Source organism: Schistocerca piceifrons, chromosome 7 (genome assembly GCF_021461385.2).
Source record: "Schistocerca piceifrons isolate TAMUIC-IGC-003096 chromosome 7, iqSchPice1.1, whole genome shotgun sequence".
Lineage (NCBI taxonomy): Eukaryota > Metazoa > Arthropoda > Insecta > Orthoptera > Acrididae > Schistocerca > Schistocerca piceifrons.
The window spans coordinates 315400789-315977504 of record NC_060144.1 but is presented as its reverse complement, the minus strand read 5'-3'; the positions used below and the strand labels follow the sequence as shown (position 1 = coordinate 315977504).

Sequence of the window (576716 nt, the reverse complement as noted above, 5' to 3'; positions counted from 1 at the left end):
CCGACTATGACGTTATGCAAATGATTTCTGATAAAGTTAAACAGAGCAGTGCAAATACAGACGACGAACGCACGCAACTACGCAAAATTCTTTTACAGCAATCTCCAGTTTTTGACAACGTCCCTGGTACTATGTCCGGTTTTATGTATGAATTTCAAGTTAAACAGCACGACACGTTTAAAGCCAAACATTTTCCCATTCCGTATATTCACAGAGAACAAGTTAAGAAAGAATTGCAAGCTATGCTAGACCAAGGAATTATTGAACCGGCAGTTAGTCCGTACATAAACCCGCTCCATATTGTTAAGAAAAAGGATGGTTCACTTCGCCTCGTACTTGATTCGCGTCACATCAATGACATTACTATTAATGAAACAGATTGCCCACAGACACTAGAAGAACTTCTACAGAAATTTCATGGTACTGCTATTTATTACACATTAGATTTGAAATCGGGATTTTGGCAAATTCAGCTCCATCCGGACTGCAGAAAGTACACAGCATTTCTCTGTTTTGGTGACTGTTATCAATTTTGTAAATTACCGTTCGGTTTAACTATTTCTTCAGCAGTATTTATTCGTGGTTTGAATACTATACTTCCGACAGAATTAAAAGACAGAATCACAACGTATGTAGACGACATTCTTATTGCAGAAGCTAACTGGTCTGAACACAATCTGATTCTTGAACAACTGTTACGAACTTTTCGTGCACAAGGACTCACAGTTAATCTCAGTAAATCGCACTTTGGCAAAACTTCTATAAAATTTCTTGGACATGTAATTTCAGCAGAAGGCATTGCGCCTGACCCGGAAAAACTTCAAGCTTTACGTGACATTACTGTACCTACGACGAAGAAACAACTACGCAGCTTTTTGGGTTTAATTAACTTTTTTCGTAAATCTATTCATTACTCTGCTTTAGACACCCCTAGATTATGCCAGTTGACGGGTAGAAACAGTATTTGGTCCTGGGATAGCCAAGCACATTCTGAATTTGTCAATCTGAAACAAGCTTTGTTGAATGCGCCACTTTTATCACATCCAGATCTTACTAGAAATTTTTCCATTGCCACCGACAGTTCTAACACCGCTTTAGGCGTACATATTTTTCAGGAAATTGAAGAAGACGGTACTACAGTAATTAAAAACATCGCCTTTGCGAGTCGCATTCTGTCACCTGCTGAACGCAATTATTCTGTCACAGAACTTGAAACATTATGTGTTGTATGGGCATTTACGAGATTTCGGCATTTTCTTTATGGAAGACATACGACCGTTTACACAGATCATAGAGCGATACAGTTTTTACTTTCAGCAAAATTTACACACGACAGGTTAAACAGATGGAAACTTTATTTACAGGAATTTAATTTTACAATTGCTCACATTCCCGGTACACAAAATATTCTAGCAGACGCACTATCCCGTTCTCTCAGCAACAATCAGCAAGACATCGCAACCAACTTCTGCAAAGCAAATTTCAGCGTCATGTATATTCAACAAGTTGCATTTGAAAATTTCATTTCGTCGTCATTACGAGACATAGCACAAGAGCAGAGTAAAGACAACGTATGGAAAGAAATTAAACACTTTTGGCAAGATAGGAATAATGTTACCATTAGAAACCATTACACTGTACGCAATAACATTCTGTTTCGCCGCTCTCACCCTGACACCAACAACTGGTTACTATGCATTCCTGACGAGCTTGTTAACAAATTAATCTGGTACACTCATTTAAGTTACGCACATTACGGAACCAGAAAATGTTTTCTTATAGTGAGACAGAAATGTTATTTTGCCAACATGGAGAAACGTATTTTACGAGTTTTAGCGTCATGTAAAATCTGCCAGAAAGCTAAATCAGACACGACTTCACATATTACTCCGTTGCATCCCATTGTACCTGTTAAATTGAGACACATGGCCGCTGTAGACATTTTTGGTCCGATTCCCAGAACTAATAGAGGTTTTTGCTACATCTTTGTCGCAGTTGAACTCACTTCGAAATTTGTTACCTTCACTCCGTTACGCAAAGCTACTGCTAAATCTGTTTCGAATGCATTTGTAAAACATTTTTTATTCCATGTAGGGCATGTATTGAAAGTAATTTCCGACAATGGATCACAGTTTCGAACTGGTACATGGACATGTATGTTACGAGCTAGAAACATTTCTCCGATCTATATATCCAGGTACCATGCTTCTTCGAACCCTTGTGAACGACTAATGAAAGAAATTGGTAAACTGTGTAGAATATACTGCCATAAAAGACATATTGATTGGGACACACACATACTCTCATTCCAGGATGTAATTAATTCCATACCAAATGAATCTACTATGCTATCTCGGACTGTTATAATGAAAAATGTTGAACCACCTAACAAAATTAAAGAATTAGTATCCTTTCCTACATCTCGTCGACTACGACACCATGAAATAATTGACACTGCGCTGAACAACATCAAACGTGTCGCAGAGCGCCGGAGAATACAGCAAAAACAGGTTTGTACACGCCGTGACTTTCAGATTGGACAGAAGATATTAGTACATACACACTATCTATCCAACAGAGGAAAGAACAGATGTAGTAAATTTGAGCTTCTATATGCAGGTCCATATCGAATTCGCAGCATTCGTCACCCCAATGTAGTACACGTCGAAACTGTGAGAACCAGAAAAAGCAAAGGCAATCACCATGTCTCCAATATTAAACCCTTTATTGAATGAACATACTTTATGATTTATCACACTGTAATGCCATTTCCTGATTTTTGTATGACCACTTATGCAATCATATTTATATGAACACTTACTGATGATTATCATATTTTTTCTTGGCAAGTGCCCAGCAAGGTAAGGTTAGCAGGTCGCTTTTCTTGTCGTTATATATCAGACCGTGCATATTTTTCCAGATAAACTTACACATATTACGACCACTTAAAGAATTATATTTATATGAACACTTACTGATGATTATCGTATTTTTTCTTGGCAAGTGCCCGGCAAGGTAAGGTTAGCAGGACGCTTTTCTTGTCGTTATATATCAGACCGTGCACATTTTCCATTTTTCATATATGTATGATTGTTTTCCTGTTTGTTTGTATGCACTATGAAATGTTTAAGATGTAACAAACACCAGTTGACTTTGACATTTTGCCATATCATATTTCAACATCGTGACTATTTTACATTTTTTTTTTGCTACTACATTATGATACTCTGTGTACATTTTTGCACCTGAACACTGTCTATATTTTTGACATAATACGTTTTCTGTCATGCTATGCTGTATGCTTAATTATATCACTAGAAACCAGTTTTTATTTAATGGGTATATGATTTAAATGCAAGATATTAATGCCTGTTCAACATTTTCAGAAAGCAATAACGTGTAAAAGAAATAAATTAAACAAACCACAGTGGATTACTATGAAATGGGAATTTCACCTTCGGAATGAACGAAAGAAGATGCAATACCTCGTCACGAAGAGTAAATGGATCAGAATTAACAAGCATTGACAAGAATATACTATACACATCGTATGTTAGCAGTCTTAACTAATTTTTTCTTTCACAATACGAGGCGATTGATGCGGGCTCTCAGACGGACTACACATCTTAGTCTTAGTGATGAAATATGCTAGAAATAAGAAACTCTATACTATGAATAGTTGTGTGAAGTAAATGGTAATATGAATAATGAATAATGAAGTGTCTTTTTGCAGATGATAATGAATGATGATGAATAGTTATATGGAGAATATGCTAAAATGAATAATGAAGTTTTTCTTTGCAGCTGATGATAGTAATGAAGTTATGGTGATATGAATAATGAAGTTTTTGTTTGCAGGTGGTGATAGTGATAAATTTTATATGGCCACTTAACGCACCACTTTTAAGTTTTTTCTTTGCAGATGAGAATAATGATGAAGTTTATATATTTACTGTTAGTTAAGAAATGCTATGTAGTTATTTAAGTATTTGTTGCAGTTCGTTTTGACAGTATGTCTTATGTCGCATGGTATAATGACTGAATGTTTTGGAAAGGACAGCTAGAGTAAATACATATTGAGTACACGTTTCATTACCTGTTAATTCGAAGTTCACTACTTTTCAGCATAATATGCGTTTCTTCTTTCAGCTTAATAATCGATTTTGTATTTTTTCTAGGAGAAGCTGTTCATGAAATTAATGTGCTATAAGCAGTTAGTCATTAAACCTGTACTAGTACTTGCATTTTTTTTACCCATTTGTGTGTGTCATTCATGAATGTGATCACATATACTCCACTTGTTTCATAACCTTGCTACAGCTGACTCATGACGAATGACGTTACTAATCGTTATTTGCAGCAATAAGTCAAAAGCAAATATATGCCCCAGCAATTAATTATCGATCCCAATGCAATGCATTGCTAGCACAAAAAAAATGTATTACCAGTCCCAAATAATGCTACCAGTTTAAGAGAGTTCTGAGTAATACTGAATGATGTTTTCTAACCACAGACCTTGAGTAATAGTTACAGTGTGTTACATTTTAAATATGTCTTATGTCACTGGAATGATGAGTTCTGAGTAATACTGAATGATGTTAACTAACCACAGACCTTGAGTAATAGTTACAGTGTGTTACATTTTAAATATGTCTTATGCCACTGGAAAGATGAGTTCTGAGTAATACTGAATGATGTTTTCTAACCACAGACCTTGAGTAATAGTTGTAGTGTGTTGCATTTTAAATATGTCCTATGTCACTTGAATGATGAGTTCTGAGTAATACTGAATGATGTTTTGTAGTAATGCATAAATACTATGCCAATAATTTCTGTAAATAATATTTTTGTTATACTCTATAAATGCTGTGCCATTAATTAACTTGTTTTGAATGATGACTTCTGATGGTTTGTAACTGGCCAATGAGTGCCCATGATTACTATAACTAGATGAATTATGTTAATGTTATGCCATTAATTAACTCTTGTTTTGAATGATGACTTCTGATGGTTTGTAACTGGCTAATGAGTGCCAACGATTACTATAACTACATGAATTATGTTAATGTTATGCCATTAATTAACTCCTGTTTTGAATGATGACTTCTGATGGTTTGTAACTGGCCAATGAGTGCCAATAATTATTTTAAATATGTCGTATGTCACTTGAATGATGAAAAATGTTTTGTAATATTCAATACTTGCTATATGTTTAGTAACTGGCCAATGAATGCCACTGTTTCTTATATTTTAAATTTGTATTATGTCACTTACATGCTATTATGTATGAATACCAGTAGCTTGATGCTACACTCATTAGCTCCTGTTTTGAATGATGACTTCTGATGGTTTGTAACTGGGCAATGAGTGCCAATGATTACTATAACTAGATGAATTATGTAAATGGTATGCCATTAAGTAACTCTTGTTTTGAATTATCAGTTTTGAATAATGCATAAAAATGGTTTGTAACTGGCCAATGAGTGCCAATGTTCACTGTAATCAGATGACTTATGAATATTATTCTGTAATACTTAATACATATTACAGAAATGTTTAGTAACTAGGCAATGAGTGCCACCAATTACTCAAATCGGTTGATAGACTAGTGTAATTCTCAATGATGACTAGCATAAGACTTAATGTCCTTCACCTTCTGACCTAATTACCAGAAATTACTGCAATATCCGTTTGTCCTGTCTATCCTTATGATCATGGACCACCATATTTGGTTTTTGCACTAATTCTACGTTGGTGAAAGAGTGTGGTGTTGACACGACATGCTGTCCACCACCTTGAACAATGGAGATGTTATTATGGCTATACTATTTGGTGTACCTAATGTACTACCAAAATGATAACATACAATATTAATACAACATTTCAGTGTCTTGGCTACACTGATTAATACTTCAGGGAAGAGAACTTCAGATTGTCTCACTTGGTGTTGTGCTTCTGTAGAAAGATATGGACTTTCAGTGCAGCTACGTGCAACCTACTGTGCTACAACCACGATGCAATCCTTCCCATTCCTTTCCTAGTTCTTGTAAAATGGTAAAGACTTACACAGTGCGTTTAAATTCTTGTAAAATGATAAAGACATATACAGTGCGTGTGCACTTCATTTCATTAGTTAGCAAGATCAGTTGTCCTAAATATGCTAAAGACTTTTACAGTGCGTGTGCACTTTATTTCACTTCATGATATGTTATGTAAAAATGCTACAGACTTCTACAGTGCGTGTGCACTTTATTTCACTCCATGATATGTTATGTAAAAATGCTAAAGACTTCTACAGTGCGTGTGCACTTTTTTTCACTCCATGATATTTTATGTAAAAATGCTAAAGACTTCTACAGTGCGTGTGCACTTTATTTCACTCCATGATATGTTATGTAAAAATGCTAAAGACTTCTACAGTGCGTGTGCACTTTATTTCACTCCATGATATGTTATGTAAAAAATGCTAAAGACTTCTACAGTGCGAGTGCAGTCGTCATGCAGGATTGTGTGCACAACCCACAGAAATGCCAGCTCTGGAGGTGATCTGTTCAACAGTCATTCGGCGATCCCCCAAAACAATTCTCTCCACTTTCTCGATCATGTCGTCAGACCGGCTTGTGCGAGCCCGAGGTTGTTTTGGTTTGTTGTCACACGATGTTCTGCCTTCATTAAACTGTCGCACCCACAAACACACTTTCGACACATCCATAACTCCATCACCACATGTCTCCTTCAACTGTCGATGAATTTCAATTGGTTTCACACCACGAAAATTCAGAAAACGAATGATTGCACGCTGTTCAAGTAAGGAAAACGTCGCCATTTTAAGTATTTAAAACAGTTCTCATTCTCGCCGCTGGCGGCAAAATTCCATCTTCTGTACGGTGCTGCCATCTCTGGGACGTATTGACAATGAACGCTGCCTCATTTTAAAACAATGTGCATGTTTCTATCTCTTTCCAGTCCGGAGAAAAAAAATCGGAGGCCTTAGAACTTGAATGCACCTCGTACAAGACAATGCCATCTAATAATATAAAAAAAGTTACAATTGTGGTTCTCTTCCTTAAATGATGAATTCTATGCGCCTGTTCTTCCTGGCAGATTGGTTAATTACATCGTCAATTGGACAATTAATGTCAAGGTGAGTGTTCAACAGAGCTAAGCCATTAATTCCATCTTCCTTCATTGTCAACCTCAGCCATGTCTTTGTACGCCGCCATGTTGAAAAACTTCTTCCTGCTGTAGCAATGGATGCAGGTAGACAAGCAAATATTTGGACAGCGTGTGCAAAGTAGGATAGTAAGATCTAGGACAAACTGACAATGCTTGCATGACAGAATCACGAGCACTAAGGGCGTTTATGCTCGTTTGCTTGTATTGAGGAATCTTAGTCTCTTTTTAATCACAAAACAGTTGAATATTCGCTACTTTTCTCGAAAAAATGCCAGACAGAATAACGTATCATGATCACTAGAACGGCCGCATCTTTTTTCCTGACGGACTTTCCTCATAGCCAGCACCGCCCTGTGCTTATTAATATTGGTATATCCATCCCGATAATAAGGTCTTACCCTCGACCAAGGTGGAATTTTACAAAAGCTGACTGGACAAATTTCTCTGAACAACTTGATTATACCTTGAGATGGATCCCTCCAATCAGCAAGAGCTATGAGAGGTTTGTGGGAGCGGTCATTAGCTCTGCGAAAACAGCGATCCCAAGAGGGTACTTCAAAAAGTACATTCCCGGTTGGACTGGGATATGCGATGACCTGTACGCGGAGTTCCTCAAGAATGGGGACCGGGGAATAGCGGATGAATTATTATATAACATCGATTTTATTAGATGGCAAAAATGGGAGAATACTGTTGAAAATCTAGACTTTTCAAAGTCAAGCCGACAAGCCTGGTCCCTACTGCGTAAACTTGGAGGCGCAAATCCACCTGGACATAGAAAGGACGAAATATCTCCCAACAAGGTTGCATCCCGCATAGTTTCTGCGTCTAGAGCCCCACGAGATAGAAAGCACATAACATAAGTGAAGAAGGACTTAAAACATTAAAAAGGACGCGTGCAATGGACTCAGAATATTCATCAGATATTCGTATCGAGGAGGTTACCAATGCCCTGAGAAGGTTAAACCAGGGAGAAGTTCCGGGTTTCGATGGTATCCACCCTGAGTTCCTCATACATGTCGGAGCCTACACAAAACAATGGCTGGCTAAGTTCTTTACGGACATTCTCCAAGTGGGTAACATTTCTCCCTCACGTAAACGAGCAACGATCATCACAGTCCTTAAACCTGGTAAACCAGGCGATAGACCAGAGAGTTACCGGCCAATTGCCCTTCTCAGTATGGTCTATAAATTACTAGAAAGACTGCTCCTCAACAGAATAGGCCAAACTATACTCAAAAAAATCCCTATCGTAAAAGCAGGATTCCGTCCCTATCGCTGCTGTACAGATCAAGTCCTATCACTGACAACATATATAGAGGCGGGGTTGCAGAAGAAATATAAAGTAGCTGCAGCATTCATAGACCTAACAGCAGCCTATGATACAGTTTGGAAACAGGGACTCATGTACAAATTAATCTGTGCCGTCCTTGCAAGAAGATAACCAATCTCATTGATGATATGTTGTCAAATAGAACTTTCCAAGTAATAATGGGGAATGAGAGAAGTAAACAGATGAAACTCAATAATGGACTCCCACAAGACTCTGTCCTTGCGCACCTTCTTTTCAGCCTTTACATCGCTGACATGCCTGCAACCAGATCGCGCAAATTTGATTATGCTGACGACTGGGCTCTGGCAACAGCCCACAGAAATATAGAAACTGGCGAAGATATCCTTACGAGTGACCTAGGGATTCTCAGCGAGTACTTTATAAAATGGAGGCTACAACCTAGTGCTACAAAGACGGAAGTATCTGCCTTCCATTTGAACAACAAAATGGCCAACAGAGAACTACATGTATATCCAGACGGGAAAATACTAAATCACAACAAACACCCAAAGTTCCTTGGGGTTACCTCTAGATAGGACGCTAACATTCAAAGAACACCTGATGAAAACTGCAGCGAAATTTAAAACACGCAACAACATATTGCAGAAGCTCTGTGGCACCACTTGGGGCTCCTCAGTATCTACCTTAAGAACATCCGCACTTGGCTTGGTGTATCCAGTGGCAGAATACTGAGCCCTAGTGTGGCTCAACAGCATACACACAGACATGGTAGATAGCCAACTCAATGCAACAATGCGTATAAAATCAGGCACAATCAGGCCAACTCCTACAGTGTGGCTGCCCATTCTCAGTAACATAGCCCCTCCTAACCTGCGCCGAGAACACGCTCTGGTTAGAGAATTTCAAAAAATCATGACCAACCCTCAATTACAAATCCATGAAGATACTCACGACATCCAAGGAAACCGACTCCGGTCTAGGAATCCTCCACTAAAGACCGCACAGGCACTGCACCATATCAACTTTAAAATAAATGACCGATTGAAAGAGGAATGGGAGAGCAGAACAGCAGTAAACTGCCACAGTGTGCCATGCATCTTTAGTAAACCAAAAGGATTTGATTGCCCTCGCAAAGTTTGGGAGATGCGCCGACTCCTTACACAGATGGGGTAAACTTTCTTCGGCCGCTTGCGACTGTGGCGCTGAGAGACAGACGGTCAAACTCATCGTGCAGGAATGCCCACTAAGGGCATATGAGGGAGATCCACAGGATTTCCTAATGGCGATCCAAGAGGCAATCGACTATATGTTATCTAAGCTGGACGTTTGTTTGTGATTGCTCTTCTGTGAGTGTAAATTTACATTTGTTGGTGTCCTTATATACGAACTGTTATTTATTATTCTGTTTATACATATGTGATTTTTTAAAAATCGTGTTGTTTTTGTAATTTTTACTGTGATGTTATGAGCCATACGCTAAATAAATAAATTTTCTCCTAGGTATGTGTTAGCTGTCCATGTACCGGACAGAAACGTATAAAATACGATGACGCGGACGCGCGTGCTACATAGGGAAGTACAACTACTCGATAACTCGATTCAGTCGAGTCGACTGACGAAAGAAGCGAACGAATAGCGTGCGGACTGACTGGCGGGGGCGGCGCGGGTGACAATGCGCCCCCCCCCCCCCCCCCCCCATATGTATCAGCCACTGCTTCTGAGTGGGTTTCGAATGTCACAATAGTCGAAATGGTGTAAGAATTTACCTGACTGCTTGCAGCCCTGTTGCCATCTTTCAGCTACGAAGCGCTAACGCAGGGGTGGCCAAGATTTCGGCTCATGGTCTGTATCCAGGCACGAATGCCAAAGCTCTCAGCCTCGCTCCATATTTCTCTCACCGTCAAGTCATGATGTCTGAGAGCTACGAAGTAGAAGAGGGCAAAGCTGTGGATCCACAACGTTTAAAAGTCAGTGCAGTCTCACTGCATGTCACTTGGTTTTATACTTCACATTTCTCAACAACGTAGGTCACAAAAGAAACAAATCTTCCGTATTATTTAATTACTTTTGGCACGCTGAAGACAACATAATTCTTTCCTGATACAAACTGCCGGCATACGGACAGACGCAGACAATTTCACAGAGTTTCCAACTCAAGTCGCAATATAATCGTGACTTACTTAGTTTCATAATCCAGAAAAGTTCTTTCACACAAATATGGAGATAGAAATATTGTAGCACTTTTGTAACCTAACCGCATTTTGCAGAAGGGAAGCAATATAGTTAGTCGTCCTGGACAGTTTTAATGTGATCAGATTTGTCATAACTGGAATTACCTACTACACGCAGGAAGTTGCTGCTAAGGTAGCGTAGTACGTGTCGTGTGCACATGAGGCTTTTTAGGTTAGAGAACCCCTCCCTTGGGATCAAAGACGATTCTCTCAGCAACCACACCGGCACCGAAACGGAAGATAACAGACACAAGGCTGAAATACTGAATTCGGTCTTCCGAAGTTGTTTCACCGCGGAATATTGTAACACCGTCCCTCCTTCCAATCGTCGTGCAAACATCGAAATGGCGGATATTGAGATAACCGCTCGCGGAATTGAAAAGCAGCTACAATCGCTTAGTAGTGGAAAGGTTTAAGGACAAGATGAGATACCTATATGATTCTATAAAGATTATGCGAAAGAACTTGCTCCCCTTGTAGCAGTAATTTATCGTAGATCGATTAAGCAACGAAAGGTAACTAATGACTGGGAAAAAGCGCAGGTCATTCCCGGTTTTAAGAGAGGTCGTAAGACAGACCCACACAATTATAGACCTACACTCCTGGAAATTGAAATAAGAACACAGTGAATTCATTGTCCCAGGAAGGGGAAACTTTATTGACACATTCCTGGGGTCAGATACATCACATGATCACACTGACAGAACCACAGGCACATAGACACAGGCAACAGAGCATGCACAATGTCGGCACTAGTACAGTGTATATCCACCTTTCGCAGCAGTGCAGGCTGCTATTCTCCCATGGAGACGATCGTAGAGATGCTGGATGTAGTCCTGTGGAACGGCTTGCCATGCCATTTCCGCCTGGCGCCTCAGTTGGACCAGCGTTCGTGCTGGACGTGCAGACCGCGTGAGACGACGCTTCATCCAGTCCCAAACATGCTCAATGGGGGACAGATCCGGAGATCTTGCTGGCCAGGGTAATTGACTTACACCTTCTAGAGCACGTTGGGTGGCACGGGATACATGCGGACGTGCATTGTCCTGTTGGAACAGCAAGTTCCCTTGCCGGTCTAGGAATGGTAGAACGATGGGTTCGATGACGGTTTGGATGTACCGTGCACTATTCAGTGTCCCCTCGACGATCACTAGTGGTGTACGGCCAGTGTAGGAGATCGCTCCCCACACCATGATGCCGGGTGTTGGCCCTGTGTGCCTCGGTCGTATGCAGTCCTGATTGTGGCGCTCACCTGCACGGCGCCAAACACGCATACGACCATCATTGGCACCAAGGCAGAAGCGACTCTCATCGCTGAAGACGACACGTCTCCATTCGTCCCTCCATTCACGCCTGTCGCGACACCACTGGAGGCGGGCTGCCCGATGTTGGGGCGTGAGCGGAAGACGGCCTAACGGTGTGCGGGACCGTAGCCCAGCTTCATGGAGACGGTTGAGAATGGTCCCCGCCGATACCCCAGGAGCAACAGTGTCCCTAATTTGCTGGGAAGTGGCGGTGCGGTCCCCTACGGCACTGCGTAGGATCCTACGGTCTTGGCATGCATCCGTGCGTCGCTGCGGTCCGGTCCCAGGTCGACGGGCACGTGCACCTTCCGCCGACCAGTGGCGACAACATCGATGTACTGTGGAGACCTCACGCCCCACGTGTTGAGCAATTCGGCGGTACGTCCACCCGGCCTCCCGCATGCCCACTATACGCCCTCGCTCAAAGTCCGTCAACTGCACATACGGTTCACGTCCACGCTGTCGCGGCATGCTACCAGTGTTAAGGACTGCGATGGAGCTCCGTATGCCACGGCAAACTGGCTGACACTGACGGCAGCGGTGCACAAATGGTGCGCAGCTAGCGCCATTCGACGGCCAACACCGCGGTTCCTGGTGTGTCCGCTGTGCCGTGCGTGTGATCATTGCTTGTACAGCCCTCTCGCAGTGTCCGGAGCAAGTATGGTGGGTCTGACACACCGGTGTCAATGTGTTCTTTTTTCCATTTCCAGGAGTGTATATCGTTGACATCAATCTGTTGTAGAATTATGGAACATGTTTTATGCTCAAGAATTATGGCGTGTTTGGAAAATAAACATCTCCTCTATAAAAATCAACATGGTTTCCACAAACAGAGATCCTGTAGAACTCAGCTCGCTCTGTTCCTCCATGAGATCAACGGCGCAATGGACAACGGCGCTCAGGTTGATGCTGTGCTCCTTTATTTCAATAAGGCATTTGACACCGTCCCGCATTGGCATTTCAGGAAAAAATTCGAACTTACGGAGTATCGGAGCTGGGGTGCGATTGGATTCAAGACTCTCTTGCAGATAGAATTCACGTCGCTATTAACGGAACTAAATAAATCGACAAATGTAAAGGTAATAGCCGAGTACCACCACGAAGTGTGATGCTGTTTGGAATTTTTATATATGTAGTAGAAAGCGGCTGCAACGCCAGATGATAGTAAGAATTTGCAGAACGACCTGCAGAGAACTGATGAATGGTGCAGACTCTGGCAGTTGACCCTGAACTTAAATAAATGTAACCTATTGCGCATTCGTAGGGAAAGTAATCCACTACTGTACATCTGCGCTGTTGATGACAGCTGGAGACAGCGTCTGCCGTAAAATATCTAGGCGTAATTGAAGAGGAAGGCACACTGAAGAGAGGAAAGGCACTCTGCTGCTAACCAACCTCAGGCTTGAAAACTAAAAGAAGAAGAAGAAGAATTATCCAGAGCCACCATAAGTGGAATGACCATATAAAACATATAGTGGGAGAAGCAGACGCCGGAAGAATCTTAAGGAAATGTAACTCACTCACGAAGGAAGTGGCTTATAGGCGTTTGTTCGCCAAATTCTTGAGTATTGTTCATCTATGTGGGATCCCTATCAGATAGGACTGATAGAGGAGGTAGAGAAGATCCAACAAAGAGCGGCAGGTTTCGTCACAGAATCGTTTAGCTGGCGAGAGAGCGTTACGGAGATGCTAAACAAATTCCACTGTTAGACGCTACAAGAGAGGCGTTGTACATCACGAAGAGATTTACTATTTAAATTTCGGGACAGCACTTTTCAAGAGGAGTCGCACAACTTCGTACTTCCCCCCATACACATCTCACGTATTGAACACGAGCAGAAAATTCGAGAAATTAGAGCCAATACAGAGGCTTACCGGCAATCATTCTTCCAACGCACTATTCGCGAGTGGAACAGGGTTGGAGGGATCAGGTAGTGGTACCGAAAGTACCCTGTGCCACACACTATTATTAGGTGGCTTGCGGAGCATGATGTAGATGTAGATGTACATTGCAGGTCAATTAGTTACATCTGCACATGCACTGGGACACTTTCAATTGAAGCGGCAAACGGTCTCGAAAACAGCTGAAAAACAGATGTAAGAGTGACAGTTTCCTCAAAACGTTAAGAAAACTCTCGTAATCCTTTCAAAAGCCACAATGGATTCTTCAAACCTCGTGTTTTCATTAATGACATTGGTAAATTGTATGAGTTTATCAAAATGAGTCCCTTCTACAATGATATCCTCTTTTTAAATGTATTCCCATCAAATCAGAACGAAGTTACCTTGCAATGTCTTCCTGTGGGCAGTGCGCAGTCAAGTCCACTTAAAATGCGAAGTTACACTCCATTCCGGATGTTCTAATTTTCGTTCCTGCACTCCCTTTTTCCTTCGTAAATTCAACAGTAGCGAGTTTTAAATCGATAAATTCTTCCAGGCAAGCTCTTTGACTTACGCTACGTACTTTGCAGTAACACACGAAGTCTCTATACTTTTCCTTCAGTTCCATTGAAAACTGTTGCGTCCTGTCAATGGAACTATGTTTCAGAAATTTTACTATTCGTACCCCCAATTTCTTCATTCTCTTAAGGCCTGCGAATTTAGTGCAAAATGCTTTTTCATGTACAAAAAAATGAATCTTTGTAATTTTTTTCTCTTAAATTGTCAACTAAATCTTTAATTTATTTGCGCATAGTTTAGTAATGTCGTTTCATAGATAATATGCATCACGTGTCGCTTTTGCGATTTGAGAATTCTCCTCCCTCTCTTCTGTCATTCCCATTCATTTTAAAGAATTCCGACAACAGATCGCTAGACTGCCTCCTTTGTGCAAACAGCCACTGGGCCAATGAACGTCCTTCATACCACGAACAATTGGCGAAGGTTAAACAGCGCTGACAGCATGTTGCTCCGACATGTAGAGACTTATGCGGACCGAAAAATGCCGCACCGAAATGCTAGGGGAAATGTCACTCCGTTCTGGGTACTTCAGAGAAGAACCGAGCAAAGCCCAGTGCCAGGCAGTGCTTGGCCTGTCCGTGGCGCACATACTCTGCACCGGTGGAGTTTAGCACGCCATGGTCGGCCCTGCGCTAACGGATGAAAAAATGGTTCAAATGGCTCTGAGCACTATGGGACTTAACTGCTAAGGTCATCAGTCCCCTAGAACTTTGAACTACTTAAACCTAACTAACCTAAGGACGTCACACACATCCATGCCCGAGGCAGGATTCGAAACTGCGACCGTAGCTAACGGATGACATTATTGGTTCAGGCAGGCACGTGAAGCCGCGAAGTTGCCGCGCACAGGCAACTGAAACTTTCAGGGATCAATCTACGCCGACTCAACTAACTATAGCTTCTCCCATGCAGATGCATACTGAATACATTCATACGTTCCCTTCAGCATGCTGTACTGAGATCGCTTTGCAAGATTGTAACAGACTTATCACCTCCCTAAGCAATTTCACAATTAACTTCAAACATTTCTTAAGAATCACATACCGTCCTGAGAAACAACACATGTAAGAACAAATCATAAAAGTTATGTTACAGACTGCAGTTTCCAGAATGAGGTTTTCACTCTGCAGCGGAGTGTGCGCTGATATGAAACTTCCTGGCAGATTAAAACTGTGTGCCGGACCGAGACTCGAACTCGGGACCTTTGCCTTACGCGGGCAAGTGCTCTACCAACTGAACTACCCAAGCACGACTCACGCCCCGTCCTCACACTGGCAGAAGTAAAACTGTGAGGAGTGGGCGTGAGTCGTGCTTGGGTAGCTCAGTTGGTAGAGCACTTGCCCGTGGCAGGCAAAGGTCCCGAGTTCGAGTCTCGGTCCGGCACACAGTTTTAATCTGCCAGGAAGTTTCACAGACTGCAGTTGTTATGCGCTTCTGACTTGGCACTGGCAGCTGAAGTAGCAGAGTGATATGACAGTTGTGTACAAGGCAGAAGGAAGGACAGAACTAGTGCTCTGGTTGGTTGTTGCTATGGTGGCTCTATTGTAAACAACTAGGAGTCAGTCACTTTGTTGTTCTGATTCAGGTATTAGGTGACCAAGCTATTATTGCGCTTGGGAATGAGGGCACTTTGAACTACTCGTCATGAGTCAGCACGTAATTGGGGTTGCGAAGGGAAAGAGGGACGTTACAAATGCAAATAGGCAATGAAAACTGCACTGACGTTGATGGTGCATTGGACGAGGAGTAGACAAGTTCTTCATTTGCTGTATCTGTTTCACTGGAATCTGTTACAACTTCATCCGCCATGTCAGTTAATATATCACTGTCACCACCATGTACTGCAAATTCATCTTTCTTCGCCAGACCGACATTGATTATTACATTCCTTCTGAATTAACATCCATTTTCTATTTCTTATACATGTTCGCAAGCTTTTAGCCAATTATGCTTGGTAATCTTTGATAAACACTCATTAGTTATTTGTTTTAGGGCAGTTAAATCAACCCTCGACCAGTAGCGTGGGGACTCTGAAGCCTAGCTTCTACATAAATGCAAATTATGCACTTTCAAATTTTTGCCAGAGGTCTGTTGCTCTTGGTAGCTTCCTAAAAGGAACAATACTTAACGACCGCGCTGGCAACAATCAATCTCCGCGTGTGCGCCGTTAGGTACGGACGTGTGTTTCTTCAGGAGGCTTCGAGGGACCCCATGCGACGACTGGCGTAATTGAAATTCTACAGGTTCCTTTATTTGGTTTTTGATTCTTTTATGTTTCTTTTGTTACTGTGTTTATATTAATGTTTCGTTTTGTTGTAGAGCAGTTTAAATAAAATAAACATAAACGAACGACAGTATGAACGAATTCTGAGATGGCTGTAAGAGGAAAACGACGAAATTGTTGGTGGCGAAGAAGATGAAGAAGAGATTGTCGATTTTCTGGAGGAAGTTAATGGTCATGACACATGAGTCAGAGCAAGATTGCGAAGATGACAATCCTCAAAACCATCTTCTACCGCCAAAATCCGCTAACAGTGACGAAGATGACATTTCGTTATAGAATTTATCGTCGCATAACTTCTATTCAGTCAAAAAAGGACAAAGAGACGGAATTTACACTGTTATTTGCAAAAGAAAAAAATCTCCCTACCAACTGACTGTTAGCAGACCACTTCATAATATTGTCACAGAACAACCGGGTCCCCTTCAGAATCTTGGTTATTGTTTATTGACTTAGAAATGTTGCAACACATAATAGACTGCTGAAATGCAAAAATAACATGAATGCGGATAAATTATGACGGGGAACGAGACAGTGGGCTTACAAATTTGACTGAGTTGAAAGCTCTGTTTGGCGTCATGTACGTAACAGAGCTACATAAGTCGACACATACTTCGATTGATGACATTTGGATTACTGATGGAACTGGTCTTGATTTCTGTCGCGCTGTCATGTCCAAACAACTATTTCAGTCTTTAGTTAGAGCTCTTAGATTTGATGACATTCACACACTTGGAGAGTGAAATCTAACAGACAAGTGGGCACCGATCAGGCGGTTATACAATCTCTTTGTCAACAATTGTGAGAAACATTATGGAAACAATGAGCATATTACAGTGGATGAGATGCTAGAGAATTTCAGAGGATCGTGCCGATTTCGTCAATACATGACCTGCAAATATGCAAAATATGGAATCAAGGTGTTTTCTTTAGTAGATACTGTTACATTTTACGCCAGAAAATAAGAGAGCAGCCGGAAGGAACTTTTTATCAAGACACGTCGACCAACGCCCTTGTCAAGCGGCTAACTGCTCCCATATTAGGTACTGGACGAAATGTGACCATGGGCAATTGCTTCACAAGCATTGCTTTGGCAGAAGAACTACCGAGAGATCACAGATTGACGGTGGTGGGTATACTTCGAAAAAATAAACCAGAAATTCCTAGTGAATTCAAGAAGAGGAGTATACAAGAACGTTCAACCATTTTTGGCTGTCAACCAACAATCACTTTGCTGTCTTGTTGCCGAAAGAAGAACAAAACAGTAATACTTCTTTCAACAATGCATCACAGTGACGTCATCGATAACAGTGCCCACAAAAAACTTCCTGAAATTATAAGCTTTTACCATAAAACAAAGCCGGTCGGGGTGGCCGAGAGGTTCTAGGCGCTACAGTCTGGAACCGCGCGACCGCTACGGTCGCGGATTCGAATCCTGCCTCGGGCATGGGTGTGTGTGATGTCCTTAGGTTAGTTAGGTTCAAGTAGTTCTAAGTTCTAGGGGACTGATGACCTCAGAAGTTAAATTCCATAGTACTCAGAGCCATTTGAGCCAATAAAACAAAAGGGGGCGTTGACATAGTGGACAATTTATCCGCAGCTACTCTGTTGCGCGAGTTTGCCTCCGATGGCCACTACGGCTGCTCTTTATTTTTTTGGACGTTGGTGAACTGAATGCTCACATAATACTGGACACAATCAGGCACACAAAATGGAACGTAAAATTTTCCTGAAAACATTGGCACTTGAACTGTGTCGCCCTCAACAGCATTTACGAGCAACTGTAACGACTTTGCCTCGTGAGTTGAAACAGTGTATAACGCGAAGCATACCTACTGTTCAGGATCTAGCACCTGATGATAACGAGTTAGTACCAACGAGAAAGCGTTGCATTCACTGTCCAAGACGAGCAGACAGAAAATTCAAATCTATTTGTCATTTTTGCAGGGGTAATATATGCCCAGCTCATACGAAAACAGCATGCACAGGCTGTATCTGAAACAAAAACTAGGCCCAATTAGATATGTGAAAGTTTAAACATTTTTCATCAGTTCATGTTAATTTCTATTTTTTATTAGTTTTATGTCTGTGTTGGGATCAAATAATTGTAAGATTTAAAGAAATTGCTTCGTTTTCATAAAGAAATAAATATCATGATAAACTTGTTCCAAAGAGACAATGTCTACTTAGTTTAAATAAAAAATTAACTTACAATTACTTGTTTATTTCATTATGGTCCTATTACATAACTAAATCCTATAAAATAATGCCCAAAATATTTGTTATAATAGCAATAATATGATGTTAATCCTTTTGGGGTCTCTCATGACCACGCGACGCCGAACGTTACAAGAAAGGCGCGACGGGTGGAGGGTTAATGGTAGAAACTTCATTGTATTCCAGATTAGCACTATAGGGTTCAAATCACATTGGAATGGTGGATGCCTGAGAACAGCATATCCCTTACACTTTAAAACTAACTGCACCTCCTTTAAAAACATGCTTTGGCTTATTATAAAGCAAGTCTTGTAAGAGTTCATTTATTGTTAGCCTCGGTTCAAAACCGATTTCGTTCTGACAGATCAATTCAATTTTGTCCTCTTTGCCAATTGCAGTAGTGGGGGCTTTATTTTTCTATACAGTATGATGTAGTGCGTTATCAAGATTAACACTACTACCACTGGGGAAGTTGGGAATAATTTTCTCTTCGAACCACTTGTGATGATTATCCACATCCATATCACCGTGATAATCTTGGGATTTAGATTTTGAATCGTAAATTAACTCTGCTCCCTCCGTGAAACCCATTGCTCCTCTAGCATGAACAGCAATAGCACCCTTGTTCCATTATGAATACCCATGATTTATTTGGCTCCTTTTCAGTATTTCTGATTGCTTTCAAGGATTCCTCATGCGATGCAACAATGTCAGAACACTCTGTCAGGATGATTATATGAAATTTACATTTCTTGAAACGAACTCCCACATATACTACTGACCATTAAAATTGCTACACCACGAAGATGACGTGCTACAGAAGCGAAATTTAACCGACAAGGAGAAGATGCTGTGATATGCAAATGATTGGCTTTTCAGAGCATTCACACAAGGTTGGCGCCAGTGGCGACACCTACAACGTGCACGACATGGGGAAAGTTTCCAACCGATTTCTCATACACAAACAGCAGTTGACCGGCGTTGCCTGGTGAAACGTTGTTCTGATGCCTAGTGTAAGGAGGAGAAATGCGTACCATCATGTTTCCGTAGCCTATCGCGATTGCGGTTTATCGTATTGCGACATTGCTGCTCGCGTTGGTCGAGATCCAATGACTGTTAGCAGAATATGGAATCGGTGGGTTCAGGAAGGTAATACGGAACGCCGTGCTGGATCCCAACGGCCTCGTATCACTAGCAGTCGAGATGACAGGCATCTTATCCGCATGGCTGTAAGAGATCGAGCAGCCACGTCTCGATCCCAGAGTCAACAGATGGGGACGTTTGCAAGACAATAACCATCTGCACGAACAGTTCGACGACGTTTGCAGCAGCATGGACTATCAGCTCGGAGACCATGGCTGCGGTTACCCTTGGCGCTGCATCACGGACAGGAGCATCTGCGATGGTGCACTCAACGACAAACCTGGATGCACGAACGGCAAAATGTCATTTTTTCGGATGAATCCAGGTTCTGTTTAAAGCATCATGATGATCGCATCCGTGTTTGGCGACATCGTGGTGAACGCACATTGGAAGCGTGTATTCGTCATCGCCATACTGGCGTATCACCCGGCGTGATGGTATGGGGTGCCATTGGTTACACATCTCGGTCACCTCTTGTTCGCACTGACGGCACTTTGAACAGTGGACGTTACATTTCAGATGTGTTACGACCCGTGGCTCAACCCTTCATTCGATCACTGCGTAACCCTACATTTCAGCAGGATAATGCACGACCGCATGTTGCAGGTCCTGTACGGGCCTTTCTGGATACAGAAAATGTTGGACTGCTGTCCTGGCCAGCACATTCTCCAGATCTCTCACCAACTGAAAACGTCTGGTCAATGGTGGCCGAGCAACAGGCTCGTCACAATACGCGAGTCACTACTCTTGATGAACTGCGGTATCGTGTTGAAGCTGCATGGGCAGCTGTACCTGTACACGCCATCTAAGCTCTGTTTGACTCAATGCCCAGGGGTATCAAGGCCGTTATTACGGCCAGAGGTGGTTGTTCTGGGTACTGATTTCTCAGGATTTATGCACCCAAATTGTGTGAAAATGTAATCACATGTCAGTTCTAGTATAATATATTTGTCCAATGAATACCCGTTTATCATCTGCATTTCTTCTTGGTGTAGCAATTTTAATGGCCACTAGTGTACTTGAAAATGTTCCGAGATGTTTTCCTTCCCTCCAGAAAATTTATCCCAGTTTTTGAAAGAATAAACAGATTTCTGAAGTTAGGATTTTCTCCTTTTGCTCATAATACCCCAGAAATTTTATTCTGTTAAGTGATTTGCCGAAATCGTACAGAGAAACTGCTTTCCTAGCACGACTTTGTCTTCTAGGAGTTTTTAACTTTTTCCTCGGTTTCCTACGTGTTCTTAAGGCCTTTCAAAATATAGTTTACTGTTCTTTCTACTTCCGTACCATTCTTTCCGTCCGGAAGATTACTCTCTGTAGAGGTATCATTATCTGATTCTGTCTTTTTCTTCCTGACAGAATCGCATAACTTTTAATATAAGCTATTTTTCAGCTGGATCTGTCCACTTTTGCGACATGTTGCTCTGTTTTTCACTCCCTGGGTATTCATGATTACGGATAACACCGCACTGCGCTACTGGTGATTTTTCACGAGGACACGCTGAATGTGTCGACAGTATATGCAAAACTGACCTGAAAGTACTGACACTGCAATGAATTTTCCTTAATGACCACTGTACTTGTTTCCTACAATGTCACCGTGTGTTTCCGATAACAGCCTCGGGAGGCCAAGTGGAATAGTATCGTGGTTACGCAGTGTAGGAGTTTTCCTGCTGTTTACTTATTCCAAAGATGATACTGTCTGAAGGACATTGTGATGTAACATACGGACACTGCGTAATTACAGACAGTCTGACGATCAGTGGTATATATGCCTCGACGGGCTGAAAAGACGACGATGGAAAAATTGTTTCTCCCTGTGCGCGAATCACGAAAGTGCGAACGTAGAGGATATGGACAACATGACATATGTAAGTTTGGGTTGGTCCGAGAGACGTGCGAAGGTAGCCGAAGTGATTAAGGTGACACGCGATAAGTGGGGAATCCGGGTTCGAGTCTCAGTCCAGCGACAATTTTCTTGTCACTAACAAAATGTACAACTGATGTCGCACTTTGCAAGTCCATTAAGTAACGTTCACATATTCTTTTCGAAACTGGAAGATCTATTGCGGCATCTTAGCGTGACAATTGGTGTCAAAAGATTGTACTAAAGAACATTCACTGTTGTTAGTGCCAATGACACTGTTTCACATAGTTTCCTTACTGTGTAGTGCATCAAATTCCATTCACAGTGTTTAAATTATTCGTGTTATGTTTCTACGCCGTTACGTTCTACATCTGTGTGATTGGACGCTGCTCTCTGAACTGGTTATTGTTGTGGTCTTCAGTCAAAAGACTGGTTTAACGCAGCTCTGCATGCTACTTTGTCCTGTGCAAGCCTCATCTCCGAGTAACTACTGCGACCTACTTCCTTCTGAATCTGCTTACTGTATTCATCTGTTGGGCTTCTTCAGTAGTAGGGCAACAGGGATGCGGCCCCAAGTAGGTCGCCCCAAGGGCCGGCGTCGCCGCAAATCCAAGACGGCGGCTGATGTCAGCTGATGATGCGAGTACCGTTATCCAATAATGGTGGGAAGATAGGTCAATTGGGCTACCTCCACTAACCTAAGTCACCCCATCCTACGAACTCGCGAGAAGTTTGAATTTTTGATGGGAACATGGATCAATTGAGCTATCTATACTAACCCAAGAAACTGGTGGGAAAGAAAGGGCAGTTGGACAACCTCCACCAACCTAAGTCACATCGTCCTAGAAACTGGCCAGAAGTTTGAATTTTGGTGGGGAGATACGTTAATTGGGCTACCTCTACTAACCTAAGAAAATGGTGGCAAAGAAACGGTACTCAGGTTACCTCCACTAATCTAAGTCACCTCTTCCTAGGAAAAGGACATAAGTCTTTATTTAAACAATTACAATCAGTACCACCATCAATTTTGTTAGCCATCCTCTTGGAAAATTTTGTTGAGCAGAGTTGGTATGGTGCCACCCCCACTAGAGGCTGCTCCCTTAATCCGAATATAATTTCTATAAATCGGTTTAAATTTGTATACATTTCTTTAAAAGTCTATAAATTTGTTTAAATGTATTTAAATTTGTTTACATTTATTATCTGCCTACAGCATTAGTGTTGTGTTACCACCACAAGAGGTTGAGATATCAGTTTCTCAGTCTTTTAATATCTATATTACATACACTCATTCAGCTCTGGACGTAAGTCTTTATTTAAACAATTACAAAAAGTACCGCCATCACGTGTGTTCACCATCCTCCACGAATTTCGAATTTTTTGCTCTAATAGCTTACATTCAATTTGAATATAAGTTTTTATAAATTTGTTTCAGTTTCTTTAAATGTATGTAAATTTGTTTAAATTTATTATCTACCTACAGTATTGGTTTCGTGTTACCATCACAAGAGTCTGAGATATCGATAGCTGTATTACATAGACTCATTCTGCTCTGGACACAAGTCTTTATTTAAACAATTAGAGCCACTACCACCATCAAGTGTGGCCATTGTCCAAAATTGCGGCTTTTGGCTGGAAGATTGGTCAATTGCTCTACCTCTACTAACCTAAGAAAATCGTGGGAAATAAAGGGCACTTAAGCTACGTCCACTAACCTAAGTCAGCTCTTCCTAGGAACTGGACATAAATCTTTATTTACACAATTAGATGCAGTATTACCATCAAGTGTGTTCGCCATCCTCTTGGAATTTCGAATTTTTCTCTAAGAGCTTACATTCAATGCCAATATAATTTCCATAAATTTTTTTTGTTACCGTCACACGAGGCTGAGATATCGATACCTGCCGCGTGGGATTAGCCGAGCGGTCTAGGGCGCTGCAGTCATGGACTGTGCGGCTGGTCCCGGCGGAGGTTCGAGTCCTACCTCGGGCATGGGTGTGTGTGCTTGTCCTTAGGATAATTTAGGTTAAGTAGTGCGTAAGCTTAGGGACTAATGACCTTAGCACTTAAGTCCCATAAGATATCTCACACATTTGAACATTTTTTTTATCGATAGCTGTATTACATGCACTGGACATAAGTCTTTATTTAAACAATTATATGCAGTACCACCATCAAGTGTGCTCGCCATCATCTTAGAAAATGTTCACCAATTTTACTCTAAGAGCTTACTTTCAATTCGAATATAATTTATTCAAATTTGTTATCTACAGCATTTGTGTCATGTTCCCTCCACAAGAGGCTGCGCTTCGCTATATGTCACGTTGTCGTCAGGCTGTATGTGTGTGTCACGCGCTGATAATATGATCGACAGCCGACTAACCTACATCCACACCCGCTGATGTCAGCCGAACACAAAGATTCTCACTTTCTCTAAGAAAACTCAGGTCCACCTGGGCCAGTCTTACGTGAGGCCAAACTCCCACTGAGCTTTACATAGGTAAGAAAAGGGGTTTGCTACGCTTTCAACTACTTTTTAAGGTCATCCAACCACATTTCCTACATACATCGAGGGACGTATGTCATCTAGTTTATTACACTGATACAAAACACTCACCCTGCCGGCGATCTGACGGGAGGGAAAATAGGTGTGAAAAACGAATCATTCTGTTCTGGGCTGCTGGAGAGAGGAAGGAGTGTACTTTCTTTATAATTTGGACAGTTTATTTAGCTACGAATTTCATCTAATTTATTTATCACGCTGATGCAAAACATTCACCCTAACGTGCTTGGAGTCACAATATACAGTTTACAGATCTCGAAAGTATTCCTAAATGGTGCATTACGCTAATAACTCGTAAATTACGATGTTGTACAGTGGCTAGCACACTAGACTCACATTCGGGAGGACGACAGTTCAATCCCACGTTCGGCCCCCATCCTGATTTAGGTTTTCCGTGATATCCCTAAATCACTCCAGGCAAATGCCGGGAGGGTTCCTTTGTAGGGCCACGGCTGACTTCCTTCTCCTCCCTCAAACAACCCAACCGAAATAATCCAGTACACACCATGCACATCACTGAAGTAATGCTTGCAAACACGCTCACAACGTTTAAACACCTGAAAATAATTCAATGCACAAACACTCAGTGCAAGTAGAACTCATCAACCACTCGAACCCTGATTCTACTGGATGGAAAGCCTAAGTACACCCCCATAACGCATTATAAACTCTCCAGATGCGGGAAACTGACCCAAATATCCATCCTAGTCACACGATTAATCACAACTATCGGTCGTAATTACACAACTGTATGCATAGCGCTGCATAAGGACGGCTTAAAATCGCAAAAACTAACTATACAACTCACCTTATCGTACTTTAATTACACTACTATATGCATAGCACTGCACGAGAACCGCAATACTACGCAAAAAACTGACAAATCGTGTTATCCTGTTTCGGAAAAAAAATTATACCACTCGAAGCCAGAGACAGAAACTCTCAAACTCTACACTACACCTACAAGCTAAGGGAAAAACGTTCAACTGACTAGATCCTGCTATTCGACTGATATGTGTTCAAAAAAGGCTGTTAGCTCCAGGCGTATAACATCTACCCTGTTTGACGTCAGAGTTCACTACTCGCGCCTACTAAAAAGATCGCCTTAACCGAAGCCAGTGGACATCGTCGTCCGAAAAGACTTCCTTCTCATCCACATACAATCACAAACTACGTGATCGAGCTACTACACTAACAGTCTCACGGCATCTGCCTCCCCGAAATGCCTCGCCGCGAAAATCCCACTTTCCCCTTCAAGCGCATCCTGTTCATTCCTAATGCCTACGAATCATCGCTGGCACAAGCCCACAACGCCTCGCGCTCACAGACTTTGTTTTTACGTTACATAGTTCAGCATTCGATTATTATTTATTTAGCATCAACTTCGCTCCTATAATAAAGCAAAACATTTCCGATCACAATAAATGTCCTATTTTTCACGAAAATAGACAAAGTCCAGTTTTATGAGCAAAAATCTATATATTTTTTCACATTCGACTTAGAAACGTATTACCTCTCTGAACACATTTACGTCTAAACCGATATTTCCACTCACGAATATAGATATCCGTGATTTAGCAGATGCCAAATCACGCCTTATAATTTACAAAGTGAAATAATGTCTTTCTCATATCCAGAAAACCGGCAAACGTGTCTTTCACAATCGACCTCCTCTCAACTAAATAAAGAAGTCAAATGCGAAGAAGCACTCGACCAAACAATTTACATGATAACAGAATAATGACCCAACGCAAACACACATACACATTCAATCTTGTCAGATTCCCACTTGATCACGAAAGCTATCCAACACATACTAAGTATTAGTTCGCTATTCGGTCGTCGTTGCCATTGGTGGGGAGGCTTGCGTGCCTCAGCGATACAGATAGCCGTACCGTAGGTGCAACCATAGCGGAGGGGTATCTGTTGAGAGGACAGACAAACGTGTGGTTCCTGAAGAGGGGCAGCAGCCTTTTCAGTAGTTGCAGGGGCATCAATCTGGCTGATTGACTGATCTGGTCTTGTAACACTAACCAAAATGGCCTTGCTGTTCTGTTACTGCGAACGGATGAAAGAAAGGGGAAACTACAACTGTAATTTTTCCCGAGGGCATGCAGCTTTACTGTATGGTTAAATGATGATGGCGTCCTCTTGGGTAAAATATTCCGGAGGTAAAATAGTCCCCCATTCGGATCTCCGGGCGGGGACTACTCAAGAGGACGTCGTTATTAGAAGAAAGAAACCTGGCGTTCTACGGATCGGAGCGTGGAATGTCAGATCACTTAATCGGGCAGGTAGGTTAGAAAATTTAAAAAGGGAAATGGATAGGTTAAAGTTAGATATAGTGGGGATTAGTGAAGTTCGGTGGCAGGAGGAACAAGACTTTTGGTCAGGTGGATACAGGGTTATAAATACAAAATCAAATAGGAGTAATGCAGGAGTAGGTTTAATAATGAATAAAAAAATAGGAATGCGGGTAAGCTACTACAAACAGCATAGTGAACGCATTATTGTGGCCAAGATAGACACGAAGCCCATGCCTACTACAGTAGTACAAGTTTATATGCCAACTAGCTCTGCAGATGATGAAGAAATTGATGAACTGTATGATGAGATAAAAGAAATTATTCAGGTAGTGAAGGGAGACGAAAATTTAATAGTCATGTGTGACTGGAATTCGAGAGTAGGAAAAGGGAGAGAAGGAAACATAGTAGGTGAATATGGATTGGGGCTAAGAAATGAAAGAGAAAGACGCCTGGTAGAATTTTGCGCAGAGCATAACTTAATCATAGCTAACACTTGGTGAACTTGACTAGAAGAAGGGATCGGTTGATAGGACATGTTCTGAAACATCGAGGGATCACCAATTTAGTATTGGAGGGCAGTGTGGAGGGTAAAAATCGTAGAGGGAGACCAAGAGATGAATACACTAAGCAGATCCAGAAGGATGTAGGCTGCAGTACGCACTGGGAGATGAAGAAGCTTGCACAGGATAGAGTAGCATGGAGAGCTGCATCAAACCAGTCTCAGGACTGAAGACCACAACAACAACAACAACGTGCCAGTGGACGGAAAAAACGCCGCCGATCTACTGACATAATAAGCATTACAATTGATTGTATGAACAATTTAACCAATTCTAAATTAATTTCAACTCCGACCAGCGATGTGAGAGCATGTTTCCCAAATTCAGTATCATACCTAAACCATCCCTTCTCCACTTTGCGAATCTGGATTGATGACTGTGCAGTACGTCCATTCATTTTTAATTGTCGAACACATACATTATCAAAGTATATTAGATAGTGCTGTACATATTTCTGACACCTACAGCACATTGCTTAATTTACGATCCATGTCTACGCTGATGGGAGTCAGATAGCACTGGCACAGTCCTATGCTAAAATTAGAGACTGAAAGACCTCCCTCACACTGTCATCGACCAACCCGCCCTGCGGCACTGGTACCTATTTAATCTGCGATCGACCAGAAGTAGTCAGCTACATTCCACGTCTCGTGAATGGATGGAGCTTCAGACGGATGGAGTTCAAGGTATTTTTACGTAAATCAACTAAGCCATCAATTTTGAACTGTTATTCCAGAGTCTAGGATCAGCAGCTGGAAGGTATTGTTAAGAGAGAGAAAATAAACACACGCACTCCTAAGGCTACAACGTTCCTCACTTAAAATGGGCTATAATGTTAGATCGCTTAAGTTTCCAATCTATCACTCGTATGAAATGTAACCCTGTCAATATTTAAATGTAAGAAATGTATTTCAAGCGCATGCCATACATCCTTCTTCCCGGTTTCTCTAGGTTAAACTATGTTATCGAACCGTAAAATGAAAAAACTATTTTCTTAAAACATTTGCTCTGTGTGATACGAGTACAATACAGTTTTCCAGTGATGTATAGCGACCACAGTTCACATCCGATCACGGTTCAGAAATTACCATATGCTTGTATCAACCCTATATATAAAACGACCGTTACTAATGGGGAAAGCCTCTTACAAGGAAACAGATAAACGTATAGCAGCAGCGGCCGACATGCGAAAATTACAAGTGATTCTACCACTAACTCTGTCAGGCAAATGTATACACTGGGGGTTGCAGTAACTCACAAGTACCTATCCCTAAGTTAGTATGAAGCTGAAGTCTCGATTTTACACCCAAGACGCGACTGGGGGGGGGGGTGGAGTACATCACATAAATCATAGTTCGTTTAGAGGAATGTGTCACGTTTTATTGTACGTGAGATGGAAGTCATCGCAAGTAGACAGTGCTTTAAATCATGAACAAAACATGCGGCTGTGTACAAGTCGAACGCAGGCTATGTCACGTGACTGCAGACGCATTTAAGTTTTTACACGGAACGTTCTCTGTCTTCCTGAAAAGCGTCAAACACAGTAGTCAACTCGCGTGTATCACTGAGACCTCAATAGACATACAGTATAATGCTGCCTCAACGGACAAAAATTGACTGCTTCCCTCATTGCCTTCGCTTACATGTTGACGTTTTCTCGGATTCCTCTTGCTGCAGCATACTTGATCCCATTTACAAATTGTTCTGTACCAACCGGAAGATACTTAAGTACTTGCTCAATTTCGCGGCATTTATATTCTGTCAATTTATACCTATCCCCACACCACTTTTCGCAATTCTATCTATTTTATGGCAGTTCTATCCATGCGATCGTGTAATAACCTCTCGTCCTGTTTTCTAGAATTGGTTTTAAATTTAATACAGCTGCGAACACCTAGCCCAAATGCACTGATCGGGAGGCGTAGCATAGCACAGTACTCGATTGTATCCAGTCACCCACACATTTGGAGAGTGTTTGCCCTGTTTTCTGTATGACTGTGTATATGAATGTGTCGCAGAAGACCCCCCAGGACCCGCAATAGATCAGAGTTAGAGTTAGTGTCCGAGTGTGGACCCCCCGCGAGTCATATCCGGACTGATTCCATTCAGTACCTCCTTATTAGTTACGTGATCTACCCATCTAATCTTAAACATTTTTCTGTAGTACTACGTGTCAAAACTTCTATTCTATTCTTGTCTAAACTATTATCGTCCATATTTAACTTCCATACATGGCTATACTCCATACAGATACTTCCAGAAAGGACTCCCTGACACTTAAATCTATTATAGTCGATGTTAACGAATTTCTCTTCTTCAGAAATGATTTGCTTGCGATTGCCAGTCTACATTTTACATACTCCCTACTTCAACCATCATCAGTTATCTTGCTTCCCAAGTAGCAAAACTTATCTACTACTTTAAATGTCTCATTTCCTGATCTAATTCCCTCAGCATCACCTGATTTTATTCGACTACATTCCATTATCCTTGTTTTGCTTTTGTTGGTGTTCATCTTATATACTCCGTTCAAGACACTGTCCATTCCGTTGAACTGCTCTTCCAAGTCCTTTGCTGTCTCTGCCAGAATTACAATATCACCGGCGAAACTCAAAATTTTAATTTTTCTCCCTGGACTTCAATTCCTACTCCTAGCATTTCTTTTCTTCCCTTTACAGTTTGTTCAATATACAGATTGAATAGCATCGGTGACAATTCCCATCGCTGTGTCACTCCCTTCTCAACTACTGCTTCCCTTTCGTGCCCCTCGACTCTACTATCTGCCATCTGGTTTCTGTACGAATTGTAAAAAGCCTTTCGCTCCCTGCATTTTACCCCTGACACCTTTAACATTCAAAAGAGAGTATTCCAGTCAACATTGTCAAAAGCTTTCTCTGAGTCTTCAATTGCTATAAACGGAGGTTTCCCTTTCCTTAGCCTAAGTTCTAAAAGAAGTCGTACGGTCATTATTGCCTCGCTTGTTCCTATATTGCTTTCGAATCCAAATTAATCGTCCACGAGGTAGGCTTCTACTGTTTTTTTCCAGTCTTCTATAAAGGATTCGTGTTAGTAATTTGAATCTGTGACTTATTAAACTGTTAGTTCTGTTATTTTCGCACCTGTCATCAACTGCTTCCTTTGGAATTGAAATTACTATTTTCTTCTTGAACTCTGAGGATATTTCGCCTGTCTCATACATGATGATCACCAAATGGAAGAGTTTAGTCATGGCTGGCTCTCCTAAGGCTACCAGTAGATTGTTGTCTACTCGCAGGGCCTTGTTTCGACATTAGTCATTCAGTGCTTTGTCAAATTCTTAATGTGGTATCATACCTTCCTTCTCATCTTCATCTACGTTCTGTTCCATTTCCATAATACTGCCCTCAAGTACATCTCCTCGTATAGACAAGAGCTGTGGCCGTGTGCTTGATGTCATGGAAAATACAGCAAAGAGTCTTCTATGCCATAAGTGGCTTAAGGAATATCAACCACTTGAACGTGATATACAGCAATAATGTCAATATGTAATGAATCTTTTTGAAATTACATTTTCTTTGGTTGGGAGAATATCAGTGTCTGGAAAGAACATAAGCCTTCTGCAAAGACACATGCTAATGACTAATCTCTTGTCTAATGTGTAGTAAATGCATTATAAATTCTGATTGTAGCTCCAAGTTGTCAGAATAATGATCTAATAGTCATTGGTGTTGAATCAAGATTTAAGACAACTTCATCAAGTCAGGAGTCTGACAACTACTACAGAGCAGATTTGTAGATTATAAATTATAAATACGCTAAAAATTAAGCCTGATCTACACAGATTAGAAGAAATTAAACTCTGTCTAGAAGCTTCTAATGAAAAGCAACTTAAACCGTATCTAGAGATGGTAGGATTTTACGGAAAACTCCTTCCAAATGCAGTGCTTAATGTACATAATTTAATCAAGTCATTACAACAAAACACATCATGCAACTAGAATATACACTGCAAAGATGAATTTAACAATATAAAAGAAACTTTGTCAAACTCTCCATTATTAGTTCACCCAAATTTCACTTTACATTTCCATTTAACAGTGGAGATGTCAGACTATGGTTTTGGATGTCACATATGCACCATATGTACCATATCAGGAAGATAATACACACAACACAATAGAACACAGACCAATAGCTTTTGCTAGTAGAATGCTTACATGAAATGAGCAGAGTTGAGTTACGCTATAACAAAACAAAAACCTTTATCTGTATCATGGGCATTTAAAGGGTTAAAGTACCCATTAGCAGGATATGAAACAATAATTCCCTCTGAAAACAGTACATTAACGTTTCTCATAGGAAGCAGGTTACAGCATAGTAGACTTAGAAGTTGGGCTCTTTTTCTACAAGATTTAAGATTTTCTATCACATACATATCAGGGCAAATAACTTGGTATCAGGTGCACTATCTAGACCACCTGTTAGCCTTGTGTCAGAAAGAAAGAGGAAACATTGTAGTTTATTTTTTGTGGGTACAAAATACGTGGGAGGCTTCTGTTGTACTTTAAAAAATGACAAAGGCAAGATGTACATTTGAGGATCCGTATTGATAACTTACAACAAAATAATATATACTCTAGAGACCAATGACAACTGTACATGGGGATCTTATTTCACAGGAATAACAATGCAGAGAAAAGGTTGGTTTGTATACCACAAACAGTATGAAATTAGTGAGTTGGCAGTTGCATGGCCCAAAAATATATCATGCATATTAATAAGTATTATTACTTTAGAAGTATGAGTCGCCAAGTAAATGTTTTTTTAAAATCTTGCAAGGCTTGGCAAAAAGTTAAAGTGCAGTGTCTCATTATTCCAGGCAGGATTTAGGACTTATTGGCAGTGGACTTCTATGATCCGCTACCTAGAGGCCATGGAGGAATGGGATACATCAGTGGTGTCTTGGAAGCTGGTCTAAGTTGGTTAAACTATATCCACTAAAAAGAACAATGGTCAATAGTACAATAATTAACTTAAGAGATCATTATTTTAAAAATGTTGGTCAAATGAAGACCCTGTTGTTCGACAACAGAGTACAGTTCAAAGAATTTCTAGAATTGAAAACTGTAAACGATATTTTAATTTCCACATACCAACCACTAAGCTTTTGCACTGGAAGAGTCATACATTCAAGGTGGGCAGAACTGGTAGTAGAATCCGAAAAAGTCGTGACTGAGGTACCTCACTTAATCACAAAATTCTCTCCAGTGGATACGGGAGGAGCATGAGTAGAAGGAGAACAAATTGTGAGGTGGATTGAATGGTTGTTAGAGAATGCTAATGTTCAAACAGTATCATACAATTATATTAATGAATTGCTAACATGGGAGGCAGACAAAAGGAACACTGTGTGTCAGCAAACATTCCATGACGAAGAAATCGGCGTTACTTATGGTGTAACAAGAATGCACATCATTGGACAAATATTTTTTGACACTACACTCAACAGGTTTGCATGTATGGAAATTTTTGATACATTTTATGCTCAACTCACTGAATATAAAACACAATACTGCTTCTTCCAGCAATCTGGAACAACATGCCACACATGTAACATATCTCAAGAATGAGACCTTGATGTCTGCACTGAGGAATGAAGTGTCAGAAATCATCTACGGCCACTATGTTCGATCTAACAACATATGATATTTTGCTATGGGGACACTTGAAGAGCAAGGACTATGAAATAAATCCACACAAAATGCAGGAATTGAAGGACAACATCAGCTGTGAAGTTGCCTCCATTGATATCCAAACTTTACACTGGGTATATCTGAATATTCTTAGATGGGCACAGCTGTGTACTGATGTTGCAGGGGGTCACTTTCATCATCTTCAATACATGTATTTTTCAGTGTAAATAAATGGTAAGTCAATTTTAGTTCTTCGTTTCTGTAATTGCATTGCATTTCCTTTATACTTAAATGGGCTACTTTTATCTGCACTGCCATGTTTCAACCGAACCAGAGATGGGGGAATATAAAGGCATGTATAATATCAGAGATTTAAGACCATTTGTAACTGCATAAGGGAATAATAAGCAGTAGAATTCACATTCTTCAAAATTCTTGCTATAAGAAGTATATTCCAAAACTTATCGGGCTCTTGGGGAAAGATTTACAGTTTAAGTAATCAAAAAGTGTTTATAATTATTTAATTTTTATTCTGTATCAAGATGAAAAGGAACAATTCATCTAGTCTATAAAGTTACTACCACCTCTAGAGTACAACCACAAGGAAATATTTTGTTAGTGGAAGCCCTGTCAAAGGGTAGTAGGCGATATTTAATATACACTTATGTTATTGTGTACATTACTGTTGAATTTCATAAGAAATCTTAACATGCAGTATTAGGCTGTACAGTGAACCAATAGATTTTATTTTAAATTTTTATAAAAGCGGTTGTGTTTTAAGTGTGGACTGAAGTAACAGTTCTGGAAGGACTTTCTGAGGTATAGCTTACTGTGTGAAATGTTGATTTTAATAGTATACATACTCGTAGCAGTAATTATCAGAGCTGTTATTAATGTGGTTAGCAATAAGACTGAATGAAGCTTAAACCTTTCCTTGCTTTCTCCTCTATAAACGACCTATCCAGTGGCCACAACACCCAGCCCAACGATACTGAAATGTTGAAAGCTGTACCGAACCTACTGATGGTTCAGAAAGTGTAAAGTTTTAGTTGGATTGTGGGGTAAATGAATAATTTTTGTAATTTTGTTGGGAGTTTTGTACAACATGGTGTTAAGTTTTTTAAGGTATTTTTTTCCTTTCCTAACCTCACCTGTGGAGGGTTCCTATCTTTTCTGTGGGCATGTAGCTGTAGTCTGAATAATATTTAAAAGTGAATGGAATTGTACGTTGTAGTTTTGTTGTTATGTTGGAATGGAATGGTATAGATTGTAGAAATTTTAGTAGAGGTGGATAGTTGTACTTAGTTTTAAGTAGAAATATTCCCATTCTACAGAAACGTACAGTTATCTTTGAACCCTTTGAATAATCAGGTGTATGATCTTGGATAGTCTTTAGTTTCCTTTCATTCTGCTTCACTTTGTGAAATCAAGCTAAGTAGCTGCACATTACTTTTTACTGAGGGATTAGGGATTACTTTTTGGGGCCAGAGACGAGTGACGCTGTCCATGTCTGTTCTTTAGGATCAATGAACACCACTGTTCTCTGACCCAGAAACTAAGAAATCCCCCCGCCCCCCACCAATATACTCTCTCCCCCCAGGAAGGGAGTCTGTGGTGGGGGTTTGGAAGGATACCAGTGTTTGGGGTCTATCTTCTGTTGTCTTTCTTAGGTCCTTATGCTCCTAGTTTGTCCTTTTTTTATCTTCCCCTACTGGGGTGGAAGTTCTGTCCTCCCTCTTCTCAAATGAAGTAGTTCCATTGTGCATACCCTTCCTTACATCTGCTCTATACAACTTGTTATAACAAGATTAGTGAAGGTAGAGCCGCCCTAGAAGGTTTCTGACCCTAGTAGATTAGTTTTTAATTGGCAACTACACTGTGAATGAATCATTAATGTAATGAGTTTGGAAGGACACTTTTGATTTGTTGTACTAGTCTTTTTGCACCTTTTAAGACTGGGGTGAAATAGTTGGACATTATAAATCTCTCAATGATGAGTTCGATAAGTGTATTATCAAATATTGTATGGAACTGATATGTTTCATGGGGCAAACGAACTATCTCTTTTATTTGTTTTCTTAACTACTAACCTGGTCCCTTTTGCAAGACACTGTGATAGTTAAGCGGCACATGCAGATAAATACATATTTTTGTATGTTGAACATACAAATTCATGTTGATTTTGAAGAAAAGTGTAATATCTAGTGTAATGAATAGTCATAAAGAAAAAAGAAAAGTTGTAATTAAAATAACTGAAGTTGTTTTCACATTAAATTGTTATTTATTACATGTGATTATGTAGCCTGATGCTTGTTTACTTACATGGGTTGGCAGGTGAGAGGCTACATTTTTGCTAAGAATTTCGAGAAAAACCATTTGATTAGAATCAAAAATCCCATGCTAGCATACACAGTTGTGTGTTCAGGTACAGTTTAGTAGGAAGAAAATTTCGAGGGTCAGAATTTCGTTATGCATGAAGATTTATTATTTACCACGTTCTGTTGTGGCTATTCTATTTATTTGTAGAGCTGAATCAGACATTATCACAGGTACATCGAAGAAACTTCTGCGCCATGTACAAAGCTGAGGAATATCAATCAGTCAAATGTGATATATTGTAATAATGTTAGTATATAGTAAATATTTTTGAAACATCATTTTGTTCTGCTGGTTGAATGTCAGAGTTTGAACTGAATGTCAACCTCACATAAAAAAGCATGCTAATGACTAATCTCTTGTCTGATTTACAGTCAATGTACAATAAATTCTGATTCTAACTCCAAGCTGTGCGAGTACTGATTTCGTTTAGGTTGGCGCAGAATAGAGATTTAAGAAGATTTCATCCAATAGGGAATTCGACTACTATAGCAGAGCAGATGTATAGCTTCTTCGTAACACATACAGTGAAGGAACACTCGCACCCTATTGCTACCACCACTTCCTTTATTTTTCTATAGCAACTACCACTACTGAAACTTACGTTACTAAGACTAAAACGAACATTAATTCTGCGACTTCTCATCGTCATCGACGATCAACCGCCAAAGTGGCTTCCAATAGAAAGACTTTCCTAGGTGGCTGAAGAACTCCAGACTACGTCTCTCAGCCAATAAGACCATATGGCCATTTCATTCAGTTTTCTGCTATGATTAGTTGTGATAGTGTTTCGGTCACTGACCCTCACAGGACACTTAACTAGCATATTGTTAAGTAGCATATAAGCACCTATGCTAAAAGTTGTTTGTTTCGATTAGTTTTAATGAGTGAAAGTGAATCTGAAAGTGAAGCTGACTCTGTTGGTAGCTTAATGTTAACTGTTGGTGACTTACATAGATACAATTAGCTGCAAGAATCTTAAGAAAATCATGCCCTGTCTAAAACTTATTGTAATCAGAAAATTTGACTATGAACATTGATAAAAAACTTATAACTTTGAAATTAAAGTTGGTCCCTGTGAAATTTAATTAAAGAAAGACTCTGTTCTCTAATACTTTATCTGACCTGGGCACAAGCTGTTCTCAAAGGTATCGTGTGTATCAGTAACAGACCTGCAAAATCTAACTACAGAGACATGTAAAAGTGCAATGTGTACTTAATAACACTACTGTCACCTTGGTTCATAATTTTTTGGTAATGGTTTTCAAATAAAGATGAATTAATTGACTCTTGGGAAGTGGATAATGACTCTGGTTTAAATGAACCCAGTTCCAGTTCCATTTCCTTAGACTTAATAACATTTAATGAAACCTTCAAAAATACTTAAGCTTTTTCTCAAATCATGTAACAATAATCCAAGAACTATAAAAATTGAATTTAAAAAATTGAACTTCACATATATAGTATCTCCTTGAACAAAATTCCAAAATCTAATTCTTAAATCCATTTCTCTCTCAATAATCGATCAGTCTTAGCAAAAAACTGAAAAGCAAAAAGATTTCTGAACTGGATATCTGAATCAAAACTGGACTGTTCATGTCTAACACCAAAGCTCAACTGACTGTCTCCTTCCCTCTCCTCTCGATGAACAGACAAATTTGGCACGCATCTTCACAGAACAAAGATCACTTCTGACTCGTCTGTGTATGGTGTAGCATCTCTGTCGAGTTTCCCGCACATGTCTATGAAATTCACACACTACGAGCGCGATTTCAGCCATAAATAAGTAACCCTACAACAGTTTACACACACACTTTCAATGTCCCCAAGCACTGGTACCGTAGCCGACAACTGCAGTTAATAGACTTTATGAAACGTCCCCTTAGAAAAATTTATACATGACTGTGCTTAAAACTGACACACAATATTTTTAGCGCAACGCAATCTGACTTTCAATAATCCCTACAAAAGAATGGCCCTGACTAACATTAACCTATACCTTTCACAAATCACTTACCTCACAAAAATCTTCGTTACTCGAACTACTGCAATACAGCGAGCGCCACTACTGCCAGCTAAATAAAAGATTCAAACTACGGAAGGCACAAACTACTGATAGGAATAGTTAGCAAATGAAAGATTTTAATAGAGAACAAACAATGTATTTACCCGACTAGTCATAATATATATATACCAGTTCATGACATCCAGTCTTATAAATTTCAAAACTCCGCCATCTCTCTCCCCACATCCACCACTGCTGGCGGCTCACCTCTAACTGCGCAACGCTACGCGCTGTTAACAGCCCAGCTGCCCAACACTACAATGGCAGACAACAATGCAAACTAGCCACAGACTGCACACAGCACAGCCAAAACTACAGAAGGCACTAACTACTGATAGGAATAGTTAGCAAATGAAAGATTTTAATAGAGAACAAACAATGTTTTTACCTTAATAGTCATAATATATATATATACCAGTTCATGACATCCAGTCTTATAAATTTCAAAACTCCGCCATCTCTCTCCCCACATCCACCACTGCTGGCGGCTCACCTCCAACTGCGCAACGCTACGTGCTGTTATCAGCCCAGCTGCCCAACACTACAATGGCAGACAACAATGCAAACTAGCCACAGACTGCACACAGCACAGCCAGTGATTCTCACATAGAGTGGCGTTACCAATAAGAAAACCTAAACAGCCTACTTACATAGCCCCCATGCTCCCCACAAAAAATTTTACAAATTGTTTTGGGCAGTGGCCAATAATGATTTGATAAAATTTTTCGTAATTACAATAACAAAGATATCAAATGCACACACTTATTGATACATTGTTGGTCAAAAGCTAAAATTTTTTCACAGTACATAAAGACAGTCCTGATCATTCATCACAGTAAAATTGCAGTGTTTTTCTCAAAGTCTGAGCAGTAAAAGAAAATGCACACAGAAGTAGTGGATTTCCATGGAGTCTTGAAGAAGTAGTGTTGTCCTTCCAATGGAAAGACAGTGCTGACTCTTGACATGCAGACCGGTAATGGGCCACAACAGAGCAAACCCACAGCAGAGTGATTCGACGTTTTGAAGAATATTGGTAGGTAGGTCATCAAAGAGCAGACCCACTGTAGTCCTGCTAGAGAGTATGGTATTGGTGGGCCACCAGAGGTGCAGACCCACTGCAGTCCTTGTAGAAATAATGGTATTGGTGGGTCATGAAAGGTGCAGACCCACTGCAGTCCTTGTAGAAATAATGGTACTGGTGGGTCATCAAATGTGCAGACCCACTGCAGTCCTTGTAGAAATAATGGTACTGGTGGGTCATCAAATGTGCAGACCCACTGTAGTCCTTGTAGAGATGGCCAGCAGCCATCTGTTGCGATTGTGCAGGTGCACAATCACCATTGAAGAGTCTTGCGGAGAATATAGCAAGTCCATAAACCACCACATGTCCACTCACAAAAAATTTGTTTGAAATGTCCTTAGAACCAGCAATGCTGTTATCCAGTCCCTTGCTGAATTATTAACACACGTACAAACACTATAAGTCCCTACTTCTCGCATATTGTCCATATACTATGACCAACAGAAACGTGTGCAGTGAAATGAAACTTACAAGTTACTTAATATGATGAACTGGTGTCAATTACAATTTTATAACATAAGAATACAATAACAAAGGTACAAAATACATCATTAAAGAACATAACAATACAGATAAATTTGTAGTAGTACAGGCTTTACAAAAGAATAGAAATAAACAGATACATCAGTGTTACAGGAATTATGACATAAGTACACACACAAAAGATCAGAATAACTTTTGAAACATCAACTTCACACATGAGCATTAAAACAAAACAGAATAAATAATGTCTAAACATCTTTACAAAGAAAATAACATATTATTAGAAAAATTCCACAACATAACTCATATCAGCTAAACACATAAAGACAGGAAAAACACAAATATACAAGAGTACACAAACATATAGCAGAATAACACAAGAGGAAAGGGTAGGGTTTGTTTTCAGTGTAACATTTGGTACTGCAGTCCAACCCAAAACTTCATTCCATAGATCGTTCCTCTTACTTCGACATTTTGCTCCAGCCAAGAAAATTCTATCCAAGCATGCTTTCTGTATTCTGTTCACAGATTTCTTACCTCATTATTTATTTACCATTATCTTACCTCAACATTTGTTTCCAAAAAAATCCTACCTAAACCTGTTGTCCCTAAACCCTACTTTTTTTGTTCATATCCTCTTTCAAAATTCTATTTTTGGTCACACCATTTTCTTATAGCTTCTCAATGCATTTCTTCCAATTCATCGTAGTTAGTTTCTTATATAGTCTACCCCCTCTTAAGCTAACTTAAATCTACTGAGCTCATATGGTAAACTAAGGAACGAGGCAATGTAGCAGCACAAAACAATTAACACAAACAGCAATGACCAAAAAAAAAAAAATGGAAAATTGCAAAGCAAGCTACAGTAAATCTAAATTACCAAGAAATGCAACATTACAACTAATATGAGCCAATGTGCAGCAACAAGAAAAATAAATCAGTAGTAAAACTAGCTTAACAGAGTAATACAAAGTGACATTCAGTAGCACTATGCATGGCAAACAGCAGCAGCAAATGCTATAACTAATACCTAAGCATGGCAAAGATCAAGCAGAAAAAATATTACACTAAAGACAACAATGCAGATAAGGGAAACGTCTATTCACATCTTAATATCTATATCATTAAAGTGGTGCACCACAACTTATTCTACAAAATAAATTAGCAAGTACTTGAAAAGAAAATTATGTATGCAGTTCCTGTGAAGGTAAATGTCTTTTTGTGCTCCCTCATTTGTTTGAAGAAAATTATTATTTACTCGAGCTGTAGACAGAAAATATTTATATTAGTACATCTATAAAATTTTATTTTAACCATTGCTGCAATGCTGCTAGAAACTCGATATTAAACAAAATGAGCAATCTCTCAACTAGAAAGACAATGGATGTAAAATGTTTCTCATCATTTCATTAGGCATTTTAGTAAATATCATAAATTAAGAGCTCCACAGCGTAATCATATGTTTTCAAGTTCGAGCGTGTCGTATTTGCAATGCTTTCTACAAAGGAATGTCAATAGCGAGGATAATGGCCTCTTTTTTTTTGCACCTAATGGCTTTCTTTTGTCAGACGTCTACCTCTCAGCTGGGCGCCCAAAACGCATTACGCCAAGGTCTCTTACCTTTCTTGCTGAAATATTTACGACGGCAGTTTCCGCTACAATGACAGTCTCATATAAAAATATTTCACAGGTCCCGAATTTGGGTTACAAATCTGTAGAAACAAAATCCTATTGATATAACAGTGTCCAAAAAATTTTCGTCGGCATTGTAATACATTCACGCATTTACATACATTTCATAACTCTTAAAGTACGATTCTTGGTTTCCAACATCCTTTTTCACAAGTCAGACTCCCTAACAACTACTCATTATTCCTTACCTTATTCGTCGACACTTCTTCAATATTTCATCATAACAGATACGTAGCATATTCAAATAACTCATATAGCATCAGCTTATTGATCATAAACATACTGCAACAGCATAATACACATAGTCATCGTAATAATAACATCATAACACCTCAGTCAGCTCTCAAAATCGTCGTAACTTCCTCCAATAATTTCAAAGCCTAAAAAAAATTCTCTGCTCATGTCAAAAGTGTCAGCTGCCTCAAACTTACTTTAAAAATCGTGATCCCATACCAAATATGTCATTCAAAGCTCTCATAATATCGCAATGGGTCCGAAAAAATATGAACAGTTCACAAAGTACAGACAAAATACAATTTCGTAAGTGTGAAGTTACCCAACTGTGTAATTGCGTAAACATGTGTCACTGATGTAGTAAAAAAGTTTATCTCTCAGTTAAATGATCAGATAGCTGTGTAATTTGTGTGTTAGAGAAATATGGTAGCGATGTGTAAAGTTGTATAAGCAAATACCATATTAGCTAGGGCTCCTTGTGCTTGCCAAACACATGGTACACAAAGTAAGAGTGTACCCCCTGAGGATTAATGTAATTATACCCTCAGGTGTACAGATTACAACAATGGAATGAAATGTATTATGGAAAACCTTTGTATTATTGTACTTCAAATATCTTTAAATATAAATGATTTAAGTACAAAATTAGTCAAATACGTGTCCTGTAGCGCTAAATGTGCGTCTTGCTGTAAGATAATCTCTGTGGAAGCGTCGTAGTTATTGTCCTCCGAAAGCTAAGTTCTGCAGAAGCCAATGTACTTACCTCATGATAAACAAAAGTGAAATGCTTTGCGTATAGATATCTTAGTTATTACGCTTATTGCCGTGATGAAGAAAGTACTGTGCTGTAACGTATTGTTGTGCTACGAAAAGGCTGTCTCATTGTAGCTATACCACAAAAGTTATTACTAAAACATGTTTTACTTTCCAGAATAATTCAGAAAAACTGTGCAGATATAAAACAAACACCGCAAAAGCAACATTGTAAATTGTCACTCATTAGTAGTGTCGTGATAAAATCGTGTAGCTGTCACATAAACTAACCTCTGTGTCATCTGGTATCTCACAGAAAGTACTTTAAATCCAATTTGTGTTTTCAAGTAAACCAGAATGTTGCATTAAAATCTCATTAGCAGTACTGGTAAATGTTCTAAGTATGTGAGCCTTATAGTCGTTACGTAATCGTGCAACTAACAAGCAAGAATGTATAAATAACAACACTGTGTCGTCTGTTCACTATAACAATGCATTGGTAATATCTGTTAAAATAAGTTCTCTTGGTTCTTGACTGGATATTTAACTTCAAACATTGTTGCATGTTAACAGATTCTAAGTCTGACAAAGCATACTAGTAGTGTAAAGTGAAAAGTTATATGGCAAAGACAAAGTTAAACAGCAGATTACCTTTCAATAAACGGTTTTACATGTGAAATGTGGTGTAAACCTTTACTCTTCCTAGTACGCAGAGTTTCAACTTCAACGCAATTATCATGTGGTATACGTCGAATTCTGTAAGGTCCATTGTAAACTAGACTCAAGTGTTTCTTCTTATGTGACAATGAATGAGCTTTAATGAGAAGTTTCTGACCAATATATAATTTCTTTGCATTTGCTTTACCGTGTAGTTTTCTCCTTTTGTCTGCTGCAGATTTTATATTTGTAATAGCCAAATCAATTATGTCTTTGTGTCGAAGTTTACGTGTATTCGGGAAAGGTACAAGCTCTCTGATTCTGTTCGGTGGTTCTTCATTCTTCAGTACAAGAGTAGGTGGTAAAGCAGTGGAGTCGTGAGGCATTTCCTTCAGCACGTTTTGAAATAAGTGTAAATATCTGTCCCAATGCTGATGCTTTCTGTGACAATAAAGTCTGCAAAGCTTATTGATTTCTTTCATAATCCGTTCGGAGGGGTTACAATGTGGTGAGTACAATGAAATAAAAACAGGTTTGATTTTATGATTCCTAAGCATGCGTGACCAAATAGCAGATCTGAATTGCGGTCCGTTATCTGAAATGACTTTAGCAACGTGGCCATCTTCACGTAAGAAATTTTTAACAAAGGCGTTGGATACAGACCGTCCAGTGGCTTTACGTAACGGAGTGAAAGAAACAAATTTTGAAGTAAGTTCAACAGCGACTAGAACGTACGAAAATCCATTCGATGTTCTGACAAGGGGTCCCAAGAGATCAACAGCAGCAAATTCTTTTAATTTAGAAGGAATGATAGGAAACAACGGAGCACAATGTGAGATAGTAGATGGTTTCGCCTTTTGACAAAGTTTACAAATTGACAAGACTCTTCGAATTCTCTTTTCCATATTGTTAAAATAACAAGTCGTCCGAAGAATATGATAACATTTTCGTGGGCCAAAATGTGCATAGCTGAAATGAATGTACCAAATGAGCTTATTAACAAAATCTTCAGGTATGCAAAGTACCCATAGCTTGTCATCAACAGTGCAGTGTTTGAAGAGTATGTTGTTTCTAACCAGATAATAATGCCGAATCTCAGTGTGCGTATTTTCATGCCATTTACTTTTGATGTCTTTCCAAATCGGATCTTTATCTTGTTCATGAGCAATGTCCTTTAAAGATGTGGTGACGAAGTTTTCAAAGGCGACTTTCTGAATGTAAAGAATACTGAAATTTTTCTCGAGGTTGCCTTCTGTGTTACTTTTCTCAAGCCCAGCCGGTGCGCGTGACAGTGCGTCCGCAACAATGTTGTCCTTGCCGGGAATGTAGACTACTGTGAAGTGGAATTCTTGCAGAAACAATGCCCAACGTTTTAACCTGTCATGATTTAATTTTGAAGACATAAGAAATTGTAATGCACGATGATCACTGTATACTTTTACGTGCTTACCAGAAAGAAAGAAACGGAATTTGTTAAATGCCCAAACGATAGCTTAAGCTTCTAATTCAGTAACGGAATAGTTTTTTTCAGATTTTGTTAGCACTCGGCTAGCAAAAGCAATGGTTTTCTGAACGGTAGTGTCATTTTCTATGGCTTCTTGAACTAAATGGGCACCAAGACCGACTTTAGAAGAATCCGTGCTAAGGCAGAAATCTTGTGACAGATCTGGATGTGCTAGTATTGGCGCGTTAAGTAGCGATTCTTTCAAAGAATTGAATTCCAACTGTGCTTGTTCGTCCCAGTTCCAAATAGTATTTTTTCCAGTGAGAGAACAAAGTTTTGGTGTAATAAGAATTTGCATATTCAGAAAACGACGGTAAAAATTTACGAGACCTAGAAAACTGCGGACTTGTTTTTTTGTGGATGGAACTGGAATGGCTCTGATTGCTTCTAACTTTTCAGGATCCGGCTGAATGCCTTCAGAAGAAATAATATGTCCCAAAAACTTCATCTTTGTCCTACCGAATTCAGACTTTTCCAAGTTAACTGTAATTCCGGATCTGCAAAAATACGTAACAAACTGTTGAGGATGCGATTATGTTGTTCCCACGAAGCTTCTGCTATTAGAATATCGTCCACATATAAGGTGATGTGACGTTTTAAGAACTCAGGTAATATGGAATTTAGCCCGCGAATGAATGCTGCTGAAGAAATGTTCAAACCAAAAGGATGTTTCCGAAACTGATAACAAACGCCGAAACAAAGGAAAGCTGTGTATTTTCTACATTCTGGATGAAGTTCGATCTGATAAAAGCTGGATATCGTTCACATATAATGTGATGTGACGTTTTAAGAACTCAGGTAATATGGAATTTAGCCCGCGAATGAATGCTGCTGAAGAAATGTTCAAACCAAAAGGAAGTTTCCGAAACTGATAACAAAAGCCGAAACAAAGGAAAGCTGTGTATTTTCTACATTCTGGATGAAGTTCGATCTGATAAAAGCTGGATCTGAGATCAATGGAAGACAACACTTTTACACCACTAAAATTTTGAAGAAGTTCTTCCAACGTTTGCGGCCTGTCTGTTTCAGGAATAATGATAGTATTGATTTGTCTCGAATCCAAGACAAGCCTGATCGATCCATTTTTCTTCTCAACAACATGTAATGGATTGTTGTATGAGCTTACTGCAGGCTCAATAATGCCCTCGTCAAGCATAGATTGTATTTCTGTTCTAACACGGTCCCTATAATGTGCTGGAATTACGTATGGTCTAACACAAAATTTAGTATGCTCACGAACACGAAATTGGTATTGAAATCCCTTGATTGTTCCTGTTTTGTGAGTAAAAACTGTGGAATGTGCTTATAAAATCTCAAAAAGGTCCTGCCTATCAGTGTCATTACAATTCTCAATTGTTTGAATTTTATTCTGAATTAACTCATTAGTTTCAAATATGCCGTCGATATCATCCCTGTCAGTACTTGCAGAGTGATTGTTAGTGTCAAGTTCCGTAGAAAATTCCGAACTGTTGTCTAACAGAAGGTAAAGCCGATTAATTTCCTCGTCATGGTTTGAGAGTCAATCTTCAAATATCAAAGCTATTGACTTACCTTCTTTCTCTAAACTTATTTCAGCATCGTGAAAGTTTAAGATTGCTTTGTATTCATTCAAAAAGTCTACTCCCAATATAATTTCCGTCGACAATAATGGAACAATGAGAAAGTTCATAGAGAAGCTGTGGCTTTCACAAAAGAATTCTAAGTTGGTTTGTTGGCGTACATCTACCCTTTTTCCAAAGATTGCACCTTGTAATTTAATCTTATGTAACGGAAGTGTGGGACAATCGTACGATTTGTTGCATTTGCTAAAGGCTGTTTCACTAATTACTGAAATGGGACTGCCAGAGTCAAGTACTGCCGTAAATTTTACGTCATTTACTGTAATGTGAATCACAAGATATGCAATGTTGTTATGTTTTACGTCGTGTTCCTGGAGTAAGATGTCTCTAATGTCTTCCATTCTTACGTAATTACTAGCTACGGCAGCTGCGACGTCAGTTTCATGCGTACGTTTTGTGGCTGCCAGCGGTATGAGTCATTGCCTATTGTCTCTTTGTTGGCGCGCGTCGTTATTGGGATTTGGAGACCTAACTTCTACAAATTCGTCTTGTCGAGAGGGCCCTGCTCTGTTTGAATCCCGCCAGTTCTGATGCAATTCAGCTCTGTCGTTATGATCATATCGTCTGTCGTCATTTCGGTAGATTCCATAGTTTCTTTCTTGTCGGTATCGTGGTGGAGAATTTCTCCCTGAATCGTAACTGCACGCTGGACCGTTGCGTCTAAAGTTATTCTGTCTCCCTTGATAATAATTATTTTGGTACCCATATTGTCTGTTTCTCTGATTGTCTCTGTGATATTCACTACCGCAGAGAGGTGATCTTTCCCTGTAATTATTACTGCTCTGCCAACGGTTGTCATACGGGTGGTGTCTGATTTGGTCACGATTTGTGTTGTGAGAATAGTCTTGTCGTGTCCAGTTATTATTTCTTTCATCGCGGAATTGCAATGGATGTGACCTGTAATTGTTGTGTTCCTGTTTTCGCGTTCCACGATTGTCGGTGTCAATTTCTAATTCTTGTAAGAGTCCCTGAAAAGCTTCAATGTCGTCTTTGCAAAGTCCTGCGAAAATAATATGTCGCAAATGTTCAGGCAATTTGATTAAGCAAATGCGGATGAGTTCTGAGGAGCTGTATGGGTTTGACAGAATACTGATTCTTATGCAACATGTCTTCAAAATATTTCATAAGACTGGAAAATTCAGATTGTTCGAAACGTTTCATCATTATGATGCTATGTTTTACTCGGTCTTGTGTAGCTTGAGACCAATATGCTGAGAGGAAGGCATGATAAAATTCTCCTTCGTTGTGGCAATCGTGAATGACCGATCGCATTCTTACAGCTGGTTCATTCTCTAAATAGCCACACATAAATTCTAATCTGTGCTGCAATGACCAGTTGGGAGGAAAACAATGAGAGAATTGATGGAGCCACGCTTGTGGATGAATGTCGTTGCCAGAATTTTTAAATGTTTTGAATTTACGTGCAGTAATAAACAGCTTATAGTCATAATCATCATGTCGGCTAGTCGCATGTCGGTCATTGTTACGTAGTTTCGGCGGTTCCATCTCAGAATTCGGTGTACCTTGCCAATTTCTTTCATAATTTCCGAAGTGCCCTGAGTTATTATTTTGTGGCTGTTCCGTACTTCTATGTCCCTCTTCCCGTATTGGAGCGCGAGTGGCCTCTGAAATACGCAATTCTTGTATTACCTGAGTCTGCTGATCTTGTACTTCCCGGATTTCTCTTTGGTGTTGCGTATTAATTTGATTCTGATTTTGTTTGAATTTCCTAATTTGTTCACACACTTCTGTGTCATTAAAGACTACCGGTTTTGTGTCATTCAGATTATCATCTACCTTCGTAGATAAGTTAGTGAACTGATCCGAAAGTTCGGCTACTTTCTCCGATAGTGAACACATTTCCTCAGTGTGTTTTTCTGAACCAAGTTTCAGAGTGTCCCTTTGTGTTGAAATCGAATCTACTGTGTCCTTTAAGTTTTCCTGAGTTTTTGCAAGTTGCGTAACCGAATCGGTAGATGCAACTGAGTCAATTTTGGCTTGCAAGGTGTCGTGATTTTCATGAACAATTGTTCGCAGTTGTTTTATGTCTGCTTCGTGATTCTGTAATGCATTTTCATGACGCGAAAAAATAGGTTGGAAATGCTCACAAATTTGTGTTTTTACGTCATTACAGACTTTTTGACATTTCGATTCGATTTTATGTAACTCAGTAGTTAAATCTTCACGTGTCTGTTCAAGAGTTTGTTCCAATGAGTCTAACTTTTGAAGCTGTTGCTGTGTTTGTCTCTGATTTTGTTCCATCGTGTCTAACTGTTGCTGTGTTTGTCTCTGGTGTTGCTCCATTGTGTCTAACTTTTGAAGCTTTTGCTGTGTTTGTCTCTGATTTTGTTCCATTTGTTGCATTAATTGCAATAATAATGTATTAGTGTCTGGAATGTGTTTCTCTATGCTTTTTGGCAGTGCATTTTCACCGGCAAAATTCACGTTTTGACAAGCAGAAAATGTGTCTTGACTCATTTGAGAAAACGGTGAGGACCCAAAACCTGAGTCTACAGTATTTGCAATATTGTGTTCTGTCATTTCGGATTCCTGAGGCGAGCTATTGCCGACCAATCGATCGGTAATGCTTCCCTGTTCACTACCTGTTTCACTGTCTACACCATTATTTGCAGCCCGCTCCATTTCCCTATGCACTATTACCAAATTACTACTTTGAATGTCTGTTACTTCATTACACAGTGGTGCTGATAAGCTACGCTCATCGTCACTATTATTTCTCAGTTTACTTTGGAGCCTAGAGTTACGTTTTTCACACGCCATTATTGTCACAATATTTCACACGACAACACAGAAAAGCACAATTTGAAGAGCAAAATAACAAAACACATTAACATAGCATTGAAAATATTATCTAGTTAACTGCAAGCGCAGCTGCGAAATACTTGGTGCAAATCTACATGCATGCCACAACTGTTTTACTGTACAACAATGAAAGACTGCAACTACAAAGGAGATTCTCTCTACAATGACGTGCTAGCAGTAAACAAAATCTACACTAATTACACAAACTACAAGAAAAAATCAGAAGATTCTAGTGAGGTATCCTCGGCTAAGGGTCGACATATAAAACGTCCCCTTAGAAAAATTTATACATGACTGTGCTTAAAACTGACATACAATATTTTTAGCACAACGCAATCTGACTTTCAATAATCCCTACAAAAGAATGGCCCTGACTAACATTAACCTATACCTTTCACACATCACTTACCTCACAAAAATCTTCGTTACTCGAACTACTGCAATACAGCGAGCACCACTACTGCCAGCTAAATAAAAGATTCAAACTACGGAAGGCACTAACTACTGATAGGAATAGTTAGCAAATGACAGATTTTAAGAGAGAACAAACAATGTATTTACCTTAATAGTCATAATATATATATACCAGTTCATGACATCCAGTCTTATAAATTTCAAAACTCCGCCATCTCTCTCCCCACATCCACCACTGCTGGCGGCTCACCTCTAACTGCGCTACGCTACGCGCTGTCAACAGCCCAGCTGCCCAACACTACAATGGCAGACAACAATGCAAACTAGCCACAGACTGCACACAGCACAGCCAGTGATTCTCACACAGAGTGCTACGTGGCGTTACCAATAAGAAAACCTAAACAGCCTACTTACAACTTGAGGTACAGTTTAGTTACATTCAGGGACAAATAAGACATCTTTCGTTCTTTTTAATGGTTTTATTAACTGTAGAACTACCTTTATTGTTATATATTTTTTGTAGGCTCTGGGCATGCAGTCTTCATTTAGCTATATTGTACACTTAAATACCTTTCGACCGTATGTCTTTGACATATTGCGTGATTTATTTTAATCAATGAATCCCTAATAAGTTTTCCTTTAAATAATATATGGAACGTTGATTTTTGTTGTGCTACCTTGAAGCAGTAGCTGACTGCCAGAGATAGTTTTGAACAGCAAGGAGGTGACTGCACAAAAATGCATTTTCTGTCATTTCAACGGTTGGTTCAGTAGCCAGATAAACTTCCTTGCAGCTAAACTTGTAGTACATACTGAAATAAAGCAGCACTTACATAAACTCTTTTGGATTTGATCAATGGTTTAGACTGCTAAGTTGTTGATTATATGCGTGCTATTGCTCGTACAGTCATCGTCTAGTTAGAGAGGGAGAAATATTTAAAAACAAAACTTCGATGAAAACATAATTCCGCATTGAGAAACCATTGTTAGGGGAAACATTTTCGCTCTTGACAGTGGCAGGGTGTGGTGAGTGAGCTATGTAGTTGAGTCTACTATGGATACCCAGCAAGGTATTGACTCAACCCTTTTACAGGCGGACAAACCAAGCTCTCCTTCGTTTGTTTGAGGTGTACTGTCCGAGGAGCAAAGGAAAAAGAGGTTATATCTCTGCTCCTGACCCGTTTTCGGCAGGTTTCCCTTGGTTGTAAAACAAAAACTGCAATTGGTTAGCCTCTATGCAATTTTCCCAACTATAAATCGCTTTTAGCCTCATCTACGCTGAGATTTTGGCTGACAAGTAGTGAGCTTATATTACCCAAGAGCTCAAACATTCCACCTTACCCTTTCAAATGGTATATAAGGAAAAACGTAATTTTTAAGTTTTGAGGTTACAGATATACCTCGATGTGTACCAGCAACTGTTTCAATGTCAATTGACTGCTCCCTTTGTAAATAATATTTGTTAATAGAAATGAAATTGACATTACTTAGCATAGCAGATAGATTTATCAAGGCCACTGTTTGTGGTATAGTTGGGTACTTGATGTGTTAATTGCATTACTGAACAGAATATGATAAAGAACCTCTTGTATATCCATCTTGCTTTAAACTTTTGTTAATTTATGATTGGAATCTGAATCTTAGGAACCAGTTTTAAAATGCATGCAAAGACCGTATGTTATATTACTGTAGTATCTGCACCAGCAAATTAAAATACTTTTTTATGTACAGAAATGTGAATTTCTGCAGCAGTAATATGGTCAGCTTTACGGTCAGTATGATGTTATTCTTTGCCTTTTCTATTTTGGACTGCTCGTACGCTTATTCATGTTTACTGCACCAACAGTCTTCGATGGTGTTCTAGTTTTTCTCAGCTTCTGTAATGTAAGCCTATAGTTTTTGTCAGACTTTCTTTTTTTTTTTTTAAGTGGGAGATCTTGAGTCAATTTGAAATGCTGATTCTGAAGATTACTTTTATTTTGTTCCTTCACGTCAGGAATTTTCGCCAAATGAGGTTCGTGTTTTGAACATTTAAATAATTAAAGTATGAATATCAAAAAAATTCAATCAAAGTCAATACTTTTGTAATTATTTCTTGTTTTTTTTTTGCATGTACTAAAAATAGTGCAAATAGGTCTCTTAACGACATTATGAGTACTCTGCTACTCTAAATTTTCAAACTTTCTCTCTATTCATTTTCTCAGAGAACCTTCATCTTTACTGTACCACTTCAACGTCCAACAACAGGCGGTCGCCGCATTTTCATTCCGTCTTCCTTAGTACCTCTTCTCTATCTCCTTATTGTCCATAATAAACTAAGGTAATGTTACAAAAAATTATTGATAAACATATTTAATGTCAGTTATCTGGAAAGCTTTCTACTGCTGCTGCTAACAGTGAAAAGTTAATTTCCTGTTCGACTTGGCACATGTACATCTAAGCATTCCATATTTCTCTTAAACATTTTCCATGAACACTTCCCGTATTTGTTCTTTATAAAAACGCTTACTTCGTACAAATGATTTTAATGGTTTTCTGTAGCATTAATCTTCAAACGCCCCGATTTTATTGTTCTCCGGTTTTCTACGGTGATTTACACCTGAAACATTAGATCGGTAGTAAGATGAACATATGTGAAAGGTTGAGAGAAAAGGTATACAGTGCGTGTACTGTATATTAAACTGTATTGGACAAACGCACAGAATTTCTTGGGACAGATACGAAAAACACACAGAGGCTTTCAGATCAAGGAAATACAACTTAGCAGTAGTCAGTGCATAAATGGTCCACCAAGGCACAGAGGTACACTTGGAAATTCCGCACATTGGAAAGAAAGGAAGAATTCTCCACTTACTGTAAGAATTGGAAGAACCCATTCACGAAAAGAATTCTAACAATAATCTTAATCAGAAAATTAGTGACAATAGAATGGGATTTAAAAAAAATTAGGTTTATTTTAATGTAGATGAATATATGTAAGTATTTAGTACTTCGTAGGTTAATAGTTAGAGACTGGCCAAATATCATCTCTGGAAATATAGACACAAGCTGCATGTTCATAGTAAAGGCATAGTAGCTTGCAAGTACCTCCAGAAACTAGGAGAAATGTCAAATTTTATTTTATTTAATGAAAGCCAGCGGGTGACAGTGAGTCTAGTGTTCCTTGAAACGATAGTCGCATTGCATCAAATGTTTTCTGTTCTACTCGGCATAGATAGAACACAGTTTATGATCACTCACAACGGTGGAGATGCAGAGACAAGTAGAACCATCAGGCGTTTTCTGTAGTCGACGACAGAGGGGTATCCAGAAGTAAACGGCTGATCAGATGTGAACTCCAGGGAGTAGTGAAAGTCGTCGTAACCGTGTGCAAACAGTCCAGGGAGGGATCCGAAACGAAAAGCGTAAACTAAGGCAAAGTAAATCTCTCTGCTCTCAGTGGTGCGTATCGAAAATGATTCAGAGGGTGGTTAGAATTGCCAGACAGGTGGTGGGCCACAGTATTTACGGACTGACTGTTGACTCAGTGGACGGGCCCACGTGACGTGCGCGCAGGGGGCAGCAGCGCTTCCATGGAATAAAGCCCGACTACCGCTGACCTTTCCTCATACATCGACACTCACGCTGGGCAGGCAATTCGAATCACTGCTGGATGGTAGGTGAATGCAAATAATTACTACTGATGAAACATAAAAACCACTAACTCACATCCCAATAATGGATACTATTAAGTGACTGAGTCATTTTTTGTCAGGTAGCATTTAGAAAAACCAATAATTACCTAGAGTCTAATTCCAACCCACCTCCCTCACCTTGGCGCCTGTGTGAAGTATAAAAACGCAGCAGTTATCGTCCGTAATGTACGACACTGATATGGCAAGCTTCATTGGTTATCCTAAAACTTAACTCCTGTGATTACCACTTTTCCCGTTCACTGAAATGTACCCGTGTCTTCTTCGCTGCTATTTCATCACAACTATGTTGTATGATGGTCAGCATTGCATAACATTACCTTGGCTGTCAATAAAGTGAAATGAAATGAAATGATCGTATGGCACTGACAGGCGGGAGGCTCCACCTGCGGTAGTTCGGCCGCCGAGTTGCAAGTCTTTTCAGGTGACGCCACTCTGGGCGACTTAAGTGTGGACGATGATGAAATGATAATTAGGACAACAAAACGCACAGCCCCCAAGCATAGAAAATTTCCAACCTGGCCAGGAATCAAACCCAGGCCAACTGAATGGTGTTTTTAGGAAGAAGGAGTGCTTTCTCCTACCTATGAAGCTAGAACACTCAAGACCGCTCACTTAAAAAACGCGTCTATACCAGAGAGACAATGTGCAAAGATTGGAAACTTGCTTTAAATGGTTAGAAAAGTAAAATTTTGCACTCCACAAAACGAAAAAACGTTTTTTATGACTACAATATCAGTGAATCACAGTTGGAGTCGGTCAACTCAGACGAATACCTGGGTGCAAAAATATGTAGGAATATGAAGGCAAACCGGAGCGGAAAATTTGAACACAACATTTTTGGCTTGCTTAGGTAGCTCAGTCAGCAGAGAACTTGCCGGTGAAAGGTAATAGTCTCAGGTTTGAGTTCAATTCCACCAAAAAGTTTTAATCTGCCAGGAAGTTTCAACAGTAATATGTCGTCAGAGCCGTTCTCTTTGCAAGTAAGTATCCCTAAAAACGATCACATAAGCTCAATCTTAGGTAAATTAGATGTCAAACTTCGCTTCACTGATTGAATATCAAGGAAATACAATCAGCTTACAAAACACCAGAATATTGCTCAAGTGTTTTGGACCCGCAACAAGTGGGACTAACAACGGAGAAGCAATGTATACAGAGGAGGACAGAATGAATGATCACAGGTTTGTTTGACAAATGAGAGAATTCACGGAGCTGATGACGAAAGTAAAATGGGAGACACTTCGAGATCGACTGTCCCGGTTAAACCTACTTACAGAGTTTCAAAAACAAATGTTAAGTGATGAATTTAGGAATGTACTACAAACTTCGACGTCTCGCACCCTTAAGGGCTGCTCAGACCAGACTAGATTATTACAGCGTACACAGAGGTGCTTAAGCAATCATTGCTCCACTCACTATTGCATGAAAACTTTAATAACTGGTAAAACGTGAAGTACCCTTTGCCGAGCACTTCACATTTGTTTGCAGAATATGGATACAGACATAGAAACAAAGAAAGGGAAGAAACTTTTTTTTTAAGAATCGACATATTGTCAAATGGAAGAAGTGCCCCTATAGATATATAATAATTTATAATTCAAAGGTCTTATGTGAAAGAGAAGAAGGCTAAGTAAACATCTGCTGCTCTCACATACGTAATAGACTGAAGAAGGAGTTATCTGTAACCGTAGATCTAGAGCACATAATTTAATGCATCTGGATGCCACCCCCGGAGAGCAATAAATTTGGGGCGTTTGAAACTTAACACTACAGAAACTCGTAAATCAAATGTACGAAGAAAGCGTATCTATTACGAGTAAATAAGGGAAGAGTGCATGGAAAACGCCGATGAGAAATAGGGAACGGTTAGATGTACATGTCCCAAGGTCAGAAGAAGAAAAACTTTTCACTGTTAGTAGCAGTAGTAGACAACTTTCACTAGTCTGCTTGATAGTAGATGATCGATATTAAACATGTTTATCAATAACTTTTTTGTAACATTAACTGAGTTTCTTGTGGGCACTAAGGAGATAGAGAAGAGGTACTAAGGAAGATGGAATGATAATGTGGCGATCACCTATTGTTGAATGTTGGATGTTGAAATGGTACAGTAAAGGTTCCGCGAGGAAATGAATGGAGAGAAATTCTGAAAATGTATTGTAAGAGAGTCCTCATAATGTCGTTAAGAGAACTATTTGCACTAAAAAATAAAACAATAATTACAAAAGTAGTGACCTTGAATGATTTTTAAAAATATTTATGCTTTAATTACTTAAGTCTTGGCGAAAATTGCTGACGTGAAAGAACAAAGTAAAAGAAATCTTCAGATTCAGCATTTCAAATTGATTCTAGAATACTTGTTTTTTAGTAACCATCTGACAAAAATTTTGAAACTGCAGACTTGTGTTACAGAACTCACAAAGATTACAACATCATCGAACACTGTCGGTGTAGTAAACATGTAGTAGTGACAGCCCAAGGCAGAAAAGACGAAGAATGACATCATACTTGTCGTAAAAGTGACCACATTACTATTAGAGTTAATATTGACGTTTCTGTACATAAGAAAGCATTAGAATTTACTGGTGCAGGAACTTACAGTAATATAACATATGATCTTTGAATGTATTTTAAAACTGGATCCTAAGATTCAGAACCCAATGATTCATTAACAAAAGTTTAAAGCAAGATGGATGTGGAAGAGTTTTTTCGTCGTATTCTGTATAGTAATGTAATTAACACATCAACTACTCAACTATACTACAAACCGCGGCGTTGATACAATCAATCCGCTACGCTAAGTAATGTCAATCTTATTTCTATTAGAAAATATTATTTGCAAAGGGAACAATCAATTGACATTGAAATAGTAGCTGGTACACATCGAGTAATGTCTACAACCTCGAAACCTAAAAATTTTCTTTTTCGTTACGTACCACTCCAAAGTATAGGGTGGAATGTTTGAGATCTTGGTTAACATATAGCTCACTGCTTGCCAACCAAAATCTCAGCCTGGATGAGACTGAAAGCGATTTCTAGTTGGAAAAATTACAGAGGGTACCACCAGTTGCTGCTTTTGTTTTACAGTCAAGGGAAATCTGCTGAAAACGGGTGAGGAGCAGATGTTTTGCTTTTTTTGTGTAATACACCTGAAACATACGAAGACATGTTTGGTTTGTGTGTCTGTAAGAAAGTAATGTGAGTGACTTGCTCGACAAGTATTTTATAGATTTCTCGCAACTTTCATTCCCTGCACGAAAAGGCTTCCAACAGTTGTAGAACTCAATTGTCTTCAAACATATCCCAGGGGGAAGTAACTTTCGTCAGCAACCTACCTACAAAATAATTCACCTTCTTGTGCATTGTCGAACATTTACGTTTTAGTTAGAAATAACTATGATTTCATTGCCAAAGGAAATGGACAAGTTTATTTCAGCGTTATCACAGCACACAAGGACAGAGACCTGTGATTTAAAGTAGAAAATATGTTAGGCTTATACTTTAGATGATTTTTAAGTTTAATATATACGATGGCCAGCCTGTACAGACACGGTATTTGTGTTACCAGTGAAATACATGAATGCTTTGAAATTTCATTATTTCTTCACTATAATTATAAGCTTTAGAAAGATGAAGACTTAAAACTAATTTTGTCTTTTCGCAAAAATTCGTTAGAGGACAGAAATTAACAATCGGAAAATTTATTTAGGATGATTGAATTATATTTCCTCACATTATACTCATTGCATGTCACTTTATATAGACTTCGGGCCACATTAATACATCACATCTGAACAAAAATGAGCAATTAGAGATTAAGTGAATTATTGAATGCTAATGAAAGGAAATTGTTTTCTGGATCTTAGTTTTTTGTGATTAAACATAGGTATAAGTATGTTGGGACAGGAATCAGGATCCTACTGAAGATTTCTTGACTCTTACGAACTTACAACAATCGTGTGTAAACTGCGGGACAAAGGCGTACGAAAAAGAAGAAGAAGAAGACAAAAGAAGATCAATTGCGTTTAATTCTCTATTTTTATCCTTCATGTTCATTGGCACATGACCGCTTAATGTAAGCACTAAGCTCCGAGAAGCAGCCTACTTATAAGCCATTGGATGGAATGACTCATTAGGAATTATAAAATTAGCCATGGTTGGTAGTCTATAAATGTTAAGCACATGCTTATTACCATGACTTGTAATGTTAAAATCGAGAAATTGCAAACTAATGTCAGTTTCATGTTCAATAATGGACTCAATTTTCCTGTCTCAACTGTTAAACTTTGTCATTATATCGTCTGCATCTTCTTCAGTACCATCAACAAACAAAAGTGCGTCATCTACAAATCTTTTATAATAGACTGCTTTTTTCACTGTGTCTTCATCAGATTTTAAGGATTCATCATAGAAAGTTAATAAAAACATCAGCTGTACTGCCTGAAACACTGGAACCTCCTGGCTAAATCATTATTTCGTATATACAACTTGTGAATGAAAGTGACACAGTTGAAGCTTGTAACCAGCCGTAACATTTCTAGAAATGTTACTTGTTCTTGTCTAGGAATTTTATTGTATTAGTGAAATTATTTCTGATTAGCTGAGTCGTTTCTTTAATGGAAACATGGGGCATAAATTCCTGGTGCCTAGTGAAACCAAACAGAGGAAATCATTAACTGGGTTCTCCTTAATTTCATTATCAAGAACCTTACTGTTATGGACCAAATAGTTGTCACCAAAAACGAACGTTTTTTAAAGAATCTGATCCTGTAATGTAGTTATCGTAAAGCCAGTCTATTTCTACTCTCGGTCTAACGGAGTGGTTAGCTTTATCTGTTTCAAACTGTGACCTTAATTTTGGTGCAGTTGGGTTCATAAATAAACACCCTCTCTTTCTGGCGTCTGCTAGAAGAAAACACGTGCGTTTGAGATTTTTTTGTTAATGAGTTCTTACTCAGTTTGCGTTTTTGTCTATGGTCAGAATCCATGTAGTTTTGTTGGAAAAATAAACTTCCTTGTCGTAGACAAGGTTGCTTGAGAGTCATTTCTTCTAGCACTCTATTGATTTCTTTTATGACCTGCTCATACAGCGTAACATGCAGCATGCAGGCTTGCGAGACTAGGAGGTGAGATAGACCAAGACTGAATCTGTCCATTGGTTTAACAATCAAGGTCAGGTACACATGTTCGTTTAGGTAAATGCAGGGCTGAGTCCCATTTCCGCCTCATAGAATACGACATACGAACAGTTAAAATACGATAATACACAAAACAAAACTGACGCGTTTCACAGACAGACGGCACACCTGGCTCCCCTTCCTTAGGTTACCTTGACGACCGTGATGTCAGGAAGGACATCCGGCCACAGAGTAAAATAATAAAATAAAATTTGCGAAATCCTGAAAAAAGGAGTCCTATATTAAATGCTGCAGAAAAGAAAGAAAGATTCTATTGATATAGCAATGTCAAGCTGAGATAGCATATTACATATTTGTTAAAATACTTGCTGCCTATCTATTACGAGGATACACACTCCTGTCTACAAGAATATATGCAACTTTTACTGTCCATCTTCGAGCAAGACACTCAGCCATTTTATGGCCTCATTCTTGTGTAGTTTCAGCCAGTACATCACTTAAGACGTTGAGATATTAATCTAAACACAGCCTTCTGAAATTTCTTTACCAAAGAAGACTAAGTAAATATTTCAGAATTCGAATCAAGAACAACTGCAAACATGAGTAACTTAGAAGTATATATATATACATATCCTCAGAGTAGTGAACCAACTTAAATCACCTAAAGGAAGCAAGTCTTCCGTTCGAGATTATATAACAGTTAGGTTCCTTTCAGAATATGCTGATGCAATAGCTCCATACTTAATAATCACATACAACCACTCACTCGACGGAAGTTCCGTTCTCAAAGACTGGAAAGTTGCACAGATCACACCAGTACTCAAGAAAAGTAATAGGAGTAATCCACTAAATTACAGCCCCATATCATTATAGTCGATATGCAGCACGATTTTGAAGCATGTATTACGTTCGAACATTATAAATTACCTCGAAGAGAACGGTGTACTGATACAGAGTCAACATGGATTTAGAAAACATCCTTCTTGTGAAACACAAGCAGCTTTTTACACAAACGAAACCGAGCGAGGTAGCGCAGCGGTTAGCACACTGGACTCACATTCGGGGGGACGACGGTTCAAACCCGCGTCCGGCCATCGTAATTTAGGTTTTCCGTAATTTCCCTAAATCGCTTCAGGTAAATACCGGGATGGTTCCTTTGAAAGGATACGGCCGACTTCCTTCCCCATCCTTCCCTAATCCAATGGGACCGATGACCTCGCTGTTTGGTCGCCTCCCCGCCAACCACCCAAGCACAAAAAAAGTATTGATTAATATTGACAAAGGATTTCAAATCGATTCCGTATTTCCAGATTTACAGAAGGCTTTTCACACTGTAGCACACAAGCGGCTTGTAGTGAAATGTGTGCTTATGGAATATCGTCTCAGTTATGTGACTGGGTTCGTGATTTCTTGTCAGAGAGGTCACAGTTCGTAGTAATTGGCGGACGGTCATCGAGCAAAACAGAAGTGATTTCTGGCGTTCCCCAAGGTAGTGTTGCAGGCTCCTGCTGTTTATTGTCTATGTAAACGATTCAGGAGACATCTGAGCAACCGTCTTAGGTTGTTTTGGCAGATGGTGTTGTCGTTTATCGTCTAGTTAACTCATCAGAAAATCAAAACAAATTGAAAAACGATTTATAAAAGGTATCTCTATGGTGTGAAAATTGGCAGTTGACCCTAAGTAATGAAAAGTTTGAGGTCATCCACATGAGTACTAAAAGGAATCCGTTAAACTTCGGTTATACGATAAATCATTCAAATCTAAAAGTCGTCAATTCATCTAAATACCTAGGAACTACAGTTACGAACGACTTAAATCGGAAAGAACACAGAATATGTTGTAGGGTACGAAAACCAAAAGCTGCGTTTTATTGACAAAACACTTAGTAAACGTAACAGCTCTGCTAAAGACACTGCCTACACTACGTTTGTCCGTCCTCTTTTTGGAATATTACTACACGGTCTGGGATTCTTACCAGACAGGATTAACGGAGTACATCAAGAAAATCCAAAGAAGGGCAGCAAGTTTTGTATTATCGCGAAGTAAGGGAGAGAGTGTCACTGACATGATACAGGATTCGGGGTCGACATAATTAAACGAAAGGCGTTTCTGGGTGTGGCGGAATCTTTTCGCGAAATTTCAATCACGAACTTTTTCCTCTGAATGCGAAAATATTTTGTTGGCGCCAACCTACATAGGACGAAACTATCATCATAATAAAATAAGGGGAATCAGAGTTTGCAAGGAACGATATACGTGTTCGTTTTTTCTGCGCGCTGTTCGGGATTGGAATAATAAAGAATTAACGTGGAGGTGGTTCGATGAACCCTCTACCAGGCACTTAAGTGTAATTTGCGGATTATCCATGGACATGCAGTGGCATAAAAAAGTAAAAGTAAAAAAAATAGTGTAAGAAAAAAATTATTCCCATTCTAGCGACGAACTGTCATTAGTGTATCTCTGACGCCTTTTTTCTGGTGACTGGTACTCGTGTATGTGGCTTTGCGGCTAGTGAAGCGGACTTTAAAATTGCTGCTGTCACGTGATAAATGGGGCTGTTTCATGCTCTTGTTACCGGAAATGACGAGAGGGCAGTTGTGCCCCCAGCGATACATAAACAAGGTAAACGTGAGTGGCACTGGTAATTTGACGGCGGGGAACGAATGTTCATTCCAGTTTCTTCTCTTCTTCTGGATGTCCGCCCTGCTCTGTCTCGAATATTCCAGCATGCGCATTACCTGTCATTAAATATGCAAGTATCTAAGAGCTCTGTGCTGTGAACATGGCCACTACATCTCAACCTAATGGAACTTATATTTCAACTACAGACGGAACAGTTCGAACGTGACCTGCAAATGTGGGAGGCAGAGAGAGAGAGAGAGAGAGAGAAAGAGAGAGAGAGAGAGAGAGAGAAAGAGAGAGAGAGAGAGAGAGACGGAAAAAATCGATGTATATTTAACTGAGCTAGCCAAATATGGCAATAGTACACACGAAAACAATTCAAAAAAGCCGTGGCTAACTGAAAGAAGACTCTGAATTTCAGGCAGTCACACATTGTCGTTGCCCCAAGCACTTTGAAGTAGGAGTACTTGGCTACGAAAAGATGGGCCGTTGGAAGTGCAGCTAGATGTCAAGTCCGGTCCGACGTGAATGAAATGCTACATGTCATATTTTTTCTATTTGCCTTGGGAGCACGCAGGTGAGGAAATATTAATTTAAAAATTGTAGGGAACTGATCTGGTCAGTATTCCCGATCATTTCCAAGAAGGCAAAACATATTTTTTGCAAATAAAATGTGCTGGTATTATCTATAGATGCAGTGTACGGTAGCCGAATAGAGACAGGTTCGTAAATGGTCGCTGTAGATCAATGAGCAGGTGAATTTCTTTTTTCAAGCCACAAAATAATTACGACATGAAGCTGCTAGTGGGCCTTGATTTTCATTAATGGCATTAATGAGGAAAGTTGAAAAGTGTGTACCAGACTGGGATTCGAACCCAGATCTCTTGCTTAATAGGCAGATGCTCTGATTACTTATTTTTGCAAAACACGTTACCACGTTTATTTCTTTTTTTTCAAACGCTACCCCTTTTTTCTTTTTAAATTATTGTCTTTCTTCTTCTTTTTTGTCTTTTACTTTTTATTTATTTATTTATTTTGTTTTTGCACTTTCTGTTTGTTAGGGCCACTGTCAGCTACAGGATGGAGGAGACAAGATGGGCGGGAGTTGAATCCCGAGGCTTGGCCACGATGCCTCCCCCTTCCCGCCGCCGTGCTGTAGCCTGACACTGTTTGTATCAATTTTGCTTACTTGTTTATTCCTTTTTTTGTGCACATATATACAGAGGGAAAGAAAGTAAGAGCAAAACTATCCCACCCACCCGGAACCATGGAAATCCCGCCAGGTGATACAGGATGGCAGGCGGGCCGAGTCCGTTGTAGGTGTGTCATATTTCACTCCGAATCGAACGGACAACTACCGGGAACTTGCCAACTTAGTGGAATCTTGGTTATAAAGCTGTTAAGATAACTTTCAAAACACGCGCAATAACGGGAACTACTCACAACCCCTGCAGGTGCTGTTTGCCAGTATTGCCAGAAATCAAGAGGCGAGTGATGAGCATCGCCATGTAGATATACACATCACAAAAACTTTTGCATCGCCCCAGTTCCCAGAACTCCTGCAGATAGATTTTGACCGTGGATTTTGTATCACAGACACAGACCCTTTGACCGTTCAGAGATGTCACTAAACCCGCCCAAAGATGTAAACAACCATGCATGAGCAGCGCCTATTAGACGGAGGGGGTCTGACAACCGAACAGTTCCAGTTATTCCACCAGGAAGGAGGTACACGGCTCGTGTTGTAAGTAGTTCAACTATGCCTGGATGGTGAAACCATGGTTTGATCGCATCTGCGTTGTTACTTTGTGCCAAGAAGGGCTCTCAACAAGAGAAGTGTCCAGGCGTCTCGGAGTGAACCAAAGCGATGTTGTTCGGACATGGAGGAGATACAGAGAGACAACAACTGTCGATGAAATACCTTTCTCAGGCTACCGAAGGGCTACTACTGCAGTGTATGACCGCTGCCTACGGATTACGGCTCTGAGGAACCCTGACAGCAACGTCACCATGTTGATGCAGCCACAGGACGTCGTGTTACAACTCAAAGTGTGGGAAATAGGCTGCATGATGCGAAACTTCCGCACCTTCACTCCAGACGTCCATGGCAGAGTTCATCTTTGCAATCACGACACCATGCAGCTTGATACAGATGGGCCCAACAACAAGCCGAATGGACATCTCAGGATTGGCATCACGTTGTCTTCACCGATGAGTGTCGCATATGCCTTCAACCAGACAATGGTCGGAGACGTGTTTGGAGGCAAATCGGTCAGGCTGAACACCTTAGACACACTGTCCAACGAGTGCAGCAAGGTGGAGGTTCCCCTGCTGTTTTGGGGTAGCATTATGTGTGGCCGACGTACACCGCTGGTGGTCATGGAAGGCGCCGTAACGGCTGTACGATACGTGAATGCCATCCTCCGAAGGATAGTGCAACCATATCGGCAGCATATTGGCGAGGCATTCGTCTTCATGAACGATGATATGCGGCCCCATCTTGCACATCTTGTGAATGACTTCATTCAGTATAAGGAAATCACTCGACTAGAGTGGCCAGCATGTTCTCCAGACATGAACTCTATCGATCATGCCTGGGATAGACTGAAAAGGGCTGTTTATGGACGACGTGACCCACCAACCGCCCTGAGGGATCTACGCCAAATTGCCGTTGAGGAGTGGGACAACCTGGACCAACAGTGCCTTGATGAACTTGTGGATAGTATGCCACGACGAATACAGGCATGCATTAATGCAAGAGGACGTGCTACTGGGTATTAGGGGTACCGGTGTGTACAAAATGGCTCTGAGCACTATGGGAGTTAACTTCTGAGGTCATCAGTCCCCTAGAACTTAGAACTACTTAAACCTAACTAACCTAAGGACATCACACACATCCATGCCCGAGGCAGGATTCGAACCTGCGACCGTAGCGGTCGCGCGGTTCCAGACTGAAGCGCCTAGAACCGCTCGGCCACACTGGTCGGCCCGGTGTGTACAGCAGTCTGGACCATGACCTCTGAAGGTCTCGTTGTATGGTGGCACAACATGCAATGCGCGGTTTTCACGAGCAATAAAAAGGGCGGAAATGATGTTTATGTCAATCTCTTTTCCAATTTTCTGTACGGGTTCCGGAACTCTCGGAACCGAGATGATGCAAGCCTTTTTTATGTGTGTATTTCATTGCTAGGTAAAGAAAGGACACAGGGGGTGGTCATGCGGCGGCACTCGTTGAAAACACATGACCATGTGTCGCCCCATCAACCAGACATCCGCAACGGTTTCACAATTAAATCGGTGATGGTTATCGTTGACATTACGACAGACTGCGCAGAGGGGAGAGTCCTATGGCATGGAGCCGCTCATTAGTTGGATAATTCCCACAGCTCGTATAATCCCATGTTGATCTGATATGCGTCGAAAAGAAGCTGTGGCGAATGTGCCACGAAATCACAGTCTACCGCAACAATGGGAACGCAAGAAAAGGACGTAGAAATCTTTCGCCCGTGGCAGGCCCGTTTGCAGGAGTTCGGTGCTAATATAACTGAGTTCGACAAAGAAGGCTACGATGTGTGCAAACGCGGGTCTGGTGGTACCGACCGGGACCAGCGGAGAGAGATATATTGGCACAAGAAGGGCAAGTAAATGCTGCGTAATGGTGCTCTTGAAATTGGGCCATTGTTTGTGCGTCTCAGCCATGTAAAGTGCTGCCGCACACGTTCGTAAGACCAAACCATCCTGCACGCGCGGGACGAGTGAGCGTGTCACAACGTACTTTGAAGATGGTCCCAGCAGTCAGAAAATATCTGAATGCCACTTGAATACAACGTACTAGAGTAATCGGCAGGGTAGAATCTGTGCCATATGAACCATTGTGGATGGTACATAGGCATTCAGTTAGGCAGCACGCTGCAATGAATCGAGACGGCGTAGGGAGCTGTGACTGATCATCATGAGGGTAACACTCAGAACTTGACGAAAGTTGACCGCCGCTGTACGGCGCGTTGACGACGTAAAGGTGATCCCAAGATAGAGGAGATACTGGACAGAGGACAGGGGCGCTAGACCTTCCGGTGATAGCTCGCGACCAATAGACAGCGCCGTGGATGTGCGCACATTCATCACACTCCCAGCTCCTCTCCTATTAGCCGTGATGGTGTCGAGGATCTGTGCGACCTCCTCCCGAGAACGAACCAGCAGGAGGAGGTCATCTGCATAGTCACGACATGGGAAGGTGTAACTGCGTAAGGAGATTCCAGACAACTGCATTGTCAGCAGCCTTATGAGCGCCTCCAGTGCCACTGTATAAAGACACGTGAACTGGGGGCAGCCTTGTCAGACCAACCATTGAATCTACAACGGACCCACCACATGCCCATTGACCTAGTCCACAAACGCGCGCTATTAAAGAGCCACCGAAGGACACTGATCAACCGGGCACGGAAGCCCATCCGTTCTAAGACAGAGTATAGGAAGACATGGGGCACCCTGTGAAAAGCGCTGTCAAAAACTACGGCAACAATCGCCTCATGAAATGTGCACGGCTCTGTCAAGGGGATCACGTCGTGAAAGTCGCCAGTCTGTCTGGACGTTAACTGTGCCACCTGATGTTGTTTGCGTTGTGGAAAGGACACATGGGAACATGGGTCTACACCTCGACAAAAGCTGGCAAAATCGCAGCTGCAGACGTGATCAGTTCATTACGCATTTCCGTCCATCGTGTAGACGTGGACGTTAACTGTGCCACCTGATGTTGTTTGCGTTGTGGAGAGGACACATGGGAACATGGGTCTACACCTCGACAAAAGCTGGCAAAATCGCAGCTGCAGACGTGATCAGTTCATTACGCATTTCCGTCCATCGTGTAGACGTGAGACATTAAAACGAACAATATAAATTAGTACGGAGTCCGTCGTTGATTGGTTACTTGCACAGTGCACCACTCAAAAAAAAAAAAAAAAGGCTCAAATGGCTCTAAGTGAAACGTCCCCTTAGAAAAATTATACATGACTGTGCTTAAACTGACATACAATATTTTTTTTTCTTAGCGCAACGCAATCTCACTTTCAAAAATCCCTACAAAAAAAATGGCCCTGACTAACATTAACCTATGCGTTTCACAAATCGCTTACCTCACAAAAATGTTGGTTACTCGAACTGCTGCAATACAGCAAGCGCCACTACTGCCAGCTAAATAAAAGATTCAAAATACGGAAGGCACTAACTACTGATAGGCATAGTTAGAAAATGAAAGATTTTGATAGAGAACAAACAATGTATTTACCTTAATAGTCATAATATATATAGCAGTTCATGACAAATTACAAAACTCCGCCATCTGTCTCCCCACATCGACCACTGCTGGCGGCTCACCTCCAACTGCACAACGCTACGCGCTGTTCACATCCAGCTGCCGCTGCCCAACACTACAATGGCAGACAACAATGCAAACTAGACACAGACTGCACACAGCACAGCCAGTGATTTTTATACAGAGGTGGCGTTACCAATAAAAAAACCTAAACAGCGTACTTACATAGCCCCCATGCTCCCCACAAAAAATTTTACAAATTGTTTTGGGCAGTGGCCAATAATGATTTGATAAAATTTTTCATAATTACAATAACAAAGATATCAAATGCACACACTTATTGATACAATGTTGGTCAAAAGCTAAAATTTTCTCACAGTCTATAAAGACAGTCCTGATTCATCACAGTAAAATTACAGTGTTTTTCTTTTTTTTCAAAGTCTGAACAGTAAAAGAGAATGCACACAGAAGTAGTGGATTTCCATACAGTCTTGAGGAAGTAGTGTCCTTCCAACGGAAAGACAGTGCTGACTCTTAACATACAGACAAGTAATGGGCCACAACAGAGGAAACCCACAGCAGAGTCATTTGACGTTTTGAAGAATATTGGTAGGTAGGTCATCACAGAGTAGACCCACTGTAGTCCTGGTAGAGAGTATGGTATTGGTGGGTCACCAGAGGTGCAGACCCACTGCAGTCCTTGTAGAAATAACGGTATTTGTGGGCCATCAAAGATGCAGACTCACTGTAGTCCTTGTAGAAATAATGGTGTTGGTGGGTCATCAAAGATGTAGACCCACTGTAGTCCTTGTAGAGATAATGGTATTGGTGGGTCATCAAAGATGCAGACCCACTGTAGTCCTTGTAGAGATGGCCAGCAGCCATCTGTTGCGATCTGTTGCGACCGTGCAGGTGCACAATCACCATCGAAGAGTCTTGCGGATAATATAGCAAGTCCATAACCACCACTTGTGCACTCACAAAGTTTTTGGAATTGTCCTTAGAACCAGCAGTGCTGTTATCCAGTCCCTTGCTGAATTATTAACACACATGCAAGCACTAACACTCCCAACTTCTCGCATACTGTGCATATACTATGACCAACAGAAACGTGTGCAGTGAAATGATACTTAATTTGAAGAACTGGTAACAATTACAATTTGCTAACATAAAAATACAACAACAAAGGTACAAAATACATCATTAAAGAACATAACAATACAGATAACATTTGTAGTAATACAGGCTTTACAAAAGAATAAAAATAAATATATACATCATTGTTACAGGAATTATGAGTACCTACATAAAAGATCAGAATAACTTTTGAAACATCAACTTCACACCTAAGCATTAAAACAGAACAGAATAAATAATGTCTAAACATCTTTACAAAGAAAATAATATATTATAAATGCAAATTATATTTGAGGATAACAGTGTTCCTCATCAGAGTGAATGTAGCTGAGTATTAGAGAAATTCTACAACATACATCTTATTAGCTAAACACATAAAGACAGGAAAAACAGAAATATACAAGAGTACACAAACACATAGGGGGGTAACACAATGGAAAGGACAGGGTTCGTTTTCAGTGTAACATTTGGTACTGCAGTCCAACCCAAAACTTCATTCCATAGATCTTTCGTCTTATTTCAACCTTTGCTTCCACCAAAAAAATCCTATCCAAGCATGCTTTCTGTATTTATTTCACATATTTCTTACCTCGTTATGTATTTCCAAGAAAATCCTACCTATACCTGCTTTCTGTACTTTTTTCGTATAACTTCTCAATGCATTTCTTCCAATTCATCGCAACTCATTCTCTTCTATAGTCTACCCCCTCTTAAGCTAACTTAAATCCACTGAGCTCAGATGCTAAACTAAGGGATGAGGCAATGCAGCAGCACAAAACAAGTAATGCAAACAGCAATGATCAAAAATACAAATGGCGAAGCAAGCAGCATAAATTACAACTAATATAAGGCAATGAGTAGCAAACAAGAAAAATAAATCAGTAGTAAACTGGCTTAACAGACTAATGCAAAGTGAAATTTAGTAGCACTATGCCTGGCAGACAATAGCAGAAAATGAAATAACTTATACCTAAACATGACATAGCTCAAGCAGAAAAAATAGTACACTAAAGATAACAACGCAGATAAGGGAAATGTATAATCACATCTTAATGTCTAAGTAATTAAAGTGGTGCACCACAACTATTTCTACAAAAGAAATTACCAAGTACTTGAAAAGAAAATTATGAATGCAGTTCCTGTGAAGGTAAATGTCTTTTTGTGCTCCCTCATTTTTTTGAAAAACTATTATTTACTCGATCTGTAGACAGAAAATATTTATATTAGTACATCTATAAAATTCTATTTTAACCAATGCTGCAGTGCAGCTAGAAACTAGATATTAAAAAAAATAGGCAAAGCAAGGCGTCAAACGTCATTCACTAACCATATGGCATTTCATAATGCAGTAAACAATCTTTCAACTAACAAGACAATAGACATAAAATGTTTCTCATCATTTCATTTTAGTAAATATCATAAATTGAGAACTCTACAGTGTAATCATGTTTTCAAGTTTGAGGGTGCGGTATTTACGATGCTTTCTACAAAGGAATGTCGATAGCGAGGATAATGGCCTCCCCTTTTTTTTTCTACCACCTAATGGCTTTTTCTCAAGGCGGCTGGCACAACTGGCCGCTCACGACGCATTACGTGCAGGTGGTCACTTAACTTTCTTACCGAAATATTTACACCAGTTTCCGCTACAGTGACAGTCTCATATAAAAATTCCACAGTTCAAGAATTTGCGTTGCAAATCTGTAGAAACAAAATCCTATAAATATAAGTGTCCAAAAAAAAATATTCGTCAGCATTGTGATACAGTCACACATTTACACACATTTCATAACTCTTAAAGTACGATTCTTGGTTTCCAACATACTTCTCCACAAATCAGAGTCCCTAAACACTACTCATTATTCCTTACCTTATTCGTCGACACTTCTTCAATATTTCATCATAACAGATACGTAGCATACTCAAATAACTCATATAGCATCAGCTTATTGATCATAAACATATCTCAGCAGCATAATACACATCGTCATCGTAATAATAACATCATAACACCTCAGTCCAATCTTGAAAACGTCGTAGCTTTCTGCAATAATTTCAAAACCTAAAGAAAATTCTCTGCTCATTTAAATAGTGTCATCAACCTCAAACGTACTTTAAAAATCGTGATCCCATACCAAATATATCATTCAAAGCTCTCATAATATCACAATGGGTCCGAAAAAATATGAAGAGTTCACAAAGTACTGACAAAATACAATTTCATAAGTGTGAAGTTATCCAACTGTATAATTACGTAAACATCTGTCACTGATGTAGTAAAGAAATGTTTGTTTCTCTGTTAAATAATCAGATAGCTGTGTAATTCTGTGTTAGAGGAATACAGTACCGATGTGTGAAGTTGTATAAGCAAATACCATATTAACTAGGGCTCCTTGTGCTGGCCACACACATGGTACACAAAGTAGGCGTGTACCCCCCTGAGGATTAATGTAATTATACCCTCAGGTGTTACAGATTACAACAATGGAATGAAATGTGTTACGGAAAACCTTTGTATCATTGTACTTCAAATATCTTTAAAAATAAATGATTTAAGTACAAAATTAATCACTCAAATACGTGTCCTGTAGCGCTAAATGTGCGTCTTGCTGTAAGATAATCTCTGTGGAAGTGTCGTAGTTATTGTCCTCCGAAAGCTAAGTTCTGCAGAAGCCAATGTACTTACCTCATGATACACCAAATTTCAAGTAAACCAAAATGTTGCATTAAAATCTCATTAGCAGTACTGGTAAATGTTCTAAGTATGTGAGCCTTATAGTCGTTACGTAATCGTACAACTAACAAGCAAGAATGTACAAACACAATAACACTGTGTCGTCTGTTCACAATAACAATACGTTCGTAATTTCTGTTTAAAAATGTTCCCTAGGTTCTAGGGTGGATAGTTAACTACAAAACATTGTTGCATGTTAACAGTTTCTCAGTGTGACAAATTGTACTAGTAGTGTGAAGTGAAAAGTTTTATGGCAAAGACTAAGTAAAAAAACGGATTATCTTTCAATAAACGGTTTTACATGTGAAATGTAGTGTAAACCTTTACTCATCCTAGTACTCGCAGTTTGATTTGAATGCAATTATCATGTATACGTCGGTAAGGAATGCTACAATTTTTCTCAAGGTTAGCGTGTATGCTATTTTTTCCTGAGCCAGCCGGCGCAGGTGGCTGCCTGCGGTGCGAGTCATTGTCTGTTTCTTTGTTGGCGCGCGCCGTTATTGGGATTAGGAGACCGAACTTCTACAAATTCACGTTGTCGAAAGTGCCCTGCTCTGTTTTAATCCCGCCAGTTCTGATGAAATTCAGGTCTGTCGTTATGATTATCTCGTCTGTCGTCATGTAGGTAGATTTCATAATTTCTTTCTTGTCGGTCATGTGGTGGAGAATTTCTTCCTGAATCGTAACTGCGCGCTGAACTGTTGCGTCTGAAGTTATTCTGTCTCCCTTGATAATAATTGTTTTGGTCCCCATATTGTCCATTTCTGAGGTAATCTCTGTCATATTCACTACTTCAGAAATGCGATCTTTCTCTGTAACTATTATTACTCTGCCAGTGGTGGTCATATGGGTGATGTCTGTTTTGGTCACGATTTGCGTTGTAAGAATAGACTTGTCGTGTCCAGTTATTGTTTCTGTCGTCACGGAATTGTGACGTATGTGACCTGTAGTGATTATTTTCCTGTTTTCGCATCCGGCGAGTGTCTGTGTCAATTTCTAATTCTTGTAAGAGTCCTTGAAAAGCTTCAATGTCGTCTTTGCAACGTCCTGCCAAAACAATATGTCGTAAATGTTCAGGCAATTTGATTAAGCAAATGCGGATGAGTTCTGAGGAGCTGTACGGGTTTGAAAGATACTGATTCTTATGCAACATGTCTTCAAAATATTTCATAAGACTGGAAAATTCAGATTGTTCGAAACGTTTCATCATTATGATGCTATGTTTTACGCGGTCTTGTGTAGTTTGAGACCAATATGCAGAGAGGAAGGCATGATAAAAATCTCCTTCACTGTGACAATCATGAATGACCGATCACATTCTTACAGCTGGTTCATTCTCCAAGTAGCCACACATAAATTCTAACCTGTGCTCCAATGACCAGTTGGGAGAAAAACAATGAGAAAATTGATGAAGCCATGCTTGTGGATGAATGTCGTCAGAATTCTTAAATGTTTTGAATTTACGTGTAGTAATGAACAGCTTATAGTCAAAATCATCATGTCGGCGAGTCGCATGTCGGTCATTGTTACGTCGTTTCGGCGATTCCATCTCAAAATTCGGTGTACCTTGCCAATTTCTTTCATAATTTCCGAAGTGCCATGTGTTATTATTTTGTGGCTGTTCCGTATTTCTATGTCCCTCTTCCCGTATTGGAGCGCGAGTGTCCTCTGAAATACGTAATTCTTGTATTACCTGTGTCAGCTGATCTTGTACTTCCCGGATTTCTCTTTGGTGTTGCGTATTAATTTGATTCTGATTTTGTTTGAATTTCCTAATTTGTTCACACTCTTCTGTGTCATTAAAGACTACCGGTTTTGTGTCATTCAGATTATCATCTACCTTTGTAGATAAGTTAGTGACCTGATCTGAAAGTTCAACTACTTTCTCTGATAATGTACTAATTTCCTCCATGTGTCTTTCTACTGTGTCCTTTAAGTTTTCTTGAGTTTTTGTAAGTTGCATAACCAAATCGATAGATGCAACTGAGTCAATTTTAGCTTGCAAGGTCTCATGATTTTCATGAACAATAATTTGCATTTCTTTTATGGCTGCTTCGTGATTCTGTAATGCATTTTCATGCCGCGAAAAAATAGGTTGAAAATGCTCACAAATTTGTGTTTTTACGTCGTTACAGACTTTTTGACATTTCGATTCGATTTTATGTAACTCAGTAGTTAAATCTTCACGTGTTTGTTCAAGTGTGGTGTCTAACTTTTGAAGATTTTGTTCCATTGTGTCTAACTTTTGAAGCTTTTGCTGTGTTTGTCTCTGATTTTGTTCCATTGTGTCTAACTTTTGAGGATTTTGTTCCATTATGTCTAACTTTTGAAGATTTTGTTCCATTATGTCTAACTTTTGAAGCTTTTGTCCCATTTGTTGCATTAATTGTAATAACAATGCACTGGTGTCTGAAACACGTTCCTCAGTGCTATTCGGCAATGCATTTGAACCGGCAATATTCGCAGTTTGAAAAGCAGAAAATGTGTCTTGACTTACTTGAGAAAAGGGTGAGAACGCAAAACCTGAATCTACAGTATTTGCAAGATTGTGTCCTGTCATTTCGGATTCCTGAGGCAAGCTGTTGCTGACCGATCGATCGATAATGCTTCCCTGTTCACTAATTGTTTCACTGTCTACACCATTGTTTGCAGCCCACTCCATTTCCCTATGTACAATTACCAAATTACTACTTTGAACATTAGTTAATTCATTACTCGGTGGCGCTAACACACTGCTTTCGTCTTCACTGTCATTTCTCAGTTTACTTTGGAGCCTAGTATTACGTTTTTCACACGCCATTATTGTCACAATATTTCACACGATAACACAGAAAAACACAATTTGAAGAGCAACAATAAGAGAACACATTAACATAGCACTGGAAATAATATCTCGTTAATTGCAACCGCAGCTGCAAAATACTTGGTGCAAATCTACATGCATGCCACAACTGTTTTACTGTACAACAATGAAAGACTGCAACTACAAAGGAGATTCTCTCTACAATTACGCACTAGCAGTAAACAATAGCTACACTAATTACACAAACAACAAGAAAAAATCAGAAGATTCTGCTACACTAATTACACAAACTACAAGAAAAAATCAGAAGGTTCCAGGTTCGTATCCTGGCAGGGTCGCCATATGAAACGCGCCTTTAGAAAAATTATAGATGACTGTGCTTAAACTGACATACAATATTTTTTTTTTAGCGCAACGCAATCTGACTTTCAAAAATATCTACAAAAAAAATGGCCCTGACTAACATTAACCTATGCATTTCACAAATCGCTTACCTCACAAAAATGTTGGTTACTTGAACTACTGCAATACAGCAAGCGCCACTACTGCCAGCTAAATAAAAGATTCAAACTACGGGAGGCACTAGCTACTGATAGGCATAGTTAACAAATGAAAGATTTTGATAGAGAACAAACAATGTATTTACCTTAATAGTCATAATATATATAGCAGTTCATGACAAATTACAAAACTCCGCCATCTCTCTCCCCACATCCACCACTGCTGGCGGCTTACCTCCAACTGCGCAACGCTACCCGCTGTTCACATCCAGCTGCCGCTGCCCAACACTACAATGGCAGACAACAATGCAAACTAGACACAGACTGCACACAGCACAGCCAGTGATTTTTATACAGAGGTGGCGTTACCAATAAAAAAACCTAAACAGCCTACTTACATAACCCTGTGAAAAGCGCTGTCAAAAACTACGGCAACAAATGCCTCATGAAATGTGCACGGCTCTGTCAGGGGGATCACGTCGTGAGAGTCGCCAGTCTGTCTGGACGTTAACTGTGCCACCTGACGTTGTTTGCGTTGTGGAGAGGACACATTGGAACATGGGTCTACACCTCGACAAAAGCTGGCAGAATCGCAGCTGCAGACGTGATCAGTTCATTATGCATTTCCGTCCATCGTGTAGACGTGAGACATTAAAACGAACAATATAATTTAGTACGGAGTCCGTCGTTGATTGGTTACTTGCACAGTGCACCACTCAAAAAAAAAAAAAAAAAAAAAAAAAAGGCTCAAATGGCTCTAAGCACTATGAGACTTAACATCTGAGGTCATCAGTCCCCTAGACTTGGAGCTACTTAAACCTAACTAACCTAAGAACATCACACACATCCATGCCCGAGGCAGGATTCGAACCTGCGACCGCAGCAGGAACGCAGTTCCGGACTGAAGAGCCTAGAACCGCTCAGCCACAGCGGGTGGCAGTGCACCACTGAAGATAGCGGTAGTGACCCCCTCGGTGGTGAAAGGTTCCATTAATGTAGCCCCCTCCTCAAGTGAGACGGTGTGCGCAGCGTCCATGGCGATGGGATCGTAGTCCAGGACGGTACCATCATCTACACGGTAGACCCGGCGGTAATGTTCGACAAAGCCGGCCCGTGTGGCCGTGCGGTTCTTGGCGCTTCAGTCTGGAACCGCGTGACCACTACGGTCGCAGGTTCGAATCCTGCCTCAGGCATGGATGTTTGTGATGTCCTTAGATTAGTTAGGTTTAAGTAGTTCTAAGTTCTAGGGGACTAATGACCACATATGTTAAGTCCCATAGTGATCAGAGCCAATGTTCGACAAAGCTATCGACTATGTCCACTTGGAAGTTGACCATTTGCACATGATGATCTCCGATTTCGGTGACCAAGTTTTGTCTGCGGTGTCTGCGAGCGTGCACAATGGAGGGATTCTCCCGCCACAACACATCAGGTCTAACTGCGCTCGCACCACAGTCTCCTGACGTTTCTGGCGAGTAATCGTTTGTGGCTTCGCCTTAATTGTTGTTGTTGTTTTGGGGAGGGGGTGAGGGAGGAGACCAGACAGTGAGATCATCGATGTGATATGATTAGGGAAGGACGGGTAAGGAAGTCGGCCGAGCCCCTTCGCCATAATCATGCTCCGTTCGGTTTGCACCTCCGGGGAAGGCGGCTGGCCATCAATGTCGCTGAGGGCGCTGAAGTAGAAGTCTCTTGTGTGCCTGTGCCAAACGACTACCTCTTTGCTGTACGTGAGAAATGTGCGTCGGAGCATCGGTTTGTCATATTTCAGCCACCAGCCCACGACGGACATGTCTCAGTGATACTTTTGCGACAATCACGATCCAGCAGATGCTGAGTATAGAGTTTCCACGGTGCTCTACTCCTCCAAACGTCCTGGCGATGAAGAAACAATGTACACAAGTACGCGCAGTGGTAGGAGAATACTAAAGGCCAGCGCTGTACATCGAGCACCGCATAAACCAGCCCATTGGAGACACACAAATGCGGTCTAAACGACTAGGCAAACAGCTCGTGTGAACTCCAGGCCGTCTAAGCGTCGTACCTCCCAGGTATCCCACAGGGCTAGAGCTAGATCACGAACAATGAAACGCATCTTCTGGCACTGTTTAGAATTCTGATATCGATCTTTCCGGCAGTGTGCTGAGTTAAAGTCGCCTCCAAAGACAAGATTTTCATGTGGGGCAATCTCCTCTGAATAAAATTGTGCTCTTTCACACTGACGTCCAGTACCAGAAGGCGCACAAACATTAATAAAACGCGGGGAGTGAATCGTAAAAGTCATACCCCTGGCAGATGGGAGAGATATTATGTCGTCAATCAGGATGCCTTCGCGTACATAGACCGCCACTCCACGGTCCAGGTGATCTCCATGAGAGGCATAGAAGTCGTATCCTGCTATCCAGGGTAGCTCTGCTAAATGCACCTCCTATAGCAGTGAAATGTCTAGTCTCGAAGCCCATATGATTTCTTTCAGAAGCTGTATCTCGACCGGCGAGCAGATGCCGTTGACATTCAGTGTCGTCTGCGTTAGAGATGGTCAGACTTGTTCATCCTTGGGAACTAGTTCACTGCTGATCGTTCTTTTTTGGGAACCGTTCATTTTTACTCGTTCACCGTTCATTTGTGCGTGGTATGTTTCTTATGAAAAACTGAAAACTAGTAGTGTAGTGAACTATGAACCAGTCGTTCCTTGGAATTCGTTCCTCGGTCCTTCCGTTCATCTTGGTGAACCGTTCCTTTGCACCCGTTCGTTCGCCAACTACCCATCTCTAGTATGCGTGGAGCTGTGCCCTACCACTGTGGGGGGGCTGCAGGTAGCTGCTGTGAAGATGTGGGGGGAACCTGGCAGCCGGAGCTGCGGGCACACCTCGTACGGCGCAGGTCGCCGCCCCCAACGCTGGAGACTCCTGTACGGATACTGCTGTTTCTTGAAAATTGTCGCCCTGGTATCCATGTGCATATCCCTGGTATCCATGGCTGCCGACACTGCCAGATCGGCTGGTATCGTTCCCTTTTCGATAGGGGCTCCAGAAGCAGGAACATTCCGTTCTGTCGATGCGAAAACCATTGAGGGTCGTTCCACAGACGCACTGACTACGCCGTCGTCCATGGTCATAGACGCTGAAGCCTTGATTTCCTCAACAGGTAGTGTGTAATTTGGAAAGGGCGAAGAGCCCCGTTATGACATCGTACGGCGCCTCCTTTTGCGTCGTATAGGAGAACGTGGTTTGCGCAATCGTCCTTCCGTGTCCGAAGACAAGAGGGAGTCGCCTCGGTCAGGTAGGAAGGCCGCCGACGGGACAACCGGAGAGTCGACCAAGGAGTCACGTTCGATATCAGCGTCGGCCACAGGCACAGCCGCAGCAATCACCGGAACTAAGGACATCGCTGACGTCACATCGTTAGTCGCCTCGTCCGCAACCGGTTCATGAAGGAGCGGAAAACTACCCATCAACTCTTCTAGTGATTCCGAGAGCTGCCCGTCGACCGCGATGACTTGGGCGCCGTCGCGTATGTGACAGCAAGTACCGTAGATGACGAGGAAAGTACCACTCCTCTAGTTCGTAGGTGCTTTATCTGTCGCTGCAGACATTCAGATCTGATTTGTCCCTCTTTTCCACACCCAGAACAAGTATGCGGCCGTCCGTCATATATGATTACGGCCCAACATCCGCTGATGGTCAGATAAGACGGAACATGGCTGCTCAGATCAACTGACGCACCCTGTTAAGAACAGGGAAGTGTGCGGAAGTTGGCCTAGCGTTCTGCCTTATGATCATGAACAGAGTCTATGGCCGGAAAGCCGCTATAAATACCTCTGCAGATACCTAGAATGGCAGTCTGAACACACGAATAGTTGTAACGTCTAATCCCATATGTTCCATTTTGACCCCGCCGACGTTAACGTCAGCTTGTCGGAAACGGAATCCTTTTTCGGTCCCATTCAAAATGCGTTCGCATACAGCATCATTGACCACTTTAATGTAAACGGTGTTGCTGAGGTGGATACCCAGAAGTTCCGACGGCGTGATCTTGGCCTCCTCACGGAGGAAACATTCCACATCTAAGGCTCTCGATCGTGTAAATTCCGGTCAAAAGTTGAAACGTGATGTAGATTTTCTGAACTTATTTGCCATGATCTCATTGCACGGTAGCCTGGGCGCAAGCTAAGTCGGAATGGAACACGAGCTCATACGCTCCGCAGGCGGAAGTACGGCACGTCCACTACGGGCGGCCGCTAAAGCCAGACTGGTCGCTGAGCAATCCGGACATAGCGTGCAGCTGGAACGTCCTCTTGGAAGAATTTATAAAATGACAGAGCTAGAAAACCTCTTACGGTATTTGATTTTCAAGCAGCTGAACGAAACTGAAGGTACTCAGACATTTCTCTCTTTCCTTATTCTGATCATCAATAAAGTGACACTCAAAATTTTTAGCGCAACACACTCTGACTTTCAATAATCCCTACAAAAGAATGGCCCTGAATAACAATAACCTATACCTTTCAGGAATCACTTACCTCACAAAAATCTTCGTTACTCGAACTACTGCAATACAGTGAGCGCCAATACTGCAAGCTAAATAAAAGATTGCCGGCAGGTGTGGCCGAGCGGTTCTAGGCGCTTCAGTCTGGAACCGCGCGACCGCTACGGTCGCAGGTTCGAATCCTGTCTCGGCCATGGATGTGTGTAATGTCCTTGGGTTAGTTAGGTTTAAGTAGTTCCAAGTTCTAGGGGACTGATGACCTCAGATGTTAAGTCCCATAGTGCTCAGAGCCATTTGAACCATTTTTTAAATAAAAGATTCTAACTATTGAAGACACTACTGATAGGCATAGTTGGCAAATGAAAGATTTTGATAGAGAACGAACAATGTATTTACCTTAATAATGTTCAAAAGTCATCATATATATCCATCAGTTCATGACATCCATCTTTACAAATTTCCTTTTTCTGGCGGACACACGTCCAGGTCGTCCGCTTGTACCAACCTCTCAAAACTCTGGCACCTCTCTCTCCACATCCATCACTTCTGGCGGCTCACCTCCAACTGCACAACGCTACGCGTTGTTCACATCCAACTGCCCAACACTACAATAGCGAATATTGCAACAATGAGTCCAACCAACTACACAGACTGCACAGAGCACAGTCAGTGATTTTCATATAGAGCGCTACGTGGCGTTACCAACATAAAAACCTAAACAGCCTACTTACACAGCATATCTGCACGGACTACCCAAGCACGCCTCCCGAAAGGCCCAAATTCTCTACGTATCCACACACTACTGGCGTAATGCCCCCCCTCTTTCCCCGCTCCCCGTTATCATTACTAGCGGCGTTTTGGCAGTTCCCGTAAGAGTTCGCGTGTAGTGAGCATCCTTAATTATAAATGTAGTGTCTGTTCATTCGGAGGACACGTCCGAAAGAATAGACACCATTTTGATCCTGCAGCCATTATCAGTCAATCAAGACGTAAAGGAATTACAACATGTAGTTGCTAGTGGGCAATGATTTACATCAATGGGGAAAGTTGGAAATTTGTGCCGGCCTGGGATTCAAAGCTAGGACATGTCTGAAGGAACGGACAACACATATACATATATTTTTTGCCACAAGAGACATAATTTCTGGTTCAACAATTTATTGTCTATGAAGCCCCCCTTTGTATTATATGAAACACAGTTCGATGATGTGTGGCTAATTTACCTCAGAAGAAGCTATGGAATTTTTGTCTATTATGCAGTTAGAGTCACTCCTGGTCGTGGACGACCTCTATATAATGAAAAACTTAATTTTACTCACTCTATGTGACAAAATACGGGAGAATTATTCACGCAGATTCATTGATGTTATACTGTAATAGACTCACAGTTCGTTGTGGCTAGTTAGGTCTGCAAGCACACCTTTCATTCTATAATAACCAGTGGCAGTGTATGAGCAAAGTAAAATACATGCACTAGGACTGTTAATATTTTCAAGAATATCGGGTACCCGATATATCGATATTTAAAAGAAGTATCATTATCAACACTTGATATATCAAAGAAATTATCGGTATATTGATATATCGACGGAAAAAACATCGAGTATACATTTAAGTATTGGTTTATTATTAGATATTTTGTGCATCAAAAAAGTAGCAGCCTGCCTACCCCGTTAGAGCAAGAGCTGAAAGGAGAACGATGTACAGCCATGCTCAAAAGTATCCGAACGACCTGAATTGCATTTCGCCTGATTCTCATGCAACCCACATAACGCAGCTGTCTAGCAGGTCCTCTAATCGCTCCTTGGTACAGTCGTTTGACTATTGAAAATGGGTCCAACAAGTCACCACTACGAAACACTGCTCTGTGTCGCAATAACTCAAGATGTAAAGTAATACCACGATACTACAAATATCAGGGAACACCTTATCACAGGTAAGACTATCATTAAGGCTTGTAAGCTCACATTTATTGCAATAAATGACATACCTGAAATGTTACCACACTCATTATTACGTCAGATAGGTAATGCACGTAGTAAGTTCGTCGTATTCATGATTTCCTCTTCAAAATAACATACCGTACTTGTTATTTAACACAAAATGACATTAAAAATTTACGTTATTCACTAGCAGCTAGTTGAGAATATGCATGAACTTCAAATGACATAACGAACCGCCTCGTTCTGCATATGGATTCAAACCCAGATCATGCAAACTAAGATTTCGTGACTGACGGAAACTAACAGTCATTCCTGACTAGACATACAGAGAGTGATATACCTCGATTTTAGACAGTATCAGTTAGCAAATATCAACTTTAAATTACATAACGTAAACATTTTTAACGGACGCGAATTCCTACCCAGCATCTACTGTCCCTGTTAACGATCTACAAGAGATGTTAAATATTGCTTCTTCACAAGTAACTTACTTGAAATGCCGTGAGGTAAAGCTTTGTGTTGGACAGGGATTCGAACCCAGAACCTAATCGGATTGTTATCGAAGGACAATCAACTGTGAAATACCGGATTTTCTCGGCAGTAGCTAGATGTTTTAACTGAAATGACGAGACGAAACATTAATTTTTTCCTTCCCAGGACTCCAACCCGGCACCTATCGCTGTTATATTCTAGAGAAAACGAATGTTAAATATGGGTTTGTTACACCAGCAGCGACATGTGAGCATGTTTGAACTAGAAATAATATGACGAGGAGCTCAGTGCTGACTGCGAATCGAACCCCACACGTATCGTTGTTGACTACACACAAAGAGACGTCAACTACCGAATTTTTCTCCATCAGCAGCTCGGAATAAAATCCTTGAAATTTCAGTGATCTCTCAAATACATCTGTGTCTCACTGAGAGTCAAAACATAGTTCAAATGGCTCTGAGCACTATGAGACTTAACTTCTGAGGTAATCAGTCCCCTAGAACTTAGAACCACTTAAACCTAACTAACATAAGGACATCACACACACCCATGCCCGAGGCAGGATTAGAACCTGCGACCGTAGCGGTCGCATGGTTCCAGACTGTAGCGTCTAGAACCGCTCGGCTACCTCGGACGGCTCACTGGGAGTCAAAAACGTCAGATAACGTTAGTGCTGACAACGAATGAAAATGCATCAAAAATCAAAGTTATTATCCCCAGGCCAGGATTCGAACCCATTCGCGCGCAATATGTGGAGATGTTGAGGAATCTGCAGATTTGAACAAACAACAAATAGTAGCCGAGCTGTATTGTCACGAAGGGATCAAATTCCGCGTTAAGGGCGGTCTGGGTTGCATTCCCAGTTCAGAACCAATTTCATCGGCATACAGAAGCTCAAATAAAAGATGGAATAAGTGTCCTGTGACCCTACATAGCGTTTGTTTCGTCACTAGAAATAAATAACTAGTATAAGAAAGGTTACTGGTGATAGAGTTCCCCCATTTCGCCACTCTTGACTTTATTGTAGTTCAACCTAACATCTACTCGGTAGGGAAGGAATATAATGTTTAACGTGAATTTCAGACCACAATGCCATTATACCATCTTCACTTGGCGTAGCCAGAAGAGAACAGAATCTGTCTCTCCCTCTTAAAAACCATCAGCAGAAGTTGGAAGCGAACCCAGACCATCATCATAGTAACCAATCAGCAATCCAACAGACCACCAAATCCGCTTCACTGACACTCATTTTTCTATCATAACACCGTTGCGGCACACTCTATGAGAATTCTGACACAGGCTCGGCTCCCTGTAGTGGTTTGCAGCATGTTCAGTACATTCATTCACTTGGTTGACCGAATCGCCATGAACTAGCTGCCTCGGCTACCCAATGCATACATTTGACTCTATTTTGTAATCACCGAAATAAAATCACGTAACTGCTACCTACACAGAACTGCCGACAGTGTAGGATGCTGAAATTTAAATCGGAAGTGTTCCTTTACATTTGAGCTACTCTATTGCGCTATCTGTTTGTTGAAGACGTCGTGCAGTGCAAAAGAAAAGCTGTAACTGTCTGTCTCTCAGAAGTCTAGATCCGGCCATATGCATTATCTCACAGCACTGTGGAATGCGGAAGTTCTGGAGGAACTGTTGTTGACATCCGGAACTGCTGTAGCTACATGACAGCTAGCAGCGTCACCATAAGCATTGCGTACCCTAGATAAGACGTTGTGAGTTCTATTACATTCGCTGCTACATTTTTTAAAACCCAATTCTGCTGTCTGCTGAAGTTATCAATTTAACGGAACTTTGAACATAATTCCCTTCACTTCTCAACCCAAAATAGCCGCATGTGGAAAAAGGGCTAACTTTTGCAACATTTTGCTCTTTTCAGGTTTAATAGATGGTCAGGCAGCAGATGCATCTCGAAGCTTTTGTATTATGTATGGGGAGAGCACATCATGCCAAAATAGTCAGAAAAGTATTTTCTACATTAGCTGTCGTCTGATAGTGGCATTTTATTCGTCTTCAAACCTTGTTTGACTGCTTTAACTCAGAACAAGTTTTCTACAAGCATGTAATCAATAAACTGCATGTGCATTGTCAGACTGTTATACATAACATAAGATAATTCGCAAATATCCTTGATGATTAATTTCTCTCTCATGTTTAGTATTGTTTTAACAACACTAAAAGAAAATTTACGAAAATTGTGCACTGTATTTTAAGAAGTGAAATAAAACTACCCACAACAACCTTACGACGAAAGTCTGTTTTAATAAAACTGAGTATCTCTATTGGCACGAATTAGTAAAACACTACTCACTTAGATTTCGATTGGGCCTGTGTTTAATTGGTATGCTGTGTCATACTCAACAGGTACGCAAATGCGGCATTTCAAAAGGAGAGTTATGTATTACTAGAAACTCAAAATTTGCTTGTCAGCCGGGCAAAGAGGCGTTACCTGTTGTGCAGCATTGTAAGTATTTCACCATTGCACTATTAGCTGAAAGTATTTTCATGCGATTTTCTTATCTATGTTTGATCTGACTGCTTGTAGCTCTTTTACAGAAGGGATAAAAACGTTACAGTTTGCAAAACTGGAACCGCAAACCATAACAGACGCTTTCTCACAGGTCAGCACATCACCACAGAGCTAGCGAAGAGGTATCTGTTGTGCTTTCCTCTTATGAGGCCAATAGCAGTTAGAAATCGTAAACCGCTATTTAAAGGACGAGATTAGTTGCGATTTCCACGTGAAACGACTTCCCTGGGCTGAAAACCGTAAATTCACAATCTTTTGTTACACCTCAAGCGATAATAACTCAGATTATTCAATGGAAATGACAGGAAAAATCAAGTGAACTTTGAGGCTCACTGACGTGCACACCAGCAAGTAACTCGTAGATCACACAGTTGCCAAACATACCTTGCCTTGTTACCAAATCTCACTTACGGTACCAGCAGGAAGAAGAGCCGATGTGATCCTACAGCGGGCTGGGAAGTGACCATAGCCGGCGTCTCAAAGACGTGGCTGCTACAGCCTGGAATACGTATTGCGTCGGATTCGCATTTCTGTAACTATGTTTAGGGAGTGGAGCGTAGTTACTAATAATACTTACAACTGACTGCAAACTAAGCATCATAAATCAGTAACTCTCATAGTTGATTTTATATTTCTTTCGTAACTGTACTCAAAACTAAGAAACACGTTCACGGACGTTTTCGTGCCTCGCCGATAGTCGAGCACACCAAACAAATAAAAATATAAAAAGAATGTTTGTTCGTGTGTGTGTGTGTGTGTGTGTGTGTGTGAGAGAGAGAGAGAGAGAGAGAGAGAGAGAGAGAGAGAGAGATAAAAATAAAAAAGAATGAGAGAGAGGGTATAAAATTGTTGTAAAGAAATTGAATACCGGTATGTAAAGAAATCTTTCATTAAAATGACACATTCCACATCATTACGAAATGTCGTATTCATGATCTATGGAACAAGTATTAATCTAATCTAATCATACCATAGTACTGACTAGCTGTGAAGAGTCATGAATTACCGATATTTTCGCCAGTATTAGTAAAAAAACCTAAACTTGAAAATAAAAGACGACAGTTTTTGTAATAAACCAGGACTCCTATCAAGATCCTTTCATCCCTGTTAACTAATCACGAAAGATGTCTGATATACCTCCATTCAGAAGTAACATAGTGTGTATGCGTATAAAGATGAAGTGCATGATGTGAAGTTCTGTGACGGAGATACGAACCCAACACGTAATCGGATTGTTAACTAAGTAAAATCAAATGTTACGTATCGGTTTTTCTTACCAACTGCTAGGTGTTTAAATCTAAAATAAGGGTTCAAATTTTTGTGGCTGACCGCGAATCGAACCGCACTCCTATCGTTCTTCTTTATCGTCCACAAATATAGCTTAAGTATCAACTGCTTACTCACCAACAGTAAGATGTGTGCTTGTTTGACCAGAAATTGTTGGAAACACATGAACAGACATTAAAAATGCACGTTAACTTTCACTAGCAGGCCGGTGTGCACGTGATAGGGCTTGAAATGAAATTGTGAATATTTTTGTACTGTATCAGTATTCGGGCCCACATACTTACCATTGGACGAGACCTAGAGAAGACTGCAGTCTTGGAAAAGGAACGAAATGATTGAACTATACTGTTCCGAGAGATTCAGATCCTCGAAAGATGAGATACGAATTCGAATCACAGTCCAGCACCAAATTTTTCAACGTCCCTAGTTCAATCAAGTACAAGAAAAATAATGGCCCTGTTCCTTTAAATCAAATAAAATAAAATTTTCTAATGTAAGTAAGTTTACTGGAGACAGTATTTCTGTTTACCATGACTTCCGCCTATGTCTTTTCCCAATGTAAACCGGCTCTGCCCAGTTGGGAATGAAGGATTCTGGATTATAACATTTTGCCCTTGAGGTTACCAGAGGTAACGTAAATCTGTTTGTGCCTCTTAAAAGTAAATGCCTGAACCCACGCATTGCACTTGTGATAGTTCGTTCCACCAGACCGTTGTGGCCACATTTTCCAGCCCCAGGAGTGTGTTGTAACGGATGATGTGTTTGGCTTACAAAATTAGTCATGGTGGAAAAAATGCGAGTCTATTAAATGGTTAAGTAGAACCAAGGTTCTGACGCGGAGATTATGCCATTCTCATGTCAGCAGGATGTAAAGACTCTTCTAGGCATCATAGCCTCGATGTGAAGCCATTAAGGAAATTTATTAGTTCGAGAAAATCCACTGCGAAGTGTGAAGTTACCAGATAATTCGATTATTACCGTCATTATTACTATCATTTTCTTCATACCGCTGCTGGAACAGGTGTGCTTGAAGATCATTTAAGGTCTTTTGGTCATTATAGAAGCAGTTGCCCAAGAACAGATTCTTTCCCTTTCTACGGAATCCTTTTCATGTTAAGATCAAACATCAGCAATTACTCGTAGATTACATCAACACTAAAGTAATTGATGAAGAGGTCACTTGATAACAAAAACGCGCTGCCTTTTTTCATTTACTTGCGCCTAGAAATGCCTGTCGAATACTGACAACCAAAAGCCAAGGGATCTTACTGCCTTCCGATATAGACTACGTCACTGTCAGTTCTTCCGTTTGATTTGGTTGACGTGACATGTTTCAAGTTGTGCCTGACAGAGAATGTTTTAGAATAATCAATTGTTTTCCTTTGCAATAAACAGAAAGATTTTCCTTCTAAGCTACCCAAGTTCAAAATTTTCGCAATATTAGTTCAAATTTAATATTCGCTCCTATAATATAGAATAGTATTTCACAGTTGCAAAACCTGTATCCGACTCATTGTCCTTACACTTAGTCGCTGACCATAAATTCTAGCTCAGAGTTACACCAGTTTAAGTAACCTAATGTAGCGAAGACTGTTTTCCAGTGCTCTTTCTCACCGGAAAATATGCAATTCACTCATTGGGCTCCATAAGTACAGCTTTAACAGTAATTTCTGTGTGTATGCAATGCAAACGGATTGTAGAATTTAGTGGTGCACTCTCTTCCACTTCTGTATAGAATACGTCTGACCTAAACGGGCCCTTTATCATTATAGGCCCAAGGCGGTGCAACATCATACTGACAACAGTAATGTGCTTATACTGACAACCTCACTGTTCGTTTTAGCTGATTTTGTAATCATTTAAATAAAACAACATGATCTTCCAGTGGGAGACATTTCGTCAATAAGCTTTTTGCCTTCCAACTAGTGAAATGCCGCAGAGCACGGCCGGTAAACGATTCACAAACCACGATTTAGTGCCGTTAAGACGATTTCGTTAAACATTGGCGTAGCTGAAGGAGTTTAGTTTCTTCTGAAATCGTCTTATGCAGCAACGTCCACAGGTACCTCAAACAGGAAAGCTCTTTATCCAGGTACGAAGGTTGCAAAACAATCTTCCCACAGTTTGTGTCAGGTTGATCTTTTCCTCTGATAGCACTGCGTAAATATTTTGTCTAAGAGGTATCACAAGTAGTGTTCCTGTAGCTGTGGGAACAATTGGTTGAAAACGAGTTTAACACTAATGGGTACAGCACTGCTAAATATTCAAAATGCTTATCAACCTAAGTATGAGTTCATCCACAAACTGAGGCGTATTTATAATATTGAAGCTAGACTGTGTATCCTTGTCTTCCTTGAGTGGGCATTGGAAGGCACACACATATACACACGTATACAATACAATGAATACTTCGAACGCTGTAGTTAACGTCGCTCTCATGAACTCATTTTTTTTTAATTCTTCTGGTTCTTAAGCGTGCAATATGTGTTGTAGATACAGTCTTCGAGAAAAAAACGGACCGCCGAGTCGTTCACGTAAGGTGGACAATACAGTCGTGCTCCCCTCTGAATTCTATGTTCGGCAATATGTTCGTTCTGGCAACATTGTAGACTGCCAGAGGAACTCTTGACTGCAGTCGGAATACATCACTCTTGTCTATGACTGTAGTCTTGAGGTAAAATGCGAGACTAGGTAATACAGTCTCTGGTAACCAAATGCACATGTCAACAAAATTTTTATCGCCCCTTTCTTCTCGGTGCTGAAGCTATGAGTATAATTCAAGCGATTCTACAATATATTTCCCTTTCTGTCACATTGGTAATAACAGTTTGGTTCAACAATATTTTAATGAGAGATTTCTTGGCCGACCATCCGCCTCTGAACACCGCATGCGTCTGAGTTCTCTGGGACCCGTTTGCTGCCTACCGGCGAGGGCTGACACACTGCGCTGCCTCACCTTCTGCCTACAACGACTGCTCCACTCCTCACTCTCGACAGTGTAAAAGCTGTAATGTTGTTGAGTGGTGACCCATAAAATCTGTCTACGATTTGTGTTTCACACTCGATAGCAATGGAGGCAAAAAACCGTTTTTATTTGATGAGTAATTTATTACACTAGTGTGCAATACATCAGTGTGACACAGAATTAATTTCATTGTTCCTGATCCAGTGCACTATAATTAAAGCGTCGCATCCAGTTCTTTTTCCTTTCACAGGAGATTCTTCAAATAATTTATTTTTGTCATGGATTCATATGTGTTAGTCAAGGTATAGAGAGTAAATGCAATGTAATGTGTTTGGTTTCTTTCTTTGATTCCCTGTGGTAAATGGATGTGAAACATTGTGTCAATACCTTTCAGAACCTACTCTATAGCTACTAAGGCAAATTGCTTGTTTTGAGGTCCATACATTAGATAGTGGAGAAGTGAACGCTGTTCAAAAGTGATATTTAAAATATTCAGTTGGATTTAAGGCGACAAAATTGTCCATATTTGAAGCTACCCTGAGAAAAAGTAAGTTGCTAGCGCCGCTGTTGGCAAATGTCTGCAGAGAGTTCCTAATTGCTACTGTGAAAATTTGGCATAGAGGCCCTGTAGTAACCAAGAGGTTCCTTTCCTTCATACTTATCACCCTGGCATGTGAGTCTTAAGTGAGGAACAATATTGAATTTCGTATCGTTGACGGTCGATTCGAATTTCTTCAGAGACGCTTGTACTGTGAAGCAGCTTGGCAGTCAGAAAGGCGAGATATATGACCATTAACACGACTTACTGAGTTGAGCTACCAAGAGGATTTTATGTGTAAAGGTTTTCTCCTGATTTCGTTACAGAATTTTTTCTGGAAATTCGCAGCCTCATAAAATAAATCAGAAAAAAAAGCTCACACACCCTGGCCCCTAGCACGGTTAGAACTGACGACTCCTTGAACCGTTGCGTCAAGACACTTTTTTTAATTTAATTTTTTTTATAAGGAAGGGAAAATAGACATTTGCTCCAATTTGTAATGAGAATTGAATGAACGAAGTGTATATATCATATCCAGTCTGCCGTTGCGCGATATAAGAAATGAAATGTCTTCTTGAGTTTCTTTTGTGTTTTTTCTTTTTTTGCCAAGTAGTAAACAAAAAATTTTATGGTGTACAAAGGACTATCACTCCACTGTTCAAGGAAAGTTCTTCCGCTGCTCTGCGAGAGAAGGAAAATGTTAAAACGAAAATGGGAAAGAAAAAATGCCTTCTGCATTGGTGAGCGTCTGGATATTATCTTAAATTTCCGACAAGAGATAAAGTCCCAGGAAGCAATTAGGATTCATACATACAGATCACTGGCAACCTCTGCTATGCGAAACATTGTATTTGAAGTATTTCACCGTTAATTATGATTTTCAGCATATTTCCAAATATCCTCCTGTAGTCACAATGTTGCTCATTTTAAAGTGTTCAATTTCTATGTAAGAATAATAATCTAGGAAAGTGGCATGCCTATTCTGCATAATAAACGATGCTGTGTGGCCCATGATCCACGTTGCAGCGTTGTTTTTGGTTCGTGGGTATCTCAGTTTTTGTGGCTGAATGATCTCTAAAAGGTTTACACCACTGGGCGTCGTACGGTCTATCACCGACAATCGTTGACGAAGAAATGTAATTTCTTCTGCGTTCCCACACGTGAGCCCATGAATAAGCGTATCGACTCTTCCGCATGCGTCACAGTTGGGCGTTGGATGAAGGCCTATCTTATGTAGCTTTTCATTCGTTGCTACTTTATCGTTGACTTTTAGATACCAGTCGGCTACGACGCGTGATGGTAACATGTGGCTGTGCACCTTGCGCCATACTATACTCCAATGTGTATATGGATGTTTTTCTTCGAGGCGATTCCTGTGGTTTGTTGTCATGAGAAGGTCATAAAGTTTCTTGTTCGTCAGGCTTCCGTTATCGACGATGTTGTGTCGAATGTAGCTCATTTCCATGTAGTACAGTCGCACATGTCGGTAGGAAAGTGGATTGCCGGTGATATTAACGGGTGGGTCAAGGCTATGAGGCTTCCACCGCTGAATGAGGTTTGTGATGATACTGGTCCTCCGGATACGGAACTCCTTCCTGATGCGATTTAGGAGCAGGGTGACACATTTTTTTGTGTACTTTAATGAGGTCAAGGCCACCTTTGGACGAAGGTAAGGTTAAGGTATCGAACTGAACTTTGAAAATGTGCCCCCAGAAAGAAACCAACAAACGCTTGTTGCATACTCTTGGCTAGATGGTCAGAGATTGGAAGAATTTACGCCAAATAATTCATCTTGCTCGTAATGGCGATCTCAATGGACTTAAATTTCTGTAGTATGTTCAAGTCACGGTCGGAGTGAAGTATCAAAGCAGCACTTAATTTATTAAGCATGTGTGACCAGTTCTTCGTCAGGAATTTGTCTGGTTTGGCCTCAAAGGTAACACCGAGGGTTGTGTGATAATCCATGACCTTGCACCAGGTAACATGGGATATGTCTCCGATACCGCCTCGCCGGCCGAAGTGGCCGCGCGGTTATAGGCGCTGCAGTCTGGAACCGCGAGACCGCTACGGTCGCAGGTTCGAATCCTGCCTCGGGCCTGGATGTTTGTGATGTCCTTAGGTTAGTTAGGTTTAACTAGTTCTACGTTCTACGGGACTAATGACCTGAGAAGTTGAGTCCCATATCGCTCAGAGCCATTTGAACCATTTTTGATACCGCCTCCGATCTGCAAAGCTGTGATTTTAGTTATATTTAGTATTGCTCCTGAAAGAAACGTGAATGTTTGTAACAGAGTTTCCACCGACAGAAGTTGTTGCGATGATGACACAGTTACGCATATATCGTCAGCATACGCAATGCGTGGGATAGTGACAGACTCGACGCTAAGTCCGATCCCGCTATGCGCTAAGTTGTTCAGTAGCGGCTCTACTGCAATGGTTTACAAAATCATTGACAGAGGACATCCTTGGCGGATGGACTGCCCAATGGAAACTTCTTTCGTAAAATGGTCATTAATGAGAATCCGTGAGGAGGCATTTGTAGTAAGTTTGCGAATTAATGCTATGAGATGAGGTCCAAATCCTAGTTTCTTCATGCTTTTAAAGAGGAAGTCATGACGTACACGTTCATAAGCCTTTTCAAAATCTAGAAAGATCAGAGCGCCCTGTCCATTGGTTTCAGCATATGAACAGATGATGTCCCTCAAATCGCAGGCAACTGAGATTGCACTTCGGCCTTGCACTGTACTGGTAACTGCCTAAAACCTTGTACATAACGGTTTACATCCGTAGTTTAATCGATCTGGTGATGATTTTGAAATCGGCATTCAGGAGTATGATGGGTCGCATGTTTTCGACCTCCCTGCTGTTACCTTTTTTCGGCAAGGGCAAGATGATACCTTCCGTAAATGCCTTGGGTATTACTTCCAGATGCCAGAGTTCATTCGCTATCTCGATTAGTGTCGGGCCGAGGAGGTTCCAGTAGCGCTGGTAAAACTCGGCGCTGAGACCGTCGGGTCCTGGTGATTTCCCTTTCTTTGCACCGCCAGTCGGATTTCGTCCTCTGTGAAAACAGATTCCAGATTTGCGTTATCCTGTTGTGACAAGCGACAGCTCAAGGTCCTAATAAAATCGTCGCACGAGTGTTCATCAACGGATTGCTTCTTGCAAAGGTAACTATAATAGTCGTAGGCGTGCGAGATGATGTCACGTTGCTTCGTGATGGCATTCTCAGCGTCATCAACGACGGCTTCAGTCATCATGGCTTTACACCGTTTCGTCGTTCTCAGGATGTGGTACAGAGTGGCCCGTTCCTCGGCGGCAACGTCTTTGGGATGGGCTCGCACGATGATGCCTTGCATTCGTTGGCGTTGTATCGCTGTGATTTTCGCTTTATATATCACACTTCAAGAAGAATATAATAATTCCAATCCCAAAGATAGCAGGAGTTGACAGATGTGAAAATTACCGAACTATCACTTTAATAAGTCACGGCTGCAAAATACTAACGCGAATTCTTTGCAGACGAATGGAAAAACTAGTAGAAGCCGACCTCGGGGAAGATCAGTTTGGATTCCGTAGAAATGTTGGAACACGTGAGGCAATACTAACCTTGCGACTTATCTTTGAAGAAAGATTAAGAAAAGGCAAACCTACGTTTCTAGCATTTGTAGACTTAGAGAAAGCTTTTGACAATGTAGACTGGAATACTCTTTCAAATTCTGAAGGTGGCAGTGGTAAAATACGGGGAACGAAAGGCTATTTACAATTTGTACAGAAACCAAATGGCAGTTATAAGAGTTGAGGGGTATGAAAGGGAAGTAGTGGTTGGGAAGGGAGTGAGACAGGATTGTAGCCTCTCCCCGATGTTATTCAATCTGTATATTGAGCAAGCAGTAAAGGAAACAAAAGAAAAGTTCGGAGTAGGTACTAAAATCCATGGAGAAGAAATAAAAACCTTGAGGTTCGCCGATGACATTTTAATTCTGTCAGAGACAGCAAAGGACTTGCAAGAGCAGTTGAACGGAATGGATAGTGTCTTGAAAGGAGGATATAAGATGAACATCAACAAAAGCAAAAAGAGGATAATGAATTGTAGTCGACTTAAGTCGGGAGATGCTGAGGTTATTAGATTAGGAAATGAGACACCTAAAGTAGTAAAGGAGTTTTGCTACTTGGGGAGAAAAAAAAATGATGATGGTCGAAGTAGAGAGGATATAAAATGTAGACTGGCTATGGCAAGAAATGAGTTTCTGAAGAAGAGAGATTTGTTAATATCGAGTATAGATTTAAGTGTCGGGAAGTCATTTCTGAAAGTATTTGTATGGAGTGTAGCCACGTATGGAAGTGAAACATGGACGATAAATAGTTTGCACAAGAAGAGAATAGAAGCTTTAGAAATGTGGTGCTACAGAAGAATGCTGAAGATTAGATGGGTAGATCACATAACTAATGATGAGGTATTGAATAGGATTGGGGAGAAGAGAAGTTTGTGGCACAACTTGACTAGAAGAAGGGATCGATTGGTAGGACATGTTCTGAGGCATCAAGGGATCACCAATGTAGCATTGGAGGGCAGCGTGGAGGGTAAAAATCGTAGAGGGAGACCAAGAGATGAATACACCAAGCAGATTCAGAAGGATGTAGGTTGCAGTAGGTACTGGGAGATGAAGAACCCTGCACGGGATAGAGTAGCATGGAGAGCTGCATCAAACCAGTCCCAGGACTGAAGACCACAACAACCTCGTTTGATCTTTATATCGATATCGCTAGAAGGATTGGTAGTGCGACTGTAAAGTTCTCTCAAACAGCAATAATAAAATTCAATAGTCTGTTTCTGCCAAAAGCTTTTTTGTCGGGCGTAGCTCATGAGGGCGAGGCGTGATTTAGGCTTAGCACACTGAATCCACCAATGTCGGTGCCGCTGGAGCTGTTGCCATGTTATGTTCACCTCCTCTTCAAGTTGGGCATCCTGCAGGAGGCTGACATTCAATTTCCAGTAGCCTTTCTCGCGGTAAATTTGCTAGCGTTGTAGGTTAAGGTAACACTGATATGCACAATGGTCGGAGATGTTGACAGGAGCTATGTCACAGTTCACAGTGTGTCGCTGGAGGGCATCGGACACATAGATCCTACCCAGCTGACTGGCCGAATGACTGGTTACGAAGGTGTACGCTACCCGTTCACCATGCAGTTGTTCCCATGTATCGTGAAGATGCATGCCATGAATTGAATGTTCCAGTTCGATACATCTGTTGGCGTTAGGAGTTTGGTCTCTGCCATTAAGCACACAATTGAAGTCATCACCAAGGGTGAGGTGTGCACAATGAGCACTAAGAAGAATGGGAACCTCGTTTTTATAAAAAATTCAACAATCTCTCTTATGAGTGCTACCTGAGGGGGCGTACACGTTAACAATCTGCACACCATTCACTCGAAGAGAAATGCCACGACCACTAGGTAGCCGCTGCACGTACGTAAAGGATATACCATCGTGCAGAAGTACGGCAGTGCCTACAGCATCCTGGATATTGATGTTATCAATAAGAACGTAACCGGGCACTTCTAAGACTGTGACTACCTCCTGTAGGAGGGCAATGTCAACGCTGGTACAATACAAGAAATTAGTTAGCGAACGGAGTTTCACCGCACTTTGAATCCTATTCAGGTTAAGCGAGGTAATGTTGTAGGTTTGGCAGTCGCACATGATGGCTCAGAGGACAATGAGCTCTGAGTGTTGGGATCGTCCTTCTCGACGGCTTTGAACCGAGCTCGTTGGTAACGTCTGGAGTATGAGGCGAAACGGCAAAGCCAAGAACGGGTCAGGGAGTGGGAAGGTCGCAGCGCGATGGTCATGCGCGAGAGCAGCTACTGCTGCATCTCCTCGTCCTGCTGCCACCACGGCTTATTGTTGTCTGGGTGCTGTGCTTTCGCCGCCCTGCCCACCACCGCCAGCTGAGTCTGTCAACGTGGTCGCATCCGCCTGGCCACCACGCGGGGCTGCGACTGACGTCAGCGAGTTCCTGCGGGACCGCTGCTGCAGCTGATCGCTGCTCTGCTCGCTCTTCCTCTTAGCCGTTACAGTGCTCTGTTCCCTCTCAGCGTTCAGTAGTGCCTTCAGGTGCGTTCTTGCCTCACGGTGGTCATGCAGCGCACTGAGCAAGAAGAGTGAGGTTCAGTCTCGCTGTCACTTTCTGACACGGGTACGGGTCTCAAATTAACCGACTTTTCCTCTTTGCTGCTATTCCCTTTGCTTCTCCTTAGGCGGCCTTTCTTAGTTTCTGCTGCAGTCTCTGCTGATAGGGGCTTTTCAGGCAAACTGACTTGCACCCACTCCTGCGTCTCACACGGCTTAGTTTCAGAGGTGGCCGGCGCATTGTGGATATCCAGCGGTAACTGTCCCAGCGAGGATGACGCGGCCGAATCGACATCCGTCCTACCGCGAATGTCTTTGGCACTGCATTCCACCTGAACTGGCATATCCGCCTCGTAAACATGTTCTGGCTGCCCGGGTTGTGGTACAGTCCCCGCGACTACCTCAGTCAATAAAGGAACAAGCCTTTCACTACCGTCTGCAGGACATTCACGAGGAATCTGAAATGGATGTCGACGTGTGCAGTTCATCCGCAGATGTTCTGTTGAATGGCAAATCGAACAAGTAGGGGGTTGTCCAATGTAAGTTACCTGTGCGCGACAGCCGCCAATGGCAACATACGAAGGTATATGCTTTTTTAAGTCCACACGTACACTTCGCACCCCGCTGTTAACTTGGTAGTGATATGCACTCGACCATTTTTCATTGGTGACTGACAAAACAGCGCCGTACAGTGACAGAGGACGTGCAATCAGATAATTAGGGCACTCAGGTGGCACATTTAATACCCTGACTGTCTCACTCCGTATCCAGAAGGCACGATTTGGACATTACTAATACTGTTATCATTATGACGAAATGGTTTCACGCCAGCATGCTCCTCAACGAATTTCTCATAGGTGTCACTCGAAATAAATTTGACAAATAACGAGGGCTGTACAAAGTCCAACTGGAACGTGTCGACTATATCTTCAGGCAATTTCAAATCCTCAAAAATCCACTCATGAATTTCAAACGCCGTCAGTCGCAAGGCAGCGCGATCGAAAACACACTGAACGCTGTTCGCTCTGTTAATTGTCGCCATACTACTTACAACAGTTATACAGAAACAAACATTAACAGCACTCGCACATGCTGCTCAGCTCTCCACTGCTCGCGACGTAAACACTGGCCCGCGCTACCGCCCGTCACCGCGCGGTGTGCACTGGCCGAGTGCCTGAACACGACTGTGAGTCATCTGAGCCACCGACGACACAGAGGTTAGTGTGACTGCAGGGACATACCTGTGGCACGCCTCCCCTGAGACCCACATTCCCAACTTACTGTCCCGCACTATATTCATAGTGCCCCTGCCCATTATACTCATTACATGTCCGAAAGAACAGATACCATCTTCATGTGTATATATATATATATATATATATATATATATATATATATATATATATATATATATTGTAGTGTCACCGCCAGACACCACACTTGCTAGGTGGTAGCCTTTAAATCGGCCGCGGTCCGGTAGTATACGTCGCACCCGCTTGTCGCCACTGTCAGTGATTGCAGACCGAGTGCCACCACACGGCAGGTCTAGAGTGACGTCCTAGCACTCGCCCCAGTTGTACAACCGACTTTGCTAGAGATGGTTCACTGACAAAATACGCTCTCATTAGCCGAGACGATAGTTAGCATAGCCTTCAGCTACGTCATTTTCTACGACCTAGCAAGGCGCCATTGTCAATTCCTATTTATCTTGTGATGCATGTACCATCAGACCGATGTTCACCAATTATGGATTAAAGTTAAGTAATCCAATAGATACTTATTATTTTTGCTAGTCTCATATCCCTGACCTGTTCCAGACGTCACGCCATCCTGCGTGAGCTTTAACGCGTGCCTTTCAGCTTCCTCTCCTAGTGACTTGCCAAGTCACAACGTATATATATAAGGCTCACCGGACATTTGACCATCATCTTCCGTGCGGATGCACAAACAGTGCCCGAACTCTTATGGGAATCGGCACAAAAGCCGCAAGTATTGAGTATAATGGGCAGGGGCACTATGAATATAGTGCAGGCAATAATTTAGGAATATGGGTCTCACAGGAAGCGTGCCACAGATATGTCCCTGCAGTTACATGATCCTCTGCGTCCTCAGTGGCTCAGATGGATAGAGCGTCTGATATGTAAGCAGGAGATCACAGGTTCGAGTCCCGGTCGGGGCACACATTTTCTACTGTCCCCTTTGACTTATATCAACGCCTGTATGCAGCTGGGGTATTTATTTCATTGTAATCTCATTCTAACGAGCTGCATGGTCACAGATGGTATCATTCGGACATGTCCGAAAGAACAAATACCATCTTCATATATATACAAAGACTGTCACTGCCTTCATGGAAGAATGTTTGCGGTCGGCTACAGAACCATGAGTATAGCTAGGCGCGCACCTCTTCATTAGAAGCAAATCGACTCCCACGAATGTCTTTCTCCACAGTTCCAAAAATATGAAGATCACTTGAGGACTGATCAAAATGATGGAGGATGCGTAAGGGTTTCCCAGCGATGCTTCTCCAGCGTACTCTAAACGGACTTGGCAACAAGTGGGACCGTTCACACTCGTGCACGGCCTCCCTGATTTAGATTTTCTGCTTCAGGAAAATGCCGGGAATGTTCATTTGAAAGGCCACGCCCGATTTCCTTCCTCATTCCCCCCTAATCCGATGAGACCGATGACCACGCTGTTTGGTCCTCTTCCCCCAAATCAGCCAACCAACCACCCTGAAAAATGTGGGCCTGCCCACATACTCCATAGAGGTCTGGCCTCTGTCTGTGTGATTTCCTGATTTTTGGAGCCCTGAAGAAAGACATTCGTGGTCGTCGATTCGCTTTAACAAAGAGGTGCACGCCTGGCTACACTCATGGTTCTGTACCTAACCGCAAACATTTTCCCATGAAGGCACTGACCGTATTGTCTTACAGTAGGATAATGGATTAACGGTTATGGCGATTACTTTTCAAATAATAGACAGTTGTCTTACTTTTTTTCCGTTTGATCGCCCCTTATACAAAGTCTGCTGTGTGGCGTACATTGCAGCTCTGCTAGCCATTTCCTATCTTGTTCCCCGCGCACGTAAAGCAAGGTTAAAACAACTCTCTATATGTCTCTGCACAAGCCCTAATTTCCGTTCTCTCATTTTCGTAGTCCTTGCATGAAGTGCACGATGGAGACACGAGGACTGACCTGCAGTCAGCTTCAAGTACCGGTTCTCTAAATTTTCTCAATAACGGTTCACGAAAAGAATGTCCGCTTCCCTCTAGGGATCGCCATTTGAGTTCACGAAGTGTCTCCGTAATACTTGCGTGCTGACTGAACCTGTAGGTAACAGATCTAATAGTTCGCCTCCGAATTGCTTCTATGTCTTCCCTTAATCCGATCTGTTGGGGATCTTAAAATACTCGAGCAAAACTCAAGATTTGGTCGCACTGGTGTTCTATATATGGTCTCCTTTATAGATGAGCTACACTTCACTAAATTTCTCCCAATAAACTAATGTAGACGATGACTTTGTCAAGCAGCACACTACCAATTCTGTATTCGAACATTACAGCAACGTTTTTCCCACTCAACTGAATTAACTTACGTGTTTCTACATTTATAGCAAGCTGCCATTCATCACACCAGCTGGAAATTCTAAGTCATCTTGTACCCGCCTATAGTCATTCAACGACTACAACATCACGCAAACCACAGCGTCACCAGCAAGTAGCCGCAGATTGCACCTCACACTGCACTACAGTGGACGCAGGCTGCGTTAGGCTTCTTCAGTGAAAAGTTAATTTCTGCATATTTTCAGTCAGAAATCTCTCTCACTGAGTTGACCTAAAGACAAAACTTTTAGCTTAGCTTGCACACTTGCTCTCATTGCTGCCCTATGGCATTGCAGTCCTGGCGCATTGCAGCTGAGGTGAGAAAGTATTACGTCTACGTCTACATCTATATCTACGTATACATGATTACCCTGAAATACACAATTAAGTACCTGGCAGAGGGTTAATTGAACTACCTTCAAGCCTTTTCCCTGCCGTTACGCTCTCAAACAGCGCGCGGGAAAAACGAACACTTAAATCTTTCCGTGCGAGCTCTAATTTCTCTTATTGTATTATAATGATCATTTCTCTGTACGTAAGTGCGAACAAGAACATATTTTCTGATTCGGAGTAGTTCATAGAGAAAGTGAGGTAACAGGCGAGTTGTGGCGCCCTGGAAATATTCTAAGTTCGGAGTTGGTGCGGCCGCATGGGCCGCTCGGCAAGCCTGGGTCTGGCATCAAACACGTGGTGTCGAACGTTAGCCAGAAAAGAGGGATAGCCCCAGCGCATGGTCCAGACCGAGCAAATGGTTGGGGATTCCTTAGTAACGCTGTGTTGATGAAGGAGACACGCCGGGAGTGCCAAATATGGTGGACTTTGTGAAACCATCATGGAAGATATCTCACAGTTTGTACAAATATTAATAGTAGCCAGATGAAACATGATACCTCAAAAAGAAACATGGACATTATCATTATTTGCACCACGATTCTGATGATGTAATCCGATTTTCAATATCTTAATTAGTTTAAAGTTTAGTATCTGACAGTAAATTATACGAGTAACACCCAGCAACGAATTTCCAAAATCTAAACTCTTCATCCGATTTAGTCAATAGACATGTCTTTAGAAAGCTGTTAGTGTAAACCTAAATTGGTATAAATTACAGGCATGTAACTTGAATAGTACATGGGTTATTGGAGGTCAAAGTGGCCAATAACTATCGATCGCGTCAGGCCATAAGTACTCCACAGTTACACGGTAAAACGGTAGCAGCATGCTTCTAAATATATTTATTCATCCATGCCTTTGTTTATATCCGATATATACTATTCACGAAGAAATTGGTAAAATATTTACTGTGTTTTAGGATGGACAAATCCATTAGGCTACTGGCTTACCTCTTGTTCTATTCCTTTGATATATGTTTATTTATTTTGTTTATGTGTCTAATAATGTGTGTTAGAGCGTGTTTATTTAATTTCATATTAGTTAAATGTAAATCCAGTATTTGGTATGTGGTTCAATATGTTTGTCCGTGCACGTTGGCTTGGAGACACGGAGGGAGCGCTCTAGCCAATCACAGCGCTCGTTACATGAAAGACGTATGGAGGTTGGGGAGGAGCATTGTTTCTGGAGAGGACACAGGGGAGTTTGGAACAGTGCGGCATGAGGGACAGTCGCACAGGACACAGAAAGCTCTGAGGAGTGCGGCACAGAACACGGGAGATGCTGGACGGCGCGACGGATGCAGAGTCATGGGAAAGACTGAAGGCCGGTTCCCACTAGGGCTGCCGCGCGTCATAACTGCGCGGCAGCGGCGTGGTTGCCACGGAAACGCCGTCCGCGGTGCGGCGCGGCGGGCTCTGCATCGCGGTTTGACCACGGCAATTACGAATTTTGAACGTGACATACACATTTATAAATGAAAGATTGATATTAAATAAAATCTGCAGGTACTATCTTAACGACTTCAAATGATGAGTACGATAGTGGAAGTACTTTTGAGAATGTGGTATATTTCTGCAAAACATTTACTGATGTCGATGGTCCAGCAATTAAATAAAATATAAGTTGAATAACAGGGAAACAAATGATTCCTATAGCATGTAATTAATCATGAACAACAACACAGCTCACGAGATATTCACTTCTAAACGCGCACTACATCTTCAATGTAGAAGCCACAGAAATCTCACAAGTGCACAAGTGAGCACTCTAAAGTATTTCTATCTGCTGCGACCACACGCAAACCGCTCCACTCTAAAGGCCGGTTCCCACTAGGGCTGCCGCGAGTCATAACCGCGCGTCAGCAGCGTGGTTGCCATGGAAACGGCGTCAGCGGCACGGCGCAGCGGGCTCTGTATCACGGTTTGACCACGTCGAACCGCTTCAGCTGCTGCGTGCCACACTCCAGGTCTGCGCTGCCAATCACAGAACGCACTGAGTGTGGCGTCAGGTACGGAACCCCGGGCCACATGAAACTTTCGCCGAACCTCTGGCGCGGACGCGGCGGCAGCTATGAAATACTTATCATCCGATTCCAAGGAAACTATTCGGCAGAAAAATTTGATTCTTGGGCATGTTACAGCCTGATATCTTCTCTCGATAAAGGACCGAATTTCTTTTCGTTATTCGTAGTGGTTACGTGCTGTATCACGTTTACATAAACCTTCACACGAAATTTTAATGAGTGTGCAGAGGTAAAAACGCATTGCGTGGACTTTGCATACAGTTCATTTTAGGTAATACATTATTGCGTATGAAATTTAGTCAACGAAATTGTTTTTAAAGCTGAGAGCAGATCGATAGCTATCACCGTTCTCGAGATATTGAATGATATGTCGGCGGACGGGCTGTGCGGTGATCGCGCGCGGGTTGCTCGCGACGCGACCGATTCTTCGTCCTGCTCGTCGTAAACCATGCGGTTGTATCAACTGCAAATTTCGTAAACGGTTCAAGAAATCGAAACGTGTTTTTTTTGCAAACGATAACTTGTAAAAAGTCATGTATTTCGTCGCATGATAAATATCAAAAATCTGTTTATCTACCGAGATATGAAAGTAACTACAGTTTTTCAGAAGGGATAGATGCACTTTTTTAAACGTCATTTAATAGCATGTAGAATGAGAAGTTAAACCGAGACTAATTTGCTGGTATGTCATATGAAGGAATTTGCTAAGTATCTACAGCTACTGATTATTTCCTTTGGAAGTAACAAAGGTTTTTCCTTTACCCAGTGTACTTTATTGGTTCAAGACGCGTTTCGCCTTTTACTTTAAGGCATCTTTGGTGGAATCTAGAATGATTCAGTTTTGTTTTGATATGTGATACTTGCAGATTATAAAACAGTTCACATCTTTTTTTACGTGAATAACTGGTTACTTACAGTGAATCAAGTTTTTGGCGGACATCTGCGTTTCCCCTCACCTGGTCACATGCTGGAGGTTGAACTCAAACTTAGATTATGGAACATAAGCACATTTTCATGCTCGTTCTTTTTTCTTCTCTCACTAGCTGTAGACATTTTACCAAAAACTCTGATTTGAAGTTGTAACTACAGTGTGTTCACCTTATGTCCCTTCCTGTCTGGTTTGTTTATGTACATGTTGCCAACCTGCAGAATAATATGCTGAAAACTGATGTTTGTTTATTTTTGTTCTCCGTATACCTGTATGTGTGTGTGGCTAGCCAGTGATAGTTATAGAAAGTTGAAAATGAATCCAGTAGTTGTCAGACAGTGGTTGAAAGATTTGGTGTTCAGCTGATTTCAGCTTTAGTTTAAATGTTTTGTGGAGGAGTGCATGGAAGAGTAAATTCACTGCTTACATTAATAGATAAAATAGTAGAATAGTATTTCAACAGATGATTATTATCAGAATACTATCACCCAACCCCTTTGTCCTCACTCTTTGACACCCCATAATATGTCCTGTCAACTAACACCCATTGTTGTCAAAGTTGTGCCATAATTTCCTCTTCCTCCTCTATTTAATTCCGTACCTCTTCTTTAGTCATGCGATCCTCGTATCTAATCTTCAGCGTTCTTATTGATCACTCCATTTTGAAAATGTTCTCCAGCATGTGACGAGGTGAGGGGAAACGTATATGTCCGCCAAAAACTCGACTCACTGTAAGTAATCAGTAATTCACGTAAAAACAGATGTGAACTGTTTTATAATCTGCAAGATTCACATATCAAAACAAAACTGAATCATTCTACATTCCACAAAGATGCCTTAAAGTAAAAGGCGAAACGCGTCTTGAATCAGTAAAGTACACTGGATAAAGAAAAAAAATTTTGTTACTTACCAAAGGAAATAATCAATAGCTTTAGATATTTAGTAAATTACATCTTATGACATACCAGCAAATTAGTTTCGGTTTAACTTCTCATTCCACATGCTATTAAATGCTGTTTAAAAAAATTCATCTATCCCTTCTGAAAAACTGTAGTTACTTTCGTATCTCGGTAGATAAACAGATTTTGGATATTTATCATGTGACGAAATACATGACTTTTCACAAGTTATCATTTGCAAAAAACCACGTTTCGATTTCTTGAACCGTTTGCGAAATTTGCGGTTGATACAACCACATGGTTTACGACGAGCAGGATGAAGTACCGGTCGCGTCGCGAGCAACCCGCGCACGGTCACGGCACAGCCCGTCCGCCGACGTATCATTCAATATCTCGAGAACGGTGATAGCTATCGATCTGCTCTCAGCTTTGAAAACAATTTCGATATGTTGACTAAATTTCATACGCAATAATGTATTACCTAAAATGAACTGTACGCAAAGTCCACGCAATGCGTTTTTACCTCTGCACACTCATTAAAATTTCGTGTAAAGGATTACGTAAATGCGATACAGCAAGTAACCATAACGAATAACGAAAAGAAATTCGGTCCTTTATAGAGAGAAGATATCAGGCTGTAACATACCCAAGAATCAAATTTTTCTGCCGAATAGTTTCCTTGGAATCGGATGATAAGTATTTCATAGCTGCCGCCGCGTCTGCGCCAGAGGTTCGGCGAAAGTTTCATGTGGCCCTGGGTTCCGTACCTGACGTCACACTCAGTGCGTTCTGTGATTGGCAGCGCAGACCTGGAGTGCGGCACGCGGCAACTGAAGCGGTTCGACATGGTCAAACCGTGATGCAGAGCCCGCTGCGCCGTGCCGCTGACGCCGTTTCCGTGGCAACCACGCTGCTGACGCGCGGTTATGACTCGTGGCAGCCCTAGTGGGAACCGGCCTTTAGAGTGGAGCGGTTTGCGTGTGGTCGCGGCAGATAGAAATACTTTGGAGTGCTCACTTGTGCACTTGTGAGATTTCTGTGGCTTCTACAGTGAAGATGTAGTGCGCGTTTAGAAGTGAATATCTCGTGAGCTGTGTTGTTGTTCATAACTAATTACGTGCTATAGGAATCATTTGTTTCCCTGTTATTCAACTTATATTTTATTTAATTGCTGGACCATCGACATCAATAAATGTTTTGCAGAAATATACCACATTCTCAAAAGTACTTCTACTATCGTTCTCATCATTTGAAGTCGTTAAGATAGTACCTGCAGATTTTATTTAATATCAATCTTTCATTTATAAATGTGTATGTCACGTTCAGAATTCGTAATTGCCGAGTGATAGAAACCTTCGACCATTCGATTCACGTGTGTACTCGTATTCTTATCGTATACTGTAGACTCAGCAGTATTGGGCCTGTAATGTGGCAACTATGTATCCCAGCCCCGGGACAACGAAACCAGCCAATACTTTTAATATTTCAACATTGAGTTGAAGGGTATGTAGTTGAGGGTCAGCCACATCATCGTTTATTATTTGAAAGCCCGCAAGAGTCCCTGCCTTTGTTTTAATGATTGTCACCTTAGTTCACCTATCATATCTGTGGCACACTCTCCTATTTCGAGATAATACAAAACGAGCTGCTCCTCTTTGAACTTTTTCGATGTCCACATGTCCATCGTCAATCCTATCTGATGCTGATCCCATATCGCACAGCAGTACACTAGAAGAGGAAGGACAAGTGTAGTATAGGCATTCGCTCTAGTAGATCTCTTGAATTTTCGAAATGTTCTGCTAATAAATCACAGTCTTTGGTTCGATTTCCCCCTGCATTATCCCTGTGATCGTTTAAGTTTCACTTGTTTGTAATTGTTATCACTAAGTAATCATGTAACTGAAATTTAGCGGATTCCTTTCAGTACCCATGAGGAGTACTTCACACTTTTCATTGTTTACAGCCAATTGCCATTTTTCACGCTTTGCACATATCTTATCTGCACCATTTTGCGACTGATTTTGACAATCTGATAATTTTACCAGATGGTATATGACAGTATCATCTACAAACAATCTAGGAGATCTGCTAAGATTGTCTCCTAAATTGTTTAAATAGGTCAGGAACAGCAGAGGGCTTGTAACACTTCCTTGGGGAATGTCAGGTGATCTATTTGACTCGATGACTTTCCGTCAGTTACTAAGAGCTGTGACCTTTCTGATACGAAATCACGAATCCAGTTGCACAACTGAGACGATACTACATAGGGACGCAATTTGATCAAAAGTCGGTTGTCAGGAACGGTGTCAACGGCCTACTGGAAATCAAAAATATGGAATAGATTTGACATCCCCTGTCGATAACACTCTTTATTTCGTGCAAATAAAGAGATAGTCGTGGTTCAAAAGAACGATATTTTTTGAATCCACTTTGACAATTTGTCAGTAAATCGTTTTATTCGAGGTAATTCATAATATTTGAACACAATATATGGTGGAAGACTCTATTATGAACAAACTTTAGTGATATGGGTCTGGGATTCAGCGGAAAACTCCTATTTCCTTTCTTCAATATTGGTCTGACCTGTGCAATTTTCCAGACGTTAGGCACGGATCTCTAGACTAACGAGTGGTTGTATACGATTGCTAAGTAAGAGAGCTGTTGTATCAGCATATTCTTACAGGATACTAACCAGTACAGAACCTGAATTTGGGCTTTGCCTTTATTACGTGCGTTAAGCTGCTTCACAATATCAAAGATATCTGCCGGCCGGAGTGGCCGAGCGGTTCCAGGCGCTACAGTTTTGAACCACGCGATCGCTACGGTCGCAGGTTCGAATCCTGCCTCGGGAATGGATGTGTGTGATGTCCTTAGGTTACTTAGGTCTAAGTAGTTCTAAGTTCTAGGGGACTGATGACCACCGAAGTTAAGCCCCATAGTACTCAGGGCAATTTTTTGAACCAAAGATATCTGCATCTAACTTATGTTAGCAGTTGTTCTTGATTCGAATTGAAGAATATTTTCTTCGTCTTTGTTGGTGAAGGAATTTCAGGAAACCGTGTTTAGTAACACTGCTTTAGCTGCACTGTCATCTGCAACATCACTATTGCTATCTCGCAGCGAAGATATTGATTGCATCCTGCTGCCAGTGTACTTTACACATGACCACGATATCTTTGAGTTTTCTTTCAAATCTCGAGACAGAGTATCGTTGTGGAACCTATTAAAGCATCTCGTACTGAAGCTCATACTAAATTTTGAGTTTCTGTTAAACTTCTCCCATCTTGAAGATTTTGCGGTTTATCAAAATTTGTCACACTTTTTTCGTTGTTTCTGTGAAAGTGTTCTGACTTGTTTTGTGTATCATAGGGGATCAGTACCATCTCTTATTACTTTACTTGATTTATATTCCTCAACTGCCATCGGCATTGTTTCTTTGTATGTAAACCACATCTGCTCCACACTTACATGGTCAGATTGGGAAGACATCAAACGAATTTCTATCTTATTTTTTAAATAGAGAAATTTCGCGTTTGTTGGTGGATTCTACTGAAGAATGTAGAAATAATATTGTGTAACACGTTTCACTTGAGCGGCATCCACAACGGTGGATATTCATCATCAATGCTAAAATACATTGCAGTTGGGATAATAATTATTTCTACGAAGGAAAGCATGACCTGGATTCTCTATCTGTGTCCCATCTGCAAAATTATAATTCATTAATAACACCTATCCACATTATTAACATAAGAAAAGCTAAACAGAACCAACAGAAATTCTAAGGAAAACAAAAAATCCGTGTACCTACATTACAAATAAGAGTCCATAAATGATGCATATCTAATATTAAAATAAAGTATCTTACAGTAGTGGACCCTTGATACATGGCATGAAACAGTACGTCAGCTTCAATCCTAGGTCAGCCAGAAATTCTCTGACTGAGAAAGGCCTACATAAAATGACGTAGGACTCCAATTAAAAGACCAGAGACACTGTTAAATGGAATGAAATATAAAGTATTAATGGCCAAACACTTCAGTCGCCATTACAAAACTCACTTCGAGCTGGGCTTAAGGGCGTACCATACCTGGATCTGCATGAAAGTAGATAGGGGATCCTCCTGTACTCATGAAAGTACATTGTGTTTTTTGTGGTGTCACCGCCAGACACCACACTTGCTAGGTGGTAGCCTTTAAATCGGCCGCGGTCCGGTAGTATACGTCGGACACGCGTGTCGCCACTGTCAGTGATTGCAGACCGAGCGCCGCCACACGGCAGGTCTAGAGAGACTTCCTAGCACTCGGCCCAATTGTACAGCCGACTTTGCTAGCGATGGTTCACTGACAAATTACGCTCTCATTTGCCGAGACGATAGTTAGTATAGCCTTCAGCTACATCATTTGCTACGACCTAGCAAGGCGCCATTATCATTTGCTATTTATCTTGTGATGCATGTACCGTCAGACCGATGTTCACCAATTATGGATTAAAGTTAAGTATTCCAGAAGCTCCGTACCTTTTTTGCTAGTCTCTATTCCTTTAACTGTTCCAGACCTCACGCCAGCCTGCGTGAGCTTAAACGCGTGCCTTTCGGCTACCTCGTAGTGGCTTGGCTGTCTCGCCAAGTCACAACATTTTTACTGACGCCTGCTGGTATGCAGCTTATCGATCCCCTTATCTAGACGTTTCAGTGTTCTAAAGACTCACAAAAGACCACACAAACACACACCCACCCACACACACACACACACACACACACACACACACACACACACACTGAAAAGTAACAAAAAAAAAAACACGACTGAGAACGTTGTGGTTGGGCCCAACATTAAGTATATGAGGGAGATTGTGTGTTGTGCGTGTGTATGTATGTGTGTGTGGTTTTTTTTATCTATTTATTTACATTTTTCTTAATTTTTCATATGTGTGGTGTGCGTGCGTGCGTGCGTGCGTGTGTTTGTGTTTGTGTGTGTGTGTGTGTGTGTGTGTGTGAGAGAGAGAGAGAGAGAGAGAGAGAGAGAGAGAGAGAGAAAGAGGGAGAGTGTGTTGGTGAAGGGGTGTGAATTTTTTATTTATTTAATTCCTATACAATTAAATAAATAAAAAATTCAAAAATTCATACCCCTTCACCTACACTTGCTCACTCACACATACACAAACTCACTCACACACACACACACACACACACACACGCACACACAGCACAATCTCCCACATATACTCTTTAATATTGGGACTAACCACACGATTCCCAGTCGTAAAATTTCGAAGTAAACAACTTTTCTACATTAAGTGCTATATGGTCGCATCTGACAAAAAAATCGGCAACATACGGTAACAATGTAGTATGACGAACTTCTAGTGTTTTTCAAATTCGCAAATACTTAACGAAAACCTCGAATTCATATGTATAGAAATGGTAAAGAACATTTTTCCTGTTGTTTAATAAAAAGAAAATAAAAGCCTACTGATGATGCTGAAACTTCATCAAAACATGTTTGGCTGGTAGAAGAAAGAGTAAAATTGTGTTTTGCTCAAGGCGGACCCCTTACAAAAGCAAATTTATTGTTCCATAAGTCTGTAATTAAATTTTTTTTTTTCATCGTTTTGAGTATTACTCACATTCACGTTTCCGGACGCCCCAACAGGCGATGGGAGCCAATCATTTCAGAAGCGATGAAATGAAAACAGCGATGCCCGAATTTCTGTGCTCACAGCCACAATAATTCTTGTCACTGGATATCCTCATACAGCAGAAGCGGTGGAATGCGTTAATTACTCGCCCAGGGACTACATCGAAAAACGCTATATTTAAAATTTCTCCATATTATCTCACTTGCATAACAATCAATAATTAAGGTCTTCAATTGAATCAACTTCCTATTAATGTTTTTGTAGCCGTGCTTATAAAAATGAAGAAGAAAAAAATTCTAGCACACAGTACAAATATTACACATGCCATTTGTTCTATGTAATAAACTAAATTTGGCCCTTCTATGCATGAGTGTGGAAACACCTGCAACTGACAGATTGTAATGAAATAAATTTAACGATATAAATAGTGATAGAGAGTATGAATGTGTCACAGCCAAATAAAAGACAACAGCAATAAATAGAAGATAATACTTCATAGAGACCAACTTTTATCAGAACAATGAATAGTATTATTCCACAACTGAATTAAAATTAGTTATGATCCTCCAGTTCGGTTAAAGATTTTCATGTTGTCTTGTATGGTTGTCAGGCTTGTGCTGGAGCTGAAGACCCCTTCCAAATACTCCCAATTAGAAATGATTCTGTAGCATTCTGCAGCAGCTCGTTCGGTTCTTATGAGTTGACTGTGGAAACGTAAAAGAGAAGTGCTTCTATACAGGGTGGAGACCCAAATGAAATGTTGAGAAGAGATGCTGATTGTTGTCGTGGCACTGGTAACACAAGCCAGCCTTTTTTAAAACTTTAGTGAAATTATTTCTCAGAATTAAGTGTTCTAGAATGAATTTGCAATGGTGATTATTAAAATTAATTTTGTTGTGTCACATCAGAATTTTTCATAAAATAAAAAGGTCACAAAATTTGGAGATTTAAGAGACTGTAGCATAAATTTTAAGGTAAAATTTCATTCAAAGCCTGTATTTTTATAAATATTGTTTTATTTTTAAACACATACTAAAATACTACAAACTGTTCTCCTAGCAACATTATCTTACCCTGTTTTATTTAATTCTCGAACTTTTTTGTTTTTTGTTTCTTTGCAAAATCATCTCTCCTGTCCCTTTTCAACATTCAACAACAGTCACTCTCCACACTCTCATTTCATCTCCCACGGTATCTCATTTACTTGAGGGAACTCATTTTCCTGTTTATGCTGTTTTAATTTTGAAATAGTCACTTTATTTCATAATTTACCTATTAGCTAATTTCGTTTCCCTGGACATTTACATGCTACTTCTGCTATACCACAGCAAAAATTGTAATCACATAGTATCTTATATTCTACACATCTGTTTCGAGGTAGCAACCTCTGATGGCGTCCTTAACAACAGTTTCTTATGACCGTAGTAATCACAGGCACAATCTACATATATATCGTGTCTCAGATGTGTAGTACATATGTGGAAAGAGATACGTGCGGCCCTTAAGGGGCTAATGTCACTGTATCAACTAAAAAACATTAAAGTACGTTACTTTAACCTTAAATAAAACTACCCTCAAGAAATTCATAGCGGCTGTGGGTCCATTTATACGATGTCTAACTTTTTCCATCTTATTAATGTGCTTGTGGAAGCGATCACCTTGCTTTTCACTGCAGCATTCCACATTTTTGCCCAAGTAGCTAATGTGTAAGTATAGGAAGTGAACTTTTACTCTCATGTAACACATTACTTCCTGAAATTTTCCATTGTGGTTCTGACATTGTTCCTGTAATCTGGCTGTTCTTTACTCCCTAGAAATTTTTGTAGTTTCTGACCTGAAGGCTGCTAGTGAATCTCTTTAACTGACATTCATTGCATTATCAACTTCTCTTCTCTCATCAGTTTGTAAATATGGCACCAACAAAAATTACTGAATTCAATTTTTCTTTTCTGATGACTGGAAATTTCACATAAATCTACTTAAAGCAGAAGCCATCTATTGGAAGAGACCTTACAACTTCCTTCACTTAGCCGTATTTGGGATGCGCGAGGGTCATTCAATAATTAAATAGACAAATTGTTCTTCAGAAAAAAAAGTTAATTTTTGCACAACAATACTTTTTCTAATTTTCAACATAAGCTCTTGAACATTTATGCACTTGTTCCAACAGGCTACAAGCTTTTTATTCCAGCTACAAAGAACTCTTTATCTTGATGTTTGAACGAATTTCCCATAAACTTTTTCACGTCCTCGGGAGGTCCTGGAACTTCTTCCCAGATAATGGCTCCTCCAGCGCACCAAACAAATGGAATTCACAAGGTGCTCAATCAGGACTGTAAGGGGGAGGAGTCAGTACTTCCCAGCCCATTTTGTCGATGGTTTCACGGGTTAGTTGAGCAATATGAGGACGTGCGTTGTCTTGCTCACACCTCTCCTCCGAGATCCCCTAGGTCTCTCTCTCATGGCTGGCTTCACCTGGTTTGAATGCAAATCCGAGTAGTATTGGGTGTTCATTGTACGCTGCTCTTCGAGATAATCACAAAAAACTGGACCTTTAGCATCCCAAAACACCGTCAACATGACATTTCCCGCTGATTCTTGGGTTTTGAATTTTTTCTTGACAGGTGAGTTAGTGTGCCTCCATTCCATGCTTTGTCTTTTTGATTCTGGCTCATAATAGTAAACACAAATTTCATCACAAGTTAAAATTTTGTTGAGGAAGTGCTCATCTTCTCTTTCATAACGTTCGTTAGCTCTGTGCACACTCTCAACCTTGTTTCCTTGTGTAGCAGTGTGAACTCCTTTGGTACCCGTCTTGCACATGTTTTGCGGTACTTCAGCTTTTTGCAAATAATGTTATGAACTGTACCAGTACTAACTTGAACCTTATCAACTATCATTTCCACAGTCATACTACGATCGGCACGAATATGTCATCAATTCGATTTTCAAGTGAGGGAGTTGAAACAGCAACTGGTCGGCCAGAACAACGTTCGTCAGTCAACGAGTCGCGACCGTTTTTGAACTGCTCCCACTTGTAAAATTTTGCACGAATTAGACGACCTTCACTATAAACTTTAGACATTCTACGGTATATATTCAGTGGCTTCTCGCCTTTAGCAAGTAGAAAACGAATAACAGAACGTTGTTCAACTAATGTGGACGTTTCAAGCGGACTCGCCATTTTGAAATGTATTTTTGAGGTTATAAACAAAACAATGTATATACATCAGCTGATCAGAGCTCATCCCAGTGATGCCAACTTAAAGCCATAAAAGTCATAAAAGTACCAAACTTTCCCTATTAAGAGTTTTTTCCCCAGACCAATTTGTATCTTTAAGTACTGAATGACCCTCGTAGTTGTGGAAGTCTTGCGGTCTACAAGAGTTTCATACAAGATGGTTTGTGTCCCAGGCACAAAATTTGTCCGATTTGACAAAATCTTCATATTCCAATGCTTTTGCTGTCTCAGCTACGCAACTTGAGCCGTGCGCGGCTCGCGTTCATGCCGTTTATTGCTTGACAGCTTGTCTTGCGGTACCGCCGTCTCGTTTCTTATTCGATTTACTGGCGTCACTAAGTTGCTGGTTTGCTTGCCCGTGAGTGGCAGCACCAGCGCTTATCGATAAGTGCAGCGTCATACTATCTCTGGATCGACCGCTAGTATTTCCGGCTCGTGGTACGTCGGAGTTGAGTCGGGACGCAGCAGCAGTGAGGTCAGGACAGCTTGTACTCTCCGACCGCAGGCGACACACATGCATTGTCCGACGGAAGGAGACTGGAGTGGGAACGACCGTTAGTTGGTCGTTCAGTCTGTCGTCTCATTGGGCAACGTGTATGTTGGTCATCTTGCCGGACGTGGGTCGGTTTCTACCTTGTACAGAGATGTTGGGTCGCCAATGGGCAAGAGTTACCTCTGCACGGTTGGGTCCGAGCCAGTGTGCTCAGGTCGCTGTGTCCCCGAGTTCCGAACGGACGTGGAGTTGAGTCGGGATGAAGCTGCAGTGAGGTCCGGACAGCCAAGACTCACCCGACTGTTGCTGACACACATGATTTGGGATGACCTTGGTTGGTCGTTCGGTCGGTCGTCTCATCGGACGATGTATATTGGTCGCCGACCGCTTCGTGTTCTCTGTGTGTGTCGACTTGTCATTCGTCCTGGTTATTCCACAGTATTTGCTTTTACGATTGTTCGAGTTCCTGTGGAAAAGTTTTCGTGTAACTGTGTCTAGCTTGTGTAATTACGACTGAGCGGTCGGTTGGGACAGTGCAGCGAAGAAGTCTCCGCGGCGAGGGCTTTAGCGTAGTGTTCCGCAGTGTTTTTTCCTCGCCGTGTTGATGCCGTCCGTACCGCGTGTAGTTTGTCAGTCTTTTTGCTGTTGTTGATATTTCTGAGTGGTTATTGTGTCTTGGCTGTTTTTAGACCAAATTTTGAAGACGTAGTGCTGCTGGTATTTTCGTCCTCGGCTGATATTTTCCGTTGTCTTGCCGTTGGTCGGCGCAGCGGAATTGATTTGGTTGTTGGTCGGTCGTTCAGCCGTCCCTGGGTCGGGTTGCCATCTGATTACTTAATCTTATTCTCGGCTGCCTATCTCACCTAACCTTATGTTGGAGTTTCCTCCTCAGGCAGACCCTTAGAACACTTCTCAGCGCCATTGTTCTGTTGGTTTTAGATTGTGATGTTTGTCCCAAGTACGGTGCGACGACTTCAGCCGCCTAATAATTTAGTTTGTTTTAATTTTAAGATAAGGCCTTCAGCCGTCTTAAATTAAAACTTTGTAGATTCAAAAATGGTTCAAATGGCTCTGAGCACTATGGGACTCAACTGCTGAGGTCATTAGTCCCCTAGAACTTAGAACTAGTTAAACCTAACTAACCTAAGGACATCACACACATCCATGCCCGAAGCAGGATTCGAACCGGCGACCGTAGCGGTCTCGCGGTTCCAGACTGCAGCGCCAGAACCGCGCGGCCACTTCGGCCGCCTTTGTAGATTCTTGCTTAAACTAATTGTTGTGGTTGGCAGGAGAGCCAACATCGTGATACTAGAGGAAGCCGAAAGGCACGCGTCTTAGCTCACGCAGGCTGGCGTGAGGTCTGGAACAGGACAAGGAAATTAGACTTTAGAAACACGGGCGTAGCTGGTGGAATACTTAACTTTAATCCATTAATGGTGAACGTTGCTGTTGACGGTACATGATTCAGTATCAATAGTAACTGGTAATGGCGCCTTGCTAGGTCGTAGCAAATGACGTAGCTGAAGGCTATGCTAACTATCGTCTCGGCAAATGAGAGCGTATTTTGTCAGTGAACCATCGCTAGCAAAGTCGGTTGTACAACTGGGGCGAGTGCTAGGACGTCTCTCTAGACCTGCCATGTGGCGGCGCTCGGTCTGCAATCACTGATAGTGGCGACACGCAGGTCCGACGTGTACTAACGGACCGCGGCCGATTTAAAGGCTACCACCAAGCAAGTGTGGTGTCTGGCGGTGATACCACACGAATTTTTTTTTATAAAGGGGATTTTGCCTACTGGAAATCTTGAAGTAAAATTTGAAAAATCACTTGTTTAAAACTTCGAAAATAAAGTGTCTTCGAGTTTTCAGCTCGGTTTCCTGATAAAACCGAAAACTGAAAATCTTTAATGCGTTATGGAAAGTGTGATATCGCACATTGATACCTCCCATGGGCGTCACAGTTGGCAATGAAACAGCGAGTTTCCGTCAGATGCCAGTAGCGGGTGCATGGGATCTGGCGGACCCAATTACGTGTGCCGGCTGAGCCACACCTCCGATGGCTCGAGGCTCCGTACCATGAGCACCATCTGCCAGTGCGATACAGCATGGCGGGCAACAACCTCTCACACCAGTTGCACTTGGAGCCTCTTTGTTACGACTCCATAATATGTGCTTAGTTCAAGCCTCTTCCATGTTGACGTTGACAGATGAACTGTATTTCTTGCTTCCTTATTTATAATGAGTCTTCATGTGCATGGAGAAATATAAGTTAGGTGAATCTTCTGTTTACTATTTTAACTCCTTCACTAATCATTTCTGCTCCTGTCCAGCTTTCCTTCGATGACAGTTGCCATGCCCCATCTGTAGTCCACCTCTCCTTTATCATTACGCACACAACAAAACACTGAACGAGACAGAATAAAATTGACAACAGTTTTGAACTCACCATAAAAAGTTAGTTGAGAACACATATATTTCACTCATTTCATATCATGCAGACTGATGAAATTGATGTACAGAGTTCTTAAACGGAGAAAAGGATTACAGTTTTCCTTCCTAAACCTCGTCTTACATTTAGATACAACTTGGTATCCATACCCTGACAGACACTTACGACACTGAATTTAGTGTTAGGTAATATTATACAAACTTGTAGTGTTCACTGTGCATCGTACTATAGGGGAAGATATCAAATGTAATGTGCGCACCCTTGTGTCGTAAATAAACAGCTAGTTTACAAAAGGATGCATACATTTGTTAGCACGGACGTATTGTCGCCAGAAACAGCGTTATCTCGCTGTGATGGAGGACGACCCTTTGCCGTGACTCGGCTTGTGGATGTGAGCAGTTACCAATCATCAGTCATCAAGGCGATGTCCTTTGCCTGGCGCTGACGGCCGTAGCTGGGTGCAAAGCCATTTCAATTCTAGTCGCAGGCGCCCGCAGTTCATCGGAGCTGAATGCCTGGTTGTCCCTGGCTGTCGTATTGCCTGCAGATGTCGATTTGCTTCCTGGAAAAGAGAAATAATACATTAAAAATTGAGTTGATGAAGTCGTAGGAGCGTCCCATAACTACGGTTTTAGGGTAGAAATGAAGCATGCTATAACTGTCTGCGAATCTTGAGAACTCTGTTAGGCCTGTTGCTGAGGTGCAGATTTAGTAGCAACGAGGCCGTGGCTTAAAAAAGAAATGGCTCTGAGCACTATGGGACTAAAGTTCTGAGGTCATCAGTCCCCTAGAACTTAGAACTACTTAAACCTAACCAACCTAAGGACATCACACACATCCATGCCTGAGGCAGGATTCGAACCTGCGACCGTAGCGGTCGCGCGGTTCCAGACTGTAGCGCCTAGAACCGCTCGGCCACTCCGTCCCACGCCGTGGTTCAAACATGTGACAGAAACGGTCTGTATGCAACACGCAGAGGCAGTTCAAGCAGATGTGCGCTGACAGATGCACACAGATGAGACATTTTTGCGGCAGCTTCGTACTTAGCGCTCTTGGACACATGTGTCAGTGGCGTCCAGTATTTTTTAAATAGCGCGACTGGTAATGTAACAATGACAAGAAATGTTGTAACAGTTGTCCTTTAGTGTTACCCAGAAATGCCTGATTAGTGCATACAACTTAATTTCCAGCTTTGCGAAGTGGGATCAAAGGACGCCTTATTATTTGTAAAACTATTGATCAACAAACCACAAACCAAAAAGAATAATTCATAAAACTGTTTTATGTAACGATTAACGACGGTGCTTTCCATGCAGTTTAAGAAATACTTTAAACTCTATGTAACTATTTGTTGTGATTCAGAAAAAAAAACCAGTCAAGAAATTTCTAAAATATGATTGAGTTTAGATATTTCTCTGATAGTTAAGAAAAAGATTTGGTTTACCAGGTCAGCTAAACTGTTAGGTGGGGGAGGAACGTACATACAGTCTTTAATGAAACTCCAGAGAAAGAACAACAGCGGTGTCAAGTCTAGGGAGCGAGGTGGCCATGCGATTGGCCCTTCACGACCAATCCACCGTACTGGAAGGCAGTTAACGAGGAAACCTCGAACTTCCGTGAGGAAATGAGATGGCACCTGCTTGGAGGTTCTGTAGAGTATTCGGGGAGAAATTTACGCCGAACAATTTTTGCAAATTTCGTTTCAGAAACCAAAACACACAGCGAGCACGCTAGGCACCAGTGAAAATAGCTATTTTAACAGTACACTACGCTGGCGCTTCTGGAGGCAGAATAAGGTACTGATGCACTATGCCAATCAAACTTAAGGTTGTTTGCTACAAAATGACGCATATACCGATTCTGTAAGTTACCTCAATAAATTTCTATATCATTCTAAAGTTGTAAAGTCCTTTTTGAATCACCCTCTATTTTTGGTACACGTTGGAACACTTCTTATGTATTTTCAGTGACAAATTAAAAATAGCCGTTTTCTTGCCGAGTGCAATTGTGGAGACGATTATACCACAGTATGCACTATGGAAGACAAGTGTAACGCACAGACGGCCCTGTGTTAACGTTCACAGAAAAAGGTGTGTGGGAATTGTATCACCGTTTGACAAGGGCAACGAGTAGGAAACGGTGCAACAAGATAAGTAGCTGGTCGAGTGAGAAGTAAGGTGCGTTATCTAACCAAGAGTAGGGGGACGTGCTGCTCACATGTAATGCTACAAACGGTAATGAGCGCCAATTATTGCTTGTCACTGTGATAGATAATCGATTACGTCGTATAGAACGTGGACAATGATATAGGTAAGTTTCCTTTCCTTTTTTTTGGGGGGGGGAGGGGAGGGGGGAATCTGTCTCGTGACAGGTTTCATGCGATCCACCTTTTCATATCTGAGTAGCACTTGTACCAGATGTCCTCAGTCGTTTGTTGGATTTATTCCAGACTCCTTCTTTATCCACACTTTGTTAAATAACATGGAAGTTATTCCTTCATGTCTTAACATACATCTCATCGTTCTGTCCCTTCTAGGCGCTACAGTCTGGAACTGAGCGACCGCTACGGTCGCAGGTTCGAATCCTACCTCGGGCATGGATGTGTGTGATGTCCTTAGGTTAGTTAGGTTCAATTAGTTCCAAGTTCTAGGCGACTGATGACCTCAGAAGTTAAGTCACATAGTGCTCAGAGCCATTTGAACCATTTTTGAACCTGTCCCCTCTTCTTGTCAATATTTTTCACATGTTGCTCTCCTCGGAGATTCTGCGAAAAACCTCATTTCTTACATCAGTTCATCAACTTTTCAACTGCTTAGTATAGCTCCACGTCACAAACGCTTCGTTTCCTATCTTTTACGGTTTTTCCACAGTCCATGGTTCACTTCCATACAATGCGGTTCTCCAAACGCACATTTTCTGAAATTTCTTCCACAAATTAAGGCCGATGTTTGCTAGAAGACAGCTTTTGTCTATGAATGGCTTCTTTGTCTGTGCTAGTCTCCTTTTTATGTCCTCCTTGCTTCATCCGTCATGTGTCACTTTGTTTCCGAGGTAGCAGAACTCCTTCACTTCGTCTACTTCGTAATCACGAACTTTGATGTTAAGTTTATCGCTAATTTCATTTCTGCTAGTCCTCATTGATTTCTTCATTCTTCGTTTTATTGTCAATTAACATTCAGTGCCCTCCCCCCCCTCATGTACCATGGATCTTGCCGTTGGTGGGGAGGCTTGCGTACCTCAGTGACGCAGATAGCCGTACCATAGGTGCAACCACAACGGAGGGGTATCTGTTGAGAGGCCAGACAAACGTATGGTTCCTGAAGAGGGGCAGCAGCCTTTTCAGTAGTTGCAGGGGCAACAGTCTGGATGATTGATCTGGCCTCGTAACACTAACCAAAACGGCCTTGCTGTGCTGGTACTACGAACGACTGAAAGCAAGGGGAAACTACAGCCGTAATTTTTCCCGAGGGCATGAGGCTTTACTGCATGGTTAAATGATGATGGCATCCTCTTGGATAAAATATTCCGGAGGTAAAATGGTCCTCCATTCGGATCTCCGGGTGGAGACTTCTCAGGAGGACGTCGTTATCAGGAGAAAGAAAGCTGGGATTTTATAGAACGGAGCGTGGAATGTTAGATCCCTTAATCGGCCAGGTAGGTCAGAAAATTTATAAAGGAAAATGGATAGGTTACAGTTAGATATAGCAGAAATTAGTGAAGTTCGGTGGCAGGAGGAAGAAGACTTCTGGTCAAGTTAATACGGGGTTATAAATACAAAAGTAAAATGGGGGTAATGCAGGAGTATGTTTAATAATGAGTAAAAAAATAGAAGTGCGGGTAAGCTACTTCAAACAGCTTAGTGAACGCATTATTGTGCCCAAGATAGACACGAAGCCCACGCCTACCACAGTAGTACAAGTTTATATGACAACTAGCTCTGCAGATGACGAAAAGAGTGATGAAATGTATGATGAGATAAAAGAAATTATTCAGATAATGAAGGGAGACGAAAATTTAATAGTCATGGGTGACTGGAATTCGATACTAGGAAAAGGAAGAGAGGAAACAGTAGCAGATGAATATGGAATGGGGGTAAGAAATGAAAGAAGAAGCCGCCTGTAAGAATTTTGCACAGAGCATAACTTAATCATAGCTAACACTTGGTTTAAGAATCATGAAAGAAGGTTGTATACGTGGAAGAGGCCTGGAGACACTGGAAGGTTTCAGATAGATAATACAATGGTAAGACAGAGATTTAGGAACGACGTTTTAAATTGTAAGACATTTCCAGGTGCAGATGTGGACTCTGATCACAATCTATTGGTTATGTACTGTAGATTAAAACTGAAGAAACTGTAAAACGATGGGAATTTAAGAAGATGGGAGCTGGATAAAATTAACGATCAAGAGGTTGTAGAGATTTTCAGGGAGAGCATTAGGGAACGATTGACAAGAATAGGGGAAAGAAATACAATAGAAGAAGAATGGGTAGCTTTGAGAGATGAAATGGTGAAGGCAGCAACAAGTAGGTAAAAAGACGAGGGCAAGTACAAATCCTTGGGTAACAGAAGATATATTGAATTCAATTGATGAGAGGAGAAAATATAAAAATGCAGTAAATGAAGCAGGCGAAAAGGAATACAAACGTCTCAAAAATGAGATCGACAGGAAGTGCAAAATGGCTAAGCAGGGATGGCTAGAGGACAAATGTAAGGATGTAGAGGCATATATCACTAGGGGTGAGATAGATACTGCCTACAGGAAAATTAAAGAGACCTTTGGAGAAAAGAGAACCACTTGTATGAATATCAAGAGCTCAGATGGAAACTCAGTTCTAAGCAAAGAAAGGAAAGCAGAAAAGTGGAAGGAGTATATAGAGGGTTTATACAAGGGCAATGCACTTGAGGGCAATATTATGGAAATGGAAGAAGACGTAGATAAAGATGAAATGGGAGATATGATACTGCGTGAAGAATTTGACAGAGCAGTGAAACACCTAAGTCGAAACAATGCCACGGGAGTAGACAACATTCCATTAGAGCTACTGATAGCGTTGGGAGAGCGAGCCATGACAAAACTTTTCCATTTGGTGTGCAAGATGTATGAGACAAGCGAAATACCTTTAGACATGAAGAAGAAGATAGTAATTCCAATCACAAAGAAAGCAGGTGTCGAAGGTGTGAAAACTACCGAACTATCAGTTTAATAAGTCATGGTTGCAAAATACTAACGCGAATTCTTTACAGACGAATGGAAAAACTGGTAGAAGCCGACCTCTGGAAAGCTCAGTTTGGATTACGTAGAAATGTTGGAACATATGAGACAATACTGACCCTACAACTTATCTTAGAAGATAGATTAAGGGAAGGCAAACCTACGTTTGTACCATTTGTAGACTTACAGAAAACTTTTGACAATGTTGACTGGCATAATCTCTTTCAAATTATGAAGGTGGCAGGGGTAAAATACAGGGATCGAAAGGCTATTTACAATTTGTTCAGAAGCCAGCAGGCAGTTATAAGAGTCGTGGGGCATGAAAGGGAAGCAGTGGTTGGGAAGGAAGTGAGACAGGGTTGAAGCCTATTCCAGATGTTATTCAATCTGTACATTGAGCAAGCAGTAAAGGAAACAAAAGAAAAATTTGGAGTAGGGCTGCAATATCAGCAGAAAATTTTATCATTGGTATCCTATCACCTTGAATTTGAATCCCACTCCTGAACGTTTGTTTTATTTACATCATTGCTTCTTCGATGTACAATGAGAGGCAAAAAGATTGACCTGCCCGAATAATTTAGAGTGCAACAACAGAGCAGTGAGCATGCCCAAGTTCAACTCTACAGTAAATGTCGAGATTCACTGCAATTTAACTCATCGTATCATTTCTCTTGAAAGTCATTAGTCGAACACATAGAAACTGTTGAAATATAAAAAATACTCGTCGGTAGAATTACTACAGCGGCAAGAGATTCACATCTGTTTCATTGGCTGAGTGGATAGGATGACCGTTTACGAACGTAAGGAATGAGCGTGCGAGTCTAGCTGGACTAGATTGTAATTTTTTATTTAGACCTACGCATGTAATATTTTAAACCTTAATTCGCTACAAATTGTGCAGTTGTAGACATTTCTAGGTTCCACATTCTTTCAAAAGTTTCTATTTTGTAATACTTTAATCTTTAAACAAACAGCCATCGTAGAAATATTGAACATGGATGTATTTTTGCCACCTGGTGCCTCTACAGTTTTCAGCTAAGAGAAACGTAACAGCTGAATGGCATATTTTTGTAAACCCTTCAGCCTGATTTACACAAGAGAATGGATGTGCCTTCCAGAATGTTTTGTTTCCAGTTTAATACTCGTTCTTCATCTACGGAAGGCCTTCGACCGTTACACTGAAAAGAAGAGGTCCGGTATCTCCTTGGTAGCGTGTCAGTTTACTGTACTGGTAGGCGTTGCGTGTGTCGGATCGAATTTCACCGCAGCCTTTTTTTTATCGCGTCCCAAATGCTTCGTACTTTATTTACGTTTTGCTATTAAATTATATTTTATTTTTTTATTTTTTCGATATTCTCTTCAATATATAACTTACTATGGTTTGTGAATTTGATGTCTAAAAATAACCTTCCTTGGAAGGTAATATTTATCTGACGTCCCATAACAATAAAAATAGTCATCATTGGAGGGTGATATGCATCTGACCTCCCATATAAATAAAAATGATCTTCCTTGTAGGGTGATACTAATTTGACTTCCACAAAAGTACAAATAGTATAGTAATAAGTAGATATGTATTTTGAAATTAATATTGCTGGCCTAAAACTACGTAGGCCTTTTACAGAAAAATGAAAGAAAGTAAAATGAAGAGTAGGCTACGTATAGCTTCAGTATTTTGTCCACTTGCCATTGGCATCAAGAACAGTGTATGGAAGAAGTCCTCATCTATGGCAATTCTCTCCCACGAAGAATAAACTTAATCCCTTAGGCCATTCACAGTTCCCGGAGGACGGTCTGGCCAATTGTCCAGCAGAGACTTCTTAAGGTGAGCCGATACGTGCTCTATGGGACTGAGGCAAGGTCACGAAAGGCACAGTATAGTATTCTCTCTCCTTTGAAACCAGCTCTGGACCATAACGCTAGTGTGTGACGGATGATCATCGTGTTGGTAAGTGAGACGTACTTCGGGGTACCAAATTCTAGCTCCAGGGATGATTACATTTTCGAGAAAATGTTCATAGCATGCCGAAATGTAATCGTAAGACATCGAGCCCGAAAGCTTCACACTTATGCGTCCGCTTGTAGAGCGTGTGGCCAAGAAGTGCGTCTCGTATCGTCTCCCACCTGTCCGTTAAACAAGAACAGAACCTCTGCTCATGGACTCAGTTGTGCACTCTTCGGAGAAAACGACTTTCCTCCAATCGACATCTTTCCATGAACTCGCAATTGCTAGTCTATCCACGGCTTATTCATCAGACTACGGGACCTAATTCCATGGTCCTTTAATCTCCTGAGAACAGTTCTCGGCGAGCCCCTGAAACGTGAGGTTCTCCTTAGTTTCTGGATGAGTGACAAAGGAGCATTCTGGGCCACGCTAACCAATGCCTTTCCGTCTGGAGACTCGTGGTCTTCCAGGTAATGGACGTCTCGCTATCTCAGCTGTTGAAGCATCAGTAACTAATTTACGGCGCAAGATATCCGTGGAAATATTCAACAAGCATAGTGCTAAACTCAAACTGAGTTTTTGACGGATAAGTTACTTTACAATCACAGGATGGTCACAGGCGCAATGACACAATTGCATGTCATGTAAAATCTTACAAAGACAGTGCCTTCCGGTGATGAAATGCCGTTATACGACAACAGGAACCGTGAGTCACGAACATGATTCTGGTCGAAGTGAAGTATGTTAGCGGCAAGAAACAATCAATGCCTTCTCTGCGCGATAGCAATGGAGATACTATCGAAGACAGTGCTGCCGAAGCAGAGTTACTAAACACAGCCTTCCGAAATGCCTTCACAAAAGAAGACGAAGTAAATATTCCAGAATCCGAATCGAGAACAGATGCCAACATGAGTATTGTAAATACCCTTGGGGTAGTGAAGCAACTTAAATCACTTAATAAAAGCGAGTCTTCTGGTCCAGACTGTATTCCAATTAGGTTCCTTTCGGAGTATGCTGACGCATTAGCTCCATACTTAACAACTTATACAACTGTGCACTCGACGAAAGATCCGTACCCAAAGACTGGAAAGTTGCTCAGGTCACACCAATATTCAAGAAAGGAAGTAGGAGTAATTTGGCTCTGAGCATCATGGGACTTAACTTCTGAGGTCATCAGTCCCCTAGAACTTGGAACTACTTACACCTAACTAACCTAAGTACATTACACACATCCATGCCCGAGGCAGGATTCGAACATGCGACCGTAGCGGTCGCGCGGTCCCAGACTGAAGCTCCTAGAACCGCTCGGCCACTCCGGCCGGCTAGTAGGAGTAATATATTAAATTACAGGCCCATATCGTTAACGTCAATATGCAGCAGGATTTTGGAACATATATTGTGTTCGAACATTATGAATTACCTCGAAGAAAACGGTCTATTGACACACAATCAACATGGGTTTAGTCCCCACCATTGTATCTGACTCGTGTTTACATTAAATTCACACTGTTTATAGCCTCTTTTCCTTATATGTGTAAAGCATCTAGACACAAAATGGCGGCCACACCTCTTGCAAGATCACCCGCTGCCAGAATGTGCGTTCCCTGTTGATGTCTCACCTGGTCTTAGCAGAGCCTTGTCCAAGTTGAGAGCGGGCATTTCGAAAGCCAGTGAGAGAATGGCTGCAAGCGGCAGCGTCAGTGCCATGTCACCCAGCGTTTTATGTACCTGCAATACACACACAATTTGCAGATGTTTACACGTAGAGCTCTTAAGAAAAGTTCTTATTTTCTTCTACAATAAAATTTTGCGAGATCTATAAATCTACGAATTAAGCCTTTGATACCACACTTGTAAGTACCCATAAGAGGCATATTATACCGTGGAAAATGAGTGATGAAGTGGAAAAAGTTTTCCTTTTTTCTCTCTTAATCGTGTGAATCGACTTGGCAGTGGCAAAAGGGTAGTATTCCGGTCAATGTGTAACACTGTAACGCCGAGAGGCTGTTTATATTTTTGAGAACTTTTTCTGTGTTGTGTATGCGCAACGAACTATAATCAATAAATGTCTGCAAATGTACATTAAATTGTATATGAATTAAGAATAAGATGTTAGTAGTTTTTTGAAACTATTTAAAGTAAGAACAATAGCCTACAACAATGCTTATGACCCATCATTACTTTAAAAATTAGATGCAACAGTTAAAATCAATCACACAAAATGACCACACCGTTAGTCAGTAGCAGAAGAAAGAAAATTTGGATCTCTGCCTTTCCTCGGTAACATCTTCTATCGACTCACAAAGCTGTTTAAATCACATAACATCAAATTAAGTTTTTACACAAATAACGAAATGTAAAACAAAGTAGTTTGAAAACAGCTACTCATCTTAACATAAACCTGCTACGCATAAACTAATGCTGCTACTGCGTAGAGGAAACAGGAAGATGTTCGGAAACGTGATACAAAAGGTGCATCATCGCACTTTGTTTACGAAGTTTAATTAAATCTTGTTTTGATTCCCAACAGCACGAAATAGACGTTCGATTACAGACGTAGAAAACAGCTTTCATACTCTGCACAGCGTAGACAAGGAGATGAAGGCTGACTTTCTTGAAAAATTAGAGATTTTCACTCGTATCCCTAAATTAACGCACACTGTCTTAAATGAAGAATTAGAATTAGCAAAGATTTTTAAAATAAGTCTCGACGTTGCAAAACGAAGCCCTTATTGTTACACCCCGCACTATGGCGCGCGCGCGCACACACACACACACACACACACACACACACACACACACACACATCACGTCATCCTCCCCCATCAGCGATTACCTGCTAACCACTTTCTTCTTAAGTAACTCTTTCCCACCCTCTCTCGTTATCTCTTTCTTCTTCAACCCTCTCCTCGTCTCTCAACACCTCTCAATAATTGTAATTAATGCCATCATGTAGGACCGTATGATTTTATGACGTCAGTACCTCTAGATAACTCGTCACATTGTAAACTTACCTGTTTCGATATTTTACAATTACAAAACTACCCCCACACTGCTATAAACAAGTACTAAGCGCTGTAGCACATGTTGATGAGGTGCTGGGCAAGTTAAAACCAGTAATGGGAAAACAAAAATTCTACGATTAAGAAAGGTGAATGGTTGTAGTCATTTCTGAAAACATCTATTTGTCACAGTCGCTGCGTTATACATCCATAAGGGATAAAATTTTTATTTCGCTACCCAGAAGGCAAAATCAAAGTGTGTAAATATCAAGTTCAGTATCTGACACTAGGCTTTGCCGTCATTCTTTTGAATAATGAGGAACGGCAACAATATGTTCTCCGTTTGGAGCTTTCAGACAATGATAGCTTGAAGCTTATAAAATTAAAGAGATACCTGCAGACAAATCAGACCATGTAAGTAAACCAACAGAAGTTTTTAATTGTCGTGACCAACAACTAAAAGGAAACGCTAGGTTTCTCAAAAAACGGGTATCAGATCCCAAGAACGCCCTAAGAGTATTCCTATAGGTACACTACTTATCTGCAAAATACAAATCACCACGCTTTATTGGCGAGAAATTACTTCTTTCCGGAGCCATATAAATGCGCGAAGTCATGCGTAGACAAATATTTGGCGACAATTTGAAGTCGAAACTACTCTCAGATGATGCTGTGGGTCGTCGTATCGATGCAGCACCCACTGATTTGAAACACCTAGCACGACTTCACGACAGCCCAAAGTTCGCCATGCTGCAGCCTCATGACACTTCGGAGTCTGCCCCCGTAGCTGAGAGGTCGGCGCTTCTGACTGCCATGCGGTGGGCCAGTGAGCCACGCTTCGGCTCCCGGCCGGGTCGGAGGCTTTCTCCACTCGGCGACTGGGTTTTATGTCGTCCCCATCATCATTCCATCATCATGGACACACAAGTCACCCAGTGTGGCGTCAACCGAAAACACTTGCAACTGGGCGGCCGAATTTCCCCATGTGGGGACTCCGGGGCACCATTGCCAAACGATCATTCTATTTCACTGATATAGGAAATCTTTCCCAGCTTCTGGTATGAAAATGAAATGCACGAGGACTTCATATTTTGTAAATTTATGGCAGGGAGGAGTAAAGGCGAAGATGTTTCCTTCCTTGTGATTTCCTTTTTGATGATGATAATCTATCATGGACAAATTGTGTTGGTTTACGTAGCGGTGGGGCGTCAGCATTTAGTGGAACTAAAGAGGGGATTGTGGGAAAAGCGTGTGCTGTTTCTCTTTCTATAAACTCGCACATCGCATGGTACACAGGGAGGCATTGGCTGAACGATGTGGAAGCACGAGCTTTAACCAATAGGCTATTTTCCATTCTTTGTGAGGAGATGAGTTCCACTCTATTGCACAGAGAGGTACGCCGGGTAAAGTTCTTCGTCGTATTGTGGAGAGGAAGGATGAATGTCGTCTTTTCCTTCTGAACAGCAATCCTACACTCGCGGCTTCATTTCTGAACGAAAAACGGCTTCTACTATTGTGCTACGTGGTCGATGATTATAAGAAACTTCACGATCTTAAACTATCACATGAAGGCCGAAACAGTAATATAATCTTTCTGAGCGAGAAAGTGCTTGTGTTTAAAGAGAAAACTTGGAGTTTGGAAAGCCTAGATGGGAAAGGTAACAATGAGATATTTTCTTGTCTGAATGTTTATCGTGACGAAAAAGTTTGAAGTAGCTAAAATTAGTAAATTGGCATAGTACATCTCGAAGACCTTTGTCAACAATTCGAGCATTAATTTCCGTGACATACAACTTATCAACAGTAGGAGCAGCTAACAGAACTGTCAGAACACTCCGAAATGAATTTAAATCGAAGTCTCTTGAAACTTTTTGGGTTCATACTCGGAAAGAATATCCCAGTTTGGCAAGAATTTCCTTTTTGGATAATCAGTTTGAATATAACAATTTTTAAACTCATATTTAAATGTTGATTATTATCCTGCCTTATCCTGCCGTCATTTGTATGCTGAGATCTTTCAACTATCAAAAAATTCTAAACGAATTAAAAGCAGTGTAGATTGAAACAGTTAAACTTAAACTAACTAATTAAATTGCGAATTAATTTGTGAAAAAATATGTAGTGGAAGAGACATATTTACTCAGTTCCAATAATTGCACACGCAGTTGTGACTATTTATGAGCTATTTGAGTTTGTTAACTTCCACCACCTTTGAATAATGTAAATGCACGATAATTCAAAAAAATGTTCAACTCTGATGTCATCGAAAGACCCTCTCTGCTATTGTTATTGTTGGAACTGACACTTGCAGTATTTAAACAAAAGTGAATAGATATCATAGGCCGTTTTTGTGCAAAATGCGAGAAGTGCTTAGGAAGGAAAGAAAAATAGAAGGCGGCGGGGGCCGAGGGAGAATGGGGGGGGGGGGGGGTGGGAGGAGGAGGTGGTCGGCAAAATAGTTTATGCTTTAGAAAGCGGGGTAGGCGGGTGGGGGGCGGGCGACGGAGAAGGTTTGAGATCCCCTGGTCTAGAGAGCTGCAACAATACTGGGGCGTCGCGTTACAGGACTGGTTGAAGCAGACCTGCAAAGCACTCATGCCAAGGCTTCTACAACTGTCAGGGACCTTCTGTCGCCGGCTCTACTGTAGCCCACTGCGCCGGCGGGAGTGGCCGAGCGGTTCTAGGCGCTACAGTCTGGAGCCGCGCGACCGCTACGGTCGCAGGTTCGAATCCTGCCTCGCGCATCGATGTATGTGATGTCCTTAGGTTAGTTAGGTTTAAGTAGTTCTAAGTTCTAGGGGACTGCTGACCTCAGAAGTTAAGTCCCATAGCGCTCAGAGCCATTTGAACCATTTTTTGTAGCCCACTGCAGCTGTTAGGCCAGTTCTTTTGCTAGCTTCACTGTAGTGACATCGGTCCTGTCTGTGTCGAAGGTGGGCACAACACTAATCTTCCGTTCTTCTTTCCCAGTGATTTATATGTAAACTGTACATCGAACTCTAAGCATGCCGTCAAAGACAACATAACGGCCGGGAAGAGACACTAAAATGGAAAAGAAAACAAAAATTCCTATTCTTTGTCCTATGACCCTATTCATTTAATGCTCCAGATTTCTAGAGAAGAACACGACGCACTGTTTCAAGAGTAGTGCAAAAACCGGTGATAATTCTGGTGTACGATTTCAAAAATTACGTGAGATACAAGGGTTGGATCTTTAATAGTCGCAACTACTTATTTACAGCTCGTACAAAATAGATATGTGTTTCAAAGTTTTACTGGCCTTCAAAGTAGTCACCAGCATTGTGCATTTTCATCTGAGTTTTCAGAGCCGATTTGATAAGGAATACCACTCAATCAATGATATGAAGATTACAGCACTGCATTGATACCAATGGTCATCACTTCGAACACCTTTTATAAATGGACGTTCATGCCACCTTTGTGACCTTTGTTGACCTTAAAAGACCTTACTGTTACACATCATTGGATTTGTCTCGATAATCGCTATCAGAAAAAAATTACCAAACTTTAGCACCCCATTTTAAAAAACACAAAGTTGACCTTCATATCTCTGAAGCGACCCCACTAAGCAACAAAAAACCAGCGTCATATTGTGGCCCCAATTGTCCCATGCAACTTTTGTCCCACAAAGTTTTCAGCTCCTATAATACTTCCGGAGTTATTCTTGGTGGCAATAGTTAGTGCCTCGCCCTGCAGAACTGAAGATATAATAAAGTTATGTTGTTAAATTGTTCACAGTTTTTTCACTGGTTCCTCTCACCTTCGACATCACCACACGCGCCTACCCCCTACAAAGGTGCCATACATTTCTTTAAGGAAAACAAACTTTCTCTTCCAGTTACTGGGAAGCCTCTCTTTGAAACGGCAATGATAATCGTCATGTGCTGTCTCGAGTAACATAGGCATGTATAAATTACGTCAGAAGAAAATATTTCTCTGAATCTAATCTCTTACAAGGCGGTTATAATTAAGCTTTCGCTGCTTCAGGTGGTCCCCATGAAAGACGCGTGATCGTAGGACTATGGAACTTCGAGGAAACGTTTGTAAGGATGCAGAAGAGAAATGACGAATAAACCAATGAGAGAAACGTATCTTCATTTCCATATCATAGGGTAACACTGGTTGTTTGCGTACCATGTCTATGTTCCAAGTTGCAAACGTTGCTCAATATCACGACCATCTGCATCGAAGACAGTCCGGAACCGCTCTGGAGATACCATTTCACAATTGTTCGTGGCACTTTTCGAACGGCGGACCATGGAATGTTCAGCTCTCGTGACACAACTCGTGAACTGCTTGAAGACTGCACAATGCGACCAGGATTCTCGACCACGGCAATAGTAATTTCTTCAATAGTTTGTAGTGCGGTTTGCGGTCGGTGTCTACCAGAAGAATTCCAAATCGCTAGCTAATTCTAACTTCCGAATTGTGTTCTTCAGCCCCTGTGCCGAAAGAAGTATTCCTTCAATGCGTCGATAATCGCGAAGAGCAATAGCACTGTTGCTGTTGTGTCGATAAAAAGACTAGATACACTGTTTGCACAGAGTGTAGATTTACAAATAAGCAATTGACGTAAGAACATACAAATTCGCTTACAGAAAAACACAAAAAAATTGTGCAGACCATACAGTCTACGCGAGCGAAGCAGCGGCGCTAAGCTAGACTTGTATAATTACCTAACTGCGGCTTGTTACACTTACGAGATAGTAGCGACCGTAGGTAATTGGCGTCCTTGTCTCGCCCTGGTCGTAGAAAAGGATGATGTACTGCACGAGGTACGCACTGTAGCAGAGTTTGGCGAGTGGCTGGAAGCCATTCCACGACAGGAAGGTTTTCACTGGACCTGGAAACAAGTGGCACAAAGTGGTGAAACAGTTGCTTGAAAGTGGAGAACAGTAGACTCATCTCCTCGTCTGTGAAGTGATATGAAACATCAAAGACTTCAAGTGCCCTGTGGAGAGGATAGTCCAGGACTTCAGTGAGTGACCACAATTCATTCTTGGCGACTCGCAATTAAGACTGTTGGAATATCACTATACTGCACCCATACAAGCTCAGCTTAAAGTTTGGACGGTAAGGAAGATTAATGTTTAATATCGTGAAATGGTTGGATACTGACAATACAACGAATATTCTTTGTTCGTAGTCTCATACTCTAACGATCTCGTCGTCCGTGGGGCGTTAAATCTTCCTTTGTTCATAGTCAAAATACAAGCACATGGCCTGTAGCTTAAACGTTAGTGAACAATAATTACCAGGCACAGTGCTAACTTCTTCCAGTTATCACTGATCTACGCATAGAAGGTGTTTATTATACCCGGAGGAACTGTAGTACTGAGATAAAAAGTTAACTCGTATCAAATCCAGGTAAAATCCCAAGTTTTCAGTGATTGCTTCCATAAATGTTATTACTGGTTAAGTCTGACTGTCATGAAAAGACGAGGCTCTAACTTTTATATCCGGAGCACGGCATTTGATTGCCTAGCTCGAAGTTGTTGTTTTCACGGCTTCCAAAATCACAGTGTCCCAATAATTAAAGTTCGAGTTGGAATCCTCGTCTGTTCGAACATAATTTTGCGTTTATTCATCAGACAGCGCTCTGTCGCCACTGACTTTTAAGAATTTTGTACTTAAGGTGAAGACGATATTCCACACAGCGACAGTTGTTGCATCGCAGAATGGGAACCGCGCTACGTGTTGGTTCTCCTGTGTTGGTTGAACGGCATTGTACCTTGGTTTCCTCGACAGAGCGTACCTAATGTCACGGACTGAAAACCTTTTTCTTCTGAACGGCGTTATCAGATGGATAATATAAGAGCCGAGTTTGTCCTTGTCCGAAATAGGAGACACTACTCAGTTTGCACATGTATCGACACTCCACAGCGGGCACAAACGTAAGCTATGCACGTAGAGGTCGCCACTGCAGCATCCGCCATCTCCGCGATGTTATCATGATTTAATCTAGCCATTCAGATGCCGTTATGTGGCCATAAAAGTTGGAACCTCATCAATTTCACGACGGGCAGACTTGTCCTTTGACGACGATGATTGAGGCAGTCATCGAAAGCTTGAGATTTTTTCCGAAATTGGCTAGACAATTTAACCGAAAACTTTTTATCCAAAGAATTATTTGAGAAAATTTTTCTAACCTGTAATACTGAAGACTGTATTTCACTCATTGTTAGTCATCACTGAGAAGTCTTGAGACAATCTGTGTTCATAACAAACACAACACACTCTTGTAACATTGCTCTCGGCACTCATAACTGGTTCAAATGGCTCTGAGCACTATGGGACTTAACATCTGTGGTCATCAGTCCCCTAGAACTTTGAACTACTTAAACCTAACTAACCTAAGGACATCACACACATCCATCCCCGAGGCAGGATACGAACCTGCGACCGTAGCAGTCGCGCGGTTCCGGACTGCGCGCCTAGAACCGCACGGCCACCGCGGCCGGCACTCATAACTCACCACTCGTGTTGTAATTGACCACTTTCACAGAACCAGCCCCATTACGTAAGAATCGGAGAAAAAATCGGCTCTGACGTTTCTAAGAAACTATCCTGATCTCTAAGTGATCCTGGGCAAACCACAAGAACCACAGTTCAAGACTTCCAGCCGTTTTTTGTCACTTCGACTCGTATACTGCAGACTCACTTCGTCTGCCGCAATATCAAACCAATGTTGCAGCGTATGAACCGTATATGCTTTGGAATATGTGTGTTTTCGTTATTTTGCAGATTATGCATACGAGGGTTATTCGGAAATTAAGGTCCGATCAGTTGCGAAATGGAAACCATAGTGAAAATCAAAAATGTTTTATTTGCAACAGTTAGCTGCACCTTCCACCCATTGCTCTACCTAGTCACCGCTCCGATTTACGTCATCTGTTCGTAGTGTTGTACTAACTATCCGGTTCACTCGTCATAGAAGGCAGTCGCCTGCGCTTTCCGCCAATGCTCTGACGCTGGTCTTCAGCTCGTTATCTGTCTTAAAATGTTGTCTTCGTAGCAAGCGGTTCATGCGAGCAGAGATGAAAACCAGAGGGAACCAATTCCGGGATGTATGGTGGATGATCAAACACTTCCAATCGGAAACACTGCTGGACCGTCCTCATTATTCCTGTTGCGTGCGGCCGAGAATTGTCATGAAGACGGAAATGCATGACAATTACGTTATATGGAGTTGCATGAAATCAGTAAGCAGCCATAATTCTACATCTACAACTACATACATACTCCGCTAGCCACCAACAGGTGTGTGGCGGAGGGCACAATTCGCGCCAAAGTTACATCCTCCCTCCCTCCCCCACTCTGTTCCACTCGCGGATCGCCCAAGGGAAAAACGACAGTCTGAACGCCTCAGTACGAGCTCTAATTTCCCTTATCTTTGAATGGTGATCATTGCGCAATTTGAAAGTTGGTGGTAAAAATATATGCTCTACATCCTCGGTGAAGGCGGAATTTAGGGCTTCGTCTATGTGCAAGTGTGTCCCACTTCAAAATTGCTATGAGATCTGTAGCGCTCTCTCGATGGCTAAATGTACCAATCATGAATCTTTCCGCTCTTCGTTGGATGGTTCAAATGGCTCTGAGTACTATGCGACTCAACTTCCGAGGTCATCAGCCGCCTAGAACTTAGAACTAATTAAACCTAACTAACCTAAGGACATCACACACATCCATGCCCGAGGCAGGATTCGAACCTGCGACCGTAGCGGTCGCTCGATTCCAGACTGTAGCGCCTAGAACCGTACGGACACTCCGGCCGGCGATCTTCTTTGGACTTTCTCAATCTCTTGAATCACACCCAACTGGTAAGGGTCCCATACAGACGAACAGTACTCTAAGACTGGACTAACTAACGAATTGTAAGCAATTTCCTTTGTTGAAGGACTGCATCGCTTCGCGATTCTACCAATAAACCACCGAGCGAGGTGGCGCAGCGGTTAGACACTGGACTCGCATTCGGGAGGACGACGGTTCAATCCCGCGTCCGGCCATCCTGATTTAGGTTTTCCGTGATTTCCCTAAATCACTCCAGGCAAATGCCGGGACGGTTCCTCTGAAAGGGCACGGCCGACTTCCTTCCCCATCCTTCCCTAATCCGATGAGACCGATGACCACGCTGTCTGGTCTCCTTCCCCAAACCAACCAGCCAACCTACCAATAAACCGCCTTCTGGAGTTCACCTTGCCCGTTACTTGTGTAATCTGATCATTCCATTTGAGATCATTTCGAATAGTCACACCTAGATACTTGACGGATGTTGCCGCTTCCAAAGACTGGGCATTTATTTTGTACTCGTACATTAATGGGGATTTTCGTCTTGTTATACGCAGTAGGTTACACTTACTAATATTGAGAGATAACTGCCAGTCATTACACCACGCACTTATTTTCTGCAAATCCTCATTGATTTGATCACAACTTTCGTGTGATACTACTTTCCTGTTGACTACAGCATCATCGGCAAACAGTCTAATGCGGCTGTCAATACCATCAACCAGATCGTTTATGTAAGTCACCCCATTCAGGACACTGTCTGTTAGAAAACTGTATATCCAACAGCATATGTCATCGGATAGACCATAAGGGCGCACTTTTTGGAGCAAGCGACAGTGCGGAACTGAGTCGAGAAATATGGCAGCAAACTGGGAGCCGGTATCTAGAGCCTGTTGTACATAATGCACATAGGGGGCCAGCTGTGTCTCGCATGACCGCTGTTTCCTAAAACCCTACTGGTTTCTGCAGATTTTTTTTTCTTAATTCCACAAAACCAGTAAAAAAATGGCTACAATGAAATAACATAAAGAAGGTGACAAATAATTGCAGTCATAAATAACAGCATTCAAAGAATGAGTCTTTGGCAGTAGCACAATTTGTCACCTTCACCGTCACCTTCAACTGGTTTCAGATCAGCATGCACATTTTCTTCTTCTGCAGCCTGAGGTTCCTCATCATCATTTCCCAGACCCAAATTACTCATTCAGTACATCCTTGATGTGTGTTCCTTCCAGGGTAAATTACGTGGACGGAAGAGCAGTCCAGAACAGCGAAATCGCAAAGGTCCTCACTGCGTTTTTATTTTTGTCACTTCCAGCCTTCTAAACGCATCCTTAGGGAGTAAGAGATCCTCCTTTATATCAGACAGCAGATGTTTGCCGTCATATTCTTGTATCTGCTGTACTACTGATTTATTTTTCATGTGTGACTTGCCGGGAACGTGACCCAACCCATTCCCTCTCTACTAGGAGTCCAGTTCCTAGCCTATACCCATTCTGTTGAAGTCAATTCGGAGCATGTTACCATATTTCTTATTGTGATTCTGATATTTAAGTATTTTCTCGAATTCATTTTTCGTATACATCTTGTATTCAACATGTTCATCGCTCCCTATATTGTTAAATCATAACTTGTATATTTGCCCATTAACCAAATCACTGCGTTATTTTTTGCCTGAGGGTAGTAACTTTCCTCTGGTCTGAAGAAAATGTTAGTCGGTACACAGATGAGCATCTCAGAGTCTAGAAAGGTCTTCATGTCTGAACACAAAATATGTTCCATGATTCTACAACAAATCGATGTCAGTGAAACTGGCCGGTAATTATGTGCATCCGATTTTCTCCCCTTTTTATAGATTGCTATGACCTGGGCCTTCTTCCAGTCCTGTGGAATTTACCACTGTTCCAATGATCTCTGGTGCTACATTTGTAGCATAGTCAACATACCGTCTGGGCCAGCTGGCGTCTAAGGATCTTAACTGTTTTACAATCTCAGATACACTAAACACTGTCAGCCAACCTTACGTTTGCTCGATAAATGAAAGGGGAAATGGTGCTGCAATCCTATACCGTAAACGGGTTTTTGAAAGCTAGGTTTAGAATTTCGGCCTTCTGTTTATCATCATCCGTCACAGTACCCGTACTGCAAGAGAAGATATTGAATTATTTTGAATTATTTGTGGCGTTCATAGATTTTATGTACGACCACAATTTTTGGGATTATTTTTAGAATGTCCAGATAAAATATTGCTTTCAAATTCGTTAAAAGAATCTCTCATTGACCTTTTAACAGCTGCTTTCATTTCGCATAATTTCTGTTTGTCAGCGGGGCAGTGACTACGTTTAAAACGACTGTGCAAAATTATCTGCTCTCTCAGCAACTTCCTAATATGTTTGTTGTACCAAGGTGGATCCTTTCTCTCCCCAATATTTTTGCTAGGCACGTACTTCTCCAGCACATGGTAGACAATGCCTTTAAATTCCGATTCCGACCAAAGATACTCAATATCTTTGTGTCCCGCGGTGAGTGATTGGAGCTGACTATGAAGATATTCATTAATGACACTTTTATTTGCTTTCCCAAACAAGAGAACTCTACGCTGTTTCTTTGGTTTTTTTGCAGCTTCCACTGACATAGAAGCCACAACGACATTATGGTTGCTAATACCTTCTTCTGGATTAACTTTCTCAAAAAGATCCATTCTGTTTGTCGCCAAGATATTTAATATGTTCCCATCTCGACTTGGTTTTCTAATCAGTTGCTCATGGTTGTATGTTGAGAGCGCTCCTAGAATAACTTCACACGAGGCTTTGCTTCTGCCCCCTGTGATAAACGTGTAATTTTTCCAGCTAGTGGATGCCAGATTAAAGTCTCCACCTATAACTAATAGATAATTTGGATATTTATTTCCTATACACTCAAGACTTTCCCTGAAACGTTCTGGGACGGTGGTTGCGGATGCTGGTGGTCTATAAAAAGATCCTAATACAATGGTCAATCATTGTCTGATTGACAGTTTTATCCAGACTGGCGGGAGACACTATTTTCTAGACCTCTTTACGTACTTACTGTGCGCTCAGAACGGAAAAGAGCGACAAACGCGGTACTAGAAACGCTTCCCAACGCATGTACAAAAGTTCCATCGGATATTCCTGTCGTTTAGATTTCGAAATGTAACCTTATATGAGATAAATATGCCAATGAATATTCACGCTTTGACTGTCTGAGTGGTATCAGTGCGGAATATTCATGTCCAGATGTTGAGATCAAAATACAGACTTCGAACGAAGAAATGCGGTAAATAAATGAACTGGTTCCTGCTGTTCCAGTAGATCCAGTAATTACGGTGAAATATCGATAGTCTGCCCAGTAAAGGGCCTCTGCATGAACCATGGAACGCCAGGAGTGGGATGGCGGAAGCAGCACCACACTTGTCGCCAGTAACCAACTACCAGAAAGGAGCAACATGTACATGATGTTACAGGACTGGCAGTGTCGCGTCAGGGGGTCTAGTGGTGAAGCTCGTGCCTGGAAACCGAGAGCTCGCAGAATCGAATCCCGGTCGCACCAGCGAAATTTGCAGTTTGCTTTAATCTAGATCTCACCTCCCACCGAAGGTGAGGAGTTGCCGGGAGCGACATGTCCTTCGGATTCCACGTCAAAATGTGCACCCACTTTCCCCGATAGGATTACTGGGGTAGATTAGGAACGCGCAAGTCACCAAAGTGATGCCCAACTGAATTAGTTGCACCTGGCCATTGGGCCACACGAAATCCATACATATAACAAAAATGGATGTGTGTACGTTCCACATCTCCTCCTAAACTGATGGACTGATTTCAACCAAATTTGATGCACATATCGTTCACTGTCAGGCAACAAACGCGGTGGGCGTAAGTACCACGTACTTACAAGAGTTCTGGAGATATGACATCATAAACAACGAGATGCGTGAAAATTTCTATTCAGATTTATTGCTTCTGTGTTACTAACTGTATTCGCAGCAGATTTCGCAGGCAGTGTAGATACACTACGTGATCAAAAGATCCGGCACCTGGCTGAGAATGACTTATAAGTTCGTGGCGCCCTCCATCGGTAATGCTGGAATTCAATATGGTGTTGGCCGGCCCTTAGCTTTGATGACAGCTTCCACTCTCGCGGGCATACGTTCAATCAGGTGCTGGAAGGTTTCTTGGGGAATGGCAGTCCATTCTTCACGGACTGCTGCACTGAGGAGAGGTAGCGTTGTCGGTCGGTGAGACCTGGCACGAAGTCGGCGTTCCAAAACAGCCCAAAGGTGTTCTATAGGATTCAGGTCAGGACTGTGTGCAGGTCGGTCCATTATAGGGATGTTATTGTCGTGTGACCACTCCGCCACAGGCCGTGCATTATGAACAGGTGCTCGATCGTGTTGAAACATGCAATCGCCATTACCGAATTGCTCTTCAACAATGGGAAGCAAGACGGTGCTTAAAACATCAATGTAGACCTGTGCTGTTTTAGTGTCACGCAAAACAACAAGGGGTGCATGCCCCCTCCGTGAAAAACACGACCACACTATAACACCACCGCCTCCGAATTTTACTGTTGGCACTACATAAGCTGGCAAGTGATGTTCATGGGGCATTCACCATACCCACACCCTGCCATCGGATCACCACATTGTGTACCGTGATTCTTCACTTCACACAACGTTTTTCCACTGTTCAATCGTCCAATGTTTACGCTCCTTACACCAAGCGAGGCGGCGTTTGGCATTTACCAGCATGATGTGTGGTTTATGAGCAGCCGCTCGACAATGAAATCCAAGTGTTCTCACCTCCCGCCTACCTGTCATAGTACTTGCAGCGGATCCTGGTGCAGTTTGGAATTCCTGTGTTATGGTCGGGATGTTACATATTACGATCCTCTTCAACTTTCGGCGGTCTCTGTCAGTCAACAGATGAGGTCAGGATGTACGCTTTTGTGCTGTACGTGTTCCTTCACATTTCCACTTCACTATCACATCGGAAACAGTGAACCTAGGGATGTTTAGGAGTGTGGAAATCTCGCATACAGACGTATGACACAAGTGACACAGAATCACCTGATCACGTTCGAAGTCCGTGAGGTTCGCGGAGCGCCCCATTCTGCTCTCACACGACGTCTAAAGACTTTTGTGGTCGCTGATATGGAGTATCTGGCAGTAGATGGCAGCACAATGCACCTAATATCAAAAACCTATGTTTCTGGGGGTGTCCGGACACTTTTGATGACATAGTGTATATGCCGCTAAATGCGCCTACAGACTTATGTCATGCTACCACACAAACTTTAAGGGATAAGACGGCATTAACACTGAGATGCGTGAAAAATTTCCGCATTGTGAATGACGTTTAAATGGAGGTGCCAAAAGTAATGGCATACCTCCTAATATCGTGTTGGACCCCGTTTTGCCTGGCGTAATGCAGCAGCTCGGCGTGGCGTGGACACAAGTCCTGGGAAGTCCCATGCAGAAATATTGAGAACTGCGGCCTCTATAGCTGTGCATAATTGCAAAAATGTTACGGTGCAGGACTCTGTGTACGAACTGACCACGAACATGAAGGTCATGAATGGCTGCAAATGCTCCCCAAACAACCGAACGTAACCATTTACAGTTATGATCGGTTCAGTCTATTCCATGTAAAAACAGCCCACACCATTACGGAGCCACCAGCATCTTGCATAGTGCCTTGTTGACAACTTCAGTCTATGGCGTCGTGGGGTCAATGCCACATCCGAACCCTACCGTCAGCTCTCAAGGAATGCCGTCGACCACTGCGATGTCTGTGGTGTGAGATAATACCAGAAAGTTGGTATTTCGGCACATTATTGACACTGTGGATCTTGGAATACAGAATTCCCTAACTATTTCCGAAATGGAATGTCCCATGCGTGTAACTCCAACAACCATTCCTCGTTTAAACTCTGTTAATTGCCGTCGTGCGTCCATAATCACTGTGAAAACGTTTTCACGTGAATCACCTGAGTACAAATGACAGCTGTGCCCTTTCATACTTTGTGTACGCAATACTAGGTGTATATGTGCATATCGCTATCCCATGATGAGTCTTTGGAAGCCCCTGCAGAAATATTGAGCTATGAGGCCTCTACAACCGTCCACGATTGCGAAAGTGTTGCCGCTGCAAGATTTTGTTCAACAACTGACCTTTACATTATGTCACCGCATTGTAAATGTATTACTTCTTTGCTCTGAGCTTTATTCGCAACAAATTTTGCAGACAGTATCTACATACGCCTCTGAATGTACCTACAAAATGATATCATGGTACCACACATTGTTGGCGTCATAAACGCTGAGATGCGTGAAAAACTGCCGCACCATGTATGACGTTTAAATTTATTACTTCTTTGCTACAAACTCTATTCGAAACATATTTCGCAGAAAGCATCCACAATACCACTGAATGTACCTACGCAAGTATATCATTGTACGACACACAGTTCAAGACATAGGACGTCATAGACACTGAGATGCCCCCAAAACGCCGCATCATGCACGAAGTTTTAATAAGTTTTATTCCTTACTACTAAGAAACTCCTGCAGTCGAGCGAACTTAAGAAAATCCCTGATACTTGGCAGCGCTTTTCACAGCTTTAATTCGGAAGCGCATACAGCAGTAGGGGAAAACAATAGCCTTTTATAGAGCTACGAAGACGCGTTGCCATAGAGACTTTTACAAAAAAATTGTTATTATACTGGTATTTGTATGGAGTGTATCCATGTATGAAGTGAAACATGGGCGATAAACAGTTTGCACAAGAAGAGAATAGAAGATTTCGAACTGTGGTGCTACAGAAGAATGCTGAAGATTAGATGGGTAGATCACATTACTAATGAGGAGGTATTGAATAGAATTGGGAAGGAGTTTGTGGCACAACTTGACTAGAAGAAGGGATCTGTTGGTAGGACATGTTCTGAGGCATCAAGGGATCACCAATTTAGTACTGGAGGGCAGCGTGGAGGGTAAAAATCGTAGAGGGACACCAAGACATGAATACACTAAGCAGATTCAGAAGGATGTAGGCTGCAGTAGGTACTGGGAGATGAAGAAGCTTGCACAGGATAGAGTAGCATGGAGAGCTGCATCAAATCAGTCTGAGAACTGAAGACCACAACAACAACTTATACACTCCTGGAAATTGAAATAAGAACACCGTGAATTCATTGTCCCAGGAAGGGGAAACTTTATTGACACATTCCTGGGGTCAGATACATCACATGATCACACTGACAGAACCACAGGCACATAGACACAGGCAACAGAGCATGCACAATGTCGGCACTAGTACAGTGTATATCCACATTTCGCAGCAATGCAGGCTGCTATTCTCCCATGGAGACGATCGTAGAGATGCTGGATGTAGTCCTGTAGAACGGCTTGCCATGCCATTTCCACCTGGCGCCTCAGTTGGACCAGCGTTCGTGCTGGACGTGCAGACCGCGTGAGACGACGCTTCATCCAGTCCCAAACATGCTCAATGGGGGACAGATCCGGAGATCTTGCTGGCCAGGGTAGTTGACTTACACCTTCTAGAGCACGTTGGGTGGCACGGGATACATGCGGACGTGCATTGTCCTGTTGGAACAGCAAGTTCCCTTGCCGGTCTAGGAATGGTAGAACGATGGGTTCGATGACGGTTTGGATATACCGTGCACTATTCAGTGTCCCCTCGACGATCACCAGTGGTGTACGGCCAGTGTAGGAGATCGCTCCCCACACCATGATGCCGGGTGTTGGCCCTGTGTGCCTCGGTCGTATGCAGTCCTGATTGTGGCGCTCACCTGACGGCGCCAAACACGCATACGACCATCATTGGCACCAAGGCAGAAGCGACTCTCATCACTGAAGACGACACGTCTCCATTCTTCCCTCCATTCACGCCTGTCGCGACACCACTGGAGGTGGGCTGCACGATGTTGGGGCGTGAGCGGAAGACGGCCTAACGGTGTGCGGGACCGTAGCCCAGCTTCATGGAGACGGTTGCGAATGGTCCTCGCCGATACCCCAGGAGCAACAGTGTCCCTAATTTGTTGGGAAGTGGCGGTGCGGTCCCCTACGGCACTGCGTAGGATCCTACGGTCTTGGCGTGCATCCGTGCGTCGCTGCGGTCTGGTCCCAGGTCGACGGGCACGTGCACCTTCCGCCGACCACTGGCGACAACATCGATGTACTGTGGAGACCTCACGCCCCACGTGTTGAGCAATTCGGCGGTACGTCCACCCGGCCTCCCGCATGCCCACTATACGCCCTCGCTCAAAGTCCGTCAACTGCACGTACGGTTCACGTCCACGCTGTCGCGGCATGCTACCAGTGCTAAAGACTGCGATGGAGCTCCGTATGCCACGGCAAACTGGCTGACACTGACGGCGGCGGTGCACAAATGCTGCGCAGCTAGCGCCATTCGACGGCCAACACCGCGGTTCCTGGTGTGTCCGCTGTGCCGTGCGTGTGATCATTGCTTGTACAGCCCTCTCGCAGTGTCCGGAGCAAGTATGGTGGGTCTGACACACCGGTGTCAATGTGTTCTTTTTTCCATTTCCAGGAGTGTACATTTGTACATTATGCATATTTGTTTGTACAACTGTTCCATAATTTCAAAGATGTTAACACGAACAAATGCTAATGAATTTTTGTTTTGATATTACACTACAAACCCAGTTAACTTTTTGCTTCCGTTTCTGATAGAAAATTGGCAAAATGAATACCCGTGCAACGCCGGGTTTGGCAGCTAAGTATTGCAGGAGGAACAGTAACATTTTAATAGCTGTTGGTACAGACCGATTACATATGACAACTGTCCAAAGCCGCGCGGGATTAGCCGAGCGGTGAAAGGCGCTGCAGTCATGGACTGTGCGGCTGGTCCCGGGGGAGATTCAAGTCCTCCCTCGGGCATGGGTGTGTGTGTTTGTCATTAGGATAATTTAGATTAAGTAGTGTGTAAGCTTAGGGACTGATGACCTTCGCTGTTAAGTCCCATAAGATATCACACACATTTGAACAGCAACTGTCCAAATTTGTTTGGACACGGAGATATAGGTGGTTACAGAGATTAACTTTCATTGTGTATGTTTGTACTGCAGTTCGTATGGGTTCATTTGTAGATTGTTGTTTTTGTTTTGAAGTTCTGAATATTGGAACTATGAACGTGATTTGTTGGCCAGTTCTACTGTATCGCTTAAGAATGCCGCATATATTTACAAACGCTGAGGGTGCCGATATGATATTTGTGTACGAGTTCTGTAATGGGAAATACGCTACTGTAATAGAGAATACGATACATGATTTCGTAACCGGAGAATAACCAGATTTGAAAGCATGTCTTAGTGTTTTCATTAAACTATCTAACTGACATATTATGTCTGAAAGTGCACATGCACAAAATGTGGACAAAGTAGAAGGCATTATTCAGTTGGTAGAAGGATGTCTTTCAACTAGAACACGGAGAATTCCTACTCGTACAGACGTTTCACGTACAACGATATGACAAACGTTACGTATGCATGGTGTCTATCCTGAATTGGTAGATATGATATAAATATGTAGACAAACAATTATTACAATTTAAGAAAAAATGGGTGATTTCTTCAAGAGAAAGAGCTTCACAAACTAAGCAAGTCAATAACGCACAGGTCCATCTCTGGCCCTTATGCAAGCCGTTAGTTGGCTTGACACTGATTGGTGGAGTTGATAGATATCGTCCTGAGGAATACTGTGCCAAAGTCTGTTCAACTGGCACGTTTGATAGTCAAACTTCCGAACTGGTTGGTGTGCCCTGTCCATAACGCTCAAAACGTTTTCAACTGGGGAGCGATCAGGTGACTTTGTTCGCCAAGGTAGGGTTTAGCAAACACCGAAACAAGTAATAGAAACTCTCGCCGTGTGCGGGCGGGTATTATCTTGCTGAATTGTAAGCCCAGGATGGCTTGGCATGAATGACATCAAAACGTAGTGCAGAATGTCGTCGATATTCTGCTGTACGGTAAGGGTACTGCAGATGACAACCAATGGTGTCGTTCTATGAAAGAAAATGGTACCTCAGACCATTACTCTTGGTGGGGGCGGGCGGAAGTCGGGTTGGTGTCACACCACTGTCCAGGGCGTCTCCAGACAAGCATTCGCTGGTCATAGGGTCTCAATTCGAAGCTGCACTCAGTGCTGAAGACAGTTCTACTGCAGTAAATGAAAATCCCGGCCAAAGACGTGTCTGAAGTTGCCCTAACAGTGTGGGTTACTAGCCTGACTGTTCTGCTGTCCTTGCTTGTTAATTTGTATTCTCGACCAAATAATTTCATTTCGTTTACTCCCAAAGCGCGACTGTTACAGTTCTTTGCGATTGCGTATTTCTTGAGTTCAATTCAGCCTGCGCCGGTGCAATAGTTTTCCCGTCCTTCTTTCATTTTTTAAAGTAGTATTGGGTGTTTTTCATAATAGTTGGAAGTAACTTCGTTGTTCAGTGCCATACGACACACAAAACAACTCGCGGTAGAGTCGACTCAGTAGCCTAGTTGTGAGTCTCGGTGTTACGTTACAGAATAGTCCGGTAGAGTGCCAGAGTCGAAGAAAGTGATGCCTCTTTTGTCAGACGTGCAAAGATTGACAGCAGAACAATAGAAAGGAAAAAAGAGCGATGACCATTAATGTGCATTGTTGTCTTGAGGGGCAAATTATATTTACCGATCTGTTAATTAGGTTTGAATGGGAATATTTTAATAAATCAAACGCAGAAATAATCCGCTTAGGTTAGTTAGGTTTAAGTAGTTCTAAGTTGTAGGGGACTGTTGACCTCAGAAGTTAAGTCCCATAGTGCTCAGAGCTATTGGAACCATTGGATACGACGATCGTCCTGAATCAATCTGTCAACATTTTGCTTGTGAAACTCGTGGGTTGCTGTCACAGAACGTCCAACTCTTTGTTTGTTACGTAGGTCAGATGTTCCCGCCTCAACATCTTTAAACTCACTCGCCCAACGATGCACAGTACTCACATCAACGCAATCACCATAAACTGCTTTCATTCTCTGATGTATCTCTTTTGGGGTGACACCTTCTGCTGTCAAGAATTCAATGACTGCACGTTGCTTAAATTACATTGACCGACCGTCTGCACAGGGTCCCTGCCAACTGGAGCTGTAGAGAAGAGGCTACGGAACAAGGCAGTACCTGCCGCATACCAACTCTGCCAACTGTTGAAAAGTTACGAAGGTGGAGGAATTACTATTCAGTCAACCCTCGTACTACATGCTTTAACGATTAGCATTACTGGTTATTGGATAACGAGTGAGAGTATATAACCGCATTATTAAAACCTCTGTGTTTTAAAGATGTAGTAGATAATCAATTCAAGTCGACCTCGAAGTGGTAGCCTGACAAAAATTGACAATGAGATACCGTGGTGAACCTGATTTGTTGAAGTTTAGAACAGCCCAGCTGCCCACTGTGATGAAGGATGCTACTGAAGCATTATAAAAGACTCAAAATAAAATTTGGATAGCAATTTAATGATGAATTCTGCAGTTCAAAATTGGCAGGAATTTGCGGCGTAACGGTCTTGTTAATGTTTCTTTGCTTCAGTGCCTGGTCCAGGTGACGAGCGACTTAACTGAGTCAAGATAAGCTGCACGAAAATTGACTGCATCAAATGTGTCACTAAATTGCAAAATATTGATTGTTTGTCTGGTGTTTTACAAATCAGGTCTGGTTTGTATAACTGACCGGGATAAGCTCATAAAAAATTAACCGTGTTGTATTTTTACGGCGAAAAGTCACAAATACAGCCACCAAGTCCATGTTATACAATAAGAACATGCTTCTAATGCATATGTCTTGGTACAAATGTTAATGTTCATTGAACGTTTTTTTTTAATATTCAGTTCAGCAGCATTGTGAACTCCCATTAATAGCCAGCATCCACACCAAAGCAATGATCGAACTGTTGAAAACTCCAAGTAAAGTCAGTCTGTTTACAGTAAAAAATTTTCACACTGTATTCAGGGATAAGTTTTTACTCGTTAAAACAGTACGCAGTTCGCAGCAGGTTAGCGTCTTTGACCCTTTTGTTGTTAACGGGTCGCACACGTACCACTACGCTGTTTTGAGCGTTGGGATGTCTACGTCCTGTGTGTCTAGTACTAGCATCTAACGAGTAATTTTTGGAAACAGAACTTTGAGTAAAATACTGTGGACCATGGGGTACATATACTGAAAGCCGTGAGCCATGAGGTGTAGCAGTGTCTGTTACAGCACGCACAGTGCGTCTGCTTAACGAAAATCAAATCAAACTACCGTCTTTCCCGTTCCAAGAATACCTTAAGTGAGTAGTTGTGTTACCTTACACATTATAGACCGTGCCTTGAAGTATTATTACACCCCTCAGTAATTCTGCTGGTTTGTACTTTGCGGTTAGAGGCAGGGGAAGGGTGGGAGGGGTACCTGACGTAACAAACTTCACAGTATCTAAAAAGAAGACTCGTATGTCATTGTCACATATTGTGTTGAAAATTTGTGTACAGTAGTTTACGTTCTTCAGTAACATGAGAGTAAATCTATTATGGCATTGATTTGTAATACCTTTTAGGTATTTATCACTTGAACAAAATACAATACTTTGAAAATCCTAGTTTCAATTATTCTCAAAATTGATCAACTTAAATTTTTTCTCTTAGAGAACGTGCGCTAATATTAAAACAAAAGGCAGTTTTTGACTTTTCAGAATTGAAATTTGTAAAAAGTATGTTTTAACCACAAACGAATTAAGCAACGTGGTAGCAAGAAAGGGAACTTTCAGTTAAGCTTAAAAAAATCTTTTAATAAAATCTACATGTTTGAGTGGTTTTCTACAGTTATCTGAGCAACAAGAGACACACCCTCCTCCTATCAGGACGAGATTCTAGCTCCTCAAGAATTTGTCCTCTCGGTTTTTAGAATGCTTGCAGCGCGCTTTTCTGATTAGTTGAAACAAATTACGGTCTAAGATAGCGGTCATGTGAGTATAAGGGGTGCTTGTTTGTGTGAATGTGTGTGGGTTTTCTTTTCTGATGAAAGCTTTGGCTCAAAGCTCAGTGTGTAACAATCTTTCAATTGTGTCTATCCGCAACTCAAGGTGTTATCTTTAAGTTGAGTAGCAAGCTATCCTTTTCATAATATTTGTGATATTCCAATCTAGACTTTCCATAGTTTGAAATTTGGACCATGTGTAGTATGAACTGATTCAGTGTATGACAGAAGGTAACTGAAAAAGAAAATCATTCAGAGGCAATAATTACTCTGTCGTCTCCGCGATTTATTACGAACATTACAAAATGCGGAATATGGTTCTTGAAGGGGTGTATGAGCACTACGGACTGCAATGTGCACTGATGCTGGCCACAAGGTTGGTAAAGAGTTCTTTGGTAAGGCGTTCCTTTCCTCCACCATCATAGTTGACAGCTGCTGGAGGGTCGTTGTGCATGTTGACATATTGCCGTACATGTCCCTAATGTATCCTTCACATACTTGATAGGATTTCAGTTAGGGAAACGGCCAGGGCAGTCCGTCCGCTGAATATCATCTCCCTCCAAAGAGCTCCTCTACCTGTGCTGCTCGATGCACTCTTGCATTGCCATCCACAAACCATGGCCAGATGTGAGGAGAACTCGCACTCTTGAGATTTCCGCACAAACTTAATCAAGCTTATATAGACAGTTCATCCATCTCAAAAGTCGAGAATGTAGACTTTTTGGACTGTTATCGACATTCGTACTGGCACGATATCAGAACCCAAGACATTCGAAACTGCTTTAATTTTAAGTTTGAAATCGGATAAAACTTGAAAAAAGAATTTTTTTTCGTGCGATACAATTAAAAATTGACAATTTTCCGAATGATTCTTTCCTTGTACTGTGAAGGCAACGGCCTTGCCGTAGTGGATACACTGGTTCCCGTCAGATCACCGAAGTTAAGTGCTGTCGGGCGTGGCCGGCACTTGGATGGGTGACCATTCGGGCTGCCATGTGCTGTTGCGATTTTTCGGGGTGCACTCAGCCTCGTGGTGCCAATTGAGAGCTACTCGACCGAATAGTAGCGTCTTCGGTCAAAGAAAACCATCATAAGGACCGGGAGAGTGGTGTGCTGACCACGCGCCCCTCTTATCCGCGTCCTCAACTGAGGATGATACGACGGTCGGATGGTCCCAGTGGGCCACTTGTGGCCTGAAGAAGAAGTGCTTGTACTGTGAAACCTTTCTTGTTGCCATATTTCACGACTCCAGTTCAATGGGAAGTACCTGTAGGTTCTGATGCGAAAGTTTGCGGAGTATCAAAATATGTGACATAAATAGCCGTATCTTTTGATTACACTGGTTTAGAAGCTTACACCGCCAAGAGACTGTAGATCTTAGTACATGGAACAACTTTTAACTTGATATGTCTACCCGTTCCTGAGAAAAAGGAGTCTTAACAGACGGAGAGAAAGACATGCAGTAGAATAACAAATTTCTTTTTTTACATGTTGTGTGATGAAATATTCACAATTCCGGATTTCTGCTTTACTTTTGGTGTGAAACCTTGTTGCTTGCTAATGTTCATGATTCTAGGCCAGTGGAAAGTACCCTACAGGTTTTTGTTGAGTGAGTTTGCGAGTATGAAAATATGTGACATAAAAGGACATATATTTTGATTGCATTGTCGTAGAAACTTACATTTCTCATTCCGCCAAGAAACTATAAATTATAGTATACGACATAAATATCAACTTGATACGCCTACTCGTTCCCGAGAAAAAGGTGTCTTTCAAATACACTCCTGGAAATGGAAAAAAGAACACATTGACACCGGTGTGTCAGACCCACCATACTTGCTCCGGACACTGCGAGAGGGCTGTACAAGCAATGATTACACGCACGGCACAGCGGACACACCAGGAACCGCGGTGTTGGCTGTCGAATGGCGCTAGTTGCGCAGCATTTGTGCACCGCCGCCGTCAGTGTCAGCCAGTTTGCCGTGGCATACGGAGCTCCATCGCAGTCTTTAACAGTGGTAGCATGCCGCGACAGCGTGGACGTGAACCGTATGTGCAGCTGATGGACTTTGAGCGAGGGCGTATAGTGGGCATGCGGGAGGCCGGGTGGACGTACCGCCGAATTGCTCAACACGTGGGGCGTGAGGTCTCCACAGTACATCGATGTTGTCGCCAGTGGTCGGCGGAAGGTGCACGTGCCCGTCGACCTGGGACCGGACCGCAGCGACGCACGGATGCACGCCAAGACCGTAGGATCCTACGCAGTGCCGTAGGGGACCGCACCGCCACTTCCCAGCAAATTAGGGACACTGTTGCTCCTGGGGTATCGGCGAGGACCATTCGCAACCGTCTCCATGAAGCTGGGCTACGGTCCCGCACACCGTTAGGCCGTCTTCCGCTCACGCCCCAACATCGTGCAGCCCGCCTCCAGTGGTGTCGCGACAGGCGTGAATGGAGGGACGAATGAAGACGTGTCGTCTTCAGCGATGAGAGTCGCTTCTGCCTTGGTGCCAATGATGGTCGTATGCGTGTTTGGCGCCGTGCAGGTGAGCGCCACAATCAGGACTGCATACGACCGAGGCACACAGGGCCAACACCCGGCATCATGGTATGGGGAGCGATCTCCTACACTGGCCGTACACCACTGGTGATCGTCGAGGGGACACTGAACAGTGCACGGTACATCCAAACCGTCATCGAACCCATTGTTCTACCATTCCTAGACCGGCAAGGGAACTTGCTGTTCCAACAGGACAATGCACGTCCGCATGTATCCCGTGCCACCCAACGTGCTCTAGAAGGCGTAAGTCAACTACCCTGGCCAGCAAGATCTCCGGATCTGTCCCCCATTGAGCATGTTTGGGACTGGATGAAGCGTCGTCTCACGCGGTCTGCACGTCCAGCACGAACGCTAGTCCAACTGAGGCGCCAGGTGGAAATGGCATGGCAAGCCGTTCCACAGGACTACATCCAGCATCTCTACGATCGTCTCCATGGGAGAATAGCAGCCTGCATTGCTGCGAAATGTGGATATACACTGTAATAGTGCCGACATTGTGCATGCTCTGTTGCCTATGTCTATGTGCCTGTGGTTCTGTCAGTGTGATGATGTGATGTATCTGACCCCAGGAATGTGTCAATAAAGTTTCCCCTTCCTGGGACAATGAATTCACTGTGTTCTTATTTCAATTTCCAGGAGTGTAGTTCAAATGGCTCTGAGCACTATGGGACTTAACATCTGAGGTCATCAGTCCCCTAGAACTTAGAGCTACTTAAACCTAACTAACCTAAGGACATCACATACATCCATGCCCGAGGCAGGATTCGAACCTGCGACCGTAGCAGTCGCGCGGTTCCGGAGTGAAGCGCCTAGAACCGCTTGGCCACCGCGGCCGGCAAAAGGTGTCTTAACGGATGAACAGACAGACTGTCGAATAAAAATGACAAAAAATATTTTTCGTGTGATGTAATTACAAATTAACTATGACGTAATTTTTTATTTGCTTGTACTGTGAAAGCTTGTTTGTTGCCAAATTTCATGATTCTAGGTCACCCGTAAGTACCCTGTAAGTTTTGATGAGTGGGTTTGCGAGTGCCGAAACATGTGAGATAAATGGTCAGTGATTTTTGATTTCATCAGCTTAGAGGCTTCAATTATTTCAACCGATAAGGGACCGTAGACCTTAGTATGTGACGCGAATGTCAACGTGGTACGTCTACCCAATTGTGGGAGATGTGGTTTTTAACAGTCGGACTGACAGACAGATGAATAGATAGCCAAACGGTCAACTAAGTGGCTGTTCATAGCGACTGAGGTACTGAACCCCAAAAATAAACTCAGAGCCGAATGTTCCCCTGAACAGACGTACGTAGACAGTAGTATAGCGCCACAATAACGTTGAACGATGATTGTACCGTATTAAAAGATTTGGAAGTCGGTACACCCATGCAACAGTATGCCTCCCTACGCGAAAACACCTGCACCACCAAAATGATCATTTCTGACATGTTCTTTCGTGAATTACGTGTTCCCACCTCCTACCATACGAAAATATGTTCAACCTCACCAACCTCATGGCCACCATGGGAACATATTGCTGAGTATGTACTTCCATCCGTGGTGCTCATACACCCTATTAAACACGATGTCCCACCTTTGTAATGTACAAGGGACCATCATGAATCGCTGTGACTTCAGTGCAAATGTTGTCTTTGAATTCAAGTGTCATTCCTGTTCGTTTCAATGTCTGTTTCTTTCAGTTACGTTCTGCACTGTACTGTAACAGTTGTTTCTTTGTATAGTTCAAGTTCCATTAATCTATGTAACTTGGCATTGTGCTAAAATTACTTTCGTCCTTAAGTTTTGCACGCCAGTGTAAACTGAGGTGACAGAAGTCATGGGATACCTTCTAGTACCGCGTCGGACCTCATTTTTCCCGGCTTAGTGCAGCATCTCGACGTTCTGTCGACTCAATAAGTCATTGGAAGTCCCATGCAGGAATGTTGAACCATGCTGCCTCTATGGCCGTCCATAACTGTGGAAGTGTTGCCGGTGCAGGATTTTGTGCTCGAACCGACCTCCATGAATCACTACAAATGGTCTCCAAGTAGCCGAATATAACAATTTCCTATCAACGATCGGTTCAGTTGGACAACAAGACCCAGTCCATTCCATGTAAACGCAGCCGGCACCGTTATGGAACCACCAACAGCTTGCACAGTGCCTTGCTGACAGCTTAGGTCCATGTCTTCGTGGGACCTGCCCCGCACTCGAACCATAACAGCAGCTCTTACCAACTGAAATCGGGACTCATCTGATCAGGTCAGGATTTTCCACTCGCCTAGGGTCCAAACAACATAGTCGCGAGCCCAGTGGAGGCGCTGCAGGTGATGTCATGCTACAATACTGGCCATTAAAATTGCTACACCAAGAAGAAATGCGGATCATAAACGGGTATTCATTGGACAAATATATTACACTAGAACTGACATGTAATTACATTTTCACACAGTTTGGGTGCATAGATCCTGAGAAATCAATACCCAGAACAACCACCTCTGGCCGTAATAACGGCCTTGATACGCCTGGGCATCGAGTCAAACAGAGCTTGGATGGCGTGTACAGGTACAGCTGTCCACGCAGTTTCAACACGATACCACAGCTCATCAACAGCAGTGACTGGTGTATTGTGACGAACCAGTTGCTCGGCCACCATTGACCAGAGGTTTTCAGTTGGTGAGAGATCTGGAGAATGTGCTGGCTAGGACAGCAGTCGAACATTTTCTGTATCCAGAAAGGCCCTACAGGACCTGAAACATGCGGTAGTGCATTATCCTGCTGAAATGTAGGGTTTCACAGAGATCGAATGAAGGGTAGAGCCACGGGTCGTAACACATCTGAAATGTAACGTCCACTGTTCAAAGTGCCGTCAATGCCCGTCAATGCGAACAAGAGGTGACCGAGACATGTAACCAATGGCAAACCATACCATCACGCTGGGTGATACGCCAGTATGGCGATGACGAATACACGTTTCTAATGTGCGTTCACCGCGATGTCGCCAAACACGGATGCGACCATCATGATGCTGTAAACAGAACATGGATTCAACCGAAAAAATGACTTTTCCCATTCATGTACCCAGGTTCGTCGTTGAGTACACCATCGCAGGCGCTCCTGTCTTTGATGCAGGGTCAAGGGTAACCGTAGCCATGGTCTCCGAGCTGATAGTCCATGCTGCTGAAAACGTCGTGGGACTGTTCGTGCAGATGGTTGTTGTCTTGCAAACGCCCCCATCTGTTGACTCAGGGATCGAGACGTGGCTGCACGATCCGTTACAGCCGTGCTGATAAGATGCCTGTCATCTCGACTGATAGTGATACAAGGCCGTTGGGATCCAGCTCGGCGTTCCGTATTACCCTCCTGAACCACTGATTCCATAGTCTGCTAACAGTCATTGGATCTCGAACAACGCGAGCAGCAATGTCGCGATACGATAAACCGCAATCGCGATAGGTTACAATCCGACCCTTATCAAAGTCGGAAACGTGATGGTACGCATTTCTCCTCCTTACACGAGGCATCACAACAACGTTTCACCAGGCAACGCCGGTCAATTGCTGTTTGTGTATGAGAAATCGGTTGGAAACTTTCCTCATGTCAGCACGTTGTAGGTGTCGCACCGGCGCCAACCTTGTGTGAATGCTCTGAAAAGCTAACCATTTGCATATCACAGCATGTTCGTCCTGTCGGTTAAATTTCGCTTCTGTAGCACGTCATCTTCGTGATGTAGCAATTTTAATGGCCGCTAGTGTATTAGCAGAGGCAGTCCCGTCGGTCGTCTCCCAACATAACCTATTAACGCCAAACTTCGTCGCACTGCCCTTACGGGTACGTTCGTCGTACGTCTCACATTGATTTCCGCGATTATTTCATGCAGGGCTGCTTGTCTGTCAGCAGCGGCAACTCTCTGCAAACGCTGCTGCTCTTGTTCGTTTGGCGTAGGCCGTCGGCCTCTGCATTGTCAGTGTTGAGAGATTTGGTATTTTCGGCACGCTCTTGACACTGGGATATCAGAATATTGAATTCTCTAGAAACTTATGGAATGGAATGTCCTTGCGCTTAGCTACAACTACCATTCCGCATTCAAAGTCTGTTAATTTCCTTTCTGCGGCGATAATTACGTCGGACACCATTTTACATGAATCACCTCACGTGAAACCCCCGCCAGTGCACCTTCGTTTTATACCGTACGTACGATGTACTACCACTATCCATATATGTGCCTATCGCTTTCCCACGACTTTTGTCACCTCAGTGTATTTAATCTTCGTTGATCCATTATGGATCGTCGGACAACGGCTGGCATGAACTTCTTGATGCAATAATTTACCAAGAGCCGTATGATCTGTAGAAGTTTATTTTATGAACTTCTATGTGCTACCAATTTCGGCATTACATTGATGCCATCTTCAGGTCCCACTAATCATAGTCGTAAAATCGCTATGCATGGAAGGAGCCATATAACTGGATCCGTGAATCAATCGTCCTGCAACAGCTCTTGGTGGCCAGGCGACACAGACTGAGGCGGTTTGATTTTACGACTATGACGAGAGGGGCCTAAAGATGGCGTCAATGTAATGCCGAAACTGACAGCACACAGAAGTTCATAAAATAAAATAAACTTCTACAAATCATACAGCTGTTGATAAATCAGTGTATTTGTTCCTACGTGCTGGCAGTGTGATTCGCACCGGCATCACCCAGAGATAATGTGATAAAACGATGAGCCAACTGTGAAGAGTAAACAAGACACTGACCTGCGCGTCCCTTTTCGCAGGCGTAGATGACCCAGGCGATGGACAGAGACCAGGCGAGCGGCCGCAGGGTGGCGAACAGCGCAGCCTCCAGCCTGCTGTAGGGCCTGTGGTAGCTGAGGTGCAGCCCGTACACCGAGGACAGCGCCAGGGCCGTCGACGCGGCCCAGCACGCGCTTATCGCAACCTGTGCGGCGTACACTTCAGGTCATACGGTGATGGAAGGCACACATCACAACTAAGCAAAAGCAAACATTTATACTTGTCCTAAGAAAGCCTACAGCCAAGGGTCGCCGATTGTGCTCGTCTTTCGCACGATTATAATAGTACTTTGACGTAACGAAAGCCGCTCATAATAGCTCGGATCTGTTTCAGATACTGTGTTTATAGAAAACCAACTCGTACAGATCGTTATCTTCACGCGTTGAGTAGTCACCCACGTACCAACGAACGAAGGCTTTGAGGACGTTGGTAAGGAGGGCTTACTCCTGCTTGGACGCCGAAATTTTGACGCAACAGCTACAACATGTTAAGCTTGTGTTCAAGCGGGATAGCAACACTGAGATACAGATCCGTCATACATTGGAATTCAGGCTTTTGCCGGAGCCAGTAGAAGACGAGTGTAGAGGGTTGGGTTGGGTTGTTTGTGGGAAGAGACCAAACAGCTAGGAAATCGGTCTCGCCGGATCAGGGAAGGTCGGGGAAGGAAATCGGCCGTGCCCTTCCAAAGGAACCATCCCGGAATTTGTCTGAAGCGATTTAGAGAAATCACGGAAAACCTAAATCAGGATGGCCGGACGCGGGATGGAAAAGTCGTCCTCCCGAACGCGAGTCCAGTGTGCTAACCACTGCGCCACCTCGCTCGGTGCGAGTGTGTATCTATAACTTTCTTATCATATGCTGGAGGCGCTTCTCGGAAAGGTAGTGAGGATTTTAAAAAGATGCAATAGTAGAAATGTGTTTGGTCTATCAGCCAAGACTAGAACTCTCCTTCTACATCTACACTCCGAAAACCACCTTACGGTGGTTGGCGGAGGGTACTGTGTGTATTATTGTCACTTTCCTCTTCTTTTGTTCTTGTAACGTGTAATTCGCCTGAAGAACGATTGCTAATAAGTCTCGAGTGGTCTAAAATCTACTAATTTTGTCTTGGTGGCCTTTTTGCGAGATATACCTTGGAGGAAGCAATATGTTGGGTGACTCTTTTAGGAACGAACGCTCATGTAAATTATACAGTAGACAGTACCTAGATGAAGAACGCCTGTCTTTCAGTGCCTACCAGTGTTCACTGTCCGCCCCCGGTAGCTGAGTGGTCAGCGCGACGGAATGTCAATCCTAAGGGCCCGGGTTCGATTCTGCCGGCACGGTAGCTCAGCGTGTTCGGTCAGAGGGCAGCTCGCCCTCTGTAATAAAAAACTAAGTACAAGTACAAGAATCAACAATCAACTTGAACGAATGTCTTGTGATGTCCGCCCAGACCACACGCAACAAACAATACCGAACAAACTTAAAAAAAAAAGAAAAAAAAGTGGTCAGCGCGACGGAATGTCAATCCTAGGGGCCCGGGTACGATTCCCCGCTGGGCCGGAGATTTTCTCCGCTCAGGGACTGGGTGTTGTGTTGTCCTAATCATCATCATTTCATCCACATCGACGCGCAAGTCGCCGAAGTGGCGTCAAATCGAAAGACTTGCACCAGGCGAACGGTCTACCCCACGGGAGGCCGTCGTCACACGACATTATTATTACTGGAGATCACTGAGTATCTAGATGACGGCTTCGCGGTTACTAAATCAAACTGTAGTGAAGAGTGCTGTTCTTCTTTGGATCTTATCTATTTCCCCTCTCATTCCTATATGGTACGGATCCCGTATTGACAAGCAATGTTTAAGTATTGTTCAAACTAGAGTTTTGTAAGCTACCTCTTTTGTTCGTGCACTGCAATAAACTGTCTTCCTGTCTATGTACACTCCTGGAAATGGAAAAAAGAACACATTGCCACCGGTGTGTCAGACCCACCATACTTGCTCCGGACACTGCGAGAGGGCTGTACAAGCAATGATCACACGCACGGCACAGCGGACACACCAGGAACCGAGGTGTCGGCCGTCGAATGGCGCTAGCTGCGCATCATTTGTGCACCGCCGCCGTCAGTGTCAGCCAGTTTGCCGTGGCATACGGAGCTCCATCGCAGTCTTTAACACTGGTAGCATGCCGCGACAGCGTGGACGTGAACCGCATGTGCAGTTGATGGACTTTGAGCGAGGGCGTATAGTGGGCATGCGGGAGGCCGGGTGGACGTACCGCCGAATTGCTCAACACGTGGGGCGTGAGGTCTCCACAGTACATCGATGTTGTCGCCAGTGGTCGGCGGAAGGTGCACGTGCCCGTCGACCTGGAACCGGACGGCAGCGACGCACGGATGCACGCCAAGACTGTAGGATCCTACGCAGTGCCGTAGGGGACCGCACCGCCACTTCCCAGCAAATTAGGGACACTGTTGCTCCTGGGGTATCGGCGAGGACCATTCGCAACCGTCTCCATGAAGCTGGGCTACGGTCCCGCACACCGTTAGGCCGTCTTCCGCTCACGCCCCAACATCGTGCAGCCCGCCTCCAGTGGTGTCGCGACAGGCGTGAATGGAGGGACGAATGGAGACGTGTCGTCTTCAGCGATGAGAGTCGCTTCTGCCTTGGTGCCAATGATGGTCGTATGCGTGTTTGGCGCCGTGCAGGTGAGCGCCACAATCAGGACTGCATACGACTGAGGCACACAGGGCCAACACCCGGCATCATGGTGTGGGGAGCGATCTCCTACACTGACCGTACACCACTGGTGATCGTCGAGGGGACACTGAATAGTGCACGGTACATCCAAACCGTCATCGAACCCATCGTTCTACCATTCCTAGACCGGCAAGGGAACTTGCTGTTCCAACAGGACAATGCACGTCCGCATGTATCCCGTGCCACCCAACGTGCTCTAGAAGGTGTAAGTCAACTATCCTGGCCAGCAAGATCTCCGGATCTGTCCCCCATTGAGCATGTTTGGGACTGGATGAAGCGTCGTCTCACGCGGTCTGCACGTCCAGCACGAACGCTGGTCCAACTGAGGCGCCAGGTGGAAATGGCATGGCAAGCCGTTCCAGAGGACTACATCCAGCATCTCTACGATCGTCTCCATGGGAGAATAGCAGCCTGCATTGCTGCGAAAGGTGGATATACACTGTACTAGTGCCGACATTGTGCATGCTCTGTTGCCTGTGTCTATGTGCCTGTGGTTCTGTCAGTGTGATCATGTGATGTATCTGACCCCAGGAATGTGTCAATAAAGTTTCCCCTTCCTGGGACAATGAATTCACGGTGTTCTTATTTCAATTTCCAGGAGTGTATTTCCAATACGTCACGTTTGTTTACGTTGAGGCAACTTCCAGCACCAAGCGTCGGTAATCTGCTGGACTTCCTGGATTTCGCTATAATTTGCAACCTTTGCGACTTCTATATATATATGACAGCATCATCGCGAAAATCCACTTGGAACTACCTACATTTTCTACTAGGTCATTTATATACACACATCAAAAAAAGTTTTGCATCACCTCGCTTCCGAGAGTTTCGGACCTGTATAGAAAATTAGAATAGGGATCAACATAAACATTATTTCAAAAATGGTTCAAATGGCTCTGAGCACTATGGGACTCAACTGCTGAGGTCATTAGTCCCCTAGAACTTAGAACTAGTTAAACCTAACTAAACTAAGGACATCAAAAACATCCATGCCCGAGGCAGGATTCGAACCTGCGACCGTAGCGGTCTTGCGGTTCCAGACTGCAGCGCCTTTAACCGCACGGCCACTTCGGCCGGCAAACATTATTTCTCCTCTTTTTATTGCTCATGGATACCACACATTGCATGATGTACCACCATAGAGCGAGACCTTCAGAGGTAGTGGTCCAGATTGGTGTACACACCGGTATCTCTAATATTCAGTAGCACGTCCTCTTACATTGATGCATTCCTGTATTCGTCGTGGCATCCTGTCCGCAGGTTCAACAAGGCACTGTTGGTCCAGATTGTCCCACTCCTCAGCGGGGATTCGGCGTAGATCCCTCAGAGTAGTTGGTCTACATCTACATCTACATTTATACTCCGCAAGCCACCAAACGGTGTGGGGCGGAGGGCACTTAACGTGCCACTGTCATTACCTTCCTTTTCTGTTCCAGTCGCGTATGGTTCGAGGGAAGAACGACTGTCTGAAAGCCTCCGTGCGCGCTCGAATCTCTCTAATTTTACATTCGTGATCTCGTCGGGAGGTATAAGTAGGGAGAAGCAATATATTCGATACCTCATCCAGAAACGCACCCTCTTGAAACCTGGACAGCAAGCTACACCGCGATGCAGAGCGCCTCTCTTGCAGAGTCTGCCACTTGAGTTTGCTAAACATCTCCGTAATGCTATCACGGTTACCAAATAACCCTGTGACGAAACGCGCCACTCTTCTTTGGATCTTCACTGTCTCCTCCGTCAACCCGATCTGATACGGATCCCACACTGATGAGCAATTCTCAAGTATAGGTCGAACGAGTGTTTTGTAAGCCACCACCTTTGTTGATGGACTACATTTTCTAAGGACTCTCCCAATGAATCTCAACCTGGTACCCGCCTTACCAACAATTAATTTTATACGATCTTTCCATTTCAAATCGTTCCGCACTCATACTCCCATATATTTTACAGAAGTAACTGCTACCAGTGTTAGTTCCGCTACCATATAATCATACAATAAAGGATCCTTCTTTCTATGTATTCGCAATACATTACATTTGTCTATGTTAAGGGTCAGTTGCCACTCCCTGCACCAAGTGCCTATCCGCTGCAGATCTTCCTGCATTTCGCTACAATTTTCTAATGCTCCAACCTCTCTGTATGCTACAGCATCATCCGCGAAAAGCCGCATGGAACTTCCGACACTATCTACTAGGTCATTTATATATATTGTGAAAAGAAATGGTCCCATAACACTCCCCTGTGGCACGCCAGAGGTTACTTTAACGTCTGTAGACGTCTCTCAATTGAGAACAACATGCTGTGTTCTGTTTGCTAAAAACTCTTCAATCCAGCCACACAGCTGGACTGATATTCCGTAGGCTCTTACTTTGTTAGTCAGGCGACAGTACGGAACTGTATCGAACGCCTTCCGGAAGTCAAGGAAAATAGCATCTACCTGGGAGCCTGTATCTAATATTTTCTGCGTCTCATGAACAAATAAAGCGAGTTGGGTCTCACACGATCGCTGTTTCCGGAATCCATGTTGATTCCTACAGAGTAGATTCTGGGTTTCCAAAAACGACATGATACGCGAGCAAAAAATATATTCTAAAACTCTACAACAGATCGACGTCAGAGATATAGGTCTATAGTTTTCCGCATCTGCTCGATGACCCTTCTTGAAGACTGGCACTACCTGGCTCTTTTCCAATCATTTGGAACCTTCCGTTCCTCTAGAGACTTGCGGTACACGGCTGTTAGAAGGGGGGGGGGGGGGGGAACAAGTTCTTTCGCGTACTCTGTGTAGAATCGAATTGGTATCCCGTCAGGTCCAGTGGACTTTCCTCTGTTGAGTGATTCCAGTTGCTTTTCTATTCCTTGGACACTTATTTCCATGTCAGCCAATTTTTCATTTGTGCGAAGATTTAGAGAAGGAACTGCAGTGCGGTCTTCCTCTGTGAAACAGCTTTGGAAAAAGGTGTTTAGTATTTCAGCTTTACGCGTGTCATTCTCTGTTTCAATGCCATCATTATCCCGGAGTGTCTGGATATGCTGTTTTGAGGCACTTACTGATTTAACGTAAGACCAGAACTTCCTAGGATTTTCTGTCAAGTCGGTACATAGAATTTTACTTTCGAATTCACTGAGCGCTTCACGCATAGCCCTCCTTACGCTAACTTTGAGATCGTTTAGCTCCTGTTTGTCTGAGAGGTTTTGGCTGCCTTTACACTTGGAGTGAAGCTCTCTTTGCTTTCGCAGTAGTTTCCTAACTTTGTTGTTGAACCATGGTGGGTTTTTTCCCGTCCCTCACAGTTTTACTCGACACGTACCTGTCTAAAACGCATTTTACGATTGCCTTGAACTTTTTCCATAAACACTCAACAATGTCAGTGTCGGAACAGAAATTTTTGTTTTGATCTGTTAGGTAGTCTGAAATCTGCCTTCTATTACTCTTGCTAAACAGATAAACCTTCCTCCGTTTTTTTATGTTACTATTAACTTCCATGTTCAGGGATGCTGCAACGGCCTTATGATCACTTATTCCCTGTTCTGCACTTACAGAGTCGAAAAATTCGGGTCTATTTGTTATCAGTGGGTCCAAGATGTTATCTCCACGAGTCGGTTCTCTGTTTACTTGCTCGAGGTAATTTTCGGATAGTGCACTCAGTATAATGTCACTCGATGCTCTGTCCCTACCACCTGTCCTAAACATCTGAGTGTCCCAGTCTATATCTGGTTAATTGAAATCTCCACCTAAGACTATAACATGCTGAGAGAATTTATGTGAAATGTATTCCAAATTTTCTCTCAGTTGTTCTGCCACTAATGCTGCTGAGTCGGGTGGTCGGTAAAAGGAGCCAACTATTAACCTAGCTCGGTTGTTGAGTGTAACCTCCACCCATAATAATTCACACGACCTATTCACTTCTACTTCACTACAGGATAAACTACTACTAACAGCGACAAACACGCCACCACCGGTTGCATGCAATCTATCCTTTCTAAACACCGTCTGTGCCTTTGTAAAAATTTCGGCAGAATTTATCTCTGGCTTCAGCCAGCTTTCTGTACCTATAACAATTTCAGCTTCGGTGCTTTCTATCAGCGCTTAAAGTTCCGGTACTTTACCAATGCAGCTTCGACAGTTTACAATTGCAATACCGATTGCTGCTTGGTCCCCGCATGTCCTAACTTTGCCCCGCACTCTTTGAGGCTGCTGCCCTTTCTGTACTTGCCCGAGGCCATCTAACCTAAAAAACCGCCCAGTCCTCGCCACACAACCCCTGCTACCCGTGTAGCCGCTTGCTGCGTGTAGTGGACTCCTGACCTATCCAGCGGAACCCGAAACCTCACCACCCTATGGCGCAAGTCGAGGAATCTGCAGTCCACATGGTCAGAGAACCGTCTCAGCCTCTGATTCAGACCCTCCACTCGGCTCTGTACTAAAGGTCCGCAGTCAGTCCTGTCGACGATGCTGCAGATGGTGAGCTCTGCTTTCATCCCGCTAGCGAGACTGGCAGTCTTCACCACGTGGGTCACGTTGTCCATAAACAGCCCTTTTCAATCTATAACAGCCATGTTCGTTAAGGTTCCTGTCTGGAGAATATGCTGGCCACTCCAGGCGAGCGATGTCGTTATCCTGAAGGAAGTCATTCACAAGATGTGCACGATGGAGGCGCGTATTGCCGTCCATGAAGACGAATGCCTCGCCATTATGCTGCCAATATGGTTGCACTATTGGTCGGACGATATCGTTCACGTATCGTACAGCCATTATGGCGCCTTCCATGACCACCAGCGGCGTACGTCGGCCCCACATAATGCCACCCAAAACAGTAGGGATCTCCTCCTTGCTGCACTCGCTGGATAGTGGGTCGAAGGCCTTCAGCCTGACTGAGTTGCCTCCAAACACGTCTCCGACCATTGTCTCGTTGAAGGCATACGCGACACTCATCGGTGAAGAGAACGTGATGCCAACTCTGAGCTGTCCATTCGGCATGTTGTTGGGCCCATCTGTATCTCGCTGCATGGTGTCGTGGTTGGAAAGATGAACTTCGCCGTAGACGTCGGCAGTGAAGTTGCGCATCATGCAGCCTATTCCGAACAGTTTGAGTCGTAACACGACGTCCTGTGGCTGCACGAAAAGCATTATTCACATGGTGGCGTTGCTATCAGGGTTCCTCCGAGCCATAATCCGTAGGTAGCGGTCATCCACTGCAGTAGTAGCCCTTGGGCGACTTGCGCGAGGCATGTCATCGACAGTTCCTGTCTCTCTGTATCTCCTCCATGCCCAAACATGACGCCAAGACACTTCCCTTGTTGAGAGACCTTCCTGGCACAAAGTAACAATGCGGACGTGATCGAACCGCATTATTGACCGCCTAGGCACGGTTGGACTACTGACAACACGAGCCCTTGTACCTCCTTCCTGGTGGAATGACTGGAACTGATCGTCTGTCGGACCCTCTCCGTCTAATAGGCGCTGCTCATGCATGGTTGTTTACACCTTTGAACGGGTTTAGTGACATTTCTGAACAGTCAAAGGAACTGTGTCTGTGATACAATATCGACAGTCAACGTCTATCTTTAGGAATTCTGGGAACCGGGGAGATGCAAAACTTTTTCTGATGTGTGTATATTGTTAAAAGTGATGGTGCTATAATGCTTCCGTGAGGAACGCCTGAAGTACTTATACATGTCAAGACTTATCTCCGTTCAGAAACTATTCAGTCTAATCACCCAGATGGTCTGATATCACTCCTGCTGATATTTTGAGCATGAGGGGGCAGTGCTGAGCTGTATCGAATGCCTCCCGGAAGTCAAGGAAAACGACATCTACTGGGGCGCCAGTGTCTACTGCTTCATGGGTCTCGTGGACGAACTGAGTAATCTGAGTTACTAACGATCATTATCTTCGGAGCCCATATCCTTTCCTGCAGAGGTGACTTCCGGTCTCCAGAAATGTCATAATATACGATCATAATACATGTTTCAAAATTCTACTACACACCGATATCAGAGATATAGGCCTATAGTTTCGTGCGTCTGTTCCGCGACTCTTCTTGGAAATGCGAATGACGTGAGCTTTTTTTCCAGTGATTAGGAACGCTTCCTTCCTCAAGAGACTTACGGTACACCCAGAATGGAACTGGTATTCGATCAGGTCCCTGACCTTTTCTGTGTTCAGCCATTTCAGTTGCTTTTCTACCCCCTGGTCATTTATTTCGCTAAGTAATTTGGCCATTCGTGTGACGATTTATAGGAGGAAATAGAGTGTGACTTTCGTCTTTGAAATAGTTTTGGAAAAAGACGTTTAGCGTTTCGGCCTTTTCTGTGTTGTCCTCCGTTTCAATGCCATTATGGTCATGGAGTGTACGATGGCTTCGATCTGTTTACTGATTTAATATAAGACCAGACCTTCTTAGAATTTTCTGTCAAGTTAATAGATTGTTTACTTTAGTATTCGTTCAACGCCTCATGCATAACCTTCGTTACGCTAATTGGCTTGGTTAATGACGATCTAAGACTGAGGAATTCCGGTACTTACAAAGTAACTAGCCATTGTGGGCAACGTATATTGTCTAGACAATGTGCAACGTTCACTTCCTATGTGTTGAGTTCCGTCGTCACGCGTGCTAACTACAACCTGAAAAAATGCAGTGGTGGAGCAATGTTTCACCGATGGAAAAATAATGATTGATAACGAGGCATAGATAGTTGCTACTGTGTGTCGCTGTTAGGAATATGTACTAGGGGAATCAACTGAAATTAAACCGGTAGATAATATTATTTTGGTATAGACACAGGCATGAAAACGCCGCTAAACTACATTGTTGATGCAGGTATTTCATGGGTTGATGATGGTTCGATAACGGCCAGGGAACAGGACCCCATAAGAAGGAACCTCGGAATTAGATGCTAGGTGAAACGTAGTGGTAGTCAGAAGTTGGATACCATCGCAGACACTAAAGTCCTCAAATTCCCATGACACAAATTGCTGATCATTGTCAGATACCAGGATCCTGAGAGCTCCTTCAAAGTCGAAAGTCACTGACAAGATGTGAACTGTAGCAGTCGATGATATGGAGGACACCTTCACTATGTACAGGAAGTTGGACAATGCATCGATCACCAACAACCACATGCTGCCCAAAAAAGGGGCAGCAGAAAGGACATACACCCTGTCCCAAGGGTACACCGGGACAATGGACAATAATATAATACGGATTTTTGTCAATCTATGTATTTTTCTAGACAGTAAAATGTCAGATTTTGGTCACTTATTTTTTGATTTTTATAACCTATTTTCTTAAGTGATAGAACCTATATTAGGTACCTAATTTAAGATTTTTATAACCTAACAATCCGATGAGAAAGAAGGCCCACCACTGCAACTGGTGGCCATTCTCTCTGGCAGCTGGGAACGAGGGCTAACTAGGGAAACCAGCAGCTTATGATCGGTGATGAGGAGGGACCTCGTCCTATACAGAAAGATGTGCAACTTTTTAAAAATTACTCCTTTTCCATCTCTGAAAAAAGATATTTCACAGCTAAAAGCGTCTGTGATGCATGAGCGATGGATTGTCCGGTGCTGTGCAGCTTCCGATGGGACAGGACGGCACTAATGAATGGCACAGTGGGATGTGTCACAATCCGGGGTTAAGGGTTTGCCCAGTGTAAGGGAAGCCAGACAGGAAGCAGAGCACAGGCGTTGCTTGAAGCATTGAGAAGCTCGTTCACAATCTGCAGACCAGACAAACTTGATGCCATTATATGAAGATGGTATCTGTTCCCGAAAGAACAGATACCATTGGTGACCGTGCAGCTTCTCTAGAATGAAATGATAATTAAATCGAATCCCTTAGCTGCCGACAGGTGGTGTTGATATACATCAATGGGGACAGCTGAGAATGTGTGCGCCGACCGGGCCTCGAACCCGGAATCTCCTGCTTACATGGCAGACGCTCTATCCATCTGAGCCACCGAGGGCACAGAGGATAGGGTTTCGATTGAATTATCATTTCATTCTAAGGAAGCTGCACGGTCATCAATGATATCTGTTCTTCCGGGAACCGATACCATCTTCATATAGTTAAAGTCTACGCGGCCATTGACCTTGTTCTGTGCGAATGCGCACGCTTTGCCCGAACTCTTACGGGTCAGCTTAGCCTGGCGCGAGTAATGAGTGAATGGGCAAATATGTATTACGAATACTACGAATGTAGATTGTGGACAGTTGGGAATGTGGGTCTCACAGTACCACGAGAAGCGCGCAGGGTTCAAGTCCCTGCAGTCGCACTAACCTCTACGCCCCCGGTGGTTCAGATGGGTGGAGCGTCTGCTATGTAAGCAGGAGATCCCGGGTTCGCGTCCAGGTCGGGCCACACATTTTGAGCTATCCTCATTGATGTATATTAGCAACACCTGTCGGAAGCTAAGGGTTTCTATTCAGTTAACTACGAATGTAGATTGTGGACAGTTGGGAATGTGGGTCTCACAGTACCACGAGAAGCGCGCAGGGTTCAAGTCCCTGCAGTCGCACTAACCTCTACGCCCCCGGTGGCTCAGATGGGTGGAGCGTCTGCTATGTAAGCAGGAGATCCCGGGTTCGCGTCCAGGTCGGGCCACACATTTTGAGCTATCCTCATTGATGTATATTAGCTACACCTGTCGGAAGTTAAGGGTTTCTATTCAGTTAACATTTCATACCATTATGTTGATACAGCTTGGGTATATCATATATGCGTCACTACCTAATGTAATATTATTGTAATATTTCGGCTGCGAGTACTAGCGATGATGCGCTACCGTAATTGAGAAGACAACGCTCTTTGTTGTGAAAAAAGAGCAACTAAGCCGTTTGTAATTGTTGGAGATAATGAATGCCTATTCGACTTTTTTTTTAGGGGGGGGGGGTCAGATAAGTTTGCATATAGACGTAATTTGAAATGCAGCAGAGATACAACTTGCAATATCAAATATAAAAGAATAAAAAATACAGACAACCTATAATAACAGATGTTAACAGCTGCTGCGGAAGATGGCCACAAAAACAAACGTATAAAAAATTTAACTAGTGAAAAGGGAGGTAAATATCGTCTACGAATTTTTATTTGACGTTGGATCCCAGGACCATCATAAAATGATTAGTGTGTTTAGCAATCCAGTGTAGAGTGATTTCTTCGCAAATTAACAAAACTGGGCGAATCTGCCACTATCACGGTCCGAACGACGCGAAATATTTCGCCGTCAGGTTGTGAGTTAAAGACGTTCCCTAAGCGAACAGTTTGTTAGTAAGAAGATATCATACTGCCATTGTTGTTCAACCTTCTCAATCTGAAAGTGTTTCCAGAAAATCTTACGGCGACTGTGAGTACTTTAGCTGCCTCAAGAGACGGAGTCTCCATCGCGAGTTGTAGCAGTTTTCTCCGACTTTGGCTGGCGTTCCCCGAGAACAGGAGAAACGGAAACCTCCTACCGCCAACTCATCCTTTACCTAACTCGTTCTCTCCTTGCAGCAGCCACGAAGAAAACATATTTTATCAGTAGTCTAATTTTTTCACAGATTTTTATGTTAGATAGGTAAAAAATTTTAAAATGTATGCATCTAGGTAAAAAATCAAAAGAGAGTGTAAGCGCTGTACCTGTCTAATCTGTGTCAAAGTCAAAAGTCAAGTTGATTAATTTTTCCTTATGACGTAGCAGTTCATTACACTAAGCACATGAGCCAAAAAAATGCACTCTCGGAAAGAAAAAGAAAACACTTCTCCAGTTTTCAATGGCGGCCATTCTCCAGGAGGCGTCGTAAAAACATCTGAACGTATCGTAAATGCTCTTCCAGAGTACCATCCATGGCGCAGGTAGTTGATGCAACAGGGAATGACATGAATCAACAGCTCAAAATACCATTGGTAAATTCATGGAGCAGACGAGATTCCAAAAGGCAAGCGATTAAACTGGTGCACCCACAGAAAGTGTTGAGGGCCAGAAAAGTCCGAGAAACTGTTTTCAGCGCCAACTGTAGGTAAGTATCGCACAAGTCATTTCTGGGAACAAGAACGTCGCCAACAACTCTGGCTGATGTGGAATGGAATACGAATCTGCGAGACATTGTGCTTTGATTGTTTGAAATCGCCGCAAAGGCGCACAACGCTATCGGGCTTCTGAATCACGAACTATGGGTTGGCCCACTGACTCGACATAACTGGAGAAACGACGCCCTGATCTTGTCACGCTGCAAGTCAGCCTTTTTCTTGTCGCGCGTGGCAAAGGGAATGGTCTTGGGATGACAAAACAGGGATAACGTCGATGGCTTTTCACCTGTGACCTGTGGTGCACTATCCATGGAATAGGCAATGTAACATCTCTTACCTGTCGAAGTCCAACCAAATGAAATAGTTTTCCACAGTAACGCTAAATTGCAAGTACTTACTGACGAAACACTGGAGAGGCTATTCGTCCACTACCGATGTTGAGAATTCATTGAAGCGTGTATTGAAACAAAAAACTAAGGAGTATAGCAACAGTCTCATGTTTCATCACTGGAATAGCAAATAAGTTTCCAACATTAGAAATAAAGCTCAATCACTAATTTCAGAAAAATCTACTATTACTCTTACAATCTTCGTCAAAGTGTATTTTGTACATTGTGTACTTATTTCAGCTGTGTCGGTTGCCTAAACTGAAGCTGTGGACAAGAGGAGCGGAAACTTTCCCGGGGGAAAATTGGATATTTGTGGTAAGTTCCTATGGGACCAAACTGGTGAGGTCATCGGTCCCTAGGCTTACACACTACTTAATCTAACTTAAACTAATTTAAGCTAAGAATGACACACACACCCATGCCCGAAAGAGGACTCGAACCTCCCCCGAGGGGAGCCGCGCGAACCGTGGCAAGGCCCCTAGACCACGCAGCTACCCTGCGCGGCAAACTTTCACGCGATCGCCACCTTGCGTCAGCAGTTACTCACCGAGGAAGCGTCGCATTTGTTGTCTCTGGTGCTGAAGAGTACCCAGCCGACGGCCATGCCAGTGACGTACGGCACGATTCTCGAGTACGTCGGCAGGTAAATCATTGACATGTACCGCACGAATTCGTCCTCACTGCAACATATTGGCACCAGCACAATAACTGCTGTTCTTAAGATTTATAATCGTGATCAGCAGAAGTTTTAGTAACTAATACTTCGCACAGAAGGCTATGACTCTGTAGCCAAGTGGTCAAATTGACAAGTCGGCTGCCAAGCATAAAAACTCGTAAATCGTCAATTTGGCCGATAAAGGCTGAAAAGCGCAAATTCCACTATGCTTTCATACGTAGTTCTAAGTACACTATTGCCTGGTTGGTTGGTTGGGGTGGGGGGGGGGGAGGGGGGGAGGATGGAAGGGATGCTGTTGTCTGTGTCAGCATGACATGGTCAATAGCGCTTGGATCAATGACGGACCTCTGACAGTCAACCCTGCCATAAATGAGATATATTTTTGATCATAGAATCTAGTGAGCCACGTAATATTTCGTTTCAAAATGCTTCACAGATCGACATTTGGATCCCTCTATTTACAACTTTTTCAGGACCGACTGCATTGTTGTCGCTCAATGGCCGAACATTTTTATTTCATTTATTTATTTACTCGTTGAGTACCTAGCGTTTCGTATGTATGTATTTATTCAAAATGTATTAGTCCACCTGCTGCTACCTCCACACTTTGTCCACCCCATTAAAGCCAGCTCCACTCTGTCTCCTCTCACCTTTCTATTTTCTCCTCCCCCTCTCGCTCTGTGTCCACCTTCCCTTCCCACTATCTGTCTCCCCTCTCCCTCTCTGTCCATCTTATCCTCCCCTGTTTCAGTCCTTCTCCTTTCCCCGTCTCTACGCCCCATCTCCTCCTTTTCTCTTCCTTTGTCCATTTCCCTCCCCCTCTCTCTATCGGTCTCCTCCTCCCTCATATGTACCTATCTCTTCCTTCCCCCATTCTCTCTCCACAATATCGCTCCCATCCGAATAGGAAATTGCTGGTTATTACTACCATAGTATTTCTTTCCAGGTATTTGTTAAGATGTGTATCACGATTGGCTGAAATCGATCCACGGGTTTACGAGTATTTTATCGATGGCTTTGCCCACATATGCACATGTCACATATATTTCACACAAATTTAATATATTTCACACATATTTGTACACATATTTCATTTGTGTGTCTAGCGAATTTCGCCATGCAGTTGCATTGATAACACATCTCAGTGTTCATGACGTCGATCTCCTGAACTACGTGTTGTGCAATGAATAATATAATATTGCTGTGCGTTAAGTGCTATATGATTATGTCGCGAATACAATTACTAGAAAAAAAGTAATAAATTAAAACGTCATACCTGATGTGGCAGCTCTACTGCCTAAACAGCGAAAGTGTAGCACGCGCGAAACTTCTTTTCTGTCATCTTTTGGTGGGGGTTGTCAGCGAGAAAAAGTTTCGCAAAGGTTTGAAGTCAGGTATAAAACTTGTGTCAAGTCACTATGTGCTCTCATTCTCAAATACTGGATGAGTAAAGTCTGGGTAGTAGCGCTTCGTGGGCAACACTTTTATGTCACCCGCCACCCCGGCTGCACCTTTGATAATTTGGTGGTTGTTACCTCCACAGCAGAGATTATTTCCATACAGTAAGTGGTATATGTGTCAAGTTTGATTGAAATCGATCCAGTGGTTTAGACAGAAACGTTGAACATACGTACGTATAAACCCGAGCTAATAACGAGCATCACAACGGATACACTGATTAGTGACAAGACGGTTGTCGTAGCGAGACTGAATATTGTAACTCTCAAATCCTCTAAAAACAAACGAAAAACACACCTATTCAAAAAAGCAGACAAAAATTCACTTCACGTTTTCCTGAGAGACAGTTTCCGCTTCTTCCAAATTAACAATGCACCGGTAAGTGTAGACCAGATGTGCCATGAATCCAGAAAAATAGTGTCGACAGCAGTTGAAAGATTTATAGTAAATAAATTAACAAACGACGGCGCTGATCCACCTTGGTACATAAAAACGTTCAGAACATTGTTTCAGCAAAAACGAAAAAATAATGCCAAATTTAAACAAAAGCAAAATCTCCAAAATTGGCGATCTTTTATAGAAGTTTGAAATTTAGTGCGGACTTCAATGCGAAATCCTTATAATACATTTCCCAACGAAAATTTGTCACGAAATCTGGCAGAAAATCGAAAGCGACTCTGATCGCATTCACAGTATGCCAGCGACCAGACACAATCGATACCTTCCCTGCGCGATAGAAATGGAAGTACTATCGACGACAGCGCTGCTCAAGTAGAGTTACTAAACACAGTCTTCCGAAATTCCTTCAGCAAAGAAGACGAAGTAAATATTCCAGCTCGGAGTAATGAAGCAACTTAAATCACTTAATAAAAGCATGCCTTCCGGTTCATACTGTATACAAATTAGGTTCCTGTCAGATATGCTGATGCAACAGCTCCGTGCTTAACAATCATATACTTGTACAACCGCTCGCTCGACGAAAGATCCTTACCCGAAGACTGGAAAGTTGCACAGCTCACACCGATATTCAAGAAAGGTAGTAGGAGTAATCCTAAATTACAGGCCCATATCATTAACGTCGCTTTGCAGCAGAAGTTTGAGACATATATTGTGTTCGAACATTATGAATTACCTCGGAGAGAACGGTCTATTGACACACAGACAACACGGGTTTAGAAACCGTCGCCGCACACAGACAACACGGATTTAGAAAACACCGTGATTGTGAAACGCAGCTAGCTCATTACTTACACCAAGTGTTGAGTGCTGTTGACGACGGATTTCAAATTGATTCCGTATTTATAGTTTTCTACAATCTACCTCATGAGCGGCTTGTAATCAGAGTGTGTGCTTGGTGGAATATCGTTTCAGTTATGCGACTGGATCTGTGATTTCCTGTCAGAGAGGCCATGGTTCACAATAACTAATTCGTAATAATTAACAGAAAGTCATCGAGTAAAACAGATGCTATTTCTGGCGTTCCCCAAGGGAGTGTTACAGGCCCTCTGCTGTTCCTTATCTATATAAATAGCTTAGGAGATAATCTGAGCAGCAGTGTTAGGTTGTTCGCAGATGATGCTGTCGTTTATCGTTTAGTTAAGTCATCATAAGATCAAAACCAATTGCAAAACCCTGTAAGATATCTGTGTGGTGCGAAAACTGTCAATTGACTCTAAATAATGAAAAGTGTGAGGTCGTCCACATGAATGCTAAAAGAAATCCGTTAAACTTCGGTTACACGATAATTCGAGAAATTATCCAGAAATAGGGGTGAGAGTGTGACTGACATGATTCAGAACTTGGGATGGACGTAATTAAAACGAAGGGTTTTCGTTGCGGTGGAATCTTCTCACTAAATTTCTATCACCTAATTTCGCTTCCCAATGCGAAAACATTTTGTTTACCGTCGACGTACATAGGGAGACACGATCATCGTAATGAAATAAGGGAAATCAGAGCTCGCACGGAAAGATGTAGATGTTCGTTTCTTACGCGCTCTGTTCAAGATTGGAATAATAGAGAATTACTGTCAAGGTGGTTCGTTGAACCCTCTGCCAGGCACTTAAGTGTGATTTGCAGGGTATCCATATAGATGTAGATGCAGATGGAGATACACTGCCAAAAAAATTAGTACATCTTTTTTAGAGGTTTTCAGTTCAATCAAGATTTATTGTTGCAACAGTGCATGTGGAGTACATGAAATGATTACATTTACAGATCAATAGCACAAGTGGTTCTGAGGTACCAGGCATCGACCCATACTGAAGTACCCTTATCAGTACGTGATGTAGCCCTAACTGGCATCCAGTCGATCGTACAGATGGCGAATACTGTCCTGGGTTACGTTATGTCACGCCTGCTCGACCTGTTCACGTAGTTCTGCACGAGTTGTTGATCGACGAGTCGCACGAGTCACTTCTCGTCCCATCATATCCCACACGCGCTCGATTGGAGACAAGTCCGGAGACAATGCTGGCCAAGAAGTTTCTGCACGTTTTGTAGAGCACTAGAGCTCGTTGATTTGAGGGGCAGTATGTGGGCGATCCTGTATCCTGTTGGAACAACATGTCACCTTCCTGTTGCAATAACGGAAAAAGAACGGGTCTGACAACATTCTGCACGTACTGAGAGCTGGATGGCGTCCCCTCCAGAAATACCAATGGTGAACGAGAGTTACAGCTTATTGCACTGCAGACCATGAGACCTGAGTTGGGGCCATTGTGATCAACAAAATACAAAATAAAGAACACATCACAGGAAGAACATTGCAATGTACACACACAAACGGAAAATTAGAACACTCACTAGCGAAAATAGCCAGAATGAAAAACACGACAAAGTGCAACACACACACCACTACAAATATTACTCTAATAAACCTCACAGATACAGAATTAATAGAGAAAGAAACACAGCTATGAGAGACAGGTCTGAAACGCACATCAGTACAAAGACAGAAAACCACTACATAGAGAATCTGATTGTAGCAACAGAAAGAATCTTGATAGAGGAAGAGAAACAAGGAAATAGCACTGTAAGTATTGGGGTAGCACGAGAACTAATGAAGAAAGAAATAAATGACATAATTATCATGTCAAAGCAAGATACTTTCAAACAGATAGCAACATCAGTAATAAATTATAAGAAAAACTACACTCTAACAAGATCAGAGTCACAAGAGCTAATAAAAGGAACAGCACTGTACTGATCAATAATGAACAATATATATATAAAAGAAACAAAAATTTCACCTCCTCTAAGAATATCACAAAACTGATATCTAATCCACAGCACAGTCCAGACATACATAAAAAACAATATCAAAGACATCAGACATATACACATAACCAAATCTAACACATCACACAGAAGAACACAAAAACACCTACCCTCAGAAGCCAACTAAAGGTTCACTAACTCCTTATTCCCTTGAGGATGGTTATTAATTTCAAGAATGTGCCACCATACCATGTCACAAGGTATATGAACAAAATCATAATGCAACACCATGAAGTGAAGAGCAGCAGAATAATGAAAAACGGAGATGCACTCATAACAGAAATAAAACACATAAACATTCCACAAACAGTATCACTCATTTCTTTCAACATAGAGAAAATGTATACCTCAATACCCAGGGAGGCACACTAATTGAAGAAAACTTTCTGGCATATAACAAAGTGCCTGTAGACAGTATGGTAATGAAATAACCAAAACCCTTAAAGGAATCACAGCTAGAAAAGGAATTTACTTATAAAAATATGGCGTTAAAGTGATATTACCAACATCAGGAACACATTAGTAGACAAAAAAAAATGGCTCTGAGCACTATGGGACTCAACATATATGGTCATCAGTCCCCTAGAGCTTAGAACTACTTAAACCTAACTAACCTAAGGACATCACACAACACACAGTCATCACGAGGCAAAGAAAATCCCTGACCCCACCGGGAATCGAACCCGGGAACCCGGGCGCGAGAAGCGAGAACGCTACTGCACGACCACGAGCTGCAGACATTAGTAAACATATTCATCAAAATTACAGAAATCACAATTTTCAATACAGTCAACACAAAGAAAGGATACAAAAATGGTTACTTGTACAGATATATGCATTACATAATCTGTGTGGTAGATAATCAACGGAGAAAATAGATAAACTTTATACAGATGTAAACAGTATACACAAAAATATTCAGTTCACCATGGAAAAAGAAACACAAAAGCTTTGTTTTTTTATTTCTTCATCATAATAATAAAGAGAGATGGCAATATGCACAAATTTGAACTCTTCAGAAAGCCAACAGCCAAAGACACAATTACACACGCTACATCTTACCACCCGTAGACTCAAAAATTAGCGTTTGTATGACCCAAGTTACACGGACTAAATAATTTCCCACTCAGAAAAGAAAACTGTGAAAAACAGCTACAAACAATACAACTCGCAGCCACAAACAATGGTGATAATGTGCGTACAGAACAAGAATTCAACCAAAAAATCAAAACGCAGCTAAAGAAGAATGAAAACAAGCAGAGAACACAAACACCACACAACCATACAGAAACACAAAACAGTAGCACTCTTGATGTGACTCACAGAAAGAAATGGTACACTTTAATCCACAAACACAAATCAACACACAGGATAGCAGATATACTAAAACAAGGGTCACACATTGCTTACAGACTAAGAAACACACTCCAGTCACATTTACAAACACCGATAGATAAACCAGGTAAATACCAAGGAGTGGGTGTATGGCATTTAGAATGGCAAGAATGTGGATCAGTATATCTGGCGACGACAAGCAGGAATTCCAAAACTGGGCATAAAAACATATAAGAAGCTGGATATACGAAAATAGCATCCTGCCTTTGCTGAACACTTGGTAAAACGTGGAACAAGACATGAAAATTATTAGAGTGAACAATTAAAAAAACTGACATTACAGGAAAAGTTTCATATACAAAGAGCCCCTGGCGATGAAAAAGAAAGTAATTAATGACCATATTAATATAAGCAATAACGCCCTGATCACGTTAGAAACAAAAACATTGAAAAACGGAAACGTGAAACATAACCAGAATAAATAATTTTTTGAATCTTCATGTCCCCCCTCTCTCTCTCTCTCTCTCTCTCTCTCTCTCTCACACACACACACACACACACACACACACACACACACACACACACACACAAATACACGAAACAAATCAAGAATTTCAAATCACACACACAACACAATCAATAGACAAAAGATAAACACACAGCGACAGTTGGTCACATAACACGCTGTAAACAAACTTGTGTTCACTACACAGTGGAAAGTGTAATGAGTTATTGTAATAAATGTGATAAGAAAATGTCAGAAATCGGCCAGTTAGAGAATAGAGACCGAATGAACACGTACCCAGGACAACACACATGGATTACCAACATTGGAAATCGTAAATAACATCAAACGATAACTTGACGTAACGAATCTTGTGCAAAAGATGTTATTTCAAACCTGAAAAAGAAGAGAAAAAAACGAGCAAACCTAAAACAGTAACATACTTATATGCAACATATAAGCATTTATTATATATATATATAAAGACAAACAAGTATCACAGACCACTGAACATGTTACATAAATAAAAGAACGCATATGGCAAAAAACGAAAGGGCTTTCATTTAGTGGTAAATACAGAACATATGTCCATGAAGTATGTTACAACTGTTAATTGTAGGATTACGTTTCCATTCATTTCTTATTATCTGATTGAATAAATCAACAGTTTTCCAACACAGTCCTCCGATGTCATACACATCAATTTCAGATATTAGATTAAAACCCTTTTTATTAATTAATTATTTATTTTTTATATTTAATGTATCCGAGTATTTTATTAATTCGCAGTTCTAGCCAATGCTGCCAACTGACTGCAAGGCCACAAGTAAAAAATCATTATTAACAGCGAGCTTAGTTGCTGGACATGAAAGCAGTCACGTGTGGCTAAACGAGGGACATCATTGATCCATCCTTTGTAGCTAAAGCCCTATACAGCAGAATTACTGATCTATTTTGTTTAGCCAATCTAGCTAGGTAAAAGGAATTATGAAAGACCAGTAAAGTTACACAGTATTTTCTGCCCAGGTGAGATCCTCATGTAATGTTACATTTAAATTCTTCATTTTTTTCTGATGTGGCACTGGAATACCATCGAGCAGAATTGGAGAAATTTTTTCGAAAAATTATGAACTTATTCATTTTTGACGGGGTACTATGGTTGCCTGTGACTTTTAAGTTAAGTCCCAGGTTTTGTGCCCATGTCACCAATGAAGACAGATCTTGCATCAGCATAATCACATATTTTTAGGACTAGCACTTAAGTGCAGCTGAAGATCGGCCTAGGACCGAAGTCTATGCCACTCATGAGGAAACGTATTTTCAGGACGAGTTTTCACTTTCACAGGAAATACGTTGCTGTCTGTTTACTCAAACAGCATTCAAATCTTTCCAGTGCACAATCTGAAAACTTTAGCTGCCACCGTGTAATGAATTAACTAATGTTCAACATAGTAATTTGGTAATTGTCCATAGGGAAATGGACTAGGCAATAAATAATCATGTAGACAGTGAAACAGCTAGTGAACAGGGTAGTATTGTCGATCGATCGGTCGGCAACAGCTCGTCCCAGGAACTCGAAATGATAGGAGAGAATCTAGCAAATACCGTAGATTCAGGTTTTACATCCTCACCTTTTTCTCAAGAGACATTTTCTGGTTTTCAAAATGTGAATGTTGCCAGTGCAAATGCACTGCCAATAAGCATAAAGGAACAGATTCCAGACACTAATACATTATTATTGCAATTAATGCAACAAATGAAACAAAATCAGAGACAAACACAGCAACAGTTAGAGGCAATGGAACAAAATAAAAAACAGTCACAGCAACAAATGGAACAAAATCATAAATAAATTAAGGAAACACTTCAACAAACACGTGAAGATTTAACTACTGAGTTACATAACATCGAATCGAAATGTCAAAAAGTCTGTAATGACGTAAAAACACAAATTTGTGAGCATTTTCAATTTATTTTTTCGCGGCATGAAAATGCATTACAAAATCACTAAGCAGCCATAAAAGAACTGCAAACTATTGTTCATGAAAATCACGAGACCTTGAGGGGTAAATTTGTCTCAGTTGCACCTACCGATTCGGTTACGCAACTTGCAAAAACTCAGGAAAACTTAAAGGACACAGTAGATAGTCTGAAAATTGGTTCAGAAAGACACATGGAGGAAATAAGTTCATTATCAGAGAAAGTAGTCGAACTTTCGGATCAGCTAAATAATTTATCTACGACGGTAGATGATAATCTGAATGACACAAGACCGGTAGTTTTAATGGCACAAAAGAGTACGAACAAATTAGGAAATTCAAGCAAAACCAGAATCAAATTAATACGCAACACAAAAGAGAAATCCGGGAAGTACCGCATCAGTTGGCACAAGTAATACAAGAATTACATATTTCAGAGGAGACTCGCGCTCCAACAAGGGAAGAGAAATTATGAAAGAAATTGGCCAGGTGCCCGAATTTTGAGATGGAAGCGCCGACACGACGTAACAATGACCGATATGCGACTCGCCGACACGATGACTTTAACTATAGGCTGTTCATTACTACACGAAAATTCAGAACATTTAAGAACTCTGGCAACGACATTCATCCACAAGCGTAGCTTCATCAATTCTCTCAATGTTTTCCTCCCAAATGGTCATTGGAGCACAGATTAGAATTTATGTGTGGCTGCTTAGAGAATGAACCAGCTGTGAGAATGCGATCGGTCATTAACGATTGTCACAGTCAAGGAGAATTTTATCACGCCTTCCTCTCAGCATATTGGTCTCAAGCTGCTCAAGATCGCGTAAAACATAGCATCATGATGATGAAACACTTTGAACAATCTGAATTTTCCAGTCTTGTCAAATATTTCGAAGACATGTTGCACAAGAATCAGTACCTGTCAGACCCATACAGCCCCTCAGAACTCATCTGCATATGCTTAATCAAATTGTCGGAACATTTACGACATATTATTTTGGCAGGACGTTGCAAAGACGACATTGAAGCTTTTCAGGGACTGTTACAAGAATTGGAAATTGACACTGACAATCGCAGGACGTGAAAACAGGAAACCAATCATTACAGGTCAGATCCGTCACAATTCCGTGACGACAGAAACAATAACTGGACAGGACAAGGCTATTCTTACAACCCAAATCGTGACCAAAACAGGCGCCACCCATATGACAACCACTGGCAGAGTAACAATAATCACAGGGAAAGATCACCTCTCCGTGGTAATGACTATGACAGAGACAATCAGAGACAATATGGGAACCAAAATAATTATTTTCAAGGGAGACAGAATAACTTAAGACGCAACGGTCCACCGAGCAATTACGATTCTGGCGGAAATTCTCCATCATATGACCAACAAAAAAGAAACTATGGACACTACCGACATAACGACAGACCTGAATGTCATCAGAACTGGCGGGATTCAAACAGGGCAGGGCCCTCTCGACAAGGTGAACTTATAAAGTTAGGTCTCCTAATCCCAATAACGACGCGCGCCAACAAAGAGACAGTAGGCAATGACTCACGCCACTGGCAGCCACAAAACGTACTTATGAAGCTGACGACGTAGCTGCCGTGGCTAGTAATTACGTAAAAATGGAAGACATTAGGGACATCTTACTCCAGGAACACGACATAAAACGTAACAACATTGAATATCCTGCAATTCACATTACAGTAAATGACGTAAAATTTATGGCAGTACTTGACTCTGGCAGTCCCAATTCAGTAATTAGTGAAACAGCCTTTAGCAAATGCAACAAATCGAACGATTACCCACACTTCCGTTACGTAAGATTAAATTACAAGGTGCAATCTTTGGAAAAATTGTAGATATACGCCAACAAACCAACTTAGCATTCTTTTGTCAAAGCCACAGTTTCTCTATGACTTCCTTTTCGTTCCATTACTGACGACGGAAATTATATTGGGAGTAGACTTTTTGAATCAATACAAAGCAATCTTAAACTTTCACAATGCTGAAATAAGTTTAGAGAAAGAAGGTAAGTCAATAGATTTGAAATTTGAAGATTGGCTCTCAAACCATGACGAGGAAATTAGTCGGCTTTACCTCCCGTTAGATAATAGTTCGGAACTTTCGACGGAACTTGACACTAACAATCACTCTGCAAGTATTGACAGGGATAATATCGATGGCCTATTTGATACTAATGAGTTAATTCAGAAAAAATTCAAACAATTGAGAATTGTAATGACACTGATAGGCAGGACCTTTTTGAGATTTTACAAGCACATTCCACAGTTTTCACTTACAAAACAGGAACAATCAAGGGATTTCAATACCAATTTCGTGTTCGTGAGCATACTAAATTTTGTGTTAGACCGTATGTAATTCCGGCACATTATAGGGATCTTGTTAGAACACAGATACAATGTATGCTTGACGAGGGAATTATTGAGCCTGCAGTAAGCTCATACAACAATCCATTACATGTTGTTGAGAAGAAAAATGGATCGATCAGGCTTGTCTTAGATTCGAGACAAATCAATACTGTTATCGTTCCTGAAACAGACAGGCTGCAAACGTTGGAAGAACTTCTTCAAAATTTTAATAGTGTAAAAGTGTTGTCTTCTATTGATTTCAGATCCAGCTTTTATCAAATCGAACTTCATTTAAAATGTAGGAAATACACAGCTTTTCTTTGTTTCGGCGTTTGTTATCAATTTCGGAAACTTCCTTTTGGTTTGAACATTTCTTCGGCAGCGTTCATTCGCGGGCTAAATTCCATATATTACCTGAGTTCTTAAAACGTCACATCACCTTATATATGGACGATATTCCGATAGCAGAAGCCTCATGGGTACAACATAATCGCATACTTAACAGTGTGTTACGTATTTTTGCAGAATCTGGAATTACAGTTAACTTGGAAAAGTCTGAATTCGGTACGACAAAGGTGAAGTTTTTGGGACACATTATTTCTTCTGAAGACATTCAGCCGGATCCTGAAAAGTTAGAAGCAATCAGAGCCATTCCAGTGCCATCCACAAAAAAAAAAAAAAAAACAAGTCCGCAGTTTTCTTGGTCTCATAAATTGTTACCGTCCTTTTCTGAATATGCAAATTCTAGTTACACCAAAACTTTGTCCGCTTACTGGAAAAAATACTATTTGGAACTGGGACGGACAGGCACAGTTAGAATTCAATTCTTTGAAAGAATCGCTACTTAACGCGCCAATACTAGCTCACCCAGATCTGTCAAAAGATTTATGCCTTAGCACGGATTCTTCTAAATTCGGTCTTGGTGCCCATTTATTTCAAGAAGCCATAGAAAATGACGCTACTGCTCAGAAAACCATTGCTTTTGCTAGCTGAGTGCTAACAAAATCTGAAAAAAAAAGTTATTCCGTTACTGAATTAGAAGCTTTAGCTATCGTTTGGGCATTTAACAAGTTCTGTTTCCTTCTTTCTGGTAAGCACGTAAAAGTATACAGTGATCATCATGCATTACAATTTCTTATATCTTCAAAATTAAATCATGACAGGTTAAAACTTTGGGCATTGTATCTGCAAGAACTCCACTTGAGAATAGTCTACATTCCCGGCAAGGAGAACATTGTTGAGGACGCCGGGCTTGAGAAAAGTAACACAGAAGGCAAACTCGAGAAAAATTTCAGTATTCTTTACACTCAGAAAGTCGCCTTTGAAAACTTCATCACCACATCTTTAAAGGACAGTGCTCATGAACAAGATAAAATCCGATTTGAAAAGACATCAGAAGTAAATGGCATGAAAAGACACACACACAGATTCGGCATTATTATCTGGTTAGAAACAACATACTCTTCAAACGCTTCACTGTTGATGACAAGCTATGGGTTCTTTGCATTCCTGACGATTTTGTTAATAAGCTCATTTGGTACACTCATTTCAGCTACGCACATTTTGGTCCAAGAAAATGTTATCATATTCTTCGACGACTTGTTATTTTAACGCTATGGAAAAGAGAATTCGAAGAGTCTTGTCTATTTGCAAAATTTGTCAAAAAGCTAAACCATCTACCATCTCACATCGTGCTCCGTTGTTTCCTATCATTCCTTCTAAATTAAAAGAATTTGCTGCTCTTGATCACTTGGGACCCCTTGTCAGAACATCGAATGAATTTTCGTACGTTCTAGTTGCTGTTGAACTTACTTCAAAATTTGTTTCTTTCACACCGTTACGTAAAGCCACTGGACGGCCTGTATCCAAAGCCTTTGTTAAAAATTTCTTACGTGAAGTTGGACACGTTAGTAAAGTCATTTCAGATAACGGACCGGAATTCAGATCTGCTGTTTGGTCACGTATGCTTAGGAATCATAAAATCAAACCTATTTTTATTTCATTGTACTCACCACATTGTAACCCGTCTGAACGGATTATGAAAGAAATCAATAAGCTTTGCAGACTTTACTGTCACAGAAAGCATCAGCATTGGGACAGGTATTTACACTTATTTCAAACTGTGCTGAATGAAATGCCTCATGGCTCCACTGCTTTACCTCCTATTCTTGTACCGAAGAATGAAGAACCACTGAACAGAATCAGAGAGCCTGTACCTTTTCCGAATACATGTAAACTTCGACACAAAGACATAATTGATTTGGGTATTAAAAATATAAATTCTGCTGCAGACAAAGCGAGAAAACTACACGTTAAAGCAAATGCAAAGAGACTAGATATTGGTCAGAAAGTTCTCGTTAAAGCTCATTCATTGTCACATAAGAAGAAAGACTTAAGTCACAAATTGTTTCTGGTTTACAATGGACCTTGTAGAATCCGACGTATATCACATGATAATTGCGTTGAAGTTGAAACTTTGCGTATTAGGAAGAGTAAAGGTTTACACCACATTTCACACGTAAAACCGTTTATCGAAAGATAATCTGGTTTTTAACATAGTCTTTGCCATAAAACTTTTCACTTCAAGTTACTAGTACGCTTTGTCAGACTTAGAAACGGTTAACATGCAACAATGTTTGAAGTTAATTATCCAGTCAAGAACAAAGGGAACTTATTTAAACAATAATTACGAATGCATTGTTATATTGAACAGACAACAGAGTGTTGTTATTTGTACATTCTTGCTTGTTAGTTGCATGATTATGTAACTAATATACGGCTTACATACTTAGAACATATACTGCTAATGAGATTTTAATGCAACATTTTGGTTTACTTGAAAAGACATTCTTTATTTGAAATACTTTCAGTGAGATTAAAGATGACTTAGCATTTGGTTTCTTTGACAGCTCCACGATTATATCACGACGCTAATAATGTGTGACACAATTACACTGTTGCTTTTGTGGTGTATCTGTTTTAGATCTGCACAGTTTTTCTGTATTAATCTGGAAAGTAAAATATGTTTTAGTAGTAACTTTGTGGCATAGCTACAATGAGACAGTCTTTTCCATAGCACAACAATACGTTACAGTACAGTATTTACTTCATCACGACAATAAGCATAATAACTACGACACCTATACGCAACACATTTCACTTTTGTTTATGATGAGGTAAGTACATTGACTATTGCAGAACTTAGCTTATGGAGGATGATAACTAAGACACTTCTACAGAATTATCTTACGGCAAGACGCACATTTAGCGCTACAGGACACGCATTTGAGTGATAAATTTTTGTACTTAAAACATTTATTTTTAAAGATTTTTGAATCACAAAGATACTAAGAAAGTTTTCGGTGATACATTTCATTTGATTACTGTAATCTGTAACACCTGAGGGTATAATTACATTAATCCTGACGGGGTACACGCCTACTGTGTGTGCTAAGCGTGTAGTGAGCGCCAGGAGCCCTAGCTAATATGATATTTGATTATACAACTTTACATATCAGTACCACATTTCTCTAACACAGAAGTACACAGCTATCTGATTATTTTACAGAGAAACAAACAGTTTTTTAGTACATTGGTGACAGACCATAAATAACATATTATCAAGAACACAGTTTGGATTTCTGAAGGGTTCTGATATCGAGAAGGCTATTTACACCTACAGTGAAAATGTTCTTAATTCATTAAATAACAATTTACAAGCAGCAGGTATTTTCTGTGATTGGTCAAAGGCATTCGATCGTGTGAACCACAACATCCTTTTAAATAAATTAGAATTCTATGGTGTCACCAGCAGTGCTGCAAAATGGTTCAAGTCATACCTCGCTAACAGGAAACAAAGGGTGTCAGTGCAAGGGACTAGTGAATTAAGTCATCAGTCATCATCAAAATGGGAAGAAATTACATGTGGTGTCCCACAAGGATCCATCTTAGGGCTATTGCTTTTTCTTGTGTACATTAATGATCTCTGATCAGTTACACTACCAGAAACAGAGTTCGTTTTGTTTGCAGATGACACAAGTATTGCAATAAATAGTATGTCGAATGTAGTTCTAGAAAGATATGCTAATGATATTTTCATGGATATTAATAAATGGTTTAAAGCCAATTCACTGACATTAAACTTCGAAAAGACTCACTATATGCAATTGAGAACCTGTAAGAGGTTTCCACCCAGCATATGCATAAAGTATGAAGAAGAGCAGATAGAAGAGGTTGATAGTCTTAAATTCATGGGATTACAACATGATAATAAATTCAGTTGGGGGGAGCACACTGTAGAACTGCAGAAATGCCTTAACAAATCTGTATTTGCAATTCGAGTGTTAGCAGACATAGGCGACATAAATATGAAAAAGCTTGCATACTTTGCCTACTTTCATTCCTTAATGTCATATGGTATAATATTTTGGGGTAACTCTTCAAGTCAAACAAAAGTTTTCAGAGTCCAAAAGCGTGTAATACATATTATTTGTGGAGTAAATTCGCGGACGTCCTGTAGAAACCTCTTTAAAGAACTGGGTATACTAACTACTGCCTCTCAGTATATTTTCTCCTTAATGAAATTTGTCTTAAATAATATACCTCTTTTTCCAACAAACAGCTCAGTTCATACATACAATACCAGGAACAAAAATGATCTGCACTAGGACTTAAAAGCACATACTTTAGTTCAAAAAGGGGTCCACTACTCAGGAACACTCAATTTGCCAGCAAGTTAGTTAGAAATAAAGATCAGTTTAAAAGGAGCCTGAAAGACTTACTAGTGGCCAACTCCTTCTACTCCATTGACGAATTTGTTAATAGAAATAAATGATGTATTGTACATATATTCATACTATTCTACTCCATTGACGAATTTTTTAATAGAAACAAATGATGTATTGTATATATATTCATACTATTAGTGTTGTTATTTCAGCTTTTTATAAAAAGAATAAAAAATAAAAAAATTGACATGTTCCACATCCACAAGGATCTCCTCAGCACAGATCTATGGAACAAAAAACTAATCTAATCTAATCTAACCTAGATGTTTACACAATTACACAGTTGGATAGATTCACACTTATGAAATTGTATTTTGTCTGTACTTTGTGAACTGTTCATATTTTTTCGGAACCATTGTGACACTATGAGAGCTTTGAATGTCATATTTGGTAAGGGGTCATGATTTTTGAAGTACGTTTGAGGTAGATGACTTTATAGAAGGTTTCGAAATTATTGAAAGAAGCTGTGACGATTTTGAAATGTGATTGATCTGTTATGATGTTGTTACTATGATGGCGATGTGTATGATGCTGTTGAGGTGCGTTTATGATCAATAAGCTGATGCTATATGAGGAATTTGATTATGCTACATATTTATTATGATGAAATGTTGAAGAAGTGTCGATAAATATGTATATGTGTAATAAAGTAAGGAATAATGAGTAGTGGTTAGGGACTCTGATTTGTGAAAAAGGATGTTGGAATCCAAGAATCGTACTTTAAGAGTTATGAAAGGTATGTACATGTGTGAATGTATCAAAATGCTGTCGAAAATTTTTTGGACACTGTTATATTTATAGGATTTTGTTTCTACACATTTGTAACGCAAATTCCCGACCTGTGAAATTTTTTTATAGGAGACTGTCACTGTAGTGCCAACTGCTGTCATAAATATTTAGGTAAGAAAGGTAAGTGACCTTGATGTAATGCATTGTGGGCGCCCAGCTGTGCCAGTTGCCTGGAGAAACAGCCATTAGGTGGAGAAAAAAGAGGCCATCAACCTCGCTATTGACATTCCTTTGTGGAAAGCATTGCAAATACGATACGCTCATTATCTGGAAACATATGATTACACTTTGGAGCTTGTTCTTTGCTACTTACTGAAATGCTAATGAATTGATGGGAAATATTCTTACATCTGCACACCTGATTATGACAAGTGTCTTTCTACGAGAGTTGAGAGAATTTCTTCTGACTTATGAAATGCCACATGGCTATTGAGTGATGTTTTTATGGTTTGCTTTGTACATAGTTGCTTATTTCATTTGATATCTGGTTTCCAGCTGTGTTGCAGCATTGGTTTTATAAAATAAAATTAAATGCATTTGCTAATGTGAACACTCTCTGTCAACAGATCTGTTAAATAATAATTTTATAATCCTCATTCTTCAAAAAAGGAGCATTTGGAAAGGAGAGAATAATAAGAAGGGACTAATAACAGTAAATGCATACCTAATTCCTTTTCAAGTACTTGGTAATTTTTTTTGTAGAATAAGTTGTTGTGGTGCACCACTTTAATGACATAGACATTAAGATATGAGTAGACATTTCCCTTATCTGCATTGTTGCCTTTAGTGTACTCTTTTATCTGCTTGTGGGTTTGTCATGTGTAGATATAAGTTATTGCATTTGCTGCCACTGTTTGCAAGGCATAGTCTACTGAATTTCAATTTGTATTACTTCGTTAAGCCAGTTTTACTACTGATTTATTTTTCTTGTTTGCTGCACATTGCCTTATATTAGTTGTAATGTTGCATTTACTTTGCTGATTTATATTTATTGCTGCTAGCTTTGCCAATTTGCATTTTTTTGTCATTGCTGTTTGTGTTAATTGTTTTGTAGTGCTGCATTGCCTCATCCTGTAGTTTATGCTTCTGAGCTCAGTAGATTTAAGTTAGCATAGGAGTTGTGATGAAGTGGACGAAATGCATTGAGAAGTCATATGAAAAAGATTTGGGCCATAATGAGTATTGCACAATGAGAAATAATTATTTTGAAAGAGGATATGAATAGAATACAGAGAGCATGCTTGGATAGGATTTTTTTTTTTGTGGGAAAAAATTTTGAAATAAGAGGAAAGATCTATGGAATGAAGTTTTGGGTTGGACTGCAGTATCAAATGTTACACTGAAAACAAACCCTGTCCTTTCCTTTTGTGTTATTCCGCTATGTATTTGTGTACCCTTGTGTATTTGTGTTTTTCCTGTCTTTATGTGCTTAGCTAATAAGATTTATGTTGTAGAATTTTTCTAATACTAAGCTACATTCACTATGATGAGGAATACTGTTATCCTCAAATATAATTTGCATTAATAATATGTTCTTTACTTTGTAAATATGTTTAGACATTATTTTCAAAAGCTATTCTGATCTTTTATGTATTTACTTATGTCATAATTCCTGTAACACTCAAGTTAATGTATATTTCTATTGTTTTCTAAAGCCCATATTACTACAAATGTTATCTGTGCTATTATGTTCTTTAATGATGTATTCTGTACCTTTGTAATTGTATTCTTACGTTGTAAATTTATAATTGTATAGACACCAGTTCTTCAAATTAAGTTTCATTTCAGTGCACACGTTTCTGTTGGTCATAGTAGATGCACAATATGTGAGTAGTTGGGACTATTAGTGTTTGCACATGTGTTAATAATTCAGCAGGGGACTGGTTAATAGCATTGCTGGTTCTAAGGACAATTCCAAAAGCTTTGTGAGTGCACAAGTGGTGGTTTATGGACTTGCTATATTGTCCACAAGACTCTTCGATGGTGATTGTGCACCTGCACCGTCGCAACAGATGGCTGCTGGCCGTCTCTACAAGGATTTCAGTGGGTCTGTGCCTGTGATGGCCCACCAATACCATACTCTCTACCAGGACTACAGTGGGTCTGCTCTGTGATGACCAACCTACCAATATTCTTCAAAACTTCGACTGACTCTGTTGTGGGTTTGCTCTGTTGTGGCTCATTACCTGTCTGCATGTCAAGAGACAGCACTGTATTTCCAATGGAAGGACAACACTACTTCTTCAAGACTGCATGGAAATCCACTTCTTCCATGTGCATTTTCTTTTACTGCTCAGACTTCGAGAAAAAGAAAAGAAAACTCTAATTACTATTGTGATGAATGATCAGGACTATCTTTATGAGAACAATTTTTGCTTTTGACCAACATTGCAACAATAAGTGTGTGCATTTGATATCTTTGTTATCGTAATTATGAAAAATTTTATCAAATCATTAGTGGCCACTGCCCAAAACAATCTGTAAAATTTTTGTGGGGAGCATGGGGGCTATGTAAGTAAGCCGTTTAGGTTTTTATGTTGGTAACGCCATGTGGCGCTCTATATGAAAATCACTGACTGTGCTGTGGGAAGTCTGTGACTGGTTGCATTATTGGAATATTTGCTATTGTAGTATTGAGCAGTTGGATGTGAACAGTGCATAGCGTTTCACAGTTGGAGGTGAGCCGCCAGCAGTGGTGGATGTGGGGAGAGAGATGGCGGACTTTTTAGAGCGGATGATCTGGACATGTGTCCATCAGAGAGAGTAAATTTGTAAGACTGGATGTCATGAACTGATATACCGGGTGATCAAAGACTCAGTATAAATTTGAAAACTTATAAATCACGGAATAATGCAGATACAGAGGTACAAATTGACACACATGCTTGGAAGGACATGGGGTTTTATTATAACCAAAAAAATACAAAAGTTCAAAAAATGTCCGACAGATGGCGCTTCATCTGATCAGAATAGCAATAATTAGCATAACAAAGTAAGACAAAGCAAAGATAACGTTCTTTACAGGAAATGCTCAATATGTCCACCATCATTCCTCAACAATAGCTGTAGTCGAGGAATAATGTTGCGAACAGCACTGAAAGCATGTCCGGAGATATGGTGAGGCATTGGCATCGGATGTTGTTTTCAGCATCCCTAGAGATGTCGGTCGATCATGATACACTTGCGACTTCAGGTAACCCCAAAGCCAATAATCTCACGGACTGAGGTCTGGGGAGATGGGAGGCCAAGCATGACGAAAGTAGTGACTGAGCACACGATCATCACCAAACGACGCGCGCAAGAGATCTTTCACACATCTAGCAATATGGGGTGGAACGCCATCCTGCATAAACATCGTACGTTCCAGCAGGTGTTTATCAGCCAGGCTGGGGATGATGCGATTCTGTAACATATCGGCGTACCTCTCACCCGTCACGGTAGCAGTTACAAAACCAGCATCACGCATTTCCTCGGAGAAAAAAGGCCCGATAACGGTAGATGTGGTAAATCCAACTCATACCGTGAGTTTCTCGTCGTACAATGGAGTTTCCACGACAGTTCTAGGATTTTCGGTAGCCCAAATTCTGCAGTTGTGGGCCTTGACAGACCATCGGAGCGTGAAATGAGCTTTGTCGGTCCACAACACGTTACTCAACCAATCGTCATCTTCCGCCATCTTTTGAAACGCCCACACCACAAATGCCCTCCGCTTCACTAAATCGTCAGGTAACAGTTCATGATGCTGATGGATTTTGTACGGATAGCATTCGAGGGTACGCATAAGTGCCAACCAAACAGTAGTGCATGGAATGCCGGTGCGACGTGCGACTGCACGAGCGCTGACTTCCCCATGCATAGACGAACCCGCTACAGCCTCCATTTTTTCCTGAACTGTCTCAGCAGCATTACGCCTTGTGCTCGGTCGACCACTAGGAGGTCTATCGTCTAAACAAGCCGTGGCTTCGAACTTCGAAATCATTCTCGCCACAGTTGCATTTGTCAACGGACCTTGATCCGTTCGAATCGCCTTCCTATGGCGATAGGAACGTAACGCTGAACTAGCACATTCCCCATTCTGATAATACAGCTTCACTAAAAGCGCCTTTTCAGGTAACGTCAACATGCTGCGACTGCTGGAGCATCTGATTCTCTCTCTCATTACAGCTTCTTTTATACACGATTGTCATGTGCGGACACTGACGTTTTGCTGTCCAGCGCCATCTGTCGTACATTTTGTGAACTTTGTTTCTTTTTTTTGTTCTAATAAAATCCCATGTCATTTCAAGCATGTGTGTCAATTTTTACCTCTCTATCTACATTATCCCGTGATTTATTAAGTTGTCAAATTTATACTGACTTTTTGATGGTGGTGGTGGTGGTGTGTTGAGGCTTATGGGCGCTCAACATCGAGGTCATCAGCGCCCTGACACATTAAAAGGAACGAATGTGGACAGACCTAAGAAAATTAAAGCACACACTCAAAGAAAGCAGGAAAAGAAGGAAAATGCTACATAAGAAAGTAAAACCTAAGGAAAGGGGAAACATAGCAACAAGAATGTCACAGGAAATTGTTATTGGCTGGCCACTTACATAAAATATGGGCGAGCTTGTCACACAGTGAGCAAATTAAAATCCTCTCCCTAAAATCTTTGTAAAAACATTTGACAGGGCACAGAACTTTAAAACTTTAACCACATTCGTCCGAGTGTTGCCTAAAAGAGACGGCAGGTCCGCTGGCAAGTCAGCCGCGACCCGCTGGTCAGAAAATAAAACGCAATCCAATAAAACGTGGCGCACAGTGACCTGGATGCCGCAAGCACCACACATTGGAGGGTCCTCTCGCCGGAGCAGGAAGCGGTGCATCATAGGGTTGTAGCCTATTCGAAGCCGAGTGAGGAGAACCTCGTCCCGTCGATGGGGCTGAAAGGAAGAACACCACACACGCCTTGTAGGCTTGACTATATGGAGCTTATTGTCAGTCACTTCCAGCCACTCATCCTCCCACTGGCGCATGACCCGTGAGCTCAACAGCGAGGTGAGTGAGTGCAAGGGGATAGCACACTGAGATACTTGTGGGGCGAGACACGCCTCCTTGGCTGCGAGATCTGCCCTTTCATTCCCAGCAATGCCAACATGCCCCGGAACCTAGCAGAAAGCTACAACCTTCCCCAGTCGCTGTAGTCGGAGGAGGGCATCCTGGGTGGTCTGGACAATTTTGTCTGCAGGATACAAACGTTGCAATGAGTGAAGGGCACTGAGTGAATCGGAACAGACAAGAAATTTAGGAGAGGAAGAATGTCTCATGTGCTCCAGTGCCCGCAAGATCGCAAATAATTCTGCATCAAAGACAGTAAAAGTCTGAGGCAGTCGGACCTTGAGGACACGATATGGAAAAACAACTGAGCAACCAACAGAATCCCCTTGTTTCGACCCATCCGTAAAAACAGCTGCATAGTTGTGGTGCTCAGATAAAATGGCAGAAAATGCTGCATTAAAAACGGTGGCAGGAGTGCAATCTCTCTTGTACTGAAATAAATCTAAAATCACTCCGGGCCTCTTCAGTAACCAGGGTGGCAGGCGGTTAAAACCTTGGATTTGGGGTTGTACAGACTCCACACCGAGGGACTCTAGTACACGTTGCACACGGATCCCAAACGGCAACGTAGCCCGGGGACGGCGGGAAAAAAGGCAGTCCAGAGGTAGATGGGCAACAAGATGGTGAGCAGGCGATCTGGGAGCTGCAAGAAACTTACAAGCCTGGCGCACCAGCAGGAGCTGCCGCCGGTTGGTAAGTGGCGATTCGCCAGTCTCAGCACAGAGGCTGGGTACGGGACTGGTCCGATAAGCACCTGTGGCCAGTCGGATCCCAGCATGGTGAACAGCGTCAAGGATCCGCAAATCAGATGGCCTCGCTGACCCATATACTGTGCACCCATGGTCCAGCCGTGAACGCACAAAAGCTCCATAAAACTGAAGGAGACGCGCCCTGTCCGCGCCCCAAGATCTGTGGCTGAGGCACTTGAGGATGTTCAGTGCCTTCAGCGTTCTGGATTTCAAGTCACGTAGGTGTGGCAGCCATGACAACCTGGAGTCAAAAATTAGGCCCAGAAACCGCACTGTGTCTCTAAAATGTAGGACAGTATCCCCCATATGCAAGGCAGGCAAAGTAAAAAGATGACGAGAACGATTAAAATGAACACAAACACACTTATCGGCAGAAAACCGAAAACCCGTCTTTGCAGCCCACTCCTCTAACCGCCGCACTGTTAGCCGCAACTGACGGCTCACGGTTGCAACACTGGAGGAGGAACAGAAAACAGCAAAGTCGTCCACAAATAAGGAGCACTGTGCTGGACTCCTCTCTGTAGACGTTATACTGTTGATGGCTATGGCAAAGAGGGTAACGCTTAAAACACTACCCTGGGGGACACCGTTCTCTTGCTCAAAGCGATCAGACAGTGTGTTACCAACGCGGGTCCGAAAAAACCCCTGAGACAGGAAAGACCGAATGAAAATCGGGAGGCGGCCACGAAAGCCCCATTGATGCATTTGTGCAAGAATACAGTGTCTCCAAGTAGTATCATATGCATTACTGATATCAAAGAAGATACCGATACAGTGATACTGACGGAGAAAAGCCTGCTGAATAGCCGCCTCTAGGAGGGTCAGGTTGTCGACCGTGGACCGATATTTTCGGAATCCACACTGAAAGCGGCTAAGGAGCTGTCTGGTCTCTAACAGCCAGACCAGACGCCGGTTAACCATCCGTTCCAGGGTCTTTCCGACACAGCTTGTCAAGGCGATACTACGATAACTACCGGGACATGTGCGGTCCTTTCCTGGTTTGAGGAGAGGGATGAGAATTGCCTCCTTCCACGAGGTGGGGAACACTCCTGTCTGCCATATGAGATTAAAACATTCGAGGAGGATTTCCTTTGACGCCGCTGGCAGATGTCGAAGCATGGAGTACCGGATGCGGTCGTAACCTGGTGCAGTGTCAGAAGTCTCAGTAAGTGCCGATTCAAGTTCCCACATGGAGAAAGGGGAATTGTAGGCCTCAGAACCGTTCGACCGAAAGTCCAAGGTCGCTCTTTCGACAGTCGCACGGTAGCGACGAAACGCTGGATCCTGATTTGCAGTGGCAGTACTTTGTGCAAAATGCTCTGCCCGCGTCTGAGCAATGGCTCTGGGTGTCGTTTGGAGGCATCCCTGGTTCAGGACAGCAGCTATTGGTAAACGGCTATGTTTACCGGAAATCCTCCGGATGGCTTCCCATACTCTTGTGGAACAAGTGGAACGGTTGATGGAGTCCAGGAACTCCTGCCATGACCTTTGATCACCCGATATATATTATGACTTTTGAACACTATTAAGGTAAATACATTGTTTGTTCTCTATCAAAATCTTTCATTTGCGAACTATGCTTATCAGTAGTTAATGCCTTCAGTAGTCAGAATCTTTTATTTAACTGGCAGTATTGGCGCTCGCTGTACTGCAGAAGTTCGAGTAACGAAGATTTTTGTGAGGTAAGTGATTGATGTAAGGTATAGGGTATTGTTAGTCAGGGCCATTTTTTTGTAGGGATTATTGAAAGTCAGATTGCGTTGCGCTAAAAATATTGTGTGTCAGTTTAGTGTTGATCAGAATAAGTAAAGAGAGAAATGTCTGAGTACGTCTAGTTCTGCTCTGCTGCTTGAAAATCAAATTACGTAAGAGGTTTTCCAGCACTGTCGTATTTAAATTTTTCTAAGGGGAGGTTTCAATATATATATATATATATATATATATATATATATATATATATATATATATATATATATATATATAATTTTATGGAATTTGATATCAGTTGTTGGCGCTCTGATTATTTGATGACATGATGTTTCCGAAAAATCAGCTCTTATACTGTCTTTTTAAATATTGCTACAAGTCATGTGACACGACTTGACGTTTGGGTGCTGCAAAGAGTGAACCCGGAGTATTACATCATGCAACAGTCTGAATTTACAATTGCTATGTAGTCACACAAGTACAGCAGGATGGCCGCCTGCTCGAATATGGTTAATCTAATGGAATGGGTAATGCCAGCACTGTGGCGATGGTGAAGCCAAAGAATGCAGCGCATTCTATACTGAATAATCGGCTAGTACGCAAGGTGGTGGTAGGCGTCGACTGCAATGCTGGCAGCAGGCGACGCTGCTGAGGTAGGTGGTGTCAACACAGCCCCCAGCAGCCAGTATTACTGGTAGCCTGTAAGGCGTGGCCTGGGCTGAACCCAGGATCTCTGTAGACAACAGAATGCAAGACACCGGCGCATGTTGAACGGCCCCATGGGGTGATCTCAGTCTGATGCCCTAGAGTACCAGCCTAGCTGTTTCTAGCAGGCCCATGAGTGTGTTTAGTGACAGGTGTGGACCAGGGAAGCTGATGTGGAGACCGCATCGGTGCCATGGCTGGAGTTGACAGCAAGACAGAAGTCGATGTGCAGCAGTGTGCCAGTGGTAGCCACATCAGAAGCCCAGTCTAACATCAAGGCAGGATGTGACTTACGTCAGGTGACGAGAGAAAAGTGCCCAATGTGAGCAATCTACCACTGGGTTGGAGGCTTGTTGTCACTTTTGAGAGAAAAGCACTGCTTGAGGCGTTCGCGTGGAACAACCCACTCAATTTCAGGGAAGCTTGCAGAATGCAGAATGCTGGGGTAGCACTTGTCCGACTGCCGTGGTCTACTAGAGATGATGCTGCAGTAATTCCTCGCCTCTTAAGGAGAATTCGTTCCTCTGAATTGTATTCTGCTGCTAAACTTGTAAACTTATCGTAATTATATTGTTATATTGTATTTACATCTCTACTTTTCCACGTCAGTTATGTGCAGTTTGTCTTCCATCCTTCTTACTCATAGCCACTATTCACCGCGTAATGTCTTTTGGTGTCCTGCACTCACTCCACACGTGGTTGTTGACTCACCGGGTTAGCACGTAGTGAACTGACGGATCAGGAGGGTAGTTAGTTCTCCATCAGCTGTAAACATAAGTGATACAAATAGGAACAAACATTGAAAGCCTTCCTGAGGACGATATGCTGGACCCAGTGATAATAACCGTTGCAGTCCTGTTGAATATGGTGGAACAATTGTTCTGCACTAATGCACCCATTCAGTGCTGCTTTTAGTTTGTCAAGAGAAATTATTACAGTGATGTCATGGATAACAACCAGGTAAGGAAGGTTTTCTGCTGGTATGACTCCGAAAGAACTACAAGGCAGATACAGCAGATAATACGCTAGGTTCAAGGCTGTAGTTCCTGTCATTACTACAGGAAGAAGTCGCAGATAGGAATGTGAATGGCAATATTGTCTATTTGAAGGCTGGAAAATTGTGCAGGCGAAGAAAATTTGTAGCTAGCTGCCATCACTTAGTACTGAAACACTTGCAGTAGAATTTATAAGTTATACATGTTTGCACGGTAAATACATTGCTAAAAAAAATGTGAGCACATACCTATTGTTTTCTTCTTTTGTGACGGCAAGGTGTCATAGTCCTTGTTATATAATATACATATTTGAGGCCAAGCTTCTGCCTTTTTTTAAAATTTGTTTGCGCTGTTAGTTACGGAACTGTTCCACAGTACTAGCTTACTTTTTATTTCCGCAATGAAACTTTCTGCATGTTTTCTCCCTCGGCACACACGAATAGAGAAGATCTGTATATTACTGGTAAACAGGGTGCAGTGGGGCAAGAACATTAGAGCTACTGACTCGACCATGTGTTCCAAAGCCACGCGTGAAGGGCGAAGAACATTGCGTTCTCTCTGTTTTATCCCTCCGATCTTCAGAATTTCAGAGAGTTCGAGTCGTCATTGTCGAAAGCTTTCTTTAAATCTATTCTGTATTTAAATATCTGTATATTTTCATACTTAAAACACCTATTGTAAGCATTTCTAAAGCTGGTTGGTTAGGTCACTTGGAGGGGGGGACCAAACAGCAAGGTCGTCGATCCCATCGGATTAGGGACAGATGCGGAAGGTAGTCGGCCGTGCCCTTGGAAAGGAACCATGCCATTTCCTGGCATTGTCCGTTAACTTGTGGAGCGACATCAGAGAGCCGTCTCTGAAACCATGAATGTTACAAACCAGAAGATGGTCCATTGTTTCTACCGCGCCACAGTCACAACACGAATCGTCTGTATAGCCCCATTTTGTTATTTGCTCTCTGCATCGTCCAACTCCCGTGCGAAACCTGTTTAGAGTCGACCAGTGTTTCCTGTTGAGGTTGAAGCCTTCAATCCTTTTGGTTGGGTCGTCGATTAGGTGATGGTTTTCCACGACGCCTCTTCTCAGACCCTGCCATGCATTCTTCCATTCAGCATCGAGACCCTCTGTGCCCAATGTTCTGCTCCAGACGATAGGTTTCTGCACTTGAGTTTCGTGGGTCCTCCCACGTCGGCATGTATGGGTAGCCTTGGGTTTGCTTCAGTTTTTTCTGCTATGTCCTGGGTTGCTTTCTCTCTACGTATGGAAGCAGGAGCGGTGTTTACCAGCACCGGAAGCCACTCAGCGGGGGTTGGCCTGAGAGTACCGGTGACGGTTCTCAGAGTGGCATTTGGTTGTACATCCACTTTTTTGGCGTTCGGGCTTCTGCTCCAGCCTGGGGCACACTATTCTGCAGCGCTATACACCAGTGCCAGTGCAGCAGTTCGTAGAGTGGCAGCATCACAACCCCAAGTGGTGCCCGCTAGTCTGTTGAGCAGGTTATTTCTCGTCTTTAGCTTTTGGGCAGCATCAGATAAGTGTTGTCTGAAAGTCATGCTGCGATCTAGCTTAATACCGAGATATTTTGGGAAATTCTCGTGGCTGACAGCTTTACCATTTATAACCAGGCACAGTTCCCTTCTCGCTTCTTGTTGTTTAGATGCATGACTGTGCTTACTGTTTTTGTCACATTGATTTTTAGATCCCATGTGTCATAGTATTTTTTCAGTGTAGCTAGATCTTCATTTAGTGTTGATTCCAGGTTTTCAAACGAGTTACTTTGCGCTGTAACAGCTAAATCTTCTGCGTAGACAAATTTACGTGAGTGCAGATCAGGCAAATCTGCTACATAGATGTTGAAGAGCCAGTGAGCTAAGACCGATCCTTGCGTAAGACCATTTTTTAGGGTGTGGCACTTGCTGGTTTCACCATTTAATTTGACCCTGAACTTCCTTTCACTCAGCATGTTGTTCATGAGCTTCAACGTTGTTTCGCATTTGACTATCTTTGCCAGTCAAAAAGATTTCGGGTTTGCAGCCGGTCGTCGTAAACTTCATTGCACAATATTTCGGCTGGACAACTGCCAGCCATCTTCAGGTGAGCCGAACGAGGGCTGACGAAGACGTTCTCCGCTCCAGCTTATATAGTGCGCTGATAGCACTGCCGGGCATGCGTTGCAATTGCGGAGACAGAAGGGCCACACCCACCAGCGGCAGCGCCCTCGCTGGTGGAACTGCAGTAATCAGCTGCCGTCGGTATTGTAGCTGGCCGCAGCTATCGAAGTCTTCTGGCGTCTTCGTCTCGAGCAAATTTCGGAGATGACGGGATTCCATGCGTTATTCAATTGGTAACCACTGTCACGGTTAATTAGATTTCCCGTAATGCGTATTTCAACTGATTCTTTGATAATGGAGTCTCAAAAAGTTTTTGCAGTGGCCAAAATCTAAGTTTTGTCGTACTCCATGGAATGTCCGTTAGAAATACAATGTTCCGCAAGTGGGTTGCAGTAGGCGAGTGCAACATTGATGTTCTGTACAACGCTCTGCCACTGTACGCGTTGTCTGTCCTATATAGGCCATACCACACTGACACGGTATTTTGTAAATTCCCGCCTTCCGCAGTAACAAATCATCCTTCACCGATCCCAGCAAATCCGAAATCTTAAAAGGCGGACGAAAAACCACTTTCACATTAAAACGATTAAGAATCCTTGCTATCTTGGAGGAGATATTTCCGACAAAGGGAAGAAAAACTAGGGACTTGGCTGGCCCGTCCTCCTCTTTATCCACTTCCCGGTTCCTGGCTCTAGTTGAGAAGGCCCTGTTAATTTGCCGGGTCGAGTACCCATTGTCTCTGAACACCGTCCTCAAATGTGCCAGTTCTTTACGCAAATTCTCTGCATCCGACACTGTGTGTGCCCTGTGTACAAGGGTTTTAAGCACACTCATGGTCTGGGATGGGTGATGGCAACTTGAAGAATGTAAATACAAATCAGTGTGAATGGGCTTGCGATAGACAGAATGACCCGCAGTGCCGTCAGTCTTCCGTTTAACCAAAACATCCAGGAATGGAAGGCAGCCATCTTTCTCTAATTCCATATTAAATCGAATATTCTCATGAATGGAGTTAAGATGATGAAAAAACTCCATTAACTTTTTGAACAGTTGATGCGCCGGGAAAATTTCAAATTTTACATCAAACGCCTTTACGGGGAGGAGATGGCCTCAAATGTAAGAAGGTTCGACAAGCTACGTGGTAAGAGAGCAAAGCTTTTAAGTTCTTTAAGTTTTTTAATGAGATGTAGGGACCATGGCATAATACCCAAATTTGTCAGAGTGATACATTTTATTAAGACGACCACTGCACGGAAAATAATGTATAAGGCGAGCCACGATATTGTGAAGGAGAGAATTTGTTATACTAGACGAAGGTTGGATGCCATCTCAGAAGAATTATTCCATCTACACTTGAAAACTGCAGCACTTTTTTCTCCTATGTCATGGGAGTGGGTGGATGGTGTGACGTCAGCCAAGTTCGTCTGGGTATATAAGGCTGCTAGTTCCCGGCAGATGTCCAAATTTGATCGCTAGGTGCCACAACAGCCGGCGCCACAGGAAATAACTGCACTACGTTCCGTGGTTAATTTCACGGAGAAGATTTTAGGCGATGCAACGCTGTCGGTTTTGGGCAAAGGTCTTAACTTTGCACATACACCAAGTGCAGTACCTCTTATAAGTTTCGTAAGTGGTGTTGAACAAACTGCACGTCGCCTTCCTACGGACGCCGCTGAAGAAATAAGAAAGGAGACTGGTCGGTTCCTTCTGAAAGCTCCTCCTCAACGCAGTAATATAGCCGCTGAAGAAAGGGCTGCACTACGGAACCTTCGGGAAGATCCGGAAATAGCGGTGCTTAAGGCTGATAAAGGTAATTCTACCGTTTTGTTACCTCGTGGGTTGTATTTGAAGAAGATGTATAGTCTACTTAGTGATACTATGTATCGGAGAATTGATCAAGATCCAACAGCACGTGTGCAACGGAAGACGTGTGCACTTTTGAACTCTTCCTCGCTGGCTCCAGAGACTATCAAGCGGTTAAGACTACATGGCAGCGACCACCGAGAATGTATGGTCTTCCTAAAGTGCATAAAGAAGGTCTGCCTTTACGGCCTATAGTGAGTAATATTGACGCACCGACATATGATTTAGCCAAACATCTAGCTTCTTTGTTGAGACCATTTGTTGGCAAATGTTCACACCATATACTGAACTCTGCTGATTTTATTAAAAGACTGGGGGCTCTCCACTTAAGTAGTTCGGATCTTCTCGTGAGTTTTGATGTAGTTTCCCTTTTCACAAAAGAACCTCTTGCGGATTCCTTGATTGTAACTGGTCAACAGTTTGAGTCAGACATTACTGCTTTGTTCCGACATACTCTATCCTCAACTTATTTTATGTTTAACCAGGAATATTTTGAACAGTGTGGCCATGGGCAGCCCTCTGTCTCCTCTGGTGGCTAACCTCTTTATGGAGGATTTTGAGGAGAGAGCACTTGAATCAGCGGTCTGTAAACCAACTGTTTTTGGAGATACGTCGATGACACTTTCATAGTGTGGCCCCACGGAGAAGAAAAGTTAATGGAGTTTATTCATCATCTTAACTCCATCCATGAGAATATTCGATTTAATATGGAATTAGAGAAAGATGGCTGCCTTCCATTTCTGGATGTTTTGGTTAAACGGAAGACTGACGGCACTGCGGGTCATTCTGTCTATCGCAAGCCCATTCACACTGATTTGTATTTACATTCTTCAAGTTGCCATCACCCATCCCAGACCACGAGTGTGCTTAAAACCCTTGTACAGGGCACACACAGTATCGGATGCCGAGAATTTGCGTAAAGAACTGGCACATTTGAGGACGGTGTTCAGAGACAATGGGTACTCGACCCGGCAAATTAACAGGGCCTTCTCAACTAGAGCCAGGAACCGGGAAGTGGATAAAGAGGAGGACGCGCCAGCCAAGTCCCTAGTTTTTCTTCCCTTTGTCGGAAATATCTCCTTCAAGATAGCAAGGATTCTTAATCGTTTTAATGTGAAAGTGGTTTTTCGTCCGCCTTCTAAGATTTCGGATTTGCTTGGATCGGTGAAGGATGATTTGTTACTGCGGAAGGCGGGAATTTACAAAATACCGTGTCAGTGTGGTATGGCCTATATAGGACAGACAATGCGTACAGTGGCAGAGCGTTGTACAGAACATCAACGTTGCACTCGCCTACTGCAACCCACTTGCGGAACATTGTATTTCTAACGGACATTCCATGGGGTACGACAAAACTTAGATTTTGGCCACTGCAAAAACTTTTTGGGACTCCATTATCAAAGAATCAGTTGAAATACGCATTACGGGAAATCTAATTAACCGTGACAGTGGTTACCAATTGAATAACGCATGGAATCCCGTCATCTCCGAAATTTGCTCGAGACGAAGACGCCAGAAGACTTCGATAGCTGCGGCCAGCTACAATACCGACGGCAGCTGATTACTGCAGTTCCACCAGCGAGGGCGCTGCCGCTGGTCGGTGTGGCTCTTCTGTCTCCGCATTTGCAACGCATGCGCGGCAGTGCTATCAGCGCACTATATAAGCTGGAGCGGAGAACGTCTTCGTTCCTTTCCTTTCGGCGCCCTCCCTCCCTTCTCTTCCCTTCCCTTCTCTTCCCTTTTCCCCTGTCCCCTCCCTCCACCCCTCTTCCCCCGGGCTTTCTTTCCCCCTTCCTCCCTCCCCCCCTTTCTCCCCTGCCCGTGGCTTCCCTGCTCTCCCATCTCGCTCTCCCACTCCCCTTCCTCCTCCTCCTCCTCTATTGGCAGGTCCCCGGACTCTCACACGCTCAGTGGACATTCGCGCGCCGGAGATCACCGCCGTCAGTGTATCGTGTGTGCTGTCATGTTTAGTGTTCAGTGTTTCACCGTCACACTCCATCGTTCACCAGTGCCGTCGTCTTCTTCAGTGTTTGTGCATCGTGTCAACAGTTCGTCGTGTGGATTGTCATCGAGTGTGAACGGCTTCTTGTGTTTTTATGTTCATGTGTCTACTGTTTTTTCCCGCCGTTTTTCTACGTGATGTCTCTTCTCTGTTTATCTCATTGTACTCTCTTCGGCTGAAGAGCGGCGTATTGTGCTGCTGCCAGCCTACCTGATTGTTCAGGTGTCAAAATAACAATAAAGTAAAAAAAAAAAAAAGTCTTCGTTTCCCCCCCGCCCCCCCCTCCCTCCCCTAAGACCCTGCACCCCATACTTGCCTCTTTCCTTCCCACATCCCTCCCTACCTGGCCCTCTTCAGCGCGCCTCCCGCTCATCTCCCCCATCTCTTCCCCTCCCTCCCACCCTTCTTCCAGTCTCCCTCATCTCCTTGCGCCTGGCAGATCCTCTGTTTTGGTCATCGTCAGTGTGCCACATCAGTGTTGTGTTTAGTGCTGTTTCTCCTGTACGTCACGAGGTGTGATTTTAATTGTGTACTGCCTTGAGGTTCGCCGTCAGTGTTTGTTATGTGCTACACCATCTGTCGATACCTTTCGTGCTCCAGTCATACTGTGCCTTGTGTTCATTTAATTGACGCAGTGTGTGTGCTACTTTTAAACAGTTTTAACAGCTTTTTTTAACTCCATTTTACGGCCACCCTGCTTTTTGTCTATTGCCTTCCGTGATGTTCCCCCTTTTTTATATCTATGTTCACCATATTCTCTCTTTTGTTCTTTTTAAATGTCTTCTATTGTTTGTTCTATGTCTTTCGGATGAAGAGCAGCGCATATGCTGCTGCCAGCCCGCCTCGATGGGGAATTGAAATACAATATAGAAAAAAAAAGTATTCGTCAGCCCTCGTTCGGCTCGCCTGAAGATGGCTGGCAGTTGTCCAGCAGAAATATCGTGCAATGAAGTTTACGACGACCGGCTGCAAACCCGAAATGTTTTTGACCAGTTGATTCGCCGGGAAATTTTCAAATTTTATATCTTTGCCAGTTTTAACATGAGACCATTTACCCATACATTGTTGTACGCTGGTGTCAGGTCATGAGGACTATCCCTGTTTTCTTCTTTTCCTGAAAGCCTCGTTCAGTGCGTGTGGTAAGTACCAGCAGCTGGGCACAGCAGCTTCTTCCTTGTCTAAAATCTGGTTGCTCCACTGGTAGTTGTTCCTCCAGTACTGGTTTCACATTATTCCCTTGAGAGAGATCAAATGCCATCTATAATATCTTCGTCGTAGACCTCCTCCAGTAAGCGTTAACATAATTAAAACAAGTAAATCAATTATATCGTTTCAATTTTAAAGTGTCAACGATTTTATTTATCGTTTGCTATGAGAGGGACAATCAAAGGAATAGCAGAAAACAAAGAAAAACAGCAACTATGAGTGTAATAAAAGATGTAAATATAATCTGAGAATCAAGTAGTGCGTTAGCTTTTTACGTACGTATTAACTACAAAAAGATGTCAATATTATTTGAAAAAACAAGTAGTGTTTCAGTTGTTCAAATACCTGCTTAAATAAGCATCTCCATCAGTAGTTAAACAGAGGGTTTGTTTGAATGCCATGTTCAGGAAAAAAGGTTTCAACTTCTTAGTGGGAAGAACAAGATGCACCCAGCCTTTTCAGGAGAACAAGGGAGAAACATGAAGTATTTGCGACCCCAACTTAGAAAATCTATTATGAATATTCGAAAGTGCGCGGTATTTACCATACGTCCCTCATAGTGATGTGCAGTGGCGCTCATGTCACGTATACCAAAAGGGGAGTTCGCATCACAGATTTTACTTTCCTTTCTGCAGCACACAAATAATGAGTTCATCGCCAGGGACAAACAATGTTTACTATTACAGGTGCTGTTCTTAACACTGAAGCAGCTACATCTTCTAAACGTTAACAAACATGCTATCTATTCAATTTCACACTTGTTCATTAATACGTTCAGCATAGCACCTTTCCACTACGAGAGCATAATTTTATGTAACTTATGCGAACAAAGATGTCAGATTTTAGGAATCCATAACATTCGAAATTTTTTACAGTACTGCATGAATTGCCCCCTGTGCACATTCTTTCTCTGTGCAGTTCAGAGGTTTATGGAACAAACAGCACTATCGTCATCGGGAGGGCAAATAACTTAAAATTCATATAATTAATTGCGCAATTATTAAATTTGTTTATGGATTTATTTATGAAATAATGATATAATTTGGTACAGATTCTTCTTCTGTCGAGAAAGTTTGTAAATTCTTTTGCTTTGTAAAGTCTTTGGAAATTGTGAGTACTGCAGAATGTAAGTAGTACTGGGCTCGCCTCAGATGGAAGGAGACGTTTTTATACATTTGTCACCAACAATGTAGTTATTGGATGTTTTGAGTGGGGAAATTATAAAGTCGGTGTGGTTTAGAAGACTGGGATAAAATAAAAAGGTATTCATAGCAACAGGCAACTTATCAGCGGTTATTTCTTCTTCAAGAACCCTCAACGTCAAATCAAAATATTCAGCAGCAAGAATGTACTACCAGACACAACAAGATTTTGAGCCAACAACAAAAACAACGACACAATCAAGATAAGTAAAAAAGTTCTTCTTTTGTAATCTTATTCCTCTCGAAGTTGTTCATGGAGCCAGCACCAGCCTGAAAGTCGACAACCTTCGTGGGGTCTGCACTACACTCGAATCCCACTATCAGCTCTCTTAGTAACTGAAATTATGGCTCACCTCACCAGGCCACGGGTTTCCAGTCGTCTAGGCTCCAACCGGTCACAAGCGAAAGAGAGGCGCTGAGGCGATGTCGTGCTGTTAGAAAAGGGACTCGAGTCGATCGTCTGCTGCCATAGCCCATTAACGCCAGATTTCGCCGAACTGTCCTAACGGATTTTTCGTCGCACTTCCCACATTGATTTCTGCGGCTGTTTCACACTGTGTTGCTTGTCTGTTAGCACTGACAGTTTTACGCAAATGTCCTGCTGTCGGCCGCTAAGTGAAGACCGTCGGCCACTGCGTTGTCCATGGTGAGAGGTAATGCCTGAAATTTGGTTTCGTGACACACTCTTGATACTGTGGATGTAGGACTATTGAATTCCCAAACGATTTACGAAATAGAATGTCGCATGCGTCTAGCTCAAACCACCATTCCGTATTCAAAATCTATTACTTCCCGTCGCGCGACCATAATCACACCGAAAACGTTTCCACATGAACCGTCGGAGCACAAGCGACAGCTCTGCCAAAACACTGCCGTTTTATGCCTTGTTTACCCGATACTATCGCCATCTGCACATGTGCATGTCGCTACCCTATGACCTTGTCACGTCAGTGTAAAATCAATGCACATAACTTTAACAACTGGATTTTGAATAGTTTGCAGAGCTACTATCACCAACAAGATAACTAAGCCCTTCTAACGCAAAATGTCAAACATTAATTTGGTCTGAAAATTCATTGCAAACGAACACAGTGACTGGACGCCTGCTGGTTAATGAAGAGCTCGTGAGCTTAATACAGCAACACTCAATCTGAGACAGGATATCGCACGGAAATCCGCAAGTGTGCACCAAGAATGTCCTATCACGCTGGTTCTGCAACTTCCGCATGCCGTAATTATTCTTGAACAGCTGTAACGGACGCCGCTGACGTATTGTTGGCTCACCTGTAGAAGACGGGGGCGCGGTGCTGCGGTTCAAACTAACAATCCCGGTCGCCCGTTATGACATGCTCTGTGGTTCTCGACTTCAGCGTCCCAGTCACGCACCCCGAACTCTATCCATGGCGTACTCTCAACACCCCCTCTTTATTTTCTACTTTCCCACCCCGAACAATACTTCTTCGCCAAATCGTATACGTCCGCCAACAGCGAAAAATGCATACATACATAGCGGTCCAGTAACGTTTCTTTCCTACAGCACACAGAATCCCGCCAAGACAACGCGTCACGATACCAATCCAATCACATCACAAAATCGCGTTTCCACTTTTTTTTTAAATAAAACAGTCACTTTAGCTTCGTCTTCGAGACGACACTGACTAGTTTATCACTGGCTCGCTTTCGCTCCGATCACTAGTCTCGCATCAGAGTTCCCTGAAATTAGAGAACCGTACACAAGGTTAGGCCCATTATGCCAGCACACCTTCTTCCTTTGGGAAAGCAAGCGATGGTGATATACGAAAGCATTTTTAGAAATACAGGAAAGCGGCGCTCTTCCGCTGTTTGCATGGCGGCTAGGTAGTAGTTTAGTCGCTAGAAACCTCAGGTATTAAAATGCACAACAGGCGCTGGGCTCCCTGGTTCCGCACTGGCGACCCATCTTCCACGAACACAGGCGCCTAAAGCCGCAGTCGCCGATCATGGCAGAGAGTCGTATTTTTTTCGTTGCAAATATACCCGTCCCGTCCCAAATCCGAGTCACTGTGACTTCCCACATTCATAATAGTCAGGAAAATGGCATTTACAGCATCATGTTAAAATGAAGTTACGAGACTTGAAAGAGCGCAGCGTGTCCGGTCTCTGGGATTCTATGTACTTTAATAATTACTGCACTGACCATTATAATGTTTTCGATTTTTTATTGTTCACATACACGAAGAGCCAAAGAGAGTGGTACATCTGCCTAATATCGTGTAGGGTCCCCGCGAGCACGCAGAAATGCCGCAACACGACGTGGCATGGACTCGACTAACATCTGAAGTAGTGCTATACTACTTAATTCTTAACTGTGTACTTCAGCATTACACTTTATTCATTCAGTTGTATTTCTCATTCTCCTGCAGGACTGACCATAAATCCGTAAGAGTGGGAGGGGGTGGAGATCTCTGCTGAACAGCAAGATGCAAGGTATACCAGATACGTAATATGTTGTTTTTTAGGGTGGGCAACCTCAGCTAAACTTTGACATTTTTCCAAAGAAAATTCCGTACTGGCCGTATAAATGACTTTTATTAAACCTGCGACCGGTTTCACACCACTTGTCGGTGCATCCTCAGGTAGTGCTATTTATAACATAGTAAAGTTGAACATTGCCCTGTAGCCACTACCCACCATTCGCGTCCAACATACCATCATCTGGTGAAAGCGGTAGTTAAAATTTAAAAATCTTTTTTAAAAATTTTTTAAATGACCGGAGCGGCAATGACAGTGCAAGCTGAGAGGAGCCGCGCCTGACTGACTGGCCGAAACCCGGAAAACGCTAACGTCATTTAAAAAAATTTTAAAAAAGATTTTTAAATTTTAACTACCGCTTTCACCAGATGACGGTATATTGGACGTGAGTGGTGGGGAGTGGCTACAGGGCAATGTTCAACGTTACTATGTTATAAATAGCATTGCCTGAGGATGCACCGATAATTGGTGCGAAACCGGTCGCAGATTTAATAAAAATCACTCATACAGCCAGTGTGGAATTTTCTTTGGAAAAATACCAGATATGCTCAATAATGTTCATGTCTGGGGAGTTTGGTAGCCAGCGGAAATGTTTAAACTCAGGAGAGTGTTCCTGGAGCCACAATTTAGCAATTCTGCATGTGTGGAGTGTCGCATTGTTCTGCTGGAATTGCCCAAGTCCGTCAGAATGAACAAGAGTGGATGCAGGTGATCAGACAGGATGCCTACGTTCGTGTCACCTGCCAGAGTCGTATGTAGACGTATCAGGGGTACCATATCACCATGTCAATCCGCTCGATACAATTTGAAACTACACTCGTTCGACCAGGAAACATGTTTCCAGTCATCAAGAGTCCAATATATGTGTCGACGGGCCCAGACGATGCGTAACGCTTTGTGTCGTGCAGTCAGCAAGGGTACATGAGTGGGTCTTCGGCTCCGAAAGCCCATATCGATGATGTTTTGTTGGGTGGTTCGCACGCTGACACTTGTTGATGGCCCAGCATTGATATCTGCAGCAGTTTGCAGAGGCGTTGCACTTCTGTCACGTTGAACGATTCTTTCAGTGGTCGTTGATCCCGTTCTTGCAAGATCTTTTTCCGGCCGCAGGGATGTCGGGGATTTGATGTTTTACCAGATTCCTGATATTCACGGTACACTCGTGAAATGGTCGTACGGGAAAATCCCCACTTCATCGCTATCTGAGAGATTCTGCGGCCCATAGCTTGTGCGCCGACTGTAACACCATTTTCAAACTCAGTTAAATCTTGATAGCCTGCCATTGTAAGAGCAGTAACCGATCTGACAACTGCTTCACACACTTGTTGTCTTATATAGGCGTTGCCGACCGCAGCGCCGTATTCTGCCTGTTTACGTGTCTCTGTATTTGAATACGCATGCCTCTACCAGTTTCTTGGCGCTTCAGTGTAGAAAAAAGCAAAAATTACTAAATTTTATTCACTGTTTTATAGTACCACAATGTTTAAATAATTTAGTAAGGACAGAAACAAATTATTTGCAGATGAGTATCATTTATCTCACAAAGTCAGTCTCAGTTTGTTCCAGTTGTTTGAAGATTTTATCCATAGTTGTTCAGATGACAAATCACTGGAAAATTATGTTGGTTTTATCTATTTTCTTACTTATCATATGTTCTTGACACGCATTTTACAACGTTTTGCGTATATACATTGTGCAACTTCCTTGAGCTAGACGAAGAAGATAGTCGATTAGACAGCATCATGTACCAATCTCAGTAGTTACTAAAACCACTCTTAACGCTATCTCATCCAAATCTGAACCTTTCTGACTTTACTCTGATGTACTTGGCACCAAAATTACATTATATATTACGATTCCAACTTCCATACCTCCTAAAGCAGGATGTGGTCCAAATTAGTAGTTATACGACTGTCTTAACTGCAACTGTCTTACAGATTTAATTTATATATTGTTTCCTAAAAATAATTGTTTACATGAAGATTTATGTGCCTAATAGTTAATAACAAAGACTGCAAATTTGGACAATACGAGCAATTTTAAATTCCTGTTATTTTATAAGAATGCTCTCATTATCGATAAATAAGTTATAAAAATTGTAAATGAAGACAGAAATTTTGTTTGTATTAAAATTGAAGCATAACAATATTATATTTCCTGTAAATTTGTTTTTAGACCATTTAACCTGAGAACTGTGATTACTAATTTTCATTGTACAAGATGGATACTACAAAATGAATCGACATGAATACCAAAAATATATTAACAGAAAAACAGATTTAGACAATCAAATACGTTCAGAGATATCTTCATATGAGAAACATATATTTTAAGTAAGAAATTTATACGGAATCGAATATTTCGAATAACATGTGGAAGGTCAGAGGAGACTACGATCATTACATCATGTAATACGCACCATTATCCTTCACTCATTCCTTAATTGACTTCATATAGAATGTAAATAGCAGACAAAATAGCTCGCCATGTTTCACCGTGACTAAGACATGAAAGAGGTTGTGTGTCAGTACTTTTAGGTGAGATGCGGGATTCGCAATAAGCTGTGTGTGGAAGCGGGCACTTAATGCTCAAGGTTTTTCGTTTTCTATTTAGAGTTTACTGTTCAAGTAATGGCCCAATCTAAACTCAGGGACATTTCATTCAAATAACACGGAAGATGATAGTGTGGTAGAGTAAGTCCCAACTGGCTGTATTTGGGAGATAATCCCAGAATTGCCATTTGCCTTTCAACCAAGGGGAACCTTCGAGAAAACCATGGTCGAAATTGGGCAATGGGTATTATTTCTACTTTAATCCTAGACTGATAGGTCCCAGACTAAATATGTCGACGCGAATGGCATGTGTGAGTGTATTTGTTTGGATGTATACAGAGTGAATTCAACAAGTGAAAGATTCGTATTTTGCATGGTTGACTCAGTAACAGTGAATAATTAGATTTTTATAGTATGTTTTAGTACTCGTGTCTACTTCAGTTCAAGTCAAATGCATATTCGATTTTAATATCAAGCTGCGTGCACACTGAGGTCGTGTGTTTAGGGCCTCCCGTCGAGTAGACCGTTCTCCGGGTGCAATTCTTTCGATCTGACTCCACTTCGGGGACATGCGCGTCGATGGGAATGAAATGATGATCATTAGGACAACACAACACCCAGTCCCTGAGTGGAGAAAATCTCCAACCCAGCCGGGAATCGAACCCGGGCCCTTAGGATTGACATTCTGTCGCGCTGACCACTCAGCTACCGGTGGCGGACTACACTGATGTGACAAAAAGTCTTTGGATACCGATAAGCACATATACAGAGGGCAGTATTACTGCGAACACAGGGTATAGAAGGGTAGTGCATCGTCGTAGCTGTCATTTGTCATCATTAATGCGAAAAGGTTTCCGACCAGATTATGGCCTAACAACGGGAATTAATTGACTGTGAAAGAGGAATGGTAGTTGTAGCTAAGCATGTGGGACATTCCATTTCAGAATTCGTTTGAGAATTCAGTATTCCAAGATCTACAGTGTGCCGAGAATACCAAATTCCAGACGTTTCCTCTCACCAAGAGCAATGCAGTGGAAGACAGCCTTCACATAACGACCGAAGACCACGGCGTTTGTATAGAGTTGCCAGTACTCGTAGACAAGCAACTCTGCTTGAATTAACCCCAGAAATCAATGTGGGACGTACAACGAACGTATTCGTTAAGATAGTGAGGCGAAATTTGGCGTTAATGGGCAATGACAAGAGATGACGAGAGATGACATCGCCTGCAGCGCCTTTCCTATGCTCGTGACCATATCGGTCGGACAGTAGACGACTGAGAAACCGTGGTTCTGTCATGGGAGTCCCAGTTTTAGTTGGTAAGAATTCGAATGTGGTGCAGACCCCAAGAAGCCATTGACCCAAGTCGTCAAGACACTGTGCAAGCTGGTGCTGGCGCCATCATGATGTGGGTTGTGTTTACTTGGAATGGATTGGCTACTCTGGATGCTCAGTTACTTTGAGACCACGTACTGTCAGTCATGTCAGTTTATGGATTATAATGTGCCATGTCACCTCGCCACAACAGTTCGTGATCGATTTGAAGAACATTCTGCACAATTCGAACGAATGGTTATCCATCCAGATCGCCCAGCATGAATCCTATCGAACATTAATGGGACATAATCCAGAGGTCAGTTCGTGCACAAAATCGTGCACCGACAACACTTTCGCAATTATGGACGGCTACAGAAGCAGTATGGCTCAGTGTTTCTGGAGGGGACTTCCGATGACTTGTCGAGTCCACACCACGTGGTGTTGCTGCACTACGCCGTGCAAAAGGAGATCCGACCCCATGCTAAGAGGTATTCCCTGACTTCTGTCACCTTAGTGTATATTTGGCATGAGAGAGCAGAAGGAGAGTTCCCCATATATCGTAATCAGCATTTCTTTTCCCATACATACTCTGGCTTTAGTGTTGGCCAACGATGCCACATTAGCTATTGTTCATTAAGACAAGTAACTAAAAGGTCCCGAGTTCGAGTCTCGGTCGGGCACACAGTTTTAATCTGCCAGGAAGTTTCACATCAGCGCACACTCCGCTGCAGAGTGAAAATCTCATTTAAGACAAGTAACTGTTGAACTAATCTCGATCAGCAACCAAAGGCAGCTGATTTGAGTACTCAAGCCGGCCGGGGTGGCCAAGCGGTTAAAGGCGCTACAGTCTGGAACCGCGCGACCGCTGCGGTCGAAGGTTCGAATCCTGCCTCGGGCATGGATGTATGTGATGTCCTTAGGTTAGTTAGGTTTAAGTAGTTCTGAGTTCTAGGGGACTGATGACCATAGAAGTTAAGTCCCATAGTGCTCAGAGCCATTTGAACCATTTTTTTGAGTACTCAAATAGAAGGGCTAAATAGAGAAAACGGAAGAACAAAAAACAACTGTCTCTGACAAAATCGTGGAAGAGATGGTGCCTGTGATAGGCGTTACCACAGCTGCTGGAGTATGAGGATGGTATGTCACTACAGTATGCTTAACATGTGCAACAGAACGAAAATTTGCTTAGTCTTATTTTTGTTATTACAAATCTCCTATAAATTTAATTATTTCGGTGATGTTCCATAAAATAATCCATGAAATTGATAGTTAAAATCTTTTCATAAGGGGGTCTTTTTCAAAGCTCACATGGTCATCAACCGACAAGTGAGTTTTAATAATACATCATTCATTACAAACTACTTTGTCTTGCAGTGTTTTATCATATGTTCCTTAGATATAATGTTTGTAAATTATCATGCCGAGGTGCTGACTGCAGTTTCTTGGAATATTCCTTTGTGTGTATTTATATGCTGTTACTGTGTTCGCTTCTCTACCCCGTATTACACAACTGTTAGGGAATTTGTTGCCTCGAAATGTGTGGTGTACTCGGAAATTATAGGTAATGCGAGATCTTGGGAGTCGCGGGTTCAGGACCTAGGTAAACCATTCTCTAAATACTGGAGAAAGTGCACAGCACACTGTCGAATTTATTACAATTTTCCAATGAAAAAGGTGGCAAAAGGTCCAGTAACTCAACAGGGCTGCTATAATATTTCAAATATTGTTGGATATAGAACACTAAAGCATATGGAAAGGCTGTGTTTTTGCAAACGGTAACGTTATCTGGTATGCTTGTTTTGAGATAATAGTAAATTAAGTCCGTTGCATTTAGTTATTCAGTACTAGCAACCTGCTGCAACTCTGCACGGATATCATTAAGTGTCTATGGATAGGGGACGTGTTTATAATATGTAGTCATGTACTAAAACCTTCCCCGTGAATCTGTCTTTCTGTTAGTAAAAATTATAAAAAAAAAAACCTACAGTAGTTCCTGAGATTAGCTTTCACATACAGACAGAAAATCGCAGCCGGAGTCTTCGATTCATAATATCTATAGACTCTGGACAAGCTTTGCTGCTCTCTATTGCGGCAGATGTTTATTGATTTTCCCCACCAGACACCGCGTTATCTATAGCTGACCAACCCATAGCTTCCACCACTGCCACGAGATAAAACTTCAAACGCCATTAAATATCAAAAATATAAATATGTATTAGACACTCATCATAACTACACTCCTGGAAATGGAAAAAAGAACACATTGACACCGGTGTGTCAGACCCACCATACTTGCTCCGGACACTGCGAGAGGGCTGTACAAGCAATGATCACACGCACGGCACAGCGGACATACCAGGAACCGCGGTGTTGGCCGTCGAATGGCGCTAGCTGCGCAGCATTTGTGCACCTCCGCCGTCAGTGTCAGCCAGTTTGCCGTGGCATACGGAGCTCCATCGCAGTCTTTAACACTGGTAGCATGCCGCGACAGCGTGGACGTGAACCGTATGTGCAGTTGACGGACTTTGAGCGAGGGCGTATAGTGGGCATGCGGGAGGCCGGGTGGACGTACCGCCGAATTGCTCAACACGTGGGGCGTGAGGTCTCCACAGTACATCGATGTTGTCGCCAGTGGTCGGCGGAAGGTGCACGTGCCCGTCGACCTGGGACCGGACTGCAGCGACGCACGGATGCACGCCAAGACCGTAGGATCCTACGCAGTGCCGTAGGGGACCGCACCGCCACTTCCCAGCAAATTAGGGACACTGTTGCTCCTGGGGTATCGGCGAGGACCATTCGCAACCGTCTCCATGAAGCTGGGCTACGGTCCCGCACACCGTTAGGCCGTCTTCCGCTCACGCCCCAACATCGTGCAGCCCGCCTCCAGTGGTGTCGCGACAGGCGTGAATGGAGGGACGAATGGAGACGTGTCGTCTTCAGCGATGAGATTCGCTTCTGCCTTGGTGCCAATGATGGTCGTATGCGTGTTTGGCGCCGTGCAGGTGAGCGCCACAATCAGGACTGCATACGAACGAGGCACACAGGGCCAACACCCGGCATCATGGTGTGGGGAGCGATCTCCTACACTGGCCGTACACCACTGGTGATCGTCGAGGGGACACTGAATAGTGCACGGTACATCCAAACCGTCATCGAACCCATCGTTCTACCATTCCTAGACCGGCAAGGGAACTTGCTGTTTCAACAGGACAATGCACATCCGCATGTATCCCGTGCCACCCAACGTGCTCTAGAAGGTGTAAGTCAACTACCCTGGCCAGCAAGATCTCCGGATCTGTCCCCCATTGAGCATGTTTGAGACTGGATGAAGCGTCGTCTCACGCGGTCTGCACGTCCAGCACGAACGCTGGTACAACTGAGGCGCCAGGTGGAAATGGCATGGCAAGCCGTTCCACAGGACTACATCCAGCATCTCTACGATCGTCTCCATGGGAGAATAGCAGCCTGCATTGCTGCGAAAGGTGGATATACACTGTACTAGTGCCGACATTGTGCATGCTCTGTTGCCTGTGTCTATGTGCCTGTGGTTCTGTCAGTGTGATCATGTGATGTATCTGACCCCAGGAATGTGTCAATAAAGTTTCCCCTTCCTGGGACAATGAATTCACGGTGTTCTTATTTCAATTTCCAGGAGTGTATTAACAATAAGTAATACACCTACACAAAGCCTCCACGTGATTCTCTCTATCTGTTAGTGAAAACCGTATCAAAATACCTACAATACTTCCTGAGATTAGCCTTCACAACGAACAGAAACACTTGGCAGGGGCTTCAATTTATAATATGTACAGAAGATTAGTGAGGTGCAGTATCCATTATAAATGCAAAGGAAATATGTTCTGTTTTTCTGCCTAAACTGCTGAACTGGTTTTGATGAAATTTGGTACAGAGACAGCTTGAACCCTGAGATAGAACATAGTCTACGAAAGATGGTGAATATTTATATGTTGCAAAAGGTATACGTTGCATAATGTATAACTGCTTCAATAGTACGATGGAGAGATGCACACTCCTGCCCACACCCCTTCCAAAGCACTGAAGGGAGGTGGCAGACACCTGACATTATTCCGCTTACAATAGTATACCGCCTCACTATCATTCATCACAACAAAAGCACTGATAAGTGAGCGCAGTTTTTGATAACAGCTAGTAAGTTGTAAATCAGATGTGTTTACATAAATAACAGTAAATGAATTGCACTCTTTCACTCCCTGAACTCCTATCTGTTAAGCATCCTACGGTAAGTATGATACGATTTAATCTAGGGAGAGTTTGTTCTGCATTATATCTCGTGACAAAAAAAAGTCGCTGGCGCCAGAATAATCTCTGGTCACCGTGGGGACTGCTACATTTGTCACATGCGTGTCATTCTCTTAGCTTTCTGACAGCCAGCTGCTTTCCTGACAACTACAGCACTGGTGAGTACTGTGGAAACATCGGACTTTCGTTGAGAGTTAACGTGACAAGTGCACAGAGAACAGTTGATATGACAAATCTGTTACTAAACTGATTACCAGATCAATAAAAATCATAACTATGATATATGGGGCGATTAAAAAGTTTCCATTTGAGGGAACTGTTGCAGTGTATATGCAATACAGCGCGACTCCAAGAGTGTGCCGAGAATACCGAATTTCACACGTTTCCACTCACCAAGAGCAATGCAGTGGCTGACGGCCTTCACATAACGACGGAAGACAACGGTGTTTGCATAGAGTTTCAGTACTAGCAAACAAGCAACTCCTCTTGAAATAACCCCAGAAATCAATGTGGGTACTCTGGATGCTCTGCCACTTTGAGACCACTTGCAGCCAATCATGTCAGTTTATGGATTATAATGCGCCGTGTGCGGAATTTTTGCCTTTCAGACGTACGAAGGGTAAATGCAGAAATGTGAACCATAGAGATGTTATTATAAAATGCCTCCAAACACGACCAACGTGCTGTTTTTATTTTCTTTGCTGTCGAAGGATAAATATTGGTAGTCAACTACTGTAGAATGTAAAATGTGTATGGGGCAGCATGTCTGTTGAGAACCACCGTAGCAGAATGGTGCACCAAGGTCCATGCCGGTCGCGATTCGACAAAAGATTTTGGTCGACCTGAGAGGCCACTCTCATCAAAGTGGGAGACACATGAGCACCCGCCCTATAGTCCTGATCCCTTCTTATGCCTTTATCACGCCTTATGTCTTAGAAAAGAGCTTGAATGCTCGATGATACCTCTCGTACGAGAATGTGCAGCAGCCAGTTAGGAACTTCTTCTGGTAGCAGAGTACGATGTTTTAGTACATGGGTATCATCAACGTGGCGCATCAATGGGATGATTGCCTGCATGCTGACGGTGATTTTGCCTGATTGCATGCTGATTCTGGACTGTATTGCCTTTGAACGGAAACGTTTTATTCGCCCTTTGTAGATGGAAGAAAGACTCACGTAAGGCCGTGGACGTCGGCCCAGGGCAGATTGTGGGCAAAGGTGACGGAGAACATGGCAGCGGTGGCTCCGAAGACAGCCATGAGGAGGAGGCCGCGGCCCAGCCGCGGCCACCGGAACATGGGCCACAGCAGCAGCGGAGACGCCCAGTAGAGCTGCATGTCCGCCGCCAGGTACCACGACTGCCCCATACACTGCGCAGAAAATGGTTCAAATGGCTCCGAGCACAATGGGACTTAACATCTGAGGTCATCAGTCCTATAGAACTTAGAACTACTTAAACCTAACTAATCTAAGGACATCACACACATCCATGCCCGAGGTAGGATTCGAACCTGCGACCGTAGCTGTCTCGCGGTTCCAGACTGAAGCGCCTAGAACCGCTCGGTCACAGCGGCCGGCTACTGCGCAGAAGAGCGGCGCTTGCGTTACAGCACTGCACTCGCGACGTGGGCACATGTTCATTGTGGGGTAGCAGCTTAGACTTGTGGTCCACCTTTCATTTCTTTGACCATCTCGATAAAACCATCAGTTCTCGTTCCTTCTGAAACTTTACGAAGGTAATCATACAGTCTTAATTTTTGTTGTTGTGGTCTTCAGTCCTGAGACTGGTTTGATGCAGCTCTCCATGATACTCTATCCTGTGGAACCTTCTTCATCTCCCAGTACATACTGCAGCCTACATCCTTCTTAATCTGCTTAGTGTATTCAACTCTTCGTCTCCCTCTACGATTTTTACCCTCCACGCTGCCCTCCAATACTAAATTGGTGATCCCTTGATGTCTCAGAACATGTCCTACCAACCGATCCCTTCTTCTAGTCAAGTTGTGCCACAACCTTCTCTTCTCCCCAATCCTATTCAATACCTCATCATTAGTTATGTGATCTACCCATCTAATCTTCAGCATTCTTCTGTAGCACCACATTTCGAAAGCTTCTATTCTCTTCTCGTCCAAACTATTTGTCGTCCACGCTTCACTTCCATACATGGCTACACTCCATACAAATACTTTCAGAAACGACTTTCTGACAAATCTATACTCGATGTTAACAAATTTCTCTTTTTCAGAAACGCTTTGCTTGCCATTGCCAGTCCACATTTCATATTCTCTCTACTTCGACCATTATCAGTTATTTTGCTCCCCAAACAGCAAAACTCCTTTACTACTTTAAGGTCTCATTTCCTAATCTAATTCCCTCAGCATCACCCGACTTAATTCGACTACATTCCATTATCATCTTATATCCTCCTTTCAAGACACTGTCATTCCGTTCAACTGCTCTTCCAAGTCCTTTGCTGTCTCTGACTGAATTACAATGTCATCGGCGAACCTCAAAGTTTTTATTTCTTCTCCATGGATTTTAATACCTACTCCGAATTTTTCTTTTGTTTCCTTTACTGCTTGCTCAATACACAGATTGAATAACATCGGGGAGAGGCTACAACCCTGTCTCACTCCCTTCCCAACCACTGCTTCCCTTTCATGCCCCTCGACTTTTGTAACTGCCATCTGGTTTCTATACAAATTGTAAATAGTCTTTCGCTCCCTGTATTTTACCCCTGCCACCTTCAGAATTTGAAAGGGAGTATATCAGTCAACATTGTGAAAAACTTTCTCTAAGTCTACAAATGGTAGAAACCTAGGTTTGCCTTTCCTGAATGTATTTTCTACGATAAGCCGTAGGGTCAGTATTGCCTCCCGCGTTCCAACATTTCTATGGAATCCAAACTGATCTTTCCCGAGGCCGGGTTCGATCAGTTTTTCCATTCGTCTGTAGAGAATTCGAGTTAGTATTTTGCAGCTGTGACTTATTAAACTGTTAGTTCGGTAATTTTCACATCTGTCAACACCTGCTTTCTTTGGGATTGGAATTATTATATTCTTCTTGAAATCTGACTTATTAAACTGTTAGTTCGGTAATTTTCACATCTGTCAACACCTGCTTTCTTTGGGATTGGAATTATTATATTCTTCTTGAAATCTGGCGGTATTTCGCCTGTCACATACATCTTGCTCACCAGATGGTAGAGTTTTGTCATGTCTGGCTCTCCCAAGCCCGTCAGTAGTTCTAATGGAATGTTGTCTACTCCCGGGGCCTTGTTTCGACTCAGATCTTTCAGTGGTCTGTCAAACTCTTCACGCAGTATAGTATCTCCCATTTCATCTTCATCTACATCCTCTTCCATTTCAATAATATAGTCCTTAAGAACATCGCCCTTGTATAGACAGTCTTAATCATCAACTCAGAAAAAAGTGGTGCTTCATAGAAGTATTCTGCTTGCATCTAGCTCATATTTTGATACTGGCAAACGGCACTTATACACATTTATACCCAAGCCACATTTCCCACACATTCTTGAGTTTCTTGCTGTGCCAATCTAAAACACACCCATGACCTTTCGGAAAAGATGTTCTCTTCTTCCTTCCTTCCAAAAGATGGAAGGAGAGACCATGCCTTACGAAATATCACAGACGGATTGTAGAATGATGTGACAAGAAACTCGATAAGATTTTAATGCGTTGACACAGCGCAAGATCCTTCGTTAGCACATAGTAAGGTAATCTAACAATGATTTGATTTCGATTTATTTTCAAACTCACGTCACTTCATGGCATGTGGATTTACTTATGTTAGTTTCGATAGCGTGCGGTCCTGGCATGAAGTATGAGATGCTATGAGCCTTGCTTGGTCTGATAGGAAGCTGAGGAATTTTATTTAGTGTTATTAAGGGGTTAGCTTAAGTCGTCAACCACTTCGTCTGATTACTGTATCTCAACAGTTATTGAGTTCGTAACCATGTAGTTTTTTTTTCGTACCTGTAGGACAGAATAGATAATGTGAAGTTAAACGGTAATATTTAGTCTCGGGAACTCAGCCACAGAACAACACCCATCCGACTTTATAAAATTCTTATTTCCATTACCACACGTCTTTCTTTGTCTTACTACGATGCAAGTGCTTTTATTTTGTATATTTCATAGAGTGGGTAAGAAGCTTTGAGCACGGAGAATCTCACTGCTTAACTGAGATGCTGCCAGAAACGTTGCGAAAAAATTTGAGGTATGAATTAATAATCCAGTAACCACTCTGCATCTGTTCAAGCTAGTTTCGCCTCTCTGTCTGTCTGGATGATTTGCTTACGGTTATTGAACGGCTCTCTATCAAAGGATTGGGGTGTGAGAAAGCTGTATTAGATCTTTCTTTTGTTTTTCAGGTTTCCTTATCTCAATAGCTAAAAACACAACCGTTACGGGATCAATTCGTTGTCGCTCTGTCTGCCCGTCTGTTAAGACCACTTTTTTCAGGAATAGGTAAAGGCATCAAGCTGAAATTTATCTCACCTATTAAGCTCTAAGGGCCATTGGCTGTGTAAACTGTTTAAGTTTCTCAGTGAATGCAATAAAAAAATACGGTCAATTATGTCACGTATTTTGATATTCGTAAACTCACTCTTCAAAACATGTAGAGTACTTTTCGTTGATCTAGACTGATGAAAGGTAAGGTTCGCAGGACAAGTAAAGGAAAAATATCAGCAAATTGTTAAGTTGTAATTATATCACATAACTTTTTTCCTTGCCATTTGTTGTCCTTCTGTCTGTTCATCTGTTGAGACCACTGTTTTTCAAGGCTGGAAAGAAGTACCACTATGAAATTTACATCAAATGCTAAGATCTGTGGTCCCGTCCTGGAATAAAAGAAGTTAAGCCTCTAAAGCCATGTAATCAAAATATACGGCCATTTATGTAACGAATTTTTATACCAATAAACTCATTCATCAAAACCTATAGGCGAACTGTTTATATATACAGAGGGGTCCAAAAAAATGTATCCACTGTTTAAAAGTCCATAATTTGCGAACTAATTAACGGAGTTGTCTCATTTTTTGTGAAAGTCCAACTTAAACATATCACTGCAGGTGTTCGAAATAGTCATCATTAACATACACACACAAACGGTGCCGCCGAACTGCAGCACGAACTACTGGCTGCAGCATGTTCTGTTGGATATTTGCACATGAATGTACGACGGATTCTCGAAGTTCATCCAATGTGCGTGGCTTTTGTCGATAAACGACGTCCTTTAGTGTTCCCCACAGGTAAAAGTCCAGAGGAGTTAGGTCTGCGGAACGTGGTGGATACTCCACAGCACCTCTACGGCCTATCCATCTTTCTGGTAGATTTTTGTCGAGATACGCCCTAACACGATTTTGGTAGTGGGCTGGGGCACCATCTTGTTGAAGGTAAACTCTTCCGTCTCCACACAAGTCTCGGATGGCAGGTAAAATTGATGTCTGAAGCTTCTGAAGCTCATAAAATGTAAGCCTTGCGCCAGCGCCCGTCGGTGTGGCCGAGCGGTTCTAGGCGCTTCAGTCTGGAACCGCGCGACCGCAACGGTCGGGGTTCGAATCCTGCCTCGGGCATGGGTGTGTGTGATGTCCATAGGTTAGTTAGGTTTAAGTAGTTCTACGTTCTAGGGGACTGATGACCTCAGATGTTAAGTCCCATATTGCTCAAAGCCATTTTTTGAACCTTCTGCCAGCCGTGTTTACTCGAGTAACTAGGTGCAACTAAGAACAAATCACTGACTACGTGGCGACTGTCACCTGACAAATCAAAATAATGCAATACAACACTTGTGTGGCGATTTCCGGAACTACAAACTATTAGATTACCAAAGATGAGACAACTCCGTCAGTTAGTTTGCAGTTATGGACTTTTAAACAGTGGATAGATTGTTTTGGACCCCTCTGTATAATTAAATTTGTACGGAATACTCAGAGCGCGAGCTCTGCTCGCACTTGTGCCGTCTCTTTACACTATCGTGACGCTTATCCTTTCATTCCTACAGCTAGCTCAGTTTAACTTCATACAACCTATCATACACGGAGATGCTGCAAAACATTTTTCTGAGGAGATTTTAGCTTCTGGCAGGATTCCATATCGGAATCTGGCTAGGCTTTGCAGTATTCAGAATCGTGTTAGATTGTGAAAAAGCATCGCGCTCACGCATAAAACGAGCTACGAAGCCCTTACCAGGTCCTGAATACTCTGGTAGTTGTTGACGTAGAGCAAGTTGCGCCACCAGCCGCGCGAGCAGTGGTAGCTGGCGGACCCCGCCACCTCAGGCCACAGCGGACCAGCGGCTAGGCGGGGCAGCAACGTCGCGTAGAACCACATCACGGCGGCGTAGGGCGGCGTCAGGCGCAGGTAGCGGTGCAGGTAGAAGCCGAGCAGGCCGAAGGGCCGGCCGCGGGCGCGCTCCCTCAGGAAGGTGAAGCTCAGCAGCAGGCCGCTGGCCACGAAGAACGTGTTCACCGCCAGGTTGCCGCCGTTCGCAATCGGAATGCGCGTCCAGTCGTACATCATCTGTACACGAACAAAAACTTCCATCACCTGTCTGTTTTATTCTTTCTAATTTGTAACTGACGATGTCGTTGGGTCAACATGTGAGCACGTAGGGATATTCATAAATTAACCTCCAATCGGCTATTAGAAACAAGCAAATGTTTGTAGCTTCACGACACTGTGTGTTTGGAAACTTTGAATGTCACATTGCGGCAGTCAGCTCTCTGTCAGTGTGTAAGAAGCAAGCATCTGAAACGAAGGCTGTTATTCTGAGCTCAGACATAATGAAATATCACTGACAGAATGATCCGCTCGATGGCAGCCAGCATGAATTCTAAAAACATCGAGAGTGTGAAACTCAACTGATACTTTTCTCATATGACTTACTGAAAGCCATGGATCGAGGCAGTCCAGTATGTCTCGATTTTTGAAAAGCACTTCACTCAGTACCACCTCTACACTTATTATCCATAGTATGACTGTATGGGGTGTCAAGGGACAATTTGAATCGATTGAAATTCTTGGTAGGGAGGACGCTACAAGTTATCTTGCGTGGAGAGTCGTCGACAGATGTTGAAGTAGTTCCGGTTGTGTCCCAGAGAAATGTGCGCGGACTCGTGTTTATCATGTATTATATAAATAAAAAACTAAACTAAACTCCTCCCGAACAGGCCACCAAGGCCCAACGGAACCAACCGGACGTCGTGTCATCCTCAGCTCATAGGCGTCACTGGATGCGGATATGGAGGGGCATGTGGTCAGCACACCGCTCTCCCGGCCGTATGCCAGTTTCCGGGACCGGAGCCGCTACTTCTCAATCAAGTAGCTCCTCAGTTTGCCTCACAAGGGCTGAGTGCATCCCGCTTGCCAACAGCGCTTGGCATACCGGATGGTCACCCTTCCAAGTACTAGTCCATCCCGACAGCGCTAAACTTCGGTGATCTGATGGGAACTGGTGTTACCACTGCGGCAAGGCCGTGGAATTATATTAATAACCTTTCGGACAATGTTAACTATAACCTTAGAATTTTCGCAAATGATGCAACTATCTATAACGAAGTATTGTCTGAAGGAACTGCCCAAATGTTGTCAGATCGTGATATGTGCAAAGATTGGAAACTTCTCTTAAAAGTACAGAAATGTAAGACCATGCACTTCACAAAAAGAAAAAGAAACGTAGTATTCTATGACTATAATATCGGTGACTCACAGTTAGAATTGGTCAACTTACACAAATACACTACTGGCCATTAAAATTGCTACATAAAATTTAACCGACAGGAAGAAGATGCTGTGATATGCAAATGATTAGCTTTTCAGAGCATCCACACAACATTGGCGCCCGTGGTGACGCCTACAACGAGCTCACATGAGGAAAGTTTCCAACCGATTTCTCATACACAAACAGCAGTTGACCGGCGTTGCCTGGTGAAACGTTGTTGTGATGCCTCGTGTAATGAGGAGAAATGCGTACCATCACGTTTCCGGTCGTGATCCAATGACTGTTAGCAGAATATGGAATCGGTGGATTCAGGAGGGTAATACAGAACGCCGTGCTGGATCCCAACGGCCTCGTATCACTAGCAGTCGAGATGACAGGCATCTGATCCTCATGGCTGTAACGGATCGTGCAGCCACGTCTCGATCCCTGAGTCAACAGATGGGGACGTTTGCAAGACGACAATCATCTGCACGAACAATTCGACGACGTTTGCAGCAGCTAGGACTATCAGCTCGGAGACCATGGCTGCGGTTACCCTTGACGCTGCATCACACACAGGAGCGCCTGCGATGGTGTACTCAACGACGAACGTGGGTGCACGAATGGCAAAATGTCATTTTTTCGGTCCTGTACGGGCCTTTCTGGAAACAGAATATGTTCGACTGCTGCCCTGGCCAGCACATTCTCAGATCTCTCACCAACTGAAAAGGTCTGGTCAATGGTGGCCGAGCAACTGGTTCGTCACAATACGCCAGTCACTACTCTTGATGAACTGTGGTATCGTGTTGAAGCTGCAGCTGTACCTGTACACGCCATCAAAGCTCGGTTTGACTAAATGCCCAGGGGTATCAAGGCTTTTATTACAGCGAGAGGTGGTTGTTCTGGGCACTGATTTCTCAGGATCTATGCACCCAAATTGCGTGAAAATGTAATCACATGTCAGTTCTAGTATAATATATTTGTCCAATGAATACCCGTTTATCATCTGCATTTTTTCTTGGCATAGCAATTTTAATGGCCATTAGTGTACCTGTGTGTAACATTTTGTAGGGATATGAAAAGAAATGATCAGGTAGGCCCAGTTATAGGTAAAGAAAATGGCAGACTTCGACTTATTGGTAGAACACTAGGAAAATACAATCAGTCTACAAAGACGTTTGTTTACAAGTAACTCGTGCGACCTGTTATGGAATACTGCTGAAGTGTGTGGGACTCATATCAGACTGAACTAGAAGGGGATATTGAAAGTATACACAGACCAGCTGTATGAATGAACGCAGGTAAGGTTGACCCATGGGAGACTCTCTAAAGAGAAAGTGAAGAAAATGAACTGGAAGGCTCTTGAAGACAGACGTAAACAATCTCGAGAAAGCCTACTCACAATGTATCAGTCAGTTTTAATTGGCGCTGCAGGAATATATTGAACTACAACCCTCCAAGTATTGCTCCAGTAGGAATCACTAGGACAAGGTTCGATTAAATGCAACGTGTACGGAGGTAAATAGAGCAATCGTTTTTCCTGCACTTCTTACGTGAATGGAATGGTGAACATCCTAAATAACTGGACAATGAAATTTACCCTCTTTCATGCACTTCACAATGGTTTGTAACGTATAAACTTAGACGTAGGTGTTACTTCGCTTTCCGCCCGTAGCGAGATATGAGCCATACGGGTCGCTTCGACCTCTCGATTGCCCGCTGTGAGGCCATCTTGGCGCGAATGCGCCTCTTTGGCGCGACTGGGAGCTTCCAAGCAGTAAGGGATCGGAAGAAAATCCGAGGCGTCAAGGAAGTGGCCACGGAGCGTTGTGCTATTAGTTGGAGAAGCCGTAAGCCTGTTGCCTCAGGTGCGTGTTTTGGACTGCATGCAGAGTTGTATGTAAGAAACGTGACAGTGTCTGAGTCGCATACGCTGTTTGTGCCTGACAGGCCTTGTTTCTGGAAGTACACCGATGACCGCTGCCCACTGCGACGTTGGATGCCCTCTGGTGACGTTGCGGGCGCGTGACGCGGTAATAAAAGTATGTAAGCGGAGCTGACACGGATGATGGATCATCCTAACGAAGATATGGGCTGCAAATGGGGATATCCATTGAGATAAGCGACCCTGACAGAGGGCAGATTATTATTGCACAGGGCCTGTGAACGACTATCTCGGAAACGGCGAAGATGGTCGAATGTTCACGTGCTATTGTCGTGAGCATCTACAGAAAGACGTCGAAGGACAGTAAAACTACCACTAGGCGCTAAATGGTTGGACGTCCACGACTCTTGCTTGCGTGCTCTGAAAAAGTAGGATAGACGGTGATCGGTGGCACCTCTGCCGAAAGATGACAATGCTGGTGCACGCACAAGTGATTCGGAGCAAGTAGTTAATCGTACATTGTTGAACATGGAGCTCCACAGCAGACCACAACTACGTGCTCACATGTTGACCCAAAGACATCGTCAATTATAATTGCAGTGGCTATGGGGCCATCGGGAATCGACTGTCGATCATTGGAAACGAGTCGAATCTTTGACTGAATTAGATTTTTGCTACATTAGGTCGCTGGTCGTATCCACAAACGCCGTCCTTGAGGTGAAGGTGGCTCGAAACCTGCAACGCGCCACGGATGAAGGTTGGTGGGAGCAGTATTATGCTATGGGGGACATTTTCCTGTGCTTGCATGGGACATGTGGTAATAATTGAAGACACGCTGATGGCTGTGAACCATCTTCATCTCTTAACGCTTGATGTCTTCCACGGCGATGTCATCCTTCAGTAGTATAACTGTGCATGTCTCGGATCCAGAACTGTGCTACATTTGTTTGAGGACCATTATAATGAACTCACGTTGATGTCTCGGAGACCAAATTCGCCTATGAACTTCATCTGGGTCGCTGTCGGACGCCATCGCCGCCTACGCAGAACAGCGTCCCGTTATTTACGTGAATTACATGTTCTGTGCGTAGACATCTAACGCCACATACCTGCATAAACCTACCGACAAACTGTCGGATCTCCGATATGCAAAATCAGTGACATGTGTCGTTCAAATATGGACAAACAAGCTATTAAGCAGATGGTCATAATGTTTTGACTCATCAGTGTAAGTTTATGAGGGACAACCTGAAGAAAAATCTCAATGAATTATAACTTTGACCTTCTACATGAATCTTGCGGTCGCTGAATGATGTGGAGTTATTGTGTGCCTGGCGGCAAGGCGCTCTAGCACAACAGGTCAAAGTCTATCCCCAATCTAAATTGTACTATTCCCGAGAGAATAGGTGAGTTTTAATTACTATTCTGCTTGTTCAATTGGTATTGTGGTACAGCCCATAACGGCCATCTTATTGTGGGTTTTTGTAAGTCTTGAAATTTAGAAATCTTTCCTTGTTAATTGTGTAAGCAGTTTTACGTAAGTATACAGATGAAGCCTTCTGGCCGCTTGCTATTGCATATCGTGGGTTCATGGATGCCAGTAAACTAAGACCTGAATATGAGAATGCTGCTTGTGGTCTGCTGCTTACCCTTACCTAGCAGCCATTAACTGGACGCCAAGTTATTATAGTTGCTTATTAGTAGAAACAATTTCCTGAAAATTCGCCCAAGCTGTACTTATAATTTTGATGCTGGTTGACGAAATATTTAGGCCACCTATTCAAGCCCATTAGCACCTGTCGTGTTATGAAATGATGTTTTGAATTTTTTTATTAATACTTAAGTCAATTTTACTGTGGCTACTGACAAGTCTTAATAGGCTTTCTGCAGGATTAGACCTTGCCAGTTGATCCTGGCCGCTTTGCGCTGGCACCTCTCTCTGAGACCTCTTCCAGTGTTGTATTGTTTTGTGTGTTACTCGGCCTGTAACTGCGTAATCTAATTTTAGTTTTAGTTTTTTTTATAGATTTCGGCTGTGTTCTGTCTGGTCTGTGCAGTCGTTAACTTGCCTTGCTGCATGTACTTGTCTGTAGTTTCCGGGCTTTGCGTCGGCGTCCCACCTGACTGCAACTTTGCTGTGGCTTCATATGGAGCCTTGGCCAACTAAGCAGTCTGCTGAAACTTTCTAGTATTTTGCATCTTATTTAATGTTGTTAATTTTAGTAAAGGCTGCTTTGGCAAGCTACGTCATTCAGTTGTTTTTTAATAGCAAAACGTTTTAGTTGTTAATGTAACTAGCAACTGATTTAAACAAAAATTTCTAAGTTTCTGTATTTTGTTTGCTTTTACATTTGTCAATGCCATTAACTTACTGAATAATTTAATTTCAAGTAGAAGCTTCCATCCTTTACGAGAAATGATCCAAAGACCAGTAGTAAGATTTTCTTGCGATAATTCGTCCCTGAATCTTACTGACTCACTAAGCTGCAGTGGTTTAATGTCTTGTCACATTATGCTCCATGTTTTATTAAATAAAGTGTTGTATTTGTTTGAACTGTCAATGATGTTGTTACCCTCTTGGGTCTGCCAATCCAGCCCAGTGCCGAGCGTGCTGATACTAATGAGGTTTGTTAAAGGAATGCAAGATACATTCTGCTATTCGTTTCCTGCGAGGAGAAGGAGTCGATGCCGTCAACATTCGACGTCGATGGTGTCGTGTGCGTGGAGATGGGCTGAAGAGTGACAGTGTTGTGAGAGAGTTATTCAGAAAACTGAGTACTCGTTGCAGAGACGAACGTGATGGAACTGGTCAAGAAAGACATTCAGATGGGACAAATGAACTTACGTCACATGCTGGCAAAATAGTGAGTGTGAGACATTGGTTCACAATTGCCGAAAGTTCTGGATTTGTGACTCAGATTTCAAGACCAATTCTCCTCAGCATTATCATAGAGAGGATAGGTTATCCTATGTTTCGTGCACAGGAAATATGAAAATATATAATTGATACAAATATGTATGTCCCCAAGGAAAGAATCAATATCATTAAAACAATTCCGGTTGTACTGCCATAACACCATAAAAATGTTTAAAATACTAAAATACACCAACATTTCTTCCGAACTGCAGCAGCCTACCTCAGGGTCATGGGGTAGTCTAACACAAATCGGTTTGTTTTAGCGTTTAAGTATTTTATAAGATGATGTGGCGGTTTATCCAGAAGCCTTTTAATGGGTATATAATCGATGATCACAAAGTACGAAAGAAGGACTTTGTACTTGACATTCCTTGGGCGTCACTATAAAGACGAGGAATAATTTCTGATCAGAATCATGACTGGGAATGAGACACGGACATGAACTACGGAACAGTTCGAACAGTGAAAGCACACCCATTGTTCCAATAATCCCGAAAAATTCAGTCAGATGCTGTCGAGCCGCAAAATGACGGTAACATTTCATTTTGGGACCAGAAAGGAATTTTGACAACAGATTTCATGAGAGTAGCATGTGAGAATACTGTGATATCATAGGTTTATGGTGAGGCTCTTACAAAACTACGTTGATAAATCAAAAACAAACGGGACGGGATGATAACTGGATGTATCATTCTCCTTCACAACCGTATGCGACCCCTTATTGAGAATCAAATGAAAAAATAACTGTGACTTCTTGCCTGGGAGATTTTTCTATATAGTCCAAAGTTTGCGACCAAACGACGGTTATCTCGTTCCGAAGGCGGTGGCCTGACTTGCTAGGCAGCACTTGACAGTTAACATAAGCTCAAGGAAGGTCCCAACAGTTGGCGAAGCACCAGGTATGGAAATGGAAATGAGCGTTTGGCGTCATTGGCCGGGAGGCCCCTCGCGGGGCAGGTCCGGCCGCCATATCGCAGGTCTTATTACATTCGGCGCCACATTGGGCGACCTGCACGCCGGATGGGGATGACAGGATGATGAACACAACACAACACCCAGTCCCTGAGCGGAGAAAATCTCCGACCCAGCCGGGAATCGAACCCGGGCCCAGAGGACGGCAATCCGTCACGCTGACCACTCAGCTACTGGGGCGGACGAAGCACCAGGTGACACCATTCTTTGATGAAAGGATAAGGAAACTGGCGCCACTGTAAGATAAATGTTTGAATTTGGATGGCGACTATCTGGAGAAGTACTGTAAGTACAGGCTGCATATAAAATATTTTTATTTGTTTACTTCCTTTCTTAATGACCAAGCGAATGTTAATTTATAAGTAACCCATTTATATAAGGCGGTTGTTACCGTTGTCATACAGTAAAATGAAATAGGCAGAGGTAAGTGGTTAGCTAATCATACAACAAAGAAATGAACCAACCACTTTGCGACACATTTAAGTCTCCTAGCTAATGTTTCAGGGGTGTGTGGAGGGCTCCGATAGTTCACAGAAGTTTGTAATACGCACTATACTCGTCCTGATGTTGAGTAAACAAATGGTCGAAAGTACTATTGCTGTGGTTGTTATTGCACAGCCAGCATTGTTGCAAGAATTCCCTACACGCCCTATGGCATCAATTATGATGTTATGCATTGTTGCCAGATTTCCCTGTCATCTCACATATCTCTGATAAAGGCTAATTTCCCTAAGTATTAGATGGTGGGAAATCCCAAAATTGGTGGGAAATTCAAATTATCTTGCGATTTTCACTCTCCTCTGCTGTCAGTGTGGAGGTAAGGTTTTTTCGTAAGTGTAAAATGGCGGGAAATTAAAAAATGCAATATGGGACATAATATTATCGATTGAAAATCCAAGACAACAGACCTAGAGGTACTAGCACATCATATATAGTGTCAGAACTGAAGGTGGTTGACGTAGCAAACCCGTCACAGGCTCTGTGACGTCAATATTTAAGATGGCGATCCAAAATAGTAGTCCTGGAAATACTAGCACAGCCTCTGTGATGTCTGAATTCAAGACGTCCTTCCAAGATTGCTCACATGGAGATACCACAACATCTGTGAAGTTGGAAGTGAAGATTATGGACTTGGGGACACTTGCATAGCCTCTATGACAGACATCAGGATACAAAATGGCTGATGTAGGGGTACTACCACTGGCTCTATGTTCTCAGAATCAAAATGACAATTCAAGGTTGTGGGATACTGGCACAGACTCTGTCATGCTAGAATCCAAGATGGTGATCCAAGATGGCGGCCCTGGGGATATTGGCACACCCTCTAATACGTCAGAACCTGAGATGGTAGAAGTGGATATCCTACCACAATTACACCACCAAACCTTTGATGTCACAGTTTAAACATTTATCACTCAAAGTCTGAGACCAAAGAGCTAACTTATAACTACAAAACTATGCAACACAAATGGCATAACTTATATTTAGAGTAGTTGAATTTTAATACCATAGGAGTGGGGAAAATCAATTATGTTTTAACACCCCACCATTTTAAACTTAACACAGGCTACATGGCAACTATGCAAGTTGTTCCAGTATTCGCCAGTTCCATCATCTTGAATTTTATTCTTAGCATATGTGATCTGACAACCATGCAGGCCATGCCAGAATCCAACAAGTCTACCAAATTGGAGTCTGGGGTTTTTGAGGGTGCCAACAATCCCACACATAAAATATTGTGGTCAATTCTTAATTTAACAATTACACCTCACCCTCTCATGCCACAGTTTAAACATTTGTCACTCAAAGTTTGAAACCCAATAGCTAACTTGTAGTTACAAAACTGTGTACACTTGCAACTTTTCACATGGTCTATAATGTTAGAGGGGTTCTGGGGGTGGTTGCAGTACACCACAACAGCATACTATCGGTGGGAATCGGAACTTTACGCTCCACTTCGTGTTAACCTATCAAATTGGCAGCAAATGTCATGCAGTAACTGTGTGTGGATCTCTGTTGGCACTCTCCAACTGCTAGTGGTGATGTGGTGACCCTCCAATGCTTTGGCAGTTGAAGGCCACTGCGATTCCAACACCCACGTAGTGTGACTCTGGCTCACAGTCTGGCCCTACAGCTGAGGTGGTGGAGATGGTTGGAAAGGGGATCTTCTTGGTGTGGTATTTATTTAAATAATAAATATGCAAGTGTGTATATATTCTGAACCTAGCCTTCTACACACAATAGTGACATAGCAGCTATGATGGAAGCCACCCCATTCTGCTGCAACTTGCATCAATCATGCATCAAGCACATCTGAGAATGAAACACTTTTATAGTTATTTATAAGTCGAATCATTCCACCAAAAACATCGCAAATACGTGTAATGAAAAAGGATGACATTCTTAGAAGAGGAGAGCTCATTAAGAGAGTTCCATGAGACATTTAAGAGCAAAAACTCTGATATCACATGTGACATAGTGGAGCCATATAGAGGAGCTGGATGCTGAGCAAAGTGGTCCACTGACAGACAATAGTGAGCCACTGGTTCTTAAACAAACATCTCTGTTGGCTGCTGAATTGTTTCACTAGGTAGCCTTGGAGGTAATTAGATTGCACACCTGCACAGCGCCCTCTACCAGCACTTTGCAGGTAATGCCATCGCCAGATGCAGGTATCTGATGGCTTTGCTGCTGGTCCATCTGCAGTTTAGGAAGACATAAAAACAATTCAGAGGGGTGTAGACATTCTTTTTGCACTGTACGGAAGAACGCATTTATTACCCCTGGGCTAAAGTATCATTCCTTGATGATTAATATTTTTTAGAAGTTTACACTGGATTTCCAAGTCAGATGTCGAAATATCGCGAGTAAAGCAGAATCGTTGGTATAGAAATCAAAAAGCAGGTGAGATTTACGGTCCGTCCTTTAAAACTAAGAATGACTGCTTAATAGCTTTTCAGTAAACATTGCAGCATCAATTCTGTGTTACACAAGATAAGAATATTACTGATAGCATTGACTGGTCTCCAGTTTGACACATAAAACATAGAATACACTGTGTAACGCGTAGTATTTTCCAATGAGATGAATTTTACGAAGTCAAAGAACAGTTCCATGATATCTGTGAAAGATTTTTATGATCAGAATCCTTTGATGGAATTGAGACTTCTATTTGATAAAAAGCTATGTTTTTGTCGAGTTCACATGGCAGATGCATATGTAAAACTTTCAGGACTGTTTTATAACCTTACATGATCGTAATTTCAGCCTTATGTCAGACATGATGATGTGAGAGTGTAGTACTTCATTTCTACTGATGATGACTTGAGAAATGCGTACACAGTATTGGAAGAATCTCGCCACTTTATGTTAATGACTAAAAATCGCTACAGCTATTAAATTAAATGAATAGGTTTAAATCCATTGTCTTTGCAAGGATACCAGATATGACAGAGAAGATTCTTTTCGGAGTTTTACGCATATTTTCACAGAACTACATTTCCCACAATTAATCCGTGCATAACTACAATGCCCTACATCCAACAGCACACAGTAAATGTGGTGGGTAGAATGAATGTATGGCTTCATGTGTTACACTACCATTACAATCAACTATAAATACTCTCAAACCACTTTCGCATGTTTCAGCCCTCATACCACATACACTGATACTGCTGGGAGACAACTACAGTTTGTTACACAGGACTGCAAATGTTCCACATCTCAACATACATAAACAGCATAGACATGAATAGTTTCCAAGAAATTTCTAAATCTTTACTTACCAGCACCAAGGTTAGTTGCATTGGCCTGTTGGATACACATGTATCCTCACACTCACAACACATATCAGTCCACACTGAGACCTCTCTTTTGATTTACATGAAGTATATTCACAGTTGTCCATATTTGCAACTGTGAATACATTTCATGTATTTCTCAAAGGCTGTAATCGCCTTAGGGCCTGTTCCTTCAGACATGCATGCATGTTCTAAGGACCATTGCACCGTTCTTCTGAACAACACAGGCACTGCAGTATCATATTGTATCACATTGCTTGTGGATGTTATTACATTAGCCCACAGCGAAAGGTCGTAGTGACTGGTTATTTCATACGCCCACCTCATCAAACTGTTGTAGCATGAATGGGTCTTACACCACAGTTAATTGTAAGGGTGCTTGTGCAGGAAGATGCACTGTAATACTCTTTAAAATATGTGGTGGCTGTGGTGCAGCTGGTAAAGTACTAATGATTTTAGCTGTAATATTACATTAATTCCATAGATTAAAATAGAAGATTCCACACTGAGGGAGATTGCTATACAGTGAACTATAGTTGAGAGGATATACTCTTAATGGTACTGCCATCTTGCTGCCCCCTTTGACCATGGGAGACGGGGCCTGAAGAGGGCCTGTCCATGGCTGCAGCTTGACTGCTGTCTTGCTGCTCCATTAGTCGTTGAAGAAGGGGTGGATAAGGGATCTAAAGAGCTGTCCCATACAAGTCACCACGGCAAAGATGGGCGAAGTAAGTACCACCAACAGCAGGGATTTAAGGGAGGACTTTAACTAGCTGGATTGGTTCTGCGGAGACGAGGGGCCCTACTGGTAGTTGTGGAGGACGGGTGGTGGACTGGGGGATGCAAGTGTTGTGCACTGTGCCCTGGCTCGGTCCACTATCGGCCTTCATTCATGCATGAGCCAGCAGACATGGGAGAGGCGTGAACAACAGGTGAAGGACACGATGCAGGTCCATGATAGCGTTCACATAATAGTGATTTTGTGACGGTCCTCTTCCTTTCTGACTGCATAAAAGGAGCACCAAATAAACATAGTAACACCTCCAGAATGTAACTGCGAAATGAGTCACAGTGTAACTGTGTTTAAAAAATTCTCCAAGTGTGTTCTTACTATTCTATCATGCAATAATTCATCACATGTAGGAGAGGGGTAGGGGAGTGGGAACTGTTAATAGAGTTTCGCCATACTGGACCCCACTTTGTGCAATAAATTATGCTAACTGGATAATAATTGTGGTAATGCAGATAAGGCAATGAATAAATTATGCTAAGAGTAATAAATTATCGGATATGTATGTAATTATGCTAACTAATCATTAATTATGCTAATTAGATCACAAATTGTCTTGGACCCTCATCGAGCAGACGAGTTGAAAACTGCACCAGAAATCACTCAGTGCGGCTACTAACGCGTTATTAGATCAAAATGTCAGGAAACAGCGCTTCGGTGGTGAAAAGTGCTACTGTACTGTAGTGTTGGAAAACTTTCGTGAATGTTGTTTTCTCTTACGTTATTTTAAAATCCGTAGTTATTATTATCACTATGTTTGTGTACTCACAAGTGTTGCTGTGGTCTTCAGTATGAAGGCTGGTTTGATGGAACTCTCCTGAATAATCTGTCCAAACCTTTTCATCTCTATGTAACTTCTGTTGAACCTGCTTACTGGATTCATCCCTTGGTCTCCCTCTACAGTTTTTACACTCCTGCGTGTCCGTACATTACCAATTATGCCTCAGCATGTGTCTTATCAACAAAGCCACACTTTTAGGCAAGTTGTGCCACAAATTTCTTTTTTCACAATTCTGTTCAATACCTCGTCATTAGTTTTATGATGATTTGTCCACAATATCTTCATCATTGCCCATAAAGCCCAATTCTCCTGTTGCCTGAACTGCTTATTGTCCACATTTCACTGCTGTACAATTCTACACTGCAGATAAATATCTTCAGAAAGGTCTTCCCAACACTGAAATTTATATCAGATGTTAAAAAATTTCTCTTTTTCAGAAGTTCTTTCCTTGCTACAGCAGGGCTGGGTTTTATATTCTCTCTACTTCGACCATCATCAATTATTCAGGAGCCCAAACAACTACTAATACACTATTACTTTTGGTGTATGATTTAGTAACATAATTCCTTTAGCACCATTTAATTTACGTCGTCTACATTCCATTACCACTGCTTTACTTTTATTGAGATTCATCTTATAATCTCCTTTTAAAACATCAGTCATTAAACTGCTGTTTCAAGTATTTGGAACTCTGTGACAGAATTACTATGTCATCTGCAAACCTCAAAGTTTTAATTTTTTCCCTGAACTTTAGTCCCCTCTCCAAATTTCTTCTTGGTTCGCTTTACTACTTATTCATTGTGCAGATTGGATAACATTATGGATACGCTGAAACTCTGTCTCACTCAATTTTCAATCATTGCTACCCTTTCATGTCCTTTGACTCTTGTAACTTAAGTCTTGTTTCTGTATATGTTGTAATAGTCCTGTCATATCTTGTATTTATACCTGCTACATTCAAAATTTCAAACAGTGTGTTCCAGTCGACAATGTCAAAAGCGTTCTCCAAATATACAAATGCTATAAAGAAAGGATTACCTTACTTCAACCTATATTCTGAGGTAAGACGTAGGGTCAGTATCGTCTCATGTATTCCTACATTTCTTTTGGACACAAACTGGTCTTCCCTGAGGTTGATTTCTACTAGCTTTTTCCAGTCATCTGTAAATAAACCGATTCAGTATTTTGCAACCATGTCTTATTAAACTGGTGGATCTGAATTATTCACACCTGTCAACACCTGCCTTCTTTCGAACTGGAATTATTATATTCCTCTTGAACTGTGAAGTTGTTTCTCCTGTCTGATATTTCTTGCACAGCAGGTGGAATAGTTTTATTATGGCTAACTCTTCCAAGAATCTCAGTTATTTTGAGGAATGTCGTCACTTACAGGGGGATTGTTTCCACTTACGTCTTTCAGAACTCTGTCAAATTCTTTTCGCTATATCATATCTCCCTTCTCATCTTCATCTTCTTCCGCTTCTCGATCTGTACTATTGTCCTCAATTTGTTTCCCCTATATAAGGGCTCTATATACTCCTTTCACCTTCCAGTTATCTCTTCTATGCTTCGTACTTACATACCTTCTGAGCACTTGGTATTGATACAGCTGCTTCTCTATTCTCCAAATACCGCTCTAATATTTTTGTAAGCGGCACCCGTCCTACCCTATAGCAATGAATGTTTCTATAGCCTTGTATTTGTCCTCTAGACATTCCACTTTAGCCGTTTTGCACTGCCTGTCAATCTCATTTCTTAGACGTCTGCATTATCTTTCGTCGGTTTCATTGGCTACATTCCTATATTTTCTGCTTTCGTGTATTAAATTCAGTATTCCTATGCTATCCAAGGATTTGTACTAGGTCTCGTCCATTTACCTATGTGATGCTTTGCTGCGTTCACTGTTTAATCTTTCAGAGTGAGCCATTCGAATTCTGTTGCATTTCTTTTCTCTGATAGACTTCAACACTGCATAATGCTCTCTCTGAAACCCTCAATAACCTATCTCTCTGTCACTTTACCCTTTCTTTTTGCAACTTCTTCACTTTTATTCTGCAGTTTGTAACTAATAAATTACGGGCAGATTCCACATCTGCCCCTAGAAACTTTTTACGATTTGAAATCTGGTCTAAAAATCTTGTGCTACCATCGTACAGGGTGAATCATTTAAAACTTGCACCGAAAATATTGCGGAAGTGGAAAGTGCTACTGATGTGCGGCTGTCACGGAATGCATTGGTTGTCAGGGGCTCGTGCTGTTAGCCCATCAATAGACTGTAATAATACTCAGAACGCGTGTAAACGTACTTTTTTAAATGGAACAATATCTGTTGACATTAACAAGTGAAAAGTAGGGTAAATTAGGAATTCAGTGGTGTTTGTTACACGATTCTAGTGCGAATCGTTTACGAGGTGTCGTACTTTGAAAATTTTCCACACCGACTCTTGCCTGTGCCATTCAGCCTGCGTAGTTACTAGGTATAATGTTATTTGGAAATTTGTGGTGAGTTCCTATGGGACCAAACTGCTGAGCTCATCGGTCCCTAGGCTTACACACTACTTTACTCTAACTCAAAAAGTAACTTAGGCTAAGGACAACACATACATTCATTCCCGAGGGAGGACTCGAACCTCCGACGGGGACAGCCGCGTGAACCGTGGCTAGGCGCAATAGACCGCGCGGCTATCCCGCACGGCTACAATGTTGTCATGTTTGCTTAGTGCGTGCTTGTGTGTTCCTTGAATGTCTTGCGAGTTGCTAGTCAATTAGAGTGAGACAGTCCAACCAGTTGGGGTCACCAACGTAGAAAAAGCCAGAATTCTCATCGTGTCCGGAGAGTGTAGGAAGAACTCAGTTCGTTCTTGTACTGTGTATGTGGCAAGACATCCCAACAGACATCAACCCATCTTTTTCAGATGGAACGTCAGCGTCCGTGTAGTGTAAAAGTAGTGGGGTAGTGAACCATCAGTTCATAGGCCCACTTTTCATAGACACAACACTGAACCAGCACAAGTACTGCAGCCCCCCAAGAGACCATCTTCCACGGATTCTAGAAGACTTTCCTCTGCAGACTAGGAGGAACCTGTGATACCAACATGATGGCTGTCCAGCCCATAGTACACGAAGTGCTACAGAATGTCCTCACGAAGTTTTTCCAAATAGTTGGAGTGCACGCAGAGGACATGTACCTTGGCTGGCCCATTCCCAGGATTTGACGGCTGTGGACCGTTTTTCTGTGAGGGGAGTTGAAAGATGCTGTCTACAAGGACATACGAACTACACACGATGATATGAGAAAGACGTATTACTGCAGCCTGCTCGGACATCTCCGCTGACATGCTAGCACATGTGCATCAGTCATTCCATACCAGAACGGAAGTGTGTACTGCCGCTGCTGATTGTCATCTTGGACACAACCTGTGATGCTCAATTGTCTCGTTAGTGGTCAGAGTCCACATAACTAGTGTATGCACTTGAGTGTTTCTTTATTTTGTGCTACTACAGGTATTGTGCAAGTGTCAGTGTGCGAACTTTTCAAAATACGATGCCTTGTAAACGATTCGAACTAAAATCCTGCAACAAACACCACCGACATTCTCATGAAAGTGTATGTTTGCACAAAAAAATACACTTTCTAAGTATGATTAGAAACTTTTGATTGGCTAACAGTACGAGCCCGTGACTATCAATCCATTCTTTGAGAACCGCGCATCAATCGCGCTTTCCAATTTCGCAATATTCGCGATGCCAGTTTTTGGTGATTCATCATGTCTAATCGACCTGAAACCTTTCAGTGCCCTCAGACCTCTTCCAACTATATGACTTTATTTCACTATTCTCAAATCAAGTTTTTCTGATGATCAAATTACGCACTGTGCAAGGTTATAGCAGGCGGGTCCCACTTTCATTCCTTTCTCTCACTCCGTATTCTCCTAAAATTTTTCCTTCTCTTTCTCTTCCCATTGTCTAACTCCAATCACCCGCCACAGTTCACTTTTTAATTCCATTCACTTCACGAATAGTTTCCTTTATCATACATTCTCCCACTCTCTTCATTAGTTGCGTAGCTAGCTGGCATATAAACTTACGGCGGTGTGTATCGGCTTCATGTCTCCCTTTGTTGTTTAGTGCGTTTGCTATGTTGTTCATAGTATCTTACCCGCATTCCTCAAACATTATTAAATCGTCTTCTGCATTACCCCTGTTTGATTTTGCAACCATGAACCTATACTGCCCTAACCTCAAGAATATATCACCATTTGTTTCTTGCCTCAGCTATATCCCTGCTTTCGCACTTAACACTGTGCAGACTGTTGTATTGAATTTTATTTGGTACTGAATCACTGTACATGTGTCAGAGACTTTTTGCTCTTGGTGACAGGCCGTACTTCTATGTCGCGTTTGTTGGGTAGAATGTACTAATGCGATTTGTATTTTATAGAGGGATGTCCGTGTATTAGCGGCACGTGATCTTCGAGAAATGAATGACTGTCACGATGTGTGTTTGGATTAATGAGACGAAATCGTTCAGATAAATGTAATCTGTGCTCCGTATTTGATGACTTCTTTGCTAAAATACGACTGACACAGACCTTCCCTGAAACTGACAGAACAGGCCCTACTGTTAATTATAGTTTATGAGCTCACTCCTTATATAGCCTGTTCGCTAAAGAGAAGGATCAGAATTATATCCAGCAAGAGGTTATAAAGGGAGGATCTTAAAACCACTGAATTTCCTCATCTTTGAAGGCTTCCTACGTTCTTGTAAAAATCAAGGTACACAAAGATTTTCACATGTGAACGCCACAAAATATCATATCAGGTAGCTTCATTTATATGAAACCACTCACAGTAGCAACAAGAGGAAAATTACCTAACTGTAGGAAATGTAGCATACAAATTCTATCCACTGGAAGCACCACTGAACGCTTTCTGATATTAGGCTATGCATCCGGACATACACAGTTTCAATCACAAGAGATACTTGTGCCTTTGTCCAGTGTTTAAAACATAAGTGTGATATGACGGATTCAGGGAAGCACTGAACCCAACCATTGCTCTATTACTCAGAAGACATAAGCTGACAGGTTCCTCGACATTCTAAGGTCTGCAGCATAAATCAGTTATCAGACGTCCTTGTTAAATGTTCCAGTGGATCTCCAAAGACTGCTTACAAAGAGAACAGGATTTTTTCACTACGAATGAGCATCCGTTTCGGAAATATTATTCTTCTACTAACCACAGAATTCCTACGAAAGAAGATGTTGTAATGGAGAATATTATACAGTTTGTTGTAGACAGCATGTAGTCAAAACAGGTAACAACGTGTTTTTTTTTCATATGCACTAATTTCCTCATTTCTTCCAGTGGGCATGCTGTATGAATTTTAGAATCTCATACAGAAAGACATGGTGTTATTACCATATCAGATCTCCACAAACCAGTGCAAACTAGCTGACGGGCCTGGTATACGGTGAACAGAAGACTTGTGTATTCTCGCAACCACTCTACAGCGAACGATTCTTCAGCTCCATACCCAAAAAGCCACAAATCATAGGCTTTGTTTGTACTCACCGACGGAAGCGTGTGATTCGAGTTGGCAGCCGGTGTGTCGACGACCACAGAGTTGGTGTGGAACATCATTACCCAAGCCATGCTGAGGAATTTGAGACCGTGCAAGCTGGTGAATCCTGCTCGACTTGTGGACATGATGGCACACCAATTTTTGCGCGCCGAGAAAGCTAACCAAGAACTATCTGGAACAGAAATCACCAGTTACCTGTCTTTGGATCTTCAGTATTACAGAGATATATTTCACTATTACTTTACGAGTCGTTCGCAACTAAATGTTCTTAAGCCCTTTGTCCTTACATGCAAAATAATGCCAAATTGTTTTGACACCTATGTATATCAAGAAACAATCGATGTTGGAACTAAAATGTAGGGGTACATATTTGTTTATGTGCGTGGTGTCTGTTCTTTCAGATTGCTTCGCTATAAGCGATTCGCCTTGATTGAAAGAACTGACACCATACATGACCCCGTAGCCTTTTATACGGGGTGGACAGAAACAGACCGAAAACCTTGTAAGGATGTTGTAGGTAGTTTGTGCTGACAAATAACTGTTAAGAAAAAATTTCTATATGTTGCTCTGTTTCCGAGTTACCTAGCGTTAAAGTTAGCCACTCAGACCGTTGAACATGCAAATTCAATCGGCACGTGAGATACAATTAGTGTCAGTTGTTCTCATAGCATTTGCGCATATAATAGCGCACGAGACTGCTCAGTCTCGATCGGGTTTGAGCCTAACTACCGCCCCATGTTCATCTTCTGAATCACTCTCTTTTACGTTTTAAGAAGCCAAACTAAGAACACGTAGGCCGACATCGTCTCTGGTAGGGCGCTTGAATGCAGAGGCGTACATATTCCGCTCTTAGCCTGCCCATACTTGCCTGTTAGCCAGGAAAGCAAGCCGCAGCACGTTATCAGCATAACGGGCAGGCTGCTTTATTCCCATACAAGCCAAGCTACGCCCAACCCAAGCAGGGTAAAGGAATCTTGCTTGCCTGCCCGTCCTCCCGCTAATTCCTGTACGCTTTCATTGTACCATTATGAGTAAGGTTCGGAAGTTGATAAAATGTCTTTTCTTACCTGGGTATCGCAAGATGAGGCTCAATGAAATATAATATTCATTTTAGGTCATTGTAGACCAGAAAATGGTGAATTTTATTTGTTCTTTTTCCTTTTCGGCGTCTATCGGGATTATATATTAATTTCGATATGAATAGTTTTCTCTGTAACCTCACTCTCTTTCTTCTTCTTCGTCTTCTTCTTCTTGCGTTACGGCCTCTGTAGGACCACTGGTAACCCCTTCGTGGACTCCATTTTCCTCTTCTTCTCCCAGAACCTCTTCATTCTTTCTCTTCTTCTCTCCTGCTCTTCCTCCGAGATCTCCAGTTTCCGTTTCTCCTGGCGGCTCCACTGGTGACATTCTAATCTTTTTCTGTATTCTTCTCTGTCATTTGTCGGCGTACATTTGTTCCTCCAATTTTACTTTCCTTCGACCTTGATCCCCAATTTCAACCAGTCCTTCCGAAGTTCAACAACCCACTTGGTTCCTGTCTTTCCCCTTGTCCTCCCTGTTGTTTCCCACACTCTCTTTGTCATTCTGTCCATACTCATCTTAACTACATGCCCAGCAAACCTTGCCCTTTTGAGTCTGATTTCCCCGGATATTGTTCTCATGTTGCGGTACAATTCTGCACTAGGTCTTCGCATCCACCTCTCTCCACCTCTTTTGGAACCTAGTATTTTTCTCACTATTTTTATCTCTTCTTTCTCTAGTTGTTCTACCTCATTTGTCCCTAGTGTCATTGTCTCAGCAGCATATAATACTGCATTCCTCACTGTTGCCTTGTAGTGGCTTATCTTTGCCTCTGTGGATATATTCGTTTTATTGTATATCTCTCTCGTCATGCAGAAGGCTGACCTCATCTTCTTTATCCTCTCTGCTATTCTCTACTTGCTCCTGTTCGATCCTGTTATAAATTCTCCCAGGTATTTAAATTTGTTCACCATTTGCACAGTGCCTTCCGGTGTTTCCCAGTCTGCAGTGGTGTTTAATGTCTTTGTCTTGTTATAGGAGATCCTCAGTCCCACCTTTCTGGCCTACCTTACTTAAGTTGTCGATTTGTGTCGTTGCGTCTTCTTCCGTCTCACTTACTATTGCTATGTCATCTGCAAAGGCTAGGCAGTCCACTTGAGCCCTGTTGTTCTTTTTGTCCCCCACATGGGTCTTTGGTATTCCCATTTCCTCGTTTATTACTCTCCACAGCCTGATCACTTCGTCCAGTGCTATACTGAACAAGAATGGTGACAATCTATCTCCCTGTTTAACACCAGTCTTGATCTCAAATTCTTGTGACAGTGCTCCTCTGAATCTCACCCTTGCTTTTGTGTCTGTCAGAATTTCTTTTATAAGTTCTTGTGTAGTTCCATCAAGTCCTCTGTTCTTCAGGATCCTAACAAGAGTCTGTCTGTCGATGGAGTCATATGCCTCTGTGAAGTTCACGAAGGTTATTACTATCTTTTTGTTTTTTAAGGCCATATGTTCTATCAGTTGCTTCAGGATAAATATCTGTTCTACACAACCTCTTCCCATCCTGAATCCCGCTTGGTAGTCGCCAACTGTACTTTCTACCTGTTCTTCTACTCTCTTGAGCAATAGTTTTGACAGCACCTTGTATCCGACCTCTAGTAGCGATATTCCTCTGTAGTTGTTTGCATCTCTCTTGTCCTCCTTCTTGTGTATTGGTACTACAATTGCATTCTTCCATCCTTCTGGCAACTTCTTTGTTCTGCAGATCTAGTGAATTATGTTGGTCATGTTGTCTATTGCTTTGTTGCCTCCCCACTTTATCATCTCGGCTGCTATGCCATCTTCTCCATTGCCTTATTATTCTTCAGATCGCTTATGGCATGTTCGACTTCATCCCTGATTGGAGGGCGTGGCTCTCTCTCTTCTGTGTCAGTCCCCAGTTCCAGCTCTTCTTCGGGTGGTTCACAGTTCAGCAGGTTGTGAAAGTGCTCTGCAAAAATCCGACAGCTCTCCTTCGCACTGACAGCTAGCTCCCCTTTCTTATCTCTTATAAACAGTTCTCTACCCTTGTATCCAATCCGACTCTTTTTGAATTTCCCGAAAAAGTGTCTGCTGTTGTTTTTCCTGAAGTTGGTCTCAATCTCGTCCAGTTCCTGCTTCATCTTCTGTCTTCTGGTCCATCTTATTGTTCGGGCCGCTTCCTTTCTGGCTCCTGAGAAAACTTACCATTTTTCCGGGTCCTTCTTGCTGCTCCAGTCTTTCCAGGCTCTCCTGCGAGTCTCTACCGCTTCCTAACTTTCCTTGTTCCACCACCAGTGCTTCCATTTCTTTTCTTCACTCTCTTTCGAGTAGTACCGGTTACTCTCAATTCTAGCCGTCTTTAGCTCTATTCTGATACATTTTTTCTGTAGTAAGTAGAACCATATCTGAAAGTCAAGATCCTTTGCACTTAAGAACCTGAAGTCTATTATACAGCAATGGCAACTAAAGTAAGCTTTTTGAAATCTTATTTCTGTAACCTTAGTGTTTATCAGGCAGATATGACCCCAGTTCTACCAATTTTAATTACCTTTTCCAGGTTTCCCTGAATTCTTTTTAAGTGGCCAAAATTGTTCATTCTGAATTCCCCAAATGCATTTTAGCAAACAAGAAGTTCATTTTTCATATCATGTTAATCTAAAAAGTACATGTTTGGAAGAAGAAGCTTTTTTCCGTAGTAAGCTTTCTGCACTGCACTGCATACCACCAGAAAGTTGTTTTTAATATCCACTGATCCATGTTTTTTTCCTACCGAAATCAACGTTTGCAGTAAACGTACAAAGCCTATAAAGTGATAATTGGCCCCATTTGCTTAGTACACATTACCATGCACTTGTCAGCCACTGCGTCTTTGTCCTCCACCAAAATGTCGAATTTACGAACATGTCGTAACATGCTATACGTTCCCGAAAGAGTGTTTAGTAACTTTTTACACAATTTGCGTTGCGACACTCCTTTCGATATATTTGAAGCTGCCTCATAAACTTACGAAACCTCCCCTTGCTGGCCTTGGGCTCTGTTTCTTGAATGGTATATATATATACTCCAATTCTTAATTTCTTCTCATTGTTCTTTAGGTTTGATTTGTTAATTTTTGTGCTCCCACCGTTATGATAAATGAGCTGCAGTGAAACTCCTAAGCAAACATAGTCACGATGGCTTGACAGTGCAAACTGTTGTCAAGTGCAGCAGGTTCAACGGATCCCGTGAAACTTGACAGGGTTGCAGAAACCCATGTTGGCCTGCTTTAACCTCAGTGCTTCAGTAGACATGCACTCTTGAGTCTCCGTTGCGACAGGTTCGGTTAGTTATTGGTTGCGGCGGAGCAAGGAGGAGGAGGAGATTAGTGTTTAACGTCCCGTCGACAACGAGGCCATTAGAGACGGAGCGCAAGCTCGGGTGAGGGAAGGATGGGGAAGGAAATCGGCCGTGCCCTTTCAAAGGAACCATCCCGACATTAGCCTGAAGCGGCGGAGCTAGGGGCAGGGGTTCTAGATAAAGAATTTGTACACGTCTGCCTGAATTTTCACCCGCTACTGCCTTATTGGCTAACTTCAGAGCTAATTAAGTCGGAAACGAAATGTATCGAATTTTTTGTTAACAATTATTTCTCAGCTCATCCTACACTGCAACACCCTTACTAGCTTTTCAGATGTATAGATGACGAAATGGAAATTCTGACACTAGCCGCCATCTGCCATCGAAACAAATTCAATTGCGACAAGTGAAAATTTGTGCCGGATCGGGACTCGAACCCGGATATCCGGTTCCACTGGAGCGGTCAACTAAATCTCTTGAACTATCCGAGCACGCTTTTCGTCAAACCGGAATTCCCAACTTGCCGCTCACTACATACGTAGCGTCCCATGTCCAGTGCCCTCGCAGCCACACTGATTACCGCAAAAGATAGGACGGGGAGCGGGTTTGCACTGGGTGATCATTGTTGTCGCAAGGCGCACGTAATTTTAAGTGTTGCGTCTGTTCTTTCGGACATTGCTGGTGGGTGGAGAGACCTTCAGAATGTGTTGAGCAAATCAAGAGACGAACACTCTATGCATCGTTGTGGGTCGAGGCACTAAGGCAATGTATGGCCTTGTGTTATTTTGTTGAAAGCTAACGTCAGAGGTTCCTTGTAAACTGGATACGGCGGCCGACCTTAACACGCCACAAATGTAGCCGCTGCTGTATAAATTATCAGCAATGTGAACTGGAGGCTGTCATATTGTGTACCAAATGGAATCCCATACCATTATACTAAGCGGTAGGATTTTACCGCGTTGACGGATGCAACGTCGTGACGTCCGATCTCCTGGGAGCCTCCAAATATAGATGTGATCCCTGTGATGCCATACATAGAATCGGATGCAACTCCAGCGTCCAATGTTGTGGTTGGGTACACCACTTTCGGCGTACCTCTGTCTCTCTCCGCTGTTGTGTCAAGATGTCACGTAACTAAACCTACCTATAATGGTTGGTTGATTGATTTGGGCGAGGGCACTACAAGAGCGAGGTCATAGGTGTCATCGGATGAGGGAAGGATGGGGAAGCAAATCCGCCGTACCATTTCAAAGGAACCATCCCGGCATTTGCCTCAAGCGTTGTAGGGAAACCACTGAAAACGTAAATCAGGTTGGCCGGACGCGGGTTAGAACTGTCATCCTCCCGAATGCGCGTCCAGTACGCTAACCACTGCACCAAATCGCTTGGTTTACCTGTTATCGAATATGGCTTGGTAGTTTCACAGTTTTGCTGAAGCACTATTAGAAAGTGTTGTTGCAAGATCTATCATAGCCAGATGCGTCTTTAAGGTCGATGATGGAAATTCACCAATCTTTAATTACGTCCTTAAGATCCTACCGGTGATGACTAAATCTCTCTGTTGTGTACATAGTTCCGCATAGTCAGCGCGTACACAACTTTCCCCCTAGAGCGCGCCCTGCTAAGCACGACAGCACAGGCGCAGCGCTCGTCCGTCTCTGCACTACAAGATGGCGCTGCCATAGAGACGGACCAAATTCTGCTTCCGACGATCAGCTTATTAATATGTAACGCAGCCAATGAGATTGCTGCTAACATAGAACCTTTTCTCCTCGTGGATCACACTCGCGCAGTGACACATGAACGCGCGAGGTATTATAACGAGTGTACAGATCTCCGATTAGTCTGTCTGCATTTGTCTGCATCAGTCTGTACCAGTCTGCATTAGTCTGTACAAGTCTGTACGAGTTCTACATTTGTCTGTACCTGTCTATAGTCAAATTTCAGTCTGCACCTAATACGATTACCATATTCCTGTACATAGCTATGAAGATAAATGTATAGACACTTTTGTCAAGTATCAGAGATATATGTGAAAATAAGATTAACGTACCAATACCAAAGGAACTTTAGATTGTCAATTGTAAACAGCATCCAGAACCAAGTTAAGTAATTTTTATGCTTGTTATTATTTTAATAAATGTGTGTGAAAATTAATCAAGCTCTGTTTAAAGTTGGTAACCGTCAATCTGCTACTCTAAGCGTGCAAGTGGCATTTCTATCGTCTGATCTAATGGAAGAAGATAAACACGCCACGATAAGACCACGAGACATATTGCTGACACTCGCCTACTTCGTTAGAGCGACAGGTCAAATAATCTGATGGTGTGTGTACTGAAGGTCTTACAGTACCCACACCACACTCTCACTGTCCCTCATGTTTACAAACAGGTAGTTAGTACGGACATACGTGGAGCTTAATAATTCTTATGCCTTCAGTAAGTAAAAGAGCACAAAGTACAGGCGAAATGATCAAAAGTTGCCTCAAGCACAATTTAGTAAATATAGCACACAACCACCAACATTCCTCAGCTGAACCTAAACCACACAATTTCACGGTTACAGCTCTTGTCTGTAACGTATATTCACTCAGTCGTGCTTAAACAACTCTAAATTTTAGCACTGACGTGTCCCGAGACTAAACCGAAAAAAGACAGAGACGAGATTAGCACTATGTGCAGCCAGTAACAAGCCTAAGGGAAAACTACAGAAAAACCGAGTGAAATGGCGTTAGATTTGGCCTTTTAAAGACTCTCTCTATGGTGCTGTTCAACTTCTTCAATCTGTAACAATCTATAAATTCCACAGGTAAGAATGTTTATTTTCTACTGGCTGACACCACGCGTATAAACAAATATGTACCCCTACACTTTAGTTCCAACATATATATTAACTGTTATGAGAAGCAACTAATAATGTATGTAGTAGTTATTTATGCCTACACAATGATAATCCCAGGATTATGACCATGGGATCCATCTTGTATATTAAAATTTAGTTATTGAAAAATTGGTAATTTGTATTAGGGACTCTTTCTCATTAATATCGTTGTCGACTGATTCAGAAAACTCAGGCAGTCAAAGGTATATTAACAGATACCGGAAATTAACAGTGATTTGGCTATAATTGACGCTGAAAATTAGGATTGGGTGACATCTTCAACTGACAATATCTTTTGAACTAATTAACTTTCGTCTAATTTAAATACGTCACTGAGAAGAGAAAAATAGTTCTCTAATTTGAAAGTGGGCTTTCCTTCCGAGATTACCTGTTAGGTCAGAAGATTTTACCTACGGCTGGATGTACGAAGTTTTTAATTTGCAATAACGTTGGACTGCCATCAATTCTGACGAAAGTAATTAGCTCATTGCAATCAGAACAACTAACTGAACGTTCTGAATAACAAATTTCTGTGTGTGTATGGGGGTGGGGGTGTTTATACAGTCTTGATAAAGCCGGACATGGTGGCCGAGCGGTTCTAGGCGCTCAGTCCGGAACCGCGCGACTGCTAGGGTCGCAGCGTCGAATCCTGCCTCGGACATGGATGTGTGTGATGTCCTTAGGTTAGTTAGGTATAAGTAGTTCTAGGGGACTGATGACCACAAATGTTAAGTCCCATAGTGCTCAGAGCCATTTGAACCAAGTCTTGATAAATACCATCTGATTGACGTAGGAACTTGAACATAGGAATTTTTAAAACAAAATTAGAGAAAATTTTATACAGGTATTAATACATGAAACAGGACTGCGTTCACAGTAGGACGTTGGGTGGCAACTTGCTTTGTCACAAAGGGAAGCTGCGACGACGGTTGCCTTGGGGAAAACCGTGGTTCTACAGACGTCTTCTTACTGCCAATTTGGATACATGTCTTCTGCAAAGAATACCCGTTTTCTGACTAAAGATAAGCGGCGTGAATGCTCGATCCTACACGGCCAAACCAACAATATGTTGGCCCTTCCGACCGCTAGTCGGATAGGACCACTGGCATCCTACACGGCGTTGAGCATCTCTTCCTTATTCGTATGATAGTCATGGGATACCTACTACGAGAGCAGCAATATCACGGAACCATAAACCGCAATCTCAGTACGTCATATTATTTCCGCTGGCAAATTCCGACACATGGTGGTGCATATTTTTTCCACTCACAAAGAGTCAATATTCAAATGCGTTTTCTGAATTTGAAACCTGCTACGCCATCTCTCATTGTACAATGTATAAGGGCCAATCAAGTAGATTCCATTTAAGCGCTGTACAGTCCAGAATCGGTATGCCAGTCAGGAAAAATTATCCCTATTACGCACCAGGTTGAAGATATCGATTTGGTAAAACACAGTGACCTGCTGCGTGAAGAAGTTTTTGACTGCCATCTGCAAATACTCGTCCGGCAGAAATCGTCGATCCTTAAAGGCATTTTGCAACGGGCCGAAGGCGTGATAATGGCATTGGGAGAGATTAGGATTATAGGCTGGGTGCTCTAGTGTGTCCCACTTCAGTTGGCTAAATTTCTACGTTACGAAATTTGTGATATGAGGACGTACACTATTATTAAACAGCAGCACCCCTTGTCGCACCATTCCACAATGGTGATTTTCGGCAGGTATGCTGCCCTATACACATTCTTCAGTCTCCGATGGACATCAGCCGGTTTTTTGTCCTTCTGCGGCCAAGAAAAGAATAACGGCACGTTGGTCCTAGTTGGAAGCATTTCATAATAACGTCGCTATAGTTCACGTTTTTTCATTTACTGCCCGGACGTCAGAAAGATACGACTGCCAGACTAGTCCCTTGTGTGTACTGTATGTCGGTGCTTCTATACTCGCAACAGAGTCGTGGTACGTTCCATATATGCTGTAGCAACGCCCTCAGACGGAACCTGTTTGATCGCTCCTTGTAGATAGCGTTACTCCTGTCTACTTTGTGCTACTTGTGTTGAAATACATGACGTGAATATACTATCCTGCAGGGCCGAGGATAGAGCCAATGTTATGTCCTCTTTGGCGCGCTAGCTATACAGGGCGGTTAAGAACCTGCATGGCGTTGATTATTACCTCAAAGAACCCATTAGTTTGTTATTTTCTCACTGACAAACGCGAGCACAATATCGTGGAGGAATACAATGTCGTCTTGGTAGTTCATGATGCTACCGCTGCTGAATTCCGACATGAGCTGGTAGACACACTGACGGAAGAAAGTTGCAATACCAAAAAGTAATTAATTTAGAGTACTGAAATTTCAGGAACGTATTTGTCTAGGTAAAATGTTTAAGTGACTAACATTGCAAGATCAAAGGTTAATGTAAGCGCGAGATGGGCCACTGCAAATGTGAAATGCTGACACATCCATAACCGGTGTAACCGCCAGGATGGCAAATGCAACCAAGAAAATGTAAATGCATTGTGTTGTGCAGGTGTCGGATGTCAGTTTGTGGAATGGGGATCAACGCCTGTAGCACTTCGTCGGTCAATACAGGGAGCGTTAATTCCGTTTGTGGGTGATGCTGGAGTTATCCTCCGATGATGTCTCATATGTGTTCCATTGGAGACAGATGTGGAGATCGAGCAGGCCAAGACAACATGTCGATGCCCTTTAGAGCACACTGGGCTACAACAACAGTATGTGCGTGAGTGTTATCATGTTAGAAAACACCCCCTGGAATGCTGTTACTGAATGGCAGCACAACAGGTCAAATCACTAGACTGACGTACAAATTTGCAATCATGATGCGTGGGATAACCACGAGGGTGCTCGTGCTGTCACACCATTACTGTAGGTGTCGGTCCAGTGTATCTAGCATGCAGACAGGTTAGTTGCCAGCCCTCAATTGGCCTCCTTCCAACCAAGACACGGTCATCACTCATACAGAGGCAGAACCCACTTTCATCAGGTAACACAACAGACTTCCAACCTGCCCCCGAATGAATTATCACTTGACACCACTGAAGTCGTAAATGACGGTGGCTTGAGGTCAGTGGAATGTTCGCTACAGGGCATCTGGCTCGGTGCAGTCCGTGAAGTAACATTCTATTGAGCACCGCTGCCAAAAATAATGTACAATGGCTACATTCCCGCTGCCTGCAGTATCTCAGGAGGAACGAACAGCTTCTCGTAGCCCTATTACATGACCACGTTCAAACTCAGTGAGGTGTTGATAATGGGGTCTTTGTCGCCCTAAAGGCTTTCTTGACTAACATCAACTCAACACGTCCAATCTCAAAGGTAACCAACGCTTACGATAGTTAGAGCGTGTAATTAAATGAAACCTGATTGCTTGCTTAGAGTGGCGCTGATAGGATCACTCTTATGCGACTGACGCGAAATTTGAAGAGATATCATCTTTCAGATGTAGAAACATGCACATCTGCTTCTTATTATTGCCATTTTTTCCCGTCAGTTTATATCTTCTTCTCGCAAACAATCATTATTCAAATGCTATTTCTCAAATTGATTCCCGCTGAGTAAGCTCTCCTTTTATATGGAATGTAGAAAGCGTTGCAGCTTTCCTGCTGTCCAATTTGTGTTGTTGCTCTAAAATGCTAATCCCTTTCATTTCTAAGCAGTTGGTAGACTTTCACGCTGATCTGACGTCTGTTGTACGCCCGTTTCACGATGTGCTAATTTCAAGTGTTTAAGGAAAACGAAAAATCGTTAAAACAACTCAGGTGCAACCATTTTCGAGCATTGGTCGTTATCCAGCGACATCAAACATCTAGGATGTATGTATGTGTTTTTATAACAGTCCACAAATCTTGTTCATCCAAACAAGGTGGAAGTAATGGCCCATATTAGTAGCTTAACACACTGTCCACTCACAGTGATGCGACCACTTGCCAAAAGAGTGAATAACCATCTTTTGCAGGACAGACTGCTGCTGGACGTGCAGGAAGAGAATCTATGAGATTCTGGACCCAACTAACAGGGATGTAGAGCTATGCTGTTTCCAATCCCGTGACCAGCTGGTCTAAGTTTCACGCCTAAGATCCAGGGCGTGAACAGTCTGACCGAGATGGTTCCGCAGATTCTCGATTGGTTTCAAATCCAGTGTGTTTGGCGACCCTACTGAAGGTCTTCGAATCAAGCGCGTACACTGCGTGCTGTGTGACACATTGCATTGTCCTGCTGCAAGATGACATCGAGCCGAGGTAAACAAACTGTACGTGGGGATGGTTTCAGAGGATAGATGCACACTTATGTTCATCCATAGTGCCTTCCAGAATACCACGAAAACATTCCCCAGACCATAATTCTCTATCCTCCAACCTGGACCCTTTGCTTTCAGACGTTTCACGCTGTACACGCCAACGACCCTATGTCTGACAGGGTAAAGAACGATTGATCTTAAAAGGCAACCTGTCACCAGTCAGCAGTTGTGGCACTGGCGTGCAAATTCCAGCCTTCATCGCCGATGTACGGCATTCAGAAAGGGTGCACGAACCAGGTGCCTGCTGCGGAGGCCCATACGCAGCTACAATCGTTTAATCGTCATTGAGGATACACTGCTGGTAGCGCCTTAGTTCATTTGAGCTGTCAGTTGTTCAACAGTTCCAAGTCTACTCTCCGGTACACATCTCAACAGCAGTCTTTCATCTACGTCATTTATGGCCCGTGGTGCACCAGAGTGTCCTCGGGTCCGGTTTCGTATAGCGCCATTTTGCCCGCACGGTATACTTCAACCACGGTGACACACGAACAGGGTACAAATTTAGACATTTCGGAAATACTTCCACGCTTGTCCCAAAAGCCAATGATGATACCCTTTGGACTTCCGATAAATCGCTCCATTTGTGCATTACGACAACAACTGCACTGTTCATCCCCAAACACGCTTTATACACTCTCCACTACTAGTACAGCCACCGGCTGTTTGTGTACGTTGACGTCGAACAAAGGTGGTAGCCACATTAATGTGCCTAGTCCGTGTATATCGTAACTACACGATGGTGTGCCGCATCAGTACTGATATCTCGCCTAACGACGGCTTAAACCTGGGGACGGTCTCTATCCTCAGGGTAGTGGCCGGCTGGCCACGGCGAGATGAACTCGAGCCACACACAGTGGAAGTGTCCTGTAGCGTCGCGCTGCCGGGGAAAGCCACCGTCGCAGCCTGAGAACTTCAGTCTGCGTTCGTCACAGTTCACGCTGCTCACTCAAACTCTCCGTCGGATCAGTCAATGCATGACGATCCTTGCGCAAGCTGGACTGGGTTTGTGTATGTTATTTGCGCTGACCATGCTACTGTGAACCGGTTTACGATGTGTCATTTCGGTCTGATAACTGTACTACCACTTTACATGTCACCCTGTCTATTCACGCTTATAGCGACTTTCATTCTTTAAAATAAATCATGGTCAGGCACCAATATTTCAAACACAGTGAACGTTATTGGTTTTTGTGTGAACTTTGCGTGCCTTCCGAATGTATCACTTCTCTTGACAAGACGGCGGCTGCCGAAACCGGAATGGAAAATTTTTTTCTGTTTTGGCCCACGAGGACGAGGAAAAGCTGGCACTCTTCCTGTTCCCGTCTTATCTGCACCTCGCCTGTATGCGAGTGAGAGTAATAAATTTAAGTTTATCGTAGCAAATGGCTCTGAGCACTATGGGACTTAACTTCTGAGGTCATCAGTCCCCTAGAACTTAGAACTACTTAAACCTAACTAACCTAAGGACATCACACACATCCATGCCCGAGGCAGGATTCGAACCTGCGACCGTAACGGTCACGCGGTTCCAAACTGAAGTTATCGTAACAGTTTCTATCAGTTGCCTCAACGGACAGCTGCGCGTGTTAAAGCGCCGCTGCAGGAATGGGGAGGTCCGCCAGCCCTGGTTGAATCTGCCCAGAGGATTAACGAGGAGGCTCGGTATACTGGCTATCCTGGATGCGGTTCTTAGGCAGTTTCTCACGTCCTACTAGGTGAATACTGGGCTGTTACCCAAATGCCGCCTCACGATTCGATAACATTTAGAAAACTTGTGCTCAGTTTCACACGAATAACATTACACACAAACAGTTGGGGTGCACATATTCCATCCCGTGGGATATGGGCGTGGCGACAAGAAGCGCATTGGGCTACCATATTTAGGTGAACTTAACAGTGAGGTGACAAAGGTCGTGGGATAGTGATTCACACATACAGGTGCTGGAAGTATCGCATGCACAAGGTATAAAAGGTAATTACATTGGCGGAGCTGTCATCTGTGCTCAGCTGATTCATGTGAAAATGTTTTCGGCGTGACTATGATCGCACAACAGCAATTAACGGACCTTGAACGCGAAATGGTAATTAGTGCTAGACACATGGGACGTTCCATTTCGGAAATCGTTAGAGGATTCAGTATTCTGCGTTCCAGAGTGCTAAGAGTGAGCTGAGACTATCACACTTCAGGCGTTACCTCTCACCATGGACAGCGCAGTTGCCGTCGGCCTTAACTTAACGACCGAGTGCAGTGGCATTTGCCTAGAGTTGTCGGTGCTAACAGACAAGCAACACTGCGAGAAGTAAACGCAGATGTCAGTGTGGGACGTACGACTAGCCTATCCGTTAGGACAGTGTGGCGAAATTTCACGTTAATGGGCTATGGTAGCAGACGATCGACGCGAGTGCCTTGGCTAACAGGACGACATCGCCTGCAGCACCTCTCCTGGGCTCGTGACCGTATCGGTTGGATCCTAGACGAGTGGGAAATCGTGGCCTGTTCAGTTGAATCCCGATTTCAGTTGGTAAGAGAGGATGTTAGGGCTGGAATGTGGCCTGAGCCGACGAAGCCATGGACAAGGCGCTGTGCATTTTGTTGGTGTCTCCATAACCTGTGTTTACTTGGAATGGACTGGGTCCTCTGGATGTTAGGCTATTGAGAGACCATTTGCATCCATTCATGGACGCTATGTTCCCAAACAACGATGGGATTTTTAAAGAAGACAATGCTCCACGTCTCCGCCCAACGAGTGTTCGCGATTGTTTTGAAGAACATTCTGGACAGTTTGAGCGAATGGTTTGTCCACCTAGATCATCCACATGTATCCCATCGAACATTTACGGGACATAACCAAAATGTCAGTTCGTGCACAAAATCAACCACCGGCAACAGTTTCGCAATTATGGACAGCTATAGAGGCAGCAAGGTTCATTATTTCTGCAGGGGACATCCAACAACTTGTTGCGACCCTACCATGTCGAGGTGCTGCAGTACGCCTGGCAAAAGAATGGCCGACACGTTATTAGGGTGTATCACATGAATTTAGTCACTCCAATGTATTTCAGAATATGTAGTTGAAGACAGTTGTATCTTTGTAAGGTATTTTGTAACTGAAGAAGTGAAACAAATTGATTTGATGAATTCGTCGCATGTGTAAGTCATCTGCAGTGGGACATCTGATGGACGAAATCGTATCAAGTTGTAGTTATCTCAGAGAAATTCCGCAAAAGAATGCGTATGCTCATGTCCAAGGCCTAAGACAAGTCTTTAGAACAACCACTATACAATAGCTAGATACAACACGCAGAGGTCAGACACGGTGAACACAGCACAGTGTCACAATGGCGGCAAGTATACGAGTATGAACCGCTATTCGCTAGTGCAAAGCAATTATCGGTGACGGCAAGAGGCCATTTGGATTGTGGCTTACCCTACTAAAAGGCTCGTAAACGTGTAATTATTCCCGCACAGGACTGTATTTAAGACAGATAAGCCCCTAGGGGGCATCTATGATGCGAGCTCTACCAGAGCAAGCGTTGTGATAACTAATCCATAAAAAAAAGAATTTTAGAGCAGTCTTTGGATTAAAAGCCGAAAGTGTATTATTTAATTGTGTAAAATGTTTGTATGCAATTTATGATTCATTAGCGAACTTGGCAACGCTTCGCCATTGATAAGTGTGTGTGAGAAAGGAATTGAGTCCTAATCTGGGGCGTCCTTGAGAATTACGTCAGGACGCAAATTTCGGTTCCTCGTTGCGATTTCGGCCCCTTTAAAGTTATGGAACTCTTAATCATAATAAGATTTATAGAATATGAATGAAAAAGACAACTTTGTTACAGATTTTGTATCTAGTGTCTTAAGACTTAAAATTTTTATTTTTCCACAATACAGTCATAAAACTTCAGAATATACAACAGTTATCATTTTTGGGTTACAGTGCGGGAAAAGTATGAACGAGGTTTTGAGCTACCAGTTCGTGAAAGGGCAACATAATACTGACGATACGAAAAACACCCTGATTGCAACTTTATTCCAACTATTTGAATCTCTGTCCTTGAGTTTTATTTGTTATTATTGATATCTAAAATTTGTTAGGGAACTAGAGTCGCTTAAAATGAATGGGTAGACTGGTTGGTATCATTGGTATATGGGGGTCTGAGAGCGACCTCTCGCGATGCTGAACCTGTGGGGATAGTAGTTTCAGTGACATTACTTCTCATAATTCGGATCAGCAAATGGTTATCATTACAAAGTTTCGTGGGATTGAGACTGCGTAGTAGACTAATATTACTGGAACACTGACTTTAAATCTCAAACTACGTGGCGGAAAGCCAGCTGTATTAAGTGAATTTATAAATTCTTGCGGATAATGAAGTGCATCTTCAGTGGTGACAACAGTACTGATCGACTGGTATTCCTTACGTTTTCCTATTACTTTCTCCAAAATGATTTTGTTTATTTCAGATGCAGAAATGTTTCGGGATGTAATGATCGTTCTTTCGCAAAAGCAATGGTATGGATTCTGTAAAATATAATTCACTGTAAAAAAATCTTCAGAAATTAGAAGATCAGTTGTTGGCTTATCGTTAAAAGTTTCTCATCAACTGGTGTATAACCATGCTCATGTGCTATTGTGCCACTTCCAAGAACGAGTAATTGCAATGGGTATCGAATGTTACCACCTTCAAAATGTGCTATGATGTTAGTTCTTAAATTCAAATTAATAACGGATGTCCATAATAGCTGGCGATTGAAGACAGGCTTTGATAATATCAGTCCTTGTCCCTTTCACCGAAAACTCGTCAGCGAATACAAAAGTTAAGCCACCCATCAATTCATGACATGATATAAGTTATGTGAAAGTACTATCGATGGTTCAGGGCGAGCTCGATGTGTCATGTTCATTCATACCTAATAATTAGTTTTGCCTCTCAGAAAAACTTCCAGAGAGGACTGTACTTTTTTATTCAAATAGGACATATTGACCTTTAGCCACAAGAAACACGTAAGGGTAATTTGGAAGTGGAATGAAGAGTTCTCCACCCGTTGCAAGTGTAGCAGCGATGACCGATGATACACAAGAAGCTAAACAACATATTTATCGAACTTACGCCAGAAATCGATTAAACAAAAATCTTTAACCAGTGTCTCCAAGATATTGTCCTGTACTTCCTGTGTAATACAGTCATATGCTTTGCACTGAGATCGTATTAATTTCGGATGGTTAATATTGATCTACTCTGGAAGTTCGTTAATATTGTATGAATTTCTGAGTGTAATATCATAGGTATTTCCATTACGTTGGTCATCACGTGCTGGCGCTGGTGCCGGCCGGTGTGGCTGTGCCGTTCTAGGCGCTTCGGTTTGGAACCGCGTGACCGCTACGGTCGCAGGTTCGAATCCTGCCTCGGGCATGGATGTGTGTGATGTCCTTAGGTTAGTTAGGTTTAAGTAGTTCTACGTTCTAGGGGACTGATGACCACAGATGTTAAGTCCCATAGTTCCCAGAGCCATTTGAACCATTTTTGAACTGGCGTTGGTATTCCACAATTACGTAAATCACCGTGACGTACAACTTCGTCTTCAATTTCAGTAAGAGTCTTATTAAGAATATCTTGTGCATAATTAATAAAATCAGCTATCTAACTTCACAGAGGAAATCCTCTCCCAGATAGCAATTGGTGGAGACGGATAACAAAAGATTGAGATGATGGCGAATAAATTTTCCATTCTTCATGGCGTCTGTGAAACTGCCGCCTCTGCCAGAGTATAATCGAAATCATCATCATTCTCCAGGCGATTTAATGCACTACAAGTTGCTTGGAACGCTGAATAAGCTTCGCCATCAACAGTCTTCAGTCTTTTAAATGAGGTAGGTCTATGAACGTGATGTAAAAGAATACGTAAAAGGAAACATTCACTTTCATTTAGATAAACTGTATAAACTGTGCCAAGAGCCGGTAAAATAGATTCTTCGTAAACTCATCTTTTGAACAGAGATCGGAAAAAGCTGAAAAAGTGGTTTGTCACACAATTTGTTTCCTCGACAAAACAGATTTTCTAGATGAACTGCTAAGAGTATCACAGTAGATAATCGGTGATAAATCTTTTTTTTACATATACCACGTCGCTCACATGAACATATATAATGGCCATTGGTATAATCGGTTAGCTCATCTGTATCATTTTATACGTGCATTAAAACTTCTCAGTGAAAGTGGATTGTATGGAACGTTCCACTTGTTATCGATATCCACTACAACCCCATGTACTTTTAAAATAGTAGCAGGCCCGCATCCTCAGGACTACCTCGATGATAGATTGGATATCCATCGCCACCGGTCTGTATCTCTGGTATAAGCGAGCGAGGATACGTTTCGGAAATGGAAATTTGTAGTAAGGACTATGGGACCAAACTGCTGAGGTCATCGGTCATTAGGCTTACGCACTACTTAATCTAACTTAAACTAATTTACACTTAGGACAACACACACACACCCATGCCCGAGGAAGGACTAGAACCTCCGACGGGGGCAGCCGCACAAATCGTGACAAGATGCCCTAGACCGCACGGCTACCCCGCGCTGCAATACGTTTTACTTCACATCATTGTCCACGCTAAGTGAAGATGCATTGAGATCGCCGCAAGGACGATGAACCATATTTTTAAAAGTCAATCTCCAACAATAAAAAATGAGCCTCGTGTTTGGAAGTTCAGCGGAACTGGCAGGATCGATTTCATCTGGCTGAACTTTCGGATCCAACCATATTAGTAAATGAGCCCGTGACAATCCTCGCTTTCGCCACTGTAGACTAGATATATAGCAACTGACTTTACTGAATATTTGCTGTTCAGTTGTTTGTCCTTCAAATTTACTACGTTTCCAATGAAAACCTAGAAGCGTGGTTTCAAGTCTGACGATTTTTGTTGTTTAAATAGTTCGTTTTCAGTTTATTGCCTCTCAGGGATGAATGTGAAAGAAAAAAAAAACTGGTGTCTTATGTTTTTTCGTGTATGTGTAATGCTGAACCAGTAAAGGAAGATGGTAGTATAATACGTTGGCCAATATTAGCAGGTTCGATATTGGCGTCTTGATTAACTGAATATTGCAGATGCATATATTCATCAGCTCGTAACTGGATTTGATTCTGTTGAATTTAATTTAATTTTCCTGTAATCAAGTTGGCCGTCATGTCAGTACAATCCTGACTGAAAAGATTCTTAACGTAATGCAGACAGTTCACATTATTTATTGTAATTATAAGCCTATAAGCACAAAACTGCATGTAATATACGGTTTTATTTTTGCGATTGTTAGATAATACCCATTTTCTCCTCTTGGTAACGCAAGAGGATGTTATGGAGGATCGTATGAAACATGAAGCTCTGATACTTCAGTCATTTGATTATCTCAACAGCGCAGAACACTATCTTCTGTTCTTCATCTTTATCTACCAAGAGTACGGCAACTTCGTTTATAAATAGAGCGCTATAACGACATTTGTGGTGTTTTGCAGGTACCAGATCAGATAGGATATTTATTTCTTTTTTTTATTTTGAGACATTAGATAAAGTCTTTCGAGTTGAAATGGGCGATTTCCTTCCTCATCGTTACCTTATCCTACGTTGTCATCTATCTTCAATGACATTATCGCCGAAAGAACGTTTCATCGTAACCACTGTTCCTTTTGTCAAGTGTTAAGAAGAGTGCTGATATCTCTGTCGAAATCATTGCGATGTATTTTCCAAAATCTGTGAATTCTAGGCAAATAAGGAATTCGCTGTCAGTGATCCGTTCAGTAATTTCGTTTGCAAATTGCAAACGATGACGTGTGCTATTCACTCCTTATGCCTCTTTTTTCCTGTAGCTGATTTAAATCCAATGTTTTTCCCCGTATATCAAGAACTACGTACTTTCAAATATAATAATCAAATACTGCGATGTTTTATTACACAGGGTGAATATTAATACAACCGACTCTGACCACTTGCTGTGCGTTTCTTGTGAGTTGCAGGTTGTGAGACTGACGCAGCGTACTTCAGCAGGGTGGTCCGGTATTCATGTCGAGACCAAGCCGAGATCGTGTTCATGTAAGGCTAGCAGATGGAAACGATCGAGAGGCAGCACGGCGATAGCAGAACAAGGATTTCATAGACACCGACCACATAAAACTACATTTCGAGTCGTTTTTGGGCGTTTGTGTGATCGTGGGTCCTTTCAGACAGACGAACGTGCAGCGAGGCGGCGGGCTGTGCGTGCACCAGATTTGGAGGACGGGCTTCACAAGATATTGAGACTAGCCCCAGTACAGTATAACCTCCACGCAAGTGACCCGCCAACATGATAAAGAATGATTATGAGTGCGGCAGTCTATGAGGCGACACGTGAAGGCATGCCTTGCTTCCCATGGAGGCCGTTTTGAACGTCTGCTGTGACGTGGATGCTATCTAGCTCTGTACTGTTTTCAGGGACGATTTGTTATCGTTACACGCACACCGTCCATTTCCGGACACATATTCATAGGACATTTTTTCCTCCATTTCCAGCCAGGAATCCCTCTCTGCAGTTTGTCTGTTTTGTTAATGTTCACCCTGTGTAGCCTTTAATGCTATTAGCGTTAACTCTATCTTAGGATCCGTCTAATGAAAACTAGCAAATATGTTCTTTTGTTCTGTTGTGTTCTTCACTCTGATGACTGGTTTGATATAACTCTGCACGCTAGTCTATCTTGGCAACGGCCTTGCCGCAGTGGCTACACCGGTTCCCGTGAGATCACCGAAGTTAAGCGCTGTCGGGAGTGGTCGGCACTTGGATGGGTGACCATCCAGTCCGCCTTGCGCTGTAGCCATTTTTCGGGGTGCACTCAGCCTCGTGATGCCATTTGAGGAGATACTCGACCGAATCGTAGCGGCTTCGGTCAAGAATACCATCATAACGTCCGGGAGAGTGGTGTGCCGACCCCACGCCCCTCCTATCCGCACCATCCACTGAGGCTGACACGGCGGTCGGATGGTCCCGGTAGGCCACTCGTGGCCTGAAGACGGAGTGCTTTTTGTACGCTAGTCTATCCTGTGCAAAGCTCTTTATCTCTGGATAACTACTGCAACCTATACTCATCTGAAATTGCGTACTGTATTCGAGCTTTGGTCTCTCCATGGAAAAACTGAAGAAAACCACAGAGTCTTATGGAATACCTGTCAGATTCAATACCGATTTGCGGTTGAGTCAGCCCCTCTTTTAACTATAATGTACCGTTATTGCTTGAAGAAAAAACTTTTCCCAGTAGTCCCAGTAGTTGGAAGAAAGCACAGATGATACCGGTATGCAAGAAGGGTAACCGAAGTGACCCGCTAAATTACCGTCTCATATTCGTGACATTCATTTAGTGTAGAATCTTATAGAATATTCTGAGCTCAAACATAATGAAGTATCTCGAACAGAATGACCTTTTACATACCGACGAGCACACATTTAGGACACATCGATCATGTGTAACCCAACTTACACTTTTCTCGCGTGACATACATACAAGCCATGGATCAAGGCAATCAAGTAGTTGCAGTATTTCTTGATTTCCGGAAAGCATTTGACTCACTATCATACCAGCGCTTGTTATCAAAAGAACGAGCATATGGGGTGTCAAGTGAAATGTGTGACTGAAGATTCATTGGTACGGAGGACGCAGCAAGTTGTATTGCATGGAGAGTCATCGATAGATGTAGCGGTAACTTCGCGTAGTAGCAGTAGTAGTCAGTAGTAGTAGTAGTAGCTTTATTCATTCGTGGATCTCTTTTTACAAGGTTGTAGGACATGTCAAAGCATTTACAAGTTTAAACCAATTTAAAATAAGCTAATTCGTATACACATAAATTTACAGACTTCTAGTTAGACAATCATTAGATTTACTACTGGTATACAATACTTTTTTACAAATCACATTGTGAATAATGTAATGCCACACTGTTCACTCCTGTCTTACTATCAATCACTGCACACCATCCATCTATAATGACTCAGATGTTGAGCTCAGAAAGAGGAAGAGGTGTTAGTGTTGTGCCATGCACAGCTTGGGGGCAAGTATTTATAGAAAAGGAAAAAAGGTGGAGAAAAACATAGTGTAAAAGTGTTATGTGGAATGTTGGATGTTCTATAATCATTATAATTATTTATTTGTATAAAGTTTTTTAACCAAACCCCTACTCTGCTTTATCTAGGTAATCCTTCATTGTATAAAATGTATTATATAACAGGTGCTTTTAAGCTGCCTTTTTAAGTAAGTGTTTTTTTACAATTTCTTCAATCTCTTTTGGTAATTTATAATACAGTTTTATTCTTCGGGAGAAAATGCTGTTTTGAGTTTTATGTTTATTTTTTTTTTTGTTTTTGGTAAATGTAAGTTGAGTCTAGCTCTTGTTTCATGGTCATGGACCGAGCTGTTTGTGCACTAATTACCATTGTTATTTTTGATGTGTACAGCTGACTGGTAAATGTATTCACATGGTGCAGTTAAAATCCCCAGCTTTTTGAACAGATCTTTACAATGAGACCAGCTACTATTTTTGGTTATTATTTTTATGTCTCTTTTCTGGAGTTTGAAAATTGTGTTCGTATTTTGTGCTTGTGTTCCCCAAAACACTGAGATTCAATATTCATTCCTAGAAATTTTGTATTTGTTACACAGCCTATAGAGGTGCCATCTATATTTAATTTAACATTGTCATTTTCCCTCTTCAAACTGAAATTCATAGAATTAGTTTTCTTTATGTTCAATGTCACTTTATTGCTTATTGACCAATCGTAAACTTCCTTGAGAGTTTCATTTACTTTCTCTGAGAAGAGTTCTCTTGTTTTCTGAGTGACTGTAATATTGCTATCATGAGCAAAGAGAATTTTTCACCATAAGTAACACTACTGGGAAAGTCATTGATAAATATCAGGAATATTATTAGTCCCAATACGCTACCTTGCAGAACCCCTATATTAACGTATTTTGGTTCTGACAAGTGTTTTACTAAATGTTTAGATCTATTTGAAGTATGTGTTATCTCTACTCTTTGTACCCTATCTGCTAGACATGATCGAAACCAGTCATTAGCTGCTCCTCTTATTCCTAATGCTTCTAATTTATTTAATAGAATCTTGTGGTCAACTGTATCAAAGGCCTTAGAAAGATCAAAAAATATGCCTGTGATACACTAATCTTTATAAAGAGCATCAAGTACAACTTTTGTGAATTGCACTATGGCTGACTCCATATTTTTGCCACTTCAGAAACCAAACTGTGATTTGCTTAAAAGATTGTATTTATTCAGATAAGTCATTAATCTGACTTTCATAATTGCTTCTATTATTTTTGAGAAAGGTGACAGTAGGGAAATGGGCCAGTAATTTTCTATGTCTTCTGCATCTCCTCTCTTTAGAAAGGGTACAACTCTTGCCTTTTTTAACTTCTCTGGAAATGTTCCTGATGTGAAGGATCAATTTCTTACATTTGTTAGGGGGCCTTGTATAATATGTATGCATTGCTTTAGTACACACATTCGTACTTCATCTAAGCCCACTGACTTTTTATTCTTTAGTTTCAGAACAGTTTTATTGACTTCATTCTCTGTGTTTGGAAGTAATATCATTGTATTTAGTGCAACATTATTTACAGGTGTTATATTTGTTTTGGGGAATTTTTGACGTAACTTCTCTGCAATACTTGAAAAATGCTCATTTACATTGTTTGCTTTGTGCTGTGGATCATTTATTACTTTATCCCCCTCCCTTAGCAGTATGTTTTTCTGCATTTGTTTGCCTCTCTCCATTTTCTTTTTTATAACATCGCAGACTCTTTGCTTTTATTCTGTGCATATTATTTTGTCATTAAGTGACTTTTTTGTAGCAATCAGCACCTTCCTATAGATCTTTTCGTCGCTATGCTAGAAATTTAAGAATTCTGGATCATTGTGACTCTTTTTCATGGAACTGAGGTATTTAAGTGTTTGGGAGGACTTCATAATACCTGCTGTTATCCATCTGTTTTAAGTGATGTTAATACAGACATGCTTCCTTTTGGAAATGCCTTTTCAACGTTCAATTTAAACAATGTGGAGAATTTAAGAAATTTCTTATTCACATTGGTTTTCTTGTAAACTTCCTCCCAGCTCTGTTTTGCTAGCTCTTTAAAAAAAATTATTTTGATTTCTGATAGATGTTGTTTGTAGGCTTTTAGTTTAGGGAATGATTTGATGCCTGATTTTACTCTTGTTATTCGACAGAGATGGTCTGGTAGTCCAAGATCTTTTACAGCTACATCACATTTTTCCCTGTCCATATTTGTGGCCACATTGTCAATTGTTGATGAAGTCATTGTAGTAACACCTGCTGCATTATTGACCAACAGGGTCATGCCAAAACTATCAAGGATATTTATGAGGGTGCTACTGGATTCACTTATGATATTAGTGTTGACGTTAATGTAACCACACAGAATTATGCTGACCTTTGTACTTGAGACTTTATCTAGAACTGCTGTTAATTTATTACAAAAAGTGTCCACACTACCACTGGGAGATTTACACACACACAAAATGATTAATTTCTTGGTGATATCAAGCCCCATTAATTCAATAGTTGATATTTCAAAGTGTTTGTCTTCACTTACTCTACAGAGGTCATGTCTTGATTTGAACTGTGTTCCTTCTCTGATATAAATGCATGATCCTCCACTCCTTGAAGCAGTTTTGCAGTAAGGGTTTGCCATTCCATATAATGATAATACGACATGATAGATTTCTCTGTCTCTACACCAGTGCTCAGTAACACAAATTACTGTGCAGTTCAAAGATTGGAGCTCAACTTCTAATAGTTACTTTATTTTTTATTGATTGCATGTTTTGATGGAGGATCGTTAAGTCTGTGAAATGCCCATTGTCACTCTTTCCTGTGGTTTGTTTTTCTCTGTGACATCTGGTATGTGTGATATCTGAAGTTAGAGTGGTTGTTTTAGTATTTTTATCACTGCTGTAGATACTCTTTAGGCAGGGGAACCTGTTGTCTGGATTTATCCTAAAAAAGACCACTTCTCCTATCCATTACAACAGGTAATTGACCATGTGTGGCCCAAGATCGAACCCCTATACCTTCTTGAATCAGCTGTACCAATCTTCCTTTCCCAGTCCTGTTTAGATGTAGCCCATGCCTAGTGAAACCTCATCTGTTGATAGTCCTGACAGGCACCAGAGAAACATGAGGAAAGTTGGCTGCCCTCAGAGCCATCCCTAACCTCACATTGATTCACCCCACAGCTCCATCAAGGTGTGCTCGATCATGACGCCGGAACATCGCAACGAAGTGTACGTTGGTACCTGTAGTCAGGGAAGCTATCTTGTCCAGGTCACCACCTATGTCATGTGCCCCATCCCTGTCCAAACTGTTTCCCGTCCCATCCACTATCACTACATGGTCCTCTTTCGTAAAGTCCTTATATAAAGACCTTAAGTACTATATCACATGACTTAGCCCTGCATTTGTCTTGAAGATACTAGTGGCCTTGTACGCTGCCCCTAAACTTTCCTGTAACTGAGGGCCTACACCTCACCCATGGCTACTACCTAGCAGCAGCACTTTCTTCTTCCTAACATTTTGTATATTCCTAGGCCTCTTGGCCTTGATTGAAGTGTGCTGTACATTTCTTGCTCCTCGTTCTACCTGAGGCTCTTCTCCACTTAACTCTGGCAGTGGTATATAACTGTTTTTGGTGTTGATGATAAAACTATCAGATCGTGTTTTCTTTCTTCCTGTCCTCCTACTGGCTGCCAGTTCCCAACGGCCCTTCTCTCCCCTATCTCCCTTGATCCTTATCAGTTCCTTCCTTGCTTCCTCCAACTGTGCCTGAAGAGCACAGATTTTCCTTTCCTGTTCCCCAATCAAAATGTCCCCACTGCATAGTCTGCCTCTTCTGTTATCCCATCATTATCCCCACTGCATGCCCCCAAGTGAAAATATTTCCTACAAGATTGGCAATAAATCCCTCTACTCACTACCCTATAACAGCTCCCACATTTCTCACTCATGGTCACTTTCGAAAGAATAACTAAGTTCAAAGAATGTTTTAAATTTGTTAAGGACGCGAGATTGACAGTACGTAAACAAAAAAACGATACACTGGTCTTACGTGCAGTTGTTGTTGTTTTTGTACTGACTTAGAGATACAGTGACAGACATATGAATTAGTAATTACTTTGCTTTTAGAGAATTTACGTTATCAAGCGTGTTTGGTCAGGTTTTTAAACTTTTATAACCCTGAAAGTTTAGGCCTACATCGCATCTAACTAGTAAACAATACGAGATGTGTTAATTAAATACCATTTAGAAACATTTAATTACACTTTCATCTCGACAATAGATACTGATGAGACTAGCAGCTGTCTTTCGTAAACGAATTGTGCACTATCAAGGACTTGAGTAGAATTTTATTTTTGTTTGTGTCTGAAAATTTCGGGTTATATCGCGAGTATCCGGACTTCAGATAACACAAAGTTTTTGAAGAATAAGTTTGGCAAGAACGGACACTACAGCAAATATACGAAACAAAGAAAATTTAAATTTTACACTATTTCCTCTTAAATAAGTTCTTTCAGCTGGCGAAGAAAATACCTGCGATCTTACTTGGCGTCCATCTTGTCTCCAGGAAGTGTGATGGGTATCCTGCTGTTCATGTTGTGTATTAACGACCTTGCGGACAATTTTAATGGTAACCCCAGACTTTTTGCAGATGATGCAGTTAACCACAATGAAATACGGTACTAAAGAAACTGCACAAGTATTCTGTGAGATCTTGAAAAGATTTCGAAGTAGTAATGTGATTATTACCTTACTTCAAATGTTCAGGAAAGTAAAATTTTGCATTTCGCGAAACGAATGGTCATAGTGGGCCAAATTACACTCGAATCGGTACGCTGCCGGCGAAGTCCGGCATCTTGTGCGTTCTGTCGTGCTTTGGGTGTTGTAGCGTCCGCGTTACATGCTGATACACAATGTCGTGGAGTTATTGGCTGGCCGAAAGTTGGTAAATATTTTATTACAAGTATGTCTATTCCTGTGTTTTACAAGAAACTGAGAAGTGATTTTTTAAATATTCTACAAGTATTTGATGAGTGAGAGCTTTAACGTGTTTTAATTGAGAATTGTGCTACTACCAATAGGGTACTGCACATGCACTCTTATGTTCAGAAAGGAAGAGTGTTGGGCTTTTTATGTGATTATTTGTGGAGATTGTTTGATGGTATTAATGTTCACATATGTCGTTCTCCTCAAAACTCTCTTGTTTATGTATGTAAAGGAGATGTGAACTGTTTATTTAACTTGTCAGTTAGTAGCTTCGGTTTTATAGTGCAATTGTATTACTACTGTAGATTGCACAAGGAGTTTCGTGTTACTGACCCCTTTGTAATTAATAATTATAACCGTGTTAGAATTATTAAAGATTATCATAGCGAGTTTTGGGAAAACACTGTGAAATTTCATAACTTATAGTTGTTGAACGCGATAAGGAGTGGGTGGCCTGGGAAACATATTGATTAGAGGAGTGGAGACTTGGCTCGTGGATTTAGTAGTTTTCTGTATTTGCATGAATGGCCAAGTATTGGGAATTCTACGTTAATGGAGGAACTGATGAATTTTAATCTGAATTATAATTCCATATTCATGCCAACCTCGTCTGTGTTTGCGTTCGAGGGTCTGAAACATTTTCGTAAATCATTGTGTTTGAAGAATTATGTTGGGAGAGATGGAAAATGTTCTCGCGGTACTGGCATGCAAATTCCAGCCTTCGTCATCGACGAGTAGCAGCCAGCACGGATGTATGATCCAGCTGCACGTCTATTCGCCCGTAAACATCTCAGCATACGTCGTTCGCCCCTGTCATCCACAGTTGCCGCGCCGCCGGTTTTGGATATCGCCATTGTGCCTTGCACAGTATACTTCTACCACGGCCACACGCGGACATTTTACAGACTTAGCCGATTCTGAAATGTCTCCACACTCGATTCGAAGTCAGTGATAATGCCCTTTTGGACATCAGGAAACCGCTTAGTTTCCGTGTTACGACAACGACTGCATTGTTGTTCGTGCGACTCCGACACGCTTTATTTACCCTCCACTGCTAGTTCTGTCCCCTGCCGTCCACGAGTGGTCATTGCACGTTGGCGTTGAACATAGGTGGTGCTCACATTAATGTGAGTGGACCGCGTATAATCTCTTTTCAAGAGATTCCATCCCGCCGGAGAATATTGAAGCGGTACGAGTTGCTGTGCAGAGAAGTCCCGGGAAATCGTGTAGAATGGCAGCAGTGCAACTGGGAAAATCCAGACGCTCCATTTAACGCATTCTTAAAAGTGACCTCCATATGCATCCATACAAGATAACCTGAGCACAGAAGCTCACTGAAGAACACAAACAGCAGAGACTACTGTTTGCTCAATGGGCGGAGGATAAGGAAGAAACTCTCAACAACGTTTGGTTTTCAGACGAGGCGCATTTTCATTTAGACGGTATGGTTAACAAACAAAATGTAGGCTTTTGGGCCACTGAAAACCCACAAGTGCTTCATGAACGACAACATTATGCTCCGAGGATTACAGCGTGGGCAGCAATTTCCAGTCATGGACTTACTGGATCCTTTTTCCTTGAAGAAACTGTGAACAGCGAGCGTTATTTGAGCACGCTTCGCAATACCTTCATTTCACAGCTTCTTGCTACTGCCTTGCCCTTCAACACGAAGTGGTTCATGCAAGATGGAGCAAGGCCACATATTGCAAACACCGTGTTGGAGTTTTTACACGAGCATTTCGACATGCGGATCATTTCGCTCTGGTTTCCAGGTCGCTTCAATGACGGACAAAATTGTTCCCCCAATAGCCCAGACCTCAATCCATGTGAGTTTTTTCCTTGGGGGTACCTAAAGGAAAAAGTTTTCCCGAAACGTCCACGTGATTTAATGGAGCTCAGAAGACTTATTCTTCAAGCTTGCAGTGAAATTACGGAAGACATGTGCCGTAGGGCAATCACTAACTTCAGTGTTCGTTTGAAGGAAGTTAGGAAACGATATGGTGGACATATTGAGCATTTGCTGAGGTAGAACAAATCTCCATGAAAGGCTCTTCATTGTAGTATATGGTCCTTTCAGACCGTATTGACAATAAAGTTTATATTGAGAAACAAAATGCTAACACATTTAGTGCGCCACCCTGTAGATTGTAGATACCTTTTCGATCCCTACATTTTAACCCTGATATCTTCAGAATTTGAAAGAGTGTATGCCAGTCAACATTTTGCATTGTTTTCTCTAAGTCTACAAATGCTGGAAATATGCTTGCTTTTCTTTAACCTATTTTCTAAGATAAGTCGTGGGGTTAGTAGTACTTCTAACGTTCCAGTATTTCTCCGGAACAAAAATGGTCCTTTCCACGGTCGGCCTCTACCACTTCTTCCATTCTTCTGTAAATAATTCGCATCAGCGTTTTGCAACCACGACTTATTAAACTGATAGTATGCGTGATTCTAACTTACCATCTCCTGCCCTTTCTGGAATTACAATATTTTTTGACGTATGAGTGTACTGCATGCGAATCATATCTTGTTCACCAGTAGGATTAATTTTCTCGTTGCTGACCTTCTGAGGATCTCAGTAATTTCGAGTGCATGTCGTCTTCTCCAGCTGCTTGTTTCGACTTAGGTTACTCAGTGCCCTGTCACTTTTTCTCGCACTATCATATCGATCCCCTCATCTTAATTTTTCCTCTTCCCCTTGTATAATGTTGTCTTCAAGTGCATTTCCCTTATATAGCTCTTCCGCATAGTCCTTTCAACTTTCAGTTTTCCCTTCTCTGGTTATTTCCGGCTTTATATCTACGCTCTTGACATTTGCGCAGCTGTTTGTCTTTACATCAAATATCTCTTTAGTTTCTATGTGGGCTACACCTATCTTTGCCCTAGTCATACATGCTTCTAGAACTTTGCATTTCTCCTCTACCCGTTCCTGCTTCGTCAATTCAGTTTTTAGGCTTCATTTGCCGTATTTTTATTTTATTCTCTTTTCCTTATAAATTATGGCCTTATTTTAAATGACCTTTCCCACGTCCTATAGGACCTCCTCGCTATTGGTATACGGAATGAACAGTGCATCTATCCAAAACTAAGAAACAAGTGATAGTCAATATTTATAGGTTCTAGATAAATTTGTCGCAGATGGTATAGAAGTAATCCACTTATTTGGAAAAGTCCCCTCTTTCCAAACTACCATCTCATGTCAATTCAGAAGAAGTGTAAACTACGCATATGACGTAAATAAAGAGAGATGCAATCAATCTGGATTATTGGAGCGTGATGTGCAAAATGAAGGTAAAAAGCTGTCATTTTGTCCATTGTCAGAGTGTAATGTATCTAGTCACAAGATTTGTTTTACTAAAATTGTCTATATTTCACTCCCTTTGGCAAATACATACATAATTTCCGTACAATTGATCAGTGCGGAGCTCATCTCCAAAAATTTCGAGAGCGTCATGAAACAAAATTACATAATAAATAATTTAAAATAGCTGATGTTCCCTTCATAGATCCTAAGTGAAATGTTCCTCAAGGAAGCGGATTAAGTCAATGATTTGAAACATTTCTTCACTTTTCACAGAAAGTGTGACACAATACTATTATAATAAAAACAGTTTACACCACATAAAATAGATTAATTTAAGAAACGGTGACTGGTTTCAGTAAACGTTTTATCATCCTCAGACCGTTATACATTCTGTAAATAAAAGTTATTAGATGACGCATGCAGAGAAACACAACAGTAAAAACCTAAAAATATAAGTTAAAGAAGAGATACCCTTGCTGACCGCTGTAGCTGGTGGCACGAAGTGCTGGCTGCTCTAGACTGGCGGGAACTTTTTCTGCTGCACGACGTGCACTTGGCGTCGCATAAGTAGCGAGAGCACCGCCCAGCATCTCCATTGGCCGTCAAATACGAACGAAATCGTTAAAAATACAATTGTAATACGAAATACCGGTAAGCATAGTATGATGATCAATGAGTGTAATTTTATCGACAATGGCTTATTATTCATATTTTATCGTCGTTGGTACTATTGCTATCGTATCTAATGTACTTATTATATCTTTTGTAAATAATGCTGATTACGTTCCGAGTGAAAAATTGTAAGCCACGTATTTGACCGGAAATCGGAACATACACTATCTGATCAAAAGTATCCGGACACCTGGCTGACAATGCCATACAAGTTAGTGACGACCTCCATCGGTAATGGTGGAATTCAGTACGGTGTTGGCCCTCCCTTAGCCTTGATGACAGCTTCCACTCTCGCAGGTGAACGTTCCATCAGGTGCTGCAAGGTTTCTTGGTTAATGGCAGCCCATTCTTCACAGAATCCTGCACTGAGGAGAGGTATCTATGTCGGTCTGTGAGGCCTGGCACGAAGTCAGCGTTCCAAAACATCCCAAAGGTGTTCTATAGGATTCAGGTCAGGACTCTGTGCAGGCCATTCCATTACAGGAATGTTATTATCATGTAACCACTAAGCCACAGGCCGTGCATTATGAACAGGTGCTTGATCGTGTTGAAAGATGCAATTGCCATCCCCTAATATCTCTTCAACAGTGAAAAGCAAGAAGTTCCTTAAAACATCATTGTAGGCCTGTCTGTGATAGTGCCACGCAAAACAACAAGAGGTGCAAATCCTCTCAACGAAAAACACGACCACACCATAACACTTCCGCCTCCGAATTTTACTGTTGGCACTACACTTGCGTGCAGATGATGTTCACTGGGCATTCGAAATAACCACACCCTGCCATCGGATCACCACATTGTGTACCGTGATTCGTCACTCCACACGAGCGTTTTTCCTCTTTTCAGTCGTCCAATGTTTACGCTCCTTACACCAAGCGAGGCATCGTTTGGCAATTACCGGCGAGACGTGTGGCTTATGAGCAGCGGCTCGGCCATGAAACCAAGTTTTCTCACCTCCCGCCTGTCATGGTACCTGCAGTGGATCCTGATGCGGTTTGGAATTCCTGTGTGATGGTCTGGATAGATGTCTGCCTATTACACATTACGACGCTCTTCAACTGTCTGCGGTCTCCGTCAGTCCACAGACGAGGTCAGCATGTACACTTTTGTGCTGTACGTGTTCCTTCACGTTTCCACGTCACTATCGCATAGGAAACAATGGACCTAGGGATGTTTAGGAGTGTGGAAATCTCGCGTACAGACGTATGACACAAATGACACCCAATCACCTGACTACCTTCGAAGTCCGTGAGTCCCGTGCAGCGCGCCATTCTGCTCTCTCACGATGTCGAACGACTACTGAGGTCGCTGATATGGAGTACTTGGCAGTAGGTAGCAGCACAATGCACCTAATATGAAACAAATATTTTTTTCTCGGTGTCCGGACTTTTGATAACATAGTGTATCAATCTCTATAATGGTGCTGTGCTTACTGAAGGCGTCATTGTAAGTAATCTTTGCACAATATACACCGAAGAGCCAAAGAAACTGGTACACCTGCCTAATATTGTGTAGGGTCCACGTGAGTACGCAGAAGTGCCGCAATATGACGTGGCATTGACTCGACTAATATATGAAGTAGTGCTGCAGGGAACTGACACCATAAATACCTGGAGATCTCTTCTGAACAGCACGTTGCAAGGAATTCCACTTACGCTCAATAATGTTCATGTCTGGGGAGTTTGGTGGCCAGCGGACGTGTTTAAACTCAGAAGAGTGTTCCTGGAGCCACTCTGTAGCAATTCTGGACGTGCGGGGTGTCGCATTGTCCTCTTGGAATTGCCAAAGCCGTCGGAATGCACAATGAACATGAACGGATGCAGGTGTTCATACAGGATGCTTATGTCTGTGTCACCTGTCACAGTCGTATTTAGGCGTACCAGGACTCCTACATCACTCCAGCTGCACATGCCCTACGCCATTACAGAGCCTCCACCAGCTTCAACAGTCCCCTGCTGATATGCAGGGTCCATTGATCCATGAGGTTGACTTCATACTCGTACACGTGCACCCGCTCGATATAATTTGAAACGAGACTCATCCGACTAGGCAACATGTTTCCCGTCATCAAGCTTCCAATGTCGGTGTTGACGGGACCAGGCGAGGCGGACAGCTTTGTTTCGTGCAGCCATGAATGGTACACGAGAGAGGCTTCGCATCCGAAAGCCCATATTGATGATGTTTTGTTGAATGGTTCGCACGCTGACACTTGTTGATGGCCCAGCACTGAAATCTGCAGCAATCTGCGGAAGGGCTGGAATTCTGTCGCGCTGAACGATTCTCTTCAGTCATCGTTGTTCCCGTTCTTGCAGGATCTTTTTCCGGCCGCAGCTATGTCGGAGATTTGATGTTTTACCTGGTTCCTGATTTTCTCGGTACACTCGTGAAATGGTCGTACGGGAAAATGTCCATTTCATCGCTGCCTCGGAGTTACTGTATGCCATCGCTCGTCCACCGACTATGGCACCACTTCCAAACTCATTAAAATCTTGATAGCCTGCCACTGTAACAACAGTAACCGATCTAACAACTGCACCAGACACTTGTCGTCTTATATAATCGTTGCTGACCGCAGCGCCTTATTTTGCCTGTTTGCATAGCTATGTATTGGAATATGCTTGCTTATACCAGTTTCTTTGGCGCTTCAGTGTATGTCACGCTCAATTCACACAGAGGGCTCTTCAGGTCTAGTTCGAATGTTAATGGTTTATGCTTCTTTTGCACGTTTTTTACTGTATTTTATGTATACCTATTTTCGTGTTTACATGACTATTGTCGTGATCCAAATATTTCATACAGCAGTTGTATTTTTAGCGATTTTATTCGTATTTGACGACCAGTGGCCCAGTCCCGTAATGCCGGAGACGGTGGGGGGAGCTACCGCTATTTTTGCGACGGCAACTGCGACGGCAAATGCGACGGCAGTTGCTTCTCACGCCAGCCTAGAGCAGTTGGCGCTCTCTGTCACCAGCTCCTGCAGTCAGGAGGGGTACCGTTTCTTTTACTTTTGTTGTAGTTACATACGTTTTTACTGTTGTGTTTATCTCCGTGTGTCCTCTAATAACTTTCGTGTTACTCCATTTACAGCGCATGTAACTGCCTGAGTGTAATCAGACGTTGATCGAAACCTGTCACCGTATTTTACAATAAAATATTTTATGAGACCTGGACAGTTTTTATCATATTGTTAGTAGTATTTTTTGACCGCTGACATTACCTAAACCCATGTTTCAAAAAGTATCACATAAACTAAGTACATAAGATAATACTTCGTATTGTGACAGTTCATCATCAAATAGAGGACACACATTACTGCAGACCAGTCTACTGCACTGAATATGCAGAGAAGCTAGATTTTACGTATCCCTGATGTTATTTGATACTATTAATAACACACATAATAATTAATTGTACTAACACATTCTTCAAAGCAGGAGACGAGGATGACCATTAATAAATCCTTTATAATATTCTGAAATTGTTCTTTAGTAGATAAACTTACTATGATTGCTGGCACATTATGGAATATGTGTGTTATGGACAACTTCCTTGATTAACAATTTGTGACTTCAAGTATTTACGTAAACTATTCTCATTTCTATTGTTGTTTCAATGAACTGAGCGGTTGAATTGAAAACGACGAGTATTATTTATGACCAATTCCCTTATAATTGGGAAGTAGTAGTTAGTATAGCCAGTAGTTAGTATAGCCTGTGCAGACCTCTACAGAACGGACATGAATTCGCGTAACTCTAAAATTTTTCCTTCACTTACTGAGTTACAATGAAAAGTTATCTCGTTTGATATTATGAAATTGAAGTACATGATATATTCCACCCTCGTCTACATCATCTATGTCTCACAACATCTGTATTCATATTGCAAATAAAAATTGGTTTAGGCAATTCATCAAATCTATCCTATGCTGTCTTACGAGAAGCAAAGTTAACTCTTACCACTATCTTCAAGAGCCGCATTCAAGTGCTTTTCTTATCCCTCTCAGTTCCAATATATTCTACGAGATCGGATCTATCCTATTATCGCTGACGAATTTCTTTCTTTGGATAGCTTTACTAATATCAAACCAGTAGTAAGCGTCTAAATTACTTTGTGTGCTGTTTAGAACAAACAAACAAATTTAAAACTACCTCTCTGCAGTCCAACTGTATCAGCCACGGCCACGTCAAAAATTGTTGAAATGGTGACGACCACACACACCAGAAGCATTATGGACCTGAAACAGAAGGAAATTTCATTGTCGGACCATAGCTATCAATGCCTATGTTATGCAAGAGAATATTCTATAACATAGCTCATCGTACCGTCTTTACCAGCTTCTTTTCTGTCTCTAGAAACCACTGACAGTGATAGTGTTATAAGGGAAAAATATCGTATACACGCGAAGCTGGATACAATATTGAAATTTTAAAATCAGTTTCTGCGGTATCTATTTAGTCTCGCGGGATATGGTATTTCTTCTAAGTGTTCCCTAAGCATTCCCCCTCCACCCCCTCTCTCTCTGACTCTCCCTCTCGTTACAAAAAGGTACGGCCAAACTTCCAGGAGACATTCCTCACACACAAAGGAAGAAAACATGTTATGTGGACATGTGTCCGGAAACGCTTACTTTCCATGTTAGAGATCATTTTATTACATCTCATCAAATCACGTTAATCATGGAATGGAAACACACAGCAACAGAACGCACCAGCGTGATTTAAAACATTTTGTTACAGGAAATGCTCAAAATGTCCTCCGTTACCGGGGATACATGAATCCAGCCTCCGTCGCTTGGAATCTCTGATGCGCTGATGCAGCCCTGGAGAATGGCGTTTTGTATCACAGCTGTCCACAATACGAGCACGAAGAGTCTCTACATTTGGTACCGGAGTTGCGTAGACAAGAGCTTTCAAATGCCCCCATAAATGAAAGTCAAGAGGGTTGAGGTCAGGAGAGCGTAGAGGCCATGGAATTGGTCCGCCTCTACCAATCCATCGGTCACCGATCTGTTGTTGAGAAGCGTACGAACACTTCGACTGAAATGTGCAGGAGCTCCATCGTGCATGAACCACATGCTGTGTCGTACTTGTAAAGGCACATGTTCTAGCAGCACAGGTAGAGTATTCCGTATGAAATCATGATAAAGTGCTCCATTGAGCGTAGGTGGAAGAACATGGGGCCCAATCAAGACATCACCAAAAATGCCTGCCCATACGTTCGCTGAAAATCTGTGTTGATGACGTGATTGCACAACTGCGTGCGGATTCTCGTCAGCCCACACATGTTGATTGTAAAAATTTACAATTTGATCACGTTGGAATGAAGCCTCATTCGTAAAGAGAACATTTGTACTGAAATGAGAATTGACACATTGTTGGATGAACCATTCGCAGAAGTGTACCCGTGGAGGCCAATCAGCTGCTGATAGTGCCTGCACACGCTGTACATGGTACGGAAACAACTCGTTCTCCCGTAGCACTCTCCATACAGTGCCGTGGTCAACGTCACCTTGTACAGCAGCAACTTCTCTGACGCTGACATTAGGGTTATCGTCAACTGCACCAAAAATTTGCCTCGTCCATTGGAAGTGTCCTCGTCGTTCTAAGTCTTCCCCAGTCACGAGTCATAGGCTGGAATGTTCCGTGCTCCCTAAGACGCCGATCAATTGCTTCGAACGTCTTCAAGTCGGGACACCTTCGTTCTGGAAATCTGTCTCGATACAAACGTACCGCGCCACGGCTCTTGCCCCGTGCTAATCCATACATCCAATGGGCATCTGCCAACTCCGCATTTGTAAACATTGCACTGACTGGAAAACCACGTTCGTGATGAACACTAACCTGTTGATGCTACGTACTGATGTGCTTGATGCTAGTACTGTAGAGCAATGAGTCGCATGTCAACAGAAGCACCGAAGTCAACATTACCTTCCTTCAATTGGGCCAACTGGCGGTGAATCGAGGAAGTACAGTACATACTGAGGAAACTAAAATGAGCTCCAACATGGAAATTAAGCGTTTCCGGACACATGTCCACATAACATCTTTCTTTATTTGTGTGTGAGGAATGTTTCCTGAAAGTTTGGTCGTACCTTATTGTAACACCCTATATATATATATATATATATATATATATATATATATATATATATATATATATATATATATATATATATATATAAGGAGAGAGAGAGAGAGGGGGGGGGGATGAAGAGAGAGAGATAACACTTTAAAATTTACTGTACAATTTTTAACTTGTTGTTTGAATTTTTCATAATTCCACATTTTGCTCCACCCAATCCATGTAATTCGGATTGGACAGCATTATGGAGAACACCTATCAAGTACAATAACTACCTTGCACGTAAGTCCTTGTGGAGGTTAAGGAATCAGTGGCTGAGAACGCATGTGACAACATGTTCCATGAATAGAGCATTAACATCCAAGATTCACCAAAAAAACTGTCCTTTAAAAAGGAACACAAACAGAGGATATTATTAGTCTAGTTAATCGGCCATAGAACCCTACTACTATGCAACGTATCAATTCTCTTTGGAGGGAAAATGAGTAAATCATAGGAGTTTTGGAATTTATTTCTCTTCGATTTCACCCATTATTTTCGAATACAGTTTTCCGCACATAGGGACTGATTGCCTGAAGTAGGTTAATGGAATTTCCAGTCAGGTGACCTTAATGTGTAGGTTCAAGCATCTAATTATAAATTTTTTCTTACTTCGTGCACAAAGGCAGATTTTTTTTTCATAGACGGCTGTTTTAAGACAATCATAACTTTTTCAGTGTAGTTGACTGGAGAAGTTAAAACCCAGAACTGGCGCGTAGTTTGCCTCTCCAGAATGGCTTTCAAGGACTACTAAACTCACAAGGGAAGGGTTTCACCTCTAACTGCTACAACCAAATGAAAATGAATTTAAAATACGGGAAATGTGTATTTTACCACCCTGGTAGGTTATTTATCTCTGCAACTCTGTATCTGTCTACAGTGGATCTTCGAATGTCTCACCAACAATGATATTACCTTGAAATACTGCCCCCAAAGACTTCCAAATTATGCCTATCATGTATATTTTTGTAGAAAGAATAATCTCTGTGCCAAAACAGCATGTTAATATTGTACGCTTGCAAACTGACAAGCTAGAGGTGATCGACATTTCATCATCCTTTTCAACCCTTGTTATCTACATCCAAGTTTCTGCGCCAGATACAGAGCTATGCCAACGTTTACGTCATCAAAAGCGTCTGGACACGTTCTAGTCGACATTACTATGGGGTGTGCCCCACCTTTGCCTTTATGACGACTTGAACTCTGCTGGGGGCACTTTCAATATGGTGTCTGAATGTCTGTGGAGGAATGACAGTCCATTCTTCCTCAAGAGCCGACATCAGAGGAGGTAGTGATGAAGTGATGTTGTAATTTGGAGACTGGAACGAAGTAGGCGTTCTAGTTGACTCCAAAGGTGTTCCTTTCGATTTAGTCGAGACTCTGGACAGGCAAGTTCATTTCAGAAATGTTATAGTCCACAAACCACCCTTAAGACAGAAGCACTATCGTGCTTATACAAACAGCTGTTGTCTGCAAGCTTTTCCTCTACTGCACGCAGTAAACGTGCTGTAAAATTGTTCATACTTACATAACATCAAATATTAGGGAAATTATTTCTGTTAATTTAATAACAATGTTCCGAAACATATTAGAAAACGCAAAGGTGAAAAAAAATCTGAGTGCCATGAGATACTAACCTTCTACTCAACACTTCGCTAATATGCTTCCCTGCCAACCACGCTACGCTGAAGTTGTGCAGCATGTGGCCTTGTAAACTACAGGCCATTAAAATTGCTACACCATGAAGATGACGTGCTACAGACCCGAAATTTAACCGACAGGAAGAAGATGCTGTGATATGCAAATGATTAGCTTTTCAGAGCATACACACAAGGTTGGCGCCGTTGGCGACACCTACAACGTGCTGACATGAGGAAAGTTTCCAACCGATTCCTCATACACAGACAGCAGTTAACCGGCGTTGCCTGGTGAAACGTTGTTGTGATGCCTCTTGTAAGGATGGGAAGTGCGTACCGTCACGTTTCCGACTTTGATAAAGGTCGGATTGTAGCCTATCGCGATTGCGATTTATCGTATCGCGACATTGCTGCTCGCGTTGGTCGAGATCCGATGACTGTTAGCAGAATATGGAATCGGTGGGTTCAGGAGGGTAATACGGAACGCCGTGCTGGATCCCAACGGCCTCGTATCATTAGCAGTCGAGATGACAGGCATCTTATCGGCATGGATGTAGCGGATCGTGCAGCCACGTCTCGATCTCTGAGTCAACAGATGGGGACGTTTGCAAGACTACAACCATCTGCACGAACAGTTCGACGACGTTTGCAGCAGCATGGACTATCAGCTCGGAGACCATGGCTGCGGCTACCCTTGACGTTGCATCAGAGACAGGAGCGCCTACGATGGTGTACTCAACGACGAACCTAGGTGCACGAATTTCAAAACGTCATATTTTCGGATGAATCCAGGTTCTGTTTACAGCATCATGATGGTCGCATCCTTGTTTGGCGACATCGCGGTGAACGCACATTGGAAGCGTGTATTCGACATCGCCATACTAGCATATGACCCGGCGTGATGGTATGGGGTGCCATTGGTTACACATCTCGGTCACCTCTTGTTCGCATTGACGGCACTTTGAACAGTGGACGTTACATTTCAGATGCGTTACGACCCGTGGCTCTACCCTTCGTTCGATCCCTGTGAAACCCTACATTTCAGAAGGATAATGCACGACCGCATGTTGAAGATCCTGTACGGGCCTTTCTGGATACAGAAAATGTTCGACTGCTCTCCTGGCCAGGACATTCTCCAGATCTCTCACCAATTGAAAATGTCTGGTCAATGGTGGCCGAACAACTGGCTCGTCACAATATGCCACTCACTGCTCTTGATGAACTGTGGTATAGTGTTGAAGCTGCATGGGCAGCTGTACCTGTACACGCCATCCAAGCTATGTTATTACGGCCAGAGGTGGTTGTTCTGGGTACTGATTTCTCAGGATCTATGGAACCAAATTGCGTGAAAATGTAATCACATGTCAGTTCTAGTATAATATATTTGTCCAATGAATACCCATTTATCATCTGCATTTCTTCTTGGTGTAGCGATTTTAACGGCCAGTAGTGTTGAGAGGTGGCATGAGCCCCCTCTCATATTTCTATCTTACGATTTTCCTCTCTAATTGCATGCGGTGAAAAGTTGCTTTTCCTTCACACACGGACTTCCCACACAGCATCTCTCGTCACCCGGGTGGTCCGGTGACAGGCGGGCTCTGCTGATCTTGGAAGGGTAAGCCGACAGGTGTGAGGGAGTCAAGTGAATGCTTTCCAGACGCCGACATTGTAGAATAGCGGTGGAGACATGCTCGCAGGGGCCTGAAGTAGCGGCAGGGCTAGAGGTTCCGTTATTTCGCAGAAACTTAGCAAAAACACTTTCTGGCGGGCTACCAGCGAGGCTTGGGAATGACTTGCGTATCCAAGCAGTTTTGGCGGGCAAATTCCCGCGCTTTCTGCAAAATCGTAACTGTGATTGGCTTGCTCAGCGCATAGATCCGTGACGTAGCAAAATCGGCGCAGAAATTGGCGCCAAGAATCTCCATTGATGGAATGGTAGTGCTCCGGCAATAGAGTGGAATTTTCCGCCGGTTTTCGAGTTGCTGATTGGAACGGTTAACCACAGCCACTGTCGTGGGGGCGGGAATGTTCTATGTTTGGTTTGTACGGGTGCTATTGTGGGGAGTCGGCTCTCGCCTTTCGGTCGGAGTAGGTTACAAGACTGAGCTCTCGCTGCTCTGGTCAGCCTGCCTTACGTTGGCTGTCTAATATACTTTTATTTAATTGTAACTGTTTGACGAAGTTGCTGAAGTTTCGACTTCAACGCAACTTTCCGAGTGCAGTTGGCAATTGAGCGTTCTGCGTACAAGAGGCCTATGTTGTCTGTCTTGAGCAGTTTTGGCTAAAGTTGACTGCATCGGAGTTACTGTGTGACTTTGCTTGTTAAAATCAATCACTGTACCATCAGTCATTGTGTGGCGAGCCTTGTTCGTCTCCCTCAGAGGCGCATTTGTATTGCTAGGGAGTCTTTAGTCTGGAACAACCAGGCCAGGATAATATGTTTCGGGCTATAGTCGCGACATTATCAGCACCAAGACGGGACGTCGAAGCAACCAGCCATCGCCTCCAGTATACCAGATCGTGTCCGTGCAGTTAAGAAGACAGCTTGATAATGTACATCCGCAGCACCAGCAAAGCAGGCAATTTTGCTAGGTGATAATCCGAGCTCAGCAGAGCGCGCCTGTTTGTCTTTTCTAACTTTGATCTGTCTTGGGTGTTCATTGTCTGAGTTCTCACTAATGTAGCAGCAATTAATGCTGGGTTGGCTGTGTGTCTCTCTTAAGACTTGAGTTGCAAGGAATTGGCTCCACATACCACTTCGTCATAAATGTCACAGCCGGCCACGGCGCTCAGTCCGGAACCGCGCGACTGCTACGGTCGCAGGTTCGCCCTGCCTCGGGCATGAATGTGTGTGATGTCCTTAGGTTAGTTAGGTTTAAGTAGTTCTCAGTTCTAGTCCAATAGTGCTCAGAGCCATAAATGTCACAATCTAGTTTAGGGACAACTTCACCTTCACAGCATTTATTTGAGTATCCAATTTGAGCCAATTTGATGTATTGTAAATGTTTCATGTGTTTTTGTTTATTATTTTGAGTTATAATAAATCATATTGTTATTTTGGGCAGAACTTTCATTCTGTTAATCGGTAGAGCAACCCTATCATTTCTCACTACGTTAATGAAACCTTCCTTTATTTAACTTATTTATCAAATGAAATTATTGCACGTGCCAAACTCTTTTCTACTCCACTTGCAGGGTCGATTACAGTCAGTTCGCGTTTCTTTTTAATCCATGTGCAACAGCAAAAGTCGGAGTTAGAATAGGGGGGCTTACGGTATCATTTACATATGTAGATTCTAGAAGAATTTAGTATTAAATACACTGCTAGCCCCGGCACCTCGCATTGTATTTCATATTATGTTCTTCGGAAGACTTTAATCGCCGATATGTTGTTAATTGACATTTAATTATAACAAATGTTACCAAGAATCACATGTTTTGAAGCCTCTTCTATGTGCTGTAGCCTTAAATGGGCATACTTTTATAACAGGCGAGTTACAAAGCAAAAATAACTACAAGTAAGAACGAAAATTCTTTAACCACCAATATGACGTTTACTCTCACTTTTTTGCAACAAATCGTACCGTAACGTCGCGTTCTCGAGAGATTCAATGTGTTGATGCTTAGAAACAGCATATATCCATAGCTTGTGATTTATAGCAAAAAACCCACAAAATATGGACTTTAGGTGAACATGACAAATGCAATATCGCGTCTTCTTCTACTTCAAACATGGAGAGCGTCCTTGCTTCTTATTGGTTCTGCTTTACTTGGGACGTTTTCGAAATGTCGCAGAACTTATTCCGTGTTTCATGTTTCCTCACCGTGAAATAGCAGGAAGAGACGCCACAAAGCGCAGAGCGCGTCACGTCAGCGTTAGCAAATTGTCCCGTGTGACTACGGCACGTGGACGAGGAGCTGGAGACGTCACAGCGTGGAATTCCGCATTCCGCTACACTGCCGAGCGTGAAATGAAGAATCTGGTGTGGAGAGAAGCGTGGCCAGTAAGATGTGACGTCTTTTTACGTCACAAGCACAACTTACGAGCCGCCATATTATACTGAGTTAAACCACTGTCTGTTATCACAGAGTTTATGGTATGAATATAAGGTGTTTCAAAACATAAAAAAGTTGAGGATCTATCGAAAGCGCGTTATTTTCCCTACGAATTGTAAAAAACCGCGGGAAACTACACATCGGTAGAAAAAGGCTTTTTGTACTTACTGGTTGGTTGGTTGCTTGGTTCGGGGGAGGGGACCAAACAGCGATGTCATTGGTCCCCTCGGATTAGGGAGGGAAGGGGGAGGAAGTCGGCCGTGCCCTTTTAAAGGAACCATCCCGACATTTACCTGAAGCAATTTAGGGAAATAACGGAAAAACTAAATCAGGATGGCTGGATGCGGTTTGAACCGTCGTCCTCCCGAATGCGAGTCCAATGTGCTAACCACTGCGCAACCTCGCTCGGTGTATTTAATGTTTCCACTGTTACAACTAGTGTGCTATGAATGTAGACCCTTTTAGTGCTACGGAAATATGATGATCTATCAAAAGCGCGTCGTTGTAATGTAATTTGTCATAATTTTTATCAAACGATGGCATTTGTAGATACTGTCTCTAGACAGTGTATGACATACACGGAGATCCCGCAGCCACTTTGAAGTGATAGCCAATTTGAACGCTGTTAGAAGGCCGAAACTGAAGAGGATCACAGGTAAGTGAAAGACTCTGTGATGCTGCTACTCGAGACTGCCCTTCTGCCCCATAATTTACTCCGGAGGATACTAAGGAGTATACATCACGGATTTACTGAATGATTAGGTTGGGTCTGGGCATAGCTGAAGAGGAACGTCAGGCTGCAGAAGAAGAAAACGCGGATGTCGAACTGCCACAAGTTGAAGGTGACAGTGAAGATGCCTCTCGAATGGAATACGTTGTTAAGGGTGGTTCAGGTAAAAAAAAATCGATTTTCGGTTTTCATCATATTTCGATAGATTAAGATTTATAAGTACTCTGAAAAGGATTTTGCTGAAAAACATTTTTTTCCAGCATTTAAAGAGCATTTTCCTACCACGTGTGTTTATGTGCCACGCCCACTTTTCTGTCACCCACTTCTCTGCATATATTTTAGATCTTTAGATCTTTATATCCCCTACATTGCACGTTAGGGATTTTTTTTTACTCCCAAGAGTGTTGGCTATCCTTGGAATGCAACGGTCGGTATTCTTTTGCTTCTGCTGTTTGTAAACAACACGCTCTCAAACACGCGATTTGTTTTGTTCAAGTGTGATAGCGGATAGCTGTTATACTTACGACGTTTGCAGTGCTTGTCTACGTATGTTTTGTTGTGTTTATTGAACATAACGAAACGTAAAAGCATTTGCAAGAAACGATAATTTAGAGGAAACAAGTTTAGAAAGCTTTCTGTATCAGAGGTTATGTCGCCTGGCAACGAAGTTTCTAATTGTAATTCTTCAACGAGTGCATCATGAAAGAAGCTCTCGCCATTTCAAGAGAGTTACAACGAATTTACTTTAAGTGACAAGGGGTGCAGTAACATTATTATAAATTTGAGAATATTATCAGATACAATTTCTAAATTTGTACAATGTAGACAGTGTGGTGAGTCTCAGAGAGTGAAAATTTGTGACAGTGCCAGTGGGAGAAAAGGTCTAGCAATTGCTTTGGATTTAATTTGCACTAATTGCTCAGCTGTGATTTCATTTATGAGTTCTTCAAAACCAGATGCAAGTGGCCCTAATGAAATCAATACTAGATTAGTTCATGCCTTACGATCCATTGTCAAGGGCATGGCTACAGGGAGAACATTTTGTTCAGTGATGAATTTACATCAACCAACCAATAAATTTGATAAACGGACTGCAATATTAGAGAAAACTGTATGTGAGGTCAGTGAGAAAAGCATGAAAGTGGCTGCTAAGGAGGCAGTGGAAGAAAATGATGGATGTTCGGATATTGCAGTTGCACTTGATGGAAGTTGGCAGCAGAGAGGCCATACTTCTCTGAATGGAGCAGTGACTGCCACAAGTGCAGACATCGGTAAAGTGTTAGATGTGGAGATAACGTCTAAATATTGCAAATGCTGTAAAGCCTATGAACATAAAGAACACAACTGTGTGGCTAATTTTAGAGGAACAAGTGGTGGTTTGGAAGTTCATGGGGTACAACAAATATTTCATCCCTCCGTAGAAACAAGAGGCGTACGGTACACCAAATGTTTGGGCGATGGTTACAGTAATGTGGTGAACTCTAACCCATATGGAGATGCCATTATTAGCCAAATATAATGTGTAGGCCATGTTCAAAAATGTTTTGGAACAAGGCTGAAAAAACTAACTTTTGATATGACAGGAAAAAAATTAAAAGATGGAAAATTGTTGACCAGACAGGGTCGGTTAACTAACTGAAATAGAAAACTTGCAGGTATACAATGGGCAAGGAATTAGGAGAAATAAAGAAAATCTGTAGGCAATGAAGAGAGATGTTTGGGCCACATTCTTCCATAAGTTCTTTACTGACGATAAGCCATGTCATGGATTGTGTCCATCAGGAGAAAATTCGTGGTGCAAATACTGTACAATAGGTCTCACGCAACTGGAGAATCTTATTCTCACCAGCATTCTCTTCCTGCTGCTGTTACTACAGGAATTAAACTTATTTTCAGAGACTTGGCTCATGCTGACCTTCTAAGAAAATGTCTGCATGGGCAGGCACAGTTCCCAAATGAATGTTTCAATAGTATAATTTGGAACCGCCTTCCTAAAGCGGGAATTTGTAGGCATGCATACAATGAAACTAGGAGTTCACGATGCTGCTATTACATTAAATTGTGGTAATAATGGAAAGTGTTGGGTACTGAAAAAGCTGGGAATTAATCCTGGTGAAAGTATGATCACTGGGCTGCAACATTGCGATTAAATGAGGATAGCCGATGCAGACAGGTCTGCATCTACTATGGCCAAGAAAGCAAGACAAACATCCAGGACGGTGAGATAGAAGCTGGAAGATCTGCTTGTGGCCAAAGAATGGCCATCATATGCAGCAGGACAGTTTTACTTAACCGTAAGTAACAAATTTCAAAGGTTTTTTCTCTGAAGTCAATTTCCTGCAAACTAAAGTTTTCAATGCATATACCCCATTATATGAGAAATTATCATAGATAAATGAATGAAATTTTCAGAGACTCTGCATAACATAAACCACTTCTGGTACTACATTCATTAATATTCCCCCTTTAGGAAGTTAACAAAAAATATTTTCTGCAGGAAAAACTTAATACTTTTTGTTAATAAATTTAAAAAGGTATTTCTTAAAAACTATAAAATGGATAAAGCAAATTTTAGTGCAGTTGACTATTAGCATCATGTAACATACAGTAAAAATATTAAAGTCCTGCATCAAATAATTTTTTCAGAAATGAGTCAAATACTTGCCTAAATTAACATGGGTTAGATAGGCAGGATGTGGTCCCCTTAAATTTGTTTCCATATTCTACTGTTCAAGACTGAATATTATCCCTCATTATATGAATGCTGTAATTGATGACTGTAGTTATCTGTCGCCTTATTTATGTCATTTCATTGTAAGCTAGTCACTATTGTTACTGATTTTGTGGAACAAAATGATAAAAATAACAAAATTTGATAGCGTCGACAGCTTTGAAGCGAGAGACAGCGGATTCATGTCTACCTCCTACCAATTTGTTTCACATTTGGTTTTGTAAAAGATGGTGGCCCATTATTGTTAATTTAAAAGAGTTATTACCTGAAGTCATCGATGTTATTTGTTATAAATGATGTATTTTCTACAATTCATGATGCAAAGACCAACGACTGGAATGTTTCCCAAGTAGCCAGGAATCCAAGCTCCCAGTCAATGTCAGAAAGCCAACAGGAGTTACACAATGGAAGCTTTTGCTTCTGTGGAACTTAGTGTCTCAGTTTTTATGGACTGTCCATTGTTTGTATCTGTCGGTAAATATCTTTTCAGGGATGTTGGGCAGCTTTGAGAAAGATCTCCTCTTCCATTTAAATGAAATTACGAAAAGAATATCGATATTGAAATCCATGTCATGAACTGCATTACTTCTGAGTGATGGCAGCCAATACAGCATCGAGAATATAGAGCGGACTGGCATTAGACACTATAACTATACTCAGTTTATAATAAAAAATGGGATGAAGCTTCAGTTGAGTTAATTAATGGCTTCTACTAGTATGTACGTATTTCAGATTATTGTTTAGCATTATTCGCTGTTCAAACAATCGACGAATCCAGAATCTGCTTCGCAATGTCTTCACTCTAGCACAGCAATTTAGGGCTCGTAAATTTTCTTAAAGAAACTGTGTGATTCAGGCGCCAGATGCCGGAGACTGTCGCTGGAGAGTGCTGAGAGCGTAAGTCACGTTAACTAGCTCGTCCCGTGTGCCTCCGGCGCTGTCTCTCGTCAGGTGGGATGTCACGTCCACGCCCACGTAACCGTTAGCTGCCTCGTCCCGTGTGAGGACTGAGGACGGCTTCAGGGAGTGGATGCCTGTGCACTCTTGAGTGGATGCCTGTGCAATCTGAACAATCTGAACGAAATTGAACAAAGGTTCTAAGACTGTAAGTGGGCGGTTTAGGTTTTTATGTTTGTAACGCCACTAGCGCTATGTATGAAAATAACTAATTGTGCTGTGTGCAGTCTGTGGCTGGTTTGCATTGTTGGAATATTTTCTATTGTAGTGTTGGGCTTTTGGGTGTGAACAGCGCGTAGCGTTGTGCAGTTGGAGGTGAGCCGCCAGCAGTGGTGGATGTGGAGAGAGAGATGCCTGAGTTTTCAGAGATTGCTATAAGCGTACGATCTGTGCGTGTGTCCGCCAGAAAAAGGAAATTTTTAGAGATGGCGGTCATTAATTGATATATATATATATATCAATTCATGACCTCCATCTCTAAAAATAATATATATATATATATATATATATATATATATATATATGATAACTTTTGAACATTATTAAGGTAAATACATTGTTTGTTCTCTATCAAAATCTTTCATTTGCCAACTATGCCTAACAGTAATTAGTGCCTTCAGTAGTTAGAATCTTTTATTTAGCTGGAAGTATTGGCGCTCGCTGTATTGCAGTAGTTCGAGTAACGAAGATTTTTGTGAGGTAAGGTATAGGTTATTGTTAGTCAGGGCCATTCTTTTGTAGGGATTATTGAAAGTCAGACTGCGTTGCTCTAAAAATATTGTGTGTCAGTTTAGTGATGATCAGAATAAGTGAGAGAAAAGTGTCTGAGTACGTTCAGTTTTGCTCAGCTAATAACGTAAAAGTTTTTCCAGCATTGTCATTCTTTACATTCAAAGGGGAAGTTTCAAGACTTGGAAGAGTTGCGTGATTTGAGAATATCAGAAGGATTGTGCGAGATACATTACAGTATAATGTAGTATCGTGTAAGTCTGGTGTCCCTTTAGGCTACCTCGCTAGTTTACTTTACTGCTGCACGATTGTATTGCCCTTTGCCCCCCCCCCCCCCTCTCCCGATATAGAATCTGCCTAACTGTGTACACTAGTTATTATTTTTTATTATTTTATATTTTGTAAATGTGGATTGCAAAACTGATCATTCTGTTCTGGATTCTGTAGTGCCATCTTGAGAACCACTCCTTATTTAATGCGAGAGAAAGCAATTCGAGATGTTGTTTTGTATAACTGGCGTATGCACAGACAGACATTGCACAGTTTTACGGATAAAAATTGGCAACACTAAAGGAGGATAAAGAATTTTGGAGATTTTGGCTCGAGATCATTCAAGACGGGCCTAGTGTCTAATAGCGTGAAGTATAATTATTTACAAGTCGATGCTGACGTGTAACTAGTGGAAAAGTGAATACTAGAAGCAGAAATTTTGGTTTAAAGCAAATGAACATGAACTGCACAACAAAACTCCGACCAAACCGTATGGTTAAAGTTACGGGAATCTGGAAAATAACTGGTTAACAAAGTCACCTATACTCTTGGAATAATTATAGTATTTGTTATCTGCAGTTATTCACAAGTGCAGGAAAACACCAGTAATTCAATGCATTGACAACGATGACTCTTTTCATATTCTGAGTTTTCGGCACAATAATTTTCTGATCTTTCTCTGGTGGGTATTGAAAGCAGAAGTAATGGACACTGTTACAGTGAATAAGATTTAGTCACCTTTTCTGTCTGGTATTAACTGACATTATTTTCAGCTCACATACATATATTAAAGCAGGCTTATTTCTACTGAACGTAGTTAATGCAAACAGAATGATAGTTGTAACGAAAGGAAGTAATAGAGAGAGAAAGACAGAGAGGAAGGTACACACATCGCACCTAAAGGTATTTTGCCACGTATTATTAATAATTGTGTGATATGCACATAGTGAACAGTTGTGATAAATGCACAGAAACGTAAATCACGAGTGTCTCTGTCATTAACATGAGAAAATTAGTTATGGTAGACAACTGCATACCTCAGAAATTGGTCTTTGGTAAGTTTTTAGTCACCTTCAAATTTAGTGATTGGGTTGCTGAATAGGGAATATATTTCTACCACTCATTTTACAAAATTCCATAATGTTGCTGGTTCTTACTATACAGCAAGTGCAGAGTGAACTTAGAAGCGACTGTGGAAGAACATTTAGTTGTATTACTATGTTTTGTTAGTAAATGTATCACTTTATCTTCATATTATTTAGTCAAGCTTCTTATTTCGCCATTATGGTATGTTACATCAATGCAATGTTAAAAAAGAAAACAATAAATTCAAAGAGAAACTTGGAACTAATCATAATTAGCGTGACTTTAAAGTTGGGTATTAGTAAATGTTAAATACTGCAGAGTGATTTGCAAACAGAAGTGTACTTGTACTTGTTTTGAACACTGTCGAGTGTGAAAGAGACATTATTAGGGCTGAATGTCGCAACCGAGTAAATTTTTAAAAGTTTAACTTCTGCTGTTATTCAAGTTCTGTGTATCAAGGTAAGACACGAATGTTACAGTAATCTGTGTTCGTTTTATTAATGGCAGTAATCTGTTATTTCTAAACTACTAATTTCATTTGTTTGAAACTGGACGCATACCGTTCTCGATAAACTAAAAGGAGGGCTGATTCCAGTTGGACACTTCAAGTTACTGTAAAGGGAGAAGTTCAGGATGGGTCACTACAACATACTCAAAGGTTTCACCATTAATTTAATGAAGAGGGTTTCTGCTCTTCATTACCAGCATTAGCTTATATTTATATACATTTAAAGGGAACTACCACTCATTATAACTAGTGGAAATTTTTTGCCAAGTATTTTTCTAATTCTTAATGATTGTCCATGATAGGGCTTCGCTATGAATAACAATCCCAATCTTACAGGTGTGCTGGTCATATCTGTTAAACCGTTTGTGACTGCTGAACACGTTAGAGGTGCCCTTACGCTTCCTTGGGCTCTCCCTGTGTTAATTTTATTTATGTGGTACATTCTCCATGCAGTAGAACGTACTAGGATCTGTTATTCAGATATTCGTCCAGCCAATCACATATTTGCGAAGGGGCTTCGCATGGCCCTATCTTGGTTAGTAGCTGACAGTCTAGTCCAGTGTCTAACGCCTTTTGGAAAGCTAGGAAGACGATATCTACCTACTCACTTGTGTCTGTTGTTTACAGTATATCGTGTACGAATAAAGCAAGTTGTGTTACAAACGCGGCCGTGTGGAGTGGCCGCGCAGTTTGAAGTACTGTGTCACGGATTGCGGGGCCCCTCCCGCTGGGGGTTCGAGTCCCCACTAGGGCATGGATGTGTGTGTGCTGTCCTTAGCGTAAGTTTGTTTAAGTTACTTTAACTAGTGTGTAAGTCTAGGGACCGATGACCTCAGCAGTTTGGTCCCTTGGGAATTCACATACATTTGTTTTACAACCGCGTGGTCTTGTTTGGACCTGTGCTGACTTAATGAACTGGTTTTCCTACAGGTACATTTAATGCTTGAGCAGAGAATATGCTCTATGTTCCTCCAACAGATGCACGGGAGAGATATCGGCCTTTCGTCTTTTGTTTCCGACCTTTTAGACTTTTTGTGACCTACGTTACTTTCCAATCAAATGGGGATATTCGCTGTGCAAGAAACCCGTATTGAACTCAAGGTGGGAGAGAAGCTTGTGATGCGCCGTGTTAAATTAAAAATGGAACTGAATTTTCATCAGGGTCTGGTGCTCTGGTCGCTTTAAATAGTTTTATTTTTCATTACGGTGGACGCTAATACCTGTCAGGGTCATACGTGAGTCTGCGTGGCGATCAAAGATTTTTAAATGCAGAGTTTAACATTTTTGCGTGTTACGTAGGTGCTCAAATAATTAAGTTCAGGTTCATTTCCTCTTCGTATAATTGCTAGTCTTGGAAATCAATCTTCTAACATACTTTGCATATTTCTACTCAGTGTAAGGTGGCAGAATAAATGAAGGCCAATTTCGCACCTTACATAAGAGTTTTATACATCGTAACGGGAAGGTGAATATGACACATAACCTACTTCAGCGGCAATGAGCAGCTTTGCTTGTAAGTATGTAATGAAAAAGGGATGATACTCAATCGACAGTATTAACAAACCACTCCTATATAATGTATGACAATGAGCCGAAGGTGAAACAAGCAGTGAGAGGAAACGTTTTTTGTGGAAGCCAGCGTGGGCAGAAGCAGCGGCCGAACCCCGGGAGGCACAACAGAAAGCTCTTAAGGAGGCACGTCCCGCATTGAGAGTCAGCGACCAGACAGGTGACGCATACTGCAGAGCGAGAAACGGGCCGCCAGAAGTAGGGCAGAAAGAAGCTTTAGAAAACTGCGTTTCCGAATGGCAAGGAGATCCGAACAATACTAGTGACGCATTCGATCATGTGAGCAGCAAGTGGTAGATACATGATAGACACATGTAACTTTTTAGTAGTCTGGAGCAGGCAAAAAACGTCCGAATGGTGGAAACGCACCAGGAAGGAGTGAAGTGTCGAGATTTCAACGCAGTTAAATGGTAGGATCTTTGCAATTGGTAGAGAGATTTTCCACAAAATAAGAGGAACTCTCCTATTGGTCGGAAAACGCTGTGACATAAAGAACGAAAGAACCCAGGTGGGGAGAGAGTTTGGCTGCGAGAAGGACGCGAGCCAAATTATCGACGACTATTCCCTGAACTGGCGTCAAGTGCAGAACAGGGTGCTTAACACTCTGTACGACGCAGAGAAATTTGTGTGAACAATACATTCACAGTGGCTGACCTCAAGCTAGAAATTAGGTGTAGCGTCGTTGATGTCCAACTGTGGAGAAACGAACGACCCAGTTGGTTAATTGTTCTTGCGAGAACTGAGAGGGAATTATAATATGCATGCTGCTCCAGCCATGCGTGTATATATCGCCATAGTTCGAGACTAGGAATGAGTTCATATTTTCTCACACATCGAGAAACATAGGGAGAGTTTCTGCTGACAAATCCAGCAAAGGCTTAGTCAGATTTTATAGGAATTTCAGTGCACGAGAGCAGCCATACAGAAGACAACTCATCACAGCTAAGGTAAATACCGCGTGCAGAGGCGTGAACTTGTTGGTTCACCAGCTTGCGTCCACTATAAACTCGGGTGACCTTGGGTAATCTTTTGCTCGACTTACAAAGCTAACCATCCTCCATAGACTTGATTGTCATCCCAAAAATAGTAGCGAACTTTGAACCGAAATCGGATGTTTTATCGTAGTACTGGCCAACATCATAACGTAATTGTAAGACTAATTTTGTAAAGAAACTTCTGGTTAAAATTTGTAAGTAGGCTGTTTATGTTTTCTTATTGGCAACGTTACGTAGCGCTCTGTATGAAAATCACTGGCTGTGCTGTGTGCAGTCTGTGGCTAGTTTGCATTGTTCTCTGCCATTGTAGTGTTGGGCAGCTACATGTGAACAGCGCGTAGCGTTGCGCAGTTGGAGGTGAGCCGCCAGCAGTGGTGGATGTGGGGAGAGAAATGGCGGAGTTTTGAAATTTGTAAGACTGGATGTCATGAACTGCTATGTATATTATGATTTTTCAACACTATTAAGGTAAATACATTGTTTGTTCTCTATTAAAATCTTTCATTTGCTGACTATGCCTATCAGTAGTTAGTGCCTTCCGTAGTTTGAATCTTTTATTTAGCTGGCAGTAGTGGCGCTCGCTGTATTGCAGTAGTTCGAGTAACGAAGATTTTAGTGAGTTCAAAAACGGCTCTGAGCACTATGGGACTCAACTGCTGAGGTCATTAGTCCCCTAGAACTTAGAACTAGTTAAACCTAACTAATCTAAGGACATCACAAACATCCACGCCCGAGGCAGGATTCGAACCTGCGACCGTAGCGGTCTTGCGGTTCCAGACTGCACGCCTTTAACCGCACGGCCACTTCGGCCGGCGATTTTTGTGAGGTAAGTGATTTGTGAAAGGTATAGGTTAATGTTAGTCAGGGCCATTCCTTTGTAGGCATTATTGAAAGTCAGATTGTGTTGCGCTAAGAATATTGTGTGTCAGTTAAAGGACAGTTATGTATAATTGTTCAAAGGGGACGTTTCATATGGCGACCCTGCCAGGATACCTCACTGGAATCTTCTGATTTTTTTCTTGTAGTTTGTGTAATTAGTGTAGCTATTGTTTATTGCTAGGACGTAACTGTAGAGAGAATCTCCTTTGTAGTTGCAGTCTTTCATTGTTGTTGTGGCATGCATGTAGATTTGCACCAAGTATTATGCAGCTGTGCTTGCACTTAACTAGATATTATTTTCAGTGCTATGTTAATGTGTTTTCTTATTTTGCTCTTCAAAGTGTGTTTTTCTGTGTTATCATGTGAAATATTGTGACAATAATGGCGTGTGAAAAACGTAATACTAGGCTCCAAAGTAAACTGAGAAATGACAGTGAAGACAAAAGCAGTGTGTTAGCGCAAATGTGTAATGAATTAACTAATGTTCAAACTAGTGATTTGGTAATTGTGCATAGGGAAATGGAGCGGGCGGCAAATAATGGCATAGACAGTGAAACAATTAGTGAACAGGGAAGGATTATCGATCGATCAGTCGGCAATAGCTCGCCTCAGGAATCCGAAATGACAGGACACAATCTCGCAAATACTGTAGATTCAGGTTTTGGGTCCTCACCATTTTTTCAAATAAGTCAAGACACATTTTCTGCTTGTCAAAATGTGAATGTTGCCGGTGCAAATTCACTGCCGAAAAGCACTGAGGAACATGTTTCAGACACCAGTGCATTGTTATTACAATTAATACAACAAATGGGACAAACACAGCAAAAGCTTCAAAAGTTAGACACAATGGAACAAAATCTTTGGAAGTTAGACACCACACTTGAACAGACACGTGAAGATTTAACTACTGAGTTACATAACATTGAATCGAAATGTCAAAAAGTCTGTAATGACGTAAAAACACAAATTTGTGAGCATTTTCAACCCACTTTTTCGCGGCATGAAAATGCATTACAGAATCACGAAGCAGCCATAAAAGAACTGCAAACTATTGTTCATGAAAATCATGAGACCTTGCAAGCTAAAATTGGCTCAGTTGCATCTACTGATTTGGTTACGCACCTTGCAAAAACTCAGGAAAACTTAAAGGACACAGTAGATACTCTGAAAATTGGTTCAGAAAGACACATGGAGGAAATTAGTTGATTATCAGAGAAAGTAGTTGAACTTTCGGATCAGCTAAATAATTTATCTACGAAGGTAGATGATAATCTGAATGACACAAAACCGGTAGTCTTTAATGACACAGAAGAGTGCAAACAAATTAGGAAATTCAAACAAAATCAGAATCAAATTAATAGGCAACACCAAAGAGAAATCCGGGAAGCACAAGATCAGCTGACACAGATAATACAAGAATTACATATTTCAGAGGACACTCGTGCCCCAATACGGGAAGAGGGACATAGAAATACGGAACAGCCACAAAATAATAACACAGCACATTTCGGAAATTATGAAAGAAATTGGCAAGGTGCATCGAATTTTGAAATGGAACCGCCGAAACGACGTAACAATGACCGACATGCGACTCGCCGACATGATGATTTTGACTATAAGCTGTTCATTACTACACGTAAATTTAAAACATTTAAGAATTCTGGCAATGACATTCAGCCACAAGCATGGCTCCATCAATTCTCTCATTGTTTTCCTCCCAACTGGTCATTAGCGCACAGATTAGAATTTATGCGTGGCTACTTAGAGAATGAACCAGCTGTAAGAATGCGATCGGTCATTCACGATTGTCACAGTGAAGGAGAATTTTACCATGCCTTCCTCTCAGCATATTGGTCTCAAGCTACACAAGACCGAGTAAAACATAGCATCATAATGATGAAACATTTCGAACAATCTGAATTTTCCAGTCTTGTGAAATATTTCGAAGACATGTTACATAAGAATCAGTATCTTTCAAACCCATACAGCCCCTCAGAACTCATCCGCATTTGTTTAATCAAATTGCGTGAACATTTACGACATATTATTTTGGCAGGACGTTGCAAAGACGACACTGAAGTTTTTCAGGGACTCTTACAAGAATTGGAAATCGACACTGACAATCACGGGACGCGAAAACAGGAGCACAACAATTACAGGTCACATCCGTCACAATTACGCGACGAAAGAAATAATAACTGGACGCGACAAGGTTATTCTCACAACACAAATCGTGAAAAAAACAGACACCAGCCATATGACAACCACTGGCAGAGTAATGGTTACAGAGAAAGATCGCATTTCTGTAGAAATGAATATGACAGAGATAACCATGGAAACAGACAATATGGGAACGAAAATAATTATTATCAAGGGACACAGAATAACTTCAAACACAACGGTCCACCACGCAGTTACGATTCTGGGAGAAATTCTCCACCACATGACCGACAAACAAGAAAATATGTAAACTACCGACAAAACGACAGACCTGAATTCCATCAGAACTGGCGAGCTTCAAACAGACAGGGCCTTCTCGACAAGGTGAATTTGCAATAGTTAGGTCTCCTAATCCTAATAATGACGTGCGCCAACAAAGAGACAGACAATGACTCGCACCGCAGGCAGCTGCGTGCGCCGGCTGGCTCAGAGAAAAATAACATAGACGCTAACCTTGAGAAAAATTCCAGTATTCTTTATCTACGTATACCGCATGATAATTGCGTTCAGGTTGAACCTCTGCATACTAGGAAGAGTAAAGGTTTACACCACATTTCACATGTAAAACCGTTTATTGAAAGATAATCTGCTTTTTAACTTTGTCTTTGCCATAAAACTTTTCACTTCACATATCTAGTACGCATTGTCAGACTTAGAAACTGTTACCATGCAACAATGTTTGAAGTTAAATATCCAGTCAAGAACCAAGAGAACTTATTTAAACAGAAATTACGAATGCATTGTTATAGTGAACAGATGTCACAGTGTTACTGTGTGTGTACATTCTTGCTTGTTAGTTGCACGATTACGTAACGACTATAAGGCTTGCATTCATAGAACATATACTGGTACTGCTAATGAGATTTTAATGCAACATTTTGGTTTACTTGAAAATACATTCTGGATTTAAAGTACTTTCAGTGAGATACCAGATGATACAGTGGTTAGTTTATGTGACAGCTACACGATTTTATCACGACACTACTAATGAGTGACAATTTACAATGTTGCTTTTGCAGTGTTTCTGTTTTATATCTGCACAGTTTTTCTGTATTATTCTGGAAAGTAAAACATGTTTTAGTAGTAACTTTTGTGGTATAGCTACAATGAGACTGCCTTTTCCATAGCACAACGATACGTTACAGCACAGTACTTTCTTCACCACGGCAATAAGCGTAATAACTAAGATATCTATATGCAAAGCATTTCACTTTTGTTTATCATGAGATAAGTACATTGGCTTCTGCAGAACTTAGCTTTTGGAGGACAATAACTACGACACTTCCACAAAGATTATCTTACAGCAAGACGCACGTTTAGCGCTACAGGACATGTATTTGAGTGATTAATTTTGTACTTAAAACATTTATTTTTAAAGATATTTGAAGTACAATTTCCGTGATACATTTCATTCCATTGCTGTAATCTGTAACACCTGAGGGTATAATTACATTAATCCTCAGGGGGGTACAGGCTTACTTTGTGTACCATGTGTTTGGAAAGCCCAAGGAGCCCTAGCTAATATGGTATTTGCTTATACAACTTTACACATCGGTACCATATTTCTCTAACACACAAATTACACAGCTATCTGATCATTTAACTGAGAGATAAACATTTTTTTTACTTCATCAGTGACACATGTGTACGCAATTACACAGTTCGGTAACTTCACACTTATGAAATTGTATTTTGTCTGTACTTTGTGAACTGTTCATATTTTTTTGGAACCATTGTGATACTATGAGAGCTTTGAATGATGTATTTGGTAAGGGAGCATGATTTTAAAGTACGTTTGAGGTAGATGACACTATTGAAATGAGCAGAGAATTTTTTTAGGTTCTGACATTATTGCAGAAAGCTACGACATTTTTGAGATTTGACTGAGGTGTTATGATGTTATTTTTATGACGACGATGTGTATTATGCTGTTGAGGTATGTTTATGATCAATAAGATGATGCTACTGTATATGAGGAATTTGATTATGCTACATATTTATTATGATGAAATATTGAAGAAGTGTCGATGAATATGTATATGAACAATGAGTAGTGGTTAGGGACTCTGATTTGTGGAAAAGGATGTTGGAAACCAAGAATCGTACTTTAAAAGTTATGAAATGTGTGTAAATGCGTGAATGTATCACAATTCCGACGAAAACTTTTTGAACACTGTTATATTCATAGGATTTTGTTTCTACACATTTGCAACACAAATTCTCGACCAGTGAAATTTTTTATATGAGACTGTCACTGTAGTGCAAACTGGTGTCGTAAATATTTCGGTAAGAAAGTTAAGTGACCACCTGCGCATAATGAGTCATGGGCACCGAGCTGCGCGACAGTCGCCTGGAAAAAAGCCATTAGTGTGTGCCTTTCAGAGTCACTGGTGGTGAAAAAAATGGGGGCCATTATCCTCGCTATTGACATTCCTTTGTAGAAAGCATCACAAATATGCCATGCTCAAACTTGAAAACATATGATAACACTGTGGAGCTCTTAATTTATGATATTTACTGAAATGCCTAACGAAATGACGAGAAATATTTTTATGTCTATACACCTGATTATGACTACTGTCTTTCTAGTTGAGAGATTTTTTTACTACCTTATGAAATGCCATATGGCTAATGAATGATGTTTCATGCCTTCCTTTGTACATATTTGCTCATTTTATTTAATATCTAGTTGCTAGCTGCACTCCAGCATTGGTTATTATAAAATTTAATAGATGTACTAATATCACTATTTTCTGTCTACAGACCCAGTAAAGAATACGTTTATGATGTACTTTCTTAGAAAAGAGAGCACAAATGGACATTTTCCTTCATAGGAATTGCATAAATAATTTTTTTAATGACTTGGTAACTTTCTTGCAGAGTAAGTTTTGTGATGAATCATTCCAGTGTTAAGATCTGACATAGGTATTAGACATGGCCGTCTTTACTGTAATATTTTTTTGCTTGTGGGTCTGTCATGTTTAGATATAACTTATTATATTACTGCTGCTTGCTTTGCCAATTTCCATTTTTTTTTGTCATTGCTGTTTGTGTTAATTTGTTATGTGCTGCTGCATTCCCTCGTCCCTTGGTATATATATGTGAGCTCAGTGGATTTAAGTTAGCTTAAGATGGGGTAGGCCATATAAGAGAACAAGTTGTGATGATTTGGAATAAATGCATTGAGAAGCTATAAGAAAATGGTTTGGCCAAAAAAGTAGTGTACAGTGGAGGAAAACTATTTTTGAAAGAGGATGTGAACAGAATACAGAAAGCAGGCTTAGATAGGACTTTTAGAGAATAATGATGAACGAAGGGAGATCTCCATGCAAAATACTGCAGTATAACAAACCCTGTCCTTTCCTTTTGTCTTATCCCTCTATGTGTTTGTGTACCCTTGTGTATTTGTGTTTTTCCTGTCTTTATGTGTTTAGCTGATGTTGTTATGTTGTAGAATTTTCTGATAATATGTTATTTTCTTTGTAAAGATGTTTAGAAATTATTTATTCTGTTATGTTTTAATGCTCATGTGTGAAGTTGATGTTTCGAAAGTTATTCTGATCTTTTATGTATGTACTCATGTCATTATTCCTGTAACACTGATGTATATGTTATTTCGATTCTTTTGTAAAGCCTGCGCTACAAATGTTATCTGTATTGTTATGTTCTTTAATGATGTATTTTGTACCTTTGTAATTGTATTCTTATGTTATAAAATTGTAATTGACACCAGTTCATCATATTATTAACTTGTAAGTTACATTTCACTGCACACGTTTCTGTTGGTCATAGTACAGGGTGTGGTAGATAAGTAATGAGACTGGCTGCCGCGCGGCGCCCCAGTCGCTCGCAGGGCAGTCTCCACCTGTACGTCACGTGGTGGGGGATCTGAGCTAACAATCGAACCGGTTCGCAGCCGCGTCGGAGCTCTGGTGCAGTGAGGGTCGAGCTTTGCGTATTACGTTGTTTGTGTGCCCGTGACGCTTGTGAAAACGCTGAAGATGGATCGCTCGATAGAACAGCGGTATGCAATCAAATTTTGTTTCCGCTTGGGCAAAACTGCTTCAGAAACTTTTGCTATGATTACGGAGGCCTACAAAGAAGACTCCCTATCAAGAGCTCAAGTGTTCCGGTGGTTTAATGAATTTAAAAACGAGAAGGAATCCATTGAAGACATGGAGCGATCTGGACGCCCTTCAACGAGTCGTGTGGATGAAACGGTGGCCAAAGTGAAAGAACTCCTGGACTCCGACCGTCGTTTAAGTCTCAAAATGATCGCCAATGAGGTCTCCGTGAATAAATTTACGGTTCACCAAATTGTTACGCAAGATTTGACGATGAGGAAAGTTTGCGCAAAATTGGTTCCCCGAGTGCTCACCGCCGAACAAAAGCAACAACGAGTGGACGTTTGCCGTGAGATGTTGAATGATTTGGAAAATAATCCACACTTTTTAGACAACGTAGTAACAGGCGACGAATCATGGACATTCCAGTACGACCCAGAGACGAAAACCCAGAGCTCGGAGTGGCACACACCGGCATCCCTGTGGCCGAAGAAAGCAAGAATGTCAAAGTCCCGCATCAAGACAATGCTGATTGTGTTTTTCAACAAGCGGGGGTTAATTCACAAAGAGTTTGTCCCTCAGGGGAAGACTGTCAACGCCGAATTCTACAAAGAAGTCCTTCAGCGATTGCACAGAGCGGTCAAACGGAAGCGACAGGACCTTGCTCAACGCTGGCGTCTTCACCACGACAACGCTCCGGCGCACACAGCGTTCCTCGTGACCTCCTACTTGACCTGAATTGGAGTTGAAGTTTTGCCACAGCCACCATATAGCCCTGACTTCAGTCCTCCTGATTTCTTCCTATTTCCGAAGGTCAAAAGATGCCTGAAGGGTCATCGTTTCGACGATATTCCGAACATCCAACGTGCTGTCACGAAGGCACTAACTGGGATAACTCAAATGGACTACAGTGGGGCCTATGAAGCTTGGAAAACGCACTGGCAACGTTGTGTCGACGCCCAAGGCGAGTACTTTGAAGAATATTAACGTTTTGTACAAATTGGATCAATAAATTTGTTTTTCTAGACTGAGTCTCATTACTTATCTACCACACCCTGTATATGGACAATATGTGAGAAGTATGGACTGTTAGTGTTTGCACGTGTGTGAATAATTCAGCAAGGGACTGGATAACAGCATTGCTGGTTCTAAGGACAATTCCAAAAACTTTGTGAGTGCACAAGTGGTGATGATGGACTTGCTGTATTGTCCGCAAGACTCTTCGATGGTGATTGTACACCTGCACAGTCGCAGCACATGGCTGCTGGCCATCTCTACAAGGACTACAGTGGGTCTACATCTTTGATGATCCATCAATACCATTATTTCTACAAGGACTGCAGTGGGTTTGCACCTTTGGTGGCCCACCAATACCATACTCTCTACCAAGACTATAGTGGGTCTGCTCTGTGATGACCTACCTAACAATATTCTTCAAAACGACGAATGACTCTGCTGTGGGTTCCTCTGTTGTGGCTCATTACCTGTCTGCATGTCGAGAGTCAGCACTGTCTTTCCGTTGGAAGGACAACACTACTTCCTCAAGACTGCATGGAAATCCACTACTTCCGTGTGCATTTTCTTTTACTGCTCAGACTTTCAGAAAAACACTGCAATTTTACTGTGATGAATGATCAGGACTGTCTTTATGGACCGTGAGAAAATTTTAGCTTTTGACCAACATTGTATCAATATGTGTGTGCATTTGATATCTTTGTTATTGTAATTATGAAAAATTTTATCAAATCATTATTGGCCACTGCCCAAAACAATTTGTAAACTTTTTTGTGGGGAGCATGGGGGCTATGTAAGTAGGCTGTTTATGTTTTCTTATTGGCAACGTTACGTAGTGCTTTGTATGGAAATCACTGGCTGTGCTGTGTGTAGTCTGTGGCTAGTTTGCATTGTTGTCTGGCATTGTAGTGTTGGGCAGCTGGATGTGCACAGCACGTAGCGTTGCGCAGTTGGAGATGAGCCGCCAGCAGTGGTGGATGTGGGGAGAGAAATGGCGGAGTTTTGAAATTTGTAAGACTGGCTGTCGTGAACTGCTATGTATATTATGATTTCTTCAACACTATTAAGGTAAATACATTGTTTGTTCTCTATTAAAATCTTGCATTTGCTAACTATGCCTATCAGTAATTAGTGCCTTCCGTAGTTTGAATCTTTTATTTAGCTGGCAGTAGTAGCGCTCGCTGTATTGCAGTAGTTCGAGTAACGAAGATTTTTGTGAGGTAAGTGATTTGTGAAAGGTGTATGTTAATGTTAGCCAGGGCCATTCTTTTGTAGGCATTATTGAAAGTCAGATTGCGTTGCGCTAAAAATATTGTGTGTCAGTTTAAGGACAGTCATGTATAATTGTTCAAAGGGGACGTTTCAAATTTAATATTGTTGTGTGTAGGATTGTTTAATTTTCTGAGAGTTACAATTTAATACCTTTGTGTTTAGGATAAGTTCACCTTCAGAGGCCGAGATGCGTCATTTTGACAACTGTCTTAACATTTTCACCTTGTAAGCTGTGTGTGAGCGTGTATTTCCGTGACAAAATTGCAATATTGAACGATGTCATTATAGCTTACACAGTTGTGTTTAGTTATAGAATAAGAAAGCACCTAACCATAACCTTACAAATGGCGACCCTGCCAGGATGGCAATTGGGCTGCCTGGATGGCAATTAGTCATATTAGGAAGGGAAATTAAAATTTTGAATTGAAAAATTTTTGTGTGTTGTTTTTTTTTTGTGACCAGGTTACCCAATCTATGTAAATGTATAGTGGTCAGGATACAGCAAATGTGTGATCCAAAGTGTAGAAAAGTTGTATTAATAGATGAGATAAGGTTTATGTTTGTGTAAAAGTAGCTTGCACATGACTGTGCTGGCACGCGCGAAGTTTTTCACGGCGTTGTTAAGTTTGTTTGAAAGTCTGAAAACAGTGAACAGCGTTGATAAGGACGTGTACATAGTCAAAGAAACTTTCTATCATATTTTGGAAACGTGTAAGATTATATAACTCGATGTTTACGAGACCGCCAGTTTGCACAATTCGACAAAGACAGAGGTTAGACGGTCGGAGAAGGCGGAATTACGGAAATTATCACAGAAATGGCAAACTGAAGATCTTGACACGATAGAAATTAGTGTACAAAAAAAAGTATTAAGTTTGAGTTAACGAACGGAACGTAGTGATAGTGCAGAGGGAATGGTGATAGTTTCGCGATTGGTGTGACAGTCAGAGAATTCACAAAAACAAACAAATGACGGAGATAGTGGGTCAGAAGTAGAACAGAGGACGAACAACTCCAGTACGTTGAACCAAATATTGTGATTCTGAATCATACGGGACAGTTTCCAACAGAAAGAATGTCTGTAAGTGCGTCCGCACTATGTACGGAAGTCGGTGAGGCGCCACGTGAAAGACTCGAACGGCAAAATTTACATCAATTAGTGACAGGTGACGATGCCGAAGAGTCAGATAGTGTGTTCGCAATACTGAAACGGCTCACTATGGTCGTAAAACAGACAAATACAGGGTTAGCAGACTTGAAACTTGAAACAAAGTCAGGGTTAACAGATTTAAAAACCGAAACGGCGAATTTAAAACCCGAAACAGCGAAGTTAAAAACAGAGACAAATGCTGCCTTAAATGGTCTCAAATGTGAAACGTATGTTGGACTCAAAAAAGTCCGCGAAGATCAACAAAAACTACGAACGGAAGTTAAGGAACAGTTTACTGAAAGCCGAAGAGAGGCGAGAGACCTGCGCGTTAATGTCTGACCAGAAAAATATGTGTCCTGACGTTGACCAGGTAAAGGATGCACTGTCTAACGTTAATCACAGAGTGGATAAGTTAGCACGTAAGACGTCTGGTGAGGCGCAACAAAACGTGGAAGAGCTCAATGTCAGAAAACGTGTCACGCGAGCCGCATTAAAAAGATTCGGTACACACATTGAAAACATAGTTAGAAAAAATCAGGAACAGTATGAACAGCTTCGTACAGAATAGAAACAGTGTATCGAGAATCGTGCAGAAAGCGGTCGTGCGGCAACAGAATCAGTGGTATCATCCGACATAGTGATGGATAGAAATCCACAAGCTAACAAGTCAGTTGTGCAATCTTCCGTAGCAGTAGCGGAAACACAAAAAAAGGCATGAGATTCCACCGGCCATTGTGACCGTGCGGTTCTAGGCGCTTCAGTCCGGAACCGCGCTGCTGCTACGGTCGCAAGTTCGAATCTTGCCTCGGGCATGGATGTGTGTGATGTCCTTAAGTTAGTTAGGCTTAAGTAGTTTTAAGTCCAGGGGACTGATGACCTCAGATGTTAACTCCGATAATGCTTAGAGCCATTTGAACCATGAGATTCCATTCGTATATCCACAAGAGGTTGCGTCAATAATTACCAAAACGAAACAGAAGCAAATAGGAAAAGAACAGTGAACACAGGTGAGCGAAGCAGGTAATGTGTGGCCACAACAGACAATGGAGCGAGAAATGGTGAACGTGAGCATTCCTACAGAACAGCAGCCGACCCTCCGAAAGTACGCGAGTGACGCGAGAACAGAGCAAGTTATGGCGACACATGCACCAGTTCTGCAGTTTCCAAGTTACAGTACAACAGGTCATAGACCGCAAGTCAATATGAATCAAATAGGAAGACAAAACACTGGTCCAGTAATGGGAAATTTAACCGAATCCTCAGTCAGATACACGACGGAGATATGGTTTAGATAACTGCACATCCCTACGTAGATACGATGTGAAACGGGACGTAAATCTGTCATCTCAGAACCCAAATAGGGTAGAATGAACACGGGAAAACATGACACAGTTGAAGGGAACGTAAAATGTTGACAAAACACAAACGCTGTTTGGTGGAATAGAAAAATTTGACAATGATCACTTTTTGACAGCAGAAAATCCCAACATTACATAGAAAGCGGGAACGGCTTAAACCCACGCACTTTTATAAATTAATTCCAGATTGGTATACAAGAGCGTTGGCCACTTAGACATAAACTTGATTTTATTTGTGGGCATATGGACGGTGCAATAGCGGAAACCATGCAAAGTGTAGCTGCAAACTGTCAATCATATGAGCAATTTAAATCCGCATTCTGGGAGCGATATTGGTTCACAGAAACCCAAAATAGAATAATGTATGAGTCGTTACAGAAAGAGTTATTCGAAAATTCTGGAGAAAAGATACCGGTGGGACTTTTCGAAGAAATGACAAAAAAGAATCAGTGCTTAGATAACCCATACAGTGATGGGGAACTGATACGTATGTGCACAATGAAGTTACCGTTACGTTATCATCAGTCATTGGTTGGTAGGAAGGGAGATAATATGTAAGTATTTAAAGGGATGTTAAGAGAACTTGAATTCATAGTCAGTGAAGATGACGCAAGAAAACAACGTGCAATCAGAGAAAACAATGATAGTGGGAATAACAGCAACCGATCAGGCTTTAATAATAATTACAATGACAATGATAACATAGGAAAAGGTTATCGATTTGGCAGGAGTGGCAATAATAACTACGGTTTTGGAAACGCGCATAGGACGAAGAATAATTATGTTTTCGGTGCGCCGCGAAAGCGGAATTACAATAGTGGATTTGCTCCTAGAAGAAGCCGGAAGGTTTAGAGGTTTTCAACAGCAAAATACAGGTTACTCAAGTGGAAATGGACTGGTACAGGAAGTCGAGTTGAGGCCACCAAACCCAGGTAAAAGACAGAATTGACGAGATGAACGGCACGAAGACCAGTCACAAGTGGTTAAATCGTAAAATTAAGTTAATTATAAAATTAAACATGTTAATAGGTTTTGATCAGCAAGACCCTGAATTAGGTTTAGCGAGTAATCGGATACAAAGACCAGCATGCTGGGATTCAATTGACTGGGAATCGACCGATGATGGGGAACAGGAGTTAGTAACAGTGAATATAGACAGCAGCACAAAAACTGATGATAACCAAACTGTACAAGTTGTAGCTCTTTTATATGTAATGGAGAGAGAAATAGTGTGCCAAGAGGATAATTTACCATAGGTTTGCACCAAGTGAGTTATTTAAAATTGTATAAAGGCTAGAGAGACGAAAAGAAAGTATATGATGTAATTCTTCAGTTTCTCCCGGCGTATTTGTTGCTCGAACAGTCCACGGGTATACTGCCGGTTCATAGTGTCCAACGGGCACAATATTTCGGTGATCAGACACGTTGCCATTGTCAGGTGTGCTGACGAACTGAGCTCCTGAGGGCGGGCGGCCGATTTAAATCCCCTCCCCCCGCGGGCCGCTCTCTTCGCCATCCCGCCCTCGCCGGCGGTCGACGCTACGACAGTTTCCGCCGCCCACGTCTTCGCGACCGCCGGCGCGCGGGCGCGGACGGCGAAGAGAGTGGCCCGCGGGGGGAGAGGATTTAAATCGGCAGCCCGCCTCAGGAGCTCAGTTAGTCAGCGCACCTGACGATGGCGACATGTCTGATCGCCGAAATATTGTGCCCGTTGGACACTATGAACCGGCAGTATACCCGTGGACTGTTCGAGAAAAGGGAGTAGCTCCACACGAGAATTTAGTTGTATTAAATGTCCAGAAACTAAAGAAAGATAACAAAATGCACACAGATAAAACTTTTAAGTTGTTCCTATCTCAGTTAACTAAATAAAATTAATTTGGTAGGAAGGTAAAAAGGAGAGTGTTGAAGAAATGACAGAAAAAAAAACTAAAGTAACTCTTCTGCAAACGAAATGTGTTCTGGAGAAAGAGTAGAAAATAAGGAGGTGGATAGCGATCAGCATGTGGATAGCTTGACGAAATAGTATTAGATTCTCTCTTAAAGATGTAGTGTGGAGGAGGAGGAAGTTGATTTTTGTGGATGAAAGGAAGTGAAAAAGTAGGAAGAGAATAGACAGTTAGGTAAGATGGAGATAGGCATTTCTGATTTGTTCCGTCAAGGACAGTGAACAAATAATTGAGGAGATATTTTGGGGGAATATGTGAGGCATATATATATAATTTGTGGAAGGTACACAATCTGGTATTGAAAAAGATATGAGGGAAATGAATATAAGATGTCGTTAGGAGATAATAATTAGAAAAGAGAATTGAAGTATTAATCTAAGCAAGAAACATGTTATTTCGTGGAAGGAGATAAACAGTAGGAAGTAAGATTGACCCAGAAAAGATTTCAATAAGGAAGGGTATGTTGGGGAAAGGAAGGAACATAAAAGTTTACTATCGAGAAAAAGGGGAAAGCGATAAGTACAACTGATAAAAGAAATTTTTAAACTTTAAAACAACGGAGTAGAACAATAGAGAATATTTTTGAAAAGGGAAAGGAGTAGAGAAAGAGGATAATCTGTGTTTTTGAAGTTCTGTTACAGCTAACGCCAAAAAGAAGAGATTGCTGAGAAAAAGACGCTAGAGTCGAAGTCAAGGTGCGAAGTTTTCAAAATAACATAGTGTACTTGCAGTTAGAAAAAATAATAAGCGGTAATGGGAAAAATCATTAACTCACTAATCGTCATCACCATCAACATCAGTCTTACTATCTATCGCGATGAAGATGAGGAAACCATGATCTTTATCTTAAGGAAAAATTAAACAAAATGGGGAGAAAAAAAAGATAAGTAAGTAAAAATAGTGATAAGAAAAACAATTTTTCGACATAATTAATGATCCCTTGTGTGAAGTTATAAAAGATTTAATGTTTATAAAGTAACTTAAGGGAGTAGGGGTTGTAATAAAATAAATATTGATATCAGAGGAAAAGGGAATACGTGTAGGTACAAAGAAAGTAAGAAAATGTGGTCGGAAACAAGCATTGTATTAGATATGAAGTCAGCAGACAAGGTGCAGCATCATTGCAGTCAGATCGGCGGCAGGACTGGGGAGAGCGGTCAGGCGTGAGAGGAGGGGACACTGAGCGCGAGTGCCTGGTGCGTCACCCTACGAGATGTCGAAAGAAGAGGCCTTGGTGGAAGCAACGGTCCTAGACGATAATACATCTGGGGGGAACGTTTGGAGAGCTACAACTGATCCTAGATATAATGAACATATACCATGAAGAGAGCTTTACTCATACATAGGCCAAATACAAGCTCCATAACAATGGTTTTGCGAAAGTGTAGATACTTGACACTTCTATCGCGAACTGTTCAAAGCAGCATATGGAGAGATGAGGGATGTCCCCTGAACCGGAACGAAGGCGGACATAGTACAGCGAGGAAGAGTGCGTGTTTAAATTCACCACAGGAAGAAGAAGAGACGCGTACTGTAGCTCAACTTGCAGAATCGCTGAAACCATTGTCAGACCGTACGGGACGCAACAACCGCGAAACGGCCCCTGAATACTCATGGGACGGAGCGAGAAAACGATGGAAGGCTGTCCAATCTATTTAGATGAACAACCGAATACAATAAAAGAATACACAACAATTTCAAAGAAGACGCCGTAAGAACGGATTAAACGACAACGAGATTTAGCAGATCTTCAATCCCAATTCCTGGTCCACAGAAGAACGAAGACACAAGTGAGAAGACAGTAACATGCACCAAGAACAGAAGATGCCACGCAGAAGATTTGCTAGAAAGAAGAGCCTGGACCAGAAAAGATCAAGGAAATCGTTTCAAATCCCTTCCTATACATGACCATTATTGCATTTAACTGTTCTAGCAGTAGAAATATTCGATAGTCCTTATGGTAAGTTACAACACCTTCAGATATCGTACTGAGAGATGGGAGATGACTACACATATGAAAATCTGGAGACGAATAGACTATTGGTAAACCGACATAAAGATTCGTCAAATAAAGAAGGAAAGACTATGCTGCCAAGAATAGATCTCCAATATAACGTCGCCATAGACACATGTGAAATGGAACAAAGGTAACCACGCATTCACGACACGCTCAGACCTTCAGTAGTAACCTTTCTCTCTTCTTCCATGCTCAGCGGAGACGCGGCGAGGCCCACGGCAGATCGTCATCCCATGTTCGACGGAGGCCCGTCAAAACAAACGAGAAACAAGGATACGATTACAATGAACCATGTTAAAGAGGTAGGAGAAAGAACTGTCTGTGACAGACTAGTATCCGAACAAAGGAAAGTAACAAAAATGTTTACGATTGTGTTTAAAAATACTTGCGTTTGAGGACTCTTATGTGACAGCAAGTAAGCATTGACTGCACAGTAGCGACTTGTAAGAATTATATATATTTACTGAAGAGTGAGTATCAAAATGTTCTTTGGCACTTTTATTTTCACAAGTCCGTCTTGATCACACAGATTTCTTTACACTTTATTACCGGTTTCAGCTTACCGCAATCTTCAGATCATTAAAATATTCTGATAAAATATCATCATCAAGTTCAACATGTGAATATGTGACTTTATTATTGTTCCTTACAGTGGTATGTTAATTTTTTAGAGGTTCGCTGACTGATTACGTGAGTTCCTTTTATTATGAGGCAACAGTCACTGTGTTTATAAAATTCTCGCTAAGAGGGCATTTATTGTAACATTAGTAACACCCCAACTCTTTAAAGAATAGAGTTCCCATGTATAAAACAGCTTCTAAAGTCTGATTACTTTACTGATGAGCTAATGTGTTAAATATTTGCCTTTAATCATGCAAGTGTGAAAAAGTTTAGGAAATGTTTGAAATTACGCTTAAAGTTTGTTGGAAGTTGCTAAGTGCTCTCGTTGTAATTGACTGGATGAATACAAACAGGGTTATTTGCCCTCCATTTGAAGCAAAAGCAGGTGTTTCACGCATCTCAATGTTTATAACGTCATATCTCCTGAATTGTGTGTCGTGCAAAGATATAATTTCGTAGGTACATTAAATGAGGTATGTAGACACCGCAGGCAAAGTGTGTTGAGAACAGAGTAGTAAAGAAGAAAATAAATTAAAAAGTCGTGCCTAATGCTGGAGTTTGACTGAACGAACAACGAAAACGAAATAAGCAATAAACTTTTTCCTTCGGTCGTTTTGTAGGGGGTGTCAGCGAGGAAAAGTTTCGTGAAGGTTTGAAATTATGTGTAAACTTTGTTGGAAGTCGCCAAGTGCTCACATTCTCAAGTGCTGGATGAATAACGTCCGCGAATTTACGCGCTGTAAGTTACAATACCTCGAGACAAACAGTTTCTGTGATATTTACTGCGTAAAATGTTTAACATGAGATTATACCTCTTAATGAGTACATTACGATAGCGTTTTAAATTTTTTAATTAGGTCAATATTTACAGGAAATATTGGAAATCGTATATTTGTTGCCTCTACGCTGCAACTGGTACTGATTTCAGGTTCTGGGACAGCATTTTAGTAATATAGATATCCTCTCTGTTTTGTAATGCAACACTTGATCTATTATTTTGAGTGACGTTTGTGGGATTTGAGAGTAGGTGATTTTCTGTGTTATTGAACCTGAGGCGCTCTCATTAATAGTTGCTTCGTCGAAACAGCGTCCAACTGAAAGAGTAGCACCAGGCCGATGTGTCGTATGTAGTTATTATTATTGAGATATGTAAATATTTACGCCCCCCCCGCAGCCCCCAGCCATTTACCACTTTCATCCTTTCGTGCATCAAAATGCTTCCTGTCTGCTGTCTTGTTTCAACACCAGACGGATTCTCAAGATAATGAACTGAAAGTATGGGTATGTCCGTTGACTTTACTTACGACCAAAACTTCTTAGTTAGTTAATTAGTTTCATGTTCCATGAATAATTTTCACGATAGATGGAACTGAAGTGGAATGAATCATTTTACGTTCATATCGCAAATTAATTTGTACATATGGTTATATCTCGACATTTCTCAATCTTTTTCCTTTTTTCCAAAACGAAAAAAGATGTACAGATGTCAAGGAGATACGTCTCAGTTTCCTTTGAAATTTTGATTTGCTGCCTGTCGGACATTTTATGTCAGTGGGCAATTAAGCGCAAATTTTTGTTGGAAACATTGTCCTAAAGGCCACCTGAATAGAGTAATGATGTCATTTTTACTTCTGGTATTGTTATTACGTACGTCATTGTTACTTTGAACTGTAGTGGGTTATTTACAACAAACTTCATAAGGGAATAAATACATTGTGAAGCAGTAGTCAGAATGCTCACCTCCTTAAACAGATGTCTACAAGATGAGCGTGGTCGAGCGCCACATATTATTCTTAAAGCACATTTTTGTACAATGAAGACTTTCTTTCTTACACATGCGTTGCCCCAGAACATTACTCCATATGACACCGCTCTCCCGGCCGTATGTCGGTTTACGAGATCGGAGTCGCTACTTCTCAGTTACGTAGCTCCTGAGTTCTACCTCACAAGGGCTGAGTGCGCCCCGCTTGCCTACAGCGCTCGGCAGACCGGACGGTCACCATCCAAGTGCTGTCCAGCCCGAAAGGGCTTAACTTCGATTATCTCTGGGGAACCAGTGTTATCACTGCAGCAAGGCCGTTGGCTCCATATGACATTACTGAATGAAAATATGCACAATGTGTCAACTGATTGACTTGTCTCTACCCAAGACTTACAATGATCGTAAGCGCAAATGAAACTGGCTAACCTAAGTTGTTTTAGTAGTACCAAATTGTGCATCTTCCAATTTATACTCTCACCAATATGGACACCCAAGAGTTTTGAAGTTTTCACCTTATTTATTGTTTACTCTCCATACGTTACACTTATCGTTGGTGTAGCACCCATCGATATGCAGAACTGAATATGTTGTGTCTTTTTTAAATTGAGGGTGAAACCATACGCAGAAAACTAGTCAGACCAATTCTGTTTGTTGTGTATTAGAAGGAGGATTGTCTACGTATATGAGAAGCAGTAGTGTACCTAAGATTGATCGTTGGGGAACAGCATACGTGATTCCTCCTCAGTCAGAATTATGAACCCTGACTATATTGGTTGAATTCTAAATACAACTTTTTGCATTCTTTTGGTTAGATATCACGTTGCCCATTAGTTGGCTATACGATCAGTCGCATAAAACTTCAAGTTATCTAGGAGAATATTGTGATTCACACAGTCGAATGCCTTAGACAGATCGCAGAAAATACGAGCCGGAGCTATTTTATGGTTTAATGCTTGAAAATACCGGTGAGTGAACATGTAAATGACATTCTCAGTAGAACAACCCTAGGACTTTCTGATGGATCTTCCTATGGGAGGGGCCAACTTACAAGAATGCCCATTCCTTGGGAGCCAACGGGGGTGCGGCGGCCACGCTGCAAGCACTCTGCGACACGTCGACGGCAGTGTCGTTAGCGCCAGAGGCGGGCAGCAGGTGCTGCAGTTTGTGACGCAGCAGGAGCGCCGCGTCGTCCGCCGAGCAGGACTCGGGAGCGCAGACCGCCCAGCGCAGCACGCCGCCGCCGCCGGAGGCCGACAGCTGCAGCCGTGCCTGCCGCACGGGGTCTCCCAGGGAAGCAGAGCCGTTGTCCTGGCAACAGTTTAGATCATCTAATTTTTCTGAAATGGAAATCATCTGTTTGTTTGTACATGTACATCACATCTACCGATTTCTGTCCCATTCCGATAATTGCTTCGTGGTGCATCGTTTCTTTTATCTTAAGACTGTACTTACTATTCGTGTACGGTATATCGGGAAGAATAAATGATTAAATCTGTTGATGTTATTCTGAATACGCGACGGGAAATTTAGTACGCAAAACTACCACAAGTGACAGCAACAGCAGCTGGTTATGGGGTCACATGACGAGTGCAATCTGGTAACGTTCGTCCAGGCCTAACCGGAAACACACGGATATGTCCACTGTAATGCTGTACCCAGGCGCGGAACCCGTCCGGAAAGAAGACGTGCAGCCAGTCGTGTCTGCTGTGCCGCCACTGGGCGCGCCACTTCCAGCGCGCCTTCTTCTCTATTGCCGCGTCTAGGGAAGTCACAACAATATTCACTGAGCTGTCAATTGACGATAGTCCTGACGTAGTCGTACTGACCATGCGGATAATTTTCTTGTAGCAAACAAAACTGTTCCCCGACTGAAGAAGATCGAGAAAACAGTACGAACGGCACTAATGAAGTTTCAACAGTTGGCCTGTAAAAAAGGGCTCTTAATTAATTTTTGTTTGTATTTAGGTACATTTCTACAGTCATGGTACACTACGAAGTATTCACACCGCAATGACGCAAAACTCCGCTACATGAACCATCACAAAATGAGGCAGCCTGAAGTATCGTGACAAAACAAGGGTCATTCAACTAAAAACTGGGATTTTTAAAAAGAATCTGTTACGAAAACGGAATACAACACTTACTTATTTTTCGACGCTCTCAAGTTTTCAGTGCATTTACACTGAGGTAACAAAACCCGTAGGATATCCCTCAATATAGTATCGGATCTCCTTTTACCCGGTGCAGTGAAGCGTCTCGACGTGGCATGGACTCAACACATCGTTGGAGGTCCCCTGTAGAAATATTGAGCCATGCTGCCTCTATAGCCGTCCATAATTGCAAACGTGTTGCCGGTGCAGGATATTGTGCATGATTCTGTCCCACAAACGTTCCATGGGAGTCATGTCAGAGGATCAGGGTGGCCAAATCATTCGCTTAAATTGTCCAGAAAGTTCTACGAAGCAATCGCTCACAATTATGGCCCGATAATATGGCGCATTGTCATCCATAAAAATTCCATCGGTGTTTGGGGGCATGAAATCCATGAATGGTTGCAAATGGTCGCCAAGAAAGCGAACATGGCCATTTCGAGTCAACGATCGGTTAATTCCATGTAAACACAGCCCACATTATTACGGAGCCACTATCAGCCTCCACAGTGCCTTGTTGACAGTTGGGTCCATGGTTTCGAAGAGTCTGCGCCACACTCGAACCTAGCATCAGCTCTTACCAACTGAAATCGGAACTCGCCTGACCAGGTCATGCTTTTCCAGTCGTCCGGGGTCGAACCGATATGGTAGCGAGTGCAGGAGAAGCGTTGCAGGCGATGCCGTGCTGTTAGCAAAGGCACTCGCCGCGTTGGTCGTCTGCTACCAGAAACCATTAACACAAAATTTCGCTACACTGTCCTAACGGACACGTTCGTAGTACGTCCCACATTTATCTCAGCTATTATTTCACGCAGTGTTGTTTGTTAGCACTGACAACTCTACCCAAACGCTGCTGCTCTCGGTTGTTAAGTGAAGGCTGCCGGTCACTGCGTTGTCCGTGGCTAGAGACAATGCCTGAAATTTGATAGTCTCGATACACTCTAGACGTAGTGGATCTAGGAATACTGAATTCCTCAACGTTGAAGTCCCATGCGTCTAGTTCAAACTACCACCACGCAGTCAAGGTCTGTTAATTCCTGTCTTGCGGCCATTATCACGTCGGAAACCTTTTCATATGAATGACCTGAGTAAAAATGACAGCTTCACCAATCCACCACACTTTTAAATCTTGTGTATTCGATATTACCGCCATCTGTATATGGTTCAAATGGCTCTGAGCACTATGGGACTTAACATGTGAGGTCATCAGTCCCCTAGAACTTAGAACTAATTAAACATAACTAACCTAAGGACAGCACACACATCCATGTCCGAGGCAGAATACGAACCTGCGACCGTAGCGGTCACACGGTTCCAGACTGAAGCGCCAAGAAACGCACGGCCCATCTGTATGTGTTCACATCGCTATTCCATGACTTTTGTCGTCTCAGTGTATGCCGACGCTGGACAAGTTTCTCAGTTTTCATGTAAAAACAATTTTTAGGGACTTTTTTCCAACTTATTATGCATTGCTGATTGCATCATCAGCGAACCGTGAGCCACTGAGAGCTTCTTTCAATGGGTTGAATGGGCACCGAACTTCCATCTCCCATTACAGTGCTACGAAGATATGACTCCTCTTCAGCCTGCAGACATTCAAGCTACTTTCTTTTGTTTCTTTTATCAAAATTTCTGGAACATCAGTACGGCATGAACAATATGGTGGGCTGATCCGACACTAATGTTCATCGTTGCTGCAATACGCATGTGTTCCTGTACCAACTCATCATCTCTCGCAGTGCTTTTCGCAATGACAACACAGATAGAGCGCGCTGGGAGTGACGAATCTTCAATTATTGTTACATTCCGTTCGAATTTATCCGCCCTCTCGTACACCTGTGTCCGACTCATATAAGTTTCATAACATTGCATTGCCATCCGACGATGAATTTCTATTGGTTTCAATCTTTTACCTAACAGACATTTAATGACACTCCTATGCTCCACATTGGTGCAAACCTACAAGGGTATCAGTATCTTGTTTTTCTAGTTGCCAGCATCCAGTTCAGAAAAAGATGTGCAGGACATCGCCAAAAAATAACAGAGAAGCACAAACTTGTCAAACTTTTGTATTTCTATATTTGGTTAGTGAATAACTTCTGAAACATCCCCTTAGAAAAAATTTAAAAAAAACCTCTTACGTTATTTGATTTTCAAACAGCTGAGCAAAACTCAACGTACTCAGACTGTGTTCTCTTTACTTATTCTGATCATCACTAAACTGACACACAATATTTTTAGCGCAACGCAATCTGACTTTCAATAATCCCTACAAAAGAATGGCCCTGACTAACAATAACCTATACCTTTCATGAATCACTTATCTCACAAAAATCTTTGTTACTCGAACTAATGCAATACAGCAAGCGCCAATACTGCCAGCTAAATAAAAGATTCGAACTACAGAAGGCACTAACTACTGATAGGTATAGTTAGCAAATGAAAGATTTTGATAGAGAACAAACAATATATTTAACCTTAATAATGTTCAAAAGTCATCATATATCAATTCATAAACTCCATCTTTAAAAATTACCTTTCTCTGGTGGACCAAGTCCAGTTCATCCGCTTATAGTAACCTCTCAAAACTCTCTCCACATACACCATTGCTGGCGGCTCACCTCCAACTGCCCAACGCTACGTGCTGTTAGGGAACACTACACAAGCGAATATTCCAACAATGAGTCCAACCAGTAGAGACTGCACACAGCACAGTCACTGATTTATATGCAGAGCGCTATGTGGAGTTACCAACATAAAAACCTGAACTCTCTACTTACACTTCGTACAGTTTTTCAATAAGTTTAACGAACCTAAGAGATGCATATAACAGAGACTTGAGTCATCAATAACATATTCTCCTTCACTATTTACAACAGTCTGCCAACACTAGAGTAACTTTTCGATTCCGCGACTGTAGAAATAACGTGGTTTTGAGGCGAAGCAGTCGTCGAGCCATGTTCGGATCGACTTTTCATCCAGAAAATTGTTCGATAGAGAGCGGAGGAGATAAAATCTGAAGACGTAAGATCAGGTGAATAAGGTGGGAACAGAACGTCTTTCCAACCCAAGTCCAGTGTAGCGGGCGCGCGATATCGCGGAGTAGGATCACTTCACGCAGTCTTCCTGGTCGTTGTTTTTTGACTGCGTCTGCCAGATGTCTCAGTTGTTGACAAGAAATGTCAGCAGAGATGACTACACTTCGGGGAAGCTATTCGTAGTGCACCACACCGTCGCAGTTCCACCCGATGCATAACATAAGCTTCTGTGTACGTGCGCAGGTTTTTCTAAGAGGAGTCGATGCTTTGTTTGGGCTCAGCCATTCCTTTCTTTTCCGTATATCAGCAGAAAGACGCAATTTCCCATCACCAGTAACGATAGGAATGCTCGGTGTTGTTCACGAGCCAATTCATAACGAACAATCAGAAATGCGTATGTGACCACCCGCTGATTTTTGTGAGTTTGGCTTAGATTATGCGATATCCTACACCCGATTTTTGAACCTTCCAGCTGCATGCAAATGTTGCACGGTGGAAGAATAATTTGGCAGTTCTCTAGTACAATGACGTGGACCACCTTGGATTAATGCCTTTAAATGATCTTCATCAAATCCCGAATGTCTTCCTGAACAGACTCATGTCAAAACCATCCTCCACCGTTTTCTTGGCGTGCTCTGTCTAATGACATTATCCCCATGCACGGTGCAAATGTCTCTGGCTGCATTCATTACTGTTATATCTTTACCGAAAACAGGAGAATACGTCGCGAATGTTCCGATTTATCCACTTAACACTCACTTTCTAGCGCCTATAGCTCCACTCATTATCTCCAAATGACAAAATGAGAATAGCTAAAAATGGTTCAAATGGATCTGAGCACTATGGGACTTAACATCTATGGTCATCAGTCCCCTAGAACTTAGAACTACTTAAACCCAACTAACCTAAGGACAGCACACAACACCCAGTCATCACGAGGCAGAGAAAAATCGCTGACCCCGCCGGGAGAGAATATCTAAACTCAGTTAACAACAGTGAACTGCAGATAAAAAATAACAATCGATAAATAAAGCCATACAAACAGGAGCACTAGCAAGCAAAATAAAAACTCTACAAACTTATGCACCAAACTAATGCAAAATTTTCCGATTGTGTATTGAACGGATGTTGTGAGTTCTCTGCATTCGAAGGTAAACAACGCTGAGGCAGTCCATGCTGAATTGATGTAGGCGTACGACAACTATCCACCATCGTATGATCTAGTCTCAAGTTCAAAAATGGTTCAAATGGCTCTGAGCACTATGAGACTTAACATCTTAGGTCATCAGTCCCCTAGAACTTAGAACTACTTAAACCTAACTAACCTAAGGACATCACACACATCCATACCCGAGGCAGGATTCGAACCTGCGACCGTAGCAGTCGCGCTGCTCCGGACTGAGCGCCTAGAACCGCTAGACCACCGCGGCCGGCTATTCTCAAGTCTCAATACCTAAAAACGAAATGCCAAACCATGTCTCCGACAAGAACTAGGAATCCAAAGGGAAGTAGAGGCCCTGTTGCTCGAAGACCACCGTTTTACAGCCAAGGGATAGTGCAACAATAGAATAAAATTCATTGATCTGTTTTCATGTGTAGTACGACATTTTGAACATCAGAAAGGTCGCTGAGCTCAAGCTATTGCTCACACCCAATTAAAGTGCCCACCGAAATAAGGCATCAGCAGAAATGTCACGGCTATATCAGAACGAACAAGATGAGTCCTTTAGTCGATTAATAACAATGTACGACACATTCCTCACCAGAATATTCAAATTTCAAATGCGATTTTTGAATGAAAAACCCTATGTGTAATCTTTCCATGTATACAGAATGTATATTACGTTTTGCTTATCGGAACGTCTAGTATACTTCATGCCAGTATGACATTTACTGTATGCTGTCTTCATGGTCCTGAAGACTTAATAACAAAGAATGTAACTGGCGATAGAAGAACGATAAAGAAATGAAAAAGTTAGTATTTAGGCTTCGACGGTATCGACTATACTGGCATCGGACTGCGAGCTCCGTTGGACAAGCATAGAAGGATGAAACCCAACCAGCCTCTTTGCAGGAAGCAGGAGAACATCCGTCTTAAGCGATAGTGCAGAACCGCAGAAAATATCCGTATAAATGAGTGAAACTTGAATCTTACTCTTCTCGAGTAGGAATCCACTGTTCTAATATCTGCGTGACTTAGTTAAATAATCAGGACGTTTTACAACCAAGAGATAGTGGAACAATAGAACAAAATTCATGGATCTGTTTTCATGAGTAGTATGACATTTTGAACATCAGAAAGGTCGCTGAGCTCAAGCTATTGCTCACACCCAATTAAAGTGCCCACCGAAATAAGGCATCAGCAGAAATGTCGCGGCTGTATCAGACCGAACAAGATGAGTCCTTTAGTCGACTAATAACAATGTACGACACATTCCTCACCAGAATATTCAAATTTCAAATGCGATTTTTGAATGAAAAACCCTATGTGTAATCTTTCCATGTATACAGAATGTACACTCCTGGAAATTGAAATAAGAACACCGTGAATTCATTGTCCCAGGAAGGGGAAACTTTATTGACACATTCCTGGGGTCAGATACATCACATGATCACACTGACAGAACCACAGGCACATAGACACAGGCAACAGAGCTTTCACAATGTCGGCACTAGTACAGTGTATATCCACCTTTCGCAGCAATGCAGGCTGCTATTCTCCCATGGAGACGATCGTAGGGATGCTGGATGTAGTCCCGTGGAACGGCTTGCCATGCCATTTCCACCTGGCGCCTCAGTTGGACCAGCGTTCGTGCTGGACGTGCAGACCGCGTGAGACGACGCTTCATCCAGTCCCAAACATGCTCAATGGGGGACAGATCCGGAGATCTTGCTGGCCAGGGTAGTTGACTTACACCTTCTAGAGCACTTTGGGTGGCACGGGATACATGCGGACGTGCATTGTCCTGTTGGAATAGCAAGTTCCCTTGCCGGTCTAGGAATGATAGAACGATGGGTTCGATGACGGTTTGGATGTACCGTGCACTATTCAGTGTCCCCTCGACGATCACCAGTGGTGTACGGCCAGTGTAGGAGATCGCTCCCCACACCATGATGCCGGGTGTTGGCCCTGTGTGCCTCGGTCGTATGCAGTCCTGATTGTGGCGCTCACCTGCACGGCGCCAAACACGCATACGACCATCATTGGCACCAAGGCAGAAGCAACTCTCATCGCTGAAGACGACACGTCTCCATTCTTCCCTCCATTCACGCCTGTCGCGACACCACTGGAGGCGGGCTGCACGATGTTGGGGCGTGAGCGGAAGACGGCCTAACGGTGTGCGGGACCGTAGCCCAGCTTCATGGAGACGGTTGCGAATGGTCCTCGCCGATACCCCAGGAGCAACAGTGTCCCTAATTTGCTGTGAAGTGGCGGTGCGGTCCCCTAAGGCACTGCGTAGGATCCTACGGTCTTGGCGTGCATCCGTGCGTCGCTGCGGTCCGGTCCCAGGTCGACGGGCACGTGCACCTTCCGCCGACCACTGGCGACAACATCGATGTACTGTGGAGACCTCACGCCCCACGTGTTGAGCAATTCGGCGGTACGTCCACCCGGCCTCCCGCATGCCCACTATACGCCCTCGCTCAAAGTCCGTCAACTGCACATACGGTGCACGTCCACGCTGTCGCGGCATGCTACCAGTGTTAAAGACTGCGATGGAGCTCCGTATGCCACGGCAAACTGGCTGACACTGACGGCGGCGGTGCACAAATGCTGCGCAGCTAGCGCCATTCGACGGCCAACACCGCGGTTCCTGGTGTGTCCGCTGTGCCGTGCGTGTGATCATTGCTTGTACAGCCCTCTCGCAGTGTCCGGAGCAAGTATGGTGGGTCTGACACACCGGTGTCAATGTGTTCTTTTTTCCATTTCCAGGAGTGTATATTACGTTTTGCTTATCGGAACGACTAGTATACTTCATGCCAGTATGACATTTACTGTATGCTGTCTTCATGGTCCTGAAGACTTAATAACAAAGAATGTAACTGGCGATAAAAGAACGATAAAGAAATGAAAAAGTTAGTATTTAGGCTTCGACGGTATCGACTATACTGGCATCGGACTGCGAGCTCCGTTGGACAAGCATAGAAGGATGAAACCCATCCAGCCTCTCTGCAGGAAGCAGGAGAACTTCCGTCTTAAGCGATAGTGCAGAACCGCAGAAAATATCCGTATAAATAAGTGAAACTTGAATCTTACTCTTCTCGAGTAGGAATCCACTGTTCTAATATCTGCGTGACTTAGTTAAATAATCAGGACGTTTTACAACCAAGAGATAGTGGAACAATAGAACAAAATTCATGGATCTGTTTTCATGAGTAGTACGACATTTTGAACATCAGAAAGATCGCTGAGCTCAAGCTATTGCTCACACCCAATTAAAGTGCCCACCGAAATAAGGCATCAGCAGAAATGTCGCGGCTGTATCAGAACGAACTAGATGAATCATTTAGTCGACTAATAACAATGTACGACACATTCCTCTCAAGAACATTCTTTGAATTCTCTCTAAACTCACTTCAAAGAAATTTTTGTGCCATATTCAAATGTTCAAATGTGTGTGAAATCTTATGGGACTTAACTGCTAAGGTCATCAGTCCCTAAGCTTACACACTACTTAACCTAAATTATCCTAAGGACAAATACACACACCCATACTCGAGGGTGGACTCGCACCTCCGCCGGGACCAGCCGCACAGTCCATGACTGCAGCGCCTGAGACCGCTCGGCTAATCTTGCGCGGCAATGCCATATTCAATTGCCTCCTTTCCAGTAGTGTACCCATGTATTTATTGAACCTAACAGTCATTAAAATCGTTCAGTAGTAGTTCTGTAAGATCACAATCGGTCAAGAATTATTTGGTTCAGTTGGAGAAGTGATAGAGTGTACATCGCTATCAAGCACAGTCTCGTAGCAAGCTCGCTAGCAGTCGTAGAAGGTATGGACCAACAGCGTGAGAATTGTAAGTCTTCGTCTCGGCACATCAGCAGACACTAACACTGGCCAATACAATAAGGGAGAAAGGCGTACCATAGAGACATCTGGAGGCTCCGAGTTGACTCCGCAGATATCAACAGTGGCAGACGCTGTCACACCAGCTGAAAGTATGCTCAACGGCGACCTACGGGGAGCAGTCAATAAAAGATGCAGCACTTTTTTTCGCGGCCAATTTTGGTTGGAAAATGTGGAATTTGTAGTGGGACACCGCGTAGTATTTCTGCTCCTCCTTTTACAGTTTCATGAAGTTCCAATAGATGGCAGCACTGTATGTAGCCTTCAAAATGGCGTCTGTAACGGAAATGCCTTCCAAGCAGGGAGCTGTCATTGAGTTGGTTTTTTTTTATTTTTTTTTTATTTTAAAGGAAAACCAGATATTCGCAGGCGCTTGCAGATTGTCTGCGGAGATCTAGCAATGAACAAAAGCACTGTTAGACTTTGGGCGAGGCGCCTGTCATCATCTTAACAATGACGTGTGAACTTGTGTGATCTCCCTCGTGCCGACAGGCCGCATGCAGCTGTGACTCCTGCAACGTTGGGACGTGCGGCCACTCTCATTCGAGGTCATAGACAATGAAACACCTCGCTGCACAACTGGACGTCTCTTTTGGTAATCCTCACACTCATCCAGCAGTTGGGCTACTCAAAGGCGAGTGCTACCCTCGGGATATTTAAGAAACGACTTCAGCGTTTTCGTCGTCACAAAAGTGCAAACGAACTTTTCCTTCTCCATGTTAAAACAAGGCCTCACAGCAGTTTGTACACCTGAGAGAAACTCACAAAACTACACTGGACTGTTGTTCTTCATCTACCCTACGGCCCTCGTCTCCCACATTTCGACTTCCATCTGTTTCAGAGTACTTGACGGCTCAACACAAAAGTTTTGTCTCAAGTACAGATAGTGTTGAGGATCAGTGGACAAAGTTCAAAACCATGGTACAATATGCATTAGATGAGTATGTGCCAAGCAAGATCGTAAAAGATGGAAAAGAACCACCGTGATACAACAACCAAGTTAAAAAATACTGCGGAAGCAAAGGGAACTTCACAGCAAACATAAACATAGTCAAAGTCTTGCAGACAAACAAAAATTACGCGAAGCTAAATGTAGTGTGAGGAAGGCTATGCGAGGGGCGTTCAATGTATTCGAAAGTAAAGTTCTATGTACTGACTTCGCAGAAAATCCTAAGAAATTTTGGACTTATGTCAAAGCGGTAGGTGGATCAAAACAAAATGTCCAGACACTCTGTGACCAAAGTGGTACTGAAACAGAGGATGACAGACTGAAGGCCGAAATACTAAATGTCTTTTTCCAAAGCTGTTTCACAGAAGAAGACTGCACTATAGTTCCTTCTCTAGATTGTGGCGAAGGAACTTGCCCCCCTTCTTGCAGCCGTGTACCGTACGTCTCTAGAAGAGCGTAGCGTTCCAAAGGATTGGAAAAGGGCACAGGTCATCCCGTTTTCAAGAAGAGATGTCGAACAGATGTGCAGAACTATAGACGTATATCTCTAACGTCGATCAGTTGTAGAATTTTGGAACACGTATTATGTTCGAGTATAATGACTTTCCTACTCTGTAGGAATCAGCATGGGTTTCGAAAAAGACGATCGTGTGAAACCCAGCTCGCGCTATTCGTCCACGAGACTCAGAGGGCCATAGACACGGGTTCACAGTAGATGCCGTGTTTCTTGACTTCTGCAAGGCGTTCGATACAGTTCCCCACAGTCGTATAATGAACAAAGTAAGAGCATATGGACTATCAGACCAATTGTGTGGTTGGATTGAAGAGTTCCTAGATACCAGAACGCAGCATGTCATTGTCAATGGAGAGAAGTCTTCCGGAGTAAGAGTGATTTCAGGTGTGCCGCAGGGGAGTGTCTTAGGAACGTTGCTATTCACAATATACGTAAATGACCTTGTGGATAACATCAGAAGTTCACTGAGGCTTTTTGCGGCCGATGCTGTGGTATATCGAGAGGTTGTAACAATGGAAAATTGTACTGAAATGCAGGAGGATCTGCAGCGAATTGACGCATGGTGCAGGGAATCGCAATTGAGTCTCAATGTGTACAAGTGTAATGTGCTGCGAATACACAGAAAGAAAGATCCTTTATCATTTAGCTACAGTATAGCAGGTCAGCAACTGGAATCAGTTAATTCCATAAACTATCTGGGAGTAGGCATTAGGAGTGATTTAAAATGGAATGATCATATAAAGTTGATCGTCGGTAAAGCAGATGCCAGACTAAGATTCATTGGAAGAATCCTAAGGAAATGCAATCCGAAAACAAAGGAAGTAGGTTACAGTACGCTTGTTCGCCCACGGCTTGAATATTGCTCGCCAGTGATGATAGATAAACTCCAGTGGAAGACTCTGCAAGAGAGACGCTCAGTAGCTCATTACGGGCTTTTGTTGAAGTTTCGAGAACATACCTTCACCGATGAGTCAAGCAGTATATTGCTCCCTCCTACGTATATTTCGCCAAGAGACCATGAGGATAAAATCAGAGAGATTAGCGCCCACACAGAGGCATACTGACAATCTTTCTTTCCACGAACAATATGAGACTGGAATAGAAGGAAGAACAGATAGAGGTACTCAAAGTGTCCTCCACCACACACCGTCGGGTGGCTTGCGGAGTATGGATGTAGATGTAGATGTTTGGATCAATGAAGGATGAAACCTGCGGGAAGCAGTACGTGGATGATGGGTAGGTTTTTGATGTAGCAATACCTTGGCTTCGATGTCGGCTAGTACGACGGTGCCAGGTGGGCATAAAGGCCCTCTTAGTAAGGTGGCGTAAGACCGTCACATGTTGAAACGTGTGGTTTTGTAGCCAGAAGAGTGGGGAGTAATAAGGTGTTTTGGAATCCTGAATAAAACCCATCTGCTTGCAGAAGAAAAATGTTGAATCACTTATTGACTCTCCTCGTAGTACAAGGTGTTCAATGAATCTTGAGACTCAAAATATAAAACCTATCACGGCCAAGGAAAGGTCAGGTGACGTGGGAGCAAGTGTGTCTCTAGATAAGAAGTAGCCAGTAGAACCAGAAGTGACTCGCGCGAACACACAAAGGGAGACGATAAGGGCACTGTCCATGTTTAGTGCACAAAGGGCTTATCGGCGGATAGCGGCCTGCTGAATTGCAGTTTGTTAATAGTAATATTGCACGACTGTGGCGATGATGTAAAGTAACAGACTGTGTCCTAGCGTTGCCGACATGCAAAGACGGGTACACTCGATGACGCTTATATTGTTACTACTTCAAAATATGTCTGCAGTTCGCTGACAATTATTAACGTTGGAAAGAAAAAGACAAGTAAATTCATTTCTGTAGCAGCATCAGATACCACTGTATTATCAACGCCAATGAGCAAAGTGGGAATTATTAGTATGCACCCTGAAACATATAGTCTACAGAGTTGCCTTACGACGTTTCGTACGCACAGGCACAGAAGTCGAGAAATTATAGAATACGTACAATCACAGTTATGTCGTTAGGCCACACTGCCTCACGAAATAAGTCTTATGCGATAACGTAAGAACCCAAGTAGAATTATAATCTTATATTTTGACATACTGTAGATACGCTCCCTCAAAACATACACTGAAGCGCCAGAGAAACTGGTATAGAGATGCGTATTCAAATACACAGATATGTAAATATGCAGAATACGGCGCTGCGGTAGGCGACGCCTATATAAGACAAGTATCTGGTGCAGTTGTTATATCGGTTACTGCTTCTACAATGGCAGGTTATCAAGATTTAAGTGAGTTTGCACCTGGTGTTATAGTCGTTGCACGAGCGATGGGACACGGCATATCCGAGGTGGCGAGGAAGTGGGGATTTTGCCGTTCGACCATTTCACGAGCGTACCGTGAATATCACGAATCTGGTAAGTATCAACTCTCCGACATCGCTGGGGCCAGAAAATGATCCTGAAAGAAAGGGACCGACGATGACTGAAGAGAATCGTTCAATGTGACAGAAGTGCAACACTTCCGCAAATTGCTGCAGATTTCAATGCTCGGCGATCAACAACAAAGGGTCACTCGTGTACGCTTGATGACTGCGCGACACAAAGCTTTACCCCTCGCCTGGGGGACTGTTGATGACTGGAAACTTGTTGTCTGGTCGGACGAGTCTTGTTTCAGATTGTATAGAGTGTATGGACGTGTACGGTTATGGAGACAACCTCATGAATCCATGGACCCTGCACATCATCAGGAGACTATTCAAGGTGGTGGAGGCTCTGCAATGGTGTGGGGTGTGTGCAGTTGGAGTGATATGGTACCCCTGATACGCCTAGATACGATTCTGACGGTTAACATGTACTTGAACATCCTATCTGATCACCTGCATCGATTCATGTCCATTATGCATTCCGACGGACCTGGTCAGTTCCAACAAGACAATGCGACACCCCACAGGTGCAGAATTGCTACAGAGTGGCTCCAGGAACACTGTTCTGAATTTAAACACCAAACTCTCCAGATATAAACATTACTGAACATATCTGGGATGCCTAGTAACATGCTTTTAAGAAAAGATCTCCACACCCTCGTACTCTTACGGATTTATGGACAGCCTTGCAGGATTCATGGTGTCAGTTCCCTCCAGAAATACTTCATACATTAGTCGAGTCCATGTCACGTCGTGTTGTGGCATTTCTGCGTGCTGGGGGGGTTGTGGGGGGGGGGTAGGTGTGGGGTACACGATATTAGTCAGGTTTACCAGTTTTTTTGGCTCTTCGGTGTATATTTTTTACCTTTTCTTTAATGTGTTGTTTGTAATAAAAACAATTTAATATCGGTGTAATGGCTGCTGCTGCAGATTATGGATTTAAGGAGACTAAACATATAACGTAATCAATCTCCTATTCACCCCCCACCCCCCGTCAGAACGGAATCAGTGTTCTGCATACGGTAGCGTCTAGATTAATTTCTATGTGCAAGTTTGAGAAAAGCTTTCTAAAATAGTATGTAGCGTGTATCTGACGATGGACGTGGGTATCTCGTTTAGTGGCATCTGGGAATCCGCCAGAAATCACATCCAGGCTGGCTCTAGCTAGCACACAGGCTCGCCTCGTTAGTCCGCTTCAAACCGGGGCTGGTGCGCCAAACGTCCAGGATGCGGACGCTTTGACGTGCGCAGCTGTCTGGACGGGTCTACGTCAAGCTGATATTTGTGCAGAAATACGTTGCATTTTACTGAAGAGGGTGAAGATTTAGCACCTTTTACAGTAGTAAGTCGTATGAAATAAATTCTACGAGAGGGTTCAGTAAGTAATGTAACACTTTTTTCTCTGAAAGCAGGTTGGTTGTATCCAGGATTCCAGTACGCCAAGCTATTGACCACTCTTTTGACTACAAAATCGTATTTTTCAGCATAACCTCCTTTCAGGGCGATGGCCGTACGCCACTTTGCAGGGAAGCAACGTGTGCCAGCATAGTATCACAGTACTAGTGGACGTCAGAGCCAATGTCTTGCTCCATCAATAGCCTCCCCAGATTTCAATCTGTGCTTCCCGCGGAGTGAATCCATCATTAGGCGAAACACACGGAAGTAGGAAGGTGCGAGAGCCGAGCTGTAGGGTGGATGAGGAAGATCAGGCCACTGAAGTTTTGTGAGCTTGTCCCAGGTCAGAAGACTTGTATGAGACCTTGCGTTGTCATGGAGAAGCAGTTCGTTTGTATTTTACTGACAACGAACACACTGGTTTTCTTTCTTCAGTTTCTCAAGGGTAGCACAACACACTTGAGAGTTGATAGTTGCACCATGATGGAGGACATCAAACAGAATTAACCACTTCAGAGTGCCGTAGCCATGACGTCACCTGCTGAGGGTGCGTCTTTGAACATTCTCTTCAGAGGAGAGGAGCTGCGACGCCACTCCATGGACTACCTTTCATTCCTCTTCGAGTTGATGAACTTACGTCCCATCGCCTATGACGATGTTCTACGTCTACATCTACATGGATACTCTGCAAACCGCACTTAAGCGCCTGGCAGAGGGTTCATCGAACGAGCTTCGCAATAATACTCTATTATTCCACTTTCGAACAGCGATCGGAAGAAACGAACACCTGTATCCTTCCGTGCGAGGTCTGATTTCCCTTATTTTATTACGATGATCGTTTCTCGCTATGTAGGCCGGCGTCAATAAACTAGTTTTGCATTCTGAGGAGAAAGCTGGTGACTGAAATTTCGTGAGAAGATTCTTTGCAATGAAAAAGCCTTTATTTTAATGGTGTCCGTCCCAAATCTTGTGCTATCTCCGTGAGACTCTCTCTCCTGTTTTGCGATAATACAAAGCGTTCTTCTCTTCCTTGAACTTCCTCGATGTACTCCGTTAATTCTATCTGGTAGGAATCTCAGACCGCGCAGCAGTACTCCAAGAGAGGACGGACAAGCGTAGTGTAGGCAGTCTCTTTAGTAGATCAGACACGTCTTCTAAGTGTTTTGCCAATAAAGCGAAGTCTTTGGTTTCTCTCAATATTTTGTAAATATTATTTCCAATTTAACTTTGTCGCAATTGTAATTCCTAGGTATTTAGTTAAATTTACGGCCTTTAGATTTCATTGATTTATCATGTAATCGAATATGACCTCACACTTCTCATTATTTAGGATCGATTGCCAATTTTTGCACCCTACAGATATCTTATCTAGACCGTTTGCAATTGGTTATGATCGTCTGATGACTTTTCTAGACGATAAACGACAGCATCATCAGCAGTCAACTTAAGACGGCTGCTTATACTGTCTAATAAATAGTCTATGTAGATAAGGAACAGCAGAGGGCCTGTAATACTACTTTGAGGAGTGACAGAAATCACGTCTGTTTTACTCGACTTTCCGTCGGTTACTATGCAATGTTACCTCCCTCACTGAAAATCACGAATATAGTCGCATGCCAGAGACGATATTTCAAAAGCAATCAATTTGATTATAACCCGCTTTTGACGTGCGGTGTCAAAAGCGTTCTGGAAATACAGAAACACTGAATCAATTTGAAATCCCTTGCCTATAGCATTCAATGCATCGTGTGGATAAAGAGCTACTTATATGTCACAAGAATGACGTTCTCAAAATCCGTGTTACCTATATATCAATAGAACGTTCTCTTTGTGGTAATTCATAATGTTCGAACACAACATATGTTTCAGAATCTTGCAGCATATCGACGTTAATGATATGGGTCTGTTATTTAGTGTATTATCCCTACTATATATCTTGAATATTGGTGTGACCTGTGCAACTTTACAGTCTTTGCGTACGGATTATTCGTCGAGCGAGCGGTTGTATATGATAGTTAAGTATAGAGCTATTCGAAATGTGGTGCTACAGAAGAATGCTGAAGATTAGATGGGTAGATCACATAACTAATGAGGAAGTATTGAATAGGATTGGGGAGAAGAGAAGTTTGTGGCACAACTTGACCAGAAGAAGGGATCCGTTGGTAGGACATGTTCTGAGGCATCAAGGGATCACCAATTTAGTATTCGAGGCCAGCGTGGAGGGTAAAAATCGTAGAGGGAGACCAAGAGATGAATACACTAAGCAGATTCAGAAGGATGTAGGTTGCAGTAGGTACTGGTAGATGAAGAAGCTTGCACAGGATAAAGTAGCATGGAGAGCTGCATCAAACAAGTCTCAGGACTGAAGACCACAACAAACAATATAGAGGTATTGAATCAGCAAACTCTGGAAGGAACCCAATTGGTATACAGTCTGGACAAGAAAACTTGCTTTTATCAAGTGATGTAATTTTCTTCAGTACTACGAAGATACCTACGTCTAAGTTACTCGTTTTAGCAGCATTTCTTGATTCGAATTCTGAAATATTTCGTCTTCTTTGGTGAAGGAATTCCGAAAGGCTGCGTTTAGTAATTCTGCTTCCGCAGCACAGTCATCGACTGTATTTCCATTGCTATCGCACGGAGGAGTTATTGGTTGTCTTGTCGCTAGCATGCATTACAATGGAGCAAAATCTCGTTGGATTTTCTGCCAGGTTTTGGCATGAAGTTTCGTTGTGGAAAGTATTATAAACATCTCGCACTGACGCCCGCGCTAAATTTCGAGCTACTGTTAAAGATCGACAATCTTGGAAATTATGAGTTCGTTTAAATTTTGGCATGCTTTTTTCGTTATTTCTGCAACAGTGTTCTAGAAATTTGGAAATTTGTGGTAAGATCTTATGGGACCAAACTGCTGCGGTCATTGGTCTCTAAGCTTAACCACTACTTAATCTAACTTAAACTAACTTACGCTAAGAATAACACAAACAACCATCCCCGAGGAAGGACTCCAACCTCCGACAGGGCGAGTCGCGCGAACCGTGACATGACGCCCAGACCACACGGTTATCCCTCACGGCAAAACAGGATTCTGACTCGTTTTGTGTACCAAGAGGGGCGGGGGGGGGGGGGGGGGGAGGGGGGATCAGCTCCGTCGTTTGTTAATTTATTTGGTGTTTGGTGTAGAGCTCTCAACTGCTGACGATTCTATTTCTTTGAATTCAAGCCACAAATGGTTGTAGAGCTCTCAACTGCTGACGATTCTATTTCTTTGAATTCAAGCCACAAATGGTCTATTCTCACACTGTTAATTTGGAAGGAGTGGAGGTTGTCTCTCAGAAGGCGTCAAGTGATTTTTTATCTGCGTTTTTGAACAGGTATACGTTTCGTTTATTTTTGGAGTATTTGGGGGTTACAATATTCCGTTTCGCTACGACAACCCTGTGTTGACTAATCCTTGTATCCGTTTTGATGCTCGTCATTAGGTCAAGATTATTTGTTGCTAAGACGTCAAGTGTCTTTTCACAACCGTTTACTATTCACGTTGGCTCATGAACTAAAGTCTCGAAATAATTTTCAGAGAATGCATTTAGCACAATTTCGGATGACGTTTTATGTGTACCTCCGGATTTAAACATGTATTTTCGCCAAAATATAGAGGGAAAATTAAATTCACCACCAACTATAATTGTATGAGCCGGGTACGTGTTTGAAATTGAACTCAAGTTTTCTTTGAAACTTTCAGCAATTGTACCACCCGAGTTGGGTGCTAGGTAAAAGGATCTAATTATAATTTTATTCCGATTGCCAAGAATGACCTCTGCCCACGCTAACTCACAGGAACTACTTCAACTTCGCAACAAGATCAACTACTTCTAACATCAGCAAACACACCATCGCCAACGGTGTTCAACCTATCCTTTCGGAACACCGTTAGGTTCATCGCAGAAATTTCAGCGCCTGCAACGATTTGCGCAACAGTGCTTTCTATTACCGGTTGGAGTTCTGGTACTTTCACAACACAGATCGACAATTTACAACTGTTATATCGATGGTTTCTTGATCTACGTTGTTTCCGTGTTCGACTCTTTGAGTCTGGAGCCCCTTCTGTGTTTTCCCGCGACCCTTTAACCTAAAAAACCGCCCAGTCCACGCCACACAGCCTTTGCTACCCGTATAGCCGCCTCCTGCGTGTAGTGGACTCCTGACATACTCAGCGATGGTGCAAGTCGAGGAATCTGCAGCGTACACGCTTGCAGAACCGTCTGAGACTCTGATTCAGACCCTCCACTCGGCTCTGTACCAGAGGTCTGCCACCGGTCCTGTCCACTATGTTGCAAATGGTGGGCTCTGATTTCATCTCGCAAGCAACGCTGGCACTTCTGTTAGCTGCATGAAACCAGAGAGGATCTCTTCCCCTCCAAAGTGACACACATCATTGGTACTGATGTGAGGCATATCCTGCACCTGGCTGCACCCTGTGCTCTTCATGGCATCAGGAAGGACCCTTTCCACGTCTGGAATGACTCCACCCGGTGTCCACATTGGATTTTTTCCCCTTTGTGGCAGCCATGTTCGACAAAAAAGTGTTACAGTGAACCTCGTGATGCGTAAGCAATTACCCACAGATGGTCGTTCGCTGTTATTTACGGTCTTCTATAAGGTGGCGATGAATCCCAGCGACCACATACCTTTGGCTATCCCAACTGGTGGACGAGTGTGTCGACACTACCGACATAGTCGATTAGTTGCAGTTAGGTGTCTGACTGTGATCTGACGATCAACTCGAATGAGAGTATCCGCGCGACCACCCCTGCAGGAATCACAGCTGTGTGCAGCCGTCCTGCACGCGGGAGCTCACACAAGTTTATGGGACGTTGTTGCAATGAAGACAGACACTCCGCTCAGCGATTCACCATGCTTTTGTTCAATGGCATGTCCCCATAGACATTTTACAAGCGTTTAGGAATAACTGTGACTGTCTTGTTTTCCGCTAAAAGAAACTCAGTGACAGCTCTCTGCTTGGAACGCATCTCCGTTGCAGACGACACTTTTAAGGCTACGTATATTGCCGCCACAGACTAGAACTTCATGAAAACTACAGGGGCTGAAGCAGGAATCTTCTCCGATGTCCCAAAACGGATTTCCAATTTTTTTCAACCGAAACTGGCCAAGAAAAAATGTTGGATTTCTTATCGAATGCCCCTCCAGGATTCGGTGTTGGTAGTATTCTACCGCAATTACGATAATAACTGTTCAGTGAGGTAGAAGTGAAGATTTTGCGAAAACAAATCTGAGCAATACTGACAACTGCTGTGCTTTTCAAAGGAATGCTTTTGACTTCGAATTTCATATGAAGAACTGTTACAGTTTGGGAACATTAGGGATTACAGAAGAAGGAGGCATATTGGGGAGTGCTTAGATACATTTTTTGGGAAACAATGCAGTAGCGATTTACAGTAACTTGTGTTAGCATCTTTTATGCAAATCCCTGATGTCCATTTTGCTATATCCTTTTGTGATTCAGTTTACGAACAGCAAGCTATCTCAGTCACTAAAAATTTTATGTGGTAATTTTAATAAGAGAGTTATTAAGTACATCTGTGAGAAGCCGCATTGCACTATTCATTGGTTAATTCTATTTGCTTAGTTCCTCAATCCAAAATTAAATTTAATAATGAAAATGGAGTAATTTCATTTATGTTTGAAAAGATTCGTTAATTGGATTCCTAAATGTCTGGCAAATTTAAATCTTGTCCTAAAAGTAAAGTTGCAGTCTTTCAACGGAAATTTCACTAACGATTTTAAGTTCTATTAAAAGACCTTTCCTCCTAACTTGTCCTTTGAAGACTGGCGACTGATTTCTGCAGTTAGTGGTATCTACTTACAGAAGGAAAATACTTAAAGAGAATTAGTGCTGGTCCATGACATAGTTGTAATTTATAGAACTACCTTTCAGCGCAAAAATACTGTATTACCAAAACAACTAAGATAAGATTGAAGCGATACATGTTTCTTTCTGTGGAGAACGACCTTCCTAAATTTCACTAACACTATCGGGGAAGTAGCGATAGCCTTTAAGTAGTCACACAGGTTTTACACACTGCTAACTTTCTTTAACAGTTCATTTTGAGGAAAAGCAATTCTCTTAGGTTTCGAAGAGTATTTTCAATAACATTTTCGAGTGCATAGCTAACGCTACAATAACAACGCAAAAGATGATAGAAAATTCTTTAAACTTAGTCGATGCAACTAGTCATTTGTAAAGTAAACGATAAAATTTCACGACGTTTAAAGAAAACAGAGAGCAGGGTCTTTATAAGTCCACACCGAAACGAACTGAGATAAAACATTAACATGAAGACACAGCGCAGTCCACAAAGAAGTTGGAACGAAAAGAAAAACATAACGATAGAATAAAAATGAGTACACACTGGTACTTTACATATTAAAATGGTTCAAATGGCTCTAAGTACTATGGGATTTAACATCTGAGGTCATCAGTCCCATAGACTTAGAACTAGTTAAACCCAATTAATCTAAGGACATCACACAATCTAATGGAACCTGCGACCTTAGCAGCAGCGTGGTTCAGGACTGAAACGCCTAGAACCGATCGGTCACAACGGCTGGCGATACTTTACAGACTAATGGCTGTAAAGTTTTAAGTAAGACTTAACTCATTATCAACCTTCACATTGCCACAAAAAACGAAGAAAGTAACTCGTCGAACATTTAGTCCAATTGATAACAATAATCGCTTAGGGAATAGGATTACGAGAACATGTAGAGTCACAAGATATGTCGCAATTTACAGAAGGAGAGTTAAGACCACTATCAGCTAATTTAGACAGACCTCTAAACCATTGACGCAACGGCCTTGCCGCAGTAGATACACCGGTTCCCGTGAGTCGAGATGCCGGGCGTGGTCGGCACTTGGATGGGTGACCATCCAGGCCGCCATGCACTGTTGCCATTTTTCGGGGTGCACTCAACCTCGTGATGCCAATTGAGGAGCTACTCGACCGAATAGTAGCGGCTCCGATCAGAGAAAACCATCATAACGACCGGGAGAGCGGTGTGCTGACGACACGCCCATCCTATCCGCATCCTCAACTGAGGATGACACGGCGGTCGGATGGTCCCGATAGGCCACTTGTGGCCTGAAGACGGAGTGCTTTCTAAACCATGGACAATGATATCTTTCAATGGAACGCGAGATCATGAAACGGGCAAAGAACTAGCTTTAAGCAACAGTTAAACGTTATATATCCTGTGAATAAAAAAAGTTTCGCGACTGGATTAATAATAATTCGAGACGAGTTAAGATGGCGGTTTTAATACTCAGGTGTCTTCCTACCACGCACAGAACTTTCACACAAACATGTGGGGTGTTGGACTCGCGCACCTAATTGGCTTCAATGTCAGTTACGTACTCGAGGAGTCGATTCTTCCTGTGACTTCCTGTACCTTGTTGTTTTATGGTCGCGTTGATAACACCGAGTCACGTCGCCTGCAATGATTTTGTGTGACAATAGTTGTCGGATTTGCATTTCAATCAAGTTGCCGTAGGTGTCCACACGTTGTTGTTTTTGTTCGGAGCCGGCCGCTGTGACCGAGCGGTTATAGGCGCTTCATTCCGGAACCGCGCTGCTGCTACGGTCGCAGGTTCGAATCCTTCCTCGGGCGTGGATGTATGTGATGTCCTTAGGTTAGTTTGGTTTAAGTAGTTCTAAGTCTAGGGGACTGCTGGCCTCAGATGTTAAGTCCCATAGTGCTTAGAGTCATTTGAACCATTTGATTTTTTGTTCCGAAGTGATAGTGTGTGGGATACACTTTTAGGCACCTTTGTCTTCTTCAAAACGTTCCGGAGAATGTCTTGGTCACTTGATTTGGAGATGTTCGGTTCGTTCCTCCATTGCGATTTGTCACATAATATCTTTGACAAACTGTATCGACACGTCTACTACTTAACACTTCCCGCTCACAGCAGACAGGTCAAATGCACGTCTGTTGCTTGCAGTTGTTAGCTCAAGCTGCCACCGTAGTTATAGCACTGACGTCGATTGTACGCTAAGAAGAAAATCAGTCACGCACTAAAATGGACGGATAGTGTACACACAATAAGCGAAACGTAGCTAAACCCAGATAATATTTTCAGGTTTCCAAGCCATCAAGTTATATTAATGGATAGAGAAGACGGATTTTGCAGGACGGCGTTAGTCTTTCACAGCACATTGTGTTTAGTCAAGTGACTATAAACAACATACCGAGAGGTCTGGAAGCACGCACTTGACGAATTAGTATACCTAATGTAAGCTTCCCTGTTCTCTCCATTTACAGGGTTCTTCATATCTTATTACCAAAGGAAACCGTACGAAATATAATCCGACCGAAAATCTATGTTAGTATTTCACATGAGTTAGAGCTCCACACAGAATAGGAGACTTTTGTTCTACTGCCCGTATGACTTTCAAGATGGTCTGGCTGAGAATCTTCCGGGCGCGAGAGACCTGTACCAGGAAGGGAGTGGACACATTATTCCTTTGGCCGAGCAGCTCTGGAGGCAAGCTGCGGGTCGTCGTCATCCACACGTCCTGTGGCGGCTCCAAGTTTTCTACTGTTTGTCATCGCACAGCGGCTTTGTATACTCGGTGAGATATTTTTAGCTCGTCACTTTGGTGCCAGGACCACGTGGCATGCTTGAAGGCTGGTCTTGCTTTCCGCTGTGACCGCGATAATTGACCCGTTCGCTTTCTGCACGTGTTTGTGCCCTGCTGTTTCTACATCAGATTCGGTTCAGACTTCTGTTCTCTGTTCCTGCATCTGGCGAGGCAATTTGAGGAGCATGTCGCTCGTATCAAAACAAAATAGCTTCCATTTTGTAATTGTCGGGGAGTTGTTTAATGATGTGTTTTAAATTATTGGTTGAGCCGTGCGTGGCTCGTGTTCCCCCCGTCATGTATTTTACACCCTGCTTTTAACGTACTTCCATCTCACTACATTGATTTACATTACTGCTATCACTGAGTTGCTGCTTTGCCTGACCGTGAGCGGCGTTAGCAGCGGGTATGGATATACCCCCTCTCGTAGTATCTTTGCTCGACTGCTATTAATTCCCGCTCGTTGTCTGTTGGAAGTTAGTTAGTACAGTTAGGGTTGCGAGTTCGGGTCTGCCAGTCAGTGGGAACGCGTCTGGAGCGCAGTCCGGACCTGCCTGTCGGGGAGTTGCAATCCGGAACTAGTGCAGTCGGGTTGGAGCAACAGTGAGGTCTGCGTCGACATGGCTCGCCCGACCATTGCCGCCACGCATCACTTGAGCCGCGGCTGCGGTCTTGGTGGGTCGTTGGTCGGTCGTCCTACCGGACGACGCGTTTTGGGCTCGCCGATTGTTCATGACTCGGCTGTGTGAATGTGCATCGACTCCCGATTTGTCTTCGTGTGTGCTTAGTTACTGTTGCGTATTGTTCAGATCTTTGTGCAAGTGTTTGTCAGACTATGTGTGTAGTTGGTGTTATTTCCACTGATGTCTATTTTAGATGATGTCGGCATTCGGAAGAGTCGGTCGGTTGCTGCGGACCAGGGGAATTTCCTGCCTTGTGGCCGTTAGTGTTTTGGTTACCCGCCCTGGCCAGTAACGCAATTTCAGGGAGCGTCCTTTCCTCGCCTGTTGTTGCTGTCCAACATGGTGTGTAATTCTGACAATTAATTCATACGCCATTGTGGATTTCCACGTTTGCAACCTTTTCTGTTTGAGTTCTTATGTCCTGATTGATGGTAAGCAAGTCGTTGTGTCAGGGACCGATGACCGTCGCAGACTGGTCCCTATAATCCCACAACCAACCAACCAAGTCGCTGTGCCGGTCGGTCCGTGGCTGTCCCCTGGTAGGGTTCCGACGTATCAAGTGCAGTTCGGATCACCACCTGTATCGCCTAAGTGAACGAGGGCAGACCGAGCTCCCTGGAGGCTTCTGAGTGCCACCGGTGTTTAATTATCAGTTGTCAGCTATTTTAAATTTTAGGCTTATGGTTGTTTGTTTTCTTAAAATTTTGCTAGATTAATTCTTAAATTTATCTTTGAAGATTAAACACTACGACCTTCTGCCTTTAAAGATTATGGTAATATATTTTATAATTTTTGAAGTTTCATTGTGGCCCTCAGCCACTGGTATTACACCTTGCATATGTTGCTTCTTTAAAATTATTTAATTGCTATCTTAATTGGATTTCTTGTTGTTAAACATGCTGGCCTTCTGCCTTAAAAGTCTATGGTAATATATTCTGAAGTTCTGAAATTTAATTGTGGCCCTCAGCCATTTGTATTGCACCTTGTATATGTTGCCTTTTGGGTTTTAAATTATTTTATTGCTATCTTAATTGAATTTTTGACCTGTTTTAGATTTCTTGTTGGCATTCTGCCTTTAAAGGTCTATGGTAATATGTTCTAAAATTTTGGAAATTAATTGTGGCCCTCAGCCATTTGTTTTACACTTTGCGTATGTTGTTTTTTGAATAATTTTATTGCTATCGTATTTGGATTTTTATCTTGTTAAGATTTATTGTTGGAGGCCTTCAGCCGTGAAAGAGTTGCTAAATTACAATAAATGACAATTATAAGCAGAAACTGACTTCAACCCTTGGCCCTTTCGCCGGCCGGTGTGGCCGTGCGGTTAAAGGCGCTTCAGTCTAGAACCGCGTGACCGCTACGGTCGCAGGTTCGAATCCTGCTTCGGGCATGGATGTGTGTGATGTCCTTAGGTTAGTTAGGTTTAAGTAGTTCTAAGTTCTAGGGGACTGATGACCCCATAGTGCTCAGAGCCATTTGAGCCTTGGCCCTTTCCACAATCCTATTACCTGTTCTGCCCAGCGGGTTTAGCGGACGTTTCATTGGTGTTTTGTAAATTGCTTTAATGTTTAATGCGTCATTATTCAGGACGTTTAAAGTATTTTTTGTCGGGTGCGTTGTGCAGTAAATCACCTATTTCCTTTCTCTAGTTATTAGGAGATCGCAAATTTATGCAACTTACCAGGGAAATCTTGCTGCTTGTATTTTTGTGGGTTATGCTTCAAAGGCAAGCTCGTATTTACGTAAGTGAGGTTAATCAGCCAATAGTTCATGCCTTCCTTCCAACTAAGTTTTCCCTCCTGTGTGACAGTTACTTTTTTTCCGTTTCTGCCTCATGGCGTGATTCGAAGTTGAATGTCGGTTGGCCCGTGAACTTCTTCACTATCAGGTGTAAGTGGAGTGTGGCTGCCTTGTCCAGTCACCTTATCTTTTAGCAACGTTTCTCAACTGTTTCGTCTGTAATACAAGCGTGTGATCTGATGACAGCTTTTAACTCATTTTACTTAATAATTACTTCTCTGTTTATCACACTATCGTTGTATGTCTGTGCTTTGACTGAAACTACAGTGAATAATTCGTGTATTAAATTACACTAATTTTACATCACAATAAAATTGACTCTTGTAGCTACATATTGTACGTCTAAAGTCCGTAGACTGTACGTCAAATCTTTTTAGTTGCAGACCTGTTGTTGATTATGTAAAATGAGAATCCCGTCAACGAAAATACCGGTCACCATCGAAGTTTTGTTTTATTTTGTTTCGCTCGTAGTTGATTGTTAATGTTTTAACATTTTTAAATCACCATGACTTTAAACTTGTCACAGTAACAAATAATGGTAGTTATCAGATACAACCGAATTATACAATATTAGTACCGTTGTTCTTGGCTTAAACACGTCGTGTCGTCTCCCCTCCCGCTTCTCCCCCGAAAAGATAAAATTTTATTGGATACACAGGGATGACAAGCCTGTTAGTTAGAAATACGGTATCAGTTGAAATCCCTTGCTGATAGTACTCAACACATCGTGTGAGTAAAGAGCTACTTGTGGTTTTCAAGAACGATTTTCTCAAAATCTGTGTTGACCGTGTGTCAATAGACCTTTCTTTTCGAGGTAATTCATAATGTTCGAACACAATATATGTTCGAGAATCCTGCTCCATATCGACGTTAATGACATGGGCCTGTAATTGATTGTATTTTTCTACTACGTCTCCTGCATATTGGTGTGACCTGTGCAACTTTTCAGCCTTTGAGTACGGATCTTTCGTAGAGCGAGCCTTTGTATATCGCATCAGGATTCTCTACGTAGTTGGTGAACAGTCTGGACGTGAAGACTTACTTTTATTGACTGATTTAAGATGCTTCACTTCACTGAGGATACCTACTTCTAAAGTACTCACGTTGGCAGCTGTTCTTGATACGAATTCTGGAATTTTTTTTTTTTTATGGGACTTAACATCAATGGTCATCAGTCCCCTAGACCTTAGAACTACTTAAACCTAACTAACCTAAGGACATCACACAACACCCAGTCATCACGAGGCAGAGAAAATCCCTGAGAAAATCCCTGACCCAGCCGGGAATCGAACCCGGGAACCCGGGCGTGGGAAGCGAGAACGCTACCGCACGACCACGAGCTGCGGACTGAATTCTGGAATATGTAGTTCGTCTTTTTTGGTGAAGGAATTTCGGATGGCTGTGTTTAGAAACTCTGCTTTAACAGCACTGTTACCGATAGTGTTTCCATTGCTATCGTGCAGAGAAGACATTGATTGTGTTTTTTCGATAGCAAACTTAACATAAAACCAAAATCTATTTCGATATTCTTGGCAGATTCCGAGACAGTTTCTTTGTGGAAACTGTTATAAGTCACATTGAAGTCCATGCTAGATTTCAAGCTTCTGTAAAATATCTCCAGTCTTGAGGATATTGCGTTCCTTTATATTTGTCATTCGTTTTTCGTTGTTTCTGCAACGATGTTCTGACCTGTTCTGTGTACCATGAGGGATCAGCTCCGTCATTTGTGTGAATTCGTAGGGGCCTGCAGAATGTCCGAGACGAGACGTGTCAGTGAAGAAAGCACGGCGAGTCGATGGGCTAGGCACCTGTCATCATCGCAAAAATGTCGCGTGAACCTGTCCGATCTCCCGCGTGCCGGCCGGCCGCACACAGCTGTGACTCCTGCGGTGTTGAAGCGTGCGGCCACTCTCATTCGGGGCCACCAACGGATCACAACTATACATCTCGCGGCACAAGGTCCATATGCAGCGACAAAAAATTTTAATCATCTGTCCCATAATACAAAATGTCTGGCATGTAGCGACGAAAGTTTTAAATCTAATTTAAGATTATTTCTCCTGGAGATCTCAACGAATTTCTACTGAAAAACTGGTAGCCAGTAAAAAAATAAATATATGAGTAAAATAAAATGAAATAAAATACAATAATAATAATAATAATAATAATAAAATTAGTATACTAGCGTGAGAATCACTAAAATATTCTGCTTATCAATGTTAACACTAACCATTAATGTATATCTTGTAGACTGAGTCATTCTACATCATTTCGATAAAAGAATCTTTCAGATGCCCTATGGAACTTGTAACTAAACAAAAGAGAAGAACAGATCGCTATGCCCAGCTGCCCACCTGATGAAAAATAGATCGCTGAACCATCAGGAGTGTCAACATGATGACGTGTTACAAACTAAGCTCCGAAGAAATTTTAACCTCCGTTATTGTGACTTGTTATGTCGGCAGTAAGTGTCACTGCTTCTAATTCCCTTCCGCGAAACTGAAGTATGGTTGTGGCTGTAGTCTTGGTGTTATCATAGTGTAGCCTACGTGTCGAGGCTGCCTTACCTGCTGGGCTGCCACGTGTTGCAGACGCACGCTGGCCAGGCAGTACTTGCCGCCGGCGTCCAGGCACTCGTCGAAGTTCCCCAGCAGCGCCGTGTTGCCCTCCAGCAAACCAGACACGGGCAGCTGACCCCACGACTCCAACACTGCAACACAGTTCAGGTTGACGTGGGTAACACGGCAAGACTACGCCACTGGTCACTGCCGTGGCAGCCGTAGCAGTAATGGGATGAGCGGGTGTCAAGACTTCATCACCCACGCCACTCACGGATCCACAGTGGTTGTACCAGACAACACCTTAGATTTGGATAGGATACTTCTGTCAGAAGTGCAACGCAGTCATCAAGGGTTGCATAGGCATCGTAATTTGGACAGCTGCAGAATGCCCCTATAATCGAGTCAGATTGCCTCTTACGGGAGCACAGAGAATGGTGTTAAACGGACAGGTATGTTAGAAAATTTATAATGGGAAGTGGATAAAGTGAAGTTATATATAGAGGGAAATAGTGAAGCTCTGTAGCAGCAAGAACAGGACTTCCTTTCAGGTAAATGCATGGTTATAAATACAAAATAAAATAGGACTAATGCAGGAGAAGGTTTAATAATGAATAAGAAAATAGGAATGCTAGAAATCCACTGTGAACAGCATAGCGAACGCTTTATCTTAGCTAAGACAGACACGAAGCCCAAACTGCTGACTGGCTGTTTATTATTTCTAGAAGAAGACATGAAGATTCAGTGACATAATTTTTAAAGGTGATTTAGGTAACTTAATGTATTAACAAACAAACCAACTTCATAACTTTAATTTTACAGAAGAGTAACTAGAGATATAACAATTTTTATACGAAAAACAAAATACGAAATCAAAATTTATACTATTTTTCAGTTTTCTATTGAATAAGAGAAGTTCTGAAAGAGATAAATTTTGTTTCTGCTTCGCCTAGATCCAAAATAGGTTCTGACATGTCCCTGTTACCACAAAGACGAATAAATAAGAAGATTAATAATATTAACACTACTGTTTTTATTCACCCCTCTCTTTGGAGTAAAAAGAAATACCAAGTTTTTTAATGTTTTAAAAATATGACCTAGGTTCCAACTCTGATTATAAGTTTAAAGTTAGACACAAAATCTACAATCCCATATAATTTTGATTTTCATATTTATTTTTAAAATCATCAGTTTTTTAAAGCTGAAAACTGATTTGATTCACTCCATTTTACGACACTTCGATTACGCTGTTGGCGAGAAGCCACTGGAACTTCCGTAGGACAAATAGAAGTAACTAACCGCGGCACCTAAAATACAAAAAATTGCAGGAAATCGGGTGCCCGACTTAAGTTAATTGGGAGAATTTTAAAGAATTGTAGTTCATCTACGAAAGAAATAAATCACAAAACACTACCCCGATGCCAGAATTAGACTTATAGGGAGAGGGTTGAAGAAATACAGTTTATCCACGACCGAAATGGCTTGCAAAAGACTTAATTACTGAGATACGTACTATGTTAAATACAAGAGATTGGAAAGCTCGAAAGATACGCAGCGAGTTTCGTCACGGGATGGCATAGATGGCGCGAGAACGTTACGTATATGCTTAGCAAACTTCAGTGGCGCACGTTACAATATATATGTTGTACACCACTACGCAGATTATTGTTTTAGATTCCGAGAGCGTACGTTTCAGGAAGAGTCGGCCAGCATTACACCCTTCAATACGAGTATCATGGAATGACCACAACAAGATATCGGGAGACTTGGGGTGCTATGGCGGAAGTTTGACAGCATTCGTTCTTTTTGCTTACCAATGGAACAGAGAAGAGAGGAGAGGTGATAATGGTAGCAGACGCGCACTCCGCTGCACACGTTTAGATGATTTATTTAGTGTAGATGTAGTGCAAGCGTCCTCGGAATTTTGTGGAAAACATTGAGTCGTGGACGTGGACGTGAGATCGGAGATCGGGATACTGCCTTTGTCTTGCCAGCCGTGGCCGTATAGTGCGCGAACCCTAGCTCATTGAGACACTTGGAAACTTTCCACGAGTGGAGAATATTTTTCTGTAATTTTTGTGTTAGCCTTTGGCCCGATCCGTATTCAGAAGGTTTACTCAGGCGACCCCGTGAAGCTTTCAAGTTATCAACTGGGAAAACTAGATCGAGTGATTCTTCTACGTGAAGCTGAAGGCTTTTTATTTGCTGTAGAAGCGACTGAAAACGCGAGACTGCTAGTGGGTAGATGGAGGCTTCCCTTACGTCCTTCTGTACAGACATTTAGTCATAGATATACTCCGGGTTGCAAGGTTAACAGAAGCTTTACCGAAAGTCCCTCCTTAACTACGAGTGTGCGGACAACGCCTGCAATTGAAACTGTAGCCTTCAAGATTGACCCGTGTTACTGTCTTACTGTTTCGTGTAGTATTCGTGATTGTACTATAAGTTTCGTGGTATATGAAGCGCAGTCAAATGAAAGCCGAAGACCCACTGCAACGGGACTATGGAATGATTCCATTCAAAAGTAATCACCATACACGTAAAGACACTTATCCCACCCAGAGACAGGACGATCAATTCCTGTATCGTAGAACTTGAACGACCGCTTACGGATCCACGACTGCACCCCACTCTTGTACTTCCCCCTCCCCCCCCCCCCCCCCCGACTGAAACCGTCGTCCACATATGCCTTTCTTCAGGTCGCCTATAACATCCACGATATATATATATATGTATATATATATTATTACGAGTGGAATATGAACATGTGGAGAATTATCTAACTCAATAATATTCATTCAATTATGTAATTATTTCTTAAAAAGATGATGATTATGTAAAACAGAGACAATATTTGTCTCACATTCTTTGTTAATGTATGTCATTCTTTTCTTTTGTTTTGTACCCTTTTGTCGTCGTCTTCTGATGTACGTTGCCGACGCAAGACGCGAATCGATTTGAGGTCTGTTAAAGAAAAACATTTAACGTAAAATTATTGTAGTTTTATGTTCATTTACTGTCTGAGGTGTGGGGCTGATCTGTTATTCTGTTATTCGGCGCAACGGATTAATCTGAGCTGTACCCTTTACCCTGTGGCTCCTGCAAGATGCAGTTACCACCCCCACACTACTACAGAAGTCAGACAGACGCTCCTAACGTTCTAAAGAGAAATGCCTGAAAAACTTTCAGCAATAAATATCTTCTGGAGTCGTCCGCTGTAAGGAAATGACCTAAAATTCACCAAATGTCTTGCGTTACTAGTAGGATACTTGGGTACTGGAGTAGTGCTAGTTAGTGTAAGAAAAAATGAGACTAACGAAACTTATTATATATTTTTGCAAAATTCTGAGAAATCACAATGGCACTTTTAGTTATGAATTGAACAAGTTATATCCTGGTTCAAGGATAGGATTCGCTAATGAAATTTCTATACGAAGTTTAAGATGCTTGTTGCCTTGGCAGAATGGCTGAGAGGCACGCCTACTCAACTTGAATAATTATCCTTTAGAATGTTGCTAGGTATGGTCGAGGCTGTCGCGTGTGAAATGCAGTGAAGTGTACTGTTGTGGGGGAAATATGGGGCTCGCAACAGCTGTAGCGCACAATAGCGTAAGCTGCGATGGCTGCTGTCTGCGCCGCTCGCTGCTGACAAATAAGATAACTCTCGTGCCGGACTGAGACTAGAACTCGGGACCTTTGCCTTTCGCGGGCAAGTAGAGCACTTGCCCGCGAAAGGCAAAGGTCCCGAGTTCGAGTCTCGATCCGGCACACAGTTTTAATCTGCCAGGAAGATTCATATCAGCGCACACTCCGCTAAGGAGTGAAAATTTCATTCTAAAGATAACTCTCCTTCTATCTGGATTGACCTTCGCCAATCAAATTCTCCCTATGCCTTGATGAAGTCAAGGATTCCTATTCGCCCCTAGTCTAACTATTGGCGTGGTACACCGGTCAGATAACCAGTCCACCGCGATGCCACTCAAAATTCGCTCGCAGGCGTTTAACTATAACTCTGTCCGTTCACACCACACAATAAGTATGTCGCCCAACACAGTGAACAATGCTTAATTGCAAGGACTCAATATAGAGTCACCCTTTGATTCGCTCTCGAAAGAGGTGTTCTCCCAGTTAAGTTCTGAGGAGAGACTTGTTCCTCGCTCTTTCGAGTACACGTACGAGCACGCACGCTCTCGTTACGTGTTCTCGCTCTAAGAGCGACAACGGAACGGCCCCTCTCCACGTCAGACGTGAAGGGGTACATGTTTCGGTCTCTTCCATTATTCCTTCAGCTCAAGGCGTCAGAAATATCGTCTGCCAATCAGCATTGCTCTTCTAAAACGGGAGAATGACGTTTCCTTTAAGGCGACCAATCCGGAAACTTGTAGCTTTGGCGTTTGGCGTTTGCTGTCTCCCTGTGAAATCTCTGAAACTGCGTGCTATGTGTAAAGAATGCGTGGGCTGGCCGCTCCCACACAATGTAGCGGAATTTGCTTTTAAGCCGAACACGGGGTCGTTCCCCCTTTTCACTCGGGCCCACGCTGTCTGCTACGGGCGGTCGCCGGCCGACATGGGCTGGGTCGTCCTCTGAACGGCCTGGCGTCCCGCTGTGCGGCCTCTCTCCCGAACTAAATGCTCCTGTGACCGTCGTGTCTGGAACGTATGTGTGCACGCCAGCCTCGAGTATTTCAACCACGGTGCGCTCACTTGTCAATTGCATATAGTTTACATGAATTCATACAACATTGACTTTATCTTATCGAGTTTGGGTTCGAATGAAGCGTCTTGATGTGCGGAATATGATTGTGAGGGCGGAACATGTAAGCAATGAAGTTCAGGAGACCGCGACGTTTTACAGCTGGCAAAAAAACTGTTTATGATTAATTATTGAAAAATCACCTCTCTTTTAATTATAATTTTGTATTAATTGTCTTATCATAGCTGCAAGAAGCGCAGCCATTGTTAGTTGCGATCCGGCACACAGTTTTAATCTGCCAGGAAGATTCATATCAGCGCACACTCCGCTGTAGAGTGAAAATTTCATTCTAAAGATAACTCTCCTTCTATCTGGATTGACCTTCGCCAATCAAATTCTCCCTATGTTTGTGTTAAACTAACAGTATTAATAATTTCTTTTGGTGGCATCAATTTAAATGATTAATTATTTACTGAGCAAAGGAAAATCTTAATTAAAAGAGAAATCCTCTATCTTTTGTTTGCCGCCATCTTAACTTTTATCTCAGCGGCAAATTTAAATTACTTGAAACTGCAAACAATATTCCGATGTGTAAGAAATAAATGTGCACGTGGTACTGAACTCTATTTATATACAAAAAAAATCGAATCAGACTGCATCCTCTAAGATCAGTGCTGATGGTATTTATTGTTGAACAAGATTTCATTGCTGATGTATGAGGCCAAAATTAAACTACACATCAATCACGGAGAAAAATATTTCTGGTAGCATACGTCAGTGTTGTGTCCGGTTATATTCTGTGGTTCCTTTTCATGATCAATTTGCTAAGAATAATTAAATCCATCAAAGACAAAAATTATATAAGCTCTGATGTACGATCTGTAATTTTAGTGATATGAACACAACTTACAGTCAACATTATTACACTACGTCAGGTGGAATTCTTGTGCAATTTGAACAAAATAATTATCTGGGAGAAGTTATAGTATGAATATTGCATTATACATGTGTATAATATTGTCAGTATCATTTACGCAATCAAATCAATGCAACTGCTAAATAACAGAGTGAATTCAAAACGCAGAATACCATAGAGTATCATATCATCCATATTCATTGCATTTGTCCATGTTCATGATAAGCGAAACCGCCACACTGGCGCCCATACAGGGACCACCAGTACACATTTGTTCATTTAAATGAAATAATAACACAAAAAATTTGTAATTTATTACTGGTATAAATTGCCACAGAAATTTATTAATTATTATTATGCATTGTTTTTCACGAACATTGACATCTGTACACTGAGTTGCTGTACTACTAATGCTAGAGCTGTTACGACAGAAGAATCATGTAGAGACTGCTGACCACTGCGGAAGAGTATGCGGGTAGGACCTGTGTCCATGTTTGTTTAGTATAATTTACAACCGTACACACGTAACATTCGATGCATCCATGTTAGATTCAACACCAGCAGCCATAAGCAGTAGAGATTCAATAAACCGGCTGCGAGAAAGTTACTGCTAATATATATATATATATATATATATATATATATATATATATATATATATATATATATATATATATATATATATATATATATATATATATATATATATACAGGGTGAGTCACCTAACATTCCCGATGGATATATTTCGTAAACCACATCAAATACTGACGAATCGATTCCACAGACCGATCGTGAGGAGAGGGGCTAGTGTAATTGTTTGATACAAACCATAAAAAAAAATGCATGGAAGTATGTTTTTTAACACAAACCTACGTTTTTTTAAATGGAACCCCATTAGTTTTGTTAGCACATCTGAACATATAAACAAATACGTAATCAGTGCCGTTTGTTGCATTGTAAAATGTTAATTACATCCGGAGATATTGTAACCTAAAGTTGACGCTTGAGTACCACTCCTCCGTTGCTCGATCGTGTGTATCGGAGAGCACCGAATTACGTAGGGATCCAAAGGGAACGGTGATGGACCTTAGGTACAGAAGAGACTGGAACAGCATATTACGTCCACATGCTAACACCTTTTTATTGGTCATTTTCACTGGCGCACATGTACATTACCATGAGGGGCGAGGTACACGTACACACGTGGTTTCCGTTTTCAATTACGGAGTGGAATAGAGTGTGTCTCGACATGGCAGGCCAATAGATGTTCAATGTGGTGGCCATCATTTGCTGCACACAATTGCAATCTCTGGCGTAATGAATGTCGTACACGCCGCAGTACATCTGGTGTAATGTCGCCGCAGGCTGCCACAATACGTTGTTTCATATCCTCTGGGGTTGTAGGCACATCACGGTACACATTCTCCTTTAACGTACCCCACAGAAAGAAGTCCAGAGGTGTAAGATCAGGAGAACGGGCTGGCCAACTTATGCGTCCTCCACGTCCTATGAAACGCCCGTCGAACATCCTGTCAAGGGTCAGCCTAATGTTAACTGCGGAATGTGCAGGTGCACCATCATGCTGATACCACATATGTCGACGCTTTTCCAGTGGGACATTTTCGAGCAATGTTGGCAGATTATTCTGTAGAAACGCGATGTATGTTGCAGCTGTTTGGGCCCCTGCAATGAAGTGAGGACCAATGAGGTGGTCGCCAATGATTCCGCACCATACATTTACAGTCCACGGTCGCTGTCGCTCTACCTGTCTGAGCCACCGAGGATTGTCCACGGACCAGTAATGCATGTTCCGTAGATTCAGTGCCCCGTGGTTTGTGAAACCAGCTTCATCGGTAAACAGTTAGAACTGCAACGCATTCTCTGTTAATGCCCATTGACAGAATTGCACTCGATGATTAAAGTCATCACCATGTAATTGCTGATGTAGTGACACATGAAACTGGTGAAAGCGGTGACGATGCAGTATGCGCATGACACTACTTTGACTCAGTCCACCGGCTCTCGCAATGTCCCATGTACTCATGTGTGGATTCATGGCAAAGGCAGATAACACACCAATTGCATCCGCTTCTCCTGTGACGGGCCTGTTGCGGACCCGTTTGCGTGCTACGACCATACCTGTTGCATACAGTTGGCGGTAGATGTTTTGCAATGTGCGGCACGTTGGATGCTCTCTGTCCGGGTACCGTTCTGCATACACCCTGCAGGCTTCAGCTGCATTTGGTCGACACTCGCCATATATGAGTATCATCTCCGCCTTTTCAGAGTTCGAATACACCATGGTCACATTTCCTACAACACTACACTATCACAGATGTCTGGTAACACGGTGTACTACAGTTGGTCTGCGTGCGGAGACGAATGCAGAATAACAATAGCAGCAAGCGCTACATGCGGACTCTGCAACAGCTAGACCAGACCACAACAGTGCACTACAGCCACACTCGTAAACACGGTCGTCATCGTAACCATGTCCCTGCAGATGCTGCTTGCCGACCGCGGCCCGTGTTTGTTACAACACGCAACTGAACGTCGGAGGTTTCAAGCGTCAACTTTAGGTTACAATATCTCCGGATGTAATTAACATTTTACAATGCAACAAACGGCACTGATTACGTATTTGTTTATATGCTCAGATGTGCTAACAAAACTAACGTGGTTCCATTTTAAAAAAACGTAGGTTTGTGTTAAAAAACATACTTCCGTGCATTTTTGTATGGTTCGTATTAAACAATTACACTAGCCCCTCTCCTCACGTTCGGTCTGTGGTATCGGTTCGTCAGTATTTGATGTGGTTTACGAAATATATCCAGCGGTAACGTTAGCTGACTCACCCTGTATATATATCGCCGACGAAAGACGCGAATCGATTTGAGGTCTGTTGAATGAAAAACATTTTTAACGTAAAATTATTGTAGTTTTATGTTCAGATGCTGGTAAAAAAACCACTTCCTCTTTTAATTAAAATTTTGTATTCATTGTCTTATCATAGCTGCAAGAAGCGCAGCCATTGTTAGTTGCGATTATATAGCAACTTCGTCTGTACTTCTGGTCGAAATATCAAGGGTTTGTGATAAACTAATTTGCAAAACAGTATTAGTAATTTTTTTTGGTAGCATCAATTTAAATGATTACTTATTTATTGAGCAAAGGAATATATATATATATATATATATATATATATATATATATATATATATGTGTGTGTGTGTGTGTGTGTGTGTGTGTGTGTGTGTGTGTGTGTGTGTGTATTAGTTATAAGATTATTTTGTGTTGATGTATACGTGTCAGTGATATACATAGACTTGTTGTGTTCTATTGTGTATAAAATGTTTAGGCCAAGGAAACTGGTTAAACCTAGTGAGGATACGGAGGCAGAAATGGTATCAGATCCTCCAGTAGAACAATCTGTTCACACTTCTACTCAGTCATTAGAGAATTTAATTGCCGATGACAATTTTGGAGATTATGTTCCGACAGGTAGTGAGACTGAAGAGCTGTCGAAGCAAACTGGCACTCCACCAGTCAATCAGTTAGAAAATAGAGACATTATTTGTACCGGCCCAGGGGCACAAGTGCACAACGCACAAGCTATGCAGTTACAGGATATGTTAACAGTATTATTCGACAATTTTACTATCCAGCAAAGGGAAGAAAGAGCTAGAGAGCTGGAACGTCAAACAGCATTATTCGAAAAATTTACTATCCAGCAGAGGGAAGAAAGTGCTAGAGAGAGACAGGAACAATAAATTAAAGACCAAGAAATGGAAAGGAAATTAGTTGAAAATATCAACAACATATTTCTTAAGACAGATGAGGAAATTGTCCGCCAGATCAATCAAACTTTAAACGAATGTGATAGTGCAATTACTAATCACGTGAAACAAGAGATCGATGCAGTGAAATCCACGATCGAACCATTAGTGAAAATTCCAGTTCAGGTTAGCAGCCTTCAAACTGATGTGGATAAACTTGAAAATAGATTCAAAGCTCTAACCACAGCTGTCGATACATTGCAGGAAGATATTCCTTCCGAAATTCATAGGCAAGTCAAAACCGAGATAGCCAGAGCGATGTATCCTGAAAACCGTAACCCACAAAATCTGCCAGTATGCAACAATTAGAACACCGATGCTGACAGGCCAACGCACACAGAACATTCTACACCGAATCTTGCTGTACCGCAAAGAAAACCAGACTTTACTACTCAAATGATTTTGCCACAGCAATGCGTGACAACAAGAAAGAATCATGATAACGAAGCAGAGTGTACTTGTAAAAAGGTAAATGCAACACCTGCAAATGATAGCAGTTCAATGCAACTAACAACTCTGATGCATGAAGAGAGTCTCATCAAGCATCGGCAGTTTCAGATCTTCAATGAAGAAAGGAAAAGAAACCTACACCCTGTTGTATTTATCAGTAATTTCAAAAGTGTTCTCCCAAAATCATGGTCAGAAGAACAAAAGATACAATTTCTGGTATCGCATATCTCTGGTGATGCGTCATTATAGGCATTAAATGCCGCAGAAACTTATAAAACCTTTCATGACTTTGAAAAGGCGTTTTTAGATCAATTTTGGTCGGCGTCTATTCAAGAGCGACTTCGTAAAACAGTATGCAATGCCGAAGTTTATAATCCGAAATCAGGTCCACTAAGGAAATATTTTGAAAAATATGTTAACGTGACCAGATACTGGGATGAGCCAGTTACACTACAGATTTGTTACGAGTACTAAAAACCAGACTACCAATCCACATTAGAGAGAAACTGTTCAATGTTACAGACACCGACTTAAAAGAATTTTTGTCTGTAATCGATTCCTTGGATCTTGTGCAGTAGGACGCCAGAAAAACTTCTGATGTCACCAGAAATAGAAACAGTCCGAACGGAAAGAATTCATGGAATTCAAACAAGGGAAATAGGGGCGAAGCTAGTTCTAAACACAATAAAAATAAATCTTATGGGAACAGCAGTTACAACAATAACAGTAATAGAAACCAATACAACCAAGATTGTGGTTACAACGATAATAATAACAAGGATTACAGGAAAGCTGAAGAATACCAACAGCCGAATGGTAATCCAAGGCAGCATCACAATGAGAATTCAAATTTTCATAGCGACATTAATAACCGAAAAAGACGGAATGACCACAGACCAGACAGTCCGTACAAAGATAAGCCAAAGAATATGCGCAGAGATAACGAATATTGGCGGAAACCAGGACCAAGCCATTGGCAACCGTTGCAAGGTTCTTTTAATACAGGCCAGCCAATAAACTATGTCCAAGCTATTCCGATGTCAAACACTTAATATCTACCGTGGTGGGATACAAGCAGGCCACCTCCAACTCCAACAGAAAATTCACAAAATGTGAAAATAACAGAGGTACCTTCTGATACCAAACAAAATTCACAGAAGCCGACAAACTAATTGCGGACCCTGTAGGCCTTCGCCAGGCGACCGAGGGCAACAAGGAAGGCAATAGGTCGAAGAAGCACAATATAAACATGATTCGATATCAGGATGGAAATAGATTAGAAGATGAGCTATATCAAGACCCTGTCATTTCTAATAAGATAGAAAAGGAAATAATTCAAGCAAGTGTCACCAGGAGTATAAATGGTATACCAACTACAATTCTGCTCGATACAGGTGCAAATGCATTCGTAATGAAGATGCAGTTTTTCAAGAAAGTTTCGAAATTAGGAAAATTACCGATCTTACCCGTCGCAAATTGCAAGGTTATTGGAGCATTGGGAAATAAGACACAAACCATAAAATTCCAGACACAGGCGGAAGTTACCTTAGGAAATGATCGCTTGACATGCACGTTACTATTGATAGGTAACTTATCCGTACCGGTGCTACTTGGACTTGAGTTCCTTCGGGAAGAGGAAGGTATAATTAATCTCGCCCTGGGGACGTGTTATCTTAATCACCAACAGCGACCGATAACTTTGATGTTGAGTTCGGCGCAAACCTTCCATTAATGCAAAAGGTACACCTTTCCGCCAGTAAACAGAAGATGTTAATGTTGATCCAAGAGCACCAGCACAGATGTAGTCAAAACCGAAATAACGATGTACCCAGCAACGTGCACGACATCGTGGCAACAATACAAGAAGAAATAAAGGAGACAACTTGAATTAATACTTCTGAGGCTAAGCAATTGACCGAATTATTGTTTGAATATCATGAAGTATTCGTTGAACAACCTGGTATCATAAAAGATTATCAATATAAAATGAATGTATTCCCACACAAGACCTATTGTAGAGCAGCTTACTCGGTTCCCAGGACTAAGGAGAACGAAGTCATGAAAAAATATTTGCAATAAAATGTTTGTATTTAGAAAGGACTAATAAGAGGTGCTAGTGTACCGAACATTAATAAATGTGATGTTTAGTTTTAAGTTTGTAGATTTACACGTCAAACGTCACAATATAATATTCTTGAATTATTTTTGCAAGGAGTAAAGAATCTCCATGATAAACACATTTTAATAAAAGAAATCAGTATCTTCATAAAAGCTCACTTAAATATTATTGTATTAGATGCAATAAACTTTATTATTTTTTTAATGTAGCGTACATATCAATGAAATGCATAAAATATTTTAAATGAGATTGAGTCATATAGTCCCATACAAGCAACGAGTGTTGATCATTTGTGAGCTGTGGGATGGTGTCAACCACCTCTCGAATAGTATCTGACCGTGTACTAATTAATGTACACATTTCAGTATGAAGTCATATAAAATAACTTATCAGAGACATTCCGGTTAAAAGAAGTCAAACATGGATCTCTGTCCCAAGAGATGATAAAATATGTGTATTTGCCATGAACATGGAAATGTACTGTTATCTCGATTGTTCAAGAATGATCTAATGATCACAACAATGTAGCAGATTCCCAAAGTTTTATACTGTATTATGTTTACATAACCGGATAAAATTTTGATCTTGTTATTCAGTAATTGTAATGCGAAAATAAGTGCAAATGTACCGGACCTCTTTTCATGAAAGGTGTCGTTCGCATATAGACTGTGTGTAAGTACTGTGGACATGTACTCACAACAATTAGAAAGTTGATCTGTGTCTTACAAGAACTGCACAAAAGTCTAGTGGACACTGATTTATTTAGCGAAAAATGTGAACAGTGATAAACTGTGATCAGGAAACCTTAATAACACTCATGTAGTGTCGGAGGTAACAGCAACACTATGGACGTTAAGTTCTGTTGCCAATATTAGCAATTAAAAGGAACTAGTGACCTCTAATAATTCGATTCGGAGCGTCTTTGCGGGTAAAATATTACGTGATTGACTGTAGAGCCAGCCGCGCCGCACAATAACAATGCAACGTTGGCTTCGCAGCGCGTCGCGAGAGAGAAAGTGTAATTACGTTCTCCGAGTATACACAAAGCACGATACGGACACGTGTGTAATTAACAGTGCCGTGATTGAAATGTCCATATTGTGATGAATTCCTAACTGAATCACTGCATTGTGTTGAACAGTGTCAAGATACAGGACATACATACAAAAAAAGATTAATTCCTTCTGTGTGAATGCGAGTGGTATGATGGACACTAACAAATTTTCTCCACAGGATGGTAAGAGTGTTTATCTTGTCACTGACACTTGTATTTTGACATTTCATGTACCCGTCTTGAACTGGATGACAAGGCACAAGAGAATCCAGACCTGCTGCAGGGGCAGTTCTGGCCGGCAGCAGATCGCAATCACAACGCAGCCGAAGGCAGTTGACGCTACGCCGACGCGGCCAGGGGCGGACCGGCGGCAGTCACTACCTGACTGCATTCCGACGGGTCGACGTGAAAGAAATTTTTATAAGGTCAACGACACATTGTTATGTCATACCCAAGAAATATACTAAAACTTAAAAAAACATCATAAAACTTCAATGTATTTCGCACATACGACAGAAACATAAATTCGTGCTCCAGTATGTACAATCTCAACTATGTCAAGCCTGACTGTAAATAGTAGGTGAGTATATTGTCTTGAAGCCCCTTGGACGGTTTTGATCTCGGTTTTCCGATTACGACTAACCCGAATTGGGGGGGGGGGGGGAATAAGATAATCCGGGAAGTATCCGAAGCAGTTTCCGAGGCAATACAGTCACGGAGTTTTTTTTATTGCTCAGTTCAAATTCAATTTTCTGTGTCAAGTTATATTGAAATCAAATATTCAGACATTAAAAACAATGAAACTTTGAGGATTATGTGGACTGATAAAAAAAAATGTGATGAGAAATAAACATGGTGAATAAACTAATTTTTTTATCAACCAAAGGGGCAATATAACATCCACGATATATATATATATATATATATATATATATATATATATTATTACGAATGGAATATGAACGTGAGCCTAATTACGCAACTCAATAATATTCATTCAATTATGTAATTATTTCCTAAAAAGTTGATAATTATTTAAAACAGACAATATTTGTCTCACATTCTTTGTTAATCTATGTCATTCTTTTCTTTTGTTTTGTACCTTTTTGTCGCCTTTTGATGTACGTCGCCGACGGAAGATGCGAATCGATTTGAGGTCTGTTCAATGAAAAACATTTAATGTAAAATTATTGTAGTTTTATGTTCATTTGCTGGTCTTGTTTTATCATAGCTGCAAGAAGCGCAGCCATTGTTAGTTGCGATTATATAGCAACTTCGTCTGTACTTCTGGTCGAAATATCAAGGGTTTGTGTTAAACTAATTTGCAGAACAGTATTAGTAATTTTTTTGGTGCCATCAATTTAAATGATTAATAATTTATTGAGCAAAGGAAAATCTTAATTAAAAAAGAAATCCACTATCTTTTGTTGGCCGCCATCATAACTTTTATCTCAGTGGTAAATTTAAATTACTTGAAACTGCAAACAATATTCCGATGTGTAAGAAATAAACGTGCACCGGTGGTACTGAACTCTATTTACATAAAAGTCGAATCACACTGCATCTTCTAAGATCAGTGCTGATGGTATTTATTGTTGAACAAGATTTCATTGCTGATGTATGAAGCCATAATTAAACTACGCATGAATCACGGAGAAAAATATTTCTGATAGCATACGTCAGTGTTGTGTGCGGGTGGTATTCTGTGGTTCCTTTTCATGATCAATTTGCTAAGAATAATTAATTCCATCGAAGACAAAAATTATAAAAGTTCTTATGTACGATCGATAACTTTTGTGATATGAACACAACTTACAGTCAACATTATTACACTACGTCAGGTGGAATTCTTGTGCAATTTGAACAAAATAATTATCCAGGAGAAGTTATAGTATGAATATTGGATTATACATGTGTATAATATTGTCAGTATCACTTATAAAATCAAATCAATGCAACTGCTAAATAACAGAGTGAATTCAAAACGCAGAATACCATAGAGTATCATATCATCCATATTCATTGCATTTGTCCATGTTCATGATAAGCGAAACCGCCACACGCCGAAGACATGAATGTCACACAGTGAAAGATCCAGGCTTTATGGAGGGTGCTGCAGCGTTTTCCAACGAAATCGCTGAAGTGTAGCCTTCGTACGAAAGTGATCCATGCCCCAGCTACTTGTTTTCATGTGATCGCCCCAGTCCGTGTAGCGAATGGGCGAGGAATCCAGACCACGTCTGCTTCACAGCTGTCTGAAGGGCAGTCGAATTGTAGGCGCTAGCCATTCGGTACTGGGACAGATGAACGGACACACAACACGACTCCGCCAACAACGAAGGTCACGACTCAGTAGCTGCGTGCACGTGTGATGCAGCACCATGCCGTTCGCCTAACAGAACTGTGGTCATTCTATGTGTACTTACCGATTTTTAATAAATAATACTTCGTTGTTGTACTACCAACAATATAGCCTCATTTAGGTATAAGTGGAACTTCCAAATATTACTATTTAGATATGGTAGTAACGTTGACATAATGATTGTTTATGCTTCCGTAGTTTTAATGAATGCTATAGACAATTTAGATGTGGAAAATGTAATTTTGGAGGAGGATGTGTCCATTGGGTTTGTCTGACGAACCGGTTTCAGGCTCTGTCTCAGGCTGATACTGATCTTCGGCCTGACATGGCTGCTTGTCCTGTTCCAGAGGTTGCCCCTCAGTCTGCAAGATCCGGGCAGTCGCAGAGGGTGGGCTTACTGCTAGTTGGGAGCTCCAACGTCAGGCGCGTAATGGGGCCCCTTAGGGAAATGGCAGCAAGAGAGGGGAAGAAAACCAATGTGCACTCCGTGTGCATACCGGGGGGAGTCATTCCAGATGTGGAAAGGGTCCTTCCGGATGCCATGGAGGGTACAGGGTGCACCCATCTGCAGGTGGTCGCTCATGTCGGCACCAATGATGTGTGTCGCTATGGATCGGAGGAAATCCTCTCTGGCTTCCGGCGGCTATCTGATTTGGTGAAGACTGCCAGTCTCGCTAGCGGGATGAAAGCAGAGCTCACCATCTGCAGCATCGTCGACAGGACTGACTGCGGACCTTTGGTACAGAGCCGAGTGGAGGGTCTGAATCAGAGGCTGAGACGGTTCTACGACCGTGTGGGCTGCAGATTCCTCGACTTGCGCCATAGGGTGGTGGGGTTTCGGGTTCCGCTGGATAGGTCAGGAGTCCACTACACGCAACAAGCGGCTACACGGGTAGCAGGGGTTGTGTGGCGTGGGCTGGGCGGTTTTTTAGGTTAGATGGCCTTGGGCAAGTACAGAAAGGGCAACAGCCTCAACGGGTGCGGGGCAAAGTCAGGACATGCGGGGACCAAGCAGCAATCGGTATTGTAATTGTCAACTGTCGAAGCTGCGTTGGTAAAGTACCGGAACTTCAAGCGCTGATAGAAAGCACCGAAGCTGAAATCGTTATAGGTACGGAAAGCTGGCTTAAGCCAGAGATAAATTCTGCCGAAATTTTTACAAAGGTACAGACGGTGTTTAGAAAGGATAGATTGCATGCAACCGGTGGTGGAGTGTTCATCGCTGTTAGTAGTAGTTTATCCTGTAGTGAAGTAGAAGTGGATAGTTCCTGTGAATTATTATGGGTGGAGGTTACACTAAACAACCGAACTAGGTTAATAATTGGCTCCTTTTACCGACTTCCCGACTCAGCAGCATTAGTGGCAGAACAACTGAGAGAAAATTTGGAATACATTTCACATAAATTTTCTCAGCATGTTATAGTCTTAGGTGGAGATTTCAATTTACCAGATATAGACTGGGACACTCAGATGTTTAGGACGGGTGGTAGGGACAGAGCATCGAGTGACATTATACTGAGTGCACTATCCGAAAATTACCTCGAGCAATTAAACAGAGAACCGACTCGTGGAGATAACATATTGGACCTACTGATAACAAACAGACCCGAACTTTTCGACTCTGTATGTACAGAACAGGGAATCAGTGATCATAAGGCCGTTGCAGCATCCCTGAATATGGAAGTTAATAGGAATATAAAAAAGGGAGGAAGGTTTATCTGTTTAGCAAGAGTAACAGAAGGCAGATTTCAGACTACCTAACAGATCAAAACGAAAATTTCTGTTCCGACACTGACAATGTTGAGTGTTTATGGAAAAAGTTCAAGGCAATCGTAAAATGCGTTTTAGACAGGTACGTGCCGAGTAAAACTGTGAGGGACGGGAAAAACCCACCGTGGTACAACAACAAAGTTAGGAAACTACTGCGAAAGCAAAGAGAGCTCCACTCCAAGTTTAAACGCAGCCAAAACCTCTCAGACAAACAGAAGCTAAACGATATGAAAGTTAGCGTAAGGAGGGCTATGCGTGAAGCGTTCATTGAATTCGAAAGTAAAATTCTATGTACCGACTTGACAGAAAATCCTAGGAAGTTCTGGTCTTACGTTAAATCAGTAAGTGGCTCGAAACAGCATATCCAGACACTACGGGATGATGATGGCATTGAAACAGAGGATGACACGCGTAAAGCTGAAATACTAAACACCTTTTTCCAAAGCTGTTTCACAGAGGAAGACCGCACTGCAGTTCCTTCTCTAAATCCTCGCACAAACGAAAAAATGGCTGACATCGAAATAAGTGTCCAAGGAATAGAAAAGCAACTGGAATCACTCAATAGAGGAAAGTCCACTGGACCTGACGGGATACCAATTCGATTCTACACAGAGTACGCGAAAGAACTTGCCCCCCTTCTAACAGCCGTGTACCGCAAGTCTCTAGAGGAACGGAGGGTTCCAAATGATTGGAAAAGAGCACAGATAGTCCCAGTCTTCAAGAAGGGTCGTCGAGCAGATGCGCAAAACTATAGACCTATATCTCTTACGTCGATCTCTTGTAGAATTTTAGAACATGTTTTTTGCTCGCGTATCATGTCATTTCTGGAAACCCAGAATCTACTATGTAGGAATCAACATGGATTCCGGAAACAGCGATCGTGTGAGACCCAACTCGCCTCATTTGCTCATGAGACCCAGAAAATATTAGATACAGGCTCCCAGGTAGATGCTATTTTTCTTGACTTCCGGAAGGCGTTCGATACAGTTCCGCACTGTCGCCTGATAAACAAAGTAAGAGCCTACGGAATATCAGACCAGCTGTGTGGCTGGATTGAAGAGTTTTTAGCAAACAGAACACAGCATGTTGTTATCAATGGAGAGACGTCTACAGACGTTAAAGTAACCTCTGGCGTGCCACAGGGGAGTGTTATGGGACCATTGCTTTTCACAATATATATAAATGACTTAGTAGATAGTGTCGGAAGTTCCATGCGGCTTTTCGCGGATGATGCTGTAGTATACAGAGAAGTTGCTGCATTAGAAAATTGTAGCGAAATACAGGAAGATCTGCAGCGGATAGGCACTTGGTGCAGGGAGTGGCAACTGACCCTTAACATAGACAAATGTAATGTATTGCGAATACATAGAAAGAAGGATCCCTTATTGTATGATTATATGATAGCGGAACAAACACTGGTAGCAGTTACTTCTGTAATATATCTGGGAGTATGCGTACGGAACGATTTGAAGTGGAATGATCATATAAAACTAATTGTTGGTAAGGCGGGTACCAGGTTGAGATTCATTGGGAGAGTGCTTAGAAAATGTAGTCCATCAACAAAGGAGGTGGCTTACAAAACACTCGTTCGACCTATACTTGAGTATTGCTCATCAGTGTGGGATCCGTACCAAGTCGGGTTGACGGAGGAGATAGAGAAGATCCAAAGAAGAGCGGCGCGTTTCGTCACTGGGTTATTTGGTAACCGTGATAGCGTTACGGAGATGTTTAATAAACTCAAGTGGCAGACTCTGCAAGAGAGGCGCTCTGCATCGCGGTGTAGCTTGCTCGCCAGGTTTCGAGAGGGTGCGTTTCTGGATGCGGTATCGAATATATTGCTTCCCCCTACTTATACTTCCCGAGGAGATCACGAATGTAAAATTAGAGAGATTAGAGCGCGCACGGAGGCTTTCAGACAGTCGTTCTTCCCGCGAACCATACGCGACTGGAACAGGAAAGGGAGGTAATGACAGTGGCACGTAAAGTGCCCTCCGCCACACACCGTTGGGTGGCTTGCGGAGTATCGATGTAGATGTAGACGTAGACACCAATATGACATAGATATGTAACTGAGCCTTTTGACGAGTGTTGCTTCATATGTCATTTTAGTCATTGAAATAACATCGACATACACATTTTGTGTGTGTGTGTGTCTCCACTTACATATTTTTGATGAATACCGTAAAACAGACGAATTGGATTTGAAAATATTTAACTAAGCCTTGTTTCAAGTGTGGTAAAGAGACTGAATTGCACTCATTGGTAAGTGCAACTTGACATGTGCTACATGTGTAATATCAGTACTGTCAATAGATTTGCGAATTTCTGATATATAATCGAATACTTATCCATCCCCGGTAGCTGAGTGGTCAGCAGGACAGAATGTCAATCCTAAGGGCCCAGGTTTGATTCCCGGCTGGGTCGGAGATTTTCTCTGCTCACGGATTGGGTGTTGTGTTGTCCTAATCATCTTCATTTCATCCTCATCGACGCGCAAGTAGAAGAAGTGGCGTCATATCGAGAAGCATGCACACGTCGAATGGTCTACCTGATGGGAGGCCCTAGTCACACGACATTCACTTTTATTGAATATGACGCCATTTTACGCTTCATTCAGGTGAAGCATACGTATTTTTGGCATGCAAATACTGCACTGCTGTAAATACCTTGACATACTTCCAACAAATAATACAGACTCCTATAGATACTTTCAACATGAGGAAAATTTTCAGATGGTCCAGATACTTGCACTTAAGAATATGATGTCATAGTGGCAACAACCGTAAGTGAGCTAATTTAGCTATTGCGCGTTTTTCAAATTTTTATTTTTTTAAATTTCATCAAAATTGGCTTAGTTCCGCTGTCTTGCATATTTAAAAATCTCCTCGCCACCACCTGGCATTTCTTAAATGGCCTCTTACACTCCGCCATGTTGAATTATGACGTCAAAGGGATTTGGCTCCTCTCAGCACAATTCCCATGGGAAATACGCTGTATACTCCATAGCCATTCCATTTATTTTTCCTTCTCTTCCTTTTTTTACTATCAATCTCCTGTCACCGATCACATTTAAATTTCTGTCTCCCTTAACTATCTGAATAATTTCTTTTATTTTGCAATACATTCATTTCATCTCTTCATTATCTGTGGAACTATTTAGCATATAAAGTCGTACAGCTTCGTTGGTATTGACTTAATGTCGATCTTGGTTATAATAATACCTTTACCGAGGCAACTGCTCTGCAACTACTGCTCCTCTCCTCGTGATCCACAGATTAATGTGGCCTTCTACAGATATCCTTCCGTTGTCGTTTAATCTACGGTACAACTGTCTGCATCGTTGAGGTACACAAACGACCACAAATAAGCAAGTCCCCTAGTTCATTTAGGGAAACATCTTATTGCATCGTACACTGTCGAAAACATACTTTAGGATTGCAACCGCAAGGAAGATACACTGATTTGTCTTTAACCAGCCTTCCATTACTAAGTGCTACTTTCAAATGGCGTCCCTAGTAGCTTTTTAGACCCCAATACCGGGCTGACGTTCCACGAATGTATGTTCAAATTTTCGTTTTATTCTTCTATGGATCATTCTTGCCTGCAGCTTACCACTGTGACTTGTCAGGCTAATAATTCGATGGTTATCACATGGATCCTTAGGTGAATACAATGGTACCACGGCCACGGAATATTAAATGGAGTGGAAATACTGCATCAGTATACAGAACACCAGAAACCTTATGACAAAGGGAAAAACTTCAAATCAATTCCTCCCAAGAGCATTGGAACAGTGGTGAAGGGCAAAATTCCTAAGACTGGTCGTGTTTGTCGAGCGAATAGTTAAGCCTCTGTTGTGAACCTCCAGTTACTGGCAGTACACTGTTTACAGTCAACAGCAAGTATCAGGCTGCGCCCAACCAAGCATCCGATCCCACGAGTGTAGTTCTTTGACAGGCATCCTGGTGACTGCAATCGTATTTTGCTGCACCCCAATAGAATGTTCTTGTTGACTTCAGTATCTTGACAGGTATATAAAAAGCTGTATTTAAGGAAGTCCACTGCTACACGAAAACGTACTCGTACAATGAGACCCTCTGCTTTCAGATCTTCTGTGCAGTAGTGGTATAATTTGGCAATTAATCAACTTACTTATGCAGGGTGTTTTTTTTTTTTTACAACGTATAGGGATTGATCGATGAGAGAATACGGAACAAAAAAGGTCTGATGAACTTATATCCGGAAATGCAATGTCTCCATTCTAGAGACTATTTATTCAATCATACATTGTTACAGAGACTGCAGTCTAATACGCGCTGTACGATGCAGCCACAGTTACAGTATGTGCTGAAAATGGTTTCCATGTGCCTCAAACACGCGTGTACCCGCCGTAGCATGTTCTGTCTTACACGTTCACACTGGCGAAGCTTCATCCGAACAGTGTCAAAGGCAGCATGAATACGCTGCCCCAGTTTCTTCACATCTGGAATGGGCTCTTCATACACGATACTTCTGAGATGGCCCCAAAACCAGAAATCGCTCGGCGTGAGATTCGGTGAACGAGCAGGCCATGCATCTTGACCCACTCGTCCGATGCAACAACCAGGGAAGACACGATTGAGATATGTTCGGACGTTAATGGCGAAGTGGAGAACCATCATGTAGGAGCCACATAACCCTTCGAATGATCAATGGCACTTTATCCAGCAGGGGAGGCAAAGTCACCCGCAAGAAACGTCTTTAGTGCCAGCCTGTTAGGTGACGTGGAAGGAAGATTGATCCCAAATTACGGTCGTCAATTACCCCGCCCCACACATTCCGGCTGCACTGATGGTGATGATTCGCTGTCGCCATACCATGCAGGTTCTGCATAGTATCCCAAAAATGACTGCAATGAACGTTGAAGATACCACTCTGCGTAAAAGTGGCCTCATTTGTGAATAGAATGGATGACACAAGTTCCGGAATCGTGGTTGTCTCATGAAGAAACCAATGACAAAACTGCTCCCGATGTGGAATAATAAGGATAGTGATAACTGTCATCGAGAATGTTCCACACAGCCGTCTGGCTTACCCATTACCGGTGAGCCAACTATCTGCTACAGACACGGTGGTCGCCTTCCACAGTGTTAATCACATTTTCCTCCAAGTCTGGTGTCAGGACATTTTCGTGAATCCCTGCTTCCTGAATCGACCCTGTCTCAGACAAACGTGGAAGCACTGTTGCAAACATTAAATTCTGTCTTTTGTGTCAGCGGAGATACGTCTCCTGATACCACCTTGCTGTCTGCCGCATGTGGCCATTTGCCTTTCTGTAAGTATACACAATGTCGGCAAGCTCTCGATGCGAATACAGAACACTGTATCACATCCACTACAAGGTGAGACAGCCAGAAAATTGAATCGGACACAACATTACCAATTACTATAGCAGGAGAGGGCGCTAGGGCACGATGTAAGAGAAACATTACCACCCTCTACGAGGAACAGCGCGTATTAGACCACAGTCTCTATAAAAAAATATAATTGAACAAGTGATATCTAGCATGGAAACCTCGCATTTTCGGCCATAAGTTCATTAGACGTTTTTTCTTCCGTATCCTCTCATCATCCCTAGAGTTTGTACACGGTGGAAAAAATCGTCCTGTATGTTTCCTTTACCTGGAACTCATTTTCTTAGAAAAAAATATAACAATAATTTAAAAAATTTGGATGATCAGACTTGTTTCATTAAAATTAGTTGAAAGTACTCAGATATGTTACCTAAATGAGAAATTATATTTAAATGACTATCAAAACCATGATTATATTGCAGTTATGTAGTAGTTGGAACTCACCGGTCATTTATTTGTGTATACAGACTTCGGAAAGAAATAATGGAACTGTTGTCTACAGTGATCAATGGGACTGCTAAATAATCAGAGACAAGGTAAAGCTTCCAAGAGAGACACGCGCCCAAAATCAAAATTTTGTAAAGGGTAATGTTTCATAAATGGTCGTTTGACTAGACAGAGTTGAATGAGAATCTTTTGCACCTTTGTGAATTGGATACAGCTCTACAACGGTATAGAGAAGTCAGTTGTTTGGTTTACGTTTTCCAGCACAGACGTTAATGTCCCTTTGTTATCACAAATCTACAAAATCTGTTGGTACCATTCGGCTCTAGAGGACTATAAACTCCTTAAAAAGCGCAATTAACATCCGGAAACAAAATACTATGTGGAAAATCTCTGCGTGACAGTACAACATTTACTGAACACATAAAACCAACGAACAAAGTCCTCCTCTTGTCGTTCTTGAATAGATTATTCTCTATTACTAACTGAAATTTATTGCGGAGGTGAATTAGTCTTTTCCTCTCTCAATCCTACTACCAAGTCCCTATTCTCCTGTGCCCTAGTTATTACTAGCTGAAATTTATTGAGTAAGTCAATTAGTTTTTTCCCTTCTCAATCCTACTACGAAGCCCCTATTCTCCCGCATCCTTTGTTCTACTCCTTTCCCTAAGCCCATAACTGTTAGTTTTCATGTCTCTTTGTGTTCTGAATAACAGTTCAGTATCCTCATATACTTTCTCTATCTCTTCATCTTGTACTTGCGACGTCGGCGTTTATACCTGAGCTACTGTTGTCGGTATTGGTTTGCTGTCGATTCTGATGACAATAATATTACTGAACTGTTCACATAAACTTGCAATCTGCTCTTCCCTTCTATTTATAACGAATCCTACTCCAGTTATACCACCTTCTGCTGCTGTTGTTATTACCCTGTATTCTTCAGAGCAGAAATCCTTGTCTTCGCTCCATTTCATTTCAGCTGATGCCTACTACATCTAGACTGAATGTTCGCATTTCTTTTTTAATTTTTCTAGCTTTTCTTCAACGTTAAAACTCCTGCCATTCCACTCTCCTATTCGTAGAGTGCTATTCTTTCTTCTATTATTCAACATTTTTCTCATGGTCGCCTCGACCATGGCCGCCGCTCGCAGAGGTCCGAATTGGGGACTAATCCGAAATCTTTTGCCAACAGAGAGATCATCACGACACTTCTTCGATTACAGGCCACACGTCCTTTGATTACACATTGTGTCTCTATTGCAATGTTTTCCATTGCCTTCTGCATCCACATGCCGCTGATAATTGCTGATTCAACCGTCTTTTAGCAGCAGCCTTTCATTCCAACAACAAGGAAGTGCCCTTGAACCATTGTCCTTTCCTCCGTCCTCTCTGACAAGGCCGTTGCCAGAGCGAGGGAGGGTCCTTATACTGGAAGTCTTCAGCCACCATTACCGATGATTTTTATTTGGAGGTTAAGCAGATGATTGCTACTCAAAGGAGCTACCCGTAGACCACGAGTCCATACCTATTTTCGTATTCTTAACCAGATGTGAGTAGGTCGAAATTGTATGTTCAGGGACACTAGGACAACTTTATAAAAAATAAAAAAGTCTCCTGTGACTGCGTCGCTCACGATTTTCTCATTTTTCACAAAATTGTCCTAATCTCCCAGAACATACAATTTCATCCCACTATCACTTTTACCTAATAATATAATATAATATAATATATATATATAATATATATAATATAATATATATAAAACAATAACAGTTATAATAAAAAATCATTTATTTTACATACATTTCCCATAGGTGAATGTAATAAATATATAATAAAAACAAATATATAAAATCATTTCCTTTCTGCTTCAGCAGCCATAAGATTATTATGAGTTGTTGTTTGTAAATGTTTTTTGAAGGAGGATTTATTTATAGTTCTGCCACATTTACAAGTAACTTTAATTTTATTACGCTCCTTACAGCATTCTTTGCATACATATTTATGTCCACATGTTTGATATTTATCTTTATAAAATTCCTCAGTACCCTTTTTAATCATACATTGACTACACTGTCTTAATTGTGGCTTAGTGCTGTCTATTTAAATAAAATAAAATTAATGAGAAAAATAATTTCACATTTGTGAACATAAGTAAATGTATTAGTTAACAGAGGTAGATTTTTTACATTGTGAGTTCCAAGTCATGAAATTCATTATTTCTGGTTTTAAGTTTCTTCATTCCTTTATATTTCAGTTTCATTTGTCCTTTCTTAATTACTTAAAGTTCCCAAGGATCAATTAATTTCTAATATCAATTTGGTAAAATAACTTTAAAATCATTATTAAGTGCCTTACAAACTTTTTTCCATGTCTAGTATTTAAATATTCACAGTCAGTAACATTATATAAAACATTAATCTCTAGTTCAGTTATTTTTGTAATCTCTTTTGAGACACTAACATCATTGTGTTTATTGATCATAGTCTCAATTTTTATAGAAAAAATGTTATTGGATTTATATATAATAATTATTTATTAGATTTTCCATAATGAGTAATGACCATATGGTACTGTATCTGTTCTATTTTCTAAAACATATCATTTATTATCATGGGGACTTAGTGCTTTTTTGTTTACTTGAATTGTATATATCTCATGTTTTTCACTTTTAATTAAAATAAGTTTTCTATATTGTTCTATATTGTTAAACAAACAATCGTTATAATCTTCTAAACTAATTTGGTTTTTAACAACAGATTTTTTAGTTTCTTTAGATTTCTTTCCTATTTTGTCACCAACTTTATAAGCATACGTTTTTCCTTTGAACCACAAAATTCTTCATTATTTTTCCATTATGTTCATATTTCATTTTACCAACAATTTTCTTGTTTAATTTTGAAATATTGCATATATTATCTATTGGATAATCACTTGTATCAACATGATCAATCATTGATTTCATATCTTCATAGAAATCTTCGGTTTTAATATTGTAAATATAGCTATCTGCATCTTGATAACAAAATTCAATATTTTCTCCAAATTTAGGTTTCGTAACTCTACAGTGAAAATCATACATTAATTCTTTAGATAAATCAAGAATACTTAATCCAACATAAATAGGTTTATTAAATATTATTATAGTTTTATTCATAAGAATAGCAGCTAGATTTTGAGTAAATATAGTTCTATGTTTAAAGTTTGGTTTAGCTACCAGTTTTGCACATATTTTACTTTTTGAACTAATTTTATATCTTGTCTTTTTCTTATTTTTTTCCATTGTTTTAGGAAACACATAATTGTTCATTAATTTATAGAAATCTTTTTCAAAATCATTTGCAGCTTTATATCTTAACAGTTAGTTTAGATCTATATACTTCTTTAACCAATCAGATTGTTTAAATTTTAACACTTTATGTATTTTTGTAAGTTTCATTCCTAAAGATAAAAATTGTTTAAGATTTTTATAATGTGCTACAGAATTACACTTTTTATTTAAAGTAGTTATGAATTTAATTCCATTTGTACCTGGAACAAGTACTGATTCAGGAGCTAGTGGTAAATCTTTATGTAAATCAAGTAATTCTTTCGGATATTCTACATCTATTTCCAATATTTATCCACCTTGACTATTGTTTGACATTTTACTTAGTTTTGTACAACTAAAATTATTTGGTTCTTCCCATTTAAATCCGCCATATGGTAAATATAGGTTCATAGCATAACCATACTAATTATTTGCGTCTAGATACATTATATAATTTGATATTTCTTTGTCATTATGATCTTTTAAATAGTTATTATTTGCTTTTACATATCGTTAACAACATTGTGAATTCCACCTGTTATTCCTTTTTCAACCATTAGAAGCATATCATAATCATGTATTGACATACGTTTTTATTCCTTTTTGTGTAAGGACATTTACATAGTGTACAAACTGTAGATTTAAGATACATTTTGTCTTCATCAAGACCAAGTGGTCTCATTTTTTCAATTTCAGAATATTTCCATCCACTTTCTTCAACTTCTTGATTTATACATTCTATACATTTTTATGACGATTTGGCCTCTATAAACAACAAGATCTTTATTATTTCCATATATATATATTTAATATAATAACAAAATCCACTTGGTTTATGTTTTTGATATTTCATTGTGTATGGCATTTCGGGATTTGGTTCACAATTATCCATTTTTAAAAGTAAACTTTCAAAATCAGCATAAATAACAAATGGAACTTTTTGTGTAAAACGATCATTTTGAAAATATTTTAATACTCCTTCAACTGGCATTTCAACTTTTAATGGTTTATTAGTTAAACAATTTTATGTGTGCTCATCTAATTTTTCTTTACAATTAAAATGTAATAAACATAAATCACAAATACATTTTACTTCAGTATGTTTAGTAATTTGACTTGATACAAGTCTAGATAATTTTTTTATGAAACAATAATGTGAATTATTATCTTTCTTGAAACAAAGTAGATTTACATGTGTTTCCTTCTTAGATTCTGTTATTGTTAATGGATATACTTGATAACTTTCATCTATAAAATCAAATGAATAAACATTAATAGATAAATTAATTATATTTTCTAATTTTGGAATATGATCAACTAATACAGGAAATTCTATGTTTTCAAGTTTTTTATCAAGATCAAGACCAACATTTTTAGATTTTGTTATTCTTTCTGGATGTTCATCTACAGGAAACAAAGCTGCTTTTATAGACCATGAAAACACTTTTGATTATTATTTTTGACATTAACTCATTTTTTTAGTTTTAATATTATCTGGTAAATCAACATAAGGTCATCTTGTTGTTGTTGTTGTGGTCTTCAGTCCTGAGACTGGTTTGATGCACCTCTCCATGCTACTCTATCCTGTGCAAGCCTCTTCATCTCCCAGTACCTACTGCAGCCTACATCTTCCTGAATCCGCTTAGTCTATTCATCTCTTGGTCTCCCTTAACGACTTTTACCCTTCAAGCTGCCCTCCAGTACTAAATTGGTGATACCTTGATGCCTCAGAACATGTCCTACCAACCGATCCCTTCTTCCAGTCAAGTTGTGCCACAGACTACTCTTCTCTGCAATTCTATTCAATACCTCCTCATCAGTTATGTGATCTACCCATCTAATGTTCAGCATTCTTCTTGTAAACCAATTATTCTATTTAATGACCATCCTGATCCTTATGGTTGAAAATCAGATATTTTTTCTAAAATATGTCTTTTACAATACTTGTTTTTTATAAAAATCTATTTCTGTTAAAATAGCATAGTTTAATGTTTGCTGTCAAAATTCTGGAACTTTTCATTTGTTTCATCTGTTTGTAGTTTATATTCACAATATAAATAAAAAATTTATCTTTACATCATGATGTACTTTCAAATAGTCTTAAACAATTTTAAAAATTTTAATTTTTACTGCATTTAAGAAATGATTAGGGTGAAGTATATCAATATTATTTTCTAAACTTATAGTCTGTAATCAGTTTCCAAATGCCTTTTCAACTAAGTAATCTTAATTGTTTGTCTATCTCTTGGTTTTACAAATATATTTGTAGAAAATGGAAATATTCCTTTAATGGTATATCTTCTTTAGTTAGAAAATATCATAAAACGCTAGTTTTTTCAAAGATTTTCACCAGTGGCAGCCTTATTAATACTTGTTTGATTTGCCATTACTTTTTTAGGTACATAAATATTAACCATATTTTTATATATTTTACATACTTCAATTAAATAATTTTTATGATTTTCACTTAAGATATATTATTATTAACAATATTTGTTTATTTTCACTAACTATAGGTGTATTATTTCTAACAATATTTGGCTGATTACTAATAATAATTGAACGATTACTAATAATAAAGCTAATTAAATCAACTTTACGTAAATTTGAATATCTTCGTAAATTATTTATTCTACGAAATTCATGAAGTCTTACAACAGTAAACTGTTGTAGTTGATTAGCAACTTGTTCTAGCTGAACAGGAATGTTACTTTCCATTTTACTCCTCTGTTTAATCCAAAAAAAATTATTAGATTTGTAAAATGAATTTTTTAAATAAAATGATAATTATTTAATAGATGGAGAAGGATTATTATTTAATAAATAATTAAACTAAAAGAGTATTGGTGTAACAATTAATTATTCTTTTAAACAATTGGTTTAACACTCAATTAGTTTATGAACAATTAACTTATTATTTTTTAAAAAATCAATAATTTTTTAAATAATTTCTTTAAAAATCAGTTTGCTCTTCTGTTTATTAGAAAAAATTATTAGATTTACGAAACTTATTTTTATTAAATAAATCGAAAATTGTTTATTAGATGGATAGAATATAAATAATAAAGGATTATTATTTAAAGTGAAAGGTTTCTTATTCTTATTATATTCTAAAGTACATTTATTACATTTATTATTATGTTTATCTTTATGTGTTGGGTTATATAAACACAATTAACTTCTTTAATTTCTTGACAAATTTTACATTTCTTTTTTCCGTCAGTTATTACTTCTTCATCATTCATTGTAGATTCATTTTCCATTTTTGTACGTTCTTCACTTGGATTTCGTCTTAAATGCTCCTAGAAATAATTTTTAGGAATGCTTTTTCCACATGCACAAGTAATTCAATTTTTATTGTAATTTTCTACATGATATTATTTTAAACATAATCTACAATTATTTCTATAACCATCTTTTGTATACTTTTTGTAAAGCTAAATTATCAATTGCTTTCTCTGTATTACAATAATTCCAAAATTTTGTTTTTGGAAGAAAAACGTGTTGAACTTGATAGTGTTCCATTTATATAGAAAAAAGTTATTAGAATTATAAAAAATTTAGTAATTTTTATTATGTTTTAAATTTAATAATTTTTTATAATTTTTTTAAGTTATTTATATAAACTATTTTAAAAATGAGAATCATAAGAATCATCATTAAATTCATAGTCCTGATTTTAAAATTGTCGATTTCTATCAAATAATTGATCAAAAAAGCTTGTAATTACTGGTAAAGGATCAAAAGATTGATCTAAAGATCTAATTATATTTAGTGGTAAGGAATCAGATGGTTTCATTGTGTCAACTGAGGTTGGTTCTTTATTTTTAGTAATACTTCTACAAATTGGAGAATTTTCTTTCTCCTTTAACAATTCATCAATATATTCTTCATGAAAAATACGTCTGCAATTTGTTTTAACAAATTGATTATTGTTTTCATCACTTAAACTATTAGCACAATCAATATCTTTTTCACATACGTCAATTAGTACATAAGTTTCTTTTAGTTTAGTTTGCATTTCGTTTTGGTTTTCCATTTATAAGAAATAATATCTAGTAGATTTATAAAACAGATAAATTCTATAATTTAATTTAATCATATTTAAAATCTACAAATTACACAAAATATTAATTTTTGCAAAACTAATAAAAAATATTTCTCTTAAATGGAATCGATTGTAAATCTAATCAAGAAAATGCTTACTTACAACCATAAGCGGGTTCTAATGATTATTGACAAAAACAATAATCCTTGGTTTACAGCAAAAGTTGGTGCTGAACTATTAGAATATTAAGACTCAGATCAAGCAATTAGAAAGAATGTAGATACAAATGATTCTAATTTATTACACATCAACTACAAGAATGGAATAAATTAAACACAGAAATAATTCAATTAAAATGTATACAGTCCTCTTTGTGTTTTTTTTATATTTATAATCATCAATCATCTAATTTTTAATCATATATTCACCATGTTTTCTAATTAATGGTAAAACATAATGAGTAAAACATTTTTTAAATTGTTAGATTCTTCTTTTTTAAAAGATAAAATTAGTGAATATAGTCCTTATTCATTAATCAATATAGTTCTTTTTTCAGTATAAGTTAATTCCATCTGGTGGATGTGTCTTAGATTTTCAAATAAATTAGAATCATTTGTATCTACATTCTTTCTAATTGCTTGATCTGAGTCTTAATATTCTAATAGTTCAGCACCAACTTTTGCTGTAAACCAAGGATTATTGTTTTTGTCAATAATCATTAGAACCTGCTTATAGTTGTAAGTAAGCATTTTCTTGATTAGATTTACAATCGATTCCATTTAAGAGAAATATTTTTTATTAGTTTTGCAAAAATTAATATTTTGTGTAATTTGTAGATTTTAAATATGATTAAATTAAATTATAGAATTTATCTGTTTTATAAATCTACTAGATATTATTTCTTATAAATGGAAAACCAAAACGAAATGCAAACTAAACTAAAAGAAACTTATGTACTAATTGACGTATGTGAAAAGGATATTGATTGTGCTAATAGTTTAAGTGTTGAAAACAATAATCAATTTGTTAAAACAAATTGCAGACGTATTTTTCATGAAGAATATATTGATGAATTGTTAAAGGAGAAAGAAAATTCTCCAATTTGTAGAAGTATTACTAAAAATAAAGAACCAACCTCAATTGACACAATGAAACCATCTGATTCCTTACCACTAAATATAATTAGATCTTTAGATCAATCTTTTGATCCTTTACCAGTAATTACAAGCTTTTTTGATCAATTATTTGATAGAAATCGACAATTTTAAAATCAGGACTATGAATTTAATGATGATTCTTATGATTCTCATTTTTAAAATAGTTTATATAAATAACTTAAAAAAATTATAAAAAATTATTAAATTTAAAACATAATAAAAATTACTAAATTTTTTATAATTCTAATAACTTTTTTCTATATAAATGGAGCACTATCAAGTTCAACACGATTTTCTTCCAAAAACTAAATTTTGGAATTATTGTAATACAGAGAAAGCAATTGATAATTTAGCTTTACAAAAAGTATACAAAAGATGGTTATAGAAATAATTGTAGATTATGTTTAAAATAATATCATGTAGAAAATTACAATAAAAATTGAATTACTTGTGCATGTGGAAAAAGCATTCCTAAAAATTATTTCTAGGAGCATTTAAGACGAAATCCAAGTGAAGAACGTACAAAAATGGAAAATGAATCTACAATGAATGATGAAGAAGTAATAACTGACGGAAAAAAGAAATGTAAAATTTGTCAAGAAATTAAAGAAGTTAATTGTGTTTATATAACCCAACACATAAAGATAAACATAATAATAAATGTAAAAAATGTACTTTAGAATATAATAAGAATAAGAAACCTTTCACTTTAAATAATAATCCTTTATTATTTATATTCTATCCATCTAATAAACAATTTTCAATTTATTTAATAAAAATAAGTTTCGTAAATCTAATAATTTTTTCTAATAAACAGAAGAGCAAACTGATTTTTAAAGAAATTATTTAAAAAATAATTGATTTTTAAAAAAATAATAAGTTAATTGTTCATAAAATAATTGAGTGTTAAACCAATTGTTTAAAAGAATAATTAATTGTTACACCAATACTCTTTTAGTTTAATTATTTATTAAATAATAATCCTTCTCCATCTATTAAATAATTATCATTTTATTTAAAAAATTCATTTTACAAATCTAATAATTTTTTTTGGATTAAACAGAGGAGTAAAATGGAAGGTAACATTCCTGTTCAGCTAGAACAAGTTGCTAATCAACTACAACAGTTTACTGTTGTAAGACTTCATGAATTTCGTAGAATAAATAATTTACGAAGATATTCAAATTTACGTAAAGTTGATTTAATTAGCTTTATTATTAGTAATCGTTCAATTATTATTAGTAATCAGCCAAATATTGTTAGAAATAATACACCTATAGTTAGTGAAAATAAACAAATATTGTTAATAATAATATATCTTAAGTGAAAATCATAAAAATTATTTAATTGAAGTATGTAAAATATATAAAAATATGGTTAATATTTATGTACCTAAAAAGTAATGGCAAATCAAACAAGTATTAATAAAGCTGCCACTGGTGAAAATCTTTGAAAAAACTAGCGTTTTATGATATTTTCTAACTAAAGAAGATATACCATTAAAGGAATATTTCCATTTTCTACAAATATATTTGTAAAACCAAGAGATAGACAAACAATTAAGATTACTTAGTTGAAAAGGCATTTGGAAACTGATTACAGACTATAAGTTTAGAAAATAATATTGATATACTTCACCCTAATCATTTCTTAAATGCAGTAAAAATTAAAATTTTTTAAAATTGTTTAAGACTATTTGAAAGTACATCATGATGTAAAGATAAATTTTTTATTTATATTGTGAATATAAACTACAAACAGATGAAACAAATGAAAAGTTCCAGAATTTTGACAGCAAACATTAAACTATGCTATTTTAACAGAAATAGATTTTTATAAAAAACAAGTATTGTAAAAGGCATATTTTAGAAAAAATATCTGATTTTCAACCATAAGGATCAGGATGGTCATTAAATAGAATAATTGGTTTACAAGAAGAATGCTGAACATTAGATGGGTAGATCACATAACTGATGAGGAGGTATTGAATAGAATTGCAGAGAAGAGTAGTCTGTGGCACAACTTGACTGGAAGAAGGGATCGGTTGGTAGGACATGTTCTGAGGCATCAAGGTATCACCAATTTAGTACTGGAGGGCAGCATGAAGGGTAAAAGTCGTTAAGGGAGACCAAGAGATGAATAGACTAAGCGGATTCAGGAAGATGTAGGCTGCAGTAGGTACTGGGAGATGAAGAGGCTTGCACAGGATAGAGTAGCATGGAGAGGTGCATCAGACCAGTCTCAGGACTGAAGACCACAACAACAACAACAACAAGATGACCTTATGTTGATTTACCAGATAATATTAAAACTAAAAAAAATGAATTAATGTCAAAAATAATAATCAAAAGTGTTTTCATGGTCTATAAAAGCAGCTTTGTTTCCTGTAGATGAACATCCAGAAAGAATAACAAAATCTAAAAATGTTGGTCTTGATCTTGATAAAAAACTTGAAAACATAGAATTTCCTGTATTAGTTGATCATATTCCAAAATTAGAAAATATAATTAATTTATCTATTAATGTTTATTCATTTGATTTTATAGATGAAAGTTATCAAGTATATCCATTAACAATAACAGAATCTAAAAAGGAAACACATGTAAATCTACTTTGTTTCAAGAAAGATAATAATTCACATTATTGTTTCATAAAAAAATTATCTAGACTTGTATCAAGTCAAATTACTAAACATACTGAAGTAAAATGTATTTGTGATTTATGTTTATTACATTTTAATTGTAAAGAAAAATTAGATGAGCACACATAAAATTGTTTAACTAATAAACCATTAAAAGTTGAAATGCCAGTTGAAGGAGTATTAAAATATTTTCAAAATGATCGTTTTACACAAAAAGTTCCATTTGTTATTTATGCTGATTTTGAAAGTTTACTTTTAAAAATGGATAATTGTGAACCAAATCCCGAAATGCCATACACAATGAAATATCAAAAACATAAACCAAGTGGATTTTGTTATTATATTAAATATATATATATGGAAATAATAAAGATCTTGTTGTTTATAGAGGCCAAATTGTCATAAAAATGTATAGAATGTATAAATCAAGAAGTTGAAGAAAGTGGATGGAAATATTCTGAAATTGAAAAAATGAGACCACTTGGTCTTGATGAATACAAAATGTATCTTAAATCTACAGTTTGTACACTATGTAAATGTCCTTACACAAAAAGGAATAAAAACGTATGTCAATACATGATTATGATATGCTTCTAATGGTTGAAAAAGGAATAACAGGTGGAATTCACAATGTTGTTAAAGATATGTAAAAGCAAATAATAACTATTTAAAAGATCATAATGACAAAGAAATATCAAATTATATAATGTATCTAGATGCAAATAATTAGTATGGTTATGCTATGAACCTATATTTACCATATGGCGGATTTAAATGGGAAGAACCAAATAATTTTAGTTGTACAAAACTAAGTAAAATGTCAAACAATAGTCAAGGTGGATAAATATTGGAAATAGATGTAGAATATCCGAAAGAATTACTTGATTTACATAAAGATTTACCACTAGCTCCTGAATCAGTACTTGTTCCAGGTACAAATGGAATTAAATTCATAACTACTTTAAATAAAAAGTGTAATTCTGTAGCACATTATAAAAATCTTAAACAATTTTTATCTTTAGGAATGAAACTTACAAAAATACATAAAGTGTTAAAATTTAAACAATCTGATTGGTTAAAGAAGTATATAGATCTAAACTAACTGTTAAGATATAAAGCTGCAAATGATTTTGAAAAAGATTTCTATAAATTAATGAACAATTATGTGTTTCCTAAAACAATGGAAAAAAATAAGAAAAAGACAAGATATAAAATTAGTTCAAAAAGTAAAATATGTGCAAAACTGGTAGCTAAACCAAACTTTAAACATAGAACTATATTTACTCAAAATCTAGCTGCTATTCTTATGAATAAAACTATAATAATATTTAATAAACCTATTTATGTTGGATTAAGTATTCTTGATTTATCTAAAGAATTAATGTATGATTTTCACTGTAGAGTTAGGAAACCTAAATATGGAGAAAATATTGAATTTTGTTATCAAGATGCAGATAGCTATATTTACAATATTAAAACCGAAGATTTCTATGAAGATATGAAATCAATGATTGATCATTTTGATACAAGTGATTATCCAATAGATAATATAAGCAATATTTCAAAATTAAACAAGAAAGTTGTTGGTAAAATGAAATATGAACATAATGGAAAAATAATGGAAGAATTTTGTGGTTCAAAGGAAAAACGTATGCTTATAAAGTTGGTGACAAAATAGGAAAGAAATCTAAAGAAACTAAAAAATCTGTTGTTAAAAACCAAATTAGTTTAGAAGATTATAACGATTGTTTGTTTAACAATATAGAACAATATAGAAAACTTATTTTAATTATAAGTGAAAAATATGAGATATATACAATTCAAGTAAACAAAAAAGCACTAAGTCCCCATGATAATAAAAGATATGTTTTAGAAAATAGAACAGATACAGTACCATATGGTCATTACTCATTATGGAAAATGTAATAAATAATTATTATATATAAATCCAATAACATTTTTTCTATAAAAATTGAGACTATGATCAATAAACACAATGATGTTAGTGTCTCAAAAGAGATTACAAAAATAACTGAACTAGAGATTAATGTTTTATATAATGTTACTGACTGTGAATATTTAAATACTAGACATGGAAAAAAGTTTGTAAGGCACTTAATAATGATTTTAAAGTTATTTTACCAAATTGATATTAGAAATTAATTGATCCTTGGGAACTTTAAGTAATTAAAAAAGGACAAATGAAACTGAAATATAAAGGAATGAAGAAACTTAAAAACAGAAATAATGAATTTCATGACTTGGAATTCACAATGTAAAAAATTTACTTCTGTTAACTAATACATTTACTTATGTTCACAAATGTGAAATTATTTTTCTCATTAATTTTATTTTATTTAAATAGACAGCACTAAGCCACAATTAAGACAGTGTAGTCAATGTACGATTAAAAAAGGTACTGAGGAATTTTATAAAGATAAATATCAAACATGTGGACATAAATATGTATGCAAAGAATGCTGTTAGGAGCGTAATAAAATTAAAGTTACTTGTAAATGTGGCAGAACTGTAAATAAATCCTCCTTCAAAAAACATTTACAAACAACAACTCATAATAATCTTATGGCTGCTGAAGCAGAAAGTAAATGATTTTATATATTTGTTTTTATTATATATTTATTACATTCACCTATGGGAAATGTATGTAAAATAAATGATTTTTTATTATAACTGTTACTGTTTTATTATATCATATTATATTATATTATTAGGTAAAAGTGATAGTGGGATGAAATTGTATGTTCTGGGAGATTAGGACAATTTTGTGAAAAATGAGAAAATCGTGAGCGGCGCAGTCACAGGAGACTTTTTTATTTTTTATAAAGTTGTCCTAGTGTCCCTGAACATACAATTTCGACCTACTCACATCTGGTTAAGAATACGAAAATAGGTATGGACTCGTGGTCTACGGGTAGCTCCTTTGAGTAGCAATCATCTGCTTAACCTCCAAATAAAAATCATTGGTAATGGTGGCTGAAGACTTCCAGTATAAGGACCCTCCCTCGCTCTGGCAACGGCCTTGTCAGAGAGGACGGAGGAAAGGACAATGGTTCAAGGGCACTTCCTTGTTGTTGGAATGAAAGGCTGCTGCTAAAAGACGGCTGAATCAGCAATTATCAGCGGCATGTGGATGCAGAAGGCAATGGAAAACATTGTAATAGAGACACAATGTGTAATCAAAGGACGTGTGGCCTGTAATCGAAAAAGTGTCGTGATGATCTCTCTGTTGGCAAAAGATTTCGGATTAGTCCCCAATTCGGACCTCTGCGAGCGGCGGCCATGGTCGAGGCGACCATGAGAAAAATGTTGAATAATAGAAGAAAGAATAGCACTCTACGAATAGGAGAGTGGAATGGCAGGAGTTTTAACGTTGAAGAAAAGCTAGAAAAATTAAAAAAGAAATGCGAACATTCAGTCTAGATGTAGTAGGCATCAGCTGAAATGAAATGGAGCGAAGACAAGGATTTCTGCTCTGAAGAATACAGGGTAATAACAACAGCAGCAGAAGGTGGTATAACTGGAGTAGGATTCGTTATAAATAGAAGGGAAGAGCAGATTGCAAGTTTATGTGAACAGTTCAGTAATATTATTGTCATCAGAATCGACAGCAAACCAATACCGACAACAGTAGCTCAGGTATAAACGCCGACGTCGCAAGTACAAGATGAAGAGATAGAGAAAGTATATGAGGATACTGAACTGTTATTCAGAACACAAAGAGACATGAAAACTAACAGTTATGGGCTTAGGGAAAGGAGTAGAACAAAGGATGCGGGAGAATAGGGGCTTCGTAGTAGGATTGAGAAGGGAAAAAACTAATTGACTTACTCAATAAATTTCAGCTAGTAATAACTAGGGCACAGGAGAATAGGGACTTGGTAGTAGGATTGAGAGAGGAAAAGACTAATTCACCTCCGCAATAAATTTCAGTTAGTAATAGAGAATAATCTATTCAAGAACGACAAGAGGAGGACTTTGTTCGTTGGTTTTATGTGTTCAGTAAATGTTGTACTGTCACGCAGAGATTTTCCACATAGTATTTTGTTTCCGGATGTTAATTGTGCTTTTTAAGGAGTTTATAGTCCTCTAGAGCCGAATGGTACCAACAGATTTTGTAGATTTGTGATAACAAAGGGACATTAACGTCTGTGCTGGAAAACGTAAACCAAACAACTGACTTCTCTATACCGTTGTAGAGCTGTATCCAATTCACAAAGGTGCAAAAGATTCTCATTCAACTCTGTCTAGTCAAACGACCATTTATGAAACATTACCCTTTACAAAATTTTGATTTTGGGCGCGTGTCTCTCTTGGAAGCTTTACCTTGTCTCTGATTATTTAGCAGTCCCATTGATCACTGTAGACAACAGTTCCATTATTTCTTTCCGAAGTCTGTATACACAAATAAATGACCGGTGAGTTCCAACTACTACATAACTGCAATATAATCATGGTTTTGATAGTCATTTAAATATAATTTCTCATTTAGGTAACATATCCGAGTACTTTCAACTAATTTTAATGAAACAAGTCTGATCATCCAAATTTTTTAAATTATTGTTATATTTTTTCTAAGAAAATGAGTTCCAGGTAAAGGAAACATACAGGACGATTTTTTCCACCGTGTACAAACTCTAGGGATGATGAGAGGATACGGAAGAAAAAACGTCTAATGAACTTATGGCCGAAAATGCGAGGTTTCCATGCTAGATATCACTTGTTCAATTATATTTTTTTATAGAGACTGTGGTCTAATACGCGCTGTTCCTCGTAGAGGGTGGTAATGTTTCTCTTACATCGTGCCCTAGCGCCCTCTCCTGCTATAGTAATTGGTAATGTTGTGTCCGATTCAATTTTCTGGCTGTCTCACCTTGTAGTGGATGTGATACAGTGTTCTGTATTCGCATCGAGAGCTTGCCGACATTGTGTATACTTACAGAAAGGCAAATGGCCACATGTGGCAGACAGCAAGGTGGTATCAGGAGACGTATCTCCGCTGACACAAAAGACAGAATTTAATGTTTGCAACAGTGCTTCCACGTTTGTCTGAGACAGGGTCGATTCAGGAAGCAGGGATTCACGAAAATGTCCTGACACCAGACTTGGAGGAAAATGTGATTAACACTGTGGAAGGCGACCACCGTGTCTGTAGCAGATAGTTGGCTCACCGGTAAAGGGTAAGCCAGACGGCCGCGTGGAACATTCTCCATGACAGTTATCACTATCCTTATTATTCCACATCGGGAGCAGTTTTGTCACTGGTTTCTTCATGAGACAACCACGATTCCGGAACTTGTGTCATCCATTCTATTCACAAATGAGGCCACTTTTACGCAGAGTGGTATCTTCAACGTTCATTGCAGTCATTTTTGGGATACTATGCAGAACCTGCATGGTATGGCGACAGCGAATCATCACCATCAGTGCAGCCGGAATGTGTGGGGCGGGGTAATTGACGACCGTAATTTGGGATCAATCTTCCTTCCACGTCACCTAACAGGCTGGCACTAAAGACGTTTCTTGCGGGTGACTTTGCCTCCCCTGCTGGATAAAGTGCCATTGATCATTCGAAGGGTTATGTGGCTCCTACATGATGGTTCTCCACTTCGCCATTAACGTCCGAACATATCTCAATCGTGTCTTCCCTGGTCGTTGCATCGGACGAGTGGGTCAAGATGCATGGCCTGCTCGTTCACCGAATCTCACGCCGAGCGATTTCTGGTTTTGGGGCCATCTCAGATGTATCGTGTATGAAGAGCCCACTCCAGATGTGAAGAAACTGGGGCAGCGTATTCATGCTGCCTTTGACACTGTTCGGATGAAGCTTTGCCAGTGTGAACGTGTAAGACAGAACATGCTACGGCGGGTACACGCGTGTTTGAGGCACATGGAAACCATTTTCAGCACATACTGTAACTGTGGCTGCATCGTACAGCGCGTATTAGACTGCAGTCTCTGTAACAATGTATGATTGAATAAATAGTCTCTAGAATGGAGACATTGCATTTCCGGATATAAGTTCATCAGACCTTTTTTGTTCCGTATTCTCTCATCGATCAATCCCTATACGTTGTAAAAAAAAAACACCCTGCATAAGTAAGCTGATTAATTGCCAAATTATACCACTACTGCACAGAAGATCTGAAAGCAGAGGGTCTCCTTGTACGAGTACGTTTTCGTGTAGCAGTGGACTTCCTTAAATACAGCTTTTTATATACCTGTCAAGATACTGAAGTCAACAAGAACATTCTATTGGGGTGCAGCAAAATACGATTGCAGTCACCAGGATGCCTGTCAAAGAACTACACTCGTGGGATCGGATGCTTGGTTGGGTGCAGCCTGATACTTGCTGTTGACTGTAAACAGCGTACTGCCAGTAACTGGAGGTTCACAACAGAGGCTTAACTATTCGCTCGACAAACACGACCAGTCTTAGGAATTTTGCCCTTCACCACTGTTCCAATGCTCTTGGGAGCATGCTACCAAAGGTTTATTTTCCCGAGTATTAGTGGCGAAAAAGAGCATTTTGGATATTTTTTGAAAGAAAGAGTTTTATGTAGTATACTGGCCTTCTCTGTTCCCACGTGTTTGCCAGGTTTGTAACATACTGCGAAGACTTAATTTCATTCATCCCCTGCCGCATCATGGCACCCAGATAAACGCTATAAGGTTGCGTACAAATCGATGGTACACAAAGCAAATAAAACCCCTTTGAAGAAAGAGAACAGAGAGAAGGAACTTAACACCATTAAGCAAATTAGCTAATGACTTACCCAGCTCAATGATAGGGAAAAGGCAGAAACAAAACCACAACAGAATGAAATTCTGGGATCTATGGAATAAAATCAAATGTGCGTCCAGCACACACTTTATATGTTACAGTTTTCCAAAAAGTAGGGAAACTACTTAGGTCGCATGATATGAAAGTAGCTATCTCCACGAACAGTCTACAATAGCAATTAGTTCACAGAAGTAATCAGCCAAAGCAACACACATTAAAAAAAATCATTGGTCACCGTTTGAAAACATAGATCTTAAGATATATACACATTTTTCAACTACGACAAGATATCAGAAGAAATAAATGACGAGCTAGATAGCGAATAAATTAAAATATTCAAATAAAATTCCTTTAAATACTGTATATTCATTCCTTCATGCATTCCTCTCAATGTTTGCAACAAACTAGTATAAAATAGAAAGTAAAGCATAATTTATAATTCAAATAGTCAGTTGTGTTACTGATAGAAGCTATAAAGGACAATTTGATTTAAGTAATGTAATACACGTAAACGGAACACCTCTGACTGTATCTAAATTCATTGTGAATGAATACTGTTGTGATAGGTTCATACCATGTCGTGATTTCACGTAAACAGTGTGGTTTGCGTATGTCTGTAATTCTAGGCAATAACGGAAGCACAATACCTGTAACTAGATACACAAGAAATAGTATTTTATTAGTTTAGCGGTTACAAAATTCCAAGGTTTATATTTTACGAATGCAGTAAAGCCACGAAAAGATGACCGCGAGTCAAGAAAAGGAGAGAAACACTCATGCATACATCAGATACAATTGTAAATAGTTGCACCTGAAACCCATCGTGCTATAAATAAAATGCATTATCTATGTAACATACTAGGTGTTACCCATGGCACACTCGCATATACGGGTAAGTAGTTTTGCTGTCATGAGCGACGTCGAGTAAGCAAGCTAGTTCTTTGTAGAAATCTGGACGTATAGTAGTGTAGATACGTTTGTGTGCATGTATAAACGTCTGTAGAGCAGGTATGTGAGTGCATAATGATTGTGTTGGTATCATTTTGTATTTCGAATCTTAGTTAAAATATTAGAAACTGCAAATACTTCTCTTGCTCATAAATTATTTACTACAAGACTTTAACGCAATCATGTAAACAACATTCTTTGTCTGGCCTTCTTTTGCAAGAACATAAGGATTTAATGGGTGAGCACGACACAGAATTTTCCATGAGAAGAGCAAGATTTTTCTAAATTCCCACTGGAAACTTTGAATGTTTGCCCTTGCGCTCTATATACGGTTATTCTAAAAGCAATTGGAACTGCAATAATTTAGGGGTTTATTGATACAGCAAATTTGTCGGAATGATTGTGATTCGGTACATACGTGTGATTTTTGAGCGTGTACTGTTAGAGAATCTGGTCGCATCAAGATAGTGTATGAAGGAGCAGAACTCCAACCCTCAGTTTACGAGAAGGCATTCCTGGCAGTTCAAAAGAGTTAAGAAATTCTATATGGTACGTGGTAACTTGCTCAGTGTCCATAATATTACAGACAGGCAGATATTCTATAATTTCTTCCTCTACTTGTGTCATAATTTTTTCATGTATCTGTCCTACAAATTCATTAGTCGGCGCCAAAATTGTCTTTTCCCGCAACCATTCTTTACCTCTCGTATTTGCTTGCAGTACTCACCGATTATTCTGTACTGGGCACAGTACAAAATTCACGATCTAATGTAATCATACCGTTCGCATCTCTATCAGTACTATCTTCACAGATTCTCTGAAGAGTGCCTGCATAATGTGCTGATTCTCTGCCGCCGTGTAGTTGTACGTGCATATTTCTTGTTAAATTAAATTTGTAGTTCAGTGCAGCACAAATTTCATAATTTAAGCGCATTGCTGCAGCGTGTATGCAAAGTAACGCGACTACAATGTGGTTATATAAGCACCAGTAGGCAGGGGTTTAGTGTGGCATTCATTTCTTTACAATACGAGTCAGGTAAATGCTGCCATGTGAACTACGACGACATTACCAGTGCGTCCAAACAGGACCAACCTGCTGTTATTTTTTTCATGGCTGCCAAGAGACAAACTCTGGTAGATATCTATCGGATATTGTAGAATTTGTACTGGCAATTAAGACAAAACGTGCGGGAAGACTGCGATAAGGGGTTCTGCTGCTTCATGATAACGCCGTCCCCAAATCGCAAAACTCATAACACAGAAGTTACGTCAACTCAAGTGGGTGACACACGAGAACCCATCACATGGTTCTGATCTCTTTCCATGCAATTGTTACACCTTCAGTCCCTTTAAGACTCCTGTTCATGTGCTGCATCAGTTGTTGGCATCTCTCTCTTTGTTGTACAGAACTGGATATAATGTTCCTCCTCAAAATTTAAGGGGAGTCTGTTTTCAGAAACCCACTTAACAATTCCTTGAAAAATATCATTGTCAGTGTCAGTGTCATCTGTCGCTTTCTCTCTAATTAGATTTGTTGCAGCACTAGTATGGTCTGCAGAAAATACCACTTCCGCTGGTTGAATGTTCCACATATATAAGGAGTAGGAGTGGACTCAAACGGAACACTGCGGAACTTACATTATGGTTGCTCCCCAGTTGCTAAAATTTCCTCTCTTTAAAAATTGTCTGAATTACTCAGCATCACTTTTGCATTCTATTTGTTCAGTATTATGGAACCCGTTGTGTGTAAAGCGATGAATTCCATAAAGCTTTAGTTTTTCTAAGAGTGTAACATGACCGACACAATCAAAAACACTCAGGGAAGATCACAAAAAATACTAACAGGCGATGTTATATTACTAAGACTTGCAATGTCGTCTGATGAGTAGCATTCTCAGCTAAGCAACCTTTCTGGAATCCAAACTGTGATATGCCAACTGTTGGATTGGTGTATAAGGTCGTAGCGTTTTTCCAAGTTTAATAAATACAACAGATACGGATAACAGAGACTTTAGTCATCAATAATATATTCTCCTTCACTATTTACTACAGTCTACCAACGCTGGGTGTAACTTTTCGATTATGAGACTGTAGAAATCACGTGTATTGTGGCTAAGAACTCTTCAAACCTTGTTCAGAGCTCATTTACATCCAGAAGGGAACTTCCTTACAAGACGTCTCAGTTGTTGACAATAAATGTCAGCAGTGACGATTACAACATGGGGAAACAATTCTTAATCACACAACCGTCGCTATTCCACCAGATGCGTACCCTTATGTTTTTTGGATGGGTGCAAATCTTTGTGCGGAGAGTTGCTGCTTTGATTGGGTTCAACCACTCATTTCTTTTCCTCATTTTAGCAGAAACGCTCCACTTCTCGCCGCCTTTAGGGATACAGGATAGGAGGGGTTGGTGTTCTTCACGAGCCAGTTGATGACGAGCAAGCAGCTGATTTTTGTGATTCTGGGTCAGAGCATGCGGTACCCATACACTCGATTTTTTAACCTTCCTCATTGCATGCAAATGTCGCACGATGGTGGGAGATCACAGTTCATCACATTTGCCAGTTTTGGAGTACACTGACGTGGATAACTGTGGATTAATGCGTTTAAACGTTCTTCATCAACACAGGCTTTTCCTGAACATGGAAAGTCACTAACTTCAAAACGATCGTCCTTAAAAGGGGGAAACCATTTTATTCTTTTGCTCTATCCAGTGGCAGCATCCCCACACATGGTGCATATGTTTCTGGCTGTTTCCGCTACCGTCATCCCTCTACTGATCTCGAACAGAAAAAATGTCCCGATCGCTCAACTTGGCACTCCATTTTCTAGCATCCCCAGCCCAACTCACTACCTCCAAATGACAAAATGTCAATATGAAAACTTAAATAGCAACAGTGAACTAAAAATAACGAAATGTCACTCGATAAATAAACCTACAGCAACCGAAATACCAACATGCAAAACAAACACGCTTCGAAGTTGTACACCAATCTAATAAATCGTTTTCACTTACACGTGAGACTACACTTGAGTTAATTACTGTTTCAGTTATTTTGGAAAAAGTCAATAAGGAGTGTGGACGGTAATTACGTGAGCCTTTCGTGTCAGCTTTCCTCTGAAGAGGTTTAACAACTGTGTATTTTAATATGTGTGGAAAACTATTTCCCTGTGTCAGTGATGCATTACAGATATTACTGAGCACATTACTTATTAAAGTAGAAGTACTTTTCAGAATTGTCTGAAGTTGTATCAACACTATACGTACTTTTGTTTTTTAGAGTTTTTATAATTCTGTTAATTTCAGTAAAGGCTCGTTGCTTAAATTTCTGTGGAATGACATTTTTAATATATTATCTTGTTCTTTCATAGGATCGCCATATTAATAAGAATGTGTATCGTACATTAATGTCGCTGAAGGTAAAAATTACTCATTATGACGTTACTTGCATTTTTAATAGTTGGTGTAGGCTACATGTACATATCGTACGCCAAACCATTCGCCGCAGGTATGTCAATTGTGCGACACAACATTTCCGAGTTTCCCTTGTAGATTTAGTTTTTATACAGCGCGATAACGACATCAAGTATCAAGAGAACGTAGACACTGAGCTATGCTATGGAACAACCTGTTACAACAGCCTGAACGGGATAGCCCAGTGGGAAGACGCTGGACTCCTGTTCAGGAGAACGGCGATTAAATCACCATCCTGCCATCTAAACTTAGGTTTTCCACGATATCTGTAAACCGATTAAGGTGAATGCCAGGATGGTTCGTCTGAAAACGCGCATTAGATTTCTACCTAAATTATTCTACAATATAAGCGCGAGCTCCATATCTAATTATCTCACCGTCGGCTGGTCGTTAAAACAAAATCTTTTGGTCCTACACAAAACGTATTCCGCCATAACATTTTATGGTTTCACCTCACCACAACCAAACTGTTGCCATCCAATGTAGCCTAGAGCTCGGGATACGGTATGGCTTAATTTGCCACCAAAAGCCAAAAATTGTGTGGGTAAGATAAGGGGTGACTTACATTCTAGCCGACATCGAGAGATTGAAAGTAATTGGTCACTTCGATTCAGTCAGAACTTAAGTGCTTTTATAGGCAAATGATTGGCATTTAATCACAATTGTACAAAGTAATTATCAAAGCAAGAATTAAGCGAAATCACATTTTTGAATGTTATGTACTGGACAGAAAATTGTTTGTGCCTTATTTAGGATGAAACATCTTCCAGCAATAGTCAGGTTTCGATAACGACAGGATATTGTCTCATCAAGACTGTGATTTACCGTTCTGTGATACTGCTGCCTGCGTTCTTCGGTGTTCTACAACTGTCACGTGAATAGTTTGTTCGTTTCATGTTCCATGGATCATTTTGCACGATATATCGTAATGATGTGGAACGAATCATTTTACATTCACATCATAGATTTATTTGTAAATATGGCTACAAGCTGAACATTTATAAAGCCTTTTTTTTTAAATATTCCGATGTTAGTAATTCCTACCCGCCATCTTGTACACATTACAATTGCAGGAATTCTTCAACGGAATAGAAGGAGCTGTAAAAGAGAAACTTTTTCAGTTTGTTTTCAAGTTTGACTTTGCTGTCTGTGAGACATTTTATATCACTGAGTAATTCACCAAAAATTTTGGTTGCAGCATTGTGCAGCACTTTTTATGCTAAAGACAAACTTAATATGGAGTAATGAATTTAATTTTTCCTTCTGGTGTTGTAATTATATTCATCATTGTTCCTCTTAAAACCGCAGTGCATTATTTACAACACACTTCAAGAGGAAATACACATTCTGTGAAGTAGTAATCAGAATGCCTAAATACTTAAATAGGTGTCTACAAGACGATTGTGGGTGTGCACCGCATATTATTCTTACGGCACGTTCTTGAAAGAAAGACTTCCTTTAATAATGATGAGTTTCTGCAGAACATTATTTCATAAAACAGTATTGAATGAAAATGTTCAAAATGTTTGCTCACTGATCTGTCTCCCTTCAGGATCTGAAAAAGGTCTACGATCAAATATGGCTGTTTTAGAACTTCCAAAATGTACTTTTTACAGTTTAAATTCTCATCAATATTGACACGTAAGAATTTTGAAGTTTCCACACTATTCATTATTTCCTCGCCATGTGTTACACTTATCACTGGTATACCACTCATAGATGTGCAGAACGGAATATCCTGTTGTTTTTTAAGTTGAGAGCGAAACTATTCGCTGAAAACCATTCAGTCACATTTTTAAGGATATTGTTTATCTTTTCTTCTGTTTCTGTATGCATGCTTGGATTGATTACAGTACTAGTGTCATTTGCAAAAAAATAATTCTGCTTGTTGTTTGTTAGATGGAAGGTTGTTTACTATTGTAAGGAGGAATAGTGGACCAAATATGAGCCTTGGGGAACCTGAAACGCGGTTTCTCTCTAGTCAGAACAATGTCCCCGGATTATATTTCTTGAATTACTAAGTTCAACTTTCTACAGTCTTTTGGTTAGATATGACGTTCTCCATTACTCAATTATATAAAACTCCAATTTATCAAGGAGAATCCTCTCAGTCAAATGCCTTAGATATGTAGCAGAAAATACCAACTGGCACTATTTTATTATTTAATGATTGCAAAATTAGGTGAATGAACATGTAAATGGTATTCTCAGTGGAGCAACTCTTCGGAAATCCAAACTGTGATTCGCTGAGGATATTATTGTCGGTGAGGTGAGATGCTATTCTAGAATATATCACCTTCTCAAAATTTATTTGCAAGTGATGTTAGCAGAGAAACCGGTTAGTAGTTTATTGACAGCTCTCGAATCACTTTTCTTGAATAGGGGCTTGGCAATGGCACCTCTCAGTATCTCTGGAAAAATGCCTTGAGTTAGTAGTACATTACTTATTTCAGATAAGACTTGAGTTTATTTTATGGGAACAGCACTCTACTGGAATCGCCGTCAAAACCAGATGAGGTTTAATTTTTGAGGGGGTGTATAATTCTCTTAACATCAGAAGGCGAAATTGCTCATAAATTCAAGTGACTGAATTTTGTGAGAGTTGTTTGTTTCACAGAGTGCTGTGATTTTTATCTTTAACTGTTTGGCCTTTTATTTTCTACTACATTTAAGAAATTATTATTAAACTATCTGCTACCTGTGACTCATCACTTATATCCGTTCCATTCAATTCAATAGTGATGTCATCCTTTTCTGTAGCTGGTTGTCCTGTCTCTCGTTTCACTACTTTCCGTATGGCCGTAAGGTTGTTGTCGGAATCACTGATTTCTAACATAATGTGCATGTTCCTTGATTTTTTAACAACTATTATTACTAATTTTGAGTAGTTTCTGTAGTGCGTAACTACTGCTGCAGGGTCTCTATTTGTTCTTGCTCATGGATACATTTCCCTTTCCCTTTCACAAGATACTTTAATCCCTCTAGTGAGCCATGATTTTTACATGGTTGTTTAACGTAGTTTTGATTAGCTTTTTTGGGAAACTGCTTTCAAATAGTGACATGAATTTATGTAAGAATTTGGTTCGTTATAAATTACACGGCAGGTCATATCTTGTAAGCTACTGTTTTCAGGAGCATTAATTATTCTGATGATTTCCTATGAGGGGAATCCATACTGTAAGGTACTCTGTTATTTATCCTAACTGAGTATCACGATCAGAGAGGGTGTTTGTTACTAGGTAAACAGTTACTTTCTTGCTTTGAGCCTCAGCAAAGAAAATATTATCAGGGTTCTATTGCCTTTATCAACCCATGTTGGGAAGTTGATTTCTGAGATCAGACTGTAGGATCTAAATAAGTTTTCCAGACAATATATCGTTTCAGAATCCTTTAGAAAATCTACAAGGTGGGCGAGAAGTCCCCACACCCCTCTAACCACTGTTTAGTATAACATGTTATTAAGAAGATTGGTAGCTACGTCACTTGTTATCACTTGTTAGAATTCATGTTTACATGTTGTCGCAATAGCAGTCGAGTTTTAACTTGTAGCCATGGCTAATGTGAGCGGTCATAGTTACATTACTGAGGAGCGCTTAGCGACAAATGTGTGGGTGAACAAATGGCAACACAGCAGGGAAGACAATGAGGCAGATTATGGGTTCATTACAGGAAAGATTTAACGAGGCTTCACCGCGAAAGCAACACTTCTGGATTGGGAAAGACGTGCTTTTGCTTCTGGCAGTGTTAAATACAGGCCGTGTAGTGGAAGGAACAAAACGCAGGAAGGAATATGTGTCTCAGTCTCTGCTTCGGTTGAAGAATCTTCTATGAAGTCGACACGTAAACGTGCTTCGAAACCCTGTATATCGATAACAACAAGGCGTGTTCACATGAAAAAAGACTTGAAGACCAGATCTTAGCGACCGATGTTCACAAACGAGTTACCAGAAACAGACCGGAAAGAGTGCGTTTCAGCATGCAGTGCCTCGTTAACTCGGTTTCCAAATGCAGAGAACCGTGCGAAGTTTCATGTTTTCAGATGAATGTGCCATTCATCAGAGCTCACGTGCTAGAAATATTCTCGTTTGGTCCAAGTAGAATCCTCATTACACAGACGTGTTGGGAAGGAAACTGCGTCGCGTGTGATATAGCCAACGATGACATCATTGTATCTGTTTGGAGAGTACTTTTTTGAAGGGATAGTGAACGGCGCAAATTATTAACACCTGTTACAAATATGGTTAATACTTCAGCTTGAGGAAAGGGGCCTCACAAGACGCTTATAGCTGTAGCAGGACTGAGCGCCTCATCACACGATACTAGGGGGCGCGAGGACTTCTCGCCAAGCCTGTACATTGAAGTCACCACGGAGTATGCTGCTGTCTGACAGATAGCATAGTGAGAAATCCAGATTCCTCATAAACACTTCAAAATCTCTCAGTTGGAATCTATTTGTAATTACAATTAAAATTGAACTATTTTTCAGTATTAATCCACGAACGCGGAGTTCTATGTGCTCATCACTACAAAATGTGTTAGTCTCAATGTTTTTGAACTTGTGTTCTGTCTTACTATATCTAGTAACTCCTCCTTTTCCCATATTACTTCTGTGCGAGTAAGCTGCTAGAATACAATATTTTATATGTAACTTGAATCAAGAACGAAGAACAAAAGGCAAGAACACACAAGGGGAGTAGTACATAAATCAATGCGCTTAACGTGTGAAATTTTTATACGGATATCAAGTAAAAACACAGCTGGGCGGGATTCCATTACTGTAATGCTAATGTGCAGTCGATAGGTCCAGGAGGGCCATACTCAACACCATGGAGGATCTGAAAGGCACCACTTGACTGTCGCTCCAGAGGACAGATGTGTTGCTCGCGCAGTTGTGCAGGAAGATCGTTGACCCACGTCAAATGATTCGAGTTAGCAAACTGTCTAGTCTGCAGCAAGGAAAGTATCCACACTAAGTGTTCGAGGATATCTGAAGCATCACGGATGTCAGCTCGACAACCACTGCTGTGGATCCCTTGACGTGGTAACGGAAAGAGGCCCGACCGCAGTGGAGTGAACACCGAAAAAAGGAGTACCTACGTCCCGTTTTTAAGAAGGGCCTACATCGTTGACGTTAATTTGTTGTACAATTATGGAACATCTGTTAAGCTCAAGAATTATGACGTTTTTGGAGACTGAAACATCTCCTCTATTAAAATTAACATGGACTTTGCAAACAGATACCCTGCAATACTCAGCTCGCTCTCTTCCTCCATGAGATCCACAGCGCCGTAGACAATGGCGCACAGGCTGCTGCCGTGTTCTTTGACTTTGCGAAGGCATCTGACTCCGTCCCGCACAGCCGTTTAGTGGGAAAAAAATACTAGCTCATCGAATATCGGATTAGATTACCGATTGCATTCAAGACTTCCTTTCAGATAGACCACAACATGTCACTCTTAACGGAGCAAAATCGACAGATGTAAAGGTAATTTCCGGAGTAGCCCAAAGAAATATGCTAGGGCCGCTACCTTTTAAGAAATATATAAATCATCTAGTAGAAAGCGTCGGATGCTCTTTAAGACTGTTCGCAGATGTGGCTCTGTCTATAACAAAGTAGAAACGCCAGAAGATAGTAACAGTTTGCAGAATGACCTCCAGAGAATTGATTAATGGTACTCTGGCGGTTGACCCTGAAGGTACATAAAAGTGACGTGAAGTGAAGTGTCGTGTGACGAGGGCCTCCCGTCGGGTAGACCGTTCGCCTGGTGCAAGTCTTCCGATTTGACGCCACTTCTGTGACCTGCGCGTCGATGGGGATGAAATGATGATGATTAGGACAACACAACACCCAGTCCCTGAGCGGAGAAAATCTCCGACCCAGCCGGGAATCGAACCCGGGCCCTTTGGATTGACAGTCTGTCGCGCTGACCACTCAGCTACCGGGGGCGGACAAAAGTAACATATTGTCCATACATAGGAAAAGAATCCATTGCTGTACAGCTACACTACTGATGACAAACCGCTGGAAACAGTATCCACCGGAAAATATCTGGCACTAACTATCCAGAGAAACCTCGAATGGAATGTCCACATAAAACAAATAGTGGAAAAAGTAGATGCCAGACTAAGAGTCATAGAAAGAATCTATTGAAAATGTATCTCTTCCACGAAAGAAGGGTCTTATAAGGCGCTTTTCGACTGATTCTTGAGTATCTTTCATCTATCTGGGATCCCTACCCGGTAGGACTGATAGAAGAGACAGACAAGATCTAACGAAGAGCGACGCGTTTCGTCACGGGATCGTTTAGCGAGTGCGAGAGGGTTACAGATGCTCATCGAACTTCAGTGGCAGCAGTTACAAAATGGTTCAAATGGCTCTGAGCACTATGGCACTTAACATCTGAGGTCATCAGTCCCCTAGAACTTAGAACTACTTAAAGCTAACTAACCTCAGGACATCACACACATCCATGCCCGAGGCAGGATTCGAACCTGCGATCGTAGCAGTCGCGCGGCTCCAGACTGAAGCGCCCAGAAGTTACAAGAGAGGCATTGTGCATCAAGGAGACATTTACTATCGAAATTCCGAGAGAGAAAATTAGAGAAATTAGAGCCAATGCAGGGGCTTAACGGCAGTCATTCTTCCCACTCGCTGTTGAAGAGTGCAACAGCGTTGGAGGGCTCAGTTAGTGGCACAAAAGGTACCCTCCACCACACACCATTAGGTGGCTTGTGGATCGTGATGTAGATGTAGATACAGTATCACAAAGAACGTATCCCTGCACGAGAGCTCCAATGAGAAGAAACGTTGCCGAACTGCATTCTTCACCGTCATATGGGCCCAGCAGCTTGCCTGACAGTGTGGGATGCAATCGAATACACAGCACGATCACCACTGGGCCTCATAGCCGACAATGTAGGCAGATGCCACGATGTTTCTGACACCTAAGATCGGTGGATAGCTCCAGTTTCGAGGGCTGTGTGGCGTTATATTTCAACAAGATAACATTAATTTTTTTCATGCAGTGTACCAAAGCCGTATATTTATGACAAGAGAGACATTTTGAATGTTTCCATACCATCTGTTATTGAAACGTAATCCCTGTAAGCAAGTGAAACTATATGTTTCCAGAGACATTTTGAACGCTCAGGCATCTGTGATGTAGGGTGAAGCGTCAAAGAAACTGGTATAGGCATGCGCATTCAAATACAGAAATATGTAAACAGGCAGAATACGGCGCTGCTGTCGGCAACGCCTATATATGACAACAAATGTCTGGCGCAGTTGTTAGATCGGTTACTGCTGCTACAATGCCAGATTGTCAAGATTTAAGTGAGTTTGAACGTGGTGTCACAGTTGGCGCACGAGCGATGGGGCACAGCATCTCTGAAGTAGCGATGAAGTGGGGATTTTCCCGTACGACCATTTCACGAATGTACCGTGAATATATAAAAAAACAATGGTTCAAATGGCTCTGAGCTCTATGGGGCTTAACTTCTGAGGTCATCAGTCCCCTGGACTTAGAACAACTTAATCCTAACTAACCTAAGGACATCACACACATCCATGCCCAAGGCAGGATTTGAACCTGCGACCATGGCGATCGCGCGGTTCCAGTCTGTAGCGCCTAGAACCGCTCGACCACTACGACCGGCTCGTGAATATCAGGAATCCGATAAAATATCAAATCTACGACGTTCCTGTGGCTGGAAGAAGATCCTGCAAGAACGGGACCAACGACGACTGAAGGGAATCGTTCAACGTGACAGAAATGCAACTCACTGATTTATGAACAGCCCTACAGGATTCATGGTGTCAATTCCAGCAATACTTCAGACATTATTAGAGTCCATGCCACGTCGTGTTGCAGCATTTTTGCGTGCTCCCGGAGGCCCTAAACGATATTAGTCAAGTGTACCAGTTTCGTTGTTTTTTCAGTATATATGTGCAGAATGAAGCGTTGAATGAAAGTTTGTACCAAGGCCTGGATTCGAACCTGGATCTCCTGCTCACTAACGAGATGTGCTAACAGATACGCCACCATACCACAATGGCATCGCACAACTGCACCTCGCTTCTCAATCCAAATTCCCATTTACGCCTGACCGCTTGGTATTCCCCTAAACTTGAACAGCATTGCATACGCTCTCCAACTGTACTGAATTTGAATTTGGGTTGAAGATGAAGGTGTTGTTCTAGCGTAGTCTGTGCAGCTATGCGAAGATACCGTGCCAAGGTTGCGTAGTTGTTGTCGCATCTGGCTCCTGAGTAGGAAACCCGAGTTCTAATCACACCCAGCCTTGGCACAAATTTTCATTTGACGTATCAGTCTGCATATACAGGGTGTTACAAAAAGACACGGCCAAACTTTCAGGAAACATTCCTCACACACAAAGAAAGAAAATATGTTAAGCTGACATGTGTCCGGAAACGCTTACTTTCCATGTAAGAGCTCATTTTATTACTTCTCTTCAAATCACATTACTCATGGAGTGGAAACACACAGCAACAGTACGTACCAGCGTGACTTCAAACACTTTGTTACAGGAAATGTTCAAAATGTCCTCCGTCAGTGAGGATACATGCATCCACCCTCCGTCGCATGGAATCCCTGGTGCGCTGATGCAGCCCTGGAGAATGGCATATTGTATCACAGCCGTCCACAATACGAGCACGAAGAGTCTCTACATTTGGTACCGTGGTTGCGTAGACAAGAGCTTTCAAATGGCCCCATAAATGAAAGTCAAGAGGGCTGAGGTTAGGAGAGCGTGGAGGCCATGGAATTGGTCCGCCTCTATCAATCCATCGGTCACCGAATCTGTTGTTGAGAAGCGTACGAACACTTCGACTGAAATATGCAGGAGCTCCATACTGCATGAACCACATGTTGTGTCGTACTTGTAGAGGCACATGTTCTAGCACCACAGGTAGAGAATCCCGTATGAAATTATGATAACGTGCTCCACTGAGCGTAGGTGGAAGAACGTGGGGCCCAATCAAGACAACACCAACAATGCCTGCCCAAACGTTCACAGAAAATCTGTGTTGATGACGTGATTGCACAATTGCGTGCGGATTCTCGTCAGCCCACACATGTTGATTGTGAAAATTACAATTTGATCACGTTGGAATGAAGCCTCATCCGTAAAGAGAACATTTGCACTGAAATGAGGATTTACACATCGTTGGATGAACCATTCGCAGAAGTGTACCCGTGGAGGCCAATCAGCTGCTGATAGTGCCTGCACACGTTGCACATGGTACGGAAACAACTGGTTCTCCCCTAGCACTCTCCATACAGTGACGTGGTCAACGTTACCTTGTACAGCAGCAACTTCTGACGCTGACATTAGGGTTATTGTCAAATGCACGAAGAATTGCCTCGTCCATTGCAGGTGTCCTCGTCGTTCTAGGTCTTCCCCAATCGCGAGTCATAGGCTGTAATGCTCCGTGCTCCCTAAGACGCCGATCAATTGCTTCGAACGTCTTCCTGTCGGGACACCTTCGTTCTGAAAATCTGTCTCGATACAAACGTACCGCGCCACGGCTATTGCCCCGTGCTAATGCATACATCAAATGGGCATCTGCCAACTCCGCATTTGTAAACATTGCACTGACTGCAAAACCACGTTCGTGATGAACACTAACCTGTTGATGCTACGTACTGATGTGCTTGAAGCCAGTACTGTAGAGCAATGAGTCGCATGTCAACACAAGCACCGAAGTCAACATTACCTTCCTTCAGTTGGGCCAACTGGCGGTGAATCGAGGAAGTACAGTACATACTGACGAAACTAAAATGAGCTCTAACATGGAAATTAAGCGTTTCCAGACACATGTCCACATAACATCTTTCCTTTAATTGTGTGTGAGGAATGTTTCCTAAAAGTTTGGCCGTACCTTTTTGCAACAATCTGTGTACATCATTGATGTTTGAGACTTGAAAAGTCTCTGGAACTGTATTGTTTCATTTGATAAAAGAACCTATGCCTGGGTTTTAGACAGGATCACACGTTTCCTACTATGCTGAGGCGCTATTCCAATACAGTTGGAGAAACACTGCTATGCTGTTCGATTTTAGGAGGAATATTAAGTGGAGTGAGGCGTGAATGGAAATTTGGACATCTATCTGGTGAGCAGGAGACCAGAGTTCGATTCCTGGCCTTGGTCCATATTTTCTTTCATCGCATCAGTCTCTTTACATATATCATTCATATTCACTGTAGAAAGCTCTCACGAGTGGCCAATTTCTTCCTTACGGGGCCAATTTCAAGGGCAGCATGGGTATATTATGATATATTGACACTGATATTGGCTGATTTTTAGTCTTCCATGTTTGTTTTCCTTTTATAGTTAACAGAAGTTGGTTTAAACACGTTGTGCTTCTGATTACAAGTTTTTGTGTGGAATGCAGTCTTTGACTTGCGTTATAAATACTCGTATTGTGATTGCGTTCTTCTCGCATCCGTAATACTGGTTGGGGTAAATGATTCCAAATTTGTTTTTCTTTCACATAAAACAGGAGCTGCTTTCGTTGCATAGTGTTCTGTGAACTTACAAGTATCTGTTATTGCTGACGAATCTTAGTAGGAACTGTTCGATTTAAATGTTTTTTAAGTATACTGATCGTCTTCTACGTTATTTTTGTTTGTTTCCATTTTCCGTACGTCCTCGCATTTAATGGAGAATTCCATGTCAGCAGGTAATGACAGTATTGTTATTCAACTTTATTATATATCTTGCCACGGAATGAGCATGTAATTCTGCTTTGAATGGTGTTGCTTCTTTCCACTGAGTTCTATGCATTTCATATTGGCCTGCAGGGTATGAGTGTAGATGTATGTGGGTGACTAGAGCATTCGCCCTAGCAAATGCTAGAAATGCGACAGTAATTACGCAAATGTTTTCACACGTTGGTAATAGGTATTACAAGCAGTACATTTTTGCAGGATAAAGTGAGAATTTCGGTAGCGTTCATTACATGTGAGAATACGAAAACCGGATGATATAAAAAAAACATAGAATACGAACAATGTTCTTACAGTACATTTACATCGAATAGTTCGCACACGGATTCATAATGCGACGAAATCGGTTTCAATTTTATATGACACCATAACGAATATCGAACGATTTATCCCACCCAATGTTGCTGATGAGAGCAAAAATTAAGCAGATTATGAGCAACATATTTACGTTTCAATTCAGAGAGTACAATATGCACAAGACGGTAGTAATCAGCAACATAATTTCCTCTTGATAATAGCCACACGGTTGAAACTACAATATTGGACTGAGTGGTGTTGCGCATCGTATTGGTGCCATTGGTAGGTTGACATCCTGTATTAGGGATAGTGGCGTCTCATTTTCTTCTTGTGTTTACTAGCGCAACTATGTCTGCTAGCATTGTCTGTCCGCGATTGGCAGCAGCAGCGGTTATCGATATCCAGTACTGTAGTACTATCTTTGGAGGGATGTCAAGTGTTTCCAGGTCGGAGTGTGTCGGGCTGTTCAGTTGGAATGGAGCAGCAGTGAGGTACGGCAGCACGAGGACATGGACATGCCGGGACTGCTGGCAGCATGCAGGCACTGCCAGATTGAGGGTCTGTAGTTTCAAGGGCCACAACCACGTTGTCCACCGGATCCAGGACGTTTGAGTTGGTGAACATTAACCCAGTTGTGAAACCTCCACTATTTTGAGATCACGCTGTTTGTTCATGCGTTGCTGCTCGCAGGGTCGCTGAGACGAAGAGCAACAAGTAGTGTGTTTGGACTTGGCGAAATTAGTTAGCCATCCTCTGCATCTCATTATTTATCGTCGAATTCCTTGTGTTTATTGCTGATGTTCAACCAGCGGTATGTTTCTGCCTAGTGGCCGCTAGTGCCCCAGTTACCTACAATGGAGGTTATCATATTTTCACGGAGTGTACCTTTCCTCGCTTTGCTGCTGCTGTCTGGTAAGGCGTGTAGTTTGACAGCCTTCTTGATTGTGGTCCGGATATGTTGTTTCTTTTGGACTACTTTTGTCATAGTGGTTCCTTCTGTTTCTGGATGTTCTAAACACGAGATTCTGAAGACGCAGTATTGTCTGATGGTTCCGCCTTGCCTGGGTTATTCCATCGTTGTATTGGTTATCAGACGTTAGGTAGATTTTGCAAGAGTGTTGGTCTGCATTTAAACTGTCTCTAGTTTCATTTGCCATCTGGTTAAGTGAATACAACTCTTGGCTGCCTGTCTCATTGGTTACGAAGTTGAGTGACTTTCCCAGGCCGATCCTTGGAGCACTGTCTGAGGCCCATTTCTCTCTTGGTTTGATCAGACTGTGATTGTGTTTTTTTTTTAATATTTTACTATCTCTTGGAGAAATTTAACTGTTTTAAGAATTTACTATCCAGGCCTTCAGCCATCAATTGTTTTTTTGAGTTATTACTATTGGAGCTTTCAGCTGACAAATAATTTGAATTTTCTGGTTTATAAGGCCTTCAGCCGTGAACGAAATTTGTCTTCAGAATTTTTGATTAGATATTGTCTCTTAATAGTGAAATTTGGATGACTGTTTTTTATTGTTAACCTTATTCCACAAATAAACTGTACATGATTCAAAAAAAAAAAAAAAAAAAAAAAAAAAACAAACTGAGCAAACAGCGGTAACTGAGTAAGGCCCCGTCCACACTGAATCCTGCCTTTCCCTAAGTCCCATGTTTATTAACAAATAAATAGACCTTACCCTACCACCGGGTTACCAGACACATCCATAAAGTATAAATGAAAAATATCGTCATCTAGTATTCGTATTTCGAAAAGCAATATTAAGAATTTCTGCGCATTATTTCTCGTGTTCAAAGTTGCCTTCCAGGCCACTTGAAGCGCTGCTGTCGTTCTGTTTCCGAGTCGTAACACGGGCCACTGGCCTTGCACTTCTGATATTTTGGTGTTCTGTGGGTTACAGGCAACGTTGCTGTCAGAGCTGTGTTGTTCTGTGTTCTAAACTTCGCACGTGCGCTGTGTACTAACTTTCACACCTACAAATTAAATGATATGTTCTTCCTACTCTTCTGCATTCGAACAGTAAGTGAATTGTAGTTAAATTGTACCGTTTCCCATTTTGCAATTTTATTGGCCAGCAGTGTCTCAGAAACAGCTGTGTGACCCACGTTGAATTCCCGCATTCCGCTGTGCCGCTAGGGAGAGCGTTGCAGGGCTACTTACTGCGTATCGTCCGGAGAGATATGTTGCGGTCTGGCTCAGTTAGGTCCCTGCTGTCGACCTCGCACTGGCTGCTCATCTCACGTGTCTGGGCTGCAGCAACAGTAGCCGCCAGCAGCACCAGCAGCAGCGCAGTACCAGGCGATCCTCCCATGGTGAGGCGCGGCGGTGTACTCCCGTCGGCAAAGGGCTTCGCAGATCTCGCAGCGTTAACCAGACACGCAGTACTCACGTGATAGTTCTCCAAGTGCGCCCGCTTTCTGTGCCCAGGCGCCGGCTCCGTCGTCTGCATCAATATATAAACATCGCCACAAGTTATCGCTTTGAACGGCGGGAATTTGTACATCCAAAAACAGGGTGACCAGCGAAGGAGTCGCTGATTTCAAGATTAAATATCTCGAAAAGTATGATCGATACACGAGTGCAACAAACGTTATGTTTATTTTGAAAGCTGTAAAAATTTTATACAGGAGTTACACAGAAGTTTGGAAATACACTACTGGCCATTAAAATTGCTACACCAAGAAAAAATGCAGATGATAATCGGGTATTCATTGAACAAATATATTATACTAGAACTGACATGTGATTACATTTTCACACAATTTGGGTGCATAGATCCTGAGAAATCAGTACCCAGAACAACCACCAATGCCTGTAATAATGGCCTTGATACGCCAGGGCATTGAGTCAAACAGAGCTTGGATGGGGTGTACAGGAACAGCTGCCCATGCAGCTTCAACACGATACCACAGTTCATCAAGAGTAGTGACTGGCGTATTGTGACGAGCCAGTTGCTCGGCCACCGTTGACCAGACGTTTTCAATTGGTGAGAGATCTGGAGAATGTGCTGGCCAGGGCAGCAGCCGAATATTTTCCGTATCCAGACAGGTCCGTACAGGACTTGCAACATACGGTCGTGCATTATCTTGCTGAAATGTAGGGTTTCGCAGGGATCAAATGAAGGGTAGAGCCACGGGTCGGCCGGCCGGGGTGGCCGAGCGGTTCTAGGCGCTACAGCGTGGAACCGCGCGACCGCTACTGTCGCAGGTTCGAATCCTGCATCGGGCACGGATGTGTGCGGCGTCCTTAGGTTAGTTAAGTTTAAGTAGTTCTAAGTTCTAGGGGACTGATGACCTCAGTAGTTAAGTCCCACAGTGCGCAGAGCCATTTTTTTTTGCCACGGGTCGTAACATATCTGAAATGTAACGTCCACTACTCAAAGTGCCGTCAATGTGAACAAGAGGTGACCGAGACGTGTAACCAATGGCACCCCATACCATCACGCAGGGTGATACGACAGTATGGCGATGACGAATACATGCTTCCAATGTGCGTTCACCGCAATGTCACCAAACACGGATGCGATCATCATGATGCTGTCAACAGTACCTGGATTCATCCGAAAAAATGACGTTTTGCCATTCGTGCACCCAGGTTCGTCGTTGAGTACACCATCGTAGGCGCTGCTGTCTGTGATGCAGCGTCAAGGGTAACCGCAGCCATGGTCTCCGAGCTGATAGCCCATGTTGCTGCAAGCGTCATCGAACTGTTCGTGCAGATGGTTGTTGTGTTGCAAACGTCCCCATCTGTTGACTCAGGGATCGAGACGTGGCTGCACGATCCATTACAGTCATGTGGATAAGATGCGTGTCATCTCGACTGCTAGTGATACGAGGCCGCTGGGATCCAGCACAGCGTTCCGTATTTCCCTCCTGAACCCACCGACTCCATATTCTGCTAACAGTCATTGGATCTCGACCAACGCGAGCAACAATGTCGCGACATGATTAACCGCAATCAGGATAGGCTACAATCCGACCTTTATCAAAGTCGGAAACGTGATGGTACGCATTTCTCCTCCTTACACGAGGCATCACAACAACGTTTCAGCAGGCAACGCCGGTCAACTGCTGTTTGTGTATGAGAAATCGGTTGGAAATTCATGTCAGCACGTTGTAGGTGTCGCCACGAGCGCTAACCTTGTGTGAATGCTCTGAAAAGCTAATCATTTGCATATCACAGCATCCTCTTGCTGTTGGTTAAATTTCACGTCTGTAGCACGTCATCTTCGTGGTGTAGCAATTTTAATGAACAGCAGTGTACTTAGAAAAGCTGGAAACAGATGGCTTTCTAATCCCAATATTTAGTGCCTACAAATAGTGCCCTACAGTCTAGAACAATCACTGCACCGTTGAAACGTACTGAAGGAAGAGGTTGGAATCGTATATTGTATTGAGCAACGTGTTGTTCTGGTTCTAGAATGCCACAAATAGCACACGGAAAGGTACAGTTTTCAATCACCATTTAATGTTACATAAGGTTCCGATACAGGAAAAGATTCCCAAGCTCTTCACCAAATTCCAACGACAGGCAGCGTGGCTGAAAGATCTAGCGAAGAACATTGGAACGAGGTAAACTGGAGTTATTCCTGAAAATATAGCCACGGCTTCTGGAATTATTCAGCAAGATTCAAAGAAGAATTGCAGCAGACACTGGTTTGAAACTTTCGAGCGGGCGGAAAGTACTGAGACGATACATATTTGCATTCAAAATCCCAAGCCACGAGGCCATACCTGTCGGAGCTGTGAGACAGAGGACAGGCTTTGCAAACTACATCTCACAATGATTGGTAATGAAGGATTTGATTTTGCCTGCGTCTGGTTCACAGATGAACCACACATCACTTGACTGGAGCGTTGAATAAAGAAAAATAGTGATTTTGGGGTTCCGAAAATCCCCATTTGTGCGAAGCGAAACCACTGCATCTCCCTAAGTTACTATTTGGGCTGTGATATACAGCAGAGGCATTTTTGGACCTTTCTTCCTGCAAGAACGATCACTAGTGAAGGTTAAGCTGCGAATTTGGAACAAGTTGTCGCCACAGGAATGGGTCATTCAAAATGAGGCCAGACTGCATCGCACCAAACAGGTGTTCCGCGTTATTGATAAACACTTTGCGAACAGAGTCGCTGCGTTGACGTATTGCAAATATGATGGGGCATGGATGGAGTGTCTTCCATACCCTCCCGGTCTGATTCCTTGTAAATGCAACCTATGTGGCATCTGAATTCATTTCCGCAGAAACAATACACGCTCTGATGGTAAATTTCAGAGTTCGTTTGCATCATGTCCCGACTGCAAGTGGTGGACGTTTCAAAAAGAGTGATGTGACTGCAAAGACTCCTTGCAAACGACAAGTTTAATTAGGCACATTCATACTGTACGAGCTACACATCGTATAATGCCACCTGTTAGCTGGTTTTCTATTTCGAAATTTCTGTATAAAATTTTTACAGCCTTCGCAGTCAACATACCTTTTTTTGCACTCGTCTGTCGATCTTAGTTTTTGAGCTACTTAATTTTGAATTCAGGGACACCGTGTACTGTTCACCATTAAAACTGAAGCACCGGGGAGGATGATAAAAAATGAAATTCAGCGTATTAAGCGTTTAGGATATAGTAGGAAGAATGGATGAATAGCTTTGTAGATGACTCGCGAAAATTAGTACGCAGAGCACAACCTATGGCACGATCAACAGTTGTATGCAGAACGGGCATCAAGTGGAACTGAGCTTGTGGTGCACCAGAATCACCTCGAAGGTGTTTGTTTGGAACTGAACGGTTTCCTTCGGAGTGTCAGACCTATCAAGCAAAACTCATTCCCATATTCATATTGCGGTTCTTACGTCTCGTACCTTTCTATACCATTCAGACAAGTCCTCTCCAGATCCGTTTAGGGCAATTCATTCCTCACTTCGGGCTCTTAGTCCACTACCTCCAAGACCTCTCTCCCTGCTCAAACCCTCTGACGCGCAGATGTTGATCCTCGTTACCTGGAGGTATTCTGCAGAATTTTTCCAAACCTTTGTGGAAAGAGATTACATGTCTCTGCCTCTCTTTGGCTTCGATCTGTACATATTTAAAGCTGATATCCCTTTTGTTTAAGAACACTGTTCTGAAAACATTATTTGAACAAAGACACGAATTAACTCGTAAATATTTTCGTCTTAGAGCAAGTAATCGTGATCATTTTACTTGCAAACAAAGTGACATTTAGATGGTGCTTGATTACTTGCTGAGCCGGCCGCAGTGGCCGAGTGGTTCTCGGCGCTTCAGTCTGGAACCGAGCGACCGCTACGGTCGCAGGTTCGAATCCTGCCTCGGGCATGGATGTGTGTGATGTCCTTAGGTTGGTTAGGTTTAAGTAGTTCTAAGTTCTAGGGGACTGATGACCTCGGATGTTAAGTCCCATAGTGCTCAGAGTCATTTGAACCATTTTTTAGTACTTGCTGAGTGAATCGTTAAATCGAATCTAGTTCTCACCGCCGGGGAACAAAATACTAAAACGGGACCCGCTAGGCTTCACAACCAATTGCTATAAACATTCGGCAGAACTACACGTCCATCAGTTTACGTGCACGCTTGATAATCTCAGACCCACCATGTGAAGTGGCCTCTGTTGTACAGAAGGTCGTACAAAATAGTGAACACTTCTATGAGAAAGATTCATCTTCTTTCACTGTGCTCAGCATTGTATGGTGATGAACGATATTGTCAACTGTCCAGGATGGAAAACCTGCCAACCCGTACTTTCATGTCGGGCCACAGTCCTGCATAATCCGTCCTAACCACCGAAATGATCTTCATCGGACGAATATTCGTCATAAAACAGCTTCAATGTTTCGTTTACCTTCGTGGCGCATATGTGTACACATCGTAGAGTTCCAGTGACGTGTGCTGTTCACTGAAAACGACTCGCCTTTCTGTTTGAGCAAACGAAATAGCCTAGTGGATAAGTCAGTGGACTTGATTCCGGGCCAAACAGATTTAAATTTTCCTATGTTGCCTTAATACACGTCCGACGGTCCGCGTTGGGATGCTTGCTTTGAAATGGTCACGTCCGATTTCTTCCCACTCTCTACCAATTATGAGCAGTTTCTAATGCTTTAACTCTAATTTTCCCTCTTTTCTCGTTTTCCATGGGTGATGGTTTGCCCATACTACTTTGCTATACCACTTTGGTAAGACAACGGTTCACAAACCTCTCCTCTCTGTCTTGCTATCCTTTTACTTCTCATCGTTTTCACATGACGTTATTGTGCCGCAATGTGTATTTTTTTCAATTACCGATACGACAGTAAAAGGAGCTTTGAATAATTTCTTGGCGAAAGAGGAATGCGAAAATTATTGAAGTAAAGCGATTGTCTACAACATAGTTTCACCTATAATTGAGCGTGATTATCCCAAATCTAAACAGCTACAATATCTCACGAATTAGTTGACTGTCAACTGCACTGCGAACTATTACGTAAGAAGTCGAGGTGCCACCTCTCTTAAAAATTGCTGTCTATACTCTAGGCATGCAGAAGTACAGGTAGTGAACAATAAAAGAAATACGCCAGGGTACTTTCATAGTTCGGAGAAGCGGTGCGGAAGGGTCAACGAGGAGGACCTAAAGTGACAATAACTGGAGTGAATTTGCTTCCTCGTACCGCGTTGGCAATAGCGCCGAGGTCATGCTGCTGCTCGTCTATGAAACAAAAGACTGTCAGCGTTTAAAGCGTGTTGGCGTCGCGTGCTGCGGCCCTGTGTTGTTCCATTCTGCCGGCGGCGGATGTGAGGGGCCGGCCCGCGAGGAAACGTGGCGTTTTGTAACGCCGAAGGCAACATCTGTTTCGTGACAAGACAAAAGAAGAGCAAAACGAATGTGTGCATCTTTACAGATCGAAAAACGCGCAGAAGCCATCTTCGCGGTGAATGACGCAAAGGAACCATGAGGAAATGAGATCAACCGACGACGAGGTTCCTAGAGACGAGGGGGGGGGGGGGGGGGGGGGCGCTGATTACACAGGGTGTTCACAAAAGAAGGAGCTTGTGGTGTGGGGAGTGAAACACCACTTGACCATGCTGCTGGTCTCGTCTCGGCATTCGTATCAAGTGAGTTAAAGACTCCACAGGAAACATATATCATGTAAGGCAGACAGAATACCAGTCTGGAGCCTCGAATACGCCTGTTAGTCTCTTTAAGCTAGTTATAGCTTATATACAGTGCGTAAATTTTAAGTTGACAAACCAGAATAACTCGAAAAATAAGCTTCACGCAAAAAAATGTGTGGAATCCAAAGTTGATTATTTTCGACGAGGACATTTGCTGATGCTAAAATTATCCCACTACCCCAGCCCCCTGGGAGTGGGGTGGGAGGCAACTTTAAAATTTCAAATGGGAACCCCCATTTTTTATTGCAGGATCAGGTTCTACATAAAAAAACTACGTACATTTTGTCTTAAGTATTTGTTTTGATTTTTGGTAGTTGGCGCTGTAATTCAAGAAAATCCATGTCCTCATTTCTGCATGGAAAAGGGTTATGGGGAAATGAAAAATACTTATTTACTTCGTAAATTTTTATTCGCTAAAACTAAAACCCTCCCCATAGGGTGGGGTTTGAGAGAGACGAATTAGAGTTTCACGAACGTTGACCCAAATATTAATTTTTTCCACAGATTCGGATAAGTTTAGTTTGTTTCGTAGTTATGAGATCACACAACTTTTAATTATCAAACAAAACATCTGACTAGCTAACTAACTAACCAAACATCCTACTTACTAACGAGTGAACTCATTAACTAAAAAACGGACTCACGAACCTAATTTTTTTTATTAGATTCGGAGTAATCACTCTTATTCGTCGAGAAGTCTCACAACTGGGGTGTTTGCTTAATTTGAGTGATTCAGTTTTGGGTGGAAAAACGTAGAAAACGACATTCATAAATTTATTGACTTAAATCACATTGTTCACACCTTTATTTTATTTCAGAATATAGCGGCTGTTTTTTTCCAGAGTACATGCATTACTGTAGTGAACAGAATCCACACTGGATTCGAGAAGTCAACCATCATCGACCTTGGTCAGTTAATGTTTGGTGTGGTATAATTTGCGATAAACTAATGGGTGTATATTTTATAGACGGTAATTTGAATGGCAACAAATATTGAAACCTACTTGAAAATGAACTGCCAGATCTACTTGAAGACCTGACCATCGAACTTCGACAAAGCACGTGGTTTCAACGTGATGGTGGTCCAGCGCATTATTCATTAGTAGCGCGCGATGTACTAGACCGACTTTACCACGGTCGCTGAATCGGCAGGGCAGGTCCTGTGAATCGGCCAGCCAGATCGCCTGACCTTACCTCGCCAGATTTTTTCTCATGGGGTTATCTAAAAGATATATCTTTTCAGGAAACGCCTACCACTCGCGAAAACATGATGCAAAGAATAAGAGATGCTTGAGTTGCAATTACAACAGACATGTTATCAAGATGTGTGCAGGGATTTACAGCACGAGTCAATAAATGCATCGAAGTTGGAGGTCATCACTTTGAACATTTGATATCATAAAACGGTGAGATGAAAGGGATTTACAGACAACAGACACGGCGATAGTGAGAGGCGAGGGGACTCACAGGAAACAAACACCCCGAAATTCATTTACTTGCAAGAATTTGCAAATAATCAACAATATAACGAAACCAATCGTTCGTTTTCAGGATCACCAAATCTTAAACGGGAATACGTTCATCTTTAATTAGCGAGTGGTTTAGTCTTTCCTTCAGTGAGTCGTTTACTTTGTTTACTCTGTTAGTTAATAAGTTCACTCGATAGTAAGTAGGGTGTTTGGTTAGCTAGTCATATGATTTGTTTGATAATTAAAAGTTGTGAGGCCTCTTGACCACGAAACAAACAAAACGTATCCGAATCTGCGGAAAAAATTAAATTTGGGTCAACATTTTTAAAACTCTGATTCCTCTCTCTCAAACCCCACACTATGGGGAATTTCTTGAATTACAGCACCAACTACCAAGAATCAAAACAAATGCTTAAGACAAAATGTACGTAGTTTTTTATGTAGAATCCGATTGTGCAATAAAAAATAGCGGTTCCCATTTGAAATTTTAAAGTTGCCTCCAGCCCCACCCCCAGGGGGCTGAGGTGGCTGGCTAATTTTAGCACCAGCAGACGTCCCCCTCGAAAATAATCGACTTTTGATTCTACACATTTTTTCGTGTGAAGCGTATTTTTCGAGTTATTCTGGTTTGTCACCATAAAATTAAAAAAAAAAAAAAATGGCTCTGAGCACTATGGGCCTCAACTTCTGAGGTCATCAATCCCCTACAACTTAGAACTACTTAAACCTAACTAACCTAAGGACATCACACACATCCATGCCAGAGGCAGGATTCGAACCTGCGACCGTAGCGGTCGCGCGGTTCCAGACTGAAGCGCCTAGAGCCGCTCGCCACCCCGGCCGGCTCTAAAATTTACACCCTGTATATATAAATATCCCTTACAAATTCCGGACAGTGTCTAAATAGATACTCTTAAGATCCGTTTAATAAATACACTAGCTAAGGTCCAGGAGAGCCTCCTGTATGACCGCCTGCAGACACGCAGAGACTTTCGCGGCCTTAATTCACGTCAGTTCGCCTTCCGGGGAGGTAAATAAATTGATGACGCTATAAACAGTGCACTCGTAGTAGTTTCAGGAGCCACAGGCAAATATGAAATTGCAATAGCCATAGACATTACATGAACCATTAATAATCTCTGGTGGTCTGCAATGTTCGGGAAGCTTAAAGAACTGGATGTACTATATTTCAGACCCTATACAACAGTTTCCTAGGCTACTGTAGACACAGCGTAGTAGAAAGGCGCTAGAGCGGTCGCAAATTCGGCAAGAAATTAACCGAGGGGGTGTTAGAAAGGACCGATCTGTGGGCCCATTTTCTTCTGATATATCTACTGGAATGAGACTCGAGAGCGGATGGAGTAATAGGATACGGGGATGAGGTATTAATTGTCAGAACAGCTGACAACGGAGACCAGCTATAAGAGAAAGCAAGTGGAACACTTCATATAGTTATACACTGATGCAACAAGAACAGGTTAACAGTCGCATAAAAGAAATGAAACAACATACATTCAATGAAAGGATCTGAAACCTACCATTGTGGATAAAGGGATGTAAGGCTAAAGGTTAGGGTCAATGTAACATCACGTCTCATTTCCTGTTACCACCTTGTTGACATAATGCCTCTGAAGCGTTTAGGCCTTTGGCCTTCGTAATTTCAGTTAATTACAACACATATTAAGCAAGATATTAGATCTCAATAATAGGGCAATAAAAACAGGTAGGCCTTCAATAATAGCAGCTAAGACCTCAACATCCGAAACTTAACTGGGGTTTGTGAATCGAAGTTGAAGCTTACCGGTTCCAAAGGGAGCCAAGCATTCATCACAGTAAAACTGGCTTCAACTCACTCATCGGTGTGCCACCTCCCCGAGGTGGCTGGACAGGCTACACACGAAGACAGCACTTGAAGTCAGCCACGGATTCGTATCGGCCCACAAATACGCCCAGAAACCACTCGCCGGGCTCCGTGCCCAAGACGCTTGTTCAAGTCCTCGCCTTACTCTCTGGCTGGACCTCTCACAACGCCCTCCTCGCACCGTTACCACTTCCTCAACTCGCCACCCCACCCCACGTTCCGACCCATCAAGAACCTCGAGCAAAGATCTTAGTGGCCTCAAACCAGAGGGACATCACACGAAAGATGGAGTTTGTTGCAACGCCAATAACCCCGCCACTGCTTACTATCACTGAAAATTGATCCCTGCATTAAACATGGGAACACAAGCATTAAACGCAAAACAGTAACAAGATAATTAGGCTTACAGCTTGACGAGAGCAACAGCTTCAACGAACATACAAACTGACGAAAGATAAGGCAGAGAAAATACTACGCAAAATAGGACGAGTAAATTGAGCCACTTACAGATTACTAATCACACGGATACGAAATCAATGCTGTGCGCTCTTTTAATCAGTATTGAACTTCGCTGTGAGTGCTTGGGCACACCCTCTATGACCCGCTAGGAACAAAACAGCTGTCAGGCGAGGGCAGAGGAGAGTGGTGCCGGGACTACCTGGGATATCTAGTATCACATCAGCGGAATCACTCTCCGTGCCACTAAAAATATATCCAGTCGATATTACGATCAGATGTCGCGCTGCATCGCACTGGCTGAAACTGGTGAGACCTGACTGGATAGAGCAAATCACTAGAGTGCCAGTTCAAAATGAAGCGTCACCTTAGTCGCTGACGGGAGGAGACTTGGCAGCAAGAGTGGGAGGCTAGTGCCTAGCCGTGTATACAACATACTCACTGATACAGAAAACGGCTGAAAATCAGCTGCGCAATCGCCAGCTGCCCCGTGACACACTTTCTGTCCGGACACGGCCCTAATGGCGCGCACTTATACCACGTGACGCTGAACAACGACTCAAACTGCACTTACGATGTAAATGTGACTCTGAACACACCATCCTGACCTGTAATCTATTCAGTAAACTAGGCCAAGCAAGACAACATAGAAAGCCATTAAGACACGACACCGTGTACAATACAGTGCGTAACGAAAGCGTATGGAACACGATTATTACTTCAGCCAACACAGTATCTTCAGCACTGAATACCTAAATAGCTGACTACGCCACCGACTAAAAAATATGCAGCACCAAAACAAATTGCACAGGGCAGACAAACACTGACAAAAGACTAATCCAAAACGCACAGGGAACGTAATCGACACAAATAAATAATGACTACAAACATACAAAGCTGGGACATAGTAATAGAGTAGAAAATTAACCTAATATCAGCCTAAACACATTAATAGACACAGTAAGTAGAGTTAGATAGTGACCGGTGATTGTACCGCAAGACGTCACTTTAAACATGTTCTAAGATGTATGCATTTACAATAAATACAACAGCACAGACAAGCATAACGTAAAATTTAACAATGGAAATAAATTAATAAGAATATTACAGGTATGATGATGTCATGGTTCAATAAACATAGCGGGATCATAACCCTCGGACGCCTAATGTGGTGGGAGAAACCTCTCATCTCTACTCTACAGTGTCAGATTTTAATTTTCGACTTAAAATTATAATATTATAAATTACGCTTTTACATTTTTCAGTAAGTCCAAAAACTGCATTACACAAAGAAAAAATAGAGAAAATAAAAACGCCTCGCCTCCTTTTTCTAGGAATGGACAACTGTGTGTGTGTGTGTGTGTGTGTGTGTGTGTGTGGTGGTTTTGTATTTAGATGATTTTCGGTAATGTCTATGCACACTACGTGACGTAAGGTCTTTGAGACCCCAAAGGTTGGCAAAAAGAAATCAGGCAGCCGAAAGCCCCCCACACCCCCCCCCTCCCACACCCAAAAATAAATAATAAAGCAGCGGAAAAAAAGGAAGTCCGTATGCTCTTGGTACCAACGCAAAAGGTGCTGGCGATAAGCGCGTGTCAACGAAACACAGACGTACTGCCAGCCGGGCAAAGGGATCACCTCCCTACGATCGCTGTCCCACTTTGCAGCGTGAGACTTCGTGTATTCAGTCCTGTTAAATGTGTATTTCATGAAGTTTCGGGACTGCAGCTATGTTACACAACCGTTATATGCTCCTCCAAAAACACTCAAAGAGGTGTTTCATTACGTCCTACAGAGATCAATATCGGCGCTCCAACGTGTGACTTGGCTACACATTTCGAGTCTTTACTGAAACCTTTTGTGGGGAAGTACTCGCATTAGTAATGTTATTAGCAATGTCTCACTCCTCACTACAGACCCTCTCATGGATTCATTTTTACTCGTCAGCAGTAAGTTCACAGCTGATATAACAGCACTCTTTTTTATCACGCCCTTCCCTCAGCCTACACTTAACTCAACAGTGGATATTTTGAGCAGGTTAATGGTGTTACGTTGGACAGTCCTCTTCCCCTCTAGTAGCAAACTTTTTTGTGGAAGACTTTGAGCAGAGGGCACTTGATTCGGCAGAACTTTAACTGAAATCATCTACCGATATGTGGATGACATTTTTGTAGTGTGGTCCTATGGCAAAGAAGATCTGTCACGCTTGTTGAAGCATCTGAATTCTATCGACAAGAATATCAAATATGTGATGGAGCTGGAGAGGGTGGTTCTTTGCCATTCCCGGATGTCCTGGTCAGTCTGAAAATGGGTGGAACATTGCGGCATTCCGTTTACCGCCAGCCCACACATACAGACACGTATTTGCAGGCGTCTAGCAGCCACATACTATGGGTGCGCTTCGCACTTTGGTGCACCGGGCACATGTTGCTTCTAATGGAGACAGCCTTTCAAAGGAGCTGGACCACCTGCAATCCTTCTTGGAGGATAATAGGTATTCTCCAAACCAGATCAGTACAGCTTTAAAGCTTAAGGAAGAAGCAACGTCACCACCTAAACTCAAGAGGAGAAGGACTGGTTTAAGTCCAGGTCGGTATGTCGTCAGAATTTCGTCAAAATTAGGTAGAATATTAAGGTAACGTCATGTCAAAGTAATCTTTCGTCCATCTATCAAGATTTGTGCTCTTCTCCCTTCCGCAAAGCGTATTCTGCGATTACGGAAGGCTGGAGTTCACAGAATATATTACACATACCTTGTCATTTTATCAAAGACTATATTGGACAGAAAAAGCGCACTGTGCCTGGATGATGCGTTCAACATGATCATCCACTCACCTTTCGCAGCCCAGTATATCCGCCATAGCCGAGCATAGTATCTGCATAGGACACTCCATGAATTACTTAACCACGGAAATCTTGGCTTCGACGAGATCCTTCTGGGATTCAGTTACACTACTGGCCAGTAAAATTGCTACACCAAGAAAAAATGCAGATGATAAACGGCTATTCATTGGAACTGACATGTAGTTACATTTTCACGAAATTTGGGTGCGTAGATCCTGAGAAATCAGTACCCAGAACAACTACCTCTGGCCGTAATAGCGGCTTTGATGCGCCTGGGCCTTGAACCAAACAGAGCTTGGATGGCGCGTACAGGTACAGCTGCCCATGCAGCTTCAACACGATACCACAGTCCATCAAGAGTAGTGACTGGCGTATTGTGACGGGCCAGTTGCTCGGCCACCACTGACCAGACCTTTTCAATTGGTGAGAGATCTGGAGAATGTGCTGGCCAGGGCGGCAGTCGAACATTTCCTGTATCCAGAAAGGTCCGTACAGGACCTGCAATATGCGGTCGTGCATTATACTGCTGAAATGTAGAGTTTCGCAGGGATCGAATGAAGGATAGAACCACGGGTCGTAACACATCTGAAATGTAACGTCCACTGTTCAAAGTGCCGTCAATGCAAACAAGAGGTGACCGAGAGGTATAACCAATGGCACCCCATACCATCACGCCGGGTGATACGCCAGTATGGCGATGACGAATACACGCTTCCAATGTGCTTTCACCGCAATGTCGCCAAACACAGGTGCGACCATCATGATGCTGTAAACAGAACCTGGATGCATCCGAAAAAATGACGTTTTGCCATTCGTGCACCCAGGTTCGTCGTTGAGTACACCATCGCAGGCGCTCCTGTCTGTGATGCAGCGTCAAGGGTAACCGCAGCCACGGTCTCCGAGCTGATAGTCCATGTTGCTGCAAGCGTCGTCGAACTGTTCGTGCAGATGGTTGTTGTCTTGCAAACGCCCCCATCTGTTGACCCAGGGATCGCGACGTAGCTGCACGATCCGTTACAGCCCTGCGGATAAGATGCCTGTCATCTCGACTGCTAGTGATACGAGGCCGTTGGGATCCAGCGCAGCGTTCCGTATTACCCTCCTGAACCCACCGATTCCATATTCTGCTAACAGTCATTGGATCTCTACCAACGCGGCAGCAATGTCGCGATACGATAAACCGCAATCGCAATAGGCTACAATCCGACCTTTATCAAAGTCGGAAACGTGATGGTACGCATTTCTCCTCCTTACACGAGGCATCACAACAACGTTTCTCCAGGCAACGCCGGTCAACTGCTGTTTGTGTATGAGAAATCGGTTGGAAACTCTTGTCAGCACGTTGTAGGTGTCGCCACCGACACCAATCTTGTGTAAATGCTCTGGAAAGCAAATCATTTGCACATCACAGCATCTTCTTCCTGTCGTTTAAATTTCGTATCTGTAGCACGTCGTCTTCGAGGTGTAGCAATTTTAATGACCATTAGTGTACTAAGGAATCGGTGGACATACGTTTAGCGGAAGGTGTTATTGATCTTGATGGAGGCATTCAACTGGATAGGGCTTTGGACCCGATGATTTCCTTATTTATTCAGAAAGAAAACATTTTATGATCAATGACACTTCTAGCGAGATTTAATTTTATTAATTTTATCTGAATTTTAACTCCACGAGGGCGCACATGTGGTTCACACTACGCATACGCCTGCGCGGCATAGATGGAGCAGTATTCTGTACAGGAGACATTGTCTTCAGTCCGTCGTCCGTCTCAATTCGGATCACACTAAAGCAACCTTGCACTTCAACAACGATATATTGATACTACTGGAGTTACTCCAGTGAGCTGAATGCCTTGTCTCTCTGGATAAAGCAACAATAACGCGCTTCCATTGATTAATTGGTTGGAACAGTCTTGTCATTAATCGCTGTCTGTTAAGGGTATTTATTCATTTTTAATTAAGAATGTAACACCACATCCTCTAAAAAAGGTGAATATTCAGTAGGACATTTCATAAACAAAAAATAAAAAAACATAATTTATTAACTTAGTATACCACAATGTAGTTATATCTTGTGGTGGTACATTCACGAACCTTTGAAAAAAGTGTCCAAAATATGTGCCACTACTGTAATACCCAAGGGGGCAAGCAGTCGTGTCAGAGTTAATCAATGTGCCGTTTCCCTACAGGCCTGAACTCAAATGTTGTGCCACGTGATCGTGGATCAATGGCAGAAAGAGTGACTGGAGGCGAGGGACAACAAGCTACAAGTGTAGAACCTAACTGTACATTCATGATGACCCTCCTTTTGGTCACACAGGTGGAATTAAGTCCTATTAACATATCTCCGTATGCCCTTATGCTCTGGTGTAAGGACCTAGCCGTTTGTCAAACCTGTGGCGTACACATGTTGGTAGGTCATATGTTAATGGACTGCGTTTTATATTCTGACGAGAGCGGAGCAGTAGATATAAGTGGGACTCTGCCCCCTGTTTTAGCGAATGAAGAGATGAGTGTGGTTCACATGAAAAATTTAGTGAATTGTTCAGAATCAAGCCTAAACTACTACGCCAGATGTTTTAGTGCCGTGACAGTCAACCTTCCATGGTGGTTGGCTGACGGTATGGATTTAAAAAAAGCTTTCTTTAGTTTTCACGGATTTCAACATAACGTATTTGTTGAAGAATTCTTATTACACAGTTCAGCTTTCTATAACTCTGCTTTACAAATGTTATGAAGTAAAGTTACTTCCATAGTTTATAAAACACCATTACTGTGGAACCGGTGGGCGGCTAGAAAATTTTACTACTAACAGAGATACAAAAGTTGGTGCTAGATACCGCTGCTTTAGTGTGTTACAGAATGGCTGGCTCATCCGTTATAAGCGCAGTGACCAGCAGACCACGAATTCTGCTGTACTGCTTCACAGCCCTCATTGTTACTTTTCTCCTTCAATTGAATTTTTTAGAATTCAACATTACATTCATTTCAGTATGTGTGTATGTGTGTGTGTTTTGTAATATATCTGTGGTAGGTGTAATATATCTGTGGCGTTGCGACTATAAAATGTAAACTGTGCCCTGTTCCGGAGACAAGTGTAGTAACTCTGTCCCCCTCTCTTCAGTTTTGACAAGCTATATTCTGCGGCTATCGAACTCGACTTTGGTGGTTTTTCTGAGAGAATACGCTTCGTTACGAAAATGTCCTGACCATGTGTCTAAACGAATACACGTCTTTTATACTTTTCGAATATTAAAGTCACTCAATTAAAGATTAAAAATGTCACTTTGAGATAGTAACAGTACAAATCAAATTACTATGGTTTATCGTTTCTTTTGCACGTAACACACTTCCCCAACAACGCCTATTCTGACCCAGTCTGGTTTAACAGCTACGTTTGTTTCACATTCGCACTCAGGCAAACTTTGCTAGGTTGCGTTTCCACACTAATTGAACAGGTAATTCCTGATGACGGAAGCGTTTTCATTTACGTCCTGTCATCAGTATGTTTCTCTAGGTCAATTACTGATTCTCAGATACGACGCTGTATCAACCGTAAATCTTTAAATTAATCTCGGACACCGTTTCGCGAAGTAAATGAAATACTTTCCTTCTGCAAACCAACGCAACACTTAACTATTAATTTTACTTTCAACCCAATTGTGCGTATTACTTACCCGCGCGACCGGTCGATACGGAAGCTCAGAAGCGTCTTCCCTTCCCACGCCAAGAACGTGAGTGACAACTAGCGCTGGGGCATTGTTGTCATTGTATAGCAAGATAGTGCTCCCTCAGAGGAGAAGGCGCACACGGCTCCGAAAGGTTCAGTAGTCAGAGTAAAATATCGATACGTTATGATATCAAAGATAGCAGTGCTCCTTACAATATGTGTGTGTGTGTGTGTGTGTGTGTCTGTGGGTCACTGTGTTTTTGATTTTTAAGTATCGGCATGATTTTATTCATGTTGAAACATTCATGTATTTCTTCTAACTACATTCGTCTCGAAAAACTTGTAGGAGCACTAAAGGCATTGAAGTCATGTGCCCAAGAATATCTTTCTACCTACCTGTCATCACCATCACTGGTCTGTGAAGATGGCATAGCCCATTTCATGCCCAATCGTTGTGTATACGATCAGTGGGAGAGGGAGCCAGGGGTCTTCCCAGGGTGACGGTGGCCACAGAAAGATTACTAACTTCAGGAAATTTCTTTACTGATAAATGAACCAAAGTAGACGTAGATGTTGCCCTCCTCCAGTGATTGTGGCCTGCCATTGACTGACTGCGTTCCTGTAGCCAGTATAGGGAAGGGAGCCATGCCTGAAGCCTCACACGGAAAGGTTCCAATGGTTCAAATGCCTCTGAGCACTATGGGACTTAACATATGAACTCATCAGTCCCCTAGAACTTAAAACTACTCAAACCTAACTAACCTAAGGACATCACACACATCCATGCCCGAGGCAGGATTCGAACCTGCGACCGTAGCGGTCACGCGGTTCCAGACGGAAGTGCCTACAACCGCTCGGCCACACCGGCCGGCGGAAAGGTTCAAAGAGCTACGCTATGCGAGAGTGGAACGCTCGAGAAAAATACTGAAAGTGGTTCTCTGAACCCTCTGCTACATACTTAAGGGTGATTTCCTAATTAGCCGTCTTTAGGTGTACGTTGCCGATGTGATGTGGTGGGGGTGTGCTGCGGTGGTGGTCAACTGATGCCAATATAGCGTTCTTGCAGGTAGGAGTGACTGCGGTTAGAACAGGTGCCGGCGACTTTGAGATGGCTAGCCGCGTTTTTAGGATTCCACGCAAAGCTTGTCGAAGTCGAACCTTGGATCTCAGGGAGCGTTACATGAGTTTCCCTGACAGAGGCTGTCTGACCTGATACACAGGTCAACAGTGCTCTATTGTCGAACTCGTTGTTCCTGGTAGATCACTGAACCTGCCTGTCGGTATGCATGTGATGACATGCCTACCTAATATGTTGAAAAACGCAGTGCATTAAGAAAGGCTTTATCCGGAACGCGGACTTCGGGTTCTATTGGCGAAAGAAAGGTGGAGTCAAGTGTTCTGGATAGCGTATCGGCTGTTTTTTTTGCATTGGATGTTGTCTACAGTGAGCCTCCAGGGGCTTATGGAGGCAACTTTAAAACATGTGCGGTTCTTGAGAGAACCCAAAAATCATGGACCAGAAATGAGCCGCGGATTCCAAGATGGCAACGAGTAGCAAACGGCTGAAATTTTTACGATGTATTCCTAAGATCCCGATCTTAAATAGGTTTGAAAATTCTCTTGATATCTTTATGGATTTCCGACATGTAGGGGTTCAAATTTTTCCTATTTGTACAAGTAAGTAGGCATATAAAATCTGGTCAGACGAGAACGTAGTCTATAAAGTGACGTAGCACGGAGAAATATGCTGTAAAGTGTCTCCGTTATCTTCAGAAGGGTTCTGGGAAGCCGATGTTGTTGTAGTACTGACGAAAACTCAGAATATCTGTGCACTTAGAATCTGGTCTGAGATTTAAATTATATACATTTGCTTTATTTCAATTTCACATAAGTAAACTACCAAATTTTACTGCCTCATGAAGTTCTTTTTATGTAAGTGACACGCCGAGATGTAGCAGGGAAAAGAAGGGACCAGCAGAAGAATGGTCGTATCGGAGCACAAAGAAGGCGAATATGCTCGTATTTATTGAAATACTATAACTGAAAAGTGCGATACCAGCTGGCTCATTCTACCTTCCTCACCCACTTTAAAAACTCTCCGAAAAATTTTGGTGTGTCAACAAAAAAATGACTCTGAGCACTATGGGACTTAACATCTCAGGTCATCAGTCCCCTAGAACTTAGAACTACTTAAACCTATCTAACCTAAGGACACCACAAACAGTCATGCCCGAGGCAGGATTCGAACCTGCGACCGTAGCGGGTGTGTCAACATATTACAGCTTTTTTGAGCTAACAGAGAAGGAGACAGTGGCAGTGGGAAAGAGAGGTAAAAGTAATAAATACTGGAAGACAGAAGAAAGTGGTTGTGGTGTAGAAATAGTGAAACAGACAATGGGAGTGTGAGAGAAAGTGAAGAACACAGTGTCAGTGAAACATAAATGAAAGTGAGAGAACTGTGCTAGGAAAAGAGTGAAAGAGACAGTACCAATGGGAGAGGATAAGAAGAAGGGGAAAGTGGAAGTAGGTGAGAGCCAGTGATAATGAGAGACAGTCTGTGAAAGTGACAGCAGGGAAGAGAGAGCTGGTGTGAAGAGATAGCAGCAAGGAAAAAGAATGAATGAGACAGCAACAGTTTAAGAAAGCAAGAGGGAGACGCTGAGAGTGAAAGGAGACTGTAGCTGTGAGGCAGAAGACAGTGGCAGTGAGAGAGACACAAAGAGTTAATTACGATGAAAGGGGCTGAATGAGAGTGAGAATGGGCAAATTGGAGTCATGGGTATGAGTGACTTAGAGCGATGGACTAGTGGATGTGGACTAGTTACAGTATGGGGAATTCGTGGGAGTGAGAGGTGAGATGCAAGTTTAAAGAAGCAATGTTCACAGGCCGAAAATTTTGTGAAAAATCTTACAGGTGCTGAGGAAGCAATAATAAAGTAGCTGATTATGCCTCTTTTCAGATTCCTTTAATTAACAAGAGCATATTGCCTTTTTTTGTACTACAATAGGAGCGTTGTTCCGCTGGTGACGAGTGGCTTTACTGTCCGGTGGCGGAACACACGCATTGCGATTGAGGCAATGATGCGTCGGTGCCTGGTTGCAGGAGTTCATGTCACACGCTGACGTAGCGCCAGTTGCTGTTACTATATAGCCAGCTAGGTGTCTTCGGATGGTACGTGGATCAAAACTCCTTGATACTCCTCTGCAACGCAATGTTCCACTCGGAGCACGAGTTACTTTTCTAAAAGTCGTCACTCTTATCAATTATGACGGGGTGATAAGTGCGCTAGAAATCGGCTGAAACACTTCCAAAGCGCCATATATGCGGAAAAAGGAGAGTGTAGTTAAGTAGTTAGCCTCTACGTAACAGCTACTATCGCATATATTTGCAGAATTATTTTTGAAAGTGGAAAGTTCGTTCAGCACTGTAAAATTATGATCGACTAATTATCAGGTTGTATTAGCTGTATTCTAGAAGTTTGAGAAGAAATTATTTGTCTGTCTTCCCAGGGATTCCTGTGGACCTCACAAAAATCCCAGGTATCATATTGTCGTTCACAGGTTGTAAATCTTTCAATTACTGCATTTTCCACTCTACCATCCATTGTTTACGTATTAATAATTATGAAATCTTTTACTCGAAGGATTTCAGATTTTTAGTTCAAGAAATTCTTACTATAATGTCTCCACGGTCTATACACAACAATTTTTGTTAGTAACTCCATATTGAAATCACTCACCAGGAGCTACCACTGTGCAGACATACTCCTTTATAAAATCTGCACCAAAATTAAAAAAAAAGAATACAAAAAATTATTTCAAGTAATATTAGTTATTGCAGCTTACAAACTTTGAATGTAGTCTTACTTCTGGTCCAAAACACTAATATTTCAATTTTTGCTCTCTTTGCTCTCACAATAATCTTTTTAGTTGTGTATTTTGATTTTAGCTTGACTAAACTCAGAATTGTAATAGTTCGTATAAACTGCGAATTTCAACACAATAATTTACTACAAAATTCTGACAAAACGTTTGACATTACAGAATAGATTGGTGAATTCCTCTTAGTTAACAGATAACGAAGTAAGTTTTGAATCTTTCTGCCATTATTTAACTTTTGGAGGAAGTGTTCGCTTAAATTTTTCACACAGAACAAACCAATTAAAATAAAATATTTCTGCACAGGACCCAATTTTTTTGCATAAGTCAAGGTTTAAGTGCTTGCTATACGTCTCCTATATTTGCGGTAAGGACATAAACATTCATCAATGGCTTGTACGATCCGCTGTATCTCGACAACCATTAGTAGACAATACTATCGTCTGGTTTAACTCTGTTACACCTCTCACCATCGTCCATCTTGGTGCTACATGTTATTTAACCTGAGGTCACGGAAATTCTATGTGACGGATATTTAATCATGCCAGTAGCTTTCAGTACCCCTCACGAGTAATAATGATAACGTTTATTCACACTCCTATGGTTTTGAAGAATGATACAGACAAGTCACTTGCGAAAGATATAAATTACCTAGCACACAGACTGGAGATAACAGCACACAGAAATAAACGAGTTTATCTTAAATGTGCATAAGTTCAATTAAAATGTTTCATTCTATTCCTTCAACTTAATGCATCACTTCTGGAGTCAATTACTGTGCTAGATTGTATATCTATTGTTCTAATAGGTATCATTTCACGCCTCCAATTTGGCTCACACAATGATACTTGGGATAAAAGTGAAGGAAGGGCTTTTGGTATTTGATGTGGTCCAAGGTTGAATCCTTACACAGTGTGGAGTATCGGTTGTGCTGTTTTACATATCTCTAAGATGCCAGCGTCCGCTCTCCGATGACCTATCGAGAATGGAAGTACTCCAGGTGATTATGCAAGTTAATTGAAGGAAATAATAATGTCGCGCAATGGAAACATCTTACTGAGTGGAAATTAAAAGGGTTAGCTCAATAAAACATGACAATATGGGTACCGAACCATGCATGAGGGAATATCTAATTTATAACAGAAACAAGTGGTCACTTAACAATGAGACCTGTGTCGTGAAGTAGAGTACATGAGTTACGCACTGACTTAAACAACTGAACGTTAAATACTGGGAAATGGAGGTTCTAATAGTGACCTGTAACCTTGGCACAGGTGGGTGGAGGCGATAAAAGCAGAGGTATGCAGGTAATACGAGAATACGACCAGTGACTGTAAGCACGGTTAGTACATTACTGGAAGAACACGTAAAAATAGGATTGAACACCGGTTAGGTCGCCAACGCACACACTGAAAACAAAGGAGCTAGCTGCGAAGTATTAAAACGGAATAACTAGCTCCTGAATGGAGTCAACTAATATTGCCTTTTGCAACAATGGCGATCTTACCAAATTCGTAGCGTAATGTAGAAGACAGCGGCAGCAGAGACTGGCTATTCAGAGTTCAGGTCTCTTTCTGCGCTCAGTGCTCGAGCGGAAACATCCGTACGGCCGCAAGGCTCGCCTCGTCAGTCACTGAGCAGCCTCTGTCCAGCCTAGCCTGGAGTCATCACTCTCCAATACCCTAACGAGAAGCTTTCTCTTTTAGGACGCCCTGTAGTTTGGTTGTTTTTTGCCAGAGCAGGATCTCAGCGGCCAATAACGGCAAAGATTGCGAATTCCGTCCAATAAAATTTTAAGTAAATATATTAAACACTCTCGTACTCTCGCGGAGTTTCAGGTTTTTCAGTGAATAGTGCTCAGAGGTGGGCAGGAGGGCAGAAAATCTCTCCAATTACTTGTCACAACATCCAAAAAGACGTATAAGAAGCCTGACGTGTAGGCACGACTGAGAAACTCCATTGTCAAGGAAAAATTATAATTAGAACCAACCAGAACTCTGGATTCCGGGAGTTTAAACCGGACGTTATTTCCAGGCTTAGGTCCTCTGGGAAGCAACACATGGCTAGAGAACTAGCTCCTTTTAAGAATACTGTTTTTTTTTTTTCGACAGAAGGCGACCATTCCAAATCTTACCTGGAGAATGTGGAGTGAGAGAGAAAGGAATGCCTATTCGTCTACCTACGGATGCGATTTCGCCCCGACTTTGGAACATTTTTATAGTGCCCAGCTCCGGTTAAATGAATTCTTATCTGACGGTAGCTAGCCCGTAGGCTCCCAACTGAGCAATCCCTCCATCATAGTAAAAAAGAGAAGTGAGCATAAAGCAATAAAAGGAGCATTCACTGGAGGTGTTCAATCTCGATAGCAGTTATTATATACACCGACTATTTCATCAAGGAAAATGAGCATAAAATATTCTAAACCGTGCTGGAGGACATTCTCAGGGAAGACTGGTCACGTAACAACAGCGGTCGGCTACAATGAAGGTCCAGAATTATTCCAGAAGTATTGTAAGAAAGAGAGAGAGTATTGGCGATTAAATCATTAACTTAAAATTTTATCACATCCTATGACAGCTCCAAGATAGTATTCCGGTGCATTCTGTTCGCTATAAGATATGCGATAGCACTAGCTACTCTTTGCTATGCCACAATCATGCACTTACGATATCCAATTATATATACTCTGTTTTGTGCAGAGGTATATAAGCTATGTGATCAAAAGTATCCGGACACCTGGCTGAAAATGACTTACAAGTTCGTGGCGACCTTCATCGGTAATGCTGGAATTCAATATGGTGTTAGTCCACCCTTAGCCTTGATGACAGCTTCCACTCTCGCAGACATACGTTCAATCAGGTCTGGAAGGTTTTTGGGGAATGGTAGCCCATTCTTCACTGGTTGCTGCACTGAGGAGAGGTAACGATGTCAGTCGGTGAGGCCTGGCACGAAGTCGGCGCTCCAAAACTCCCCAAAGGTGTTCCAAAGGATTCAGGTCAGGACTCTGTGCAGGACAGTCCATTACAGGGATGTTATTGTCGTGTAACTACTCCGCCACAGGCCGTGCATTATGAATAGGTGCTCGATCGTGTTGAAAGATGCAGCCGCCATCCCCGAATTGCTCTTCAACAGTGGGAAGCAAGAAGGTGCTTAAGACATCAATGTAGGCCTGTGCTGTGATAGTGCCACGCAAAACAATAAGGGGTGCAAGCGTTCTCCATGAAAAACACGATCGCACCATAACACCACCGCCTCCGAATTTCATTGTTGGCACTACACACGCTGGCAGATGACGTTCACCGGGAATTCGCCATACCCACACCCTACCATCGGATCACCACGTTGTGTACCGAGATTCGTCACTCTACACAACGTTTTTCCACTGTTCAATCGTCCAATGTTTACGCTTCTTACACCAAGCGAGGCGTCGTTTGGTATTTACCGGCGTGATGTGTGGCTTATGAGCAACCGCTCGACCATGAATTACAAGTTTTCTCACCTCCTACCTAACTGTCATAGTACTTGTAGTGGATCCTGATGCAGTTTGGAATTCCTGTGTGATGGTCTGGATCGATATCTGCAAATTACACATTACGACCCTTTTCAAATGTTGGTGGTCTCTGTCAGTCAACAGACGAAGTCGGCCTGTACGCTTTTGTGCTGTACGTGTCCCTTCACGTTTCCACTTCACTATCAAATTGGAAAGAGTGGACATAGTTGTGTGGAAATCTCGCGTACAGACGTATGACACAAGTGACACCCAATCACCCGACCACGTTCGAAGTCCGTGAATTCCGCGGAGCGCCCATTCTGCTCTCTCACGATGTCTAATGATTACTGAGATCGCTGAAATGGGTTTACTGGCAGTAGATGGCAGCAAAATGCACCTAATGCAAAAAACGTAGGTTTTGGGGGTGTTCGGATACTTTCGATCACATAGTGTAGTATTCCGGTGCATTCTGTTGGCTATAAGAAATGGGATAGCACTGGCTGCTGTTTGGTATGCCACAACCATGCACCTAAGATTAGATATCCAATTAAATACCCTCTGTTTTCTGAAGAAGTATATACATATCGGGAGCACAAGATATATGAGAGATACACAAATTAGCCGAAACTTTACGATCACTGCTGACCACGAGACTTACATGCCGCCTGCTACTGTTGAGTGGGTGTGACGCAGTAAGATAAGTATACACGTGAAACAGGGACAAATGGATAACAGTTATAGCGATATTACAGACAGAGAATGGGGAAATTCACTAAGCTACTTTGACATGGGAAGACTGCTATGGCACGGCGTCTGGGTACGACCATCTCGGAAACGACGAAGCTGGCCGGCCGTCGACGCGCTACTGCAGTCAGCATCTATTGAAAGATGTTGAAGACCGACGAAACCGCGAGTAGGTGACTACATGTGAGACGTCCGCGCCGTATCACAGAATGTGGCAGTCGGGGCCTCGTCCGCTCTGTAAAGTAGGACGGGAGGTGATCTGTGGCGTAACCTGAACATTCTTGTGAACCTCCTGCATCCCTTCGTGCTTGATGTCTTCCTTGGCGCCGCCCGGGGTGACCGTGCGGTTCTAGGCGCTACGGTCTGGAACCGCGGGACCGCTACGGTCGCAGGTTCGAATCCTGCCTCCGACATGGATGTGTGTGATGTCCTTAGGTTAGTTAGGTTTAAGTAGTTCTAAGTACTAGGGGAATGATGACCTCAGAAGTTAAGTCCCATAGTGCTCAGAGCCATTTGAACCATTTTGAATCTTCCTTGGCGGTGGTGGTATTTTCCAGCAGGATAACTGTTCTTGTCACGAGGTCAGAATCACGCTACACTGATCTGAGAAGCACACAGTGAATTCACGTTGACATCACGACCACCATATTTGCCTCATACGGACTCGATGGAACACTTCTGGATCACCATCGAGAGCCACGTACGTGCCCACAAACCTTATGCGGATGACGTGACCTGAGCGTAGACGTATAATGCGACATATCACCGGAAACTCACCAAATAGTACTCCTTTGTTGCTTTCCAAAGGTGGATGAACGCGCTATTAATTTGGTGACAACAATGTTCTGGTGCGTTCGAGGTACGAATTTATCCGTTTGTTTTTTGGGTATACGCTTTAAGCCACTCAGTGCAAGTACTAAAAGGGAAACCAGGCAAGTGCTTTTAGAGTACCACGTGCGCCTCAAAAATCTAGAGAAGGAGGTAACATTCCGTTTGTTGGCAGGCTGTGTGACAATTCAGTGCAGTCGACTGACAGGGGCAGTGGTCATCGAGGTTTAAACGGTCTGTTCGACCGTCAGTGAGATTGTACTTCGCGTTCGTGCGGCTAATAAGGCGAGTACACCGTTAGTTTCTAACGTGTTTCTACGAGCTTCGAACAGGAGCGACTTATTTTCAGTTATCTGTGTTGTTACTAGCTAATTTTTGTAATTTCTTGCGTGTTTGAGTACTTACTAGGGATAGCCTTTCATTTTAATATCAGTGTAGCGTGAACTACCGCCGTTTTTATCGATGCTTGCTTCGACCCTCGTATCGTACAGGATTCTGCTTGTTTTGGTTAGAACAGCTCAGTGTCGGATGGGCAGTTAGTGAGACTGCACCTCGCGTTCGTGCTGCTAATAAGGCGAGTACACCGTTCGTTTGTTACATATTTCTTTGAGCTTCAAACAGGAGCGACGTTTTTTTCAGTTTCTGTGTAATTACTAGTTTATTTTTGTAACTTCTTGCGTGTTTGGGTGCTCTTTCGTTTAAAGTCGTTAATTTCATGCATGTTTATTTATCAGACACAGTTCCGTGTTTGGTAGCTGTATTTCTTTCGCTGTCTCTAGTATGGACAGATACTGTGATTGCTGTGTACAGATGGGAGCCGAATTGACAACTCTTCGCTCACAGGTTCAGGCTGTGTTGGGTTCCGTCACACAGCTTGAAGCTACAGCCAATGAGCATCACTGTGGGGGAACGAATGTGGCGACCGAGTACATCCCACGTGTCCCCCGTTCGGTCAACTACTGTGACCGCCCAGATTACTGCCTGCACTGACACTGACCCCTCACCCATGGTCGAGGGGGAGGTCGTTCCAGGTCTGGCAGGCATCGAAAGACTTTCCGTGGGGCCGATCGAAAGGCAGCCCAGGTTCGTCTGATGAACAGGTTTCAGGCGCTATCTGTGGCTGATAATTTCCCTGAGCCAGAAGCAGATGCTCCGTCTGTTCCAGAGGAAGTCTCTAGGCCCGCAAGATCTGGGCATTCACAGACGGTGGGTTTGCTTGTAGTTGGGAGCTCCAACGTTAGGAGCGTCATGGGGCTCCTTAGGGATATGGTTGCAAAGGAGGGGAAGAAGTCCAGTGTGTACTCCGCGTGCATAGCGGGTGGAGGCATTCCAGATGTCGAACGAATCCTTCAGGATGTTATGAAGAGCACAGGGTGCAGTCAGCTCATGTCGGTACCAACGATGTGTGTCGCTTCGAATAAGGACAAATGTTCTCTGGTTTCAGCCGGCTGGTTGAAATGATGAGGACCGCCAGTCTTGCTTGCGAGATAAAGGCTCAGAATCTGCAGCATCGTCGGCAGGATCAACTGTGCTCCTTTGTCACAGAGCCGAATGGAGGGGCGGAATCAGAGGCTCAGACGGTTGTGCAAACATGTAGCTGCTGATTCCTCGACTTGCGCCATCGGGTGGTGCGTTTCCGGGTTCCACTTAGTAGATGAGGAGTCTATTACAAATAGGAAGCGGGTACACGTATAGCAGGGGTTGTGTGGAAGGGCTGGGCGGTTTTTTTAGGTTAGAGGGTCTCGGAAAACTACAGAAAGGGTGTCAGTCTAAAAGGGCGCGAGGCAAATACATGAAGGTAGACGTAGAAACAATCGCTATTGTAGTTGTGAATTATCGTAACTGTGTTGGGATAGAACCGGAGCTCCAAGCGCTAATAGAAAGCACTGTCGACGGAGGGTTGTCAAATTGATTCCGTATTTTTAGATTTCCAGTAGGCTTTTGACACTGTTCCTCAAAAGCGTCTTCTAACCAAATTGCGTGCCTGTGGAGTATCGTCGTAGTTTTGCGAATGAATTCGTGAGTTCCTCTCAGGTAGGTCACAGTTCGAAGTAACTGACGGAAAGTCATCGAGTAAAATAGAAGTAGTATTTAGCGTTCCCCAAGGAAGTGTTATAGGCCTTCTACTGTTTCTGATTTACATAATTGACATAGGAGACAATCTGAGCAGATATCTTAGGTTGTTTCCAATGATGTAGTCATTTACTGTATTGTTAAGTCATCAGATGATCAAAACCAACTGCAAAATGATTTAGACAAGGTATCTGTATAGTGCAGAAAGTGGAAATCGACTCTAAATTGTGAAAATAGTGAAGTTATCCACGTGAGTACTAAAAAAAAATCCGCTAAATTTCGGTTGCATGATAAGTCACACAAATTTAAAGGCTTTAAATTCATCTGAATACTTAGGGATTACAATTGCGAATAACTTAAATTGATACGATCACATAGATAACGCTGTGGGTAAAGCAAATCAAAGACTGCGATTTATTGGTAGAACACTTATCGACTATAGAGACTGCCCGCATCTCGTGGTCGTGCGGTAGCGTTCTCGGTTCCCACGCCCGGGTTCCCGGGTTCGATTCCCAGCGGGGTCAGGGATTTTCTCTGCCTCGTGATGGCTGGGTGTTGTGTGCTGTCCTTAGGTTAGTTAGGTTTAAGAAGTTCTAAGTTCTAGGGGACTTATGACCACAGCAGTTGAGTCCCATAGTGCTCAGAACCATTTTTGACTATAGAGACTGCATATACCACGCTTGTCCACCCTCTTCTGGAGTATTGCTGTGGGGTGTGAAATCAGGTAGTACTGACGGAGGACATCGATAAAGTTCGAAGAAGGGCAGCTCGCGATATGGGGAAGAGAGTGCAACGGACATTATGCTTGAAGTAGCGTGGCAGACATTAAAACAAAGGCTTTTTTTGTTGTGGTAGTATCTTCTCGTGAAATTTCAATCACCAACTTTCTCCTCCGAATGCGAAAATATTCTGTTGGCTCCCACCTAAATAGTGAGAAATGATCATCACGATAAAATAAGAGAAATGAGAGATCGCACAGAAAAATTTAAGTGCTCGTTTTTCCCTGGCGCTATTAGAGAGTGGAAAAGTAGAGCAATAGCTTGAAGCTGGTTCGATGAACGCTCTGCCGCGAATTTAATTGTGAACTGCAGAGTAATCATGTAGATGTAGATACCAAAAGTGAGGCAATGTAAAGTCCATCTACGTCCTGAACTGCTCGCTGCTGAGGCACATAGCCATACATCACTGGCGTGAAGGACAAGGGGGCAACTGGGAAGAAAATGAGGTCGATAAAATGTACTACTAGCCGTGGCGTAGCTTTTTCCAGCCACTGGGATGAGACGAAGTGCTGTTAATTTGTCTTGGGGATGGCCATTGTCAAATAATGCAGAAATTCCTTCTGCAACTACAAGGACCGCCAGTAGGTGTGCCTTTGGTATATGACCGCTGGTACCGGAAGAGTGTGCTATGTTTTCTAATGGGACTGAGAAGTGTAACGCAATGATGGGGCGCTGCACCAAAATTCGAGAGGGCGGCGCTTCGAATCCCAGACCGGTCACCCTGATTTACGTTTTATGTCATTTCCCTATCTCTTCCGTATTATGTCTGAATGGTTCATTTGAGAAGCAGCGGCTGATTTTCTACCTGATCATTCCACAATCCGAGTTTGTGTTTCGTCTCTTTCTTTCCTTTTCTAAAGAAAAATCATTCCATTAGCTGCCAGGGGACTTACACTGTATTACCTTGTATCTTTCGCGATGACACAACCAGTGACAAATTCATCACATTCTCTTTGATAGCTTTTTAACTGTGGCCGTGTTGGCTAACAAAGCGACCGCATTTACTCATTCAAATTTGTGACATATGCAGGGCTTGGCAAGAAATGAAAGTGACACAAGCGAGAACATCAGATGGCCAATAGTTTAAGAAAAAAAAAAGCATTTTTACGCTGGTCGGGCGAGGCTTGAGCGGTTTACGTTAGCGTAGTTTCGGGCCAGCTGTTGGAGCTGCGGCTGGAGAACAAAACGATAATCCGAAGGTCCTGGGATCGATTCCATGAGTGGAAACTTATCTAATTTCTTTCTTTTTCTATTTTTACTTTTCTTACACTTCAAATAAAACGAAATATTTCTCAATACACAGAGGGGTCCAAAAAAATGTATCCACTGCTTAAAAGTCAATAACTGGCAAACTAATTGACGGAGTTGTCTCATCTTTGGTAGTGTAATAGTTTGTAGTTCCGGCTATCGCCACACAAGCGTTGTATTGCGTTGTTTTGTTTTGTCAGATGACAGTCGCCAGATAGTCAGTGTTTTGTTCTTAGTTGCACCTAGTTACTCGACTAAACATGGCTGGCGCAATGCTTACATTCGATGAAAGGAAGTCAGTTCTGAAGTGGTATCTTAAGTACGAAAACATTAATGAGGTTCAACGGCAATGGCGAAATGAGTATCAAACAGAACCACCAACACGTTGAACGATTCGTCGCATTCGAGACAAATTTGAAGCCGAAGGCTGTGTTGAAGATGTACACAAACAACGATCTGAACGACCTGTAACAGTAACAAGTCCAGCTAACTGCCATCGTGTGTTACAACAATTCACTCGCTCGCCACAGAAGTCTGTGAGACAACGTGCCCGTGAAACTGGAGTGAGTCGCTCAAGTTTGCCAGGAGTAAATGTGTGGTGTGGGCTGTCCTACCGGGGCTTGATTGGGCCATTCTTCTTTGATGGCACAGTTACGGTGAGGCGTACCTTCAGAAGCCTCAGACATCCATTTTACCTGCCATCCGAGACTTTTATGGAGACGGAAGAGTTTACTTTCAACAAGATGGTGCCCCAGCCCACTACCAAAATCGTGTTAGGACGTATCTCGACGAAAATCTACCAGGAGAATGGATAGGCCGTGGAGGTGCTGTGGAGTATCCACCACGTTCCCCAGACCTAACCCCTCTGGGCTTTTACCTGTGGGAAACACTAAAGGACGTCGTTTATCGACAAATGCCACGCACATTAGATGAACTTCGAGAATTCATCGTACATTCATGTGCAAATATCCAATTGAACACGTTGCAGTCAGTAGTTCGTGCTGCAGTTCGGCGACATCTTTTGTGTGTGGATGTTAATGGTGACCATTTCGAACAGCTACAGTGATATCTTTAATTTGGACTTTAAGCTACACTTTTGCCAAAAATGAGACAACTCCGTCAATTAGTTTGAAAGTTATGGACTTTTAAACAGTGGATACATTTTTTTGGACCCCTCTGTATTATACTTTTTTATATTTACGTAAAAGGCACGAAAAGAAAAGGCAAAGGAAAATTTTGAATCCAAATATATTTCTAAGGAATAATTGTGTTTAAGCGTCCCCGAGAACGCCGCAGATAATATTCCAAGAAGCGACTGTAATATGTGCGTATAGGACTTCGTATTCTGTTAGTTTCATTTTGACCTTCCAGCAGCCCTCAGCAGCTGTGCGCGAACAATATGTTCCCTGTTCAGGTCATGTTGGCCCACCGAGACAGAGAGAGAGAAAAAATGGTTCAAATGGCTCTGAGCACTATGGGACTTAACGTCTGAGGTCATCAGTCCCCTAGAACTTAGAACTACTTAAACCTAACTAACCTAAGGACATCACACACATCCATGTCCGAGGCAGGATTCGAACCTTCGACCGCAGCGGTTGCGCGGGTCCAGACTGAAGCGCCTAGAGAGAGAGAAAGAAATCACATGCCCTGAAGACAGCGTCAGAATACATTACGCTGTACTCCACCAGCTATCCTCGCCAATATGTGGCAAATGATGCATTACGAGCGGTTGGCTGCCAGACTTTGCAATGAATCTAAACCAAGTTCCTTTTCTATTGAAATTTTAAAACAACAGTGTTACTGTTAAAATGCGACGCTTATAATGTGTACAAGATGCCGTGACGATTACTACTTCCCTTGTTGTTACTATGAACATCAACCCACAGAGCGTAAATCGTCAACTGTAAGATAATAAAAGTATGTAATTTTACATTATAACTTCTCGAGTACGCCTTGAAATCCCTTCGTGCAAGTTTATTTACAATGCAAAATTTTCTTTTGCATTTCCTTTTCATTCCTCTTATGACAATATTAGTAAATACATTGTATTGGGCATTATTTCAGTTCAGTTTTAGTGTAGGTGACGTAAAAGCAAAAACTAAAAAAAAAGTTTCCGCGGGGGAACAACCCACGATCTGTGGTTTGCAGATCTGTACGCTTTCCGCGATGCTAATGGCTGCCTAAGATGTAGGTCAACATTAATGACTGATGTCTCGCCCGGGCCGCGCCAAAAGTACTATTTTTTTCTGAACGCTTGGCCATATAGAGCTCCCACGTCTGTGACTTATATTTCTGGTTAAGTCCTGCATGCACCATAAATTTGGACGAAATCGATGATGAGGAGTGCGCGCAGTCCCCTTGTAAATTTAGGACTCGTGATTCTGTGGAATAGTTATTTGTATTTTCTGCTACCAATCTCTTACATTTGTTTTATGTTTAATTTATTTCCTCGCATTTCAAGCATGTTTACCTCATCATTAGGCGTTTCTGCATACAGAAATTGTTACTTATAGATAAAGTGTCTTACTTTAACATAGGACTACACTCCTGGAAATGGAAAAAAGAACACATTGACACCGGTGTGTCAGACCCACCATACTTGCTCCGGACACTGCGAGAGGGCTGTACAAGCAATGATCACGCGCACGGCACAGCGGACACACCAGGAACCGCGGTGTTGGCCGTCGAATGGCGCTAGCTGCACAGCATTTGTGCACCGCCGCCGTCAGTGTCAACCAGTTTGCCGTGGCATACGGAGCTCCATCGCAGTCTTTAACACTGGTAGCATGCCGCGACAGCGTGGACGTGAACCGTATATGCAGTTGACGGACTTTGAGCGAGGGCGTATAGTGGGCATGCGGGAGGCCGGGTGGACGTACCGCCGAATTGCTCAACACGTGGTGCCGTGAGGTCTCCACAGTACATCGATGTTGTCGTCAGTGGTCGGCGTAAGGTGCACGTGCCCGTCGGCCTGAGACCGGACCGCAGCGACGCACGGATGCACGCCAAGACCGTAGGATCCTACGCAGTGCCGTAGGGGACCGCACCGCCACTTCCCAGCAAATTAGGGACACTGTTACTCCTGGGGTATCGGCGAGGACGATTCGCAACCGTCTCAATGAAGCTGGGCTACGGTCCCGCACACCGTTAGGCCGTCTTCCGCTCACGCCCCAACATCGTGCAGCCCGCCTCCAGTGGTGTCGCGACAGGCGTGAATGGAGGGACGAATGGAGACGTGTCGTCTTCAGCGATGAGAGTCGCTTCTGCCTTGGTGCCAATGATGGTCGTATGCGTGTTTGGCGCCGTGCAGGTGAGCGCCACAATCAGGACTGCATACGACCGAGGCACACAGGGCCAACACCCGGCATCATGGTGTGGGGAGCGATCTGCTACACTGGCCGTACACCACTGGTGATCGTCGAGGGGACACTGAGTAGTGCACGGTACATCCAAACCGTCATCGAACCCATCGTTCTACCATTCCTAGACCGGCAAGGGAACTTGCTGTTCCAACAGGACAATGCACGTCCGCATGTATCCCGTGCCACCCAACGTGCTCTAGAAGATGTAAGTCAACTACCCTGGCCAGCAAGATCTCCGGATCTGTCCCCCATTGAGCATGTTTGGGACTGGATGAAGCGTCGTCTCACGCGGTCTGCACGTCCAGCACGAACGCTGGTCCAACTGAGGCGCCAGGTGGAAATGGCATGGCAAGCCGTTCCACAGGACTACATCCAGCATCTCTACGATCGTCTCCATGGGAGAATAGCAGCCTGCATTGCTGCGAAAGGTGGATATACATTGTACTAGTGCCGACATTGTGCATGCTCTGTTGCCTGTGTCTATGTGCCTGTGGTTCTGTCAGTGTGATCATGTGATGTATCTGACCCCAGGAATGTGTCAATAAAGCTTCCCCTTCCTGGGACAATGAATTCACGGTGTTCTTATTTCAATTTCCAGGAGTGTATTTTGTTCACCGTTCGCTGCTGGAGTGGGTAGTGGGGTATTTGGAGGGAGGGGACGGGCACTGGATAGTCAGAAATCACTATGCTGTGGTGTTTTCTGCTTCCATGGATCTAAATTACGCGCGGAAGCTGTTGTGTAGTATTACACTATTGCTCTGCTTAATCTGACACTGATTGGGCGTAATTCACTGCGCAAACGTTTGTACTTACGTACAAGGTGTAACGGGTATAAGTGCAGACATCTCTTTTGGTGACTGAGGATGCTGTTCTGGACAACATTACATCAGTAGTTACGTCATTTGCAGACTTATAATTATAGCTATAACAAGTCGAATGTTTTTGAGTTGGTTAGTTACTTCAAGTACATGTAGCAAGGGCAAACCATTAACGTAAATTTTACTCAGGCCAGAAGGTCAGGTGTTGAAGTGTGGATGTATGGACCCAAAACGGTGAGTTTATACTGAAAGGTATTGTCTAGTTAGTGGTGCAGTTCTGACAGTGCAGAAAACGTTAGTGTATACTCACAAGCAGTGGTGCAGTTACGACTGTGCAGAAAACATTAGGTTGTAAAATTTGTGGTGTGTATAGGAAAACTGTTCGATGCAGAGCAAAAACGATCAACACGCTGATGTGTGTATGTACTAAGGTACCATATACAAAATATGTACACTTATACCATCTACACTTATACACATTACACCCAGTATGCCGGCCGCTTGACCGAGCGGTTCTAGGCGCTTCATTCCGGAACTGCGCTGCTGCTACGGTCGCAGGTTCGAGTCATGCCTCGGGCATGGATGTGTGTAATGTCCTTAGGTTAGTTAGGTTTAAGTAGTTCTAAGTTTAGGGGACTGGTGACCTCAGATGTTAAGTCCCATATGAACACCCAGTATAAACAGTATATACTTAAAACAATATGACTGTCTTGCAGCGTATGGATGAGTATGGACTATCTCATTTTTACAGTGATTCACGGTACAGTCTGGTAGTAGTTTCTTCCACACTGACACATCTTAAATCTACTGAATTAGGCTTGGCTTAAGACCACTGAAGAATGTTTAGTGTTTTAATTCATTTATCTCATTAAGAATATTATCTCCACGTTTTACAAATGAAAATTTCCATTCTTCCATAATATCCATTCTATCACATTTCCCGATTTTGTGCAAAATCTCGAGGTTGTCTTCGATTTTCAAACAGCAGCCTGTGTCTTTACCTTGTGCTGCCACAGCTGATTTGTGACAACTCCACCGTCTGTAGCAGTCGATACATCCTTTCAACCGGTTCCGAATTTTCGGCCTGCTTAGCGTACACAATATTTGCGGCAGGTAATTTTGTAAATTCCAGATGCGTTAAGGTCTGCATCTGACGGTTTTTCATTGGGAATAAACCTGCTACTTAGGTTCTTGTTGGTGCTGAAGTTGATCTTTACATCTGTGTTTTTCGATAACCTAGTAATTTGTAAGACATCTTACAAAAATATGGCATTTTTACATATTTAATTGCTGGGGTGCTGTCCGTTGAAAGAGTAATTTGCTGTTGTTTGTTGATTTTTTCAACTGTTGTGCCATTGTATAAATGAGTGAAGAATCATACACATTGTTTGTTGCGTTATATTTTATGTTTATTATTTCTTGGTTGAATTCTGTGTGTTAAAACGGAAATTTGTGAGCTCTGTATAGCAATGATCTATCTCTAGCATTGTTGTGGGAGGTGAGAAATGTAGGAGAGTTTAGTATGATATTGTCTGTCCCAGTATGTCTGATAGCTATTTGATAGGTTTTGACAGACATTTAGTTAAACACTTTGTCTCGCTAGCTCTAACAAATAACCACAGAACATGTACGTTGTAGCTAATTACTGTAAATTAGTTTAGTATGGTCATACTTTCGAGACCTTTTTATTATTCCCGTTGCCTTTATCACTAGTATTATACTTCTTGGATTATATTTATTTCGCCACCTAACGGAAATAAATTTAGGTTTCTCGTAAGGGGGTTCAATAAGCTTGCACCTAAATGTTATTCATAATGAGTCGCAGCTGTAGTGTGTAATGACTGATGCAGACAGTGGGAAATAACAGGGATGGCAAGGAATATACATATGTCTGCGTGATTGAGCGCGAGTTCCACCGTTGATACATACCCAGCAATGCAGTGAAGTATAACGAAACGTGGTCCACACCGTAAAATACCCGTAATGAGACTGTGCCTGAAATTCGGACACCCGGGACGTTTCAGCAAACTCTCTAACTCTTATCTTTAGGCTAATCAGACAAATTGCCATTAAGTGTTGGGAAGTATTTTTAATGGCAGAACACTGATTCTATCTTTGGACAGACGCAGGTATGTCAAGTGGTGGATCGATTTTGGACAGTCTTTGTAGGGCAGGCCGATGATGCTGTTACTAAATGTGGAACATGACTTTTCAAGCCTAGTGCAGGTAAAGGAGTGCTATGAAGTGATTTGTGGTATTATGATGGTCCTAATGGTGTTTCTCCAAACTGATGACGAAATCATTTTCAACATCGTAGCGAAAGACAGCAGAACTCGTCAGGAAGTGTTTGTTGTTTGCAGCGTTGCTGATATCAGAAGACTCCACTTATCAAGGATATTAAGATACGGTGACGCCACGCTTCCTCTAGGACTGTAGCTTATGCATTGCTGAGACACAACCTGAACTTTAGATTAGTTGTTTGCGTGGACCATGGATCTTAAATGCGACCACTCTCTGTGGTTTGGATATCTGTTTTACGGTTATAGTACACTTTCTCAGCATAGATGTTGCAACATGCTGACCATTTTCATTGTTCCCTTAAGTTAACGTTTTCTTATATACAGTGAAAATCTTCAAAATAAATACACACACTCACACACTCAAATATTCTCACATGCTTTTTGTATTTCCATCCTTTTGACTGGAGGTCTGGGGAACCAGTACCGTTCAATACTGTAAGAAAATGAATCTCCTACAGCTGTCCTTATGATTTTACACTGAAGAACCAAAGAAACTGGTACACCTGCCTATGATAGTGTAGGGCCCACGAGAGCACGCAGAAGTGCCGCAACATGACGTGGCATGGACTCAACTAATGCCTGAAGTAGTGCTGGACGAAATTGACATCATGAATCATGCAGGCCTGTCCATAAATCCGTAAGCATACGAAGGGGTGGATATCTCTTCTGAAAGGCACGTTGCAAGGCATTCCAGATATGCTCAGTAATGTTCATGTCTGGGGAGTTTGGTGGCCAGCGGAAGTGTTTAAACTCAGAAGAGCGTTCCTGAAGCCACTCTGTAGCAATTCTGGACGTGTGGAGTGTCGCATTGTTCTGCTGGAATTGACCAAGTCAGTCGGAATGCACAATGGACATTAATGGATGCAGGCGATCTTATGGGATGCTTACGCAGGCGTCAGCTGTCAGAGTCGTATCTAGACGCATGAAGTGCCCCATACATCGGAGATGCTGTGTCCCATCGCTCGTGAGCTGACCATAACTCCCGTTCAAACTCACTTAAATCTTGATAACCTGTCATTGTAGCAGCAGTAATCGATCTAACAACTGCGCCAGACACTTGTTGTCTTACATAGACGTTGCCAACAGCAGAGCGGTAATCTGCCTTTTTACGTATCTCTCGCACACTGTCAGACACACGCACTGTCTCTCCCTCTCTCTCTGACTCTTTCTCTCTCTCTCTCTCTCTCTCTCTCTCTCTCTCTCACACACACACACACACACACACACACACTATTATATTATGTTATGAAAAATTCAGATGATCTTTTGTGGAGTAGGTGTTCTCACGTAGATATGCTTTCAGTTTGTGATTGAAATTAATTTCATTATCCAATAGAAATCTTTATGTCACTGGAAATGCGATCAGGCTCTGTGCCTCATTACAGTTAAATGACGTTAAAGTAAGTTATTTCTCCGTCTATATTGCATTTGCTTCTACGGTATTACCGTGTAAGTCATTCGTAACAAACGATTAATGCGTATATTTATCTGACTCAGAACCAAAGTTCTGGCGTTGCGTTAGAGTGCCGTGCTTGACCAGATGTGATGCCAGGGCATCTCTCACGGAACTTCTCAAACCTTCACACTGTTGCTGGATCCACTGAATTTCAACCAAACACGTAACGCCTCTTCTCTCGAAGACTGACTCAGTTATCACTGCCGGCGGCTGTGGCCAGGCGGTTCTAGGCGCTTCAGTCCGGAACCACGCTGCTGCTACGGTCGCAGGTTCGAGTCCTGCCTCGGGCATGGATGCGTGTGATGTCCTTAGGTTAGTTAGGTTTAAGTCTAGGGGAATGATGACTTCAGATGTTAAGTCCGATAGTGCTTAGAGCCATTTGAACCATTGTTGAATCAGTTATCACTAGATGACTCTGAGCACTATGGGACTTAACATCTGTGGTCATCAGCCCCTAGAACTTAGAACTAATTAAACCTAACTAACCTAAGGACATCACACACATCCATGCCCGAGGCAGGATTCGACCCTGCGACCGTAGCAATCGCGCGGCTCCGAACTGAGCGCCTAGAACCGCGAGACCACCGCGGCCGGCGTTATCACTAGATACCGTCGTTTAAAATTACTTAATTTAAGTAGCTCAGTTAGAGAGTTCTAGCAAAAATGTGCACTCTAAACTAAGATGCTTTCGATTATATTAATATAATTACATTAATATAATATTTTGAGGCTTAGTCCGTGACACTATGGAAGGTCGTTTCTACAAAGAATTGTAAATACCATAATAGACTAACATTGTCACTACATTTGATTGCTTGATGTTCTTCACTCCCTTCTCCTTCAGCGTCCTTGTCAGTATTAAAGTACGAAGTAAATGGTCTCAATGTAGATTACATAACTCGTATTCTTTCGTTCTTCAAATTATACAGTTGGTTACTATACACACGGCATCTTTTATTTGAAGCTGTCTGATAAAAACTAAGCCAAAATCTCTTGCATCTCAACGCAGTGTCTGTAGTGTTTATAACATATACACATTTATGGCGTAAGTTTGGTATCGGAAAAGTGGCTACAAATACTGCTCTGTTATGTAAGGAGTACATGAAAACGTACAACATTCAAAACCTGTTTGGTAGTGAGTTCAGACTCGATAGAGAAAGGAAACGGAACGTAGATACTGTTTTGTAACACCCTTCGAGATTGCAGGCTTACCTTGCAATCCAGGCTTCTACGTGCTTGCCGGGCAACGGCCAACGTCTTTGCCACGCAGCCTTTACATCCTCCTTAGGAAACAAAGCATTATAGACAACTGCATTTTGCAATACAGATGTACCGATTCTCTCTGTTGTGACTTACTTCACCTGTCGTTTTTCTAATCTCGGTTTGTTATCAGCGTTCTGATGCAAATGAGCCGAGGAATCGGCAGGATTGCATCAAATAATACAAGCTATAAAGATGGAAGTGTTGACGGACCTGCTTATCTCAGGGCAGACATGTGCGATTATTCTATCAGAATTTCGACTTTTACTATCTTGTGATTCTTGAAATTTTCCGGGCGAATATAATATTCCATGATCTTCCGAGAGTGACCATGCGGGAAAGCAGTGTTGTTCACCCAGGTGCAGTCTCGAAAGATGATGGAATATCTACTGTCTTGTTGCTCGTTCAACAGAAAAAGTATTACTTGGACAAAGACGTGCATTATACCTCGAACCCTACGAATACCGATTTGACAGTAACTCTGAGAGAAATTCTTAATTGATTTTCTTTACCGACTGGCTTAGTTAGTGAGTGAAATCCATAGATTCATTCGTGTTTGACTTTTCATTTATGGATGGTGTACTGCTATAATATCTCCATTTAAAGAGAACATTCACATTTTGTTGAAGACCATTCCATGGGTTTCATCCTAACATAAGATATGACAAAGTAATTTGACTGACACTAAGATGAGCGTGAACTGATGGTTGAGGAGCGCCAAACGAAATCAAGAATTGCAGGATATATTTAATATAGGATAAGAGTGAGAAAAAATTAATATTTTATGTGTGGGGTGTGTGCAGTCTCCTTTTATTTGGTGTGTTAAGTTGTAACAAGTGCAAATAATGCTCTACTGAGGTGCGATTTGTCCAGTGCGTACCTCAACTATTGAATGCGCAAGGTGTAACCGCAAGCGCCAGAAGCGACATACTTATGCAGATGCCGCTCAGTACAATACTTCATTATTCTTAGTTCTTATAAAATTGTTAAGTGTAATAAGAATTGGAAAGAGCGACTCTCGCTTTCATCGTACATGAAGGTAGACGAGTTCTACACCGGAGTATTTCTTGTTAATTGTCGTGTGTCATCTGATGCACACAAGGGAAATTTCATGTATGGAGTTAAACAGAAATGAAAGTTTGTTATCAAAAGTGTGGAGAATGCTGTAAGAAGATTACTCATCAAACGTGTAAGATTAAGGTGCGTCTTCAGATTTAATTTTTGGCTTACCGAGAACCCTTATCATTGGACAATTTTACTTACAAATTACATTCACTTCGCTCCACTAACTCCGAATTTATTTGTGACACTACACCATTGCACGCAGGTGGACCCTTGATCTATCTTCATGGAGTGGAATTTATTTCTCTGTGTCGTACAAAAGAATTTCAGTGAGCCTAGCAGCTTCCTCAGATCGAGGTAACTGCTATCTGAACTTCAAGTAAGAGAAAACTGTTTGTGTGGTATGAGTGATCAAAAGTGAAAGCTATATCGACGAATTATGCGTTTAAATAATTCTTTCGCTCAGAACCAAAGATCGATAATTGTATCTTGACATCAGTTTAGAATTTTATCTTCGGACTTTCAATGTAATTATTCGTGATTAATGGTAATGACTGCTATCACTTAAAAGTCAAGTTCATACTCAAGAGTTACTTTAAAGGTCAAATCTGTTAACTGTTACACCAGTTAGTGAACAGCTGATTCAAGAGTCCTGCTACTTCGAATTTCGTAATTTTTTCAGCTTTAAATGTCGTGGTCTGTGTGAGTGGGTGCTGTGTAGTCCGACTCTCATTAGATTACAGCACTTGCTATTAAAACCTCCTTACGCACCACACGGACCTTGTTATAGATACATATAGTTTGCCTGCCAAATAACAACCTAAGAAATAAACAGACACGTGCATCTCCACATATTTCGATATATGTAATGTAGGTGATTACAAGAAGATTTGAAAGAGGGAAGACTTTCTATTAAATTGGAAATCCAAGCATTGTACAGTAATGTGCCTCATTCATTTGTGAATAACTAATCGATGATTGTGCAGGCTATTTTGTATTAAGTAATGTTTATAGTTTTTCCATTCCTGTTCCTTTTGCCAATTTTTATTAGTTTACCTTGCTTGTACTCTTTTGCTGTTGAATGTGTTAACTTTTTCCGTTCCAAAATAATTTCTTCTTCATTTGAAATTCGATAGTTTGAATGTATGGTAGCAGCTTGGAAACTAAATCTCCGTTACAGTATCATTCACTAGTTTGTCAATATTATAGAGAGTCTAGTACCGTAACAGTAAAAAAGTTAACAGGCAAGCACGGCCAGTGGTATGAATGTTCTTCCGAAGTCTCTTTCGAAATAAAAATCGAAAAGTGTCAAATACAGAAGAAAACATGTCGTAAGCTGAGTAGATCCAATTCTGTTGTATGGTTCCGTTCCAGTGACTCGGGTTCCTACCATAGAGTAGGAGTTTCGTCCAGACCGCCACATACTCCTCAACCCCAACAAAAATTTTAAGACAGTTCACTCGTATTTACTTCTACATCTGAAAGCTCTGAGCTGTTACTCTGTAGTGGAATGATTTAATACAAATACGGCTAAGTCTCTTTTATAATTTCGCTCGTTTGAACTGGTATGTATTTTCTGTACTCTCTCTATGATATGTTGATGTCGAGATATAATTCAGAAGTAAATTACGTACACTATACGTTGAAAACCTTGAGCACATACACAAGTACACACACAGAAAGACCAGTCAGGATAACGCAGGGCTTTTGATAGGTGGACAAGTATGAATGGTGTGGAAAGAAGAGGGACTGCAGAAGGTAGAAAGCAATACGAGCACTAGAGGTATCAGGTCAAGAGGGTAGCTATTAGGAAGCTAAATTCCCCTCAACCACAGGGGTCTAGGGAAAACTGTTGGCAGATTGAAACCCATTAATCAGTTGGGAAATGTGACTGTTGGTTCAAACACGCATTTCGCAACAAGCAACATGCTAGCAGCAAAGTGCGGAATATTCCATATAAGCAGACCTACACAGCAGTTTGAATTATAACAAAGCTGTTTTCCCGTGCAGATATTGTAAAGACATAACAGAAAAACTGAAAGGTGAGCGTGCACAGGAAAGAGTGACTGACATGCAAAACATGATGGCAAGAGTAGCTGTCGGAATAACAATAACAAATGCTTTCATTCTTGCATTTAATATCACTACACATTCAAAATGTATCAGGGCGCAGTTGATTCGTTTTAGAGTGAAGCCTTGTGTGCCTAAATAGATTCCTAGTTTACCAGCACCTTGGGTCCACCACTCGAACGTGTAAAGGAGAATAAACTTATTGTGAAAAATGGTAAAGCTGCCCACGATAGAGTCGTTTGTTCGCCTCCTTCGAGGAGAACTAATCTGCAGATACACTGTCTTTAGTATAATCTTTAGTATAAATTATACTGTAAACCTAGAAGGAAGGAAGATACAGGAACTTAAAGTGACGTAGTTGTTTGCGTTAGGCGAAAAAAAAAACATATTACGCAGAGCAACCCCCAATTTTCGCTACGTAGTTTGCTTCAGCTTTCAAAAAGCTAACATCGGTGTATGTATGAGCAATTACAAAAGCACACTTATCTCAAAGAGTTCAACTACCTCCACACAATGATGGAAGAATTCCAGTTCCGCAGCGGTAAATAAACACTAACAATGACAGAAATGTTCCTTCGAAGTAACCTTCGAAAGAGAAATCAAAAGGTAAATCGCAGACACAGAAGAAAACATTTCTTGGATCGAGCAGATTCTATTCTGTCTGACGTTTTCAATGATTCGGCTTCACACACAGTGGAGTATAAAGTTCCCTGAGACACCCATCCACCTCCTCGTCTAAACCACCAACCGTGACAGAATTCCCATCGAAAAAAAAACAGTGAAGAAGTAGACGGAAAGAAAGATCTCACCAATAACATGGCTACCACCCCACAGTAGAACACTAATAGCTTCAAAGGTCATGCAGAGAAGTTGATACAATTTGTTTGTGTATACAGGAAAGACATTTTAAGGTTTTTCGAAACATCTAGTCTTAGTGGATATGGCCTCCAAAGAGAGGACGACCTAAATGGGGAGAGATATCGAGTTGGAACTGCCGTGCTTGTAGATGATATGTGTCGTTCTTCTCTTCCTGTCCTTACCATCAACATATAAACAACTGCTTACACAGTATACGTGCAGCAGTCACTGTCTGTTCCCTCTATCTTCCACCTCATCAAATAGTCGATCTGGAGATCTCATCGCACAACTGACCCATCTGTTTCTCCTTTGTGGAGATTTTAACGCACATATTGTAATACGAGACTCAGGTGCCACCTACCTGTTGAGAAACTTCCTTGATAGAGGATCTTTGTATCCACTTCAGAACTGCTACGGGGTCATTGTCTGTCAATGATCTTTCGGCACGCTCTCAAGCCCACGCACATACTGAACATTGCGAAGTATTTTGCGACTTCCATTCTAGTAAAAAATTTCTGGTGTGGATTCATCTGATGGACAGAGCAGTGTATGAACGTTAACAGCATGCAGCTGAGTTACGGTGAACTGCACAGCAAATTGCTATTTTCGAACACCATGACAGCGTCCAAAACTGAGTGGATCATATGACAAAGGCGATCCACCGTGCCGCTGAAGCAACCATTACGATGTCTTCATGCTAACTTCCAGGACAGTCTGTTCTTTGATAGAATGATCAGCACCGCTGTTATTTCAGGGGCAGCCGGGAGGATCTAGAATAGTTTCAAATTTCGACCAACAAGAGAGATCCACACAGCAGTTTGGACAGTGAGGGATAAGTGCCACGGAATTACAAAGGAGAATGGAAGATCGTTGCAAAGGTTACCGAATACTATAAACCGCTCCAACAAATGTACAAATGTATAGAAAACTGTAAATACAATTTTTAGGAGATGAAGAAGAACCGGTACTGCTGAAACAAGAAATGTAAATCTCCAGGGAATTGCCGAGGGGCATAGCCAAAATAATGGCGGATCATTTCGTTAGGGTAACCACAACTGCCACTCAGTATTTAGCGCTACAGAATTTCTGCTAAAAGGGGTTGCTGCGACTTTAGTTGACCAATGACGAAGCGCATAACTGCTACTTCTCAATTCAGGAGGTGGATATGGCATTTTCTGCGTCTCGTTAAAACATAATATGGTCACCATAGGAGTCGGTTGTAGCTCACTATGGCAGCTCACAGGTGACGGTCAAGCAAGTTTCCTCGCCCTATTAATTTTATTCAGGCAAATGGACAAATTTCCGACTAATCAACACATATCAAGCCTCTCCTGAAACCTGGGATCGACTGTACTGCCCGAGTAATCTTTGTAGTGTTGCCCTCACTAGCTGATTGGGAAGGACTTGGGTCTCCATGTTCATAATTTTTAACATTTTTATGCAGCGACAGCAACTGATATTGTTTATATAAGAATATACAGCCTACAGTTCCAGGTTAACTTTTCGTTTACCTAGGTTTCAACGTTATTAATAACGTCTTCTTCAGAATATAAATTATTATTTAAATGTTTGCCTAAAACAGGCCATGTCCTAAGTCAACTTCATAAAACTTGATGCATAACCATAAGGTTTTGTCACTTCTATTGAAACAACTGTAGAAATTCACTTTAAGCCCGTTGTATGGGCCTCGTCATGTGACTAGAGAGTCACACTGACTGCTCATATTTTATCTGAAATAGTACTTGCAAGTCTTTGTCGAGAGAGATTATAAACTCCTTACACAGCTCAAGTACCAGTACTTAGCAGATGCCACTCACTGCTCAACTTTGCAGGAGACATGCACGTGGATGGATTAAGACAGTTTCATTGCATAAGCTCAAAGATGTCATAGTAAATTTGTAACTTCCTGCTAGGTATTTGTGTATTATATTGTGCCATCAGACATTAGAATCATTCTACGTTCTCAAAGGTCCCTGAAGCATTACACAGTAAATTTATATTTCCCTGCTTGGGTCATTTGTTCATTTTAAAATGGGCTGCATTCCATACATTAATGGACCCTCACTCATTGCCCTGACAGAGACGCCAGAGTAAAGTTATAAGTTCCTGCAGGGGCGTTCAATAAGTAATCCTGGGATACGTAGGACATACTCCACATCCTGAAATCACATCAGTGTCACTCTGCCAGCAGCAGTAGCTATGGAGAATTCGTTTGACAGATCTGACGATGGTGGTGATGAAGGGAACATAAGTCCTCATTTGGACTGTGATGACATTGCATGTACGTATCTGAAAGTATATATTGTTGATGTATAGCTAAGATCTAATGTCTCTTTATGTTACAAAGGGCAGCATGCTGTCACCACTGATGGGTGGCGATACATTAAGAGCTCCTGATGGAAATTGTTGGTGCTCCTGAGGTGACTGCTTCAAAATGACAACCATCATTGATAACCCACAAAGAATGTGATCGTAAGTATGAGTCTTTATATATATGAGTGAACAAATTTTTACAATAACTATCTCATGTAACGCTTTTCACCTGTGGGATTGTGGAACTATGTCGCTCATGTGGTGATGGAGGAGCCCACATCATCACTTCTGCATACTCCTCTCTCAGATGCGACCGATGTGTCGGATGTGTATCTTCAGAAGAAAAATGATTCTCTCTAACTGTCTATATGTATGTATATATTTAGTCCTAATACTTGCAGACCATCATCTGTTGTACAATTTAGAAACATCAAACCAATCGTCGACATCGCCTAGCAAGTAGGATCGCTGTTCTGTCGTGGGGATTTGGTAATGTAATGTATGACTCTGTTTTGATCTGTAACCTCATAGGGTTGATCTCAGGTTATAGATGACTGAATACTGAAATGCTAATTAATATTTCTGCAATAATGTTTTACACTTGCACCCTATGCTTAATAGATGTTTTTGTTTCCAGACTTGCTTGATATGATATTTACTGACAGAATGGGCCATCGACAATGATCACAATCAGATGTCTGACATATTTCAATCCCAAGCTATGGCATCATTCTTGAGTGTGAGTACACAAGAATGGACTCCAATTATAGATGGCTGAATAAGTTATAATTGACATTTCTATATCACTAATTTATGGTTACATACAATGCTTACAAGATGTTGTTCTGGTTTCTAGACATGCTTGATAAAAACTTGACTATGGTGGACGTAGATACGCGTGTTGACAAACATTCAATTCTTGAGTAGGAGGAACTAAACTCCTGATGTACTGTTACCGACATGGACTATGGTCTGCGTCAGTAGAAGAATAAAACATTATTATTTTCACTCCCATATGATTCTTGATTTGGAATCGTCACACAATACTTATCTGTGTCATTATTTAGTTCCCATAAGACTGTTGGCGGTGTTGCTGCAGGAACAACAGCACCTGGTTTGTCATATGGCAGCTTCAAATTTCTCGGTAATTAGAGGCGCATAATGAGACAGAACTTCATATTGATTACTGCAGGCTACCAAGAAACGATCTGTTTCCTAAACGTCTGTCTACCAACTTTGGAAATTGATCTGCCAATAATCGTAAATGGTATGTGGTATCGTGCCATTATGTGTGGCGCAGTTTTATGCTGCAAACTCACGCCCCCGCTAAAACAAGATGTTGAAGGTGAAGAGAAAACCATTGTCCATCTTTTAGGGGCAGAATGGTATGATTTCATGAGGCACCTCAATTGCTGGGAGGTCCCAAGATTTCACCTTGAGTGTCGAACTTGACCTAATTCCCGAAATGCAGGAAAGGGGGTCTGATAAGACACTCAGTTGTGTACACCACCCTGATATTCATTCATATATTTTTGATCCATTAAATGTAATGTGGGGGTCCTCCTACATCTGCCTTCCATAAGGACGGTATACTTAATAATTAATATACCAAATCTTGACGAAGAGTTTTGTTTTGCTTTACCAGTTCTGGCTTTCAGAAGAAATCATAAAAAAGTTGGACAGGATATAAACAGATATCATTTGTTTAAAGTTTTCGATCGTTATAACGTTGTTTATATCGATTTCCCCATTATACTGCATGACATACCTAAATTTTGAAGGCACAATCCCTGCATATCAGTTCAATTTTACGATTAGAAGGAAAGCAAGTCAAATGATGTTGCTGTTACAGACCCCTTCCTTTTTCTACTTACAGAGGTCAGTGTAACAGACAAGTAGATTTGTTGTTGTTCTCTCAGAGGGAGAAACAACAGTGTGCCAGGGTCAAGAAAATATCCTGGTTTCTTTACTCACTATTCCCAAAACAACAATATGCAAAGCATATTTGTCCTAGATGACTGCCCGCATCTCGTGGTCGTGCGGTAGCGTTCTCGCTTCCCACGCCCGGGTTCCCAGGTTCGATTCCCGGCGGGGTCAGGGATTTTCTCTGCCTCGTGATGGCTGGGTGTTGTGTGCTGTCCTTAGGTTAGTTAGGTTTAAGTAGTTCTAAGCTCTAGGGGACTTATAACCACAGCAGTTGAGTCCCATAGTGCTCAGAGCCATTTGAACCATTTTTCCTAGATGACTAAATGTATTTTATACAAGCATGCAGTCAGCGAAGCATCTTCTCGACTTCTCTACACAGGAACTGGTACACAATGAAATGCCTACCGAGGAAAGCAAACTCCTAAAATTTAAGAATATCCACCACCAGTGACATGCCCCCTTCGTATATACTGACTGTGAGTAAGTCCTCATTCCTTTGGCGGACTGTGAAAGTGGCACCACTGCCTCATATAATGGCATGTACCATACGCAGTGGAGTTTCAGACTGTATGCACATATGACCCAAGTTGTAATTCTTTGATTCATAAGTCCGAGAAAATCATGCGAGATAGCTGGCATTTGAAATAGAAAAACTTGCAAGGAAAGTTTATGTGATTTACGTCACCGACATTCCTATTTCAAGATCTCAGGAAAATAACGACATACGAGAATGCAGTTGCTCCATTGGCTCGAAAAGCGGGCATTCCACACAAAGATCATTGCCGTCTAAGTAGAAGTTCTATGGTGCAGAACACAGTGCTAACAACCTGAACTACCAGCTGCCACGACACTAACCCATCTCTTCCACAGTTTGATTGGTTATGATGGTAATTTACCTGTTGAGCACTTCGCTGATTTTGTTTTACGCAACAAGTACGCTGGTTTCTTTCCAGAGAGACCAGGAAAATACGTTTCATTTTTCAAAAAAAAAAAATGCCCAAAACATTACACTGCACTTCCTAGACCCGCTACATTTTATGCATGGACAGATTCAGAAACTTGCTGAAGCCATGCACCAAGGGGACGTGCACATCACTTGAGGAGCACATTCTGATGATGCTAAGTTTCAACTCTAGACAGAAGACGGTGGTGTTCCCATACGAATGTCTCGAGCCGATGCGAAAACTTAGGAAAACCACATTGCTCGACAGTTCACCACACCAGGAGTTTCGTGGGACACAATGCTGAAAAAGATAGCTGTCAACATCAAATTTCTGACTGATATTGACATGTTAATCTTCATTCGAGGGATGAGGGATGTGTTAGGGATTTCATCAAAATGTCAATAGGAAACTTGCAAATAGTCGAAGTGTTCAATACACCCAATAGTTTGAATTACATGCTATATATGGGCATGACATGCAACTGTCTTTGCCATCTGCATGTCTTGGTAATCTATCTCACTATGAAATCATCGAATTAGGTGATTTCTCAGATATAGCAGCGGATTCTGAAGCCGCGGAGGTGGATGTGACATATCCTAATAGTTAGCATGATGTGTACAGCGATTTGCTGCTACGTGTGGTGAGCGTTCATTTGTGAAATGGTTCCATCCCCGATGTGTTGGTGGCACTGGCGGATAAAAATTTATACGTTATGCACTATAAAAAGCTCTAGCAATGTCGCAAACTGGAGATGAATCTAGGAGCCACCAATAGTACGCTGTCCTGCGAGATTAATGTTACCACCTGTCAAAAGTCTGAATAAGCACCTTCGTGGCGCAAGACATGCAGGGAGAGAGACAATGAACTTCTGGAAGGTTCCAACAGGGATAGTGAGCCAGGATAACTCCAGTGCATGGCTACCTGTGTTCAGTCGAGGATTCGTAGGAGAAACAGCCGGATCGAGGTGGTCCTACGGACTTTGATTGGGTTTAAATCTGGGGATTTTTGTGTCCAGGAGAGTAAACTTTTCATATTGCCCTTAGATCCATGCAGGTAGACTGGGAGCTGTGTGACACATTGTTTTCGCCGTCTGGTAGATGACAACATGTCGAGGAGAAACAAATTGCATGTAGGGATGGACGTGGTCCCCAAAGATAGACGCCTATATGTGTTCATCAACTGTGTCTTCCAGAATGACGAGATCACCAAGGGAATACCACAAAAACATTCCAAAAACCATAACGTTCCCTCCTTCACCCTGGACTCTTCTGACGATTGTTACAGGGTGTTTACTTTCAGACGCTTTGCAACATACACACCCACAACCATCTGTCCGATGGAGCATAGAAGATGATTCATCAGAAAAGATCACCTATCACCACTCTGTGGAAGGCCACTGTGCAGATTCCAGCGTCTCCATTGAGACGATTGATTTATTCTGATTACATGAAACAGGTGCCTACTGCAGAGGCCCATGAGCAGCAACATTCGCTGAACAGTCACTGACGAGACATTGTTGGTTCATGTGGATGGTCAGTCGCTCTACACCTGCTTGTCTATTCACCCATCTACATCTCTGCAATTGTCGTTCTTCCCTGTCGCCTACGGTCTGTGGTGCGCCACAGTTGCGTCAGTGCCAGTTTTGGATAGAGCCATTATTTATAGTGCCATTTTGTAGCGCGTGATATACTTTAACGACGGCAGTACGCAAACGGTCTACAAAATGTGTCCTTTTGAAAAGGCTTCCACTCTTCGCTTGAAAGGCAATGGTCTCGCTCTTTTGGACGTCAGATAAATCGCTCCGTTTCCGCATTACGATAACGACTGCAATGTTTGCCGCATCTCTGACTAGATCTATATTCCGTCCACTGCTAGAGCAACCCTCCTTCTGCCTGTGAGTGGTTATCGCACATTGACATTGGACAAATGTGGTGCTCATATAAATGTGGCTGGGCAATGTGTTAAATTCAGCAAGTAAAACTGGTTGTAGGACTCTCTTGATATTAATACTATAAAGAGGGTTTCTGCGTTGTGTGACTTTGAAAGGGACTGTCTTGGACTTACGATAAATGCAGTTCACCTTGAAACGGCATAGAATGATAGCAACCACCGGAAAATTCACTTAGAAATGAAATGGAATGAGCGTTGTGGCGCAAAGAAGCCAAATTTTAAATGAGCCACAATCTGCAAAAAAGAATTTGTTACTCTTTAGATGGCTACGATTTCGGTAGAATTCACGGAACCTGTTTGTCAGTATATTTATATCTCACCAATCCAAACTCAACATGTTTCAATTTCATTACGAGTTTACAAAAATTCATTTTGCAGATTCAAAGTCACTTCGGGTGAAGGACTGTGATCCATATAAAGTAACGCATATGCAGCTGGTAATTCTAATGGCATATCGCCTGCAAAAGCGTCATCTACCTATTAAAAGACGGGGTTAATTGGTAGCAGACTGTGGAATTATGTCTAAAATGTGCATGTACTGTACAGTGTCGTGTGCCACCCAGGTGCAGGCAAATGAGGTGTACTGTGTGGCCTCAATGGCTCTCACAGTTGATGATTACTCTGAATGCCTGCTCTGTTGTCTTACTGGAGTTCCACCTCTTGCTGTGCAAGTGAAGAGGTTTCTATTCATTTGCAGGATCATGTGTTCCACACCGTTTTGCAACTGAAAATCGGCCTGTTGCAGCATTAAGACAAATGTGTAATTTGTGGCAACGCAATGCAAGTATCTGCAAAGTTTGATAGCAACATTGTAAACCTGCTGTGACATTGGAACATATGTGAAGTTTGATAGCAATACTGTAAAGTTGCTTTGCTATTACAACATCTGTAAAATTTTTGATGGCAACGCTGTAACATTCTAACAACTGTGAAGTTTGAAAGACTTTCATGGCACTATATTGTACAGAAATGTTACTTCTTAACTGCATACTTTATAGATTCTCTTTTGTTCTATGCTAATAGTCAGTATTATTTGTGTAACAAAATTATCTCGTAAAATACCGTACAACAAATTGTCAATAAAATTAAAGATTAATTTGTTACCACACAGCGTATAAATAATGATAATCAGTTACCCTACATCCTTGTGATTCTTGAGTTTCTCCCGGCGTATTTGAAAATCAAAATATCCACGGGTGTACTGCCGGTCTACAGTGTCCAACGGGCACAATATTTCGGCGATCATACATGTCGCCATCATCAGGTGAACTAACGGACTGAGCTCCTGTGAACGTGCCGGCACGGAGATCCGATGTATGATCGCCGAAATATTGTGCCCGTTGGGCACTGTAGACCAGCAGTACACTCGTGGGTATTTTGATTACCCCACATCCTTGTTCTTATTTACAATGCATATCTTGATTCCAAAATCAAATATACCTGCTCTAAGTTTAAACCAGTCAGTATGAAAGGTACAATACATGGATAAAGAAAAGAACTCTACATGGGTACAGAGAAGAACAAAGACAAGCTCTCAGATGAAACTTGTAACTTCATTGTTTTGGAGTATATATAGTGTGCTGCACGTTTTGGTTGTGGGAGCAAGCAGCTTGTGACCGCTACTGGGTCCACAAATGTGTAGAAGACAAGTCTAAAATTGTATCTCCTCCTAGATGAGCAGCATAGACAACGTATGTGGACGAAAGTGTGTACTTACAGTGAACGAATTTCTCTCTTTTCTTCTTATCATACACAAATCATTATCTGTGCAAGTAGCTTGTCCAATCCAGCCAGGATGGAGGATGAGGAGGAGGAGGAGGAAGAGCAAGTTGCTTGAACATCTTACAAGGGAACCTCCCCATCGCACCCCCGTCAGATTTAGTTATAACTTGGCACAGTGGATAGGCCTTGAAAAACTGAACACAGATCAATCGTGAAAACAGGAAGAAGTTGTGTGGAACTATAAAAAAATAAGCAAAATATACAAACTGATTAGTCCATGTGCAAAATAGGCTCCATCAACGAAGGACAGAATTCAGAAGGAACCGTGGTCCCGTGGTTAGCGTGAGCAGCTGCGGAACGACAGGTCCTTGGTTCAAGTCTCCGCTCACGCGAAAAATTTTTCTTTATATTCGCAAAGTTATGATCTGTCCATTCGTTCATTGACGTCTCTGTTCACTGTAATAAGTTTAATGTCTGTGTTTTGCGACTGCACCGCAAAACCGTGCGATTAGTAGACGAAAGGACGTGCCTCTCCAATGGGAACCGAAAACATTTGATCGCAAGGTCATAGGTCAACCGATTCCTCCACAGGAAAACACGTCTGATATATTCTATACGACACTGGTGATGGCATGTGCGTCACATGACAGGAATATGTTGTCGACCCACCTAACTTGTACACTTGGCGAATGGGTAAAAAGATTCTTCTACCTTGCCTGATTTAGGTTTTCTTGTGGATGTGATAATTACTCCCAAAAAAGTGATGAAAACATCAGAGTTTGTCACATAAACTGCAACAAATGAATCCAAAAGTCTCACAGTCGCACACTTTTCCCTGTGCTCTGTCAAAACATATGTTTTTAACTTTTTCAAATTTTCCCGTGTGTAGACCGTCAAATCCTGCATATGTCCAAGCAAATCTGAACATGTCCTGGAATTTTGGAGAGCGAAGTTGATTTATGTGTGAGTGCCTGAACTTTGATAATTGTCTGAAAATAAAAAATTAAACTTTTCGCTCGAAGGAAGACTTGAACCAAGGACTTCTCGTTCCATAGCTGCTCACGCTAACCACGGGACCACGGCGCTCCTGAGTTCTGGCTCTCCTTAATGGAGCATATCTTACACATGGACTACTCAGTTTGTACTCGTATATTTTGCTTATTTCTTCATAGTTCCACACAACTTCTTCCTGTTTTCTCGATTGATCTGTGTTCAGTTTTTCAAGGTCTATCCACTGTGGCAACTTATAACTAAATCTGAGGGGGGTGTGATGAGGAGGTTCCCTTGTTAGTAGATGAGGGGGAAGATGAGAAAGTTACCGCTGGTTGGTCCAAGAGGGGGATGAACTGCATAAAATATATATTTTTTCTTAAAAGGAAAGCATCATTTATTTGTCACCGAGCAAAAAAGCAATTTTACTCTATCCAAAGTACCCATAACACTATTTTCTTCTCCATACATCTGTCTGAGCCACCAGAGAGACGGTAAATTGTACTATTATAGGTCCAGAACTGCAGCAAGCTTGTAAATATTATGCATCTATAAAACCACCTCACAGTTTTTGACGTATGTGGTTGTGTCTATATAGTCAAAAATTTGAGGCGACGTAAGTATATCTTTGTAAGTCATCCCAGGGTTGTCTCAGCATGTTCCATGGCAGTTATTTGTTCAGCATAATGCAATTTTTCATGTTGTGGCACAATTCACATCTCTCAATAATTTCAAACATGAGACATTTGTGGAGAGCATTATGATAATACATCCATAATTTCTGAATGTGATGAGAGCAGTTTCCTTAAAAACCAACTGTCCATACTCTTTATAGAAGTCTTATGTTTACACTGTCAGATATAATCGTGAAACCCTTTAAATGCAGTGTAGCACCTGTTAACTTATACAACTCGTTGCAGAATTCCATTGAGTGGTAAATATTTAATCATAGGGTATGTTACTACATATAGCACAGCTGCTTTGCGGAAATTTTCTGATGATCCCAGTTTTAGACGAACATCTAACGAACCTGAACTCGCAGTATCATTCTGCTTTGAGCAATCTGTCATGCTAATTCCTTAAATTTCTGTGGGCTGAGCACGCATGTTAGCAATGTATTATAAATTATCAATTGATAAGACAGTCAGATCGCAATAATAATTTATTTAAAAATGATGACCGGTTTCAGCCTGTATGCTGGCCACCTTCAGATCTATCACACCATATGGCTGTGGGTAGCAGTGGACAGTACAGTTGCGTGAAGTCATACTTGTTTACTGCAGTTAAACACCCATCCAATTTCCTTTCTAGTCTCTGCTTACACAGTTAGGAGTGACGTAAATTTTGAATGTATTTCAACGACCATTAAAATCTATTTGAAACCTCTATGCACTAACAAAAATGGTCTTGTATTTACAAGATCTGACTGCCCTGAATCATCCAGATCTTGAATTTTGATGGACCTGTGTGAAAATGTTTTGCATGCAGGCTTCTGGAGTTCTCAAACTACTGTCTCAACTACTCAATATCTCATCTCCCTCGAACCTCTGAAATTAATGATATGATTTAATCTGAGCTGTATTACTGGTGGTGGCTGATGCTGTTAACAGTGGCCTTTGGATCATCATAATATATAATGTATTGCTGAGATGGATTGTTCATTCTTTACACTTAATATCGATACCTTTTTCACTGGTATGTCTATCAGCTAAAATGGGTTAGTAAAATTTTGGTATTTCCTGCTGTTCAGTCTTTTCATTTGTCCAGCTGGGAGTTTGTCTTTTTTAATTATGTTAGTCATACATAATATATGTGCTTACATTCTTATCTTTTTTGAAAAATACAAGTTGAGCCCTGAGGTTTTTAAGAATTTCAGATCCAGTAATCTCTGGCATTCTTTCAAATTCTGCATTCCCAGCCTGAATTGCATGATTTGGCAAACTTATAGGCTGTGTACCCAGCTTATACAGTTTGTCCCTGCTGATACTGTATGTTCCATTTATCTCCCTATCTTTGTGATGGTTAATGAATCAGTAACAGTATGTATATCTTCTCCATCTCTTATGCCTCTACCCATCTTGTCGTGTGCATGTGAGAGCTGTTTAAGATGTTCGCCTGCAGACTTATATATTTTTGACAGAGAATGATCTCATTGCAACTGTCCTAATTTTTGGAATCATAACTTCAGCAAAATAGGCATCTGTGCCTCAACAACTTACATTTTGTCTACAAGTTGTTGCATATCAATCGGGATACAAGCTAGCACGACCTGTATATTCTCAGATTAGCTGTGTGGAGGTTGATCTTTATACCTTCTAACTTTATCTTCAGTATCACGAAACTTAGCTGTTAACATTTTCAGGTGAGCCATGATGGCTCTACTACTGTTTTTATAGCTTAATATTTATATCTTAAAATCTTACCATTATCAATGTAACTAAACTAATATTTGCTTTAATTTCCTTATGGCGTTTGAGGTTTCCATTCAGAATTTCAAACTGTCTCTAACCACTGTACTTCTTGCAGACTTAGATTTAAGATGTTCATCGATTGTTTGGATTTCCTCAGACTAATAAGTCTGTTGATGTGTTCAATTTTTACAATAATGTACCAATAGATATGGCCTGTGTATCATCCCATTTGAGTGAATGCAAGACATTTGTGCGAGTTTGTCCACGATATGCAATATACTGACATGGTTACAAATTGGTACACTGTCTTTTCAAAAGGGACTGCTGGAAGTTATGTGTATATCACCCACCATTCAATTCTCGAGTTTCGTCAGCAACCAAAAACCCTTACTGCTTGTGATTCCAGGAATCTTCACCCATAGTAATGAATTGATTGAACGCCATATCAGTTCCTACATGTGCTTCACAAATGCTTTCTAATTCATATTGTCTTCTTTGAAAGCTCTAATAAGGTTAGCATTACCACTGCCATTTGCTTCAGAGTACTGGAATATATTTGGCTGAGATAACAGACGTTAACCCCGATATGATGACTGAAACAAATAGTTCCATGTTTGATCCTGGTTTTCAACTGCAACATCATCGAATATAAACACAGTGTTAAGAGTTATTCTGTGCAGTGATGGGATATCACCTTTTTTGCTGAATGTTATTTATGTTAAACCACCAACGCCAGACAAAGTTTCCTTTACTAACTGGTATTTATGCTGAAACAATGTTTTTGAAAATAAATGCACAAGCTCAAACCAAGTCCCAACAACTTCTGTTACCAGTGACAAAATAACATCTGTACTGCTGCAAGTCAAAGGACCTACAATTGTCGCTTGTATATTGTCAAGAGGAGTGATTCATTCTTCTTATTCTTCCTGTTTCAAGTAGCACTGTAAGGCTAATCAGTTTCTACGAAGCCATTGTGGTGGGAGTGTTTCTTCCATGTAGACATGATGGTGATTATACATTTACATTACCATACAAGGGCTTTCCTAGTTAAAACTAACATGAATGCGTGACACTAACTATCTTTTTATTTTTAAACTTACATATGTACATGTTTAAATAAGAATGTACTTTGTGACCTCATCATACATGGATCGTTCATACACATTTCCACAATTGCCACACAGAATGCATCAAAATTGAGTGTTGATTTCTTCCTACAAATACAGAGTTTCACATTTTGACATGTTGACGCTTTGAGAGTTCTTATATGACTGATATACTGCTCTTTCAGCCACTGTTAACATATCAAAATTGTGGCAGTGAATGCAATTATATGTACAAAAACTGTATATCATCCCGGCTTTCAAGTATAAAAGAAGCATGGAGCGGTCTCTACAGCCAGTTCACCACTATCGCTCATACTGACATCATAAACATTGGATCAAAAAATTAAATATGGTTATCGTACTCAGTGTTAAATGTAACATATGCTGAGCAATGATATTAGCTGTTCAGTGATGGTAATGAGCGTATATCAAAGTTTGTGAATTCTGAAGTATCATTCAGTATTTTGAATTAATCAGATAAGTCATTGTTGAAGCAGAATGATTTCTGGGGGACAATGGTGTTTTAAACAAATCTAATAACTACAGTACATAGAATAAATTATTTCTAAATATGTCACGATGTTCCTAATAGAAGACTACAAATTTCATAAGAAGGAAGAGGAGAGTGTTAATGCTTATTGCATATCTGAGTGGCCTGAATATAGATATGTGTGTCGTCTGCTTATGAACATTACTAAAGAAAAACTTGAAGAAGAGTGCTGAAATTTAAACACAATTGGCTGTTATTAGTTTCATAAATAACTGGTGCCCTTTTTATGTAATATCACACAGATTTCAAAAGCTAGCAGAAGTGTTTCAGACTGAAGCACATTTCCCAATGTTATTACTGTGATAAGCATCTTTGTTTGGTGGAGAATGTCGACATGATGCACTTCTTCTTATTAAACTGCACCATGAGGATGTTAAAAGGAAACAAATAAAATATTTTTCTAAATGATTTTGATTTTTTCTTTCTTAAAATAGTGCAGTCATTACCGCTCCCATCTGGGAGTATGACAGTACAGGGGCTACTCCATTTTTCTTAGTGCTTTTACCTTGCTGACTGAGCAACAGTCACTGTGCATCTTTATCTATTATGGATACTGAACATATTTATACATCATTCTCTTTGAATTTTGGTGAAATGGGACACAGTTGAGAGATATAATCATTTATTATTAATTTTTTTAACTGAGCTAACACAGGATGGCGTACAAATAAGTAAATATATGCACATATTCACTAGTAACATCAGGTAGTGATTATGCTGAAACATAGTACATACTTTGTAATGAAGCAAAAATGCATCAAAATTAGTAACAAAGACTTCTTCTGAAGTGTTCCGACAGGTACGTTTTGTAAGTGCATTCCGTATATTTTCAAAACGTCCATGCACAAAAACCCACACACATCAAGTTCTTGAATGTAGATTACTAAAAGTGAAATGCACTACATGTTATTCCCATTGCATATTTTCACTGAGCTTGTGTACTCCATAGTACATGTGGGTATGAAATTTAAGTAGCACTGCAGGTATTTGAGCACTGGACAGTGCAGTTACCTGCGCAGAATTGTGACGTAACTTGTTCCATTCATAGGCTGAAAGCACAAATTCTGAGATCAGTTATTGTATGTCCTCCCTCTCCTGCTGCTGCGATTTATCAAATAGGTCTTCAGCGTGCTGCTGCTGCAGTTGGAATGGTGAGAAACCAAACAACTACAAGTCCTCATATCAGATAACCCGTTGTTGAATTGCTATGGTGATGGAAATTCAAATAGTAGCTGTGTATCCTGCTCCACTACTTCATCGAAGACCCACTGACAAGGAAACAGTGAAAACACACATATGTGCACGAGTAGTAATAATAAAGAGAGGAAATGATTAATAGTACATATGTGTGAATATGACAGTCAGCGTTTTTATTCTTTTTACTCTGTTGGGAGGCGATGGCTGATCTCTGCTGGTGCTTCATGATGGAGTTAAGCAACCGATATATAGGGTGCAAATAACGAGTCCCTCCAATAGCTGATATATCTGGATGAATGTTACGGATAGATGACTGCAGTGTCACAACTATTTTAGTGTTTAGAGAAACATCCTAAGTGTCCGTTTTTAGATTGCAAATTATAGTAATTAAGATGATGTATGTCCAGGTATAGCCTTTAAGATAAATTCCTGCTCTAGCCAATAGCATAACACACTTTTGAGTTTCTCACCATCCAGATGACCTAGAGATGGAGGAGAGAGGAAGGGGGTAGGAATAACATTGCATGTCTGAGGAAAGGTGAGGGGTAAGATTTGACTTTGAAAGTAACAGCTGGTGCTCATTTCCGTAAGGGTCATAAATCAGTGTGGCCATATGCAGCTTGTTTCACTACTACCACTCACTCTTGGTGCTGTGGGGAAGTGAGATCAATCACATTACTTCTTGCTCGATTTATTGATGGTCTGGATTAATTATTCTTACTGCTACACGTCTACTATCAATCTAAACAAGCGCCACCTGACTCTCTTTGAGTGGCGAGACTAGTTTAAAATTTTCACTTTTTCTATGCCGCTAGTTAATGTCGTATATCAGTCAAACTGCTTTCAAAAGACTCTCTGATCCGACCATTGAATTGGAAAATGAACTTCGCAAACAGTTTTACTACATCGTGTCCGCATTATTGCTAGCAGCTCCTCTATAAACTAAATAGGATAACAGCCTACAGTTAAAAAAGGGAAGGACGTATAGACTAACATCACAAGTTTCCACTCGAATGAACAGAATTTATTATCTTGTATAAGACGTCATCAAGTCCGCTTCATTATTTGTTAAAAGTTTCAGAGGAAGACCGAGATTGGAATACACCAAACAAGAGTGCAAGTAGTACTCTGAGATGACAAGGGCAACGAACTTGAGGAATTGGTGGAGGGTCCCATCCAGCCCGTCACAAGGCTGATAACTCGGAAAAAAAGAAAAGAAAAATATCAAATTACATGTTTCCAGGGGTGTAAGGACCATCCACGCCAATAGCAGTTGCCGAGACATTATATTGTATTCACGGACTGCACGTGCCGATTCAATTTAGTTTATAGTTATCGACGGGAAGAGTAATTCTCAGTCTTTTAATGTTTTTCCGTTCTGAAAGGTAGTTGATCGTAAATTTTAACATTCTTATCCACCGTGGCTGAGATGACAGATTTGAAATATGTCACCAGGGTATCGTAAACAGCATCCAACACATCCTACAAGAACTTTGAAATAGTAATTTTTGGGGACATGGTATATCTACTAGAGAGATGACTGGCAGTTGCCAGATGTAAAATGTCGACGTAACACTTGTGCTTTTTCTCGAGACAGTGCTAAAACCCGAATATGAGTATCTAATATCTTAACTGAACTTTTTTAGCAGCTGTAGTAGTACTCGATATTTTCATTCGTTATTCGAAAGATGAGCACGGATGGATTATCGTTTACGAATGCTACTTCCTTTATAAGTGTTTTGTATTCCTGTGTTGTTTCTGCGCAGAGTACTCATTGAAATCCTCTATTTTTAATTCCTCTTTTTCAAGTTGTATTCATGACTCCATTCTAGTGCGTAACCTCAGTCGCAACACCAATGTCTGTTCAAACAATCTTAGTTAACCGTGCCATTAAAATATTGAAAGTATCGTGTGGAAACAGCACCACACGCCACGACTACCGTGACAGTCCCCAAGCCACTTTAGTTGCAATTGGAAACGCGGCTTATCACATCACGCCTCAGCGCGATCTTTTCTCCTTGTCTGTAACTGCCGCTGATTCCCTCCTAGACGCTGCAATCGTCAGTGTTTAAAATTACAATGTAATTCACACGAAATTCCCGAGTTTCGAACAAAAAGGCTGGATTAAATTAAGCAGTAATCATTAAATCTGAGCTGATGCACTGAACGTTTCCATTATATCAGTCTAAAAATTATATATTGCCGTTATAAGAAAACATGCTTTCAGGCAAATTCAGGATAAATGCTACAATCAAGAAAAATTCAGTTGCATTCAGTCCAAAATAGCAATCTCCCTCGGCTTTGTAAAGAAACTGGTTCTCTACTTCTGAAAAAAAACCCTTTTAAATAATAAAACATGACCTATACAAGGAATCTTACTACCCCTGTTAGTCATGGACGAAAAACAAAATTGGCATAGTCTTTGTCAGAACGTGCAGAAACTTACGTGGGATCAAGAAGACGTCAATTTTAATCTAAATATGGTATGGAAATTTTTACATAATAAAAAAAATTACATAGGTAATTCAGTACAATTATTATATAGATGCGATAAATCCTTTAACGGGGGCCCAATGAACAATTAAAGTCAATATAATTCCAGTAAACTTGCAAGAGTAAAAAAAAAAAAAATTATTGAAGAGGCCTACATAGGCATCGCGCATCAGCTAGATGCCCACGAAATACGTAATTCTGTTTTGAAGCTGACAGCCAATGAGAAAGTAGGTGCAAAAATACTATTGGCCAGTTTACAAGCAGTAATGGCGACAGCACCAGCTGGTAATATACTTAATTTTATGGTGGCTAATTTTACTGCAGAAAAAAATAAAATATGTACTCCCCCCAAACGAAGTTACATACAAACATTAAAATAAAATTATGATGAGCAGCAAAATGTCTGAAAAGAATTTTAAAAGAAAATTATTAATTGAACTTTAATTTGGCGGGTTTTCAACACTGTCAACAAGACGAAATAATGGAAAGAATATTTATTGGAACTAAACAAAATTGAACCTTGATATTGTGACAGTATTTTTAAAATAGATAATTTAACCGATATTGTCTTTAATTTTGAAATGAGAGAGAGGGTAATAATTTTCTTTTAATGTCGTAACTGGTGCTGCAGGCAGTGCGATGATGTCAACGGTGGTCCGCGCGGACGATGTGTGAAGTTAATCCTGGTTCGTGGCGTGAAGATAATGATGGATCCTCCTGTTTCATTAATATTCCATTTACGGCGGTGGTCCACGTCTCTGTTGTAGTCGAATCAGCTGGAATCACTGGCGCGATAATAATAGTTCCAGTGTGTGCGTTGTCGTTACGCGCGCGACGTTTTATTATTGAAAGTTTGCGGGTAGGTCGGAATTATGCACTGTCTTTAGTATTTACGATATATAGTCGGTTAATGCCAATACTTCGCACAGTTCTTTCACCTTGTTGCCACAGGAAAACAGTCACATGTATTTATCACTACAACAGTCCGTTAAACATCAGTTCAAATTACGTCATCGTCTTTAAGACAGTTTGGATGATATAATAAATGTTTCTTGATCAAATCACAGCACTGTTCCTTTACTTAACATGTTGGTTTGTTCCACTTTCACGCAATTCTGACAGTTAGTGTCTCCACACGACAATGGTGTCTGGTTCACGGTTAATTGTCACAAGTTCACACAGTATGTAAAATCGTCACCGCAAACGCTCGATATACTTTTCAGGTTTTACTGTTCACTTAATAATGCACGATCTCCTATTAAAACAGCGGACGCACTGTAATTAATTGTTCCTCGGCGTATCACCGTCTTTCACGCTGAACTTTGCAACGTTTCTCCACCCTCGAACCGGCCACGATACACAACACCTCGCACGCACTCTATCGATAGTCGTTCGCTCTCTCTCTGACACAGCACTTCTCCTAGCCTAACCAAAGATTTACAAAGCATATAAAACCAGAACATTCATATTCGTACAATATAAAATATAAAACAGTAGCAAAATGAAAGAAGAAACAATGTGACATATTAACAAATAAAGAATAGTTGAAATAAATGATACATACGTACTATGACAAGGTAATGCACAAAAGAAAAAAAAAATTATGTACTTTCGGGGAAAGCAATGTCTTTACAGCTTCACAGTGGTAGCTCTAAGTATCTATGGATGGACGAATTGTCTGGCATAGCGTTCATAAGTTATCTACACAAATATTCTCCGCTGGTCATCGGGGCTCAGTTCGAAGCGACACTGATCACTGAAGACAATTCTGCTCCAGCCAATGAGATTCCAGGCCGAAGACGTGTCTGGAGACGCCCCAGACAGCGATGAGATACCAATCTGATTGTAGCCCGCCATACTGTACGACAACCAGGATGATGGTCTGAGCTGCCATTTCATTTCACAGCAGACCCTCTTGGTTGTCATCCGCGACACCCTTAACGCACAACGGTAGGTCCACGATGTTTTACGCCTGGCTTTGTTGCCCTTCATGGAAAGCCATCTTGTGCTTACATTTCAGCAAGATAATGCCCACAAGCACACGTCGTGAGTTTCTATTACTTGTCTTCGTGCTTGCCAAACTCTGCCTTGGCCATCAAGGTCACCAGATGCCTCCCCAACTGATAACTGTTCGAACATTATGGGCAGGGCCCTCCAGGCATCTCGGGATTCTGACGATCTAACGCGCAACTCTGTCAGAACTTGGCACGGTGTCCTTCAGGAGGACATCCAACAACTCTGTCATTCAATGCCAAGCAGAATAACTGCTTGCATAGGGACTACAGGTGGACCACCGCGTCAATGACTTGCTCACTTTGTGAAGCTCCATCGGCTAAATAAATCATCTTTTCTAAATTCTGATCATTTATTCGTCTGTAAATGTAAGCATGATACTGTGTGAAGAGTATGACAGAGCACTGAAAGACCTAAGTCGAAACAAGGCCCCGGGAGTAGACAAAATTTCATTAAAACTACTGACAGCCTTGGGAGAGCCAGTCCTGACAAAACTCTACCATCTGATGAGCAAAATGTATGAGACAGGCGAAATACTCTCAGACTTCAAGAAGAATATAATAATTCCAATCCCAAAGAAAGCAGCTGTTGACAGATGTGAAAATTATCGAACTATCGGTTTAATAAGTCACGTCTGCAAAATAATAACGCGAATTTTTTACAGACGAATGGAAAAACTGGTAGAATCCGATCTCAGGGAAGATCAGTTTGGATTCCGTAGAAATATTGGAACACATGGGGCAATACTGCCCCTACGACTTATCTTAGAAGCTAGATTAAGAAAAGGCAAACCTACGTTTCTAGCATTTGTAGACTTAGAGAAAGCTTTTGACAATGTTGACTGGAATACTCTCATTCAAATTCTCAAGGTGGCAGGCGTAAAATACAGGGAGCAAAAGGCTATTTACAATTTCTACAGAAACCAGATGGCAGTTATAAGAGTCGAGGGACATGAAAGGGAAGCATTGGTTGGGAAGAGAGTGAGACAGGGTTGTTGCCTCTCCCCGATGTTATTCAATCTGTATATTGAGCAAGCAATAAAAGAAATAAAAGAAAAATTTGAAGTAGGTATTAAAATCCATGGAGAAGAAACAAAAACTTTAATGTTCGCCGATGACATTGTAATTCTGTCAGAGACAGCAAAGGGCTTGGAAGAGCAATTGAACGGAATGGAGAGTGTCTTGAAAGGAGGATATAAGATGAACATCAATAAAAGCAAAACGAGGATAATGGAGTGTAGTCGAGTTAACTCGGGTGATACTGAGGGAATTAGATTAGGGAATGAGACACTTAAAGTAGTACAGGAGTTTTGTTATTTGGGGAGCAAAATAACTGATGATGGTCGAAGTACAGAGGATATAAAATGTAGGCTGGCAATGGCAAGGAAAGCGTTTCTGAAAAAGAGAAATTTGTTAACATGGAGTATAGATTTAAGTGTCTGGAAGTCGTTTCTGAGAGTATTTGTATGGAATGTAACTATGTATAGAAGTGAAACATGGACGATAAATAGCTTAGACAAGAAGAGAATAGAAGCTTTCGAAATGTGGTGCTACAGAAGAATGCTGAAAATTAGATGGGTAGATGACATAACTAATGAGGAGGTATTGAATAGAATTGGGGAGAAGAGGAGTTTGTGGCACAACTTGACTAGAAGAAGGGTTCAGTTGGTCGGACATGTTCTGAGGCATCAAGGGACCACCAGTTTAGTATTGGAGGGCAGCGTGGAGGGTAAAAATCATAGAGGGAGACCAAGAGATGAGTACACTAAGCAAATTCAGAAGGATGTAGGCTGCAGTACGTACTGGGAGATGAAGCAGCTTGCACAGGATAGAGAAGCATGGAGAGCTGCATCAAACCAGTCTCAGGACTGAAGAACACAACAACAACAAATGTACATCGCGTCTACCGATTTCCTGAAATAGTTTAACAATTTGTACAAGTCAGTAACGCGATGGTCCATCTTTGGGGCTGAAGCGACAATACTTCACTATGTCACACAAGAAATTCCTCATTGTTTAAACCGGAAATGGTTGAGAAAAAGTGTGTTGCACTACTTATTGAGCGACCCTCGAATTATTTTCTGGTCATGTTATACAGGGTGTAAACGGTAACTTTTTACAACGTACCACAATGACGGTGGTGAATTCGAAAAAAAAAGTTCAAATGTGTGTGAAATCCTATGGGACTTAACTGCTAAGGTCATCAGTCCCTAAGCTTACACACTACTTAACCTAAATTATCCTAAAGACAAACACACACACCTATGCCCGAGGGAGGAGTCGAACCTCCGCCGGGACCAGCCGCACAGCCCATGACTGCAGCGCCTGGTGAATTCGAAACAAACAATTTGATACAAGACAACCATGGTCTATAAAGTCAAGAAATAACCTCAAGATGCCTACAAAATCCACCAATGTCACTGTGCTTGTGTGGTGCGAGTGTTTCTTAACATCTTCTCACCCCCTTACACCATCGGCTTAGTATTGAACTTATAAACTGTAAAACTGACGTTTTTGTAAATCTTACCTCACAATTCTGTAAATTGTAGGAATGTAAAATTAACATTTATATTATTTTTTCTCTGGCACTTGAACTATGACAACTGCGCACGTTAGAGTTAAGTTTAGATCGAATTGGAAACGTAATTAGTTTTTGCATAACCGAGTCTCGTTGCAACCCTTGTTCACAGTACGAGCAGCCCTTAGCGGCTCGCCATTTCATAACTGTTCATGACGTCGCCTTTCCGGCTTGGATCTTTTTTAATATGTGACTTGTAAGTACGGCATCTTTTCCAGTCAGTACAAACTTTAATTTTATTAATGTACTATATACCTAACATGTTTTAGAACAGTTAGTTTAATTCTGAAGACGACGCTCATAGTAGCGTCGAAATCAGGTCAATTTTGACATAATATTTGTGACCGAGGGCTTATTTGTTCCAATATAATTCTGACATGGTCACTGAACCTTAGCAGCTATGTTCAAAGTTTTACTTGAGAGATGGTTAAAAACTAGAAACTTTCATACTGATTTCAGCAAACCTAAACGTAACCAGATGTGTGTATATTAACTACCTGCATTTTATAACCGAAAGGTGTCTTTCACTTACTCGTTTAGACCTTTCAACGATTTCTTATGCTTATTACCTTTCCCGCTTGACAAACGCCAGGTGGATTCTTATCCGTTCTCAACTTCCCGTACACAAATAAATACGTTGTTGATAGGGAACTGAAGTGATATTAAGTTCAACACTGTACGAGACTGATGCAGTGTACTATTCTCATTGTATTGCGTGACAAACATGTATTTATATTTGTGCAGAAAGAGTCTGAATTGTGTTGATACTCCTTTATGGTTTGCGTTTCTGGAAGAAATTACCACCATCGGCTCGTTATCTCATTTCAGCCTCGTGGATATGCAGAACTGCCGAAAAAATTCCTGCGATGCCCAGGAACGCCGTTATGACATCTTTGTTGAGTATAAGCAACGACGTACGGGCTTGTACGGGCTTACTATTACTCAGAAAAAAACACTCATATTTATCACCAAAGAAAACTTTTTTTTTGTGATGCAACACTGACGTAAGGAGCATAGGTAACCTCTCGTGAAATTAAATAACATTATAGGTGTAGATTATTTGAGATCAATATGTTTCTCGCACCTCATTGCCAACATGAAACAAAACTGCTAATCGTTCAGAGGTTTTGTGCCCTCACCACCAGTTTTGCGATCGGCCACTGCACACCAACGAATTTTAATGCCCCGTTATATGAGCACGCTTCGGCTCGTGCGAATAACGACGTGCAATGCAATTTTACATGCCGTTCACCCATTAAACAACAAAACAAAAAAGTATAGGCGTGAAAAATTTCAACTGAACGTATGAGAGAGGCAATTTCCCCGCATGCATTTCACACGAAACATCGTATTACGAACTTATGGATGAGAGCATCACAGTGGGTGAGGGGGGAGAGGGGGGGGGGACACGTCTCATCTCAGCATTCGGGAGAACCGCAATTCGGTTCACTGTACGAGTACAGCGATCCAAATCCTCCGTTTCCGTTATTTCTATTGAAACGTCGGCCGATTTCTTTCCCATCCTGTCCAATCGAAGCTTGTGCCCCGCCACTGGTGATCTTGTCGTTGACTAGACTTCAGAACTTTTTCTTCTTTCCTTCTTTCTCACCACTACTCCTGAAGATGGTTGGTTGTAATCAATGAGGTGATGCAACGAGTGAAACGTGGAGTTATTTTATTATGCTTTGCGACGCGTGTTTATTAACTGTTACAAGTTAGAAAATTTATTAATGTAACAAAATAAAAGACACAAATAGCGAGTGGCTCATACTGTCACATTAACGTTACAAACACACACACACACACACACACACACACACACACAAATCGTACTGGGTGTCTCCTACATATTCGTCCGAATTCCAGAGACTTTATCTTCTACAAGGAAGGATTTATGATTATCTGAGTAGTCAGCATGTAAATTTCTCGTCCGGCGCTAACCATGTTGTGTCTCACTGGAAAAAGTTAAAGAGCATTGTACAGGCATGTGCGGAGCAAAGTTGTGAGGGATCGAAAAGACCCGCCAAGGTTCAACAGACATGTTAGGAAACTGCTATGAAACCAGAAAGCTTTACTGAAAATTCAAACACATCCTAAGAGTCACACACGCACAAAAAAAGAAGTCAAAATTAACATGAGGAGCGCCATGTATAAGGCTTCCACAGAAATAGAAAGAAAAATTCTGTCTATCGCCTTGTCAAAATCCTAAAAAATTTTGGTCTAGCTTAAATCAGTAAACAGATAGAGTCCATCTGTCCGGACAATCTGATAATAATGACATTCAAACAGAGCATGACGGAATACATTCTGAACGCATTTTTTCCAAAGCCGTTTCACAGAGGAAGACTGCACTGTAGTACCTCCCCTTGCATCGTTGCACGAACTACAAAATGACTGAATCGAAAGAAGTGACCATGGGACGCCAAAGCAATTCAAATCTCTGAACAGAACAAAACTACTGGACTTATGGGATACCAGCACGATGCTTCATAGAGACGCGAAAGAACTTGCTTCTTTTGTACCAGCAGTGTACCGTAGTTCTCTGGAGGAGTGAAATGTTCCTGATCATTAGACAAAAGCACAGATTATCCCCGTTTTCAATAAAAATGTCGAACAGATTCACTAAATTATATTCCTATATCTTTGACGTCGGTCTGTTGTAGAATTTTGGTACATGTTGTACGCTCGTGTATTACGCTTCTGAAGACCGAAAAAGTCATCTGTAGGAATTAACACGGGTTCCGAAAACAACAGCCGGCCGAAGTGGCCGCGCGGTTCTGACGCTGCAGTCTGGAACCGCGAGACCGCTACGGTCGCAGGTTCGAATCCTGCCTCGGGCATGGATGAGTGTGATGTCCTTAGGTTGGTTAGGTTTAACTAGTTCTAAGTACTAGGGGACTAATAACCTCAGCAGTTGAGTCCCATAGTGCTCAGAGCCATTTGAACCATTTTTGAAAACAACAGTCATGTGAAACCTAGCTCGCTCTGTTCCTCCACGAGGCCCAGAAGCAGTAAAAACAGCCGCCCAAGTAAATGCCGTGGTGTTTGACTTCCGTAAGGCGTTCGATACTGCAACTTAGTGAATATCACACCATCTGTGCGATTGGACTGAAGAGTTCCTATCAAACATAACAGAGCATGCCATTCTTTATGCAGTGAAATCTTCAGACGTAAAAGTAACTTTAGATGTACCCCGAGGAAGTGCTAAAGAACCGTTACTTTTCACAATATACGATGAAGAGGCAAAGAAACTGGTACGCCTGCCTAATATCGTATAGGGCCCCCACAAGCACCCAGAAGTGCCGCAACGCGACTTGGCATGGACTCGACTAGTGCCTGAAGTAGTGCTGGACGGAATTGACACCATGAATGCTGCAGGTCTGTCCATAAATCCGTAAACATACGAAGGGTTGGAGATCTCTTCTTAACAGTACGTTGCCACGCATTCCAGATATGCTCAATAATGTTCATGTCTGGGGAGTTTGGAGGCCAGTGGAAATGTTTAATCTCAGAAGAGCGTTCCTGGAGCCACTCTGTAGCGATTGTGGACCTATGGGGTGTCGCATTGTATTCCTGGAATTGCCCAAGTCCGTCAGAATACACAATGGTCATGAATGGATGCACGTGATCGGAGAGCAATCTTACGTGCCACCTGTCAGAGTCGAATCTAGACGTATCAGTGGTCCCATAACACTCCAACTGCACACGCCCCACACCATTACAGAGCCTCAACCAGCTTATACAGTCCCGTGCTCACATGCAGGGCCCATGGATTCATTAGGTTATATCCATACCCGTACACGCCCATCCGCTCGACAATTTGAAACGAGACTCGTCCGAACAGGCAACATGTTTCCAGTCATCAACAGTCCTGTGTCGGTGTCGATGGGCCCAGGAGAGGCGTAAAGTTTTGTGTCGTGCAGTCATCAAGGGTAAACGAGTTTCGTTGAATGGTTCGCACGCTGACACTTGTTGATGGCCCAGCATTAAAATCTGCAGCAATTTGCGAAAGAGTTGCACTTCTGTCACGCTGAACGATTCTCCTCAGTCGTCGTTGGTCCCATTCTTGCAGGATCTCTTTCCGGCCGCAGCGATGTCCGAAATTTGATGTTTTACTGGATTCCTAATATTCACCGTACATCCGTGAAATAGTCGTACAGGAAAATCCCCACTTCATCGCTACCTCGGAAATGATAAGCCCCATCGCTCGTGCGCCAACTGTGACACCACGTTCAAACTCACTTAAATCTTGATAATCTGGCACTGTAGCAGCAGTAACCGATCTAACAACTGCGCCATACACTTGTTGTCTCATATAGGCGTTGCAGATCGCAGCGCCGTATTCTGCCTACTTCCATATCTCTGTATTTGAACACGAATGACTATACCAGTTTCTGTGGTGCTTCAGCGTGTATGAATGACATAGAAGACAACGTAGGAAAAATGTGAAACATACCACGTGGTGATATATGAAATTCCAGTGCAGTGTGGTTGCATTCTTCCTGCGTGTGTGTATATCACGATTACAATCTCTTTTTGTAAAGGATTGTAAAAGACAGAGTGCTTTCAACAGAGCTTTACATGCAGCTTGCGGAAGTCGACTAGTCACGCCAACCGAGAATTAGCTGTTTATCATATGTCCGTCTGGCTTCGTCAGCGGATATGTTTGTAGTACCACAAACCAGTTCCAGGATTCAGTTGCTGCAATTGCTGCAAACACACACTGAGCATTTGTGGAAGGTAAATGAAAACTGAAGTACTTGTTGTGTCCGTTAAGATATCCTTCAAACAAAAATTAAAACTGTAAAACCGTAAACAGTGCTGCAGGATTGTATGCGCATGCAAGCGGGAGATTTAACTTTCTGTAATCGGATGCATCTTTTTAAATATAAACTTCGTATTCCTATACGGAAGTTAAAATTCTCCCTAAGTACATATCTTCAAACATGCAGTAAGTTTTGTCTTGTGAAATCAAGAAGTATTGGGAAGATTCTTAAGGAAATGTAACTCATCCAACAAGGAAGTTGCTTTTAAGGCGCTTGTTCGATCAAGTCTTGAGTACTGTCCGTGTACCTGGGATCCCTGCGAGGTAGGACAGATAGAAGCGATAGAGAAAATCTAACTAAGACCAGCGCTCTTCGTCACGGGATCGTTTAGCCAGGGGTAGAGCGTTACGGAAATGGTCAACAAATTCCATTGGCAGACGTTACAAGAGAGGCGTCGTGCATCACAGAGAGATTTATTATTGAAATTTCGAGAGAGCGCTTTCCGGGAAGAGTAGGACAACATATTAATTCTGCTTACATAAGTCTCGTGTAGTGTCCACGAGGAGAAAATTTGAGGATTTAGTGCCGATACAGAGGCTTACTGACAATCATTTTTCCTACGCGCAAACCGCGAGTGGAACAGGGCTGAGAGCTAAGTGGTACAAAAAGTACCCTTCGCCAGATACAATTAGGTGGCTTTAGGAGTATGACGTACACGTAGATGAAAACAATTACGGAGACCTTACTGATTGAGGAACAGTGTGGCTTTACGCCAGGCCGCTCATGCATTGTTAAAATATTCGTAGTGAACTAAAATATTGAGAAACGAAGACAATTCGACACAGAAAAGCTTCCAGCATTAACAGACTATGATAAGACCTTGGAACATGTCAGAAAGAGTGTTTTATGGGGGATTACGGATAAGAGGGGCTCCCTCAGGCAGTTAACTACTGTTCTTAAAAGGGCGTCTAATAGTAAAAAGAAAGGCACAGAAATGAATTAAGAACTGGGTGAACCAATAAATGTCAACGAGGGCCTAGGTCTGTCACCTTTACTGTTCAATATTTGTATTGACGACATCCTACGTGAATGGGCAGATGTGCACCATAGTTTGAAAATAGCACTTGCAAAAAGTCTAAGCTTTTATTTTTTGACGACCAAGTAATCTTTCGAAAGCAGAAATGAACAGAAGATCCTGGTACACAGATTTACGTAAAATGCCAATACACATAATTTAAAGACTTCCACAATCATGACCAAAGTAATGGCATTCAAAGGAAAATATTATAAGAACTAAGAGCGACATAGATGGAACGATAATAAAAACAAGTCAGTTTAAGTATCTAGTCTGTGATGTATGACACGACAGAAAATTGAAGTTAGGAGAAGCTGATTAAATACGGACTAATGGTCGCAACAATAAGAACATTAAAGAATAAAGTTCGTAAAAAGACATCAAGAAATGTTATAGACAATGGCAGTCCGTAGTTTAGTATATGGCAGCAATACATGGGTAACATGGAAAAATAACAAATACAAGGAGCAGAAATGAGATTTTTAAGACAAGTAAAGGGGTGCACAAGAAAGGACAGAATAAGGAATGAGTATATTCATCAGTATGTAAACATCTTTGCCCTGAATGACAAGATAAAACCAAGTACAGTAAAAAATGGCAGTCATATGGACAGGGACCACCCAAACAGGCAAGGTCCTACTTACCAATGTGTAAAGTGACGTTGGGGAACCGGTAAAAGATGGAAGGAAGCCAGAGCGGGGCAAAGACGCAGTCCTAGAAGAAAAAACAAAAATAAGAAATCGGACGAAGGTTTTTGAAGACGGAGTACATTTTTTATGTATGGGCCCAATTGGATCGCGCATTATCTTAAGTTTCATCTTCCTTTTTCTCTCTGTCGCTTTGGAACACCATACTTCACCTGTACTATGCAACAATCTGGCTGGATTCCTATCTGTCAGTTCCAATGTTTCAAATTCTGTGTCTTCCAGGTACTTTACGTTTTCAGTTGTAATAGGGACCACAATAGAAGAGCTATGTTTTGAATGACAATATGGGTCATATAGTGTAACCTCTCCAGCATTTGGGATAGTTACTTTTCAACACATTGTGGGAATGAAACAGTGATAGAAGTGTTACAAATATTTACAATCAAAAACAGTCTTGATCACAATTTATTTATTACGGTGACCGGTTTCGACCACTACTGTGGTCATCTTCAGACCTATAAGTCGTATATAAAGCTTTAATTAGAGGGCTACATACATTAAAGAAAATACATAAAGTTATAAAGCTATACAACGAAGAAATTACCAATGAGTAAGGTCCTTCTTCTGCTGGAGAATCACTACTGGAGAAACCAGTGCACGTCTTACTATATAATGGAGGCTCCGCCCACTTCTGACGGGATGATGTCATTATTAACCAGTGGGTTACAGGTCGAATAACAATGTAAAATTTCTTAATTATAAGAACATTGCCAAGAAAGGAAAATAAACACACACTAAAGTTAGTTTATTTAACAGCTATTGTCAATTAAAAAACGTTAAAAATATTTAAACATGTAGGGTAAATGAAATTCGTTTTGACAGTACATGGGTTGCCCTCTCAAGGCCTGTTAGTGAACCATTTGGAACCACTGGTTGCCATGATGAAGTTTGACGCCGTTCCAAAGATGTGGCAGGAGGCTTCTTTCCACTGAAGTTGTTGTTAAGTCAATAGGCAAAATAGTGGTTGCCATGGTGAGGATAAACACCAGTGCAAAGATGTGGCAGCGGGCTTCTTTCTAACGAAGATGTTGCGAAAGTGGAATGGTAAAGACTGTCGCTTCGGACGACGTGCTATTGAGCAGCAACATGTCTTTTATTGAAACGTTTTTCAGTGAGTAGGCTGCAATAATCGTTAACTGACATATATAGTACATGCTGCACAGATCCGATTTACTGGTGTAATAAGAGATGGCAATGTTCTTTTAACTAAAAATTTTACATTGTTATTCGACCTATAACCCACTGGTTAATAATGACATCATTCTGTCAGAAGTTGGCGGAGCCTCCATTATATATAGTAAGACGTGCATTGGTTTCTCCAGTAGTGATTCTCCAGCAGAAGAAGGACCTTACTCTTTGGTAATTTGATCGTTTTATAGCTTTATAACTTTATGTATTTTCTTTAATGTATGTAGCCGTCTAATTAAAGCTTTGTATACGACATAAGTCTGAAGATGACCACAGCAGTGGTCGAAACCGGTCACCGTAATAAATAAATTGTGATCAAGACTGTTTTTGATAGTAAATATTTGGGTTAGTGTCAAATCCTGTTGGTCATACACCGTTAAAAGGCAGTTGGTTGGCCAGACTTCACAATAAACGACACTACACTGATTCTTAAATCATGTATTACACTAGACGCAGACAGTTGGGGTACACACTAATTCCTTCCCGGAGGGGAGGGGGGGGGGAGGTACAGGGTGGTGACAGGAGGGGCATCCGGCCACCCCTTAAAATTGACATGCCACTTCCGATTAACCAGCAGACCCCGTGAGTCGGGATAAATGCTTGGAAAGAGAGAGACACTGTTTCTTCAATAGCAACATGGACCCGACAGCAAACACCGAAAAATGATGTGTTAATTTTCGATGTTTTTCATCATTTATAGCGCAAGCTTCGTTGCTGGGGGCGTTTAAAAGTGTCCATTAAATTTCAGTATTGGTTTTTTTAACATCGGTTGATAGGTTAGAGAATTCCTATGTGGTTTTATGGGGTTTCAATATGCATTCGTCCTCTGTAATTTCAGTACGAAAGAGAAATGAGACGGCGTTTGTCGAGACACACGAGAACTTCTCGATGCATTTCTCGTTACGCACGCCTCGTGAGACTCTCGGGAACGTGAGCACGCTTCTGAAGTCACGCTTCCGATTTATGAAGCCGCCTCCAATGTTTCACGAGCAAAATATTCAGCCGGGCGATCTCATTTGGTGTGGAGAATAATCAACTTACGTGGCTTCATCCACAACTATGAAATAGCTCGTGATCGCCGCTCTCCCGGATGTAAATAGCCAACGTAAATTAAGTTATTCTATACGGTGCGTTTTGCGTCAACCGAGGAACTGCGTCATTTAGTATCACGGGAGATTCTATCATATATAGTTCGTTACAAGTTTGAAATATGTGTATTGGAAATCAGCGGTCCACTCCAAATCCACGAATCGACAAACACTGATGCGCTGGTGAACGTTGAGTACAGCGAGGTTCTGAAAAGTTTCAATGTTATTGCAAGCTCTGATATGAGTACGAGCTACTACACAAGAGAAGTAGCGTGTAAAGCCTTCCATAGACGAGTGCCAACGTCGTCATAAGCGAAGTACAAAGACAGAGTCGAAATCGTATTTTTTTTCAAGTTGTAAGAAAGACAAAATGCTACAAAAGGGTATGCGAACTGCTAGTGATCCTTCCCACGTCGGGGTTCCCGGGTTCGATTCCCGGCGGGGTCAGGGATTTACTCTGCCTCGTGATGACTGGGTGTTGTGTGCTGTCCTTAGGTTAGTTAGGTTTAAGTAGTTCTAAGTTCTAGGGGACTGATGACCATAGATGTTAAGTCCCATAGTGCTCAGAGCCATTTTGCTAGTGAGCTGTTCTTTCCTTTTTATAAGGACTCGTCCACCAAAAAGTCTATACAGAATGGCCGTTTATTGTGACGACCTCTGCATGCTCTGGGCATATCTGGAGAGCGCCCCGCCCCGCTAATATAGTCTGTGGCCGCTACTTGTGTATCCCTGTCTGGTGCACGTTTAAACAGTTCTGAACACGAATCGCTGCGAGGCTGGCGTACATAACACGAAACAGTTAAGTTCACTGAATATGCTTTTGGGGAGGTGTGCAGAACTGGGAAAAGATTTTTAGTAATTCAAGTTGAATCTTGATAAACAAATATTCCTACAGAAATGTGACTGTTCGATAGAACGGTATCGGTTTGACAAATGCCCAGAATACGTTAGCTGCTATGATGTATAGCGGCAACAATGAAGTAAGGAGGAGATAGTGTTACGGTTTTAAGGTTTCATATGCTTCTTGCCATTGTCAGTACTCCGCGTTTCCTGTACTGGGACAAAGACGAACGAGGGCACTGCACGAGTAGCGAATAAAGTCTTTGACTATATTGAATGTAATCTGTGGTGCACTTGATCGCCAGTTAGTTGTGCAGCACTAGAGAATTCTTATTTGAGGCATTGTAGCGAGCGGTTGAGTTTTTAAAGAAAGAGACTTCGTATCAGTGAGCCTGAGAGAAATTATGTGGAATATTTATTATGGAGATGACAATTCGTCTGTAAACACATGTTATTGATTCTATTGATGGAAAATATTTTATGGAAAAATTTTTCATGTGCGAGAATGAAATGTTTGTTTGTCATACCTATTAATTGAAAGAAATGTTTATCCTTCAGATAACTAATAACGTTCATGATTAATGTTAATTTGATACACTTTCATTATGTCACAAATAAAGCAATTGGCTGGAACATGTAATTTTTGTATTGTCTAAATGTTGTAATTTTTACAGTGTTCTTACGTTACACAGTCTTTTTTGACAATAAGTGAATTTATTTGTTTTAAAGTAAAACGCTCCTACATCATTCATAGTGAAGTTTTGAATATTTTGTCGTGCGTGCATTACACCCCATGCGACGCAAAGCCACAGAACAAACAAAAATAAATTTTGTAGTGTATGTTTATTTTTTTTCTTCGGTTCATGCATCTGTTGACTTCAATTTGCTTTTGAGAACGTCACTGCACCAGACATGAAAATAGCTTGGTGAGCAAGAAGCACGTTACTTTTATTTCGGGGCAGATCTCAGTTTGCATTATAAGTGGTAACAGTTCTTAGTCACAATTATCAGGTGTTGTGCTAAGCAAGCAGATAATTTCACAATGAACAATGTAGATCAACTGAAATTGTTATTTTTCTGCTTCGAGTAGAGCAGTGTTTTATTCTTGTGGACATTTCAAGTCAGAAATTGGTCTTCATATCACAGATTTTTATAATTTACATCAATATTGAGTTGTAGCTACATAGTTTTCACTGAGCACAAAATTAGTTTCCTTTGGCATTTAATTAGATTAATTTTCAGCATATAAAATTCTGTATTTCATTAAGTTTACTGTTTTGTTTCACGATACTGTTAACTTGGGCAACACAGGTTCTACCAGCTGTTAGTATTTCTCCGAAGTTAAACATGATATGTAAAGTACAAGTTACAAGAAGAGAAACTTTCTGAAAACACAATATTCAGTATTTTCATTTACTAACAAATTTTTATACAAAGCTTACACGATATGGGAGTATTTTGCTTGATTAGGGTGAGATTATCTCAATGTGATTAAGAAAACGTTATATATAGAAGGATATGAACACGTTTTACGAGGGGTGTACTGCGTGCAGAGGAGGAACAGTTCAGAGGTAATGACTGCATCAGCGTAATACACACTGTCACAAAACAGCATCTGTGAGGCAATGGTTTGTGGGCAATAAGTTCTTGAAATGGACTTTATTGCCAGATACCTGGCCTGGAAATTGTTTGTGGCCAATAATATTCCTGAAATATACAGACTTCTCCAGAGTTAGAACATCCACTTTGGTCCAGTACCCAGCATCCAACATCAATACTCTCTCTGGTTTCAGCTCTTGAGGAAAACCGACCATTCTTCCAAAGACATTAAGACACCTCATTACAATTGTCGCCAGCTGAGTCCAAGCCGTCATAAAGGTGAAAGGTGGACACACGCCGTATTAATGTCTACTAATAGACGTTGGGGTGCTTTTTATCACATTGTGTACGAGTATGTCTCGAATCGCAGTGGAACGTGAGCTCTCAATGTTTGGAGCATGCCTCTATACAGGTATGATGCACGACGCTTTTTGCAGAGCCTGCTATTTGGATTTGTTGAACATCTTTGTGACACTCTTGCAACGACCAAACAACCCCATGACAAAGCCCTGAACCCTCTTTTGATCTGTGGTTATTGCCGTTTCACGTTGTGATTTTATATGGATTATGATGAACATTAAAAGAGCCAGAGACGTTGCCGTTAGTTGCTGCCGCAGGCAATTTGAGAAGCACTGGCTAAACACTTCAGGAAAAATTTGAAGCAGATCTCACTTTAAGTTCACTACCAGTCCTAAGGTAATATTGCGAGATTTCTGCTAACCAGTTGTGGAATAACAGATACGAGCGGTAGCACCGTACGACAGGACCCGGAAGACGTTGATCTTGTGCTTCTAATCGAAACATGCTGGCTGCAGTATTTTAAGTAAGCAATCAGGAACTGTAAGAATAACGAATCTCACGTAAAGCCAGCACAATTATCAATCTACTCTCGGATTTCATAAAGAATATATAGGGAGGATCTCACATGGCACGTTTATAAAGTTTTCCGTAATATTTCTAGGGGTACCCCTACTTTGGCTCCATTTGTAAGAAATTTGGGCACAAAAAAAACAAGGGGAGTGGAGTCGCAGGGTCATCAAAATCAGACAAATGCAGAAATATAGCTAAAATTTTCTTTATTATTATTATTGTTATTATTATTATCATGTGTTTGGAGATGTGATCCGTCTATTGAAATAAATAAAAGGCTGTTAACTTTTATGTGAGACGCCCTTAACTTTCCTTTTTTTTACGAAACATCCTCTGTGACCGGTAATACGTTTGCTGCATGCATGTAACTACCGTGTTCTTAGATATGTATTAGAGACCACTGACGATGCTTCGTGAGGAAAACTAAGCGAAAAGCGTCTGGCATAAAGAAACAATCTTTTCTTTAGTACATATCTGGCTCATATCTGTAAGAAGATAATCTTAATAAAAACGTGAAGCAACTAAGGGACAACGAAAACATAAGAGTGACGAGAAAGTCTTCAGCTCGTCACAGGACAAATAATTCTGTTACTAAATTACGCCTGTCCCTTACTTCAGTTTCCGTAACTGAATGTATTCTCGTTCTACAGATCGTCACGGTAGGATGACAAGGATGTCGTTGACCCCAAGACTGATGGAGATAGGGCAGGGGGAGTAGAGCTGCCCCTTCTTACGATCCGAAGCGGACCATACCAGTAGTGATTCAGTTCTGAGGGAATACATAAACAGTAATAAGTGCGATTTCTTAGTCTTAATTTAATTTTAAGGGCAAAATCTGTATGCTCGCGTATTAGCAGCATGAAATAACTGGAGGCATTGTGCCATCTGACGAATGTTAATGTTTCCTTCCACAACTTGCTGATGTCTGAAGTAGTTGTGCTTCAAAGTACGACATTAGCTGTGAGGAAAGATATGATTTATTCAAAGAGGTACTAATTTTGACAGAGAAAATGGATGCCAAGATTAAGTGATTTTTGTCAGTAAAGGAGGCAACTACAAACACATTCTGAAATATCGTCGAACGTTCATAAACGAAACGAGACAGACTTTTTTCAAACACTTGAGAAAATTGCACTTGCTAATGTTTCGAAGATCAGTATAACTGAAGAAGATAACTACGTTACGATCAGTCAACGGTTGAAAGGACGGATAAGGTTCAGTTAGGTTAACACCAGTTATTCGAGAAGGATAGTGTCTGAGCAAGAACGAGCAGGCAAGAAGGGGTGAGAACGGAGCGAATATGAAATTTAACAATTAGTTATGTATTTATGCTCGTATAATATAAATGTATCACAAATACGTTTATGACTATAACTGTACGCACATTTTGGTCGTCTAACTTACTATGGAAAAGATACGGCCAGAGATACTTATGAAGGTTTCACTCAACTAATTTTTCCAGCTCCACGTTAAAGGCATTAGGTTTTGACAAAACAGCCTCAAATGCCAGCGGTATTAGAGGTGTGTTTATTTTGACACAGTGCTTTTCTAAAAGCACCACACTTATTTACCTTGCAGGTATCAAACATACAGTATGAAATCATTGTGAGTAGCAATATTAACGACATGACGAGCTGTAGGCAGACAGACACAACCTTTGCAAAATTTCAAATCCCATGAGATGAAGTCGGTGTTAATAAATACCTCACTGGAATTCAAGATGTAAAGGCAAGGAACATATAGATCTATTTGATAAGTCTGAAATAATCGATTCTGGTCGAGACAGTTAGAGGTCAGTAGGCTAAAGAGGTTTATGTTCAAGTGCTAGCTGTAACCTCTCTCACTGAAGCACCATATAGTGGAGTATTTTTCTATACTCCAGCGGCTATGACTTACGAAATACAAAAGGCGAAAACTATGTATTGCATGGACACATTAACATTAAGTGAGGAAACACAATTATGCTCGTAAGAAGAGAATGCAGTCAGTTACATTTGTATTTTCTTATCACTGTGTATGTCGAAGCATGGGCTTGTGTCCATTTTGATCCCAAAAACAGAAAACGCATTTATGGCACCCATTTACTACATTGAAGACTTCACCGTCTTTCATAAAATTCATATTCAGAATAAAAAATAAAAAATGATCGACCGATTAAATCGTCAGGAGAACCGTCGGACGAAAATATTTGACTTAATTTTATCCGTTGTTGTCAGGGTTTCTTCAGTGACTGTATTAATTTTGTAAAATAAAAAACAATCGCCTTCAGTAGCAACCATGATTTTACTTCAATACACGATGCATTTCGAACCCTGGTGGCTCATCTTCAGATGCTTTGACAGTCTACATCGTTTTCTTTTTTAGATTTCGGGTAATTCTGGTCTTGGTAAAATTACAATGGTATATGACAACTTGCCACAATGTGAATGTAAGTTTATAAAGCTAATGCAAATCGAAAAATGCCATTGTTTCCGGTGGTGGAAAATGGTTTAGAAGCAACATATGAGTAAATATGTTTATGTGCACATATATACTTGCGTTCTACAAAGATTCTGTAAATACAAATCAAAAAGGTCAAAGAATTTCAAAAGTAAGGATGTTTCAATTGCACAAATGCACATGTGTTACTTCAAAGAAGATAAAAAGCTGTTACATTATTAGCTCTAGAGGATAAGATTTATAAAACAAATACCTCCGAATATGTCAAATGTGGATTAGAATATCCAATGGTTCCTCCAAATCTTGAAAAGCATCTAAAAATAGTGTCCCAGGGCTCGAAATGCATCATGCATTGAAATAAAATCACGACTGTCACTGAATTGGTTGTTATTTGTTTTAGGAAGGTAATACAGTTACGGGAAGAACTCTGATGGCAATGGGTAAAATTAACTTGTATTTACCTAGCTGGGAACTGAGAATGTTGTATTCATTTAAAAATACGAAACGTAAGCTAGCCAAACTGTCCTGCAACATCAGATTTCACAAAGGCGCTCTATGTAATCATTTTTTCCAAACTATTTTAAAATCATAAATAAATGTCGTTCTTAAGCAGCCATAAAAGGTACAAGAAAATTTGAGGCAGCCTCATTAAGTACAGAAATTAAGCTAAAGCAGAACTTAAAAGATACCTTCACCACCTGCATATTTGAGGTAATTAACATGCTGTAGCCATTAGAAATGAATTATATAGATGAATATGATACAGTTTTATGCGCAAAAGTTAGCACTGCTCTAACTGATAAACATGAAAAGAAACTTGAGTGCCTTAAAGAGAAATACCCCAGTGTCCATAATAATGTAACTTCCAAACACAGAGTTCCTTTGAGAGAGTTATAAACAAAATCAACAACAGTTTCAATAATACAGCACACATATTACTGAATAAAGATATTAAACAAAATATCAAACCAATGCTTAGTCACCATAACATTAAAAATCTCATAGTAAATACAAGGAACATCTGAACCATAACTAACAGCTTGTCTTAGCGCAAAATATAACTGAAATTATTCAGCAAGAAGAGAAAAAGTAAAAGAATGCTGCAATAAAACCTTTGAAGAAAACGAAGTGTTAAAACAGCTAAGACATAAACTGAATGAATATGATGCTATCTTTGATAATGTAGATACAGGAAAGTCCGCTGTTGTCCTTTTGTGGAAATGATTTTATCAATAAAAATCAATTTTTTCTCAAAAAACAGCATTACTGAATCGACCCAAACACTAAATTCCAGAAAAATTATAAAAAATGTTTAACCAAAATAAGTTCCTGCTGTCTGAAAAGCAAGTAAAAAGCAGCACATTAACTAACACCACTGCCCACAACCAAAGACCCACAAACATAACTCTACAGTTAGTACCGACTATTAACTCCAAGAATATTCCAGCACACAGACTTTCCCAAATATTAAATATTACCTACAGGAAATTTAGACACTTCTGACGCCACTTATCAAATAAAAAATACATGTGAGTTAATAATTCTCATCAAAGATGTAAAAATCGACAGAGGAGCTAGGTTTGCCTCATTTGACATGGTTAATTTATTTGCAAGTCTACATGTCAAAGAGGCAATTGAAATAATCGGAAAAGGCCTTATCAAACACTAAAAACTAAATAGACCAGAGATTTCAGAGTTGGACGATCTACTTGAACTAGTACTATGTCACAATCATTTCTCTTTTAAAGATAACATCTATCCACATAAAGAGGACTTCACTGTGGGTAACAACAAGTCAAACGTTTTGGCTGACATATTCATCATTCACATATAAAATTTTTTTTTGAAGAAGAAATAAATTTGCTGAAAAAATTGTGCATTAGAGAAGATACATGGAAACACTCTACTCCTATTTCATGGCAAAAAAGATGAACTTGATGAGCTTCTAAAATTATTCAGTTCATTGCATAATAAAATATGAGTCGAAACAAGGCCCCGGGAGTAGACAACATTCCATTCGAACTACTGACGCCCTTGGGAGGGCCAGTCCCGACAAAACTCTACCATCTGGCTAGCAAGATGTATGAGACAGGCGAAATACCCTCAGACTTCAAGAAGAATATAATAATTCCAATCCCAAAGAAAGCAGGTGCTGACAGATGTGAAAATTACCGAACAATCAGTTTAATAAATCACGGATGCAAAATACTAACGAGAATTCTTTACAGACGATTGGAAAACCTGGTAGAAACCGACCTTAGGGAAGATCAGTTTGGATTCCATAGAAATATTGGAACACGGGAGGCAATACTGACCCTACGACTTATCTTAGAAGCTAGATTAAGAAAAGGCAAACCTACGTTTCTAGCATTAGTAGACTTAGAGAAAGCTTTGGACAATGTTGACTGGAATGCTCTCTTTCAAATTCTGAAGGCGGCAGGGGTAAAATACAGGGAGCGAAAGACTATTTACAATTTGTATAGGAAGCAGATGGCAGTTATAAGAGTCGAGGGACATGAAAGGGAAGCAGTGATTGGGAAGGGATTGAGACAGGGTTGTTGCCTCTCCCCAATGTTATTCAATCTGTATACTGAGCAAGCAGTGAAGAAAACAAAAGAAAAATTCGGAGTAGGTATCAAAATCCATGGAGAATAAATAAAAACTTTGAGGTTCGCCGATGACATTGTAATTCTGTCAGAGACAGCAAAGGACTTGGAAGAGCAGTTGAACGGAATGGATAGTGTCTTGAAAGGAGGGTATAAAATGAACATCATCAGAAGCAAAACGAGGATAATGGAATGTAGTCGAATTAAGTCGGGTGATGCTGAAGGAATTAGATTAGGAAATGAGACACTTAAAGTAGTAAAAGAGTTTTGCTATTTGGGGAGCAAAATAACTGATGATCGTCGAAATAGAGAGGATATAAAATGTAGACTGACAATGGCAAGGAAACCGTTTCTGAAGAAGAGAAACTTGTTAACATCGAGTATAGATTTAAGTGTCAGGAAGTCGTTTCTGAAAGTATTTGTATGGAGTGTAACCATGTATGGAAGTGAAACATGGACGATAACTAGTTTGGACAAGAAGAGAATAGAAGCTTTCGATATGTGGTGCTACAGAAGAATGCTGAAGATTAGCTGGGTAGATCATATAACTAATGAGGAAGTATTGAATAGAATTGGGGAGAAGAGAAGTTTGTGGCACAACTTGACAAGAAGAAGAGATCGGTTGGTAGAACATGTTCTGAGGCATCAAGGGATCACGAATTTAGTATTGGAGGGCAGCGTGGAGGGTAAAAATCGTAGAGGAAGACCAAGGGATGAATACACTAAACAGATACAAAAGGATGTAGGTTGCAGTAGGTACTGGGAGATGAAGAAGCTTGCACAGGATAGAGTAGCATGGAGAGCTGCATCAAATCAGTCTCAGGACTGAAGACCACAACAACAACACACAACAGAACAAGAAACAAAGGCCAAAAATTTTGTAGACCTCACAATTGTTAGAGAGAAACAAGTGCAGAATTTTTACTTTTGTAGGAAACCAAAATGTACTAACGCCAAAAGATATCAATCATCCCACCATCCAACAAACACAAGCATGCTACATTTAGATCTATGTTGAGCGGGGCACACATATTACCTTTGTAACTAAAGGCACAAACACAAGAAATTGATTCAATAAAAGCAATTGCAATGAATAATGGGTATACAGAAAAAATCAATTTACGAACTATACTACATCAGTCATAGAAGCGTTACAGGAATAACCATGACAGCAGACTTCTTCACATGTATTCCCTAATTAGCACACACCATAAAAAAATTTCTAATGTATTTAGAAACACCAATATATAAATATCATTCGCCACAAACAACAAACTTTGACACTACGTACCTCACACAGTAAACATAAACACCCCAATAACAACACAGTGGAATATATAAATTATAATATAACAGCTGCCCTGCATTTTATATAAGCAAAACAGGAAGAACTTACGACAATCAATACAAAGAAAAAATTGATGCCTTTATACTGAACCACTTTGACAAAGCCACAGCAGCCAACCACGTGTACCTTAACAGACGCAGAATAATTGACATCCACAATAGCCTAACTGTACTCTACTCCACAACTATGATAAGCAACCTGATCTACTAGAACAGTTATAAATAATGTTTCACAAAGGAATAGCTTCTGAAAACATGTCAGATGAACAAACAGATTTTAGCAGCCACAATTCTTTCAGTAAATTTTAAAGATTATTTTTTCTTACAGAAACAGGTATTTAACAGTACGATCGTTTGATAATATAATCCACATATGACATATATTTTGTAAATGACAATCTGCATAACTAGAAATGTAATAACGTTGTATCTTCCTTGAAGTAGTTCACCAGTCTATTTGTAGAAACACCGCATTTTTACATCTGAAATGTTTTGAGTTGTTTTGAGTTCTATTTACAAAATGTGCTGTAGAGTGAAAAGTGTATATATGTGCACTCCTTGACATAAAACATGGCCTGCCGCGGCCACCGCAGAGCGTAAGTCTACACCGATCGCGGATTGGACAAACAACCTGACCATACTGATTCTAAGTCCGGCCATCTGCACGATCTGGCAGCGTTATATACTGCGGCACTTCCTGGAGGAAGTCTTGCCTGCAATTCGAGCGAGTTTGTTTTGTCTGTGGCCGTTGTTTATTGGCAGCCGGCACAGTAGCTCAATGTGTTTGGTTAGAGAGAAAGCTGTTTCTGTAATAATAATAATAATAATAATAATAATAAGCACAGTGAATGGATCAACGATGAACATAAACGGGTGGCATAGGACGTCCACCTCGAACAAATTCAGTGAACGGTAAAAAACTAAATGAGATAAAAAAAGAAAAAAAGTGGTAGTACGCGTGACGTCCAAATGTGAAGTCTCGCGGTCGAGACCCGTCCTGGGCTACATTTTATAACGCCTTTCGTCTGAATGTTGATGTCATGAGTCAAATGATAGCACAGTTACAATTTATTTCACTTTCTGAAACACCGGTAATAACAGATTCACCCAATAACAGTAACCGATTGCTTGGCAGACTAGCTGCCTGTGAACGCCACGGTATCCGGGACCTATTCACTAGTTTCCGGCAGCGGCTGCCCGGCGATGTTGCGTTCCCTCGCCCCTTGTCGAAGGCGCCTACTACCACTAATCGCTTTGGGTGGTACAAAATGCTTTAATTTTGTCGAGTGATGCTCCAACAAAAATGTTCACGATCCGAGTTTCAGGCCCGACAGCAGCGGAAGCTTGTGACTGTTCTTAAAATGCTGTCTTTTTTGTTACACTAATATGGCCCAAAACTATTTCTATAGTTTGTAATCCTATTAAAATACCTCAGTATGTTGTTTACTATTGTTATTAATGCTTTATATCTCCCTTTTTGTGGAGGTTATTCATGCAATTATTTTGTCAGAAATTCTTCTGCTTCTGTCAAGCCACAGTAAGTAACGCTGATGGAATGCGTTTCACTGTCGTCGTCTGATACCGCACGGTAAATGTATGGGATAAACTGTACGAATACTTTGCAGCACATGAACTACATCAAGGAGGAACACTGTACTCTTTGAGAACGAAATCTGCATTCGTGGAAAACTTAACGCTAATACTAACTGATTTTTTAGGTATTCAATTGCATTTAGATGAGGTATTCAATTAGATTTAAACCAACAAAAGTGACCACGTTCGAAGTTACACTGAGAGGTAGGAAGTTGCTAACGCTGGTGTTAGCAAACGTCTGCAGGTAATTTGTAATTGCTGTTACAAAAATTTTGCAGAGTGGAGGTGTATTAAGTAGTATGTCCAGTTTGTGGTGTCACCGCCAGACACCACACTTGCTAGGTGGTAGTTTAAATCGGCCGCGGTCCATGTAGTACATGTCGGACCCGCGTGTCGCCACTGTGATCGCAGACCTAGCGCCACCACCAAGGCAGGTCTCGTGATACGAGAGTGGACTCGACCCCAGTTGTACGAGAACCAAGCTACCGCCCAGTTGTACGCGAACCTAGCTATCGCCCAGTTGTACGAAGCCTTTCTCTCTCATTAGCCGAGAGACAGAATAGCCATCAGAAGTTAATGGCTACGAACTAGCAAGGAGCCATTTGTATCAGTGCCTATAGCTTACGAGTATTCAAGAGAGATGTATTCCAAGGAATTATTAAAAGTTAAGTAAAAAGCATCTACATACTTTTCTTCTTATTCATTTATAAGTTCTCATGTTCCAGACTTCACGCCCGTCTGCTTTATGCCGTGCGTGCACTATCGGCCACAGCGTTAGTCTAGCATTCCTTTTCAGCAACCCACATCACGGTGTCGGTCCAGCTGCCGACACTACAATTATTGGCGACGAGAAGAAGAGTTTGTATTACTTCGTTTGTACCATTGATGACGTTTTAAGGTGTTCTGATTGCTTACATTTATTTGTGTCATGGCTTCGCCACATTCTCCAGATGTACTGTCCGAATTTTATCGCTTGCAGAATCAGCAGACGCAGGCGTTACTGGATGCCCTTGGACAGCTCGTCCAGGGTCAACGTGCGCTGCACACCGATGCGGCCGCAGCCGCTTCACCGCTACCGCAGCCACAACCTGCCGTTGCACCGCCTTTTAGGCCCTACGACCCGAACCACGAGACCTGGCAAGAGTGGTCTCGTCAGTTCGCCTTTCACCTTGCTGCCTACAGAATTCAAGGTAATGAGCGGCAGCCGTTTTTGCTTTCTTGTGTCGGTGTGTCCACATACCGTGTGATAGTGAAATTGTTTCCCCGCCGCGACGTAGCAACTTTGTCATACGAGGAAATTTTGTCTGCATTAGATGCCTATTTCAAAGAAACAGTTAATGTGGTTGCCAAACGGTATACGTTTTTTCGTACAAAACGTACGGCCGGTCAAACTAATAGGGAGTGGGTAGCAACATTGCAAGGACTTACTAGGGACTGTGCCTTTGAATGTGACTGTGGTCTTTCTTATTCAGATACAATGGTACATGATGCAATTGCACAGAACGTTTCTGATGTTCGCATACGGGAGCAAATTTTGAAACTAGTTAATCCCTCCCTTCAACAAGTGATAGACATATTAGATAGACAGGACACACTGGACTGTGCTCAGGAATCTTTTGAAACTTCGCCAGCTGTGTGTAACATTAACCGGCCCGCCGGGCGCGCTCGCGCAACGCGGCCCGGTCAACTGCCCTCGCGGCCGTCCGCACAGCTGACGCCGCGCGCTAAGCCAGGTGTGCCGCGCCAGCCCACAAATGCAGTGAAATCATGCCCGCGGTGTGCTACTAGACATTCGCGTGAACATTGCCCGTCACGCCAAGCTATTTGCTTTTTCTGCAATAAGAAAGGACATGTTCAAAGTGTTTGCCAGAAAAAGCTCAGATCAGACAATCACAATCATTCCAGGCCCTTTGCTTCGCGCCGGAATCGAACCAAGGACACTCAGGCTCGTGGACCTTCGCCTATGGACATTCATGTCGTTAATTCCGCTTTGTCCAGTGACACTTTCTCTAACAGTGACTGTGATCGTCCCACAAAAACTGTGCGTCGACGTCGCCGGAAATCACGTCAATTAGCAAGTGATTCTGTACCAGTGTCTGTTCCAATTGCACAAAACAGTCGCTCTTGTCGTCAGCAGAACAATAAACTTTTTGTGGACTTAGACTTTGAAGGCAAAGTGATACCATTCCAGCTCGATACCGGAGCTGCAGTTTCATTGCTCAATCACGACACGTACAAACAACTGGGCGCCCCTCCGTTGCGTTCCGCAAATGTTAAGCTAACTACATATTCCGGACAGAAAATTCCTGTGTTAGGACAGTGCAGCCTTCTTGCAACATACAAGGGACAAACAAAACTTGTGTCATTTTACGTTCTTCGTTCTTCTTCTGCAGTGAACTTATTTGGTCTAGATTTATTTAAGTTGTTTAACATGTCTATTGTAAATCAGGTCCTATCAGTGAATCAGACTGTGCCTACAGACAGTGTTTCCCGGCTGTGTGACGAATTTGCAGACATTTTTGCACCGGGCTTAGGTTGCGCTAAAAACTATGAAGCACATTTAGAACTGAAGGTAAACGCGCAACCGAAATTTTTCAGGGCGCGAAATGTTCCCCACGCATTGCGTGATGAGGTCGCAAGAACGTTACACGATCTCGAATCACAGGGTGTAATTGAACGTGTGCAAGCTTCTCTCTGGGCCTCACCCTTAGTCATTTTGCCAAAACCTTCCGGAAAATTGAGACTTTGCGTGGACTTCAAGGCCACAGTGAATCCACAGCTAGTGACTGCTACTTTTCCTTTGCCCCGCCCGGAAGATCTCTTTGCTAAACTGTGCCCGGGAAAATATTTTTCAAAGTTGGACCTAGCCGATGCGTACTTGCAAATACCGGTGGACGACGAATCCCAGCGCGTATTGGTGGTTAACACGCATCTTGGATTGTACCGCTTCAAAAGACTGCCATTCGGGTGTGCATCCGCCCCTGCCTTGTTTCAGCAATATTTACAAACTGTTTGTGCGTCGGTCCCTACTGCAGCAAACTATCTGGACGATATAGTGATCTCCGGACAGACAGAAGAAGATCATCTTGCGAACTTACGAACTTTATTTCAGGTCTTGCGGCAAAATGGTCTTCGCTTGAGGAAGGACAAATGTGTGTTTTTTGCTCGTGACTTACCATACCTGGGACATGTCATTAATGCCCAAGGCATACATCCGAGTCCAGAGCACCTCCGTGCCATACAAGAATTGCCTTCCCCTCAAAATGTGAAACAGCTACAGAGTGTGTTGGGTAAAATTAATTATTACAATAAATTTGTGCGCAATGCCTCTTCCATTTCAGCTCCGCTTCATCGCTTACGCCGTAAAGGTGTTCCGTTCGTCTGGACGACGGAATGCGAACGCGCCTTTCGCCAGTTGAAATCGGCGTTGCTTTCTAATACTTGCCTTACGCCATTCGATCCCCAGAAACCCCTTTTGTTGATGGTAGATGCATCGGATTTCGGGATCGGTGCTGTGCTTGCGCACAAAGTTGGCTCCCATGATCGCCCTATTGCCTTTGCGTCCAAATTGCTCTCGTCTGCGCAAAGAAATTACTCACAGATAGAGAAAGAAGCTTTGGCTCTCGTGTTTGGTGTTACTAAGTTCCATGATTTCTTGTATGGTCGTCACTTTACCATCATCACAGACCACAAACCTTTGACATCGCTTTTTCATCCGACCAAGCCTGTACCTCCACGTACAGCGCAGAAATTCATTCGCTGGTCTATTTTCCTCTCGCAGTACCGCTACGATATCTTGTATCGGTCCACTGCTAAGCACGGAAACGCCGATGCGTTGTCCCGATTGCCTGTTGCTGAGGATAAAGCATTCGATTCTTCCGAACTTGCTTGCATGTTCATTGATTCGGAAACCGATGAAGTGGTCGAATCGTTTCCGATTGATTTTCGTCGTGTCGCTACAGCCACAGCTGCTGACCCTGTCCTTGCTACTGTTTTACGTTTTGTTGCTACGCAATGGCCTTTGTCAAAGTCTCGGATCGAGGATCCGTTGGTTCGCCGATTTTTTGCTCACAAGGAGAGACTTTTTGTTCGACGTGGTGTTTTGTTGTTGCGTTCTGATAATGATCAGTCCAGAGTCGTGGTCCCACGTTCGTTACAGTCCTCTGTTTTACGGCTTCTTCACCAAGGACATTGGGGTATAGTGCGAACGAAACAACTTGCTCGTCAGCACTGTACTTGGTTCGGAATCGATGCTGCGATTACGAATATGTGTTCTTCGTGCCCGGCGTGTGCCGAACAACAGTCCGCACCGCCGCGGAAAGTCTTTGCGTGGCCAAAAGCCACTTCCCCTTGGCAACGCTTGCACATTGACTTTGCTGGTCCATTCTGGAATGCTCGATGGTTGGTTCTGGTCGACGCCTTTAGTAATTTTCCTTTTGTTGTTCGGATGTCTTCCACGACGTCCTCCGCCACCATCCAAGCGTTGTCTGCTATCTTTTGCATTGAAGGTCTTCCGCAGACTATTGTTTCCGACAATGGCCCACAATTCATGTCCGCAGAATTTCAGTCATTCTGCCAGGCCAATGGTATTCAACATCTGACATCCGCGCCGTTTTCGCCTCAGTCCAACGGTGCCGCTGAACGATTGGTCCGGACGTTCAAGTCACAGATGTTGAAATTGAAAGAGTCGCATTCTCGGGAGGACGCATTGTTGCTCTTTTTGTCTTCGTATCGCTCTCAGCCCCGAGATGGGCGCTCGCCGGCTGAGTTGCTCCACGGTCGTCCTCATCGCACCTTGATGTCTTTGCTGCATCCGCCGCATCAGGTTCCTGTGCAGCGGCAGACTCCTGCTTTTGCTCCAGGCGACGTTGTATTTTATCGCAACTATCGAGGTTCACGGCGTTGGCTCGCAGGGCGCATTCTTCGCTGCCTCGGCCGCGCGATGTATTTGGTTTTGGGGGCCTCTGGTGAGGTGCGTCGGCATCTCAATCAGCTGCGCCTCTGTCGTCGCTCGGGTTCTGCCGCTCCCCGTCTGCTTTCAGCGACGGTGCCGTCCGGTCAGCGCCCTGGGGACCCATCTACTGGCTCGCCTCATCCCCAGGTGTTACCGACGATGCCTTCCATTTTGCCCCATGGCGACGCGCCGCCGCCGCCGCAGCGGCAGCAGCAGCAGCAGCCGCCGCCGCCGCCGACCGCATTCGACGCTTCGTTGCCGCCGCCAGGCGCCTCCCAGGGTCACGCGCCGCCGATCGCTTCCCGTGACCAGCTGTCCGCCGCCATGGAACTCCCGCCCGCTCCGGACCACGTGACGTCATCGCGCGTCGGCTCCCCCGACGCAATGGAGGTCGACACTTCGGCCCCTCATGTTTCTTTACGGGCGCATACACCGCATGTTGACGTGCACCCTGGACTAGTTTTGCAGGCGTTTCCTAGCTCCCCTCGGACCGGATGGCCGGGTGCGGGTGGCACAGCCTCGCCTGTTGTTAGGCTCCCCACCTCATCGCATACGTCAACATGTGGTCCTCCCCACGGCGGGCGGAAGCCTTATTACACGACCGTTCGCCGATTTGCGGGGGAGGAATGTGGTGTCACCGCCAGACACCACACTTGCTAGGTGGTAGTTTAAATCGGCCGCGGTCCATGTAGTACATGTCGGACCCGCGTGTCGCCACTGTGATCGCAGACCTAGCGCCACCACCAAGGCAGGTCTCGTGATACGAGAGTGGACTCGACCCCAGTTGTACGAGAACCAAGCTACCGCCCAGTTGTACGCGAACCTAGCTATCGCCCAGTTGTACGAAGCCTTTCTCTCTCATTAGCCGAGAGACAGAATAGCCATCAGAAGTTAATGGCTACGAACTAGCAAGGAGCCATTTGTATCAGTGCCTATAGCTTACGAGTATTCAAGAGAGATGTATTCCAAGGAATTATTAAAAGTTAAGTAAAAAGCATCTACATACTTTTCTTCTTATTCATTTATAAGTTCTCATGTTCCAGACTTCACGCCCGTCTGCTTTATGCCGTGCGTGCACTATCGGCCACAGCGTTAGTCTAGCATTCCTTTTCAGCAACCCACATCACGGTGTCGGTCCAGCTGCCGACACTACACAGTTCATAGCTATTCCCCTGGTATACGGGTCCTACGTGACGAGAAAACCTCAGATTTATATCGTTGCCGGTCGATTCGAATCTCTTCAGAGACGTTTGTATAGTGACGAAGATATTCATGGCCATTAAAACAACTTACAGAGTCGAGAAGGAGAGAAGACATAATGTGTTAAGATTTTCTTCAGATTTCGTTAAGAATTTATTCTAGCAATTTGCAGCTCCATGAAGTAAAACGGAAAAATGAAGAACTTTGAGGACTTCGGTACCCACCGCGATTGGCATTCGCAACCTACACCGCCATGTCATCCTAAACATTTGCAGAACCACTGAGATAACGAAACGTTCCTAGCGGCAGCTCTCCCATATCGTACGATTGTCCACTGATCCTGACAACATTAAACATAAGAAAAGCTGTTACTTACGTACAGTACGGATACCCGGAGTAAAAAAATGAAATTACCCTCCTCAGTGTCTCATTCTACATGAAGATTATACAGCATGTCATAGAGATGGAAGGTAAATGTCAAGTGAATTTCGCTGGTATACTCAGTGATATATGTTGAAGTATATGCACTCTCACAGGGTTGCCAAATATTTGCGGCGATGTTGCCAATTCTTAAGTGTGCTAGGAGCAGCTGTCTAGCGAAATGCTTGACTTGCTCGTCTTGTACTAGCCCTCAGAGGGGAGGCGTGCGCCCTTTGGATTTATGCTGCGTCACCTACTGATACTTCTGATGTCAGGTTTTAGGCTATAGAAAATAAAGTCAATAAATTACATTTAATCAGAATTCCTCATTTTCCAAGCCTTACGGCGTGGAAGGAGGCTGTTAACCGCGGTGTTATATAGTAACGAGGTAGGGAAATCAAAGATAGTGATATTAATTTCGTTCATACAGTATACGGCACGCGAAGAATTGAGGTATATAATTTTCTATCACGAATAAAATTCCCCGAAAGTACAAAGGAATAAACGCTTCCAATGGTAATTTGCAACGAAAGCTTCTTTCAATGGAAGAAAAAGATTTTGGAAATCAATCTTGTCTCACACGTCACGAAACGGTAAGGATTCAAACTCTTTACACCTCGAAATCGACTGTCTTAGTGCACTCTTGCCTATGTTGGTGGAATGGAAGCATGAAAAAAAGCGGTAAACTGTGGTACGCAGTAATCAATCCATTTGAGGATTCAGAAGAGAATGAACTGAGGATATATACACAGTCTGCTCACTGGTTTCTTAATATCCGCCCCTCCCCCTCTCTTTTGTACGTAAATGATGAAAAGAATCAAAATCCACGTTACAGATGCTTTCCTTAAATCGTACCGGGATGTTTCTTCTTCTTTGTTGTTGCTTGGTATTTGGAAAGTAGAACACTATGCCTTCTGCCATAGTATTGGATCAAGATGGCTAGGAGACTTACTAATGGCATTCGGAAGTGAATGTCGCAAGTCAAACACACACTTGATTACCTGTAATTTAAATAGTGCTTTACATAGCTATGTAAACAAGAACTAGAAATTACTCTCATTTATGCAGTGCCATAACTCATTCCCACAGCAGCACAACAACAGCAGCAGAACATTTTTGCATTTACACTAGTTTCTCTAAAACCGACAGCTGACTTAAGGGTAAACCATCGTTGTGGTCACAAATTTGTAGCTATCTGTAGCAGAGTCCATCCATACTACATATTACCCTGCTGAGTAATACACTACGATGTGAATGTGGCCGTCGTAATGGTGTGAAATCAACAGAAATTGCTGTAGAGATCTGCCTGCATCATCGGTTGCCGTTTACTCTTATTGTGCTATTCCTATTGCCCTGTACATAAGCTAAATGTGTATAGACTGAAAGGCGAAACATCCAACATTCCATTCATCCAGATTCACTGGTCAAGTGAGTAGGCACAAAAGAGCGATACGAAACTTGCGACCGAATGACTGGCAGTAATAATGACAGTAACAAACCGATAACGAAAGAATTTTATTGCGTTACAGAAGACGATGTCGATTTAAAATAAAAATGGGCTGATCTTTCAGTTGGCTCAATGCAAAGGTTTTCTTCTCATTTTGTTACTAAATTCCATTCTCGACATTTGAGACGAAAAAAAAAAGAAAAATCTGTGCTAAATACATTGGCAATCAGGGGTCTGAACGAGCAACTATTCCTGCATTAGATTACGATACAAGAATGGTTCCACGGAGCTATCGTGACGCTGCTGCTTTCAGCTTCTTCCACTCCTCTGGTGGTTGTTAATGTAGACAATTCACAACACGAAACTGAGAACCAATAGCAATTTAAGCGTGTAATGATCTCCCTACAGCGATTTAAAGCAGTTATCATTTGCCCATTGTTTCAAAGAACTTTGTAAACGGTTGTGTGCACTTTATGCCACACCACGTATATGAAGCACCTTTCCATGTTTGATATTCTAAAGCAGAGTTTCCTCGAAACTCGTAAATAAAATTGAATTTGCCGGACACCAAGTGACTTAAAATTTTTTCTCCAGCGATCATAACAGCGCTGTTTAGAGGTTCACAATTCGTTATGTTTTGGTTTGTAGTCTTTAGTCTACTACTTCGCCTTACTGGAGGCCACTAAACCTTGTGCTGCCATGTGAAAATTGGAAGAACCTGTCAACGTGGCCCGTCCAAGAATCCGCATGTATGTTCCCAGCTAATTCGCCTGCATCATTAGTTCCGAGAACTGTAGCGCACTGCCCATAGGTCGTGACTACAACAACGCAAAGTTGAAGTCTGTAAGTATTTCGGAGTCCGTCGGAAATATCCGTGGCCGGTCGCACAAGCCAGCTGAAGTGTGGGCAACTAACAGTGCGTTCCATGACAAATGTGACAGTCGTGATGCAGTCGCAGTGGAACTGAGAGACAAGAATGTGAGTGATTCAATTTACTGGAAGTGGAAACTACTCTGCGTCAGAAGCTGGAGGAAAGTGTGAAGCACCTGAAGAACAGCGAGACTCTGGTGGAAACAATACGAGGAGAGTGGCTATATCGGGCGGAAAGGGAGAAGTGGCTGACCCCATGTGTCTAGTGAAGCAGATGATCGACGTCTCTTGGAGAACGTACGAGCTAATCCATTTCTCAGTTGCTGTGCACTGAGAGAGATTTGTCAGTTTCCCAGCAGAGGAGAAAATGTTACGAGAACAATGGGAGATGATGGTTTATATTGTTGGAGAGCAGCTATCAAATTACCTTTGTCCCATCATCAGAAAATTGATCGCATGGCTTTTGCAGCACAACGCATCGACTTCGATTGGAGCGAAGTAATCTTCTCCGACGAAAAAGTATTTTCTGCGTTTAGTGACGCTCCTTTTCAGGTGAGATCTGAAAGTTAATATATGTAATTATTTCAGAAGCAATTATCTTATGCCTAAATGGCACTGGCTTTGTAGTAGGTTAAAAATAATTGATGTAAGCAGTTTCCTATATTCTCCCTTTATTAGTCTGATCCATTACCAGTTAAGTAAATGTAATAGCTGCAGTGGTTCGTAATTGTCTTAACAAGCAAACAGTTTGGTCAAACAGTATGGTTGCTTTAGGTGTACCACCCACAGGGACAACGCTTCCATCCAGACTACATTCATGAAAGACAAAGAGGTGGACGGTTCTCTGTTTCATTGTGGTGCTGTATCTCGGATCATGGAGCGAGACCTCAGTGGAGGATAGATGGAATTCTCAACGGAGACGTCTATATTAATAAACTCAATTCCATCATCAAACCGAGTGTAGATGTCCTGTATCCACAGGACGAAATATATTTTCTACACGTATGAACAATGGAAACTATAGAGTTACGAGTAGTTTCAATTTTTCCAAAGATTTGTTCGTTACTTTCATGAACTGCACTCCTTGTCGAAGCAATGTTCTGCTCTCATTTCTATTATTTTGATCTTTCCATAATAACTGATTCTTGTTCTGATGTTGATAACTTTCTCGAGCATCTTCTTAGTTTCTTTCATAGTACTACGTTTCATAATTATATTTGGAAGAGAGGAATTCGTTTCAAAGAACATGACCTATGCTTTTCTTCTGGTCCTTCCTTTTTATCTTCTTACTCTTTTATCCAACCAGCCTCTTCACAATACTTTGAGAATTGTTTGTCTCTGTATTTAACTTGTTTTAGTCATTTTGTACTACATTCAATTTGCCTCCAGACGGATCGTACCTTGTTTCTGTAGGCCACAAATTTCACGTCCAGAGGAAAGTGTTCTCTATATAATCGATTTTTTAGTGGGTTTCCGTATTTGTACAGTTGGTATGCTTACATGTAAGGGTATTATTTGTAATTATTAATGCTTTTTCTAGTGCTATTACTCTCCTTACTTTTATTAAATACCAATTTTTCTCTGCCATTCCACTCTTGAAGTTGTTGAGCTGTTGTACTTTATTACTTATAATGCCATCCATTTCTGTGGTTACGTTGATCTTTGTACTACTTTTGCTCTTTGCCGTTACATTTGTTTCGTTCTTCTTTCACACAGATTTTATTGTTTTTTTGGTTTGTCTGTTAATACTAGCAATATTTTATTCATTTTGCTTCTAAGGCTGGGCCTATCAGCAAGTCATTAGCAAATGTGATATAATATATCTCTGCAATGCTGAGTTTAGTTCGTCACTTTAGTGTTCCGTTATATGCAAGGTTTCTTCAAAGTACATAGATTCTTAAAGAAAACGTATGTCAGATTTTGCGAGAAGAAATGTCCAGTATACGGGGGTTCTAAAATGTGTACCTTAAGAGCTATTAGTTCTTTACTAAACCCAACAAATGCTTATAGCTCTTGAGGTTTGCATTTTAGACCACACGTATACCAGACATTTCTTCTCGTTTTGATCCATACTAGGACCTCGCAAAATTCGAAATACCGTTTTTAACGCCCTGTATTTCAAGCAAATATGTAGGCACAGGATGCCCCATATTCTCTTTTACTCCAATTCTAAGTATTGTCTTCTGATTTATACAAAACTTGTAACTAATCTTCCATACTCATTCCAGTCCAATTTTTTTATAGTGGTAAAATTACAGCTTCCAGTTACCATCACTTCTAAATCATCTGTTTCTGTCACATCCTTTTCTAATAAGCACCACACACAAGCATCTGTTGTTCATAATGTGAATCCAGTCCCAATACAACGATCGATTTCTCCTTTTGTTCATTTTTAATACGTTTTTATTAGGTCTCTTTCTTGTGTCAGCCTGCTTGGAAAAATGTTGTAAGTGGATCTTACCATAAGCTAGAGACTTGAAATTTTCAGCATAGCTCAGAACTAGATGACAATGCAATATTAACTCGCTTTCGTATCTGCTATATGACGGAGGGTACGTTGTTTTTCTGTCTGTTCGGTAAAAATTTTCCAACTGATTTTAAACTAACTGCCCGATGAGCTTGAGACTAGAAATTTACAACATACCTCAGAACTGGATGACAGTAAAATGTTTACTTGCTTTCTTGTCTGGCGTGTGGCGGAGGATAGTCTATACACCACAACTATGTCCAGCTTTTCCTGTTCCAGTCCCGGATGTTTCTCAGTAAGAACGGTTGTTGGTAAGCTTCTGTGTAAGATCGAATCTACTTGAAACTTCCTGGCAGATTAAAATTGTGTGCCCGACTGAGACTCGAACTGAGAACCTTTGCCTTTCGCGGGCAAGTGCTCTACCATCTGAGCTACCGAAGCACGACTCACGCCCGCTACTCACAGCTTTACTTCTGCCAGTATCTCGTCTCCTATCTTCCAAACTTTACAGAACATCCCGCAGGCTGTGGCTAAGCCATGTCTCCGCAATATCCTTTCTTTCAGGAGTGCTAGTTCTGCAAGGTCCGCAGGAGAGCTTCTGTAAAGTTTGGAAGGTAGGAGACGAGATACTGGCAGAAGTAAAGCTGTGAGTACCGGCCATGAGTCGTGCTTCGGTAGCTCAGATGGTAGAGGAGCACTTGCCCTCGAAAGGCAAAGGTCCCAAGTTCGAGTCTCGGTCGGGCACACAGTTTTAATCTGCCAGGAAGTTTCATATCAGCGCACACTCCACTGCAGAGTGAAAATCTCATTCGAATCTACTTGATTTTTACCTTCACCATCTTTTCGTAAAATATAAGAAGGACGAAGCAATACATTGTTTGACTCAGGTTAGAGGCAACTGAAATTTACCGCATTTCTCTGTTCTGATCTCATGAAAATGTTTGAAATCGATTGAAATATTTCACACAGACAAGACTAAAAAGTATAAAACAATTATTTATATAAAAATATTCTTAATATAACATTTTCGTAAACGGACTAAGAGGTAGAAAATAGTTTTTCCTAGCCTCATACAAATTCGTAACCCCCTAACGGACAGATCTGAAAATTTGTGCTTTCCAATTTCTGAAAGCTACGACAGCAATCGTAAAATTTCTGAAAGCTATGACAGTCCTCGTAAAATTTAGAACAAAAAATGTGTGGTACATAGAAGAGAAGAGATAATAGTAAGGAGTGTAGAGAGTAAGTGTCGCTCAGAAATATCACAAATCAGTTCGTATCATTCGTAGACTAATAAAATTGTTAGTGACTTTGGTGAACTATTCACGCGCCAGTGATCAATAACATGCGTCCAACGTATTTAGTTTTAAATTTTGGCAAGTATTGTCATAGGTGTTGAAAATTCATGAGCTCAAAGTTTCTGAATGGGGTAGGAGAAATTATATTATAGCTTTTATTTCGTTCTAAAATTTTTTGATTACATAATTTTTTACGAGATTCGTATGTTTCTTGAGTCCACGAACGTATGGGTTGTGGCCTCAGTTTTGTACTTGGCAGATTTTGATATAGTTTTGATATAGCCAATCTCAGATTATTCGTACTCGCTTCTGCCAGGCTGCCTGACAAGGGAGGTAGTCGAGATCGGGGATAGGAGGGATCGCAGTGGAGCAAGCAGTGACCCGTTTTCAGGTGCCAAATATCTCGCCTAAAGCCGTTCATCCTGGTACGCCTTCGGTCAGAATATATCGCCCTCGGAAAGAGGCGAGGACGCGGTATCAGTAACGCCACACACTAACACGCTGTATAGTGTGGGTTCCATTCCGGTCCTACGTGAGGTTTTTTTATCGTTTATTTCTTTCTTTATTCTTCTTCTACTTTCACTTTTGGTAACAGCTCACAACTACCTTAATTATGTTGATTACGAAACAGATGACGAAGAGATAAAACACAATCGATTTCGGATTTAACAGCCGTAGCTGCATACACATTTTATGCTGTTTGTCGTCATATTAACGTTGGAAACGTAAATTGTTTCATGAGTACACCTCACAGTGGCATTTAGTTGTCGCTAAATGAAAGCGGAAACTTAGTTAGTTAACATTCTGAAATCGGTTATTTACCTCAACTGTAAGCGTTTGTCCAAGGGCCGAGTCGCGAGTGACCGCATTGACACGAGGCATGAAGAGGCGACGGCGGCCGTGCGAGCGCCCGTGTGCCGTGCTCAGAGCATATCTCCTCATAAGAATGTATCTGTGTCATTCTTGTATCCTTGTGAATGGAATGAGAGAAAAAATGATACTAGAGTAACGGGTAGCTGTCGTTTTGTATAGGTGAAGCCATTACATAGACTGTAAAAAAAGTAAACTCCTACATGCTTCGTATCGAATCCAAAATTCCAAACAGACATTCTAGACCATCTCACCATTACGAACGCAGAAAACATTTTCATGGATGACGATATATCCTGAACGAAGAGCTATCAGCGTGAGATACCTTGCACGTTAAACTACATCACCATTCATTATGTAGTCTGAGACCCATCCCAGGCGCGCTCCCCTTGTAAAGGTGATTTTTTTCCCACTGCTCTCATCCAAGTTTCATTGAATGTGAAACTCCTTCTCCTACTGTAACTTTTGGACCTCTAGCTTAGACGCGACACCTATCAAATGGGTCGAATTTTTACAAAGTATCGCAATTAAAAATTCTTAGTATTAATGAGTAATGTATCACTTCCAACCCTAACAGGTGTTAATTTCTTTACCGGACAATAGCCCCATTCACAACAACAAAGCCATCCATAATGGGTTTCAATGACAGTGAAAGATAAAACTTCTTCCTTTCGTGCCGAGATCACCAGACCTCAAACCAACAGAAAATATGAGGGCGGAAGTTGCGAGGTCGCTACTACCTCGATCAACGCATGCAGAAAGCCAACGGTCCAACACAGAGACTACGTGGGAGATTAACGATCGTGAAAATATTTGTAGCCATTTAGATTTGTCAATACCCTGAGGCCTTCGGTTTATCATAGAAAACGACGGAAGATGAGTAAGCTACTAAAATCAAATAAGGGCTAAACCACCCAGTCAGTACAGACTTAACCTCCCACGGGATTCATGACATCCTTAAGTCCCCTTGTTGCAAAGAGTTTTTCATTTCCAGGATACTGAAAAAGCTCTTTAAGTGCGCAGTAATTGATGTTTGGATTGGCGCACATATTCTCCAAAAGTCATAGATCGTCTGTTTCATTCGAAATACAGAAGCGAGCACTTCTGCCTCTCCATATGATGTAGCCTCCACTCTGTAGGTGTTTTATTCAGTATTCCACACGATTCTCCGGATTCTGTTGCGTATTTGTTTCCACAAGAGATCACTTTTTAATTTTATCGAAGAACGAGTAAGCTTTTGGATAGTTTGCTGTTAATGAATAAACAATTTACAATCAATTCCTTGTTTTTTTTTGTGTCCAGCTGATGGCTTTCGCAAAATATTTGGTCTATTACTTGGGTGATACAATGATAAGAGACAGGGCTTTATTGATAATGCCACTCTCGGAAAGTGATGTAATCAGTAGCGTGCAAAACCACCTGCTGTGAACGCTTAGACGGCAACTGTGATGTGAAAGGTAGCAGTTGGTTTTGGCTCTGATTACATCATCCGACTGCCCAAAATCTGACTCCCGATATACAAATCCAACGGAACAAACTGAATTTGTGTTTCTCGAATTCATTTAGGTCCTACTCAGAAAAAAAGAAACCTTCCCAAATGTTACCAGACTCGAAAGTCTTCACAGGTAAACAAGATTTTCGACAAGAATACAAATTATTTCTGGAACCCAGTGCCAGGACGCATTTTAAATATTATCTCGGGTAGCAGCTGCGTTTCTTCCGCCAAATAGTCTATTTCGAGGCATGCATTGTTTTACTCTAGGACTTGCTGTTAACAGGCTATAATGAATCACCATCCTCTAACATTGCCTTTTGTCTTTTGGAGATAAGCGCTACAATGTATACTAACGATTCTTGCACAGGTTAAAATTATCTCAGCTGTTTCATGAAAAGAATTCGTATGATTTTGTATACGATTTATTATATTTCAGGCTACAATGTACAAAAAAGAAATTAATATGTTACAATGGATATGTACTAACAGTTAAAATTACTCTTTTCTTAGAAATATTTGAAATTACGAAATTTCTGGTATAATTAATTGAAACCCTCAGCTGCCGACAGGTATTGTTGATATACCTCGACGGGGACAGCTGAAAATGTGTGCCCCAACCGTGACGCGAACCCAGGGTCTCCCGCTTACATGGAAGATGCTCTATCCATCTGAGACACCGAGGACACAGATGAATAGAGCGAATGCAGGGACTTATCCCTTGCACGCTTCCCGTGAGACCTATATTCCCAACTGTCCACAATCTACATACGTAATGTACCTTATAGATATTTGCCCATCCACTAATTACTCGAACACACTAAGGTGACGATTCCCGTAAGAGTTCGGACAACCTGTGCACATTAGTAGATCAAAACGAACTTTAAAATGATTTAGACAAGAAATGTGTGTGATGCAAAAAGTGGCAATTGACCCTCTGCAAACAATAAAATGCGTGACGTTCTTCACACGCATACCAAAAATATCCATTGAATTTCAGTTACGAGACAAATTACACATGTTTTAAGGTTTACCATTGAACTAATTACATAGACTTTAAAATTCGGACAGACCTAAACTGGAACCCTCACACTGAATATGTTTTGGGTAAGGCGAAGCAAAGTTTGCCCGTTATTTGCAGAATACTTAGGAAATGGAACAGATCACTTGAAGAGACTGCCTACAGCACTCTTGCCCACCCACTTATGGAGTACTGCTGCGCAGTATGGGATCCTTATCAGACAGGATTGAGGGAGGTCATCGAAAATGTTCGAAGCAGGGCAGCTGGTTTTGTAGTATCGCGAAATAGTGTCACATGATACGCGAGTTAGTGTAGGAGTCATTAAAAGCGTTTTTCGTTGCGACGGTAACTTCTCACGAAATTTTTATCACTAAGTTTCTCCTCCGTATTCCAACTTATTTTGTTAACTCCACCTATATACGGGGAAATGAATAAAACAAAAGAAATCAGAGCTTGCACGAAAAGATTTAGGTCTTTATTTTCCCACGTGCTGATGGAGAGTAGGAAGTGGTTCTGTGATCGCTCTGCCAATCATTTTAAGTGTGCGCTGCATAGCAGTCGTGTAGAAGTGAATGTAGATTCAGCTGAGTAAGGTGTGAAGCTCATGGAAGACTACAATAAACTATTCACAGAAACCAGAAAGAGCAATCGTACTCGCAACAGGCTGCAACTAAGTATCACCACAAGTTTCCACGACATGAAAAAAACCTTTATCTTCTGTATACTGTACTAACTATAAATCTCTTTACCCGTCGTGTCTGTCTGTCTTTGAACACGCCGATCTCCCTAACTACTAGACGAATATTCATGCCGGTTCCACTAGTAGCTTCAGTGTAGCTAGGGGCACGGTATAGGCTATGTTTCATCAAAATCGAATCACGAAAAAAGATATTTATTTATATTATAAAAATGTGTGTATGTATGTACCACGACTCCTCCGAAACCACTGGACCGATTCAACCAAACTTGGTACACATATCGCTTTTACTGTCTGAAAAGAAAAACCACTTATCAGTCAAAGGGGTGGAAGTAGGGGTGAAGAAAAAAGAAAAACGTAGGCTACGACGCGTGAACATTTAAATTTTATGCATCCAGTGTTTGAGAAAGACATTACTTAGTGGCCTGAAACAAACCTTACACATTTCAAACCTTCAAGAAACTTTTTCCTACCGACACTAGCCCACGTGATGAAAGGAGAAAGGTTTATGGCTTACTAGATATTAATTTTCGTATCAGGCGTGACCTTTAGACTTATTGCTTCTTTACTGCTAACTGTATTCGCGATAAATTCTGCAGACAGTGTTAACATATATCACTAAATGTACATGAAAAACTATATCTGTCTACGACCCATAGTACAGAACATATACTCGTATTCAAAATTAAAGCAACAAACGGAAATTTTGCAAAGTTGCGTTTATTTTGCTACAAAGCAGTATAAACAGCAGATAGTAAAATAGAGACAATGTAAAGAATACAGAACGTAAACAGCTGCAACTTGCATAACGATGGATAAAAATGTTCTTCGTTTTTCCCATTTTAAAGGATTTGCGCACACATTTCGACAACCGGTTAATGTGCTCAGTATGCCATGTGACCACCTCTGGCCGCAATACACAGACCTGACAACGACGGGGCACGCTGTGATTACGTCATTAGCCTCATGTTGCTTCCGTTTCCAAGAAAACACCAACCACCCGTGCTCTGTGAGATCGAGCATCATCGTCAACCAGTACAAAGCCTGGGCCTACAGCATATCGCAACAACCACAAATGATGTCCCAAGATACCGAGTTCAAATGTCAGTTACCGTGCAGTACTACGGCGGTACTCTCGTGGTCTTACAGCCAAATAACCGTCCTCTCTTCTGAAGTCACACGTGGTCGGCCCTGCCCTGATATTCGGGGTACAGCTTCGGTCTCTATAAACTGTCGCCCCATCTGAGAAACAACAGAACGATTCACATTAAGCCGTAGGGGCACATCGACTTGCCACTGTCCTGTTTCCTTTCTTTCTATAGCCCGCGGTCGCAGAGAGTCTGGTAGACATCTTCTCTGTGCCATACTGCACCGCCTGTGACTGTGTACGCAGCGATCACGGATGTGGAGCTAAATGGAAAATGTTACGTCGTTTTATAGGTGCTCTGACGTCATCGCTCCCATAGATATCCGTTTATGGGAATACCATCTTCCGTGCAGAACATGATCGTACGGACATCTGGTTCACAATTTGTATGATTATATTGTGAATTATGTACAGGACGGGGAAATAGCGGTTTGTAGGTTTAATTTTGAATACCAATGTATGCAAGTCATAAAAACTGAGATGCGTTAGAAACTGACGCATGATGCATTATGCAAGACGTTTAAATTTACGATGAATAATTACTTATGAAAAAACAGTCATGATCGCAAAATATCATTTATTTTAAATGACCGGTTTCGGAACATTCAGTAGGCCATCTTCAGATTGATAGCACTGTAAATGTTATAAAACTGCATGGTAATTAGAGAAGTCACTCTTGCTTAAAATGTACAAAAATCACACTAAAACGGCCGGATGTTTTACCCATTTGCCGGAGCTGGTGAGGCGGTGAACAGCGGCGTGTTGTCAAGACGATAACTGCTGGTAGTCGTTCTACTGCCACGCGTTAAATAGTGCTGATAGCGCGCCTATTTGCTGTTTTACGTCAGCTATAGACAGTGCGATCTTACTTTCGTTAAAACTATTTTCATAGAAATGGCGATGTGCTGGTAGTTTCTTGTCAAAGACCTTGCTGTAGCAAGCTGACGCCAGGGCGACGTTGTGTAGCACCTATTGGCAGCCAAAGATGTATGTAGATTACGGTGTTCCCATAAAGATGTTGTCCAGGTGGCCACTATTTTCGTTGAATTGGCGTTTTACTCGAAATTTTCAACGTTGTGCTTAGAGAATTAGATGACATTGACTATAATTATAATTTGTAAGTAAATCACTGTTGCATGATGGCAAAAATTTTTTGGTAATTAAGTAATAAATTTAGTAAAAGCTATGTAGCTATTTCAATCGTAAAATAAAAACAAGGCACTCTTAAAAGGCTTTTTTCCTTCCTGTAACGTACAGTACTAGTAATCGTAAAAGATGTAGGAAATAGAATATATAAAAGGTGACGAAATCTGATTTGTTCATTGAAATACTTTAAAAGTTTGTTGTGTACGCTTATTAAACGAAAAAACGAAGAAACAGCAGTCCCTTCTTACATCATATCTTTAAAAACATCGAAAGACGTCGTTTCGTAAAAATCTAATCGTTCATTTAAAAGAACAGGAGAATTATTCTTTCGGTGGATAAAAATCTCAAGAGCGTCTCAGTCCGCCTGCTTAGCTGTGTGGCAACGTGTTTGCCTCCCATGTAAGCACTGCTGGGTTCGATTCCCGGCCGGATTGGAGGTTTTCTCCGCTCGTGGACTGGGTGTTGCGTTGTCCTCATCATCATTTCATCCTCATCACCTACGCGCAAGTCGCCCAATATGGAGTCGAATGAAATAAGACTTGTACTTGGCGGCCGAACTCTCCCGAACAGTGCCTCCCGGCCAACGATGCCGTACGCTCATTTCCATTTCAAGCTACTGAAGTGTGTTCATGGGTAACTCTTTGGGGCTTGTTTGTAATATTTAACGGCAGTTGGTGATATCACCTTCTGTATGCTCCTCATTTATAGAGTGTTGTCCAAACATCGATTTATTTCGTGAGAATATTGAAGTATGTTCGTTAAAATGCGCTTTAAAATTATGTCCAGTCTGTCCAATGTATGTTTCTTTCGCAATTACCTCAGGTCAATTTATTTACGCTTGAGCGAGAAAAATGTTCATTGGCATTTTCAATGGAGTGTATTAATTTATTTAAAGGGGTGTTTATGGGTAAAGAGCCAATAGAGAGGTCAGTATTCTTGAAAAGTCTGTTAATTACACTACAAACCTTTCCATATATAGCATTTTAGAGGACATTTGTTTTGATGGAAAATTACGGTTTTTCGATTTCACTTTCTGTAATAGGGAAACTACGATTTTGGAATCATAGTTATTACTTTTTATTTTATATATTTTTTATTTTATTTCTTAAATCTATTACAAATACTGATTCTGTATGCTACAGGCAGAAAAACTCCTTTTAAAAAGCCGTTTGTTTTTATTTTACAGTGGCATAGCCAAGTAGCTCTTACTACAAATGTTAATTAATCACATTAAGAAATTTTGGCCCTCATGCTACACTGGTTTACTCTCACATTACAATTAGTGCAGATATTGTCTGTTTGTCCCAGTCTTTCATAAATCGCTGTATTCCCTAAGCACAACGTTGAAAATTTCGAGCGAATCGCCAATTCAACTAAAGTAACGGCCACCTGGACAACCACTCCACGGGAACAGTTTAATATGCATACATCTTTGGACGCCAATAGGCACTACAACGTACGCAGGCAACTGCGTGCTACAGTGTCGTCTTTGACAAGCAGTGGCCAACACGTCGCCATTTGCATCTCCTTTAGGCACCAACGAGCACCACCAGCTGACCTTCAACGCTCACACAATCTTTTGTATTAGTGCTATTCTGTTTAAAGTTTATTTAAAGTTAAGCAGTTTTGTTAATGACTTGAGCTATTTAATTAAACAGCAGCACTTGTATAGTGGTATACATGTAACTGTACTCTTAGTTTTATACTTCATTTGCACGTCATAAATATTTTGACGTAAAGTAAGGTCATATTGGCTGCAGCTGACGTAATGCAGAAAACTGACACGCCATCAATCACTATTTAATGCGTGGCATTACAGCCAAAAGCAGAAACCCAGGCAATAATTATAGGACACATCACCCGCATCTTCTGTCTCCACGACCTCTAACTCACCATATATGGCGGTCCCATCCAGCTAACACACTAAAATACCTCGAACTAAACTTTGAACGACACCTGACGTGGAAAGTTCACCTACTAACCATCCAAGAGAAAACCCACAATAGACTAAAACTACAGACATAAAAAAAAAGTTTTACATCAGGTCGGTTCCGAGAGTTCCGGAACCTGTACCGAAAATCGGAATAGACATCAACATAAACCTCATTTCTGTCCTTTTTATTGCTCATGAAAACCACACATTCCATGTTTTACCACCATATAGCGAGACCTTCAGAGGCGGTGGTCCAGATTGCTGTACGCACCGGTACCTCTAATACGCAGTAGCACATCCTCTTGCATTGATAGATGCCTGTATTCGTCGTGACATACTATCCACAAGTTCATCAAGGCACTGTTGGTTCATATTGTCCCACTCCTCAATGGCGATTCATCATAGATCCCTCAGAGTGGTTGGTTGGTCACGTCGTCATAAACAACCCTTTTCAATATATCTCAGGCATGTTCGATAGGGTTCATGTCTGGAGAACATGCTGGCCACTCTAGTCCAACGGTGACGTTATCCTGAAGGAAGTCATTCACAACATGTGCGGGATGGGAGTGCGAATTGTCGTCCATGAAGACAAATGCCTCGCCAATACGTTGCCGATATGGTAGCACTATCGGTCGGAGGATGGCATTCACGTATCGTACAGCCGTTACGACGCCTTCCATGACCACCAGCGGCGTACGTCGGCCCCGCATAATGCCACCCCAAAACAGCAGGGAACCTCCACCTTGCTGCACTCGCTGGATAGTGTGTATAAGGCGTGCAGACTGACCGAGTTGCCTCCAAACACGTCTCCAACGACTGTCTGGTTGAAGGCATATGCGACACTCGTCGGCATGCATCCTATTGTGCACAGTAGTAGGGGTAACACGACGTCCTGTGGCTGCACGAAAAGCATTATTCAAAATGGTTACGTTGCTGTCAGGGTTCCTCCGATCCTTAATCCGTAGGTAATGGTCATCCACTGTAGTAGCATCCACTGACAGAACACAGCATGTTGTTATCAATGGAGAGACGTCTACAGACGTTGAAGTAACCTCTGGCGTGCCACAGGGGAGTGTTATGGGACCATTGCTTTTCACAATATATATAAATGACTTAGGAGATAGTGTCGGAAGTTCCATGCGGCTTTTCGCGGATGATGCTGTAGTATACAGAGAAGTTGCAGCATTAGAAAATTGTAGCGAAATGCAGGAAGATCTGCAGCGGATAGGCACTTGGTGCAGGGAGTGGCAACTGACCCTTAACATAGACAAATGTAATGTATTGCGAATACATAGAAAGAAGGATCCTTTATTGTATGATTATATGATAGCGGAACAAACACTGGTAGCAGTTACGTCTGTAAAATATCTGGGAGTATGCGTGCGGAACGATTTGAAGTGGAATGATCATATAAAATTAATTGTTGGTAAGGCGGGTACCAGGTTGAGATTCATTGGGAGAGTGCTTAGAAAATGTAGTCCATCAACAAAGGAGGTGGCTTACAAAACACTCTTTCGACCTATACTTGAGTATTGCTCATCAGTGTGGGATCCGTACCAGATCGGGTTGACGGAGGAGATAGAGAAGATCCAAAGAAGAGCGGCGCGTTTCGTCACCGGGTTATTTGGTAACCGTGATAGCGTTACGGAGATGTTTAATAAACTCAAGTGGCAGACTCTGCAAGAGAGGCGCTCTGCATCGCGGTGTAGCTTGCTCGCCAGGTTTCGAGAGGGTGCGTTTCTGGATGAGGTATCGAATATATTGCTTCCCCCTACTTATACCTCCCGAGGAGATCTCGAATGTAAAATTAGAGAGATTAGAGCGCGCACGGAGGCTTTCAGACAGTCGTTCTTCCCGCGAACCATACGCGACTGGAACAGGAAAGGGAGGTAATGACAGTGGTACGTAAAGTGCCCTCCGCCACACACCGTTGGGTGGCTTGCGGAGTATCGATGTAGATGTAGATGTAGATGTAGTAGCTCTTGGGCGGCCTGGGCGAGGCATGTCATTGACAGTTCCTGTCTCTCTGTATCTCCTCCATGTCCGGACAACATCGCTTTGGTTCACTTGGAGACGCCTGGACACTTCCCTTGTTGAGAGCCCTTCATGACACAAAGTAACAATGTGGACGCGATCGAACCGCGGTAATGACCGTCTAGGCACGGTTGAACTACAGACAAGACGAGTCGTGTACCTCCTTCCTGGTGGAATGACTGAAACTGATTTGCTGTCGGACCCCCAAAGGTCTAATAGGCGCTGCTCATGCATGGTTGTTTACATCTTTGGGCGGGTTTAGTGACATCTCTGAAGAGACAAAGGGACCATGTCTGTGATACAATATCCACAGTCAATGTCTATCTTCAGGAGTTTTGGTAACTGAGGAGATGCAAAACTTTTTTGACATGTGTACTAACTGGCCGAACATGGCTCCTAAGCCCTTTCATTGTCCTTCACATATTTACATCCCTCATCCGCCCTTTCTTTTGCTGCGCAAATGTTTCATGGATCTCTGCCCCTCCGAAGTTTTATAATTCCCTCGAGATCCTCGAACGCCCATGGTCTCTGTCTCGCCTTCTGCATCCACCTACCTTCCGCCATGAGAATCCTTTACCAACTCATTAGATTCCCACCTCATCACACTCACATTGAGCACCTCTGAATAACCTGAAACACCTGTAAACTCGACTACAACAGTCCTATTGTGTCCCTTTACTGTCCAATCCTATTGTTCTGTCGCGCCTGTACATACGCATTCTATCAACCCTTCACCCCTCCCCCTCCCCCTCCCCCCAATCTTGCTCCATCCTCTGCCAAAAATATTTCAACCATCTCCATCTCCTGTACCATGTACTCTGCCCTAACACATATCTATTCTACCAACTTTAAACCCATTCTCTCCTATCCACCTCCCCCCCCCCCCACCCAGTACTCCCTCTTCCTTGTCTTTCTCTATCACACCTCATACTTTCCCCCTTCCCTGCCGTCCCCATTCCCTTTTACTCTCTATAGATTCAATATCAATTGAACATCAGCACTTGTCCCTAAAGCCACCCCTGCCTTTGTCGCCACCTCTTCCCAGTTCGCCATCTTCATCACCACCACTCCCCTATCTCTCTGGTTACTCCCTCCCCCCTTTATTCTCCTCTGCAATCAACAGTCCAGAGCAGGACTTTTTCCAGTTATAGTGAAAGTGCACGTTGCTCCGTTTTTAATGGGCAATGTCTCTTTTATAGTTTTCAGTGTTTTTTCAGTTGTTTTTGTGTTCAAGTGTTTCTCATATGTTTTTAACTGTGCTGCCTGTCCACATTTTTAACACTGGTCTTAAAACGATTTATGAAGACAGTATTTTATCACTTACATTTTTTCCCATTCATATCATCTTTCCAATTGTTTTTAAATTCATAGTGCACGTATCACCTTGTTCTTTGTTCTTTTGTTTTTATGTTTTTATCGGTATATTGGTATTACGTTCAACTGGCTGAAGAGGAGTTGATTATTCGTACCGCTGCCGATCCATCCTCGCCCCCCCCCCCCCCAGTCTACATAGGGCAAGAGGGAATGAAATGACAACAAAGAAAAAAAAAGCCACGAGCAGCAGTTATCGTCTCGACAGCACGAAGCTGCTCACCACGTCGCCAGCTACGGCAAACGGCTAAAACATCACGCCTTTCTAGATTAACATTTGTACATTTTATGAAAGACTAACTTCCGCAATTACCATGCACCTCTATAATCCTTACGGTACAATTAATCAGAAGTCTGATGGCCGACCGTATGTGCTGAAAACGGTCATCTTAAATAAATGATATTGTGCGACCGTGACTGTTTCTTCATAAGTAATTATTACAAGTAAGGGTGCTGACAATCCCAGCCATTTGGTTAAAACCGTGTGTTATTAATAACAAGGAGAACCAATTTCTGCGTTAACGGTGAGGATTAAGGTTTTCTACAAAGACAACGTTTATCACGGGTTCTGGTTCGCTACTTTTAAACACATGGAGCATGCACCATTCTACCGATCATCTGTGAGCAGGCTGTGTTAATAGCGGACAAGCGGCCGTTATGCCACAAAGAGGAACGGAGCAACATCTCTAAGTCAGGTGTTCAAGACTTTCTCCATAGTCTTTAGAAGAAGAGTAAAGTGTTTAACGTTTGTCCCTCTCACCCTGAATCCCGAAAAAAAGAAAAATACAAAAACATTAAAAAATAAGAAAATAAATAATGAAACCTGGATGTATGTTGTTACTAGACTGAAACGCAAACCGCCTACAGTTCTGACAATTATTTTCTGGGAAACATCCTGAGGAATGATAAGACTTCGTGTTATTAATAAGACCTTACCACAAAACAACAAAGTGCATGAATTCACATGTGAGGACAATACATTGTCGACAAAACAGACATTAAAACCAATGCCACAGGTGAGTTGAAGATTATCCCAAAGAAGCATATTTCTGGCAATTTCACGCGGTTCTGTGCGTTGTACTCAAATGGTGGAGACTATATGGAGCACTCGATTCCTTAAAACGGGGATCTTCCTCTGTTTTTCTTTAATTCAGTCTCGAAACATAGTGAACTGACGAGATGTGTGTTTCGGATCGAGTGTGACAAAGTTCATAGTAAATTCATGGTGCTAACCACGGTTAAATGTGTGAAAGTGTATGGTGTGCTAAACTCTATGTCAAATATTTGTCTAAATGCCAGTTTTGATTACGGTATCGTAAACGGTATCCAATCTATCTCCCATATCGATTCAACACATGTATATACGAGTGTTGGGACGTAAATAGTGCCAACTATTTATTCATAACCGATACAAAAGTGTTCCATGTTTGCATCTGTTACTGTCCGTCAAAGTAGTCACTATCGTTGTGTAGAACCCGTTGCCAGCGACGTGGAAGGCGTAGTATACCGTTAGCAGAGCCTGTTCTGTTGATGGTGCGAATGGAGCGGTCTACTGCTTGTCGAATCTTTGGAACAGTTCCGAAGCGAATGCCACGAAGTGGTTCCTTCATCTTCTAATCAAATCAAAGTCACAACGACTTAAGTCCGAGGTGTATGGTGGATGGCACGGAACTTCCCAGTCCCATCGACCGAAAAGAGCAGCCACAGCTTGCGCTGCATGCGCTCGCGCATTGTCGTGCAAAATGATGGGTAGGTTGCGCAGAAAGTGTCGCTTCTTTCGCAATGATGGTCACGGGTGATGCTCCAAAAACGAACAGTAAAACCGTCCCTACGAGGTACGTAATGCGTTAGGACAACACCATCACAACCGTACAAGGGAATCACCATAACTTCCACCATACTGGGGCACTGGCGCGCTTTCGACTTTCGCGGCGACCCATAATGACACCATTCGTTGGATTGGCGTTTCAGTTTTGGCTTCGTGGCATTCGCATATACACTACTGGCCATTAAAATTGCTACACTACGAAGATAACGTGCTACAGACACGAAATTTTACCGAGAAGAAGAAGATGCTGTGATATGCAAATGATTAGCTTTTCAGAGCATTCACACCAGGTTGGCGCCGGTGGCGACACTTACAACATGCTTACAGGAGGAAAGTTTCCAGCCGATTTCTCATACACAAACAGCAGTTGACCGTCGTTGCCTGGTAAAACGTTGTTGTGATGCCTCGTGTAAGGAGGAGAAATGCGTATCATCATGTTTCCGACTTTGATAAAGGTCGGATGGTAGCCTATCGCGATTGCGGTTTATCGTATCGCGACATTGCTGCTCGCGTTGTCCGACAGCCAATGACTATTAGCAGAATATGGAATCGGTGGGTTCAGAAGGGTAATACGGAACGCCGTGCTGGATCCCAAGGGCCTCGTATCACTAGCAGTCGAGATGACAGGCATCTTATCCGCATGGCTGTAACGGATCGTGCAGCCACGTCTCGATCCCTGAGTCAACAGATGGAGACGTTTGCAAGACAACAACCGTCAGCACGAACAGTTCGACGGCGTTTGCAGCAGCATGGACTATCAGCTCGGAGATCATGGCTGCGGTTACCCTTGACGCTGCATCACAGATAGGAGCGCCTGCGATGGTGTACTCAGCGACTAACCTGTGTGCACGAATGGCAAAACATTTTTTCCGATGAATCCATGTTCTGTTTACAGCATCATGACGGTCGTATCCGTGTTTGGCGACATCGCGGTGGACATACATTGGAAGCGTGTATTCGTCATCGCTATACTGGCTTATCACCCGGCGTGATGGTATGGGTGCCATTGGTTACACGTCTCGGCCACTTCTTGTTCCTATGGACGGCACTTTGAGCAGTGGACGTTGCATTTCAGATGTGTTACGACCCGTGGCTCTACCCTTCATTTGATCCTGCGAAACCCTAAATTTCAGCAGGATAATGCACGACTGCATGTTGCAGGTCCTGTACGGGCCTTTCTGGATACAGAAAATGTTAGACTGCTGCTCTGGCCAGCACATTCTCTAGATCTCTCACTAATTGAAAACGTCTGGTCAATGGTGGCGGAGCAACTGGCTCGTCGCAATACGCCAGTTGCTACTCTTGATGAACTGTGGTATCGTGTTGAAGCTGCGTGGGTAGCTGTACCTGTACTCGCCATCAAAGCTCTGTTTGACTCACTGCCCAGGCGTATCAATGCTGTTATTACGGTCAGAGGTGATTGTTCTTGGTACTGATTTCTCAGGATCTATGCACCCAAATTGCGTGAAAGTATAATCACATGTCAGTTCTTTTAAAATATATTTGTCCAATGAATACCCGTTTATCATCTGCATTTCTTCTTGGTGTAGCAATTTTAATGGCCAGTAGTGTATATTGTGAGACGCCGCCCATTCTCAATAAATTTACGAGTCTTCATGAAATGTGATGAACTCATTTTATGCCCTTAAATTTACCCCCAGGCAATGACGTTAACGCAATGGTAACGGTAGGAAACGGGAAGCTCATGCAAAGCATTAAAAAAAGGGAAAATTACTCGCAATTAACACAACTAACAATTGAGCAATCGCATGAAACTCTTAAACACATAGTACAAAACCGCACCTCATAGGTCTGATTTGTGCAAATACAAATGTCTTTGTCGTTTGCTTCCTACTAAATTCCGTCCGTGCAAGCCGTGAAGACCCAACAGTACCGACCGCCACTGGATGTGGGTATGCTACCGCATGTCGTCAGCAACTATTCACACTAGACAAAACGTCCGCTGGCTACTGCACGCTGTTCTTTGTCTTGCATTGCACAGCGGAGCGTAACCGAATTCTTCCCTCTAGCGTCATTTCCTCAAGCCGGTATACCACTAGCTCATATTAAGATAGGCCTGCACTTTCTTGATCTGGCCACGGTATCGCGCTCTAACAGAAAGAGTGACAATTTCTGCGCTCAAACAAATTATTTATACCGAGCGTTGATCAGTTCTGCGACACGCGAGGAGCGCCGGTTTCGAGTACGGCCTTCATTCATTGCTGAACTGTGTATACAGTTTTGCGTCTCAGTGAGTACATTGAGCATGGTGCCGCAATTACTAGCACACTGGTTTCACTGTTCGGTGAACTAGGATTCTAAACTGCATCTCGCCATCCATATTATTGTATTCTATTGTGATTAGGAAAGGAGTGAGGCAGGATTGTAGCCCACACTCGATGTTATTCAGTCTGTACATCGAGGAAGTAGTAAAAGAAACCAAAGAAAAATTTGGAGGAAGAATCAAAGTTTAGGAGTTGAAATAAAATATTTGAAGTTTGCCGATGACTTTGTAATTCTGTCAGAGACAGCAAAGGACTTGGAAGAGCAGATGACCGGAATGGACAGTGGCTTGAAAGTGGATACAACACGAACATCAACAGAAGCAAAACAAGGATAATGGAATTCAGTCGAATTAAATCAGGTCATGCTGAAGGAATTAGGTTAGGAAACGAGAAACGTACCCCCCTTAAAGTGTTCGGATGTATTTTGACCCACAAAGATTTTTGATGATCTATGATTTTGAAAATATTTGGTTTCACTAAATTCCCCTCATTTACTTTGTTTGCTACTTAATTGAAGGAAAAAAAAATATTTTGGAGGTTTTGTTTGGAATTCACAGAAATAGTACTTCTCAGGTTGGTCTGGTTTTTTAGACCCTGTGTATTTTAACCTTCATTATTACACCAAATATTGACAATATTTAATTTGCCAACAAACGAACGTATATAGTGCAGTAAGATGGGTATAAGAAGTGAAGTCGTTGCTGTTTCGAACAATGGAAGTCTCTTTCTTTGGAAAGGAAGGAGGGGGGAGTGCGAGAGATTGTTTTGCCCTGTAACGAAATCAGTTTCTAGAGAGATTCACTTCTACTCAGGTCAGTTCATGTGTTTTTTAAGGTTTTCCTCAAGATAATGGCCTCTCTGCAAGGTGATGAAATAGGAAACATACTGATGAACATAATTGATAGTGATGAAGTAATTTCGAAGCAGCTCTTCATCTTCACTAGAAGGTGCAGATAATACACCACAGTAGCAAATGCTAAGCAGTGCAATTATGATCTCAAAGGATAAATCATTTGAATGAAAGACAGAACTCCTACCTCAAATCTTACGGCAAGCAGCATGTAATAGTTCACTTTACTCCAGGACCAACAAGGTACTCCATTTCTGGCATTACAAATTAATAATCACCTCCCAAATTGTTCCTTCCTCCATCAGGTGCAAACGTTGTACTTACCCAATGCTGAAGGGATGCGTTTGTGTGGAGATAATTGACCTAGTTGCTTATATAGGTATACTTGTTGTTGGCAGGAGTTTGTAAGTCACATAATGAGTATACTGAAAGTATATGTGATGAGTGCAAAGGTCTCCCAGTTTTCGGAGCTACAATATCGTTATGAACGTTCGAAAAGTTGTCAACTGTTATTCGATTTACGGCCGTGAGACAAGACTTCAAAGACGTGAAGAAGATAAATTTGCACCTATGGAGGATTTGTGGGAGAAATTTGTAGAGGTATTACCTAAATTCTACAGTCCCGATATATTTGTTAGAGTAGACGAACAACTTGATGCACTCAGTGGAAAATGGCTTTTTCCACCAGCATACGTGTAATAAACCGGCAAAGCATGGCATCAAGTTCTGGGTACTTTGTGACAATGAGACAAATTATGAGTGGAATATTCAGCCATACACTGGATAACGACCAGGTAGTGCCCCTGAAAATAACCAATGTCTAAAACTGTAATTAACTTGCCATAACATTAACTTGCCATAACATTACCTGCGACAACTTTGTCACTTACTACGAGCTGCGAAAAACGCTGCAGAAGAGAAGTATCGCAATGAGTGGACCTAGTCAGAAAAACAAGCCTCCCATGCCACCAAAACTACTTCATACCAGGGGAATTCCTGACTGCATATCTACATTTTCTTTGGCAAAGGACACAACGTTTGTATCATACATCCCAAGAAAAACGAATGTTATTTTGCAAAACTCTGTGTACTAAAGTACAATGCTGGAACCGAGAGAAATCCTACACTTGTTTTAGATTAAAACGCTACGAAAGGAGCTGCGGACACAAGATGGTGCTGAATTATACAGTAAAGAAGAAGTTAAACCGATGACCTATTCCTGTATTCTCAAATATCATTGACATATCTGCACATAACTCTTATACTGTACAAGACAACTTACCCTCAATGGAAAACAAGCACTGTACAGCGAACAGCTAATTGATCGTTATTTGAAGAGAAGAGGACATCTTCCAAGAGGAAATGTTGCAAAAGACGTTGTACTGAGAAGAACATCGTTTGGGTCTGCACTCTCGAAGTCGGAAAAAATTATCCTAGGACTAAGAAGAGAAGCTGATGTTATCTATGTGGAAAAACTGATACTAAAAACTTCAGTGAAATGTGTTAAATGTTAAAAGTATACTTATAAAATACATCTTACATACAGAACTAAAAACTTTTGGCAAAGCTTCGGCATAGTGTAGAAAAATCAAGACACACATAATTATAATATTCGATTATTGAATTGTTGTACTATTCTATTATCAACTTGAAGGATTAATACATTAACCTATGTGAATTATAACTTTATTTATGGTTTCAATACACTAATGTGAAAAAGTATACCTACAGGAAAAAATGGACCATTTCTGACCCTAACATCTAAATTGTACATGGAAAATAAATATCATAGTAGGGTTAAAGTAGTTGCTAAGGTTTGCTATTTGGGGAGTAAAATAACTAATGGTAGCCGAAGGAGACAGGATATCAAACGTAGACCGGCAATGGCAAGAAATGCGTTTCTGAAGAAGAGAAATTTGTTAACATCGAATATAGACTTAAGAGACAGGAAGCCTTTTCTGAAAGTATTTGTATGGCATTTATCCATGTGTGGAAGTGAAACATGGACGATAAACAGTTTAGACCAGAAAGGAACTGAATCATTTGAAATGTGGTGCTACGGAAGAATGCTGAAGATTAAAAGGGTAGATCACGCAACTAATGAGGAGGCATTGAATAGAACTGGAGAGGAAGGAAATTTTTTTGGCACAACGGGACTGGGAGAAGGAATCGGTCTATAGGACACATTCTGAGACATCAAGGCGTCACCAATTTAGTACTGGAGGGAAGTGCGGGAGGTAAAATGCATAGAAGGAGCCCGAGAGATGCATACTGTAAGCAGATTCAGAAGGATGTAACTTGCAGTATGTACTCGTAGATGAAGAGGCTTGCATGTAGAGTAGCATGGAGAGCTGCATCAAACCAGCCATCGGACTGAATACCACTACGACAACAACAACATATTTACTCTCACATTTGCTAAATCAAATGCTGCAATAGTGTGTTACAAAATGGCTTGATGGACCTATTTTTTATATGTAGAATTGACAGTGTATTTACGTGGTAACCAAAATTTGGTGTATTTATAATGTTGCTACATGCGTAGTCCGGTCGAGAAATACAAACCCCAAACGAAACATGCCAAAAATAATGAAATTAATTTATGATATAGTTTTTATATCGGTCTCTTATTACTTTTCAAACACTCAAATTTCTTTGCCAGTAACGAAACATTGGCCAAATATCTGTGAAATTATTCTTCAATCGCGTTAAATTCTGTTACCCATTGACAAATAGGATGATTACAGTCAGGTAGCATCATCTTTCACCCGTAAGTTGATTACTTTACGGGAAAAATATTCGCTATTTAACAGTAAATAAGCTCCAGTAAAAATTAAAATAAACAATGACACGTATTCACCAACTATCCATCGTCAGTCATTTTCCTCCTGCTCTGCATAAAAGCCTAAGTTCTCTTCATAACCCAGTTTTCACATTTTAAGTGGAAAACCACGTAAAACTATGAGCTATGCTCTACAGTGTGTGTGCCAGACTCAAACGCTCCACTAACCACAGCCCATACCCATCCACCACAATCTCTCGTCACAGATATTACATATCTATTCATCAAAACTCTGTTGTTTAAACACACAATTATATTTAACAAGAAACAGTGCTACTGCTAGTAAATTTTTTTAAAAACTAATCAAAGAACAGGAGAAATTAATCATTTACGCAGAATCTCCATAGTTGCATCGTTACAGGTTCCCTTCAAAAGGACACAACCGATACCTATCCCTAATCTCCAGCAGTCCAGAATTGTCCTCCGTCTCTCATAGCAGAATCATTGACAGAGTGTTAAAGTTAGTCTTTCTTCCTATCTTCTTTCCTTCTCTTCGAGCCGCGTTGTTAACCCTCGACGCAGACAGGGTGTTACAAGTTTACCGTGTGTATCTGTCTGTGGCATCGTAACTATCAAACTAAAGATCTGATTTCAATGTCTTTCTTTATTTGAAAGCTGGTTTAAATCGGAATTGTGCTTAGCTACGTTACATGAAAATCTCTTCACCCGTTTGAATTTCATCGGCTAAATTAAGTAAAAATATTTTCGGTCAGCGCGGTCTCTTGATGTACGTTACATAATACATAAGAGCTACATCAATTTACGTGTACGAGACTGTAGAGCTCAAGAATATCTAAATAAAAGACTGCGACGACATAGGTTTATCTTTAACGGTTGACCAACAATGAAGAGTTTTGTCTTTTGAAGTCACCAGTTTCAGCACCTATAAAGCAGAAAAAGAGTGACTGTGACTCATTTGTAAAAGATAAACGTATGCTCTCTCAGGCTCTTTGGTAGTTCTTTTTGACGCCTACAATGATTTTGCTCTAATAGTTCAGGCACGCTACTGAGAGAAAGCAATGGCAGCCCTCTTTCTTCTGACTTGATTTAGAATTATAGCCACTGGATATTGATTATGTTACCAATATTAGCTAAATATATACTACACCACTGGCCGTTAAAATTGTTACACCACGAAGATGAGGTGCTACAGACGCGAAATTTGACCGACAGGAAGAAGATGCTGTGATATGCAAATGATTAGCTTTTCAGAGCATTCACACAAGGTTGGCGTCGGCGGCGACACCTACAACGTGCTCACATAAGGAAAGTTTCGAACCGATTTCTTGCACACAAACAGCAGTTGACCGGCGTTGCCTAGTGAAACGCTATTGTGATGCCTCATGTAAGGAGGAGAAACGCGTACCTTCACGTTTCCGACTTTGATAAAGGTCGGATTGTAGCCTATCGCGATTGCGGTTTATCGTATCGCGACATTGCTGCTCGCGTTGGTCGAGATCCAATGACTGTTAGCAGAGTATGGAATCGGTGTGTTCAGGAAGGTAATACGGAACGCCGTGCTGGATCCCAACGGCCTCGTATTACTAGCAGTCGAGATGACAGGCATCTTATCCGCATGGCTGTAGCGGATCGTGCAGCCACGTCTCGATCCCTGAGTCGTTTGCAAGACAACAACCGTCTGCACGAACAGTTCGAGGACGTTTGCAGCAGCATGGACTATCAGATCGGAGACCATGGCTGCGGTTGCCCTTGACGCTGCATCACAAAACAGTAGCGCCTGCGAAGGTGTACTAGACGACGAACCTGGGTGCACGAATGGCAAAACGTCATTTTTTCGGATGAACCAATTTTTTGCTTAAGGCATCATGATGGCGGTATCCGTGTTTGGCGACATCGCGGTGAACGCACATCGGAAGCGAGTATTCGTCATCGCCATACTGGCCTATATTTCAGTTTAATTGAGTTTACATTGTCACTGAAGTCTCATTAGCATTGAGTTGTTTTTCATTATTTTCGTGACAGCTTACACCTTGAGTCAGATTGCGATTCACATTTTTATTGTCATTAAATTTATTTGCTGGGAGCTTACGTTAGGTAGTATTCTTGTTAACATTCAACTATTGTGTTTCAAAATTTCTCCGAGGAGCTTACACTTAGCACAATATCCATTAGCATTTTTAAATAATATCATTAAAAAAAAAATTCGGTGGGGAGGTTACACTTGGCGACCCTGCCAGGATTCGTATTTCGTTGAGAATCTTTTGAAAAACAGTCAGATATCTGCTCTTATTTGCTTAGATATAATTAGAATTTGGCGCAACGCTTTTACTAATCTTGTGACTTGCTTTCTACAGGTCAACGGCAATTCGTTGCTCTGTTGTATTTGTGTTTGTTGCCTTTTGCATTTTTGCTTATTTGTTTTGTGAATAATTGTGACTATTGTAAAAATGCCGCGAAAGACTGTGAATAGTGTATCGCGAGGTATTGTGAACGAAATTACCGACTTAAACAACTTTACTGATAGTACTTGTGACACGCAGTGTAATGATGACAATCTTGCGTTCACTGACAATCAATGCATTCCAACCACTAATGATGACTTTTGTCTTAATGATGAACAAACGAACTCGGTTATGTCCTCTGTTGATTTGACGACAATCGATGACGCGGGACGCTCTATTGTCATGAGCGCTGCCCAGCCTAACACAACCGGTTTACTAAATTTACGTGATGAACACACAAATTTGTCTAATGAAAATGAACAGGATACACAAAGTACGACGGATTTATTTAATTCCGAAATAGTGTCTGACAGTGTACATCCGACTGATAATCCTTTTTGTAAATTGCAGAATGACCAAATGGTCACACAAAGCCCGACAATTCCAGATCCACCATTAAATAGTACAGAGAATAGAAATGCTAATTTTGTGTCGGATCCAATTCTGGCATTGTTGCTACAAAGTATCAAAAGACTTGAAGAAAGTTTCAATCTGACGAACGAAAAACAAGACAACCTTAACGAACGGAATAAACAAGTTAGTGAACAGAGTACAGCTGTTACCGTGCAATGTCAGGACAGTAAAGAACAATTACGTGAGGATACTAAGGCTTGTGCTAATAACAGTAATGAAGAAGTTGGCACTGTTGCACAAGAATTAAGTAGTACACGTGTAGGCACAACAAAATCACATAAAGACGAAATTAATGCCGTCACTGAAGAATGTTCAGCAAACGCAACGCAGATACACGAAATTAATGCAGTCACCGAACAATGCCCTAAAAACGCAGTACAGATTCGCAACGAGTTACCAGAAATTCCACACAGTCTGAATACGGAAGTTGATGAGAAATTTGCACGACAGATCAATCAAATTGACGAAAGTATTAAAGTAACAGAATTGAAAAATATTTCAGTCACCAATACGTCACAGAATCCGCCACGTTGCGAGCATTTGTCAGAGTCACGCAGTGCGTACAATTTGAACAATTTGCAGAGACTACGCGAATTAAAATCCGAAAAGCTACGCGACTTAAAATCTAATAAGCTACGCAACTTGAAATCCGAAATGACACAGACGAACAGATTCACACACAAACCTGAACGTGTTATCAAATTCAGTGACGAGAACATTGATTATAAGCAATTTGCATTTGTAAGAAAATGTAAGGAATTTAATAATGGCAGAACACAGATACACGATTTGTACTGTATACGACAATTTATTTTTGTACTTTCACCGCTATTTCCTGTAATGCAGAAGCTAGCTTTGAACCTGATGCGACAATTTGCTATTGTATTTTCATCAGCATTGCCTATAATGCAGAAATTGGAATTAACATGGATACAACTATTTGCTTTTGAATTTATACCGCTATTGCCTGTAACGCAAAAGCTAAAATTTATTTGCAGTGCGTAATAGACCTCAGGGGATTCATTACGCTTTAATGAATATGTGCCGTAGCGTGCATAGGGCCCCGAGCTGTAGTAGTGCTGTTTCATCTTTAGTTTTCTGCACTGCTGCCTTCTCTTCTACTGTCCTTTATATCTATCAGAACAGCTCTTTAACTATTGCTCTACCTAGTATTAAGAAACGAGTAATGAAAACCCGATAAGACAAATTTTTACTGAAAGTGACAATTTTCATTAGGCACTCCAGAACCACGAGAACTTTAATAACAGATAAAATTTTAATCATCAGTATGTACAAAATTTCAGCAGTCGCAACCACATTTTTGGTAACAATACACGTTTTTCACCACAACAGCATGAAAGTCAGCCGCTTAGCATACCTAACCAACAATGCAGTCTACAAGGTCAATGTTTCGCCGCGTGCACGTATAGTCCCAGATCCAACAAATAGTAACGCACGGCAGCAAGGAAACAACTACGTACAGAGAAGACAGTATTTCAATTCCTATCGCAATACACCGTATAGGAATGACTATTACGACAGACGTAAAAATAATGAGCACAATTATCAGCGTACATTTAATAACAGTCTATCTTATCAGCAGCAAGAACATTAGCAACAACAAATAATCATGAATGAACCAGGCAATATGTGTCATCTATAGCGTAACACGTCAGGCAGAAGTAACAGAGCAGTTCAAATAGTAGAAATGCCACAGCATCCTCCCGTAAATAACAGCACGTACGACAGAATTTGACCAGACACAGTACAGGTTGCATATTCCAGTAACGTATGCAATAATTTAGACACGTAGAATCTTGTTCACGAAAATGTTATTAATTTTGACGCCATCCGACACACGTTTGCATTAAAGACAGAATTACGACGTACGTAGATGACATTCTTATTGCAGAAGCTAACTGGTCTGAACACAATCTGATTTTAGAACGACTGTTGCAAACTTTTCGCGCACAAGGACTCACAGTTAACCTCAGTAAATCGCACTTTGGCAAAACTTCCATAAAATTTCTTGGACACGTAATTTCAGCAGAAGGCATTGCGCCTGATCCGGAAAAACTTCAAGCTCTACGTGACATTACTATTCCTACGACAAAAAAACAATTACGCAGTTTTTTGGGCTTAATTAACTTTTTTCGTAAATTTATTCATCACTCTGCTTTAGACACACCCAGATTATGCCAATTAACAGGTAAAAACACTATTTGGTCATGGGATAAGCAAGCACATTCTGAATTTGTGAACCTGAATCATGCTTTGTTGAATGCTCCACTTTAGTCGCACCCAGATCTTACTAGAAATTTATCCATTGCCACCGACAGTTCCAATACCGCTTTAGGCGTACACATTTTCCAGGAAATAGAAGAAGATGGCTCTACAGTAATTAAAAACATCGCATTTGCAAGCCTCATTTTGTCACCTGCTGAACGAAATTACTCCGCTACAGAATTGGAAACATTATGTGTTGTATGGGCTTTTACGAGGTTTCGGCACTTTCTTTATGGCAGACGTACCACCGTCTACACAGACCACAGAGCGATACAATTTTTACTTTCGGCTAAATTCACTCACGACAGATTAAGCAGATGGAAACTTTATTTACAGGAATTTAATTTTACAATAGTTCACATTTCCGGCACACAAAATGTTATAGCAGACGCACTATCGCGTTCTCTGAGCAACAATCAGCAAGACGTAGCAACCAACTTCTGCAAAGCAAATTTCAGTGTCATGTACATTCAACAAGTAGCATTTGAAAATTTTATTTCGTCGTCATTACAGGACATAGCAAAAGAACAAAATAAAGACAACGTGTGTAAAGAAATTAAACACCTTTGGCAAGATAGGAATAATGTTACGATTAGGAACCACTACACTGTACGCAATGACATTCTGTTTCGCCGCTCTCATCCAGACAGCAACAATTGGTTATTATGCATTCCTGACGAACTGGTTAACAAATTAATCTGGTACACTCATTTAAGTTACGGACATTACGGAGCACGAAAGTGTTTTCTTATACTGAGACAGAACTGTTATTTTACCAACATGGAGAAACGTATACGACGAGTTTTAGCGTCTTGTAAAATTTGCCAGAAAGCTAAGTCAGACACCACTTCACATATTCCTCCTTTATATCCCATTGTACCTATTAAATTAAGACATATGGCCGCAGTAGACATTTTTGGTCCAATTCCGAGAACTAACAGAGGTTTTTGCTACATATTTGTCGCTGTTGAGCTCACTCCAAAATTTGTTACTTTCACTCCGTTACGCAAAGCTACTGCTAAAGCCGTTTCGAAAGCATTTGTAAAACATTTTCTATTTCATGTAGGGCATGTGTTGAAAGTAATTTCTGACAATGGATCACAATTTCGTTCTGCTACATGGACACGTATGTTACGAGCTAGAAAAATTTCTCCGATTTATATATCCAAGTACCATGCTTCTTCGAACCCCTGTGAACGATTAATGAAAGAAATTGGTAAACTGTGTAGGATATACTGCCACAAAAGACATATTGATTGGGACACACACCTATTCTCATTCCAAGATGTAATTAATTCAATTCCCATTGAATCCACTATGCTATCTCCGTCTGTTATACTGAAAAACGTTGAACCACCAAACAAAATTAAAGAATTAGTAAACTTCCCTAAATGTCGTCGCCTACGTCACCATGAAATAATTAACACTGCGCTGAACAACACCAAACGTGCCGCAGAGCGCCGGAGAAGACAGGAAAAACAGGTTTGTACACGCCGCGACTTTCACGTTGGACAGAAGATATTAGTGCGTACATACTATTTATCCAGCAGAATAAAAGGTAAGTGCAGTAAATTTGAACTTCTATACGCAGGACCATATCGGATTCGCAGCATCCCTCACCCCAATGTTGTACACGTCGAAACTTTGAGAACCAGAAAATCGAAAGGCAACCACCTTTGGTCAAATATTAAACCGTTTATTGAATGAAACCACTTTATGATGTAACATGCTATGATGCCATTTACTAATGCAATTATATTCACATGACTAATTATTGATGATTATCGTATTTTTCTTGGCAAGTGCCCGGCAAGGTAAGGTTAGCAGGTCGCTTTTCTTGTCGTTACACATCAGACCGTGCATATTTTTCCAGATGAACTTACGTATTTTATGAATAATTATGCAATTCTATGTAATGACGTATTAATTTTATCAAATTCTCTCTCCATTAAAGTCTTTAATTCTCGCCTCTATTAACTACACTACATACAAGCTGAACACAACGAACGTCACATTTTGTCTTTTTATGTACGATTGTTTTCATGTTTTGTTTATATGCACTGTGAAATACTTAAGGTATAACACACCAGTTGGTTTTGACATTCTTTTTGCCCTATGACATCTCAAGATCGTGACTGTTTTACGTTTTTTGCTGCTGCATTGTATTATTCTGTGTACATTTTTGCATCTGAACACTGTCAATGTCTTTGACATATTACGTTTTCTGTCATGTTATGCTGTATGGTTAATTATGTCACCATAAACCAATCGTTATTTAGTGGGTATACGATTTAAATGCAAGGCATTAATCTCTGTTCATCAATTTCAGAAAGAAATGATGCGTGTAAGAAATAAATTCAACAGAAATGGGAATTCCACCTACGGAATAAACGAAAGAAGATGCAATAACTTTATGAGGAAGAGTAAATGGATCAGGATTAACAAGCATTAACAAGAATATACTATACTCATCGTAGAATAGCAGTTTTAACTAATTTTTTCTTTCAGAATACAAGGTGATTGATGCAGGCTGTCAGACAGAACTACACATCTTAGTTTTAGTGATGAAATATGCTAGAGATAAGGAATAGTTGTGTAATGAGTAATGAAGTGATTTTTTTTGCAGATGATAATGAATGCTGATGAATAACGATGAAGAATATGCTGCTATGAATAATGAAGTTTTTCTTTACAGGTGATGATGATAATGGAGTTTTTGATGATATGGATAATGAAGTTTTCTTTGCAGATGAGGATAATGTTGAAGTTATATTTAGGCTATGTAGTTATTTAAGTATTTGTTGCAGTTCGTTTTGACAGCAGGTGTTATATTGCACAGTATAATGACTGAAGGTTTTGGAAAGGACAGCTATGGAACACATTTGTTATACACATTTCACTACCTATTAATTCGAGGTTCACTACTTTTCAGCATAAAATGCATTTCTCTTTTCAGCTTAATAATCCATTTTTATATATTTTTTGCAGGAGAAATTATTTATGAGATTAATGTGCTATAAGCAGTTGTTCATTAAATCTATGAATGTGGTTACATATACTCTACTTGTTTCATAATCTTGCCACAGCTGACTTATGACGAATGACGTTACACATTTTTCATTTGTACCAATAACCCAGAAGCAAATTCTTCTCTCTTGCTTTCCCCTATAATTACCCTAAGCAATACATTGCTAACAAAAAAATGTATTACCAGTCCCAAATAATGTCACTAGTTTAAGAGAATTCTGAATAATACTGATCAGCTCTGAATAGTATGTCACTTCAGTAATGACTTCTTAATGATACAAAAAAAAATACAATAATGCTGTGTAACTGGCAAATAACTGCCATTGTTTATTGTAATGAGACTACTTATAATGCCCATGATTATTAATGCTATGACTGTAATTAACTGATTTTTAATCATGACTTCTTAATGGTGTGTATCACAAGTTTCAAATAATGCACTCATTTAAGAAAGTTCTGAATAATACTGAATGATGAACAATGTTTTATACTATTCAATACTTACTGGCCACTGAGTGCCAATAATTAAGTCACTAAATGAATTACGTTAATAATTATGCCATTAATTAGCTCCTGTTTTCAATTATGACTTTTCATGTTCTATAACTGGCCACTGAGTGCCAACAATTAATGTCACTAAATGAATTACGTTAATAATTATGCCATTAATTAGCTCTTGTTTTCAATGTTGACTTTGCATGTTTTGGTAAATGGCTAAGGAGCGCCAATAATTTGTATCACTCAATGTATTATGTTAATGCTAGGCCAATAATTGACTCTCATTTTCAATGAAGACTTCTAATGAACATTATTCTGTCATACTAAATATGTTTTGTAACTGGCCAAGGACTGCCACTGTTTATTGTAATACGATTACCCATGATGCCAATAATTTAATTTTATGAACATTATTCTGTAATACTACATACTTGGTACAGAAATGTTCAATAACTTGGCTATGAATGCCGCAAACTACTACTGTAATTCTCAATGAAGCCTATTATGTGACTTAATGTCCTTCACCTTATGAGCTAACTACCCTGAATTACTGCAATGTCCATTTGTCCTGTCCATCCTCATGATCATGGAGCACTATATTTGGTTTTTGCACTAATTCTACGTTGGTGTGCCTTGTAAGAGCGTGGTGTTGACACGACATGCTGTCCACCACCGTGAGCGATGAAGACGTTATTATGGTCCCACTGTTTGGTGTACCTAATGTACTGCCAAAATGAAAACATGGAATATTACTACGACAGTTCAGTGTCTTGGCTACGCTGATAAATTCTGATGGGAAAAGAACTTCAAATTGTGTCACTTGGTGTTGTACTTCTGTGGAAAGATATGGACTTTCAGAACAGCTGTGTGCAATCTAAAGTGCTACAACCATGATGCAATCCTTCCCTTTCCTATCCTAATTCTTGTCACATAGTGAAAACCATTTTTTGCTAACATCATTTATGTTCATGGGCTATACATTTTTTTCGATTTGCTGAACTCCAGTGCAAGTACACTTATGTCACTTGTCGACATGATTTTTTTTGTCATTATGTTTATTTGTTATGAAAATGCTAAAGACATTTTTCCGATTTGTTCTGAAGTACAGTATATGTGCATTCTTGTCTTTTATATTGTATATACATTTTTATTTTGATGATATGTTCTGAACTACAGTGCATGTGCACTTATGTTATGTGTTACTATGTTTTCTACTGAACTTCAGTGCCTGTGGACTTTTCTCATTTTTCAATATGATTTGTACTCATTCCGTATGTTCAATACTTCAGTGCGTATGCACTTATGTCATTTGTTACTCATTGTATATACATTTCGTCATTTGCTGATATGTTCTCAACTGCAGTGCATGTGCGCTCATGTCACTTGTCAACATGATTTTTTGCCATTCTGTTTATTTGTTCTGAAAATGCTAAAGAATTTTTTCAGTGCGTGTGCACTTCGTTATCTGTCAAATAATTTGTATATACATTTTTCTGATCTGCGAATATGTTTTGTACTCATATCTTGTCTTTGTCTGAAATGTTTTGTACTCGGTGCATGTGCCCAACATTTAATTCATGTATCTAAATATTCTGTAAATTGTACAAGTTGATTAATTAAAGAAAAAATTTTGCCGCGCTTGGCAAGTCCAAATGACTCACCATCGCTGCCAAATTTTTGCCCCCCCAGTGGAGGGTTATGAAACACGTATGTTGTGTGGCGGCGATGGCGAGGCATTGCAGAGTCTCTTACCAGAGAGTCATTTATCGCGGCTAGTCTGCGCTTGACCGCGCGAGAGTTGCGAGCGGGACTCTGTCAGTAGTAGTCGTGCAGTACAGTTGCGAGCAGTAGTCTGTGGGCAGTCTGTGAGCAGTACAGTCTGTCCGTAGTAGCAGCCCAGTGCAGTTGTGTGATGTAGTCTGTCGGCAGTAGTGGTCTAGTCCTATCACGGTCGCGAGCGGGACGCAGTTGCAGGCGTCGACATGGCACTCTGGTGAAGATTCAGGATGAGGTATATTATTTTTAAATGCGCTCAGCTAATAATGTAAATTAACTGTAACTAATTTGTGCAACAATCGCCCCAATAATAATTTTGGTTTTCAAAGCAATATTTTTAACAAAAGAACTATTTAATTGAACGAACGATTTCCTTCCATTTCCTTTAAAGAAAAGTTTCAGTTAAATTTTTAAAAAAAATAATACTTGCAATGCATTTCCTCCAAGCCGTGGTCAACAATAAGAGCAGAACTTTGACATGCAGTTTCGAATGAGGTAAGAAATTAATTATGATTTTTTTGCACAGGGCCAAAGACCGATATTTCGGTTTAATTGAGTTTACATTGTCACTGAAGTCTCATTAGCATTGAGTTGTTTTTCATTATTTTCGTGACAGCTTACACCTTGAGTCAGATTGCGATTCACATTTTTATTGTCATTAAATTTATTTGCTGGGAGCTTACGTTAGGTTGTATTCTTGTTAACATTCAACTATTGTGTTTCAAAATTTCTCTGGGGAGCTTACACTTAGCACAATGTCCATTATCATTTTTAAATAATATCATTAAAAAAAATTTCGGTGGGGAGGTTACAAACTGCATGAAAATGTAATCACATGAGAGTTCTAGTATAATATATTTGTCCAATGAATACTCGATTATCATCTGCATTTCTTCTTCGTGTAGCAATTTTAGTGTAAAACATTGTCAATGAATATATGCATGAATTGAAAAAAGGAAACACGTACTTTGCGTAAGTGAACAAAAATGAAAGTAAAGAAAAAAGTCGGAATAATTTCAGAATGAAACTCAAAACCACGCGTGCGATATTATATTACCAAAATAAATATTTACGAAAATACGTGTATTGTCAGAATACACAGATTTCGGCGAGGCAACATCTCGCGTCGCAGTTTTGTGTTTCGTCCCGGAAAGTAGCTGTGTGAGTGTAGGGATAGAGTGTCGATCGCACCGTTTCTACTATTAAAATATAAAGTTCAAAATGCATGAAATAAAAACCTAAATTAAAAATTTAAAGAAAACTGTAATACAAAAACCTCCAAAAACGAAATAATAATACGTATTGTCCCTTTTAATTGAATATTAGTAATAATTTAATCCAAGCGTTGCCGCGTCGGGAGTACCGATAAGTAAGTAAAATAAAAACAGAATACATCTAACCATGACGAAGTATGGAATTTAAATACAGATAAGCTACCTAAGCAATGTCGGTAAATATGAAACAACATGAAACGTTAAGTCTAAGTATTAACATATTCCGAAAAAGTCGCATTATAGGCACAACGGGTAAAGACGCCTGCCCTCCCCCGACAGGCCGTTCGCGTCCAGCGCACCTGGACACCCCACACGCGGCGCGGCGCGGCGCGGCGCATCCCGCGCGTCGCGCGACTAGCGCGCGGTGTTTGATGAAGCGCGAGTTAGTACACTGTCATCAAATAGGTTCACGCATGAAACTAAGTTCGTGCGCAATTATGTAAAAATATGATATAAAATAAATGGGTAACTCTATTCTTTAACAATATTATACTAATTAAAGATGGATTGGCTTTCATATTTTGTATAGCACGTTTTTTTAGGTGTTGATGCCGGACGCGCAGGACTGTAAGAGATGACGTCCACAGAAGAGGCTTGTACCTAGCAATAATGAAAGCATAGCTACTGTTAATTACTTAACGATTCGCGGATTCGACGACGCTTGGATCAAGATATTACCACGTTATCAAACATAAAGGAGCAATACATGTAATTTTTTTATACTTTCTACAGAATTTATGTGTTTTATTTTCTTAAGTCTGTAATTTAAGTTTTGTAAGGGTATTTCAGTACGTGTAAGAGATCTCGAATGTGTTCAAGCATTTCGGTTATACCCACTGATCTCAAAGTGACCTTAGATGTATGACCTTCGTGTGTTCTTCGCAATGAATATTTAACATTGTACCTGTTAGGTAACTATTTAACGAGAATACTCTTTGACAATTGCACTGAATCTTTTGTAATTATTTTTGATACCGTGAACAGCATATCCTGTAGCTGTGGAAGAGTTAAAGAGGCTTTGAGAGGACTGAAGAAGGGAAAAGCAATTGGAATAGAAGGAATGAACGCCGAACTAATTAAATATGGTGGCTTATAGTTAGACAAAAAACATTTATAGTTAATAGATGACGGGGGGGGGGGGGGGGGGGGGGGAACTGCAAGGTCTCAGACCCTTGGTTTACAGCAGAAGTAATGTCTCTTCTAAAGAAAGGTTAACGCAGTGACTGTAAAACCTATCGTGGCATTAGTCTTCTAAACACTGCCTAGAAACTATACTTAAAGATGATCAATAAGCGCGTTAAGAATATCACAGAATCTCTTATTTCTAAGAAACAAACTGGATTTAGATCAAGTCGTTCATGCACAGAAAATATGTATATTTTTAAACATCTTTCACTACCTCTATGACGTCATAATGGTATCTCATTTAGGCACAATCTTCTGTAGACTCTTATTGCTCACACGATCAAAAGCCTTCACAGGTCGATAAAGACCACATCGGTTTCTATAACAAACTCCGTGGTGTTAGGGCTCCGTACCTCGTTCGGTGAAAACGGAACCACTATAGTATCAGTTTGTAGACAGACTATCCGTCCGTCTGTCAGGACCCCTTTCCCTCAGGAACGGATAGACGTATCAAGCTGAAATGTATGTCAAATAAGTTTACGGTCCCTTTCTGGCGTAGATCTAAGTCAGTGTAACCAAAATATACGGCCATTTACGTCGCATATTTTGATATTCGCAAACTCATTCATCAAAACCTATAGGGTGCTTCCCAAGTAAAGGAAACAATCCGAATATTGTTAATTCGTAGTTACACCACAAAAAAATATGTTCTGTCATTTGTTGTCGATCTGGCTGTCTGTCCATCTGTTAAGACCTATTTTTTGCAGAAACGGAAAGAAGCATGGAAATAAAATTTATGTCCAATAAGATACGGTCCCTGGGTGATGTAAGATCAAAATATACGACTACTCGCAAACTCATTCATCAAAAAATATAGATGAAATACCTATATACATAATTAAGTTACACCCTCATAAACTGTCATGCACCTATAAATGCTGACAACACAAAAAATCTGGAGACAGTAAATAAATTCTGACATCTTTTAGAATCTGAAATGCCTATCATACCTAAAAACAACGTTAAAATACTTCTTGGTGACTTGAATGCGCAATTTGGGAGGGAAAAGAAATTTAGATTTATTGTAAGTCAATATCCAGCACACCCAAGATCAAACAGAAATGGTGACAGACTGATCAACATGTGTAAAATGTTCCAGTTAAAACTCATGTCCACACATTCCCGCAAACTGCCAAGAAAAGCCAAAACCTGGAGACATCCAAATCCAAACCTAGGCAAATTTCAACTGGATCACGTAGCAGTATCTAAAAGGTACATCACGGAAATAATGAATGTTAAAATAGTCAGAAATGGGAAATTCGAGTCAGATCATTATCTCTCTAAGATTAAAATAAAATTTATCCCATTTAAACCAAAAAAGGCAACCAAGAAATTGATCAGATACAACACCACTACAGCTATTATTACAAAAGAAAATATAGAAAAATTTAGACAAGAAATTGAGACAAGTAAAGAAGGTGATTGGCGTGAACTCAAGATGAAAATAACTCAAGCAGCAGAGAAAACTTTCAGATTAGCCAAGAATAAAAAGAAGACATGGTGGTATGAGGAGTGTGAAGAAGCACTAATAGAAAGAGCTCAAAAATGGAGAAAATGGAGATGTTTGAAGAAAGAGGAAGACCTTGAACAATTCAGACTACAAAGAAAAGAAACATAAAAAATAATCCGGAAAATCAAAAGGAACTTTGAAAATTGTCAGCTTATTGAAATAGAAGAAAATTTCACCAAAAATAACTCTAGAAATTTTTACCAAACCTTTAAACACATACTTAAAGGGTATCAAGCACTAAGCATTTGTTTCAAAGATGAAAATGGCAAAATAGGATTAAATAATAAAGAAAATTGTGGGATTTTAGCGAATTTTTTTGAAAAGTTGTTAAACTGTCCAGTTCCAACAGATAAATTAGAATTTCCAGTGACACCTCAAAATCAAGAGGAAGATTTCCCACCAACAGAGCTAGAAATTCATGAAACCATCAAGACACTCAAAAACAATAAAGCAAGTGGTGAAGACTTCATTGCAGCAGAATAATTGAAATGGTCAGAACCAAAAATCATAAAGGATCTACAGCTGCTTTTTGAGAACATTTGGAAAACTGAAAAGATTCCAGTTGAATGAAAAACAGCATTAATCCACACACTACATAAAAAGGGAGACAAACAAAATGTCAGTAATTACAGAGGAGTATCACTTCAGCCAGTGGCATACAAAATATCAAAAATTCTCCTCAACAGAGTGGTAGATGCCTTAGAGAAACAACTAGAAGAGTATCACGGTGGTTTTCGAAAGGGAAGATCCTGTGCAGAACAAATTTTTAACTTAAAGTCAATAATTCGCCATAGAATGTTAACCAACAAACCTATACTAGTGTCATTTATAGATTTCAATAAAGTATTTGATTGTATAGACAGAGAAACGATAGATAAGGTCATTAGAGAATTTGGTGTTAAATCAAGGATCTGGAATTCAGAGCTAAAAAATTACAAAATTGAACCAATAACTCTGGGAAGGAAAACAAATGGAATTAAGGTAAATTGCTTGGCTTTTGCGGATGATTTCACAATACTTTCAGAAAACCTAACAGCAGCAGTTACTCAGATAAACATTCTGGAAAAATTAGCAAACAGAACTGGTCTCAAAATTTCAGCTGAAAAAACAAAATTCATGACAAATATAAAAAATCCACCAAAATACATGGAAACAAATAGGTAAAATAGAGCAAGTAAATAAATTTAAATATCTTGGAGAAACTATACAACAGAATGAACTAGAAAATCTGCAATAGATGTAAGAATTAACAAAATGGAAAGAGCATATGGTTTGACCAAAAATATTTACAACAAGAAATGTATGTTTCGAAAATCAAAACTAAAACACTACACCAGAATGTTTAAATGGATCTGAATGCCTAACGATGAACTATAAGATGGACAAACTAGAGGTACTGGAAAGAAGGATTATTACAAAAACAATGGGTGCAATAAAAACCACAGATGGTTGGAAAATAAGAAGAAATGAGGAGATCTACAAAAATATAGAGAAAATATCTGAAGTAATGGCCAAACAAAGATTAACCTTTTTTGGACATCTCTACCGAATGGATGGAAATAGACTAACAGAACAAATACTCCTATATTTGTGGAAGAAGAAATCGAAAATAGCATGGATTACAGAAGTAAGAAAAGATCTTGAAAAAAAAAAAAACATCAAAGAATCAGAAATAGCAGAAAGAAACCGTTTTAAAAACAAAATACTAAATTTGGAAGGCTTTCAAAGCAAAAGAAATAAAAAATCGGGAACAACATGGACAGAAGAAACGAAGAGGGTTCGTGGGGAGAAAATGAGAGAATACTGGAAAAATAGGAAACAACAATAAAGGAAGAAGAGGAACTGAAGTTGTTAACGTGATCCTAGTTGGTCAATACGATTGTAAATAAAAAAAAGTTTGTATAGAACCCTCAGGGCGCGAGTGATAGTGCTGGCATATTTTATTAATATTTACGTTGACTTCGTTCTCAGTAAACGAAAATGTAAAGTAAACAAAGGAATTAAGATATCGAATGAGTAGTACCTGAACGGGTTTCAGTTTGAAAAGTTATTATTGAAAAGAGTGAAGACGACCTGCAAAGTTGAACATGTCAGCTGGGCAAAATATTAGATAAATACAGCTTTACAGTTTCTAGTAATAAAAGAAAAATAATGGCTTACCGCAGAAAATATCCAGTATAATAAAAAATCATTTTAGATGATTCAGGTTTAGAGCAAGTATTATTTATGCTGTGCTATAAGTTTTGATTTTGAATTTTTCATAGAAGACACCAACCAGCCATCACTGATAATGCTATGTGTTTACCTAAATAGCGCAGGAGCCTGTTTGAAACCGACAGCTCCATTTTAAGGCAAGGTGCACATTTATCGGCGTTCCCATAAGTTTCTGGTTTCAACAAATGTGCTCCTTGACATAAATAGCCGTCTGAAGATGAACCTGTCGGTTCTAACCGGTTACCGTGCTATTTATGTACATAAACAGCGTTTTCAATTGTGACTGGGTGCTGTCTTCTTCTCTCAACCTGATTTTGTACGCAGCCACTGTCTAAAAATGTAATTTTTCGAAAAATAACTTGTTTATTTTTGACTCCGACATTGAAAATAAAATAAATAAATTCTAAGCTGAGTGTGGTACCATTAGCAGAACGTTTGGACATAAAGTACAATAGAGACCATCTCGAAATTCTACAAAAATAAAGTGATGGCAGTTTCTGTGTTACCTACGAAAGCGAAAGCTGAGTTACCACAAAAAAAGAAGAAAATAAAATTCAAACAGCAGAGATGAGGTTCCTAAACAGGCTGCATAAAAAGAGACATGATTGGAAAAGAATATATTTGGTCAAAATTAAATATTTGCAACATGAATGAAGAAATTCAAAGTTATTGCGAAAATTGGAGACAACGGATCACGACAAATCCAGGCGACAGAATTTCTCAGAAGGTAGTAAACTACAAGTAGAATCTGAAAAGAGATATTGGAAGACTTCGGAAAAGATGGGAATGATTCTGTTTGTGAATTCGGAACAGGCAAGAGCCTAATTCTTGAACGGAAGATGATAACGAATGGGTATTTGCTCAAATTTATTGTTCGGGAATAGGTAATTTACATTCGAAAAATGCTGGCAGCTTTATTTCCTAAGCAACATAAACGAGAGAAAAAGTGTACTTATTGATGTCATCTCCTGTGTTTGATGGTTGTGAAGTATTGTTAGCTGAAGCTGACACCATTGCTTTAATTTTAAAATAGCTTTGATATTTTCGTATATAGGGTACTAATGGAATTTTATGCAGTTGATGCAATATGGACCAGAAATTCTTCATTTTATTCTATTTACAGGGGAATTACGTGCAGTTAACTGTCACATCGGTATATTTGAGCCCCTTCTGAAATGAAAATTACATTTTAGTTTTATTTATTTTTAATTTTTAAGACAAAGTTATTGGTAGTGTTATTGGCCTCGTAATACACGCTGATCTGAACAACAATATAGTGTACTTCCATCTGAAGACGGACCTAGTGCGCCTAAAACCAGTAAACACAATTCTCGGTAAATTCTCTGAAGATCAGTTATGATCTTTTATGTTCATTGATATGAAGTTACTTGTATTTTCACAGTGGCTTGGATCATTGGTTGACATCAGCTTTCGAAATCTTGTGAGGATATTGCTAAATTCGACTATTGAAATTAAGGTGTGAGTAACTACGAATTTTTTTTTTTTTTTTTCTTGAAAGTCTTTTCGGGTTTGCTGCCGGATCCTAAAATCAACTTGACTCGATATTTCGGCGATCCAACTGTTCGCCATCTTCAGGGAATGCTGCGGGACTCATCAGCAGAAGCAGCATTCCCTGAAGATGGCGAACAGTTGGATCGCCGAAATATCGAGTCAAGTTGATTTTAGGATCCGGCAGCAAACCCGAAAAGACTTTCAAGACTTATTACGCCGGGAAAGCCTACGTAGTTACGAATTTTTTTGTCATGTAGTATTTCGGTTAGGTGCAACTACACGAACAAAATAAAGTACTTAAGGTAATGCCTGGTTGTCATCTATTTGAGACATTATGACACTTTCCTTTCAGTATTACATTTCATATATATGTGCTGATCGGTGAGAGAAACCCGGCTTCTTTAAGTTTAATGCCGAAATTTGCCCATTCAAAATGGAAATAAATTGCAATCTTCTTGGATGTTATTGTTGTGCTTTTGCTTTTATTGCGATTATTGGAAAACAGTTGAATACAAAGACCGCCAGCATATTGCCACAATGAATGAAATGTACCTGGGAAAATCTGCAAATATTTATCTCTGTGTGGCTACACAGTACATAATTCAAATTTGTGAGCGAATATAAATTTTATAAACTCGCGAAATCTATAGCTTCCGCTTTTCTCCTCCCTTCTTCGCCAAGCCACTCCACATTCCTCCCCACCGCCCACCCTCCCCTCGTATTCTCCTTCTCTCTCTCTCTCTCTCTCTTTCTCTCTATCTCCCCCTCACGGACACACACACACACACACACACACACACACACCACACACACACACACACACACACACACACACGAGAGTGTTTGCACACATAAAGAAAAATAATGACAGAGGAACAAATCAGGAAGCCGGAGTACATCGAATTCTGTTAGACGCGCAGAATCTCAGAGAAATATTTATTTTTTAATGTCAATCAGTAAAATCAAAGATCCATATCAAATAAATCATCCTTAACTGCATGTTACGGCAAGCGGAAAGTCGCTGTAGAGGTAACAGACTAAGAAGAGAATTTCTTATTTTTTGCTCAGAACACATTGTAGGAATCACGCGTTAGAATACCTCTAAAACTCTTTATTTACCTTATTCTCAAATGTTGAAATATGTGTGAATTCCTAAGGGACCAAACTGTTGAGATCATCGGTCTCTAGTCTTGCACACTACTTAAACTAACTTATACTGATACACACACCCATGCCCGAGGGAGGACTCGAGCCTCTGACGAGAGGGGCTGTGCAGTCCGTGACATGGCGCCTCAAACCGCGTGGCCACTCCGCGTGGCTCTTATTCTCAGGAAACCAACTTTGCCTGTAGATAAGACAGCGTTCTATTGGAACAGACGAAAATGAATTGATCTATAGCATCCGATACTGCGTGTAACACCGCTGAATATCGCTGTGTGCGATCTGTTCGAGGTAGTCTCGTACCTTCATTCTCCAGTCTGCAATTAGGCGCGGCCGTACTAAGGGGTAGTGAGATAGGTCACTGACAATGGTGCAGTCATAGAGGGGTCCAAAAAGTAATCGATGAAAAAACCAAGGAAGAAATACTGTTGAGAATTATTGGCAAGAAGAACGTGAGTCTTCCGAAGTTCGCGTTCCTAGCTTCTGTCTGCGAGACGAGGCCTTTCCCTCTGCACGGGACTGTAATCGCACGCTGTTGTCACAGTGTCGGTTCTGCTGTGTCATTTAGTCCCTGTGACTACTACCTAACAGACAGCTGTCACTAAAATGGTTTACGTGGCAATAGCCGCCCTCAAGCGTTCGTGAATGAGAAGTTGGTCGATCTTTATGAGGCCACAGCTTGGAATTCCATGTTCCACAGCATTCCGTAGGGTGAAAGACTGAACAAGAAAAGTCAGATTTTTCATCCATGAAGAGGAACGTGGCCAAAGAGATCAAAAAGATCACGTTCTACGTTACAAGTAGAACATGGGGCGCCACACTGGATTTCACGGCTTTCAGTTGAAGCCCATGTTTGGTAAGTTTTAAACACAAATAAAGAAACACATTTTGCATCACGTCGGTACCGGCAGTTCCGGAACATTTACAGAAAACGTGATTAAAGATCAACATAAACATCATTTCCGCCCTTTTTATTGTTCTCCAAAACCACACATTGCATGTTGTAACAATATACAGCGAAACATTCAGAAGTGGTGGTCCAGATTGCTGTACCCACCGGTACCTTTAATACGCAGTAGCAGGTTCTCTTACATTGATGCATGCCTGTATTCGTCGTGGCATACTATTCAGAAGTTCATCAAGGCACTGTTGGTCCAGATTGTCTCACTCCTCAACGGCGATTCTGCGTAGATCCCTCAGAGTGGTTGGTGGGTCACGTCGTCCATAGACAGGCCTTTCAATCTATCCCAGGCATGTTCGATAGGGTTCATGTCTGCAGAACATGGGCCGAGCGGTTCTAGGCGCTACAGTCTGGAGCCGCGCTACCGCTCTGGTCGCAGGTTAGAATCCTGCCTCGGGCATGGATGTGTGTGATGTCCTTAGGTTAGTTAGGTTTAAGTAGTTCTAAGTTCTAGGGGACTGATGACCTGAGCAGTTAAGTCCCATAGTGCTCAGAGCCATTTGAACCATTTTTTTGCAGAACATGCTGGACACTCTTGTCGCGCGACGTCGTTATCCTGAAGGAACTCATAAACAAAATGTGCTGGATGGGCGTGCGAATTGCCAATAAGTTGCCAATATGTCGTCGATATGGTTGCACTCTCGGTCGGAGGATGCCATTCACGTATCGTACAGCCATTACGGCGCCTTTCATAACCACCAGCGGCGTACGTCTGCCCCATATAATGCCACCCCAAAACAGCAGGAACCTCCACCTTGCTGCACTCGCTGGACAGTGTGTCTTATGCGTTCAGCCAGACTGGATTGCCTCCAAACACGTCTCCAACGATTGTCTGGTTGAAGGCACATGCGACACTCATCGGTGAAGAGAACGTGATGAAAATCCTGAGCGGCCCATTAGGCATATTTTTGGGCCCGTCTGTGCCACGCTGCATGGTGATGTGGTTGCAAAGATGGACCTCGCTATGGACGTCAGGAGTGATGTTGCGCATCATGCAGCCTATTGTCCACAGTTTGAGACGTAAGACGACGTCTTGTGGCTGCACAAAAAGCGTTATTGAACATGGTGGCTTTTCTGTCAGGGTTCCTGCGAGCCGTAGGTAGCGCTCATCCACTGCAGTAGTAGCCCTCGGGTGGCCTGAGCGAGCATGTCATCGACAGTTCCTGTCTCTCTTTATCTGCTCCACGTCCGAACAACATCGCTTTGGCTCACTCCGAGACGCCCTTGTTGAGAGCCCTTCCTGGCACAAAGTAACAATGCGGACGCGATCGAATTGCGGTATTGACTGTCTAGGCATGGTTGAACAAGAGGCTACACGAGCCGTGTACCTCCTTCCTGGTGGAATGACTGGAATTGATCGGTTGCCGGACCCTCTCCGTCTAATAGGCACTGCTCATACATGGTTGTTTACGTCGTTGGGAGGGTTTAGTGACATCTCTGGTCGAAGGGACTGTGTCTGTGACACAACATCAACAGTCAACGTCTGTCTTCAGCAGCTCTGGGAACTGGCTGACGCAAAACTTTTTTTCATGTGTGTATTACAACTTACGTCCCGTGAGTATGTAGTGTTTCAGATTATCAGATCCCTGAGGATTTCTCGAAAACGCTTCGTTATTGGTACAATTTGTTACAATAAAATAACGGGAAACTACATGTTAGTGGTTACAGAACGTTCAAAATTGTTTATGTCTGCATATTGTCTTGCGTGTTATGGAAGCATGCTGTCTCAAAGCAATGCCACCAATAAGGATGACCAAAAATGGAACGTTCTTGACATGATCTGTTAATAATATATAGCCGACTAAAACCTTCAGCAGATTATAAGATAAGATATTTACTCGGGTTTCATAAGTCCGTCCTAGTACAGTGGATATCGGCGGGGAGTTACTAAGTTAAGTATAGTTACTGGATGAATTTTTCTAAGATTTTTTGGTACTTTCTTATCGATTCGATAGACATGTTCTGGGCTAACTATATGTACAGGGTGTTACAAAAAGGTACGGCCAAACTTTCAGGAAACATTCCTCACACACAAAGAAAGAAAATATGTTATGTGGACATGTGTCCGGAAACGCTTACTTTCCATGTTAGAGCTCATTTTATTACTTCTCTTCAAATCACATTAATCATGGAATAGAAACACACAGCAACAGAACTTACCAGCGTGACTTCAAACAATTTGTTACAGGAAACGTTCAAAATGTCCTCCGTTAGCGAGGATACATGCATCCACCCTCCGTCGCATGGAATCCCTAATGCGCTGATGCAGCCCTGAAGAATGGCGTATTGTATCACAGCCGCCCACAATACGAGCATGAAGAGTCTCTACATTTGGTACCGGGGTTGCGTAGACAAGAGCTTTCAAATGCCCCCATAAATGAAAGTCAAGAGGGTTGAGGTCAGGAGAGCATGGAGGCCATGGAATTGGTCCGCCTCTACCAATCCATCGGTCACCGAATCTGTTGTTGAGAAGCGTACGAACACTTCGACTGAAATGTGCAGGAGCTCCATCGTGCATGAACCACATGTTGTTTCGTACTTGTAAAGGCACATGTTCTAGCAGCACAGGTAGAGGATCCCGTATGAAATCATGATAACGTGCTCCATTGAGCGTAGGTGGAAGAACATGGGGCCCAATCAAGACATCACCAACAATGCCTGCCCAAACGTTCACAGAAAATCTGTGTTGATGATGTGATCGCACAATTGCGTGCGGATTCTCGTCAGCCCACACATGTTGCTTGTGAAAATTTACAATGTTATCACGTTGGAATGAAGCCTCATCCGTAAAGAGAACATTTGCACTGAAATGAGGATTGACACTTTGTTGGGTGAACCGTTCGCAGAAGTGTACCCGTGGAGGCCAATCAGCTGCTGATAGTGCCTGCACACACTGTACATGGTACGGAAACAACTGGTTCTCCCGTAGCACTCTCCATACAGTGACGTGGTCGACGTTACTTTATACAGAAGCAACTTCTCTGACGCTGACATTAGGGTTATCAGAATGAGATTTTCACTCTGCAGCGGAGTGTGCGCTGATATGAAACTTCCTGGCAGATTAAAACTGTGTGCCCGACCGAGACTCGAACTCGGGACCTTTGCCTTTCGCGGGCAAGTGCTCTACCAACTGAGCTACCGAAGCACGACTCACGCCCGGTACTCACAGCTTTCCATCTGCCAGTACCTCGTCTCCTACCTTCCAAACTTTACAGAAGCTCTCCTGCGAAAGCTTCTGTAAAGTTTGGAAGGTAGGAGGCGAGGTACTGGCAGATGTAAAGCTGTGAGTACCGGGCGTGAGTCGTGCTTCGGTAGCTCAGTTGGTAGAGCACTTGCCCGCGAAAGGCAAAGGTCCCGAGTTCGAGTCTCGGTCGAGCACACAGTTTTAATCTGCCAGGAAGTTTCATTAGGGTTATCGTCAACTGCACGAAGAATTGCTTCGTCCATTGCAGGTGTCCTCGTCGTTCTAGGTCTTCCCCTGTCGCGAGTCATAGGCTGGAATGTTCCGTGCTCCCTAAGACGTCGATCAATTGCTTCGAACGTCTTCCTGTCGGGACACCTTCGTTCTGGAAATCTGTCACGATACAAACGTATCGCGCCACGGCTATTGCCCCGTGCTAATCCATACATCAAATGGGCATCTGCAAACTCCGCATTTGTAAACATTGCACTGACTGCAAAACCACGTTCGTGATGAACACTAACCTGTTGATGCCACGTACTGATGTGCTTGATGCTAGAACCGTAGAGTAATGAGTTACATGTCAACACAAGCACCGAAGTTAACATTACCTTCCTTCAATTGGGCCAACTGGCGGTGAATCGAGGAAGTACAGTACATACTGACGAAACTAAAATGAGCTCTAACATGGAAATTAAGCGTTTCCGGACACATGTACACATAACATCTTTTCTTTCTTTGTGTGTGAGGAACGTTCGATTTTGTGAACGTACCTGGAAAAATGGGCCAACGAATAGCAAGAATATCTTTTTTGTCTTTATCAACAATAGAGCTTGCACTAGTTGCGGTAGGATATTTTGCAATTTCCTGTTTAAAGTCTTGTTTTTCACATTTTCTACTAATTCTGCTAATGACTAGAAACAGTCCTCTAGTAAGGATTACCTTAAGGTTTAATTAAAACATGAGAATGATGAAATATTTTCATGTGAAATACTACTGTAAATTTATATCACAGTATTTGCAATGCCCTAACTGACATGGACAGAGAATTTTTCTGTTTGCCTTATAACACGTTCATGGGTATTGAAGTTTATATTTATTTATTCTACAGACCAATCAATATGATTAGCTTTTGTACAAGAGATTAAATGTGCGTTTCAGGAGAGCCAACGCAGTGATTTTATGCCTGCCCACTTTCGTAAACTGTGTGATTTGTGAGCCAGATACAGCCGACAACTTCCCCTGCAGATCACTGCTGTCACAAATAATGGTGAGGAGTACGATCCGTGTGATGCACCAACTCGCTTCTATGTGGGTGGACCAACCACAATGTAAAACACATCTGGTGTGCTTAATTTTATAAGTACACACACCGAGTGGGGTCGTTTTGGCTCACACAGCTGCCGCCTACACACCTCGCTCATATTTGGCAATGCAGTTGTTTTTGCTGCTTCACTACGGTATAGAAGAATCTAAAAAGTCGGCGAGCAGCTGCTAAATTAAATATTCTGTTTAACAGAAGGTGTTTCAGATTTTACCGACTTCTGACGATCGAGAGCTGGAGTGAGGTGTGACACTGGGAGGAGGAAGCAGTTTCAGTTGGTACGAAATTCAGTGCAAAGAAACAAGACCTCAAGGATATTCCTTCCGTGGCTGATTAATAATATTATGAGCGATGAAACCTAATATAAATCAACTATGCTCTGCCACTGGTGGTCGGCTACATTGGTCAAACATCTAATGCCTTAATATCACTGAAAGTAGGATTTCCTTACGTTATATTAGCTATTTTGTTGTTGTTCTATCACGAGTGAAACTTCGGCAGTAAAGCGCCAGAAGTCTCAAGTTTCTGTGTTAATCGCCGCGCTAGGCCCTTAACACTTGTTGCTCTTGTATCAAATGGCACTGGATAGACGATTTCACTCTGCTTGATTTTCACTAAACCAACTTACAAAATGAGAAAAACTTTGTAAGTCAGCGTAGAAAATATTACTGAATGGTTGTTTGACTAGGGGAGTGGGGAAGGAGCTAATGAGTTCCATTAATCGGTACATAAACTGATCAGCCAGATAATTATGACCAACTACCTAATAGCCGGTATGTCCACCATTGGCACGGCTAACAGCGGCATCGCGCTATGATGTGGAAGCAATGATGCCTTGTTGTTCGCTGGAGGGAACTGGCACCACACGTGCACACAAAGAGCACTTAATTACCGTAAATTCCGGGGACGGTGGCGATGAGCTGTGACGCCAAGTCCAATCAGATCCCAGATGTGTTCGATCGGGTTTAATCTGGCGAGTTTTGAGGCTAGTACATCAGCTGGAACTCTCCACTGTGTTCCCTGAGCCACTGCGTTGTTTTCCTGGCCTTGTGAAATGCCGCATTATCTTGTTGAAAATTGCCACTGCCGTCAGGAAACATGATCATCATGAAGGAGTGCAAGTAGTCTGCAACTAGTGTACTATTCTCCTTGACCCCCATGGTGCCTTGCACGAGCTCAAGTAGACCCATGGATGCCCACGTGAATGTTCCCCAGAGCATAATGGAGCCGCCGCCGCCGGCCACTGTGACCGAACGGTTCTAGTCGCTTCACACCGGAACCGCGCTGCTGCTACGGTCGCAGGTTCGAATCCTGCCTCGGGCATGGATGTGTGTGATGTCCTTGGGTTAGTTAGGTTTAAGTAGTTCTATGTCAAAGGGACTGATGACCTCAGATGTTAAGTCTCAGAGTGCTTAGAGCCATTTGAACCATTTTTTGAGCCGCCGCCAGCTTGTCTCTGTCCTGCAGTAAGAGTGTCAAGAAACTGTTCCTCTGGATGACAACGGAATCGCGCCGTCTCATCGAAATGATAAAAAAGGTATCGTGATTCATCAGACCATTCAACGCTCTGCCACTGCGCCAACGTCCAGTGCCGATGGTCACGTGCCCATTTCAGTCGTAGTTGCCGATGTCGTGGTGTTAATACTGCATGGGTTGTCGGCTGCAGAGTCCCATCGTTAGCAGTGTTTGGTGCACTGTCTTTTCAGACACAGTCGTACTCTGCTTTGAATTAAAGTCTGATGTTAGTTCTTCCACAGTTCGCCACCTGTCCTGTTTTACCTGTCTGCCCATCCTACGACGGTCGACGTCTGTATTGATAGGGTGCCGTCCAATCCCTCAACGTTTGGACTTGGTTTCACATTGGTTTAGCCACGTGTTGAAGATATTCACTATAGCACTTCTCGAACATCAGATAAATCGTGCAGTTTCCGAAATTCGCGTGCCGAGCTCCCGGGGCGTCTCTATCTGCTTTCGGCCAAACTCAGATAGTTCGCGTACCTTCCCCATTCTACACACAGACAGAATACTCACTGATACTACACTCACCGTGCGTGTGTCTGACTAGCAGTTATTCCTCGCCAGGTGACGCTACCATCATCAGGCCGAGTTTATGTCGATGGTAGGTCGGCGAACATAGTGTTCTGGCTGGTCAGTGTGTTTCTCAAATTCAACAAAAAAGCTGGTAATCTTGGCGCTGTCTCCATGGACTCTAAACAACAAAACGAGGCTCCTCGATGGCAAAAGAAAAAATAGATCATTTCTCAGAATGCATCCGTCTGGCTCAGTAAGCACTGCGATTTGTGTCGATCGGTGCTGATAGTTGAGCGAACGTTATTTTCCAGCAGCGGAACTATGATACTACTGCACTTGGAGACCCTGACCGACTGCCGGCCGATGTGGCCGAGCGGTTCTAGGCGCTTCAGTCTGGAACTGCGCGACCGCTACGGTCGCAGGTTCGAATCCTGCCTCGGGCATGGATGTGTGTGATGTCCATAGGTTGGTTAGGTTTAAGTCGTTCCAAGTTCTAGGGGACTGATGACCTCAGCAGTTAAGTCCCATAGTGCTCAGAGCCATTTTTCAACCTGACCGACTCAGACTAGACAGGAGAGCTGGCTCGTCTTTTCATCAGAAGTTTTTTTCATTTCGATTTAAAAATCTTCAGACATTATACGGCTCAGAGAGAGTAGAAATATGAAGAAGAACAAAACTGTCATAAATACACTACTGACACCTGAATGTACGAAGATTACACGTCTAAATTAATAACAGAGAATTTTTGTATAAGACTGACTTTGTGTTTGGTAGGATATAAGTAGATTTTTTTGTGAGAGGATGAAACAATTGGAAGGGTATGGAACGGTTTGAAAATCACGATTTGCTTGAAAGTAACCGAAGTATTGTTAGTTTTGAAGGGGGAAAATGAAAACATAAATCAAGAACAATGAAATACATGTTTATCTACGTAAGAAGAAAAAAGAAATTGGCTATGAGCAATTGTAGTACATATCAACATTTTACTGGCATTAAACTTGCAGTGACTAATACGTAACTGCCCTTTCCGCGAGAACGAAGAAAACTTTGTTTCTCCCATTTAGAAAAGAACGCTACACATTCGATTTTCAATTTGACATAATACAGTAGTACTGTTCTGTCTTGGAAGGTTGGTTTGGACACTGCAATACGATGACATGTTATGTTGGCTCTAATAAACCCTTGCCTTCTTCCGATTTTGCGTCTAAAGTGTGTCTGTTGAGAACAGATGAAAGTGATGGGCGTGTAGGTTGGATGTCCACGATGATACGAGAAGGGAGAATGTGAAATCCATTGCTGACACAGCCTACTTCCCTTAAACAGCATCAACGGGACCGCTAGGCTCACAGCACCCACCCGGCGGACGATTCACCATGAACGGTATCACATGCCCTCACTCCATGACACATCGTCGAGAGGATCGGAATTTAAGGCATGGCATTGGCGCTTAGTCTGGTGATGGACTTTACGCCAATGTCTCTGCCTACCTGCCGGTCAAATGCACGTGGTTAAAAATTTATCCACTAACATGATTCTAACCCGCTGTCTCCGACTTGAACGACATGACACAGACTTGTGTCTGGGACCAAGATTACAGAGTCTGACGTCGTAGTTCAAGAAACAGAAAAGGACTCAAGGAAATACACCTAAGCAAACAGATGCTGAAGTTCAATTGAGTTTCGTGGCAAAGAACGACGGAAGATCTTGCTACCTGAAAATACCGGGTGATCAAAAAGTCAGTATAAATTTGAAAACTGAATAAATCACGGTATAATGTAGATAGAGAGGTACAAATTGACACACATGCTTATTAGAACCAAAAAATATAAACGTTCAAAAGATGTCCGACAGATGGCGCTTCATCTGATCAGAATAGCAATAATTAGCATGACAAAGTAAGACAAAGCAATGATGATGTTCTTTACAGGAAATGCTCAATATGACCACCATCATTTCTCAACAATAGCTGTAGTCGAGGAATAATGTCGTGAACAGCACAGTAAAGCATGTCCGGAGTTATGGTGAGGCATTGGCGTCGAATGTTGTCTTTCACCATCCCTAGAGATGTCGGTCGATCACGTTACACTTGCGACTTCAGGTAATCTCAAAGCCAATAATCGCAAAGACTGAAGTCTGGGGACCTGGGAGGCGAAGCATGACGAAAGTGGCGGCTGAGCACACGATCATCACCAAACGACGCGCGCAAGAGATCTTTCACGCGTCTAGCAATATGGGGTGTTTTTTTTTGTTCTAATGAAACCTCATGTCATTCCAAGCACGTGAGTCAATTTTTACCTCTCTATCTACATTATGCCGTGGTTTATTAAGTTTTCAAATTTATAAACACTTTTTGATCACCCGGTATTAACTAAAAGCGCATGTCAGTTGAGGAGACTAATTTATGGCGGAAATGGTTGAATATCATAATATACTATGACATCATCATTCCTTTGCCGCACGTTTTCTTTTTTCTTGCCTCCACCTACTACGAATTTCTTTTCCTCGTGTTAACCCCATATTATAACAAGTTTTACGGACTGTGAACGTTGAAAACCTGTGATGGAGACATGTGTCTGTGATGGTAGCTTTGTCTTCAGAACCAAACTCACTTCAATTGTTTCTTTCTTAATGACGGACACTTGGAGGAGGTGAAGAAATATGTGGATATTTTTCCACAACTGAAAACCCGAGGTATGCGGTAATTATAACAGCCACATTCAGAGGGAAGGCAACTAGTGAGTTGGGAATCTATTGTGACTTAATTACTTAGGATTATTACGAAACCAACCGGAACCAGCACAGAACGCCAATACAGTGCTCTAATGGAGACTGGGTGCTGTTTGGAGCAACTTCCCAGTCTAATTTAGTTGTGGTCGCCGGAACGACTATTGTAAGACGGTTACCTCAAAACAACGGCATCTAATAACAATTAGTCCCCATTACCGTCTTCCAATATCTGTTGTGGCCGAAACAGTAGGGCGCACTTGACAGCTGAAGCGCCTGACGAATATGCTGCATGTGCACAGTACGGTCTTACTGTATGCCAACATCAAGGGGCTCGACGGCAATGTTTTCCTTTCAGGAAGAACAGTTGCTGCTGTTGCAATGAATCTCCAGAATATGCTTAAAGAGTAGTCGAAAATAACATCAAAGCTGCACAGTGTCTTTCATGAATTTAAATTTTACAAAATTCATGACTCCCAGACCAGCATGGCGAAGCTACATTAACAGCAGCTGCGATTGACAGCGCTACTGTTTGCACAGCAATATGTAGCTCAACCCTTTACACAATATTGTACATCGTTAGCCAAGCTAGTACTTTTTATAGGAATAGTAAATCATAATTAAGCAGAAGGATGCAATGAATCCGGTTAAACAAACATTATAACCGTTGAAAAGATATCAATAGTAATTTTAAAAAGCTAGACAAGATATAATGAATGAGATGTGACCAGAATTAAATAAAGACTGCCAGACGATAACTGATGCAGCATACAGGAGATCTGAACGGAATTTATGAGACATCAGATGCAAATATGTTGAAATTAGGAATGCAGATGATAACCGTATTTTATGAAGACATATCTGTTTTGTGTAGTGATGTCGGTGATGGAAGGGACTGTGCTAAAAAAAAGAGCTATTCAGTGTGTGGTGCTCACTGCTGACTGATTTGAGCTCAAACAAGTTAGTATGAGCGACCAGGTAAATAAGGAGCTATTAAATCAGTGGATCATAGGCCAACAACTAAGTTTCAGAACATCGTCACAAGCACTCTAGGACACAGAAGACACACTGAACCACAATCTCGTAAAATAAGGATGTTAATAAAAGTGAAAATTATAGGACGACTGGACACATACCTCACAGCTGTAAATTCCTGGAAAGAATAATGTATTTGCCAACAGAAATAAAAAAGAAGTAGAGACTTTTTGCTAAATAACTAGCATCAAAAGGGACAGAGTAAATGGCGTAGGAGGCTGAAGCAAATATTATTATGCGAAGACGACTAAGTCTATGCAGCTGAAAGTAGGAAGACTTTGAGCAAATATTTAGTGAAATTAACATGCTTCTCGACAAAGAACTTGGTTTTAGGATAGGGAAAGTAATTATGGAAGACATGAAAAGAGTAGAAATGAGAATGAAGAGTTTCTAACTACGATTATCGAAGTGAGAGACCTCAAAACAGGTGGAAACATTTTATATAGTTGGAAGGAAGTTCACGCAAGACGAAAGGATGTAGCAAGACGTAAGAATAATATCAGAGGGGATGGAGAAAGAATTCTCCAGTAATGCACATTTGCACAAGTCAGCTCTACTCACGTCAAATATTGACGTAAAAATAGGAACAACGTCATAAAATTCGTTTATTAGTGTATTTCGTTTATTGCATCAGTGTAATAACTGACAATAATATCAAATTCTCTGTAATTTAATATATTTCTTGTTTATTTATACTCAAATTTATTCATAAAAATATTAACTTTGATTACTTCGTGGTATTCTGTGATTTACATGGTTCAGTCACATTAATATGACCACCTATCAAAAGCTCTAATAACCACCTTTTGCAGCTCGGACCGTTGCGAAACGTGCAAGAAATGAGTCAGTGAGGTTCTGAAAGATAGTGACAGGGATGTGGAGCCATGTAGACTCCAGTGTCGTGGTCAGCTGCGCTAGGTTTCTCTGTTGAGGATCCATGGCACGAACAGCCCGATCGAAGTGGTCCCAAATATTCTCGACTGGGTTCAAATCCGGGGAGTTTGAGGACCAGGGCAGTACGGTAAACTCACTCTGGTGCTCTTCGAGCCACGCACGGACACCATGAGCTATGTGACACTTTGTATTGTCCTACTGATAGATGCATCCTTACCGAGAAAAAAGGAACTGTATGTACTAGGGAATATAGTTCCCAAGGATAGATGTATACCTGTGTTGATCCGTTGCATCTCCCAGAATATCGAGGTCACCCAGAGAACCCCGCGAAAACATTCCTCAGACTATAACAGATGCAAAGTGTTTGCTTTCAGAGGTTTAGTGCCCCACACAACAGCGGCCACCGATCGAATATAATTGTACCTGTATTTACCATGCCACATTCCCGCCCGGTTAGCCGTGCGGTCTAACGCACAGCTTTCCGGAGAGGCAAGGAGCACCTGGTCCCCGGTACGAATCCGCCCGACGGACTTGTGTCAAGGTCCGGTGAGCCGGCCAGTCTGTGGATGGTTTTTAGGCGGTTTTCCATCTGCCTCGGCGAATGCGGACTGGTTCCCCTTATTCCGCCTGAGCTACACTATGTCAGTGATTGCTGCGTAAACAAGTTCTCCATGTAAGCTTACACCACCATTACTCTACCATGCAAACATAGGGGCTACACTCGTCTGGTGTGAGACGTTCCCTGGAAAGGGGGTGGGGGTGCGGGGGGGGGGGGGGGAGCAGGGGCGGAACCGCACAATAACCCTGAAAGAGTGGTTCGGTGTGGGGTGGCGGAGGATTGAAGTGGACTGCGGTAGTCGTCGCGCAGTTCTGGACCACTGCGGCTGCGGTGGAGACAGAGCCTCTCCGTCGTTTCTAGGCCCCCGGTTAACATACAATACAATACCATGCCACATGGGATGCCATCTGGAAAGGCCCCTTGTCACCACTCAGTAGACGTCCAGTTGCGCTACTGGCGTACGAATTCCAGCCATGGCTGCATATGAACAGCAGTCAGCATGGGTGCGAGAACCTGTCGCCTGTTGCACCACGTTCCATACGCAACAAAGTTCCCTGAACGGTCGTTGAGGAGACACCGCTGGTTCCCACTTGCTTCTTGTTGGCGGTCAGTTGTTCAACGTCTGTTCGCCCGTACACATCTCCGCAGCCGTCGTGTTATGCCCGTGGTGCATAACAGCTGCATCGGGGCCGGTTTCGGATAGCGCAGATATGTTTTAAACACGGCAGCATGCAAACTCTTCAGAAACTTAGCCGTTTCGGAAATGCCTTTCACTCTTGGCCCGAAAGCCAATGATCACGCTCATTTGGACGTCAGGAAATCGCCTCGTTTCCGCGTTACGACGACGACTGCACTATTGTCCGCGTCCCTCGACACGCTTTCTGCATCATCCTCTGCTAGTGCTGCCACCTGCTTCTGTCAGTGGTTCTTACACACTGACGTCTAACACACGCAGTGGAACCTTAATGTGAAGCCGGCCGCTGTGGCCAAGCGTTTCTAGGCGCTTCAGTCCGGAACCGCGTTGCTGCTACGGTCGCAGGTTTGAATCCTGCCTCGGGCATGAATGTCTGTGATGTCCTTAGGTTAGTTAGGTTTAAATAGTTCGAAGTTCTAGGGGACGGATGACCTCAGCAGTTAAGTCCCATAGTGCTCAGAGCCATTTGAACCATTCATTCCTTCATGTCAGCAGAGGACTGCTCAAGCTGGTGAAGGCTCTGTAATGGTGTGGGGCGTGTGCAGTGATATGGGACCCCTGATATGTCTAAATACGACTCTGACAGGCGACACGTTAGTAAGCATCCTGTATGATGACCTGCATCCATTCATGTCCATTGTGCATTCCGACGGACTTGGGCAATTCCAGCAGGACAATGCAACATCTCACACGTCCAGAATCGCCGTAGAGAGGCTCTAGGAACACTCTTCTGAGTTTAAACACTTCCGCTGGCAACCAGACTCCCCATACCTGACGATTACTGAGCATGTTTGCTCGCGGGGACCCTACGTGATATTAGGTAGGTGTACCAGTTTCTTTTTCTCTTGCTAGATATCAGAGAAAAGTTAATGTGTGTTCTTGAAACAAACTTAGAGGATTTTATGTCTTTATTGGACTCGATGAGGTTGATACATGAGGATTCTAAAATACATAATGTCAACTGTACCACCAAGTACACTGTGCCAGTAACCATTTCAACACTCGAGTTACTAAAAACATTGCCGTAAAATCTGTCTCACGACTTTGGTAGGGCCACTAATGACCAAATGTGCGCAAGGAAATCGGAATTGGTGGAAACGAAATGAAAGAAGAAGACATGGCAATATGTACAATCCCAAATACTTTGTTAATGGGAATAATCAGTGGCATAATTATCATCGCAATCAATGGAATCCTAATTTAGGAAATCATAGTCAGACAAATGTAAATAACACTCACCTGGGCAACAATAAAGTGCAAATTGCACAGCTGAAATGAACTGGCACACTCAGAATCCACTCTAAGTGTGTCTGATATGACAGAAGACTCCCGCCCCATTGTGTCAGATTCAACAAACTAAAAGCGATCTCATTATACCCCGAAATGTCGGTCACGGGATGGAGCGAGAGCAACGATGCCGGTTCCGTTAAGCTATTGCAACGCAATGATGGACTGGACATTATAGATGAGTTGTAAACTGATCTTAACATGCATAATAAGCATATCGACAACCTAGTCGAGGCTGCTGTTAACAGTGTAGTGGTAAATATACCAACCACATTTGTATTAGGTACTGGAGCTGCTTCTAGAGTGATGCCTAGTTATTTTTTTCAGGAGAATTAATGCGTTTAATGAAGTTGCTACCCTGCCAGTTCAGAACTGACAAATTTTTGGTGTGGTCGGTACCAGGTCACGCAGTCTCAACATGCAAACACCATCCAGTCCTAGGAAATGGGGCCCTTAAATGCAAAATTGTAATTGCAGAAGGTATGTTTGTGAATTGGATCTTTGAGAATGAATTTTTCTGGGGGAGAGGCGCCAAAGTATACTAGTTGTGTATTGGTGAAAAAAATGTTGTTATAGACTTACTGAAGACAAAAGCAATGCATTGTAAGTGCTGTCAAGGTACAAATATCGAATGTATAGAAACAAAAGTGCTGTACGTCACCAGTCACCAGTCTAATTATATGGATGTGGACCACAATGAGGACGAAATTATTGATAAAGTTTTATAATCCAAGTATCTTAATCTGCAGTAACGAGCTGAACTAGTGTGCTTATTACTGAAATACATAGATGCAGTTGCAGAGAAGCCAGATATCATCTGAGGCTATGAGTACCACATGGAGGTTATTCCTCACAAAATCTATTGTCATGCATTTTACTCTTAATTTCTCTTGAAGTCAACAAAGTAATCCTTTACAATATTTCAAGCACTAATGGGAATAGTTGTCCTATTCTTTTTTATCGACTTTGGAGTGTATCTTTTTGTTTCAGACTGTGTGATACCATATTAATCTGGAAGATTAATCCATTTCGGGGACTAGGCACCATGAGAAAACCAAACAGTGGTGCAAACATATAAAGCCATTAGTTTTAAGTACAAAAAGAGATGAATGAAAATTGCAGTAGAAAGATTTTCTAATATTCAGAAAGATGATTTATAGAATAGCAACACCACGTGGGCGTTTACAGTTCGTCTCAGATACCGCGCAGTAATCAGTGCTGTAGTTAGTTAACACGACCCAAAAACAAGTAAACTTACGATGAAAGATTTATTTCTGCTTTTAGTTGACAGGGAGAGAGAGAGGGAGAGAGAGAGAGAGAGAGAGAGAGAGAGAGAGAGAGAGAGGGAGTTCGACTGAGTCTAATGTTCACAGACGTGTTAATCAGAACAGCATATCGCTATGTAATTTGGCATCCGGTTCGAAAGTAATCACAAAGGAATTCTGATTTTCAATGCAGTTTAAACAAGTACGCTACGCGAGATTTTAATCTGTGTATACTTAAAAGCAGTACGATCTGCAAGAAACTGAAGTGATACGTGGAAAATGCACAGATTAAGCGAAGAGCATCCAGTGATCTCTCAAAAATATATGAAAGAACATGTTGAAACCGCGCATCTGCATCATCCGTCCAAAAACTAGTAGCGGAGTGCCCCCACTACACAAAAGCCAAAACCAGAAAAGCTTCCTGTTGCGACATCGTTGTCTGAAACTGAACTTTTAATGGAGAAACTCTATTGGCTCCCGCAGCCCAAAATCCCTGAGGTCTACACAGAAATAAACCTCGAACAGCAAAGCACATGGAGGTACAGTGTAATAATGGGAGTAATCATGCCGTTACAAACGTGAAGCCGACTTCCGCTATGATACTCGCACCAAACTTCAGCTGCCGGTAGACGTGTTTCGATCAAATCTGAGAGCTTGCGCCGTGTACGGGTGCACAATCGCTCTGATTATAGTCTGAAGTGTAAAGAAATTACATTAATTTTGGTATGAGAACTCGTTCGAACAATATTTTCTTTCATATGTACGAATTTCGGTTGCGATGTTTATTTTTACTTTGGTAAATTTGGAAATTTGTGGTAAGTTCCTTTGGGGCCAAAGAGGTGAGATCATCAGTCCCTAGGCTTACACTCTACTTAATCTAAGGACAACACACACATACACATACACACACACACACACACACACATGCCCGAGGGAGGACTCGAACCTCCGGTGGGTGGAGCCGCGCGAACCTTGGTAAAGCGCCCTAGACCGGGCGGCTACCCCGCGCGGCACTTTTGTGTTAAAGAAAATGCTGGTTTAGAAAAGTAGCCTTTTCATATCACTTCTATTCTTGCTTATTCGAAATGTAGGGTAAAAAGAAAGTTACATGAACGAGGCGATACTGGTCGCATTAAAAGATCTAACAATGCGTTGCTGGCGCTATGTTATTCAAGAAAGCACTATAATATTTTCTATTTTAAACAACTGTTGGGTCCACCTGACAGAAATTAAGAACAAGAAGTAATCGTAAACAGTAGTCTGATAATGTTCTGGGACATCTAAGATGGAGGCTCTGGCTTCAGAACAATGCAGAGTGTACGTCTGCAGCGCCATTCCCTATTTTCGACTATTTCTCGTCAGTCTGGGACCCTTGTAATTTGGGAATAATGGAAGAGAGAAGATGCAATAAAGAGCGGCCGCTTCTGCCATCAGTTAGTTCATAGTGCGTTTAAAATCAGTAGCGACTTTAGTCGTTTGGCTCAATGGAGGGGAATGTGAAGTTGTTGCCCAGTAACGCCAATGGCGAGCCGGCTTTCCCTACCAAGCCGTCAGCAGTTCAGTTGATAAAGCGCCTCTGTTGCCACGCCGTGGATAAACAGTACCACGTGGTGTCAAGCATTGAGGCACCTACATTGATTAGCTCACGGTATTTTCTGCGGTTGCAGTGTTCTACAATCGTCAGGTATTCGTCTTGTCGCTGAATTAGTAATAATAGTGCAGCATGACTGAAAACGAGATTCGCAATATAAGTGGGCGTCCAAGAACACGTTCACCGGTTGTGAAGCTGATGTTCCGTGGCAAAGCATTCCTCCGAGTTCGACAATAGTAATGGACAATGCGCAATACCACTCGGCTGTGATGGATAAAGCTTCAACAATACAGCGGAGGAAAGCGGCTACTTAACAAGCGGTTACTTTACAAGCTAAAAACTCCACGCTATCAGGTCGTCGAAATGGGTAACGCTAAAGAGCATAGTTTAAACAGGATTCCTCCGCATCATGCTCATTTAAATCCGACTGAGAGTATTTGGCATATGTGAAAATTAATGTGGTACAAAACAAGAAGAAATTCACGCTCAGCGAAGTTGAAATGCTAACAAAAGAAGTTATTGCAAATGTTAACATCACAGGACTGTTTACAAGTTGTCAGCCATACCAAGAGTGAAGTTGAGGAGACATGAATTCATGAAGGACTGTACCAAGTTTTTAGTAATATGCTACTTTTCTTGCTACTGTGTTAACATTTGCTTTTTCCTAAACACAGCAGAGTTTACAAAAAAAAAAAAAAAAATATGGTTCAAATGGCTCTGAGCACTATGGGACTCAACATCTGTGGTCATCAGTCCCCTAGAACTTAGAACTACTTAAACCTAACTAACCTAAGGACATCACACACATCCATGCCCGAGGCAGGATTCGAACCTACGACCGTAGCGGTCACGCGGTTCCAGACTGAGGAGCCTAGAACCGCACGGCCACAACGGCCGGCCGCAGAGTTTACAGGTATACATGTCAATAACATTGTAATACAATTGGGATTGTTGCAAAATCCTAAAACAGCATATTATTAAACTACTAACTGAGGGGGAGACTTACCAATAGCAATGAGAAAGCCGATTCTCAGTATATAAATAAATTTGCAGCATCTTCACTTATACTGTTGCAAAACCCGCAGCAATTCTCGTTTCACAGTCTATTGATGCTCCTTAAAAATTACATTATTTCATTTAAAAATATGTAGTTGCTTGAATATCGCGGTAGATATGTAAGTTTCGCATATTAATCATCTGGCAAAATACCCTTCTCTTTGCCTGCTATCATTTGCCTAAATCTTGTTTCGGTATCTCAGATCGTTTATGAGATTCTGGCTCTTTCAATGACGAGTGCGTTCGTGATGGAGCCTTTACACACATACCATTTTCTCGACATTGGCGATAGATAGGGATATCCTCGGAGGTTTAAAAAACAATTTAATATGTTATCTAAATTTAATATGTTATCTAAATTTTGTATGCAGCAACGTATGAGCCAACATATACCAAACGCAAATTAGTAGCAGTCCCTATTTCTTACTACAAACCTTAAGAATTTCTCGCAGTAGTTTAGCTAATACCGAAATATCAGAATAACTATGACAATTAAAGAAATCATAGGCAATTTATCATGAAACTTACGAATGAAGCTATTAGATGTGAGAGACTCAGAGTTTATTACGGAATTGTTTCTTTAAAATTGTTAGAGAAAGACTGCAGATCGTCCAGCTTTCGCGGCTGACAAGTTACGCGCCGTGCAGACCAGGCTTTATCATCCCCTGTTGACGTGTTCAACCCACGCTGACAACTACGCTCCCCTCCACTCGCTCCGTTCTGAACTGTCATAAGTCGCAACTAATTTTAAGCGCACTATAGGAGGCTCGATAGCGTTTCGGGGCTGTATAACAAATCGCAAGATTCCCCTAGTCAGGTAGTCGGTAGAAGATGGTATAATGGGTGTGCAGTAAGACCGTCCGTTCTTTTACATCTTCAACTTACAGAGATTAAGACAGCCAGTGCTTGAATTTTCTTAGGAGTAGTCGCGTAGGATTCCAGTGTCTGAATTATCTTAGAAGTCGTTTTGCCGCAGAACTCCCGCAGTTGATGTCCCTCGCAGAAGCCGTTTTAACGTCATGGGCTTCTCTGGCGAGTTCAGTTATGTATCCAACATGACTGGGTGTTGTGTGATGTCCTTAGGTTAGTTACGTTTAAGTAGTTCTAGGTTCTAGGGGACTGATGACCATAGATGTTCAGGCCCATAGTGGTCAGAGCCATTTATTTTGTATCCAACATTATTACTTGAAATAATTATTACCAGAAATAATGCTCGTAGATGTTCTTGTGATGATTTTTTTAACTAAAAGACCGTTATTTAACAATAATGAAACCAACGATCACTTTTAGCTTATAAGTAGGTATTTCGTGAGAGCAAGGTCTTACCACAGTACTGGATCGAAAGGCATCCTATCGGCGACTGGCCACTATGGCACGCAGTCTAGACCTCGTACTTAAAATCGTTCAACATCATAACTGTTTGTACAACTACGTCATCTTAAACATTGCGCGTTTGTTTCTTGAAATGACTGCTTTCTTGTGTCGTAATACTGTCGTAAGAAATTTTTTATGACCGATAGGCTTCTCCTAATATTTGTTGTAGGAAAAGTGGCTATTATTACTAAATATTTATCAATCAAAATCACAGACTTCATTCAGAATATCTATGGTGTCCCCACGTATCGTGCGCTGATGTAACTGTCTTTCCGACAGCTAGTATCAGCACTTCAAAATGGTTCAAATGGCTCTAAGCACTACAGGACTTAACATCTGAGGTCATCATTGCTCTAGACTTAGAACTAGTTAAACCTAACTTACTTAAGGACATCACACACATCCATGACCGAGGCAGGATTCGAACCTGTGACCGTATCAGCAGCGCGGTTCCGGACTGAAGAGCCTAGAACCGCTCGGCCACAGCGGCCGACTCAGCACCTCATCGCGTCGTCTAACGGCAGTGCAAGATCGTCCAGCGGGTATTTCAGTCAGCTTGCGAACTGTAATCTTACTCCCTGCCACACGTTCTAGAGTAATGCCTGAGCTTATTGAATGTTACTCATATCTACACACGCGATGTACATTGTAAACCTGCAAAATAAGGAAATAATATGTAATCTGAAAATAAGTGGTACCTTACAGGTTGTGCATCAAGGGGACATCTGCTGTTGAAATTTCGACACTTTAGAGTAGAAAAAGTGTCGGGAAACGTATTTCAATCATCTCGAGGACAGACCACAACGATATCAACAGAGAAATTTTAGCTCTTACAGAGGCTGAACGACATCTGTTCTTCCCGCGCACAATTCGCGAATGGAACAGGGTGGTGAAGATGGCGATGTGGAAGTGTTGTTCTTCGCTACAAACCGAATGTTAGCTTGTCAAGTGTAGGTGGAACAATAGGATATGCAATTACTTCACATCATTAACTCAATGAGGTAGGAATAATATTTCTGAAAGTGGGATATTAACTGAGGTTTACGGCAAAAATACTCTATGGCACTTGGTCTAAACGATTTTGCTGGGATATTGGTATATAGGGGACATTAACAATTAGGTCTTTCAAATATGTAGCAGTTATTAGAAACTACAATAGGTTTTCAGAAGTGCTTCGGTTTTTTGTTTATATTTTAATTGGTAGTTAAAATAACTCGGTACTGGTGGCTGTTATGTTATCAACCACAACACGAACTGCGAGAAGTGTTTAGGATTTACAGCAACTTCTACAAATGATTGAAGAGGAGACACTTGTAACATAGCGTTGTCTTTAGTCCGATTCCGAATTCTGTAAATGTGTCAGCGCTGTTACTAGGACGTATGTTTTTTGCTTTGCATTCTCATTTTCTCTCTCTCTCTCTCTCTCACTTACACACACACACACACACACACACACACACATAACTGTTCATTGTTCCTATGATTGCAGGAATTACAAGGTCTAAAGTCATGACGTGCACAACCGGACACAACTATTGACAAGTAAAATGATCTCCGAGGATAATCAGTCATTTTAATTTCATCTGTCAAGAACGATATTCTTATAAGGCCTCAGTTGTGTAAATAGTAATATAAATGGTAGTGTACCTTACCAGTTACATTCTACCATGTGCAGGACAACTCCGCGTTGTTTTACGTCAACATTGTATGTCATATATGCGTTCTTGTTGTTATTTTTCTCTTGCCCTGCAGTCGTCTTTTTGTGGTCTTATTCCAGTCGGAAAATAGGAAAATACAGATCTTGAAAATTTCATATTAGATACACAGCACACATAAACAGTTACGCACATAATAATTTCACAAATTCAGCGATAGCAGCCTACAAAATCAACATTAGACACCCACTGACAAACATGAAGAAAGAATAGCAAGATACTCCACCACTTACAGAAATCACTTGCAGTAATGTAATCGATGAGCCAGAAATTTTTGTACTCCATAAACAGTCACTAGAAAATACTTTTAATGGTAAGCTATTATCGATATTATTTCTTCCAAAGTTTCTCTCGCATGCAGCAAATGCGGGAAATCTATAAACATATTCCTCACATATTTTTCTTGCATTTAGGAAGTATAGTCACGGAACGGAATTTATTGCAGCAAAATACAATAGTCTTACAATAGAATATAAAGTACAACTGTTACTCTAAATAGTCATTATTGTTCCTGCCAGTAGCTATCAGCGAAATATTAACGTGTCACTAAATGCAAAATGTAATACTCTAAAACAGCATGTATTCCAACTCTTTGGGAGACAATATACTGTCACATAATCTTTTTACTGCACTGTGGTTTAACATGTGGTATACAGTGTGAATAATATGAGTTTGTGAACATATAACGAGGCGCAATACCAGTATACAAATACAAAAAAATGTTTTCTAACATTATCTCATAAAAATTTCATGATCTTCATTTTCAGCTGTCCTTTTTCAATTTTATTGGTGTCTTCGTGGCAAGAGCATTTAGGGGCGCACGATACAGCTATTTCTGCACTTTGTCAATAGGCTGATATAATGTTACGTAGCATCTTATGTGAACAACGCATCGGGACGGAAACTTTCAGACTACTTTACTGTCTTGTGGACTGGGATCTGAGACCCTCGTGTGGACGGATACAATGTTAAAGGGAAGCTGCTTCTAAGTTTCTCTGCCAGAACGACACAAGGTTGAAGGAAGTCATTCTGCGATTAGAGCCAGCCGTGCCAGTGCATTGTTAATCTCATGTAAACATAGGTAGAAGAAAGATAACTGCCAATAAAACTACGGTAACACAAAAAATACTTTAAGAGATCGGCGAAAGAAATATTTACAAAAATGTTCAGAAAAATTAAGAAATACATAAATATGTCACGTAGGAATGAAAGTGCAGGGAAGCCAAGGCGAAATGAATACTGGAAAAATGTAAAGAAATAGAAAAAGGAAATTCTTGTCGGAAGAAATGCTTCAACATATAGAAATGTTGAAACAACTCTTGGTGAAATTAAATGCAAGGGTCTCAGACTGAGAGTCCAATGGGAATTCCACTCTTAAGGCTAAAGGATAGAGTGTATAGGTGGAAAGAGTACTCTGTAGACCTCTATGATGGGCAGAACTTGTCTGATGACGTGACTGAGGAAGGAATGGGATTCGATATGGAAGAACAGGGGATCCATTATTAGACCCAAAGGTTAATAACGTTTTGGGCGATATGCGATAAAATAAAGCAGAAGGAGGAATAACACTACTTCGGAGCTTATAAACTCAATGGGGCAAGTTGCAATCAAACGACTATTCAAGACGGTGTTTATGACCTAAGAGATTGGCGGCATACTATCGGACTTTCGGAAAAAATCCCTAAGATAGCAAAAGCAGATACGTGTGCGATCTATCCCACAATCAATTTAATGTCTCACATATACAACTTGCTGATTAGAATAATATACAGAAAAAAATGGAGAGAAAATTTAGATTTTGTTAGAGAACTGTCAGTTTGGCTTAAGGAATGGTAAACGAACCGTACCGGCAGTCCTAGCGTTGCGTTTGATAATAAATGGAATCAAGGCCGAAAAAATATCAAGACATGTTCATAGGATTTACTGACCTGTAACAAGCGTTCGACAATGTATAATAGTGCAAGCTGTTCGAAATTCCGAGAAACGTAGGGGTAAGCTATAGGGAAAGACGGGTAATATACAATATGTACAAGAACGAAGAGGGAAATCAAGAATGAAAAGCCAAGAACGGAGTGCACGAATTAATAGAGGTGTAAGACAGTGAGACAGGCATGCAGTATTTCACTCCTACTGTTCAATCCATACATCGAAGATGCAGTTGCGAAAATAAAAGGAAAGTTCAAAAGTGGAATTAAAATTAAATATGAAAGGATATCAGTGACAAGATTTGCTGATGACATTGCTACCGTAAATGAAAGTGATAAATTATTACAGGACATGTTGAAAGAAATGAAAAATCTAATGAGTACAGAATATGGATTGAGAGTAACCGAAGAAAGACCAAGGTAATAAAGAGTTGCAGAACTTAAAATAGCGAGGATCTTAACATCAAATTTGATGATCACGAAGCAAATGAAGTTAAACAGTTCTGCTACCTTGGATGCAAGGTGGATATAAGGAAGAAACAAGGTGGATATAAAAAGCAGATTAACAAAGGCAAAGAGGACATCCTTGGCCAAAATAAGTCTACTACAATTAAATATAAACCTTAAATTGAGGAAGAATTTATGAGAATGTACGTTTGGAGCGCAGATTTATATAATAGTGAATCATGGACCATGGGAAAACCAGGTCTGAAGAGAATCAAAACGTTTGAGATGTGATACCACAGAAGAATGCTGAAAATTAAGTGGACTTACAAGTTAAGGGATGTGGAAATTCTCAACAGAATCGGCGAAGTAAAAAACGTATTGAATGCACTGACAAGAAGAGAGGATAGGGTGATAAGACATATGTTAAGACACCACGGAATAACTTCAATGGAATTAGAGGTAACTGTGGAGGGTAAAGCTGTAGGGGTGAACAGAGCATGGAATTCATCCAGTAAATAATTGAGGACGTAGGATGCAAGTGTTACTCTGACGTGAAGGGGTTGGCACAGAGAGGAATTCGTGATGGGCCGCATCAAACCAGTCAGAAGTCTAATAATTCTTGAGCCTTAAAACTATTCGCTATTGCAGGAAACAATCCTGAACACAGTATTAAAGGGGAAACTGTACAGTTTAGAAAACGTTTTGGATGGAAGCATGGCTCAAGATGCTTATATAACACCCACTCACTACCAAGAAGAGTAGCAAGTTATAAAATACTAGGAACAGTACACATGCATGAACAACTGCATCAGACATAGTTGCTGCGCTTGAGAGGCATATCTATGCTGGACGTTTGGAATCGGTGAACAGCCACATTATCCATCGCACTAGGTGTGTACCGCTATGTTTATCTGAAGTCAGTGGACACAGACACTGATATCAGGACAGGAACGTCACCATTCTACCGTTGACACGTGAAAAACGTCACACAGGCCGATGAGAGGTGGTAGATGTTAATACAGGCCGATGAAAGAGTATCAGTAATGTGAAAATGGAGCGTCGCGATGCCTCACGGTAGCCATAGACGTGGTGGAGATGATATGCCGTGTGTGATTTTTACGTTAAATGAAATGGTAGCTCTGATACGTTTGCCATCGAATCGTATGGGCGAATGATGCAGAAACCTACTGTCAGAGCATGATCAGCTTCAGAGCACTACTGATGACCTGAACATAACACTGCATCACCTCAAAATGATTTACGATATACTACACTGACCTTACACACCATATGTGTGCTCTGAATCATCTTGTCATAATTCTACTGAATACATCTTGGAAACCATCGACCAAAATGTTCGCGACTAGGACCCTGCTCTTACCAATCTTTGTGGATATTATTACACGTATTTATCTTTTTTGATAGTACAATACCAAGGTTACTAAATTTACCCCATTTTACATTACATATGACGTCATATCTGCTGAGCTGTGTATTGTATGACGATATAATTTTTGTGGTACATTCTGTGGCACGCCGAGTACTGTCTGCAAAACGTGCCGAGAATACAATTACTAGTTAAGAAGTAATAAATTAAAACTTCACGCTTCATGCGGCACTTTTACTGAATGAAAATCGAAATTGTAGTAAGCGATAAACTTTTCTCGTTTAATCATTTTGTGGGATTCGTCAACGAGAAATGTTTCGTAAAGGTTTGAAATTACGTTTAAGGTTTGTTGCAAATCTCTGAGTGATCTCATTCTCAAATGGCGGATGGCTAAAATAAGGGCATTCGCACGTCGCGGGGTACACTGCTTTCTCACCCCCATCCCTTTGATAGGTGGGTAGTTATTACCCCCACGGCGATGATTTCCAGACGTTGAGTGACGTGTGTACAGGATATGGTTGAAATCGGTCCACTGGCTTACGAGGTGTGTGGAACATAGGCCTCCATATATACGGGGTGTTAAAAAAGTGTCGATAACTTGACAGATGGCAGTACTCATCGAAACAAGAAAAATAAGTGCAATAAACATGGGTCTGGAATTGCGTACTTTCTACGATAAACATTTATTTACAGGAGGTGTTCAACGTGGCGTTGATTCATGACAATGCACCCCTCTGCCCTCCGGCGTAAGGGTGACGCACCCTTTGAAGATGTCGAGTTGTTGTTGTACTTGCTGGCTCGCATTTAAGACGCTACCCTGTGGTGTCCGCACACCATTGATTGGCGTGGCATAGACCAATTCCTTCAAGTGTCCCCATAGTCAAAAGTCTAGGTGATTGAGGTCTCGGGAACGAGGAGACCAAGGTATTGGCTCAACTCCCTGCCCCCCGAAGGCAGTGGCCGTGAAATGTCTGCGTCAGATATTCGCGCACATTGAGACGAAAGTGTGCTGGTGCAACATCATGCATGAACAACATTTGTGTTCGTTGCAGCAATGGCAAAGCCTCCAGCACGGTAAGCAATATATTAATGAGAAAGTCCAGATAATGCACCCCAATTAATCTTTGTGGTAGCACGTAAGGTGTTATTAATCCATCGTCAAGTACGGCTGCCCGTACGTCAATTAAGAATCGGTGTTGATGCCCTTTTTCTGAATTGCTTGGGGATTTATATCTTGCCCATACATGCTGGTTAAGGAAATTCACAACACCATCTCTCGTGAACCCTGCCTCATCCGTAAATAAATTCTTCGATGTGAACAGTGGATCTGCGGTACACTTCTGCAACAGCCATTGACAGAACAGCCGTTTGCCATGATGATGATCCAATGGCCTTAGGGTATGAAAGCGCTCTAGATGATATGGATACAGCAATTGATCACGAGGTAGCTCCCACATAAAAGAGTGACACACTGCTTCTGCTGCTGGTAATCGTCGCACACTGGTCTCAGGAGTTTCTTTCAGCGACTGTAACACACGCTCTTTCATGTCAGGCGTGCCGACTGTGCAAGGCCTTCCACTGTCAGTCTTCCGAGGTGCAATGGTACCTGTCTCCCTCAGAGGCTGTAAAAGTCTGCCGAACACGTTATCAGAGGGCACTCTGCGCTGTGGATATTTTTTCAACCCAGAAGGCACGAGATCGCTGGCTACGTCCATTTCCTAAACGATAGCAGAATATCATATTCGCCATTTCACTTGTCGAGTAGTAGGCTTCCATTCTCAACAAGTCGTGGAAGAGAGAAATACTAAATCAGGTTACCCTCCATTCAGAGGCTGTTGCACGCAGCGACATATTGACTTGTAAATAATAGATTTCAGCTATCAGTCGTCCTTTTGAAATTTTATTGACAGATATAGATTTCAGCTAGAAACTAGCCATTCTCAATGTACTATCATTTTTGATCATTGCATGTAATGCCTGCTGGTCGGGCTTCATCCACAGTTCATTGAATACTCAAGAGGACGACTGAGAGCTGAAATCTATTATTTTCAAGAAATCGTAAATGTACTACACCATTTGAACGCACAAGCAGCGCAATAACACTAAAATAATATATAAGTCTATCCGGTTTTGGAAGAAGGTGAAACACCACAATATGTACACACGGTTGACAGTACTGTACAATAAGGCATACAAAGACGACGATAACTAACTTAGCTTGCAACACGACACGGACCTCACAACTGGCTGGAGACCACTTAAGGGGAGACGGTGGCAGTCTTGCACTGTTAGTTTTGTAAATCCATATCTTTGCCATTTTTTGTTCAATCTCATTGAAATTTTTCACACTTATGTATAGAGATCTAATACGGTTTTTTAAAAAAATTCAGAATTTTTAATAACAATCTAATGCAGTGAGATAAATTTGAATTTTTTATTGCATTATTATTTTAAGGTGCACTTTTTCATAATTTCTAGGCAAATTTGGCAAATTTTTTTAATGGTAAAATAATCTACACTAATAGGTGTGCAGTTAAATGCAGTAACTTTTTGGTAAATTAATGCTATAATTTTCTATGATGATTTTTTGGATTCGAACATTTTTTACAAGCAAACTTTTCAATATATTATCAACCACAAAACTGTGTATAATATCTCGATTAAAATTTTGTTCTACTTAAATATTGCTTCAAAGTAAAAGAATAGGTGTGCCAAATTTCATTACAATCCTTCCAATAGTTTCTGATATATGTGTTCCTGAAAACCTTAATTTTCAGAAAAATCATTTTAAAGTTTGGATGAAATGTAAAAAAAAAAATCTATCATACCTTAGCTAAATCTGCCCATATCCATATTCCATTTCTTCCTCATCATCCTCTACAGCTCTTTTAGCTTCTCTGCTCCTTTACCTAGCAATTTTTTGTCTGTTCGGGACTGAAGTCTCCACCTTCGCGATTCTTTGCTTATCGATGATCTGCAGTATCTGCTCAGTGAACACTCCAGGTGTAAAGCCCAACTTGCTGAGTCTGTGAAGTCGTGTCACATTCCCATCATTAAACACTGCTGCAGCTTCCAAAGCAGAAATCTTCACCACAAAATTGGAAACAAACACAGTCTTTGGATGTCTTTTCCAAATAAGAGCATTGAAACTTTCATTTGCGTTCTGTGTTTTCCCATGCAGACATTTTTCTAGCAGTTCTGGTGAAGCCAGCGCTCTAATTGTTGGTTTAATGGCCATTGAAACCTCATAAGGAACGTTACTTTTAGGGGTATAAGCTTCCCCACTTTCCTGACTTTTCAAAAATTTGCACCATTCACTAGAACAGAGGCCATATTGAGGTGTAGTGTCTGTCGACAAGTAATGAAACCAAATGGCCCATACTGCTTTCCTCATATTGTCCAAGCTTGTGAGGTTACTTCTAATTGCAGCACCATAATAGACTTGTAGGCTGTCAATTTTCTTCTTTGTTAGTCTGTTTTTACCTCCCAGTGGCTTCCCATCCTCTAGTAGCTTGCCTTTATTGTCCGCAACAAGTCTTCGGAATCGCCCACCCAACCTCTTCTGAATATGGCCTAAGAACTCCAGTTTCTCAATAGTGCAATCTTTTCTATAGGGCTGACTTTCAACTACATTCTTGAAAGCACTAGAGTCTCCATCTCCTAAATACTGTACGTATCTTAGTCCATACTTTTGCAAAGATCTATGGAAAATGAATTTCATACCTGCAACTTCCATCCCACCACTGGAGCCTGCATAATTTCTGCTACAAACAGCTTTATGGGCTTCTTGCCATTCTGTTTCTTTACTTGCATCAATGTATTTCTCGTGCAAGGAACATGCAGAACAATATTTAGACATCACCTCTAAGTCTAATACTTTTCCAGTGTCGACACTAATAATTGTTGAAACTCCATGCAGTGAAGCATACCCCCTCTTCATCCAGGAACTGACATATCATTGCTATTAGCTTACTTCTGCAACTGCATCGAGGAGAGCAGTATTCATTGCAGAAAATTTTAGGGGAGGACCAGGCATGTTGATAATACCACGTAAAAGGTTTCCAACATCTCCTCCAATCCCTATACGTCTTAGTCCATAAGCAAATCTCATATTGGCTTCATAGATTCTATTATTGACCTTTGATGTCTTGAATGGTCTGTCAGCATCACAGTTTTGACATAAAATGTGCAATGTGCAAACCAAACCATCTCTCTTTCCATCATCAACCAAATCCACATTTCCTCCACAAACAGAGCACTTGCAGGTTTTTCTAAGTGCTTCTGCCACCATTTCCAGATCCACAACTCTGAAACCTGTATTTCTGTCATGATTTGTTTCTTCTGACACAATCCCTGTCCCAAGTTTTATTTTAGATGCACTTGGAACAAGCTAATGTTTGCATCTGCAGGCCCAACCCTAACCTATATGTCAGTTTTTCGGTTTATATTGTAAATATGGGACTTACTATATTTTTAAATACTTTGCCAGGCCTAGGTATTGTAAAAATGGATCAACAGATTCAACCTTTCACAAAGAATGGCACAATAAATCAAGCATCACTCGAATTCCACTAAATAGTACAAAACTTGTTTACAACACTCCACAGCTTTCTATATCACACTGATTGATCCAGAAAATGGCTCCACAGCCTTCTTTACAACACTGCTGTTACATATACAAAAAATCACAGCCTTCCAAAGCTATATTTTCTAGGTTCACAGGCCAAAATCTGCAATAAAATTTTTCCTCCATTTGGTACATTGAAAAGCGGGCTTGGCACATACACTGCTTAGGGTTTTAATTTTTTTATGCCATTTGAAGTTCGAATTTCAAGGAAAAAATTTCGGGTAATAATCTCAATTATATTTACTAGCAAATAAGCAAATAAAAATAATTTGTAAATTTTTCATTATTTCTGCCACCGTCTCCCCTTAATGGGTGGTAGAGTACTGTGAGTAAGACGTTATAATGTCATGCCGACACATTTGACGGAGCACCAATGCAACGACTGTGCTAATATCCACAACCAAGCGTCGCGCCGCCCTGCCTATAAACAAGCGTTTATCTCGTATCTCGGAAAGTATGCGTTTCTGGACCCTTGTTTATCAGACTTATTTTTCTTGTTCCGATAAGTACTATCACCACTCAAAGTATACGATTTTTTTTTTTTTTTTTTTTTTTTTTTTTTTTTTTTTTTTTTTTTTTTTTTTTTTTTTACGCCTCGTATATGTGGTAATACATATGGATTTTTCAAGGGTACAGGAATCATTGAGCGTTTCAGATTCTCGATTCTCGAGCGTAAAATTACCGGCAGTCGACTGTTATGCATTGCAGCTGCTGTCCCATCACACGTGTCTCAATTTCAATGCGCGACCACGAAACGGTGGCGCTCCCGCTGCCCAGGTTGGAGCGGCGCGCGAGCGTGCCCGCGCACTCATCCAGTTGGCTGGTGCCTCGCAGGCAGCGAACTGGCTCGGCAGACGTTTTAATCCGGATTAGCATATTCATCGGCCCACGGTTCCCGCCGTAACTTATTTACACACGGTCTCTCGTCTCTGTAGCGCGGATTAGCCGTCCGTGGATCCCGCACATTTGCGCTGTACAGTTTTGATCGCTGAGGAAGTAGCCGCAGGCGAAGTCTGCGCTCCACTTCCGGCGCTGAGTGCTGCAGGACTGCAACCTACAAACGAGTTTCGTCCGCGGCACTCCACCAGATTTGGTCACGTTTAGTTGGTTTCGCTATCGTTTAATTAATACAATGTGTCTACTGAGCGGAGAGTGTCTTCCAATTTTAGCTAAGCTGCAATTTGCATTCCTCTTCGTATTTCGTATGCAGAATTACATTTTATGAAAGTTGGCAAAACTGTTGTTCCAGGATGCTTGACACATCGCCAAGGCCATTTTGGTCCAACTGCAGCTTCATTAAAAATATTCGCAGATTTTTTTTTCTGCTCCTGTCATGGAAGCTGTCACAATGTGGTCGCGCAAGTGAGAAATTCACTGTACAATTCTGACAGAAATTAAGATGCTATAGTGGAACTTCGTTTATTTGTACAAGGTGGGACCATAGGTCATCCGGAGGATGCAGAAATTCTGAAAAATACAGAACGACACGAGTAAAATATCACAAAAGATTACTGTAGAACCATCTAGATCCGACCTGTGGGTCAGGATCCCACCACTGTCTATACTTTCTAAATTCGCGTGCTGATACCAACACAGTTAGCCGCCACTGCTGGGTTCTAACTGACTGATAAGATCTCCCCTTTGACTTCGCAAGATGTGCGCAGCAAACTGTGTGTCCTTGATGATTTGTAACGCATTGTCGCCAACAGCAAGAGAAGTAAAAATGTACTGTGTCTAAAGTTTATAAATTTAGCGCTTTTAAGCTATACTGATACACAAAATAATCATATTTCTACAGTCATGAATTTCAGTTCAACAAAATATTACAACAAAAATATTTTTCCTAAGTTATTAAAACCAAAAGTGGAAACAGTTCGCCAGTGCAGAGTCGAGCAGGCACCTGACGAAGCAAAGCAGCTGCACTTGTGTTGCTTTTTCGTTCTGCGACGAAAACCATTGTTGTCTTGCCGCGGTTTCCATATCTTAACTTTCAGCCTTCTTTGTAATACAGTATGTGATAGGCAATTGAAGGTGTAAAATAAGATGCGTTACAAATTAGAGATACTGCAAAGGAGTATGGAATCTCACAAACTGCTGAGAGAGACAACACAATGAGAAGACATACTTTTCTGTTAGGAAAGCAGGCGCAGGAGTTGACAGATGTGAAATTACCGAACCATCAGGTTAATAAGTCACGGCTGCAAAATACTAATACTAATTCTTTAGAGACGAATGAAAGAAACTGATAGAAGCCGACCTCGGGGAAGATCGGTTACGAATGCGTACAAAAGTTGGAACACGTGAGACAATACTGACCCTATGACTTATCCTACAAAATAGATTAAGGAAAGGCAAAGCTACGTTTCTAGCATTTGTAGACTTAGAGAAAGCTTTTGACAATGTTGACTAGAAAACTCTCTTTCAAATTCTGAAGGTGGTGGGGGTAAAATGTTGTTGTTGTCTTCAGTCCTGAGACTGGTTTGATGCAGCTCTCCATGCTACTCTATTCTGTGCAAGCTGCTTCATCTCCCAGTACTTACTGCAACCTACATTCTTCTGAATCTGCTTAGTGTATTCATCTCTTGGTCTCCCTCTACGATTTTTACCCTCCACGCTGCCCTCCAATGCTAAATTTGTGATCCCTTGATGCCTCAGAACATGTCCTACCAACTGGTCCCTTCTTCTTATCAAGTTGTGCCACAAACTCCTCTTCTCCCGACAGGGGTGTGTAGGAGCACTCATTTGCGTTTACTTTTAAAATGTTGGTCGATTTAACACCTAGTAACGGGCTGAGTCGACCGTCACTTAAAATGTGTCTTCCTCAGTGACCGTGGACGTTAAAAGAAATATAATAACAGGAAACAATCCTTTAGTTGCGAGCTACAAGATAATATTTTCAGACAAAATGCAGATCACTTTATCTACGAAGCAGAATCATAATACAAATGAAAGTGGACTACTCTACACGGTCTGACGGTACGTTAAATTTAGTAAACAGAAAAATTATACGGGGTGGGTGGGAAGTAACTCCGTATTGAAATTTGTTTAAGCCTTTCTGAATTCTTAACCTTTTCAGGAAAAAAAAAACATTTTTTCTTACAATTTACAATTTATTACACTGTATCTCATTTACGTTATTGAAGATATTAATGGAGGACCATGGTGTAACGTCTAGCCTGGCGTTAGAGAGTTCAGCTGACATCCCAATACGAAATATGGCGATCCGTGGTACAAGTAAGAAGGTGTGGTCAAGCGAGAAAGCACCTCGTGCTTCAGTAGATACAAGGCCCACAAGGAATTTCCGACTCGAAGCTAACGGACGCAGGTTCTCTATCACATGTTAGGAGAACCACTCGATCCTCAATACCCAGGACGCAGGAAAATATGCATGTGTTTCAGGATACGTTCACCTTAAGTCCTCAGAAATCACAAAGACATGCCTCTAGCGATAGTGATTCAACCCGACACACAGTCTGAACTCTTCAGGAGAAAACCACGTTACTGCCAGAAATTATCGCCAGGAGGCTGTACCATGTGTTGGAATGTGGGAGACGATGGTTGCTTGGTACGAAGACTAGTCCGATATTTTCGGAAATATCCTGTGATCAGACGTAGCCATGTTTCATGTTGAGGGCTTTGTTAACCGACAAAATTGTTTTTACTGGTAAACAGAGGCTCCGAGAGTGGTTGTTGAACAAAGCCAGCCTAGCCCAGATGTCACAATCTGATGCGGCATGACATTCACGAAAGTTGTGGGTCCACATCTCACTCGGGACATACTAAATGCTAAACCGAACGCTGCAACACTTGATAATTACTTTAAGGATACTGTATCAATAAGGGAAAATTCTAATGACCTGATCTTACCCAAGATGATGCCCCGTTTCACTTCGCATATCGTATCTGCTCGCGGCTGGACACCCATTTTCCAGGACGCTGGTTGGGACGCCGTGGTCATCTTGAATGGCTAGCAAGGAATCCTGACCTAGCGCTCTGCGACTTCTTCCTCTGAGGTTGGCAAAAGAAGATGTTTATCGGAAAGATCCAAAAAGTCTTGATGAGATGGAGGTGCGAATTCGCCGAGTTCTTGGAAACGTACCGCTCTATTGTTTGCAGAAGTCCGTCGCAAACATCCGCATCCGTTTACGGAAACTGGTAGATAATGGTGGTGCTTATACTAAACTTTAGCAACGCATAACATTTCTAACATTTTAAGCAACGAAATGTTGTTTGTTTCATGAAAAGTGGGTAAGTATTAAAAAGTTATAAATAATTTATAATAGGGTGTTAATTCTCGCCCACCCTGTACACTATTGTCACATATATTTTGATTAGATATTGGATAGAAAACGCGGAGAGTTTTATACGCTGAAATACTAAGTAAGTTTCCTATAAGCCAGAATGGTAAGATGTTTATCTTCAGTGTGCTCACACAGGCGTTTTACCAGCATTGATTCACCACAAGTTATTTACGGTAGGCGTTCCAAATAAGTTTGTCTTGATACGCTCTTGCATCTATTCGTGTCATAACGGCTTCATATCGGCGCTGTCTGAAAACGAACAAACGGTGATCATTTCTTCATCAGAAATCATCATTTATGAAACAAAAGTGTTCAGTCTCCTCCGGTTATTATTCCAGTCTGGCTCTGTTGAAATACCAACATAAATTTCCGTAACAGTTTTTTCAGCACTTCTTTATCCATTCTGTGGAATTATAATGGTCGCCTAGTCGTAGATATTGGTATAATCGCACTATTTCACTCCCATTTACGGAGCTCGTTAGCACTTGATGTTATGTTGGCGCCATTAAAATGCATTGTGGTAATCGCTGCTGCTTGCTGGATCGCTGCTATGTCTCGATGCTAATGCTGGCTCTAAATCTGGTTGTCTATGGGTAAAAAGATGAGGTCCCGTGTTTTTGATGTGCTTTTGATGATAAATAATGAGCGAAACCAACAAATATTTAAACTGCAAATATTTATTACTCTGGTGGCCACCTTAATTCCACTGTCCACCAAAGACAATGACACAACACAAAGTAGCACTTCTTTTACATGTTATTTGCAATGTTTATCCACCTCGAACAATAACACACATACAGTTTACCAAAGTGACATTCAGACTCCGCCCCCGACCCTTCTTGCTGCTTGTAAAAGAACTACTAAAAAGAGGTATAGTTTATAAGTCACATGTACATCTGTTATCGTAATTTGTGCAGAAAAGTTATTAATTTATATCGAGTGACATAATTTAACAGGTTATTAAAATGACAGACAGATTTGTTGACTTGACAGAATAATTCTTTGTTACAAAAATGCCATTTTTTAGAAGTTTGTCAACTGACTTCTCTAATTTGCATAAATAAGTAAATAACATGAATTATTAAGAATTACATTGGTTTTCGTCTAAAATAGGAGTGTTTACGTGAATATTGAGTGAAAACGGTCCTAGTGAACAAATAGATTTCACTGGGTGAATTTTATTTAAGGAGATCAAAAATACGTAAGTTGACCACTATTTTTCGTACTTCATATTAATTATTTAAGATGAACTTAGTGTTTTTACATGATGACATTTGCTGTATCAGTAATCAAGTGATATTAACTTTTGTGTGGGTCAGTTATTTAGTATAATTTAATGGGTTGACTGTTTATGGAGACATGTTATGCAATCATTGTTAACATACACAATAACTTTTCTATAATCATAAATACTCGTTAAACTGGTTTAATTTGGAGGGCATCGCATACTTCGGTAAAGTAAAGCCTTTAATAGGTTCCGTTACACAATGCATTTAACATTGTACCCGTGTACAATACCACCTTCCTTCGCTTTGATGTCATTTTACACTCGTAACAGACGGGCAATACAGTACTGTACAACGCAGTGTTAATGTGTTGACTGGCATTGTGTCACTGTCTATTTATGGCGTTTGGCTGAATTTAAATATAATGATTATCGTTATCCATATTTTTCGCTATTACTAACCAGAGGTCGTTGTTAACGAGGACGAGATAATCGTGAAATCACTCTGTTAGGAAGCAAAACTGTGACTGCTTTGATGCTGACTGGTACATCTTCAGAAGCAAATATGGGAAACGTTTTACTATTGGAATCCACATGGAGTACTTCTACAATAACATAATGACTTGCGAGGGTAATTACTTTTCAACATAAGTATTTGAGAATAGTAACACTACATTTGTTATTGTGTGCTGTGTGTCATAGTCACTGATATATTTTGTGTTCACGGAAACGATACATGTAGGTTCAACCACGCCGCGGAGTTAAAGCGATAGCGCACATGAGACATTTCAATTTTCTTTCGGCACTGGAAAAAAGCTGACCGCACCCGATTATTGTGAGCCGCGTGGAAACTGAAGAAGCTGACTGCAAGCGCTGTCGTCGAGCAAGGACAAATCCGATTTGCTCAACGTTGAAACCACTGTGGTATATTTTTCTGTTGTGTGTGTAGCAGATAACCCTATAAATCTAGTTAGAAGTATGTTTGAGCAATCTTAAGTATTTTTACTGTTTATTTGCTCATAAATTACTTTGCCAATATTATAGCATAAAAATAAATATTGTACATTTCTTATGAAAACTTTTATTTATTTTCCGAGGTCGCGATGTTAACACTTCAGTAAGTACTTTTTTATTTATTTTCCGAGGTCGCGATGTTAACACTTCAGTGACTACTAGTTACGGGCATATAAATGGCCACAGTCAAATGCATAAAACCGCCCTGTGGTACTTACATCAGATAATGACTGAAACCACAATTTTACAAGAAAAACGTAAAATATGCACAAGAAAATTGACTCATTACGATAACATGCCATGTTCCGCTTGTGACAGAGTCGTTATACGATGGATTTACATTGTATGATGTAACTAGCACCGCCCTGTTCAGTGGATCTGAAGACGGCAGTTTACGCCGCCGATGCTAGTAATTCACCAATACGTTAACATAGTGATCGTGACAAACAATTAGAAGTTTTCATGAGCAGATTACAGTTAAAATTTATAAATCACCTCCAATACAGACTGATAATGTCGGATAACCTCAATAAAAATAAGTGATTGGGTGAATACTGAATTTTTTATAAATATTCCAATCTGTGCTTCAGTTCGATAATTAGTAGCAGTAATAGTAAAATGAAGGTGAGTAAAGTAGTAAAATAAAGCTTCGCCGTTTACAGGAGCCAGAAAACTATTTCTGCGGTCAGCCAGAAAGCGATGGACAACATACTGACCATAATTTCCAGTTTTGCAATTCTTGTGCTCCCTGAAAGAAAGTGTTCCTACTTGTTATTTACTCAGTGGGATTACGAACTATGAGTTCTAACTGAGAGATATATTCGGCCAAAGTTCACACACACAATATAAAACGATATTACTAGTAATAATAATAATGTCTCTATTGGAAAGAGCACTATTAACAGTTCAGAGATGTCATCTACGTGAAGTTTCAAGTAAAATGGTCTGTCATTCTAATCATCAAAGTTAATATCTCGCCTTAAGATTGGAAAATAATCTGGTCGCTTGCCAGGCGATTTTGTCAACAATGTGGTCTGCGTACAGTTGCTTGCGTGAAAACTAAGCGATCGAGGACGCTGAACAATCCTCGCAAGTTCACTTCCTACTTTTACCGAAAACGCGTTTGGTATCTATCCAGCTGTGACGTCATCCGAGGCCCAGCGTGTGCTGGATTGACTGATGTGGACAGGTTGATAGCTCCGTGCGAGCTGTCTCTTCTTACTGCCTCTCTGTCCGCCCCCGGTAACTAAGTGGTCAGCGCGACTGAATGTCAATCCTAAGGGCCCGGGTTCGATTCCCGGCTGGGTTGGAGATTTTCTCCGCCCAGGGACTGGGTGTTGTGTTGTCCTAACCACCATAATTTCATCCCCATCGATGCGCAAGTCGCCGAAGTGGCGTCATATCGAAAGACTTGCACCCGGCGAACGGTCTACCCAACGGGAGGCCCTAGCCACACGACGAATAATACTGTGTCTCTGGCGGAACTTACCTGCAGGCGCAGAGGACTGCCGAACGGAACATTTGCTGCCAACTGGTCTAGGCACAGTTAGCAGCACCTAAATGGCCCTTCTTGGATACGTAGTAATTAATATCTCTGTCATTTAACTATTTACAATCTTCTTAATTTTTATATGAATGGATTTGAATTGGTTTAAGGTTAGTGAAAAAAATTTCGGTCGACTGTATTGAAACTTTCCCAGCTAGAAGTTTTTGAATTGAACCAACAGTAGAACATGACCTCTGAACTGCCTCTTGAAGATTCCTTGTAATGATTGTTATTTACAATAAAGTCTACAAACTTGGTACAGCTTTATTATTTAATGAATGTAATCAAGTGCTGTAATTAGAAGTTTCTATTAACAAATACAAATGATACTTAATCTAATATATAGTTGTTAATGACTAGCTTGAAAAATATTGGAAATAGCTTAATGAAGTCACATAATTAACTGAGGCTACATACGAATTTTCATCTTCCTGAGTCCAATATTTAGCACCTGAAATTTTTCGTGAAAACACCTATCTTTTTTGCCAAAATATTGCTCCGATCAAGTTGAGACTTGAAAATTTTGATTGTAACAACATTTGTACATCCTGAACTATTTTTAGCTTTCTAGCTTCATTATTTAGCGCCACTTACGTTTTTACCTAAAATAAATTATTTGACGAAAAACATTCTTTAGATCATTTGAGACTTCACAATGTTAATATACTGACGCATACACGGACAAAATTTGGGAAATTTTGTTCTTTTATTATGGTGCAATACATTGTATGCTCTACACAGGAGCATTATGATGACATGGTGCTAATAGTAGTGAACTGGGATAAGTGCCGGCACACTCACTCGCCTCTGTGTCTCTCACAGAGATACAGTACTTGTTTGGCAACAGACAGTATGTGAAACGATTGAAAAATATCAAATATGAAAGCTCTTTCAGAATGGACAAGAGAAATGTGTACGAAAATTATCATGGGATAATGTTAATTTAAAATAAGATATCCGACACGTGACACATAGCAAAAATGTTTCTGCAATTTTCGTTTACTTCATTCAGCATCCAAGATTTTCGGCACAATGATCAATAAACAATTAATGATGGAGTGTTGCCAGTTCTCTACAACTGCGTTTTAGAGAAGGTCATACATGAAAGGGGGAAGGAATTAACCGTGAAAGGTTTTCTGGAGAAAATTCACATTGGAGGTTCAAGGGACGGTGTCGGAGTAAACTGTTTTGGAAAACACAGAGACTGGTGTGCGGCATGTAAAAGCGCCGAAGAAACAATCAGGAAAAGAAACATTGATCTCACAATTACTGTCCACAAAGGAAGTACAGTATCAACATGCGAACTGCTCCTCATTAGCTAATGAGGAGAATTGCAACTGAAATCTCTAAAAAATATTTGTTCGCTAGTATGTTCCTTTTCCTTTTTGATCCAACTCTTAGCCGTTATCCTATGTTTCCAACTGCTGCAATTCCATGTGTTTCTTCAGAAGTCGAAAACTGTTATAGAAGTTCATAAAATAAATCGGTGTTATTAGAAATGAACTGATAATTTGCGTGCCCGTGGAGTGCGCTCAGCTCCCTCAGTTTGTCAATTTACGGGCCCAGAGATATGTTGATTTACAGGACGCTTAGTTTGCTTGTTATATGGAATGGATGCGATCTCAGCATCGGTAATGGATGATGTGACAGAAACATATGAAATTCCACTGCTTGAAGGAACCGGTCCTAGGAATAGAAAATTACCAAATAAGATACTATTAAAATATATAGACGCCCTGGAATTTATTCAAATGAAATATTCTGAAATAGTTGTACATTGAGGTGACAAACGTCGCGATACCTCGTAATATCGTGTCGGGCCTCCTTTCATTCTGTATAGTGAAGAAAATCGACGTGGCGTGGGCTCAAGAAGTCGCTGGAAGTCCCCTCCAGAAATACGAGGGTTATTAGGAAAGTAAGGAACAATCGGTCGAAAAATGGAAACCAAAGTGAAAATCTGATGAAGCTGTGCACAGCTGTGTTGGGCAGTGACTCTAGTATGCCCGTTACGTCGTTCTTTTTAGTTCTGAGCACACGGGGAGCACATTAAAGATACCTGGAACAATAGTGTCTCCCGCCAAGTACGAGGGCCTGGTGAGAAATTTCGCCTGAAGCTATGCAGCCAACATTACATAACTGTCGTGCGGTTTCTTCTTCAAGACAGTTCTCAGCCGCATTCTGCAGGGGCAATGAAGATGCTTCTGCATCGTTTTCAGTTTGAAATGTTTGATTACCTACAATACAGCCCGTGATTGTCTCCCTCTGAGTTTCATCTCTGCTCACATGAATCGCTGGCTATGGAGACAACATTTTGGCACAGACAACAAGCTGTAGGCCAGCGTAGAGAATTGGTGGAAAGCACTGGCGACTGCCTTCTATAACAAGGGTTTTGGAAAGTTGGTAAAACGCTACGACAAACGCCTAAGTCGGATCGGCGACTATGGAGATAGGTAGCTGGAAGTTCTACCTAACTGTTACCAATAAAACCATTTTGATTTTCACTGTGGGTTCCATTTTGCAACCTATCGTTCCTTACTTTCCGAATAGCCTTCGTACTAAGCCATGCCGCCTCTATAGCCGCCCATAATTTCGAAAGTGTTGCCGGTGCAGAATTTTGTGTACGAACTGAAATCTCGATTAGGTTCAATAAATGGTGGACGGAATTAACGTCGAGCTATCGAATTGTCCAGAATGTTCTGCAAACCAATAGCGAAAAGCTGTGACCCGGTGACACGGTGCATTGTCATCCATACAAATTTCATCGATGTTCGGTAATATAAAGTCCATGAATGGCTGCAAAAGTTCTTAAAATAGACGATCATAATCATTTCCAGTCAGAGATCGATTCAGTTGGACCAGGGGACCCAGTCCTTTCCACATAAACACAACCCACCCTATTATGGAGCCACCACCAGCTTGAACAGTGCCTTGTTTACAACTTGTCCAACGATGTTTGCGGTATGTGCCACACTCGAACCTGCCACCAGCTCTTGCCAACTGAAATCAGTACTCATCTTCCAAGGCTACGGTTTTCTAGTCGTCTAGGGTCGAAACGATATGGTCACGAGCCCAGGACACGCCCTGAAGGCGATGTTATGCTGTTAGCAAGGGCGCTCACGTCGGTCGTCTGCTGCCATAGCCCGTTAACACCGAATTTCCAGGCAAACGCTCCTTCTCACAATCGTTAAGTGAAGTCACTACGTTGTCCGCAGTGAGAGTTAATTCCTGAAATCTGGTACTCTCGGCACACTCTTGACACTGTGGTTCACGGAATACTGAATTCTCTAACGAGTTCTGAAATGGAATGTCCCATGTGTCTAGCCCCAACCAGCATACCGCGATCAAAGTCTGTTAGTTCCCGTTGTGCTGCCATAACCACGTCGCAAACCTTTTCACTTTTCACGTGAATCACTTGAGTACAAAGGACACCTCCACTAACGGACTGCCTTTCTATAGCTTGCATACACAATACTACCGCCATATGCACATGTATCGCTATTCCATGACTTCTGCCACCTCATTGTATATGAAGAGAATGATACAGCAGAAGTACGCGCAAAGGAAGACGGGCAATTATTACTTAAAAAAAACCGCAACAACAGATACAAATATCATATCACACATACAACTGAGGACAATTATCCTGAATAAGTCAAAGACAAAGCTACCTTTTTTGATCTGTGGTTATCGCAATCCAATGTTTTCGAGTCAAGAGAAATGACAAGCCGGTTGTTATTTCGGGTAATTTAATCAATGATGAAATATAGCTTAAGAAATAACTTGCTTACTGATCATTTACTACAGTTCGAAAAATTATTTCGAAATTGATAACCATCTGGAGCAAGATTAGAAGAAACCGACGTTGTTTGTCATCTGTTGTTGACAATGCTCCGGGTTATGATAATCCAGTCACAACGCTAGAAACATTGTCACAAAATATGTTAATTACAGATTTCGTCAATAACCGACTTTTCTTTGAAGAGACGACGAGGAGAGATGTTGTCCAGAAAGACTACACGAAGTCATCGACGGTTTTTTTTTTTGTCACAGTCAGGACGGAAATAGAAATCTGGTAAATATCGTTACAGTATTGACTCAGATAACAGAGGTACTAATCGTTTTTTTTTTTTGGTGCTATAACTGTGGGTTGGAAGGACACAATAAGCATTATAACCAAAAACCAAAGAAAAATGAAGCCAGAAACCATTACACAATTCTGCATGTTCAGTCACTGATGATCAAGATGGAACGGAGAATAATTAGTATTTTCCTGCAGATAGTTATGAAAATTCAGCGTCTTCAACTGAAAATAAATGCTATTTGGATTCCCTAGCTAAGGAGTATTTAATAATTACTAATATACGATTGAAGAATATGAAAAGGTCGCAAGAGCCAATTAAAATTAATGTTGCGAACTCTGGAACATTTCCATGCGCTAAATGCATTGGTGAAATTGAAATTATTAGTTATGTAAATGGAAGAAAATACTGTTTTGATTACGGATATTTCTGTTAGTTCCAAACCACAGCTATAACATGCAGTCAGTATGTACACTATAAGCAAAAGGTTTGGGCATACATTTTGAGAACTGTAAGTGTATTATTCAAAAAGACAACATGACTCTTGCCACTGAACAAAGAAGTGAGTCAAACATGTACAAACTAAACTTAATGGTAAAGGAGTCGCAAAGGCTTCAATTTCGGCCCCACTCCTATTCCTTATGTCTGTAGATGACCTTCCACTAAATATTAAACAAGAAAAATGTTTACTTTTTGCAGACGATATTAGTGTTATAATAAATCCCGTTAGAGAGAAAATAACAGAAAAGTAAGTAAATGATATTTTCCGAAGAATTATTAAGTGGTTCTCTGAGAATGGGCACTTTCAGATTTTCTTATATACAACAGTGTCATACCAACAATTGATATAGCACATGAGCAGGAGTCAGTAAGTAGGGCTAAATACTCCAAATTTTTGGGTTTAAACACTGATGAAAACCTGAGTTGGAAGAAGCATATAACGGAGCTTCTCAAACAATTAAGTTCAGCTACTTTCGCTCTTCGTATAATAACTAATCTTGGACTCAAACGTATCTACTTGCTGACATATTTTGCATATTTTTACTCAGTAATACCGCACGGAATAATTTTCTTCGGTGACTCATCATTGAGGAAGAATAATATGCAGTGTTCACCCTCGGACTTTGTGTGCGTACCGCTTCGAGGAGGTAGGCATTTTAACTGTGGCGTCACCTTACGTATTTTCGCTTGTGAAATTCGCCGTAAATAATCCACCACAATTCGAGAAGAACAGTGTTGTCCATACCTAGACCACTAGAGGAAAAATGACATTTATTACCCATTGTTGAAGCTGCCGGTCACTCATAGAGGATCTCAGCACGAAAAAAAAAATAGATTATTTGACCAGTCACGTAAAATGTCTGACAAATAGCAAAGGAAGATTTAAATCTAATTTAAAATCTTTTCTCCTGGATAAATCTCTCCATTCCACTGACGAGTTTCTACTTAAAAACCACCAGATAGTAAAAACATAAATAATAGGAACTTATTTTGAGGTGTATTTGCATGAGTAGGTAAAATGATAATGTGTAGACTAATGTTGATGATAATTATGGATAAAAATCCAGTAAGCTGACTTGTTGCACATCATTTTGACAAAAGAATGATTCAAGTGATCTATGGAAAATGAAACTAACTAACTAAGCAACGGAGAAGTTTCAAAGCAAGAATCTTCGTGCAGTAATGGATCCTAAGATAGTAAACTAATAATGTAGACTGGGTGGGAGAAGGAAGTTGTACAGGGAAGTGAAGGACCGGCGGAGTCATTAAGGGAACGAAGACTTTATTTTACGAACATCTTTACAGTTCATTGCGGTCTGAAGAACTGGACAGCAAACCTTCAATAAAGGGTTCAGGTAAAGGAGGATGGATCTCAAGAGGATTGGACTGAAACTCGAAAATATCTTTGACGGATTACTGTAAGAGAGACATTCAATAACTAAAAAGACAAACTGATACAGAAATGAAGCACTTTGTCGGAGTAGTTTTGTGTTTTCATGACCTTAGTTTGGCATCATTGGGATGAGGCGGGAAGTTTACACAGATAAAAAATTTTTGTTGTAACCTCTACATCGTGTTTAACGATGGCGTGACATCATGGAGCTTCGACATTAGTTGAACAACGTTCAGTGATCCGTTATTTGCTTTCTGAAGGTGGAAAACATTATAATCTTTTGGCCAGCTGAAGTAACTCCTTCCCTTGAAACCCGCATTGACGACATTATACGGGAAGAGCGACTCATTATAGTTGCACATATAGCAGAAAATGATGCAGTGCGTGTTGGCACCGTTATCAATAACAAGTTCAAGTACAGCAAAACAAGTGCATGGCGATTCCCGAAAGAGTCAACGCAACAACACAAGAAAACAAGCTATGAAGGAGAAGATAATCCTTTTGTAAATAAGATTTTGAGTTGCGATAAAACTTGAGTTTATAAATTTGAATTGTATTTCAGCAACAATTTTTCGGAAAGGGAGTTGAACAATAAGAGAAAGATTTATTTGCATCAGTTGTAAAATATACTTCGTTGTTGAAGGTGTATTAATATCGTGGGGTTTATGTTGGGAAGTAAAAGTCTTCTTTTACAAAAAAAAAAAAAAAAAAAAAAAAAAAAAAAAAAAAAAAAAAAAAAAAAGTTTTTTTTCTATTTCAAGCTGTTCTTTAATAATTGAATGTCTTTGTACAAAAGTCTGATCAACAAATTTAATGGCTTTCACACTGAGCAAAAGCAGAACACAGGCTGGACGGCGGAAATAAGGCGGGCGACCAGAGAAACAACGCAACAATTTTGGGCTGGAAGAAAGGCTTTCAGATATGCTTATATTTACTTGAGGTTGTTTCTAATGACGTTAAACGAGAGATAGAAATCGGTTTCGCACAACGGGTGAAATAATTTTATTTGAAGATTAGTATGATATCACGAATTAATCTTTTTCTCAGGTTCATCAATGGGTAAAAATGATATGCGGAAACAGAATAAATATAGTCGAAACCAGTTAAAAACTGTACACACAGGGTTAAAAAATGCACTTTGTGGTCAACATGTAATTCCTCGTTCTGCCCTCACCGGCCTGCATCTGTGGCGCGGTGAATGTTTCGTGCAGCCATTCGTCTGGATGACGGCTTGTAAGGACCCAATCATTGACCTGGTGTAACAAGAAATGCGATTCATTCGACAGGCGACACGTTTCTATTGATCCACGGTGAAAACTCCGAGGTGCTGTGCCCACTGCAATCATAACTGACGATGTCGTTGAACTAACACAGAAACACGAAGGCTAGTGAGATGTGGAGCTCCATGTTCAACAATGGCCTTTGAACAGTGTGCTCCGAAGTGTCTCCACCGACATTGGACTCTGTCGTCAAATCTGCCACAAATCGCTGGCTATCCAGGATTACACAGTGAGGGGTCCTCCGACTTCTACGTCTTATGATGAGTTTTGGTCGTCCAATACAGTATGGCCTACTGTTTATTTCGTCATCAAAAATGGTTCAAATGGCTCTGAGCACTATCGGACTTAACTTCTGAGGTCATCAGTCCCCTAGAACTTAGAACTACTTAAAACTAACTACCCTAACGACATCATACACATCTAAGCCCGATGCAGGACTCGAACCTGCGACCGTAGCGGTCGCGTGGTTCCAGACTGTAGCGCCTAGAACCGTTCGGCCACTTTCCATAGGTGCTCATGACCACAGTACCCCAATAGGCGACCAATATCGCCGTTTCAGAGATTTTCATTTCCAACCGCAACGCCATAACAATGTTCCCTTTGTCAAAACGCTTGTTCAAATGGATTTCAGCAATTGCGGAAATAATGACTGCCCATTCGTCTCTCTTCCGCTTACATTCTTCCCTTACGGCGTCAAGTGACCGCAACACACCCAGGAGGCATTCAACCTCGCGGTGGGCGATGGTCATAATGTTTCGGCTCATCAGTGTACCTAGCAAATAGAAATACGATGTCAAAAACGATGTTCTGTAATTCCGTAACTGCATGTAGTGTGGCCAAGAACGTGTAGTATGAACTCTGCTTTATGCTGGAGCTGACCGTGATCCCGAGAGACGAGGCAATGCCTCGGGGAACGGTATGCAGACTCATCGATGCTTCTGTCGCGCCCACTCCAAACTTTTTTTCAGTTAAAGCATCAAATTCTATCCAATTTACACCTCCAAAATGCGGTATCTTGTATATTTCTATCCGTTGCTGTTATCGTTATTTAAAGATTAAAACGTAACATGAAATTCCTACCCAATAAGCGACCACTTTGTTTTGTCCATGAGACAAATAAAGCCAACACAAAGTAATAGTGGATACAGTAACATCGTCTGTACCCGTTGAGGCACAAGAAACACAATAGATAGGTTATATTATATCGCACGTTATACACACAATAATTACATTATGTAGGTCTGACATCCAGGTTTGTCTTCACAGAGCCGGAACGTACACGTACGGGAACATTTATTTTAGAGTAGATGTTCAAAGCAACCACCTTGCACATACAAATAGTTCGCCACACGCTGGATCATAGTTTTCTGGACACTAGGCAACACACGTGCTTCTACCATTACCGATGCGGCAAGCACCCCAGCTATTAGGTCGCGTACATCCATCGGTTCGGTACTATATGGTTGTCCCTTTAAGGCTCCCCCCCCCCCCCCCAAATAAAATTCTAATGGACTAAGGTCTGAGGAACGTGGAGGCTAGAGCAACGGACCTCCACGACCAATCCATCTTACTGGAAACGCTTCATTTAAATAGTTACGCACATTAATTCCAAATTTTGGTGGTGCACCATCATACTGAAACCGTAGCTGTCGCTGAGTACCAAGTAGAACGTTTGGTAACGCGTCACGCAAATTACTGCAAAGAAACGTGGATGCAGGGGCACATTCAACTTGTCCGGTGGTAGGTAAGGGCCTAAAAGCACTTTTCACATTATTCCAACCCACAGGTTCATGCCAAAGCATGCTTATTAAGCCACGTGTAGGCGTGACATGTGGACTGTGTTCCGACCAATAATGGCTGTTATGAAAGTTGAAATTATTTTCACCAGTGAAGCTAGATTCGTCAGTCTATATCACGTTATTTATAGAATGTTCGTTATCTTCCACATCTTGCAAAAGCCATTCACAAAACTGTACTACACTTCAGAGTAACAGAGATTCATCAGACTATTTAGCAACATAATTACCAAGTATCTATAAACAACTGTCGGAAGGTTCTGCAAATCATTCAATTCCTCGATGGTAGAAATCCGCTCGTTACTCATGGAGTCATTCGAGAACAGCTTTGAGAACGACCTCATTGTCAGAAAATCTCTATATTTCCAGAAGCTCTTTTTAGAAAGCCGAAAATATCGAAATCAGACGGTTCAGGATCCGTACTTCGTGACCAGCATCATCCAAATATGTTCGTCGTTGGTCAAATCGTTGACACCGTTTCCCTCGATGGAGGCGACATTGCATTTGGTCCATATATCGTCAGAATTGCGAAGTAAATCGGTATGCACTTTAGACGTCTTTCCCGCAAGAATCATATTGTAAGGCGTACTTAAACTCTGGATTACGTTTACAGTAGTCATGCCATTTCAGTCTTACACTATGATGTACCTGTTATTCGTGCCGCAGCAGAACTGCGTCTGTAGGAATCCCGCAAGACGTACTTCGTTTACAC

The 576716-nt window shown here is 41.4% G+C and overlaps 1 protein-coding gene, 1 non-coding gene and 1 pseudogene across 2 annotated transcripts; 2 read left to right on the top strand and 1 right to left on the bottom strand.

Moving 5' to 3' along the window:
* Positions 1-112786: 112786 nt before the first annotated feature.
* Positions 112787-392657, bottom strand: LOC124805091 (nose resistant to fluoxetine protein 6-like). The gene is made up of 12 exons (XM_047265529.1): positions 392469-392657; positions 333846-333988; positions 305632-305891; positions 269038-269123; positions 234232-234413; positions 216000-216332; positions 210964-211157; positions 164844-164976; positions 151110-151293; positions 127663-127805; positions 121559-121667; positions 112787-113342 (listed from the first exon to the last, which is right to left on the bottom strand). Exons 1-12 carry the CDS (start codon positions 392617-392619, stop codon positions 113197-113199), a joined length of 2064 nt encoding a protein of 687 aa, XP_047121485.1. The 5' UTR covers positions 392620-392657; the 3' UTR covers positions 112787-113196.
* On the top strand, positions 144679-144796 carry LOC124709317 (annotated as a pseudogene).
* A 140400-nt stretch (positions 392658-533057) lies between the features above and the next one.
* On the top strand, positions 533058-533132 carry Trnas-cga. The gene has a single exon. It is a non-coding gene; the product is annotated as a tRNA-Ser (tRNA).
* Positions 533133-576716: the final 43584 nt, after the last annotated feature.

Coding starts and splice junctions, on each gene's coding strand:
- LOC124805091 (XM_047265529.1), bottom strand. CDS start 392,619: ATGGGAGGATCGCCTGGTACTGCGCTGCTGCTGGTGCTGCTGGCGGCT. Junction 305,892..333,845: donor AACACGTGGCAGCCCAGCAG/GTAAGGCAGCCT, acceptor AACTGTTGCCAG/GACAACGGCTCTGCTTCCCT. Junction 164,977..210,963: donor GCCGACGTCCACGGCCTTAC/GTGAGTCTTTCT, acceptor AATATGTTGCAG/TGAGGACGAATTCGTGCGGT.